This window comes from Urocitellus parryii, chromosome 4 (genome assembly GCF_045843805.1).
Source record: "Urocitellus parryii isolate mUroPar1 chromosome 4, mUroPar1.hap1, whole genome shotgun sequence".
NCBI classification, from domain to species: Eukaryota; Metazoa; Chordata; class Mammalia; order Rodentia; family Sciuridae; genus Urocitellus; species Urocitellus parryii.
Genome location: NC_135534.1, coordinates 8,618,081 through 9,055,460, shown reverse-complemented (window position 1 = coordinate 9,055,460; position 437,380 = coordinate 8,618,081). Strand labels below are relative to the sequence as shown.

Below are 437,380 nucleotides of genomic sequence, written 5' to 3'. Positions count from 1 at the left end.
TAAATTTAAAGGGGCCGCGCGCTATTTCCTCCTGCCAGCTCGCGGGGGGCTGGGGGGGAAAGGCAGGAGGGGGCGAGTCCGCAGCCGGCGGCCCCTCCGGACGCTAAAAACACGGACCTCGCGGGCCCGCGCCGCCACCTCCGGGGCTCCGGTCACGACTCCCGAAGGGTCACCGAGGTGGTGAGGGGCGCCCGCGTCCGCTGCGACGCGCTTCCACTCAGGCTCGGCTCGCAGCCACCGCCCCCTCGGGGCATGTCAGCGCGGGGCTCTCCGCGGCGGCGCAGGCAGGGGACCGCCCGGTGGAGCGGCCGAGGTCCCCGCCAGGGACTGCCTCCTCCCACGCGACCTCGGCGCGGGCCCCGGAGCGGACGCGACTGGCAGGGGCCCCAGATGGCTGAGGCCCCGCCGAGAGGGTGGAGCCGCGGGGGCGGCCGCGCCCCCTCCCGCGGGAGCCGCCGGGGAGCGCTGGGAGCTCCGGCTTCTCCAGGGGAGGGGCGGGCGGGCGAGGCTCCTCGGGAGCTGGTCAGGGGTGAGGGCGGTGGCCGCGGAGGCGCAGGCGGGGGAGCGGGGTGTACCGTAGACCCGCCGAGAGCCCGCGGCGCCGGGGCCGGCCCTGAGGAGCCGAGGTGGCCCCGGGATGGAGGCCGGGAAGAGGGCTGGCGCGGCGGTGACTCAGGCTCCTAGCCCCACAGGCCCGGGGGTGCCGTAGGAGACCCTTGGCGCAGCCCCAGACCTCCTGCCCGGCCTTAGGGGGCAAAGAATGCTAACCGCGGTCAGGGTGTCGGGCACCTGGGCACGCGCGTCCACACGATTTCGAAGCGCTGGGACAGACCCTGGCCGCGTGTCCCGGGGGCGCCTCCAGGTCCCCAGCTCCCGGGAAACCGAGAGAAGGGACCCCGCGAGGCAGCCACGCGGGGTCGCGGCAGCCTGGGGCCCTCCTGCGAGGACCTGCTGGAGAAGCAGGTGCTTGCTTTGCCTGTGGTTGGTCTCCCACAACAAAGGCGATTCCTGGAGATCCAAATTACAGGTTGCGGGAGGCCATGCAGGGTCTTATTATCTAGAGATGAATTTTCTGCGGGAAGTCCTTCTGCGGGCAGGGACCCGGCAATCCGTTATAGAAGTCATTGACAGATTCCTTCTCTCATTTAGCACCTACTATGTGCCCGCATGCTTTTAGACTCTGGACACAGCACTGACCAAGACGGCGAAAACTACTACTGTCTGTGACTTAGCACCCCTGGCTTATAAAATGGAAACAATTCCAGCCCCTTGGGAGCCTTGGAAAATATTAAATTACCCGGAACACAGGAAACACCCATCCCCGCTCGCCGCCGCAAGTGTATACGACGAAGGGACCGGAACTAAGATTTCTTAATTGTCTCCCAGGACTCTGTCCCAGTCCCAGATACCCCATCTCTCCTTCAGGCCCAATGATGACCTGAGAGACTTAACGTTGGGGAAACTGAGTCTGTCTCACATCTCTGCTGTCACTCAGGGTGGAGCTGCCCTTTTTTCCACCCGCTTGGGGCAGGGCCCCTGGTGCCAGGTGGGGTCAGGAGGTGGAGGTTTGCCTGGCCCCGGGATTCAAAGAGAAAATAAAAAGGGACCTGCCCTTCGTGAGCTTCTGAGTACAGCTTTGAAAAGAAAAAAAAATGCGGCGGGCGGGATGGGTAGGGGCGTGGGGTGTGGCCAGCCCCTGGGGATGTAACTCTGTGGGAGAGCACTTGCCTGGCACCCTCCAAACCTTAAGTTAGATTCCCAGGTTCACAAAAAAGAGCAGGGAGGGGCGGGGGTGACGCTAATGCGGCCTAATGACCTAAAGTGAAAGAAGTCTGTTCCTCTAGGGCTAAGGGGCTTCTTGATTTATTTCACTTTAGTTTCTAATTACAAAGGCTACACGTTCAGGTCCAGCCACGGTGAGACTGAGATGCATTTCTATCTGTCCTTCCGGTACTCTCTATGTATAAAAAGGGTGATTTTGTTTGTTACACAAAGCAAGGTCTCAAAGCCACCTGGAGCCATTTTTAACAACCTCTGGCCCTTCCCCATCACCCACATCCTGCAAGCCTCAGGAAAGGCTCCAAGCTCCAGTTCCACCGGCAAACTCATGAAGCTGGAGCTTGGCTGCTCAGATGAAGACATGAGACTCAGAGACCAGAAGCTCACTCAAGAATGGTCTGCTGATTTCATTGATTTGGAAAGCATTGCCTGAGCCAATCCAAAGTGCCTAGCCCTGGGCTAGGTGGAAAGGTTTAAAAATACTTGGGTAGCATGTACAAGGTGCCAGATTCAACTCCCAGCACCGCCAAAAAATAAAAATAACAATGCAGGGGAATCCATCCCCCTTTCCTAAGAGTTCTCAATTCACTGTGGGAAGGGGAACCGAAGACAACTGTAATCAGGACCACATTATGATTTTCTTTCTTTATAATTTTTCTTTTCCTTCTTTTCTTTCCTACACTAGAAATTGAACCAGGGGTGCTCTACCACTAAGCAAGACAGAGTCTGGCTAATTTGCTGAGGCTGGTCCTGAATTTATGATCCTCCTGCCTCAGCCCCCCCCCCCCCAGTGGCTGGGATTACAGGTGTGTACCCAGCCACATTATTTTCATGGGCCATAGATACTTTTACCTTTGTGGACATCTTCTATTAAAGAGACTTTTTAAATGTTTCAATAAATTTTTTCATGTGAGGGCTGGGGATGTGGCTCAAGTGGTAGCGCGCTCGCCTGGCATGTGTGCGGCCCGGGTTCGATCCTCAGCACCACATACCAACAAAGATGTTGCGTCCGCCGAAAACTGAAAAAATAAATATTAAAATTCTCTAAAAAAAATTTTTTTTTCATGTGAAAAGAAATGTTAACATCCTTCGACCCTTGCAAAGTTGTTGTTGTTTTGTTTTTTTTTTTTCCTTCTGATTTGAAATCTTTTCAGAAGCCCCGAAAAGTAGGGTGGGCTCAGGCACAGTACCTCTGGTGCCAGTTGGGCAGTCAGCGTTGACTGTAGCACAGGGTGAGGTGTCAAGGGAGAGGGAAGGCAAGGAAGAGTTACCCAACCAGGGAAGACTTGCCAGAAGGAGAAAGGGAGCCAGGGCCTTGCTGGCAGAGGCCCGGGAGCTCCAGTGGAGCAGGGCTTCCAGTGGGAGAGGCAGAGGAAGAAAGGGAATTTAGGAACTAAGCCTTAGGTGGCAACTTGAGAGTTTGAGTCTGTTCAGAAGTCACTGGGGTGTGCCTGAAGGCATGGCTGATCTTCCAGGAGGCAGCCCTGAGGACACTGTGGCTGCCTTTAGGGCAGGCCATGCCATCCCCCAAGGACCTGCACCAAGCGCAGCAGGGCCAATGGAGAGGAGTAAAAAGCATAAGCAGACCACCACTCATCATGGTGCAGTCACCGCACACAGGGGGAAGGTACCAGAGGAGGATGAGATGCCAGTGGTATCCCAGCTGAGCCAAGCAGCCTAGCAGGAGGAAAAGACACCTCTTCTCCTTAAGGAGCAATTTGTTAGCCAAGATATGTACCTGTAAGCTGGTTACACCCAGAGGGGGTCCTTCTGCCTAGATTCTAACAAAGCCCCTCTTGCCAGCTAACAGTGGTCCTATTTTGAGCCTTTAAGAAGGTAAATCACTGGCACGGTGGCACATGCCTGTAATGCTACTTAGGAGTCTGAGGCAGGAGGATCACAAGTTCAAGGCCAGTCTCAGCAATTTAGCAAGCCCCTGTCTCAAAATAAAGAGAGCTGGGGATGTGGTGATTACTTAGAGGTAAAACACTGACTTACCATGTGTAAGGCCCTAGGTTCAATCCACAGCACAGGAAATAAAGGCAGCATCTACAGGACATAGTGCCTGACAGAATAGAATGAGTGAAAGGTCAGGCTAGTTCCCAAGTATCTGGGCTGAGAAGAAAAGGTCCAGATCAGATTTGAGGTGGAATGAGGTCACAACCTGGAAACTTTGGCTCCTGTATTAAACCCAGACCCAGTGTTTATACCTCGCTTCTTCCCTTCCATTCTGTGACTCAGATACTTAGCCCACTGGCTGGTATCTCTAACCAGCAAGACTCTTGGCTCCCTGTGTCCACTGGTCTCAGCCTGCAAGGGCCAGAGGCCCCTATGGTGGGGGGAGACAGCTTCCTCCTACTTCTCAGTGATTCTTTGGGTAATCCCAGAGAAAGAAAAAAAGGGCCTTACTGATGGCTGACATGGAGGAACTGTGGATACTGGGCCCAAAGGAAGCTTCTAAGGAGGTAAATACATTAACATCACATGACCCAAATTTCCACAAATTCTGGATTCAACTTTTCAATATGTCTCAGAACTATAAAATACTAGTAGGCTTTTGACATCTCCAGTGGGCATGACTGAATTCTTTCAAACAAAGATCAATGGCTCATATAGCCTATAAATGTCAAAGGGACCCCCTCTGCCCCGTGCTGGGAATGAAACCCAGGACCTCATGCACGGTAAGCAGGTAGACACCGAGCTCCGTCCCCAGAACTTTTTATTTTTTGAGACAGGGTCTGGCTAAATTACTGAGATAGGCTTCAGACCCGTGATCCTCATCATCAACCTCCTGAGTAGCTGAGATTATAAGTGTGAGCCACCGTGCCTTGGCTCAAAGGAAGTCTCTACACAGATTGTAAATTAAATCATCCCTTGTCAAATTCCAAAGAAAGTCTAAACCTAAAGATGATTTCCAGGTGTAAGCCAAACTTCCAAGTTTCTATATGTGTGTTGCAGGGAGAGGGAGTAGAAGGTTAGCCTCAGACACTTAAAATTTGAGAATAAAGCGATAAATTAAATTATTTTTTAGAAACAAGAAAACTGGCAAACTGTTTCCTCACATTGATCTATGTGACAGCCCAAAAGTTGAGAGAGGAAAGCAATTTACTCAAAACGCAGTTAATGATTGGTAAGAGAAGACATAACCCTGAGCCTGTCTCCAAATCCCTGACACTTAAAAACACTTTTTAAAAAAAAATTTATTGACTATTTCAAGCATCCAGAAAAAAGGCCTATTATACACACACTCACACACACACACACACACACACACACACACCACACACACTCATACCTCTCATCTTTAACAAATCTAAACATTTTGACATATTCACTACATAACATCTTTTTAAGAAGTAAATTGTCACAGAGGCTTGCAGCTAAGCATGCCTTCCTGCCTGTTCTCCATCCTCCCTCCCCAGGTTAACCCTTCCCAAAGCTGGTGCTTGTCATTGCCATACAGGTTCAGACACTTTTGCCACTCCCACGTCCAGAAGCAATAAACATCAACTTGGGAAGGTGGAGTACTGGGGATTGAACCCAGGACCCTTTACCACTGAGCTACCTCCTGAGCCCATTTTTTATTTTGAGACAGGGTCTTGCTGAATTCCTAAAGGTCTCCCTAGATTGCTGAGCCTGGCCTTGAATTTGAGATCCTTCTGCCTCAGCCACCTGAGCCCCCTGGGATGGCATGACACGTGTGCACCCTGCCCACCACAGCTACCTTTCACTTGCAGGTAGCCTTCAGGAAGTTCCTCTAAATGACAGCAGCCTTCCAGTATCAAGTTCTCTGTAGTCAAGGGTTCACCCAGTGCTCAAAGGGGTCAGCAGCGCAAGGGACGTGAAGAACCCATGTCCTAAGACGCTGGGACATTCCTGTCCTCTTTGGGGTTCTGCTGCCTTTGTAGCTGCTAGGGAATCTGAATCATCCCCACCGCGTTCCCTGGAGGAAGCCCAACTCCTACCCTCACAGTTTTCCCACTGATAGCACTTCCGGAGCTGTCACCTCTCCTAGCACATCACGTCGGCCTCCTCCCCCAGGCCTGGCCAGGCTCCAGTCCTGTCCCCTGCCATCTGCAATCCTTTTCCCACACAGCAGTTGAATCCTTTCCCTCCCTTTCTCTCTCTCTCTACTTCTTTCTTTTCTTTTTCTCTTGCAGCATGGGCCTCGAGCATACTACACAAGTACTCTGCCTCTGAGCCACATCCCCCATTCTAGAAAGTTCTCTCCGGAGCAACCAGACGTCGCTTGGGAATCCTCTTTGCCCAACTTTGGCCTTGAGCCTCATCCCCCGCCCACAACACTCCAGCCCCTCACAGGGAGGCAGCTTTGCCCACCTGCTTCCTCAGTTCCTGGCTCAGAGATAGGAATGTGGGGAAAACTGAAAAAATAAAAAGGACTGGGAATGTGGCTCAGGGGTAAAGGGCCCCTGAGCCCAATCTCCAGAACCAAAAAGAAGAAAGAAGAAAGAAATGCAAAGCAAACATTCCCAGGAACCAGCCCCTACCGGAGTCCCAGCCCTTCACCCGCGCCCTTGACCCCTGCCCTGGCCTGCGACAGGATCACCAGGGCAAGGTGCAAGCGCAGGAAAACTAACAAACCGTGTGCTGCGCCCTGGCTCCACCTCTAGGGCAGCCCCAGCAACTGTCCCCGATGAATATTAATGTTTCCCGCCAACGGGCTGCTGCCGCTGCCCTGGGATGGCCCCTTTCTCCCTGCCTCCGCTCTCCTAAATAAACTTCATCTCTGGAATGCACTGAGCTTCATGTGGTCACAGACACCAAGGATCCCCCTTGTCCTGAGGGAGGTCTCCCGTCTGGGAATTCCTTGAACCTCTCTCTGATGACACTTCCAGCCTCTTTGTCCTTTAAGTCTCTGTTAGGCAATTCACAATCTGGGCTAAATGGCCCCAAAGTTCCAATTAGAAAAAAAAAAAAAAAAAAAGAAAAGAAAAGAAAGAAAGAAAGAACATAATTGCTTTATTATTATTTCAAAATAATCTACTGATATGTTAATTGGGTTTTTGTTCTCCTTTCTCGGTGGGAGACCTAGGTCTTTGATTTTGAAAGCCTGGGTCAATAGAAGCCAGGTAGGATCTTCAGTAGGGCAAGATCTCAGGATCTCAGCTTCTCAGGGTCTTGGAGTTAAGGGTGACCAACCAGACTCCAGGGGAAGTGGGAGGGGATCCAGAGGACGCCCCCTAGAACTTGAGAACCTCAGGAAGGTCCCTCTGAGCTGCACTCAGACTAGGGTTTGCTGAGCTTTGAGGTGTAACAGTGGGTCTGGGTGGGCAGGAAAAGACTCCCCTGAGAAAAACCAGGGTAATGGAGAGATCCCAGGGCAGGGCAGGAGTGAGTCAGGGGAGTATAGGTGGGTAAGATCCTGCCAGGCATACCAGCCTGTGCAAGGGCCCTGTGGTGGAAGGAAACAGTCACATAGAAAGAAGTCTGATGCCAGGCATGGTGGTGCACGACTGTCATCCCTGCAACCCAGGAGGCTGAAGCAGGAGGATCATAAGTTCAAAGGCAGCCTCAGGAATTTAGTGAGACCCTGTAGCAAAATGAAATATAAAAATGGGGCGGACGCAGTGGCACACGTCTGTAACTCCAGCAGCTCAGGAGGCTGAGGCAGGAGGATCACCAGCCTCAGCAAAAGCGAGGTGCTAAGCAACTCCGTGAGACCCTGTCTCTAAATAAAATACAAAATAGGGCTGGAGATGTGGCTCAGTGGTCAAGTGCCCCTGAGTTCAATCCCCAGTACCCAAAATAAATAAATAAATAAAAATGGGCTGGGAATGTGGCTGAGTTAAGTACCCCTGGGATCTGTCCCCAGTACCAAAAAAAAAAAAGGAAAGCTGAGGTGTGGGTTGAGGCAGCCTGAGAAGCTTCATGAAGGATTTTGACCTATTCTAAGAGCAAAGAGGGTCACTGAAGGGTTTGTGTGTGTTGGCGGTGGGGGGGGGGTAGGCAGGGGGACATTATCAGACAACTGTGGCAATGCAGAGCAGCGGCAGGAAGACTGGACAGAAGGCTGTCTTGTACCAGGAGAGAGACAGGAGCTGCCAACGGGCAGGACAGGGGTGAGGATGGAAATGCAGAAGGGAAGCCAATTCCAGGTTGCCGAGGAAGGAAGCGGGGCACGGACTGGGGAGGGACAGGGAGGCTCCCAGGATGACCCTGAACCTTCCAGTTTGTATGCAAGGAGAGAGAAGGTGCTGCCCACTGAACTGTGCTTCAGAGGGAGGGGGGCAACAGGAGGACAGGGGCCCATGGCGTGGACTCCACTCCTGTCCTGGGCCCCGGCTGACCAGATTGAAAATCAAAATGGATTTTTGAGTCACAGCAAACTATGTTGTTCTGTGACCTTGAAGAAACCCAGAGAGACAAGAGCCAATTTCCCAAAAGGGTGGGTTTCAATCGCATTCTTACTAAACAAAGCAAGACCTAAGCTGCCATTAAGGAGTCAGTTGGGTTCCTATGGTTCTGCCTCCCTCCCCACTTTACCAGGGAAGTAGCTTTGAAATGACCAATCTAAGTTTGCCGTTTTGTTTCTGTGGCCCTCCAACCTTTTCATCCATAAAACCAAACTCTGTTCGCGGGAGTTCTCATCCTATTATGAAATGTTTCCTGATTCTAGATAGAAAATAAAGCCATTTAAGATCTTTCTACTGAAGCTGGGTGAGAGACAAATGCCTGTAGTCTCAGCAGATCCAGAGGCTGGGGCTGGAGGATCGAAAGTTCAAGCCCAACCTGGGCGATTTAGCAAAAGCCTATCTGAAGACAAAAAATAAAAAGAGCTGGGGATGTGACTCAGTGAGTGCCCAAGGGTTCCATCCCCAGTGCCACAATTAAAAAAGAAAGAAAGAAAGAAAGAAAGGAGGGAAGGAAGGAAGGAAGGAAGGAAGGAAGGAAGGAAGGAAGGAAGGAAGGAAGGGAGGGAGGGAGGGAAGAAAAATCCTTCAACTGAATTTGTTGAAATTTTGTCTTTTGACAGGGGAAAGGGTCACAGTGTAATGCCAGATTCGTGGGACCCCAGTAGACCTCCAGGAGCCGAATCCGAGGCAATCACACAAGAGTCTTTATTGCAAGTTCAAGCCTGGACTCACAACCGTTCCCAACGCACAGTGGTTCCAGGGAGTGAGTTCCTGCCCTTTGTTCAGTGAGATTTTATAGGTTTGGGGGGGGTACTCTATGGGTCACAATATCACACAGCAAATCATTTCATACCACGGGAAAGTCAAACAACAACTCTTAACATTGATTAGCACGTTCACTGGCGGGAACAAGTTGGGTGGGGGTGATTGGTTAGTACAGGAGGGGGATTCCTTTAAACGGATTGGTTTAGGCCACCCTGTCTCATGCTGATTGGTGGTTGCTAGGGGCTTGCTATGGGTCTTCACCTAGCCTAACTGAGTCAGGGACACCTGGTGCAGCAGATCTTCCTGTTATTTGCAGATAAACAACTCAGCAGGGTGGGTATGTGCTTAGGAGTGCTCTGTGGGTTTTTCCCAGGTCAAGACGCTCCCGTCCTTAGGACAGGCCTTGAGGTAGAAGCTGGTTTCTCAAAAATGGAGTCACATCAGTTTCTCAACAGGTGGAAGTTTACCTGTTACATTGGGGAACACTTAACAAGGCACAGAGGTAAATCTTTTTTTTTTGGTACCAGGGATTGAACACTCAGGGGCACTCAACCACTGAGCCACATCCCCATCCCCATTTTGTATTTTATATAGAGACAGGTTCTCACTGAGTTGCTTAGCACCTTGCCATTGCTGAGGCTGACTTTGTGATCCTCCTGTCTCAGCCTCCCCAGCCACTGGGATGACAGATGTGTGCCACCACACCAGGCTCAGAGGTCAAACCAGAGGTCAAACCTGAAGGCAGATGTTCCCGTGGGAAGTCCAGAGTGGAGACTCCAAAGGTGGCTCGCACTCTTCTGCTCAGTGCTGCCATTTTTAGCCCCCTAGCTGTTTGCTGCTGTGCTTGCCTCCCCATCAAAACCTGTTCCCCACAGCCCCCAACGTCACGTGCTCAGACCAGCATTCCAAGGAGGAAAGGTACAAGGACCGAAGGTCTCTTTCTCCAGGGGCTCCACTTTCTTACCAGAGAAGCAGAATCTTTACCAGAAAGTCCCAGCAAACTTTCCTCTCATCGGCCAGAAAGGTTGTAGGGTCATCCCAGGCCTTAAAGGAAACTGGGAGTGTTGGTCTCCCGCCATTATCACTGGTAATTCAGATTAAGCGCAATGAATGGCCTGGGGCTGAGAGAGGGGTGAGTATCCCTAAACCCAGGGCCTCCACCTTCTCTTTGACCAAACGGGGATCTCTGGGCGGTGATAAAGGAGCAGAGGAAGGGCTGGTGGGCGGCAATGAGTGGGGTAGAGGGGTGGGTGCCCACACCCACGCTTATTTGTGGAGATGGCACCTCCATTTTTCCTTCTGGAATGATCCCTCCCCTCACACTCAAAGCATTTGGGGTAGAGACAATTTTATCCCCCACACCGAGGAGTCAGGAAATGACACAGGTACCTGGGTGGGGTTGCCAGATAACACACACAGGGAGCATACTTGGGAATATTTATTTATTTATTTGTTTGTTCTCATTTGTTATACATGACAGCAGAATGAATTTCAATTCATAGTACACATATGGAGCACAACTTTTTGTGTCTCTGGTCATACACAAGGTAGAGTCACACCATTTGTATCTTCATACATGTACTTGGGGCAATGATGTCCATCTCATTCCACCATCTTTCCTATTCCACTGCCTCCTCCCTTCCCCTCCCTCCCCTTTGCCCTATCTAGAGTTCCTCCCTTCCCCCCATGCTCCCCCCACATCCCCATTATGGATCAGCATCCTCAAATCAGAGAAAACATTCAGCATTTGTTTTTTTGTGATTAGCTTACTTAACTTTGCATGATATTCTCCAACTCCATCCATTTACCTGCAGATACCATAATTGTATTCTCTTTTATTGCTGAGTAACATTCCATTGTGTATATATACCACAGTTTCTTTATCCATTCATCTTCTAAAGGGCATCTAGGTTGGTTCTATAGTTTAGCTATTGTGAATTGTGCTGCTATAAACAGTGATGTGACTGTGTCCCTGTAGTTTGCTGTCTTTAAGTCCTTGGGGTATAGACTGAGGAGAGAGATAGCTGGGTCAAATGGGGATTCCATTCCAAGTTCTCCAAGGAATCTCCAAACTGCTTTCCACATTAGTTGCCCCAATTTGCAATCCATGCTTGTGAATATTGATCCTAAAAATGTATTCATTGTCTGAAATTCAAATGTAACTCAGTGTCCTATATTTTTATATGCTAAATCTGGCATCAAGATCCGGCCTACCCATAACATAACGATGTTACCAAACCCAGGTCCAGAAGCTAATCCACCCATAAACCAGTGTCCGAGTGGGGAGGAGGCTTATTCAGACGCCATGGAATGGAGAAGTGGAGGCTCTGCTCTCAGATCAGCCTCTGTGCTCTGGGGGCAGGCACAGGTAGGAAGAATGGGGGGAGGGCCAGGATGACAAAGGGAAGGATGTCCCATCTGAATTCTGGGAACAGGCAGCAATCTTGGCTCAGGTGTCACCACTTACTGCTCCCTGTGTTTCTGGTCATGGCGGCTGGTGGCGTCTTTAGCCTTGAAGTGGGAGGAGAGAGGCTGAGCACGTCTAGAGGGAGTAAACCTGTATTACAGTTCTGCGGAGTCGAATGTGACCCAAGGTTAAGGCAGCAAAAGTGAGGGACACATTATGAAGACGGAGATGCCAGGCCTGTTCCTCCGGTGCCAGTCACCCACTGGGGTATCTGCAGCCCAAGTGAAGAGTCTGTGCTTTCAGCAAAAATGTCCTTCAAATTCCTGAAAAGTAACCTAGGCAACAATGATTATCGAAACCCATGTCAGAGGTGTTATCTCAGGCAAAGTTAGTGGGAGCATAATAATGTCTTGCCCAGCTGTGTGACCTCCAAAATTAGTGGGTTTTAAGTCAACAAAGAGCAAACAAAGCTGGAGGGTTTATTTAGGTTTTTACTGAGAACAGTTGAACACTGGATTACTGGGAAAGGTCCTGATGAATTCTAAGGCAGACCGTCCTGCTCCTGGCAGCTCCTCTGTCTCCCGGTCCAATTCTGTGGCCTTCTCTCCAGTCTTCCCACCTCTGCTCTCCTCTCTGTCCTCCTTTGGACATCTGCTGAAGCTCTCTGGGAAGAGTCTGTCTCATTCCACGGGAGTTGCAAACTGGCAGAACACAGGACGATGATCTGGCCCATCAGACACTCTTCCCCCAGTTCCAACAATCAGATCATAGCTGGCCACATAACCCAAACCAGGTCAACAAGTCTCCTTCACCATGCTGGGCACGGTGGCACACGGTGGCACATGTCTCAGCTCCAGAGGCTGAGACAGGAGGATCACAAGTTCAAAACCAGCCTCAGCTACTTAGTAAGGCCCTAAGCAACTGAGCAAGACTTTGTCTCAAAAAAATAAATAAATAATAAAAGGGCTGGGGATGTGGCTCAGTGGTAAAGGACCCCTGGGTTCAATCCCTAGTACAAAAAAAAAAAAAAAAGATTTGCTCATCCACTGATGATGGAATGTTGGGAAGACCTCTAAGTCTGCTGGAGGAATGTGAGCAGTAAGCGGCTGGTGCCAACAGCACCCCTGGAGAGGAGGACAGTCCACGGTGAAGGCAGCAGAAGCAGCCAGGGACAGTGACCCCTGCCTGGCAATCCTAGCGACTCAGGAGGCAGAGTTGGGCAGAGTGCAAATTCAAGGTCAGCTTCAGAAACTTTTTAGTTAAGTGAGCCAATAACTTTCCTTTGAGATTTAAACCAGTTTGAATTAGGGTTGTTTTTTTTTTGTTATTGTTGTTGTTGTTGGTACTGAGTGTGGAACCCAGGGGTGCTTTACCACTGAGCTACAACCACAGCTGTTTTTATTTTCTTGAGACAGGGTCTCATTGAGTTTCCAAGGGTCTCCCTATGCTGAGAGCCATTGCCAAGTAGGAATGACGCATCGAAATTTCCTTGCCAGCGTACCCATGTTGCTTAGAGGAAGGACTCGTGGAAATGGACTTGCTTTGGACATTTGCAGTGACATTGCATGTATGTTTGAGAAAGGTGACCCTGCTCAAGGACCAGGGTCGATCCGGGTTTAAGGAGGATCCTACTGGATTAGGGCGGATCCAGGTTTAAGGTGTACCCTGCTGGGAATAGGGCGTATCCTGCTGCCTCAGGCCTGCTCCCAGAGTATTTGGGATTCAGAACGTGGATTTTGCAGAGAAGGTGAATTTCCCCAGAATGTGTTTGTAGAGGGCCGGTGTGAGTTCGGGAATAAAGAATTGCTGTTTGAATCTACAAAGCTGTGAGTGGCTTGTGATTTTGTGCCTAGTCAGACTGTGGCATCCCTAAATTGTTGAGACTTGCCTGGAACTTGCCATCCTCCTGATTTAGCCTCCTAGGCCCTGGGGCCAGCTTTTCACTTACTCAACCATGATCTTCCCGGGTGCTGAAGGAGAACCTGGAGGTTCTCTTCCCCCGGGCCTATAAACTGTGGGAGATTTTATTCTGCCTTTTAGAGCTTTTGAGCATAACTGTTGCTCCCTGCCCCAAATCTGGCCACTGTCTTCTGAGGCAAGCCCTCTCCCTCTAATGGGACTGCAAACACTGACTACCAGGAGACCACAGAGAACTTCACTCTGCCTGGCTTGTGAAAGACCCTGGGTTCAATCCCAGTATTGCAAAAATAAAAAGAAGAAGAAATAAGAGTGCTGGGGACATAGCTCAGTTAATGAAGTGCTTACCTCGAATGCACAAGGCCCTGGATTCAATCCCTAGCACCGAAGGAGGAGGAGGAGGAGGAGGAAGGAGAAGAAGAAGAAGAAGGAGGAGGAGGAGAAGAAGGAGGAGGAGGAGAAGGAGGAAGAAGGAGGAGGAGGAGGAGAAGAAGGAGGAGGAGGAGAAGGAGGAAGGAGGAGAAGGAGGAAGAAGGAGGAGGAGGAGAAGGGGGAGGAGAAGAAGGAGGAGGAGGAGGAGAAGAAGAACAAAGAAGAAGGAGGAGGAGGAGAAGGAAGAAGGAGGAGGAGGAGAAGGAGGAAGGAGGAGAAGGAGGGAGGAGGAGGAGGGGGAGGAGGAGGAGGAGGAGGAGAAGGAGTGTTGAGAGCCACAGCCGTAGGGGCCCAAGCAAACTTCCAGCTGTCGGCTGATGATTGGCTCACAGCGGCCCCAGCAACATCTAGCTGATTGGCTCCTCTGCGGTGATGCTCATTGGGCTGTTTCCCTGCCCTTTCAGACCACGGAGCTCCTCATTGGGGGACTTCTTTGGCTCCGCCCACACGACCCAGCCAATCAGCCTCAAGAGCAGGAGGATTGTGGGAGTGCGGGAGGCTTGTGTGTTTGAGAGAGAGGCTTGTGGGAAGCCGGTGGTGGCATTTGGGCTCTGAGGGTTTTTCCTGAGGAGCTGTTTTGTTTGGCCTGTGTGGTTCTAAAAATAAAGTTAGTTTCTTTTGATAAGTGGCTCTTGAATTGTGCCCAGCCAGACTGCGGCAAAGGAGGAGGAGGAGGAGAAGAAGGAGGAGGAGAAGAGGAGGAAGAGGAGGAGAAGAAGAACAAAGAAGAAGGAGGAAGAGGAGGAGAAGGAGGAGAAGAAAGAAGCAGAAGAACCAGGAACAGCATCTTCTCAACAATGTCATTTGACCCTAATTTGGGCCAGGCTTATAGTTACCCTACCCTTGGACTTTTTAGTCAAATGAGCTGATAACTTTTTTTTTTTTTTAAAGAGAGAGAATTTTATTTATTTTTTAGTTTTTTCAGTGGACACAACATCTTTGTTTGTATGTGGTGCTGAGGATCGAACCCAACGAGCTGATAACTTTTGAGAGAGACTCAGGAGGTTGAGGCAGGAGGATTGTGAGTTCAAAGCCAGCCTCATCAATTTAGTGAGGCCCTAAGCAGCTTAGCAAGGCCCTATCTCAAAATAAAAAATAAAATGGCTGAGGATGTGTCCCAGTGGTTAAGTACCCCTGGGTTCAATCCCTCATACAAAAAAAAAAAAAAAGTTCTGAAAGGAAGAATAAAATCTCCCAGAGTTTATAGGCTGAGGGTGGGGGGTGGCGGGGTGGGGGGAGAGGCCTTCCAAACTCTCCTTCAGAGCCCAGGAAAATCATGGTTGAGTGGCTGGAATAGAACAAAGGTGCCTAGAGATTGAGTCAAACTGAACTCATCCCAAATCCAGCTCAACTCCTCACTAAAAAATCACCAATTTCTCATCAGACTAAAAGAATAAAGGTAGAGCTGGGCAGGAGGATTATGAATGTAAAGCCAGCCTCAGGAAAAACAAGGCACTAAGCAACTCAGCAAAACACAAAAAAGGGCTGGAGATGAGGGTCAGAGGTTAAGTGCCCCTGGGTTCAATCCCCAGTACTCCCCCCCCCAGAAAAAAAAAAAAAACTCCAGATAGATAGCAGGAATGTCCCCAGATACTTAGAGATCAAAAGATTAAAAGAAACACTTGTAAATAACACAAGGCTGGAAGAAGAAATCTCAAGGGAAATTTAAAAATGTTTTGAAATAGGGGTTTGTGATAGCGCTTAGTGGTACAGTACATGCGTAGTATGCATGAGGTCCTGGGTTAGATCCCTAGCACCCCAACAAAAATATTTGTGGAACACAGCAAAAGCATTAATTAGAAGAAATTCACAACCCTGCAAATTATATTAGAAAATAAAAAAAGATCTGAAATCAGTAATAGAGGCTTCCAACATAGGAAACCAGAAAAAAGAAGGTTAAATCTCAAGTTCCAAACTTGAACAGTAATAATAAACCAGATACGGTGGTGCACATACCTGTAATCTCAGTGGCTCAGGAGGCTGAGGCAGGAGGATCGTGAGTTTAAAGCCAGGCTCAGCAAAAGTGAGGAGCTAAGCAACTCAGTGAGACCTTGTCTCTAAATAAAACACAAAATAGGGCTGGGGATGTGGCTCAGTGGTTGAGTGCCCCTGAGTTCAATCCCCAGTACTAAAAAAAAAAAAAAAAAGGACTGGGTAAGTAGCTCAGTGGTAGAGGACCCCTGAGTTCAATCCCCAGTACACACATATACCAAAAAAAAAAAAAAAAAAAAAAAAAGAAGAAGAAGAAGAAGAAGAAGAAAGAAGAAAAAAATTTAAAACATAGAGAACTGAGAGTGTAGCTCAGAACTAGAGCATTTGCCTAGCATGCGGAAGGCCTTGGGGTTCCATCCCAGCAACCCCCACACACACATGCACAGACAGAGCAGGAATCGAGGAAAGTGAAAAAAGGAAATCAATAGAGAAAATCAGCTAGCTGGCTTAGTGGCACACACCTGACACACCTGTAATCCCACTGACTAGGGAGACTGAGGCAGGAGAATCATAAATATGAGGTCAGCCTCAGCAATTTAGGGAGACCTTCTCATAATAAAAAAAAATTAAAGATCTGGATATAGCTGTGTGGTAAAGCTCCCCTGAGTTCTATCCTTACTGTGTCACACACACACACACACACACACACACAGATAGAGGGAGAAAATCAACTAAACTGAAAGCTGGTTCTCTGAAAAAGAAATAAAATCAAAAAGCCTCTAGCAAGACTAACTAAGAAAAATAGATGGTACAGGGGGTGGGATTGTAGCTCAATGGTAGAAAGCTTGCCTAGCAGGTGTGAGGCACTGGGTTCAGTTCTCAGCACCACACATAAATAAATAAAATAAAGGTCAACAGACAACTGAAAAAAAATATTTAAAAAAAAAAGAAAAATAGAAAGTACAAATATAATTATCAAAATTAAAGCAGGAACATAAGTACAAATTCCATGGACATTGAAAAGATAATCAATCAAAGAATAGTGTAAACAATACCATGGACAATCAGCCAAAATTTGCAGAAAAATAAACAGATAATCTGAATAGGCTCTATCTACTAACCTCCAAACTAGAAAGCAGCAGGCCCAGATGGTTTCACTGATAAATTCTACCAAACATTTAAGGGAAAAAAAATCAATTATCTCCAATTTCCTGAGCCCAGCATTTCCCTAACACCCAAACTAGACATATACATTAAAAGAAAACCACAGATTAATACCTCTTGTGAGTGCAGATTAAAAAAAAATCCTCAATAAAATGTTAGTCAATTTAATCCAACAATGTAAGAAAACTGTCATATAGGCAGGCACAGTGGTGCACGCCTGTAATCCCAGCATTTTGGGAGGCTGAGGCAGGAGGATCATGAGTTCAAAGCCAGCCTCTGCAATGGCAAGGCTCTAAGCAATTCAGTGAGACCCTGTCTCTAATAAAATACAAAAACTTGAGCTGGGGATATGGCTCATAGTTAAGCATCCATATCCCTGAGTTCAATCCCTGGTACCCCCCCCCAAAAAAAAAAGGGAAAAACAACAGTCATATGCACCATAAGCAAGTAGAATTTACTCCAAATAATGCATAAGTGGCCCAACATTTGAAAATCAACTTATGTAATCCATCACATCAACAGACTGATGAAAAAAGTCATATGACCATATCAATAGATGCAGAAAAATCATTTGGCAAAGTCCAACACTTATAAATGATATTTTCTCTCAGTAAACTAAAAGTAGAGAGGAGTTTCTTCAACATGGTAATGATGTTTTCGAAAAACCTGCAGCTTACATCCCACTTCATGGTGAGAAACTAGAAGTTTCCCCACTAAAATCAGGAAGGAAGCAAGAATGTGCCTTCTTCCACCCCTTTCCAACATCATACTGGAATTCCCAACTAATGTGATAAGAAAAGGAAATTAATGGTATACTGAAGGAAGAGATAAAACTTAGTTTGCCGACATTATCATCTATGTAGAAAGTCCAAAAGAATTTTGAAAAAAACCCTCCTAACTAATAGGAAAGTATAGCCAAAATGCAGGATACAACTTTAGTATACAAAAGTGTTTGCTGTCAGCCATGCTGGGTCATGTCGGTGAGCCCAGCTACTTAGGAGGCAAAGGCAAGAGGATTAAAAGTTCATGGCCAGGGCTGGGGTTGTGACTCAGTGGCAGAGCACTTGCCTAGCAGGTGTGAGGCACTGGGTTCGATCCTCAGCACCACATAAAAATGAATAAATGAAATAAAGGTATTGTATCCAACCACAACTAAAAAATAAATATTAAAAAAAATAAAAGAAATAAAAAAAGCTCATGCTAGCCTGAGTAACTTAGTGAGACCCTGTCTGTCTCACCATAAAAAATGAAAAGGGCTGGGGACATAGCTCAGCGGTAAAGTGCCTCTGGGTTCAATCCCCAGAATGGGGGTGGGAAATGCCAGTAGATTCCAAGTTGTCCGGTTCTTCTCTCTGGCTGTTGGCCCGTGGACCAACAGGGATACATAGCCCAGCACAAACACAGAGAGACAGTAGCCTCCCCTCCCCACATCTGCCCGCAATGTCCTTTCTAGTGTCCCCGCATCCTGGTACTTGGGTCTGCTCTAATGTACCGCTTCCCCTCTCTCTCTCAAAATGGCTCTGAAGCCTGATTAGGCCAATGAACAGCTAAGAATGAAAACCGTGGGTCTGGTTTAATGGACTTTGCCTGACACATCTGCCGGTGTGACGGCGCCCAGCTGTGGCACAGCGGGCTGCTCCTGAAAGACGGGGTGGAGAGAAGTCCTCCCCAGGCAGCCCAGGAACAGGACACTTTGATTTTTGTCCTCCAGAAAGAGAGACAGTCTGTGTTCAGATCTAAGCTGACAGATGAAGAGTTGTTCAAGGGTTGGGTGGATGAGCAAGAATTTGGGGAAGGCCTGATGTGGTGGCATTTGCCTATAATCCCAGCAGCTCGGGCGGCTGAGGCAGGAGGATTCAAATCCAGCCTCAGCAACAGTGAGGCGCTAAGCAAATCAGTGAGACCCTGTCTCTGAATAAAATACAAAATAGGGCTGGGGATGTGGCTCAGTGGTCAAGTGCCTCTAAGTTCAATCCTCGGTACCCCCCCCCAAAAAAAAGACCAATAAATATATAAAAGTGTATGCAACCTCATCAGTCATCAGAAATGCAAACCAAGGCACAATGAGATACCACGGCACACTCACCAGAAAGGCTTGGATAGAAAGGTCGGGCAAGAAAAAGTGTCAAAAAGGACGTGGACAACTGGTGAAAGTGTGAATTAATGCAACGACTTTGGGGAAACGTTTAGAAGGAACTGCAGAACTAAATAAACCTATAGCGTGTGACCCCACAATTCCAATAATAGATACATGCTCAACAAAATAAGTATGTGGTGTGTCCACCAAGAGGTCTGTAAAAGAATACTCAGGGCAGCCTTATTTATTTTTTCTTTTCTTTCTTTTTCTAGTTGTAGATGGACATAACAGCTTTATTTTAGTTTAGTTATTTATTTTTTGTGTGCTGCTGAGGATCAAACCCAGGGCCTCCCACATGCTGGGCAAGTTCTCTACCACTGAGCCACAACCCCAGGTCCTAAGCAGGTATTTTACCCCTTGGCTCTTCCCCCCAGTTATAGCATCTTTTATTTTAATAGTTTTAGACGAAAGAAATATCAGTTTTGTTTCCCACTGACAGTGGAGTAAATTTCCTATGTCTACAACATGGTATACCATGAAAAAAGAACAAAATATTACTATACACAATACCATGAACTCTTTTCACACACATAAAGTTGTGAAAAAGAAGTCAGATGTAAAGAGAACCTTTTATTATTATTTTCTGTTATTTCCTATTCCATTAATATGACATTTAAAACAAAAGCCATCTATGGGAGGTGGGAATAAATGCTGCTGTTTGTGTACCAACTGGGAGGGTGCAGAGTGGCACCTTCTAGGTACTAGAGTTGTTCTGTATCCTTTTTTTTTGATTTTTCATCTTTTGGGGGGTTTTATTGTGGGGGTAGTGTTATTCTTTGGTACTAGGAATTAAACCCAGGTCTTGGGTGTGCTAAGCACACACTGTCACTGAGCTCAGTGACCTCAGTCTTGGAAATGTTCCACATCTTGATCTGCTTCAATTACTCGGGTGCACAGATGTATATAGAGGTACCAGAAACATTATCTAGCTGTACACTTCAGATTTGTGTGCCAGACACCACGGCCCACACCTACAATCCCAGCTACTCTGGAGATTTGTGCACTTCATCATATATATGTTTAGCTTTAAGTTAAAAAAAATTGAACTAAATTAAAACTAAGCTGGGAGTGTGGCTCACACCTGTGAGCTTGGGAGGCTGAAGCAGGAAGATGGGGCCAGTTCAAGGCCATCCCCAGCAACTTTTTTTTTTTTTAAAGACTATTTTTTTTTAAAGAGAGTGAGAGAAAGAGAGAGAATTTTAATATCTATTATTTCTTTTTAGTTATCGGCGGACACAACATCTTTGTTGGTATGTGGTGCTGAGGATCGAACCCGGGCTGCACGCATGCCAGGCGAGCGCGCTGCCGCTTGAGCCACAGCCCCAGCAACTTTTTTTTTTTTTTATAAATGTTGGCAGGCCTGGTTTCTTCTGAAGTCTCTCTTTTTTTTTTTTTTTAATATTTATTTTTTAGTTCTCGGAGGACACAACATCTTTGTTTGTACGTGGTGCTGAGGATCGAACCCGGGCCGCACGCATGCCAGGCGAGCTCGCTACCGCTTGAGCCACATCCCCAGCCTCCCCAGCAACTTAATGAGAACTTGTCTCAAAACAAAAAAATAAAAAGGCTGGGAATATGGATCAGTGGTTAAATGCCCCTGGGTTTCATATCCAGGGCCAAAAATAATAATAATAATAATTAAAAACAAAATTATGATAAAGTCACTTATAAAATGTAATTTTTTAAAGTGTCATTTACAGGCTGGGGTTCGATCCTCAGCACCACATACAAACAAAAAAAATGTTGTATCTGCCGAAAACTGAAAAATAAATATTGAAGAATTCTCTCTCTTTCTCTCTCACTCTCTCTCACTCTTTAATAAAATAAAATGTCATTTACAATTGTTTTGTTTTGTTTTTGAAACAGGGTTTTACTAAATTGCTGAGGGCCTCTCTAAATTGCTGAGGCTGGCCTTGAACTTGTGACCCCCTGCCTCAGCCTCCCAAGTCACTGAAATTATAGGCATGTGCAATACTTTTTATAGACCTTTAAGAATAAATCTAGGCTTGGAGGCATAACTCAATGGCAGAACGTTTGCTTAGCAAAACCCTGGGTTCAATCCTCAGCATGGAAAAAAAAAAAAATCTAACCCAAAAAACTACAGAGTCTTTATAGGGAAAATTCTTGAGTAAATGGAGAGACATACTATGTTCATGAATAGAAAGACAATAATGTAGAAAGATTGACTCTCCCCAAACTGATTCATAGATTTGATGCAATGTAAATAATCTAAATAATTTCATTAAAAATTTTTCATGGAGGGGCTGGGGATGTGGCTCAAGCGGTAGCATACTTGCCTGGCATGCGCAGGATGCTGGGTTCTATCCTCAGCACCACATAAAAATAAAATAAAGATGTTGTGTCCGCCAAGAACTAAAAAATAAATATTGAAAAATTCTCTGTCTCTCTGTCTCTCTTTCTCTCTCTTAAATAAAATTCATGGAACCTTTTATAATTAACCTTAGAATTTTATAACAAAGTGTAAAGAACCAACAACAGGTCTGGGGATGTGACTCGGTGGTACAGCACTTGCCTGGCACACATGAGACCCTGGGTTGGAGCCCCAGCACCTACAACAGCAACAACAACAACAACAACAACAAAATGATAGTGAAAACTCTTCTGAAAAGAGAAAAGCAGTGGAGAGGGAAATTGTCCAGCGAGGGATCAGAACTCATTATAAAGGAATAGTACTTAATAAAGTGAGGTACTGGGGCAGCGGCAGACAACCAAATTTCTTTGTATGGCACTTTGATATATGGTAGACATGGTCTGTGTCATCCCTGGAAAAAGGAGTCATTGTTCAAAAAGTGGGGATGGACTACCGAGTTGTCCTAATGGACAAAAATTTAAAGAATCTCTCCCTCATACCAAACAACAATAGCAATTCCACATGAATAAGGGTTTCAATTCTAAAATAAAACTTTAAAACTTAATAGAAGGGGCTGGGGATGTGGCTCAAGCGGTAGCGCGCTCGCCTGGCATGCGTGCGGCCCGGGTTCAATCCTCAGCACCACATACCAACAAAGATGTTGTGTCCGCCGAGAACTAAAAAATAAATATTAAAAAATTCTAAAAAAAAAAAAAAGGACTAGTTTGAACATTATATTCTAAAAAAAAAAAAAAAACTGGAAAAAAAAACTTAATAGAAAAGAGAGATGAATGTTTTAAGTTTTCCCAGACCCCAGAGGAGGGGTGGGCAGTGAGTTCCAGCCAACCGCAAGACTCCCACATCCTGGGAGAGGGGGAGATAAAGGACGTGAGCCAGCAGGACATGGAAGCAGGGACTGCTGTAGTAAGCCTGTGGTGCTGGGGTGTTGGGTGTGATCATGATTCTCAATACATACAGACGTGGAACTCTACTGCTTTGGGTATCAAAAGTGCACAGCGTGACAAGGAAATGTCAAAAAGACACACCAGCCAACCTGAAGGGGTTCCGTTGGCCAAATCTAGGAAAATATGAGCATGAACATAAATAATGGTATTCCCGGCACAGTGGTGCATGCCTGTAATCCCAGCTGCTCAGGAAGCTGAGACAGGAGGATCGCAAGCTCAAAGCCAGCCTCAGCAATTTACTGAGGCCCTCAGCAACTTAGCAAGACCCTGTCTCAAAATGAAATACACAAAGGGCTAGGGATATGTCTCAGTGATTAAGCACCCATGGGTTAAACCCACTGTACCAAATAAATAAATAAATGATAATCTTATGGACTGAAACATTTTGTGTAAAACTAGGAATCCATAAATTCATATATCTAAAATAAATACAGGAGCTGGAGTTGGGGCTCAGAGGTAGAGCGCTCGCCTAGCCTGTATGAGGCATTGGGTTCAATCCTCAGCACCACATAAATATAAAATAAAGATATTGCGTCCACCTATAACTAAAAAATAAATATTAAAAAAAATAAGATGAAATAAATACATAAATGGGATGGGCTGGGGATATGGCTCATTCAGTAGAATGCCTGCTTCACATTCACAAGGCCGTGGGTTCAGTCTCCAGCATCACAAAAAATACATACATACATACATACATACATAAATGGGGAGAATGGATATTTTTGCCTTATAGCAGAGACCTCAGAGTAGGGCTGAGGGTGTAACTCAGCAGTAGAGCTCATTCCCAGCCCCCCAAAAATTCTCAAATTTTCCCCCAGAAAGTACTTTATAAATATTTGTTATTTAATGAATATATAAAGCTATTAATTAGCTTTACAGCCACAAAACCTGACAGATACTATCTTAACTAAGATAGTATCTTTTTTACCTCCTAGTCAAAGACAAGCTGGGTGTGGTGGCGATGCCATTAATTCCAGCAACTCAGAGGCTGAGGCAGGAAGATCACAAACTCAAGACCAGCCTAGCAATACAGTCAGGCCCTAAGCAACTTAGCAAGACCCTGTCTCTAAAAAAATAGAAAGGGCTGGGGATGTGGCTGAGGGTTAAAGTGCCCTTGGTTCAACCCCAATACTGAGAAAGCAACAATACCAATAGCAAAGTTGCCCGTCCAGCTGCAGCGATCTAGACAATGTGGTGTCGGCATAAGTACAGACAGTAGATCAATGGAATTGATCTGAAAGCCTAGAAATAAACTCATATATCTATAGTCCACAGATTTTTGTCAAGGGTGCCAAGACCATTCAATAGGAAAACAATCATCTTTTCAACAAATGAACCTGAAACAACGGTTATTCACATACAAAATGATCAAGTTGGACCTTATCTCACACCATATGCAAAAATTAACTCAACTATATAAATGTCCTAAATATAAGAGCTTAAACTGTTGAATGCTTGGAAAAAAACATGGGTAAATTTTCATGGCCTTGCATCTGGCAATGATTTCTTAGATATGACACCAAAAATTCAAGCAACGAAAGGAAAAAGTAGATAAATTAAACTTTGTCAAAATTAAGACCTTTTGTGCATCAAAGAACACTATCAAGAGAGTGAGGCAGGCACAGTGGCTCATGCCTGTAATCCCAGCGGCTCGGGAGGCAGAGGCAGGAGGATCGTGAGTTCAAAGCCAGCCTCAGCAATTTAGCAGTGAGATGCTAAGCAACTCAGTGAGACCCTGTCTCTAAATAAAATACAAAATAGGGCTGGGGATGTGACTCAGTGGTTGAGTGCCCCTGAGTTCAATCCCTGATACCAAAGAAAGAGAGAGAGAGAGAGAGAGAGAGAGAGAACAAAAGACAACCCACAGAATAATAGGAAATATTTACAAATCACATACCTGACATGGGTCTTGTATCCACAATGTTAACAAATTCTTACAACTCAACAACAAAAGGCAAACATTTAATCACAAAATAGGCAAAGGACATGATATGGTCAACGGGCACATGAAAAGATGCTTAGCATCATTAGCCATTAGATAAGTGCAGATTAAAACCATAAGGAGATACCAGATCACTCTTGGGAGGATGGACTTAATCACAAAAATGAAAACCAGAAAGGACCAGCGAGGGTGTGGAGAAATTGGAACCCTCTTACAGTGCTGCTAGGAATGTAAATGGTGCCCTGCTGTGGAAAACAGTTTGGCAATTTCTTAACAAGTTAAGCACAGAATTATCAGAGCACTCAGCAATTCCGCTCTTAAGTTCATACCCAAAAGAACTACCAGCAGGGCCAGGGTTATGGCTCAGTGGTAGAGTGCTCGCCTAGCCTGCGAGAGGCACTGGGTTTGATCCTCAGCACCACATAAAAATAAACAAATAAAATAAAGGTATTGTGTCCATCTACAACTAAAAAATTATTTTTTAAAAAAATATTTTTTTTAATATTTATTTTTTAATTTTAGGTGGACACAATTCGTTTATTTTTTATTTTTATGTGGCGCTGAGGCTCGAACTCAGTGCCTTGTGCATGCTACTAGGCGAGCACTCTACCACTGAGCCACAACCCCAGCCCCTAAAAAACATCTTAAAAAAAAAAAAAAAAAGAACTACCAGCAGGTGTTCAAACAAAAACTCATGCACAAATGTTTGTAGCAGTACTATTTAAAATAGCCAAATGATAGAAACAACCCCAAATGCCCATAAACTGATAAATGGATTAGCAAAATGTGGTATATTTATAAAGTGAAATATTATTCAGCCACAAAAATGAAGCACCGATATATACTTCAACATGGATGAACATTGAAAATATTATATGAGGGGCTGGGGATGTGGCTCAAGCAGTAGCGCGCTCGCCTGGCATGCGTGCGGCCCGGGTTCGATCCTCAGCACCACATACAAACAAAGATGCTATGTCCGCTGGAAACTAAAAAATAAATACTAAAAAAAAAAAAAAAAGAAAATATTATATGAAATGAAGGAAGCCTGATACAAAAGCCTGCATACTGTATAATCTCATTTATATTAAATATTCAGAATAGGTACATCCATGGAGAAAAAGCAGATTAGGGGCTGGGGTTGCAGCTCAGTGGTAGAGCATTTGCCTAGCACAGGTAAGGCCCTGGGTTCGATCCTCAGCCCACATAAAAGTAAATAAATACATAAAATAAAGTTTTTTAAAAAAGTGCAGATCAGTAGTTGCTAGGGGCTGGATCAAGGAGAACTGTGAATGCTTGATGGGTTGGGAAAATATTCTGGAACTAGAGGAGGTGATGGTTTCACAACATTGTGAGTGTACTAAAAGCCACTGAACTCCACACTTTGAAATGGTTAAAATGGTAGGTTTAATGTTATGTGTATTTTGGGGGGGGGTGGGTACTGGGGATTCAACCCAACGGTGCTTTACCTCTGAGCTATATCCTCAGCCCTTTTTCAATTATTATATTTTATTTTGAGACAGGGTCTTGCTAAGTCACTTAGGGCCTGACTAAACTGCTGAGGCTGGCCTCAAACCTGCGATCCTCCTGCCTCAGTCTCCCAAGTTGCTGCTATTACAGGGGAACTAGCAGACCCACAGCCTTTGTTCTTCCAACTGAGTTGAAGTTGGTGGGTCCACCACACTCTCCTTGATCTAGACCTAGATGCATTCATCCGGGGCTTACTGAGCCATTAGGAAGTGAACATCAGTGCCCTTCCGTGGAAGCCCAAGATCCAGCTCTAGACAACAGGATGCAGGAAGGAACCCAGAAGCAAAGCCTCCTCCCATGCAAAGAGGTGGAGTCTTCCTTAGGAAAAGAGAAGCGGTATCCTTAGAGACAAAGGAGGAAGTTCATGTCCACTCTCTGGGTGAACCTGTGAACCTGTGAACCTGAGCAAGAGCCATAAGATGCCATCCATGAGAAAACCATGCCAAACTCTGCTTTTCTCTGGGCTACAAGGGAATGTCCAGGTGAGCCAGAATTCAAATCTCTGCTCCTTTTATAATTGTAATTCCTTCTGAAGATTTCTCTAATGCAGTATTTGCAAACATCAGTGTGCACAAGAGTCACCCATAAGATTGTTACAACTACAGTTTCCTGAGCCAGGCCTGGCACTGTGTGCCTGCAGTCCCAGTACTCAGGAGGCTACAGTAGGAGGATCACTTGAGCCCACGAGTTCAAGACTAGCCTGGGCAAGGTAGCAAGACCCTGTCTCAAAATTAAAAAGGAGAGGGGCAGCTGAAGGTGTCACTCAGTGGTAGAGTACTTGCCTAGTATGCAGTAGGCTCTGGATTCGAATCCCAGCACAACAAAAACAAACAAATAAATATTTTATTTACTTATTTATAAACTCTTATTTGTTTGTTTTTTTGATACTAGGGATTGAACCAAGGAGTACATTACCACTAAACTATACCGCCAGCCCTTTTTATTTTTTATTTTGACACAGGGTCTTGCTAAGTTGATTAGAGCCTCACTAAATTACTGAGGCTGGCCTCGAACTTGCAATCCTCCTGCCTCAGCCTCCTGAATTCTAGGGATTATAGGCATGTGCCACCATGCCCAACTAAATAAATATTTTATTTATTTATTTATTTATTTTGGTGCTGGGGATTGAATTCAGGGACACTCAACCACATCCCCATCCCTATTTTGTATTTTATTTAGAGACAGGATCTCACTGACTTGCTTAGTACCTTGCTAAATTGCTGAGGTTGGCTTTGAACTGGAGATCCTCCTGTCTCAGCCTTCTGAGCCACTAGTATTATAGGTGTGCAGCACTGCACCCAGCTAAATAAATATTTTAAAGGACTGGGGCTGTGGCTCAGCAGTAGAGCACTCGCCTACCGTGTATGAAGCATTGGGTTCCATCCTCAGTATCACATAAAAATAAAATAAAGGTATTGTGTCCAACTACAACTAAAAATAAATAAATAATAAATAAGTATTTTAAAGAAATAAAAATTAGGGCTGGGGATGTGGCTCAAGCGGTAGCGCGCTCGCCTGGCATGCGTGCGGCCCGGGTTCGATCCTCAGCACCACATACCAACAATGATGTTGTGTCTGCCGAGAACTAAAAAATAAATATTAAAAAATTCTCTCTCTCTCTCTCTCTCTCTCTCTCTCTCTCTCTCTCTCTCTCTTTAAAAATAAATAAATAAATAAATAAATAAATAGGCAAAAGAACTAAACAGAAATTTCTCAAAAGAAGAAACAAATATCCAAAAGTGTATGAAAATAATTTTAGCATTTCTAGCAATTTATGTAAATGAAAGTCAAAGCTACACTAAGATTTCATCTTAATCCAGACAGAAAGGCAATGATTAAGAATATGAATAATAGCCAGGCTCAGTGGCACATGCCTGTAATCCCAGCAACTCGGGAGACTGAAGCAGGAGGATAGCAAGTTCAAGACCAGCCTCAGCAACGTAGTGAGGACCTAAACAACTTAGTAAGAATCTGTCTCAAAATAAAAAATAAAAATGGCTCAGTGACTAAGCACCCTTGGGTTAGATCCCTGGTACCAAATAAAAATAGAAATTTAAAAAATCATACTACAGCCACTTCAATGTTCATAGCAGCATGATTCACAATATCTAAATTATGGAATGAACCCAGATGTCTGTCAATAGATGAAAGGATTAAGAAAATGTAGTATAGGGCTGTGGTTGAAGTTCAGGTGTAGATCGCTCGCCTAACACATGCAAGGCCCTGGGTTCGATTCTCAACCCCCTATAAAAATAAGTAAATAAAATAAAGGTATTGTGTCCATTTACAACTAAAAAAATAAAAATAAAAATTTTTTAAAAGAAAATGTAGTATATATACACATTGGAGCTTTACTCAGTTATGAAGAAGAATGAAATAATGTCATTTGCTGGTAAATGAGTGGAAATGGAGAAAATCATGCTAAGTGAAATAAGCCAGACTCAGAAAATCAAGGGTTGAAATATTTTCTCTGTGTGTGGGAGCTAGAGCAAAATAAGGGAAAGAAGGTGGGAGGGGAAGGAATCAGGTAGCATGGAGATCCAGGGGAGCGCCACCGCGCCCAGCACTAGTGGGGATTTAAACCACCCAGTTTGTCTCCAGGGCTTTTTTTTTTATATATATATAATATTTTTTTTTTTTTTAGTTTTCGGTGGACACAACATCTTTATTTTATTTTTATGTGGTGCTGAGGATTGAACCCAGCGCCCTGCACATGCCACATTGAGCCACATCCCCAGCCAGAGCTTGGGTTTTTAATCACTATGGGGTCTATAGCATAGTATTGGGGGGAATTTCCAGGTAGTGGTCACCGGGTTTAATGAGAAAAGTGCCGTAAGTAATTAGAGATATCTGGCTGAACAAGGAGGTTGGTATGTACAACAGAAGCTCAAGCCACCAAAAAAGAAAGAAAGAAAAAAACGATAAATTACACTGTATCAAAACTAAAAAAAAAAAAAAAAAAAAACCATTTTGGGCAGTGTTGGGGATCACTCAAGCTTGCTGAGCAAGTGCTCTGCCCCCAGCTGTTTATAAAAAGAACTATTACCACTCAAGAATACAAACACTAATAACCTTTTTTTTTTTTTTTTTTTTGGTACCAGGGATTGAACACAAGGATGCTTAACTACTAAGCTATGTCTCCAGCCCTATTTAAAGACAGGGCCTCACTGAGTTACTTAGCATCTTGATTTTCCTGAGGCTGGCTTTGAACTCACAATCCTCCTGCCTCAGCCTTCTGAGCCACTGGGATTACAGGCATGTGCCACCTCACCTGGCTAGCCCTTTTTATTTTTTATTTATTATTCTTTTAATGTATATATTTTTAGTTGCAGATAGACAAGTATTTTGTTTCATTTATTTTGTTTATTTTTTTGTGGTGCCAGGGATGGAACCCAGGGCCTTATGCATGTGAGGCAAGCACTCTAGTAACTGAGCTCTATCCCCAGCTCCTGTTTTCTTTGTTTTTATGTGGCGGTGAAGATGAAACCCAGGGCCTCACACATGCCAGTCAAGTGCTCTATCACTGAGCTATGACCCCAGGCCTTATTTTTTATTTTGAGACAGTTCTCACTAGGTTGCTTATGGCCTCCCTAAATTGCTGAGGCTGACTTTGAACCTGTGATCCTCCTCTCTCAACCTCCCAAACCACTGGGATTACAGGTGTGTGCCACCAAGCCTGACATAACCCGATTTTTTTAAGTGAGCAAAAGATTTTAATAGACATGTCTCCAAAGAAGATAGACAAGTGGCGAAAATTACATGAAAAGATGTTCAGTGTCATTATTTACTAGGGAAATGCAAATCAAAACCATACAACATACCTTTGTATACCCACTGGGATGACTATAATGTAAAAGATGGACAATCACAAGTGTTGGCAAGGACATGGAGAAATTGGATCCCTCTTGCAGTGCCAGTGGGCATGTATTACACAACAGCTGGGGGAAACCATTTGGCAGTTTCCCACTAAGTGGAGCAGAATTACCATATTACCCAGCAATTCCACTCCCAGGCAAGTACCCAAAAGAACAGAAAACAGATGTTCAAACAAAAGCTGGCCCACAAATATACACAGGAGCTCTATTCACAACAGCCCAAAGGTGGGCTGGAAAAGGGGGGAGGGAAAAAAGAAGCAAGGAAAGACTAGGGAGTTGGAGAGAGAATGCCATGTCTGGAGTATTAGGTGGCCTCTCGATGTGGCAATGCTGTGTAAGGAACAACCTTGAGACTCAGTGGTCTACAACAGCAAACATTTATTTCTTGCTCACAGTTCTGGATCACCTGGGGGCTCCACTGGGCCAGGTAGGCTCCACTGGACTTGGCTTGAAGCTGAGTCAAGTTGGGTCTGCTCCAGGTAGCACTTGTTCCAGGACCCAGCCTGAAAAAGTGGCATCCCCAAGGGACATGTTCTTCTAGGGGTGGGTAGAACAAGCAACAAGAATCTGAAACACACACACACACACACACAAACTATAGACCCTTAACAGGGACTTTGCTTTTTCTTGAGCTGACTTGCCATTGGTCAAGGCAAGTCACGTGGTCAAGTTCTAGGACCAGGGGAGGGGAAAGTATTCAGTGCCTGGAAGGCACTGACAAGTCTCAAGGTAATGGGACTGGACATGTAATCTAATTACAGAAGTGGGTAGTAGAGTCGGAAATAATAAGCCAGTCTGCCTTTAGCCAGGGGCCAAATAGTTGCCATTCCTGTCCTATGAGACATTTGGGGCACAGGTCAGAAAGACTGATGTATTTTGTCTAATGTCTGCTGCATTAGGAACTTTTTTTTTTTCTTAATGGAAATGATGTTTTAAAATCTGATTAAAGGGGCTGGGAATGTGGCTCAAGCGGTAGCGCGCTCGCCTAGCGTGCACGCGGCCCGGGTTCGATCCTCAGCACCACATACCAACAAAGATGTTGTGTCCGCCGAGAACTAAAAAATAAATATTAAAAAATTCTCTCTCTCTCTCTCTCTCCTCTCTCACTCTCTCTTTAAAAAAAAAATAAAATCTGATTAAAGGGGCGGGGGTGTAGCTCAGTGGTAGAGCATTTGCCAACCACATGTGAGGTCCTGGGTTGGATCCCTAGCACTACAAATAAATAAATAAAGTCTTATTATAAAAGTAAAATTACCAGCCCAGGTCCAGTTGTGCACATCTGTAATCCCTGCTACTCAGCAAGATAAAGCAGGAGGAATGCAAGTTCAAGGCCAGCCTATTCAACTTAATGAGACCATGTCTCAGAATTCTAAAAGAAAAAAAAAAAAAATTTTAAAGGGCTGGAGATGTAGCTCAGTGGTAAAGCATCTGTGGATTCAGATAAAAATTATAAAAAGATATTTAGATATTGAAATACAATTTATGTTGCATCTAAATCATCTAAATTATAAAAAGATAAATAAAAATATCAGTACGAATTTTTTTTTAATATTTTATATTTTAGTTGTAGTTGGGCACAATACCTTTATTTTATTTATTTTTATGTGGTGCTAAGAAACCCCAGCCCAATATGGAAAATTTTTAAATTTAAAAATTACCATAAGGGCTGGGGATGTGGCTCAAGCCGTAGGGTGCTCGCCTGGCATGCATGTGGCCCGGGTTTGATCCTCAGCACCACGTACAAACTAAGATGTGTCGGCCGAAAACTAAAAAATAAATATAAAAGAAAAAAAAACTTTAAAAATTTCCATAATCCTACCACTCAGCCTTAATCAATGTTAATTCTTTGCTGTTCATTATTATGCAATTTCTGACATTATAATCACACTAACACTGTCTTTAACATGATCAGGATCATGACATACATACTATTTTGCAATCTCTGTTGTCAATTATAATTTCTTCAATCCCAGGCTGGGGATGTGGCTCAGTGGTAGAGTATTTGCCTAGCATGCTTGAGGCCCTGGGTTCCATCCTCAGTACCACACACAACAGAATTTCATCAATCCACTGACAGGGTAGGGTGAGCTGGGAAGGCCCACACCTATAGTCCCATCAACTCAAAAACCTGAGGCAGAAGGGCTTTTTTTCTGCCCAGCCTCAGCAATTTATCAAGGCCCCACACAATTTAGTAAGATTGTCTCAAAATCAAGAGAAAGGGCTGGGTTGTACTTCAGCAGGTAGTGTGTCCCTGGGTTAAATCCCCAGTACCAAGAAAAATACATTTTTTTCTTCAATCTTTCTATACACAAACGTAGATCATCATTATTTTCAATGTTTGTATGAATCTTATACTTGCTACATTTTAAATCTGTTTATAAACTTTTTCACCAATAATTCTGACATCTTAATAGATTTGTTTCAGTTTTTCATGCTACTTCCTATCGGGATCAATACATTATGCAGAGTTTTGTTTTAGCATAGTCGTTATTGTATAAATTTCACACTTAAGATTTTTCACAGGGCTGGGGATGTGGCTCAAGCGGTAGCGCGCTCGCCTGGCATGCGTGTGGCCCGGGTTGGATCCTCAGCGCCACGTACAAAGATGTGGTGTCTGCCGACAACTAAAATATAAATATTAAAAAACTCTGAAAAAAAAAGATTTTTCATAAATGCTTTTTTGTGTAGTTACAATCTGTGTATTTATTACTTTTTTGCATTAATTGAGATAGCATTATTTAATTGGCCAGTTTCTATTTTGGGATACTTTGGTTATTTCTAGTGTTTTTATTGTTAATCTCATTCATTCCTGTTGGTAAAGATGGCGCCCGGAGGGCTTCTTTGCGGGGAGCTCAGGTCCATGACGCACTGAATAGCGCCTGAACTGAACCATCACCTCCAATCCCTGTGAACAGCGCGAACTTTGAATGGTGCACCTCCAATCCCTGAAGTGGCGGGAACTCTCAGCCAGTGAAGAAGTTAACAGCTCACTCGCCCTGCTCCTCCTCATCCTGTGCTGAGCCCATAAATATCAACACCCTGTTTGTGCTCACTCTACTCTCCCCGCTCTTACTCTCCCCTTCTCTCCCTCTCCCCCTCCCCCCCCTGTCTCCCTCCCTCCCTCTCCCTCCTCCCCCTCCCCCCTTCTCTAATGCGATGGCCGCTATGGTCCTGCTAATAAAATCTCAGGTAGATGGTTGTTTTGGATTGTTGAGTTTACGGAGCTCTTCCACCGTTCCTTACAATTCCAGAAATTTTGATCACACTCAATTGGCTAGCTAAGATTTTCCTCCTTTTTAAAAAAATTTAGGGTATTTATTTATTTATTTTGGTACTGAGATTGGACCCAGGGTGCTTTACCATTGAACCCCATCTCCAACCCTTTTTTCATTTTGAAACAGGGTCTCACCAAGATGCTTAGGGCCTTGCTAAGTTACTGAGGCTGGCCTCCTCCTGCCTCAGACTTCTGTGTCCTGCAATCACAGGCCTGTGCGACGATCCTGCCCTGCCTTCTTTTCCACCATTTTTCCCTTCATGTCAAGTGAAAATGGAACGCCACTGGCATTTTCCAGCTACTGAATTCAGTACAGCAGTAGGTTACTAGGATAGATTCATACAGTTTGTGGTCACCTCCTCTACAGCTGGTAGCCAAGCCTGAGTGAGAATGGTTTTCAGAAATCCTATTATTGTCCATCAAGCTGATGTGCCTCATTTTGTGACATCAAGGTGCAGGGCCAAAATCATCTGGTGATATGAGCAGGTCTTATAGTCCCCGCACGGGAAGTGCATGCGGACAGTGCAGGAGAAACAAGATTTGAAACACACAAAGCTGGACGGCAGACTGTGGGAAATCGTGGCCACATCTCCTGCTATGGGGGGTGGGGGGCAATCTGCCTGGAGAGAGTAAGTCTGATGCTCAGAAAGAACCATTGTTCTAGTGGCGCTCAGTGACTCCTAAAGTCCTCCTGTATCCCTGTCCTTCACACCATTGCCATTCAGCCCTTCCTTGAATTCCTTGAGCCAATAAATCCCTGAGGCTGGTCTCCAACCCAAGATCCTCCAGCCTCAGCCTTCCGTGTCCTGGGATTACAGGCCTGTGCTACCATCCTGTGCTAAATCCCCCGTTTTGTTAAAGCTAATTTGAGTTGAGATTTTTGCAGCAGGAACTCTGAAGTGCAGCCCCTGAGCTGATACTAACACCACAGGTTCTGAAACGAAACAATGATGGAACCCTGAAGATGGAAAAGAAATGGAACTGCCTTCTGAGGAGCCCGGATGATGAGGGAGTAGCCTATGCAAACGGTTGTGTGCCCTGTGTGCCCTGTGTGCCCGCCAGGCAGGAGACAGCAGAAGGGAATTTCTAATGACATGCACAAACCGCAAAAATATTTCACCTTGGAATGACAGTTCAATAAATTTTTGTTATTGTTGTGTTTCTGGTGCTGGGGTGGAACCCAGGGCCTCTCAAATGCTAGGCAAGCACTCTACCAATACACCTGGAACCAGACTGCTGCATTTTAGGGACTGAATAGTTCAAGCAGTGAACTGCTGGGCACATCTTTATTAGGTCATTATTTTTCTTCTTTTGGATGACTCTTGATAATGGGTTACTGAGCCAAAGAGTATGGATATAGTTCGGCACAGTGGCACACACCCAGAACCCCAGAGACTCTGAAGGTTGAGGCAGGAAGATAGTAAGTTTGAGCCAGCCTGGGCTAATTTAGTGAGACTCTGTCTCAAAATAAAAAGGGCTAGGGATGTAGCTCGGTGGTAGAGCACTCTTGGGTTCAATTGCTAGTACCAAAAGAAAACAAAAGGTATGGCTGTGACTTTTTACCCCCTTATTTTTTTGGGGGGGATGGGGTACCGAGGATTAAACTCAGGGGCACTCAACCACTGAGCCACATCCCAACCCTATTTTGTATTTTATTGAGAGTCAGGGTCTCACTGAGTTGCTTAGCACCTCGATTTTGCTGAGGCTGGCTTTGAACTCGTGATCCTCCTGCCTTAGCCTCCCAAGCCACTGGAATTACAGGTGTGGGCCACCATGCCAGATTCCCACTTTTTTTTTTTTTTTGGCAGGGGGGTGGGTACTGGAGATTGAACTCAGGGGCACTGACCACTGAGCTACATCCCCACTACTATTTTGTTTAGAGACAGGGTCTTATTGAGTTGCTTAGTGCCTCACTATTGCTGAGGCTGGATCTGAACTCCTGATCCTCCTGTCTCAGCCTCCTGAGCTGCTGGGATTACAGGCATGTGCCACTGCACCCAGCGCTCCCTTCTTTTTTTGAGATTAGAGTCTTGTTATGCAAGGCTGGCCTTGAACTCCTGAGCTCAAGTGACCCTCCTGCCTCAGCCTCTGGAGTAGCTGGGACTACAGGCATGTGCCAAGTTTTTGCCGAAGACCACAACAAAATGCCACACCAGTTAGAAGTTAAAGCCCACCCCCTTACTTGGCCTGCTGAGTTCTCTCCTCATTTAGAGCTTTATCTCCCCCTACTATCCTGTCTTGTTACCAGGAACCTAAAATGCCACCAACAATAAAAGCCATGCCAAAAGCAAGTCATTCCCATCTCTCCCCTCTTCTCTCTGTTTCACTCCCATTTTAGTAATCTCATATTCCAAGGCCAAATTCACTAAATTAAAGTCAAGCTACAGGGCTGGGGATATAGCTCATTGCCTTGCATGCTCAAAGCCCTGGGTTCAATCCCCAGTACCGCCAAATAATAATAAAGCTCCACTCTCTCCCAGGAGGGGCTGAACAACAATTAAAATTCCCGTTCCCTCCTCGAGTGCCCACTTAGCACTGCCTACCTGCCCAGTGTCTCGAGTCTCTGCCAGTGCTGCTCTCTCCGTAGCAGGTGTCATAGGGAAGAGCCCAAGCTTTGCAGTCAGACTGAGTCAAATCTCTTGTTTACACATGGTTTGACTGCTTCTTCCGGCATATTTTGGAGCAAATTTCGCCTTTACAACCAACCACACTGCATTAAATCTAGGATAGTATGAGCTTTAAGATAAACTTTAGGTACACTCAAGAAAAAAACGCTGTCAAACTATGACACAATAATGTTTTGTCACTTAGAATTTCATTTTATAATTATTTAAAAGTTATTTTAGATTAAACCATATATATTTTTTTGTTATTTTATATTAACCATTGAACTCAGGGACACTCAACCACTGAGCCACATTCCCAGCCCTATTTTTATTTTACTTAGAGACATGGTCTCACTGAGTTGCTTAATGCCTCACCATTGCTGAGTCTGGCTTTGAACTCAGGATTCTCCTGTCTCATCCTCCTGCCTTGGCCTCCCGAGCCCCTGGAATTACAGAGGTGCGCCACTGTGCCTGGCTTAGCCTATACTTTGACATAGGTTTTTATTACATATCACTTCATATACATAAAGATGAAAATCTTATGAAATAAATTGGTTGAAGTTGTCAGAGCCCTCTGAACCTCTGAGCAAAAACCACCAGTAACAAACCTGTAACCAAAAAAAAAGTTAGATTTAGCCTACTGCAGCAAAAAAGAGAATGCATCCTAGGAAAACTTCGGGTCACCCTTAAACCCCTTAAACTTCCCTTTTCCCTCAACTTGGGCTTCCTCTTACAGTTCTGTCAGGGATTAGGGAAGTGGGACCCATTCCAGACTCAACACTGTCAAGAAATAAGGCAGGCCGGCCTGGAGTTCCAGCAGCCTGGGAGGCCAAGGAAGGAGGATCAGGAGTTCAGATCCAGCCTCAGCAAAAGCGAGGCACTAAGCAACTCAGTGAGACCCTGTCTCTAAATAAAATGCAAAATAGGGCTGGCTCAGTGGTTGAGGACCCCTGAGTTCAATCCCCAATACCCCAAAAAATAAATAAACTAAGGCAGGGCTGGGGGTGAAGTTTGGAGGCAGCATGCAAAAGGCCCTTGGTTTCATCCCCAGCACCCCACTATAAAGTACTTGCTTAGCATCTGAATGGCCATCTTAAGTGACTGCTGCCATTTTGAGGAAAAAGTTTTGTTTTCCACCCAAGGGTGGTTTTGAGAAAGGCTCACCACTCCCTCCTACCAACCCAACCCAACCCCTATCCACCCCCATTAGGACCCGCCTGCCTCTAATCCCTGAGCCTGATCCATAAAAGTCCTGGAACGGAAGCCTGTTTTGCCTCTCTGTCCTATAGAGAGATGGCCTTTATTTGTCAGCTCTGACAAACTCTCATTTGGATCTCTGCCTGGTCTCCATCTTTCATTTCTCACTTACAAATCTCTTGTTCTTTACTTTCCCTTCATTTTGGTGCTGAAATCCAGGGTCGGTTTCCCTGTTATGCCTGCTCCCCTCTTTGAGGGTCACCGAGCGTCCCCGGGGCCCCAGTTTGAATTCCATTGTGGGACCAGGTCCTCCGTTCTGCCCAATGCCCTCTCCTGCCCAGGACTCCTCCTCCTTCAACCCCTCGGATGAGCCCCCGCCATACCTCAACTCTCTTTCTGATGAAGCCACTGCAGCAATTGTCCCCTTGGCCCTGCCATCCTGGCCCCGCCGTCCTTCTCTCCTACCACTGCCCACCCACATCTCTGTGTCCTGTATGCAGGGTGGCTGGGTAGACCGTGTAATCCGGTTCATAAGCCTTTCTCTTTGTCAGGTAGAAAAGCGGCTTGAGTCCTGTAATTCAAGTCCCACCACATATATCAAAGATACGTCTGACTCTGTCGTATGACTTGACCTTCCAGGATGTCCCCATGGTCTTGTCTAACACCCTACTGCCCAAGGAGCTCAGGTGAGTTTGGGAGCAAGCTAGAAATTGTGCTGATGAGGTACATCAGACCTCCCCTGCCCAACTGATTGACACTGAAGGTCCCTGATGGGGATCCCCGTTGGGATTATAATCTGCCTGGAGGAGTAACTAGTAGAAACCAACTCATTACTTGCCTCATGGCAGGACTGAGAAAGGCAGCCCATAAGGCTAGCAATTATGAAAGGCTCCAGGAAATCATCCAAGATAAGAATGAAAACCCTTCAGCATTTTCAGACGCCCTGACCAAGGCTTTATGACAATATACCAACCTGGACCCTGAGACTCCAGATGGGAGACAGCTACTAATGACCTACTTTTTCTCCCAGCATTTCCTTGATATTAGGGCCAAACTAAAAGGCCTCAAGAGGAGGTCCCTAACTCCCCAAGTGAGGTTCTGGGAGTGGCCTTTGAGGTGTGTAATGGGAGAGATGAGAAGGCCCAGAAACAGAAATATCAAACGCTCATTCAAGCCATCTGTCCTGCTGCAGCATCTGTCCCTGGTTCCACTGGCCTGTAGAAGGGTCCCTTGGGCCCGGACCCTGTTTTAAATGTGGTCAGATGGGTCACTGGGATTGTACATGTCCCAAGGCTCATAAGCCTCTGGGGCCGTGCCCTAAATGCCATCAGGAGGGACACTGGGCCGTTGACTGTCCCTGAGCCCATAGCAGGCCCCGGCCATCCAGCCCTTCTGGTTCCGTTTTCCAACTCTTAGGACTGGCTGCAGAGGACTGACGAGGCCCAGGTCCCCATCACCCGACCACGACCATCACTCCACGGGAACCCAGGGTAACTCTGCGTATTTCAGGTAGGCCTGTCTCCTTCCTCCTGGACACCAGGGCTACATATTCAGTCCTCAAGGGGCTCTGGGGGCCTACCACTCGTTCTATGACCTCTATAATCCGGGTAGAGGGTAAACCACCTACCAACCCTTACAGACACCTAGCCTGGTTTGCGCTTTTGGGTCTCTAATTTTTACTCACTCCCTTTTGGTCATTCCACAGGGCCCTGTTCCCCTTATGGAAGGGACATCTTCACAAGGTTGGGGGCTATGCTTTCCTCTCCCCTCAAATATGCTTCCATCCAGACTCGCCTGCGGTTCCCCTGGTCCTCACCCTTACCTTAGGACCATCCCCTATTCTGACTGTCAGTGCCTCCCTTTACCCCTTCTGAGGTGGACCTACTGTCTGGGATGTTTCAAGTCCTTTCATCGCCTCACACCGCGAGCCCATTCACATCCATCTCAAAACCCTCTCCATTTTCTGGCCCGTTCACAATACCTGCTCTCCTGACAAAAACTCCAAGGCTTACAGCCTATTATCCAAGACCTCTTGCAAAAGGGATTCCTTAGACCTACTCATTCCCCTTATAACACCCCCATCTTGGCAGTGAAAAGAGCCCAATGTTTCCTACCGCTTGGTCCAAGATCTCCGTTCCCTCAACTCTGTGGTTGTCCCACTCCATCCCGTGGTAACCAATCCTTATACCCTTCTCTCCACCATTCCTTCCAGGACCTCTTACTTCTCAGTGCTAGACCTGAAAGATGCCTTCTTCTCTATTCCCCTCCATTCTGATTCTCAAGACATGTTTGCCTTTACATGGACAGAGATTGGACTAAACTCTTTCCCTTGGCTCTTCTTAGGTTACAGGCCCTTCCAAAGAAGCCACTCAACATCTCCCCTTTTGAGCTTCTGTATGGACGGCCTATCTTCCTGATAAGCTCACCACCCTCTGATTCTCCACTATCCTTGGCTCCTCATCTTTTCTGGCCCCTTCTTTCACACATTAGGAACCTTCTTTGGCAATTCGGTGATGCTGTTCTGGCAAAGTCTAGTTCTGCCTCTTCCTCTTCTCCCACTCTGTCTCCTGGCAACGTGGTACTTTTTAACCATCCCAACAGCTCCCCACATCCAACTCTCTGCAAAATGGAATGGACCCTATCAGGTCATTCTTACACTCCCTTGGCAACCTGCTTTGAGGACATCCCATATTGGATTCATAACTCCCATTTAAAATGTTTTTTTTCAGCCCTTCTATACAGTGACACCCACAGGCCCTCTCAAGCTGTGTTTCTCCAAGGCCGGAACCCCCAGTCTTCCTTCGGTCTCTGAGGACCACTAGGACACTGCAGAACCATGAGTACCACCCTTCCCTTCTTCATTTTTGCCCTCCTCCCTTGTTCTGCATTCACCTCCCAGGGGGACCACTACAGGGATTATCATTCCAATTTCTAGGAGACTTACAGCAACTTGCTCACACCATACTAACCCTGCAGTCCCAGCTTGATCCTTAAGCTGATGTGGTTCTGCAGAATCGAACTTGATCTTTTAACGGCCAAAAAAAGACGAAATTTGTCTGCACTTACAGGAGGAATGCTCTTTTTATGTCAATCAATCGGGTACAGAAAAGGACAAGATAAAACATCTCCAACAGGACCTTGAACATCGAAAACCACAACTCTCCTCTGCTGAAGGATGGCAGCTCAGTAACCCCCTTCTCCGGTGGGCACTTCCTCTCCTGACCCTTCTCGTCATAGGTCTTCTGTTAATGCTTGCCCCCTTGCATCATTAGATTTGTTCAAGACCAGATCCAAAAATTCTCTAGCCAAACTATAAACCAGCTTTTGTTACAGGAATACCAATCCCTCACCAAAAACTGGGGCACTGGGGACAGCATTCCACCACCACTCAACCCCTCTGTCATCATTCCAGTGACATCCTAATGAGGGATTCAAATGCCACCCCTACCCAGCAGGAAGGGAAGGGTTACAGAAGATTGACCTACATCCCTGTTCCCTAAGGGGCCCAATAAAAAACGAAAAAGGGGGGAATATAAGGTCCTTGCTTGGCATCTGGGTGGCCACCTTAAGTGACAGCTGCCATTTTGAGGAAAAAGTTTTGCTTTCCTGCCCAAGGGTGCTCCTGAGAAGGCTCACCACTCCCTCATACCAACCCAACCCCCAACCACCCCCATTAGGACCCACCTGCTCTGATTCCTGAGCCTGCACCATAAAGGTCCCAGAACCCAAGCCTGTTTTGCCTCTACTGAGAGATGGCCTTTATTTATCAGCTCTGGCAAACTCTTGTGTGGATCTCTACCTGGTCTCCATCTTTCATTTCTCACTTACCCATCTCTCCTTCCTCCCTTTCCCTTCACAGCGTTTCACTGAGTTGCTTAGCACCTCACTGTTGCTGAGGCTGGCTTTGAACTTATGATCCTCCTTCCCCAGCCTCCAGAGCTGCTGAGATTACAGAAGTGCACCATGGCGCCTAGCAATTGTTCATGATTTATAAAGCAGGAAGTTGAGGCTTAAAGAGTTAAATTATTTGCCCAACATAGCAGAGCCAGAGTTCCCTTTAATCAAATCTAGAATGAACCCCTCCTCATTTTAATATCCCTGAAATAGGGATTTTTTTTCTTTTTCTTTTTTTGCAGTACTGAGGTTGGAGCCCAGAGCCTTACTCATGCTAGCCAAGTGCTCTACTGCTGAGCTACCTCCTCAACCCTGGGGGTGCTTGTTATAATCAATATTAGTGTGAAGTTTTAGGAATATAAAGACAGTCAGAGATGTCCCTTCTGATGATACTCAGACCATGCTCTGACAAGCAGAATATAAACCATATTTAGAATGAGACAAAGACGTGGCCACTTCACAACCACAAAAATGACAGTTACCATTCTCTGGGTGATTACTGACTCTTTTCTGAAGATGACTCTAGCCCTGTCTTAATCCTCCTGCCTTACAGATAAACATAAAGATGGCCAGTCTCTGAATTGCTTTGTTTCTTTTGGTGGATGAAGGAAAAGCAAGGCAGGAGACATGGATAAATGAGAAATGAAAGACGGGTACCAGGCAGAGATCCACACCAGAGTTTATTTGTCAGAGCTGACAAATACAGGCCATCTTTCTATAGGAGAGAGAGGCAATACAGGCTTGGGTTCTGGAACTTTTATGGGGCAGGCTCAGGGATCAGAGCTGGGCGGGTCCTAATGGGGGTGGTTGGGGCTGGGTTGGTGTGAGGGAGTGATGAACCTTTCTTAGAAATGCCCTTGGGCATTAAAATGGCTTCTGTTTGTTAAAATGGTCATCCAGATGCTAACAAGGACTTTATACCCTGTCTCTAAATAAAATACAAAATAGGGCTGGGGATGTGGCTCAGTGGCCAAGTGCACCTAAGTTCAACCCCTGTATGCCCCCTTCCCCCCCAAAAAAAAAATCATGAACAATGTGGAAAATTGCAAAAGACTTATGAGGACCGAGAAATAATGACTTCTAAGTGCCTGTTACAAAACCAGGACTATCACTCAGGGTTCAAGCAGGAAAATAGGAACCACAGAGAAAAGTAATTGCAGGATACTGGTGACAAAAGTGACAGGGGATGGAAGCGCTAAGAAACCCAACAGGGGACAGTGAGGCAACCCAGAGATTAACAAAAACAAAAAGCTGCCTTCTGCTATGGAAATGGAGAGACCAAAGGAGAATGGAGGATTAATGGAGCCCAAGGCCATGAATAAACGGATATTGGGACCCTGACTACCTATCACAGTAGGAGCTGGTGACAGGGGAAGGGGAAGGGGCTCATCTGCTGCAGGAACAGGGCAGACAGAGACAGAATAGAGAAAACAAAACACATACGCTGGTTTCTGCCTTCCTCCCACCTTCCATTCTTCTGCCAATATCTCCCATTAGTCAGAACTAGGCCTGAAGCCCCCCTGCCTTTAAAGACTGAGAAACTGCCTGCTTCAGGGTTTAACTCACTTCAATAGGGAAGGACCATAAAATAAAAACCAAACAGGATTGACAATACTTTTACTTGCAAAATCTTTGGAGATACTGGATACTCTTGAAAGAAATAAAATTTCCCATTAAAAATATACTGTGGTGGCCAGGGTTATGGCTCAGCGATAGAGGGCTTGCCTTGCATGTGTGAGACCCTGGATTCGATCCTCAGCACCATATAAAAATAAAAAATAATAAAATAAAGATATTGTGCCCACCTACAACTAGAAAATCGATATAAAAATAAATAAAATAAAGGTGTTGTGTCCGACTACAATTTAAAAAAATAAAAAATATATATACTGTGATCTATATAGACTAGGTCACACCTCCTCTCCCCTATCCTTCTAGATTATTCTAAATCACTACTATGTGTGTTCTGGTAGTGTTTTAAGATGGATTTTCAGCGTGGGTGGGACAATTTGCATTTCTCAACTTAAATCTTTTATGAGGGTTTCTGCATAAGAGATAGTGGCCATTCTATGTTGCCAGGTAAAAGCTAGCCCAGAGAATGACTGTGGATGCGGCAGTGTCATGGCAACTGCAGTCTGGTCTTGGGGCTCCCAATGGATTGCTTGTGTGACCTTGGATAGGGACACAAAACTCTGGATTCTCGTTTAATAAACTTTCCATAAGCACGGAGGGAAGCGGTTGAAACGCGCCTACACTCCACTTGGTTCCTCTTCATCTACTCATTCCCTTGTCCCCAGGAGTCCAAAACCGTGGTTGAAAGGATGTGCTAGTCCAAGGAAACCCAAAACGGCCAAGGTCACAGAGTTGGCAAATCTGAAGGAATTCAGTCTCCACCCTTCCAAGCCCCCACTGTTCTATTCCCCCAGGGCACCTTCTGGGTAGCTGGTCCGCGCAAAGGTACAAGTGGCCCCGACTGAAACCTGGGGAACCTGGTAGTGTTCTTCATTGCCAGCAAACAGAGCTCACAGCGGACAACGACCCCCAGACTCGGACAGCGACCCCCGGACTCGGCGGGTTGCTCCTGGCGACCCCAGCTCGGGGAGTCTACACAGGCACCGCCAGCCCGCACAACCCTTCCCGCCGACCGGGCGTCCCCGGGCTCCAACCGGGCCGCGTGCCTGGGGCGGGGTCTGGGCGGGGCTGCGCCCGATTGGCTGCGCGGGGCCTGGGGGCGGGCCGGCGGGCGCCGCCGACAATGAGCCTCCATAAAAGGGAGCGGCGGGGTCTGGAGCCCCGGATTGAGACCTGCCCGCCCGGGGTCCCCACTCGCTGAGGTGTGTCGCGGGCGGGCGGGCGAACCCCGGGCGGCGCGGAGGGGGCTGCTCCGGCGGGTGCACGGGGCGGGCCGCGGGCCCGGCGCGGGCCCGGGCGGAGGCGGCCGCCGGTGGCGCGCCGAGGCCTGCGCGCCCGTCCTCCGGCGTCGGGTCACCGCAGTCGCCCCCGGCCGCACCATGGCTCTGAAGGCCGAGGGAGCCGCGCTGGACTGCTTCGAGGTGACGCTCAAGTGTGAGGAAGGGGAGGACGACGACGAGGCCGTGGTGGTGGCGGTAATCCCGCGGCCAGAGCCGATGCTCAGAGGTGAGGATGGGAGGGGACCCCTCTTCCGCCTCAGGGTCCGAGCCGGGGGGGGGGGGGCTCAGGCCGCCCCTCACCGGCCGGGGTCCGAGCGTGGCCACCCCTGCACCCGCTCGGGTCTGCGGGCCGGGCGCCCCTCCCGCTCGGGCCCGGGCCCGGGGCGCGCTCTCGCTCCTCCCCCACCAGCGCTTGGAATCTAAGGCCTCTCCTAATTCCCCCTCCTCCCCTACCCCCGCCCAGGGTCTGGAGACTTCGATCCACGCCCCGCGCGCTCCGGATCTTCCGGTGCCCGAGCGCCCCCTCGCCCGGGCCCAGCGCGGGAGGCCCGATCCCCCGAGGTGCTGGGTGTCCACAGCTTGCAGTCTCCCTGCCCGACCAAGCTGTGTCCTAGGCCGAGGGGCGGCCCGGCCTCTAGGCCCCAGGCTGGGGACAGTAGTTAGGTGTCCCGAGCGATTTGGAGGGTGGAGGCAAGAGACCTATCTAACCTCCAAAATAATTTTAAGAACCCTTCAAAATATAAATCTTTTCCTCCCCCAACCCCATCTCCAGGCCTCCCACTTGCATAAGCCACAGGTGTCAGATTCTTGAGAGAACTTGGGCGATGAATGGAACTGCGCACAGCACCTAGTTTGGGAAAAGCAGTTCTTGCCAGGTGGCTTCCTGAAAGAAGCCATCTAAAAGGAGATTAGGCATGGGAGGGGATTCCCAGGAACAATCTGGGAACATTCTCTCTCCCCTCCCCCTTCACCAATTTCCTTAGTCCTCAGGAGCTTGCAAATCCTAAGAAAACAAAGAGCCATCTTTGTGGAAGACTTAATCTTCTTGAAAATGAGAATATTTCTTCATTTTCCAATATCTCCTTGGGTGAGGAGAACAGTACCCAAAAGAGTTTGAGAGCAAAGCCATTCATTGTCACTTAAAAATAATGATATACTCTCTCTGTACTCACTGCCTCTTATCCTCCAATCAGGACTGTTATAAAATTGGAAATAAAGGCCACATCCTTCTCAAAGCATTCAGTCCAACACACACGTTATTTTCCTGCTTGCACTGATATTTATGGAGTGCTTGCTCTTATTGTCAAAGGCTTTCTTAGTTAATCCCTTCAACTTCCCTTCATAGGTTGCCTGTCCCCACTGTTAGGGAGGAAATAGAAGTCTAGAGGTCGTTTATTCACCCAATATTTTGGGGGCACTTACTATATGGTAGGCACTGTTTTAGTCTGAGGTGGTAACAGGGGCCAACAAGGCAGATGAAACCCTGTCCTTGTGGAACATACATATCCCAGCAGCTGACAGGTAAATAAATATGGTATGTAAGGTGGCAGTAAATGGTTATACTAAAGTAATATAAGGAGAAAGGGTGAGTAGGAGTTTTATTTGGTGCCTAGACTAATTAGAAAAGGCTTCTCTAATGAGGTGAATTTTGAGCACAGAACTGAAGAAAGTTAAGGAAACCAGCCTTACAGATGGCTGGAGGAAGAGCATTGCAGACAGAAGAGCAAGTGCAAAGGTCCTGAGCCACTAGCTTCTCAAACAATTTGGGTATGAGAGGGGAAAAAAGTGAATTTAAAGTTTTTAAGGCAAGTGGAAAGAAAATATTTTGCTTAGATGGAGGAGACTGAGTGTAGATTTATATTATATTGGAAGTTAAGATTAGAATATGGTATGGTAAGTTCCAGATGTTACAAGTCCAAGTGGAGAGATCTGATAAATAGTTTGGATATATGAGTCTAGACTTCATGGCAGAGTCCTGCTGGAGGTCAGGAAATAGGTGAGAAAGAAACCAGAGGAAAGAAACCAACAGAAGAAAAGGGGTTCAAGGACTAAATCCTGGAATACTCCAGTGATTACAGGTTAGAGATCAAATTAGTCCAACATCAGGTAATCCTGAATGCCGCTACTTGCCATATTCTGTTCTTGATTCTGGACTTAAGTACAAACCATCAGAAATCTGTCCTGTTGGGCCAGGGATGCAGCTCAGTGGAAGAGCACTTGTCTCCTATACACAAAGCCCTGGTTCAGTTGGTAGCACTGCATGCAGGGTATGGGGGAGTGCCCTCACTGAAGCTGAAAGTGTGGAGGGGACACAGTGCACAAGTGAAACACAATGCTATGTTGGGAGGAAACAGTGCAGTAAAACGAAATGAGGTGCTTAGGTAGGGGAGGTGGTAGCTTCCTGGGCTCCAGCACAGACCTTGCCTGGATGCCTTTAGCAGTGACTTGGAAGAAGCAAGATAGCTGTAAAAATATCTGAGAAGACATGATGAAGGAGACAAGAGTCAGCACAGGTGACTAAGAGCAACAGGGGAAGTAAGGGAAGGTGGTCCCTGGCTATCAATGATGAAAATCAAGATGGAGAAATTGATCAGCAGGTAAAGCTGAAGAACTGCCTTCTGGGTTTAGCATTGGCGACCTTCTTAGAGCTGGTTCAGGGAAGTGAGGGGAAGAAAGCCTATTGCAACTAAGAAATCAAGATTCTGTCCAGAGTCACACAGGAGAGCAGTGCAATCCACCTGGGGCCTGAGTTGTCTACTTCAGAGCCAAGGCTCATATCCTTTCCAAATGCTACCCTTTCACCTCTTCCACACAGCCCTCAGGTGCTAACCCTCCCATGTTTATAGTTTGTCCCATCTTCTGAATGGTGGGAGAGAGGTGTAGCCACAGAGGATCACAGACACTTCACAGAGGTGTTGAGCTGTCAGATTGACTTGGGACTGAGGCTGCCTGTGTTGAGCTGAAAAGGTTATTGGCCACGTGTGTACGTGGTACCCAGCTCAATGGGAGCAAGACCATTGCTGCCGGTGCTCTGGGCACACTCTGAAGGACTAGGTGGCCTTTTGAAGGGGCTGGAACAGGCAGGTGTATACTTACTTACTATCAATCTTGTGGAGACAAGGTGGTAAATATAGAATGTGATGAAATATAGCATCTTTAACCGGCAAGGATACTGTGGCCTGGAGTCAAGATACCCATCACCAGCTGAGCAGGGTTGCACAGGCTAGAGAGCTTTAAGAACATAGCCTCTTGGGAAATGTGTAGTCCTAAGGCCTGGGACTAGATGAAAGAAGGTGTACTTAGGTGAAAGTAGTGTGACACTGAGTACAACCTATGTGCAACGTGGTTTGTGCCTGTGGTGTCCAGTGCAATGGAGAACATGATAGAAATACTCCCCTCTCTGCCCTACGTAGGTTTGTTATGAGCATGATGGCTCATGGGTGCCTTTACTGATAGCACTCTCCCTCTCACTCCACAGTGACCCAACAGGAAAAGACCCCACCACCTCAGCCCAACCTGCTGGAGATAGTTGGTGATGGCTGTGAGGAGCCTAAGCAACAAGTGTCTTGGGAACAGGAGTTCCTGGTGGGGAATAGCCCAGGAGGCAGTGGGCGGGCCCTGTGCATGGTGTGTGGAGCCGAGATCCGCTTCCCCTCAGCCGACACTGCTCGAATGCACATCCTGGAACAGCATCCCCATACCCTAGACCTGAGCCCCTCTGAGAAAAGCAATATTCTGGAGGCCTGGAGTGAAGGAGTGGCTCTTTTGCAAGATGTTCATGCTGAACAGCCCTCCCCCCCCAGCTCAGGTAGTGGGGGAAGAGGGAGGGCCTGCGGGATCGCTCTCGGGAGCCATGGGAGTTCACTGGGCTTTTGCCTCTTCAGAATCAGGCCGGGATGCTGAACCAGACCCTAATGGCAATGCAGACTCTGCTAGGATGCCAGCAGAGATCGTGGTCCTCTTGGACTCTGAGGACAACGCGTCCCTCCCAAAAAGGATCCGGCCCAGGGGACTCCGTCCCCTTGAGCTGCCTGGTCAGTCAGCAGGGGAACTGGTAAGGTGGAGTGGGGGCCCGGGTGAAGCACAGGCCTGCGTTCTGGGCTGCTGCTGAGCAGGTGTCCTCAGGAGCCCAGGGATGGCAGCGTGCAGGTATGGTGGCCTCTTAAAAAGATCTAGGATCTTTCTTTTACAGTTGCCCCTGCCCCTGAGCCTGGAAATAAGAAACTTCGTGGTCAGAGATGGAAGGAGTCCCCTGGGGAAGAGCCTGTCAGAAAGAAGAGAGGCAGACCTATGACCAAAAACTTGGACCCTGACCCAGGTGAGGGGAGGCCAGGGAGTGGTGGGCGCAGGCCCTCATGCAGTCCTCCAACTAAAATCTAGGTTGGTGAGCACAGCGTGGGGCTCGGACCTTGTGATTTGGCCTCCTTTGCTCAAAATTCCTTCCTGTCTGCCCTCCAGACCCACCATCCCCCGACTCACCCACAGAGACCTTTGCAGCACCAGCTGAAGTCCGACACTTCACCGACGGCAGCTTTCCACCTGGCTTCGTCCTCCAGCTCTTCTCCCATACCCAGCTCAGGGCCACCGACAGTAAGGACTCACATAAGGAGGGCAAAGCAGCAGAAGGCCTTCCCCAGCCAGAAAGCCCCACTCCAGGTGAGCCCTCCTCAGAGGGAGGATGGGGAAAGTTGGGTTTCTGGTCTCTGAGGCTGTGCTGCCCTGGAGACCACAGAAGAGGTTGGTGCTCAGTTCCCTGGGAGACAGGATAAGGACAATGGGATTTGAGTGACCAGGGAGGCTGGCTGGAAAGCCGAGCACTTCTGAGTGCTCCTTAGGAAATTCCTGGAATTGGTCATTAGGTTGGGCTGTGCCAGTGTTCCTCAAAAGCCTCACACCCATCTCCACACGAAACTGATTTTAAGAAACTTCTAGCCAGGCATGGTGATGCACACCAATAATCCCAGCTTCTTGGGAGGCTGAGGTGGACTGATCAAAAGTTTGAGGCCAGCCTGGGCAGCTTAGCAGGACATTGTCTTAAAATTAAAAAGGCTGGGGAATATAGCTCAGTGGTAGATCACCCCTTGGTTCATTGTCAATACCAAAAGGAAAAAAGAAAAAAAAAAAACTTTATGTAGTTCATTTGATACTTACAAAAATATGTTATAGTTAAAGGGCAGGTGCCCATCACCTTTTTCAGATGGAGAAACTGAGTCTCAAAAAAATGGTTCCTTCTCAGTCGTTACATGAATTTCCAATTTGCTGCTTGAACAAATTGCCACAAACTTGGTGGCTTTTAAAACATATGGTTCTAGAGGTCAGAGGTCCAATGTGGGTCTCCCTGAGCTATATTCAAGGAGTTGGTAGGGCTCTGTTCCTTTCTGGAAGCTCTAGGGAAATTAGTTTCCTCACCTTACATGACTTCTAAAAGATGCTCACATTGCTTGGCTTGTGGCCTCAAAGCCAGTAGTGGTTCATAGAGGCTCCCAGCAGAGGTCTTGGGTTCAGAGTCATCTGCCTCTGTCTTCCCTGTTTAAGGATGCTTAAGATGATATAGGCCTGTGGCTGGGATTGTGGCTCAGCGGTAGAGCACTCAACTAGCATGGGCGAGGCCCTGGGTTGGATCCTCGCATCACATAAAAATAAATAAGTATTGTGTCCAACTACAACTAAAACATAAATATTTGTTGGGGGGGGGTTATATAGGCCTTACCCTGAGGTAGCCCAGAGTAATCAGGGTTTTTTTGGTGCTGGGGACAGAACCCAGAGCCTGACACATGCTAGGCAGGTACTCTACCACTGAGCCACATTCCCAGACCTATCTAGTTTATTTTAGATGTAGGTATACAAAATGAACTTTATGTTATTTTTATGTGGTGCCGAGGATCAAACCCTGAGCCTCACGTGCTAGGCGAGTGCTTTACCACTGAGCCACAATCCCAACCCCCATCTAGTTTTTAGTTGGCAGATTAGCATCCTTAATTCCCCTTTGTTGTGGAATAAAACATTCCCAGCTTCTGGAGATTTGGACATGGCCATCTTTGGTAGCCATAATTCTGCTACCAAGCAATGGCAGAATTGAGACTGGAATGCATTCTATGGGAGCAGAGGCCCAACCTGGTTCCCTCTCAGCTCACAGCATCCCAGGCCCAGGAAGTGCTTCCTGAAGTAGTAAAGGGGTCACCTGGGAAGTGCTGTGTCCTTTTCCCAGCTTGCTGGAAATGTGCATTTGGAGTTAGAGCCCGGGAAAGATGGTTAGTCAGGTGGGTAGAGGCTCCTTGGTGTGGTGTTCTCAAAAAGGTGAGCTTATCTACTTTTGCAAATCCCCTATGCACACTAGTAGGTCCCACTGTTAACAGTCTTTTAACAAAGCTCTGTGTGGGTGTGTGCATGCTTGCTTTTATTTATTTGTTATATTTATTTTTTTCTTAAGGTGGGCTTCACCCCTTTACATAGATCACACTTTAGTTATCTCAGCTTGAGCCAACTCCAGCGCTGCCTCTAGACCAAAGCATCCTGCTTAGACTTGAACATTTTTTTTTCTTTTTTGAGAGAAAGAATTTTTTAGTATTTATGTTTTAGTTCTCGGCGGACACAACATCTTTGTTTGTATGTGGTGCTGAGGATCGAACCGGGGCGGCATGCATGCCAGGCGAGCGCGCTTGAGCCACATCCCCAGCCCTTCTTTTTTTTTTTTTTTTTTTTTTTTGGTACCAGGAATTGAACTCGGGGGTACTCGACTACTGAGCCACATATCCACCCCTATTTTGTATTTTATTTTAGAGACAGGGTCTCACTTTCTTAGCGCCTCGTAGTTGCTGAGGCTGGCTTTGAACTCATGATCCTCCTGTCTCAGCCTCCTAAACCATTGGGATTATAGGCATGCGCCACTGAGATTGGCCTGGGCTTCATTTCTGTCTCCTTCCCCTTCTGGGGATCCTTCTTTAAATGGATGGCCTCTCTAGGGTTTAGTAGGTCTTTTCTTTTTCTGTTTTTATTTTTTTCCCTGAGTACTAAGTATTGAGCCCAGGGGATTCTATATCCCTGGCCTGTTTTATTTTCTTTGGGGACAGGGTCTCACTAAGTTGCTGAGGCTGGCCTCAAACTTGTGATCCTCCTGCCTCAACCTTTCAAGTACCTGGGATTATTAGGTGTGTACCATGACACCCAAAGTCTTCTGGTTTCATACTCAGAGGGAGTCTTTGTTTCTAATCCTAGGGTGCTTTGTGCAGACACTCTACTGGTCTGGGGTAGTGAGTAGAAGAGAAAAGAATCCCTGAGATTTTAGGATCTTTTGGTGTGAGTGGGCAAAGAGAGAAGGATAGGACTTTACAACCCAATCAGATCAAGAGATGGCAGTGTGGCAGATGTTTTAGCAGTTGTAGAATTTATGGAGGTTGGAGATGGCCACAGGAGACAGTGAGTAGCAACAAGTGTCCCTGGAGCCCAGCCCCAAGGAATCAGTCTTAAGAAATCACATGAGTGATTTGACCCCAGTCTGTCTTGGGACACTGCTGGAGGCAGGGGGATTTTCAGGAATGGTGGGCACCCATGGTGCTTCAAAGTAGAGCACAGGCTCTGGCTTGAGGTTTTGGGCCATTTCAGAATACCCAAGGCTGGGGATGTGGCTCTAGGGTAGAGCATTTCCTAGCACACATCAGGCCCTGGGTTCAATCCCCAGTATCTGTCTTTCACACACAAAAGAAACCAGAGCTATTTGAGTAAAGAGCCTGCCACTGTTTGTTTTTTTTTTTTTTTTTTTTTTAACAGTTTAAAACTCACGGCTCTGGGAATTGGAAAAATTCACTGTGGTCACATTAGTTGAGCTAATAGATGAGATAGATAGTCTGGGAGGTTTCTAGAACTTTTCAAGGACCTTGCTAGAAGAGGGTGGGTTGTTGTCCAAGCCAGCAGAGAAAGTGAGCCAGGAGGACCCACTCACAAGTCATGGGGGAGAAACCTCTTTCTTGCTGGTGTTTGATTTGAGCAGGACCCTGAGGTCTGGTTAGGAAACCTTGGCCAAACAGTATTTCCAGGCTGGACCATGGAGGAAGCACAGTGAGAGGGCACATGTGTACCCATGAGTGTGAGCTTTGTGAGGTCTTTGTTTTTGTTCACTGCTGAGTCCTCAGCACCTAGAGTAGTGTCTGGCACAAAGAAAGCCCTCAGTGACAATTGATTGGAAAGTTGAGCTGGGCACAGGGCTGCCTGTATTTAATCCCAGCTACTCAAGACGCAGGCTTGCTTTTCTCTTTAGGCCAGCCCGGGCAAATTTAGTAAGACTCTGTTTCAAAATAAAAAGGAGTGGGGGTTTGGCCCGTTGGTAGAGTGCTTACCTCGCATGCGTGAGGCCCTGGGTTCAATTCCCAGTACTATAAGAAAGAAAGAAAAGACAGACGATTGACTACCTTCACTTGTCATTCAGGTGGTGACATTTCCAGAGTCCCTGTCCAGAGATTGGCCTTAGTGAGAAACAAGGGGAATGGGTCCCAGCCTCTGCAGGAGGAGTGGGTCTCTGTGGAACGCATGTAAGCACATACTCCCAAATTGGAGAGAAAAGGGGTGATGGGGTGGGAAGCAGAGGAATTGGGGCAGGACAGGAAGGGAAACAGTTTGCCTTTTTTTTTTTTTTTTTTTTGGCACCTGGGATTGAACCCAGGGATTATTAACCACTAAGCTACATCCCCAGCCCTTTTTATTTATTTATTTTTTCATTTTGAGACAGGGTCTTATTGCTGAAGTTGGCCTCAAACTTGAGATCCTCCTGCCTCACCCTCTTGAGTCACTGGGATTATAGGCATGTGCCACTGTGCCCAGCCTAGCTTGCTTTTCTATATCCCTGGAGCTCTGGATCATTTCCACATCTCAGGCCTTATTCTCCTGACCTCCTCTCCCTACCTATCCTTACCTACCTCTTTCCTCCTTGCTACCAGGAAGAACTGGTGCAATTCATTAGTCCCCAAAGATAATGAATGGCCTTTTCTATACTGTCTCTCTTCTCTTTCTGGAATCTGCTTGAGTAAAATGTGCATCCTCAACATTCCACGCCAAAACTGCTTTTTGGCAAGGTTGCCCTTGACTTCCATAAAATGAATTTAGTAAGATCTGGTGGCTTGAGAAGTCCCTAGCGTATTTGAACTCTTGCTATGTATTAAACTTTCCTGGTATGCTATTTTATGAAAGTAAAGCATTATGGAAAGTGATACAATTTCCATTTTACACAAGAGGACTCAGCTAGATGTGGAGGCTCACACCTCTAGTCCCAGCTAAGCTGAGGGGTTCAAGATCAACTGGGGCAATATACCAAGACCCCTGCCCAAAGAAGGGTGAGCTTGGGGTAGCTCAGTGGTAGAGTCCTTGCCTAGCATATGCGAGACCTGGATTGCGTCCCCAGCCCTAGGGAAGGAAAAAAACGCCCATGGGTTCTGTCCTCTGCTTGTCATCCCATATCTTCTCAGTGTTCCCCATCAGCCTGTAACAAAACTGTCATTTCTTCCTTGACCCCCTCATCCCTCTAGTCCCTGACCCATTTGTCTCCAACGATAATGGCCTTTTCTATATTGCCTCTCTTCTCTTTCTGGAATCCGCTTGAGTAAAATGTGCATCCTCAACATTCCACGCCGAAACGCTTTTTGGCAAGGTTGCCCTTGACTTCCATAAAATGAATTTAGTGAGATCCCTGGTCCTCCCTCTCTTGACCCGGGGGTAACAGTGGCCCTGTCTCCCACCTTCCTGGCAGTAACTGTCTTCCCTTGGTTCTCTGGAGCTGCTTGCCTGCCTTGATGCCTCCCCACTGGCTGTTGCCTCTGTTTCCCTTGCTTGCTTATCTCCGCCCCCACAACCTGGAAACAGTATATTATCTGTCTTGCCCTTTCTAGAACGGGAACTCCTTCAGATCAAGTTGTCCCTGGTGGCCAGAGCACCCCCTGGCCCAGAATAGGCGCTGGTTCTGTGTGGTGTGTTAAATCCCCCACTCCCTGGGAGAGCCGTACAGCTCACAGTTCTGCCATTTGTGAGTTTTGTACCCTACATTTACCCTCCATCTCTCCTTGGTTCCAGCCTGTCTCCCCGTTCCCCAAGTGACATTACTACTTGGTTGACTCAAAAGACTTCTAAACTTGGCATTTCCAAACTGAACCTCCAGTCTCCTCCCCAGGTCTCATCACCCTCTGCCAGCCTACCCTAACCAGCCACTCTCCCAATAAACTGGTAGACCCATCCTTCACTTTATTCTTCCCAAACCATTGGGATCCTCCTTTTCTGTTCCTCTCCAACCCTACATCAGTCCACCAGCTGATCTCCAAAACCCTCCCTGCCTCCCCTGCCCCTACACTCACCTGGTTCTGGCAGCAATCTTCTACTGGGTTATAGCTCCAAGCTTTGCCCAGGTGCTCTGCTCTTGCCAGCACCCTGTCTCCCTTCCGAAAGCTCAGGTTAGATCTGGCCACTCGTATGAGCAGAACCCTCTAGGCTGTTCCCATCACACTTCAGATTAAGCTAGAGTCTTCATGGAGTTGATCATTCTTCCTCCAGACTCCTGACCTCTCCCACCACACTGCCTCCCTCGCACAGGCAGCACTGACCCTAATGGTCCTGCAGCAGCAGGCAGGCTCCCCCACCTTTGCACTTGCCCTTCCCTCTGCACTTGCCCTTCCCTCTGCCCAAAACATTAGAGAGCCCCACTCACTTCATAGCTGCCCCTTGATGACCTCTGCATCTCAGCACCCTGATGTGTGTGCAGTTTTGCATCTATTCACATATGATATTCTGCAGCTTTTATTTGATTGTCCTTTTTGGCTTTCACCACTAGACTAAATTCCAAGAAGGCACATGGTCAGTTCCATACACCACTGTGTCCCTAGTGGTGTGCGCATCATAGTAGTTGCTCAGGAAGTTATTGTTGAAATGAGTGGGACTCGGTCTTCCCTCAAGGAGCCAATAGTTACCCAGAATGCAGACTGCCTTGTGTGAACAAACAATTGCAGCCAGTTGTGGTGGTGCATGCCTGTAATTCCACCTACTTGGGAGTCTGAGGCAGGAAAATCTCAATTCAAGGCCAGCCTCAGCAATTTACAAGACCCTGTCTCAAAATAAAAGGGACTGAGGGTGTAGCTCAATGGTGGAGTGCTTTCCTAAGATGCAGAAGACCCTGGGTCCATCCCAGTATCCCCCAAAAAATTGCTAAATTGTACAGCCAAGTAATAGCTGATAAAGTCATTTTGTTTTTATTGTAATCATTAGCACATCCATTCTACAAATAATTGGATTCAGTGTTTTCCATGCATGCATACATTGTGCATTGATTATATCCAACCACCCTTCTACCCTATCCCTTTCCCCCTCCCTGGTAAGTCATCTTAAAAACTCTGGTGAACCATATAACAAAATTATATCTGTTCTCTCTATCACATTTTAATAACTGTGTCTCTAAAAATTAGAGGGAAAAACTGCAAAGAATCCCTTTCGATACACAACATTTGCAATTGCCACTTTCTGTTTTTTGCACAGGCCCAGGTCACAGGACATTTCTGTGGCTATGCAGTGACCATAGTAATCCACCTTCCCCTGTCTTGAGACCCAGCTTTGCTATTCTGAGTAGTGGTTCCATACTGCTAAGATTGACACCTGATCCTTGTAGGCTCTCAGGAGATCACGTCTGGTGAGGTTGCTAATCCAGGGCTGTCTGCCCAGTGCTCTTCTCTGTTCTGCATATTCACTTACCAGCTCTGTGGTGGGCAACACAATGTCTGGCTGGTTTGGGGTGGTAGTAAGTCCCCAAGTTCATGAGGGAGGAAGGCTTCAGAGCAGCATGGACAAGAGGGCTCTCAAGCTGGCAGTGCTGGAGTCATCCAAGAGTGGAACCTCCCACTGTTCTCAGGCCTCCCTTGGGGCCAGGCACAGGGCTGTGAATGAAGATGAGGAAGGATGGGGACAGGTGGGTTTGGCTGCAGAGCTGTCACTATCACCCCAGGCTCTGGAAGGCCCTGACTCTGCTCTCTGCTCCCATCCCTGCCCAGATCCCCCTCCGGGGCTTCGCGGGACACTGGATCTCCAGGTTATCCGAGTGCGGCTGGAGGAGCCCCCAGCGGTCAGCCTCTTGCAAGATTGGTCCAAGCACCCCCGGGGCACCAAGGGAGTGGGAACAGGTGATGCCCCAGACTGGCCCACAGTTCTGTCAGAGTCCAGCACTACTGTAGGGGGGCAGCCAGAGGCAGGAAGTGGGGTGTAAGTTGTTGCTTTCCTGGAGAGGGAGGGAGAAAGGGCAGGAGGGAGGAGGCAGTGTCCCCCTTTGGCTTATAGCTCAGAGCTGCCTGGCTCAGCCACCCAGAGTTTTAAAACCAGGTGCCAGGGCAGGAGGGAGGGGTGGGGCAGCGCCCATCCATTCTTGTTTCAGAGTACTGGAGGATGCCTGCCCCTGGCTGGGTCTGAGGCTGGATCCGAGGTAGAGGGTGGCCGAGGCTGTCGTGTGGTAGGGCATTGGGCCAGTGGAGAACACCTACCCTAGTCCTTTACTGACCCACACCTCTGTCCCCTGCACCTCCTCCCGCCCTCTCTTGGCTCCCCACCATTCTCCCCTGGCACAGTGCCTTACACAGAGGTGGTCATGAGGGGGTTTGAACTGAGTCCCACTACCTCGGGGGACACCTCTCCTCCCCCACTTGTTTAGGCTTCTACACTAGGAGGCCTCCATTACCTCTTCCCACTCCATCCCTGCAGAGGGGCTCCATTCACCCCCACTCTCCCTTTCACCTCTTTTCCTGTTGTATATATCACCTTTGTTGACAATAAATTATTTTTTTTTAATTAAGAGAGTTCCGTGTGGGCCTTCATTGGGGAAGGGGCCTCCCAGAACAAGCCTGGGGGCAGGAGGGCTTGAAGATAGTCATGGGTGGGAGCCAGAAGGCCACCTGTCCCAAGGATGGAGTAGCAAGCACCAGGGCAGGGCTCTAGCCTGGGCCCGCTGACCAGGCTTGACCTGGGGTCACTGCATCTTATCCCCACTCTGGAAATGGCGTCAGAAGCCCATTTTAACAGATTATATCTAATGATACCTGGTAGGCCTCTGTCCAGGCAAGGCAACTGTAGGGGCCAGGGGCACTCACGCCCAAGGAGATGAGGGTTATGACCTTTCTAAAGGGAAATGATCCCAGTCTGCCTGCAGGTAAAGAGATGTCATGAGGTGACAGGAGGTAGGTGGGTGGGTGAGTCCTGGCAGCCTGCCTTCTCCAGTAGGTCTGCACCCTCCGCCACACAGCTTCCTCCCATCCTCTCCTCAGCTTCTTTAAACCTGAGCCCTTACCTGGTTCCCCGCCACTCCCTGGACCACTTCAGTTCTCTTGAGATTCTGTAAGTCCTGAACAAATTCACCTCAGGCTGAATCTGTTTGGTCTTGCCCTCTCTGGTGAGATGGACTCACAGGCAGCTCCCTCTCAAACCCTAAGCTGCACTGTCCTGTTTAGAACACCCCAGCAGAAGTGGTGAGTAGGGCCGAATGCCCACTGCACTGAGAAGTGAGGTGCACTTTGGGAGAGGTGGGGATCAGGGCTTGGAGGGCATCGTCCCCATAGAGCACTGACCAGAAAGTTCATCTTCATCAGGAGGGTCTGGGCATCAGCAGTACAGGCTGTATGCTGGCCTGAACTGGTGTCACCTGTGGGCCAGGTGGGTTCTGGAAAAGTGGTCCTTTCACCTGATTTGATAAACTTGGGAGAATGAGCTCAAGAATATCCAGGGTCCTTGTCTGGAGGAGGCTAAAAAAACAGGTGTGGAGAAGCAGTCGAGGATTCAGACTACTTTGCCTCTAGCCATTGCGGTGGCAGGAGGGCCACGGAACTCTCCACCTGTTTCTGCAGATAGGTAAAACTTGTGTGCTACCTAACAGGGGGAATCAAATAATGCTAAGTCTGGCTTTGTAAGCACAAGTGTTCATTGCAGGTGATTTCTGTCCGTCAATGGTGTAACTGTGTTTACATTTATACCAATGTGCTTTTAAGACAACATGGCTGTGTCACTGAGTGTTTACACTTGAAAAAGCATATACAAAAGTTTGTTGTAAAATTGTGATGCCAATGCACCTTTGCTTCTATTATATGACTTGTGGCCCTCTAGACTGTGAGCTCCTTCCGGGCAGGAACCAGATTGCATTGACTTTTGTTTTCTTAGTGCCCTGCACTGGGCCTGGCACATAGTAGGTGCTCAATAAATGTTTTGTCAAGTGCCTTCTCGGTGTACATTCCTGTGCTGTGTGCATTGCTGTGCGACATTTTTGCATGCTGGACCCTAGGGTGATTCTCTGCACAGGGGTGTTGCCATTGTGAGTAGCTGACCTGATGCTTCCATGACTTAAGCTCTACATTCCAGCCAGCAGGGGGTCTGTCCAGTGGTAGCCAGGACCCTAGGGGCTGTATGACCAGGAGCTGCCGGTGGACACCTCTGAGCTTCCAGGGAGAAATGGAGAGTAGGGCTGAGGGCATGACTCCAGCCTAGGGTGTGGGAGGACAACAGGATGGAAGTGACATCTCAGAATCCCCTGTTTGAGAGTCCCTCCACCTCCAGCCTTGTTACCTGGATGCAAAACCAGGGAAGTGCCTTGCACAATATCGGTGATCCTCCAGGGCCTGTGGGTGGTGGCATCCTTCCCCAAGTGTGCTTTTGAAGCCCCAGCCACCAGCTTGGGGAAAGGGGTGGGGAAGAGGGTGCTGCTGCCCTAACTCCTGAGCCATGTCCCCAGCCTCCTCAGTACTCCTTTCTGAAGTCAGCCACCTGCCCCTGCCCTGGCCATTGCCTTCCTTGGGATTGTGATGGGCAGAGCCTTTTGGATACCTGAAAAAGAACAAATCTTTCTACACTCACAAACACTTCAGATATCAGACTGGTGGCGGGGAGGGAGATGGGGGATCCCCACACAGACAAGTTCTCCCACCCTCTGACACTGGATACCTGATTCATTATGCAATAAGTACTGGGAGAGAGTTGGACCCCATAGGTTAAGGGCTCAGTGCCTCAACACCAACGGCAAGTCCCAAGTTGTCACCTGTACTAAACAACCAGCCCCAAATTAGGAGTTTCCACAAACCCCTCAGGTGTATTGATTACTGTAATGGAAACATTTACTTAGTTTTATTGATTTATTATAAAGTATGTTAGGGGGCTGGGGATGTGGCTCAAGCAGTAGTGCGCTCGCCTGGCATGCGCGGGTTGCTGGGTTCGATCCTCAGCACCACATAAAAATAAAGATGTTGTGTCCACCGAAAACTAAAAAATAAATATTAAAAAATTCTCTGTCTCTCTCTCTCTTAAAAAAAAAAAAAAAGTATGTTAGGAACCAGATACTGTGTTGCTTGCCTGTAATCTGTAATCTTTGAGGCAGGAGGATCACAAGTCCGAGGCCAGGCTCAGCAATTTAGCGAAGACCTAGGTAATGAAGTGAGACCCTATCTCAAAATACATAATAAGGGGCTGGGGTGGTGGCTCAGAGATAGAGCACTCACCTACCATGCACGAGGCACGATCCTCAGCACCACATAAAAATAAAGGTATTGTGTTCTTTTACAACTAAAAAAATTTTAAATAAAAGCAAAAAAGGGGAGGGGGTTGCTGGGGTGTAGCTCAGATGGTAGAGTGCTTGCCTTGCATGCACAAGGCCCTGGGTTCGATCCACAGCACCACAAAAAAAGGGTTGGGGGCTGGGGATGTGGCTCAGTGGTTAGGCGCCCCTGGGTTCAAAGCCCAGTACCAATAAATAAATAAATAAATAAATAAGGTTACAAAGGATATAGATCTACAGCTAATGACAAAGGTACCTGGGGCTTGGTGTGCAAGGGCCCTGAGCACCGGAGCTGCGGTCCTATAGGTGTGCTGGCCTCCCGCTAAGCTGGGGGCTTTCGGACCCTCTGGGTTCAGGGTTCTCACAGAGGCCTCATTAGGCAAGCCTGATTAAATCACTGGCCATTGGTGAGTCACTGGCTCTCCAGCCCCTCCTCCCTCCCCGGAGGTCAGAGGGTGGGACCGAAAGTTCCAATCCTCTGATCTTGTGTTTTGTTCGGCTACCTACCAGTCCCATCCTGCCGGAGTCGCCAGAGCTTGAACTCAGGTGTGGCGGCTAGGGGCTCCTTATGAATAACAAAAGAGGCTCCCCCCACGCCTCTCAGGAATTGCAAGGGTTGGGGACCGCTCTGCAGCGAACAAAGATTTTCCTTCTATAGCACAGTACTACTAACCCTCTGAGGCGACTGAGAAGGAGCAGCGACTCCCTCCCGAAGAGAAACTGGAGCCTGTTGGAGGTGTGACTAGGAAAGGGTGTGACCAGGTGGGTGTGGTAGGAGGGGCGTGGCCAGGAAGGGGGCGGACCCCAGCCGTGCGACTCTGGGGTACAGGCTTTTTTTCTCTTCTGCTCCTGAACCGATGGATGTTCCTCCAGCCAGTGGTTCCCACCCCTCTACGTTGAATGATGTGGTCACGTGGAACACGCACGCGCGCACACACACACACACACACACACACACACACACACGTGGAGCTGGGGTCAAATGAGACTTGGTCCATTGAGGGCCATTTGTAAACTGAAGCCCTGCCTACCCTTGAGGTGTGGTAAGGGGCTGGAGGCTGGGATGGGTTTGCAGCTAGTGTCCACCCCTAACCCTGGAGGTTTCTCTGGGGGGAGTATCTGTTGACTTCCCAGCGTTCACACAAGGGGAAAAGGGGTGCAGTGACTCTGCTGTACCCCACGTCTGCAGTACCCTACCTTCCCAGGGTCAGGTGCCCCAGGCTAGGACCTTGACAGGACTACATCTGGACAGTCCCTTTCTCCCCCATTCTATGGACAAATGTGCCAGCCCCCAAGAAGTCTTTGTCTTTTCCAACAGCAGCTAAAGCCTCAGGTCTCCAGGTCCCCACATCTAGGGGGCAGAGGAAGTAGAAGCAGTGGGGGAGAGGGTGACGGTCCAGAGGTGGATTCCACCAATATCAGTGAAGGACCTCACCGGCAGGCACTGTGGTAGGAACTGCGGGGCACCAGGCACCTGCCCTAGTTTCCTCAGGGTGTCACAGGAAAAGAGATATCTCTGAAGGAGGATATGAGGAGTTCCTGGAGAGAAGGGGGAACTTGACTCAGGACCAGTGGGTTGCTTGGTACATGGGACCGAAAAGAATGTCAGCATGTGCCAAATGCATAAACAGATTTATTTGGAGAAGTAGATGCATAATCAAGGAAGCTCCGGGTCCATCTCCAGAGGGAGAAACAGCAACCTGCTGGGCAGGCGTGTGAATATTTATAGAGGGATATTTGCTAGGGGCTGGAGGAGAGATGGAGCCAGGGTGGAGCTACACAATTATGCACCATTTCCCCATGTTCAACCTATGCCCTCAAGTTACCTTTGCAGTCAAGGGCCTGGGCTCTTCTCTCAGGAGTTGTACTTGTTCATGGGGGCTTTCTGCATTTCAGTGGTTCTTGGGTGTTTCTCGCATTTCAAATTCAAGGGCACTTCCTTTAAGGCTCATTATCTCTCCTTTTTCCCCAAATTCCCATCTCAGTGGGTCACTCCACATTGTGCCCACTCTATGTATGAGGAAACTGAGGCACAGGGAGATGAACATGGTGACTTGCCTCCCTTTCCAGAGCAGGTAAAGGAGCAGAGCCAGCCTGAGCCCAGGTTCCTCTGGTTCCAGAGCCCAGCTGTCCACCATACAACATTTCCTGGCACCTGGTCCTGGCACTAGCTGGGATCCTGCCCTGTGCTTGGCAGTGCTGGTTGGAGGGACTCACCATAGATGTGAAAGGGTGCTCATTTCCTCAGGACCCTGTGACAATGACAGAGATCCAAGCCCAGGGCTTGAAGGGTGGAGGGCATCCTGTTTCTCACCTGCCCCTTTTTCCTCAAGGTGGGTCCTGGGCCTCTGGGTAGGCCCTGGCCTCCAGCCCTGGCCTCCCTGTTTGACCTCTAGCCCTGACTCAGCCTGAGTTTCCGTGTTTGGAAGGTACAAAAGCAGTGACTGGTATAGTCATATCCATACAAGCTGAGGCCACTACAGGGGACACGGCATGGGGGATGGGGCTTTCCATCCCAGACCCTCAGGATCCTCTCACTCCCCTGGAGCAAGGCTTTCCATTTGCCCACTACAGCACCCATATCTTCCTGAATGGGGTGCCCGCACCCGTCTGTCTCACTGAGGTCAGATTTATGGTCAGATTTATGCAGTGGCCACAACTCACAGCCCAAAGCCAAGCAGACCTGGGTTCTGTCTGTGAGCTGGTTGAGAAGCAAGTGGTCCCCGGACATTCTGGAGTGATCCCCTCGCCCTCATGGCCTCACTGTTCCAGGCACTGAGAATATAGCCAGGAGCATGGTGGACAATCCACTGCCATGATGCCCCCAACCCAGGGGAGTCTGACGGTAACATCCTCCAAGGAATGAGTGCCAGGAAGAAAGAGAGCATGAGGGAGGGGTGCTCATTTTAATTTATTCTTTTTGTTTCCCAATAAGTGGATACTCATTGACCAATCGGGGAATGTGCACACAGACTAAATATTAGATGATATTAAGGAAATATTAATTTTTTGCCATTCTGGGGATGGAACCCAGGGCCTCACACATGCTAGGCAAGTGCTGTACCACTGAGCTACATGCCTGACATTTTTTATTTATTTATTTTTTTGACACTGGTAATTGAGCCCAGGGGTGCTCTACCACTCAGCCACATCTCCCAGTCTTTTTTTTTTTTCAATTCAATTAATTTTTTTTATTGGTACCAGGAATTGAACCTAGGAGCTTTTGCTGCCAAGCTGCACCCCCAGCCTTTATTTTAAGACAGGTTCTCACTAAGTTGCTTACATCCTCACGAAGTTGCTAAGGATGGCCTCGAACCTGTGATCCTCCTGCCTCAGCCTTTAATTTTTTTTTTTTTTATGTTGATACAAGGTCTCACCAACTTGTTGAGTATCTCACTTAATTCCTGGGGCTGGCCTTGAACTTGCTGTCCTCCTGCTTCGACGTCCTGAGACACTGGGATTACAGGCAAATGCTACTGTGCAAGAGCTTTTCTTTCCTCTTTTCCCCCCTTTTCCTTTCCTTCCTCCGTCCCTCCTGCTGGTCCTCTTGCTTGTTTGCCTCCTTCCTTTCTTACACGGTGATTTGTTCTGTAGACAGATGTTCTTTATTCTGGATCTGGTTGATTGCATGTCCATGACCTTGTTTAGCAAGTTCATCCATCCACAAAGGCCACTGTTTTTTTCTTTTTTCTTTCTCTTTTGTGGTTTTTGAGGATGGAACCAAGTGCTCCACCACTGAGTTATACTCCCAGCCCCACAGGGGCAACTTTGAGAAGGAGGCTAGAAGGGCTTTTTCAGGAGATAATCTCAATGAAGTGAGGGAAAGAGGCAGGTGGTTAAGTAGGGACAGAGACTTATGGGCAGAGGGGACACAAGGGCCAAAGCCCTGTTCCCTGGGGATTCATAGACCCCTGGAATTTTCTAGGCACTGTTTGAGGGCAGGAGAGTGGGACCCCCTCTGTGGGGCTGTCTGGAGTGTCTTCTGGGGGAGGAGGTCAGGGAGGAGAGCTGGAGTGTTCCTGCTGGACAGCTGGCTTTGCTTGTTCAAGGACCTCAGTTTAATCCCCAGCAGCACAAAAAGAACAGATGAAGAACAGATTCAGAAGGGCGCAGGCTCTGTCTGATGCCCTTCCTGTCCCATCTCCCCAGATTGGAAGACAGTGTCCTCGGTGGGCCCTTGGACCTTCCTAAGCTTTGCAGGCGTGGTCTGAGCCAGGTTGTCAGAGGCGTGGCCTCCTCCATCACAGGTGTGATGCCAGGGTCATGGGCAAGGAGAGGGAGACAGATGTCTTTGCTGGTTTAGGATTTTGGAGCTAGAAGACCCCAGATAGAGCCGAATGTACCTCCCTTTCATTGTACAGAAAAGGCCGCAGAGGCCCCCCGCAGAGGGAGGGCGCTATCTAAGTAAGCCCAGCTCCCTCACTTCTGATCCAGTGTTGATTTTCTGAGAAGTGGGGAGAATATAGCAGAGAAATGTGAACGAACGCTGGAGAGGCCGGGCAGCACTCACCAATAATCTAAATCAACCTCCCTCCTATGTGTACTCTGTGGTGGCCAGGCCCTGGGCTCGACCTAAGCGTGTTTCATATATTTAACTCATTATTTTTTATTTATTTATTAATTTTTTTGAAACCAGGGACGATTAACCACTGAGCCACATCCACAGCCCTTTTTTATATTTTTATTTCGAGACAGGGGCCCACTGAGTTGCTTAGGGCCTCGCTAAATTGCTGAGGCTGGCTTTGAACTTGAGATCCTTCTGTCTCAGCCTCCCAAGCCGCTAGGATTACAGGCCTGTGCCACTGCATCCGACCTCATATTAACTCATTGTTTCTCACAAATCAGCCCTTTGAGGCAGGGACTATTATTGTCCTCATTTAACAATGGGAAAGCTAAGGTGGAGGGAGGTAGAGGGGCTTGCCTGAGATCACAGTTCCCAGGGAGCAGGCTGGGTGCGCCCAGGTGGTAGGCATGTGTGTTTGCCTGCTATCCCATGCTGCGCTGCCTCTCAGGATTCTCCAGTCCTCAGGGACCAAGTGTCCCTGAGCTTCTATTTCCTTATTAGTAAACTGGGGTAAATGACAATGCCTTTCTGCTCATTGTTTGAAAATTAAACGTGGTAATACCCGTACAGTACACAGCTCTCAAGTTCTTAGCCAAAACCAATAAAGGAGAAGAAGAGCAGAGGTTCCTGCCCTGGTGTAGCTTACAGGTGAGTCATGGCTGGGGTGGGGGGGACTGATAAATGTATTCTACCAGCAATACTAAGAGGCATAGTTTTTCATGTTCCAACATCTCTGAGATCTCCTAGTTTAGTGTGCCATATGTCAGTGGTGACAAAATGCTTGACAGAAATTCAGAGATCTCAAGACAAATAGGGTAAAAGCTCTGTAAGATGAAAGGGTATCTGGTAAGTCAGAGGGCAGGAGAGGTCCTTCTTCCCCTAGCCATCTGACTCTTTTATTTTTATTTATTTGTTTGGGTACTGGGGATTGAACTCAGGGACACTCTACCACATTCCCAGCCCTATCTTGTTTATTATTTAGAAACAGGGTTTCCCCAAGTTGCTTAGCGTCTCACCATTGTTGAGCCTGGCTTTGAACTCTCAATCCTCCTGTCTCAGCCTCCCAAGTCACTGGGATAACAGGCCTGTACCACCACCCCAGCCCCAGCTGACTTTTTTTTTTTTTTTTTTTTGCTACCAGGGATTGAACTCAGGGGCACTCAGCCATTGAGCCACATCCCCAGCCCTATTTTATATTTCATTTAGAGACAGGGTCTCACTGAGTTGCTCAGCACCTTGCCATTGCTGAGGCTGACTTTGAACTCACGATCCTCCTGCCTCAGCCTCCCAAGCTACTGGGATTATAGGCATGTGCCACTGCTCCTGGCCCCATCTGACTTTTGATCAGAGGGCAATTTTGGACTGCTCCCCTGCCCCCCCTTCTCTATCCCCAGTGGTCTGCATTGGTTAGGAGGAAAAAAGAATCATGCCAGGTGAGGTGGCGCATGCCTGTTATCCTAGCAGCTGGGAAGGCTGAGGCCAGAGGATCATGAGTTCAAAGCCAGCCTCTGCAAAGGGGAGGTGCTGAGCACCTCAGTGAGACCCTGTCTCTAAATAAAATACAAAATAGGGCTGGGGATGTGGCTCAGTGGTTTAGTGCCCCTGAGTTCAATCCCTGTTACCTGTCACCCTCCAAAAGAGTCACAATATTTCAGAGCACTGAGAACAAGGCTGTCACTACTCCAGCACCTTTGCCTGCCCTAGGCTTCTTGCCTCAGTGCCTACTTGTGCGGGAGCAGAGTTGCCCAGGTCCTCTGTGCCTACTAGAGGCAAAAACTCCATTGCCCCTTCCTTCCTTTCTGTCCCAGTGGGAGCACTGGTGACCTGGAGGACTGCTCCTCGTGGTTGGTTTCTACTTGGTCTGGGGACTGTGCTGGCTGCTTTAACTTCTGTGTTTATCTTGTTTTCAGTGGTTCAGGTTAGAAAGCTCGGAATCATCCTTAGCTCCTCTCTCTCACGTACCCCCATCTAGAAAGCCTGTCACCTCTACCTTCCGAACACATCCCAGATCCAGCCACTTCCCACTGTTCCTGCTGCTGCTGCCCAGCCTCAAGCCCCTGCCATCTCTCACTTGATTGAGTGTGAAAGCCTCCTTCCTGAGCTCCAGGCTTCTGCTCCCGCCAGGCCCCTTCACCATTCTGAACCCTTTGGCCAGTTGGATCGTGCTGCTGGGCATCATTCCTTTCACTTTGAGGGAAAGCCTTGGCCCACCAGGCCTGGCTCTCCTTACCTCTCTGTCCTCTCCTCCCACTCACCTCCTCACTCACTCTTGGTTTCCCTTCTTCACACTCGCTGTGTGCACTCCTACCTCAGGGCCTTTTCTCTCGACCTTCCCTGGCCCTGGAATGCTTTTCCCCAGATATCCGCAGAGCTCATGATCTCTTTGCTCTCTTCTTAGTGACCCTGACCACTTCCGTACTCCAACTTGGGCTGAGGATGCAGCTTAGTGGTACAGCACATGCTTAGCAAGCTCCAGGCCCTGGGTCTGATACAAACAAAAGAAAACCCTAAACTAACTTGTTTTCTACCCCCTTCACTTGTGTAGTCCTGATCCACTTTAACTTATTTTTACTACTTACAGTTACTATATTTGTCTTTCCCCTAATTGACAAGTTCTCCCCAGCTGGGTGTGGTGGTACATGTCTGTCATCCCAGCGATTTGGGGGGCTGAGACTGGACAATCACAAGTTCCAGGCCAACCTCAGCAACTGAGCGAGCTTCTGAGCAACTTAGCGAGACCCTGTCTCAAAATTTAAAAAAAAAAAAAAATAATAATAAAAGGACTGGGGATGTGGCTCAGTGGTAAAGCATCCCTGGGTTCAATCTCCGGTACCAAAAAGAAAAAGAAAATTCTTTGCCTTGTTTGTTCACTGATAGAGTGCCTTGCATATAGTGGGTGCCCAACAGATTTGTTGAATGAATTTGCAAATTTAGAGCAGGGTAAATGTGTGTGAGAACTAGGTGGCTTCAGAAATTTGAGTAGGTGACCTCTGAACTGGGTCTGGAAGTACATCTGGAGGTAGGTGATTGGAACTGATCAGGGTAAACAAAGGCACAAAGGTGAGAGTGTTTGGTGGTGGGGCAGGAATTGGGGAGGAATGTCCACCAGTGACATTTAGTCGGAGTGGATATTAGCAAGGTAATTTGAGGCCAGATTGAGTAAGGTTTTGAATGGGGCTAAAGGCTTCTACAGTCCAGATTGGCTACATAATTTGTGAGGCACAGTGCAAAATGAAAATGAGGGCCCCCTGGGTAAAAGAAAATCCAAGACACTGACAGTGGTGCTTTAGACCAAGCTCAAGGCTCTTGTGAATGCAGAGCTCTGTCTGACTGCACAGGTCATAGGCCCACGACGCCAGCCAGCTTTGCCTGCAGTCCATGGAGAACTGGTGATAGTGTTCTAGCAAAGCAGAGATGTAATTGGAGCTAGGCTTCAAGAAGATTATTCTGGCATTTCCAGTGACTGGGTTGCAGGGAGTCTGGGCAGGGACACTGCCTGGCAGTCTTGGGCAGAGCTTGAAGGAAGAGAGAGGGAGAGGCGATGTGGAGGTGAGCCCAGGGCTCCAGTGAGAAGCACGGAGGAGACAGAATCTATATAGATGAAGCACGGGCCAGGGAGAGACAGCTGAATGCACCTGCATTTGCCCTTCTCTCTCCCCTGCGCTCCAGACCTCAGACTTAGAGGTGATATCCCCCTCAGAAATCAGCAACTTGTCTCCCTTTGGCCACCAGAGGGCAGATTATTCTCATGGATTTTCAGGTTGAATTTGGGGTGGGGGAGTGGAATAGGCATTGTCCTCTTCATTGTTTTTCCATCTTTTGAGGTATGCCTTCACCAAGTTCTTTCCTGAGGTTGGGTGCCTGAATGAAGCTGGGGTGGAACATGGGAGATGTCCTAGAATCCTGTGGATTCACTAAGAACTGTAGGTGGTACCTGTTAACTAAGGAAGTTCTTACTCGTCACGTTGCCTCTGATCTGCTATTTCTCTGATTCAGGTGACCAAGGACTCAACTAAAGAAGAGGTTACAGGGAGATGGAAGTCAGCTGTGGGAGGTCCAACCAGCACTTTTCTCCCATGACCTCTGGGGCCTCTCTGCTATGATATGTATGGGGACTTCTTGCTTGTTCTCTAGCTCCTATGAGCCCTCTGGCTTCAGCCCACCTTAAACTGCTGTTGAGCCCTGGGAGAAAGGACCAGTTCCAATATGTCCTAAATAGAACGGGTAGGGACAAGTTGGAGTTGGAGAAATCAGTTTAGACTACCACCTCTTCTTGGTGGGACAGTCAAGGGGGAAGCGAGGAAGGACCCAGGTTGTCACATGGATTTTCTGTTAGAGTCAAGAACTTCCAAAGCTGAGGACATCAGATTGCATAAATCCAATAAACTCACTTTACTGATAGGGAGAATGAGGCCCAACGAAAGAAAGAAAAGGAATTTCTCCAGAGGCCCATTCTTTTTGCCTGAGGAAACTTTTTTGTTTGTTTTTGTTTTTTCTTTTAGTACCGGAGATTGAACCCAGGGCCTTTTGCATGCTAAGCACATGCTCTACCACTGAGGTACACCCCCAGGAATTTCTATTTTCAACATGTTTCCTTTTTCTTTTCCGTGAGTTCCTTTGTCTCAGAAGGATAACTGAAATGAGAATTAAGATGAGAATATCTCTCCTGACTTAACCTTGTAGGACATTTAAAAAGGTAATTAGAACTCAAAGATGTTATTTCAAATGTCAACGCTGGAACAAAGGAATGGATCCTTTCAAATATAAGGAAGAAGAGCCTAACCTCAGAGATGTTATGTGATTTTCCAAGACCACACAGCATTTTCATTTGGTAGGGCTGGGGCTGAAATGCAGGGTCCTGCCTCTGGATGAGAATCCTGGTCTTGAACCTTGCAGAGCCCTGCACACTAAACTAAGAGGATGTCAAATAAAAAGAAACCAACATAGACAATGGCATGTGGGAGGTAGGTAGACAGGTAATAGACTGACATTGCATTTAGCAGGTGACACATATGTTGATAGAAAGGTTGGATGATAAACAGAAGAGGGATTTTATGAGCTGACCAACAGATGGACAAACGGAGACACAGAGGAGAACCAAAGTATGCCAATCGTGGGTTGGGTAATAGCTTTATTTTCTATTCGGTCCAATAATACGCACAGATGACCCACACTTTCTGTTCAAGATTTGAAAATAACCAAAAACTGACGGAAAGAAACGAAGAGTAAGACCCTGGTACTACACAGGGAAATAACCCAGGGCTCGGCGGGCCTTCGGGTGTTGCCGGAAATGGCCGACGACCGCCCTCGGCTGAGCTGAGGGATGGGGGCGTGACCCGCGCAGCACGGGGAGCCGCTTCGGGTGTTTCCGGAAACTGCCGAAAGCCAGCTCGAAGTGGGCGGGGAAAGGCCGGTGGGCGTGGCGCATGGTTCAGGAGTGCCTGGAGTCACTTCGTGGGTTTCCGTAAACAGAGCCGAAGCTCGGTTTTCGGACTCGAAGAGGCGCGCGCGTCCCCGGGGGTTACCTTCTTCGGTTGTTTCCGGAATTTATCCTTAGTCGGTGGCTGAGAGGAGAAGGCACGTCCCCCTCCCTTTCCTAGACGCTTCGGATGTTTCCGGCTGCAGCAGGCGGAAAGAGCCGAGGGCCGGCGGTGGTGGCGGCCATGTTGGGAGCAGCAGGTCCGGCGGCGGCTGCCTGTGTGCCGGGCGCGGAGCAGTGCCGCTGAGGGCAGGGGAGGAGCGAGGCAGGCGGCCGGCTGCGGCGGCAGAGAGTAGGCGGAGCGGCGCGGCCCGGCCGAAAGGCGGCACAGCCCAGCCGGGGGTCGGGGGGGTGCGGTCCGGAGCCGCTCGGAGCCGGCGCGGCCTAGCCCGAGCGGCGCATCCCCGGGCTAGCGTGAGCGGCTGCCCGGCCTCCCCGCACCCCCGGCCGGGGCCCATGCGGCGGGTGCTCGTACTGTGAGAAGCCCCGCCCGGCCGGGCTCTGCGCCTTCCCTTCCCTCCCTTCCTTCAAGCTTCTCGGTTCCCTCCCCTGAGATACCGGCGCCATGTCCAGCGCCCGGACCCCCCTACCCACGCTGAACGAGAGGGACACGGAGCAGGTAAGGAGCCCCGAGGGCTCCCCGAATTCTCTGGATGGGCCCCTGCACCTTGCGGAGCCTCCTCCCTGCTCTGCTGTCCTCGTGCCCCTGCTGCCATCCCGCAAGCCTTGGCTGTCCTGTCATCTGGCCCCAGGATCCGGCCCCCACGTCCCTCTCCGAGTCCTGACCTGGGACCCACCTTGTCCTGACTCTGAGCTGCACACTTGTCTTTCTGCCAATCCCTGTCCCCTCACCACCGCTCTCCTGCGCTCTTCCGTGTTACCTCCCCAGCTTCCCCTTCTCTTCCCTTTTTCTCTCAGGGGCCTTTCTGGTCTTCCTCCACCCACGCTTAAAGCAGCCACTCTCCCGCTCCTCGAATAACACCCCGCGATTTGCCACTCGATTTGTCCACCTCTTTGAGCGTCTGCCTGGCCTTGCTTCCCCTCCGCCCGCACCGGTTCTCCCAGTCCCAGTCCCTGGTTATCGCCCTCAGGGTCCTTGCCTGGGATTGGGTTCTAGGTCCCAGTCCCCTTTCACTTCCCCAGCTTTTTCTACCCTGCTTCTTCCCGTTCCAATTTGTGCTCTCCCTGTTGTCTGCAACCCACCAGCTCCACCCTCATCACCTTTCCAAATGGTTCGCCTACTCTTTGCTCATCACTTTCCCTTCTTTTCGCCAGGAGCTCCCTGGTTCCTGGCTCTGGCATGTGTTGCTTCCGTGTTTCCCATACAGCTGTCATGCGCATAGTTTTCCCACAGGTTGTCTTTGGGGTTCCAATCACCACTCCCTTCAGACTCTAGATCCCTTTGGTTTTCTTCCCTCTGAGGTTTGGCTTTTAAGTCCCTGGGCCTCCTATTTCTTACTGTGTTCTTCCAGCCTTTCCCTCCCGCTGTGGTAGGAAAGACACTCACTGTTGCAGTCCTGCTATTGTAACATCACCTGTTGCTCGGTCCTTTCCCTGCCTGTCCTTTCCCTGCCTCGCTGCCTCGCTGCCTCACAGTCCCTGCCTTTCTGCCCTCTTTGCCTGCTGTGAAAACCAAGATGCTTTCTATCTCGACACTCTGTGACTGTCACTTCTCATAGTGTCTTCCTCTTGCTTGTTGCTTCCTGTTTCTCAATCTCACCCCATCTTCTTTAGTGCCCCTCTTATTCGGTGTTGCCTTTCATGTCCATGTGAGTCTCCTGCCCTCTTCACAGCATATTTACTCCCCAACCCCATGGGTTCCTATGCATTCCCTTTCTATTGGCTAGTCTTGGAAGTTCACGAATTTTGCATGCTAGCCTCTTATGCTACATGTCATCTTCATGACCCTACACACTTCCCCTTATCCTGGCAATAACTGTCACCCAAGCCTTGCCTTTTCTGTGTTCTCATCTCACCTCTGAACCAAGAGGCGTCCACTTTCTTTCACCATCTCCAGTGTCCCTTTCTGCCTGGTCTGTGGAGAGGTCTGTGCCCAGCAGGCCTTTCTTGGTAAACTTTACTAGGCAAAAAAAACTTGTCTTGAAAAAGGAGCCCTTCTACCCTGAGGCTGCAGTGCTTTTTGCATTCTATTCCCTTATTACACCCTTTGTTCCCTCTTGTTTCCTTTTTTCTTCCTGTCCTGGTAAGGTAGAGCTGTTGTTGTAGTCTCTTGCTTATTAACCTCCTCTGCAAAAGGTATCTCTTTTCATTTATTGTGCTTTTTTTGTCTTTTTCCCTTTTGCTCTCTATCACCTGGACAGTTAGGAACTTAAGAGGAGTCTGGACGGTGCTTTTCTCTGTATACAGTCATTGACCCTTTTGTTAATGGACTATATGCTTCAGAGGTGAAGTAGGGGTTGAGAGGGAGGAATGGTTGATTTGTTTCATCACTGGGTCTGGCAGCTGTTTTTGCACGGCACAGTGGTCTTTGGAAACCAAGGAGTTGGGTCTGTGTCCCATAGTCCCTCGCTTGCCAGCTGGTTCCCTCCTACCAGAAACAACTTTCTCCAGGCCCTCTTGAGGTTGCTTGTTCCATCCTTTTTCTTCTCACAATCTTTGTTTTAGCAGGTAGATCCTGCTTAACTGGAGAACTTTTCAAACTGTTGAAAATGAGCTTGTAGGAGGAGGCCAAGTGACTGGCACCTTCAGGCATTTGGGGAGAGGCTGGAGTGCCTACTCTCTGTGAGGGCTGTGGGGGCATTGTGTTCAGCACAGAGTAAGAGACTACCTCAGTGTGATTTCTAGGTGCTGTTTACTAATGGCAAATGCATCATTGCCATGGTTATTTCTTGTGATGTGTGCACTGATTTCCTCTCTTCCTTAACATGTCTAGCATACTACTGAGCATGTGGTAGGGACTCGTGCATGTCCACTGATTTCATGACAGTAGTCACGGGTGACCATTTTGGAATGTAAGCTGCTCTGTGATAACTTTATCCAGAGCACTGGCTGCATATATTATCCTGTTCCAAATTATGAATTACTCATCCTGTCTCTACTCTTTATGGACTTAAGTTCCCTGTAGTTCTCAGGATAGCCAGTCACACTGTTGATGTTATGTTAAGTCTCATACCAGTGAAAGCCCAAACTTTGGAAAATCTGGGATGCATCTCTTTTAGTCAAGTGCCTATAATTCTGTTTGTTTGGTTGTTTTGGTGGGGATGGAACCCAGGGCCTCCTAGTGCTTTTATCACTGAACTTCATCCCCCAGCCACGTGTATTCTTTAAAGTAGAAAAAAGACAAGCAGCAGCTTCTCTGGTCACAAGGACAGGGATGTCAGAAATATTGGCCTCCTTTAGAATAAATCATGCCACCAACTGAAAGTAAGAACCTTTTTCTTGGTCCTGTTGTAATTTTAGCTAAAGTAGCCTTGGGAGCTCAGTCATTGCAGTAATGTTAATGTTAGGAAATAAGCAAGGGATTTGGCTGAGCAATTCGTCCCCCCCCCCCAAAAAAAAAGCGTCCACAGTCACCTTATTTAAATTATTTATAAAACTTGTTTCACTAGAAAATAGGTAAACAGCTGGAGCATGCCTATAATCCCAGTGGCTTGGGGCTGAGGCAGGAGGATCGCGAGTTCAAAGCCAGCCTCAGCAAGGCATTAACCAACTCAGTGAGACCCTGTCTCCAAATAAAATACAAAATAGGGCAGGGGATATGGCTCAGTAATTGAGTGCCCCAGAGTTCAATCCCCAGTATCTCCCCACAACCAAAAAAATAAATATAGGTAAACAAACTTCAGTGATACCTTTAATCCGTTTTCTTGCTTTTTTTCTCTATTCTTTAAAAAAACGTGGCTGATGAGAAGCTGTTTCTAGGAGCTCTTTGATCATATCTAAAACATACACAGAAAATGTTGAAGCATAAAAATAAACCTTATGTTGCAGGGAGATTGCCTGTTTGCTGTCAACTCTTCTTCTAAAAGAAGATAAAAGAAAGTCAAGCCCTGTCTTTAAGATGATTTTTGTGACACCTAATTCTAGCTATGTTTTCACAGCCTTCTTTTTGCAGGATTCTGACCTGGGGCGGGTAGTTTTGGGGTTTCTTAGTCTGTGAACTGAGCTTTCTGTTCACTTCTTTTCCAAATGGCTCTGCTGGCCCGGAGGCTTGGCAGTCTTGAAAGCAATCAGCAAGATGACTGTTTGTCTTCCAGCCAGCACAGCAGTAATAGGCAAGTGTGGAGAAGGGTCCAACTTCCAGAGTTCACCTGCCGCCAGCTGGAGCATTTGGTAACCCCCGGGGAAGGGCCACATGGCTTGAACCTACCCTCCTCTGGGTCTCAGGAGCTGAGACAGAGAGCTCCTAAGAGAAAACAGGAGCCTTTTGCTGCCCACTGGGCTTTTGCTGCTATGGTCAAGGGAAGGCACTGTCACCACTCTTCCAAAGTATGAGTGGTATAGTATATTCTTTCAGATAGTTTAAGAAAGAGGAGTTCAGAAGTCTTGATGAAAAAGGGCAAATCTAAATTATAGGATCCTGTAAAGAACAGCTGAGGGGCTGGGGGTGTGGCTCAGCGGTAGAGTGCTCGCCTTGCGAGACCCTCAGCACCACATAAAAATAAATAAGCGAAATAAAGGTATTGTGTCCAACTACAACTAAAAAATAAATATTTAAAAAAAAAAAAAAAAAGAACAGGGGCTGGGGATGTGGCTCAAGCGGTAGCGCGCTCGCCTGGCATGCGTGCGGCCCGGGTTCGATCCTCAGCACCACGTACAAACAAAGATGTTGTGTCCGCCGAGAACTAAAAATAAATATTAAAAAATTCTCTCTCTCTCTCTCTCTCTCTCTCTCTCTCTCTCTCTCTCTCTCTCTCTCTCTCCCTCTCCTCTCTCCTCTCTCCTCTCTCCTCTCTCACTCTCTCTTTAAAAAAAAAAAAAAAAAGAATAGCTGAGCCACTAAACACACCTTCATCAGACCCTGGTGTTGACTCTGGCCAGTGTGGCCCTGGACGCTTTGTCTCTGATCTCTGCCAGGTCAGCTGGCTGGATTAGCTAGCTTCCTAGTTCCCACATTTTGAGCTGTGTGTCACCTTGCTCCAGGTGCTGGTGCTAGAGTCTGGACTTGTTCTCTGGCAGAGGCTCCTTGATGGGGTTGCTGCCTTATGCTCAGGGATGCAGGTGAATATCTGACCAATGAGTCTAACTTCTCCTGGGCCCTAGAGATAATGATGAGGTGTTAATTAGAGCAAGAACTCCACGAACCTATAGTCTTGCCATGTCATACATACTCTGAACCTGATGAAACTAAGTAGTCAATTATAATAATTTCTGTACAATCTGTGAACTTGGGGAAGTAGTTGAACAGAGGGATGCAAGGCAGTCATTGAGAATTGGCCTGCTTCAGGTTAAAATTCAAGCTCGGACTAGGTTATCTTAATCTTTCAGGTTATAACCAAAGATTGGGCTGGAGATACTTTTCAGCATACACATCATAAGCACAGATGATGCCTAGGACGTGGGAAAAGATGGAAAATGTGTTTGCCTAAGAGGTTTGCATAGTGAGATATCTTGGAAGTCGAGCCTCTCAGGCTAGACTGTTTCTCCTTTGGAACAGCAACCCAATTCTCAGTGGCCATTTGACCAGGACCAACCCAGGCCTTCATGAACTCTTTGCCTTTGAGCACTTAGCCACCTGGCTGGCATATCCCTTCTCCCAGGAGCTTCCGTGACATTCCGTTCCTACATATGTATTATGTCAACTAGAATGAATATTTTATGCCTAGAGTGCAGCCAGGCCTCAGACTTTGTGGACCATTATTGACAAGTGGGGTGGGGGCTGGGCGCCACCTTTGGCCCCCTGATAGTGTCTCTGCTAAATGGACTCCCCCAGCAGCACTTTGAAGCCCATTAATGGATTGGCATGAAGTAATCTCAGCGAATGGAAAGGGCCAGAAGGATGGTCATCTTCCTTCCCTGGAACTGCTTGATGAGGCTTCCTGCAGTGCCCAGGAGCAGCCCTGATTCCCTTGGCTTGGTTAAGCTGGGGGCTGGAGGTGTTCCCTTTTAGCTGTGGTGGTGCTGCTAGGCTCACCACTTTACTATCAGCAGAAATTGAGAGGGATACAGAAAGGGTGATGGAGTGCAAACCTGGCTGTTCCTCTTCCTTAGAAGCTCAGCAAAATGACAAACCAGATAGGTGGCCGAGTTTCCTTCTCTTGATGGGAGATTCCAGTATTTGTACATTTTGCACTTGAAGCTTGGGTTCTCCAGGCTTTCTCCCAGCCTTCATCAAACACGAGTGAGTCACTGAAGTGTTAGCTGTGCATTTCTCCCCTCTGTCTCAGCACAGGGAAGAGTAAGCCTTTACAAACCTTGTGGGGGAGGAAATCACCCTCTCCTGCTGCTGGCATGGAAAGAGGCAGGCTATCCCCAGGTTAACCCTGAAAGTTCTTACTCTCCCAGTGCAATGTCATTGCCCCACCTCTGCCTTTTGGTGTAGGCCATTGAATGTCATTGCTCATACTTTGGAGAGGTGGTACAGCCCATTCTGAACAGCACCAAGAGAGAACCTGGCCTCTTGGTTTGCAGTTTTCTCTCAGGAAGGCGTCCCTGTGCCTTCACAGACCGTTAGAGCAGCTCCTCCTTTGGGGATGTAGGTAGGCTGGATCGCTTGATCTGCAGGTCTGTTTTTGTCGAGTGAAGTTTCTTGGTTTCTGTGGGGAGTTCTTTCCATAGATGTCTTGTCTTCAGGTTAGCACTCATTTCCCCTATTTCTAACTATTACTTACCTTTCTCATTAGAAAGTAGCAAGGTGGCCCAAAAGAAATGAATTTCCCCTTATTCACCAATTCATTAATTTTAGCCTTATAAAGCTATAAGATCACAATGTTTGGTAAAAAAGAATGTGAGGTGGATACTGATATTGGTATGGGGTGGGGATGGGGGTCTTGAGGACAGCTGGAGCTGGGATGAGGAGAAAGAGAATAGGGGTGTGTTCAGTGACTGGCTGCAACTGGGCGAGGTGACACAGGCCTGTAATCCCAGCTACTCAGGAGGTCAGCTGGGCAACTTAGAGCCTGTCTTGAAATAAAAAATAAAAAGATCTGGGGATGTAGCTCAGTGGTAAAGCCCCCCTGGGGTTCAATTCCCCAAGTTGGGAGTGGGGACTGGACTGGTTCCAAGCCACCTTTTTGGCTTTTTCTTTTAAACATCAGGAAGGTGGAACAGACCAGGGGCTCCTCTGTAGAACCAGTTGAGCTGGTTTTGAGCAGCCTTGGCCTATTTTCCTCTGAGCTCTCTGGGAAGTTACCGAGGTCTGCCTCTTCTGGGGCTCTGCTCATTGAGGCATGCATTTGGAAGATGTCTGTAAACAACTCCTCCCCCTCCCCAAATACCTGGTGGGTCTTGGAGCTGGTCTTCCACTCCTGTGAGGGGGCTTTCTTTGCACCCCGAGCTGCCCAGCAAGGCCTCTGGTCTATGTTGTACACCTTCACTGGAAGCTCCAAGGCACGGCTTCTTTACTGGACCTCCTTTTCCAATTCAGTTTGGCAGAAGGCCCTCAGCCTGGCCAGGAGGAAGGGTCTGCTGTTGGCTGCCCATTTGTGCGTCTGGAAGGGAATCAGGACTCCTGATTCCTGGTCGCTGTGATCTGGCTACTAAATTCAGTGAGACCCCAGACCTTTAGGGTCAGTGCAGTGGGACTGTCTCTAGGCCTGCTGGGAAAGAGTGAGGGAAAATGGTTTTTAGTGTTTGGCAGGTCACAGAAACTTCAGCCCCAGGAGATGGATTGTCCTCTCCCCTCTGCTCAAGGTGAGAGAGAGGAGCTCTCAGGTGCCTGGTGCTTGTGCCCCCTGAACAGCACTAGGAAGCCTTTCTCAGGGAGTAGGACTGAACCAGATTTGGGGACTTGTGCAGCCATCAGTGCTGGAGCAGAATTGTTTTCCAGGGCTCATCACTAAGTAGAAACTTCCCAAGTATGAAAGTTTGGTAATTCCTGAGTGAAGCCACTTGCAGATGGAGCTCCAGTCTGTGCCCTTATCTTTGGGGGCTGGCAGCTCCTGTCACTGCTACAATGACCTACTCATTGCTTCTATTAAGTATTATTTTGGGACTGGGGATGTGGCTCAAGCGGTAGCATGCTCACCTGGCATGCGTGCGGCCTGGGTTCGATCCTCAGCACCACTTACAAACAAAGATGTTGTGTCCGCCAAATACTAAAAAATAAATATTAAAATTCTCTCTCTCTCTCTCTCTCTCTCTCTCCTCTCTCCTCTCTCTCTCACTCTCTCTTAAAAAAAAAAGAGAAAAACAATTTTTAAAAAAAGTATTATTTTGCAGGAGTTTGTTTTGATTACTGATACCCCATATGCAGGGTGTGTCTCCCCTTTTCCTCCACCTTTAGACCTTTGCTTATGCCATCACTTCCTACCTCCTCTCCACAGATAGCCACTATTTGACTGTCTTTGCATGTAGTGTTGGTGGCACTTGTGGATTGTTGCTTTTTCTCCTTGTTTATGAGTGTTCAGTAGTCTCCCCTACTCCTCCTCCTTGTTGCTGGGGATAGAACCCAGGGTCTCTGTGCATGCTAGACAGATGCCCCTACCCCTCCTTCAGAGTTTGAATGACTGGTTTTCCAGTCACGGGAAGTGAGTGGGCCCCATTGGCCAGTTAGGTCTAGCATAGCATACTGGTGGAGCTTCTGGCAGAATTGAGAAGAGATCCCACTACTTTCTGATTTCTGTCTAGCTAAATGGTTCCCCTGGGGTTAAGAGCTGGTTTTGCAGCTAAACTTCCTACATTGAACTCTATGCCACCCTTAGCTTCCATAATCCCTCTGTGCCTATTTGCTCAATTGTGAAATGGGAGTAATAATAGTAACTATCTTACAAGTATAGTTGCTGTGAATATAAAAAGAGCTAATGGCTGGGCGAGGTGGGACATGCCTGAAATCCCAGCAGATGGGGAGGCTGAGGCAGAAGGATCTCAAATTCAAAGCCAGCCTCTGCAAAAGCAAAGCACTAAGCAACTCAGTGAGACCCTGTCTCTAAATAAAATACAAAATAGGGCTGGGAATGTGGCTCATGGTCGAATGCCCCTGAGTTCAATACCTGGTAAACCAACTCATTACACCCTACACCCCCTACCCCCCACAACTCCCCCCCAACAGAAAAAAAGAGCTAATGAGGGCTGGGGCTATAGCAGTTGTGTGTAGCCTCCTGCATGTCTGGGAGGTCAAATCCAAAGTCACCAGAGCATACATTGTGTCAGAGTTGGGCCCCAGGTGTTAAGAGGGAGCCCTTGGGCTGTTCTCAGCAAAGACCCACCAACTGCATGGATTTCTTTCATCACATCTGTTTTTTGGTGGGCAGTTTTGATCCTTTGGCCACAGGATAAACCTCTTTGTTTCTCTTAGAGACCACATGGGACTTGCCAGCACATGATTGTAGGTTCCTCTTTCCCTAGCCCAGAGGGCCTTCAAGGGCAGGGTCTCCTTACCTCCCTTTTCAGAGTTCAGAAAGATGCAGTGGTTTCTCAGATGCTCTGTGAGTTTGTGGACTTTGGATCTTGGGCTGAGATGATGGTCTCTAGGGCTTCCTGGTTTATCTTCATCTCTTCCCATTTCTGGAGCAGGAATGCCTTGTCAGAACAGTGAGTAATTTGCTTGGTTTTTTCACACTGCAGCTGTGGCCAGGAACAAAAGTAACAGCATCCATTCAGAGTTCATCAGGAAGAGTTTTCTTTCATGTATCTTCGCCTTTGGACCCCTCTGCTGACTTGCTGCGCTTCCTCCTTTCTTTTTCCTCCTTTGGTGTTCCTGGACTCCCTTCTTTCATCGTCCCTTTTCTGTTCCAGTTCATCTCAGGTCTTCATCCACTTGTTCCGCCTTCCATTACCTGTTTCTGTGCTGTTTGTGGCATGGCCCCCAAGAGGCATTCCATCGCCTGAGAGCTTCTTCATACCTAATAGGATCCCAGCATTACCCACTCCTTTCTTTTTTCTATTCCTCTGATTTCTGTAAAATTCATGATTTTCTGCTTTGGAAAATACGTTCTTTTTAGGTCTCTGGAGCCACCTTCCTCAGTAAAGCCAGGCTTGTCAACCTGTCAACTTATTAGGGACAGGATCCTGGCATCCTAGTTTCCCTGGTGACAGTCTAAACCAGTTCTGGGCTATTTTCTCTGACCTGTCAGGAATGCCATAGGTCTATACCTGCCTTAAGGTATCTGGGAAGTTGCTGGTTAATTTTGGATGGTACAGTTTTGGATTTGGTCTAAATGTGGTCTGGGGGTCCTTGGGGACACTTAGACCCTTTCAGGTGGCACATGAAGTTAGAATTATTTTCATTATAACATGAACACAGCATTTGCTTTTTTCACTGTCATTCTCTCACCATTATACAGTCTTGTTTTCCAAGTGTTAAATGATGTGTGATGACATCATGCATCACTAATGGCCAATGAAATATATAATTCTGTATTCTTGTATTTTCTTTTCTTTCTTTTTTTTTTTTAGAGAGACAGAGAATTTTTAATATTTATTTTTTAGTTTTCGGCAGACACAACATCTTTGTTTGAATGTGGTGCTGAGGATCGAACCCCGGGCCGCACGCATGCCAGGCGAGCGCGCTACCGCTTGAGCCACATCCCCAGATCCTGTATTCTTGTATTTTCTAGATTTTTTTTTTTTTTGTACCAGGAGTTGAATCCAGGGGTGCTTAAACCACTGAATCACAGCCCAGCCCTTTTTATATTTTAGAGACAGAGTCTTGCTGAGTTGCTGAGGCTCACTTTGAACTCAAGATCCTCCTGTCTCAGCCTCCCAAGCCACTGGGATTATATAGGTGTGGGCCACTGTGCTGGCTATTTTTAGAAATTTTAAGATAGTATTTTCAGGTGTGTGTATGAATTTTTCAGTGATGAACTCAGTTTATTCTTGGTTCTTGTGCTCTTACTAGTTTTCTTTGTTCTTGTTGGTGATTGGGGTGGAACCCAGAGCCTGGAACATGCTAGGCAGCCATTCTACCACTGAGCCATATACTGGCTCTCTTTGGTTATTCCTGCTATAATTTCTCTATAAAACTCATTGTTGTCTAATAGATCACTATTTTGAAATCTCAATACTTTCATAGCACCTTTGAGGAAACAGTAAGAAGTAAGTACAACTTGTAAAACTTGTAAAAATTTTTGAAAACTTTTATTTAAAAAAATTATTTCTAACTTAGCATTTAATTCAACTTTATTATTTAGTTTTGTTTTTTGTCTTATGGTACTGGGGCTTTAACCCAGGGATGCTTTATACATCCCCAAGTCTTTTATTTTTTATTTTGAGACAGGGTCTTGATAAGTAGCTTAAACTCTCACTGAGTTGCTGTTGCTGGCCTTAATTTTGTGGTCTTCCTGCCTCAACCTCCCAAGTTGCTGGGATCACAGGGTTTGCTACTGTACCAATGTACCAAACAATTCTGCTTGATTCTGAAATAGCCTTTTTTTTTTTTTTTTTTTTTTGGTACCAGGAATTGAACTCAGGGGCACTCAACCACTGAGCCGCAGCCCCAACCCTATTTTGTATTTTATTTAAAGTCAGGTCTCAATGAGTTGCTTAGTGTCTCCCTGTTGCTGAGGCTGGCTTTGAACTGGCGATCCTCCTGTCTCAGCCACCCAAGTTGCTGGGATTACTGGCATGTGCCCTGTACCCGGCTTGATTCTGAAATAGAAAATAATTTATGTTTTTCTTATATTTAAGGATGGATTGTTAGCTTTAAAAAGGGAGATCTGTCTGTTTGTTTATTTATTTATTTATATATGTGGTACTGAGGATTGAACCCAGTGCCTCACACATGTTAGATTAGCACTCTACCACTGAGCTACAATCCCAGCCCGAAGATAAGAATATTTTAAAAAGGCCGAGTATTAGTCTAGAAGATAACTTTGATATACACTACTTTTATAAGATTTTTGTTTTGTTTTATACTTGGTCTTCATTTTTTATACATTAAAAACATATTAAAATAATTATATATTTAAAAAAAAGGCTGAGTATGGTAGTGTACTCTTGTAATTGCATTGACTCTGGAGGCTGAGGCAGGAGGATTGCAAGTTGGAGGCTGACCTCAGTAACTTACTGAGACCCTTTCTCACAATAAAAATAGAAAGGAGAGGCTAGGGCTATAGCTAAGTGGTAGAGCACTTGCCTGGAATGCGTGAGGCACTGGGTTTGATTCTCAGTACCACATAAAAATAAATAAGATAAAGGCATTCTGTCCATCTACAACACCTACCAAAAAAAAAAAAAGAAAGAAAGGAAGGACTGGGGGTGTAGCTTAGTCAAAAAAAAAAAAAAAAAAAAAGAAAGGACTGGGGGTGTAGCTTAGTCAAAAAAAAGAAAGAAAGAAAGCACTGGGGGTGTAGCTCAGTGGTAAAGTGCTTACTTTGCCACAGGTTCAACCCCCAATACCAATAAATAAATAAATAATAATGAATGCTGTCTCCTCCTTTCTAGATGCTAATAATTGCATTATTGTATCATGTTTTTGTATAATGTTATGGTGCCAGTCAAGTTGCAGCATTCTTACAAGATCATTATTAATAGTGTTTTTTTGTTTTTGTTTGTTTTTTTAAATATACCAAGGATTGAACCCAGGGGTGATCAACTACTGAGTCACATCCCCATCCCTTTGTATATTTTTATTTTGAGACAGGGTCTCCCTAAGTTGCTGAGGGCCTCACTTAGCTGACAAAGCTGGCTGTGAACTTGAGATCCTCCTGTCTCAGCCTCCAGGGCCACTGGGATTACATGCTCAGTTCATTGAGTTTAAAGCAAAAAGGAATTTAATATTAATAATACATACTATGATAGTGGCTCAGGAGGCTGAGGCAGAAGGATCACAAGTTCAAAGCCAGCCTCAGCAATTTAGTGAGGCAATTCTGGACTGCTCCCCTTTCCCTCTTCCCTTCCCCCCTGAATTGGTTAGAAGGAGAAAGAGTCATAGCAGGTGTAGTGGCTTACACCTGATATCCCAGCATCTGGGGAGGTTAAGGCAGGAGGTTTGTGAGTTCAAAGACAGCCTCAGCAAGAGTGAGGCTTTAAGCAATTCAGAGAGACCCTTCTCTAAATAAAATACAAAATAGGGCTGGGGATGTGTGTTCGTGGTCAAGTGCCCCTGAGTTCAATCCCCAATACCACACCACACCCCGGGGGCAGGGGGGATACATACTATGAGCACTTTTTTGTTTTATTTTTGGTACTGGGGATTTAACCCAGGGATGATTTACCACTGAGCCTCATCCCTAGCCCTTTTTATATTTTATTTTGAGTCAGGGCTGATCTTGAACTTGTGATCTTCCTGTCTCAGCCTCTCTAGCTGTTGGGATTACAAATGTGTGCCATAGTGCCTAGCACTATGAACACTTTAAAAGACAGAATTTCTTTCAACTTTTCAAACTAGAGTTGAAAAAGTCACTGAAGCCCTGTACTGTTGTGCTATCACCTTGTTTTGGCTGAAGTCCCCCACATAATAGCTGAGAGACTAATTAAGTCTTAGCTGACACTCCTGAATGCCCACTGGATGAAAAGCAGTAGAATTCACAGCACTTCAGATACTATAGGGCCTGGTGAATAAAGATTAGCCACAAACATGAAGACCAGGTTAATATCTTGTTTACAGAATTTTACTTTCACCTAACAGGAGCAGATCTATAGATAGGGCTCAACTTGCCTCACTAGCACCTACTACTCTTTGAAGAATTACTTCTTTTATGTGACTGCTTAGACACAAGTGCTGATAAATATTCAAAGTGTTGAAAAAAAAATTTTTTTGTACGTGGGATTGAACCCAGAGGTGCTTTACCATTGAGACATACCCCAAGCCCTTTTAAAATTTTTTAAAATTTTGGGGCTGGGGATGTGGCTCAAGCGGTAGCGCGCTCGCCTGGCATGCGTGCGGCCCGGGTTCGATCCTCAGCACCACATACAAACAAAGATGTTGTGTCCGCCGAAAACTAAAAAATAAAAATATTAAAAATTCTCTCTCTCCTCTCCCCCCCCTCTAAAAAATAAAAATAAAAAAAAATAATAAAATTTTGAGACAGGATCTTGCTAAGTTGTTTAGAGCCTCACTAAATTGCCAAGGCTCCTGCCTCAGCCTCCTGAGCTTCTGGGATTATAGGACGGTGCCACCATGCCTGGCCTTTTTTTTTTTTTTTTAATATTTATTTTTTAGGTGTAGATGGACACAACACAATGCCTTTATTTTTATGTGGTGCTGAGGATCGAACCCGGGTCCTGCCCCTGCTAGGCGAGCACTCTACCGCCACAATCCCAGCCCTGGCCTTTTTTTTTTTTTTTTTTTTTTTTAAGTTGTTGCTGGACCTTTATTTTTATTTATTTATACGTGGTACTGAGAATTAAACCCATTGCCTCATGCAAGTGCTTTACCACTGAGCTACACAAACCAAGCCCCTGCCTGGCCTTTTTAATTTTTATTTATTTTTTTGTTGGTCCTGGGGATGAAACCCAGGAGTGCTCTCCACTAAGCTACATCCCAGTCTTTTTTGTTTGTCTTGAGACAGTCTAAGTTGCTGAGGCCATGAACTCAAAGTTGTCCTGCCTCAAATCTTCTGAGTGGCTGGGATTACAGGCATGGGCCATCATACCCAGTTCCCTGAATGACTTTGTGAATCTCACAGTTTACCCTGGAACAACTTCATTTCCATTTGCACTTTTGGTGCAAAGCAATGGCACAGAAAACTGTTGGTGCCATAACATGAATCGAGGTAGTGACACCAAACCACAGGTGATTGTAGTCATGGGCATTACACACCTGCAGTTGATGGAGGAAAAGCCATTTGCACTTAAGTATATCATGAATGAAGAACTATCATTATTGATTTTCATTAAATACCACCTATTTAATAAAGATTCCTTTAATATTCTGGGTGGCAAAATGTAAAATTTGAAGCATTGCTTCTGTGTGCCATTGTACAGTGGAAAAGCACTGGTGTGGCAGAGCTGAAGCAGCTGCATGGACTGTCATTTTGGGAGGTGGGTACCGGGAATTGAACTTGGGCACTCTACCACTGAGCCACACCCCATATATAAATAAATATTTTATTTAGAGACAGGGTCTCACTGAGTTGCTTAGCGCCTCTCTGTTGCTGAGGCTGGCTTTGAGCTTGTGTGGATCATCTTTTTTGCTTCAGATAATAACCAGTGGACAATCTATAGTTATTCAATCTTGAAAATCTAGTGTTTTTTCCTGTTTTGAGATGGGGTCTCACTGTGTTGTCTAGGCTGCTCTTAAACTTCTGGACTCAGGGGGCTTCACTTGTCTTGGCCTCCTGAATGCTGGGACTACAGGCAGCTTGGACATTTTCTTGGGAGGGAATAAAACGAACCCTTCATTGTTGCCAGTGATAAAATTTAAATTGTCAAGCAAAAATTCGAATTTTAGAAAATTTGTATCTGTCAAAGATTTTTAGCAAAACCTTGTCTCAAAGTAGAAAATAAAAGACCTGGAGATTGTACCTCAGGGGTAAGGTGCACTGGTTCAATCCCTAGTACTATTAAAGAAAAAAAAAAAAGGAATATAAAACAATGCAACTCTTTCATCAAATTTCAATTTGTTGCCATGGTGTGGTGGTACATGCCTGTAATCCCAGCCACTTGAGAGGCTGAGGCAGGATGATTGCAAGTTTGAGGCCAACCTCAGCAACTTAGTGAGAGCCTCAGCATCTTAGGGAGAACCTTTCTCAAAAAAGACTGGGGATGTAGCTCAATGGTATAAAATACCCCTGGGTTCAATTCCCAGTACCAAAAGAAAGCTTGAGGAGATCCTCCTGGTGTTGATGGCGGATCACTTGTTGCAACTTCTCGTGGAGCCCTTGTTTTGAAGCTCCCAGCCCCTTCGTAATCCCTGGTGGGTCTCAGGAAAACTCAATCCTCTGAATTTTCCAGCTCCATAAGATGGTTCTCTGTGAAGTAAGGCACTTTGAACCAAACTTAGCCAATTTTCTTCTGATTTTCCTTTTCTCCCCCCTATTTTTATTTTATTTTTTTTTTTAAGAGAGAGGAGAGAAAGAGAATTTTTAATATTTATTTTTTAGTTCTCGGCGGACACAACATCTTTGTTTGTATGTGGTGCTGAGGATCGAACCCGGGCCACACGCATGCCAGGCGAGCGCGCTACCGCTTGAGCCACATCCCCAGCCCCTCCCCCCTATTTTTAGGCTCATCTTTTTTTTTTTTTCTTTTTTCATTAATTTGTTAGCTGTTTGCTATGTGTTTGTGTGTGTGTGTGTGTGTGTGTGTGTGTGTCTGCCACTATGTTTTTTTTTATATATTTTAGTTATAGATTAACATAATACCTTTATTTTATTTATTTATTTTTATATGGTGTTGAGGATTGAACCCAGTGCCTCACACATGCTAGGCAAGCGCTCTACAACTGAGCCACAACGCTAGCCCTACCACTACGATTTTTAAAAATATTTATTTTTTAATTGAAAGATAATGTATGGGTTTATTTGGTACAATATGATACTTGAACATATATGTGTATATATAAGGTGTATTCATTATCTATTTATCTATCTATCTGAATATGAATGAAATGATCAGTTCAGGATATTAGGTTATCTATGGTCTGACCAAAGAAATTTTCACAAGAAAGACCCTGTGTTGGGGCTGGGGATGTGGCTCAAGTGGTAGCGGCTCGCCTGGCATGCGTGTGGCCCGGGTTCGATCCTCAGCACCACATACAAGCAAAGATGTTGTGCCCGCTGAAAACTAAAAAATAAAGGTTAAAAAAAAATTTCTCTCTCTCTCTCTCTCTCTCTCTCTCTCTCTCTCTCTCTCTCTCTCTCTGTCTCTCACTCTCACTCTCTCTTTAAAAAAAAAAAAAAAAAAAGACCCTGTGTTGGGGCTGGGGCTGTAGCTTAATGGTAGAGCACTTGCCTAGCATGTGTGAGGCACTGGGTTCAATTCTCAGCACCACATATAAATAAAAATAAAGGTCCATCGACAAGTAAAAGAAAGAAAGAAAACTTAAAAAAAATAATTAAAAGACCCTATGTGCACAAAGAAATAATATATTTTTTGAGATGGGAACATTTAAAATCCTTCTAGGTGTTTTGATTTATATAATACAGTATTATTGGGCTGGGGATGTGGCTCAAGCGGTAGCGCGCTCGCCTGGCTAGGGATGTATCTCAATGGCAGAGCGCTTGCCTAGCATGCACCAGGCCCTGGGATCAGTCCCCATTGCTGCAAAAATAGTTTGTAAACATAAATATGAGAACTACTTCTGTAGGTAAATATCAGGCTGGTCAGCACTACCCTTGATTAGTTGGTGACTTGCTATGACCTCATAAATGAGCCTCTGTTTTGCAATTTCCAGAGTCCTGGCCCAGCCTCAGGAAGGCACTTGCTGCCTTGGTTTGTAGTCATTCTAGCTGAGGAAGCTGTTTCTCAGTGACCCAGGGGACTTTGACCAAAGTTGGCTCATTTCCTCCTTTGAATGCATAGCATTGGATTTTTTTTTAATATTCCATTAAAAAGATCATTTGGCTTACTTGAATTTCATTATAACAGTAGGTATTTTTTTCTTTTTTTTCTTTTGTATGTTGGCTATTGGTCAGTTCCAAATTTGAAAACTGCAAAGCTTGCATAGCTTCTATCCTTGAAGAACCTTGGTGCCTGCAATAGCTGGAGGCTGCTAGGCTGCAGTCATTGAAGCCAGAATACCCATCAGCCTGTTCCTTGGATGGCTACAGGGCCTCCATACTTTTTTCCTTCTTCTTTCACACTTTACTTTCTTAGCCTCTGCTTCTTAGTGAAACATGCCAGCCAAATCCCACACTGAGGCAAGTACTCTGTATTTTGACAGGTAAGCATATTTGGTGTGTTTGTAACAGGGTCTCTTTCCTTGATTAGTCTTGAGAGGCAGGTAAAAATGGCCAGGCGTAGGGGCTGTGGCTGTAGCTCAGTGGTAATGCACTTGCCTGGCATGTGTGAGGCACTGGGTTTGATTCTCAGCACCGCATATAAATAAATAAAATAAAGGTCTATCAACAACCAAAAAAATATTAAAAAAAAAAAAAAGGCCAGGTGCAGTGGTGCATGTCTGTAATCCAAGTGGCTCGGGAGGCTAAGGCAGGAGGATTGAGCGTTCAAGACAGCCTCAGCAAAGACACTAAGTCACTCAGTGAGACCCTGTCTCTAAACAAAGTACAAAATAGGGCTGGTAATGTGGCTCCGTGGTTGAGTGTCTCTGAGTTCAATTCCTGGTACCCGGTTCCCCCCAAATGTAGTAGACATATAGTTTAGAAACTATATGTTTCAACTTTGTTCTTTTGACATATTCGTCCCCCAATTTCCATAGCACCTGTGACTTTTAAAAGCAACTACCACAAATAGCAGCCCGAAGGCCTTCTCTAATAATCACTTAACACCAGCTTTAAGCAAATCATTTGCTCAGAATTACATTGGAATAATTTTTAAAAAACAACTGTTTAGTCAAGTGTTTAACTTCTCTTAGTTTGAGTCTACACATAGACTTCTAGGATTATAGAGCTCCATTTCCCATCAACCCTCCGTTCTTTACACAAAGCATATTTCTTTTCGGATTCACATGTGGCTTTCATTTTGATTCCAGAATTGAACTTGATATGTTATTTTCTCTCTGGCTACTGGTGTATACAGAAGATAAAGACTTTTGCTTTCAAAAATTTGTGTATTCCTATTAGCTAAGACAGTGACTCAGTAATGGTGCCTCCTGGAAGGCCCTTTAGGTTATTATTCTGTCCCAGATGGTTGGGAAACTTGGTCCTAAAGGAGTGGATTGAATACTTGAAGAATAGGTAGTGCCTCACCCATTCCCATTCACTTGGGCATGGCTTGCCTCTGCAGCTGTCTTTCTTTAGCTATTCACAAAAAAGCCACCATTCATTTATTGAGCACTTTCTCTGTCCTAGGCTCTTATTTAACTGGTTTACATTCATTAACTCATTTACTCTTCCTGAGAGAATAGGTCTTATTATTTTGCTCACTTTACAGATGAGGAAACAGGGTTAGAAATGTTGAGTCACCAATTTAAAACTGAAGACCCAAGTGGCCCTGAGTGAGTGTTGTGTTTTTGGCTGTGGATAGCCCTTCATCCCTGGCTTCACTTTTATCCTCACAGTAGAAGGTACAAGTTGAGCATCCCCAATTCAGAAATCTGAAATCATCCATCCTAAAACGGAGACTTTTTTGAGTGCCAACATGACTATACAAATGGAAAACTCTGCAGATGACTCTTTGTCACCAGTTTCAGTCAAAACACAGGTTAACTAAAAATTTTCTATGAAATTACCTTTAGACTGTATGTATAAGAGATATATGAAATAAAAATGAGTTTCATGTTTAGACTTGGGTCCCAACTCCAATCTCTCTCTCTCTCTCTCTCTCTCTCTCTCTCTCTCTCTCTCTCTCTCTCTCTCTCTCTCGCACGCACACACACACACACACACAAACAAATCCAAAACAGTTTTGGTCCCAAGCATCGTGAATAAAGGATACTGAATCTGTAGTTCCCTGAGGATTAACTTCTTTAGGTGTGGGGCAAAAAAAAAAAAAAGAATGTTTTACAGATGGATTTTGAGGGGTAATGGGGATTGTATCTAGGGGTGCTCTCCCACTGAACTTCATCCCCTCCTCTTTTGATATTTTTAGACTGGGTCTTGCTAAGTTGCTGAAATTGGCCTCAAACTTAATGATCCTCTTACCTGAGTCTCCTGAGTCCTGAGACTACAGGCAGCACCACCACACCCAGCTCATAGATTGGATTTAGAGTCCCCTCTGACCTCAATGGTTTCTGTCTGTCATCTCATCTATTTACACAAGTGACAGCAGTGGTGTGTGCAGTAGCTGCAGCTCTAAGGTCACCTGCTGAGTACACCCTGAAGAGCCATGGGAAACTCAAGCCATCTTCTTGTTTGCTGTTTTATCTTTTCACATCTTCTGGAATTTCAAGAACCCCTTTAGTAAAACGGAAGTCCTGTTGGTAACCAACAGGTAAGAACCTCATGGAAAGGACTGTTTGGATTTCTAGATTTGGCTGTCCTCAGTGGCGCCCATGAAATGATGAAACTTTGGGTTTTTTAAACCCCCATCCTCTCCCCCACAAAGAAAAAGTAAGAAGCTTTTGTGTGTAATTCTTTACTGTGTGTTTTTGTTCCTATGAAATGAACTCAAGTTCTCTCTTTACAACCCTCTGTGTGCTACTTGCTCTTAACCTAGAGTGCAGAGCACCATAGCTGGTAGTGTCAGACATCTGTGCATTTGGGGCTTGCTGTTTCAATCCTGGGAGTTGAACTCTGGCCGTCCTGATGTGTCTTTAGCCTGTGGCTTGTGTAATATGCCACTTCATACTATTTGCATTTACTTGGTCTCTCTTTTGGTTCATGTCTCTCTCCTGAAGCTGGCGCTTATAGCTATGCATGTGGCCCTTCTAGACCAGGAGTGGATGCTGTGTGTCCTTCTACAGAGTTTTAGTTAAACTCTAGTTTAACTTTGAGTTAAACTTTCCCTTTCCCTTGAAGATGCCAGTCTGGGGTGAGGACAAAGGGATGAGCTGTAGGCCTAGATTCAAGCAACAGTTTGCCACTTATACGCCTCTTGGTGCCCTAGTGGAGGAGAAGCAGGAGTTTGATTATATGTTGTTTGTGCTCAAAGCTGATGCACTTCTCCAAAATTATGGCTGTTATATCTAAATTACTTTAGAACTCATCTCTGGTAGAAAAGCCAAGGTCCACATGAATGACTTGGAGGAGCACACAGCCTGTGGACTTTCTTATGAGTGGTTCTCCCCTCCCCACATTCCCATCTCAACATACATTTTTCTCTCAGCAGAGGTAGCTGCTAGTCACACGCAAGAGCTCTTCAGTGTTGCAGCCACGGCTTCCTTGGAGAGGCTTCCTTGGAGAGTGCGTGGCAGGGCTCTCCTCCTAATGAAAAGGCTGGCATGTTGGGCTAGTCCACAGGGGCTCTGCCCTTCTGTACTGTATCCCCAAGGAGAAAGCATTGTACCTTAATTACCAACGGCATGCTGGCAGAGAGGAGTGGCTGCTAATTGATTAGATGACAGTCCTTTGCGTGGATGTGGAACTATTGGGATGGTTTTGTTTGGTTTCGTGTTTTTGAGTAAACATGTAGATTTGGGCCAGGTAAATTGACTTTGGAGAGATGAAGATCTGTGTAGGGATTCCCTTTATTAATCTCATGTTGTTAATGTCACTTCTGTGTCCTCATTTCCTTTTTAATGTGATACTGGGGATGGAAGACAGAGCCTTACATTTTCTAAGCACGGGTTACCCTGAGCTATATCCTCAGCCCCATCATTTCTCACTTGGTAGTAAGAAGTCCTGAGTCGGCCTGCTTCTGTTTTGGTGCAGGTGGTGAGTAATATCTCTTTCTACCCTGTTCTCCCTCTGGTGTGCCCCCTTTTGTTTGGCAGCACCAGATTCCTTTATTTGGTTTGGTTTTCATTCCTTCCTTCTGTCTTAGAATGGTTGAACCCTATTCTGAAATATATTTTTAAGATAGTGTTTGAAAAGCAAACACCCTGCCTTCTTGAAACCACAGAAACTGCTTGTGAAACAGCCTATAGGGCAGGCTGCCAAATCTAGACTGTTAAAACCAATCCCTTAATGACAAAATGTCAAACACTGATGTTAAACCTTCATTATGATTGTGGTGTAAGGATTTTTTTGAATAATAAATGTTTAGATGCCGAACTCCCAGCTTCACATTCAGCATGCGTACACTATAAAATTCTTCATGGTAAACCACTCCACAAGAGTCTTATGTAGCTAATCTGCTCTCTAAGGAAAGGTTTTAAACAAACCCATTCCCATTTATGCTCATGTGCATTTTTTTTTTAATTCCAAGAAGTGATTTATTTTATTTTTTTGCAATGATTTGGACCCATCTTTTCACCAATTTTCATATTCTTTTTAAAAAACATATATGTTTAAAAAAAAAAAAAATATATATATATATATATATATATGATATATATTAGTTGTAGATGGACACAATACTTTAATTTATTTATCTTTATGTGGAGCTGAGGATTGAACCCAGGGCCTCACATGTGCTAGGCAAGCACTCTACTGCTGAGCTACAACCACAGCCCAGCTTTTCTATTCTTAAGGCAGGAGAAGAACTAGTTTAGAATTGTGTTTTTCACCCCACAGAAAACTTGGCCTTAGTGTTTATCCCCAAGCACTGAATTAACTGACTTTTCTTTTTTGAGATGGCAGAAAATCTTCTGTTTGTCTAGGCAGTTTTCTTTCTTCCCAGTTACCTTCAAGAACAAGTATTTATTTCTTCCTGATCTCTTCCTGAAGAGCTCTGAACCTGCTGGAAGGCTGAAGGATAGGGATAAGATTTTAAAACTCTTGTCAATTGAACTGAACTATAGGAACCAGGCTTGACTCCCAGCAACTGGGTAATAAAGAGAAAATATACAAACGTGCCTCCCTATTTACAGCCAGTGTTGAGATAGGGGTTCTGGTACAGAACTTCAGGAATCCCTTCCAAATCTTTGCCAGGATAACTGGCTTCAGTTTCTGTTGTAGGGGCTTTTTCTGACTTTATTTCTGTGTCGAAGAGTCCTGAGCAGCTTTCTTATTTTGTGCTTTTGAAGTTCTCATATCATCTTTGCTTGTACAGTAGGCTTGACTGTAGCTTCCAGATGGTGATGAAAGTCAGGAAAGCTAAGCCATGCCTCAGGGAGTCCCCTGAGTTGTCGTCGTCGTCACTCTGGTACTGCGGGACATGGTCCACTTGGTGCATAGGCGTCCCCCTTCATTAACGACCCAGGGTCTGGACAGATCCTGGCAGAACTGATAGTCCTCACTGGAAGTGAAACCTGGCATCTTCTGCTCTGATCCCTCTTAGCTCATTGTTCCTCTGAAAAATAACAAAGACCACAGACCACTAATAAATCTGGGTAATTAGGCCAACTGTGACTTCTTGGCTTTGTCTGTACTGGACTTTGTGATTTGTGCTTCTCTGTCCTGTTAGATTGTCAACCCCTTTGAATGGACCAAGAACTGTGAGGGGTTGGGCTATGTTATTCCTCCTGGTCCTACTTCCTTCCCCAAGAGCCTATTAGGTGCTTAGCCTATTAGGGTGCTTCGCACATGGTCATCTCTCAATGAATTATTTGAGAAATAAAAAATGGGCTGGAGATGTAACTTGGTGGTAGAGTGCAAGCTGTTGCACCACAAAAAATAAAATAAAATAAAAATTGTAATATGGGTGTTCTCCATTATAACCATCCTCAAGAAAGTGTATATATATTAGTTTGTAACCCAGACATCTGTCTCTATCCAATTCTTTGGTTATTTAAGTCTTTTTTTTTTAAAAAAAAAATGTTTATTTTTTTTTTTTTTTAGTTGTAGTTGGGTACAATATCTTTATTTATTTATTTTTTTGTGGTGCTGAGGATTGAACCCAGGGCCTTGCCCATGCTAGGCAAGCGCTGTACCGCTGAGCCACAACCCCAGCCCTCAAAGTCTTAATCAGTATCTTAGGTACAATAATTACTAAAAATAACTCCTTTTTGGAGTGGGGATATAGCTCGGTGGTGGAGCATTTGTTTATCTTGCACAAGACCCATGCCAGCACCAGAAAAACAAAACAACAAAATACCCACAACTTTTTGAGGATGAGAGGGAAGGTTTACACTATTGCTGGATTAAGAATCAAGAGAGGAAACCACAGGGAGAAAATCCTTTGCTGAGGAATCCCTGCCTGGCTTCCCGAAATAGGGACCAAAGCAGAAAGCTAAGCCCTTGGCTCTGCCTGAGTTCTATTCTTGCTCTTGATGCTCAGGCCATATATGCTGGGACTTTTGCATCACCAGCCTCATCCTTTCCTCTGTGTGGTGGGTGAACAGGTACTCGGAGTGTTGAGAATTTTGTCCAGAGTTGGAGAGATCATGCGCTCTGTGTCAAATAGCTGCAGTTATTTATAGGGGAGAAAAACTTGGGAGCATGGCACAGGAAGAACTGATTTCACACCAACTCAGCGCCTGGTGGTGGCGAGGACCCAGATTGTGCTTCAAGTGTTTCAGGAGATCAGTTGCTTTTCTCCCATTCAAGTACCAATCAGGCCAGCCCTGCTTAGCTTCCAAGATTACACGAGATCAGGCACATTCAAAGTGGTGTGGATATAGACTGGTTCCTTTTCTGAGGACCAAGAACTGTGAGAGGTTGGGTGCAGTGGTGCATGCCTGTAATTCCAGTGACTCAGGAGGCTGAGGCAGGAGTATTGCAAGTTTGAGGCCAGCCCCAGCAATTTAGCAAGACCCTATCTAAAAAAAATAAACAAATAAATAATTAAAAAAAAAAAAGACGAAAAGGGGAAAAAAATAACTCCGAGGAAGTCAGGTATAAGGTTTTTTAGGACCATTTTGGGTAGGGCAGGAGTAAGAAAGATGACCATTTTCTCCTTTCTTTAGTCCCCATGGTCTTCGTGTAAAAGCTCCATCTGACTTCTCTATCTCCCGTTCTGAACCCATGAAGAAGGCACCAGCTGGCAGGGTAGTTGCAAGAAGGACCTGTTAGACTGGTCTGCTTGGGTCTCTTCCCCTCCCCCAGCTGGGCACAGAGACTGAAACTGCTACTCGCTAGGCTTTGCCAATTCAGTTTCTCCTCACAGATTATCTACTGGTGGCAGTCAGGTAGCTCCCCACCCAGGAGCCCTGAGGAACCGAGCTGCTATGGGAACCATGCGGGTGGGGGCAGGTGCCAGCCTTAGGTGTGCCGCTCACCCCACCAGGGGCTGCGCCTACTCAGCTGCTCATAAGAAGGTTGCAGAGCCCTGGGGCCTGTGGGAACTAGACTGTGTCTGCATGGTTCCTTTCACAGCACCTTGTGGCCATGTTCCTGGTGTTCAGAGAGGCTGGGAAGGGCCAGTAGCTTGTAAATGGGGTAACTGAAGCTGGGGCTGGGGGGGTCTTCCCTAGGGCATCCTAGGTTAGGGTTGTGTGTTTGCAAGGTGTGCAACTTCTGGAGTTGTCACTTAGGTTATCTTTAAAATTTTCATCCTAGGCGAGGTTTTCCAGTGTGGGAGCCCTATGTCCAAGATATGTTAGGTGATGTTTACTTACGCAGCAAGACTTTTAGGCAGGTTGACTTGACGTAAGCCAAGGTCAGGAAGTGGTTTTCAGGACTTGCAGCCCATGCTCACTTCCTGCTGTGGTCTTGGGGACAGGACTGGAAGGCTTGTGAGCCCAGAGGTACTGAGAGCCCTCGCATCCACACAGGACAGACCCTTACAGCTTGTCTTAGTCCCCACGTTCTCAGTGTGGAAACAGGTCCCAAGAGGGTAGATGACTTGTTCAAGGTTACATAACTTGTTTGGGTAGAGCTAGGTCTAGAATAGATCTCCCTTGGGACCCTTGGCACTATGCCCCCATTACCCACACTTCAGAGGCAGTTGTGTTGCTAAGATGGCCTGGGTGGGGACTACCTGTAGGCCTCATGGAGAAGCAAACTGGGAAGGGACAGCTGGAAGAACAGCAGGCCCCAGCTGCATACACCAGAGATGAGCTCTGAAATCCTGCCAGAGATTGTGTCCATTAAGGCCCCAGAAAACCCTAGGGAATGGATTTAAGACAGAGGACACCCAGCATTCTAGCCCTAGCTCACACTGAAGGGGTCACATGGAGCAGGGCTGTATCAAGAACTACTGGGCGAGAAGCCTCTCTGAACAAAGCAGGAAAACCCTGGCCTTATGACCTTCCAGCATGTCTTAGGGATGCATTTCTGGAGAGACTGAGGTGCCAGGCACTGAATTTGAGCACAATGACAGAGAAAAAATTGAGTCTTGGAAATTCCCCTGAGGTTGTGGTCAGTCTTGTTGAATGGTGAGCCACATAGCCACCAAATGTCAGGAAGGCCACTGAGCAGCAGTGGCATCCTGAGTGGGAGATCACTTGGAGGGGCACACTAGAGACCCATGAACTGAGCTGGGTGGGTGGTTGGGTGGAGCTGGGAAAGCTTCCTGGAGAAAGTGAGATCTGGGTGGGGATTGTGGCTCAGCCGTAGAGTGTTCGCTCGATCCTCAGCACCACATAAAAGTAGATAAATAAAGGTATTGTGTCCAACTACAACTAAAAAATAAATATTAAGAAAAGAAAAGAGCCTCACATGCACAGGGTTCAATCCTCAGCACCACAAAAAAGAAAAAAAAAAAAAAAGATCTACAGAGAGGCTTACCAGGAAGAGAAAAGGGAGTGGATGGTCCCAGAAGGTGGGAGGCCACAGCAAAGACCTGGAGGTCTGTGAGAACATTCTACATTCAAAGACAAATGTCTGGAACCCAGCTGCAGGCAGAAAAGACGGCAGCCAGGTCACAGTGCCATTGTAGAGACAGTCCAGGAACCTGTGGGTCTAGAGCCGAATCAGTTTTACATACACACATATGAACAGTTGTGATGTGGAGAGGTTTTTTTTGTTTTGTTTTGTTTTGCTTTGGTAAAGATGTACTTTGTATATAAAACCATTGCTTCCTGTTCCCAGGGCTGGGTGCCCTGTGTAGAGGAGGCTTGGTGCACCCTCCACTGCAGTAGTGCCGTGTTGTAGAGTAAGAAGGACTGGTTTTTCTGTGCAGATGTCCTGGCAGGGGACGTATGGCTGTGGATTTGGCTTTGCAGCAGGGTTGGCCTGGGACACTGGGGCTGTATCAAGCCCAGGGGTCAGAACTGCTTTCCCTTTTCTCACGGGGGAGTGACTCACAGAACTTTTCTGCCACTGGAGGTTCTGCAAGCTTCTCAGGCAGCCTGTGAAGGAGGCCCATGGTAGCAGTTGGTAAGAAAGAAGTAGTACTTCATGGCCACCACTCCTGAAGAACATTTGTCTCGCTAAACAGCACCTCTCTGTGGCAGCCTTGGACTCTGTGCTGGCAAGAGAGGCACCCTCCCCTCCCTGTGGGAAGCCATCATCTCTGGCTTCTGCTCTGCCCCTGGCCACAGACTGAATTGCACAACACAGCCCGTGAGAGTCCTGCTCTCCTGTCATTGGCAGTCAGTGGCACAAGTGCTCCGAATAACAGACCTTAACTGCTAGGATTGTTGAAATGACTGTGCTCCACACTGCAGGGGTCAGGGCACAGCAGCAAAGCATGTGAAATTGACCTAAGGTTAGAATGTGACTGTCCGGCTGGGAGAAGCTTCACAGGACCGCATTTTACTTCTGGCTACATAGACTGTCTCTCTCCCACCAGGGATGAATCCTGTTCCATGCTAGTCTTTTTTTTTTAAACTGTTTCCCTTTTTGCCTTTCCCAGAGACCATACACCTGCCCTTCTCCTGTTGTGTTCTAGTTATGATAGGAGTACCATTCAGAGTTCTTGGCAGGAAACCAACCTCTTCTACCCCAGTTGGTTCCCCCTCCCTTCGCCAGCTTGTTTGATGTGCACATTCCCCAGAGTTCTCCTTATGCAGCTGGTTGGCTCTGTAGTGGCCAGAGATTGGAGCTCCTGCAGTGGAATCCAGCTGCTTCCCTCCTGGGCTTTAGAGGCGGGGCTTGAAAGTAGAGAATCATAATCTCCCTTCCTCCTCCTCCCCCTACCCCCATGCTGCCAGGCAAACTGGAGTGACCAGCTCTGAGCGGGGACTCAGCCTGCCTCACTGCTCTGCATGACGACAGTGATCTGGAGGAAGATTAATGGATGTGTGAGTATGTGGACGCTGAAGTTCATTACCAACTCTGTGTGCACATTATGAGAGCCACAGAGGCTTGCCCTATGTGGCAGGTATGGACTCATTTTGATATTAGTGGAGGCAAGGGATCCTTAGGGGAGATGGTGACCCAGCCAGGTGTCTGCCAGGCCTGCCCAAGGCCTACCCCTGATCTTCAGGAGAGCTGGGTGGGTGGGTGATATGGGAAGTGTATTCTTGGAATTCCTTGCAGCGCCCCCATCACCACCCCAGCAAAGCCAGGTTCTTTAGTTCCTAAGCCGGGAACTTTCATTCCTGACTTACCTCCTTTAGTTTATTTAGCATGGATTCATCTTCCTCTCAACAGGATTGTGGGTAGAAGGTTAGAAAAGCAGTAGCTGGAGAGGGAGCCCAGGTTCCCCTTCAGCTGGTTAGAGGAGGGGCAGCACCACAGCCTTCAACCATTCTCTGGCTCCCCATGGGACATCCTCTTGCTCTGAGGCTGGAGTGCCTAAGGCAGTGGTAGCAGCCAGGCTTGCTGAGTGGGGAGGCTGTGACAAATGGTTTTACAGAGGAGCAGGGGAGAGAATCTGATTTCACAGAGCCAAAGGCCAGCTTCTGTAGGCTTAGCTGTTAGAGCCAAGACTCAGGTGCTGGTGCCTTTTACTCCTGTGTCTTTGGCTGTCATTGTCAGGTTGACCTGCTGCTTAACCCTCTCTGCCCTGGAGCTGGACCTAAAGGCGGTTTTTTCCTTCCCAGTTCTGACATGGGAGAGAGGCTGTGGCTCAGTGGTAGAGCACTGGCCTAGTGTGTAACAAACAAAAACCAGTTCTGAAGTTCACTCAGGCAAGAAATGGTCATGGAAAATATTGTTTTGGTAGTTTCGCTATTGGTCAGGAGTTTAGATATCTCAGAACTGAACTCTTTCTCTATCCAAACATACAATCAAAACATTCCCAGTGATTTGGGAGTCTGAGGCAGGAGGATCGCAAGTTCAGAGCCAGCCTCAGCAACTTAGGTTCTAAGTAATTTAGTGAGACCCTGTCTCAAAAAAAAAAAAATAAAAATAAAAATAAAATTAAAGGGCTGGGGATGTGGCTCAGTGATTAAGCGCCCCTAGGTTCAATCCCTAGTACCAAAATAAACCCCTCTTTCTCCTGAGGCTGTAGCTTGTGGTAAAACACAGGTCTAGCACATGTGAGGCCCCCAGCACCACAAAAAAGACAAAATGTCTTTTTTTTTTTAAGCCCTGTACATGTATGTCTTGGTAGGCCAGGAAGGTGTTGCTTTGCTATTCCTTGAATTTAGGGCTTTTTAGGGGCTCTCTGTTGCCCGTTTCCCTTAGTCTCCCCTCACATCCAAGCCCCCAAACATAAACCTTTCATACAAAGAACATTGGAAAAATTAAGCAGTGCCTCAAGGTCACTTGATCATAAGTGGTATTTGGCATAGGGAGCTGGTTTGGCATTTAGTGAGTGATTTCTACTTTATATTTGAGCAAAAGATTTATTGGCAGGAGGCCTCTCTGCTCTGTTTCCAATGCTGTCCTGTGCACAAGGTTTGCCCCCTCCCCTCCTTTGACAGGTTGTTTTAATCCTCTTGCCTATAAACAAGTGCAGCGGAACGTGTCAGCCCAGTTCATATGACTGGTTATCTCTTCACAGGGTAACCAGCATCAGCGTTAGATACCGTAGCCACTTGACAGAGTAGAGCTCTCAGGTTAAAGGGGGCGATGCCAGGCAAGCCTGGGTCTGCCAAGGAACGGAAACAGGAGGGTATGATTCCTTAGTGAGGACCACGCGTGAAAAGTGAGCGTCCACAAAGCAGGACTTTAAACTGTGGGAAGATGAGGGTTTCATTCCTTCTAGGTTTTGTTTTCCTGAATTCTTAGTTTGGGCATCTCATTTATCTCTCTTCTATTCTTTGACTCTCTCCAGGGGCCTAGGACATGCAGCTGTCTCAAGAAACTGCCTCTGAGACAGATGCCTGCTAGTTCATGGGAGACAAAATCCAAAACCCCAAATCCCCTCTCCCCCAAACAGTGAGCCTGTTATGTTGTGTGAAGGACAGCTGGCAAGTCCCAGGTTGGGTTTTCACCACCATCGTCACTCCCCGCCTTGCCCCCTGCATGCACACACGCTTTCTCCTCTCACAGCTGAAGTGGCAGCCTGAGCTTTAGTAAGTGTATGAGGTGCACTTGTTCTGGTCCACTGCACATTCCCGTGTGTCTGAAACACATTTCCTGCTGTGATTGCTGATTTACACAGCTTCTAGGTCTGCATATGTAGAAAGTCCTGGCAGGATTGCTAACGCTTGGTACCTGGGGAGCCGAGGTGTGCTCTTGTCTTTTCCTGGGGTGGGATGTGTATGTTTAAAGTGCTTTTTAGGGGCTCAAGTTGAGGCTCAGTGGTAGAGCACTTGCCTAGCATGTATGAGGCACTGGGTTCAATTCTCAGCACCACAGATAAATAAACGAATAAAATAGAAGTCCACCAACATCTAAAAAATATTTTTAAAAAATAAAAATAAAGTGCTTTTTATCTGAGGCAAGTGAAGTGGCCTTTTATGGAAGGGATAAAGCAATTGAGCCGCTGGAACCTTTTCTGGCTCTGTTAAGAAACTCAAGTCCATGTCTGAGCCATGGAGGAGACGACTAGAACTTGACCTTTGACCAAAGAACTCTCTTGGGCCAGTTTGAGAAGATGCATCTCTTTTTAGAAATGCAGAGTATTTGTGGCAAGTTCCAGTTAAAGCCTTCCAGACTGTATCTTCTGGAAACCTACCGAGTCAGGAAAGTATATAGAATTACCGTCGTACTAGCAGGCATGTCGTGAGTAGTTGATACTTGCGGGCATTGTTCTAAGTGCTTTGAGTGGTATTGATTATTTGCTAATTTCTGATTTTACTTCTGTTTTCAAGACTTGGTAGAGACCCCCTTATTCCTTCGGGGTTCTTTGTCCTTGGTGGTTAACAGGGACTAAAATGGGCAACAGTACAGTTAGCAATTCCCCTTGCTGCCCAGCCCGGTTCTGATGGGAGGTGTTCTGGGTGGGTTTTTCCTTCATGGCTGGATTTAAGTCACCATGCCTGTTGCCAATTAGAGCTGCCCTTTAGAGTTTGATGGGAGTGGACGAGATATGCATTCTTCTTGTAGCCCTCCTTTCTTCCCTGCCCTTGTTGAGTGAATTCAGAGGTGGAAAGCTGCAGACTTGGCTGCCTGCCTCCTTCAGAATAACCAGCATTCTCTTGTAAGGCCTAAAAGTGGCCCCCTTCCTCCCCAGCACCACCTGTTAATTGGTAGTTCTAGTTCCTGAGGGCTTCCACCAGCACATGAGCTAATCTTCACCAAAGAGTGCTATTGTCATGTTCCTGTCACAGAGGTCAGAAAGCCCAGAACCCAGGTCTGCCAGCTGCCCTGGCCAGGGCTGAGCTGGCCCTTCTCTGGACCATTCTCTTCCCTTGGAAACTAGTGTATTCACGCTATCTTCCTACGGGCTCTGAAAAGATGAAATAACTTGCAAAAGTGTTTTTAAGCTGGCTATGGTGGCACAGCTCAGGAGACTAAGGCAAGGGGTGTCCAAGTTAGGAGGTCAGCCTCCACAGCATACTGAATGAAAAAGGACTGGGAGTGTCACCCAGGGGCATCCCTGGGTCAAACCCCAGTACTGCAAAAAAAAAAAAAAAAAAAAAAGTTTTTTAAGAGGACACTTATAATGGAAGATGGCTTTCATCTAGTTTGCTATACTCTTGCTCTCAGACCAAAAGTACAAACAGCCAGGGCCCCCGAAGCAAAACTTTTGTTGCTGCCATTAATTGAACAACAGTGTTCCTAGGGTGCAACAGTGCATCCTAGGCCTAGAGCCATAAGCTTACACACACTGGGTCTCACTGAAAAGTTTGGGCTTTCCAGTCGTTACCTCACTGCTGACAGATGAACCTTCTCCCGTTTATGGGGCAAGTGAGCCAAGGTGCCCAGTCAGGCCATGACCACTTAGTGACGGGACCCAGCATTCTCTGCCTTGAGCTGCAGTGCTGGCAGGCCTGGGAAGGGAGATCAGAGGCACCTCTCCTGCTTCTTCAGTAGGCAGTCGGGAAGCCAGCTCTGAAAAGCACTGGCCATTGTGTTGGGACACTGGCCCTTATGTTAGGACACCGGTGCAGGCTCCCTTCTCTCCAGCAAGAGATTACCCTCTCTGGTCTTCCTTCGCTAGCCCTCTCTCCTGGAAGGCAGCACCCATTCAACTGTCTTTCCTGCAGCCTCAGCTTCCCCTTCACCTGAATTCACGCCTCCTCCAGCCCAGTCTCCTACTTTACTGCAAGCTCCAGCCACCCCAAGTGCTTTGAAGCCCTCATGTTCAAGTCCTCACCCAGAGTTTGGAGGTTAGGGAACCCCAGTGTCTGCTGCCCTTGGTGCTTAGAGAACAAAGATATTTTCCGGGGTTCCAAGTTCAATTATTATTTAGCTTTTTTTTTCTTTTTACTTATACATAACAATGTATTTTGACATGTCATATGTACTACATGGAGTATTAACTTCACAGTCTTGTTGGTTGTACATGATGTGGAATGAACATTGGTCGTGTATTCATATATGAACATAGGAAAGTGATGTCCAGTTCATTCTACAGTCTTTCCCATTCCCATCCCTCTTACCTTCCCTTCACTCCTTCCCCCTCAATCTGGTGAACCTCCACACACACACCCCCCACCTATTGTGAGTCAGCATCTGCATATCAGAGAAAACATTCGGCCTTTGGTTTTTTAGGGAGAATTGGCTTATTTCACTTAGCATTTCATCCTTCTTTATAGCTGAGTACTATTCCATGTGTATATGTACCACATTTTCTTTATCCATTCATCTGTTGAAGGGCACCATATCTTAGCTATTGTGAATTGAGCTGCTGTTGACATTGGTGTGGCACATCGCTATAGTATACTGATTTTAAATCCTTTGAGTATATGCCAAGGAGAGGGATAACTGGGTCAAATGGTGGTTCCATTCCAAGTTTTCTGAGGAATCTCCATACTGCTTTCCAAAGTGTTTGCACCAATTTGCGGTTCTACCAGCATTATGTAAGAGTACCTTTTCCCCCACATTCTCACCAAGAGTTATTGTTACTGTTACTTGTTTCTTGATAATTGCCATTCTGACTGGAGTTCAATGAGATCTCAGTGTAGTTTTTTTTTTTTTTTTTTAAAGAGAGAGTGAGAGAGGAGAGAGAGAGAGAGAGAGAGAGAGAGAATTTTTAATATTTATTTTTTAGTTCTCGGCGGACACAACATCTTTGTTGGTAGGTGGTGCTGAGGATCGAACCTGGGCCGCACGCATGCCAGGCGAGCGCGCTACCGCTTGAGCCACATCCCCAGCCCTCAGTGTAGTTTTAATCCACATTTCTCTAATTGCTAGGGATGTTGAACATTTTTTCATACATTTGTTGACCGTAATTCTTTTTTTTGTGAAGTTATCTGTTAAGCTCCTTTGCCCGTTTATTGATTGAGTTATTATTATTTTTTTTTTGGTATTAATTTTTTTGTGTTCTTTAAGCTCTATCTGAAGTGCAGGTAGCAAAGATTTTCTCCCATTGTATAGGCACTCTGGTTACTTTTTTTTTTTTTTTAAAGAGAGAGAGAATTTTTAATATTTATTTTTTAGTTTTCGGTGGACACAACATCTTTGTTTGTATGTGGTGCTGAGGATCGAACCCAGGCCACACGCATGCCAGGCGAGCGCGTTACCACTTGAGCCACATCCCCAGCCCTGGTTACGTTCTTGAGTGTTTCCTTTGCTACATCACTTAACTTTAAGTATAGTTCATATACCACTTAGATCCAGTGGCGGACCCTTGTGGGCTGACCTGGAAACACGATCACCATCAATAAGACATTTCTATGAAAAATAGTTCTTTCAGAAGGAAACTTTTCTTTTTTCCCTGGTGCTGGGGCTGGAATCCAGGGCCTGTGCGAGCTGGGCAGGCACTCTACCCCTGAGCTGCACCCTAGAAGGGAACTTCTGGTAAGTAGGGGGTTTCTTGAGGAAACCTGGCAGCAGATTTGCATGTGCTTGTGGAAGTGTTTTGCACTTTGTAGTCCTAACACCATCTAGCTCACAAGTAAGTTGGGTTAGATGTCAAATGGCAAAGCGGAAAAGAAACACCTCTCTTCTGCCCAGGGCAGTTGCTGGGGGGTTGCAAATACTTGTGATGGCACCGAAAGATAGGTCTGCCTTCCAGCTGATGAGCCGTGGTCCCGTAGCCTCATCCTGTAGCTCAGGACTCTCTATGGGTTGACTGTGAACTGCTGCAGGAAACAGACAGCACTTCTGCCCACCAGCGGGAGCGGCCCAGTGTGACTTTGCTTCTGGAAAAAGCAGCCAGTTGGATATTTAATGGTCACTTGGTGGAGCAGCCACACTGCTGAAAGCTTGGTCTGATAGGGACAATTGTGAGGCCAGGGTGGTGGGAATACCTTTGGCGGTTTCTGTTGGTTTTTTTCTTACTGGCACTCTACCTCTGACCATGGTGACTTCTAGAGCAGCAAACGTTGTCCCAGTGTTCTTTCTGACATTTATTCTTCCTTCTTCAACTTCTTTGAACCTGGAGGAGTAGGAGGCAGTAGTTTTTTCCTCTTCCAGGGGAAGATGCAGTGGAAAAAGGCGCATGTCTTGTTCAGCACCTTCCAGCGGCCACTGGAACTGGACAGGAGCAGGAAGGCCCACTTCCCAGCCTGGGGATGGCTTCGCGCCTCAGCATAAAGGCATCAAGGAAACCACATCTGCAGGACAGGAACAAAGGGTTAGACCTACACCCAGGTAGAAAGGCTGTTGCATAAATGCTGAGAGGTTTTTTTTTTTTTTTTTTTTTTAAGATCTCGTGCTTCTTTTTTACTTTTGTGTTGGCAAAAACCCCAGGAGAAGATGGGAGACTCTGGGAGGAGATGATTATGCTGGTGAGTCAACTGAGCTCCCAGCTGCCGTTTTTAGTTCCATTGCTTTGCTGTAACTGGAGGCAATTTGGGAAGGTGGGGGCAGGGTAGAAATGCTGTTTTGTGCAGCAGGACAGGAGACAGGTGTGTATTGGTGAGTTTTTTGGCCTCCTAGGATTGACAGGGCCTTACTGTCAGCACATTGGTTCAAGAGGGAATCATTAAAGCATGGCTGTCAGTGTGGTAGATGGTAAATAAATGTCTTCAGCGAGCCTGATACGAGTCATGATCACTTAGCTGATGAGTAACTTTTGGAATGGCTCAAGTTGCATTGCATTCTAGAAACAACACACAATGGTTTTTTTTTGTTGTTGTTGTTGTTTTTTTTAATATTCTTTTTAGTTGTAGATGGACACAGTACCTTTATTTGTTTATTTTTATCTGATGCTGGCGGTCAAACCCAGTGCCTCATGCATGCTAGGCAAGTGCTCTACCACAACCCTGGCCCCACACAATGGTTTTGATGGCAAAGCAGTGCAGGGGCTGAAAGTAGAGAGGCAGACCCAAAAAAACTATCTATCACTGAACTACATCCCAGTCCTTTTTAATTTTTATTTATTTATTTAAAAAATATTTTTAGTTGCCAATGGATTTTTTTCTACTTTATTTGTTTATTTATATGTGGTGCTGAGGATCGAACCCAGAGCCTCATACATGCCAGGTAAGCACTCTATCACACTGAGCCACAACCCCAGTCCACTTTATTTATTTGTTTGTTTGTTTGTTTGTTTATTTATTTATTTATTTTGAAACAGTACTTTGGAAGCTGGCCCATTTTATTTATTTTATTTATTTTATTTTGAGAGAGAGAGAGAGAGAGAGAGAGAATTTTTAATATTTATTTTTTAGTTCTCGGCAGACACAACATCTTTGTTGGTATGTGGTGCTGAGGATCGAACCCGGGCCGCACGCATGCCAGGCGAGCGCGCTACCGCTTGAGCCACATCTCCAGCCCCCCACTTTATTTTTTATTTTGAGAGAGGGTCTTGCTAAGTTTGCTGAGGCTGGCCTTGAACTTGGGATAGCCTGCATCAGCCTCCTCCTGAGTCTCTGAGATTACAGGTGTGCACCGCTGCACCCAGCAGGCCTGGGTTTGATTGAGGGGGCATCAGGAGGCAGGTAGGGTGGGCCCTGTTGGTCCCCAACTATGCCAGTATTCTAAGTCTCTTTTCAGTTTCCTTTGGTGAGTACCTTTCCTCCAGGGGATTATGGGACTCACTGTCTACTTGAATGTCGTCTATGTACACTGATGGGGGTTTTGGGTTCCAGAGACCATCATGAAGATACCTCAACATGTTTTCTTTTTTATCATTTTTTTAGTTGTAGATGGACACAATATTATTTATTTTTATTTTGTGCTGAGGATCGAATCCAGTGCCTCACACATGCAAGGCAAGCACTGTACCACTGAGCTACAGCCCCAGCCTCCCCAACATGTTTTCTTATTCATTCATTCATACACATTTATTTGATCAGTACTTGATTAAATACTGCACTAGGAGTCCTTCGGGGTCACAAATAAGACCGACCAAGGTTCCCTCTCTGTGACAGTAACCAACCAACTTCTAAGGCAACAGTGCCCTGAAAGGGGAAATTGGTTTCTTGGCAAGTTTTGATCTTCCTTCCTCTGCCTTTTTCTTCTGGGGTAAGGAGAAAGCAACTTTAAGGATCAAAAAGTTGAACCTGTGAATATGTTAACTTGGGCCGGCCAGGTGTGGGCACTGTTGGGCAATAAGGGCATATGTAGGTGAGTGAGACACTGGCTCTGACCCTTCAGAGAAGGAGGGAGTTAAGGTTGTGGGGACAGTAAAGGTAGTATGCTGGGAGAGTCCAGAGAAGGCAGTCACACTCCTAGAAAATATGTGAATTTGGAATAAACAAAGAGAAGAGGGTTTGCTTAACCCGATCCCTTAAAAGAAGGCATCATGGACTGGAGTTGTGGCTCAGTGATAGAGTGCTTGCCTCACACGCGTGAGGCACTGGGTTCGTTTCTCAGCACCACATAAAAATAAATAAAATAAAGATATTGTGTCCATTTATAATTAAAAAAAAAAAAAGGCATCATGTACTAGATAGTGCACTTCTCCCCAGTGCAAGTGCACCTCCATAGTGTGTCCCTACATGGCAGCCAGAGTGGGTGGAGCTGCATCCCACCACAGATCTAGCTTCACAGTGACCCCTTCCCTGCTGTGCCACACAGCTGCCCAGTACACAGCAGCAGGGGTCGGGGTGGAAGCCCAGAGTGCAGAGAATACACCCAAAACAAACTGCTCAGCTAGGCTAGCAGGAGGCCCAGGCACCTCAGGTGCACTGGTTAGAATGCATGCATTCCCCCAGTTCCCTGTGAAGTGAGCCAGACCTTAGGCTGCAGACTGCCTTCTGCCTCCCCCCACCACCCCCATCCCCCAGAGCCCTGGGCTGCTGGCAGGCTGGCTCTCCTGTGATATGGAGGAACTTGCTGGTCTCCATGGTTACTGTAACCCACTGGTATGGGAGGAGCCAAATGAAGTGCAAGGCTGGCAATGTGAGCTTCCCCCAGCCCTTGGCACCATGTGGTACTGGTATGTCGGCTGTTTCTTGAACCTTTTTTGAGAGGAAGAAGTTAAGGAACTAACAAGGAAAGGAAGGACCTGGGTGGGAACTGTCAGGACAACCTTCATCCTCCTTGGACAAAACAGTGCAGTGGCATGAAACCTGCTCATTCATACATGCCTCTTGGCAGGAGGGCTTCATGTTAGGAAAAAGGGTCCTTTTTGCCTGACAGCTCAGCCATGGCAGTGCAAATCAGCTTAGTGGCACTGATACTTGTAGTCACTTCGGTTCCTTGAGATGTACAACAGAAGTGAACAGAGGCAATAGGAAACATCAAGACATTCCTGAGTGGATAAGCACATGGGTGCTCTCTTTTAACCTTCACTTTGGTTCTAGGAAATGGGTATAGCTGGTATCTTCATGTTCCAAATCAGAGGAGTAAAGTAATCTTGCTCAGGTACAACCAGATAACAAGTAGCCTGGCAGCGCTCGCTCTCAGGCTGTCTGCCTGCCAGCCCACCTCCCCGCCAGCCCACCTCCCCGCCAGCCCACCTCCCCTTGAACAGCAGTGGAGACTACAGATGTCCTTTCTGTAGTTCCCCTCTTCTGAGTCTCAGAGGCAGACATCAGTTCTCACTCAACTTTGCAGCTGACCCCTGTCTGCAGAAGTAGGTGCTCAACAGAGTCTTGCTGGATCAAAAGTAGTTGGGGCTGGCTATATAACTCAGTTGGTAGAGTGTTGCCTTGTGTGTACAAGGCCCTGGGGTCAATCCTCAGCACCCCCCCCCCAAAAAAAAAAGAGTATTTGGAGAGAGACAGAAACAGGACTGCAGTGAGCACATTCTCAGGGATGAGGTGGTGCTAGAATCTTCTGAAGCCCTGGGTGCTCAATAGATATGCTGTTTGGGGCTAGGCAGAGCACTTGCCTAGCATGTGTGAGACACTGGGTTCGATCCTTAGCGCCACATAAAAGTAAATAAAATAAAGGCATTCTGTCTATCTATAACTACAAAAAGTTTTTAAGATATGCTGTTTTAAAAGGAACCCAACATTTCCCGTGGCTCTGGGATCCAAGACTGAGGCAGGCTGTTGCACTGTGGCTTCCAGGCATGAAGGGCGAGAACTGGAGTTCTCTGTTTTCTGACTTCTTGCTAGTTCCACCTGCTTTTCCCTGATAGCCTCTGGCTTTTGCTGTGGGGCTTCTAGTCAGGGTTTGAGGCATGCTCTTTCACTGGTCTCCTTGCCCAGGGCTGAGGATTGTGGCTAAGAGGGCAAAAAGGATAGCCAACAACCTAATCATTGGCTTAAGTTGCAGACTCTGCTGCTGTCCCTTACCTGGTGGCATCCACCCTGGCTGGAAAAAGGGAGATTTCTTTGAAGCTTTGCATAGTTCCAGCTCCCTGCTACAATGGGATATTAAGGGAATGTGGATGTTCTCAGTTAATTTGGGAGGCTTTTTTTTTTTTTTTTTTTGGTACTAGGAATTGAACCCAGGTGTGCTTTACCACTTAACTACATCTCCAACTCTCTTTAATTTTTATTTTGAGACAGGGTCTCACTAAGTCTCTTAAGACCTCACTAAGTTGCTGAGGCTGGCCTTAAACTTGCCATCCTCTAGCCTCAGCCTGCTGAGACGCTGAGATTACAGGTGTGTACCACTGCACCCTGCTCCTTTGGTTTATTGATTTCTTCCAGTTGAGAGTGACAGTTGCTCAGGATCAAAGGATGCAAGGAAGCCTCCTGGATACAGTGAAGGAGTGAGGGAGGTTTGAAAAGCTGAGGGTTTCCACAGCCAATACCTTTTCATCTGATCTACCCTACCTCTCCATAACCTCTCTTTGAAGTCAGTTCTTGCTACTTCCTCAAGTTCACGAAACCCCTTACTGTCTCCCACACTTAGGACTGGGGAAACAATCCTTCTGTCACGTTGCAAAACCCTAGGGACTGGAAAAACCAAGTTGTGTGATCCTTCTCTGGCTTTTAAGTTTGCCAGTTAATGAAAGGCCAGGTGGTCCCAGGCCAGCCTGAGTTCGGGATCCAGTGTAAACCATGACTCCCCTGGGATCAGGGTCTATTGGGGAGGGGTAGGAGGAGGAAGGCTTGCTGTGGGACCATCTGGATAAATTCCCTAAAGCCAGACTCATTCCTGGTCCAGTGGAACCCTTTTTTCCTGTCGCTCCAGGCACTTCACTAAGCTTCTATCTTCTCCTTCAGCTAGTCTGTAGGAGCCAGTCTTACTTTTTGGGAGAGGTACGCAAAAAAGCAAATACAGGGGTAGGGGTTGTAGCTCAGTGGTAGAGCACTTATTTAGCATGTGTGAGGCTCAGTGTCCCTAACAAGATTTTTTTTGTGGGGCGAGTCCGAGTTGGTAACTAGAGACTTGGAGATGAGCAGAAACCTAAGGATAGACTTCCAGAAGCAGGGTTGGAAGGGACTTAGGAGGAACATTTGGATTGTTCCAACCTGAGTGTAATCTAGGATTAAGACTGTTTATTATTCCCAATTTATTGAAAAAGGCATGTAAACCTAAACCTCCAAGGGGCTTCGCAGTGTCCTCAAACCCCTGATATAATCTCTAAAATAATACTTGGTATCCAAGCAGGGTGTGCATTTTTATAAGGCTAAGTGCTGTGTTGTTTGGAAGTGGGAGGTTCATCTGCCACTGGGGGCTTGCTGGCTCTGCTGCAACCCCGAGGGAGGCTTGCCGACCTTGCCAGGGTTGCCCCCTGGGCCAGCACATGTGAGTCACACATAGCCTTCCTGGCCATGTTTGAGGCCTTGTTAAAATGCTGTGCCCCTACGCAGGTCCCACCTGCTGCAGGTGAGATAAGGGCTTTATGATTGCCCTGGCTGAAGGGAGTCTCCTCCTCACCCTCTCCAGCTGTTACCCAGCAGAACACCTAGGGAGGGTGGGGCAGCCCACTTCCGGGGAGGGAGGAAGGGGGAGGGGATAAGGAAGTTGATCTAAACCCTCCTCTTTCTCTGTCGCCCTTCCTGCCCTGTCTCTCCTGCCCCTCTCCTCCCTCTCTGATCTTGGAGCACTGGCCCAGAACTGCACACCTTCCTGACCACCAGACCCTGGTCTTCCAGAAGCCCCAGGCTTTGTCCCCGTTGCTCTCCTTGCCAAACCACTCTCTCTCTCTGCTAGTGGTGGTTTCGGTTGCAACACAGACCAGGTTCCCAGGCAGGAGCCACTCAGCCTGGCTGCTTTACTCCTTTTCACTGAGGAGGTGGTGGAAGGTGTCGCCTGCTCCGGCTGAGTAAGGGTGGCTGGCTGAACAGGCAGCCCCCGCCCTGGGCCTGGCTCTTCTCGGCCTCTGTACTTTGCCCTCGATGCCTGACAGGTTCTGCTGTGGGCTGTACTGAATGGAAGTCGCTGATAATCTTTGTCCCTTTCTCCGACCGGGTATGTTTCCCCCTTTTTACCTCTGAGACTCCTCTCCTCTCCCCTCCCTCCTACATGAAGCAAGGGTCTCTCAGGAATTGCTTAGTGGAGCCAGGCACCAGCAAGGAGTGAGTGGTAGGAGTCACGGGAAGGGTGTCCCAGTGCAGTGTTGAAGAGATGTGTGACTAGGAAAGGAAAGTCTCCTCTGAGTTTGCATCTGTGGGGCAGATGGAGGCCTGGAAGGTGGTGAGCTGCAACAGAGAGGCACTCGGAAGCTATGGTGAGGGCCAGCTGGGATCTCAGGCCAGTGCCCAGGGGACGTTTTTCTTCACTGTGCCTGGCCTTGTACCACCTCTGGCTGAGGAGAGCCTGCCTATCACCCCTTCCAGCCCTGGAGAAACCTCAGAACATTGAGGCCAGCCCTCCATGGTGAGTCCCAGAGCATAGTTTCTAGAGGGGAGAACTGTTGGTGGGAGCTTCCAGCATTCGTGCAGGGGACCCTGCCTACCTGAGTCAGTGCCCAGCCTCTCAGGGTGGAGGCTCTTCCGGGCAAGCCTGGCAACGAGCCTAAGCCAGGTTCTCAGCTCCCAAGCTGAAGGGCTCTAGCAAACTGTGTGGATCTAAGACTCTTCTCTTGCCCTTAGTGCCCTGCCTTCTATCCTCTGCTTGATTGCAGGCCCCAAGTTGTTTTCGCCTCACTTCTGTAGGATCAGGCCTGCTGAGTAATAGCAATGGGTCTATCTTGGTTCCACATACTGCCTTGCAAGGGAAATCCCTTATTTCTGAAGTCTTTTTGGGAGCGTTGGGGGTCTCCCTGGGATACATATAGATATAGGCCAGAGCTTTGGGGTGTCTGGTGTTGTACATCCTACTGTGAGCAGGGAGTTCGTGGTAAAAGGGAGACCAGGGCTTTAGCCAGATCCTGTTTCTTTGGCCTACAAGGGCAGATAGGCCTCAGCCTGCCACCCCATTGGTGAGATCCAGAGCCAAGATGAATGGGCCTTGTCTGAATCATAGAAGGGAAACTCCATAATAGCCACCTGCAGCTTGCCTCCTCTTCACCCTTCAGAGCAGCAGTGGAGGCAAGGAAGTTGCCTCGCCTGGGGCCTTGGCCCAAGCAAGAAGCATTGTCAGTGGGAAACTCCTTTCTCTATTCCCATCTTCTTTCTCTCCTTCCTCCTGGTGGACTCTTCCTTACCCTGTCCTACATCCCTGCTACAGGAAACATCCTGCTGCATAAAAGAGGCATGATGAGAAGGACTGAGTATTTTGAGTCCCAACAGTTAGGTGGCTCAGGCCTGAAAAGGGAATTGGTGACTCTGGAACAGGGAGTCAAAGCCCACCCCATGTGAGTGTCTGGTTCCCTCCTGTCTTATGAAGGCCACAGGTGCTGGGATGGAGGGTAGCACATGCTCAGCCTGGACCAGTCTCCCAGGTAGAAGGCCCCATGGTATCTCTGATGGCCTGCAGCCACCTTACCAGTACTTGGCTTAGATGTAGACATTTGTAGACAGACAGACATTGGCTTAATGGACAATAACATTTGGGTTTTTTTTTTTTTTAAGAATTTTTTTAGTTGTAGATGGATACAATACCTTTATTTTGTATGTTTACTTTTTTTTTTTTTTTTTTAATGTGATGCTGAGGATCGAACTCAGTGCCTCACACATGCTAGGTGAGCGCTCTACCACTGAGCCACAACCCCCAGCCCTTTGTTTGCTTTTATTCGGCATTGGATAAAGCATTTTAGATGGATTTTCTCATCTACCTATGAGAAGTAGGGAATGTTTTATTTCTTTTTTATGAGATAAGAAAACTTGGGCTGGGGATGTGGTTCAATTGGTAGCACGCTCGCCTGGCATGCGTGTGGCCCGGGTTCGATTCTCAGCACCACATACCAACAAAGATGTTGTGTCCGCCGAGAACTAAAAAATAAATATATTAAAAAAAAAAAAAAAGATGTTGTGTCCGCCGAGAACTAAAATTCTCTCTCTCTCTCTCTCTCTCTCTCTCTCTCTCTCTCTCTCTTAAAAAAAAAAAAAAAGAGAGATAAGAAAACTAAAGCTAGTAGGTAGGAGAACCAGTACTTAAATCTAGTTTTGTTGGTCTGTGGAACTCCTTAGAACCCAGTAGATTACCTCACAGATGAGTGGAAACACCCATGGGTCATCTTTTGAGTGATTTCCCCCCAAACTCCCACCTCTTGCATCCTTACCTTCTTCTTAAGGATGATGTTAATGAAGTTAACACATTAAGTGGCAGCTAGGATTTGAACTCTGGCAATTGACCTCTGGTATCTACACTCTTAACCTTAACCAATAAGGAAGAGGGTGGATGGCGAGTACCACTTATGGTTGTTGATGGTTCTTGAAGTCCAGCATGTAGCCAAAACTGAGGGGGATGCTGTCCTGCTGTGCCACAAAGACAAGCTCCAGGGCCAAAATCACCAAGATGGATGGACAGGGCGGGCTCGGATGGGCGTGGCGTTCCCTGCTTTGCCCCATCCCTGGTAGATGCCAAGTCCCTATTTCAGGTTCAGGCTTGGAGGCTGTCAGGCTCCTGCTGCCTTTGGCTGTGCCCTCAGAAAAACAGTGTAACCAGAAACCCAGAAAGTGCATTAGAAGCTGCCAAGGAAGCTTTCCCACCCATCTTCCTCTCGTGAGAGCTGAAACAGAAGGAAGGTTTCTGTTGCTGGCTCCCTGGAAGTGGGACGGGGCACTGAAAGTCCAGCAGCTTGTTGGGGAGGATGAGGCTGAGAAGTGGTAGGCCCTGGAGGCTGGGCCTTCAGACCTGCTGGATGGGCTCAGTATCCTTCAAAGGAAACACCCCACTTGACACCAGCAGGACCTACAACTGCCCTTGTCTCCAGGGGGTGGGAACCCCGGAGTTCCTTAGGAAGGGAGAAAGCAGGCATGTGAGAATCTGGTCATCTAGCTGGACTCAAGACTCAGGGTATGGGGAGAATCATAGACCAAAAAACTCTGCAGCTGGATGGACAGACAGAAAGGATCGATGTCTTCATGGGGAGACGTAGCAGAGAGAGCCATGGAGGCAAAAAGGGACTCTTTTGGTCTGTCAAGAGCCCCTGCTTCACAGTTTGCCATGTGCATAGGGTCTTTTCTCCTTCAAGGGGCTTCTGGGATCTGCTCAGGGAGCTCAAAAACATAGCCCACATGCTGCATATAGTGGTGCAGCAACTGGGACAGCTGAGGCAGGAGGATCCCAAGGGCTGGGATGTAGCTCAATGGAAGAGCACCCCACATGTACTATGCAAAGACCCTGTTGACAGATTGGCAAGCAGGGCCAGAATCAGGGTACTTGTTATTTTTCTGCTTGAGAAGTGTCTATCGAGCCAGCAAATGTCTTGCAGTTCCTTGGGTTGTAGCAAGTCATGCTTTTTCTCTGTGGTTTTAAAGTATTCACTTGGAGCCAGGTGGGGCCAGGAAAGGAAGAACCTTGACTCACACGTTTCTGATCACCCTATTAACCTCAGTCTCTCTGAAGTTTCTAAGGTAGCTCCAAAAGGATCTGGAATGAGGCTCTGGCACCAGGTGATTTGGGGCTCAAAATAGGAATTAGACCAGACTTTTTCTTTTCTCCTTTTATTTAATTTTGGGGGATTGAACCCAGAGCTGCTTAACCACTGAGCATCCACATCCCGAGCCCTTTTTATTTCTTATTTTGAGATAGGGTCTCACTAAGTTGCTTAGGGCCTTGTTAAGTTGCTGAGGCTGGCCTCAAACTTGCCATCCTCCTGCCTCAGCCTCCTGATTCACTGGGTGTTACTCCACTGTGCCCAGCTGAACCATAATGCTGTTTTATATTGTCTTATATTATTATTTTTTTATTTGTGTCAGAGCCAGTTATAACTTCTGCTGCCATGCTTGGACCCAGTTATTCAGTTCATTTGTTCATTTGCAAGGATTCATTTAGTATCAACCGTAGTTCAGTCTGTCTAAGTGCTGGGATCTATCAGTGAAGAAAATAGATATGCAGGCCCTCATGGGTCTCTCTTCTCCCTGGGAGCCACAACAAATAAATGTAAAGTGTAAAGTGATAAAGGAGTTGGGTGTCAGTGAAAGCTTTGAAGCAGTTCTGCTCATGCTGCACCTGTGACTTTGGATGCGGTGATCTTCTCTTGTGAACAGGACAGTAGGAGGCCGTGTCTTCTACCTGAGGCAGAGGAGCTGCTGGGCTATTGCTGGGGCCTCAGTAGCACCCACGCTGGATCAGCTCTGTTCCCTGGGATCTTGGCTATGCTTTATGCCATGCTCCCTTGGACTGAAGGCTGGCCGTCATGTCCTCCCCTCCTCCCTTTTCTCCCTGCCTATCAGCCCCTTGGAGTCTGCCCCCGCCTCTTCTGTCTCTTTTTTTTTTTTTTTTTTTTTTAGAAAGAGTGAGAGAGAGTGAGAAAGAGAGAGAGAGAGAGAACTTTAATATTTATTTTTCAGTATTTGGCGGACACAGCATCTTTGTCTGTATGTGGTGCTGAGGATCGAACCCGGGCCGCACGCATGCCAGGCGAGCGCGCTACCGCTTGAGCTACATCCCCAGCCCTCTTCTGTCTCTTGAAGAGAGCTGAGGGCAGGGGTCTAGGGAACCTGAAGGTTAGTGTGTAAAGGTATGTCTGTTTCTCCCTGCAGCCCACCTTGGGACACCTTGATTCCAAGCCCAGCAGTAAGTCCAACATGCTGCGGGGCCGCAACTCGGCCACCTCTGCTGACGAGCAGCCCCATATTGGCAACTACCGACTCCTCAAGACCATTGGCAAGGGTAACTTCGCCAAGGTGAAGTTGGCCCGGCACATCCTGACTGGGAAAGAGGTGAGCACTGGGCTAGGGGTATGGCAGCAGCTCCCATCCTGTCGACACTCCACAGGTAGTGGGGGGACACCAGCAGCCAGCCTCTTGTTTATCAGGCCAAAATGAGATCTGACTGAGGTGCTAAGAACTGAGGGATGAAAAGGAGCAGGAAATACAAAGGAGGAAGTAGAATCAGGTCCTAGGCTTAGCCTGGTCAAAGAAGTGATCTTGGGCTTTGTTGTCTCATGTTCAGGTAGCTGTGAAGATCATCGACAAGACTCAACTGAATTCCTCCAGCCTCCAAAAAGTAAGCACCAGCTCCTCCTCTCCCTTTCCAAGCTTCTCTCAGGGCTCAGTGATCTACTGGCTCCATTTGGATTCCTACTTTAAGTCCTCTGGCAATTCCTCTGTGTCCACCACCCACCCCACGTGGCCCTGCTCTCCAGGACTTTGCTCAGATCTCCTGGGTGGGCCTACTGGCCTCAGGCACTGGCTCTTCTGCAGTCTTTCTGCCCCTTTCCAGCCACTAGGCCCACCTGTCTCATCTACTTCCTATACCTTGTTCTCTTCTGGCCTGTGGCCAGCCCTGTGCAAAAACACGTGTTTACAGCATTACTAGAAACACACACAAGCTACTCCAGCCTGGAGGAATTCAGGAGACTGGCTCTAGAAGTATAGGGTAAAGAGGCAGGGAACCTGGCAGTGTGTTCTCTGCCAGCTCTATTTCAGAGTGTGAATATGGAAGACTAGAAGTTTTAGAAGTTGGACTGTAGTTCTGAGTCCCTGACAAGGTGTTCAGAATAAAGAGAGGTACTTCCAATTTGCCTTCTCACCTCTAGGCTCACTGTGCTAGATGTCACAAGTGATTTGCACATGGGGTTGGTTTGTTTGTTTGTTTTTTAATATTTTTTAGTTGTTGATGTACCTTTATTTTTTATTTATTTATATGTGGTGCTGAGTGCCTCACACATGCCAGGCAAGTGCTCTGCCGCTGAGCCCCAGCCCCAGCCTCTGCACATAGTTTTTGCTGGAGAAGGTTGAACTTTTCTTTCACTCATTTAACGGTGGGAAACTGAAGTCCTCCATGTGTAATGGAGGAATCCCCCAGCAGTAACACAAACCCTCTACCCAAGGAACTTTAGAGTGTGGTAGAAGTAAGAAAGGAAAGGGAGACTTTGTTTCGCAGAGCTTGCCAGTGACTGGTTACCCTAGAACTGGAAACTGCCTGTCTTCCCTTCCTGGGCTCTAGCAGTTAAGAGAAGGAGGAGGCGCCTCTCTGGCTCCATAGAAGTTGTCCCTATTTAGATCTGTCAAGCCTCATTTGGGCCCTTCTGTAGCTGACCCTGACTCAGATTTTCTGACCAGAACCTGGTTCTTTATATCTTGTGGCCAGTGGAGTTTTTCTATTCTTTCTTTCTTTTTTTTTTTTTAACATTTGTTTTATTTATGTATTTTTATGTGGTGCTGAGGATTGAACCCAGGGCCTCACAGCGTTCTTCTGCTGAGCCACAACCCCAGCCCCGAGTTTTTCTTTTCGTGAGCACATTATGGTAATTTTTTTTTTCTTTTTTTGTGCTGGTGATTGAATTCAGGGCCTTGGGCATGCAAAGCAAGCACTCTACCAACTGAGCTCTATCCCTAGCCCCACATTGTGGTAATTGAGCCAGGTAGGAAGGTGACTCCACGAGAAGTGTCAGGCAAAGTGGTATGAAGAGGCTCAGGACTAGGGGCCGGGGACTGTTATGGAGGGCAGTGCTCCTGGAACTATGGTAGATGGCACGAGTTCCTGATAAGCTGACAGCTGGAACCAAGGTGTTCCCCTGTGTCCCCTGAAGGGTTTGGCTCAAAGGAAACACTGCTGTCTCACCAGGGCTTCCCTGCTTATTACAGGAGGATGGGAAGAAGGACTGGTGTTTATTTTATTTTGGTATTGGGGATTGAATCCAAGGGCAGTTTACCACTGAGCTATATCCCCAGCCTTATTTTTTGTTTTTGTTTTTTGAGACAGTCTCACCAGATTGCTGAGGCTAGCCTTGAACTTGTAATCCTTCTGCATGTAAGCCTTCCGGGTTGCTGGGATTACAGGTGTGCACCACTGTGCCCAGCTCCCTTTTTCTTTCTTTTTTTGAGACTAAGGTCTCAAAGGTCTCACTAAGTTGCTTAGGGCCTCACTAAATTGCTGAAGCTGGCTTTAAACTTCTCATCCTCCTGCCTCGGCCTCCGGGAGTCACTGTGATTACAAGCATGCCACCCACCCAGCTCCCAAATCATCCTTTAAATTTGATCTTAGCAGTGATCTCTAAAGCATCAAGAAGATAGCCCCTTCAGGGTCTGGGCAAGCCCAGAAAACTCCAGTCTCTCCTAGGAGATTGCTGCTTCCAGGCCAAGAGGCTGTCCTCAGGGGAAGAATCCTGGCTGCTGGTTCTGGGCCCCATTACAGTGCTGCTCCCCATTATTGCCCCTGAGGGGAGTCTAGGATTTTTTGCTTTTTCATCTACAGTAATTGTTGAATCTGGGAAGGAAGCAAGAAAAACCTGGACCCTAACAAAGAGGGAGCTGATAAGGTTCAGGTTCCTACAGATTAGAAAGGCACTTGCCTCTTTTCCTTTCTCGTTAATGTTCACTTTATTCTATAAATTGTATTATGGATTAGGGCTCCAGACAACCCCTACCCCAAATCAAAAACAACTGGTTCTGTTCTTTGTGCAAGTGGTGAGGCCTAGAAGTTACCAAAAAACTCCACCTCCGATTCTCTGGCCCCCGCAGGGAGGAAGGAGTTCATTTCTGTCATCTTTCTTTATGGAAATGTATGGTTTGGAGCCCCTGATTTTGTTTCACAAAGAGAGCGTGAGTGTGTGGAGGTGGATTTGATTAAAATTGGCATCAGCTATATATAGGAGTGGCTTCTTCTATCACCACCCCAGAGGCCCGGGAGAGAAGGCCTATCCCCCAATGCAGGCCCTCTCTCACTTCTCCAAGCTTAAAGAAGATGGGTGCCCCTCGAGCTCCACCCCATCACTGGGCCTGCTGGGGCATGTCTGGCCACTGAACTGGGGAAGGAGTGCTATGCTGAGGATCCACTTGCACTGGCTCATGGTCCCCAACAGAACTCCTCAGCCAGACCCAGCTACAGTCTTAGGGCTGGATTTGGGCAGCCCTAATGTAGAAGGGGAGCCACTGGCTCATCCAATTCTGAAGCGGCCTGGGGTGGCAGGTCAGCAGAGGCCAGCCTTCTTTCACCCCTGCCTCCCAGCTGCGGGAGGCCACAGTGAGCCAGAACACTGCCCTGTTTCTTTCTCCTTGCCTGGCTTTGTTGTGGTTGTTGTTGGGGGTTTTTTGTTGTTGTTTTGGGGAAAAATTCCTAGAATGGGCTCTGTTTGGAGGGATCTGAGGAGAGAAAGGGAAGCAGGCATGACCCGTGGTGTTTTCTCTTCTAGCTCTTCCGTGAAGTGAGAATAATGAAGGTTCTGAATCATCCCAACATAGGTGAGGAGCAGCCGCCATTCCCCTCCTCTTCCCTCTTAGCCAGGCCGCACTTGGCAGTGGAGTCCTTCCTGCTGGTGGCACTGCCTTCTGGAGACTGTAGGCCTCCTGGGTGTCAAGGAACCCTCTGGGGAGGCTCAGCTCCACGTCCAGCTTTACCCCTGGCATACTGGCTGGTCTTAGTAGTTTGACTTGTCCAGACGAGGGGAGACTGGAAGTAGGAACCTCCGTCCCTCCCATGCCCCTGGACATTCTGGGCTTAGCATGTGGCCCTGCTCCCTGTCTGATTCTAGGCTTGGCCTTTTCTCTTGTAGTTAAGTTATTTGAAGTGATCGAGACTGAGAAGACACTGTACCTTGTCATGGAGTACGCCAGCGGCGGTAGGTGTGGAACCGCCCCTTCCTGTTGTGCTCCTGCCTCTCTCAACCCTATTGGGCTCTCACTGGGCTTTTGCCCATCTCTTTCAGGAGAGGTCTTTGATTACCTAGTGGCTCATGGCAGGATGAAAGAAAAAGAGGCTCGAGCCAAATTCCGCCAGGTGGGTGTGCCTCCCTCTGTGGGCTGACCACTGCCTTTTGGGGTTTGACATACAAGGAAGAGCTGCCCAGCTGAAAGTGGCCTCCACCAGCCCTGTGGCCAGACACCCCTGGACTGACCCTTCTTCCTTCCTTTCAGATAGTGTCTGCTGTGCAGTACTGTCACCAGAAGTTCATTGTTCATAGAGACCTAAAGGTGAGGCACGTTCTCCTCTCCTGTGCCTTGGAGTAGAGCTGGGTGTTCCCCCTCTTTCTTCAGTGAAATTGCTATCAGTGCCATCAGGCCCTGTGTATTCAGGAAACTGCGAGAAGCCCCTAGGATTGGCTCTGACAGAGGCCTTGTGCCTGGACTCAGCCCCCCATTGCAGAGACAGCAGGGGTCTCTGCCCTTTCTGAGCTCCCAGGCATGACTGCAGCACTACAGGCTCTCCTGATCCTTTAGGCGGCCTGGCAGCTGCCCAGGGGAACAGTGAGTGTTCCACAGTGGTGTCATAGCTGCTTTGCAGGCACGCACACACACACACACACACCCCGTCTCTGTTACCAGGGTACTTGAGTTTGAGACTACCTGTGAACCCCCTGGCCGCTGAGTCCTCGCAAACATGACGTGACTGTGAATCCTAGGCCTGACTGACCCTGAAGCTTTGTGCTGCTCCCAGGGTCTTGAGGCTGTGGCTCCCAGCTCTACCTTGGCTGCCTGTGTGAGGGGTGGCCTGCATGCCTTCCTCCTGCCCAGCCTGCTCATGCTCTCTGAAGCCCTGCCCTGGAGTTGGTGAAGAAAGTTCTGAGAGTGGAGACGACTTCCCGTTGGGTCTCCCTCCCCTCAGCTCCTGCTGCGCAGTGCCTCGCTGTGATCTACTTGGTGTCCTGACATTTTCCATCTCACCTCCCAGGCAGAAAACCTGCTCTTGGATGCAGATATGAACATCAAGATTGCGGACTTTGGCTTCAGCAATGAATTCACCTTTGGGAACAAACTGGATACCTTCTGTGGCAGTCCCCCTTATGCTGCCCCAGAACTCTTCCAGGGCAAAAAATATGATGGACCCGAGGTGGACGTGTGGAGCCTGGGAGTCATCCTCTACACACTGGTCAGCGGATCTCTGCCTTTTGATGGACAGAACCTCAAGGTGGAGTGATGTCAGGCTTAGATCATTTTTGTTACTTCTCATTTCCTCTCAACCTCTGGTCTTATCCCTCACCTCTCCCCTTTTGCAACTGTCTACATTTTCCCCAAGCCAGAGCTTCAGAGAAGGGCCTGCTAAGGTAGCCACAGTTCAAAGGAAATTAGTAGCCTTCATTCCCATCTCACAATGGGGTACATGGTGTGTGTTCACCCTCCAAAGCACTCTGGATGGCAGGCATCTGCCTAGCCAGTCTTCAGGTCTCAGGGTCCTGGATATTAGTGTCTTCCTGGTCCTTGGGGTGATTTAAGTTTTCTAACCACAGGAGCTACGGGAGCGGGTACTGAGAGGAAAATACCGTATTCCGTTCTACATGTCCACGGACTGTGAAAACCTGCTTAAGAAATTTCTCATTCTTAATCCCAGCAAGAGAGGCACTTTAGAGGTGAGCAGCCTTCAACACCAACTGGCCCAAAATCCTGGGGGCCCCATGTTGACCTCTAAGCTGAGTTTTTCCCCCTCTGCCCTTGTCCCTTCCCTTTGCTCCACAGCAAATCATGAAAGATCGGTGGATGAATGTGGGGCATGAAGACGATGAGCTGAAGCCTTATGTGGAGCCCCTCCCCGACTACAAGGACCCCCGGCGGACAGGTGAGGCTGCTGCTGGGCCAGGAGGTTGGACCTACCTAGAAGTCGAGGCCAGCCTTACCTGTGTGTTCTCCGTGCAGAGTTGATGGTGTCGATGGGTTACACACGGGAAGAAATCCAGGACTCACTGGTGGGCCAGAGGTACAATGAGGTGATGGCCACCTATCTGCTCCTGGGCTATAAGAGCTCTGAGGTACGTGTTCCTTACCCCATTCCCCGTCCTGGCCACCCTTGCTCTAGGTAGCACCCCTGCCTTGAACACATGTCTACAGCAGAGGCCTGTTTCCAGGGGGTATGCCCTCTGCCGACTGGCATGAAGCCTTGACTGTGCTCAGGCCTTTCACTCATCTCCCTGGTGAAGGAGTGAGGAAGCTGAGGGGACTGGGCTCAGGGCTGGGCTCCCTACGGATGAGTTGAGCTGGCTATTCTGCATAGATTAAAATGGGACTCGGTCGTCTGATGGGCAGTTCTGTGTTAACCCAGACATCTTTATGTCACTCCATGTCTGGGAGTATACGTCTCGGTTGAGGTGTATGTCTCTGTCTTATGGAAGTTTTAGTCTGTGTGTTGCCTCTTCTTGGTGCTTGCATCTGGGCATGTGTTTCCATGTGCATGTGTGTGTCCTCCTGGCTATGAATCGGAGGCCTTAGGATTAATTCTGCCCATTTGGGTTTGGTTCGTTCTCTTTGAGTGCCCACGTGCACTCAGAGCCTCCCACTCTGCTTTCCCTGAGGCCGGGTGGGCCCCCTCTGGGTTCTCACTTAAATCTGCTTTAGCGGTGTCTGGCAGCACTTGATATGGGCCTAGATTGCTTTCTGGGGGTGGGTGGGCAGGGGGATGGTATCTTGAGCCTCATTATGTGTTCTTGTGAGTATTCATGTCTCTGGATGTGTGGACATGTGTATCCCTCTCTGAAGACAGGGTGTCTTTCTGTTGGGAGTGTCTGTGGCCGTGTGTGTCCCCATCTGTATCAGGGCATGTCTCCAGAGTAGAGGAGAATATGTTTAGGTGTATGTTAGTTTCGTGGGGTGATGTCTCTAGTGAGCCTGCAGTGGTTGTGAGGCAGGGCAGGAAGGTATGTGAGAGGGATCTTTGCGCAACTCCTGCCCTCCTTGATACCATGTTTTGTTCTTATAGCTGGAAGGTGATACCATCACCTTAAAACCTCGGCCTTCAGCTGATCTGACCAATAGCAGTGCCCCATCCCCATCCCATAAGGTACAGCGCAGCGTCTCAGCCAACCCCAAGCAGCGGCGCTTCAGTGACCAGGGTATGTACTTTTGAGAATCACAGGTGGGGCCTACCCTTCTCCAGAGCCATCACTGGTTATGGTAGCTTTGGAGATAGTTGAGTTTCGGGCCTAGTTCAGCCTCTTCAGGGTAGTACAGCCAAGGGCAGGTCATTAGTTTTCCTCCCCGTCTGTGAAACCGGGACACACATGGGGTGGGTCTTCAGAGGGCAGTCGCCTGACCTTCTCCATTGCATCTCTGGCCCTCCAGCCGGTCCTGCCATTCCCACCTCTAATTCCTACTCTAAGAAGACTCAGAGTAACAATGCAGAAAATAAGCGGCCTGAAGAGGACCGGGAGGCAGGGCGGAAGGCCAGTAGCACCGCCAAAGTGCCTGCCAGCCCCCTGCCGGGCCTGGAGAGGAAGAAGACCACCCCTACCCCCTCCACGGTGAGCCATGGCCCCTACCCAGCCCCAGGTCCTCCTTCCTGCCCTCCACCCTTCCTATGTGGGGCCTGGCCCTCTGGCTGCTACAGTTGCTTACTATACAAGTGTAGGCCCCTGCCCACCCTTACCCCAGAAGTGCAGAATCCCTTTTTCAAACCTGCAACTGTCTACTTGAAGGGAGGAGGAAGGGAAGCCTGTCCGTCCCCTGGGGGAGAGCCTAGCTAGAGAATACTTGGCTTCCTATGAGACCGCTCTTGCCCTTCATTCCTCACAGAATAGCGTCCTCTCCACCAGCACAAACCGAAGCAGGAATTCCCCACTTTTGGAGAGGGCCAGCCTCGGCCAGGCCTCCATCCAGAACGGCAAAGACAGGTGAGTGCCGGGCTATCTGCTACGCTCACAGGAGCCGCCTCTCCCAGCGGCACGTGGTGCCTGTCAGTAGCACCGTCTCCTGCCCCCCCAGAGCACTACCCCTGCTCCCTGGAGTCCCGTCCTGGCTCTGTTTAGTCTGGCCGTCCACCTTCCCCTCCCCTGCTCCACACCATCCCCCCTCCCTGTCCTCCTCTGACTGCTCCTGTTGTTTGCTGAGGGTAGGATTCCAATGGTCATCATGATGGGCTTCTTGCTTCTTGACTGTGGCCAGGCCTGAAGCTACCTTCCTCTAGGTACCTAAGGCTTTGTCTTTGGGGCCCCAACACAGGGCAGAATCAAGAACTGCCCATCTGAGGGGGACTCCAGCTGTGCTGGTGAGAGCACAGCCCCAGTCTTGACTGTTAGCCTTCCTCAGTGTCTCAGATTCCTGGCTCCACCTCTTCTGAGCTTGAGAAAGGTCTCCCCTTAGCAATACCTGCTCTTCTGTAGAAGGAACAGCCTTGTTGTTAAAGTTCCTAGGAGACCGATGCAGCCAGAGGCAGTGGGCTCCCCTTGACTTTCCCTCTTCCCAGGCTCAGCCTTACCTTGTTGCTTCCTCACCCTGCCCTCCACTTCCCATCTTGTCACCCTCAGCTCTGACTTGCCTCTCACTGCTGCCCACCAGGCCTGAACTGCATCCTGCTGATGCTCCTAGCTCTGGCCCTGTCCTTGCTTCCTAACCCAGGCTTCTACCTCACCCACCCCTAACCCGGGCCTCTCCGCTGCTTTTGTCTCCTAGCCTAACCATGCCAGGGTCCCGGGCCTCCACGGCTTCTGCTTCTGCCGCAGTCTCTGCGGCCCGGCCCCGCCAGCACCAGAAATCCATGTCGGCCTCCGTGCACCCCAACAAGGCCTCTGGGCTGCCCCCCACGGAGAATAACTGTGAGGTGCCGCGGCCCAGGCAAGTGTGCTGGGGCAGCTGGTGCACCTGCTGCCCTCAGCCTGCCCTCCCCCTTAACCCCAGCCATCTCTTCTTCTCACCTAGGCCACCTGCTCTGTTCTTATCCTCCTAAACACTAGAAATGGCTCTATCCCCTGAGGCCAGGAAGTGGAGGGCACAAAAAAATACCATTAATGTCCCTCTTTTCCTCTAGTCTTCCCTGTCAGAACAGGTATGCAGGAAGCTGTTCAAAACTCCAAAGGGAAGCCTTTTCTGTTCTGAACCTTCCTGGATTTCCTTAGGGACCCTCAGTCCTTGAGAGTTGGTTCCCAATGTCCCCTCGAGGAGCCAGTTGTGTCCATTCTGTACTGCTCTCACAACATAGGTCCTTCCTTGTCTCCCTTCCTTCCTTCCCAAATCATCTCCACCTCCACAAGACTCCTCACCGCTGTCTTCAGTGGTCACACCCTTCCTTCTGTGTCCTCTGTGATGGCTGCCTCTGCCCTAGCATTCCCCCTCCCTGTCCCCACCACAGGATATTCCAGGTGCTCGGGGGTGTATGGCTTCTTTGTACCTGACATGTTCCCTCGGCCCCGCCTTTTTTCCTACAGCACAGCCCCCCAGCGTGTCCCTGTCGCCTCCCCCTCCGCTCACAACATCAGCAGCAGTGGTGGAGCCCCAGACCGAACTAATTTCCCCCGGGGTGTGTCCAGTCGAAGCACCTTCCATGCTGGGCAGCTCCGACAGGTGCGGGACCAGCAGAATTTGCCCTACGGTGTGACCCCAGCCTCTCCCTCTGGCCACAGCCAGGGCCGGCGGGGGGCCTCCGGGAGCATCTTCAGCAAGTTCACCTCCAAGTTTGTCCGCAGGTGAGCAGGGAGCTTAGTGTGGCAGAGAGGCTGGGGCCAGGCCTTGCCCTGGGAGGGGGGTGGAAATACCAGAACTGGGATTGGGTCCTAAGGGTTAGAAGAGGCCTCAGGAAGCCTAAAAAATTGGGTCATTGTCAACACTTTATGTGTCCAGACCCATCCTCTTAGGCCTCTCCCAGTTCCTCTCAGGCACCCCTCATTCTGTGGCCCCAAGCAGATGGGCAATACCGCCTCCTCTCTAGGGGAGTGTGAACTCAGATGCTAAAATAAAAGCCCCCCTCTTCTCTCCTGGGTTCCCATGGAAACTTATATTTGGTGACGCAGCTGCAGAGTCATGAGGCATGAGCCAGGCTGAGCTGACAAGGAAATTTTTTCCTGGTCTCTTAACTTGCCCCCTTGACCTCCTTTCCTCCACCAGTTGGTGGTGTCTGGCTGCTGCCATTTCTCTCTGGGGTTCCCAGAGTGAAGCCCACAGTGCAATAGCTGGCAAGGGCCTACGGTGGCCTCCCTACAGCCTTGGCTCCGACAGCTGCCCACTGTGGGTCCAGCTTACACCTGAGCCCCTGAGATGGTCAGGGGCATCCAGCCTCTTGGGATGTTATCTGTCCCACTCCCCTCCCCCACCTTGGAGTTACAGCTCAGGAAGCAATGGGGGCTTTGGGATAGTGGGCCTGCCCACCCTGCCTCCCGCATCACTCACTCACTCCATGGGGCTGGAGTAGTCGAAGATACTGCCCTGCCCAAGCCGCAGGGTACAGGTGTAAGGACTGCAGAGGGTGGGAGCAGACCTGATAACCAGGATTCTAGTCTCGCTGAGCGGCTCTTCCAAAACTGGGGTGACCTTTGCACCTGGGAAGCCCACTCCCCACCTGCTTATCCACATACCGTCTTGTTGGTTTTTTTTTTTTTTATTTCTTTTTTTATTTTGTCTTTTTTTGTTTGTTTTTTTAGAAATCTGTCTTTCAGGTTTGCCAGAAGGTAGGCGTTGAGCCCACTGTGTGTGTGTGTATGTGTGTGTGTGTGTCCTGTGTCTGTCCTGCTCCATCACTAACCCCCCCTCTAGCTCTTGATTCCTCTCCATCTGCTCACCTGCTCTGTGTGGCCCTCCTCTCTGCCATCTTAAAGGGATGAAGACTGCTCTGACTAGGCCTCAGCCTCAGTCCACCTTCCCTGCCCCCTTCAGACAGGCAGGGCTCAGAACATAGGGCCCCTCCGAGGCGACTTTGAACCCCCAAGGCAAATGGCTTTGAAAGTAAGGGGTCTTCCTTGGGCCATAGGTATACCTTTCCTCAAGCAAGAGACCTTTTCAGGGATTCTCCCTTTAAGATTGTCTCTTTACCCACCCCAGGTTTTGGTCACAAGCATTGGGTTCCTTCTCTGGCCCTTTCCCTTGTCGTGTGCATGCGCTATGAGGAGGCTCCACTGGGGTAAAAATGCATCTGGGATGGCATCTCTTGGGGTCTCTTGGATTTGCTGAACTTCAGGGCTGTGACCTCTTCCTCCCTGGCCTATCTGATGGCAAGATTTTTGAGGTACTACAGGGACATTGGGGTCCCTAGGCTAAAGTCTGACTCTTCCAGGCCCAGGGAGCCTTTGCCTCATGAATGGGGCGCAGCACCCCCTTCTGGCAGCTCTTGCAGAACCAGCCTAGCCCACCCTGCCTGGCATACTGCCTCCGGCAGCGTTTGATGAGTCAAGCCTTCTCTCCTCCGGGCTGCTTCCTCCACATGTGTCCTGTGCCTGCCAAAGAGCCAGGAGCAAACAATCTCTGACAGGGGCCATTCTGCCTCCAATCCCTGACAGAACATCAGGAGAACCTCACTTGAGGTCAGGATCCTGGCTCTTTGAGTCCTGGCCTAACATCCTCTCTGTGGCCCTGGGTGAGCCAGATACCAAGCTGCAGACCAAAGACCAGGTGGGACCCTGGGTCACCTGGTAGGCATATTGATATCCCAGCTGAGGGAGAAACAGGCCAGATGGGATTCTCAGGACTTCCCTATTCCCTGTCCACCCCCCCCTCCTGCCCAGCTCACTGCATGGCTGGCTGGGTCTGCACTGCAGGGGCCTGAGGAGAGCAACTAGGGCTCCTTCCTGTCACAGCTGGGCCCTGCTCACAGTGCGCTTGTTGGCCTCCATGTGTCTGTGTCTTCGTGTCCCTTTTACATGTGCTGCTGCTGCTCTCCCTCCTCAGCCTTTCCTCCTTCCTGCCTTCTTCTGCTCTCCCCAGTTTCCCAGCTTCAGGCACCCATCTTTCAGGCAGGAGGTGGAGAAGCCGCTCAGCGGGGCCAGACCTCTTCCCCACCCACCCAGGTGTCTTCCTGGCCTCTAGCCCCCCTCCTGTGTGAGCAGCCGGCCTGGCAGGCCAACCATAGGGGAGTTTCAAGGGCATGGAGCAGTGGCCTTTCCCATCAGCCACAGCAGCTGCCACACAGTTTGGTCTTGGCACTTTGAGCCTCTGAGAGAGGCTTCTGAATACCCCCAGCTCCTTCCTCCACGAAGACTTTGATCTGAGACCCTGGTATATTGGTATAAAGGACCAGCTCCCAACCCTAACCCCAGTAGAGCATGAGCCAGGCAGTGGACCCAGGGTTAGTGGCTCCGGGCGGGGCTCTGTGCTTGCGCCTGCGCAGCCACACCTCCTCCCCCAGCAGAAGCTCCTCCCAGCACACGTCATTGGGAGTGTGGGGAGGGACAGGCCCCATGTGCTGTGCTCCTTGTTGGTAAGGGACAGTTGAGCTGCCAGTATGAGGTGCTGCAGAGCCATGTTGGCCTGCAAGTGACGGGCAAGTGGCCTTTGGGCTTGGTCCTGTCCACCCACTGGTGGCACCTCCCCAGACCCACTCTCATCTGGGTCTGTGGCGGCGGAAGGAGCGAGAGATCCCAGCACTAAACTCTCCCTCGCTCTGTTTTTTGAGGAACCTGAATGAACCTGAAAGCAAAGACCGGGTGGAGACGCTCAGGTGAGAGGGCCGGAGCCAGCACTGGCCCTGCCCAGGCCACCGGGCTTGCCACAAGCCGCCTGCTCCTCTCTTCCTTCTGCCTCTTGGCCCTTTCTCCGGTGGTTCTGCCCTGTCCGCACCCTCTTGTGGGCCTCCCCTTCCTCACAGAATTTCCCTTTCCCAGGCGCACTTGCAATAGTTCTGGGTCCTTCTCAGATCGTAATATATTCCAGAAGTCAGAGCCTTGCGTCCGGCGTTTGGGGCTCTAGGTCCCTGCCCCTTGACTGCCTTCGCTGCTGCCTCAGCCTCTCTGGAGGGACAGTCTGTGCCACATTGCCTTGAATGCACTCATTCCTTGCATAGCCCTCCCCTCTTCAAAGAAAAAAACTGTAACCGCATGGAACTGTCACCCCACCCGCCTGGCTTCTCACCCCCTACCCTCTATCCCCGAGAGACTGAGGGCCAGAGGACTGCCCCTGCCTCTCACCCCGGGCTGCCCCTGGACCAGAGTGTGACCCTCCCTCTTCCAGCTCGCTGCTCTGTGCTCCCTCCCGCTCTCCTCCCTAGTCTCAGGGTCTGTCTGCCAGGGTGGCTCTCCTGTGGGTGGGTTGCCTCAGCCCCCGGCTGACACCGCCTCTGCCCTCTTCGCAGACCCCACGTGGTAGGCAGTGGAGGCAATGACAAAGAGAAGGAAGAATTCCGGGAGGCTAAGCCACGCTCACTGCGCTTCACGTGGAGTATGAAGACCACGAGCTCCATGGAGCCCAACGAGATGATGCGGGAGATCCGCAAGGTGCTGGACGCCAACAGCTGCCAGAGCGAGCTGCACGAGAAGTATATGCTGCTGTGCATGCACGGCACACCGGGCCACGAGAGCTTCGTGCAGTGGGAGATGGAGGTGTGCAAACTGCCGCGGCTGTCTCTCAACGGTGTCCGGTTTAAGCGGATATCAGGCACCTCCATGGCCTTCAAAAACATTGCCTCCAAAATAGCCAATGAGCTGAAGCTTTAACAGGCTGCCAGGAGGGGGGCAGCAGAGGCCTGCCAGCCGGACTTGGCTGCTGGGGCCTGCCCCTGTGCCCCACCTGGGCGAGACTGCAGCAATGGATTGGCGTGTCTCCCCTGCTGGCACTTGTCCCCTCCCTGGCCCTTCTTGGTTTTTTTCTTCCATGTTGTGGGGGATGGGAGATGTTTCTTCCCCATCCCACATTCACCCTGCCCAGAAATCCCTCCTTCCCCTCTCTCCCCACCAGAGGCAGGGACGGGGAGGGGCGGTGGGGGGGCAGGGCTCCCCCTCGGTACTGCGGTTGCACAGAGTATTTCGCCTAAACCAAGAAATTTTTTATTACCAAAAAGAAAAAAAGAAAAAAAAAATCCCAGCAGCCACCTTTCCTCCCTGCCCCATTGGGACAGTTGAGACTGGATCTGTGGGGTTTCCCGGGAGGGTGGCTCAGGGCTGGAACACTCTCAGGCAAGAGTGGTGGAGTTCCCTGGCAGGCCCTCCGCCAGGCCCACTTTGGGCTTCTCCCCTCTCCTCCCCTCCTTACCCTCCAAGCGAACCACCAGAGGTGGCCTTCCCCTGCCCTCAGGCCCCTGGGCTGCAGGCCTGGGCAGCTGGGGGCTGGGCGGGGGTGCTGCACAGCCCTGGAGAGGACAGGGCCGTGGGCGGGCAGGCGGCAGGGGCCCAAGCCTCCCTCCACACTGTATCCTCTGCCCCCCTCCCCAGAGCTGGGCATTCCTTCCACAAGCTGCTGTGGGGACGTTTGTTCCCCTCCTCAAAAGTCTGTGCCATCTTCTCCTACCCCTCCCAGCAGAAGGAGGGCTGACCTGGGGCTGGGAGAGGGGAGGGGACTGCGGGGCAGATGGGCTCCTCGGCCCCCAGGGGGCCACTTGGGCTGCTCATCTCCCTGACAGGGACGCTGGGCTTCTCCGTTCTGGGAGAGTCTTTGTTTCCTGAAAGCACAGCCCCTCGCCATCCCTCCTCCCCACTGCTTCCCCGTCATTGGCATTAATCTGGGCACCAGCTCGCTCCACAGCAGTGACTGCCCGCACCACTCTCATCTCGGCCTTGCCTTCTTCTTCCTGACACTGTCGCCCCTCCTCTCAGGAGACTGCCCAGGGCCTCCATGGCCGCCTGGCGGAAGGCTGGATTGGGCGGCAGGGCCCGGAGTGTCTGCCTCCCTGGGGTGGGGACAGATGGGCGAAGCGACCCCCCCGCTTGCTAACCTCGGCCAGTGTGGGAGTGGGTGGCTGTGGGCGCTTGGCTGGTGGTGGCCACTGCATCCCTTAATTTATTTCTCTGCTGTTTCAGTTCTTGAGAAATGGGGGGAGGGAGTCCGACAGGCTGCCCCTGCCCTCACCTGAGTTGTACATTTTTTTGTGATGGGTTTTATTTTTTATTTTATTATTTTATTATTATTATTTTTTTGATTTATGATGACTCCACCCCTGTTCATCACCCCCACTCCCAGGCCAGGCTCAGCAACACATCAGAGCCCTTGAGTCCCAGGAAGGGGCCTCGCCAACCTCAGCCCTCCTTACCCCCTGTTCCACCATGGCTCCGGCTCAGACCAAGGGCTCCCCCTCCCTCCCTCCTCCTGCCCTACGGAACAGTCCGGGTGCTCCTAGGGGGCCGGGAGGGCATGGCTTGGCTCCCAAGGGGAGTGGGGGCCAGGGGCACCCAGGCCAGGTGGCCCCTCCCCACCTAGCCCCTTCCTCCCACCCGGCCCTGCACTTAGTTTCTCCTCTGGATCAAACACGTAATAAAGAGAATGTTTGGAATCTGAGCTGCCTCCTCCAGTTTCTTCTCCCAGCCAGGCAGGGACCCAGTCCCCCAGGGGCAAGATGTAGCCTGGCTGTGTCAGCTCTGAGGAGAGTTGGTGCTGAGGGAGGCTAGTGCTGGGTGGGCCAGCTCCCTCCCACCCTCTGGGCACCCAAAGGCAAAAGACCCAGCCAACTCAGGAGGTTGTATTTATTTATTTTTAAAAAACATTGAAAAATAAACCCATGTCTCCCTAAGTTCCCAGCCCCCCTTTCCCCAAGCTCCAGGGAGGACGGGTGAGGTGGGCACCCTCAGGGCCCTTCAGCATTCCCACCTGGCCCTGCAGAAGAATGGGACTTCCTTCAGGACTCTGCCCACCTCCCCCCACCCCTCCCCACCTCACCCCAGGACTTATTGCTAAAAGGAGGGAAAGGGGAATGAGGACAGCCAACACCCCATACTGTCCTACCCTTCCCCCATGCTAAGGTCACTACCCCCTACACACAACAGGCAGGCCCAAAGGACAAGCCTCTTGCAGATAAGGAGGCAGCCATTCCAGTCCTAGCCAGGAAGCAGAGTCCTCAGGCCAGCTCTGAAGGCCCCTTAGCCCCAGCCTGCAACTCAGCTGCCAGGACACACGCAGAACCCACAGGCTGGGCTGTGCCAACTGGCAGCTCTGGGTCTTTGAAAGATCTGGCAAGAGCTCTAGTCCCTTCTGTCCTCAGAGATGCCAGCAAAGGGGTTCAGGAGCCCGTGGGTGGTAGAGGACCCCAAGGCTCAGAGTGAGGGTGCTGGAGGTTCCAGAGGGGCTCCGATCAGGGTAGGTGGGGGCTGAGGACCAGGGCGGGCACTGTGGCGGGAGGCAGGCAAGGCCGGGCGGATGAGAGGTGGAGGGGGCTGATTAGGAGCGAGCCGAGGCTGCAGGAAGCGGCCCTGCTGTAGTGGGGGTGGCTGGCGAAGCAGGGTGGGAGCCGTGGGCAGAGGTGGCCTCAGCAGCGGGGGAGGCTGGGACAGCGAGGAGGGCAATGGAGGGGGTGGCGGTGCAGGGGGCACCGATCTGGGCACAGATGTTGAGACAGATGTAATCTGGACCTGAGGAAAGAGGAAAGAATGAGAAGGGCGCTTATGCTTGCCCCCCTCCCCGGCCAGCCTCGGGGCACTCCAGCACCTCTCCTCCCCTCTGAGGGCTTCGTTCCCCTTCTCACCTCATCGTCCTCCTCTAGGGCTGGGGCTGGCAAGGGAGCCCCTCTCCTGGCCTGCTCCATGGGCACTGGGGCTCCGGGGGCCCCATCCTGCTCGGCCTCCCACTCCTGCAGCACCTCCTCCAGATTGAAGCGGCGCCGGTAGCTCACAAAGAAGGTCTTCACCTGGGTCAAAGTCTTGTTCCCGATCACCTCGGCAATAGCCCCAAAGTCTTTGCCATATCTACGGATGGCTGCAAGGGTCAAAAGGGCAGCAAAAGTGTGAATATCCTTCAGAACTAGTTACTTCCCTGCCCCTTCCCATCAGCTTTTTGGAAGGTAAGAGGTGGATTCCTGGGGTCTTCTGTCCTCCTCAATAGTCTAACCCACCTTGCACAGCCAAAAGCTGCTCATCTGTGGTCCATCGGGAGTTGAACTTGGTATTGGCCTGAAGAACAAAGGATATGTTTTGTTTTGTTTTGGTACCAGGTTTAAACCCAGGGGTACTTTACCTTCATGCTACATCCCCAGCCTTTTTTTTTTTTTTTTTTTTTGGTACCAGGATTGAGCAGAGGGTTTGCTTAACCATTGACCACGTCCCCAGTTCTTTATTTTGAGACAAGGTCTTCCCTAAGCTTCTGAGGGCCTTGCTAAGTTGCTAAGGCTGGCTTCAAACTTGTGATCCTCATGCCTGGGATTTCAGGCTTGTCCCACCATGCCCAACAAGGAATATATAATCTTTATAAAGTAAAAAGTTATGGAAACAGGGGCTGGAATTGTAGCTCAGTGGTAGAGCTTACCTCAAACGTATGAGGCACTGGGTTCAATCCTCAGCACCACATAAAAAATAAATAAATAAAATAAAGGCATTGTGTCCATAAACAACTAAAAATATTTTTTAAAATGTGGAAAACAATGTTTACTTTAGCAGCAAATATACTAAAGTTGGAATGATACAGAGAAGATTAGCATGGCCCCTGTGCAAAGATGACACAAATTTGTGAAGCATTCCATATTTTTAAGTACATGTATTAAGACACGAATGGTGTAACTCCACTTTGTATACAACCAAAGATATCAAAAATTGTGCTCTATATGTGTGATATGAATTGAATCACATTCTCCTGTTATATATAATAAATTAGAATAAATTAAATTTATCTATATATGGAAAACAGGGGCTGGTGATATAGCTCAGTTGGTAGAGTGCTTGCCTCACATGCACTAGGTCCTGGGTTCAAACCCAGCACCACACACACATACACACAACAAAAAAGGAAAACAGAAGCCCTGTACCCCTTATCAATACCCCCTTTCTGTTCTGCCTCCGAGAACTCCCTTTTCCACCCAGTTGTGAACCTTACCTCAGGGGGGCGGAGTGGGTCGATGCCACCCTCCAGGGCTTGGCGGAGGCTGCTGTTGGCCTGCTTCATGCTCTGCACCTGAGAAGGCCAGGAGGGAGGGACATCTAACCCTCTGTCCCAGGAGGTCACCATCCCTGCCTCACCTGAGCCCCAGTGTGCAGTCAATCCCACGTCCTCCAACAAAGAGCTGTACCACCACTGGGCACACGGTCCATCACAACCACTCAGTGGAGCTGACACTGAGAGCCTCCCCTGTTTGCAAACCACTTTTTAAAGAGGGCCTGCATCCCAGAGGATGGGGCCACGACAGGGGGCCACGACAGGTGTCACACCTGCGCCATCTCCCCTACATCACAGCTACCCCAGAACTTAGTTCCCAGGAGCTGCTGGCCTCCTCTCCTAGGTCCCCACCTGGCGTTTGAGGGAGATGAGCTGGGAATCGAGTCCCCGGAGTGTGAGGTTGGCAAGGTCTGGGCTTCCTGACACTGCAGTGAGGCCCTCAGGACTCAGGTACATGCCCTTGGGTGGGCGTCGCCGGGTTCGGAGCGGGTGGTGGCGGTACTGAGACACCTGGACCTCCTTCTTTCCAGGGCCTGGGCGCGTATTCAGGGGCCTAGAGGGCAGAGGCTGCAGAGAAAGGAGAGAGGGCAGGTGGTGCAGAGCCAGAGGGCGGGGGAGGCAGGTGGGCAGGTGGGGCCACAGCAGCTGGAGACCTCACCTCTCTCTTGGGGTCTCCAGCATCTGGCTCTCCCTCACTCACGGCTCCTCGTCCCTCTTCAAGCTCATCGCTGTGGACACAGGAGGGAATGAGGCAGGGTCCCAGGAAGTCTGTCTGCCCCCACCCTGTGATGACCCAGACCCCACCTGTCTTCTTTGTCCTTCCGGCCACCCAGCCGCCGTGCCTGTCTGTCCATCACACTGGTTCGGCTGCGGGTCTTCTTCCAAGAGTAATAATACTTCACCAGGCTGGGAATGAGCTTGTCAGGCAGCTGGGGGAGCAAGGCCAGAGGTGGGCACCCAAGGGAGCTGGTGGGAGTGGTGGGCTGGGAAGCGCTGGGGGCGGGGCAGGCGTTACCATCTGCTGGATCCGCTGGAAGCACTTGCCGTGGAAGCCGAAGGCCTGCTCGAACAGCACCTTATCCTCCACGGTCCACTCATCAGGGAACGGGGTGAAGTTGGCCAGGTCAGCCAGTGACTTCTCCACATCATGCTTATGCCACAGGAGCATGCCCAGTGCCTGGCCCAGGACAAGGGGCAACTCAGGCTGCACTGCCCCCAGCACTGTCCCATCCCCTCCCCCAGATCTCCACAGGGGCCAGGTTCACCTGCTCGATGTTGTAGCCATGCTTCTCCTTGGCCATAGCAATGTACTTGTCAACTGCAAGGGAGGGCACAGTTCCTAACCCAGGCCTGTCCAGAGAGGGGAGGGGTACCCCACTCTGGAGCGAGGACCCTAAACCTGAGTCCCAAGGCAGAGGTGGAACCCTCAGTTCAGCCTCCAGCCCACTTCTTTCTTCTTCTTTTATTTATTTTTTTTTGGGGGGGGTAATGGGGTCTCCCTATGTTGCCCAGGCTGGTCTCAAACTCTGGGGCTCAAGCCATCTTCCTGCCTCAGCTTCCCAAGTAGGTGGAACCACAGACACAGGCCTCAGCACCTGGCTTTCTGCCTCAATCCAAGCCACCCCCTCCCAGGGCTGAGCCTGAGCCCGGGGTACTGCCCTACTCACGCTTAGCATCTGACACGCAGTGGTTGGGTGACCACACCAACATCCCCTTCAGCTCCTTGTTGCTGTAGCGAGCTGGGCTCTCTGAAAGGCAGAGAAGGAGGAAAGACACTCAGATTAGCCTGGTGGCTCTAGCCTGGACCCAAGGCCAGAGGGCAGCAGGGGAGTGGGGCCTGAGAGGTGAGGCCCAGAAGGGAAGGAGGAGCAGAGACCAGACAGGAAAGCAGAGCAAGAAAACTCACCATGCCATGGGGCCACCCACCCCCGCCTGCCCGCAAGCCTGTCCTTCGGCCAGCCAAGGGCTCCTCAGGTGCGGCTGCAGGCCAAGCCAGGGCCCCCACCCCTCCCTCTGCCGCCTGTCCTGCCACTCACCAGGCTTGCACTCCGGAATTACGGCCTGGTAATTGGTTCCAACTCGGATCATGCTGTCTGTGGAGCCAGGGGAAGGCAGTCAGGACTCCAGGGAAGGAGGGAGGGCGGGAGGATGTGGCGGGGGAGGTAGCTGGGCTGGAGTTCTCCCTCCTGACCACCCAGGGCCCCCACCTTCCAGGAGGCTCACTTTTCCCTGATCTTCCCCCAATTACCCTCAGCCAAAGAGGGGACTAGAAAAGAGAGAGACCCTGCCTAGTCATGGCCATATCGGATGGGGAGGGGGCAAGCCAGGCCAAGCAGAGTGCTTTGTTCCAGCAGAAGGTGGGGGCTTGGAGGGCAGACCCTAGACCTGGACCACAGCCCTGCAAGGAACCCAAGGCTCCTCCCCACCACATGAGCCTCAGCTCCGTGTCGAGGTGTCTTTCCAGCCCTTGCCCCAGCCAGACCTCAGTCCCCTGCAAGGTGGCAAGGTGTGAGGGACCCAATCTATGCAAGGGAAGCACGCCTAGGTCTCTCAGTGAGTAAGGGCAGGGCCAGGGCGGACAGGACTACCTCCATGGCCAAGCCTCCAGATCCCCTGTGCCAGCAGCCCCAGACTTGAGGGAGAAGCAAGGCAGAGGCTCCAACCCAGGAGGACAGGAACCATTAACATAATATGCTCCTTAGTCTGCAACTCTTCTCCCTCCCCCACTTCGCGGCCCCTGGGCCAGTCAGTGCGCCTTTAACCCCAGGCCGCCGGGCTCACCGTGCGAGTGCTCCTCCTCGCTGCTGTCATCCTCCGAGTGCGGCTGTCCGCCGTTGGGCGCCGTCTTGGCCCGGCTGCGGGACAGGATCCCGGAGCCCGCACTCGGCTTTTCCATCACCGAGGGCATTACCCCGCCCGGCTGCCCCCGGGGGCGCGGGAGCCTTCGGAGAGCGACGGTGGTTACCGCGCTCTCCTCGAGTGCCACGCGCGGCCCGGCCTGGAGAGGTCGCCACTGAGGCTACAAGAGGCAGGAGGTCAGCGTGGCTAGGGTCCGGCGGGGCAGGAGCCCAAGGGGCAGCCCCAGCGCTCCCCGCGACCCCCACGGGCGAGGGCGTCAGAAAAGTTTGTGCAGAAGTGGGGTACGCGGGGGATGAGCGCAAGGTCCGGCGCTGCTAGGGCACGCTAGCTCTGTGCGCCCCTCGGGGTTGAGGCTCCCCTGGAGAAGTCGGGGAGCCCTGCCCTCGGGGCGCCCGAAGCCCCGCCGTCCGCCTGCCCACGCCGTTCACCCGGCGAGTGCTGCAGCGTAATTTACGTCCCCCGCGGGCTCCGTGCCTCTCGGCTGAGCCAGGGATGCCCCAGTCTCGGGGTTAGGACCCCTGCCCGGACCAGACCCTCAGCCCGCGACGGCAGCCGGCGGGGCCGCGGAGGTGGCGGGACGGCGCGCACGGCGCGCGGCGCTGGGGCAGAGTTGCCGGGAGGCGGGCGGAGCGCAGCCGCGGGCGCCGCCTCGCACCCTCCCCGGCGCGCTCGCTCTCCCCGCCGCGCTCGCGCTGCTGCTCGCTCGCCCGCTCTCCGCCGCCGCTCGCTCCTCGCGCACACAATGAAGCTGCTGGCAGGGAAGTAGTGCCGGCTGCGGCCTCAGCACCCCTCCCCCAGCCGATGCCTCCGCCAGCTGAACATCTGGCCCTGGGGTGGGAGGGAGGGCCCGGGGGCGGGGCCTGGGGGCCGGGGCTAGACCTCCAGGGGGTGGGGTCAGGACCGGGGTGGGGAGCGAGTCCCTCCTTGGGGCCCTCTGCAGTCCCTGGGCCCCCAGACTTACTCCTGGGGGAGATCCCACTGCCCCCCAGGAGTCGCCGGGGGTCAGCCCCACCCACGCGCTCACCGGCCCCACACACCAGTGGGCTCGGGTTACTGCCGCCTGCCCCGGGGGCCCAGAGGCCGCCTGCCCGCCCGCCCGGGTGGAGCCCAGCTTTTCCTTCCATTTCCCTTCCTGCCAAGGAACTCCCCGCCCCCCCTTCCGCAGGGGGGGACCCCCCTTCATGCGCCCTTGGGGGCCAGAGCGGATGGGAGGCCGGACAGGCGAGGAATAAATTCCTCCAAGAGCTACTGGGCCAGAGCCTGGCTTCTGGTGGATCTGTAGGTCCCCAGGGGTCACCCCAATTTCCTTTAACTACTGCAGCCTGCACCCCCAAGACGGTGGCATCAAAGGCTGAGGGATAGAAGTGGAAGGTCGAAGGGAAGGTTTGGACTGCTAGGGGAGAGAGGGGTGGGTCTCCTCCCCACTGGGTTCACTGTCACCCCAGCTGGAAGCAGCATCCCCTCCCCCCGGACAAGCACGGGCAGAGTGACAGACAGGGAAGCGGGTAGGGAGGCACAGACGGAGATGGGGGAGGGGGTGGGCAGAGACTTTCAAAGCCAGACCCAGCCACCCTGCCAGGCACACAAAGAGCCAGCACACACACCGGCGGCGGCTCTGAGACTGCTAGCAGCGCCGGAGCCCGTCCCCGCCGCCCAGGGCACGTGCTGCAGCGCACACAGGCCCAAGCCCCCGCCCGCCGCCCCTCCCTCCTGGAGCCCCGGACTCTTGGACACGCCTTCACCCGGTCACACCCCGGTGTGCCCAGACCGAGTCGCGCCTGCACTCGCGCCCTCTCTCCCTTCCCTTCCTAGGCCACTCTGTAATCAGATTCCTAAATTTAGAAGCAGCCCAGGGCTCAGCCAGGGATCCCTGCCCCCACCCACACTGCCTGTGGCCGACCGGACTGGGTCCTGCGGTGGGGCCACGACCTGGCTGGGGCCGCCTGTTCCTAGGGGGCTCCTTGCGGGCGGCCAGGCAAAGTCAGGCGCGACCCCACCCGGCTGCTGTGCTATCCGCTGTCGGGGCATTTGGGGCCACCCAGCCAGCAGCCACGTTGCCCGCCACACCTCGGGCCAAGGCTATGGGGCCTTTTTTCCTCCTCTTAAATCATGGATTGGGCACCAAGCCCCAGGGTGGAGAGGTCTGGACAAAGGAGAAAAGTGAATGGACCAAAGACCGGGTCGGAGCTTAGGGGTCCGCTTCAAGATGAAAAGTCTTTCCAGACTGAGCCCTCCTGAGTGGCGGGGTGCCATCCCTGCCCCCAGCACCTCCACCCTTGAGGGAGGCTGTCACTGTCCCGTTCTGCCTGGCAGGCAACCATTGTGTGCACCACCCTCTTCCACCAAGGCATCTTTCATCTTGCCTGCTGGGGCCTATTAGGCAGGGCCTCAGTTGGGTCCCCCATCCCCCTCCTTGCCTCTTTGCATACTCAGATCTAGGGTCCTGGGCCCAGCCCCCTAAGCACCCCCCTAGGCCTCAGCATCTAGCTGATTCCTCACCACCACCTGCTGCACCTTCAGTGATGCCGGAAGCTTGCCTCCATCTGCAGGGATGCCGAGACCGAGACCTTCCCCAACCTGGAGCACCTAATTCTGTTCACACTTCTCTTAGGGCCAAAGGAAGATCCTGCTCTGGAGGTGGGGGCAGGGAAGAAAGGTTTATTCCTTGGGGTGGGGGATCGGGTCCCTAGGCCCTATGAAGTGAGGTTTTAAAGAAGTAAGACATGACACCCAGGGCCATGGTAGGAGTTGGGGGCAGCTGTGGGGGCCACGGGGTCCAGAGAGGAGGTGCATTCCTAGTGAGCAACCTTCCCCCAAGGGGCAAGGGCACACAGCAGGGTTCGAAAGGGGAGGAACAAGGCCCAGCCCTCCCCACCTGCTGCAGCCGCCCCCTCCCCAGATGGCCCCCTCTTTTGTGCGAAGGCACACAAAGGACAAGGGGCCCCGGCCGGCCTGGCCATCTGCTCCCAGCAGCCTGAAGGCTCTTAAAGAGACAGCACCCCCTCCCTGCCGCCCTGGGGCTATGGGGTGCTGTGGTACCACAGGACTGAGTCACAGCAATACCTCAGATCCCACGTCCCTTTCCCTGGCCCCCTGAGTTCCCACTTTAGGAATTATCCTCCCACAGACCTGGGGTGCAGAGGTGCCACGTGGCCAGAAACATGGGGTATGGGAGGGGAGAGGAGAGGCAGCCCAGGGACCAGCCCCTCCTCTCCTCCACCCTGAGGCAGCGGGAAGAGGCCAAAGCAGCCTGGTAGCCTGGCTTGTCAGCCTGCTGCGAGAACCAGAATCCCTCACCTCCCTGATGCTACCTGCAAGCTTGTGAGGTAGAGCCGGGAGCCGGAGCCGCAGGTCTCCCTGGAAAGCCCTGCCCACCCTTTCAGCTGGGGCTCTCTACTCATCCTTCAGCTGGGAAGAGGGATGACAGCGCCTTCTCTTTGAGAGCTGCAGGCCAGGATGCAGGCTGCCTAGCAGCTCGCAGAAGCTGGTGAGCAGGGCGCATTTGTTTCCTGCACTCTTCAGATGAGGAGACTGAGGCTCCCACACCAGGCCTCGGCCCGAAGCCTTCCTCCCTTCTCCCAAGGCCCCTTACCCCTCAGGTCCCCAGGGAAGTTATCCCTGGCCTGGCCAAATGCACTTGGTGCTCGGCCACACAGTTCACAGACACAAGTGTACTTGATTTGTATGATGGTGTCCCTGAAATCACTGCTGTGTTCTCAGGGCCTGTCCTACAGCAGGCGCCCCACAGAGCACTCCTCTCCCCCAAGCTCTTCTGCAGTCTGCCAGCCAGGCATCCTGTGTCTTCCCTCAAGGTGAGGCAGAGGGGACAAAGGTTGCACAGGGATGCTGGGAAAGGAAAGGAGGGTGACCTTGGGTGAGCCATCCAGCCCCCCTCCCTCCTCCCAAAGGCGGGGGCAGTTCCAGCCAATCCCCAACCCTCCAGGCGTGCCAGACAGACTGGGACTGTCCCCAGTGAGGCAGTCCGCTGTGGTGTAGTGCCTGGGACCCTGGCCAGGCCCTCAGTGGCCACAACCAAGGGGCTAAACTTGGGGAGGAAGGCAGGCAGTTAGGCCTGGGGTGAAGGAGGGAGGGTGATAGGGCCTAGGCAGGAACCTGGCTGAACTGTCTATCATGGGGGCTGAAAGTGCTCCCCTCAGCTGGGAGTGGGGGGAGGTGAAGTCTCTGTTGCCCTCCCCCCATGCTGCCCAGACAGGAATTTGGTCCCTCCCTGTCTTCCGCACCCTTTGGGCCTTCTGATGTGTGGCCCAGGTAGCTACCCTCCCATTTCTGGGCCCTCCTGGTGACACTCTGGCCTTCTAGCCAGCTCTACCCGGAGTCCCTTGTGAAAAGACAGAGATGACAGAGGTAAAAGGCTGCTGCTTGGGGGAAGGACAGAGCTAAAGCCGGCATGAGGTCAGCAAGGAGACCCCAAGCTTCCCAAGGAGACACCCAGGATGAGGAAAGCAGACTCCTTGAGCCAAGCAGGAACTGGAGGAAGGGTCAGCAAGACCTCAGGAGACAGAGGCAGAAAGGCAACAGTGACCTCCTGGGCTCCGTGAAGGGGCAGCTGCATGACCCAGGAACCCACTCCTTTTCTCTGGAAGCAGTGAGGGGGGGTCTTCCCTACCCCTTACCTGGGCAAAAGCTGCGCCCTCTGGTGGTGGCAGCATGAACCAGCGGGGTCCTACCATAGCCTGGACACAGACATCTTCCCAGGGAGGCTGAGCCTGGCACACCTAGGAGCCCCAAGTTCCTGGATTGAGTGCCTGGACCATGGTTCCCTCAGGGCCACCGAGAACCTCTCAGAGTAGTCACATGCAGCAGAGGCCCCTAGAAACATAGCAGTGGAGACTTAAGAGTGTGGAGGACAAAAGCAGACCAGGAGCTCAAATCTAGGGTGAGTCCCAGCTCACTGTGTGGCCTCAGTGCAGGTCCTTGGCCTCTCTGGACCCCAATCCCTTCATCTATAAAGGGAATGAGAGGGCTAGAGTTGTAGCTCAGGGGTAGAGCGTTTGCCTACCATGTGTGAGACACTGGGATTGATTCTCAGCACCACTATATAAATAAAAAAAATAAATAAAGGTCCATTGACAACTAAAAAAATATTTTTTAAAAAAGGTATGACAATCATCCTGATCTCATTGATTATTAAGAGAATTCAATGATGGAATGTAGTTAAGAACATCAATTGAGCTGGGCACAGTGGCACACACCTGTAATCCCAGTGGCTTCAGGGACTGAGGCAGGAGGATCACAAGTTCAAGGCCAGTCTCAGCAACTTAGACCCTGTTTCAAAATGCAAAATAAAAAGGGCTGGGGATATGACTCAGCGGTGAAGCGTCCCTGGGTTCAATCCCCAGTATGAAAAATAAATAAAAAAGAAAAGTCATCAATTCTGAAGCTGGAGTCCCTACTTGAGCACCCTGGCAGGGCCCTCTCTGCACATGGCTCTTATACCCTATAGACCAGCTCAAGGATATCCCTAGTAGGATTCCTGGATCTAACCTCTCACCTCCAGAGCAAGAAGCTTCCCCTCCATGACATCAGACAATTGACATCCTCCTTTAGACTTGTTAACAGCTCCACATTCCTGCCTCAGCCTGATCCTTCCAATCCTTTAGGCACACAGAGCTGAAAACACATTTTTTTGTTGTTTGTTTGTTTTTGTACTAGGGACCAACCCAAAGACACTTTACCACTGAGCTACATCTCCAGCCCTTTTTAGTTCTTATTTTGAGAAAGGATCTTGCTAAGTTGCCTTGACCTTGTGATCCACCTGCCCCAGACTCTTGAATGGCTGGGATTGCAGGTATGCTCCACTGCACCAGGTGCTGAATAGAGATTCTTATCTTTCTTTCTTTCTTTTTTATGGGGTGGGGGTGGTACAAGGGATTTAAATCAGGGGCACTCAACCACTGAGCCACATCCCCAACCCTATTTTGTATTTTATTTAGAGACAGGATCTCACTGAGTTGTATAGTACCTCGCCATTGCTGAGGCTGGCTTTGAACTTCTCCTGTCTCAGCCTCCCCAGCCGCTGGGGTTACAGGCATGCGCCACCACGCCCAGACAGACTCTTAAATACAAATACAACTTGGATCCTGTCCCACTCCTGCTCAGCAGCCTTCCAAGGTTCCCCACTGCCTTCCAGGCTAAGCTCTCCTCTCCCAGCCCAGGACTCAAGGGTTTTCTAGCCTGTGTCTGATCCAGCCAAACAGGTCTGCTCACTACCCACCAAGCCCCACCGGATACCCCAGAACGCCCCACCCCCCATGCAAATCCTGGCCTAGTCCACCCATCTGCAGGCCCCATGCCCAACCCTTCAGGACTGCTGTGTCCTGCAGGTGAGCTCTGCCCCCGCCCACCGCACACCCAGAGCTTCAGGTCTGGCAGCAAGTACCCCTCCCACCCCACCTCCCCCCCACGGCCCTCCACCACTCACCACCACCCCACCTTCTGTGTGGCTCTTAGCCTTGCCTGTCACGTCTGGAGAGAACTGAAGCCACTGGGAAGAAGCCCTTCCGTGGCTGCCCCTGCTCCCACAGATCCGGCTCCTGCCCTCTCCTGCTGGTGTGGATGCACCCCTCCCTTCAAGCCTGATCTCACTCCCAGGGTCCATGTGTCCCCCCCCCCCCCCCCCGTGGGGCCTTGCAGTAGCTTGGTCCCCACCAACCTCTCCGTAAGGATCATCTCCCCTTGAGCACCAAAAGCTGCTCCCACCCATGCCCCATTGCTGCTGGCCCTCTCTGGACCTTGTCACCCTAATGGCCCCTTTCTGCTAAAGCTTCTGCTGCCTTAAAAAAAAAAAAAAAAAAAAAAAAAAAAAACCTTTTTCCCCCAAATTGAGCTTCTTGAGTTATTCACACCCCTCCACCTTTGTCCTCACCGCCCACTCACTCCCCAACCCCCTGCAGTGCCACTGCAGCCTATGCCACTCCACAGACCATGTCCCTGCCAAGGTCACAAGTGGTTCTGCTATCTCTAAATCCATAGGCCCTTCTCAGGATGGGCTCACTCAGCCTCTGGGCAGGACTGGACAGAGAGGGCCACCTCCTTCTCCTGCTCACCAGCTCCTCCCTGGCTCCCATTCTGGGACCTTCTGTTGGTTCTTTGGGGTCTGTCCAAGACCTTCAATTCCTCCAACTGAGGGCTGTGGACACCCCCAACCTCCATATCCCCACATCCAACCAACTACCTTCTGAACTGAGGTTTAGCTTGTTAACTCTTAGATCTGTTCAAAAGTGATCTCAGAATCTTTATCGTCATATGACCAGCAGGCACCCTCCTTCCTGCCAAGATTCAAAGGAGGAACTTGGAACTGCCTTCCACCCTTCCCTCTTCTTTACTCCCAGATCCATCCATCAGATTCCTATCAATGGGGGCTGGAGTTGTGGCTCAGTGGTAGAGCGCTCACCTAGCACATGCAAGGCCCTGGGTTCGATCCTCAGCACCACATATAAAACAAATGAATAAAATAAAAGTATTGTGTCCAACTACAACTAAAGAATAAATATTAAATATATATATATATGCTGTAAATGTACCTCCCCCAATGCCGCTACCCAGCCTTATCCCATTTAGGTTTTGGGTTTTTTGTTTTGTTTTGTTTTTTATCTTTTTTTGAATACCAAGGGTACTCAACCATTGAGCCACCTCCCCAGCCCTATTTTGTATTTTATTTAGGGCCAGGGTCTCACTGAGTTGCTTAGCGCCTCACTGTTGATGAGGCTGGCTTTGTGCTGTGATGATCCTTCCTCAGCACCACACCCCCAGCCACTTCATCTGGCTCCATGGGGTTTTTTGTATGTTTGTTTTTGTTTTTGCTGCCCCAGGAATTAAACGCATTGGTGTTCTACCACCAAGCCACATCCTTAACCATTTTAATCTACTTATATATTTTATTTTTGTGGCACTAGAGATTGAATTCAGGGTGCTCTACCCTAAGCTACATCTTAAATTCTAGTTCTTTTGTTTTTGTTTTGTTTTGTTTTGTTTTGTTTCAACACCCCCTTGCAGAGTTGCAGAGACTGGCCTTGAACTTGCAATCCTCCTGCCTCAGCCTCCTGAGTCACTAGGATTATAGGCAGGCGCCACTGAGCAAGGCTTCTCATCCCAGTATGGAAAGAGCCTGGTCCCAGTGGGCCTCCCGGACTCCTCTAATCTGTCCTTTATTCAACAGTCAAATCAGCCCTTCTGATCAAGTCAATCCTCTGCTTCTCATTATCCTGGGATTACAGTCAAGTTCAAGCTCCTTATCTCCTTCTTCAAAGTCTGTGCCCCTAACGTCCACTTGCCCTTTCCTGTTCAAGGATCCTTGTGGTGCTGTGGGCTTGATCCCACCTCCATGTCAGCCTCCCCAAGGCCCTAGACACCATGATTGGCCCAGAAGTTGCCTAGGACCTGAACTGGCCCAATCAGCTTGCTGCAAATATGGAACAAAGCCCAGGAAGCCCAGGAGCTCTGCCTGCTGTCTTTGATCTTCACAAAAAACCAACATTGCTGAGGGTAACTTGAAAAGATGGAGAAAGCGACCCACCTGTAATCTCAGCAGCTCTGGAGACTGAGGCAAGAAGATCACAAGTCTGAGGTCAAAATAAATTTGTTTGTTTTTGTTTTTTTTCTGTGGTGCTGGGGATTGAACCCAGGGACTCATGCATGCTAGGCAAGCACCCTACCACTCTACTGAGCCACCTCTCTAGCCCTTAAAAGAAAAGTTTAAAAGGGCTGAGAATGGGCTGGGGATGTGGCTCAAGCGGTGGCGCGCTCGCCTGGCATGCGTGCGACCCGGGTTCGATCCTCAGCACCACATACCAACAAAGATGTTGTGTCCGCCGAGAACTAAAAAATAAATTAAAAAATTTCTCTCTCTCTCTCTCTCCTCTCTCACTCTCTCTCTCTCCTCTCTCACTCTCTCTTTAAAAAAAAAAAAAAAAGATAAAAGGGCTGAGAATATAGCTGTGTGATAGGGCACTTGCCTAAAATCCAGGAGGCCCTGAAGTCAATCCTGAATAACACACATGCACACACACAAAGACACAAAAGAACTGGTTTCTCAGTGACAACATTGAGCCGACAACATTGAGCCTCTAGACCAACTTGAGCTGAAGCCACAGAACCTCGGAACTTTTTAGTCAATTTTCTTATTGCTTGAGCCTAGTGGATGTCTATGTTCTGTACTCTGCAACCACAACCTCAGAAACAATTCATCCTAAAAATGATTCTTCATCTACCTGCACGAATCGAGTTTCTTAGTTTTCGGCGTTCACAACATCTTTGTTGGTATGTGGTGCTGAGGATCGAACCCGGGCCGCACGCATGCCAGGCGAGCGCGCTACCGCTTGAGCCACATCCCCAGCCCCAACAGCTCCTAATTTTGTATTATGTTTTTTTTTTGGGGGGGGGCATTGAACCCATGGCCTCCTGTATGCTAGGCAAGCACTACCACTGAACTATATCACCAGCCCCCAGTTTCTGCTTTTCTTGCTGACTAATTCTTATTTACCTCCCAAAAGATAAAGCTCAGGTGTCACCTTGTCTATGACATCTGGCTCCCTCTCTCTCTCTCTCTCTCTCTCTCTCTCTCTTTTTTTTGATACTGGGGATTGAACCCAGGGGCACTCTACCACTGAGCCATTGAGCTACAACCCTAGACCTTTTTTTGCTTTGTTTTGTTTTGTTTTTGAGACAGTGTTAAGTGGCCCAGAATAGCCTCCTGCTTGTAATCCTCCTTCCTCAGTCTCCTGAGTTGCTGGATTATAGGTATAGGCATTCACCTCTACCCCAGGCTCCCCCCACCCCCATCTCAAAACTGACTACAGTCTAATGTAACTATCTACCTATTTATCTTTCCATCTCCTCCTCTGTGAGCCCAGAGACTTTGGCCTTTGTCTTATTTATCTGAACATCTCGGCTCTTTCTTTTTGGTGGGGGAGAGATTTCTGGTGATTGAATCCAGGGGTGCTTTACCACAGAGCGACATACCCAGCCCTTTTTATTTTTATTTTTTTTACTTTGAGAAAGGGTCTTGCAAAATTGCTTAGGGTCTTGCTAAGTTGAAGAAGCTGGCCTTGAACTTATGATTCTCCTATCTTAGCCTCCTGAGTTGCTGGGATTACAAGTTTGTGCGATCCCAGCTTCAGTGATATATTTTAATTGTACACACTAGTGGGATTCATTGTTACATACCCAAAATATAACCATTTATTTTGGTCAATTTCTTTCCTTAGTACTTCCCTTTAAGCCCAGTTCTTCATTTAGAATAACAACTGGTATATGGTAGGTATACAATAAATGGCTGCTGAGAGAATCAGCCTAAGGTATCCCAATTACCACCTCCTCAGGAAAGCACCTGCCCCAGCCCTTCTCAACTGCCCCACCCGCTTCACTCCATAAAGATTCACACTACTAGGCTCCATACTGCTTCTGCCAATCTTCCACTGATTTTGCCAGTATATAAGGAGCTCCTTAAAGTCAAAAGAGTAGCAATAATAATAGAAATGAAGGTAAACCAAGCGTGGTGGCACACACCTGTAATCCCAGGGACTCAGGAGGCTGAGGCAGGAGGATCACAAGTTTGAGACCAGCCTCAGCAACTTCATGAGGCCCTAAGCAACTTAGCAAGACCCTGTCTCAAAATTAAAAAAAATTAAAATTAAAAAGCCAGATGGGGTGGCACATGCCTGTGATACCAGCGGTTCAGATCAGGAGTTCAAAGCAGCCTCAGCAACAGTGAGGCACTAAACAACTCAGTGAGACCCTGTCTCTAAATAAAATACAAAATAGGGCTGGGGATGTGGCTCAGTGGTAAAGCGCCCCTCGGTTCAATCCTCAGTACCAAAACAGAAAAAGAAATAAGAATAGAGGTCAAGTGCCTATGAATTTTTCACATCCCCAGACCCTAATTTGTACAAATACATAGTAGGCACCTAATAATACTGTTGAATAAATTAATAGAAAAATAAACAAGTGAGTTAAATGCTTCACATAAGAAGAGGAGAAAGGGGCACCTACTTCCTTTAACTAGACCATCTCCTAAATTCACCACCACTTTACAATAGCCCAGTAAATTATAAATCCATCAGTGGATTAACCCACAGAGGAGGTCAGAGACTTCATGATCCAATCACCTCTTAATCCCCACCTCTGAATGCTGCTGCACTGGGGAATAAGCCTTCAACAATGAGTTCTGGGGGGACATTTCTTTTTTTTTTTTAATATTTATTATATTTTTAAGTGTAGATAAACACAACACAATGCCTTTATTTTTATGTGGTGCTGAGGATTGAACCCGGGTCCCACCCGTGCTAGGTGATCGCTAAGCCACAATCCCAGCCCTCTGGGGGGACATTTCTGATCAAAACTATAAACAACAAGTTGGGCTTGGTTGTGCACACCTTTAATCCTAGCGGCTCAGAAGGCTGAGATAGGAGGATAGCAAGTTCAAAGCCAGCCTCAACAAAAGTGAGGTGCTGAGCAACTCAGGGAGACCCTGTCTCTAAATAAAATACAAAATAGGGCTGGGGATGTGGCTCAGTGGTTAAGAGCCCCTGAGTTCAATCCCCAGTACCCCCCGCCAAAAAAAAAAAAAAAAACAACTATAAACAGCCATCTCTGCTGCCAAGTTGTTTTTTTCTTTTTTCTTTTTTGGTACCAGGAATTGAATCCAGGAGCACTTTACACTGAGCCACATCCCCAGATTTTCTTATTTTTTATTTTGAGACAGGGTCTTGCCAAACTGCTAGGGCCTTGTTAAGTAGCTGAGGCTATCTGGAAATTTCAATTGTCCTGCCTCAGCCTCCCGAGTCACTGAGATTACAGGTGTGCACCAGTGTACCCAGCCTCTTTGCCAAGCTTTAACCAGAAGATATTGACTGGCAGGTATCCAGAAACTGCTGATGAAGACTCAGTCTGTTGTTTGCTCCATCAATAAAGTATGCCAGGAGGGATTCTTGATGTCTCCTAGGAAATGGATTGGTAGGAGTCAGAGAGAGAATCCACAAATTATGGACAGAAAAGCCTGGTTGTGTTGGTGCACATCTGTAATCCCAGCAAGTCAGAAGGCTGAGGCAGGGGGATCACAAGTTTGAGACCAGCCTCAGTAATTTAGGGAGGCCCTTAGCAACTTAGTGAGACCCTGTCTAAAAAAAAAAAAAAAAAAAAAAAAAGACTATGGGCAGAGATCTTGACCTTAAACAGGAAGTCCCAGGGTCTTATAGGTTGAATTTTTCCTATCCAAAATCCCCATGTTGAAGTACTAACCCTCAGGACCTCAGAATGTGACTTTATTTATTTATTTGTTTGTTTGTTTATCTATTTATTTATTTATTTATTTTGTGTATGGTTCTGGGAATTGAAACCAGGGCCTCCTGCATGCCAGGCAAGTGCTCTACCACTGAGCTACATCCCCAGCACCTCTCTTTCTCTTTTTAATGTCCAGTGTTGCAGATGGAACCCAGGCCCTTGTACATACTAGGCAAGTGCTCTAACATTGACCTACACCCTAGCTCTGGACATAGGGTCAATGTCATTAAAGAGAGGTCATTGGGGGACCCAAATCTAATATGACTGGTAGAAGGGGAAAATTTGGACACAGCCATGTAAAAAGAAGGCTATGTGTGCATGATGACTGCCTCCTACAAGCCAAGGACAGGACCCTGCTTTAATAGCACCTTCTCTCAAAGCCCTGCCAATGCCTTGACTTTGGACTTCTGGCCTCTGGAACTGTGAGATTCTAACAGTGGTCCACTTTATGCTCTCTGCCACTGCCATTTATTTTTGAAATGGACACGTTTCTTTTTCTTCCTCTCTGCCCCTCCTTAATCTCAGGGGAAACCGGATTATCTTTCTTGCACATTTTAAGCAGATTTGCCTTTCCTGGATCACACACCCACCATAGGAAAGAAGTAATCCAGACTTTGGAGATGCTACCAGAAAAATCTCAGAAATGGCTATATCCCAAATTAACAAGTGAATTACAACTTCAACAGAGAACAGGGGAACATAGTTTTGAGTCATCTCTTTAAAAGCCCCCTGTTCCTGCTGATGGGAGAAACACAGCCTTTGGGACAGGAGTCTCCTGCGTTTCTCCTTCTTTTTCCTTTTTCTCAAAACTGTGTCCTTGTTATTGGGTTGGCATTGGGGACAAGGACCAAGCTTTTGGCAACAAGATATGCTTTTGTTGTTTGGTCTTCCCCGTCTGCGGCACTTGGTTACAGCAGCCATGGCAAACTAGAGAGGACCACAGTCTCTGTGCACAGCAGGTCTGTTCACGGGGGAGGTGAGTCACCTGGACAAAGACCTAAAAAGGCCTTGGACCTCAAAGCCAGGACATCTTTCCTCTTCTCTGCCCTTGGGAAGCAATCTCTGGGTCTTAGCTTCCCTGGTTTCCAGGGCCAGATAAACTAGATGACCAATTAGATGGTCAGAGGAAACCCAGGATCTCCAATATGCTTGACAAGTGCTCTACCGAGCTATGTCCCCAAACCACATGATCACTTTATTTTTATTTTGATTTATTTTCTTTCTTTCTTTCTTTCTTTTTTTTTTTTTTTTTTTGGTATGGGGATTTAGCCTAGGTGCACTTTACCACTGAGTTGCATCCCTAGTCCTTTTTATTTTCTATTTTGAGAAAGAGTCTCAGTAAGTTGCTTATGGCCAGGCTAAATTGCTGAGGCTGGTCCCAAATTTGGTCCTCCCAAGTTGCTGGGATTACAGGCTTGTGCCACTGCATCAGCTTATTTTGCTTATTTATTTATAGTTTTGAACCTTTAATGATAAATATATATACTATGGAGTTCAAGAACACTGTCCTCATCGTGTCATTGGGTCAAGGGCTGGGGTTACACACTGCAGAACTAACAAACAGGGTATGTGTCAACAAAGATACACACACGGTCACAAAATGTGAAACTGGTGCCTGACGCAGTTAAGTCTCGGTTTCCTCATCATTCAGCAGCATGATGGGCAACAGAGGTCCAGCCCCTGTTGTGCAGTGTGTGCCCTCCAGCTCGTCCACCTGTAGGTGGGGGGTCCGGGCTCAGCCTTGGCAGCCTCAAGGCCGGAGGCAAGCGACAGGGGAAGCAGGTGAGGGTTGCTTCTCACCTCCAGCAGCACCTGGTGCATCTTTCTCTTATTCTGTTCATAGCCCTCAACCAGCTCTTTGAGCACCTCCACCAGGTGCAACTGCAGACAAGAAGCCTGAATCAGGGCTGGGCACATAGCTCAGCTGGTAGAGTGCTTGCCTCGAGGCCCTGGGTTCTCAATCTCCAGCACCACCAAAAAAAAAAAAAAAAAAAAATGGGACTTTGGTGGCCTGTGGGGTCTAGTAAGGTTGGACCCAGGGAGAGGGACAGACCCCGGGTGGTACCTGGAGGCATAGAGGGAAGCCACGAGCCCCCCCCCCCCACTCCTATACTTGTGAGCTCAATAGATTATGGGTGAGCAGCCCACATGGGCATTTTATTTATTCATTTATTTGTTTGTTTGTTTGTTTTAGGTGTAGATGGACACAACACAATGCCTTTATTTTTGTGTGCTGAGGATGGAACTGGGTCCCACCCGTGCTAGGTGAGCGCTCTGCCGCTGAGCCACAACCCCAGCCTAGCACCTTCCAGAGAGCAGGGAAACCAGGTGTCATCCTTACCTATAGACAACAACGTTGCCTCCTACTGGGTTCTAGTGCGGGGGTGGGGCCCAAGGACCCTGTAGTTGGGGCCTGTCTTAGTGACATTGACATAGCAAAGGAAACTAAATCTTCTGTGAGTCAGAATCTCAGGAACAATCTTATCTTTGGATCCTGATTCAGGGTTTCCCATGAGTCTGATGTCCAGATGCTGGCGAGGGCTTGACCCATCTGATAGCTTGACTAGTGCTGGGTGCTCCTCTTCAACAGAGCCCCTCACTGAGTTAGCAAGCTGGGACCTGCTGTCAGGGAGAAGCCCTAGTCCTTGCTAGGTGGACTTCTCCACTGTGCTGCCCCTGGGTTCTGACAGCATGGCAGCTGGCTTTCCACCTCCCCAGAGGGAGCAACCCAAAACACCAGAGCAGAAAATGCAAGTCCTTTAGAATCTCCTCTGGGAAACCACATACTTTCACTGCTGCGGTATTCTGTTGTCACAGGGTCAGCCCTATTCAGTGTGGGAGGGGGCTACTCAGGGCATGAATTATCAGGAGGTGAGTGTCATTGAGTTCATTTTAATGGCTGGCACCACAATCTGGATATAAATCTGGTACTATCAGGGTTTCTAGGGACCAGGGGTCATGGAGGAAGAATTTTATAAATTGAATTTGGGAAATATAGAGCTGTAGGAATGTATTAGTTTCCTAGGGTTGTTGTAATGAAGTATCACAAACCAGACAGTTTAAAACAACAGCAATTTATTTTCTCCCAGTTCTGGAGGCCAGAAGTTTAAAATCAAGGCGTCAGCAAGGTTGGTTTCTTTTGGAGGCTCTGAGGGACAGTCTGTTCCATGCCTTTCTCCTTGGCATGTAGCTGTATCATTCCAATCTCTGCTTCTGTCTTCATATGGCCATCTTCTCTGTGTGTGTGCATGTCTCCAATCTCCCTCTCCTTCATCCCTCTCTCTCCATCTCTCTCTCTCTGTACTGGGGACTGAACCCAGAGAAAGTTTACCACTGAGCTACATCCCCAGCCTTTTTATTTTTACTTTTTTAAAAAATATTTTTATTTTTTAGTTTTCGGTGGACACAATATCTTTATTTTATTTTTATGTGGTGCTGAGGATTGAACCCAGCACCCCGTGCATGCCAAACAAGTGCGCTATGGCTTGAGCCACATCTCCAGCCCTTACTTTTTTTTTTTTTTTTTTTAAAGACAGGATCTCACTAAATTGCTGAAACTGGCTTGGAACTTGCAATCCTCCTGTCTCAGCCTCCTGAGTTGTAGGGATTATAGGTATACACCACTGCTCCCAGCCCTCTCCTTCTCCCCCACCCCTTTTACAGGATCTAAGTTGCTTAAGCCCTCACTAAATTACTGAAGTTGGCCTTGAATTTGAGATTCTCCCGCCTCAGGCTCCCTAGTTGCTGAGATTATAGGTGTGTTCCACCACACATAGCTCCTTTCTTTTATGAACACTATTAGATTTAATGTCCACCCTAAATCCAGGATGATATCATCCTAAAATGCTTGATTTAATTACATCTCTATATTCCTCCATTTTCTGTTACTATAACAAAAGACCTGAGGCTAGAAACTTTGTAAAAAGTTTATTTATTTCACAGTTTTGAAGGTTGAGGGCTGGGGGAATAGCTCAGTGGTAGAGGTCTTGCCTAGAATGAGGGTGGCCCTGGGTTTGATTCCCAGCACCACAAATCAAAACAAACAAACAAAACCCCATCATTTTGGAAACTGAGGGTTCAAGATCAGTTAGGTTGATTGGTTTGGCCTCTGGAGAGGGTCTAATGGCAGATGGCATCATGGTGGGAACATGTGCAAGATAGAGAGATCACATGATGATACAGGATGTTAGAGACATCAGTTCTGCTCTTTCTGATTTGTTTCGTTTTGTTTTGTTTGGCAATACCTGGCCTCTCACATGATAAGCAAGTGCTCTGCCACTGAGCTACATCCCCAGTTCTTATTTTCTTTTGATTTTATTTTCAGATAGGATCTTGCTAAATTGCCAAGGCTGGCCAGGACCTTTGTGAGCCTCCTGCCTCAGCCTCCCATGTCGCTGGGATGACAGGCGTGAGCCACTGTGTCTGTCCAGTCCTTCTCTTTCATAACAACTACTCTTGCAGTAACTACCTGGTGTCCCAGGAGAACTATGTCTTTCCTAGGGTAGTGCCCCCATGGCCTAATTACCTTGCACCAATCCCCACTTCTTAAAGGTCCCACTACTTCCCCCTATCACCACATGGGGACCAAACTTCCAACACTTAGGGGACAAACCTAAACCATATCTAAAATCCAGAAATCTGCAAAGACCCTATTTCCAAATAAGGTCACACAGGTACTAGAGGGTTAAGCCTTGGCTCTACATTTGGGGAGACTATCACCCAATGTAGGAGGCATCACCATGGTGGGGTTTCTTGATGCTGTAACATAATGTTCCATTTTGGCTCAGGTGTCACCTGCTCTAGGGAGCCTGCTACCTCTCCTTTATAACCCATAATAGCACCTGTTCCTGCTGCCATCCCTGCCTATTATCCATCCAACTGACATTTACTGAGTGCCTGCTGTCTGCCAGGTGCCATTTGGGTCCCAGGGGTACAACAGTTAAGGTTTCCAAACTTAGAATATGAAAATATGGGATGCCCACTTAAATGTGAACTTCAGATAAACAGTGAGTTGAAGTTTGTCCCCTGTGTTGAATCTGCAACCCTAACCGCAGTGTAGGAGAAAAGCACAGCCCCCCACTGCAGGGAACTGACGGTTTAACAGGGCAGCTGGCAAGGGCATGGGGAGAGGCTGGGAAGATGCCACGTGGAGCGAGAGAAGGCACCTGCCATCTAAGTTGGGCCCTGAAGGGTGAGGAGGGAGGAGAGGCCTTCTGGCAGAGGGAACAGCGAAGGCCCACGGTAAGGTTCTGAGATGCTGAGACCCAGGGCGTGGAGTGGGGGGCCCTGGTGAGGTGGGAAGGGGCTGAATTTGCAGCCCTGCATGGACTTAACTGACCCAGCCAGATGTGCATTTCAGAAAAATGGAGAATGGGGGTGTGTGGTGTCGCAGAAGCCAAGGAAAGAGGGCATGAAAAACAGGGTGAGATGTGGCAGGCAAGGCCAGAAGAGGAGGTCCCAGACAGAGAAGTACAACTGGGGGTGTCCTCAGGGGAAGGTGGGGTGCAGATCTCAGGGATGGTGCCCTGGGCATGGTGAGATAGACGTAGAGCTTGTGAGGGTGGGGAGGGCTGAGAGCCTGCAGGAACCAGCAGGAGCCAGCGAGGGACAGAGTGACCACAGAAAGGGACCCAGAGTGGCTGGTGGGGATGATGGGTGGTGGGAGGGGGGGATTCAGATTCTTTTTGAGAAGTCAGGGGACTCTCACCTGCCAGCGGCTAACACAGTGCTACGACTGCTCCTCCAAGGTGTTCTCTCTAGCCAAGGAGCAGGCTGCCTCTCCTGTCAGTCCCCAGGAGAATACACAGAAGCCCCAGTAGTTCCCAGGACTTGACTGAGCCAGAGAATGAATGACTACACAGGAGCAGCTGAGGGCTGTGGAGTGTCAGGTGGGGGGAACAGCTGTTAGGGGCAAGGAGACGCAATCTTTCGGGAGCCCTGAGAGAGGAGGGACAGCATCCCTGTCCAGAGAGGAGGGGAATGAACAAGGGCTGCTCAGCTCCTTAGTAGGGGCTGGGACAGTGGTTAAGTGGGCCATGAAGAAAGTCTCCTCACTGAAGGCCAAGTTCCATGGGGAAGGGAGGGGATTCCTTTCCTGCCCTGGGCCTCACCAGGTGTCTGATGTCACTATCCACCTTTTAATTCTCACAGCCACCCCTGGGAGAAGATGCAGATGAGGGTGGTGATTACTTTTGATGGCCTCCATATAAGTGAGGAAACTGAGTCTCAGAGATGCTAAGTACCTTGCCTAATGTCAAAAAGCCAGGAAGCAGCAGGAAGCCGGTCTGCCTCCAAGGCAGGCTCTGCCCATCACCAACCAAGACCAAGAAGGCCCTGAGCAAGGGGGAGAGCCCTGAAGAGAAGGGTGTTGATTTGGGGGCAGGAATAGGATATTGGCTTTCTCAGGCTGGGGGAGGGGGAGGCTAGATGATGTCATCTCCCCGAGGGACTACTGGGTTCCCCTTCCAGGTCTCCTCTGTAGGGGATGTAGTTTAGTGGTGGAGTTCTTGCCCAGCCTGTTCTAGGTTCTGGGTTCCATCCCTAGCACCACTAAATAAATAAATAAATAAAATCTAGCAGCCTGGGGGAGGGTGACCAAGAGTGGGGAGTAGCGGAAGGGACAGGGCACAACGGGAGCATTGTGGCTGTCATCTGCACTGAACAGCTGACCATAAAGTTCAGTGTGAGGAAGGAGACAGGAAAAGCCCCAACAGGGTGAAGGCTGCCTGGCTCAGTCCCCTGTCCTTACCCAGACTCCTTCAAGTCTCTCTGCTCTGCAAATACCTTGCTTTTGTTGGAATCTCATGCTTCCTCTCCTCCTCCTTCAAGGACAAGCTCAGATGTCCCTTTTCCCCAGTTGGCCACCTTTGTCCTGTCCTTACTACCCTCTCCTGGTCCCCAGAGTGGTAGCAGCTGCAATAGATTCTCTCTCTCTCTCTCTCTCTTTTTTTTTTTTTTTTTTGGCAGCACTGGGGATTAAACCCAGGACTCACACATGCTGGGCAAGCACTGGATCACTGAGCTCCATCCCCAGCCTGGTTAAAAAAAAGACTCATTGATTCATTCAAGTCCACCTACGGCTCTCTCTGTGGGCTTATAATACCTTCCATATGCTGTTGTGATATTAGAAATTGAACCCAGGGCCTCGTGCATGTAAGGCAAGCACTCTACCAACTGAGCTATAGCCCCAGACCAATATCCTCCATATGCTAAGTGGCTAAATGAGCTAAGATTTGTATCTCCATGAGAATGTCTAAAAGGCATCTCCAGGGCCTGGGCTTGTGGCTCAGTGGCAGAGGGCTTGCCTCTCACATGTGAAGCACTGGGTTTGATCCTCAGCACCACATAAAAATAAACAAACAACAAAATAAAGATATTAAAATATATATTTAAAAAAATGCATCTCCAACCTGAAGTGGCCCAAACCAATTTCCCATCCCTACCACCCCAAAACCTGCTCCTTCTAAAATCATTTGTATCTCAGGGGCTGGGATTGTGGCTCAGCAGGAGAGCTCTCACCTAGCATGTTCCAGGCCCTGGTTCGATCCTCAGAAACATATAAAAATAAATAAAATAAAGGTATTGTGTCCAACTATAACTAAAAAATAAATATTAAAAAAATAAAATAATCTGTATCTCAATGGAAGACATTTTTCCAACAGCTCAAGCTAAAAACCTTGAAGTTACCTTCTCTTTCCCTCACACCCCATATACAATCTGCTAGCAAGTTCTGACTCTACCTTCCCATATGCATCATTCCCTGAGGCCTTCTGACACATCTGCTCTATCCAGCTGTGGGGCCTCAATTACACTGGCCTTTGTACTGTCCTTCCTATGGCCTTGCCCTGAACCTGTCTTCTCAACCCGCAGGCTTGTGGTCCTCTAAACACATTAAGCCAGCCTTACCACTCCTCCACTTAACTTCCCAATAGTGACCTTGCTCACTGTAAATCCCAAAGTCTTTTAAAACCTACAAGCCCTAAATGATGCTCACCTTACCTGCCTAATTCTACCTCCTACTATTCTCCTGCTGACCCAATCTGCACCAGCCTCACTGTGCTCCCCCCATATTGGGGATTGAACCCAGGGGCACTTACCACCAAGTTACCTCCCTAGTCTTTTCTATTTGAGATGGGGTTTCACTAGCGATGGGGATACAGCTCAGTTGGTAGAGTGTTTGCCTTGCCTACACAAGGCCCTGGGTTCAATCCCCAGCACCACCTAAAAAGGAAAGAGGGGGCCTTGAACTTGGGCTCCTCCTGCCTCAGCCTCCTGAGTCACTGGGATTACAGGTATGTGTCATGATGCCTAGCCTCCTTTGCTTTATTTTCCTTTATAGAATATCATTTAATGCACTGTGTAATTATCTGCCTCTTTCTTTTTCTTCTTTTATTTTTACTTATTTTTCCCCCTGGGGATTGAACCCAGAGGCACTTAACTACCAAGCCACAACCCAGTCCTTTCTATTTTTTTTATTTTAAGACAAGTATTGCTAAGTTGCTTAGGGCCTCACTAAATTGCTGGGCCTGGCTTTGAGCTTGCAATTCTCCTGCCTCAGTTTCCTGAGCTGCTGAGATTATAAGTGTTTGCCCCAGGCTTGGATCTGCCTCTTTCTAGGATGCAAGGACAGGGATTTTTTGTTTGGTATTATTATTATTTTTTCCTCTATCTCTCTTTTTGAGACAGTCTCACTATGCTGCCCAGGCTGGCTAGAAACACTGAGCTCAAACAATCCTGCCTCAGTTTCCAGAGTACCTGGGTGGACAGGTGCATCCCACCACACCTAGCTTGTGTTATTTCTTTGCTGATTGGAATAGTGCCTAACATACAATAGGCACTCAATAAATGTTGCTGGAGCCACCACTGCACTGAGCACTGAAGGTGAAATAATCATAAAATCATATAAAGTGCCGGGCAAGGTGATAAACACCTGAAATTCCTGCAGCTCAGGAAACTGAGGCAGAAAGACTGCAAGTTCAAAGGCAGCTTCAGCAACTTAACGGGCTCCATCTCAAAATAAAAAATAAAAAGGGATGGAGATATGGCTCAATGGGTTCAATCCGCAGTATCAAAAAAAAAAAAAAATCCGATAAAGTCTGTGGAGTCTTGAGCAGCGGTTCTCTAATTCTCTGACTACACCTCTACCGGGGGAGCACTTCGGACTCTGGATGCCTCGGGGATTCTGGGGGTAGTACCAGGGGTTTGCAAGCAGCACACACTCCCCAGGTGACTCCCATGCAGATCATGGGGGTCCACCCTCCCGGCTGTGGGGACAGATTGAAATTAATACTACCCAGGACACCTGAGGTCTCATTTTAGCGGCGGCGTTAAAACAGCTCAAGCAGTCGTTAGGTCCCGTTTCCCTGTAAACAGCGAAGCTCGGGCGGCGAGGGCTTCTCCGGCTTCTCGCTGGGCCCCTGGACTCGGCGCGAGCGAATGAATGGAGGGCGAGTGAATGATTAGACGGTGGGTGAATGAATAACAGGACTCGGGCTAGAAAAGGAATTCCTAGAGCCAAGCTCTGGAAGGTGGGAAAGCTTCCAAAGTCTTCCGCGGTGCCTGAGAGGCTCTGGATGAGCCGGTATTTCAGAGGTCGGGACGCGATTGGCCGGTAGAAGCGGCTGCTTGGCGCAGGGCGGTGGAGGCACGGAGCTCAGGGCGGCGCTGCCACCCACCTCGCAGCCCAGCTGCGCGGCGCTTCTGGGTAGGGCGCTCCGCCAGGCCCCGCGCGGCCGTTGCCATAGCTACAGACACAGCCTGGCGGGGAGGCGGGGCCCGACGGAAACGTCATTCCCAGCGCGACGCTCCTCTGCGCCGCCCGCCCTGCTGGTCCGAGACCCTCGGCCGGCCTGGCGGGCGCTCCACCTGCGCGCTCTCCCCGCTCGCCATCTCCCGTTCTGCGCCGGCGCGGTGCCCGCCAGGGAGCGCGGGGGAGCTCTCGGGGCGCATGCGCAGTGCAAGACCCGCCGCTCTGGTGTCGCCGCCGCCGCTGCCGCAGCAGCCGTTGCCGCCTCCCTGCCTGCAAGTGTGTGAAGGAGGAGCCGAGGGTCGCCGCCACTGCCACCGCCATGGGGGTGAGTTGGACAGGGAGAGGGCTCAGGAGGTCCAGGGACGCCCCTCGTAACCCTCGCCCCCTTCGCCCCCATTGTTTCTTGAATCTCCTCACGTGACCCGGGCCCCCTCAGGCCTCACGTGACCCTCAGCCCCCACATGACCCGACTCCCCCATTCTGAGGGTCCCCAAGTTCGGCCTAGCCCAGGAATCCCCGAGAGCCCCCCTTTCCGGCCCCTCCCCCTCGGTGCCCCCTGCCCCTCGTTTCATGCCCGCCCCTTCCAGCCTGGGAGACCCGTTACCGGCCTCCCCACCTGCGGGTCCCCGCGGTGTAGCCCCCTGCTCCCCGGGGTCCCGCATCACCCGGCTGTCACTGGCGAAGCGGCTGCCCAATTCGGACGCCAATCCTGGCTGGGAGGAAACTGAGGCCAGGAGGAAAGAGGGCGTCCCGGCCAAGGTCACCCAGGCAGTGCCTGGGGCTGCAGACCCCACCTCAGTGGCTCCCGCTCCTCGAGTCTCAGTGTAGCCCGTTGCTGCGCTGTTGAAAGCTCTCCACAGTGCTCCTCCTGCCCTGGTGAAACCTCGTCTTCCCGTCCCACGCAGGCCCACCTGCCCGGTGGCCAGTCGTCTTAGCGCTGCAGGTGGCTTTTCATGGGGGAAGGTGGGCATGTGAGCTGGGAAGATGGGGGACCGCTGGTGATGACCATTGACTACCTGTTCTGTGCTGATAGCAGGGAGGTGCTAATATTTCAGTGCCCTTTCCTGGCATATAGAGATATAGGGTTGGGTAGAAGTAATTCCATGTTTCTGAGCTCACCTAAAGCCCAATTTGAGAAGTACCAGTCACTCTCCTAAAACGATAACTGGTTCCCTCTATTATTGGTATTTACATGGAATTTCCACCACCTTAAGGGAACCCTGACTTGGAACCAGAGATGCCTCAGTGCCCCTACTAGCCATCTTCGTTGGCTAGTAGTGTGACATTGTGCCAGTGACATGGCCTTTTTGGATTTGAATTTCCTCACCTATGTATTGGGGGTGATGATACCTCCCCCTTAGAGTCCTAGTGAAGATAAAAGGAGTTAAAGGAAGTAAATAACCAAGTAGGTACCTCAAAAATAGTGGTTGTTATTTTTGCCTGTATTCTCAGCCTTTACTTGAGTGGGCTAAAATAAGTTGGTGCTATTTTTAACACACTGGATTTGTCCCTACTGTTATTAACCTAGATTTTTTTCTCTTACTCAAATATTTATTGACTGAACAGATAACTTTTTATACAAAAATAATTGTCTTGTCCATGTCAAAACAGATTTTCCAGGGCTGAGGGTGTCCTTCAGTGGTATAGCCCTTGCCCAGGATCCCTGGGGGCCTGGGTTCATTCCCAGTACTGCAAAACAAAACAAAAAATCTTTTAGGGTCTGAGGATGTAGCTCAGTGGTAGAACATGCGCTTAGCATGTGCAAGGCCTTGCATTCAATCTCCAGCACCAACCCTCCCCAACAAACATTTGTCATATTTTGATGAGAAATTTGGAGTACTAGTCTGACACTAGTATACTAGTGTCTGACACTAGTGGGTCCTTGTATATTTTATATCTAGAAAATCAAGTCTGGAGACTTTAACCTATAAAGATCCCAGACCCCAGCTGTTGGAACTAAAGGAAACCTGTGTCTCTAGTATCACTTATGTCTACCCAGAGTGAGTCATTAAATATTGAGCCAAAAACAAGGATAAGGTGCCATTCTGGTTTAACACTTCTTCATTGGTTGAGCTGAAATATTAGGCTTTAGAGATACTGCAAACCTTGCTTCCTTTAGGCCCCAGTCTTATTACTCATACTTTATAAACATGTTTCTTAGAACAGCCCCTGAAAAGTCTCTTCTGGCTTAAAACTCAGCAAGAAGCTAGTTGTGGTGGCCCATTCCTGTAATCCTAGCAGCTTGGGAGGCTGAGGCAGGAGGATAGCATGTTCCAAGCCAGACTGAGCAATATAGCAAGACCCTGTCTCAAAGTAAAAACTGAAAGGACTGGGGGTATAGTTCCGTGGTAGAGCACCCCTGGGGTCATTCCCCAATAGCAAAAAATAATGACATCTATCACCACCTTACAGCAACAGAGAGATTTGAGTTATCCTACTTGAATCAAAGCTGCAGAGCTGGAACCCTCTCAATTATCCTTATTCTACTTTAATTGGGACTTTCTGTCACCTGATGACAGGACTTCATTATTCCTAGTGGTCACGCTTGGGTAGAGGGCCCTGTTTTTTCTGACCTCAGGTTGAGAGAGAGTAGTGTTGAGATAGGACCTCGCTAAGTTGCTGAGGCTGTTTCAACTTGCAATCCTCCTGCCTCAGCCTTCCAAGCCTCTGGGATTACAGGTGTACGCCACCAAGCCCAGCTCCCTACCTCTTTTTTATTTTGAGTTAGGGTCTCACTAAGTTGCTAAGACTGGCCTGGAACTTTCTGATCCTTCTGCTTCAGCGTCCTGAATCTCTGAGATTACAGGCGTGCACTGCCATGCCGGCTCCCCAGTTCTTTTTGTTTTTTTATTTTGAGACAGTCTTGCTTAAGTTGCTGAGACTGGTCCTGAACTTGGGATCTTCCTGCTTTAGCTAAGTCTCTGGGATTACAAGAATGTGCCCCTGCTCCAGCTTATATAGCACTTTTTAACAAGTATCATATGTGATACAGTGGGAGGAGCATGGTCTTTGTGGTTCAAACCTAGATTTGAGTCTTAGATAATTCATCCAACAGATAGGAACTAAGTACTTACTGTTGGCTGAGCACCTAGTATACAATGGCAAATAAAGCTGATCTAGATCTGGCTCATGGAGTGCAGTCCAGGGGGAAGGTGTAGGAAGACTGCTGAGAACTCTGCTTACTGGCTCTGTGACCCTTTCTCCGCCTCTCTGTTTCAGATTTATTTTTTCTTTTATTTTTGTACTGGAGATTAAACCCAGCAGTGCTTGAAACCACTGAGCCACATCCCCAGCCTGTTTTTATTTTTTATTTAAGATAGAGTCTTGCTAAGTTTCTTAAGACCTCGATAAATTGCTTAGGGCCTTACTAAGTTGCTGAGGCTGGCTTTGAAATTGCGATCCTCCTGCCTCAACCTCCTGAATCACTGGTTTGCTGGTGTGAACTACTACAGCCTATTAAAACAGATGATATTTATTTATTTATTTTTGTGTGCTGGGGATTGAACCCAGGGCCTTGTACTTGTGAGGCAAGCACTCTATCAACTGAGCTATGACCCCAGCCCCAAAACAGATGATATTTATGAAAGCACTGGCAGTGGCTAACATTAGTGGGTCCTTGTAACTAACAAAAGATGTTACTATGAAGGATTTTTTGATTGGGTGAAATCCTTAATGCAATCAGTAAATTAATCCCCTGATGGGATTGAGTGGAAACTGAAGGCGAGTAAGGTGTGGCTGGAGGAGGTGGGCATTGGGGTCTTGCCTTTGGGTATGTTTGTTTCTGGCAAGTGGAGTCTCTCTGCTTTTATTTATTTTATTTGTTATATGTGACAGCAGAATGCATTACAATTCATATTACACATATAGAGCACAATTTTTCATATCTCTGGTTGTTTTCACAGTATGAAGGATTTTTATATGCAGTGTGTTATACCATTTTGTCCTCACAGCAGCCTCTTGGCCAATAGTGTAGGCATTGTTAGCCCCATTTTATGGATTAAGAAACTGAGGTTCAGAGAAACAGAGTAACTTGCTGAAAAGGTTTTACATTGCCTACAGTCATACAGCTATTAAGTGAAAGAGCTGAGAATCAAATCCAGGTCTCTTGACTCAAAAGCCTACACTCTTTTATTATATAAAGTTCCCTTGGGAGAGACACTTAGCCACAATGAGCTTTACTGTTCACTTACTTATTTCCCATTTTAATTAGGAGAGTTTTCCTATGTCCCTGCAGGACAGCCTTACCTCCACAAGGCAGGGGCAAAGCTAATTGGAACAGTAGGAGACCACTCTTCCTGGTGTTTGCTTGCTGGGTCTGAGGGAGAGCCGTCTGCCTGGCTCAGCCTGCTCCAGCCTGCCTCCCACCTCTGCCCTGTGTTCTTCAGGCTGCAAAATGCTTAAGGCATACTCCATTATCTCAGGCCACAGCAGCACCCTGCCTCACTCTGAGGATTGTCTGGCTTTCCAGTTCCTGAGTGTGAATGAGCCAGTAAATCACCTGGAGGCCTGGTGGCCCTCCTACTGCTTGTGCTTAGGAATTACTTCTTTTGCTTAGAAATGAGATGCTGCGGTGGGAACCCAAGTTTCAATGCTTTCTGGGTCCTGGGAGTCACATTTGCCTACCAGCACCTTTCATCTTTTGCTCTACATTGTGTTAGGGGTAGAGGAAGGGAGCTTGCCTCTGTTGTGAAGGTGTGCTGGTGTCTGACCTTCCTGCATCTCCTCTATGAGGCCAGCTTTACATTCCTGTCTTGCTGGAGATAAGTTGCTTTCACAAGTCATGTTGTGGGTGGCAGGACGGCCATTGGCCTGATCTGGTTGATGCTAAAGCTTATGTTATTCTGCCCCATTGTGCAGCCCCAGAGACCCTCTGACTGGGCTTTCTCTCCATCTGCTTCAGTGTGGAGGGCAGGGCCTAGGTGTGCTCTGTTGGCAAGCTGTTGCCAGGTGCACGGGCAATGAGGAACGGGCTGCTGAGTGCTTCTGAGGCCCCTGGTCTTGGCAGGATGTGAGAAGATCTTTGTTTAATGACTGAGTGGAGTCCTATCACATTAGACATAGGCTATCCTACTGGGAGACAGTGGGGCTGGTGAAACAAACCCTGGATCTATGGCCTCACTCTTGGGGTTGGATCTCCCTTTAGGCACTTACTGTCCAGGAGAGTCATTTCATCTCTTTGAGCATCAGTTTCCATTATCATCATCATCATCATCATCATCATCATCATCATCATCATCATCATTATTTTGCAGTACTGGGGATTGAACCCAGGGGTGCCTACCATTGAGCCCTTTTTATTTTGAGACATGGTCTCACTAAGTTGCAAAGACTAGCATCGGACTTTTGATCCTCTTGTCTCAGCCATCCAACTTGCTGGGATTATAGGTATTTGCCACCACTCCTGGCCTTCAGCCTCAGTTTCCTAATGTGTAAAGGGAGGTGATGGTTTCTGCTCTGGGATTTGAATTGCATACTGAGTTTTTGTTTGTTTGTTTTAAGGTATTAGTGATTGAACCTGGGGCCTTGGGCATGCTTAGCAAGCACTCTGCAACTGAGTGACATAATGTTTTTGCAAGTACTTTGCAATCTGTGAATGTCTGAATGTTGTCTTACAACCTAAATTCACAGAGAAAAATATGGATGTTGTAAAACTTACCCAAGGTAGAGAGAGAGTAGGTCTGCATCTGGATTGCAGCCTCTTGAGGACAGGCTATTTTCTGTTTGTCCTTTCCTCTAGGAAGCTGAAAAATGGGATCTAGATTGCCATTTGCAAAAAGTGCTTAGCCAGACAGTTACTAGCTGGCTCTGGTGGGGTTTGTGCTTCTAAGATCAATCCCTGTGAATTCCTGATGTCTGGGCTCTTCTTCTTGTTGTTTGAAGTAGGAGTTAAGCGGTGTCATTTCTTAGAAATTTGCTGGGGCAGAATTTATCCTGAGAAACTTTTCCTAGCAGCTGGTTCTTTAACTCAAGCGCATGTTAATCGCTGTGTGTCCTTTCCTGGGGCCAGTTTTTCAGGGCTGGACTGTAATTGTGGGTTGTCAAAACCTTTCTCCAGTGAGCTCTGGGAAAGGAAGGCTGGTGTTGGAGAGGCCATGCTGTTGGTAAGAGCAGAACCAGCTTGTCCAGGCCTTTGGGGTACTTGGACTGGGTGGGTCAGTTCCTCTGCTGTGCTGTCTGGTCCTTGTGAGAATGAGAACCATCATTTTTTGAGCACCTGTCATATAACCATTTTGATGTTAATACCATCATGGAGGTATTAGGAACCTTTCTCTCAGACCAGGGAAGGGGCTTCAGAGAAGGGCCATGTCCTCCTAGGACCTAGAGGGACAGGAGGCTTTGCAGGAGCTGTGTCAGAATCCTGAGCCTGGCTTTTCACCAGAGGAAGAGAGAACCTCATGTTAGCCTCAGAACAGGATCTATAGCTGTGGGCAGCTTGCTGTTTGCCCCTCTGCTCAGGGAGCCTCCCTTTTCCCCTCCCCTGCCGCCTGTGTACCCACTACTTGGTCCTGCTGACTGGCAGCATCGCCTTTGGCCTGAGGCGAACCCCTTGGGGCCCTTCACTCTGCCCTTATAGCTAAGTGCACAGTATGCCTAACACTGAAAAGCGCTGCTGGGAATGGCTCTGTATTCACAGTTCCCTGGTCCTTGCTCTGAAAGGTGACCTAGCTCCCACAGGACTACCCCCAATCATACCTTTTTCTCTTGTGGCCAGAAGATACCCAAAAGTCTTTGCATAAACTTGCACTTAGAAACAGCTGTTAGTGGCTACCTCAGATGCCATCTCCCTGAAAGCTGCCCCGAATGGGCCTGAAATTGGGTATTTCCTCCTCACGAGGGAGCTCATGAGTGGATATTCATCACTGCTGGGGGCCTGCTCTGCTGCAGGGTCCTCACAGTGATTGGGGTCAGTATTCTTCTTGAAAGGAAGTCTAGTGACACCGCTTAGGGCTCATGACAAGGAAACAGTGTTCCCTGTTTAAGTCACACACCAAGTGTTTGGCCTTCTGGGTGGGAGGCTTCCTGCTGCTGGGCCAGGCCTGTGGTCGCAGGGACCCTTTGATTTCTCAAAGGGAAAGTCAAGTCTCTTCTTTGCTAGGCCTCAGCTCCTCCAACCAGTGTGGCTTTTCCCTGTTGCAGAGAAAGTCAAGCAAAGCAAAGGAGAAGAAGCAGAAGCGGCTGGAGGAGCGTGCAGCCATGGATGCTGTCTGTGCCAAAGTGGATGCCGCCAACAGGGTGACTCTTCTTTTCACTTCTGCCTTTTGGAACTTCAGCTTGCTTTTTAATTTGACTTCTTTTGGTGCCACCGTGTGGCAGAATCGTGACACTGCCCACGCGTCCTCTGCCTCCTATCTGCTGAGGGAGACCAGCAGTTGGCCCAGTTGTACAGGGAGACGTGGATCCCAGTGGCAGTGGCAGCTTCTCTTACTGATAGTAGAGAGCCTTGAGAAATTTTTGTTAAGAGTTTGCATTTTGGGGAGAATTCCTCCTTAGTGAAACATGGTATGAATTTTCTCATTCATTCCTGCAGACATTCATTGACTGTTCAGGCTGGGCCAAGGGGATGCAGCAGCCTAATCCTCTAGGGGCCCCAATCATAGGAGGAGTGTCTGTGAATCAGCACCAGATGGGCTGACTGGGAGCAACCTGGTGGCCACAGCCTCCAAACTGAACCTGAGAAATTCTGACCATCCTTCTGCCCCAGCCCATATCTCACCTTTTGTTATTCTTTTATTTTTATTTATTTGTTTTTATTTTGCAGTACTTCAGATTGAATCCAATGATGCTCTGCCACTGAGCTACATCCCCAGCCCTTTTTATTTTTTATTTTGAAGCAGGTCATGCTAAGTTGCCCAGGATGGCCTTGAACTTGCCATCCTCCTGTGTAACTGGAATTACAGGCTTGTGCCACTGTACCCAGCTCCTTTTTATTATTCTTGTAGTTCTCTCATAATCAAAATTGCACATCTACAAGAACACAGCTTTGGACTGATTTTTCAATTTGGAGATTTGAGTAGGTGAAGATAGGAGCAAATCCTGTGGCCTCTGTGTTAGCTATACTGTGAGTAAATCCTGTGGCCTCTGTGTAAGCTGTACTTTGAGCAGTATTCTGCCCCATAGGCCAGTGAAGTCTGTTCTTACCCTGTCAGGTGAAGCTAAATTTAACTCCTGTGCCTCTTGACCAAAGTTTCCCTCCTCCATGTAATTTCAGAATTTAGGCAGATGGAGGGCCCTGGGAAGGCTGCTTCTGGGGCCAGGAGCTCTCCTCCCCTCAGGAGTCCCTGTGGCATTCTACTCTCAGGATTTGGGGGCAGGGCCAGCACTTCCACCCACCTGTCTGTGCTACTCCTCTCCTTTCCCTCCACAGCTTGGAGACCCTCTGGAGGCTTTCCCGGTGTTCAAGAAATATGACCGGAATGGGTGAGTTATATTTAGCATTCTCAGAAGTTGTCTCCTTGATTGTCTTCAGGAATTCACTTCTCTAGAGTAGGCTTTCTCAGATCTAGATTTGAAATTGCCGGGCCGCAGTGGTGCTTACCTGTAATCTCAGTAATCTCAGTGGGCTGGCTCAGGCAGGAGGATTGAAAATTCAAGGCCAGTGTTAGCAACCTACTGAGACCCTGTCTCAAAAGCAAAAAATAAAAAAGGCTGGGGATGTAGCCCAGTGGTAGAGTGCCCTGGGTTCAGTTGCTAGTACTGAGAAAAAAGAAAAGGGAAAAGCAGAAATTGGTTAATGCCTTCTGTTGCTGTGAAGTCCCCCATTAGGGTGACACGGAATTGGTAAATGGACAAAGATTTTACACTTAATCTCAGATTGATGTCCCTTTAGGACTTAACTCTTCTCTCTGTAAGAAGAATAATAAAAGCTGAAATAAACTTGGAAAATTGTCCAGGCTGACATTCTCATTTTATGGGAACATCATGGGACACTGAGGCATAGAGAAGTTGAATGAGGTTCTGAGTTTCTGGAGTTTCCCCTCACAGCCAAAGGGACTTTTCATTCCCAGTCCAGTGTATTTTTCCTGAGTATATAGTATAATTGTAGTGGCTGTGTGACCCTGAACAAGTTATTTACCTTTTCTGTGTTCTAATTTTCTTTTAATTTTTTTTTCATTTGTAGATAGACACAATGCCTTTCTTTCCTTTCTTCCTTCCTTCCTTCCTTCCTTCCTTCCTTCCTTCCTTCCTTCCTTCCTTCCTTCCTTTTCCAGACATTCATTCATTCATTCATTTATTTATTTTAGTTGGTCGCAGCATCTTTATTTTATATATTTATTTTTGTGTGGTGCTGAGGATCGAACCCAGTTCCTCACACATGCTAGGCAAGTGCTCTCCCACTGAGCCACAACCCCAACCCCTGTCCCCTAATTTTCTAATCAGAAAGTGACCTGATAATAGAGCTTTCTTCAGGGTGTTGTCAGGTGGATTACTTCCTGGGGCACACTGAAAGTTAGATAAGTATTAATTGTTGTGACTCCTGATTTGATTTGCTGTATGATCTGGATTAAAGGCCCTCTCTTGTTTTAGGTCCTTTGGTTTTAGAAAATAGGAAGCATAATCTGTTTTACCTGAGATGGTGTTGCTGAGTTAAATTTCTGAAATGGAATATCTTGGCTTGAGGAAACAGGGTTTGTGGCTTCCCGGGATTATGGGTTGAATCATAGCAGAGCCTCTTATTAACCTACTTGGGTAATTCATTTGTTGTTGTTGTTGTTGTTCTTCTTTTTTTAAATTTTATCTCTTTATTTTTATGTGGTGCTGAGAATTGGCCTTGTACATGCTAGGTGAGTTCTCTACCGCTGAGCCACAGCCACAGCCCCTCAGTTGTACTTTTTTTTTTTTTTTAAGTTTTTATTTTTTTAGTTGTAGTTGGACACAATACCTTTATTTCACTTATTTATTTTTATGTAGTGCTGTGGATCAAACCCAGGGTCTTGCATGTGCAAAGTGAGCTCTCTACTACTGAGCCACAACCTCAGCCCACAATTGTAATTCTTAAGCCTCATTTTCTTTTTTTTCTTTTTTTTTTTTTTTTAAGAGAGAGTGAGAGAGAGAGAATTTTATTTATTTTTTAGTTCTCGGCGGACACAACATCCTTGTTGGTATGTGGTGCTGAGGATCGAACCCGGGTCGCACGCATGCCAGGCGAGCGCGCTACCGCTTGAGCCACCTCCCCAGCCCTTAAGCCTCATTTTCTTACTTGTCAGTTAGGATGATGATGATGCCAACCTTCAGGGTTGTTTTAAGGAGGAGGGACAATCTATTCAGTACAAGAAGTAGCAGCAGATACGAGTATTTTAATGAACAAGAGAGACACAGATTTGTAAATTATGAAGCTGGCAGTGTTGTTTGCTTTTCGTGGCTGTGTTTCACAGTATCAAGGCACCATAGTATTCCTTTATTCTGATGTATTCCTGTCTGTGAGCAAACGTGTTACTCTTCCTGAAGGCACTGTCTTTCAGCTTCTGGGAAGTCCTTTGACATGGTTTAGAGATCTCTTCCTGAGGTATCCTTTAGTGTTTCCATATCTGTGTGTTCTCACTGACTTCCAGAAACAGGGAATAACTTGGAAGCACTTACCAGGTGACTCTGGGTTCCTCCAATTCCTGGAATTTTGTGTGATTCTTGTGGCCAAGCTCCTACTTTCACAAACTTACTGAATACAGATTTAGTGGAGGAATTCTGCAGACTGGTCTTTGGACCTTTTATGGCTAAAACAGAAGTAGTGCTGTATTGGGGCAATTCTTACTGCTGTGTGATTGGTACTTAAGAAGGGGTAGGAGGTTCTGTGTTTACTAGTCTAAGCACATGGGCAATGCCAGTCAGCTGACATGTGGTGAATTCCAGTGGGAGCATCCCCTGGAGTTGGCATGAGAGGCCCCTGAAAGATTCGGACGTGTTGCTCCTTAAAGGCTTACATATTGCTGATTCCAGTCCATTCACAATGGGTGCTTCTTTGCCTCTCAGAGGTGGAAATGTACCACTTGGGAGCTTTAGAGGCTACAGATCTGGATGAAGGTGGAGGTGGCTGGGGGAGGTCCTAGCAATGTGATAGGTGTCATTACTGCCTCCTGACTCCAAAGTAAGTTTTTCACTATAAAGAAAGAAAGGAAAAGTAGCTGTCCAGAATGTCGTTACTTACAGAATGTCATTTCAGGGCTGGGGATGTGGCTCAAGCGGTAGCGCGCTCGCCTAGCGTGCGTGCGGCCCGGGTTCGATCCTCAGCACCACATACCAACAAAGATGTTGTGTCTGCCGAGAACTAAAAAATAAATATTAAAAATCTCTCTCTCTCTCCCCTCTCTCACTCTCTCTTTAAAAAAAAAAAAAAAAAAAAAGAATGTCATTTCATAGATTTACTGGGGAGTTTAACTTTATTTTACTTAAATTTCCTTTAGAAACATACCTGCCAGGCATGGTGGCACATGCCTGTAATCCCAGCAACTCTGGAGGCTGAGGCAGGAGTATTACAAGTTTGAGGCCAGCCTCAGCAATTTGGGTGAGACCTTGTCTCAAAGTAAAATAGAAAGGGTTGGTGATATAGCTCAGAGGTAAAGTATCCCTGGGTTCAATCCCCAGGACTAAAAAAAGGAAAGAAACAAATACCTTAATACTTATAGAATTTGTTAGTTTAGGAAAACAATGGTGGATTACACCCTGTACTACCCTCTTTAATCAACTGAGAATACCCCCTGAGTCCTCAGATGAAGAGGCAGGTGGGGCTTCTTGAGGGGTATTGAGCTGTAGTTGCCTTGAAGGACCCAGGGTCACCCAATTGGTTTTGAAGGCCAGATTGGTATAGATGAGAAGGAAGAGAGCCTGTGGGAGCCCAGCGATAGTCAGTGCAGAATTCAAGCACAGGAGCTAAGGGACAAATAGACACCAGTGTTTATAACAAAAACAAGAGGCCCAGTGGGTAGGAAAAGAGCAGTAGAGGTAGCAGAGAGGAACAAGAGGTTGACAGAGTACTGAGTCTGACAAGGACCCGGCAGGGGAGGCAGGAGAAGGGCCCTGTGGTTAGGTGGCAGGTGTGGCAATGACAGTTGTTGATCTCGACCCAAAAGGCTTAGTTTTCGGCCCAGGCACTGTCTTCAGTCATGTCTGGAGTCATCTTGGTTTCTCTTGGGAGAGTGTTTTAGTCGGCTTTTTTCTGTCTCTCTGACCAAAAGACCTGACAAGAACAGTGTGGAGAAGCTTATTTGGGGCTCATGATTTCAGAGGTCTCAGTTCACAGAGGGCTGACTCCACTGCCCTGGGCTGAGGTGAGGCAACGCATCATGGCTGAAGGGCTAGAGGAGGACAGCAGCTCCGGACAAGGTGATCAGGAAGCAGAGAGCTCTGCTCACCAGGGACAGAACAGAAGCCCAGTGACCTCCCTTTTCCAGCCAATTCATACCTGCTCCAGTTACCACCCAGTTGATCCATAGTGGGGGGTTACCACAGATTAGATTACAACTCACAACCCTGTCATGTCACTCCTGAACATTCTTGCACCTGAGCTTTTGGGGGACACCACATATCCAACCCAAAATGGTAACTGAGATCAGGCGCACCTCTCTGTCGGAGTTGCAGGGTGGAATGCAGTGCCCTGGCAGGAGCACAGACTCGGACCAGCTCTCACACCTCCCTGTCCTCTTCTCAGGTTGAATGTCTCCATTGAATGTAAGCGGGTGTCTGGACTGGAGCCAGCCACCGTGGACTGGGCGTTTGACCTGACCAAAACGAATATGCAAACCATGTAAGCAGGGCTGACCAGAGGGGAGCCTTGTTCCCAGCTGGCTTTTCCCCAAGCCTTCCTGTCCTGACTGCTCCTGAATTCCTCAGGTATGAGCAGAGCGAGTGGGGCTGGAAAGACCGAGAGAAACGGGAGGAAATGACTGACGACCGAGCGTGGTATCTCATTGCTTGGGAGAACAGTTCTGTGCCTGTTGCCTTTTCTCACTTCCGATTTGACGTGGAGTGCGGGGATGAAGTCCTGTACTGGTAGGAGCCAGGGCCTAGGGGCGCAGCCAAGGGGAGGAGACCACGTGGCAAAAGCCTTTGGGTCTGGGCTGCAGGGGCTGCAGGCTCCTCTGATGGGCCTTGCAGCCCCTTCATGCAGCAACCTGCACTCACCCTCTGCTTCCTTATTCCAGCTATGAAGTGCAGTTGGAGAGCAAAGTGCGGCGGAAAGGCCTGGGGAAGTTCCTCATACAGATCCTGCAGCTTATGGCCAACAGGTAAGGGCTGAAAAGAAAGCGAGGAACCTGGAGACGGTGAGTGAGAAGTGAAAGATGGAGACCAGGCAGAGATCCACACAAGAGTTTATTTGTCAGAGCTGACAAATAAAGGCCATCTCTCCATAGACGGAGAGAGGCGAAACAGGCTTGGGGTTCAGGACTTTTATGGGGCAGGCTCAGGGATTAAAGCTGGGCAGGTCCTAATGTGGGTGGTTAAGGATGAGATTGGTACGAGGAAGTGGTGAGCCTTTCTCAGGAATGCCCATGGGAAAGCAGAATTTTTCTTAAATTGGCGGCTGTCACTTAAGATGGCTGTCCAGGTGCTAAGTAAGGACCTTAAAAGGGCCACCTTCTTAGGAGGTCCTGTGTGGGTCAGTTGGAAAGAGCTGCCTCTGAGTCCACTGTTCTTTGAGTCTCCTTGGAGGACAAATCATAAGAAATGTTCTGGAGACAGCATCTAGAATCTGTTCAGTATCCTGCTCCTTGCCTTGCTGGACTCCAGTTTTGTCCTTCAGTTCAGAGCAGGGAGCATCTCTTTAAGTTGTCAGTGGACCTTTATTTAATTTATTTATTTATATGTGGTGCTGAGAATTGAACCCAGTGCCTCACCTGTGCTAGGCAAGTGCTTTGCTGCTCAGCCCCAGCCCCAGCCCTGAGAGCATTTTTTCAGGGCCTGATCTGTGCTGAGTTCTGAGCCTAAGTAATGGGGCTACAGAGAAAGGGTGGGGAAGATCCTGGCGCAGTCTGACCACCCTGCTGTGGAGGGAAACACTGAGTGCTGTGGTACCTAGGGTCTTTGCAGGCTGGACAAGAGACTTGGGGACTCCTTTTGGGTTAATTTAGGGGAAAGTAGCAAGGACATGAGGGAGGGGAGGCATGGCCTTGACTCTTTCTAAAAAGTACTTGCTCTGCTGGGCACGGTGGCGCAGGCCTGTAATCTCATCTACTGGAGATGCTGAGGCAGGAGGATTGCTAGTTCAAAGCCAGCCTCAGCAACTTAGTGAGGCCCTAGGTAACTTGGTAAGACTCTATCTCAAAATTTAAAAAAGGGGCTGGGGATGTGGCTCAGCGGTAGCGCGCTCGCCTGGCGTGCGTTCGGCCCGGGTTCGATCCTCAGCACCACATACCAACAAAGATGTTGTGTCTGCCGAGAACTAAAGAATAAATATTAAAAATTCTCTTTCTCTCTCTCTCTCTCTCTCTCTCTCTCTCTCTCTCTCTCTCTCCTCTCTCACTCTCTCTAAAAAAAAAAAAAAAAAAAAAAGAAAAATTTAAAAAAGGTCGGGGGGCAGCTGGGGATATGGCTCAGTGGTAAAGCACCCATGCCTTAAATCCCAAGTACCAAAAGAAAAAGAGAGAAGCTTCTTAAGCTCCTGTTCTGCTTTCTTGCAGTACACAGATGAAGAAGGTGATGCTAACAGTATTTAAACACAATCACGGTGCCTACCAGTTCTTCCGAGAAGCACTACAGTAAGGAGCTGGGCCCTGACGTGGTCCTTCTGGGTGGTCAGAGGCACTGTCCCTGTGCGGCATTCCTGGTTCCAGCCCCCATTCACAGTCCATTGGGGCATGGGAGGTTGGCATTGGTAAGATAGTATGTCAGTGTCCTTTGACTTGGTCCCTTGCACGTTGGTTCCAGGGGTCTCATCATTGGCACTGTTGGAAAGTTCTCAGGCTAGGGAGGAAGGCATTCAGCTGCCTGCAGTCAACTCTTTCTCCTGTCTACCTTGCAGATTTGAAATTGATGACTCTTCTCCCAGCATGTCTGGCTGCTGTGGGGAAGACTGCTCCTATGAGATCCTGAGCCGGAGAACCAAGTTTGGGGACAGCCAGCACTCCCACGCAGGTGGGCACTGTGGCGGCTGCTGTCACTGAACTCCCAGAGCCACTTATGTCAGAACCTGCTCTCCTAAGGCCTGTCTTCTCCCCTGGTCTCACGTCACTTGCCAGGTGCCCTCAGAGCTGTGGTTTCCTCAACCCTGTATGTACCAGGTGGCACCCTGAGAGCACAGAACCCTGGGGAGGAGTGGTCCACACTGCCCCTTCTCCTCTCTCTTGGAAGAGCAGAGTGCCAGGAGGGAATGGAGGGAGAGGATGCTACAGGAAGACCACTGCGGGCCGGCGGGAAGCTCCTCTCTTGTGGCTGCCTCCTCACTCCACTCAGAAGGTTCCCCTACTTCCCCACAGTTGGATTCCTGATGGACCTTCCCCTTCCCTGGACAAATGGAATGTTTTATCCACTCTTGTGAAAGTTTTAAGAGTCCTGGTCTGGGGTCTGCTGGGACCCAAAGAGGACTGGACTTTGTATGATCCAAGTGCAAAGTAAGGCTTCAGAGAGACCCTGGCTCCCTTACTCCTCGATCTCATGGATGGCGCTCGCGTGGAGACTGCATAGGCCTTCTACGCCAAGATACAGGGAAGCTCTTTCTAGCCACGTGCTTGTAGATCCACAGAGTGGAGTTGTCCAGGGACCGGCCAACCGGAAGGCTGCCTCTCTCCATTGCTGTCAGGGAGGGCGGACAGGACCAGCACCAGGTGTCCTGGGGGCTGCCATGGGGATGCCTGCTTCTCTGGGCTCTTAGACTTTGCTGCATTCTAAGCTTGACCTCTTGATCTCATGGCGGTGACTTGAGCTTTTAATTCAAGAAGAAAGCCAGAGGCCCTGCCTGTTCCTATCCATTGCCCTCTCCACACTTTCTCCCCTGCCTCTTGCCTCCACCCCAGATACCTCTGTTCTTAGTCTCAAGGGGGGAGTAACATCAGGGAGCCTCTTGTCTTCCCCCAGAAGGATCCCTTGTTCCTGGTGTAGTTGATACTTTCCTCTCACCTGTTGGTGCTGATATCTCTCTGAAGGTGGGATGTCCCTCCCACCACTGTCCTCCCTCTTCAGAGAGCCCCCAGCCAGCAGCAGGCCCCTCTGCCTGCACCCCTAGCCTCACCCCTCACTGTTTCAGTGAGGCACTGGTGCCACTGTCCTGGCCAAGCCGGGCCACAGCTCAGCTGCAGCAGGAATGCCCTTCAGTGGCCCAAACAGCTGCTTTGCTTTTCTCTCTCTGGTGTCATCCTGTGTCAGCAGGTTGGAGCAGTGGGAGGAGAAGGCCTTCCTCTTAGAGGTGTAGAGGATGTGGGCTCTGAACTTACACTCATCCTGATCTCTAGGCCTTGTTCCTCTTCCAGAAGAAAAACCAAATCTTTATCCAGGAAAAAGCACCTAACACCTCCCTTTTGACGTCCCAAGCTTTGCTTCAGGGAATGTCGTAAGGTTCTAGCCTTTGTGCAGTTGTCTCCTAGGGGGTCTGTCAGCCCCTCTGCTGCTGGAGTCTGCTCACTCCACCCTCTGCCCTTACTCAGGTGGTCTGCCCTGGCAGATCTCATTAGAGTGGTCCTTGCTTCTCACCCAGAGTCCTGCCTGCATAGCAGCCTGTGCTCATGAGGCCTCGCTTCCCATCCTGGCCTCTGCTGAGTGCCTGGTGCTGCTCTCAACCCCACCAGTAGTGGGCCTGGCACTCTTGGGAGAGAGCCTTGCAGCTTTACACTGGATAAGGCCACGGTCGCTTTGCCTGCTGGCTCCCCGGGGTTTTACCCCAGTGAGAGTTGAACTTTTGGGGTAGGGGTTGGCAAACTCCTAAGAATCACAAAACAACAAGAGCATGTTTAGGAAGAGTCTGATCCCTGTCTCAAAGTACAGAGTGCTAAATATTTATTGTCTTAGATCATGAATTTCTGATACCTCCCACTCAAGGGGACCAAAAGGAACCCCCAGTATAGACCCCATTTGAGGTGAGCTCAGTTTATGTTGTCTCTTTCCAGTCATTGGTAATGGGGTGCTCAGGGCCATGCCCTGCTTCCCCCAGCCTCTGCAGGCCATGTCCCAGAGGCGGCATCAGGAGGTTAGGCACTGGCTGAGACTGCAGGTGTGGGTGTTGGGCCCTCATGTCTCAGATGGCAATTTCCACCTCCCTTGGGTCTTGGTTTTGAGAAACAGCAGGCCTTTTTTGTTGTTTTTTTTTTTTTGTTTGGGGCATGTTAAGATATATTTTAAGTTTTTTTTTTTTTTTGTATCTGCTCTATTTCAGGTTATTTGTTGGTGTCAGATATGTATGGTTCTTTTTAACCCTTTGTGTTTTTTTAGAGGAAACTTGGAAGATAAACTTCTTTGATATATATTTTTTTTTCTTTAGCAACTTGTTATCACTGGAATCAAAGGGAAAAGTGATCTCTTTTTTGCATTGGTTGTATTTGTATGTCACAAATAAAAGACACTTTGTTCAGCTGCTGGGATGGCTTCCAGATGCTGGGGTGCCATGGGCAGCAAGCACTGGGCCTAAACCTTGGGAGGCACGTGGCTGGACTGGCCCCATGCCCCTTCCTGGGAAGGCGGGCTGGGTGTCTGGGGCAAACAGCCAGGGGTGGGAACAGAGACTAAATGTATGTGTTTGTGTCACTTCCCAGAAGTTCTGGATGTCCTACTGAGGGGTGTCTACTCTATATCCTGGTGCAAATCCTAAGCCAAGCATTGTGACATTTGACATTTGCAGCCAAGCATAAGTTTCAGTGTCCATGTGTGGAATTTAATAGATAGTGTTTGTTTCCTCTCTTTTACTTTTTTGGGTTACTCAAAATATTCTTGGTTTCTTAAAAAGATACCTCCTCTCTTCCCTGTCCTCCTGGGGGACAAAGGCTTAAAGGAAGGGTAAATGTCAGGACTGAAGGGCCAGAAAATTATGAGCCAGGAGAGGATCAGCCTGTCTGCCCTGAGGGGCTCCTGCCAGTTCCTGGGCTAGGGCTTGCTAGGAGGGGAGACAGGAAGTGGGCCATTGAGCTGGAGCTTGCCGGTCCGGCTGCAGCAGAATAACGGGGGGGGGGGGGGGGGGGGGGGGGGGGGGGTGACGACGAATAACTTGTGCACTTTGATACAGCAGAATAGGAGCAGTTTATTGTAGGGCAACAGAGCTATTTATACATTGCCAGGCACCATCCAGACTTGTTTACGAACTCTAACATTTCTCTGGCAAAATACCAGGTGTTATTTTGACTTGTCTACAGACCTTAACAGGAGCTTAGATGCACTTCCTGTGGACAAAGCAAGGGCCAGCTTCACCTTACTTCTTGGTGATTTGCACATTTTAGGTGGAAAGGAAGGCCAATGGAGCCCCTGATACATGAAGTGTTTGGGGAAAGAGGAGTGGGGTTAATGGCTGTCAGTGGGTACCTGCTTTGTAGATTGTGACCTCTTTCCTGTCGGTGGGGGTGCACCCAGAGGATGGTTCCTGCTGGTGTCAGTCTCTGAGGTCCAAAGAAAGGTATTGTGACCCTTGGGAATGGAGAGTGATTTGCTGGTCTAATGATATAACTTGACAAAATTCTGCCCCTGGCCACACAGTTTCTTTGTTACTTTAAGGAAGTCTCAATCCCAAGCAGAAGTTTCCTTCCTTCCTCCCTCCCTCCCTCCTTTTTTTTTTTTTTTTTTTTTTTTTTTGAGTCAGGGTCTCACCTAAGTTGCCCAGTCTCACTAAATTGCAAAGGCTGGCCTTGAACTTGTAATCCTTATGCCTCAGCCTCCAAGTTGCAGGGATTGCAGACAGACACATGCCACTTTGCCCAGGTCAGTTTTCTTTCTTTTTTTTTTTTTTTAGAAAGAGAGAATTTTAATATTTATTTTTTAGTTCTCGGCGGACACAAGATCTTTGTTTGTATGTGGTGCTGAGGATCAAACCTGGGCCGCACGCATGCCAGGCGAGCGCGCTACCGCCTGAGCCACATTCCCAGCCCTAGGTCAGTTTTCTTTAAGTGTCCATCCTCTGTTGCACAGTAGAGCCAAAGCTGGAAGGGCGTGGCCAAAGGCCTCCTCCTGCCCACCTCCCAGCACATTCTGTCCTAGCTGCGGCCTCAGCCTTAACTGCTCCAGCTGCAATTCCAGCTTCTTCACTCAAGTAGTCCTAGCTGAACTGCCACACTGTTGGTAGGCAGAGAGAGCAAGGGCGCAAATTGTTAGTGGAACCTGTGCTGGCTTGAAAGGGACTAGATTTCCCCAGGTGGTTTCTGCTGCTAGGCCTTTTTTTTTTTTTTTTGGTACTGGGGATTGAACCCATGTGCACTTAACCCCTGAGCCACATCCCCAGCCCCCCACTTGCCTTTTTGTTTCTTTTTACCTAATTGTTAATGGACCTTTATTTAATTAAGTATATGTGGTGCTGATACTCGAACTCAGTACCTCACACATGCTTCAGTTCAAACTTAGGGGTGATTTTTGTTAGGTTCCTCTCTTCCCTAATATAGCAGTGGCAGGGATGCTGCCTGCTGCCTAGGATGAGGGTCTGGGGCAGGATGGTGTGCAGAGGAGGTCTTTGCAAGGGGAAGAAGTTGGCCCTGCTCAGTTGTCATCTCCACCCTTGTGCTCCTGCTGGGCTCTTTGGAATGCCTTCCCTGCATTTTTGTTTTATGTGCACAACCACCTTGTGCCATAGGTGGTGGTGTTACTCAAAGATAAGTGAAAAGTGACTTTTCTGTAGTTCCAAAAGGAAGTGACAGAGTCATGATTTGAACCCAGGGTAGGAATGTTATCCCCATCTGAAGAAACCTGAAGCCAGGAGCAGCAACTTGACTCCAAAGCCCCTTCCCTCCCCACTGCCTTCCCACAGGGGCCATCCCAGGAAGCCCTTTGTCTATGGTGCTGGTGGCCAGGCCTGGGATCTGGCAGTGCCAGGGAGGGTGGTGATACCCTGGACAGGATGTTGGTTTCTGTGAAGTCCATCTGTTTCTGGATTATGTCTCTGCTGGAGTGGACAAGGTGGAACCTCTAAACCTGTGTTGGTACTTTGGGAGTTTCTCCTGTGTAGTTTTGTCTTTTCTTTTTTCTTTCCTTTTTTTTTTTTTTGTACCAGGGATTGAACTCAGAGGCACATAACTACTGAGTCACTTCCCCAGCCTTTTATTTTGAGACAAGTCTTGCTAAGCTGCTTAGGACCTTGCTAAGTTACTGAGGCTGCCTTTGAACATGTGATCCTCCTGCCTCAGCCTCCCAAGTCACTGGGAATACAGGCGTGTGCCACTGTGCCTGGCTGCTGTGGAGTGTTGCATAAAAAGGAATATTTGCTATGAACCAATCATCAGGGAAGACAGCTTCTCCTGCTGGGGCTGAGGTCACACCACAGGGCAGAGCTTAGTGTAGGCCAAACCAAAGTTGGAGGGATGGGCTTACAAGGACCTGGAGCTGGCTGCAGGGGCCCTGAGCAGTTGTGTCCATTTCTCCATCTTGGACTGTTGCTCCAGGATCTGCATCTTTGTGGTTCTGCTCTGGCACAAGAGGACACTATTGCAAAGTGGGCATGAGGGGTGACCTAGACACTGGGCCCCTGTCTGGCTTCTCCCATCCTGCATCCCTTACCAGTGGTAACAAAGAAGTAGCAGCACTTCAGATCTTCGTGAGATAGTGAGGTGTCCAGATGCTGGACTGAGGCAGTGCATAGCCCTTGTGGTGGGGCACCCTGTGAGTGGTGCGGTCCCCAAGCTGAGCATATGCCTGGTGCATGGTTTCCACAGGGCCTTCAAACCTGGAAGTCAGGAGAGCACTTCTGGAATGATTCTGTGACCTCTACATTGGATTTGAGGGGTGGGAAAGGTGGGGTATGTGGATAGAGGGGCCTAGGGTCCAGAACTGGAGTGCTAAAGTACAAAACTTGAGGTCCCTCAGAGTCTGGCAGTGAGATTGGGTCTCAGGGAATAGTGAAAAGGAATGGAGGATCTGAGGAGACGTTAGGGGTCCAGAGGCAGAGAGCACTGAGGATTGGACTTGGGAGTCCAGGCTGAGGGCTCGAAGCAGCAGAGTCTGGATGTACCATCACAGCAGGGTAGGTGTATAGCTGGGGGCCAGAGCCATTGTCAAAGGTGAGTCTGGTGACATTGTGCTCATCACAGGTGGCTTCTGGTTGTGGACTTAAAGAGTGGAAGGAGTTAACTACCTCTGGCTCCTGCAGATCCCCCAGTCCCAGGTGGCTGCCCCATAGTCTCCTGTGACTGCCAGACCCCTGGGGTGCCAGCACAGACATCTGAAGGGGGAGCAGCACCCACCTGCTCCTGTGTAGATACCCTGTTGTTCCAACCCCAACAGCTGCACCTGGGCCCACTGCTGGACATCTGGCGCCTGGTGACAGCTGTGCCCCGGGAAAGAACAAATACCCCTCCAAGACCTTGCATTCCTCTGCCTGCTCCAGTTTCTCAAAGCAGCCTTGTTCTTCCAGTGAGGCCAACCCCCCTTCCACTTTGTCCTGCTGAACCTAGCAGCCCCCCAGGATGGAAAGGGACATTCTCAAGGAAACCATGCACCCAGAAAATCTATGTTAGACCTGAACCACCTCCATCTGGCTCCTCTTCCTCACCTTTGGGCACTGGGGCACATCTGAGACTATACTGAGGTCTTCTGCTGCCACCCTACCCAGGGAGTCTGTTGTTCCCCCACAGGCATGTGGAGAGGCCTAAGCTGCCGTCAGTAAGAGCCTGAGGTTGAGCTCCCAGAGACCAGCCAGCTCTGTTTCTGCCCACCTCACCCTGCAGTCCTATCTCTGGCTCATCCCAGGAAGCAGTGCCTGGCACCACTCACATGCTGGGGAGAGTCTAAGTTGGCCCAGTGGTCAGGTTCTTACCAGCTCCAGGCCAGATGCTCTGGAAGGTGGCAGGGGAGGAAAGCATAGAGACTTCAGCTGTGGGCCTTATAGGACTGGCTGTGGCCTTTCCTCTACCCTTACAGACTTCGTATTTGGATATGGTCCTGGAAGCTATTGGATTTTTCATGAACAGAGAGTGAAGAATGGGGTAAGGGGCATCTAGTGTTCCTCCAGCCTGTGTTTAGCCTGCAGGCTGGAAGCCAGCTGAGATGCGGCACCTGGTGTCTTCTCAGTTCGTGTAGTGGCCATCAGGGACTGGGAAGCCAGAGTGTGAAGCTGATGTGAGGGCTAGGGACCAGCTTCCCTGCCCATCCCCAAGTTTAGGATCTGTTCCTAGTGTACCCTTCAAGTGCCCTTGGATCAGAGATGGGATCCTGAAACCTTTAGGTCTCACCCTTGGCAGAAAGAGACTCCTGGCAGTCTGTGTGTTGGGGGCAGTTCCAGGGTGTGGGTGGCATTCCTGTTCTTGCAGGTAGCACAGCAACTGCCCTGTATATTAGAAGGAATCTGCCTTGTGGAAGCCTGTCTCACCCTGTTGAGCAAACCTCCTTCATTGGACCATCGTGGACCACACCATCTGTGTTTTATTACTGAGGCTGGCTTTGAACTTGCAATCCTCCTGCCTCAGCCTCCCAAGTTGCTGGATTTATAGGTGGCACCACTGCCCTGGATTTGTTGCTGTCTTGTCAAAGGACTGTCCTGTCCATGGTTTGAGTGAAGGTGGAATGCTGGGTGACAGGAAGGGAGCAGAAACATTGGTATTAGTTCAATAGACAGATCTAGGTGCAATCCCTGTCCTGGTACTAGTAGCTTCTCTTGCCTCCTTTCTGATGGGGGCTTTAAAAGTAGCCTTATCACAGGGACCAAAGGAAAACCCTGGGACAGAAAAGACATTCCTCTTTTTCAAAAAATACAGTTCTCCAAGGAATCCTTCCTAAAGTGTTTCTAGGCCCCTTGTCTAGCTGTGCTCTCATCCGGGAGTCATTCCTGTGTTTCACAGTGCCAGGCAAGCCTAGGAAGCAGTAGGAGAGTCCCTGCCCCTTCCTTTCCTCAGTGGGGCTCTTGCTTCTAGGGGTGGGAGAGGGGACTTTAGAAGCATCTGTCTAGGGGGCTTTTCCCCAGGGCCCCAGGCAAGGTAAGTGCAGGGGTAGGTAGCTGAGGGTGGGCCTGCTGGACATTAAAAATATTTTAAAGATTGGGTAAATTAGGTAGGGGAAGGATGAAGAGGGGCCCAGCTTGGAGTCTGGGAACACATCCCTTTAGAGATAATTTAGGCACCATTTACCTTCCAGGGCACTTCAGGTCCATTGTCTGGGGTTGAGGGACTGAGGTTTCTTTCAGAACTGTTTTCCAGTCTCTAGCCAGCTCATCCCCACCCCTTTCAGCAGCCTTTAATGCTATTGACATTGATGTCAAAACTGGAACTTTTGGAAACTCGCTCTTTGCAACAGCTTGTGGGGTGGTTAAAAGAATGGGTTTTGGAGCAGACAGCCCTGCCCTAGAATTCTGGCTCAGCAGTCTTGTAGCCACATCATCTTTTGTAGGTCACCCAGCTCTCCAGGACTGTTTCCTTGTTTGTAAAAAAATTGAAACAGCTTCTTTGTGACACTGTTGTGAAGTTGGAATGAGAGTAGTTAAAGTCTGGCTCCACGTCCCCTTTCCTGCTTTGCTTCTACCTATTTGAATACCTTTCAGTATCCTGAGGTTCAGGAACACTGTCCAAATGTCTGATCTGTGCCAGCTCAGTAGGAGACAGGTGGGGGACTTCAGCTATGGGCCCTATAGGACTGGCTTGGATCAGAGATGGGATCCTGAAACCTTTAGGCCTCACCCTTGGCAGAGAGAGACTCCTGGCAGTCTGTGTGTGGGGGCAGCTCCAGGGTGTGGGTGGCATTCCCGTTCTTGCAGGCAGCACAGCAACTGCCCAGTATATTAGAAGGAATCTGCCTTGTGGAAGCCTGTGTTGAGATGGAGACCCATCCTGTGGCCAGTGCTATCACATCTGCTGCTGGGTGCAGAGAAGAGTCAGGCCTGGGATGGCCTGTGGCAGGACCACCTCAAAAATCACTTCCTAAAATATCATAGTTATATTTTCACCACAGTGCTTACATATTTTCTCTTTGATTGTTTATTGTCTGTCTCTCTGTCGTCCAGAATGTCAGTTCTGCCATGAGACCTTGTCTACCTTGTTCACTACTGGTGCCTAGAACACTTCCTGGCACACTGGGGGCTAATGAAAATTTGTTGAATGAAGTAAGTTTATCATTAAGAGAAGGCCAGAGAATAGGAGTTTTAAAATGTTCTAGGTAGAGCATAAAATGCAAAGAGGCAAAAGGCTTGGAGTGGTGGAGGGGAAACCCCCAAACAAGGAACACTGGGAGATGAGGTTGGAGAGTGACATCCAGGAATTAGGACTTGTTTAGAAAGCAATGGGGAGCCACTGAAAGTGTATAGGTTCTTCAGACGTAAGTTTGGAAAATAAGGAAAGGAGGAAGGAAGGAAGTAAAAGGAAGGAAATGAGGGAAAGAGGAAGGGGGATAGAGATGAATAGAGAAAAGATGGGAGGGAAGGAGGAATGGAAATTGGGCGCCAGTGCATGGAGACTAAAACTGAGTGGGTAAATGAATAAGTGAATTCAGTTACGAAGCTCGAGTTAGCAGTTCAGGCCAAAATTATGAAGGCATGGTGGACAGGAGAGTGGAGAGATTTAGAAGTATGAATGGAGGGAGGAGTCAAGAATGTAGCATAGACTTCTCGCTTAAGTGATTGGGTAGCCCAACGTGTCACAGGGATAGCCCTCTCGGCGTGGGGGAATAACCAAAAGAACGCCCCTCTGCCCCGCCCGTCGGTGGTAGAGCGTCATCGATTGGCTATTTCGAGGAACGCGCCAAAAACTGCCAGGGACTGTAGGGAGGTGTATCCTCGCGTCACTTCCGAGATACTTCCGGGTCACCGTTTCCGGACCTTTTCAGTTCCGGAACTTCCTGCTGGCGCAGCCATTTTGACTTCCTGACCTTGGACTCCTGCTGCAGGTTGTCTGTAGTCTCATCCGTGTGGTCATGTCTGTCCTGACGCCGCTGCTGCTGAGGGGCCTGACAGGCCCGGCCCGGCGGCTTCTCGTGCCGCGCGCCCAGGTCCATTCCAAGCCGCCGCGGGAGCAGCTCGGGACCATGGTGAGGAGAGGGCTGGGAAGGGCGCAGGAGGCGCCGCGGGCCCCGCTGTGGGTTCGGGGCCTGCCGGTTCCTGCGCGCGGGACCCCGGGCGGCCCTGAAAGTGTCCTGCACCTCGCAGCCCGCAGCGTAGCAAGAAGCTGCTGTGCTGGTTGGGCCTGTCTGAAGGGCGCAAACGCGGGGACACTGCCCGGGTGCTCATCAGCATGGAGTCTTTCCCAAAGCCCTAGGATCTTGGGTCCGACCCTGTCAGTCCCAGCCCTGTCGCTGACTCGTTGTGCAGCTTCGAGCAAACTTCCTTAGTCCTCTCAGCCTGTTACTGTGCATTCGTTCGGGAGGACTGTCAGCGGTATGGCTGTTACCGCCATTAAATATTAGTTGCTGGGGAGAGAGGCAAGCAGGTCTTTGGGTTTCCAGAAATGTAGGATCGTTTAACTCTTGATGACAGCTTCCACCTGTTTGGAGCTTTTGTACATCTGCTATAGTAGCAGAACTTGGACCTGGATTTAAGTCTTCAGAACCCAGGTTTGTGGACCTTGGGTTAGGAAAAGCAGAGAGCACTGCACCTCAGAAAATAATGATAATCAAGGCATGCGTTTAGCCCTAGCTACTGGAGAGGCTGAAGCAGAAGGGGTGATTAATTGGGCAATGTAGTGAAACCCTGCTCAAAAAAGGGGAAAAATTTTGACTGGGGGTGTAACTCAGTGGTAGAGGATGTGTTTTGCATGGTGGGCCCTTGGGTTGATTTCTAGCACCTCAGAAACAAAAACAGTGATAGTCACTGGGACTGTCATTTGTTGAGTGCCTGCTGTGTGTTAGGCACCCTAAAACTCCTGTACTGGTTTCATTCATGCTTTCTAGTGACCCTGAAAAGAATAAATGATTGTCTCCATTTCTTGATTGAGGTACCAGAAACATAGGAGCAGGGTGTTGACTTGTCAGAAGTCACACTTTAACTGGCAAGGAGGGGATTTGAATTCAAGACTGACTCCAAATTATTCCGATCTTAACTGCTATGGAGAAGATGGTAGTAGCTGTATCTGGTATAGTAGCATATTACAGTATGCCTGTAATCCCAGCTACTCTGGAGGCTGGGTCAGGAGGATCACCCATTTCAATTTTGAGGCCAGACTCTACAATTTAGCAAGATCCTGTCTAAAAAATAAAAAAGACTGGGGATGTAGCTCAGTGCAGGGTACTTGCCTACTTGCCTAGCATGTACACACCCCAGGGTTTGATCCCTAGCATTGGAGACAAAAAAATAAGTCACTTATCCTTAATCTCAGAGACCCTGACAGGTCTTGGGTTTCCAGAAATGTAGTATCCTATAGTCCTAGAGAGGTGGATGGGAAGAGTTGTTTTTTTTCCCCTTGTTCTCAATACTGGGGATTCAACCCATGGGCTCCCTACCACTGAGATACATCACCAGCACCCCCCACCCCTCTTTTTTTTTTTTTTTTAAAGACATGGCCTCCAACTTGTGACCCTCCTGCTCAGCTTCCCTAGTATCTGGGATCACAGATGTGCGTTACCATCCCAGGTTAAGGGAGGGTTTTTTTTGGGGGGGGGAGGCTACTGGGGATTGAACTCAGGGACACTCAACCCCTGAGCCACATCTCCAGCCCTATTTTGTATTTTATTTAGAGACAGGGTCTCACTGAGTTGCTTAGCACCTTGCTTTTGCCAGAGCCAGCACTGAACTCTCGATCCTCTTGCCTCAGCCTCCCAAGCCGCTGGAAGGGAGGAGTTTTAAGACACGGAAGATGCAGTTGTAGAATTAACCAAGTTCCCAGGTCCAGCAGACCAGCTTGAAAACAGGTTTAACTCCTCATGTTTGTCCCCTTCTGACTTATCATTGGGTGATAGATACTCCCTGGGTTCTAACACAGGCTGCTGCTCTTTCCAGTCCTTTGTCCCCATAGCTGTAATTGACTCCTTACATGAAGGCTTAGAGTAGCTTGGGTCTATGACATCCTCTTTCCTGAGGCATGGGTTCCCTCCCTTCCCTGATGAACCCAGAGCCCTACTGTGCTAAGCACCTGCTCTACCATGTGGGAAGGTTGGATCTCCTACCTGCCTCTGAGTCTTGGCTCCCTGAGGAGGCTGGCCACTGTCAGCACTGCTGGGACTTCAGAGTGCCTGGGGGGATCTTTACCCTTGGGGTCCTTCTTTTCTTGTGCTCTGTGTAGGATATCACCATTGGGCTCACCTCCTGCTTCCTGTGTTTCCTCCTGCCGGCCGGCTGGGTCCTGTCACACCTGGAGAGCTACAAGAAACGGGAGTGAAGGGGTCTGATCTCTCCCTCGCCCTGTGACCTGACCACCCCTGCCAGCCCATCCTGATCATGTCTGCATTCCTGGCTGGCTTCTCCTGGATCATATCGTTCAATTCCAGTCACCTCTTCTGTAATCATGATTTCTCAGTATTTCCATGGTGACATCTGGGACCACTATATTGGCCCTGCCTGGTGGGGTTCCCCTTGTAACAATAAAATCTATTTAAACCTTGCTTCAGAAACTCATAGTGCCTTCTGCTTGGGCTCCTGCCTCCACTCTTGAGCTGAAGATGGTGCTGGGTGGGCACGGAGAGCAATGCCTGGCTGGCCACAGGTTCGGCACAGCTGACTGCCCCATGGTAACTTGTGTGTGCTTTGACCTAACTCCTTGTGTGCTTCTCTGCATTTATTTATGTATTTATCTATCTAACTACCTATCTATTTGCTTATTAATTAGATAATTACTAGGTATTGGACCCAGGAGTGCTTCACCACTAAGCTACATCCCACCCTTATTTTTATTTTTAAGATAGTTTCTCTTTAAGTTGCCCAGCTTCCTCAGCTGCCCACAAAACAGGGGTTACAGGCAGGCACCACCACTGGATCGATCCCTGCATTTAAGTTCTGCCTTCTTGTGAAAACAAACTGTGTTATCATTGAGTGGTCCTTCTTTTTTTTATTTTCAATGTATTTTTTTAGTTATAGGTGGACACAGTATCTTTATTTTATATTTATATGGTGCTGAGGATCGAACCCAGTGCCTCATGCATTCCAGGTGAGCACTCTACCTCTGAGCCACAATCCCAGCCTGAGTGGTCCTTCTTGCTCATCCCCTCCACCTCCCTTTGCTGTGTTAAACCCAGTGGCTGCCTGTGTGTGTCTGTCCCTTTGGGCTGCTTTGCAGGTGGTGGGTGTACTGGAGATTGAACTCATGGACACTCCACCACTGAGCCACATCCCCGGCCCTATTTCGTACTTTATTTAGAGACAGTCTCACTGAGTTGCTTAGCACCTTGCTTTTGCTCTGGTTGGCTTTGAACTCATCATCCTCCTGCCTCAGCCTCCCGAGCTGCTGGGATTACAAGTGTGTGCCACCATAGCCCGCTTAGTGGTTCATTTCTTAGGTTCTTATTGCCCTTTCTTGGTGGAGGGTGAGGCGTTTGGCAGGTTTTGTTTTGTTGTTTTGTTTTTGCAGTGCTGGGGATGGAACCCAGGGCCTCACCCATGCAGGCATGCTCTCCACTGAGCTACATCCCCAGCCCTTGTGTTTTTTTTATGTCAACTCAGGGCCCTTTTCCTTTTAACACTCTAAATGCTTATTGACTGGCCTTCCTTGTTGACTCTGCTGATTTTTGTTTCTCTATCCCTGACTTGCAGAATTTGCTGCTCCTCAGTGATTCTTTCCTGTGGTGTCTGGGGGTTCCTTAGCAGGGATGGTGCTTGTGAAATGTTGCATACTGCACTGGATTTTTACTTTTTTTAGTTGATAGACCTTTATTTTATTTATACATGGTGTTGAGAATCAAACCCAGTGCCTCACATATGCCAGGCAAGGGTGCTACTGCTGAGCCCCAGCCCCGGAATTTTTTTTGGCAGGTGGGTACTAGGGTTAAACTCAGGGACACTCGACCACTGAACTACATCCCCAGCCCTATTTTGCATTCTATTTAAAAACAGGGTCTCACTGAGTTGCTTAGCACCTCTTGCTGAGGCTGGCTTTGAACCCACAATCCTCCTGCTTCAGCTTCTTGAGCCACTGGGATTAAGTTTGCTACCACACCCAGCTGCCTTGGAATCTTGACTGCCAGTGTCCGGAAGGAACAGGACCTCTGCCAGGCATGGAGGACCACATGGCTTTACATCTCCTTTGCAGCTTCTCTGCAGGGATAATTCAGTTGATTACTGAACAAATGCAGGTTTAGTATTTATTCCCTGTGGAGCAGGGGCTGCCAGGACTCCTGGCACTGGAAGTGAGAGCTGATGATCCCTTTGCTCTAGGCCCTGTGTGTCAGAAATTCTCATCTTCCCAGTGCCACTTCTGCAGGGCTCTTGTTTTCTGGTTTATGTCAACGAAACTGCAGGTGAGCCTGCTCTACCACCCTTTTCTGTCCCTGTCCTTTCCATGTGGTGTCCAGGAGTGGCTGTGGGACACAGGGCATAGGTAATATAACAAGTTCAGCTCTGGCTTGTTTCTGCTTCCCTGAGGGTAGGAAGGTGCTCCCTGCCTCCTGGATATCTATTTCCTTCCACACAAACAGGTCTGAGGCCGAAGGGCAGGGCTTGGAGAGCCACGGAGTAGTCAGTTACCCAGGAATGCTGGGTCAAGGGCTAGGGGGGCTAGGTTGGGATATTGGCCAGGGGAGGGGGAACCCTCAGCTTGGATCTAAAGGGCTGCCTTGAGCCAGGCTGGAGTGCTGAGCTAGGGGCTCCCACCTGCCACCTACAGGTCTCTTAATGTCACTGTCCCTGGGTAGAGTGGCCTTTTAGCTGTTTCCTTCCACACACCATGTGTCACATTGGAAGTCTTTCCTATTCACATTAGCTCCTAGTAGGGTGGGAGCTGAGTGCCCACTGGCAGCTCCCTGACTTCCTAGGGGAGGTGCCCATCCCCCAGTGTAGGGGAGCTGAAGGGCCATTCTGACCAAGCCTCCACTCTCTGAGGAGAGGACTGCATGCTACCTGGCTTTAGGTTGGCCCAGGGTTGCTTTCCTCCAGCTGTCGCCAGATTATGCATTGGTCTCAGAGCCACAGGACACCACACACCAAGGAAGGGGCAAAAGAAGAGAGCCATCCTGAGTTTCTATGGTAACGCCACTACACTGCTAACGATCTGACTTAGGTGTCTCCTGCTTTTGTGTCCCTGGAACTCAAAAGGAGTAAGAACCAGATGCTGTGGTACATACCTGTAATCCCAGTGATTTGTGAGACTGAGTCAAGAGGATCCCACGTTTGAGGCCAGCCTCGGCAACTTGATAAGACCCTGCCTCAAACAATAAAGACCTGGGGGTACAGCTCAGTGGTAGGTCATCCCTGGGTTCAATCACTAGTACCCAAAAAGGAAAGAGGAGGAAGGTGGGTTATAGTTCCCTTGGTGGAACTATAACAGGGAGGACTCCATCCTAGGGGAACTCCTCCCACCCAAACTTCTTTTTTAAATTTTATTTTTGTAGTTATAGATGGACAGCATGCCTTTATTTATTTTAAAATGATGCTGAGGATCGAACCCAGTGCCTCACATGTGCTAGGCCAGCGCTCTGCCCCGGAGCCCCAGGCCTCCAAAGTTCTGTGTCTTGAGTCGCTGCCCACTGTTGGAAGCCAGTGGCTGTAGACAGGCCCTTCAGGCCCTGGTCTGGAAGGCCCATGATGAGCCTGTGTTCTCCCCTGGGCCAGCTCTACCAGCATATGTGGGCCAGGGGGTGAGTGATGATAGGTTTGAGGACAAGATGGAGGATTTAGAGGTCAGGTGACCTACTGTGCTTTAACCCTGTCCTCATTGGTCTTCTGTGGCCACCAGGCTGGAAATCTAGTCACTTTTCATTGATTTCTTATCCCCAACCAAAACAGGGGCCCCAGAGGAATACCTTATGGGGAAAGCAAGGCTTCATACTCTGAGTGGCATTTTGTGTCCCTGTCTGGATGTTTGCCTGGTGTGCACACTGTGAGAGGGAGACTGTGGTCACCATATAGTTGTCATGTCTGCAATCAGGGGCTGGGAGATGGGAGACTCAGGTGTGAGGCCTGGCACAGCCATTTACAGATAGATGACCTTGGACCTGTCATCTAGTCTCTCTGACCTTTAGTTTTCAGGACTGCAAAGTGAAGATGTGGCAGACAGAATAATGTCCCAGCTCTACTTCCTGGAATTGGTGAATAGGTTATCTTACATGGCAAATGTGATTTTGCTGCCAGCCTTAGTGGCCCACTCTTGTGATCCCAGGGACTCAGGAAGCTGAGGCAGGAGGATTACAAGTTTGAGACTGGCTTTAGTAATTAAGTGAAGGCCTAAGCAACTTGGTGAGACCCTGTCTCAAAATAAAAAATAAAAGGGGCTGGGGATGTAGTTCAGTAGTAAAGCGCCTTCAGGTTCACTCCCCAGTACCAAAAAAAGAAAAAAAAAAAAAGTGATTTTGGAGATGTGATTAAGGTTAAGGACCTTGATGGAGATTAACCCTGGATCATCTGAGTGGGCTCAAGGTGATCACCAGTCCTGACCTGCAAAAGATCCTGCCTGACCTTACTGGTTGGAGAATGAAGGAAGTGGCCTCTAAGAACTGGGAACAGCCCTCAGTTTACAGCCAGCAAGAATATGGGGACCTCAGTCCCACAGCTTCGAGGAACTGAATTCTGCCAACCTGCGGGTGTAAGTAGTAGATTCTTCTTTAGAGGTTCTAGACAGAACAGCTTCCCTGCCTCTTGATTTGAGTTTGGTGAAATTTAGACCAGAACTATAAGATAATAAACTTGTGTCATTGTAAGCCACTGAGTTTGTGGTGATTTCTTACGGCAGCGATGAGGAAAGTGATAAATCTGCCCTCTGAAGGATCTGGGCTGATTACCTTCAGGGATAGAAAATGGACTGAATGCTATGCATTCACAGGAAGACCCAAGAAGGAATATGGGGGTTTGAGTTGGGATTGGGAAGCTCTCCCTGTCACCTCTGACCCTTGGCTTGCTTTCTGCCTCAGGTGACCTGCATTCCACTCAGCTGCTGCACCTCAAATACGAACCCTGCTCAGCCCCATCATCTTGGCCACTGCAGTGGTGACAGTCTCCCTAGACCATGATTTTAGGACCAGCTGTCTGTGGGCCACTGTAGGTCCATCAGTGGCCATTCTCGGTCCTCTGGGGACCTGACTTCCAAGTCCCCTGGGGAAAGACTGCCCGTTCTTTGTCTTTGGTCAAGGTTCTTGGTTGTCTGTGGTTTCCTGTGAGGACTGTGGCTATCAAGGATGCACATGGCATCCCTACCTTGGTCTACTCAGCATGGCCCCTGTCCTGTAAGGTGGAAGGGGGTTGGGTGTCTCTGAGTGAGCTGTTCTGTACACTTTCTCTGTGGCTGAGGTTTCATAGTTCTTGGGTCCCAATGTGGAGCCTCCTCTCCCTGCATCTGACAGAATCCTGCGGACATGGATGTGGGGCTCATGGACTAATTCCAACCAGCAGCCTGAACAGCCATGGCCTTGTGCTGCCTATTTGGTTATAGGCCTTTGGCAGTCAGGGCCATGGCACATGACCATTTGTGGTGGCATATTGGGAGGCAGAGACAAACATCTGGGTCTTTTGCCAGGGACTCCTGGTATATCTGAGGTGGGTTTAAGATGCTTCAGGATAAAGGGTCAAAATCCCAAAGTGGTGAAATTAACGGGACAGATGGAATAGGAATAAGGGATCAGTTATTAACCACCAAATCAATGGGCATTGAAAAACCAGGTGTTGGAGCTGAGGATATGGCTTAGTGGTAGAGCGCTCGCCTAGCATGCATGAGGCACTTGGTTCAGTCCTCAGCACCACATAAAGATGTGTCCATCTAAAAAACTAAAAAACAAGTATTAAAAAGAAAGAAAGAAAAAGCCAGGTGCTGCCAGGTGTGGTGGCTCACAACTGTAATCCCAGCAGCTCAGGAGGCTGAGGCAGGAAGATCGTGAGTTCAAAGCCAGCCTCAGCAATTTAGCAAGGCACTAAGCAACTCAGTGAGACCTTGTCTCTAAATTAAATACAAAAAAGGGCTGGGGATGTGGCTCAGTGGTGGAGTGCCCCCGAGTTCAATCCCTGGTACAAAAAAAAAAAAAAAAAAGCCAGGTGCTGTGGCTGGGCCTGTGAGCCCAGCTAGTTGGGAGGCTGAGGCAGGAAGATTGAAAGTTTGAGGCCAGTGTCTGGGTAACACAGTGAGACCCTGCCAAGAAAGGAATAAAACAAAACAGAACAAATAACAGCTGGATAAAAATTGACCTGGAGGGGCTGAGGTTGTGGCTCAGTGGTAGAGCGCTTGCCTAGCATGTGTGAGGCACTGGATTGGATTCTCAGCACCACAGATAAATTAATAAATAAACAAAGGTCTATCAACATTTTTTTTTTAAATTGACTTCCTGGAGCTGGATTAAGAGTCAAAGCTTCCCTTTGGCCATGTCCTTCCCATTCTATCTGACAAAATGGGGAGAGTTGAACACTAGAAGGAAGAGAGCACCCACAATTTGCAGCCACTGTGCACCCTGAGGGTGCAGGTCTATTCTTGTAAGCCCATGGCATTTATCTGGTATTGGCAGCTGGGGCTTAACCAGCACTGAACCATACAGGGAGAGCAGATGTTCCCTGTCCTGATTGTTAGGCCTCCCCTCACCCCCACCATGGGCTGCCTAGTCCAGGAAAGGGAGGTTGGTTTCAAGATTTTTACAAAGCTCGCCTGCTGTGGTGGTGTATACCTATAATTCCAGCTACTTTGGAGGATTCCAAGGTCAAGGCCAGCTTAGCGAGACTCTGTGTCAGAATAAAAATTTAAAAAGGGCTGGGTATGTAGCTCAGTGATAGAGCACTTGCCTAGCATATGCAAGACCCTTGGTTCAATCTCCAGTAACACACACACACCCACAAATTGAATAGAAATCAGGTCTTTGTCATAGGCTGTCTTTGCCCATCACTTACTAATACACATTCTGTCCTACTCGCAGATCTCATTAACAGTTATGGATTTCATTGTTAAGTGGGGGGAAGGAATGAACAGTTTGATAGTTACAGGGTCCAAATATGGTGGACCTTTTGTTTTCTCAAATTTGGAAGCAACCCAAAGACCCAATGACTCAATAAATGGTCATTTGTAATGGTGCTGGGCTACAGATTTGGTATTTGTAGTTATTGCTGTGAAAAAGCCAATATTGGACTGTGTAGGAAACCCAGGCAGCAGCTGCACCTGCTCCAGTGCTGGCAGTAACTAATGATAACATTCGGGCCTATTCCATGCCTGTCCTTTCATGAACCAAGGGATCTGATGTGGCTCAGGCATAGCTTTCTTGAGAGCTAAAGGACCACTGACATAAAAAGGGCCCTCCACTGTGAAGATGGGAACCAGAGCCCCAGACCAACCTCTTTTTTTAAAAAAAATATTTTTTTTGGTTTTCAATGGACCTTTATTTATTTATTTTTGTTTATATGCAGTGTTGAGACTCAAACCCAGTGCCTCACGCATGCTAGGCAAGCGCTTTATCACTGAGCCACAACTCCAGCCCCCACAGACTAATCTCTTAACAGCATCATTGGAATCCATGACTTTGCCATTTAAATTCTAATTTAATAGTAATTTTTAAAAATTTTTAAATAGTTCACAGGCAATTTTAAGAAAATGTGCAAAAGGATCCTGTGTACTGTTTACCTGGTTCTCCCCCACTGGTAGATAACATTAGAAAACTATGATAAAGCACACCCCCGGACATTGACCTTGACACAAAGTATGACACAGGTTCCTTTCCCTTTTGCAGACACATGCATTCCTCCATACCCCCTTGCAACCATTGTTTTCCTTTTCTCTTAGGTCCTTGGTTTGTTTTATTTATTTTATTTTATTTTGCATTGCTAGGAAAGTGCTCCACCATTAAGCCACATCCCCAGTCTAACTTCTTGCTTTCACTTATTTTTTGCGATACTGGGAATTGAACCCAGGGGGCCCTCTACCACCGAACTGTATTCCCAGCCCTTTTTAAATTTTGAGACAGGACCTGGTTAAGTTGCTGAGGCTGGCCTCAAACTTGTGATCCTCCTGCTTCAGCATCCCAAATAACTGGAATTACAGACGCTGGAATAACTTCTTGCTTTTAAAATGACCCTGCTTTCTCCCAACCAGGATACGGAGATCAAAGTTAGGTTCCAGGCTTTTGCCTTGACACCAAAGAGATGTTCTCTCTGTCGGAAGCAGGTCACCACGGCCGACTAAAGTACAGGCTCGGTGGGGAGGGGCAAGGTGCCACGAGGCCGGGGCCAAGGGGCGTCACGATGTTGGCACCACTTCCTGTCTCCTCGTTGGATGCTCCGCACTGCAGCTACAATCGCAGAAGCCCACAGCAGGAATCTTGCTTTCGGTGATTTTAATTTCATTGTCCTACTTATCTCAACTCAATCCGAGTTTCGAACTCCAGAAACAGAAAACAGAGTTGGCTCCAGAAAGCTCTTATCACCCCTGGGACCTTTAGGAAGCTGGGAATTTGGAACCAAGCAAGTGTGCAGGGTGGAGGCGCGGGCGGGGCGGACCCGACTCCCACAGGGACCTCGGCCCGCACGCCTGAAGCCGCTAGAGCCCTGGACGCCATCGGTTGACAACCGCAGCGAGGAGCTCGTTGCTAGGGGCGTTGCCGAGGAGGGGCCACGAGGAGGGGCCCACTTCCGGGGGGAGGACAACTGGTAACCCGGAAGCGGTCGGCAGTGCGGCGCTGTTTAAAGATGGCGGCGGAGGAGCCTCAGCAGCAGAAGCAGGAGCCGCTGGGCAGCGACTCCGAAGGTACACACCGAGGGAGGGATGTCCATCACGGGCTAGCCGAGGGCGAGGCCCTGCCGACTGTTCCCAAGGAGGTCGAGGAAGCAAGGCGGCCGGGGGCGAAGCGCGCGGACGGCCCCTTCCTCCGCCTCCGCTGCCTCCCCTCCCCCTCACAATGGAAGAAGCCGACGCCGCGACCCCCGGCCGGGCGGGGCCGACCGAGGCCCGCGGCTCTTTTCCCTCGCGCACGCCTGGGGCGGGGCCTGCGCCGTCCCGCCCTCCGCCCAGCCCCTCGGCTCCCGGCACCGACTCCCGGGCCTGAGCCTCTGGGCCCCGAGCCTCTATGCCCTGGTCTTGGCAGTCTGCTCGAGGCCTAGGTCGGGGCCGAGTCTTCTGTCCTCTCTAGAGCAGCCCGCGTCTGGAGGCTCGTAGTGACGCGGGGCTGCAGACCACGAAGGACCAGGCTGGCCGTGCAGGCTGGCGCGGGGCTGCGAGTGTCTGCCCCTGGGGCTTCGGGCAGCTTTCTCCCTAGAGCCCCCTCTCTGGCCTTTCGGACTTCTTCTGCCTGCGTAGGCATTGTTTTCGTAGACCCTGAAGGATTTAGAACTTTCCAAAAACAGCCACACCCTCTCCTTTTCTACCCAGAAGTTGGGCCCTTGTGGCCGAGTAGGTCACAAGGGTGTGTGGGGGACAGCTCTGCTCTGGGGCATGGGCCTGGCCCAGCTAAGAACCTGGGATGAGCTGGTCCAAAAGGATTGACCTTAAATGTCATTCAGCGCATACTCAAACCCCACTCCACCTGCACACTTGAGGAACTGAGAACTGGCAAACCCAGGCCCCCAGAAGGGCTTTGTTCAGGATCACCTATAGTCACATATATGTATAGATCACATAAGGCAGAGTCAAAACTAGAATTTGGGTCTCCTGGCCCCTTCCCAACGGCTACTTAGAGTGGGGTCCCCATAGTAGACCTGTTCAACCCTTGGATGACTCCACAGTACTCTTAGGTACCACCTGCTATGGTGAATACCATAATATTATATTTGGAGGAAGGTGGTAGTGTTAGCCCTATTTCATGGGTGAGTAAAGGGCTCAGTAGTGAACTGGTAGAGGAGAAATGTTGTGAACAGCTTAGACTAGAATCATAAATATGGATTTGACCACAGCTTTTTACTATTGGGCAGATTATTCACCTTTGCACAGTTGTTTTGTTATTTGTAAAATGGGCACCCTTAAGGATACCTAGGCTAGCAGGAAGAGGAAGAGTGTGATAGGTAAAGAGCAGGCTCACAGAAAGCTCCCATCTAGCTCAGGACTCCACCTCCTCATCTTACTTTCCCCAAGAGGCCTCTCCACGCCAGAGCACTCCCGGTCTGCTGGGAAGTGATGTTAGAAAGCAGGGAGGAAGCTAGAATCATCAGGAAGAGTGAATCTTGTGGGGAATGATTACTTTTCTCCCTTATTTTTATTCTAATTCTTTGGCAGTGCTGGGGATTGGATCCAGGACCTCACACATGCTAGGCAAATGCAAGCTCTATGCTCCCATCTTTTTTTTTTTTTTTTTTTTTTTTGAGATAGGGTCTCATTATTTTGGCCAGGCTGGTCTCAAATTCCTGGGCTCAAGTGATCCTCCTGCTTCAGCCTCCCCAGTAGCTGGAACCAAAGGTGTGTCCTATCATGCCTGGCTATCCTCTCAATTTAAAGACGAGGAAATGAAAGCCCAGAAGGGGAAGGACATTGCCAAGATTACACAGTGGGGTGGAGCAGGGCGTAAGACACTTGCTTCCAGATTTTAAACCTGCTTCTCTGCTCCTGGGCTGTGCTTGTTCCTGGCCCAGCAACCTGCAGCAGAGATACCAGGACCTATAGTAATCCTTTTTTTTTTTCTTCCCCTTTTCTAGGCGTTAACTGCCTGGCCTATGATGAAGCCATCATGGCGCAACAGGACCGAATTCAGCAAGAGGTGAGGGGCTAACGAGGGTGGGAGGGATGGCTGGTGACCCCATCATGTGGATGAATAGACTAGGCCTGAGGTCTGTTATCTATCTGTACTTCAGAATCCCATTCCTTTCTAAGCTGTGCTGGATGCTTTTATGGGGTTACTGTACCACTGGGTTATCAGCCTAGCTCCCCTTTTGTAGATGTTCTGGTTGTTAGGCGTGGGTCACTGCATCTCCATGCCACAGCATGATGGGTTCCTGCCTTCTGCAGATTGCTGTGCAGAACCCTCTGGTGTCGGAGCGGCTGGAGCTCTCCGTCCTGTACAAGGAGTATGCTGAGGATGACAACATCTACCAACAGAAGATCAAGGTGGGAGCCTGGCTGGAGGGGGCAGGAGGGTGCCTGCTTCAGTCATGCTCCTTGCTCAACCTGGTCTCTGAGAGGATAGGGTATTGAGGAACACCTGTCAGTGCTAGTGTGTGCATGCTCTGGACTCAAAAAGATATCTCTTCAAATCCACACTGCCACTTGGCAGCTATCTCCTTGGCAGGTCCTCCATATCTTTGTACATGACTATCTTCATTTGTAAAATAGGGACAGTGAGGGCTGACAAAGTGCTTGCCTTGCACGCACAAAGCTGTGGGTTCCATCCCCAGTTCCAAAAAAGAAAAGGAAAAAAAAATAGTGTGATAGTGAAAGCATCTACTTGTAGGGTGGTTTTGAGGTAGAGGGAGGTGTTGCTCTGTGGGGCCAAGTACAGGCTGGGCAGGAGCCAGCCATCTTCATGCCTACTGAGGGGCTGACCAGGCTGGTGCTGAGCAGGGCAGGAGGGCTGCATAGGGATGTGCCCCACTGCCCACCTCCTGGACATTTGTGGAGAGTGGGCAGTGGTAGAGAAGCAGGGCCACAGGCTTCTACACAGGGCCCTGCAGCATCATTCAAAATAGGCAAGCTGCTTTACCACCCACCTTGGTTGAAGTGTGAGAGTGGGTGTGTAAACAGCATTTAGTAGGCTCAGCACAGAGTTAGTAAATGTTACTCTTCTCACGCTCTCCAAAGATCAGAGATGCTTAGACCCTTCCACCTGGAGAAGGCGCCTGCCAGAGGCCAGGCAGGTATGATTGAAGCTGGTGAACATTGAAGGCACCACGGTTCACAAGCTGCCAGACTGTGACAGGGAGTATTCGGACTGTCACTCCACTGTTGCCAGAGAAGCCAGAAATAATGAAATCTCCTGACTTCTAACAGTTGGCAGCTAATTCAGACTTTAAATCTGTGGGGCTGGGGTATTGCTCAGTGCTGGAGTATTTGCCTAGGATGTATATATATGTGAGGCCTTAGGTTATGTCCCTAGCACCAAAAAAAGTAGGTCAAATAACCTACCTGAGGGCCAGATCCATCTGTGTGTGGTCTGAGATCTGCTTATACATTTTGCTCAGGGTGTGGTAGCTTCCCCAAGAGGCCCGTGGGGAGATGCAGGCATTGCCTTAGGAGGCCAGTACACCTGGGTTCTTCTTGTGACCTCTGCACTCCATCTGTGTGGCCTTGGGCAATGCACTGAACTTGGAGCTTCAATTATTTGCTAATCTCTGGCTGGAGGGAGATTCTGATCAGATGCTGGTCAAGTCAGTGCTACTGCTCAGTGAGGCTGGGAAGCAGCAGGCTCCTCCTCTCCTATGTCGTGGGTGAGTGGAGTGCTGTCCCCATTTCCTGGCCTATCTGCCATACTAGGCCACTCTGGTAAGGACAGGATGGTCCTTGGATTCTTCCCACTGAGTCATTCAGCAAATGTTTTGAATGTCCAGAGCCAGCTATCCACAGGAATGCACCTTAATGTCCCATTCTGATACCCCATTCTGTGTGCTATGGCCAAGACCACCTTTTCTCCCTGGGCAGAGAGACAGGGTGGTAACAGAAGTGCCCATGTGGACCTGGGTGCAGACTTGGTTCCTCTGCAGAATGGGCCTGTGAGAGGAGTCTAGGATGATGATCATGAGCACTCAGCAGAGGGCTTGGCACTGTGTGTGCGTGCAGGCAGGGGGTGCTTCAAGGAGGCTTTTGCAGTAAAACCTGCAGCAGGCCAGAGTGCCTTAGACCCAGGTGGTCCGGGTAAGCAGTGACAATGGTTGGCTAGAGATGCAGTGAGGGAAGAACCTGAAGGTGGAGATAGGTGAGGGAGAAGTGAGCAGAGCCACAAGGTTGAAGTGATTGAAGTCGGGGGGCCTAGGTGAGGAGCAGGTTGGTGTGAGGTTGAGACAGACTTGTTGGTTGAATGCCAGTTAGACAATTCAGAGAGGTATTGGGGAGCTGGGCACAATGGCTCATGCCTGTAATCCCAATGACTTGGGAGGCTGAGGCAGGAGAATTGCAAGTTGGAGGCCAGCCTTGGCAACTTAGTGAGACCCTGTTCCAAAAATAAATAAATGAATGAATGAATGAGACAAAAAGGGCTGGGGACTGGGGTTGTGGCTCAGTGGTAGAGTGCATACCTAGCATGCATGAGGCACTGGGTTCAATCCTCAACACCATATAAAAATAAAAAGCACCCTGGTTCAATCCCCAGTACCAAAAAAAAAAAAAAAAGGGAGGGGGGAAGCAAGGGGCAGAAGTGGAGCTGGTGGGTAAAGATTGACATTTGGGACTGCTTGGATTGTCAACACTGATGTCACCCAGCAAATGTAAAGAGTTGAAAGGTGGAAGCCATCCCAGGGCATCACCAGGCATTCCTATGGCCCTTTTCTGGCAGGTGCCACGTGTGTCTTGAGGAAGGGCACTACAGGTTTGTTGGAAGCCCTGCCCTTCAGAGTGCAGAGGGATGAGGGGCGGCCTGCAGGGAGGAGAGGGTGCAGCGTCCCCCAGCCAGGTAGGGGAAGTGCCCATGTGGAGGGCATGGTGTGGGGGTAGTGCTGGGAGAGGCCAGTCTGGGGAGGGCCAGATTTGATCCTCCAAACTAGGAGGGCTTTTGTGACATTGGCTGGAGCAAAGTCCTCTCACAGAAAGGTGAGCTGCCTGAGCAGGGACAATGCTATGAGTAGTTTTGCTGCAGAGGAGCAAAGACAAGAGTGATGGCTGGAGAGCACTCTGAAGTCAAAAGAGATTTTGCCCCTTTTTTTTTTTTTTTTTTTTTGAAACAGCGATTGAACCCAGAGGTGCTCAACCATTGAGCCACATCCCCTGCCTGTTTTTTATTTTTAATTTCGAGTCAGGGTCTTGCTAAATTGCTTAGAGCCTGGCTGTATTGCTGAGGCTGGCCATGAACTTGTGATCCTCCTGTCTGGGATTACAGACATACATTTTAGTTTTGTTTTTGGTGCCAAGGATAGAACCTGGGGGTGGTTTAACCCCTGAGTCACATCTCCAGCCCATTTTATATTTTATTTAGAGATAGGGTCTTGCTAAGTTGCTTAGAGCCTCACTAAGTTGCTGAGACTGGCTTTGAACTTGTGATCCTCTTGCCTTAGCCTCTCGAGCTGTTGGGATTATAGGAGTGTGCCCCTGTTCTCAGCTTGAGATTTTTCTTTTTTAAAGCAAGACATAACTAGGTGTTTTCTGCTGATGGGTCTAAACTTGTTGGGAGAGATGATTTGATGCAGGAGGAGAGAGGACTTCCTGGAACAATGTCCTTGAGCACTAGAGAGGGAACAGGCTTGTGTGGAGTGGAGGGGCAGTTCAGGTAGCAGTTAGGACTGAGGGACAGATGGGAGAGATCAGGAGAGAAGGCAGTGGGTACGCTGTGGTGGCTGAGGAGGTTCTCAGTTTAAAAGTGACTGAGGTGGGAGGAGAGAGTACTAAAGCAGAGGAGCAAGGCCTGTTGGTTAGGAAGCGCTGGTAGCCACTGTGGTGGGGAAGTATAAGAGAAGTCTCTCTCCCTTTGGGGAGGAAAGTGGAAAAGTTGAATGGAAGCCAGTTGCCAAGGCTTGGGAGGCTGAGACAGGAGAATCAAGAGTTAAAAGCCAGCCTCAGCAATTTAGTGAGGCCCTAAGCAACTCAGCAAGACCCTGTCTCTAAATAAAATTCAAAAAAGGGCTGGGGATGTGACTCAGTGGTTGAGTGCCCCTGGATTCAATTCCCCGTTGCCAAAAAAAAAAGGCTGACTGGAGATGGTACCTGTGAGTAGGCAGGTAGAAGCTAGAAATAGACAAGGAAGGTTGTTTAAACCCCAGAGGACTGTGGAAAGGCTTAGGTGAGAAAACCGTTCTCAATTAGGCTGAGCTGGACTGTGCCGCGGGCCTTGGACACCTGGCTGGGGCGTGGTACTTGCCACTGTACCCCTGCCCTGATCTGCTTACCCTGAAGGTCTCTTGGATGAAAGACTGGAAAAGTTGCATTATCAAAGACAGATTCACTCTCCTGCATGTTAGTGTTTTAATTTTATCATCTGTGTGTGCCCGCATGTTGCTGGGGATGGAACCCAGGGCCTTGCATCTGCCAGGCAAGAGCTCTACCTCTGAGCCACACACAGTCCCTCTCCTTTTTTTTTATTTTTTTCCTTTCCTGGTGCTGGGGATCAAACCCAGGGTATCACAAATGCTAGGTAAGCATTGACCTTGTGCATTTTTATAAACAATGCTGTAGCCCAGCTGTGTGGCCTGGCCAGTGGCTGGCAGCAGTTTTGGCCACCCAGGCAGCTAGTTTGTACATAAGAGCACAGCTTCCTGAGTCACTGGGCAGTGATTCCCTTCATCCATTCTGCAGCCTGGAGTGGCTTCTTGGAGCTTAGTTGCCATCTGCTGTGTTGTGACCTTTGTTGGGGCCATTTCTTGGGCTAGCCCTAGTCTGGGCAAATGTTGAGGGGTCGGGGGGGGGGGGGGCTGCCTCTCTGCAGGACCTGCACAAAAAGTACTCATATATCCGGAAGACCAGGCCTGATGGCAACTGCTTCTATCGAGCTTTTGGATTCTCCCACTTGGAGGCACTGCTGGATGACAGCAAGGAATTGCAGCGGTGAGGAGGGTGGCGCGTGGGCACCAGAGGGCAAAGCTTGTGGGCACCTTCTTCCCTCCTGAGGGATAGGAGGACGGTTCCACCTTAGACCAGGTGGTTGGCTGGACTCCTGCTGGGGGCTTCCCTTTGAGCTGGGGTGAGGGTGGCCTGTCTGAGCCTGGACAGTGCGGCCTGGGCCCCTGATTTGCTGGCTGAGGAGCTCTTCCGCTCCTACCCACAGGTTCAAGGCTGTGTCTGCCAAGAGCAAAGAGGACTTGGTGTCACAGGGCTTCACTGAGTTCACAATTGAGGATTTCCACAATACGGTGAGCTCTGCACCTGTCTCAAGCTGAGCCAAGATGGAGGGTGGTTGGCCTGGTTGGGTGGGGTTGACCCCCTCCTCCCTCACCTTGCCCTTTTTCCCTCCATGGGGGCAGTTCATGGACCTGATCGAGCAGGTGGAGAAGCAGACCTCAGTAGCTGACCTCCTGGCCTCCTTCAACGACCAGAGCACCTCGGACTACCTTGTGGTCTACTTACGGCTGCTCACCTCAGGCTACCTGCAGCGGGAGAGCAAGTTCTTTGAGCACTTCATCGAGGGTGGGCGGACTGTCAAGGAGTTCTGTCAGCAGGTGCCAAGCCCCCTCCCACTGGGGACCATCCCTTGTCTGTTGCCCCAGGGTGGCAGGTGCCAAGGGGGTGGGAGTGCACTAGGGCCCACGGGTCCTGGGGAAGGGTGCTGGGAAGGGCCTGACCAGTACCTGTGCTGCAGGAGGTGGAGCCCATGTGCAAGGAGAGTGACCACATCCACATCATCGCGCTGGCGCAGGCCCTTAGCGTGTCCATCCAGGTGGAGTACATGGACCGTGGTGAGGGTGGCACCACCAACCCGCACGTCTTCCCTGAGGGCTCTGAGCCCAAGGTCTACCTTCTCTACCGGCCTGGACACTACGATATCCTCTACAAATAGGGCTGGCTGGCCTGCCACTGCCCTGCCTGCCTCCCCCTCTGCCAGGCCCTAGACATGTACAGAGGTTTTTTTTGTGGTTGTAAATGGTCATACTTCACTCCCTCCCTTTTCCTGTCACACAACCTTCCACGTTTTATTAAAGGGGATGCTGGTGGTAAGCTGCGTGTGTGCGTGTCCCTGCTGCTGCCTGCCCACTGGCTGCTGTGTGTCTGGCTGCCCCGCTTCCCTCAGGTGGGTCCCCCAGTTTTCTACCTGTCCAACCCCAAGCTTTCTCACCAGGAGCAGTTTTGAGGGGGCTAGGCCTCCTGGGGGACCCTCCTGGTTGCTTGGAATTGTGTGCTCTCTAAGGCCTCCCCCTTCCCCCTTCCGCTTCCACACTTCCAGTTGTGGATGTTTCTCTGGGAGTTGCCTAGGTCTCTGGCTTCCACCTTGTTGTCCTGGCCAGGGCCCCAGACCCCAGTCTTGTGCCCTCCACCAGGGATCTGCATGACTGGAGAGTCCTGGGCAGAGAGGGCTCATAGGATGAGACTGGCCCAGGCCAGGTGGCGGAGGGGGCACCGGCCTGCTGCGGGAGGAGTGGCCTTCAGTCCTCAGGTCTAGGCAGGGCTTGCCAGTTCCCCACTCTTCCCCGCCTCTAGGCCCCCTGCCTGCGCCTGCTTTGCACCCTCTTTGCTTGGGCCAGTGTCTGCATTGCCTGCCTTTTGCCTTCGCTTCTCTTCTTCACCCACCCCAGCACATGTGGGGTCTCAGCCCCAGGCTGTGAGCTCCTTGGGGGCAGGCCCTCAATAAATGTGAAGTGCTGCTGCCGCCTTCGCTGTCCAGCCCGTGCCTCCATCACCCGCCTGGCTCACCAAGAGCTCTTGCCAGTCCCTATAAGCCAAAAGCGCCTGACTGGGGCTCCATTTTGGGTTGGCTTCCCATGATCCAGCCCCAGAACAGTCAGAGCTCAGACATTGGGAGCTGAAATAGTCATTTTATTAAGAGGCTCCTTAGGGGCAGGGAGGGGGGAGCGGGGTGGGGTGTGGAACTGAAGGAAAGAACAGCTTGGCCTTGCCCAGGCCCAGACCGCAGGCTTCAGCTACCTCTCAGAGCTGGGAGCGAGGTCCTGCAGGCCTGGACAGGTCTAAAGGCAGAGGAGAGAGGTCAAGAAGCTGAGGCCTTCAATCGCCCTGGTTTCCCCTCCTCCCTACCTGGGGGTGAGCCCAGTAGAGGCTGAGCAGGTGTTAGTGATAGGTTAGTGTGTAGGGCAGCCTTAAGGGGCCAGGCCCTGCTTACCAGTCCTGCTCAGGCTGGGCTGCGGGGAGCCTCAGGCTGGAAGGCAGAGGACAGTGAGAGCCCAGCCCAGAGCCGAGAGGGGAGGGGCAGGGCTGGCCGTGGGGTAGGCGCCTTTGGTTTGGGGCAGCACGGGGCACGTACCCACGGGGAAGTAGTGGGGCAGCAGCTGCCGGTAGATGTTCTCGTCCTTCTCAAGGAATACGCAGATGATCAGCCGATCCACCTGCGTCAAAGGGTTGTTCAGCCTGTCTTATTGCTCGGCCCCCTATAGGTTTTTACCTGCCTTGCTCTGGGGGTGTCCCCTCCTATGGTCCTGACTATAGAGCTCACACTGAGCCTTCTATAGAAAGGGCTTGGGGTTGTGCTCCCGCCACTCCCTTCTCGCTGCTACCCACGAAGAAACAGGCCTCAAAGAGGGCTGGCACGACCGGGTTGGCCCTACGCTCAGCACCCTTGCTCCAATGTGGGGCTGGTGAGCCGGGCGGTGTTGTGGGTAGCGCCCGCCATCTCACTCCACGGGGCCCAGGCTCCACCTTGTCTTTGTGCTGCTCCAGCCACTCGCGCAGCGCCGCCAGAACTACTTCGGCCGCCGCCTCATTGGGGTAGCCTGGGGGCGGGGCGGGGCAGGTGAGTCCAGGTTCTGGCTCTCCCCGCCCCCTGTGTCTAGGCCCGCCCACTCCCCGCCGCGCCCTGCGTGTGGGAGTCCACTTCCCACTCCCCTCTTCTTCCAGACCCCACTCACCAAACACGCCGGTGGAAATGCAAGGGAACGCCTGGGACGGGGGGGAGAGGGGATGGGGACATCATCACTCTGCACCCCACTTCCTGCCAGCCTCCTCCCGCGGGCCGCCCCCGTTCCGCCGCTTGGCGACCCTCACCACCGAGCGGAGCCGGTGCTCCAGCAGCAGATCGAGGCTACTCAGGTAGCAGCTGCGGAGCTCCTCAGCCTGGTTGGCGCTGGGCTCCCCGTGGGCAATGGGCCCCACCGTGTGGATGACGTCTGCAGGGGGCAACAGGGTCAGCCGGGCCGGGGTCTCCGCTCCGACCAGAGCTCGCTCATTCCCGCTGCCGGCCTGGGTTGCAGGGGGTCAGGAAACAGCCTTCTCCCCCCAACTTCTGAGACTCCCAGAGGACCCCACCCTGAGGGCACATGGGTAGGGTCCGAGTCCACACGTGCGCGCTGACCCGCACGCCCATAGCTCAGTGGCCACAGGAAGCGTGTCGCGTTACGCCCATGTCTGTGTGGACGCCCACTGAGACCTGGGCGCAGAGTGGGGGAAGATGCCTCCCCCTCCCTTCAGGCCCCTGCTGTCCCCCAGCTCTTGCTGCCTGGGATGTTGGAGAAAGGGTCAGGCCCTGGCACTTAAGAAGTGCCCCCTGCGGCTGGGAGACCGCACCCCCTCATGCTCACTTCCACACAGGTGCCCTAGCTGCGCCCCAAGGCTGTGGCCTGTCAGGGACTCACACTTGGCCGGCAGTCGATAGCCACTGGTGATCTTGGCCTTGCCGGTATCGCAGTGCTGCAGGGTTCGGCACTCGTCGGTGAGCAGGGGTCCGGCGGCCCGGTGAATGCAACCGTCCACTGCGGGGGAGGAGGGAGTGAGCTGTGCGGCTCCCCGCGTCCCTGAGGCGGTCAGGCGTGGCTGACCCCCTTTACAGAGAAGGCTGAGGTCCGTCGCTGAATACTCCCAAGCCCAAGAATCCCTTCCCTCGGCTATGCTAAGACTTCAGACACCGCGCCTTTCCCCGACAGCCTCTGTCCGCTCGCTTCGTCCCGCCGGGAGGTGTTAGTTTCACATCTGGGGAGACCCAGGTGTCCAGTGTGGTTGCAGCTGGGCTCAGCGGGAAGCGGCAAGGGGCGACCGGCAGGGGGCGCGCCTCGCCCACCCTGCTCTTCCGGCCGCGCCAGAGGGGCTCGGGCAGGCCGGGCCCCTCACAGCAGAGCCCCCACTACCCCGAAGCTCGCACTTTCATGTCTGCCCTGAGCGGACCGCGAACCTCCAACCAGTCGCCGCCACCGACAGGCCTAAACATCGGGTCCTGCCTCAAAGCCCATCGCCCCAGGCGACGCCCCTCGGGGCTGTATCAAACTCTAGGGCCCACTTTACAAATGAAGAAACCGAAGCCATCTAATTACAAGTGGCAGATCCTACCAGGGGCCTGAGCTTGGGTCCTTCTGCACCGCGCGGAGGTAACCCGGGCGGCGGCTTCCAAGCCACGTGCAGGTATCTTAGAGCTTGCAACCCTCCTGCTGCCTAAAGAACCAGCAGCCATCAGCTTAATTGGGACTTAATTGGGACCAGGCCAGGGATTGTTTATTCGAAGGTGGCTCCAGGGCCTTTGGAGCCACCCTGGGGACCCCAGCCCAGATAAACAACTCCGGAGCAGCGGAGGTGAGGCGGGGAGGAGTCTTCCAGCAGCCAACCCTGGTGAATTCCAGGCTGGCGCCTCATGGCTGCCAGACTGTCGAGTCCCTTCCTTCTATCTGGATATTATTAGGGCCAGTGAAACACCTTCAGGAAAAGAGAAGAATGTAACACATCTTTGCCGTCTGATTGCACCCCAGGCCTGGATCCGAAGCTCCTCCAACACCAGGCGCCTTATGCTCCCAGTGTCTGGCATCAAGAAAGGACCATAATTTCCCCCATTTTACAGACACACAAACCAAGGCTACTTCCTCCTGTCACTCCATCCCTCAAAGTCTTGGCACAGTTCCAGGAACACCAGCTGGACTAGACCCCTTTTTTCTGCTGTTTCTCTTGTGCCCTGTGGGGTCCAATTAAACCTAATTTTACAACCTCTCAGAGCTGGCACCAGGTGATTTCCCAGAAGTGGGTGTGGGTGGGTCCGGGGTTGAAGAACTGGGAGTGGCTCAGGAACGGTCTTTCCAGCCCCCTCCTCTCCTTTGGGGGAATAAAGACAGCAGCAGCCTCAGGGAGGAGGCAGTGAAAGCCACCCAGGCCCTGGGAGCAGGTGCTGCAGAGCAGGGGCAGAGCAAGTCTGCTCTGGGTGGGAGCGCATCATGGGCCACAGCAGGGGCCTGGGGGCTGGGCAGCCGAGAGTTTAAATCCCCCCTCTGTGAGCCACAGCTGTGTGACCCAGGGCACATCACTCAGCCTGTCTGGGTCCAATAGCAGTACCCACTTCATGGAGGGTGTTGGAAGAATAGTTAATTCTTTTTTTTTTTTTTCCCTACAGATTTTAGGATCAAATCCAGGGCCTTGTGCATGCTAGGCAAGCACTCTTCTGCTGAGCTACATCCAGAGCCCCAAGTGAGCTGATTCTTATAACATGCTTCAGCCAGGACTTGGCATAAGCAGAAGTGAGGTTGGCTGGCTCTTATTATGACAGTATGACAAATGTGGCATGTTCAGGGAATGTGTGTACACCAGAGGTAGGTGTGCACAGGTGACCATGGAATGTCAGGTCTTGACCAGCTCCAGTGGTCTCAGCCTCCTGGCACCCAGCTGCTAGTCTCCGGGGGCTAACTGCCCTGCAGGTGACCTTGGCTGGCTGTGGGAGCTGTGCGGAAGTGGAGCTCGGTGAGATCTGTGTCTCAGGGACTTAATGTTTCCTGCAGAAGTGGACAGGCCTGCAGCCAGGCCCTTGGGACTGACCTGGGGGCACAAGGCAGGAGGGAGAGGGTTGGAGGTGGTACTAGCAGAGGCTTTGGGCTGCTGTCCCTCCAGCAACTTCTAGAACAGGACCAGGCACCCACAGGTGGTATCCTAGGCCTGTCTCCCCTAAAACAAAGATGGGAGACAGGCCTAGGATACCACCTCTGCTCCACACCCCCAAGCAGGACAGAGCCCCGACTGAGCCACCTCTCCTGCCCAGCCCTTCCCTGTTCACCCAGCAGCCTTCCTGCTCTCCCACCCAAGTGCAGAGGGAACCCAGCCCTCTTGTCTTTGGCCACAGGCCCAAAGGGCCCACTCCCCTCTACACTACCAGCAGCCCTAGGTTCTGGCCCCCAGGCCTCACCCTGGCTCTTACCTTGGCATTGGCTGAGACTTTCTGGGATCCTGTACAAGGGAGGTGTCCTTCCTTCCCGCCAGGCCAGCCCCTGAGCAGCTGGGAAAGCCCTGGCCCCTGGGGCTGTCTGGTGGGAGGTGAGGTGTCCCTGATTCACTGGCCAACCAACCCTTCTGCTCTCAAGACCCCTGCCACCAAAAACCCCTCAAAACTTTCAGCTCAACCTTTCCTGGGGAGATTGTTGAGCCCACTTGGGGGGCGAGGACTTTCTTCAAGTATCTGTCCACCAGGTCTAGCGTTCCTCCAGTTGTGGCACCAGCAGATGCCCCTGAGGCCTACTCTGCCCCTCCTGTTGGCCCCTCCTGCTGCCTCCACCCCTCTGCCCCCACCAGAGAACCCCGGGCCTTCCACACACTCGGCAAGAGCCTTACCACTAAGCCACGCCCCATCCCCTATTTTATTTATTTTGAGACAACCTCTCCCTAAGTTGCCCAGGCTGGCCTCCAGCTTGTGATTCTCCTGCCTCAGCCTCCGGAGTAGCTGGGCACATAGGCCCTGCCCTGGCTTCAGCTGGCTCCGTCCAGCCCCCGGCAGCCCAGGCCAGGCGCTGGCTGGTTTGAGCCTCCAGCTCCTTGGAAGGCGCTGCCATTTTTTCTGATTTTGGTAGAAGACACTGAGGGCCAGAGAGAGACCTGGCATTGTCACAGCCAGAGGTTGGGTCGCTGTAATTTGGTATCCTACTTCCTCTAGGACCACTAGATGTCTGTCCCTCTTACCACTGGGCCCCCTGCCCTGGCTGGCTGGCCTGGGGTTGCCCCACTTCATTCTAGACCTTCGGGGTGACCTGCCCTCATCTGCAGCCCCCGCCCAATCAAGGGACTTCTTTGGGGACCCTCACCTTTCTCCACTGCCCGACTTCCCCTGCATGGTTGCCCACCACCTCCATCCTGCGGGCTCTCGGCCTCCAGGGCCCCCACTTGGCTCCCCATCCTTCCCTGCCATGGTGGGGGAGGGGCAGGGCGGGGCAGGCAGGCTCCAGAGGGGTCACGCCAAGGCGCTGAGGATGAGTTGGCGGCTATTTAGGGTGCTGTAATATTCATGAAGGGAAGATTAGATATTTAAATTTATTCAGCAATAAATGCGTCTCAGTGGGGGAGCATTCCTCATGCTAAACAAACAAGCAAGTAGGGGCTAATTAATTATTTACAGGAACACAGGAGCCTGTGGCCTGGGGAATGAGGGGGGCAGCCATACCCTGCCAACGGGCAGGACACCCTGGCCAGCCTCCACCGGCCATTCCGCCTTCACCACCCTGTGGATCTGGCCCCGGGTACCCCTTCAGGAGTCTTCTTCCCAGAAATCCTGCCACAAGATTGCCAATGACTTTAGGCAAGAACCTGGGCTTTGAGAGTCACGGGAAGCAGTGACATTCTGGGAGGTGGCTGAGGGACAAAGACTGAAGGCCAGAGGGGTGTAGCAACTTGCCCAGGGTCTCACAGTAAGAGGCAGAGCAAAAGCGAAGAGTAACCTCCATTTTACAGAAGTAGAGACAAAGGCTCAGAGGGGCAAAGCCACCTTCTCAGAGTCACAAAGCAAAGCAGGGGTCCTAAGGCCTTTCCTGGGCTCTTGTGGGCCCACAGAACAGGAAAGACAGCAGAGAGGACAGGTCCTCAAGGTCAGCAGATCATGGCCTGCCTCCCCAGGGCCCAAGTCTCCCAGACTCTGCAATGAGCTCACTGGGGCCCAGTGGGGGCCCTGCTTCCAGTGACAGAGAGCCCCAGCCCCGAGGGACTCATGGGCGGGAGCCTCCCAGCTCTAGTCCCTCTCTGCTCTTCCACCTTCCCACTGGCCACGCCTCAGTTCCTAGTCTCCATAGCAAGGCCCTCCTCCCTGGCGGGGCACCCAGGAGGAGAGGCCTACAGTGCCTGGTACTTGGTCACATTGTCACTCTTTCTACAGAGGGTGAGACCGAGCCTCAGTCGCAGGCCTTAGGCAAGCATCTGCTGGCCCTCCAAGCCCTCAGGGCCTCCGAGACTCAGGAGCAGGCTGCACTGCGGGTGGAGAGGTCCCTGGGAAAGCCCTGCGCAAGGCTCCTGGCTGGGCCTCTGCAGCCTGGGCCTGGCAGGAGGGGCTGCCGAGGTAGCAGCCTGGGCAGGGCCCGGGGAGGGGCACCTCCCAGCCCAGGAAGGCATGGAGGTCTGGGGCTGGGGGCCGCCTGGGGACCTGGGGCAGCACACACTGTGGCCCACCCACAGCTCCCGCAGCAGGTCTGAGCCTCCCTCTTGGAAGAAGGAAACAGGGAACACCAGGCTGGAAGGGGCCAGGCCCTGCAGGGCAGATGGGAAATGGCCTCCCCAGGAGGGTACCCGAGGATCTGGGGCAGATGTCTGGGCTGCTGATTCTCAGCTTCCCCGCAGTGGGCAGGCCATGAAGCCTGGATAAATGACCACCGAAGGCCTTGTCCTCTCTTCTGTTCGGCCACCCAGACTCTCCAGTTGTGGCCTCTGTTCACTTCCTCGGAAGCAGGGACTGAGAGGATGCGCTTGTCAGACCATCCTCTGGTCGCTCAGTCAGTCAACAAACCTGTACCGGCCCCAGCTCTGTGCTGGCAGGGGCTCAGTCCAGGGTGGGAGCAGGGCCCACTTCGACAGGCCCCGCCCTCGAGGTGCCACCAGGGTGGGCGCCCCAGGGAGAAGATGGATGGACGACAGTTCCACGATGTGATCTGAAATTCATTACGGGGTGAGATCAGCTCCTTAAATGGGGATTTGAAAACATTAGGGCTTCATTATGTACACAACGGCCGTGCTTCATTCATCATGCAAAAATCACTCCCGTTATTAAAAGTCCCCGTGGCAGCTGCATGCAGGGGCTGGGTGGCATCTCGCCTGCTGGGGGCAGGGCACGAGCCCCATGGGCCTGCCTGGCCTACACTGTGGCCGTGGAGCAAGGGCCAGAGTCCCTATTAGGGGAACGGTCCCCATCCCTTACCCAGGTGGGGGAGGGAGCACAGCTCCAGGGACCCGGTGCCTCAGCTTCCTCATCTGCCACACGGAGGTGCCAATAGCGTGTGCCCCTCGGCTCTGGGCTGAGGGCACAAGAGTGTGCAGAGAGGCCCGGCCGGGGCCTGTGGTCTGTGCAGTGAGCGCGTAGGACGCGCAGTCACCCTTAGCACCGTCGTCAGCTTGGGCTGCAGTCAGGCAGGTGCAGGAGGCTGCAGGCTGTCCCTGGGGAAGGGCACGTCAGCCCCCTGCTCAACAAAGCATGCCAGGCCTCCCCTGTGCCTGTGGCCACCCTGTGCAGGCCCAGTTCCAGGGAGGGGACGTCCAGTTGTGACGTCACCAGTACTGGGACAGGGGCAGGCACAGGAGGAAGCAAGGGGCAGAAAGGGGGTGGAGAGAGGCTTTCAGTAGAGGCCTGAAACTGGGACTGAGGGACACAGGGAGGAGAGGGGGAGGCCCTTGGACCAGGGGCCCGAAGGGGAGGGCCGGGTCTGCAGGTGAGAATTCTGGTAAAAACTCTAATGCAGTGGCCTTTTTTTTTTTTTTTTTTTTTGGTACAAGGCATTGAACCCAGGGGTGCTTACACTGAGCCAGGTCCCCAGCCCTTTATTTATTTATTTATTTATTTAATTTTGAGGCAAGGTCTTGCTAAGTGGCTTAGGGCCTTACTGAGTTGCTGAGGCTGGCTTTGAACTCGCAATCCTCCTGCCTCAGCCTCTCCTGCGATGACAAGCAGGAGCCACAGCCGGCACAGTGGGCCCTTGTGGGGGGGAGGGGGAGTTGGGAGGGCCTCTGGGCCTTCCCCTCTGTGCTGAACACAGCCACCCCTACCCTTCCCAGACAGCTGCAGCCTGCACTCCCACCAACCCGGCCAGGGGCTGGACTGGCTGGTGGAGCCCTGGGCCACCTGCTTCTTCCGAGCCCAGCACGGCCAGGGAGGGTGCTGTGCACAGCCTGGTCTTGAGAGCACTAAGGTGGCCCACAGGGCCACACAGGCCGCATTATCTATCTCACTGAGCCAGGCTGCAACTCATCAGCGCGGCCCAAGCTGAACCTCTTCCTGGAGGCCACAGGAAGCGATCGCAGCTCAGCAGCAGGGCTGGCAAGATAGTGCCAGCAGGGGCGGCGGGCTGTGTGACAGGCAGCCCTTGCTTGGGGTCTGAATGCTTAGACACCTCACTAATCCTGTCCATGAACAGAGAATGGCGGGGCGGGGGGATATGATAGGGAGAAAGAGGAGGAGCAAGAGAGGAGGAGAAACAGTTTGAGAGACAAATGGGAGCAACCAAGGCAGAGGAAAGGCAGCAGAGAACACCTGAGACGGACAGAGAAGAGCAGTACAGACTGAGTGAAGCCACCGGGGCACACGCCTGCATCCCAGTGGCTCAGGAGGCTGAGGCAGGAGGACCAGAAGTTTGAGACCAGCCTCAGCAACTTAGTGAGACCCTGTCCCAAAATAAAAAATTTGGGGACTGGGGTTGTGGCTCAATGGTAGAGTGCTCGCCTAGCATGCATGAGGCCCTGGGTTCAATCCTCAGCACCACGTAAAAATAAATAAAGGTATTATGTGCATCTATAACTAAAAAAAAAAAAAAAAAAAAGGACTAAAGGCCTGGGGTATAGCTCAGTGTGACAGAGAGAGAGGGAGAGGGAGCCAGAGAGGGCAGAGGGAAACCGTGCAGCCGTCCCCAGGTTGTGGGTATGAGGAGGGCAGAGGAGGGGGAGGGCTGGGTGGAGGGGGAGTGGGCAGGGCACCTGGGCACAGCCTGGCCAGAGGCAAATCTGTGCTGAGCACTGCCTGCCCTGTGCATGCCCAGAGGTGGCCCCACGGCAGGAGTCAGGTAGCTCCTGAACAACCACACAGACAAACATCTCAACATCAAGGCCCTAGAACAACAGGCACAGGTGACCATACCCCAGTGTCAAGGACAATGCCAGCAGGCCCCATTAAGTAGAGCTGAGGCTTGGCCAGACAGGCTATCCCAACACAGAGCAGGTGACAGCTGGACAAGATGGACAGCAGAGGGGTTCTCAGGCAGCAGCATGTGCAAAGGCCCAGTGCCAGCTGAAGGCTATGAGGGAGGCCCAGCCACCAGGCTTCTCCCAGGCGTGAGGACCCTGGGGCCAGGTTCACAGGACACACAGGGATGTGTGATGAGGGCCTAGGAGCCCGGATGAGCACAGCCATTAGGCAGGGGCGTGGCAGGCTGGCTCCTGAAGGTGGGCGGGTGCTACCCTCTGGGAGTCCCAGGCAGGGAGTGTGGGTGTGGGGTACTGGTTCCCCCCAGCCTGCCTTGCCCTCCTGCCTGACCCTGCCCCACCCCCTGGAGTTGGCCTTTGGGGAGCTGGCCAGGCCCAAGCAGAGATGGCGACAGGCAGGCAGAGGAAGGCGGCCCTGAATTAATCTGTCACTAAAGCTTGGCCGTGGCAGGCGCAGTCATGATTTAGATGAATAATTGAAACGCTCCGATACATTTATTATCCCTTTAGTGCAAAAGTGGCAGAGAAAGACGAGGGGTAATTGAAAAAGAGCGCACAAATCTCCCCGAGAAAGCGGCTCCTTATCGCCAAGTAAACATTTCAGTCCTAATAAACAGGAGAGGCGCGCGTCAGGCCTGTCGATCCCACCCCGATCCAGGACCCGCCTCCCTCTCACAGTTCAACAGGAGAGTTTCAAAGTCTTTGATGGAGCCAATAAAAGCCTTTCCAGGAGGGAGGTGGGAGAGGGGTGGGCCTGGGGCCAGCAGCTCTGGGGGAGGCCGGGCTGCCCCTGCCGCAGGTGCCCCTCCTGCAGCTGGCCATCCTGCCACCCTTGCCGAGCTCCTATCCGCCCCTCAGAACCCAAGTCTAATGCCCCGGCTGCTGGGAAACCTCCTGTCACACCTGCTCTCTCGGAGGGCAGAGTCCCATGGCCTCCCCCCCCCCAGGCAGGGATGCGGAGTGGGGGGCTTCCCCCAGACTCACCGGGTGGGCCCCGGCACCTAGCCCCTGCAGCCCTGGGGGCTGTCACCGAGTCAGGGAGGGCTGCAGCCCCTCCTTAGCTCAGACGTGGGCCACTGCACCCAAGCCCTCAGCGCAGGGCCTGGGCCCCCTTAGGAGCCCCAGCCGCTGGGCACCTGCTCAGCGAGGCAGCCACGGATGGCCAGCTGTCCCTCCCTTTGCAGGCAGGTGGCCCTGGAGGGCAGGCGCAGAGCAGGGCAGCTCTAGGGGCTCCATCTCCTGGAACCCTGACCTTGGGGAGGGGACACCCCTCAGGAGGAGCTTCATGCCCACGGGAATTCCAGAGTCTTCAGGCAGTTAGGTGGGGACGCGGCGGCCAAGGGTTGAGGCTGGGGACAGGGGTGGCAGCAGCCATGAGGCAGATCCGGGGGCAGGGGATGTCACAGGGACCTGTGCCTGGCTCCATTTTAGCCTGCGGCTGGGCAGGCCCCCACCCACCCAGGCCTTGTCCCCAGCACAGTCCCCTCCCCACCACCCCACCTTGTTCCCTTGTTCCCATCACATTAGCAGAGTGACAGCCCCAGCGAGCAGAGCACTTGGCGGCTCCATAAATCTCTGCAGCGCTAAAAGGCTGGACTCAGGTCCCACTTCCTGGGGCGCCCCATCCCTCAGGCAGGGGGTCGGCGCCAGCCTCCTCTCACCCCCAGGGCCGAAGGGGGAGCCAGAGCGGCTCCCGTGATGCCCCAGGCTGCCAGCGCAGGTGGCCCACGACTTCCCAGCGTGAGGTCACCACCCCTTGCTCTTCCTAAACCCACAGGTTCTCGCGCTGTCCCCGCTGTCCCTGCGGTTCATCCGCCATTCGATACGCACGCTCTAGGCACCTACTACAGGGCCAGACCCAGCTCTGGTGATTCAGTCTTTCCTTCTGGGGACGGGTGACAAGGAGCCTCTGAACCCTGGCGTGCTGGAAGGAGCTACATGCTCCGGGAGAGCCACACCAGAGCAGGGCGAGGGGCGGGGCAGCGGGGAAGCTGCAAAGTCAGCCGGGGGTCAGGTGGGCCACACCGGGAAGGCGGGCATTGGCCACTTGGACCTCTGCAGGAAGAGCCTTGGGGCAGAAGGCCAGTGGGTGTGGCTGGAGCCCAGTGGGAGGGAGGGACTTGGGGGGACAGTCTGGAAGGTGATGGGGACCTTGCGGCACAAGGACCTAGGCCTTGGCTCTGATCGAGGTTCGGAGAGGAAGAGGAGCCGAGTTCAAACTGAGACGCCCCCCCGTGTTCTGACCCCACCTTCCCACGTGGAGTGGCTGAACCCAGCTCCTTGCTGGCCTCTGAGGCTCCTGCGCCAGCCCTGGCCTCCCTGTCTCCGGGCCAGGCTCCAAGGACCCTGCTCCGCGTCCTCCTTCCCGGTCTGCGCTTCCCTCTGCCTGGGACACCCCTCCGTCCTCTCTTCCCTGGGTGCCTTCCTACCCGCCTCTCGCTCAGAGCCAGTGGCACCTCCTACAGAAGCCTTTCTGGTGCCCCAGCTGGGACAGGTGTCCCTGCCCAGCTCCCACGGGCCCGTGCCTCCCCGAGACCGCCCTGGGTGGTGGGGGGCTCTGTCTCTGCCCTGTGAGCTCAGAGGGCAGGGACGGCCCACTGAGGTCCAGCAGTGACTGTCCTGGCACCCAGCTTGGGGCCTGCACACAGTGGGAACTTGGTCACCAGGCGGTGACTGAGGGGACACAGGAGAGGGTGCCGTGGGTGCAGCTCGGCAGGCGCCAATCAGCCACAGCCCCCAAGTCCTCCCAAAACAGGCTGAGAGGGGCCTCTGAGTGTGCGCCACATCCCCTCCCGGTAGCTGTGACCTCCACAGGGACAGCTAGAGGAGAAGCGGGGAGGGAGGGGACAGTCTCCAGCCACAGCAGCCCCCCCTCCTGGCTGGCCCCCCAGCTCTCAAGCTGTTCTTATTTATTCCTGACCTCCGCTGCCCCTTTTATTTTCCCCCTTTTAAAACCTGGCCTGGGCCCCGCCACCACTGCCGTAAACACAGCCCCCGGGATTTATCCGGCGTCGCATTAACCCCTGGCCCCCGGCTCACCAATCATCCTGCTGCCCGCTCAGACAGCGGCCGCAGGGCCAGCAGGGCCCACGCCGCTGAGGGGCTGTGGGGCCTGGTGGGCAGCTGATGGGAGGAAGCCACGGAGGCCGCGGAGGCCCCCTTACCCCGTGCACCCACTGGCCTTGGCCCACATCCCTGGCCACCAGGCCCCCTGACCTCTGACCTCCTGCTGGCCACAGTCCCTGCTCCCTGATGGACATCAGTAACAGCGAGTGACCAGTGCCCGAGGGCCTCAGCTGTGGGCGGAGTGCCCCTGACTTCATGAGACCTTGTCCTGGCTGCAGGGCCACCTGGGTCACCAGCACAGGGCAGAGATGGTCACGTCACCCTCAGAGGTGGGGACCTGGGCCAGTGGGCACAGGGCTTCCTGAGGCCACATGGCAGAGGGGTGCAGCACTGGCCCTGGTCAGGCCTCATCACAGAGCAGGGGCCTGGGCTGGGAGACTGGGCTGTCCAGCGTGCCCAGCTGTGGCGGAACCGGGCCTCCAGCTTGCCTCGGTGACAGCAACCGGCCTGGCCGAGAAGCAGCGGCAAGGAGACGTCACCAGGCCACCCGTCCCCAGCCGAGAGAGGAAGGTCCACTCACCACCTCCACCTCCAAGCAGGGAGCTGTTGGCTGCAAGAGAGAGAGAGAGAGAGAGAGAAGGTCAGTATAGAGCGGCTTGGGGACAGGGGGCTGTGGGGACAGGGAGGGGGTGGCCCATCAGAAGCCTGTGCCCTCAGGCTCTAGGCACAGGGCCTCCCAGCCCGAGGAGGGACCGATGATGGTGGACAGGAGAGGGGCCAGGAGTCTTCCCCCATGGAGGCTCCTAGTGGACCTGAGGTTAGTAGGGTGACAGTGATGGGGACACAGGCCCTGGCTCACCCTGAGCAGCCGCACATGGGTGCAAGTGACAAGTGCCCAGGGTCTTGCCAGGCACCGTCCGTTCACCCCCAGTGTCTCCTGAGGCCCTTCGGAGGCTGGCCTGACGCAGGGTGGGGAGGACAGGGAAGCCCTGCTCCTGCCCAGAGGGGCCACCAAGGGACACAGACTGGAAGCCACCAGGAGCAGCTGTGCCACTGCATGTGTGGTGGGTGCTGCCTGGGAGCCACCAGGACCGGCTAGGCCCAGGGAGGGAGGAGCACCCATGTCCGCCTCGCCACGTGGGATCAGGCAGGACAGCCCCCTCCTGGGGTTGGGGTGAATGTCGAGGGACGCGGAGCCCCCTGCCTGGACGAGAGCAGACCACCAGGCAGAGCAGGTCTGAAGGCCTCCACCTTCCAGAGCAGCCCGGTCCACCCACCTCTGCTGGGCTGGCTGTCTCCTCCTGCCTCCACCAGGAGGCTGGCAGCCCCTCCTCCGGAGTGGCAGGGCTGGGCTGGTCAGCGCCCCCAGCCCGGCCTGGCCTCCCCCTCCTGGCCCCATAGAGTGCCTCTGTGCTAAGCAGGGGACATGGTGCCAGGGAGCAGGTCCAGTGAGCAGGCCCCAGGTGGGGAGGCCAGCCGGGCCTCAGCCCCGGGCTCAGGAGGCCTGGCTCCGGGTGGGGCCTGGTCCGTCCCCACCTCACCGCCAGGCCTGGGGGCACCGTGTGTGAGGCTCCCCCAGCTCTGGCCCCGGGCCGCGTGCGGAAGCGGTGGACGCTGCTAAGTGGTGTCGGTGGCTCCGAGTGGCTGGTCTCCCAGACCTGACAGCTTTTCGCTTGGGGAATAATTAATTCCACAGCCTGAAACCCAGGGCTGCAAGACGCCACGTTACTGCGAGATTAATACGAGCAGCTAATTAAGATGGAGAGGCGAGGACGGCCCCGCGCTCCCACAACAGGAGCGGGCCGCGGGAAGGCAGGGGCCAGTCAGGCCAAAGTGGCCACGGGGGCGCGGCATGGTGGCCCCCGGGGGCTGTGGGCAGGCCGTGGGGGGCTGGCTCCCGGGGCGCTGGCGTGGCCTGTGCCCCAGGAATGCACATCTCGGCCCGCCGGGGAGAGCGTCTTTCCAGGTGCAGACTGAGTGCCTGGCACAGGTGACCCCATTTCCCATCACGGCTCGGCCACAGGCAGGGGCTGCTGTTCCCAATTTACAGAGAAGAAGACCAAGGCCCGGATCGGTCCCAGTGGCAGCAGCGGGGTCGGCGCTGGGTCTGACTGACTCTAAGCAGGCAGACCCCAAGGGGGACTGCCAGGGCGGACTGTCTCCACCCCCGCCAGGCCTAGGGCCTGCCTCTGCCAAGTCCTGTCCAACAAGCGGTGGGCCCTGCCACATGCAGCCTTGACCCTGCTCCTGCCCCAGCAGATCTGACCGCAGGGATGGGGGCGGGGCCGCTGGGCAGCTCTGCCCAGGAGCCAGCGCGGGGAGGACAGTGCGGTTGGGGGCCCAGGTCCTGCTCTGGGCTCCCCCGGCCCTGGGGGCTGTGCCGGCGGCTGGCAGAAGCTGCCCTCCGTGGCCTCGCTCACCTCCCCCATCACCTCTCGCTCTTAATTAACACCGGCTGCAAACGAGCTGGCTCCTGCTCACAGAGCCAGAGGGGTTGGCAGCCAGCCCTGGAGGGACAGGAGGGGGGTGCCGACCTGCTGTTCTGCAGGCCCCTGTCAGGGGATGGCCAGGCACCCCAGCCCCGCCTGGGTGGGCTCGGCCTATGGCAGCCAGCAGGTGACCTGCTGAGGCCGCCAGCCAGGGGCGGAGCAGGGAGAGGGCCTCTCCAGGGGAGGCCTCCACCAGGCGGGCGAGGCCAGGCCAGGTGGCCTTATTGGCCACGGGTGGGAAGGGTAGGGAGGCCCAGCACTGGGGTCCCCGTGGCCATGGGCATCCTGGGGTGTCCCTGTTGTGTCCCTTCTGCCAACCTCAGATGGCCCCTGGGTGAGGGTTCTGGTGTCCTTGCCTGATTCCCTGAGGGTCCATGCTCCTCTCCCCAGGGACCTTAATGACCAGCCACAGGAGCCCCAGAAGGCTGTCCCCAGTCCCCCAGGGGGCCAGGCTGTCCAAGGGAAAAGGCCTGGAGGCTTCAGGAGGACAACTGAGAAGGGCACAGTGCCCACAGACTCAGGAGGTGGTCCCTGCGTGTGGCTGCCACCCTGAAGCAGGGCAGCTCCCAGACGCGGGCCTCTGGCTGCCCTTCCCGCCTCACCTGCCCCTGGGCCCCCTCTGCCCCCCAAGCCTTCCTCAGTTTGGAGGCTTTAATCCACCCTTTTTTCAAAAGGGGAAACTGAGGCTCCGGGGTGTCAGGGAAGGGGAGGAGGTGGGCTCCGCCCAGGAGGGCTGCCTGTCACGGCCCATTTTCTTAACCCTGCACACTTCCCATCTGAAAGGAGGCAGGGGACATGTGACCAGCCAGTCCACTCCAGGGCTCAGACCTGACCCCAGCCAACGGGTCTGTGTGTGTGTGTGGATCAAACCACGGCCTCACGCGTGCTGGGCAAGGGCTCTACCACTGAGTTTTGCCCCTAACCCCCTTTTGATTTTTATCTTGAGATAGCCTCTCACTCTGTTGCAGAGGCTGGCCTCGAACTTGTGATCCTCCTCCCTTACAGGTGTGCACGGTCACACCCAGCAGTCACTTGAATTTTAAGATCCAAAACTGAAGAGTCAACTTGCAGAAATAGATATTTGGTTTATGGTGTTCAAATCAGTGTTTTGATCAGAAATTCATATTCAGTAATAAGAATAAACAAAAATTAATTTGTGGGGTTTTTGTTCTGTTTGGTACTGGGGATCAAACCCGGTGACACTTAACCACTGAGTCACATTTTCTAGCCCTTTTTATTTTTTATTTTGAGACAGTCTTGCCAAGTTGCTGAACTTGCCATCTTCCTGCCTCAGCCTCCCTCCCACGAGGCTGGGATTACAGGCATGTGTCCCTGTGACAGGGCCACATTAGTTTTTAGCTCCTGCAGCACTAGCGGTTGGCTCTGCCCAGAACGCTCCAGTTCTGATCTGTAAGAGTATGTAACAACTGGCATATTCTAGAAGCAGAGTCCTTTGAAAATTATTTAGCAAGATGAACAGCCTACTCTCCAAATAAAGAAAGACTGAGCGTTGGGCATGCACCTGTGTTCCCAGCTACTTGGGAGGCTGAGGCAGGAGGATCACTTGAACCTAGGTGTTCCAAGGCCAATCTAGGCAACATAGTGAGACCCTGTCTTCAAATATGAGCCCATGTGGTGGCACACGCCTGTAATCCCTGCAGCTCTGGAGGCTGAGGCAGGAGGATCACAAGTTCAAAGACAGACTCAGCAATGGCGGAGGTGCTGAGCAATGCAGTGAGATCCTGTCTCTAAATGACATGCAAAATAGGGCTGGGGGTGAGGCTCCGTGGTCAAGCACCCCTGGGTTCAATCTTTGGTACAAAAAAAAAAATTCCAGGTAATTGGCTAATAACGACCAGGTGCCGAGAAAGAGAAACACCCATTTTGAGCCTTAAGGCGACCCTGGGGCAACCTGTTTCATATGTATTTTCATTAAAGACTGAAAAGGAATAAGCCCTCAGTCCTCCATTTTGTCCAGGAGCATAAATTTCTGAAGAGAAGCACTGCGTCTCGATCATCACAAACAACATGTTCAAATTTCTAACCGTTATTGGTATTTTTTCTGGCTGATAACTTGAAAATGCAATTCTCTGAGATCTCGGGAGTTACCAATACTGGACAGCAAATGCAAGCTGTCCCCAACACAGGGCACCCAGGGGGATAGATCCAGAATCCTGGGGGCTGCGGCTGGGGCTCGGTGGTAGAGCACTTGCCTGGCATGTGTGAGTACTGGGTTCGATTCTCAGCACCGAATGTAAATAAATAAACAACTAAAAACAAAAACATCTAAAATCCTGATTAAGGACCAGACAGAAATGACCACTACCACCGCTCAACAGAGCTAAGGAACCCCTGGCCATGGCTACGGTCACTAGTGCACACTTGAGATTAGGCTGAAAGGTCTAACCGGTCACCCTCTTCATGCCAGTTACACCTCTGATGAGTCCACGTGCGGAATGGCGACCACTCTGGTGCTGTGGACAGGTGGCCCCTCCTCAGCAGGTGGCTCCGCGGCCCCCTCTTCCTTTCAGCCGGGGGTCTTTGGCCTCCGGGAGGGGTGCAGTGAGCCTGGTGAGGCTGACTCGGGGCCCTGGGGAGGCTCAGGGCTTGCTCAGGTCGGGTGGGGTGCAGGTCCCCACCTGGCACCCCACCTTGAGGCTCTGGAGGTGCCCCACCATCCCCACAGGGTCGAGGTGGTCCCCTGCGTTGGATGCGACCCTGCCACACCTCCCTGGGCTCCATCAGCTGGCCCCGCGCCCAGTGCTGCCCCTGTGACGTGGACGTTCCTTGGAGGCCAGTCATTGCTGCCACACATCCTCTCGGCCCCTCCCGCCACCACCTGCTGCTCCTGCAGTGCCCTCCGCCAGCCCCCCTGCCCCTCTGCCCGCGCCACACCTCCCCAGGCCCAGGCCCCCACTGCCCCCGGCCCTGGTGGCTGCCCCCGGCCCTGGTGGCTGTCCCCGGCTCTGGTGGCTGTCCCGGGGGTGGGCAGGGGGAAGTCTTCCCAGTTTGTGCCCCAGCTCCCGGCCTAGTTAGGACCTGGCAGGTGGCCACTGCCCAGTGTGGGGGAGACAGCTAGACCCAAGTGCTTGGCCACTGTCACTAAAGGTCAGAGGAGGCCCGGGAACAAAGGCGACACAGGCCCCTACTTCACTCTCTACACGAAGCACTTTAATTGAGTGCCAGCTGTGTGCAGGGCTGGGCTCAGACACGGGCAGCATAGCCCCTGGGCCTCGCAGCCTCAAGCCTGGCAGGAGGGAGGGGAAGGGACAGAGAGAGGTCTGAGACCCTGAGGCCTGGACTCGGGAGGCAAGGACAGGGGCCCGAGGAGCCTTGCTTTTAACAGAGAAAAAAAAAATAAGTTTCTAGGTCAAAGAAAATATTTTAAAACACAAGATAAATATATTTGTTTTATACCAACAAAGGCACAAATTATCAGGGTTTTTTTTTGTTTGTTTTTTTTTGGGTAGGGATAGCAGGAATTGAACTCAAGGGCACTCGGCCACTGAGCCACATCCCCAGCCCTATTTGGTATTTTATTTAATGACAGGGGCTCCCTGAGTTGCTTAGGGCCTCACATTGCTGAGGCTGGCTTTGAACTCTCGATCCTCCTGCCTCAGCCTCCCGAGTCACTGAGATGACAGGCGTGTGCCACCGTGCCTGGTTTAAAGTGTCGTTGATTAACAGCTCTTTTTTATTTTCATTTTTTTGGTGCTGGGGAGGGAACCCAGGGCCTTGTGCATTCGAGGCAGGCACTCTACCAGCTGAGCTATGTCCCCAGCCCCTTTAACAGCTCTTTAAGGGAGGAAGGGCCACGGAGGCACCCGCTGGGCCTGGGCCCGTGCGTTCACCTGATGCCCACCCTGTCTGGGGGACACCCAGGTGCTCAGCCACAGAGGGCAACCTGCTCCCCAGGAAAATCCCGGCCACTCCGGCTTCACCCTGGCTGCCCAGTTAAAACCGTCCTGGGTCTGGGGTGTGCGGGGCCCTGGGTTCCCCCCCAGCCCCACAGTCAATCAATCAATCAATCAATCAATAAATCAATCAATCGGTTGATATTTAAAACAACCACAAAAGTCCCTGAGACCCTCAGTGGGAAGGGGTTTCCTGTTTTCTCTCAGGACAGTGGCCGCCAGCCTGCCCGGGCCTGTGGGTACCTCTGTCCCCTCCCCGTCTGCCTGGCCTTCCTGACAGGGACTAAGTCCTCCAGGTGGTGGGGGGAGTGGGGGTGCCCGAGGGGAGGCCGTGGTGCAGTGACCCGAGGAAAGCGCTGAGCAGGTTCCCGGGCTGGGAGCGGCTGGGCGCCCAGCGGTGACCTTGCAGCAGGCCGGCCCTCTGCGTGTCCCTGGAGGCTCCTTCCTCCTGGCCCTGCCGGTGGCTCCACACGCCTCCCTGGCTGCCGGGACAGCTAGACGGGCCCTGGGGCTGCTGCCCTCGGTCCCCGGCCCCTGGCCTGGCCGCTTCCTCCCGTGCCCCTGGGAGCTCGGAGCTCAGCTCCTACCATTCGACAATGTGCACCCTGCCCCTGTGTGCCCACTGGGACACAGACAGCAAGGGCCTCCTGGTCCAGGAGGGGGACAAAGACAGCCAAATCAGTACAGCTGAAGCCAGTGTCACTAAGGCGGAGGCTGTGAAGGAGAGGAGAGGAGGGGGCGTGGGGCCAGTCCAGAGGGGGGACAGGAGCCAGCCCCAGGAGCATGCGCCAGGCAGGCATGGCCGTGCAGAGGTCCTGAGGCAGAGTGAGGGGAGAGGAGGGCTGCGGGGACAGGAGTGGCCCATGCCAGGGAGCCTTGGTGAGAGAGGGAAGGTGCTGGGGGGCCCCACTGCCCCCGACCCGCCCTGAGCCTGGCTCCCGTGGGAGTCCCCTCGGTCCTCCTGACAGCCAGGGAGGCGGCTCTCCATCCCCTGCCTCCCGCAGCCCAGGTGGGACTGTGGTCCCCGAACCCCGTGGTTCCTGGCTTCAGAGGAGGAGCAGTCCGTGCTGAATTCTGAAGGTAAAACCAGAGACTTCGGAGGCCTCCCAGCCGTGAGAGCAGCTGCCGTGTTTGACAAGCCGCATCCCCCAGGCTGAGGTCACTGTCCCTAACGGTGAGTGTGCTCAGGTGGGAAGCGGGGGGCTTGCTGGACACTCTCCTGGCTTGGGAGGGGACAGGGAGTGGAGGTCTCAGGGTACTCCGTGTGTCCCCAGTGAGCTTCCTCATGGAGCCCCGAGGATCTGCTCGACACACCCCCACCTCATTCCCAGGGGCAGAACTGAGGTCCATAGAGATGAAATGACCATGGCCTCCGGAGCAGCCAGGGCACCACCCACAGCCTTGGCCCAGTGGCTCCACCTCCCAGGACCTCGGTGTCCTCTTCTGGGAATGGGGAGGTGGTTTAACTGAGGCCTTTCTGAGCCCCAGATGATAAAATTAAAATTGCCGTGAAACCGTCACAGCGGGGAGGGCCTGTCTCAGTGAGTTTTCTGTTGCTGTAACAAAGTACCCGAGCCAGGCGCGGTGACACCCGCCTGTGGTCCTAGCAGCTCAGGAGGCTGAGGCTGGAGGATCACCAGTTCAAAGCCAGCCTCAGCAACTTACTGAGACCCTGTCTCTAAATAAAAAATAAAAAGAGCCGGGGATGTGACTCAGGGGTTAAGAGCCCCTGGGTTCAATCCCTGGTCCAAAAAACAAAACACAACCAGATGCCTGAGTCTAGGGAATTCATGAAGAATAGAGGTCCACTGGCTCTCAGTTCTGGAGGCTGGGAGGTCCAGGGCCAAGGCCTGGGTACCGCGAGGAACCTTCATCTCCTCCCAACGGCCTGCCTTGGAGTACTACCCCCAGGGGATGAGTTTCCAGCACGTGAACTTTGGGGGGGCACACTGAAGTCACTGGGCCTGGCTGTGGCGGTGGCCAGGGAGCCCGAGGCCCAGGCAGGAGGAGGCTGGGGGCGTGGGTGTGGTCACCAGCCTTTGGGGAGCCACGGGCGTGCAGGGCCGCCCGTGGGATGTGGACTCTGTGGGTCTGAGTCGGAGCTGGACTTCATCGGCCCTGGCTGGTGGCCCCCAGAGCTCGGCCTCTCCTCTGAGGGCAGCCCTTCCTGGACTCTGCTCTCCTTCCAGTGACCTCATTCCAGACCCTTCCCTTCCCCTGCCCCCCCACCACCCTCCCTCAGCTCTGGCCACCCCGAGGGCCCCCGCCACACAGCTGTCCCTGCAGAAGCTGCCCAGCCAGTCATTTAGCTCCAAGGAGGTGACTTGGCTGTGGTCCCCTGAGACAGGGACTCTCTGTCCCCTTCCTGCCTGGGTTCCTTGGGCTCTGTCCCTGAGGGGCCCCTGGAGACCCATCTCCTGGCTGGGACGCCCCGCGGGACCCCAAGCCCCCGGAGACCCAGAGATCCCCTGGACACGGCTCCCCGCCCGGCTCTGGGCACCTTCCACACACTGGCGTTTGGTTACGCAAGAAACTCAGATTCATTGCCCCAAATTGGATAATACACATAAACAAACAGCGGGAGGAAAGTGAGTCACCCTGTCGCTCAGCAGGCAGCGCCCGCCGGCCTGTCACACTTCGTCCCCTAGGAACTCCTAACTTCCACCAAACTGGCTACTGGGGCTCTGACCCAGCACGTCCCCTGTCCCCTGTGCCTGGCATGGGGCCAGGGGTGTGGGGTGGACCGGGAGCCCGAGGAGGGGGTCCTATTATTTTGGCCACTTGGTAGATGAGGAGAGGTTCAGAGGTTCAGCATCCCTCCCACCAGTGGCTTGCTCACGGTCACCCGGCTGCCAAAGCTGGGGAGCTGGGCTGGGGTCAGGCACTGGCCTCCCAAGAGTCCAGAGCTCGGTGGGCCAGGTGCTGTGGGACCCCCGCTGCTGCTGGGCCTCCCCTCCCCCAGGAGCCAGGGCAGGCGCTCAGCATCCCGCCATTAGCATATCCATGAGCATCCCTGAAACCCAATTACCCAGAGGGCTTGGGCCCCAGCCAGCCTGCTGCCATCTCTGCAGGAAGAGGGGCCGGGGCCTGGCAGGCCGCTGGGGAGAGTGCAGGTAGGGAACCAGGGGGCTGGGGAGGACCTGCTGGTGGCTGTGGACCCCACCCCTGCCCAGCTTTGGGCGGGCGGCCTCCTCTGCCCAGCTGCAGCAGGGTGGGTCCGACTTCCCCAAGGAGGCAGCCTGGGTTCTGCTGCCCCCTGCAGCGTCCCCTCCCACCTGGCAGCCCCTCAGCGCCCCCCAACTCCTGGGACCCTTTTCCACTTGTTTCTTACATAGAAAAGCGCGTGTACGTACAGATGCGCGCGCTACGGCGGTCTGCGGGTCCCCCCAGTTCATGTGCTGGAAGCTGAACCCCACATTTCACGGGTGGGGGGTGTGCGGAGGTGACCCTTTGGGAGCTGAGGGAGGCTCGATGAGGTCATGAGTGTGCCCTCCCCATGGCATTGGTGGCCTTCTGCAAAGTGGGACCTGAGCTGGCCTGGTGCTCACGTGGTGTCCTGCGCCAGGCTGTGCTGCAGGAAGAAGGCCCTGACCAGACGCCCATGCCGCCGTCCTGGGCTTCAGAACCAGAACCGTGACCCAAGAAACCTTTATTCTTTGTCAGTCACCCCGGCTCAGGCATTCACTTAGAGCAAGGAAACGGCCGGCCAGCCTGAAGGCAAGCGGCAAGGCAGAGGCCCCACCCCTGATTTAGGCGAGTGCTTTCTTCAGAGGGCCACGACATGTGCCCTGTGCCCTGCGACAACAGGTTACCTAGGTTGGTGTGTCCCTGAAAGGTACAGGCCCTCGCCGCTCACCCACGATGGAACGTCCCAGGGTGAGGCAGCCCCACACCCGGCCGTCCTTTCTCTCCCGGCCCACGGACAGGTGTGCCCAGCTTTGCCTCCCGCGGGCAACGGCGGTGTCATCTGTGCACGTCTGTGTGCACATGTGCCGGCGGCGTTTCTCTGGGAGCAGGTTGCAGGGTTGTGGTCTATGCACATCTTTACTAGTTATTGCCAAATTGCTCTCCAAAGTGGTGGTTCAGATGATCGTTTTAAAATATAAATTAGATCATGTCACTTCCCTGATCAAAACTCTCAAATAGCTTCCTATTATACTTAGAACAAAATCCATATTCCCCTCCGTGAATACCCGGCTGCATTCCAAGGTCTGCTCTCCCCTCCCCCACAACTTTCTGGCCTCCTTTCTTTTTCTTCAAATGGCCCTGGCTTCCTCATGCCCCAGGGCCTTTGTACATACTGTTTCCTCTGTCCCACACACTCTTCTTTTAGCTCTTTCCAAACTGGCTGCTGCTTATCTTTCAGGTCCCAGTGAAGACGTCACCTCCTCTAAGGAGCTCCCTGGACCACCCAGCTGAAGAATCTGCCTATTTCTGCATCACTTCCTTTGGAGTCCACAGCATGGTTCTATGAAGACCTTTTACTCTTTGCTTGCTGTTTATTGGCCTGGTGGCCTCTGGCAGGAGGGCCTCTTCTGCCTCACTTCCTCCTGGATTCCGAAGGCCAGCATGGGCCTGGCACCCAAGGGCTACTCTTAGGACCACTTATCCAGCCACCATGTCTGGAGCGGTGGATGACAACGTGCCTGGTGTGTGTGTGGGTGGGCTACGGGAGAGGGGACACAGCAGAGGGGACAGTGCGCTGGGTTGAAGGTAGGGTCAGGCCCACGGCCCCTCCTGGAACCTTCCCCACGGCCATGGGGAATCATGGAAGGTGCTGGAGCCCGGAGCAGCGGGCTGGGCTTGCATTTTAGACTCTCTTCAGAAGTGAGAGGGGCAGTGAATTGCAGGAGGTGGTGGCTATGTACACAGAACACTGCCCACGGCTCGGGTGGGAGGTGGACCAGGAGGATCCTCCCTGGACCCCAGCAAGGCCCCCTCGACTGAACCCCCCCCCCCACCTCGAACAGCTGGGAACTGAGGCCCTAGGAGGAGAGGAACCCGAAGCAAGATGCTGAGGGTCCTCAGTGGGAGTCCCCCCTGCCCTGGAGGACTCGGGACAGCCATCTGACCCCTCCAGGGTCTTGTCCTGTGGGGACAAGAGGGCAGCCCAGCGGGGCCCCTGCTCTGCCTACCGCAGGGACCCCCTGGCTCGGGTATCCCCTCCTCTCTGCCCTCCTGCCCTCCCAGCTTGGGCTCCACACGCGGGAAGGAAAGGGAGGAGGAGGCTGGCCGCCATTGGTATGCGAGGCCCAGCCTCGGCCCTCAGCGGCCCAACCTTCCTGCTCGGCTCTTTAAGAATCCCTCCTCGGAGCTGCCGCGTGGTGGTTGCCGGGCAACCACATCCCGCCCCGCCCCCACGGCTGGCGCTGGCTCCCCTCCCCTCCCCCTCCCAGGCTCCTCCCTCCCCGCCGGCCTCAGCGGCGCCCTGGGCACCTGGGCCTGCAGGTGAGGGGCTGGGGGTGAGCCCGCCCAACCTGGCCGCGGAGCAGGCCCAGCACCCCCGGATCTGGAGAGGGGGACCCGGGCTTAGCACCTCCTTGCTCATCACCCTGGAGCCCCCCAGGGGCAGGTGGAGACTGGGGGAGGGTTCCAGAAGATGATGTCTCTTTCTTCCCCAGAACTCTGGGAGGGGACCTGGGCTCAGAAGCCCAGTCCTGACTCCCATCCCCTCCCTGGGCTGGGTCTTGGGTGGTTTCTGCTGCCCTGCAGAGGTGGGGGGCCGGGGAGGCCAGGGGAGGTCCAGGAGGTGCCTGAGTCCCCCGCAGGTGAGGGGAGAGGGCCCTCTCTCTGCAGCCCCCGGGCCGGGCTGGCTGAGCTGGGCCCTTGGACCCTGGCATGGCCTAGAGAGCCCCAGGGTCGTGGGGAGACTGAGGCCGTAGCCATCTTGGACAGGGACAGGGACGGGATGGAGAGGGAGGAGGTGAGGACCCTAGAGGCTCTGGGTCCCTGAAGAACCCCAGCCCCTGGCCTCACCCTCCCCTTCCCTCTGGCGGTCATGGGGAGCTCCGGATCGTGGGCTGACCTCTCCCCACAGCCCGCCTGGCACTCCCTCTCCCCGGCCCTTGGCCCTTGCTGTCCAGCTCCCATGCTGTCCCTCTCGTGGCTGACCTTCCTTCGAGGCAGGATCCACATTTCCTCCTGTGGAGGGTGTGTGAACGGGTGCCCCTGGCCGGTCAAGAAAGCCCAGGTCTCCACAGAAGCAAGTCCTCTGCTGGGGATGATGGCTGGGCATCTGGAAGGCGTGGGGACAGGCGTGGGGACAGGGGAGGTGGTATCACTGGTGGGAAGAAGAGGAGGCTCACAGGGGGAAGGAGGGGCCCATGAGAAAGGCCTGGAACCTCCTTATGGTGGCAAGGTCCTGCCAGTCTGTCCCTCTCTGGAGTTCTCCCCCCGCCACCCAGGGCACCTGTTGGTCTGGGTCTCTACCCCCACAAGCCGAGACCCCACCCTGCCCTCTCCCCAGGAGCTGTAAAGGGGTCTGGCCTCCCTCTGAGACCCTGGAACCGTCATTCTGGGGTGGTTCCCAATTTTAGGAGTCATGGCTGGCCTTGGGACAGCTCTGTCACTGTGACTCGCCTCAGTGTTACGGTCATTCACTCAGTAATGCTGGGCTATGCTCCCCCCACGCACAGGGCTCTGTGGCAGGTGCTGGGGACACAGAGGGACCAAAACAGATCCTGGCTGTGACTTCCCAGTGCTGGAGGTCGGGTGGAAGAGACGGGCGCTAACCAGACACACATCCAGGGTACAGACCCCGCCCCCCCGTCCTAAGTCACGTGCTGTGGCATCCAGTGGCTGAAAAATGGAGTCCCACGAGTCATGGGAAGTCACAAATGAACTAAGAGCCACCACTGAGAAGCAGGGAGCAGAGAGGACAAGCTGAGGGTGGGGTGTGGGTGTTTGTCCTCCCAAATCCATGTTGGAATTTCATCCCCAAAGTCGTATGTTGATGGCTTGGAGGGGGGTTTTGGGCAGGTAATTAGGGTCAGATGAGGTCATGAGGGTGGGACCCCCATGATGGCCTGAGTGCCTCCTGCCTGTCTTCCTTATGGTGGGCAGTCCTAGCCAGGTGGCACACATCTGGAATCCCAGGGACTTAGGAGGCTGAGGCAGGAGGATTGCAAGTTCAAAGCCAGCCTAGGCAGCTTAGGGAGAACTTCAGTAACTTAGACTCTGTCTTAAAATAAAAAATAAATAATAAATAAGAAGGACTGGGATGTAGCTCAGTGGTAGAGCACTTGCCTAGCATGGGGGAGGCCCTGGGTTCAGTCCCCAGTTTCTCTCTCTGTCTCAGCCTGTCCATCTCCCCCGGCCCCATGAAGAAGGCTCCTCCAAGACGGCCCCTACTGGATGCAGTCCCTCAACCTTGGGTCTCCAGAACCAAAAGCTGAATAAACTTCTAGTCTTTATAAATTATCTAGTCTGTGGCATTCAGTGATAGTAAAGAAAATGGACAAAGACAGAGACGCAATCAGAAAGGTAGGATAAAGGGAGGTTCTTGGAAGACAGGATGACTGAGCTTTGGTCTAAGGGTGAACAGGAGTCGGTTAGGGGTGGAAAAGCATGGAGCAGTGGGACCTGATGTCGGGAGCAGGAGGGGCTCAGAGATATGACCTAGCTTGTGGGGGGCTCCTACTCTGGCCTGCAGCTTCCCCAGGCCAGCGGCCAGTCTGATCCACCCTGCTCCCAGTGCCTTCTTTGGGGGGTAGGTGACCTCCTCACACTGGCCTTATTTCTTCTGTGCCTGTACCTTTGAGCACAGGGTCTGAGAGCTTCCTCCTGGACTGGAGGCCTGGGTCCCTGACTGTCCCTGAAACTGCTCTGGGCCCAGCCTGCCACTCCTTAGAGGAGAACCAGTGTTCTCAGGGAGGAGCCCTGGCCCTGCCATGTCCATGGGGCAGCTTAGTGCAGGGTGGTTGGGGGGGGGCAGTGGAGTTGGAAGCTGGGTCCCAGAAGCACCTGGAAGTTTCCGCCAAGGTGCACAGACAGCCCCCACGGGGCCCTGCTGGTGGATTCATGTAAACATCCCCGGTCTCACCTCGCAGCCAAGGACTGGTGAATCCAAGACTGAGACCCCCAAAACAGGAACAGGAAGTCTCTTCAGAGGCCCTCTGGCTCTAGGTGGGGCTGGGAGTCCTCCCCCTGCCCCAGGAGATGGCACCACGGTGGGTGAGCATTGCTGTCTGTCTTGGTGTGGACCCTGACCTCTGCCCCAGGATGGCCTCGGGCCTGGGTGCCTGGATGCCCAGAACAGAGCCTGCCGGGAAGGGTCCCTGGTGAGGGTCCCTGCTGACCGTCCAAGGCAGAAGTCCTGTCCCTCCGTTGAGTCTGGTCACCTGCTTTTCCCGGCCCAGAACAGGCTCAAGCCAGACCTAGAACAGCACAGCCACGGTGGTCAGCGGTCTAAGAGGGGCGAGTCGGTTGCCACAGCGCTTCACAGTGCACGGAGCCCTTTCCTTGGGACCTCACCTGGGTCTTAGGACCTAGCCTGTCACCCCAGGCCTTGGAGTTCTGGGATGGCCACATTAGTGTAAGAAACAGGTGCAGGGAGGCTGGGGGAGTACCCCCGGCAGCAGCTGGGAGCAGGGAAGGACAGCAGAGCCCAGAGGTGAGAGGGTGGCTGGGGAGGCAGGCACGGGGACTGCTGGCAGGACCAGGGTGACCTTGGCTGGCCAGTGGAGGGCCCCCTCACGGGGATGCTGGATACTGCCTGGGTTACGGCCACCCTGGGAGTTGGGGAGCTCTGGCTTGGCAAGCTCAAGGTTGAAGCCACAAATTGTGGTTGGGTGACTTACACTGGCCTCATTGCTGAAAGCGTCCCCACAGGTGCCCAGCTTGCAGGACTAGCTGTGTCCTCCTGGGCCAGGGCAACCCTGCCTTCTCCACTGACCATCACTCATGGAGCCCACGCACCTGAGTGCCATCTTCTCCATCTCAGCTGGCTGTCCCACTCCTGGGACTACCCTCCTTCTCCGGTACCCGCTCCTCCCCAGGCTGCCAAGGCCCTTCCCACCTGGCCCAGCTGACCTCGCCCCTCCGCCTCCCGTCCCCCAGCTCCATCAAGAAGAGCTGATCAACGCCGGCTGGGCCCTTTCCTTCTCTTGGCCCTGACCCTCTAATACCAAGAGCCAAAATCCCCAGCAGCTGTCCCGGATGTCCCACCTGACTCTGGCCCTGTGTCTGGGGTCACCTGGTAATCCTGTCTCAGCAAGATCCTCTACACTGTGCCTGTCTAGGTGCCTGGCACTCTGGAATTCCAGCTTTGCCAGGGTGAGGTCCAGCGGGTCCGGATTCAGCCTTGGTCCCTGGTGTCCTGACCAACACCCAGCACACCGTGGACTTCCCGTCAATCTTCCCCGCACCATGTGTGGCCCGCAGGCATGGCTGGGCGGGCTGTGGTACATCAGCGGGTGGAATATCACACAGCCATTAAAACCACAATTATGAAGATGATATTTTGATATCTAAGTGCAACTCGTCAAACAGAGCTGTATCCAAACCATCCGCTCCACCTGGAGGCTCGGAGAGCCTGCTCCGCGCTGGCCCCAGGCTGGGCGTGTCAGGGATGGAGAGAGGTTCAGTTTAGAAGAGGAGGAAGACACGCACATAAATCTGGAGCCACACACTAAGGGACGCAATGGAGGAATGACAGAGCCCCGGGGCCCCTCGTCCATCTGGGGGCCTGGGCAGGCAGAACGGAAACCACTGCTCTGGAAAAATTATAGCCGTCCCTGCGTGGACCAGCCTGCAAGGGAGCAGAGGCACAGAGACTGTTGACGCCACAGGGCGGTGGCATTGTGGGTGATTTTTCCTTCCTTTATTGTTGGTATAATGCTGTTTGGGCAATAAATAAAAATTGGGAGAAAAAAATAGCTGTTTGGTGAATTGAGCAGAAAAGCAGGAGAAGGAAGAAAGGGAATTAGGGGGCAGGGAGTGGGGAGGGAGGAGTGGGGAGGAAAGTCAGGAAGGGAAAGGCGCTGCTCACAGCAGGTCAGAGGTGGCAGCCCTGGGCCAGGCCCCAGACTGCTCCCAGGTTGGGGGCAAGAGGGACAGCTTGTGGTCAAGAGGGAAGGACAGGAAAGCACAGGAGGAGGGGGAAAGAGGGGCTGGTGTCCCTATTGGTGACCTTCTCCCAGGGGGACCCTGAAGGATGTACAGCGCAGGGGTGACTAGGCCCCTGGAACATCTGCACAGTCTGGAGTTGGGACAGTGGGGTGGGAGGTGTGGGAACAGGTTCAGAAAGGGGTCTCAGCCAGATTGTGGGGCCTGGGGCCCTGGTGTGGGGGGTTCTGGGCAGAGGTACAGACTCACTCAGGGGAGTGAATAGGTAGGAACAACTGAGCTCTGAGACACAGTGACAAGGTCCTACCTGGGCAGGTGAGGCTGGGTGGACTGGAGAGCTCCTTAGTGTACCAGAGAATGTCAAAGAGGGTGGGGACAGACTCTCTAGGCTAACCACCTCCTCCCATCACCCAGACCCCACACAGTGGAAGTAGACTTTTCTGAAAGGCAGGCAGAGGCTCAGCCACCTTCCCATTCAAGGTCTCCCCAACCCTCATAAAAACCTTTGCAAACAGGCCCTGAATGCTCCCATTTCACAATCAGGACACTGAGGTTGGAGAGGTTAATCAACTTGCCCAAGGTCACAGTCAGCTGGTGCAGGAAGGAATGGGCCTGGCATCTGACCCAGGCTGCCCACTTTGCCAGCTGGGTGGGGCACTTCTCAGAGAGAACCCAAGGGTTCAGAGCACACGCAGGAAGGGGGAGCAGCAGGTGAAGGGGTTTGAATGGGGAAGGGGAACCAGACAGGGTGGAAGGGGTTACCTTGGCAGCAGAGTAGGTGGTGGGTACCTGTTTGTGAATGAATGCATGGGTGGACAGATGGATGAATGAATGAATGGATGAATGAGTGGGTGCAGAGGAGGGGTGCGGGAGGAGGCGGCGCGAGAACGAGAGAGAGAGAGAACCCCTCCTCTCCCCTGCCCCCCCTGCGCTGGAGGCTGGTTTTGGGCGCCTCCCTCCCCCCACTCCCTAGGGGGGCCTGCTTCCCATCCTGCCCTCCCCCCCCCCCGTCATTTTAGCGGAGGGTAGGAGGAGGGAGACGCGGAGGCCGCTTCTCTCCGGCAGGGCCAGAGTCCCCGCGCGGCGGCGCAGCCTCCCGCGCCGGGTCCCGCCGGCCAGTGCGCAGCGCGGCGCCCCCGCCCCCGCCGCCTCCTCCCCGCCCGCCGCCTCCCCTTCTCCCTCCCTCCCCGCTCCGCGCCTGCACGCACGGCCCCGCCGCCGCCGCCGCCGCCGCCGCGAGGGGAGAGGCGGCCGCACAGCCCGGTTCCCCGCGCCCTGCTCGCCAACGCCGCCGCCGCCGCTTGTGCGGGCGCCGCTGCTGCCCTCGCCCAGCCGAGCGCACTCGCCCGGGCACACGCACCCCACCGGGGGGCGCAACCCCGCGCACTCCTCCCGCGGCTCCGCCGGGCGCCCGAGCCGGGCAGATGCGCCGCCGCGCGCCCCCCGCCCCGGGCCCGCCACCGTGCTCCGCCGCGCGCTGGGGGCTCCCCTCCCGAGCTCCCCGGGCGCCCTCCGGCTCCGGTTCCCGCCCGCTTCTTGGAATAACCCCGGAGGCTCCAGCCGTCGCCGCAAAGTTTCCCGAGGAGACCCGCCTCCCCGGCCGCTGCGCAGGTAAGGCTGGCTGCGCGGGGCGGGGGCCGGGGGCCGCGGGTCGGGACAAGGCGCCCGGGCGGACGGGGCGGGGGCCGCGGGTGCACCGAGGCGCAGCGGGATCGGGCTGCCGGGCTTTGCCCCGGCGCGGTGGGGGACGCGCAGTCTTTGGGATTTGGGGAGGGGGGCCCTGAGTCGAGAGCTACAGCCAAGCGCCGGTGGCGCTGGCCCCGCCGCGGGGAGGCGCGGGGTTCGCGGCCGGCGGCTCTGCTCCCCAGAGCAGCGGCTGGGAAGGGCGGGGGCTCGACTGGAGCCGGGGACCGAGCCCTTGCTGCGCCCCCGAGAGGCAGTTTGCCCGCGGGGGGCTCCAGGCTGGGCAGATCGGTCCCAGCTCCTGCCCCGCACCCGGCAATCGGAGGGTGAGGGGCGCGCGGGGAGGGCAGCGGGCCGGCCCGGGCGCCGCGCTCCCGTCCCCACCAGCCGCGTGAGTCACGGTTAGAGCGAGGTTTTATTTTTAAAACGACTTCAAGGGGGGCACTGGCAGCCTCCAACTTCCCTCCCAGTGCGCGCTGTGGACTGTCAGCCCCGAGCCGGTGGGGGACTGGGGCTGTACACCTGGCGGCTAGAACAGTGGGACTTAGGGGCTGGGGGCGCAGCGGGGTGCCTCTCCCCCCAAGCTCTCAAGACCCGGCGCACGCCCCTCGGCGCGGGGAGGAGAGGCCCATGGGTGGAAGGCTGGGGAGCGTTGTTGCCCAGCTGCAGGGAACCGTAGCTGATCAGAGCTCTCCAAGGAGGAGAAAGTTGTGAAGCGGCGACATCAGGGAGCTGCCCCAGGCTTCCCGGTGGCCCCCGGAGGGCTTCAAGGCTCTCTGGAGTGTGTGACTTTGGGAGAATACAGCCCAGCTGGGGTGTGCCAGGCCCGGGAGGCCCAAGACAGAGCTCTGATGTGAATAAATAAAGCCAAGGCAGAGGAGGTGGGGGACGACTGGGTCCAAACCTGCCCCACCTTGGCCCCTGCACCCTCAGGGAGGATGGAGACCAGCCCCACCCACACCCCCTCCCCAGGAGGCTTAGTGGGTGGGAGGAGGCTGCCTGCTGGACCCTGGATGCTAGTGGTAGAGGACTAGGAGCTGGGGCACCCTCTCCCTGCCCAGTGGCAGTGGGGGAGGCTGCCATGCTCAGGGGCTCCAGGCTCAGGTTTCTGGAGTTGAAAGCCAACTGCGTTCCTTCCTGCCAGCCCCAGGAGGAGAGCGCAAACATCACCTGTCAGCTGGTGCTGGCTCCGTGGGCGACTGTTCAGGGCTTCCTCAGAAGGTTTAAAATGGAAATGGCCCAAGCTGCCAGGGCCAGTGCCTGGGAGGGGATGCTGCCCAGCTGGGTTGGCACTGAGGGTCCTGGGAGGTCTGAGGGGCAGGAACAGCTGAGGGGCTGTCACATCTGGCGGAAGGGTCAGCCAGCGCAGGTCTGAGAGCAAGCAGCTTGTATGTGCAGTGAATGGTGTGGAGGGGCTAGGTGTGCGCCCCACCCTGACTTCCCACACGGAACCAATCACTCAAAAAATTCTCCCCCGCAGAGCTGAGGACAGGAAGGCCAGGCCGCGGCCCCCGTGCCCAGGGCACTGCCCTGGGCCGACTTCACCCAGACCTGGGTCTGTGTGTCCATGCTCCACCACCTACTGGTTCCAAGTCCCTGTGCCTCAGTTTCCCTTGGTAAAACCGGGCTGCTTGCACGTCACCTGGGACCCCAATGGGGGTGGGGACTGCTGCATAAACTGCAGCTGCATTTGTTCCATTTCCTTAATGGTCCTGCTCTGGGGCCTGAGTCCGAGGGGTCCTCAAGGACTGAGGGGACCTGTAAAGACCTTGGAAGTTCATGTGCTGTTGCTGGACTTTATTCAGTCTTACCCTGGCGCTACGCAGCAGTCCCTGCTGTGTCCCTGCTCCGGGGTCCTATGAGGCCTCCCAAGGAAGCCCCTGGGGGACCCGCCCAGCTTGTTTCCAAGGCCTTGGAGGGGAGGGGGTGTGGCCACCCTATGTGTCACCTGCTGCCAAGGCTGCACAGAGGGGTGTTGGCCCAGAGGACTGTCATCCTCTGGGCCACCCAGGCCTGCAGCTTCCCCAAGGGCCACTGTGCCCCTGCCTCCGTGGGAGGACACGGCCACTGTCCTGCCCTCTGAGGAGGGGTGGGTGCCCTGGGCATGGGTGAGCAGGGAAGGACGGTGTACAGAAAACATGGGCAGATGGTGTGTGTACTCGGTTCAAAGTTAGCAAGAAAGGGACTGGAACCCCAGGTGGCTCTGGTATAGCAGGTGTCCAGGGACAGAGAGGCAGGCCTAGAGCTGGCCAACTGCCTGAAGAAGTCCAGTGTGGTGCTGTTGTCAAGAAGTGGCTACTCTGGTGCAGAGGGACAAGTCCCTGAGGCCAGCTGGGCACAGCCACCTCTGCAAGGTCAGGTGGGACTAGACAGTGGGAGAGGCAGGGAGCATGGTGCTGGCAGGGCCGGCAGATGGCCCCAGTTGGGAGTTGGGGACCCCCTGGCAACCCCTCTCTAGCCAACCACATTGCCCCAGAGTCAGGGCTGGAAATTGGCCTCATCTCAGCCACGGGGCCTGTCTGGGACTATGAAGAAGACTTGTGGCTGGGTGGGTCCTCTTGCCCCAGGATCTGAAAATGATGTCAATCAGTTGTCATCCCAGTCGATTTCGTTCCTGACACTCTGGGACACTGCCCCAGGGAAGGAGTTCTCTGCCTGGCTGGCCTTCAGCAAGTGCCCAGACCTCCCTGGGCCTCAGTTTCCTCATCTGTAAAGTGGGGGCACAGGAGGTGACTCATACAAGGTGTCCAGTACAGAGTTCATGCTTAGCCATAGGGGTCCCCTGTGGTCCTCCCCCAGGTCCACTCTGGGCTTTCAGCTTCTCTAGGCCTTGGGCTAGTAAGGAGGACTGTGAGGCCCCTGCCCCAACCGTCAACACCTGTTCCCAGATGGGCTCTCACCCCTGCTGTCCCTAAGTGCAAGTGGGAGTGTCCAAGAGCAACAAGGGGGGGTCTTCACTTTAGGCCCCTTGGGGGCTGGAGTAATGTGAGGGGTGTGGGCCAGAGCCTGTGTGCTCGCACACCAAAGAGCATGGCCCTGGCGGAGGGTCGGAGTGCCCCTGCAGGCAGTAATGGGGTGGGTTGAGCCACCATCAGGGGACGGCACAGGGCGGGGGTGGGGAGCACTGGCTCAGGCCTCAGCACTGGCTGCTGCCCTTGAGGCTCAACCCTGTGTATGTCTATGGTGGGGCGTCCCCTCCCCAGAACCTGGGCTCTTCCACCCTGACAGAAAATTCAGACCCCAGCCAGGGCACCCCATGGCTGCCTTCTGTCCTCTGCTGGGGCGTGGTCACCCTAGGCAGGCTGAGGGAGGGGCAGGCAGGGAAAAGGACAGCGCCCCTGCGGTGTCCTCCTCACCCACAGCAGCCTGCAGTTCCCTCGCAGGAACCCGAGGGCCGCCCAGCCCAGGCCTGCGTGGGCCTGCATTTGCCTGTTTACTGCCGCCCGCCCCCAGCCCCCAGAGCCTGGCTGCTCCCTGGGGTCAGCAGCTCTGTGGATGATGTCAGGATTCCGGGGCCTCGACTTGCTTTATGGAAGACATTTGCAGGACTCCCACGCGGGGCTGGTGTGGGCTGCCCCCACCCGGCACGGCACAGGCCAGTGGAGCCCGGAGAGGCTGCGGGCAGGCTGGGGCTGACACTGGAGGGCCCTGTCCCTCCGGCCTTCACCCTTCCCTCCTTTCCTGCCTGCCACTCATTCACTCTGAGTATCAGCTCCTGCCAGGGGCCCGGCACAGCGCTGGGCTCTGGGACACAAAATCAGTCCCCAGGGAGCGTGGAGACAAGCCGGGGCCTGGGGGCTTCCTGGGGAAGAGGGTGCCTGAAGGTGAGCTGAGTTGGTGAGCAGGGACAGGCATGAGGGCATGGTGGACACAGAGACGGAGAGGCCGTGTGCAGACCTCTTGGTGGGCGTGGGGATGGTCCTGGGCCTCTGGAGCCCGTGGGGGCTGTTGGCAGCTGGTCACTGTCTCCCCAGGTTTCTGCTGGCCTGACCATCGCTATCTTGCAGGACACCCAGGCTGCCCACTCTGGCCCTGCCTCAAGCACCCTCTGTCTAGTCCTCCAGGGTGGGCTTCCCAGGCCCAGCAGATGGTCCCCTGCTCCTGAGAGCTGTGTGTTCACCAGCACCCGAGTCCGTCCCACTGTGTGATGGCGGCCAGGAGCCTTTGGGGCACACTTTGATGAGAGCAGTGGTCCTGGTGTGGAGGGGGTGTTTCTGATGAAGGGGGTTCCTGAGACCCTCCCCCAGCTCTGAATGTTCCTGGTTTGGGGAAGGGTTGTTGGACGGAGAAGGAAGGCTGGGGTGCTGGCCAAGAGAAGGCAGAGAAGGCTGTCTCTGGAAGCCACCAGCGCCCGGCTGTACAGGCTCAGCTAACCACTAGGGGACACTGCCTCCCAGGCAGAGCGCAGAACCCAGGCATCCAGCACCGGGCTCCAGGTGTTGCTGCTGTGCCCTGGGGGAGCCCGGGAGGCGGGCGGCTGTGCCCTGCTGGGAGGGCTGATAGTGATTGAAGCCGGGACTGGGGGACTGGGGGACTGGGGGACCGTGCCCAGGTCGCGGAGCTGGCCCCGCCCCTCCTCCCGCGTGGCTGAGAGAGCAGCTCCTGGCGGGGGTTTTCACTCCCTTTCCCTCCTTCTGCCTGAATTAATCGTTGGCACCAGATTACAACAGATTTAGCAAACTGTAAAAAAAAAAAGAGAGAGAGAGAGAGAGAGAGAGAGAGAGAGAGAGAGGGAGAGAGGGAGAGAGGGAGTGCAAGCTAGAGAGAGGAAGACAGAAAAGGCAGGGGACGGCTTGGCTCGGAGAGATGGCGTTTATCTACAGAGGCAAATTGCTCCTGGAGAACCTGTCCCCCGCTCCTCCACCCTCGGTGACGCCTGGGAAATGCTGCTCAAGAAAATGTCCTTAGGAATGCCGCTGGCGCCAGGGGCTCCTCCTGGGGGCCTGTGCCTAGGGCTGCCTGGTGGAGCCGGGAGGCTGCTGGTGGCGGGGAGCCTGGGTGTGGAGGGCAGGTGTGGGTGGAGGACACCTGACCTGCTGGTTCCACAGGCCGTGGGCCTGGGAGGGGGCGGGAGGCAGGGGGCAGAGGGCAGGGTCTCCGTCAGTCCTGGCTGCAGCCCTGGGCCTGGTGCTGGGCCTGGCAGATTGAATGGGCGCGTGGAGGAAGGAGTGACCACCTCAGGGGCTGGTGTGTGGCAGCAGAGGGGCCAGCCTGCCCATCGCAACCTCTGGGGACGGAATCTGCTGCCCTGAGCTGCCCCACCAGGGACATGCTGTCCTGGGCCCAGGATCCAATGCGGAGATCTGTCCAGCAGCTGCCTGCTGGCTTTTCTGGAATGACCCCGACTTCCAATCCAGCTAGACCTGGGTTCAGAATCTGGCTGCTGGCAGGCGAGCATCCTTCCCCAGAGGCAGGGCGAGCTGCAGAGGCTCCTGGGAGTTTAGCCGAGCTCCTGAAGGTGCCTGGTCCAGTAAGGCACTGGATGGGGTTCGGCATGGCCCCTGCCCAGGGTGGGGGCTCCTCCCTCCCTCCCTCTTCTCTTCCGGGCAGCAGCCCGGGTGGGCCAGGCCTGAAGGGAGGCAGGAGTCTGTGGTGCTCACACTTCTTAAACGCTGACACACGGGCTCACGCCTGAGGCCTCCTCCGTCCCTCCCTGGATCAGCACTGGGCTCTGGCACCGCGTGCCCACCCACCCCACCTCCAGGAAGCAAGTGCCAAGAAGAGGCTAGAGCAGCCACCCCTACCCAGTCCCAGGACCTCTGCCCTCTGTCACCAACGTGCTCTTCCTGGGCCCCTCCCCAATCCCTGCTCCAACTGAGGAGGCCCCAAACAGCTGACCTCTGGCCCTGGGGAGGGGCAGTCAGCTGGGCGTTGGGCAGGGCCACCAGGGTAGCAGAGGGGCTGGCTGGTGAGCAGAGGGCTCTGAGGAGGGCCAGGGAGTCTCTTCCTGCTCCCCCCTGAGGCTGCACCTCCCCAAGACTGCACACCTGTTTCGGAGAGGCAGACGGCACACTTCCCTCCCAGACCCGGTGAGGCGCTCTGGCCTGTTTCCTTACCACTGCTGGAGAGGGGTTGAGCCACAGGGCCCCTGAGGGCCCAGCAATGCCACCCATGGCTCTGGGACTCAGCCCCGAGACTTCCCTGGTTTGGGCTAGGGAGAGGGGCTGGCCAGTGCCACGCCCCAGCTGCCAGGCGCTGCCAGCCTCTTCCAGGTGTGTCTTCCCACAGAGAAGGGACACCAAGCACAGAGTGGTGACAGGGTTGGTCCAAGGCCGTGTGGGAGCGAGTGCCAGGCAGCAGGGCTGTGGGACCAGAGAGCTGGGCTCGGGTTCAAATCCTGCCTCTGCTGCTAATCAGCTCAGTGCCCCGGGGCCTCACTTTGCCTCTCGGTGCCTGGGTCCCCACACCTGTGAAATGGGAAGACAGAGCGCTCTTCCCCGGGGGAGCAGGAAGACGGTGTGATGGAGTCCACGGAAGGGCTTGGTAGGGGCCCACAGCGACTGAACTCAGCAGCAGGACGGACCCGAAGGATGCAGAGCTGGGCCCTGACCGTGCCCACTCGCTGCACCACCACCCGGTGCATGTGGGTGGCTCATCTGCCAAGCTGAGGAGGGCCCTGCGGGTGGCAGGTGGAGTGGGCGGGGAGGGGTCTCTAAGCTGCTCCACTGGAATGAGGCGGCGGTTGGTTGGGTCTTTGGTGATCCTGGGATGGACTGGGCAGGAGGGAGCCACTGAGGGCGGGGGGAGGGCGAGAGCGAGAAGGGCAAGGGCCGAGCTGCTGCGGGAAGTGAGAGTCCCCTGGGCGGAGGCTGGCGGAACCCCACTGGGTCTGCTGGATACCTGCTAGGTGGAGCCAGGACCAGGGTGTCACCAGACCTCAGCCCTGTGAGGGCAGCAGGGAGGTCCCGACAGCTGCGGTCACCGGGGTCGACTGGACCCGCCGTGTGCTTTCTGGAGCACTGAGCCGGGACTCCACTGTGTGGAATCTGTGGGGCTTCACGACAACCCTGTTTCACAGAAGAGAAGACTGAGGCTCAGACCCACCACGTGACCACCCAAAGTCACAGAGCCAGGATGTGGCGTCCCAGAGCACAGCCCCTAAGCACACAGCAGAAGTGGAGAGTCCTGGTCACAGTGGTGGTGGCTGGCACCTGCCCTGCGCTCATTATGTGCCTGGCGGTAGGCGGTGACCCCAGTCAGCCTCTGAGGCAGGCACCAGCATTATCTGATTTTACTCCAGGACCACAATGTCCTGGGATAAATTGAGGCACAGAGTGGTGAAGTGACCTGTCCAATGTCACACAGAAGAACGGACACCGCAGCCTCGTTCATTGCCTTGTACCTGGTCCCAGGCTGGGCAGATGGGATGCAGAGGCACAGAGATGCAGGTAGCTGCCCGTGGCCACTGGGGCCTGAGCTTTGGTCTTTCTCTTGGGGGGGGTCTTGTGCCTCCTGGGGACCTGCCCAGGGCCACTGGGCTGTCTCATCTGGTCACCAAGCCTCATACCTCTCTGGCGCCCTGCTCCCTGGCGCCATTTCCTGAGGCCCCATGGTGTGCTGGGCGTGGTGCTGCCATGTGGGGCAGCGCCCGTGGCGGGGAGGTGGCCTCGCAGGAGAGGTGCCAGTGCAGCCCGGCGGGGGGCATTCTTCCTGGAGGGGACTAGCCTTGGCGGACCTGCGTCCAGGACAGTGGGTCTGGCCTGGCGGGCTGAGGCAGAACGGCCTCGTTGGTGGCGGGTGGCGTGTGCTGAGCATGCTGGCCCCGTGACGTCAGCAGGTGGCCCAGCTCCCGCTGCCCACTGGAGCCTGGGGAGGAGGCGGGTGGGCGGCGCGGGGCCTGTGGTCACGGAGCCATCTCCATTAGGGCCCGTGAGCGCATGGCTGCAGCTGGAATCCTATTAAAAGCTTTTTCATTGTTCCCTGCGATGCGGGCTCCGCTGGGACCTGGGCATGTTGATAATTTATTTGTGGAAGGGAAGGGGCGAGGCGCGGGGGAGGGACAGCAGGGGCGCCCAGCCCGCCGGGGGGTGCAGCTGGGGAGGCCTGGCCGCCGGGACGCTGCGGTGGGGGGTCCTCCATGCTCCACCGTCAGAGTCCCCTCAGCCCTGGGTGTGTGGGGACTCCAGGGAGCTTTGCTCAGCTGCCCGGGCTCAGCCGGCGCGCACTGGGACAGAAGGGTGTTGCCCGGGGCCTCTGGCTGCCCAGATTCTGTCTTCGAAGTAAAAGCCCCACAGCAGGCAGGGGACAGGGGAGTCACAACCTCGCTGGGTGCTGAGGTACACGCTCCAGAGGTTGCTCTGGGGCCTCCAGAGCAGAGGCAGGTAGAAAGCCCCAACCCTGCACCTGGCCAGCTGCTGGCTAGGCAAGTCCCTGCACCCAGAGAACAGGGGGGCGCCTTGCCTCTCTGGGGGACGGGAAGGCATTCTGCACTAACAATGATAAGACGACGGCAGGGGCACGGCTGGCATCACCGACATTCGCCACAGACCCGCATGGCTCCCCATGTCACATGGGGTATCTCACTTCATGCTAGATGACATCTATGAAACTGAGACACAGAGGCCAAGGTCACACAGCACCTAATGGTCAGGAGGGATCTGAACCTCAGCTTCTCTTAGTGTGGCTACTGCCTCTGGTGGGGGCTCCCAGAGACCTAGGCCTCCCGAGCCGGGGTCCCCTGGAGTAGCCTCGCTACCCCTTCATCCCCAGGGCCCTGCTTCCAACATGAGGAAGCCCCGGGAGAGGGACAGGGCTCGCTTCCTGCAGAGCATTCTAGCGTCAAACTGGTTGTTAGTCTGGGATGTGGCTCAGGGACAGACGGCTTGCCAAGGTAGAATTCAGGGTTCTAGTCGCGCCCCGCCAAACCAGACCAAACTGGACCAAACCAGACCAAACCAAACCAGACCAGACCAAACCAGAACCAACCAGACCCCAAATCCCAAACTCAGCTGTGGTGGCTCTGTGGGGCACTTGGGGCACGGCTCGGGTGCTGAGAACCAGACTCACAGAAGCAGCTGCACAGATGTGGGGTGCAGCCAGGCAGCTCTGGGTCCTTGAGGATCCCCTGTGCTGGGTGTCTCCAAGGGACAGTCCCAGGCCGTGCCAGGCTTGGGGCTGCCTGACTTCCGGGGATAGACAGGCTGGGGCAGGGGGTGGGGCCCTTGGCTGTTTCTGCCCCAGTCTCTTTCACACACCCTGACCCGCTGGCCCCAAGCCCAGCTTCAGGACCACGTGGACCACGTGGAAGCTTCCCCCTCCCCTCCCCTCCTCCTGCCCAGGCCCAGACACAGCCACACATTTTGAGAAATTCTAAGTTAATCCAGCCCCTCCCCGACTCTGAGACCTTCCGTAGCTCCCTAGTCCTGAAACTTCAAGTCCAAGGCCTTGGACCTGGCATTTCAGACCTTCCCAGCCTTCTCGGTGCCATTCCCCTGGTAGGAAGGCCAGCCTGGGGAGCTCTGTGTGCGTCCCACAAGCCTTTCCTGGGAAGGAACCAGACTTCCTGCCCCCACCCTCCCAGCCCACTCCCTGCCCCACCTCCCCACCTGTGTGGCTCCTCCTTCCCTCCCGCAGCCTCCAATCTGAGATTCATCAATTCCTCCAAGCTCGAGCCTGGGGCAGAGCTGATAAATTACTTTCTCCTACGCAGCCCCAGGAGTGGGTGGCCTCGGCCCATTTTATAAAGGAGGAACCTGAGACTCAGGGAGGTTGACACCTGGCCAAGGTCACTCAGCAATCAGAGGCAGAGCTGGGGACCGAGCCCCACCCTGTGTCACTTCACCCCAGCTGCTGTGGGGCGGTCTGGGGGCAACTGTTCTGGTGTCCGCCCTTGCCACTGCCTGGCAGCATGTGGGGTGCTAAATGTGGGCCTCATCCAATCTTTACCGTGGCCTGAGGTAGCTGGAGGCTCTTTTGGGTGGGCCGTACTGGGGATTGAACTTGGGGTCCTTTACAACTACATCCCCAGCCCCTTTTATTTAGGCTCTTCTACCACCAAACTCTGCCCCCAGCGTCCTCCCCCAGCGCTGCTTTTAGAGATGTTTTATCTTAAGTTGTCGAGGCTGACCTTGAATGTGCAATCCTCCTGCCTGGGCCTCCTAAGCTGCTGAGAGTACATGTGTGCACCACTGTGCCCACTTTATAGATGAGGAGACTGAGGCTGGGAGAGGCAGAGCCTCAGATGGGGCTTTCCCGTGCCCCTGTGCCAGGCCTGGAGCTGCCCAGCCATAGTGGGGACCCTGGCCCATCCTGCCTACCTGAGGCCCATTCTGACATCCTCAGAGGAGGATGAGGAGGCTGGTGAGGCAGCAAGCCCAGGAGCAGGGCTGGGCGTGGGCCCTGCCCCCATGCAGCTGCCTCCCTGGCCCAGTGGCCTCACAGACAGACGGGGCTTGTGAGAGCCGGGAGCCTCGGAGGAGAGCCCGGCTCCTGCCGGCAGCTGCTCAAAGGCCTCTTTGTGGCAAGAGGCTGGCCGTGGGCAGCTGCCCTGCCGGAGGAGCAGACAGCCCAGCCTTTGTGCCATCCTGCTGCCCCTGCCCTGACCTGGGGTCAGCAGGACAGAGGCCCTTGTCTGCAGGAGCCTGGGGGCGTCCTGCAAGGGGCTGCCCAGGACCCCCGATGCCCACCACAGATCTGCCACGGAGGCAGAGGCCGAGGAGGGCCACAGAAGCCGAGCAGGGCAGTCAGCGGCAACAGCAGCAATGACAACGGGAAGACAGGGCTGCTGGCCTGTGGGGAGCTCTTCCTGGGTCTGCCCAAGAGCAGGTCAGGGGCTCTGACCCCTCAGCTCTGAGGAGTGTGTCGGCCCCCATTTTAGAGATGAGGAAACCGAGGCTCTGCAAGGACATCCACCCCCATCACATAACTCCCAGGCTTCAGCCAAGTCCCCCAGAGCCCATTTTTTTTTTTTTTTAAGAGCTGGGCACCGGGGCACATGCCTTTATTTCATTTATTTATTTTTATGAGGTGCTGAGGATCGAACCCAGGGCCTCACACCTGTGAGAGGAGCGCTCTGCCCCTGAGCCCAGCCCCAGCCCCCTCCAGAGCCCATTCTTAAGCACCAGAGCCACCCTGGTGCACAGAGCAAAAGCCGTCTCTGCCCTGTCCCCACAGAGTTCCCAGCCAGCTCACCGGACCCTCGCTGCAGTCCCATGGGAGGGGTCCCATCACCCCATGTTAAAGCCAAGAAAACTCAGAGGTCGGGCCGGGGTGCCCAGTGCCAGGTCCGAGTGGGTGATGGGCAGATTGTGCAGGGACCCTTTGTGAGGGGGGCTCCTTGCCTGCACCGTGCCGCTGAGGTGGCATGTTCCCCAGGGTAGGGGACAGCGGGGGAGAAGCGACAGAGCCCCAGGAGGAGATTTGGGGATTTGGGGGCCAAGGCACGCCCACGGACTGTCCCACTCTTGGAAGGACCCACAGAAACCGTCTTCAGGGAAACTGGCACAGAGCAGGGGTGGGGAGGGACGGCCCAGGGTCCCCACCTCCAGACTGGCCTGGCGGGGACGGGGTGGTGATGGCGGCTAAGCTCTGGCTCTCCACCTGCCCGCCTCACTCCATCCCACTGCCGCCCAGGGGGAGGTACTGGAAGCAAAGGCCCCCCTCCCCGGGCTGCACTGACCTCTGGCCCGGGTGCCCTGATGACTTGGGGTGGGGATGCATGCTGGAGAGGGACAGGGGCTGGGGCAGACAGCCGGCTCGGTGGCCTCCTGCCGGGCAGAGGGTGTGCTGTGGCCCAGCTGGCCTTCTATCCCAGCAGGATCAGTGTCCCCATCTGCGAAACGGGTGCTGAGCCTGTGTGGGTCCCCCAGGTGAAGCCCGGTCTGAAGACCCTGTTACACCGAGGCTGGGACCTTGCTGAGCTGCTTCCCTCCTGTCTCCTTGGCCTCCTCCCCGAAGTCCCTTGCTGTGCCCTGGGAAGGCTGTGCCCCAGACCAAGACCCACAGCCTCCCTCCAGCCCTGTGGCCTAGGGATGACTCACAGCCCGCCCGCCCAGTCTGGATGCTGGGCTGTGAATAAGTAATGCTATTGATACAATAATGAGCAACCTCCAAGATGAGGCCTGTCCTGTCTTCCCCCAGGTCCTCTCCAGAGGGCGGGGAGTCAGGCCCTTTCACCAGCAGAGCCAGGTGCAGGTCCCAGCCCCTCCTCCACCTGGCAGCCCTGTCCTCTGCTCCCTTCCTGGACACAGTCAAGGAGATGGGTGAGGGCCAACGATCCCATTTCCCACTGGAAGGACCAGAGACCTAGAGAGACTGAAGAGTGACTCCAGGACTCCCAGAGCTTCCCCGAGGCCCAGCCTCTACCCTGCACGCTTCCGCTGTGCTGGGCTCCCCCTGGCTCTGGCCTAGGGGCCCTGGCCTAGGGGCCCTGAGAGACCAGGCTGACCGTCCTGAGACCTGTGATCTGAGTGGGGCTTCCTGCGCCACAACCTTGCCTCCTCCAAGCTCCAAGGCCTAGGTGTTATAGGCAGCTGAGCGGAGGCTCTTTTGGCCGCTCCCCAGGACCAGTGCTGATTGAGTCTCCTGTCACAGGGCCGGACACCCTTGCTGGAGCCCCGCTCCCGGGCAGCAGAGCTGTTGGCCTAGCAAGCTCACAGCTGTTTTTTTTTTTTTTTAATTTTTTTATTAGTTGCTCAAAACATTACAATGATCTTGACATATCATACATTTGATTCAAATGGGGTACGTAATCTTATTTTGCCACGTGTACAGATGGCAGGATCACATTGGTTATACAGCCACGTTTATACACAGGCCATACTGGTGTCTATTGTATTGTGCTGCCCTTCCTCTCCCCACCTCCCCTCAAGCTCACAGCTGTTTATGCAGAGATGAAATCTGTCCAGGTGGACAGACGGCCATGGGCCTCTTGCTGCAGTTCCACTGTGGGAGAGGGCTGAGGGTAGGTGACGCAGGCACAGGCCCAGATGGTGCCCTGAGCTCTTGCAGCAGCTAAAGTTGGCCAACTCCTTCCCTCACGGCAGGGTCCTGTCCATCAGATGGCCTGGGAGTGGGCTCGGACCCTCAGGGATGCCCCTGACTTCTGCACCCTGAACCCATGAACAGGTTCCCGAGGTGTCTGTCCACCTCCGTGGGTCTAGCTGGGGCCCCTTGGATATTGGGGCCACCTGTCCCATCCTGAGGTCCTGTCTTTCCTCTCTAGGGGCTGTAAGGGACACCTGAGTGGACATTTCAAGGCCACCTGGTCCCTGGGCACCGTGTGGCATGTTTACGCCACCCCTGTCGGGTAAGCGCCTGTTCGAGTTGCGGCTGCTCACGCACCTGGCTGGTGTCTGGGGAGGCATCTGGGGGAGGAGGAGGGAGCAAATCCCTTGGAGTGGCCCCAGGGCAGCAGTTGGCTGCAGAACAGCCCCCCAGAGCGTCAGTTCTAAAGCACACACACTCAGTGCTGGGTCTCCCAGGGTGGTTGGGGGCTCAGATGAGCGTGGTCGGAGAGGAGCCCTTCTGAGCTGGGCCGCTTTGTGCAAGGACCGGAGAGAACCGTTCCCTTAACTGTGGGGGGCTAGATGCTGCTGTGGACAGGCTTTCCTTAGGGGCTGGGGGTGTGCCGAGCCTCCACCCCTCCCCACGCCCCTGCTGCGCCAAGAAGGGTTCACCTGGGACTGGAACCTGGAGTACTGAGTAACAAGTACTGAGTACCAAGTACTGAGTGCACACAAGGGAGGGCCATGGCTCCGTCTACAGCTGGGACTGGAACCCCCTGTCCTGACTCCAGAGCTTCATGATCTCAGTGAGGCTGGTGGCCAAGGACCCTTTTCTCGGGGCCTGCGGTGCCTGTGCTGAGCCCTCTGTTGCTCGGCTCAGCTCCCACTGCTCGGGCAGAGGTGGCCAGCCCGGGTCTCCCTCTCACACTGTCCCTCCCTCCCTCCTGGCCTGTTGACCTTTACTGGCTGCCACCTGCCTGTGCTGGGGTGTGATCACAGCAGCCAGGCCGTGCTGTGTGCAGCAGAGTGTGACGAGGGGCTGCCGATCTCCCGCCAGCACACTGGCTGCCCGAGGGGTGTCTGGGCCCAGCCGGAGGGTCAGTGGTCATAGGCTGGCTCGGGCTGGGGGCCTGGGTCTCAGGTCAAACATGGAGCTGAGGCCGAGCTCCGGCCTGGGGCGGGCATGCTGGGGGCTCGGGGGACGCTCTCCTAGTTCAGCTTCATGCTCATTAGGAGGGAGTTCTGCTGGCTTTGAGGTTACCCTTTTAATTAAGCCAATTAATTAGTGTCTTTAATGAAGCAGATTAACCAGGCCGGGCTCTGTAAATGGGGGGCTGTCACAGCTCACACTTGCCTGCAGGGCTGGGTCTGAAATGGCTGCTAGGCCAGGCCTCCCTCCAGGGTGCTATGGTACTGGATTGGGCCAGGGACATCTGTGTCGTGCCGTGGAGTGGGGCCAGGAACCCAGGCCTGGGTGGGGGAGGCAAGGTGGGTCTGAGGCTGCAGGGAGAGTCCCCGACCCAGACACCTGGGCAGGAACAGGCCAGGGCGGAGGAAGGAGGCAGGTGGGGACCCCGGCCTGGGCTCCCTGGGCTCTTCAGCGTGTGGCCTGGGCCTGGGGTTGTCCATCTCCTCCTCTTGCCCTCCCTCCCTGAGGCTGCTGGGACCTGGCAGCTTCTAGCCCTGGGGGTGGGCAGAGCCTCTGGAGCCCCTCTCCTGCTCCCCTGCCCGCAGAGCAGGAAGGGGGTCTGCTCAAGGTCACCCAGGAGCTGTGGCAGGGCCGAGATGGGAGTCCTTGTCCCTGCGTTCCTCCCACGTCATCCTGCCCACCCACCTCTGCTGGCGCTCAGCTTCCCACGGCGGTTACTTGGTTATGGAGCGTTTCCTATGCGCCAGGCACCATGCCGAGCACTCCACGATCCTGAGATCTGCTGGATGCCACTCTCCAGCTTGGGAAGGGCTGGAGGGAAGGCCCTGGCCCCGGTGGCAGGAGGCAGCTGTCACCTGAGCCTGTGAATGGGAGGAGAAGCCAGCCCCAGGGCTTCCGAGTCCTCCCATGGAGCAGGAGAGGGGAGCCCCACTGTTAGCCAGGGGCAGCGGGAGGATGAGGAGCCACAGGAGGGGAAGGAGGCCCCCACCTCCCTGGAGACGTCTGTAGGTCTCCCCCAGGAACGGAGGACAGATGGAAGCCTGCTCCAGGGTGGGCTAAGCCCTGGCAGAGTAGTTGGCTCAAGCCATGACAGCAGAGATTTAGGTTAGACAGAGGAGGAACTGCCTGACAAAGGGGATTATTAAGTTTGCAGAGGCAGGAAGCGCCGCCTTCACCCGGAGACTGTGCTCCGTGGTGGCGCGGTGACAGTGGGCCTGTGGAAAACACATGCTCTATAAATCCAGGGTGGCACCTCTAGTTAATGTCAACCAAGTGGGCGCTGGGTCCGATGCCCTCGCAGCCTTCACCCCTTTCATCTCCTCTCTGCCTAGGGGCATCTGGCAGGGTGCAGGCTGGCAGCTGACCAGCGGGCCTCGGGTTGGTCCAAGCCCCAGGGCAAGCCAGGGTTCCTGGGCCTCAGTCTTCTCATCTTTTAAAGGGGTAGAGAGCTTCCTGGGGAGAGAAGCGCGCCTCTCAGTGCTCAGAGAAGACAGGGACACCTTCCCTGCTACCAGATGGACGTACTTTCTGGTCCCTATTCTGTCCCTCCACCTGGCCAGCCCCTCCCTGCCCCGTGGGCCCTTCCCTTGTCATTTATTCTCCATCTTCTTGAGTGTCCACCTCATCGGGTGACAATCTCCAGCCAACTTTCAAGGGCCCTGTGGTGTCACTTGTGAATAATGACCCCTGAGCTGGGCAGTCGCCCGCTGGTAGAGCAGGTGTTGAGCCTGCGTGAGGCACCAACACCCCAAACCTCCGGGGCTCTCCTTTCGCCTTAGCTCCCGTCCTCTCCTTCCACCCTGGCTCTGGATTTCTCAAGTGGCTTGTGACCCTCCCTCCGCAGCCCCCTGCACACGCCTCCCACTTCCACAGAACCTCCCTTGCCTCTCCCTGGAGACACCCCTTTCTCCCCGAGGCCTCCTCTGCGTCCCCAGCCTGGTCCAGAAACTGGCCTTCCTCACTGCCAACCCGTGGGTCCTGAGAGTGGCCTTCAGCCCTAATTGTCCCCAAACCCCTTGCACCCAGTGTAGAGGCTGCCCGAGAACAGGCACTCCCCTGGGGCGGGGGCAGGGGTGAGGGGCAGCCGTCCCTGCTGGCTTTGTCTCTGATAGAGCCTCAGAGGGACACTGCGGGGTGGGCAGGAGACAGCAATGGGAACAAATGCCATCATCACCTCGGAGACACCTCTTTAAAAACCAGCTGGAAGCAGCCGGGTTCCTGGGTGGGTGGCACTGCCCTTCATTAGCGGAACCACAGGGACAGGCGCTTTGTACAGGCCAGGAGGGAGCTGGAGGGGGAGCAGCCTGTCCCCACCCTGGGGGGTCTTCCTGCCTTGGTAGAGCTAATAGCCAGAGGCACCTCCCCGTGTCCTTTCCCAGCACTGGGTACTAGGTGACATTCTCTGCCTGTCGGTTTCACTCCCCGAGACAGTGTGCTCCGGAGGCTGTAGCCTCACCACCTGTCCCATGTCCCCAGGGCCTGGAGGGTTAAAGTGGTGACATCTGAGGATGGCAGCTGGGTGGTGCTGGGCCGTGGGTGAGCCCAGTGACACTTGACTACTCCTGGTGCCTTGCTTCCCTCTGCACAGAGAGGACCTGGTGAGGCTCAGCCTTCCCCTGAGTACAGTTCTTAACACCAGTGACTGCTGGGTTGTGCCTGTCCCTCCAGGGCTGCTGGGGCAGGCAGGGTGGGGACAGAAGCCAGCGGCTGTGTGCACAGGCTCTCTGGGATATGCCGTCAGGCCTCTGGGCCTGGCCTCCCGTCCGTCCACAGAAGGGGAGCACGAGTTGTCAATGTGTCCCTGGCAGGGGACATGTTAAGAGCAGAGAGAGAGGAGGGGATTCCGAGCCTGCTCCAGCCCCCATTAGCAAGATGGAGCTGCAGAGGGACCCGGCCTCCTCTGCTCCCGGTCCTCGGCTTCCTGGTGAAGCCACCCGGGAAGGCGCTGCCTATTTGGCTTTGGTGGAGGGGCTGTGCGGGGGGTGGACCAGGCATCAGGCTCAGGGTCCCTGCAGCCCTCTCCCCACTCCCTGCTCCCCACCCGCCAGGCTCTGCCTCAGTGCTGGGAGGACTCAGTGCTGGGGGGACGGGGCTCCCTCCTGTGGAAAGTCACACCCACGGGCCGAGCTGTCTGCAGGGAGGAGGCTGGTGAGGACGGGGAGCAGCTGCAGGAACAGGAGGCTGTGCGCGAGGGGGACAGACGGACAGAGAGACGGAGCCCAGATCTCCATCTGGAGGCGACAGCCTGGGGCCAGGTGGGTGGTCCACCCGACCCCCACCCAAACCCCACACAGAGGGGCGGGGCAAGGGTGGCCGGGCTGCCAGGGCAAGCTGTGATGAGGATGCGGGCCACCGGGTCCTGCCCACTAGCCGCACTCTCTGGGGACCGCTGAGAATCTGGTGGGGGTACTTCGCCAACCCAGGGGTCTCCACCATGTGGGGGTGGGTAGCCTACGCCCTGGTGAGAAATGAGGTGTCTGGTGGGTCCCACCGCTCAGAAGTTGTCCCTCACTGCTGTGGTCCCGGCCACACCCTGATCCTGGCCCTGGGATCAGGGCGGCCTCCACCCCAGGCGCACAGGCAGGCCTGAGCCCCCTCTCAGCCTCTCGTCCCCCACTGCCCACGGCCTGCCTGTGGCCTCTGCAACAGTGCCACCCATGGCTAGCCTGCACCCCCCCACCCAGGTGTCACTTAGTGAGTGCTCGGCTGGCTCCCAGGTGGCACTCTGGGCCACTCTGGGCCCCCAGCCAACGGCTAGTTAATACGGCTGGGGGAAGGTCTCGGGCAGGCTCGGCGGGGGGCTGAACTTAAGGTGGGCACAGTCCACTGCCAGGGCCTCCCTGTACTGAGGCAGGCAGGAGAGACGGGGGGTCCCTCTGCCCTGTGCACGTGCAGCTCCTGCTCAGTGGGCCGCGTCACCGGTGGAGGTGGGATTAGAAAGTCCTTGCAGTGCCAGGCTCATGCCAGCTCCGAGGATGGGCAGGAAGCAGACCCGTTCCTGCCCTCAGGATGCCCTGGCCAGGAAGGACACGGGGCCAGGGGACTCTCCAGAGCTCCCCAGAGATGAGGGAAGGACGGCATCCCGCGGCCAGCTGGCTGACTGCCCACAGGGACGTAACGCCCAAGGGCCTGTGACCCGGGAAAAGCAGGGTTGAGAGAGTGAGCTGAAGGCCTCTGTCCACAGACCTGAGGGCCATCTTCCCACAGAGGCCAGGAGTGGGGGCGGGCCTCGGTCAGGGCTCACTCTGCCCGGCTCTGCACAGGTTCCCAGCCCAGCCAACCCTCACAACCCGCAGGCAGGCGGCAGCGCCCCCAGTTCACAGATGCAGAAACCGAGGCCAAACGGGGGAAGCTGCAGGGTTTGGTCTCCGGCGGGTCTGCCCCAGAACCAGGTCTTTTGCCACCCCTGCCACCCCTGTGCGGTGTTTCCCAGAATAATGCTAACAGCTGCCTCCCTAGCTCCCACCTGGAGGGGTGGCCCGACCCCACCCACAGCTCGCCCTCCTGGGACGGCCATCCCCGACCATCTGTGCGCCACGTAATACTGCACAGTGGAATCTTCTAACACAGGGCGGCGTCAAGTACGATTGCAAACCCATTACCGTCCCGTTTTCCTAATATATGACACCCTTCCTCGGCCCCCAGCGACTGCAGGTCTGAGATAGACGGTGGAGTGTCGTCCACCCACGAAGTTATTAATCCTCTCATGTGGCAGGTGGCTGGGGGGCAGAGCATCTGAGCAGGGAGCCTGCTCCTGCTGGTGGGTGGGCACCTGCACACCTGGGTGGGTCGGTGTCAGGCCAGGCCTTTCCCGGGCAGCAGCTGCTTCGTGCCTTCCGGAAGGGGCAACAGATGCCCCAGGCCTGGTAGATGAGGACACTGGGAGGGGCAGCAGAGGAGCTGGCAGCTGCCGGGTGCGGCGGGCATGGCCCTGTAATTGGGCGGCCTGTTCCCAGATAAGGCCCATGACACTGAACAGCTTCCCTCTCACGCCGACCACGGCGCTCATTTCCTGCTCCCCGGCCGCAGTGATGCCAATTACCTCGCCTCCTGCTCGCCAGCGGCGGCTGTTGGGGCGGCCAGATGATTCCTCTGTCATCGGCCTGGGCCTGGATCCTTTCTAGAGGGTGGGAGGGCCTGCAGAGGACAGCCTGCGGGTGTGGGCAGGACGGCCATGGGGGCACTCCCCACTTGCCTGGTCTCGGCCACCCAGGGCACAGCTGAGGCGGGGGTGACACATGGACCCAGGCCTCCCTGGGAAGGCCCGATTTCTTGTCTGCCCCCACCCCAAAACCACAAACAGGGGTTTGGGCCTTGTGAGTGGGCTGAGGAGCTGGTGGGTGGGCATGGGAAAGGCCAGCAAAGCCCGTCCACCCTGGGCTTCAGCCGCTCTCGGGCCTGGCCCCTTCCCCTGCCCGCCTCTCCTCTCCTCCCCCTGGTAGGGCTCTGGACCCAGCAGACCCGTCCTGCTCGTGAGGCCCTTGGGATCCACTGCCTGGTGTAAAGCCGGTGAAGGCAGTGACCTCAAAGCCTGGGCGTGAGGACTGGCCAGATGAGATGTCTGGACACGGGGCTACCGCAGCACAGAGGAGGCTCCTTCTACCTCAGAGCTCCACACTCAAATTCTGCTTGGTGGGTGGAATGAGGGTGGGCACCCAGTTTGCACTGGGGGAGTCTGAGCCTCACACATAGGTTTGATGGGTGCTGAAAGGACGGGACTGCCCCTGGCCCTTCTCCTCCTCTTCTGCCACCCCAGGGGACAGACTGGGGGGAAAGAGGGAGGGAACAGCCTGTGGGAAAGGGCCAAAGCCTGGCTCCAGACCCCACTCACTGATGGGGAGAATGGAGAGGCAGGTCAAGGTGTCATCCAGGCCACTGCCGAGGGGACACTGTGTGCCTATCTGGGGGACACCTTGGCTATCTGTAGGGGTGGTGGGAGGCTGGACAGGAAGGGATGTGCTCGTTGGTTTTGAGGGGCACCCGGGCCCTTCCACCAGCAGACCCTGAGACCAGCGCTTCCCAGGCCATCCCTGCCACAGGCACTGCCACTCTTTTGGGGGGAACAGGTGGCACTGTGACCAGGGAGGTGTCTGGGTCTCCTAAGGGTCTTGGGGAGCTGGGATAGTGATGGTTGGTGTCCCTCAAGCCCAGAGAGTGGCAGATCACCCAGCTACACCCCACCACTGAGTAAACCGAGACCTTCCTGTCAAGTCTGGATCTATTTCATCTCCAAGGGGATCATCCCAGATATTCATTTTGAGGATCCCAGGGGAGTTGACAAACTTCCCCCTCCACAGAAGCCCACTCCTGTGTGCTGCTTGGTTGCCACGGATTGCCAATATTGGAGGAATCTGGACTGCAGAGGTGGGGGGTGGTCAGTGGCCACGCTGGGGTGCAAGGGAAGGGGAATGTGGGGTTGAGGTGCCCTGGGCACCACGGGCAGAGAAGGGCGATTCAGGTGCCAGACCCCCTCCCTTGCTACAGTGGGGGAGGAGGGCGAACAACTCCCTAAGGGGCAACTAACAGACCAATTAAGCTTCCAATAAAAAATTTAATCAAGTAATAATGCACCTTACTTTGTTTAATTAGTGTTCTGTCAAGTGAATGAATATTTAAGGCACGGGCTGCAGTGCCAGCATCTGCCCAGTGGGCAGAGAGGCGGGGCCCACATTTCAATCGGCCTGACAGCTCCCCACGCGGGCATTGATCGCTGCCATCGCTACCTAGGAGGCCTCAAAGCGCTGGCCTGCGCAGCTCTTCATCCCCTTGTACTCGGGAGCTGGGGCTCTGGGTCCCTGTCCGGGTCTCAGTTTCTTTATCTGTAAAATGGGAGGCAGGCCTCCAGACGAAACCCAACATTTCTGCTAATCCTAGAAAGCCCTCTGATGGATTTTGTTTCTGGAACCCCAGAGACCCAGGCAGGTGCGGAAGGCATTTGGGATTCTGGGAGCCTGGTTTGTGCTCCCTGCATCCCCCCCACCTCATGGGGTGCTTGGGGTCTGGCAGCTCTGTGGCTGAAGGTCAGAGCTCTGGGAGCCTGGCAGCCGTACCTGGAGAAGACTCCAGCCCTTTAAGACCCTGAGAGGTGCCCCCCAACTACCCCCCGGCCCCGTGCAGCCCCAAGAGCCCCAGGTTGGGGACTGAAACGGAGTTCTCTGGGCTGCATGACCTGGGGCAAGGGGTGGCTAGCTTCACCTCCCTCCTCCGTTCATTCGTTCAGCACCCTGGGGGCTGGGCTCTGTATGGCGCCCAGGGTCTTTCCCCGGAAAAAACGTGGAACTTGTGTTGCCTGCAAGGCCCAGCTTTGGAGTCCTGCAGCGGCTCGGTGCCCCCTTTCGCCTGGCCTCGCTCCGCCAGCGCGAGGCTGTGGGCGGCGGCCGGAGCCCTCGAGTCCCGCCCCCGGGGTCGTTTGCATATTCATGACCTTGGCGGGCATGCGCACCTCGGCGGCGAGGCTCCCGGTCCGCCTGCGACGGGGCGGGCGGCGGGGCTCCCCTCCCCAACCCGAGACCCTCATCCGCGACCGCCGCCTCCCTTTTCTTCATGGAAAAGGCCTGGCGTCTCCCCCTACACCCAACCACCTGAGAGCCCCGCGCTGGAAGGACTTTGGTAATTATTTGTTTCAGTTGAGCTGTTTTCAGTCTAGGCTAGGCTGAGTCTTGTAATGAGTATGGATTTGCCAGTAAATAAGTCCCCCGCTTCTAACCCCTGTAATAAATGCATTTGGAGTAATCTGGCGATCACGCGGTGTAATTGCTGGCTGTCAGGGCAGATGGATGCTCCCCGCGCTGACTTTGCCGCCGTCCGCCCTTCCTTCACGCTGCGCCTCCGCCCCCTGCCCCCAGCCCCAGCCTGGAGGTGAGGGCCGTCTGCCAGGGGAGAGGAGTGGGCCTGGCCTGCTCGGACCCCAGTCCTACCCCCAGGACCTTGGGGCCCCTCCTGCACCCAGCGCGGCTTTCCAAGTGGCCCGCCTCAGACCCTGCTAGGCAGAACCTGCAGAACCTCCGTGGTCTACGCTGCGCCACCGCCACCGGGGCCTTGTTCAAAAGGCAGGGTCCTGGCCACCACCCGTTACTTGCTGGGTTGGACTGTCTGTAGCTGGGACTTAAAACGCTTCTCCATGCCCCAGGTTAGGCATAGAGGGCTTTTGGGGGGAGCCTCAGATTCTAACTTTAATTTTCAGAAGAGTAAATTAATGCTCCAGAGCTTGGCTGTCTTCCCCCCACCCCCATTTCCACTGATTCCTTTTGGCTACTTTTTTTGGGGGGAGGGGTACTGGGGATTGAACTCAGGGGCACTAGACTCACTAAGTTGACTAGGGTCTCCTGTTTTGTTTGTTTTTCTGGGTGGTGCTGGTGATTGAACCCAGTACCTTGTGCATGCAAGGCAAGCACTCTACCAACTGAGCTATATCCCCAGCCCTTAATGCCTCTCTTGCTTTTGCTGAGGCTGTCTCTGAACTTGTGATCCTCCAGTCTTAGCTTCCTGAGGTGCTGGGATTACAAGCCTTGCACCACCCCGCCCAGCTTGGCTATTTTTCCAAATAAATTCTGCTCTGTTCACGCCTCTGAGACTTGTCGAAGCCTCTGCCTTGTGGACTTTTGCCCCTTCTCTGCAGTGGAATGCCCACTTGTCGGCTCAAATGCCCCTCCTTCATGAAGCCTGCCTAGACTTCCCCAAGGTTTCCATGGTTGGACATTGCAGCTGACTTTTTACACAGAGGCCTGGTCCTGCCTCACTCTGAGCACAGCTCCTCCCCTTCACTCCTTTGCATGGCCCCTGTGCTTTGCACAGTGCTTGACGCACAGTAATCACTCAATAAACACAAGATGCATGAATCAGTGAGTGGTCAGCTCTGGCTGTCTCCCAAGGGAGCCCCAAATTGATGGGCTGGCTTGGGTTGGTTTAATCAAAGGTCCTCCCGAAGCTGGGGGTCTTATACCTGCCCATACGTGGGACCACAACTGGGTACTCTGGATGGGGGCATGCGATCAGGTACTAGAAGAACCATCCCATCTCTCGCATGGCTGAGGGACACAGCACGGATTTCAGCCTCCAGGCACAGCCTCCTCCTGGCCTCTGGCACCCAGCTTGGGTGAGTGGGAGAATCTCCTCACTCTGGGTCAGGGTCAGCTCTTCTGGTTGGTTCTAGGTGCTGGGGATGGAGTCATCAAGAAGCCTGCAATGTCCTGTGCCTCTGCTCTGCAGCGAGGCTTCCCTGGGAAACCAAAGGCTCTTTGTGCCACCCCTGCCTGCTGGGGCTCTGGATGGCTGGTGTGACTGGCTCAGGGCTGTCCCCACACTCAGGAGGAGCCCCTCCACCCTGGCACCACCTCCAGGCCAGCCCTTCCTGGCCTGCTCTCTGCCTGGCTCTTCCGTGCTCTGGCCTGGTGTAGGACTGGGACACCATTTTTGGCTGTGACGGGTTAAGGGAGGTAACGTGAGGGGAAAGTACCTCTCTGTGCCTCGGTTTTCTCATCTGGACAGTGTGGATTGTTACATTAGCACTCCCCCCCCGGGGGGGGATACTGGCTAAATGAATTGACAGCTGGAGGATTCCTAGGGGCTTGCTGGGTGTAGGGAGGGACCACACAAAACCCAGCGGAGACCTGGTGCCACATGCCAGGGAAGCCCAAGGAGCGGAGGAGGCAGTGGAGGCCAACTTCTATAGTGACCTGAAGGATGGACAGGGGTTCATCAGGGTTGGGGCCCCAGCGCCCCAGGAAGCTCCATGCTGCCCTGCGTCCCTGCTCCTGGGAGCTCCCTTAGGAACAAAAGTGCCTTGGAGGAGTGAGGTTTGGGTGATGTGGGTGTCTGCTGGAGGGTGGCCGGGAACACACCAGCCTGTGCTGAAGCTGCCACTCCCCACGCGGGCAGCCACTGCTGGTCCTCGCCGGCTGACAGCCAGCAATCATGTCTAATAAACGCCCCAAATTAGACAGCCGAACATGAGCACCTTGGTCTAACAATGCAATTAGCACAGACAATGCCTCCCGCTTCCTCCAGGGCCCCAGAGAAGGTGGTGTAGGGTGGGGGACGAGCGAGCGGGGCCCTCCCCAGTGAGCTGTGGAGAGGTTTGAAAAGGAACCGGCGATAGACTAAGAGGTGACAATGAATCACATCCGAGTGACGGGTGCTCTGGTTGTCAGGCAGCCGCGCGGGGAGGGAGCACATCTTCCCTGGATCTTTCCAGGCTGCCCGGCCGGCTTTGAACAGCAGCACCCACACAAACCCCAGGTCCCCTTCTCTCGGCGCTGTCTCTCCCGACCCTCCGTCTCCCCCGCCCCCCTGCATCCTCTCTCGTCTTCTGAGGACAGATGCAGGCTGGGTTTACATGAATAAAACATTAGCAAAGGGGGGAAAAATCCCAAACTGCACAGCCCGGGGTTGGGGACAGAAAGCAACCAAGCAACACTGCAGCCTCCTGGTGCAGCTCGGTGTGTGCTGGGGGCGGAGGGGTGGCGTCTCATCCCTGGGAAGGCCCTGCTTACTGGGGCAGACCCTGTGGGACTCGGGCCCCCGATGAAAGGCTGAGCAGGGTCAGCGCTGGGGCTGGCACCAGCTCCTCTGGGCACCGGGGCGAGCAGCAGTCTATTTTCTTTGGGCCAGAAAGAAAGGGCCCCCTCCATCCCGGCCGGGCAGGGCGGGTGCATGTGTGCGTGACGAGCCTCCTGGGGGCTGCCTGGTGGCTGACAGATCTGCTTCTCCTCTCTGGCCCTACTGAAACCCCAGAGTGTCCTGACAACATCAGGGCCGGATGCAGAGCACCGGGCCGCTGGCAAGGCATTAATGGCCCAGAGCGAGGGAGGGGTCTTTCTGTGAGTTGTCCCTACTCTTCCCTGCGGCCCCCAGCAGGCAGCCAGGCCTGGCAGAAGCCGGCAGAGGGGGGCTGCCAGCCAACCCTCAGGCACTCGGTGGCCAAGTCCTTGTTTCACCAGGACCTTGATCACTCATTCATTCCAAGAGTGCTTCCGGAGCCCACCCACAATGCCACAAGCAGGGTGCCAGGCAGGAGGGACACAGTGGTGACCCAGACAGACTGGGGTTCTTTCCCCATCCCCCAGCCCTGGAGCACAGCCTGGAGGGGAAATGGCCATTCCTGGGGCAGTGGCGGGTGATGCTGGGGACAAGAACAGTGATGAAGCAGCCTGGGGTAGGCTGGGCCCAGATGGGCACCTGAGCCACCTGGGGGCGTGGGGAAGACTCCAGAGATGGGCCTGGAGAAGGGGAGGTGGCCGAGAGAGGGTGCAGGAAGATGACCTGGGGTCCAAGCAGCCCCCAGGGCAGTGCAGAGGTGAAGGACCAGGAAAGGGGAGAGGAGGGCAGAGGCTCTGGCAGGTGGGCAGGCCCCTTCCGCCAAGCTTGAAGGAGGCGGGGTTTTGTTCCAAGGGCAGCTGGCGCCTTGGAGGGTTGGTCCGTTGGTGGGTTTGGGTTTGGGTGCCCCTGAGCTCAGGTCTCTGCCTTGGAAGGTCTTAAGCCAGGTCCCGATATGGTCAGACTTACCCCTTTCAAAGCCGTTCCCCTCTATAACAGCACTTCCCAGGCCCTAGTGAGCCCCGGAAGGGACTGTGGTGGTTCTGGGTTACAGAAAGCTTAACAAGTGAAAAATGAGTTGGCCAGGGGGGCACATGCCTGTAATCCCAGCAGCTAAGGAGGCTGAGGCAGGAGGATCCCAAGTTTGAAGCCAGCCTCAGCAACTTAGCAAGGCCCTATTGAGACCTTGTCTCAAAATAAAAAATAAAAAGGGCTGAGGAGGATGTGGCTCAGTGGTTAAGCACCCTGGGGTTCAATTCCTGGAACCAAGAAAAAAAACAAAAACAAGTCCATCCTGCAAGGACACAGGCCACAGCAAGAGCAGAGCACACTGAGCAGAGCACACTGAGGCTCCCAGGAAGGCTTCCCAGGGGAGGTGGCCTTTGGGTGGGTCGTGATGGATGACCAGGAGCTAGCCAAGCGTTATAAAGTTGTATTTAAATAAAAACTCTCCTTAGGGGCTGTGGCCTCCCAGGTGGGAACAGGATGGGAACCACCAGGTATGAGGCTTACTTACTCTGCCCAGGTGCCCTGAGCAGCCTGACCCACCGAATCCTAACACCGATCCTGTGAAGAACCCCATTTTACGGAGAAGCAACTTGAGGCACAGACTGGAGCAGATGGCCCAAGAGCCAGGACACACAGAGCCAGGTTTAGACCCAGGATGTGGCTCCAGAGCTCATGTCCCCAACCACTTCCCGGCCCTGTCCCCTGTGTGCTGGAGAGTCCCTCTCCTCCTTCACACCGATGGTTACTGCAAGATGGCACGAGGGGACCAGTGTCCCGGTCCACTTGCGCGGGCTGGGTGGCTTCCTTGGGACGGGGGGCCTGAAGGCAGAGTACGCGAGCTCCCGTTCTCCTCAGGCCAGGCTGGGGGGAGGCCGGCTCCCCCACCCTCAGGAACCCGCAGCTCCCAGGCAGCACAGAGCAGGGGATGGGGAGGGCGGAGAGGCCTCCCTGGGCGGCCCAGGCGGAGGGCGGGTGGCCTCATTTAGAGGGCGCGCTCGCTGTCTCTCCCGAGGATGGTGAGGGGGAATCCATTATCGGGCAAAATAGCAGCTGCTGACGTGAAAATGAAATATAGATTCAATACCTGCGCCTTCCTGCTCACAAATCATGCCCCCAGCCCAGGTGATAGCCGGCACAGGCGCCCGGCTCAGATAACAGAAGGAGGGACAGTGGGGACAGAGGCAGGCCTTGCCACCCACCCCAGCTCCCCAGCAGTTCTTCCTGGAGCTCAGGACTCAGGCTCAGCCTCCCTGCGCTGGGGCCCTGGAGCAGGTGGGGTGCACAGGGGAGAGCACCCTCAGCCCCTGCCGTCGGGGGGCCTGGCAGGCTGCAGCCAGGCTTGTGATCTGGGGAAGGCCCCCAAGGCCGCTGTTTTCCCAGACTGCAGGCAGCTGTGCCACCCCATGTTCCCTCCAGCGCTGCGCCTGGGGGTCAGGGAGGAGCTGAGCCCCACTTCCTGCGCCTGTGCATTGGTGGCGGTTTGCTCGACTTTTTACGAGTGGGCTGGCGGGGAGCTCATGGCGGGGAGCTCATCCCGTTACGATGCACTCAGGGACCCTGACGACTAATTTAATTTAAAACAGCCTTGCAATAAAAGCTCAGGACGGAAAACCGCCGAGTCTTGGGGGTTATTTAACAAATTGCCTCACAGATAAATACATGACAATGATTCTCAAACCGGAGTCGTGCGAAGTTGAAGTAAAATTAAGAAAGTCGAATCAAAATGTAAATTAATGGCGTTGAGAGACAGCGTTTGAATTGGCAGGAGTCACGCTTTGGGAGTGTTGGCAACGTTTTTGCCTTCTGTTCAGTGACGTGGCCCCTCGAGGCTGGGCCAGAAGTCCCTGCAGTCCCGGCAGCCGGCAGCTGGGGGGGTGAGGCTGTCCAGCCCCACCCAGCATCTGCTTGTCCCAGTGTCCCACCTTCTGGATGCCTAGACCATCAGCCCCTGCAGGCCCAGGCCAGGGACCAACGAGACTGGCCGCTTCCCCTCCTCGGGCCCAGCTCCCGGCATGCCCACTGTACTTCTCTTGGTTGAAGTCAGCAAGGAACAAGGAGATTGGGCATGACAAGAGCTGGCACAGACTCGAGCCTGCCGCAAGCTCGAGGTCCTAGAACGACAAAGCTTAGCACTCTTGCAGTGTGTACCTCTGGATGAACGTGCAATATTCCCTGCCCCTGCAAGCCCATTCGATTGACAAGTAGACTGAGGCCAGGTAGGCACAGGCAGCACCGGCAGGACTCAGTGCACCCAGTGCTTCTTCCTGCTGCAGCCTGCACCACAGTCCTGACCTCACTTCTGAGGGCAGAGAAGCTGAGGGTGGGCTGGCTGCCAGCTTGGGTGCCCAGATAATGGGCTCAGAACCCATGGCACTCCTAAGGGCATGTCTGCTCCTGCCCATTGTGGGCCTGTGCCCGCAGCAGCCTCCTACCTGGCCAAGATCAGCCTTGGGGCTTCCTTGGAGGATTTTAGAAGTGATGGGTGCCCATGTCCCCCTCCCCCAGGCTGGAGTCACCCCCGGGGGGCTGACAGTCAGTCCTGGGCTCCTTATTTGGAGTGGACTTGCTGGATGAGCCCTGTGCTAATCAGCCTGGGTGGGGGACAGCCCTGGGTAGGGGTAGGGGGAGCCCAGCCACCAGAAGGCTCTCCCGCCCCCCAGGTGGGCCAGCGTGGGGTCCGGGCCGCCGCCCTACGAGGCCTGACCCTGTCCTCGGCAGGCAGGCAGGCGGCCCCCTTCCCGCCTCCCCGCGGGGCTCCAGACCCCAGGCGGAGGGGAGCAGTGCCACCGCCCCGCCCCGGCCGGGACAGCTGCGTCACTTAACATTTCACCGGGAAACCTCGGGAGCTGCAGGCGGCTGCGACGCAACAGGCTTCTTATTGACAGTCATTAAGTCTTTAGCAAACGGTTGAGGAGAAAAAATAACCCTGATGAGGATTCATCTCGAGCCCATCCCAGGCCTCCGCTGCAAAGGCGCGTGCCACCTACCCCCTCCCAGCCAGCCAGTGTCCCTCCGCAGGGGAGCAGAGCAGGGGGCGGGGGCTGGGGACCGGAGGGGGTTGGTGAGAGGCGACCGCAGGGACCTAGCCCCCACGCGCGCGCTCCCGCACCGCCTCCGTCCCCCGGCGGAGGGCGCTGTGACACCCCTTCCCCAGAGGTGGAAACTGAGGCCTGGGGACCAGGTCTCCTGCTGAGTTAGGGTCACACAGCTGGTGGGTGGCAGAGATGGGAACCCCTGGTGCACCAAGCGGGGCATCTGACAGGGCTGATCAGAGCCCCGCAGTCCCCCAGGAGCCTAGGCCGACGCCGGGGAAGGTTCCCTGGGGCCCTCGGAGCTGCAGGGGGGACTCAGCCTCCTGGCTTTTCGAGCTGGTTTCTTCTGTAAAATGGAGCCCGCCACAGCTCCCCAGGAGGGAGGCGGGAGGGAGCGGAGGGAAGTGTTTGGAAAACTATAAAATGCCAAACAAACAGGAGGCTGGCGGGAAGCTTTCCCGACCCTCCCAGTAGGCAGGCTGGCGATGGGAAGGCAGGTCAGGCGGGATCCAGCCCCGCCCGCCGTCACCTCCACCGCGGAACTGGCTGGGCTGGGCTGCGCCGCTGGGGCCTCCCAGCTGATCGGGCAGATTTAACAGGACTTTGAAAAATAAAAAAGGTAAAACAGCCAAACCACTGCCCGCTCCTCCTGCTGCAATAAAAATGGATTTATTTGTTCGTGGAATGAAATTTAATAACTTTGGAGGGAGATGAGGCGTGAACAATAATAGTTTTTTTGCTCTTTCTCGTTTTGGAAGGGGGGAGAGCAGGATGAGGAGCAGGCAGAGGCCCCTCTGGGACACTGGGAAAGGGGATGCTGGGGGGACCAAGTCCTCCGGGGTAAGCAGACAGAGGAGGGGCTGTCTCTGCTCCACACTCCCAGGAACAGTCCGGATTCCAGGGGTCAGGCCTGCGCTCAGCTCTTAGCCAGGCCTCTCAGGGCCTTTGCACCTGCTGGGTCCTCCAGTGGGGGGCGCCTTTCTACCCTCCTCAAAATTCTCTTCATTCCTGGGAGGGATGACTCCACAAGACGTCCTCCAAGGCTCTCCTACCACCCTGTTGGAAGTGGCCTTCCCAGCCTCCTCAGAGCCTCCGTTCCATCTGTCCCTCAGGGAAGCCACATCATTTTCCACCCAGTGCAGGGCCGTGTTGCGGGCTAGGATGCTCCCAGATTCCAGCTGGGATCCTGGTCCTGCTGGCTCCATATCTGGGGCCCAGCCCAGGGCAGCTCTCAGGCCATGTTTGTTGAATGAATGAGTGAAAGTCGAGGATGGAGACCCAGGGTCCACTTTTCCCCTAACCAGGTATGCCCAGGGCTAGGGCTGGACTGAGGCCAACAAGAGTGTCCCTTGACTGGCACCCCAGGTGGCCATGGCTCCTGAACTGGCCTGGGGCTAACTTGGGGCCCCTCTTAGACCAGGGTGCTGCTCTAGGCAGGGTGACAGGCCTTAGTGCCCCACCCCAAGAAACTACTGCTCCTCCAGGTACAGGTGGCGTCTCCTTGCCTCTCTGGGTCTCGGTGTCCCCACCATGAAGTGGGCACCACTGAGCTTCCCAGTCTGGTGGTCATGGGGCCAGCCCTCTGTCCAGTAGGAGGCCCCAGGGCCAGGCATGGCTGGCGACTGGCCTAGCCCCTCCTCCCCAGGGCTGTGGGGTGGGGTGTGTCTCTGAGTGCCTGTGGGTTGGGAAGGAGCTGGTGGTGACAAGAGGCCTTGGAGGGGACCTCAAGGAGCCTGCCCCACCAAAATCTGCCCAGCGGAGATTCCAGGGCCCAGCTCTGCAGCCCAAGCGGCTGAGGGGACGTGGCCGGCTCCCGAGCTGCTTGGCAGGTCGATAGCAAAACAAACGCACTATTGACCGCGGCCTCGCACTAAATCCTCCCTGCAGACGCAATGAAGTGAGCCCGGATCCATCGACTGCTGAACTCTCTCCCCGGGCAGCCGGGGAGGGAGCGAGTAGGAGCGGCTGCTGGACCTGGGGCAGTGGGGGTGCAGGGGGTTGCCAGCGGCCCTGGGGTGCAGGTCGCCCTGCACCATCTCATAGGCCTGGCGTGGGGGCGCCAGCCCTGGGAGTCAGGCCCTGGAACGGCAGCCCGTGGGTGCACCGGGCCAGCCCTTTGGGGGCCGCCTCTGTGGAGGCAGGAATCCCAGGAGCTAAAATTAGGTCCAGCCAGATCCAGTCTTTAAAAATAAAATAAAATAATTACATAACAGATAAATATCAAAAAAATGCGTGGGGCATCGCCCAGTTCCGAAGCAAACAAACCAAACACCAGGTGAAGCTGCCCACGGACGGAGCCCGGGGCTCAGGGAGGGCAGCCTTCCTGCTGGGTGGCTCTGGGCCCCTTCTTCACTAGCAGCGCTTGGTCCCCATGGCCATGCAGTGGGCACAAGGCGCCGAGTCCTGGTGCCATCCATGCTGAGGACGACAGGAGTTAAGATCTGTGCGCTGGGGGGGATTGGGCTTCTGTTCATGGCTTCGCTGGCCTCGCTGCAGCCTGACCCCAGCTGTGGCTCCGCAGTGCTGAGCTGAGGGTCTGCTCCCCAAACACTCCCCTGCAACCTCAGGATGGGCGAGGGCGTAATTTTTCTCGAAAACAGGTCCGATTCTCAAAGTGACCTCCCCTAAGCGGATCTGCTCCGACGGCCCGTTTCATGAAGGGTTCTGCGACCCTGACAGGCGGGACTTACCCTGGCCAGCTTGGGCAGAGCCACAGGCCTGGCTCCCAATGGCTCAAAGCCTCTCGTCCCTGCTCCAGGACACCTGGCTCTGTCCAGGGAGCTGGAGAGAGCCAGTGACCCCCACTACAGGTTTCTGAGACACAGACCCCCTGCCTCAGTTTACCCCTCACCCAGCTGTCCGCTATTCACAGTTCCCGAGTGCCAATGGGAAACCAGCTGTGATCTGTAAGCTGTCCCCCAGCGCGTGTCCTGTGGCCTCTGCAGACCCTCACACCCACCCTCTCTCCTCTCTGAGGCCACCCAGGCCAGACTTGGGGTCTCAGAGTCCTGTCTTTGAGCCCCACTTGCCCCTTCTGATGTCCCTCTGGGCGAATGCGTGCCTGCCCAAAGCCTCGCTCTGGGCATCCCTGAGATGGACAGAACGAAACGAGGATTTTTGGAAGGATTAACTGAGGTCATATGTGGCACTTATTAATTAACTTATTAATTCAGAATTAGTGCCAGTCTCCTGCCGAGCCGAGGCCGCGCGCCCTGGCCCGGGGAGAGCACATCTGCGCTGGGCGCGGAGCCTGTGGGTCTGGCGCGTCAGATGGTGTGTGAGTGTGCGCGTGGGTTCTCGCCTCCCAAACATACTCCTCGAGGAGAGAAAGCCAGGCCTTGGCAGGGTAAACACCGCAGCTTCCCACGGAAACCCGGCAGCCACCTCCAGCCCGTCGCGGGAGGGAGGCCGGGCGGGCCCAGGTCCTTACCGGACCCGAGTTGTGGCCTGGACCTGGGTCTGGAGTTGGAGGACAGGCTGGGCTCAGGTGGGGCAGGCGCCAAGGCCCTGGTGGTCAGGTGTGTCTGGGAAGCCCAGGTGCAAGGGAGAGGAGTCTGGCCAGCCCACCTGCATGCCCACCTGGGGTGGCCTGGGGATCCTGCCATGGGAATGAGGTGGTGGCCGTCCCCTCCCCTCTCTGGCCTCGCCTCCCTCCAAAGAAGAGTCACCTGGAATGTAACAAGCAGGACCCGGCTCAGACAATCGTCTCCTTCTATGGTGGGGAAACTGAGGTAGAGAGTCAGGAAGGGCCCCCGAGTCCAGCTTCTTGCCACTCTTTACCAGGATCGAGGCTCAGGGGAGGCTCCTCTTCCTTCCCCACCTGCTGTGTTCCATGTTCCTCAAGGCCCCCGCTCTGGCCCCTGCCTAAAACCTCTGAGGGTCACAACGGGGTGTCCTGGGCCAGGCCTCAGTGGAGTGCCCCACCTGCAGAACAATCCTGGGAGGGAGGACCTGTCGTGCTGTGGGTGAGGAAAAGAACTCAGAGAGGCCGAGTTTCTGACCCAAGGTCACAGAGCAAGTAAGGGCTGCGCTCCCTCCACCGCAGCGCCTCTTCGATGCTGAGCCTGGCTTTCCTCCAGAGGGTCTTTGCCTTCCCAGCACGTCCTGGTCATCAGACCCTTCTGCCCCCGCGACCAGACGCTATCACGTTGCCCCGTGGGTCCCTGAACTGTCGGGGGCTGGGCTTCTTCTGTCAACTACTTCTGCATCAACAAAGCCGGTGGGTTATCTGGCCTCTGCCTTCCTCTTGTTCCATCCCACCCTGACACAGTCTGGAGGCTTCTGGGCCCCCATAGCCGCCCATCACTCCCCCACTATCTCCAGGGCCCAGGGCAGTGCTTGGCACACCGGGGCCAGCCGTCTGTACTGAACGAATGAATGATCTCATCTGTGCCGGGTCCCGAGCTGGTCCACGGCTCTACACCCCCAGCCAGGATCAGCTCTTGTCATCCTCACAACAGCCTCATCTGGTGGACAGCATTAGTATCCCCATTTTCCGGAGGAGAAAGCAGAGGTACAGAGAGGAGGTGATGTAGCCCAAGGTCACACAGCCCAGGAAGAGGTCGCCCTCTCTGTCTTTAGGAGCTGGGGTCTGACCCAGGTGAGCCCTGGGACGACCTTAGAAAGTTCACAGCACCAAAGCAGAGGGTCTGCCTGCTGCCCAGGGGTGGGGTGGGCGGGGCAGCCAGGGTTCGGAAAAACACCTTTGGACCTTGCCGGCTAGGGCAGCAGGACGGGTTGAGGCAGGGAAGTGGACGGACTTGCTCCAAGGAAGCAGGGTTGCCAGGTTTACCAAATGAAAATACCAGATGCCCAACGAAAGCTGAATTTTAGCTAATTAACCAGTCATTTTTATAGCAGACAGAAATACACCTCATGCAATATTTGGGACATAAACTAAAAAATTGTTTGTCATTTGTCTGAAGCACAGTTCAGTGGACTCCCGCATTCACCCAGAAGCCCTGAAGGGAAGGGTACAAGGCCCAGGAGGTGGGAGCCAGGCTGTGCTGAGACAGAGCAGGAGCTGGCTGTCGGCAGAGGTCAGGTGGAATCTAGGTCAGGACACCGTCCTGCCTCTCCGTGACCAGACCTGGTGCCGCCCCTGCCCCCGCCCTTCCTCTGCCCCAGGCATCGTCCCCCCTTCTTCCCACGCTCCCCCACTGCTGGTCACTTGGGGCTCGACTTCCTCACGTGCAAGGGATGGGCTTGGAGTGAATCTTCACAGCTGGGTTATCACCTCCTAAAAACAGGGCCAAGTGATGGATGGGGCTGTCGCCAGGCCCCGGAGCCAGGCGGAGGGCGTGGGAACGGCGGGGGTGGGGGGTCACAGACCCCAGTGCCCTCAACCTCGGGTGACACTCCCACCCCCGTGGGCTGACCCTCTCCCAAGGGCCAAGCAGCTGCTCTGTGCGGTGGTCTTCAGAGCTGGGGCTGAGCTTCCAGAGGAGCCTCCTGGGTGGCCCCGGGACTCCTCCTCCTGCCAGGGGCCCTGCTGACTCGGCAGCTGTGTCAGGGGCCAGTCTCTGGAGGAACGCCTGAGAAGAGAGACCCTGGGACGGTGCTGCCGGCCTCTCGCTCCCTCTGGCCCCCGTCAGTCTCCTTCAGGATGCATCGGCCTGACCTCAGGATCCCGGCGGATGGCGACTGTGGAGGACTGGCTGGACCTCAGGCCAAGGTGGGGCGCGGCTGCCCCACTCCTAACTCAGAGGCAGATGCCTCCGCCGACCACCTGACCCCACGCAGACGGGTGGACGCGCACGCTGACGGAGGCACACGCTCACTCGGACACACAGGCGCCTACACATGCACACTGCCCCCCAGCACAGGCCTAGAGGGAAGGGTCACCGTCCTTCTGTGCATGGTCACCTGGGAGTGGTCAGCACTGCGGAGGGAGGCACTCCCAAGCCACCGCTGGACTGGGCTCCCGGCTGCCCAGGGCAAGGAGGCTGTTGGCTCAACACTTGGGCCGGGCTCTCCCTGCGACCTTGGGGAAGCTCAGGAGCCCGAGGCCTTCAGAATGGCAGCGACAGCTGTGCGTTCACCAGCTCTGGGACTGTGGTCTGCATCCACGTGAGCCTGCGTGGCCCCTGCCCAGCCCGGACTCCCAGCCTTTTCCTCAGCTTGCGGCCAGGGCTCTCCCACGTCCCAGGCCTGGGCGTCAGGGTGCTGGGGCAGTTCTGCAAACGCCCCTTTCATGGCCTTGCTGGGCATGTGCCTGCAGGGGGGCGCTGGGGACAGTGGCTCCTTCCTTTTCCCACCCCCCACCCCCACGCCTGGCCTCTTCTATGCGGAGGCCCCCGCTTGCCTGCAGGCCTCCCCCCCAGCCCTGCCGTCTGCACCGCGGGCTCTCGAGGGCGAGACGGCTGCGGAATCACGACATTAAATGCAGCTGCACCGAAACATGGTCCCAATCCAATTACGCCAGGAAACAAGAGGAGCCGCTTAGGCTAATCTGGTTATTCCGGCCCGGCCTCCCCTCGAAGCCTCGGAGGGATGCCCAGGAGGGGAGCTGTCTGGGTGGGCAGCCGCCTGAGCTCAGCCCTGTCCCCAGGGGCCCCACGGGCGGCCACAGGACTGCCCGCCTCTCTCCCAAGGAGGGCACACTCCTGCAGGAGGGGAGGCTGTCCTTCATGGTGCCCCAGCCCCAGTTTGAAGTCACCTGCCTGTCGCAGGCAGGCCCCGCGCAAGGTGCCCAGGCTGGGCAGACAGGCCTGTGGGGTCCCAAAGACCATTTCAGGGGATGGCTGCAGGGAGGGGGGCCCATCTGAGGTGACGTTGGGGCAGAGGCCAGCACAGGGACAAGGAACTGGCTGGGGGAGACTGTCCTGGCAGAGGGGACAGCCGTGGAGAGCATGCGGCAGGTTCCAGAACACCAAGGCAAGCCCGCGTGTGGGGAGGGGCCGGAGGCTGGGGACCCCCGCAGAGAACCCGGGTTTGTTCTAGGGCTGCGGTGGCGTCTGGGTTCCCAGAGGCTCACTCTCCTGCAGCTGCCTGTGGACAGGTCAGGGACAGAGGGGAAGCCATCGCTGTCTGCCAGGGAGTGCCCAGGGCACGGTGGGAGCTGCCCAGGGGAGGGCGGGGGCCGGGCCCATTGGCCCAGGGAGAAAGGCTCATTGAGAGTGCGGCTCAAGGAAGGCGGGTCCAGGGCGCCCAGTAGCTGGGCAGCGCACATGGCTGGCCTGTCCCAGGACGCTGCAGTTGCAGGACAGACGGATTTGGAACAAGAGGTTATAGGAGGGAAGGGGCCTATGGGGGAGTGAGCAGGGGACACTGGGTACTGGAGCCAGGATCAGAAGGACCAGCGAGAATCGGCCAGGCTAGCAGGGCTGCAGGGTTGGACATGAGCACTGCCCAGGAAGGGGGCCGGGGGCGCAAAGACCGGGAGGAGAGAGATTGCAACCCGCTGGAACAGAGAGGGAGGGTCTGCACGAGAGGCCCTCAAAGCCATGGGAGCTGAACCCCCTGGAGGAAAGGAGAGGTGGAGTGGAGGGGGCTAGGGACAGAGGGGACAGGAACATGGAGTCGTGGTGAGGAGGGAGAAGAGGGCACTTCCATCTGGAGGGGCAGCCAGGTCTGAGAACCACTTGGGCGTGGGAAAGAGCCAGTGGGAGCCAGTGAAAGTTCTTGAGTGAGGAGCAACAAGACGAAAGCTGTCTTCACTCATCAACGAGGGAGGCAGTGTTATTTCCTGGGAAGCCCTGAACTGACCTGAGTTCAAGTCTCAGTTGTGTTATCTGTTCATGTAAAACCGTGAGTGAGATCTGAGCCTGGGGTTGGCTTTCTAGTCCTCTCTTTCTCTTTGTTATCCCTGGTGCTGGGGACAGAACCGGGGCCTTGTACTCTACCACTGAGCTACACTCCCCGCCCCAGGGATCGTTTTTGTTTACAAGCCTGGTTCGAATTCACTTTTAAAAACTAAGATACATTCAGCCCTCGGTATCCGGGAATTGGTTCCAGGGTCCCCCCCAGGACACCCAAATCCGCAGCTGCTCCAGTCCTTTGTATGAAATGGCGCTGTATTTGCATATAACCTGAGAGCATCCTCTAGTATGCTCTAAATCATCCCTAGATTACTTATAATTCCTAATACAATGTAAATGCTATGTAAATAGTTGTTACGCCGCGTTGTTTAGGGAATAATGACAAGAAAAACTATCTGTATGTGTTCAGCACAGATACAATATTTTTTCCTTGAGTGTCTTCCACCCGGGGTCGGTTGGATCCTTGGATACAGCTGCGGATATGGAGGGTCAGCTGCTCGCCCACCGTGAGGTTCGCCCCTTAGACAGGCAGAGCGGAGTGGCTTCCCATGTACCCACAAGGTCGCGCCAACGTCTGTTCTAGAACACTCCCACCACCCCAAGAAGTCTCAGGCTTGTCATCTGCAAATTGGGGATAAAAATCAGCCCGAGGCTGGCGGTGCAGGCTGGGTGACCGGGGGCAGGTTCTCTAGCGGCGCCGAGCGTGGCCCTTTCCCATGTCGCTGTCCTCCTCTGTCCGGGGTGCTTCCTCCTCCGCGCGCACACACTGCACAGCCTGAGGACACCCCGAGCCAGCCTGGGACAGCAGGAGAGGAGGTGGGAGGCGGGAGGTCCCTGCTGGGCCCCACGGTGGCTGTTAGAGCTCGCTGCTGCTCAGAGGGGACTGGAGCGGACCCTGGTGAGGACAGGACCCAGGGCAGGGGTCGAAGGTGCTGGGAGTGGGCCTCAGCAGCGGGTCACTGGGTGCCATTTCCGCACCGAGGACTTAGGTGAGGGGAGGCTTCCAGGGGCCCCTCAAGCCTCCTGAAGCCCCTACACTGTGGGAATTAAGTGACATTAGAGAGTTCCTGACCTCCTCCCCCACAAAGGCTGCCCGCTGAGTCGCTCACTACTCCATGAGGACTGGCTGGGTTATCTGTCTGCCGGGCACGCTCAGTGACGTCACGCGGGGTCCTGGGGCCTGCCCTGCAGAATGCCAGCAACGGCCCAGGACTGGCCTCCCTGGGGCCTGCCTGGCAGTGGGTGCTGCAGGTGTGGATGTAACTCTCCCACCTCATGACCCTGGCGTCCTCAGAGCTGGTGGCTGGGGGCCACAAAGGGGTGCCTGGGGAAAGTCTAGTTCTATGGTGGACAGTCTAGCATTCAGCTGGAGCCCCATAAATGCTTCTCCACTTGAACCCAGCAGGGTGGGGGGGTTGGAAGCCTGTTCCTCCCAGGAACACCCCAATCTTGGGACAGGGCTGTGCCCGTGAGCTGCTGGGCAGGCAGGGAGAAGTGTGGGGGACCCTCCTCCCCAGTCCACAGACACTGAGGCAGGCAGTGCTGGGCGCTCGGTGCCAGAGCCAGGGCTGGACTCCTGGGGCTCGAAGCTCACTTCTACCTGCAGGGTTCTAAATGGCCATGTCGTCCCGAGAGCCGTGGCAATTGATCAGCCCTTTAAGCAGTGTGTGAACTGTCCGGTGCGGGGCTGGGGCCCAGGCCGTGGGTGAGGTCAGGGCGTGTCTGCCTCCAGGCCCCTTCTGGCTGCCAGGCCTGGAGCCCCAGCATGGAGGCAGGACCGGCAGCAGGCCACACACACCTGCTGGACACCCGAAGTCCCGCAGTGCTGGGCACCTGCTCAGCCGAGGGCAGCTGGGCCCTGGGTGGCAGGAGATCTCCTCCTGCTCTGCTGAGCAGGGATGTGGGGAGGCCGTCAGCCAGAGGGAGGGAGCCCTAGGCATGGCCTCTCCCGGAGCGGGCAGGGAGGGGTTTGGGGGCACTGGGGACTGGGTCACTGTCCCTGGGGGTAGGCCAGTACCATGAAAGTCGGAGCTCGGTGCTGAAGTGGGTTCAGATCTGGGTGAGGCTCAGGGATCCAGGGGCTGAGGACCTCTAGGTGCTGGCACCAGGTGAGAGGGAGGGGCTCCCGGCCTGGATGCCCAGGCTCTTGCCCTTCTCTCCCTCCCTGCAGGTTCCTGGGCCCCGCATGGAGAGGGTAGGGTGTCGGGATCACCCACAGCTCTCCCACTGAGAGGCATCTGGGGGGACAGGTAAGACCCCGGAAGTCATGAGCCGCCTGCCCCCAGACCCACCCTTGGCTCTGGCTTTGCCATGACCTGGAAGGTACCAGGCACAGAGACAGGCAGGGCTGTGCCTGCTCCCACAGCTGCCGACCTGTTCCTCTGCGTCTTCTCTCCTGGGCATATTAACCGCTTTCCGGTTGGGGACTGAACCCGTGGCCTCGGGCATGCTAGGCACCCGCTCCATCACTGAGCCACACCCCAGCCCTTCCTGTCCATCTCCCCTTGTCCCACTGAGCCCCGACAGCGGGCAGTGTCACTCCCACTCCACAGGCGTGGACCTGAGCTCAGAGAGGGGCAGTGAGTCTCAGGGCAAAGGTGACTCCACAGCAGGATCTGAACCCAGCCCAGGAGCTTCACGGCAGGGTCCCGCCTCCCTCCTCTTGATCCGCTAGTATTATGTGGCATTTCTGTAAGCTGCCGCAAATCCTCAGCCCACGAGCTGGGAATAAATAAATAGGTTCATAAGTAAATAACGAGGGGCAGCCGTGAGCTTCCGCCGGGGTCTGAGCTGGGACCTGGTGGGGGGAGTGGGGGCAGCACCGGTGCAGACTGGCACCTGGCCTTCTGCTAGTGGTGGGGCAGGGCCTGGTACCCCAACCCAACACCCAGCTGGGGCTGGGCACACAGGGAGGGTGCTGGGGGGGGCAGGGCATGGGTGTGGCCGGCTCTGCTGGCAGGGTGCCGACGGGGACCAGGAGCCTGCTCCCAACCATGTGGCCCCCCTCTTGGAGCTCAGACCCTGGTGCTGCTGTTACCGTGCAAATATGTGGACACATGAATCTCCACCCTCAGGGCACAGAGAGGATCAGGACCAGCGCTGAGTCCCCAAGACGCTCACCTGGATGGGAGCAGCGCTGGGGACAGCAGGAGCAGTTTGAGGGCTGGGTCCAGGCTCCCAGACAAGGGGTTCCCAAAGAGGGTCCTCGAGTTCTTTGGAGGTGACTAAAAGGTAAAAGAGACCCCCAAGAGGGCACTGAAGGGCCCAGAGGATACCCTGTCCCCACTGGACACTTCTGCCCCGCCGTGTGGAGGGGGTGCGAAGTCATCACGGGGCAGAGCTGCAGGCCCTGCCTTCCCCGGGCTGGAGGGAGCCAGGGTCAACTTCTGCTGGCCCCTCAGGAAGCCAGGCCAGGGGTGAGGACGGGAAGGCAGCTGGCCTGTCCCCCTGCGGCAGGCAGGTCATGGGTCTGTGCATGGGGCAGGGGCGCCAGCGCCTTCCACAGCCCCGGGAGAAGCGCCTGTCCACCCTCCTCCCCAAGCCTGGGCAGAGGAGCCACTGGGACTCGGCCTCGAAGGTGACACAGCTATTTCTGGGCCTGGATCCCTGCCAGCTCAGCAGGAGCACGAGTGTGAGAATGTGGGGCAGGTGCTCCTGTCGGGGGCAGAGCCCGGGTGGCACTGCCCACCCACGTGCACCTCCCACCCAGACCCTCCCCCGTAGGCAGGACAGAAGCTCAGAAGACAGCACGGAAGCCCCGAGCCCGATGGGAGGGGTGCAGGCTCTCGTCCAGGGCTGACTGGGGCCATCCTTGCTAGAGGCCTGGGGCAGCGGGGCCTCAATTTCTGTACCTGTAAAGTGGGTGGGAAGTGACCACTCTGGGAAACATCTAGAAGGATCCAGACAGCGTACTTGGGCAGGGCTCACCCCTGGGGACAGGCACGCTGGGCCACTCTGTCCACCAGCCTGTGCTCTCAGCCCTGACTGGGCCCCCAGCATCCCTCTCACCCACCTGCCCCAGGCTGGATGGGTCAGCAGCTGCTGGTCCAGGACCAAAGGTGAGGTGGCCTGGCAAGGCGGGAGCAGGACACAGGCTCACGGGGTCTGGGATGTGTGGGTCCAAGGGCCTCTGGGCTGCAGTGCTGTGTGGGGACCAGGGCTGCCACTCACCCAGGGCTCTCTCTCTTTTTTGATTTTCTTTTTTGGTGCCGGGGGTTGAACCCGGGGCACTCCACCACTGAGCCACGTCCCCAGCCCTACTGTGTACCTTATTCAGAGACGGGGTCTCACTGAGATGCTTAAAGCCTAAGTTCCTGAGACTGGCTTTGAACCCGCGATCCTCCTGCCTCAGCCTCCGGAGCCGCTGGGGTGACAGGTGCCCGGCCAGGCATGTTCTCTCTATGTGATGATGGAGTCTCCTGAGAGCTGGGCTTACTCTTGTCCCCGTTTTACAGATGAGGACACTGTGGCTCTGAGAGGTTTGGTCCCTTGTCTGAGATCCCCAGCAGTCAGGCCCCGGAGTGTGGGGGGTAGGGGAATGGGGGTGCTGGTCAGAAGGCGGGGCACACCTTGGTGGCCGAGTAGGGGACCCTCCACACAGAGGGGCTGGCAGGCTCAGGGAGGCTCCTGGAGAGCAGAGTGGCTTCCTGGGCACTGCGGGAGGCCACAGTGGAGGTGGTTCCCGCCCAAAGCTGATTCTGTCCTGTTCAATTTCAGACCAAAGTGCAAACAAGCCGCAGCCGCGTCCCAAATCAAATTGGTGCTGTGATTTCTCTGCGGACAGCGGGTGGCGGGCAGCCTTCCGGGGAGGAGGGGGAGGCTGGCAGGGGGCACAAGCCGGCAGGGACGAGGCCATTTGTCTGGGGCAGCCAGCTTGGCTGGCCGGGATCTTCCACCCAAATTAAATTTTAACCCAGCTCATAAATCTTCCTCCAGGCTGTCCCCCACCAGGCCCGCCGCTGGCAGCACTGTGGCCTGGTATGGGCAGCTTTGTCCCCCCAACAGGCCTGCCTGTTGGGGAGTGGGGACAGTGGCCCACAGGCAGGCTCAGAGGCCTACAGGCTGCTGGTGGTCCCGGCAGAAGCTCTATTGTCCCCTGCGGCCTGCGGACCCAGGGGCTGCAGCTGAGCTCTGTGCCCACAGTCACGGCGTCTGCACTGCGTGGCACCGAGGTTCTCAGCGCTGCTTCCTGGGCCCCCCAGCAACACCCCCGAGGTCGCGGCCCCAGGTCCCCAGCTGAGCAGTGGGCACCGCCTTCCAGTCAGAAGCCGGGGAGGAGGGAGAGAGGTCCCAGGGCAGGAAGGGGTGCTTCCCAGGGGCCACTCCACCCCCACGGAGGCCAGGTGTCCCTCCCTGCCCCACAGAGTGAGTGGCAGGAGCCCCGGGTGTTGGGGGAGGGGGCTGCTCTGCCACTGTCCCTCCCTGGAGCTCTGGCGCTGGGAGTGAGCTAAGTCTGCCCTGGGAGGCTGGACTGGGCAGGCCACCATGCTGGGGGGCCAGGACTCAGCAGGTGAGCCCCCAGGCCTCCAGGCAGAGGGCTTCCTCTGTTTCTTCGCTGTGATTAGGGTGTAAGGTGCCCACACCCGGCCCCAGGACTTACAGCCCCAGCTCAGAGAGCAAGACATTCCCTGTGGCCCTGCTTGGCCCGCCTCCCTCTCCACTGCCAGCTGTGCACTCTTCAGTCAGAGCTGCCTTCCCTCTCCCACCATGCCCCATGATCTCAGGGTGGACAGAGTCCAGGCCCCTTCCCCACTGACCTGCCCTGTGCTGGGCTTCCCACCACACACCCCAAAGGCAGCCTTCCTCCTGCCCTGGGCCTTTGCATGTGCCGCTGCTGGGGTGCTTTTCCTCTCCCTGCAGCCTCACTCTCCTCCTGACCCCCTCCCTGCCCTCAGTCACGCTGTAGGTGCTCAGCCATGTTAGGGAAGAGAGATGGGGAGGGAGGAGGGAAGGAAGAGGATCACGGCGCACCGAGGTCAGCAGGCTGGGCCAACCGGGCACCAGCGGAGGGGAGTGGAAGTGGACCCACACTCCTTGGCCACCTTGTGAGGCCTGCAGCTGCAGCAGGGATGGCGGTAGCTGGAGCCCTGGGCCATTCCAGCCCCGGGAGCAGACCTGGTTTCTCTCCAAGGACGCGTGCGGAGGGCCACCAGAGGAGCCTTGCCATGAGGGCGATGACCCCTGGCCTGGCCCCCAAGACCCGCTCCCTGTCCCTCACCAGCCCTGCCTGTGGGTCCCACGTGTGGCCCTGTGGCTGCTGCGGAGATTACTCCCCAAAGGTGCGCCTCCTCCCGCGGGGCACGGTTAGCACCACAGTAACCGCCGAGCTGTCATTCACCGGCTCCCGCTCGCGGGCCACAAAAACATCACGGTAAATGGTGGCGCGGTGAAGGGTGGCCCCAGATCTGCAGGTCTGGTGGAGATGCACCTGTGCACACCCATGGCCACACCTTCCTGGGGACACCCCTGCCCGCTCCTGGGGACGGGGCTTCCCTTCTGCCAAACCCCCCAGCCCCACCAGCCTGGCCTGTAGCCCCTTCCACCTCTGATCAGCCCCCAAGAGCCCCCAAAGCCCACTCTCCTCAGGGCTCCTGGCAGGACAACAGGGCGGGTTCGGCTGACTGAGGGACCCCTTGGGAGCTCCCACCAAGAAGGCCACTTTCCAGTTGGGTGTGGGGCACACACCTGTAATCCCAGTTCTCAGCACCCAGGAGGCTGAGGCAGGAGGATTGCAAGCTCCAGGCCAGCCTGGGCAACTTGAAGAGACCTTGTCTCAAATCCAAGAGGGCTGAGGACGTAGCTCTGTGGCAGAGCAAAGGAAGGAAGGGAGAGGGAGGAGGGCAGAGGCAGACAGCCCCCGAGCCCCATGGGTGGTGCTGGCCACACCTCCCACCACCAAGGCCCCGGCTGCAGCACCAGGTAGGGATCCAGGTCTCGGGGTGCGAGGTCAGCAGCACCTTCCGGGCTTCAAGGCCCACGGTGGACGCAGCTGGGGCTGGAGGTTGGGGCTGGACACATGGCCCAGTCCGCCATCTCTGCAATGCCATGGTCCTTGGACCACTCTCCCGGGGTCTGTATCAGAAGAGCAGGAAACAGGTGGGCAAAGGCCTGGATCCCCCCTTTCTGGGCAGGGGTGAGGCAGAGAGGCCTGGGTCATGGGGGAGGGGTGTCCAGGCCTTGTGAGCTGAGGGGAGCCCCTCAGGCTGGCCCTGGGAAGGGTGAGGCCAGAGCCCAGGGGCCTGGCCCAGGTCACCCACAGTGTAGAAATTCCTGAGGAGGCGGAGGCCCTGCATGGGCCAGGGCAGGGGAGGCCAAATAGGAGGCTCGTGGTGCTGCCCCCCTGGCTGCCTGCTCTCCTGCCACCTCCCCTCCCTCCTCATAGGCACTTGACCCTCCTCCTGCCCCCACTGAGGGCACAGGGACTAAGTGCTCAGCAGAAATCAAGTTGAGCCACCTGAGGCCTCGGAGCAGCCTCATCCTCCAGGTGAACCCATGAAACCACTGCCTCCCTGGGGGAGGGCCAGCCACTAGGGAGCCGCAGCCCGGAGCTGGGAACTGCAGCTGCGTCAGAGGCTCAGCTACAGTCCAGGGCGGGTGACCAGCTGTCTGGTTTGCCCAGCCTCTGTGCCTGAACTAGAAACGTCCTGGTCAGACTGGAACTGGGGCAAAGTGTCCAACATCTCCCAGCCTCCTCCCGCGTGCGTCCTGGAGGTGCTACCGGCCTCCTGGAGCTGGGCCGGGGTCCTACCAGGTGTGGGCCCCGGGACAGGCCCTCCCAGGCTCCCTGAGGGTTCCCCCGGCCTCCTCCCTGCCCCCCTCCCAAGTGCTGATGGCATGGTAGGGATCTTAGAAAACACTTGGAACCTGGGAGGATGTCCTCAGAGCAAGTAAGTCCCCCCATCTGCAGCCCACCTGCTCCTGGAGCAGATGGGGTGACATCTGACAGAGCTGGCCGGGGCCTGGCACAGAGTAGGGCCAGGTGAGGGAGGAAGAAAGAGGGGCCCTGCCAGGGCTGAGGGGAGGGACAAGGCCCCCACGCAGGTCTCTGTTGTAGAAGGTCCTGCCACCATGGAGATGGTCCTGCCACCAGGGAAAGAGCAAGGACCAGGGCTCTGGACCCCACTCTGCCCTGTGTGACTTTGGGCAGGGCACTGAACCTCTCTGAGCCTCAGTTTGCCCCACTCTAGTGTCAGGGGGTTGAATCAGGTGGTATCTGAACAGTCCAGCAGTAGGACAGTGCCCAAGTGACAAATTAGAAGGGCAAGATGATGGCTGTGACTGGGACCCAACGGTCGTGCCATCCTGTACCGGAGCCTTCTAGAGGGAGGCCGGAGAAGTGAAGACATAGGGGCTGGAGACGCATCCCCTGGCACCTTCCCAAGCCCCAGCAGCCACGGCCTGGGGGTGGGTGCTGGGAAATGAAGCTGGTGCCTCAGCGCCAACCCCAGGCCAGGCGTGAGGGCCGGGCCTAGCCACCTCGGGAAGGATGGCGTGGTGTCTTCCCGACCAGGAGCCTAATAGCCAGAGTTATTCATCGTGGTGTTCCTGGTGGGAGGAAAGCCACAGATAAGGAAGTCCAGGCGGCAGGGCACAGTCACTGAGCCCCGAGCTTTATTTCCCCACTGGCTCCCTCCACGGCTGGCTTCGCTCCATGGCGACTTAGGATGCTGCTCCACGGGGAGCGGGAGGTGGGCTAATGGCCACCTCTGCTTACAGCCCTGGGCCGGCTCTGCAGCTCACAGGTGGCTGGGGCAGGACGGGATGCAGGGGGAGGATTTGGGAGAAGGGGACAGTGAGACCTGGGCAGGACCCACAGCCTTGGACCAGGGGCGTCCAGCAGTTGGAGCACTGGGCAGCCCAGGTTTCGTCCCTGGCCACCAAGACGACCTCTGCGGCAGAGGAGCCACCAGATAAAATGAGGGCAGGGGCTGCAGCAAGTCCCCACCAAGTCTCGCGGGGCTCTCCTCACATGGGGCTGGGCAGAAGCACAGCCTGCGATGGGCTTAGCGCTGGGGCTCAGGGAAAACCTCGGCAGGTCTGGGAGGCAGGGAGGCCGCGAGGCCAGGGAAAGGGCTGAGCCAGACAGGCAGGCCAGGGGACTCTGGAAGAAACGGCAGCAGGGTAGCACCTGGGCCAGGGCTCAGGCTTCCGCTCTGGTCCCCCGTCAGGGACTGTGGGCCTGACCCATTGCAGGAGGAAAGGTGAGCCTCTGCCCTCACAGCTCTCAGGGCGGGGCCCGAGTCTCCAGCTGCGTGGCAGCGTTTACCCTGCCCTGGGGGCCGCCAGGGCTCATTTACGTAGGGATTTCATCATGTTTCTTGTTCTGTCGAGTTTCCTGCCGTTACAATTTCATTCTTCCCTTTGGGGACTTAAGAATGTTAAACTGGGCTGCGGTGGGGGTGGCTCCTTGGTTTGAGGGAGGAGCCTGAGGAGGAAGGGCATGGGGAGGAGGGGCCTGGAAGGAGGAGCCTGAGGAGGAGGGGCCTGGGAGGAGGAGCCTGCAGGAGAGGGGCCTGGGAGGAGGAGCCTGCAGGAGGAGGGGCCTGGGAAGAGGAGCCTGCAGGAGGAGGGGCCTGGGAGGAGGAGCCTGCAGGAGGAGGGGCCTGGGAGGTGGAGCCTGCAGGGGAGGGGCCTGGGAGGAGCCTGTGGTGCCCTATAGCCGGGGCTTTGGCTGGGAGCTTTGGCTGGGAGCAAGAGGGGGTTGCCCGGTCACCTGGCAGAGGGAAGAGGCCTCCCTGGCACACTGCCCCCAAGGGTATAATAGTGGCTTATGGATGCACAGGAAACCCTGCTGGCCCGGTCCTCTGGTGCTCACATGGTACCGGGTGCGACTCTCTCCACAGGCCTGGGATGCTGCTCCCATCCTGCCCCCATCACACAGATAAGGACACTGATGCCCAGAGACAGTAAGACACTTGCCCCTGTAACGAGCTGTTACTGATCTTCCTACAACGGCCCTCCTGATGGCAGGAGGCACCCCGGGAGGCAGCTGGGACCCGGAGTCTTCGGAGCTTGTCCAGGGTTATCTAGTTGAGCCCTCCATCTGGCCGCACCTCTCTTGGACTGTGAGAAACACACTGGGGGCAGTGGGGTCACAGAGGTCCCCTCTGGGCATGCTCAGGCTGCAGCAGGGACACCGGGGCAGCTGACCTACAGGACACCAGCTCCATGAGGGAGGGCCACGTGGTCTTACAGAGCTGGTGGAATCTCATTTGCAAATGGAGGCAGGAGGCAGGCTGACCCCCAGCTCTGTGTGCGAACCGCACTGGTGACGGAACCACGCAGGCTCCCCATCACTGAGCGCACCCCAGCCCTGGCCACCCACTCAATTGACAGAGCACCTCTGGAGCCAGGGCCTGTCGCACACCCCGCGTCGGCCCAAGGCCACCACCTGTCTGGTGCTGTCCCAGAATGCGTCAGGAGCAGCATGTCCTGGGTGGCTGGTGTCCTGGCACAGTCTTCATCCAGCCCCCAGAGATGGCTCTGGAAAGAGGCTTCTTGAGGCTCTGCCCCAAGTAGTGCCCCCTGTTCTCGTCTTTTCTTTCTGCCTGGCTCTTAAAAAAAAAAAAAAAATTAAGCGCGGATGGTTTCATCTGGGGAGAATTAGTATTCCAGGCAGGGACCTGGGATGTGACGGGAATGTCAAGGCCGCAGCCACAGAGCTGGAGGGGAGGGAAGAGGGGCCGGGCCTGGCAGCCGAGTGGGGGCAGAGGGCGCTGATCCTGTCTGAGGAGGTATGGATGCCCTGGGGACCAGCTGCTTGGGCCTGCCAAGACTCCATGGGGAGGTCAGACGGGTGTGGACGGAGGGTTTGCCACAGATCCAGGACAGGAGACCACGTCTGGCTTGGACCTGTGGCTTCCTGTGGCCCCAGCCCAGCTCATCACAACCCCCACCCCCATGCGCATGCCTACTGTGTGCTGAGCAAAGACCAGGAACCAGAAGAGGGCAGGGGCAGGCCTGTCCTCACCATGGCACGCCACCAACACAGCGCCCCTGTGTGACACACAGAGGTCACCAAAGACGTGGGCATCACACAGCACCTCCCAAAGATTGACAGGTGTCACAAAAAATAAAGTCAGCTGGTAATGACTGAAGCCAACCAACTGAGATGGGCACCTTTACCTGGGACTTCTCATAACCTTTAATTGCTAAGGTACCTTGGGGACCTACAGAGGGACCTGATTCTGCCACCTGAGTGTAGATCTTTTGTCCCAGGCCCCACAGGAAAGGTTGTTGTGGCCCTAAGGGCACACAGCAGAAACAAGAATGGGTTTGCCATCAGGCTCTGCACTGTGTGACCCTGGGCAGGCCCCTGAACATCTCTGTTCCCTTAGATGCAAAACTGCAATGGTCTTGGTGTAGCTGAGTCCTTCCCAGAACATCCTCCTGGCCCTTCTAGATGCCGGGCCCCAGAACATATCAGACGTTTTCCTCTGGACCCAGAGTACCAAGGACAGGGTCTGCCCTCTGTCCTGTGCTGGGCTGAATGTCTGTGGGCACTTCTCACCTGCATCTTGTGGAGCCCAGAACCCCACAGTGTTCCTGCTTGATGTGACCAGGGTGGAGGCAGGGAGGGGGCGGTGTGGATATCACCTCCATTGTGTGGTCTCTTCCTCCTTTAATGCAGCCTGTCCAGGAACGAGGGCCAGGTGTTCCTCTGTATCTGGAAGAGTCAGCCATCTTGCTCCACAGAGAAGGCCAGGCTGAGAGAGAGCAGAGTGCAGGGGGGCCTCAGTGGCCCCGTAAAGAAGCTGGGGGCCGAGGGGGGTCAGGGAAGTCTGCCTGGAGGAGGGGACAGTTGTCAGAGCCGAGTGGTAGGTGCCCGGAGTGAAGGTCTTTTTATTCAGGGCCCCACGCACGCGAGGCAAGTGCTGTACCCCTGAGCCACATCCCTGGCCCTGAAGACCTCTGGGTCCCCTGGTCCTGCTGTCTAGTGACTCGCATCCTGGGACAGAGCCCCCAGAAGCCACCCATGCAGAGACAGCATGGAGACAGGCTCAGGAAGGCCCTCACAGGCCTCCCAGTGCTGGGCCTCCTCTCCCAGGGGTCAGCTCGTCCTCCACCCCCCCATCACAGTGTGGTGGGCTGCCCAGGGGGTCCACGGGAATGGAAGTCACCGCCAGGTCAGGCCCAGGAGGGGCTGCAGCCCAGTGCCCCCTCCCTGGCCTGCACCCTCCGAGGGCCTGCAGCAGCCGTCGGGATGGGGCAGGGCCGGGCCCTGGCACCGCAGGCTCGAAGGTGCCTCCTTAGCCGCTGCTTCAAAGAGGTTCATTATGAACAAAGCGACGGCGGATCTTTCCCCTTTTCCTGCTCTCCTTAAAGCAGGCGCCCAGCTGAAAGGGAAGCCACCGTGAGAGGCCATAAGGAAACCCAAGGAAAGGCCCCCACCCCCCACCCCTCCCCCAGGCTGGCTGGGTTATTTACTTAAAACCCTCCCCTCCCCTCCCCCGCTCAGCCGGCCCCTGGGCTGGCTGTAAGTCCTTTTGAAGTGTTACAACCATTTTCTCCTCTTTCAATTAACAACAAGAAAAGGAACTAATAGCTTCCTGGGCTACTCGCTGTAAATATTAACACAGCCTGGCCCTCTGCTGCTCTCCAGGCGAGGTGCGCTGTCGGGAAGGAGCGCGGGTGGGCGATTTCCAACACACAGGCGAAAATCCCCTGGCACCGGCTTCTGACGGTGCAGGGAAATGGGGGCGGGGAGCTGGGCGAGGGGCCTGTCCCCAGGGCTGGCACAGCAGTGCGGAGAGAAGCAGAGAAACGAGGCTGTGGGGGGACACTTCCGGAGGGAGAGGCAGCGCCCTCCATCTACACCTGGGTCGCCTGCACAGAGCCGGAGCGTGGCCCAGCTGTGGCTTTGAGTGTGGTTGGTGGCAGGCATCTGAGGACTGGCCGCTGAGGGGCAGGGTGCTGATGGTCCCCAGGGGCGCACACTGGGCCCCCCAGCACCAACACAGAGCCCCTGGGGAGGCTGGAAGTCTGGGGTCCCAACCTGCTTTGGGGAATTGGAGGCTGGGGGGGGCAGGGCCGGCAGAGAAAGGGAGCAGACACCCCGTACAGAGGCTGGGTTCCCTGATACCCCTTCAGCCTTCTCCAGGGAAGCCTCTGTGACTATGGCCCCCTCCCCGTGCCTGTCAGCCCTGAGACACATCCTGTGATGGCCAGCTAAGTGTCCCCCAAACATCTGTTTGAGAGCAACAGCGCTCTGCCTGCTGTGGCGCACACCTGTGGTCCCAGAGACTTTGGAGGCTGAGGTAGGAGGATTGCAAGATCAAGGCCAGCCTCAGAAACTTAGCAAGACCCTATCTCAAAAAAAAAAAAAGGTCGGGATGTGGCTCAGTGGTAGAGTACCCTGGGTTCAACCCCTGGTACCAAGCAAAAGCTGCCGCGTGTGGACAGCACAGGCCTGTCTCGCAGCCAGGGTGCCAGGGACCTGTGCAGGGGCCTCAGCCCAGGCAGCCAGAGGGGGCCAGGCCTGCCTCCTCTAAGGGGCCAGCTAAGGCCGCCACAGCAGGGCAGGGCAGGGCGGGCAGGTCACGAAGCCAGCAAGATTGCGGGCAGAAGCCGCCTACTTTACTGAAATCCAAAGTCCTGACCTTGGCTGGTGGCACCAGACACATCATCCCAGGCTCCCTCTAGGCTCCTTGCAGACCCTCCTGGTGAGGGAGGAGGATGAGCTGCCTCCCTCCCGGGAGCCCCAGGCAGAGGCCCAGGCCACCTTCTGGGCCTAGAGTTACTGAGGGCAAAGGAGCAGACCAGGGGAGGGCTACCGCCCCCCCACCACGTGCACAGCCCCCTTGGGGTCTCCTCCTCCAGAGGCCTAGGACAGCTGCCTGTCCCTCCGTGAGCCTGGAGGAGTGCACGCTGCCCTGGGCCAGCCCTATGCGGTGCCCACTCTCTTGCCCAGGCTTGGAGGAGGTTTCAAAGGCAGGAGAGCCCTCGGGTGGACGAAGCATCTCCGGCCCTGCCCCCCGCCGCCCAGGGGTGACGTTCTAGATCCCCTGCATGGTGGGGGCAGCACCTGCAGACTTGGGGCCTCTGCTCCACCTGGAGCCTGGCAGAAGGAGGACTCTGAGCCCAGCCATGCAGGGCCCCATGGGATGGGCAGCTGGCAGGTGGCTGCCTACCGTCCATCCCCATGTGACCTGGCCCAGCACTAGGGGACAGGAGTGAAGTCCCAGGCCAAGAAGGGAAGGAGGGACCAAGGGAGGAAAAGGAGGGAGACAGGAAGGTCCACTCAGTGGCGGGAGTCCCGTGTCATGTCCTTCAGAGCAGCCACGGCCCAGGAGAGGCCTAGGGGCCCCAGAGCTCTCATCTGCGCTGAGCCCTGCCCCATGGCCCATTTCCCCAGCACCTGTCTCTGAAGGTGGGCGCTGGCAAGGGTCCAGGCTGCTGGCTGGGCAGTGTGGGCTCCCACGGCCACCCACGGCCAGCTGCCACACTCGTCCGCACACCCATCGCCCATTGTCCCTGGAAGTCTGGGTGTCGTCAGGAAACTGTCTAATTAGCGGAGTGGAGGTTCACACCGCCTAAGCAGCCTCTCGCCTCCGCCCCTCAGAGCTGCCTAGCCAGGCCCCGGGGCTAGGGATGGAGGGGGCAGGGAGACTCAGCTCACAGGAGCCTCCTGCCGCCTGCCGCTGCTCCAAGCCCATGACCTGCTCAAGCTGCCCGGGGACTGTGGGCCACAGCTCAGGGCCAGGCTGGGAGCCCCACAGCCGGCCAACTCTCCACCATGCTCCCAGAGGCACTCAATTGCCCTCCAGTGAAAAGGATGGGGTCCACTTGGCCCGTAGGCCTGTCTTCAGGGAGAACGGCAGAAGCTCCCAAGTCACTAGAGAGGAAGACAGTTCAGCCCTGCCTGGGTACCCTTGATGGCTCCCCGCCCCCCTCAGTATGAAAACCAGGCCCCTCAGCACCGCCTGCAAAGCTCCCCCAAGGCCAAGCTCCCCTCTCCCACTTCAGCTCAGTGATTTGGCTCTGGGCCCCTCCGCCTGCCCAACGTACCCCGCCCCGCTTTGCACACGCTGTTCCCTTGGCCTGAAATACTCTTCCCATCATTTCTCATCACGCTGACCTCGTTCCAGGAGCCATCCCAGTCCCGAATGCAAAAGCCTTCCCTGGCGTGCGGCCCCAGCCCCAGCCCTCTGCCCCTGCTGCCCTCCGGGGACAGGAGCATGACCGTGGCACTGGCATCAGGGAGGAGCAACCACTCTCGGGGATGGGGCGGAAAGAACAGGCCCTGTGGCTGGCTGTCCTGGCAGGGGGGAGCCAGCAGCCACGGAACAAACTCTGGGTCTGATCACAAAGTGCCTTTTCATCTCTAAAGGTCAGATTCGGATGCTGACCTCAGCCTGGAAGTCCAAATGAAAGCGCACCGGGTCTCGCGGCTCGCTCCCGTGCCGACCTGCCGACGAGGATCTAAACTCTGCCCCCTTCAACTCGGGGCAGCTCTGCCCAGGGAGGGGCCGACACTTTGATCACTTCAAATGCCGCTCTGCTAGGTCACCCGCCACAAAGCCCCCCTGGGCGTCCGGCAGCACATCCCAGGCATCTGATTAATGACACGCACAGATAAATCTGTCCCCAAGAGCATAGGTGGAAACCAAACAGGAGGGCTAATTGCTAATCTAGGACTGGTATCAGGGAGCGGCCTTGCTGGAGGCAGCCAGGAACTGTAAAGCTGAGGACCATCTCCACTCTGGAGGGAAGCCCCAGCTGCCAAAGGTGGGCACAGCTCTGGAAGGAGGTCGGGTGGCCAAGGGGGACACCTGGCCGTGTCTGTCCCACTTTGCATTGCCACTGAGCTCATGTGAGTCTGAAGACCCCAGACCATGGCAACATCTTCCCCAGGACATCTCCTGGGATGTCCCCCACGGGCTGGGCAAGGTGGCGCCCTTGTGTGTCTCAGGCCAGCCTCCTGCAAGCGGGGGGCTTTCCCGTGAGGCTGCAGCCTCCTGGAGTACAGGGGCTTCTCTCGGGATCCCCAGGGCTTGTACAGTGCCTGGAGCATGACTGGACTCGGCCTATTATTGCTAAGTGGATGAAGAGCTGGGTGGACCGGTGGATGGACAGAGGAACGGAGGGAGGCAGAGCTGGGGGCTGCCTGGGGGGCCTCGGTTCCATTAGCTCTGTCACCTGGGCCTGAAGCTGCATCGGGAGGGGCTGCTCTGGGAGTCTGGAGCACCAGCTTTTCTGCAGGTCGAGGTTGTGTAATCTGGGACATGTCCCTTTCCACCTTGTCAGCCTGCACCATGAGGTGGTCCTCCCTATTCTGCCAGCTGTGTTGGGCTGTCCCAGGCTCAGAGGAGATGGCAAAGCAGAAATTACTGGAACAGGGTAAGGTGCATGTTTCCCTGGTGGACTGTGGGAATGGACAGGCAGATCTGGCCAAAATGCAAAAGGAGGTGCAGATCTGCAGGACTGGGGGCTTGGCTGGCTTCTTTCCTTTTTTCTTTGAACCAGCAGGGCTTAGCCACTGAGCCACATCCCCAGCTTTTATTTGAATTTTATTTAGACAGGGTCTCGTGAGTTGCTTAGGGCCATGCTAACTGGCTGAGACTGGCTTTGAACTCAAGATCCTCTTGCCTCAGCCTCCCAAGCCACTGGAATCATAGTCATGCGCCACCTGGCCCGGTTTGCTCTTTCCTTTCAAATTTCTTTTAATGCAACTGTGATGTTGTTGTTAGTAACAAAATAAAACTGTGTAAGCATGTCAGAAAAAAAAAGGGGGGGTGTTTTTCAGTGCAGAGACCTGGAGCAGAGAGGAGAGAAGGCCCAGGTAAGAGGGGCTCCACAGAGCTGTCACCTCTCCAGAGTCTAAAGAGGCCCCCATTCCTGATCCCTTGGGACCCCATGGGTCCTTTTGTCCTTGGCTGACCCAACTGATCATTCGGCAAGTCTGCCCAGAGCCGTGAGTTTTGCCCGCTGTGGCTTTACCAACCCAGTTCGCCGTGGGTGCCAGGCTCTGGCCGAGGCGTCTGCCAGGCAGACACATTTACATATGTATTCCTGGGCCGTATTTGGTTCAGTGAATGCAGGTGGCCACTGATGATCGTCATTATGCAGCCACACGTGGGGAGAGCCACAGCGCTGCCCAGAGCTCATGCTTTCCAACCACTGCCAGCCAGGCTCACCTGGAAAGCCCATGCACCCCCCACGCCCACAGGGACCCCCAGGAGCCCAGTATCTGCACACCAAGGTTCCCAGGAGGCTTGGGAGGATGCGGGGGATGGGTGGGGGGCCAGCAGGGAAGGCTGACCAGGGTGTGCAAAGCTGGACAGGCCCACCGAGAGCCTGGCTCAGACCCTTGGTTTTCTAAATGAGGAAGCAGAATGAGAGTTTGCTGGGTGCACTTATTAAGCACCTTCTGTGTGCATGGTACGGAGCCAGATGCTGGAAGATCCAGCCTTACATCCTCCCTTGAAGCCAGGGAGCTCACTTCCTGAGCTATGTCACTGCAATCATGCTTAGTGGGGCCGTGTGCCTGGAGAGGGAAGGTGGCGATATCGCAGGGAGGGAGGGAGGGTGACGTTTGAGAGGACGCTCATGGGAGGGAGCAGCAAAGGGATGGGCCTGTGTTAGGAGATGTCCACGGGTGGGCTGCGCAGGGCCAGGCCCTGGGAGGCCCTGGAGGACTTCCTAGTGTGCCTGTCCCCAGAGCCCTGGGTGGTGCCAAGGGGGAACATACCTGTGTATGAGCCACCTCCTTCCTGGATTTGCAATCTCAAAGGCAGAGGGTGGTTTGTGTCTATCATGGAGAGGCGGCTGGAGCTTCTGAGCTCCCAGGACTCCATCTCCACGTACTGAGGTCCAGTCGCCCCACCCCCACCCCAGCGACAAAACAATTTCCTGGCCTGGCCAAGAAGGCAGGTGACCTCATTGGACTCTTTCCACCTCTCGCTTTCACAGAGAAATTACAATTTATAATTGGATGAATCGCACCGGTGGGGACAGCATGAGGGCTCGTACTGCAGTCTCCTGCCCTCCCTGGGGCCCCGGCCACCTGCCCACCTCACCTGCAGTGCTGGCCAGGCCTGGCCACTCAGGATTCCCCCCACAAAGCCTGCTGGCCTCAGGCCTCCTGCCACCTGTCCCCAGAAGCCCGGCCTTACCTTGGCAGCCCCCTCGCCCTGACATGCGTTCTTGCCCCGTGTTCCCGGCCGGCCGTGTACTCATGAGCAGACACCTGGGGTGTGGTGCCTGGGTGCCTGGTTTTTGTTCGTAACAATGAGCATTTCTCAAATCAGCCACCTCTGGCCCCCAAAAGAAAAGCCCCCAGAGGCAGCTGAGCCCCTCTGGATCTGTTAAACCAGTACTTCTGCTCTCAGATGTGTCATGAAAGCCCTTTTCCAAAGCGGGGCCCCGTGGGGAACCGGACACCGAGGCCCAGGCCTTTCACACACCACGCTAATGAGGGGTGGCATGGGGGGCTCTGGTTTTGTTTTAAGATTCCCAAGAACAGCCTGCCCTGACCCCGGGTCTCTGCAAAAGGGCAGAGCAGTGGAGTTGTGCAGGACTGACCCCACCAAGAGTTGGCGTGGCCTCACACCAGCAGCCAGGGACACCAAGACCTACTTCTCAGGTCCCCGGTGATCCTACTTCCCAGTCGGAAAAGCAGCTTGTTCTGGAAGCCTGGGCTGTAGTGGTCCAGTTGGAGCCTTTGAATGACATTTACCAAGAGAGGCAGGTGCTGGGGAAACAGCCAGCCCTGGGCTGGGCAGGTGGCCCTGCTCTTCCCATTCCTTCTGCCCCAGGGAAAAGGAAACCAGGTAGCTCTAAGGAAGGGCCCTGGGCCTGGCCAGCTGCTCCTTATCTGGGTTTGGAAAGAGATGGGAGATGCGGAACAGTGATCCCAGTAGGTCCCTGGATCCTAGGGAAGTGACATTCAAGAAAACAGGCTCCGGGCTGGGGGTGTTGCTCAGAGGGAAACCGTTTGCCTGGACTGTGCCAGGCCCTGGGTCTGCAGCCCAGGCTGCCCCCGCCCTGCAAGTGGTACCACCCGGCCTCGTCTCCTTGGGCCTGATGGTTTGTGTTGTTTTTGGCAGGTGAGGAGGCAGGGAGTCGGTGAGAAGGACTCTTCTTTGGAAGACAAGACCAGGGAGTGAAGCTGGAATAGTGGCCCCCCCCCAAGCAAGAGAAGCTTCTCCACAAACAGGGGCAGCCAAGCGAGACCGAGCCCCCCGCAGCCCAAAGCATCTTTCCAAGCAGGGCCCGTGGGGCCTGACAGCTCAGGGGCCTAGTCAGCGGCTCAGGCCCGTGAACGGCTGAACTCCTGGCGGGGGGCGGCCCCTCCCTCCCCTGGAGGCCAGCCTGAGTGGCAGGAATCCCGATTCTTTGGAGCGCGGCTTCCTCTCAGCTCTGTCACGCAAGAACGCTCTCTGCACCAACCCATTCTGCCAAGTGACTTAAAGGGATTTAAAAAAGAAAAAAAAAATGTGGTAAAGAAAAAGGGGGTAAAAGCCACGCAGCCGCCTTTCAGAGGAGGTGGCCGCCTGCAGACAAAGGGCAAAAGTTGAAAGAGGGCCGTGGAAGTGACAGGCAGCCAGGCTGCTTCCCGGATGGGCGCCGGTCGGTAGGGCATGCCCGGGGAGCAGGGGGTCAGAACGCCCGCAGGCCCCGCCCGGGAGCCCCCCAGGCCGCGGGGCTGCCCCTGTGCACTCCGAGCGCAGGACCCTTGCTGCAGGAGGAGCCAGCGGCACCCCAGGTCGAGGACCACAAGGATGCTGCCTGGGACCCGCAGCCTTGCCTGAACTGGGCAGGGGAGCCCGGAAGTCAGAGGCACAGGGTCCCTCTCTGCGTCCTCACGTGCCGCAGCAGCGCTGCACACCACCCAAGTCTGCAGGCTATAACCTGAGTGGGCTTGGCCTGTCGGGGCCCTGGGGCAGGAATGTGAAAGCAGCCCGCTGCCCAGCCTGCAGCAACTGCCCAGCCTGCAGCAACGTTGGCAGGAGCCCCTGGAGCAAGACCCCAGTTGCACCACAGGCTCCACTGACAGCCGTGAAGGAGGTAAGACTGAGGGAGGTGGAGGTGGAAGGGCCCAGGGTGGCCCTCAGAGGTGCCCAAGGGCTCCTCATGCCTAGAGAGGGCACAAGACAGCTGGGGCCCCTCCTCTAAAGGCCCCCATCCTGACCCGGTCACACAGGGCATCTCAGCAGAGCACCCGGGTCTGGGGCTCCATTGCCGCCTGCCACAATTTTACAAAACATGGGGCTTCTGCTTGCTCAGGCAGGAAAGATGTGCTACCTCGTCGCAGGGAGGCCTTGTCGTGGGTTAGGGAAGGAGCTTTGGGGACCAAGGCCACTGGCCTTGGCACCTGTTACCCTTGAACTGGAGGATGGCCACAAGACCTGTCCCTCTGGGCCTGCCCCTGCTCTGACTGGACAGACCCAGCGTGGACCGATCCAGAGCTGTCGCCCGGCTTCTATTGGCCGGACATCATCTGCTTTGACTTCCAGTGCTGGCCCTTGGTTGGTGAGAGGAGCAAGCTGAGGCCCAGAGACAAGCAGTGAGTGCCCCAGGGTCACACAGAAGGTTCTGAGCGCTCCCTCTTTAGATCTGAAGTGGCCTGGGCGGGGCCTGCTTCCCCTGGGCGGGGCCTGCTCCCCTGGGCGGGGCCTGCTTCCCCTGGGCGGGGCCTGCTCCTCCGGCTCCCAGAGGCAGGAGGGAGGGCCACGCCTCCACAAACACACATCCCAGGCAACCTCAAGCAGCGGCGCCCTGGGCAGGGCAGGGAAGCCCCAATTCATTACCAAGATGGAAAATGACACTTCCCTGCGCTCTGCCCCAGGAGAGGGGCTGATTTATGACTGCGCCAGGGCCTGGGACATCCGTCAGCGCGGCGCGGCGCACGCCGGCTGCGGGGGCATTAATAGCCGTGTTATTAGCCACCGGCGTGAAGGATGCCCTGCGGATGGGCTATTTGCTGTTATTTATTATGAAGGCGCGCCAGCCCGGCAGGCAGCAGGGCCGTGGCGGTGAGCCCCAGCGCGACCCTGCCCCCGTCCACCTCCCTACCCCACATCCCTTCCTCAGGCCCAGCACTGGTCCCTACCCTCTCCGGGGCAATTCCCGCTGGGGAGGCCGAGCCAGACGGGGGCAGCTGCTGTCCCCAGGCCTGCTGCCCAAGTACTGATGGTGAAGCTGCTCCAGCGGCAGAGGCACAAAAAGGACCAGATGGGCTGAGGGGCTGGACACACCTGGGCTGGGCCCTGGCCCTCAGGTGTGAGCCCTGTGACCTCAGGCTGGTCCCTTCTCCCCTGTGTGCTTAAGGGACTGAGACCCTGAGGGGCAGTGGCCAGCTGGGAAGGGACACTGCCAACACTACCCCAGCTGAGTCCACAGGGTAAAAGGTGTCTCCTGACCTGCTCCAGGTGGGAAACAGCCCCACGAGACCATCTTGAGTTGGGACGCTGCCCACCATCACCCTTCCTGGGCCAAACCCCCGGAAAGGATTTGACTTGGCACCTGTTACCCTTGCCAAGGCTGGAGGTGGCCGCCGGGGAGGGCTGACTTCTGTGCTGGGCCTGTCCCTCTTACACTCTGGGCCTCAGTCTTTCCTCATCTGTAGAGCACAGACTACCTCTGAGTCCTTTTTGCCTCCAGATTCCGAGCTCCTGGGGCTGGGGTCCCCCGTCGTGTTCATCTGTGGGTGGGCAGGAAGGGGAAGAGGCCTTCAAGCTGGGAAGGTGGGCCCAGGTCAGATGCCTGAGACGCCCCTGTAGCCAGCCACCTGTGGTGGTGAGCAGGTCTTCAAGGGTTTGCTCCCTGCAGAGCCGAGCCCGGGGAAGGTGGGTGCGAAGGTGCTGGGCGGTGATTCTAGGGAGGCCCAGGCCCGTGCCGGGTTCCTCATGGCCTACTGCACAATTCAGACCAAGCCCTTTGCCTGTCTGGGTGGCTGTGACAAGGGTCACGGTGACTTCCCGGGGTAGACCTGAGCACGGTGCCTCCCTCTTTCGTCCCCTCTACCCAGTCAGTCCCGGGTTCTAGGTGCTAGGGCCTCGATCATTGGTTCAGTGGATGTTTCAGGGCCCCTTCATGCCAGGGAGGAGCCAGACGATCCCCTGGGGACAAAGAAACTGGTGGTAAATAAACAGGGGGGTCTCGTTAGGAGCAGGACAGTAGTCCTGCCTGTCAGGGACACCCATGGTTCCCGAGAGGCCCCAGCTCCCAGGGATCCTCTGACTCCGGATCAGGAAGCCTAGTCACCAGCGGTGTTTCCTGCCCACGAGCTTCTCTGGTTCCCTTGCTGTGGCCCAGGATCCTGCGGGTGGCAGAGGAGCCAACAACACAGACCCTCTGGCCACCCCACCCTGGTTTTGGCACTGCCCTGCCTTCCTTCTACCTAGCCCCCCACAAAATAAATGCCCATCGACTCTCCTCCCGCTGACCCTCCACTGGGCTTTCCTTCTGCTTCCCAGGGGGAGAGTCTCAGTGTAGGCAGGCCAGCGTCAGGTGGGATCGCCTGATTAAATGATGCTGAGGCAGAAACAAAGTTCCTCGTGTCTCCTTTCATCGCCACTACCCCTTCCCGCCCAATAGCTCAATATGGAACAGTGTCATCAATATAATTAACCTCCTAAGACACAACCTTAAAGTCTGGTTTTTTGAAGTCATCCGTGTTCTCTGAGGCCCAGGAAGCCCGCCTCTGGGCACCGGCTCCATCCCGATGGCCCAGGCAGGCTAGGGCACAGGCTGCGCATATCTAGTGGATTTGCATACCTGTCTGCAATTACCGCCAACATAACAGCTGATGCATAATGCATGCAGCTGGAAATTAGAAAAATAATTAACTTTAGGTTTTAAAAGGATCCCCACCCCCACCCCACCGCATCCCCAATGCTGGGTGGCACTACTGGACAGGCTCCAGAAGTGAAATTGGGGCGATGGGTGAAACTGGCTAGCACCTGCAGGTGACAGAGTTAGAAGGTCCTTGAGGGTCACACACCTGGCCCACTGTCATGAGGGAATGCCACTATGGGCCTGTGGGCCCTGGGCCTGATGAGGACCTGGGAAAGCCCCTCTAACAGTCTCGGCTCCCCTGCCTGGCCCGCTAGCACCTGCACCTGGGGAGGTGCCACCACCTAAATGCCACCACCTAGGGCTGGTGACTGTGGCTCCCTCATTCTGGACACACTCTGCCAGGCACTGGAGTCACCTTATTTTATGCTCTCAAGAGCCTGGGGAAGTTGATCATTTATGGTCCCATTGTACAGAGGACCTGAGACTGGAGGCCACCTCTCAGCAGGCCCAGCAGCTGCACAGATCCCTGGCTGGCCGCCAGGCTACTCACCTTCCCAGGAGAGGGCCTTCCTGGGAGGGTGGGGAGGGGACGCCCCCCAGGCCGCCCTGAGCACCAGGCTGCTGCAGGCCTCTTCCCTCCGTCTAGCTGACAGCTGAGCCCCCAGGACAGCTGCTGGCGGGGAGAGGGCCCTGGGGTCTGAGCAGTCCAGGCCAACGCCAGGCCATGTGGGCACACCGCCAAGGGCTGGCCAGTAGGTTGGCAGAGAAGGCGCAGTGCGACGGGCCAGCGGAAGGAGTGGGGTGGTGAGAGGTGGCCTCCAACCTCCTCTCCGAAGCTTCAAAGCCTCACAGTCATGAGCACGTGTTTATTTTCCTGCCAAAATGTTAAGGGGGCCAGATGCTCGCCCTCTCTTACTGGCCCCCTCTGAGGCCCCCGACCCTGGCTTCCCAGGACAGCCTGCTGGCCCCCCCTGCTCAGCAGCTGCGAATGGCACTGGAAAGAGGGGAAGACCCGGCCTCAGGGTTTAATGGGGGGGACCACGTCACAGAGGTAGGTGAGAGCGCTGTGGGTTCAGGAGGGACCCCGACATTCGAGGCAGCATGCTCAGGGAAGGCTGAGGCCTGAAGGGAGGGAGGGCAGGACTTGGCCATGTGGAGAGGGAAAGATGAACACGGCCCAGGCCAGGTGTATAGGGAACTTAAGGCACCAAGGGAGGCCCCCGCGTGGGGGGCGCTATGGAGAAGGAGGGCCACCTGTCAGGTGCCACCCCAGTGTCTGGAACACGTGGGTTTCTCAGCTTACCCTGAGCTGCTCTGAGCCCCTCTCCGATCTGTCTGCAGGACCATGTGCGGGGAAAGGCCTGGCAGAGGCCAGCCCAGGCTCCTGGCTCTGGAGTGGACTCAGGCCTCTGGGTTGGGCTCCCCTGACCAGGGCGTCCACCCGCGACACCCCCAGCATGGGGAGCCCCAGGCATTATTGGCAAGAAGTGGGCGCCCAGCGCCTCCTGTGCCCAGGCCACCAGCTGCCTCGGGGGCTGGGCATCTCCCCACTCCGCTCCTGCCCTGGCCTCCTGAGGAAAAGGCATGTGGGAGCTGCCCGGAGCCTGGCTCAGAGGAGGCCCTGGGCTCTTCCTGGGGGCAGAAGCTCCCCTTCCAAACCAGTCAGGGCCTGGGCCTCGTGCACCACCTAACCCCCTGCCATCACCACCCTCCCAGGAAGATGGGTGCCTCCACAACATGGCACTGGAGAGCGGGGGCGGGGACGCCACCTGTGGACCCGGCTCCTAGGACCTCCTGCTCTTTTCTAGTTCCCACGTCTCCTTCCTGGGGCCAGTGAACCTAGAATTCCCTGTTTCCTCTGGGGACCCGCACCAGGAGGTCCCCGGATGAGCTGCCTTCACTGGTCAACAAGGAGAGCTGGGACCGGCAGCTGGGACCCTGGCTCCGGCCCAGCCTGGCTTCCTGCAGGAGTGCGCCGCTGTCCCCCCAGGCCGGCAGAGTAGGTGTCCTGGGGGCTCACCCCCACTCCCTGGGGCCTCTGCCAGCCCGGCTTGGCAGGATTTGGGGAAGACGACAGAGCAGGAGCCTGGAAGCCAGGGGTGACAACCGGGCACCCATCCAGTTGGTGGACAGTGACAGGTGCTGCCAGACCCTGCTGCTCCAGGCAGGGGGTGCAGGAGCCGAGCGGGCCAGCCGCAGCCCACAGAGCTTCATGGGGGGGCAGTGGAGTCAAGGCCTGGGGCAGAGTGAGGTGGCCTGTGGGGACAAGGGGAAGGGTAATGATGGCCCAGGAGCAGAAACAGCATGTGCAAAGGGCCCAGGGGCACTGCTGGAGACAGTGTGGCATGTCAGAATTCCAGGGGTTCCAAGAAAAGAGCCGAACCGTGGGCCTCAGGTCCCTCCCCACCCTGGGCCTAGGCAGCCTCCCACAGGGGCTGGGGCCACCCGGGAGGGCCTGGTGCTGCAGGGACCAGCTGCTGGCTTTGTGTGGCCCAGGCTTGGGGTCACTGTTTCCAACTCAGTGGGGGAGGGTATTGCCAATGGGGAGCATGCCCATTGCCAAGTAGGAGCAGGTCAGTGAAGAAGGGGCCACACAGACGAGCCCCAGGTGCCACGAGCAGGTAGGGGGCAGCCAGAGAACCAGAGCAGCTTTTAATCCAGGCATCAAGGACACACAGGCTGCATTACAAGGAGCTTCTGGGAGTATCAACTCATCGTGCTCTCATTTGTAAGTTTCCGACGTATAGATGAGGAAACTGCAGCTCAGAGAGTGCAAGCAAGGTGCGCAAAACCACACAGCCTGCTAAGTGGCAGAGGCAGGACTTGAACCCAGAATTGTCTATCCTGGAAAGTGGCGGGAGCCAGCAACAGATAGAGCACCAAGAATGAAGTGCAGCCCCCCTCAGCCAAGGGGGACCTCCAGCCTAAGTCATCTGCGGCTCCCCTCCTCCACCACGAGTGGCACCAGCTGTCAGTCACAGGGCCGGCAGGTCATAACTCACACCTCAGTGGAGTCTGCGGGATCTGCAGGATGACGACGGGTGATCCCGTAAAAGATGGGCCATTTACCAGGTTTAATTTGATGGCCACATCAACTACCAAACACACAACAAGAAGCAATCGCCCGGGCAGTTAAGGGCTCCTTGGCGAGGTGCCACCTGCTGACGCCCTCCCCTCCCCGGGCTCCCCTGTTCCTGGAGCCTCAGGGCTCACTCTCCAGGCTGGCCCTGGGGACGGGAGAAGCAGGGGAGACTCTAGCCAAGATGGATGAGCCGGCAGACGGAGGAGCGGAAAGGCCTTGGGTCCCTGCCTCCCGCGCGTCCCGGTTATCCATCACGCATCTCTGAAAGGTGCAATTTAGACTCTATTATGACGCCGGGGCCTCTGGAGGCTCAAGACCGTGGCCACGAGCTGAGCGGGTGCCAGGAACAGATGTCCATGCCAGAGAATGTGGTGGCTGGCCTTGGCCTTGGCCTTAACAAGTCTGCCCCGCCACCGCCAAGGGCAGAAGCCACGGGGTCCCTCGCGCCAGACTCAGCAGTGACAGACCAGGGAGGGTGTGTGTCCTCGGGCCAGGTGCAGGGCCTGGGCAGCAGTGCTCAGACTTGATCCCAGAGACCAGGATAGGTGGCCTTGGAGCGGGTCTGGGTCTTCCTGGCTCCAGGCCCCACTGCCCGCCCGCCTTCCCTGCTGATAAGCCCCTGGGACAGGTTCCACGCCCCTCGTGGTCCTGGCTCTTTACCCAAAGGGGAGCTGGCAGCTTGGGTGGGCTGTGACCCTGGACAGGCCCCTTAGCTCAGAGCCGCAGCCTGGTCCCTTGCAAAACAGAACCAAGGACCTGTGTGAAGGTGAGGGTCAGGCAAGGTGCCCCCCGCCCCCCGGGCCTTTGCACCTGTCACCTGGGAAGAGGGAGCAGGCAAGGCCTGGCCTGAGGGTTCACCTGTCCCTGTGCCCTGAAGGCTGGCTTGCCCAGGCCACAGGCCATCTTCTGCTTCAAGACTGTCCTCTGCCGCGACCTGGTGGGTGCCCTTCTAGTCCCAGAGGCAATGAGAGGTGAGGGCTGGGTGCCCACGTGTCCATCTGCTCTGCTTACACCACAGGCCGAGCAGGCAGGAGGCACCGCAGAGCCCTCAGCTCCAGCCCCCTCACCACCACTGTGCCCAGGGCAGGCGGGGGCTCGTCCCCAGCAGAGCACTCTGGTCAAGCCATGAGGTCCCACAGTGAGAGGGGCCTGGGGTGGAGGCCAGGGACAGGGGCAAGTCTCGCATGCCTCAGTTTCCTCGTCTACACAATGGGCCCAGGGGACACAGCAGCGAAGAAGGCACAAAGTTGCTGGGTTGTGCCACTTGCCTCCTAGACGAGGACCTTTTTTTTTTTTTTTTTTTTATACCAGGGACTGAACTCAGGGGCACTCGACCACTGAGCCACATCCTCAGCCCTTTTTTATTTTTTATTTTGAGACAGGGTCTTGCTAAGTTGTTTAGGGCCTTGCCAAGTTGCTGAGGCTGGCTTTGAACTTGTGATCCTCCTGCCTCAGCCTCCTGAGCTGCTGGCATTGCATGTGCACCACCACACCAGGCTCCCGTGGGGTCTTAGAGGGCATTGGGGGGGGGTGACATGAGGACTTTTCCAGGTGACTCTGGGTGCCCAGGAGGGCAGAAGGGGCTGCAGAACAGGGGGCAAAGCTCTGGATCAGAGGGAGTTAGGAGAAGGAGGGGGTCAGAGACCAGCTTGGGAGTCAGGGCCTCCTGGGTCACCAAGGAAACAGACAACAGAGACGTTGGTAGCTTTCCACACCACACAGAGCAGGGAGCTCAGGGGAGGGGGGGCTGGGCTCTGTGTTCGGGAAGCCAAGGCCAATCCCCAGTCTCCAGAGATGTCAGCAGGGGCCACTGGGGTCCTGGCTGCCTGGCCTGGGCTGGGGCTTCTTCGCCCTCCAGCTCTGGGGCAGGCCCTGCACCCTGCACGCCCCTCCCTCGCCCTCAGTTGCTTCCAGACAGGACCTGAACTGGGTCCGCCTCATGGTCAAAGCTCTATGCCACCAAGGCCCTAAGAGGGGCCCATGCATACGCCAGGGCCAGGCGGGAGCTCTGCTGGGCTGGCCAAGCGGAAGTCCATGTGGATACCAGAGGAGCCTAAGGATGCAAGGACAACTCAGGGCCTGCTCCCTCCCATCCTGGGTGGTCACTAATGCCAAGCCACACAGGGCCACAGGGCCACAGGGCCACAGGACCTGCCTTTAACACCACAGTTTAGTCAGGGGCATGAAAACACCAAGTGCCCACAGCACACCACACTCGGAGCTGCGAGCCCGGCAGTGAGGGGCTGCGGCCTGTGACCTAGAGAGCCGAGTCTCCCCTTCACGTCTCAATCGGCCTTGAGAAAGTCGACATCTGTAAACTTTGGCTTTCTCACCTGTTAAATGTGAATAAGAAGGGCACGGAGGCCGGGACGTGGCTCACCATGGCAGAACACCTGCCTAGCATGGGCAAGGTCCTGGGTTCGATTCCCAGTATTGACAGGAAAAAAAAAAAAGGAACATTGATTTCACCGTTTGCTCAGAGAATTAAATGACTTAAAAATTCAGAAAGATCTAAGCAAAGTCTGTATTATAGTGTGAGCTACTGTGCCCACAGAATGGGGCCCCAAGGAGCTGGCACATGGTAGATGCTCAGTAAGGTGTGATGGATGGATGGACAGAGGCATGGACGATGGGTCAGTGGGCAAGTGGATGGGTAGACAGAGAGTGGGTGGATATGGTGGATTGCCGGATGCATGGAAGGACTGGCAGATGGAAGCATGGACAAGGGGGTGGATGGGGCAGAGGACGCTCTCGCTGGGGTACTTGGAGGACTTAGCAGAACTGGGTCCTGGACGGTGAAGACGAGTTTGCAGGGTGGAGAGGGTAGCCGGCCAGGAACAGACAGGGTTGGCCTGGTAGGGGAACACGACACTCAGTCACTGTGGCACGAGCAAGGTGCTGGCTCTCCTCCACCCTCCGGGCAGCCCTCCCAGGCTGGAGCCTTGGCTCAGGCCTGAGAAGCCATCATGTCCCACCACGGAAAGTCTCACGACCCCGGAGTTTCCCAGTAGACCTTTGCCACCTGTACAGAGACGCCTACCCTACTGAGTCGGAAAGATAATTTCTCTTTAATTGATTTTTTTTTTACCACTATGAACAGTAAAATAATATGAGAAAAATCTACGCCGCAATTTTTCCATTTGTGAAAACTGAGATTACACCTTGCTGACAATTCCCTCAGCGTGCAGACGCCGCCTCCCCTCTTATTTGTCTCATTTCTGTAAATGCAAGAAAGCCGATATATATATATATATATATATATATATATATATATATATATAGAGAGAGAGAGAGAGAGAGAGAGAGAGAGAGAGAGATCCAGATAGGCATAGACACTTTTTTTTTCTTTTCTGAAGAGCTGAAAGTTTGGGGATGGGGAAGGGCAAGGTGTGGAATGAGTTCCCACTCAGCACAGAACTCGGGGCCCGGGAAGGCGCCTCTGTAACGAGTGATTTCTGTAAATACACAAGAAAGCCGCTCTGCTGACACCTTCTCCTCCTGTCTATAAAGTGTACGAGCGACAAGCAGGAGAAGGTGTTTTGCCACCAGACAATGAAGCTCGGTGCTCGCCACCCACCAGTGACACAGCTGCCAGGTCCCAGCGACACCCCCTGCGAGCTCCGAGGCCTTTCAAAAGCTTTCCCTTCAGACCCTGGGCGCTCTCCGTTCCAGGGGGAAACGGCCGCTCCAAGTCCACACAGCATGCCCCGAGTCCACCCATCCACACTGACCGGCACCTTTTAGCAGGGTCCATAAAAGTGGCTTAGCGTGAAATCTTGCGAGAGGCCCGGCTGCAGCCTGGTGGCTGGGACTAACCTCCCCCAAGCCTCCCGGTGACACCCGGGAGCAGAAAGCGCCAGTTTAGCTCCTGGAAGGGGATGTGGCGTTAGCCGACGTTACTGAGCCCAGCCTCGGCCAGAGAGCCCACCTGGGCCTTAAGCCTGGCGTGGTGCTGCCGGACAAACGGCGGTGACCCCTGGGCAGCAGGCGGCTGGGCACGCCACTCCTTTCTCAGGCTGCTGTCATTGTCTTGTGTCCTCCTGTCACCTGTCTTGTGCTCTCTGCAGGTGTTGAGGCTCCAGGTGAGGTGGGGCCCGGCTCCCCCAGCCGTCCACCATGGTGGTGGCACACCCTGCTGCCACCGCCACCACCACACCTGCCACCACCGTCACGGCCACGGTTGTGATGACTACGGCCACCATGGACCTGCGGGACTGGCTGTTCCTCTGCTACGGGCTGATCGCCTTCCTGACGGAGGTCATCGACAGCACCACCTGTCCCTCCGTGTGCCGCTGTGACAATGGCTTCATCTACTGCAACGACCGGGGGCTCACCTCCATCCCCGCGGACATCCCCGACGACGCCACCACCCTGTACCTGCAGAACAACCAGATCAACAACGCGGGCATCCCCCAGGACCTCAAGACCAAGGCCAACGTGCAGGTCATCTACCTGTACGAGAACGACCTGGACGAGTTCCCCATCAACCTGCCCCGGTCCCTGCGCGAGCTGCACCTGCAGGACAACAACGTGCGCACCATCGCCCGCGACTCCCTGGCCCGCATCCCGCTGCTGGAGAAGCTGCACCTGGACGACAACTCCGTGTCCACCGTCAGCATCGAGGAGGACGCGTTTGCCGACAGCAAACAGCTCAAGCTGCTCTTCCTGAGCCGGAACCACCTGAGCAGCATCCCCTCGGGGCTGCCCCACACGCTGGAGGAGCTGCGGCTGGACGACAACCGCATCTCCACCATCCCGCTGCACGCCTTCAAGGGCCTCAACAGCCTGCGGCGCCTGGTGCTGGACGGCAACCTGCTGGCCAACCAGCGCATCGCCGACGACACCTTCAGCCGCCTGCAGAACCTCACGGAGCTCTCGCTGGTGCGCAACTCCCTGGCCGCCCCGCCCCTCAACCTGCCCAGCGCCCACCTGCAGAAGCTCTACCTGCAGGACAACGCCATCAGCCACATCCCCTACAACACGCTGGCCAAGATGCGCGAGCTGGAGCGGCTGGACCTGTCCAACAACAACCTCACCACGCTGCCCCGCGGCCTGTTCGACGACCTGGGGAACCTGGCGCAGCTGCTGCTCCGGAACAACCCCTGGTTCTGCGGCTGCAACCTCATGTGGCTGCGGGACTGGGTGAAGGCGCGGGCCGCCGTGGTCAACGTGCGGGGCCTCATGTGCCAGGGCCCCGAGAAGGTCCGCGGCATGGCCATCAAGGACATCACCAGCGAGATGGACGAGTGCTTTGAGACAGGGTCACAGAGTGGGGCGGCCAACGCAGCGGCCAAGACCACGGCCAGCAACCACGCCTCCGCCACCACGCCCCAGGGCTCGCTCTTCACCCTCAAGGCCAAGAGGCCTGGGCTGCGCCTCCCTGATTCCAACATCGACTACCCCATGGCCACGGGTGACGGTGCCAAGACCCTGGTCATCCAGGTGAAGCCCCTGACAGCTGACTCCATCCGCATCACGTGGAAGGCCACGCTCCCTGCCTCCTCCTTCCGGCTCAGCTGGCTACGCTTGGGCCACAGCCCGGCCGTAGGCTCCATCACAGAGACCCTGGTGCAGGGGGACAAGACCGAGTACCTGCTGACAGCCCTGGAGCCTAAGTCCACCTATATCATCTGCATGGTCACCATGGAGACCGGCAATACCTACGCGGCCGATGAGACACCGGTGTGTGCCAAGGCAGAGACGGCGGACAGCTATGGCCCCACCACCACGCTCAACCAGGAGCAGAACGCCGGTCCCGTGGCAGGCCTGCCCCTGGCCGGCATCATCGGTGGGGCCGTGGCTCTCGTCTTCCTCTTCTTGGTCCTGGGGGCCATCTGCTGGTACGTGCACCGGGCTGGTGAGCTGCTGACCCGGGACAGGGCCTACCACCGAGGCAGCCGCAAGAAGGACGACTATATGGAGTCGGGGACCAAGAAGGACAACTCCATTCTGGAAATCCGTGGCCCGGGGCTGCAAATGCTGCCCATCAACCCTTACCGCGCCAAAGAGGAGTACGTGGTCCACACCATCTTCCCCTCCAACGGCAGCAGCCTCTGCAAGGGCACGCACACCATCGGCTACGGCACCACGCGGGGCTACCGGGAAGGCGGCATCCCCGACATAGACTACTCCTACACCTGAGGCCGGCTCCCCCAGCCCCAGCCCAGCCCTGTCCCCAAGGCCGACCCTGGGTGGTGACAGGCTCCGCCCAGCCCGCTGCAACCCAAGAGAGCAAGGAAGAGAAGGTCCATGACGACCGTCCAGCAGAAGGCCAAGTTTGGGGAGGGTCATCGATTTTGTAGAACACGACAGTGAAAAAAAAAAAATTTTTTTTTTTTTCTCTAAACGAATAGAAGGCAGGAGGGGATTCCGCGTTGCTGGAGAGTGACTTACACCGCGTCGCGCCAGTTGGGGAAGGGAAGGCTAAAGAGATAACTGCAGAAAGGGTTGGGCTGGGGATTTTTTTTTTTCCTGAAGTGGGAAGATACTACCTGTGCAACGTCTGTGGACACCTCGCGCTCTGTTCAGGGCCGTCACAAAAGAACCGTCAGGGAGAAGCAGCTGATCCGAAGCCCGCATGCAGCGATTCTACTGCCAGCCCCTGGCTGGCCACGATGTGATGGAAGGATTTCGGGACCCCCACAAAGGGGAAGGGAGAAGAAGAGATCTTTCGCTACGGAGATATTGTCCTGAAACCTCTTCCCTGGTTCTTCCCATGCCATTTCCCTTACAGATTTGCAGAAATACGGCATCTTCCACTGCGTTCTTGGAACAATTAATGTAGTCGATTAAAAAAAAAAATCCAGCTTTTTTTTTTCCCCTGCTGAATGTTCTTCAGCTCCGTGCAGCATACTCCGTAGATGCCCTGCCACCTGGAGGTGCGTCTGTCTGCCCGTCTATCTGTGTCGCGTCTCTCAGTCCAGATGGGTAGACAGAGCTGCACAGACTGTCCTTAAAGTCCTTCTTGGGTCAGTTCTTACCATTTCCTGAGACAATAGAATTCCAAAAATGTTGCTTTCTCCTAGAAATCATTGAGTAAGTAAAACCACGTGTTGGGGATGGGAGTAGGTGGAGGGAGGCGCCTCAGCCTGGGTGGCGGGTATTGCTGTTTCCAGAGGCAGAAGCGTGTGTCCCAGCGGGGTGGGTGAGGGAGGAGCTGGGCACGGGGGCCTGCATTTCCATTCCATCTCAGTGTGGCCAGAGCTGGGCCACGCTCCTTCCTGATACAGAGAAAAGCCTTCTTGGTCTGCCCTCTTTCTCCCGCAATAGATGGAGTCACCTCAATAGCGTTTCCTACGTGCTTCCTCCTGGGGCAGGTCATTAGTGCAGGGACTGATAGCTAGTATAAAATCAGCTGATTGGATCTATTGGTTTCCACGGTTGCACAAACAAAGCCCAGAAAAAGAACATTTTCAGAAAATCACTGGGAGACATCAGCCTCCACACCTGGGGCTCTGTTCTCGGGAATGAGAGACCAGATCTCTTTTTAAAAATGCCAGCCTCCAAAAAGGCTCTGACGGGGCCCTCAGAAGAGCTGGGATTTCATTTCCTCCCTCTGGAAGGGACCCTGCCATCATTTATCGGCTGACAGTGTTCCGAGGTCAACACGACGATGAAGCGCGGGCAGCGGCCCTGGAGAGGAGGGAAGCGCAGCCCGGGCTCTGAGGCCTGCTGCTTCCCATGCTCGGAAGCGTGGGTCACTGTTGGTCAAAGCGCCACTTGCCCTGCACCAGGAAAAAGGGACATCAGAGAAGAGATGCTGGCTTGAGGGCAGGAGGATGAGAGGCTTCTGGCTCCTGGCAGTGGCACCTTCAAAGGCCTCTGCCACTTTGACCAAAGCAAAGGCAGGAAGAAGAGTCCAGCCGCATTCAGAGGACTGCCCACGACGTGCCAGGTGCTGTCCGCTCGCTGGACATCAAAAGAGCTGAGCAGCTCTTCAGCGAAGAGGTGGGGCTGAAACAAGTGGACCCAGCCGCTGCTCCAGGGGAGGAGAATGGGGCCCAGGCTCCCGTCGCTGTCCAAGCCGTCGCCCACCAACCGGGACCGGATCCTCCAGCCCCAGGGAGTGCCCAGGGCATGGCAGGGTTCGTTTAAGGGAGACCATTTTTGTTCCCTTTTCCTGCCTGAATCCTTTCCCACACAAGGAGGTAGGAGAGAAGCTTCCCGAGCCTTAATTTCAGGTCTGTGTGCACATCAGTCCCCCCGCCCACCCCCCGCCCCCGCTGCATCCAGCTGCCCCAGACGCAGGCCTGGCAGTGGCACCTGCCAGGAGGAACCAGAGGGGACCCCCGCAACACAAATGGGAGCTCACAGGAGGGCCAGGTACATGGCACTAGCCAGGGAGATGAAGTCACAGGGCTCTGTATTTCTGAAGCAATGCATCTTCCAGGGTCCCAGGAAAGGGTCTCGGGCCCTTCTGGCCTCCCCACGGCAGGTCTCCAAGTCACCCCTCCTGCATCTGTGAGATGGCAGTGTCCGCATGCTCTGTCCCTAGCTCACCTGGTCTCCCATCTCTTTTCCTTGCCCCAGGGAAGGTCAGGTAATCCCCCTTGATGGCCAGGAAGCCATTGAGGGGTGGCAGGTGGCCCCGCCTCTGAGAGCTACTGAGAAGGCCCTGCTCGAGAGCAGCAGGTGGGTGGCAAAGCTCCCTCCCTTCCCACAGAGCAGGCCTAGGCCTGCCAGAGCCCTGCCGACTGCCCGGGCAGAGCACCCAGCCCGAGGACCACATGGGTCTGCTCCCCTGGCTGTGACACCAGGCTGGAGAGACCAGAGTCTGCCTGACCGGCCCCCACAGGGGGAGAGGCACCCCCCACCCCCCACAGGGTACTAATGCTGGTGAAGGTGGAGACCACCCAGCCAGGGCCCTGGGCCCCCTCTAGGATCCTTTCTTGTCCTTTCTGTCCCTGACCTTCACAGTGTCCTTTCTAAGGGCAAGCCACCAAGTGTCTGCTTTGCCAGGGCCACCAAGCCAGAGAGGGTGGCTGAAGCCAAGTGCCCTTTGGAGCCCCGTCCCCGCCTGGCCAACCCTTGTAAGAGGGAGGAGGGCCCACGAAGACCTCCCTGCCTCGGGCTGCTACATGCCCACCACCACCCTGAGCCGCGGCCTCCACCAGCCAGAACCACCTCGCGGGCCCCAGCATGGACCAGTGTATGTTGTGGCATTTAGACAGGTTTCAGGATTAAAGAAGAGCAGCCCCGACACATCTCTGGTTAAGTGGTTTACCCTTCGTAGTAATCAGACGTAGCGATTGGGACCTCTTTTCTATTACATGGCAATTTTCCTTTAAATTTCCCCTAAAAAAAAAAAAAAACTGGAAAGGAAAGAACAGGCGAGGAAGGAGGGAAGGCAGCAGGCCGCGTGTCATTTGCATTTTGCGAATGAGGCCTCTTGTAAGCTCAGCTCAGGCGCGGGGCCCAACGTATGGAATGCTTAAGAGATTACTAAGAATAAAATCTATTAATTAGTCATACTCAATTCTGCAGACATGATGTGCATCAAAAGCTCCCTTTCTTCCCTCCCCGCTTCCCCCTTGCCTCAGAAGCCTGTCTTCACTAAGTGGGCTCCGCTTCCTGGCCGGCCTCCACGGTCGCCCTTCCTGCCTCTCCCACCAGGGACGGGAGGCTGGGGTTGAGGGCAGAAGCCGGGCGCTGCTCCTTCCTTGCTCTGGGCGATGTTGGCAGGGAAGGTGACCCTCACTGGAACACAGCAGGGACTAGGAAGGGCCCAGCCCTCCTTGCCCAAGCCCACACTGCCCTGCAAGCCGCTCTCCCACCCTCCCCAGGCCCTGAGTCCCTCCACCTTCCCCAGGGGCCCAGGAAGGAGGGAGATGGTGCAATGGGGCAGCGTCTAGCTTCACTCAGGAAAGCAGGGTGCTCCAAGGCCAAGTGGGGCCCCTCCCATCCACTGATTCTGGAAGATTCTAGTTGGCCCCAGGCAGGTAGGAGAATCCCTGCAGGGTGGAGGGGTGAGTCTGAGCCTGCAGCTGGGGGTGATGGGCAGCGCTTCCAGGACCGAGGGCCAGCTGGAGCCCCTCCCCCAGAGCCAGCACTGAGGAGGGGACAGAGCAGGAGCTGGACGCCCTCAGGACAGCATCCCACCCTGGCCAACAGTAGCTCAAGCCCCAAAGCCAGCCCACTCCAGAAATCTGCTTCCCGCGGAACGCGCCAGGAGGACGGGGCTTCTGAGCCTCTCGCTTATGAAAAATACAACAAGGAAAATTGGAGGCGGCAGGCGGGGAGCTGGGGGTAGCGGGAAGCGGGCTCTGGGGGACGCAGTGGCCGCGCCCCAGGACCAGACCCCAGGGTCAGGGCCAGGGCGTGCCAGGGTCCGCAGGGCGTCCCATGCACCGTTTCCCCTGTTCATCCTGAAATCAGTGCAGGTGAAGGCAGCTGGCGCGGCTGGCGGGGCGCCAGGGCCAGCACTAACAAGCAGTCCTCGGGCTTCCAGAATGCAGAACGAGGAGGTATTTTTTTTCTTAAGGAGGGATAAAAAGGCTCAAAAATGCAAATCATTACCGTTTACAACCAAGCGAGTCTGCTAAATTGATTAGGAGAGATTAAACTCCTTGGAGGTGAAGGGAAAGGGGGATTTTTTGTGGTTTATGGACCTGTCCCAAGGGGCAGTCCACACAGCAGGGATTTTTCTGGGCCTGGCTGCAGGGGCAGGGGCTCGTCTGCTCCTTCCGGGCAACTTGGAGAGCTGGGGGTCTCTGAGGGCTGACACAGTGTCCTTCAGAAGCTGTCCCTGCCCCCAGCCCGAGACCCTGGCCCTGCCCTCCAGACTCTGCCGTGGAGTAGCGGCTGGCGCTGTGGCTTCGTAGGACTGCTGTTCTGGGACCTGCTCCCTGGGCCCAGGGAAAGGGGGAGCCCAACCACTAGGGAAAACCGAAGGCAGGGAAGACAGACTCTGGCCCAACAAAGGAATCAGGCAGTGAGCTTCCCAGCACTAGGAGCATTCAAGCTCTAGATGGGGACAGGCAGACACTCTCCTGTGAGAGCCTGGTTGGGCTGACAACAAGACCCTGGTTCCAGCCTTGACCCATCAGGAGAAGCACAGACACAGGCCACTGCTTCCCCAGCAGGAAGTGAGGACGAGGCTGACAGGGGCCACCTGCCGGCCCTCTGGCTCCAGATGAGGCTGCCCCGGGGCCTGTTCTCTCAAGCCTGAGCCTCCCCACAGCCACCGCTGCACTCGGGAGGTTGCTGGCTGATCCATCCATCACGGCCAGTTGACGGCGCCTGGGGCACTGTTCACTCGGTGTTTTTAAGCATTTACGATTCTTTTGAAATGTTCCAAGTAGTTGCCTGAAATATCTACATTGGCTTCTTTTAAAAAAAAAAACTGACAAAAAGATCCCTTTCGCTCTCCACCCCCTTCCTGCCCGGCCCCCTTCTGGTCTGTGCTCCCCGCCAGCCTTGGCACTTTTAATATATGGTTTTTCTCTAGTTTGGGAAATTCTGTTATTCCTGGGGTCGGACCCACTTTTTCACCATCAGGGAGGTTCACAGGTGTGCCCAAGACCCCCGCCACCATGGGGGAGGATCCCCACCTCCTCTCTTCTGCCCTGGAGAGGTCATGGCCAGGGCAGTTCTGGGCCCTGGGGCAGCTCCAGCTTCTGGAAGCTGAAGTGAGGTTTCATCCCTGAAGTGCCCAGCTTCAGAGTGGGCACTCTGAGGGCAGTGTGCAGATGAATGGGCTGGCCAGCCCCACTTCCTCCAAGGCCAGACCCCGAGGCACTGTAGCCACTGGAGCGGGCCCGGTTGGCACTGCGCCCTGGCCCCTGACCTCCCCCACCCCCACCCAGGGGGTCCTTGCAGGAAGGTCTTTGCTCCCCGGCCTCAATCCCTACAGTTCCCACTGGGATGGCCAATGGGTGAGAGACCAGGTCCCCTTGCTCCCCAGCAGGGTCTGAGTGCAAGCCCCTTGCCCTCAGGAGCTCACAGAGGCCACGCAGTGCCTGGCACAGGGGAGCGCCGGAAATCCTTTCTTCCCAGCAACTGAACGCTCCTGCTCCTGCAGGCTCCTCTCACGTCCTCCTCCCGCCTGCCCCCTTGGCTCCGCACGCGAGGCCTGAATGTCAGCCACCAACAGGCTCCTCTTGTCCTACACCTGCTGCTCTGGTGGCCTGGCATGGAGAGTGGCTCATCCGGGCACTTCTCTTGGAAGCAGCTCGCCCCACTCTGCCGAGGATCTTGCACATCTCCAGGCTGAGCCTGAGGAGGAGCCGTGGATTCGTGAGATCCAGCAAGGCCTCGTGGGTGACTCAGGTTCTCTTCTCCAAGCCTTGCCCTGCCTGGAGGCAGTACAGCAGCAGAGGGCCCGCCACCCCGGCCAAGAACCCGCACCCTGCAGCCCACCTAAAGGAACCCGTCAGACCCAGACAGGACATGACCGACAATCAAAGCCACGGTGGACCTGGGGTGCCCGGCTCATCTCCCCAGAGCCAGGGGTTCTGGGTAGCTCCCACCTGCCCAGATGGAAGACGTGCTGGCATGTTCCAGACCACCCCTCACGACTAGTCCCTTTCTCCAAAGGTTCTGGGCCCCAAGGAGGAAGTCACACACACACACACACACACACACACACACACACACACACAACCCTGAAAGTAGCCTTAGATATTCCCCCATAACCCAGCACAGCCGCCTGCCAGCAGCCTCGGCGGAGAAGCCCACAGGGCATCCCGGGCAGGTTCAAGGGCACAGATGGGGACCCTGCTGTCTTCCAGCTCCTAAAAGAGGCTAAGAACTGTGGGGAGGCCTGGGCACTGGATCCTTGTCATCTGAGAGAGAGAGAGAGAGAAGTAGGGAGAGATGATGTTGAAGGCCGGGAGGTAGCGGGCTGTGGTCACAGGCTCGCGGGAGACAGTGGTTTATGTGATTCTGCTTGTTGGAGCCACCAGGCAGGTGTGAGCAGGGAGGCCAAAGGACCCCAACCCCCAGGCAGCTGCAGAGTGAGTGTCTACCAGCCACCCTCAGCACCTCCTTGCCTGCTGGGCACGAGAAGCCTCCTGAGTGTGCCAGGGTAAGCCCTTCCCTGAGGTCTGAAGGGGAGAAAGGGCCCGGGAGGGTCGCCCGACCCTGCTGAACAGGACAGGCCCCCTGCTACAACGGTGGGCTGCTGGCACGGGGCACGGCTGGACAGACTGGTCCCTCCTGAGTCTGGGCCGGGGCCTCTTCTGTCGTCCCAGGGTCCCTGCACCAGCGGGCCCGGCTTCCCCGACCCCTGGCCTTCCTACCTGTAGGACCAGCCCCACGGCCCCCTGGCTGCACGCTCCTTCTCTTTTTTCTCTTTCTCTGAAGGGCAAAGCGCTCTCGGGGGGTCTGAGCGATGGCACCGCCCCCGCTGCTGCCTGCTGCCGTCCGACCCGGCTGGCTGACCAGGCCTGGTTCCTCAAGGCCCAGCCGTGCCTGGCCTGGTGCCCGCCTGCCTCACTCCCAACCCCACCACCAGACAGGGGTTTCCAGAAAACCGCCACCCACCCACCACCGCGACAACACAACCAAAGTGCACTGCGAACAGCCCTTGGGCCTCCTTCCTGTAGGTGCCTTGAACTTCAATGTTGAGATGAATGTGATTTAACTACTTGGTCCTATTTTCTGTTTGTCTGTTTTCATATAAGATGCCCAGGTCCACCTCCTTGTCCTTTCTTGAAATAAATAGAAAGATTTAACTTTTACAGTCACCACAGTTGCTCACTCTCGGTTCCACAGCCCGGTGCGCCCGGGGCTGGGGGTCTGTGATGCACATGGTCTCAGCGGTCCACGGCCCTCCCCAGGCCGCACCCCGGGGGTCAGTTCTGCTGCCAGGGGTCACCTGGCACAGAGGGGGTCCACCAAGCAGGAGGGAGACGCTGGGGTTACTCAGTTCCCTGGAAATATGGGAATCGAACTAAGGTTCTGCTGCAGGAAGAGAGAAAATGGGACTGTGGAGCCCGGCTGTACCCTGGGGGGCCGGGTGACACCAGAAGTGTCTTAAAGCAGCCATGCAGGGTGGACTGACAGCTAGACGCAGACTCGGGGAGGGTCTCCACGTGGAGATGTATTAATCAAAGCTGTGGATTATCCCCTAAGAGGCTCCAGCCACCGTGTGGGCACCCAGATAAGAGAGCCGTCTAGGCATTTGGGGACACATGCAATAAGCTGCCCCAGTGAACACCAGCCTGGGTTCATCCCCCAGATGCCCTTGCCCCCCGGAGGTGTCCGCTGCACTCAACTCTTGTAGTCTTATCTGTGTATCTCACACCCGAAAGGTTGGGGGGGGGGAGGTTGTTATTCATGAGAACAGTTTCTGCGAAATTTAACATAAAATAAAAACCCATTACCTCTGCCTTAGATCTGGTCTCTGTCTGGACAGGGGTTAATGAGTGTCTTCCTCCTGTTCCCAAGAAGCTGTGATTCTCCATGTGCGTGGTGGGTGGGTGGCCCCAGCTCTCTGGCCCCACAGATGTCCTCAGCCCCCCCACTCCCGTCCCGTCGCGCTGGGGGCCAGAGCCAACCAGGGGAGGCCACTGCAGAGAGCAGCAGGCAGGGGGACTTCCCGGGAAGGGCACATCCAGCTTCTCCCTAGGAGAGGCTCAGTGGCCGCTCAGGAGGGCCACCCTGCTTCCCCACCTGAGGCACGTTCCCTGGGGCTGCAAGGGATGGTTCTAACACACGGCCAGAAGAGAGCCACTGAGGACCTGCTGTGTTCTGGGGCCGGGATGAGGCATCACCCCGCCTCACGGAAGGGCAGGTGGGACCACCCTGGCGGGCAGGGGCTTCTCTGGGGAGTCGGGGTGGCATTGAAAATGTCTCCAAGGATGCGGAGGACGCGAGAGCAACGGAGAAGACCAGCTCCGTGCCTGGGCAGGGCAGGAGGGTGCGTCCAATCTCCTCCTTCTGGAAGGCTCTGACCCGGCCCAGCCACCCCTTTTGGCCAGTGGCAGCCCCCTCCTGGCAGATGTGTGAGGACAACTTTCCAAGTACCACTGCCCTTGGCCATCCCAGGGTCTCCATAACTGCTTCCATTTTACCCCCACCCCCACCCCAGGGATGGTCCGGCCCCCTCCCCCACAGCAGTGCCACAACCCAGGGGGCACCTGAGGAGCTCCCCAAGCCAGGGCAGAAGGGCGGTGTTCCCAAACTGTGTTCCTCAGGCCCTAGAGCTGACAGAGGTTCTGCCTAGAAAGGGTTCGCCATCCTCAGCCTTTGGAAACCACTGGGTTGTGTCCCCGCGCTCCTGCACGCGGGCCCTGGGGTCCCTCAGAACTGGACTGGACCCACCATTCCACCTGTTCCTCACCCTCCGGGACCTGTTTCCCCCTCTGTCAGGGTGTGCTTGGTAACCGCTGTCCCCACCGCTGTCAGGGGGGGAGGGGGATTCCTCAGCCCAGGAGCCCACACCCGAGGGCCCAGAGGCCGCCCCGGCTGTCCTCTGCAGATCTCCACGCCACCAACCCTGCGCTGTCCACAGGCTCTATGAGACGCCGGACGACGGTTCCTGAGTGCAGGCCCCGCTCCAGGGTTTAGGGAGCATTTGGGGCCCCCAGACAGAGCCTGGAGCCAAGCAGTGCCCCTCACAGAGGGCACCGAGTGCCCCAGGGGCTGGCACAGGCGGGCAGCATCTGAACAGGATGAGGGCTACTCCCCAAACACCCCGCCACGGCCCAGGTCCAGGCTGGCCTGAGCCTGAGGCTCTGGGAGGACTGGGGGGGGGGGTGGGAGCGGGCATCTCAGGTTTTAGTGCCTGCCTTCTGGACACCCAAAGGTAACCAGCCTGTTCTGAAGAGGAGTTGGGGGTCTGAGAGGCAGTGGGACCCCTGTGCTCACAGGAGAGCAAGCAGAGCTGGCCCTCTCCAGTGCGCACAGGGGATGGGAGATGGACATGAGTGCTGGGGCAGTGCAGGGGACTCACTGGCCCTGGAGACCCCCAACCTTGTCTGTAGGCGGATGCCAGGAGAGGCCCCTCCAGCCCTGCAGCTCCAGGACCTGCCCTGCCCAAAGAAGTCTCAGCTTCGTTTACTGCTGAAGTTAAGGGCAGGGGCGGGTAAGACCTCCAATGGCTGCCCCACAGCCGCGGGGCACCCCAAGGCCCAGGGCTGTTGCTTCCTGTGTCCAGCTCCACCGGTTCCACCCAGAGTCCCAGTTCTAAGGAGGGCCCTCGAGGCTGTCCTCCTGCCCCTGAGCCCTGCTCCCACCTGGCTACCACTGGGTTCCAAAAGCTTCCCTTCTCCTGTCCCCCCTTCCCAGGAGGGGCCTCTGGCTGCACCACGCATCCTGGAGATGAGGTGACTAGGCCCGGGAAGGGTCTGACACCCAGAGCCACAGCCCCGCACCCAAGTTCTAAGGCTGATTCTTGGCATCCTGCTTAGGAAGGTCCTAGCTGCACCGAGGCCACCCAGCCAGCCCCCCACCTCTGACCCAGGAGGTCTGGGTGGCGTGGGCCTCTCCACTTTCAGGCACCCCAAATAAAGCCTGCTCCCCGAGCCGGCATGGCGGCCACCTCCACACACATCATCTTCCAGGGCTGACACGGCCACCTCCCTGCTGGCCTCCACGTCCAGCCTCTCTGAAGGGCCCTCTCCTCCTACGGCAAAGTAAACAGGCTCTCTCCAGCGCTAACTGACAGCACGGATGAGATCCCGCTCCCCCCTCGGAGATTTACAGGGGAAGTGAAATCTTATTTGCACTGCTGCCAAGCCTGGGACGCAATGAAATTACGCCTCGGGAAGAGACCCTGCCGGCTCCTCGCGGAAGCGGCTGCACGGGAGACGGCTTATTAAAAGCCACAGTGGCCACATTTCAACCTGTTTCAGGTGTTAAGTAATTCACTGCCACCCAGAATTCAGTGGCAGGTTTTTATCATTTTTATTTCCATGATGCAGACAAGTACCGGGGGAGCCGCTGCAAGGAGAACTGCAGGTCCACATGCCCCCTGCCCGGGCACTGCCAGGGAAACTGGGGTGAGGGCAGGGCCACGGCAGCAGCAGACACCATGACCCTCCCCAGGGTTACACCAGGCTTGGTCAAAGCTCAGAGCGACGGGAAGGGCAGCCCCTAAGACACGCAGCCTGCCCACATTTGGAGGCAAAGATCATCAGGACATTTTCTTCTTTTTGTACCGGGGATTGAACTCAGGGGCACTGGACCACGGAGCCCCAGCCCCAGCCCTATTTTGTATCTTATGTAGAGACAGGGTCTCACTGAGTTGCTGAGCGCCTCCCTACGTTGCTGAGGCTGGCTGTGAACTCGTGATCCTCCTGCCTCAGCCTTCTGAGCCACAGGAATTACGGGCCTGGGCCACAATGCCTGGCCTTGGGACATTTTCTGAAGGCGGCAAGAAGGTGAGCTCTGTGAGGAAAGTACCTGGCCACCAGCCACGGGGTCAATGTAGGGGCTGGGGAGGAGTTCTCCATGCCCAAGACCCTGGTCTAATCCCCAGCACCCCAAAGTAAAGTCTTTATTGGACAACTGCTCTACACCAAGCGCTACTCAGACAGGGGACACAGCAGCCCAGGGGACTCCCAGGACCCCAAACCCATGGAGCACAGGTTCCACCCGTGAGTGCAGAACAAATATTCCTGGTTGGTGAAAGAAAAAGTCCTAGAGGTGGAGGACCCTGGAGCCGAGGGGCACGGAGTGAGAGCCCAGCTTCACCAAGCATCTGTGGCCTGCCAGTCATCTCGGTGGCCCTGGGCATGCCAAGCCTTGGGGTTCAGGACCCCACCCCACTTCACTGCCGCGCCGTAACTGTGGGGAAGCACGGCCTCCTGTTCTCAGAGAGCAGGGAACAGGGACCCCGGGGTCTGGGGCGCTGGGTGGGCAGCAGCGCGAGTCCTCCCGGAGCCCCAGCCCTTTCTCAGCGGTGCAGGCGGAAAGCTGCTGGATGCCTGCTGGCTTAGGGGGATTAAGACTATTAGGAGGCTCGGGGCTCATCGGACGCCCTTTCCAACACCCCCTTTCCCCACCTGTTTCCAGAGACTCCAGGAAGACCAAGGGGAATCTTCAAAGTTCAGGCTGAGCCAAGAGCAGAAATTCTTTAATTAGCTTTCTCTTGGATCCAGGCCCTGGCGAATGGATTAGTCATGGAGCGGGCAGGAGGACGGGATCCGAGTCCTCTTTAAAGCTGAGATTACAAGCCTCGGGTGAAGGACTGCAGGGCAGTCTCCAGGGAGGGACTGTCCCCCACGCAGGCCCTCCCCAGCCAGAGGCTGCTGGGTGTTTGGCAGATGGAAGCCGCCACCAGGAAGATTCGGAGATGTGCTCTATGGAGACCGCGGTCTTCAGGAAGCTGGCGCGGAGAGACACTTGGCACGGCCCAGGCTATGCGCCTGGTCTCCTAATGAATGTGCTTCTCCCCCGTGTGACCACTCAGATCTGTAACTTCATAATTAGGGGGGATTTCCTAAAGGGGTACCCATCTGTGAGAGGCAAGGCAGCGTGATCCACGGTGCCAGGTGCCAGGCATCTGTCACATGACCTGTCCTCACGACAGGCTGGCACAGGCAGGGATTAGACCCAGGGGTGCTTAACCCCTGAGCCACACCCCAGGCCCTTTTTTATGGTTCATTTAGAGACAGGGTCTCAACTTGTTGCTTAGAGCCTTGCTAAGTTGCTCAGTCTGGCCTTGAACTCGTGATCCTCCTGCCTCAGCCTCCCGAGTTGCTGGAATTAGAGGCCTGTGCCACCACGTCCTGCGCTTATTCCCATTTTAAAGGGTGCAAACCAAGGCCCACACCTAGGACCTAAGCAGCTTGCTCAACGCTGCAGCATCAAGAGGTTGGCGCTGTGGCTGGGGGTGTGGCTCAGTGGTACAGCGCTTGCCTAGCACGGGTGAGGCACCGGGTTTGATTCTCAGCACCACATACAAACAAATAAAAGTTCACCAACTAATAAAAATATTTAGAGGGGCTGGGGATATAGCTCAGTTGGTAAAGTGCTCGCCTCACATGCATAAGGCCCTGGGTTCAATCCCCAGCACCACAAAAATATATATACATGAAAAAAAGAAAGAGGTTGGCGCTGGAACCTGGCTGTCCAGGCTCCTCCCCTTGCCCTGCAGGAAGCCTTCTTGCTAATCACTTACTGCGGGGACTGTACCCTGTTGTCCCCATAGAGGGTGAGCCCTAGTTAGTGGCCGGGAATGGGTTTGATCATTCCATATTTCTGAATGCAGGAAGGAAGGTGGCCCTACCTCTGTCTGGGGGCCTAGAAGGAAAGATGCAGCAAGGGCCAGGGTGGGCCTCAGGGGAAGGAGGACGCGGATGGGAGGAGCCAAGGGAGGAGGCTGCCAGGACCCCTGGAGCTAAGCTCCCGGCCCGCGTGCTCTCCTGCTGACTGGTTCCCACTTGGGTGGGTGGGTGGGCCGAGGATGATTCAAGGACTCAGAGACCCAGATTCCCCAGGACCGCAGCCGTGTGAAGTGCTCCTCGCGCTCTCCCCTTGAGCTCCGCATCAAAGGCAGCTCCGCTGTGGTTGGGCCACTCTGGGCTCTGCAGATAAGGGAGTCTGGACCAGCTGGCGGAGAGGAGCAGCCCTGCCGCAGGCCCATATCCTCCCTCCCCAGAGTCTGACGTGCTCCACCCGGCTCCCTGACCCTGACGCCCTGATGGGTCCACTTCCAGGGCTGGACCACTGCTCGCGACCGTGTAGCACACCAGGGTGCCCGGCCATCTCCCCTGCTCCCCTTCGAAGCAGCAGCACCTGTGGGATGAGGGGACACCCAAGAGGGACACCGCAGCCAGCTCCAGACAGGTTCCTGGAGACGGCTTCTCAGCCAGGACCTAGAGGACGGCGAGAGCTGGCCACGGAGGCTGGAGGTGGGCATCACCCCCGAAACCTGTGGAAGTGAGCAAGAATGTGCAGTTTGAGACGCGGCCAGAATGGGGGAGGGAGGAAGGGAAGGCACCAGAAAAGGCAGGAGGGGCACCGAGGCCAGATGGTGTGAGTGGGACACGCAGAGGGTGAGGTCACAGCCAAGGTGACGCCGTCCCCCACTCGAGGACCAGAGGCGTGTTTGCAGAAGCCATAAGAGCCTGAGCCACCCAACTCCAGGGTCTCGTTTCCATCTGTTGTCCCTGAGCACGGCAATGTCCCAGCCATCCAGTGACACAGCAGAAGAAGGAAGCAGCACTCCCCTCCCTTGAAAGCCAGGCCCCAGAGGAGCCCAGCCACAGCCAGGGGAGCGAGTGGACCCCAGAGCAAGGGAGCGGGACGGTGGTGACCTGGAGCTCGACCTGCTGGAGCATCTGTGGTGGTGGCCCGTGCAGTGGGGGAAGCGAAGGCGGCAGAGGGGACAGGAAAGGCCCTCCTGCCAGCAGAGAGGACTTCTATGTGCTGTCTTAGAGCGAGCACTTGGGAGCACCTCCATGTGCCCATTTGGTGGGTGCCACTGGGCAGGAACCCCCAAGAAGGGACCCAATCCCCCCTGCCCCCCACCTGCCCCATGGACACCCCCAGTGCCCGCCTCCTGGCGGGTGAAGAATGATGGCCCTTACTTAATTAGCCTCTTCCTGACGCGGGGAGCTCTGCTCCCTGTGCTTATTTACTGGCCATTAGTTTTCCTCCTACCGGGAACTGCCCGTCCAGATCTTTCACCCATTTTTCTTATTGATTTGTAGGAGCTCTTCGCATATTCAGAGGGGAGGAGAGAAGCAGCCTTCTCCTGGGGGCCTGGGGTCCTCCCTGGAGGGTCCTTGGTCCCAGGAAAAGGAGGAAGATGCGTGCAGGTGTCTGGATGCCCCTGCCCCAGCTGTCCCCTCCTGGCTCCCCTCGGGCCAACTGGGCCAGAAGACGGAGCCCCTCCTGTGGGGGGAGCCCCGGCCAGGCCTGCGTCCGCCCGGCGGAACCCAGCGGGGCTGCTTTCACTCACACTGAGAGGTCTACACTGCCAGTGGCTGGCGGGGCGCCCAGGACGGCACCCAAGGGGAGCTGGTTGGCACGACAGGCATCGAGGAGGATGGAAAGACTTCCACCGTACCTGCCAGTCCAGTGGGGACCACCCCACAAGAGGCACGGGTCCCCAAGGCCTCAGGCCCAGGCTCCACCACAATCCCGCCCCTGCCTCAGTCCTGGCACGTCTTTTCCTGTCCCCAGCCCCAGTTATGATGGTTCCTAAGGAGTGACCTTGGCCTGGGGGTGTCACACTGGAGCCCTGCCCCCTGCCCTCAGCCTAAGGACCTTTCAAGGCCCAGATCATCCCTGAGTTCACCTCCTCGCCAGCACGTTCCACATTTCAGTGGACAAGCAACGCAGACCATAAAACTGATTTCCAAAGCCCATAAAAGCCATCACATTTAGGGAGACAGGGAACATACAGCCCCTCCTCTCCCAGAGTCCTCGGGAGGCCCTTTCTGCAGCTGGGGGTGGCTCGCAGGGCTGGCCTGCAGACTTCCCTACACCAGGTGGTCAATGACCGCTCCGCACCTGTTCCCGGCCCACGGCAGCCAGAAGACTGCAAACTGCCTGCTTAGCCCTTCCCTGCCCCCCGTCCCCGGCTCCATGGCTCCTCGGGAGGAAAGGGGCCGCTGGCAACCCTGGGCCACCCCCGGGACCTCCTCCACTAAGCTCTCTGCAGGACCCTGGGGCAGCCTCCAGGACCAGGCCACAGACCACGGCCTTGGTGCTGGCCAAGGTCACCTCTGCTGCAGCGGGAGCAGGAGGCCACCCAGGCTGAGGGCGGCCCAGTGGGTGTCCTGGGCAGCCAAGCTCTCGTCTTGCTCCCGCCACGCTCTGGTGATGACCGCCAAAGCAGTCACCATGACCTCTTAATGGCAGGAGGGGGATGGGGCCTTTGTAGGGATCTGGAAAGCTTAGCTGTCTCCAAACCCCCCATCCTGGGCTGTGACCCAGCCACTAACCAGGAGGACACCCAGAGAGGTTCCCTCAAGGCCCACTCCTCCTGAGCCATCACAGGGCCCGGAAACAGTGGAAAGACTGGATCCCAGACACGTCACTGCAGGTCCCTACGCCACAGCCTCCCAACAGGGACAGCAGAAGGAACAGCAGCCACCTCCAGGTCACCACGCTGGTTGTCCCAGGCTCAGAAGTGTCCAGACTCCGCACGTGTGGCCAGGGCCCACAGCAGCCAGAAAGACAGCAAGGACACTTCCCGAAGCTGCAGGACAGGGGCTGGGCTCCACCTGAGGACAGGGCACAAAAGACAGGCCATGCCAGGGGGGAGCGCCCACCTGGAGGCAGGGGGATGGACCAAAAGGCCCCAAGAGGCCCTTCAGGGAAAAGATGCCACAAAATCAGAAGTTACCTGGGACTAAAAACCCTGCCGGAAGGACAGATCTACTGTGCAACCCACAGGACTAGGGAGGACTAGGGAGTGCCCCAGACCAGGGGGGACACACAGATGGCTTCTAGGGGCCCATGCCCAAAAGTCACTCCCCTCCCCATCTGCAATCAAAACACCCTATGGCATGGCCTTGGCGGGAGCTCAGCCTCTTGCTCAGCTGCAGGGAGGTGGAGAGAAGCCAGGGGAAGGGGCTTCCACCCAGATGCCCCGGGAGCAGGGTGGGGAGCGGGTGCCAACCTGGAGCAGCGGGCAGGGCCCGAGGCTGGCGTTGGCCGGGGAGCCCCGTGGGCTGGAATTTATGCAGCTGCCTGTGACTCCTAAGGCGAGACGAATCTCCAGGCCGCTTTTCTCAGCAGGAACAAGTCTTTCCCTCAAATCGATGGTGACACATTTTTAAACTCTGATATTAAGGAGGGAAAGATTTTGCCGGCCCCCCTGGGGGCAGCCCTTATTAGTCACGGGCTCATCTGAGAGAAGCCGCAGCCGCAGGCCCCATGGGCCTGGGCCTGCGCAGGACAAGAGGCCCAGAGGCCAGGCTGCGCCACCAGACCAGACAGTGGACACCACACAGCAGCACGCGACAGGGCAGAAGGGCCTCGGGGGCTGGAGCGAAGCCACATGGCAGGGAGGGGGGGGTCTCTGGAGAAGATGACAGTGGGCTCCATCCCTAGCAACACACACACGCAGAAGGAGAGTGAAGAAAAAGGTACAGGGTAGAACGAGAAAGAAGCATTAATATTAATATAAAATCTAAATCGGCTTCCAAGTTTGGAGTTACGAAACCAAAATTCCTGTTTCGTGGGGTATTTTTTTTTTTCTTTTTTGGTATCAGAGACTAAACCATGCTAGGCAAGCGCTCTGCCACTGAGCTACAACCACAGCCCCCCTTTTCTTTATTTGTGAGACAGAGTCTTGCTAGAACTTGCAATCTTCCTGTCTCAGTCTCCCCAGGGCCTGGGATTACCAGCTTGTGCCATTGGGCCCAGCTGTTTCCCTTTTTATAATGGCTGCTAGGAAGCTCAAAGCTGCATCTCATATTCAGTTGGAATAAACTTGCTCAGTCTGTTTATATATATATATATATATTCAGTTGTAATTGGACACAATACCTGGCACTTTATTTATTCACTTTTTTTTTTTTTTTTTTTTTTTTTTTTTTTTTTTTTTTTTTTTTTTTTGTGTGTGTGTATTATTATTATTTTACAAAAGTTTATTAAATTTACAACAGACTCCAACATAACACTTCATTCTAGCTATAGGTGGCAAAAGATGTTACAGCGGGGATCCAGATGTTTAAATAGGAATGGAATCAACGGTCACCATCATTTCAGGCACAAGAATCGGCTTACTTTTTGCCAGATTTCTTAATTCCACCTGTGGCCAGGGGGCCCTTCCCCGCGGCCTTTGCTTTTAGCTCCTCAAGTTTCTTCTGCTCCTCTTTTTGTTTCTGTTTGAAAGCCTTATCTTCCTCATCCATCTCCTTGGCCTGCTTCTTAGGTTGTTTCAGGGGCTTCTTCTTGCCACCTTCCCGGCCGGACATGGCGCCTGCCGCCCCTTCCCCAGACCTTGTTCCTAAACCCTATTTATTCACTTTTATTTGGTGGTAAGGATGAAACCCAGGGCCTCACACATGCTAGTCACAACCCCAGCTCCTTTTTTAGATTTTTTTTAAGACAGAGTCTTACCACATTATCCAGGCTGGTCTCAAACTGGAGTAATCCTCCTGCCTCAGCCTCCCTGGTGTCTGGACAGTAAAAGCAGATACCATCATGCTCAGACTCACTCTAGTTTTGAAGTGTCATCTGGGCTGGAGCCAGGGTAGGGTGCCAGTAACCAAGCAGCCCCAAGCAGCTCCCAGGAGCATAGACTACAAGGCAGGCATGAGCCATGGTCCCTGGGTAGACCAGACGCCAGCTTCAAGCAGCAGGCTGTAGGGCTGAGAGAAGGTCAAGACCAGGAACCAGGCAAGAGGAGGCTGAAGGGCTGCAGTTATGGCCAAGAGGACAGGGCACATTCTAAAGAGATGCTCCATCAGGTGTGGTAGCACAGGCCTGAGAGGCCGAGGCAGGAGGATCTCAAGTTCAAGACCAGCTTCAGCAACTTAGCGAGACCCCCATCTGAAAATCAAAAATAAAAGGACTGGGGATGTAGCTGAGAGGTAGAACACCCCTGGGTTTCATGCCCAGCACCAAAAATGTGAGTCAATCAATAAATGCCTAAGTCAGAGCCCTCTGTGTGGCTTGGTTGCTGTGCTGCCACGGAGCTGCATCCCAGCCTGGTCTGGTTCTTTTTGTTCCTGTTTAAGGATTCTTGGTTCTATTGTACTTATTTTTCAGTGGGAACCAGTAGGTTAAATATTTTTTTTTTTAAATCAATGGTAGCTCACACGCCCACTTCCTCGGTAACAGCAGTCACCATTTATTGAGCTCCAACCACCTGTCAGGCGTCCCAGGCACCGCCTACAGCCTGTCAGCACCTCGGGGAGGGCTCACTCCGCGGCTCACAGAGGAGGAAACTGAGGCTCAGGAGGAAGGCTCTCCTGCCCAAGGTCACAAGGGCTCGCAGTGGCCAGGGCAGGACTTGAACCCAGCTGAGTCCTGTCGGACCCTGACAGGCCACCCTCCCACCCCAGAGCCTCGGGTCCCAGCAGCCCTCCCTGGCACCAGGGTGGCTCCCGCCTCTTTATTAAGAAGAGAACAGGCTGAGTCCAGGTCACCGACAGGGAGGTAGCCAGCTGACCCGCAGAATTCCCTCCCCAGGGCCCGGCCAGGCCCCCTCCCAGCCAAATGCCGGTCTGAGCCTCCGGGGGAGGCTGCCTCCCGCTGCCGCCGCAGGATTTAGCTCCGGTGACAATCCTCGCCGCCGAGCTCCCGCAGCAAATGTCAATTCTGGGCCATTTGCTCCGTAGGTTTTCATGTTCCTGCTTCTCCTCCACATCCGCAGCAAGGTGGCTCTCGCTCTTCAAAAGGGACGTGGCGTTTGATGGTGAAACACAGCCAGGCGGCAATGCTAACAGCGGGGACGCCGCGGGGACGGCTGGCAGCGGGGCCACGTGCGCCGCGCTCCTTCTCCGGGCGATGGCAGTGTCCAGAGGGGGAGGTGGGGCGGAGGGACAGGACGGCGCAGGGGCCACCTGTGGCTGCTGGGAGGGGGCGTCATGCCGCGGGCGGCCTGGCTGCCGGGGAAGGGCCGCCCCCGCCGTCTCCGCCCCCGCGGCCCCACTCCGCGCCCTGCTGGCCTCCGCCCGCGGCCTCCGCCTGGATATAAATAGCAGGGCCTCTCCCTGCGCGCCAGCGACAGAGCAGCAGAACCCGCGGGCCGCGGCCACCCCAGGGTCCCCAAACCTAGCGAGTCTGTAGCCCCTGCCCGCGCTGGCTGTTCCGAGGACACACAGCGCAGGCACCCGGGGCTCCCGCAGGGACCAGACCCAGCGTCAGCAGGCTGGCAGGTGGACCCGGGAAGACAGGACTGGTGCAAGTTGGTGGCAGAACCGGATTTTAGCTCTATTCTGTCTCATGAGCAGCCACAGCCCAGGCCACCTGAGGCCTGCAAGGATAGCGCCCACCAAACAACTCCAGGTATGCGTCCTCCCTGGGGCACGCTTGTCTCTATTTTACCGAGAAGAAAGATGAGGCTCAGAGAGATTCAGTGACTTGACCAAGGTCACACAGCTAGTACACAGTGAAGCTAGGACTTGTACCCAAGTCTCCAAGTCCAAATTACAAGGTGTCCCACTACGGAGACCCAACAGACCACATAGGAGGTGAGGAGCCAGGGGCGGGATCCCCTGAATCAGCTTGTGCTGTGTCCCTGAGGCCAGCCCAGGACTCACCCAGGAAGCGGGATCAGGGTCTGGAGTGTGCAAGAGCCCACCCTAGAGGTCTGGCGGGAAGATTCAGTTCAACCCATCTACCAATGTCCCTGCACACAGCCCGGGGCGAGGGGCCCTGGCTGCCACCTGCGGCTGTGGCCAGACCTTTTCATCTAGGGACAGGGTGCCCATCTCTTAAACAGGCAGGCAAGCCACAGCCTCGTGGGGAGTCCTGAGGCCGCCGGGCAGCCCTGTGCCCAGCTCTGCGGGTCCCTCCAGGAGAGCAGGTCCCTCCAGGAGAGCGCGCCAAGGCTGCAGCGCCAGCCCTTCTCATGCTTGGCCGATTTAATGGTCCCCATTAATTTCAAAACACATACATCCCCCGGCTCAGGCCTGCTCAGCTCAGTGCTCGGACAGCACGTCAGGGACACGGGCAGGCGTAGCACAGGTGCGGGCGCTGAGGCCAGGTGGCCTCAAGGACAGGGGTGGGGGGAGCTAGACAGAACGCCTTGGGGGGCCTCAGCTCATGCAGGAGCAGGAGGCCACTCCATGGTGGGATGAGCCCCGGACACGCATTCTGACACGAGTGACCATGACGAGGAGAAAAGGGACAGAGAGTGGCCCAGAGCCGAGAGTCAAGAGTCTGGAGAGTCTGGGCTCAGGCTCTGCTGTGCCTGCTGTGTGACCCTGCGCAGGTCATGTCCCTCTCTGGGCTCCAGTTCCTGTCCTGTCTTTCTCCCCAGGCCTGTAGGTGCCTTGAAGGCAGGCGCTGCGTCTTACTAAACCTCGCACCCACAGAGGCCCACAGAGGTCCAGGATCCACGGGAGGGCCCTTAAATGTCCACCACCATCCTCATTTGTGAATCAGTCAGTACCCTCTGGCCAGCGGGGTGGACAGAGGGCTGAGCGGAAGCAGAAAGGGGTCCCACAGCAGGTCACTGGTTCTTGTAGTCCCTGTGCCACCTGACCCAACTCCCAGAAGCACTTACTCACTCAGTCATTCAACAAAACATGTACTGAAATCCAGGACAGGGTTCCCGCGTCCAGGACCCGAGTCCCTCTCCCATTCCCTGGGGGCAGCAGGAGGCTCTGGCCAACGCACAGGAGGCATGGCGGAAGACCTTGGGGTGCCAGGACCTTCAGGGTCCTTCCAAGTCCCGCCCACCGGACAAGGCTCGGCTCACTGGACCAGGCCCTGCAAGCCCAGGAGGGCATCTCAATAATTCAGGAGATCCATCATTTATGAATTTATGTAACCACGGTCGACCTTGCGGGGTGAGCCGCCCGCCGCCCGCAGCGGTGCAAGCGAGGTCCTGGCGGTACCTGGATGTCCAGGGCTTTTTAATGTGGGGAGGGGGGCCACCTGGACCCCAGGCCCCCCAACTGCCTCTCCATCCTCTCTGCCCCTTGCTCCCAGACTGGACCTGGGTGGGGGCTGCTGTAAAAGCAGAGCCGGCCGCTCCCCGCTAAAGCCCCAGATCCAAGACCAGTGCGGTGACCCTGCAGAGGGTCTCAGCCTCCTAGTCTGCAAAATGGGGGGCATGTTCGTCCCAGCCTCAAGAACAGGCCATGTGGGCAATGGAGGGCAACCGCTGCACAGAGACACTCAGAGACAGGCAGGTGACAGGCAGCCCAGCCCTGCGGGTCCATGGTACACACCAGGATGGGGACTTGGAACACAGGACAACTGGGCGGCTGGAGCCCACCATGAGGCCTCATGGGGTCAACGAGCCCCAACAAGCCCCAGATGTTAGTTTAGTTCTCAGGACAAACATCAGTCCCCCTCACCTTCCCAGCTGTGAGGCCAGGAAGGACACGCCCACTCTGGGAAGCAAACTTCCAGCCAGAAAACCAGCTCCTGTGGCTTCTGGGATCTGGAAAGTCTTCATCCAGCTCTGCCACCATTTAGCTGTGTAACCTTGGGCAAGCTGCTTCCCATCTCTGAGCCTCAGTTTCCTGGCTGCTACAGGACAGGGAGTGAACGCAGCCGAGGCCTGGAGGAGATCTTCCCCCAACTTCTGGGCTCCTGTCCTCACTCTCACGCACTCCCAGGCTGGAGCCCAAGGGAAATGCCCACAGCACCACTGACCAAGTGCCCCCAACTCAAGACCTGGCCACAGCACAGGCCGAACCCCTCAGAGCTGGCCCACAGCACCCCACCCACCTACCCTGGCCAGTGCTCTCCCTCTCTCCCCTGGAATGTCCTTGCCAGTGTTCCTCTCAGCCTGCACTCCAACTCAAGTGCCCCCTCCTCCAGGCAGCCTTCAGGATTGCCCCCGTCCATGCAGGCAGGGGTTGGGATTAGGGGTTGAGTGTGACTTGGAGACTTGCTGAATAAATGGACAAAGGCCACCACTCACAATTCTGGTTGTCACCTGCCCAGGTGGGGCATGTCATGGCTCTCCCCATGCTCCTCAGCTTGAATACCCACATGGGGTGACCCTGCCCACCCCTCGGCAACGAGGACCTGCCTGGCCGTCCCCTCTCTGTGCTGGGTGTCCCTGGAGGAGGCAGCCAGGGCCCAGCAGGATCAGGAGCTGCTAGTACCGCCCCATCGCGGCCGGCCACGCGCCTGCCACTCTGGCCTGTGCCGCCCTCGCTTGCTGCCGGAGGGTTCCGCTGCCTCGCGGCCGGCCGGCAAGCCTCAGCAAACACATTTAAATCTGAAGTGACAGATAAAGCGATTTACGGCGACAGTTTAGCGTCAGATCACTTCCCACCAGGCAGTCGCGTCCCTGCGGCCCCCCTGCCTGCCAGTCCATCAAGGCGGTCTCTAAATCACCACTCCAGCAGCAGCGGCCAGGGGACAGCTGGGAGCAGGGGCGGGGCCGCTCGGTGGCTGCTTGGTGGCCACTCGGTGGTCCCGGCCTCCTGACGCGCGGGCTCCCCCCCTCTGGGCAGCAGGGGGATAAGCCAGGGCTGGGAGAGCCTGGGCCGATGAGGGCTGCAGGGCTGCAGGAGCCCAGGCTGGAGGCGCCGAGCGCCACTCCTCACGGTGAAATGCAGCTTCCCACCGGATCTTCGCCCGCCAGCCCGGTGCCCAGACCCCACAAAGACCTCCCCGACCCGCCTCGCCTCCGGCCACCTCCTTAAGAATTAATTGGTCCCTGCAGCAGCACGAGGCACTTGATTCAGACCTCCCTCCAGGGCTTTTTCACATTATCTTCTACTTAGTTGCTCTGGCCCGACTGCCCCAGTATTAATCTACCCGGGCTCCCAGGCTGGGCCCACACGTCATCCTCCCACCCACCCTGGCGTGGGGCTGGCGGGGTGCCATTCTTTTTTTTTGTACCGCAGATTGAACCCAGGGGCACTTAACCACTGAGCCTATATTTTTTTTATTTTGAAACAGGGCCTCACTGAGTTATTTAGGGCCTCACTAGGCTGCTGAGGCTGGTTGAACCTGTGATCCTCCTGCCTCAGCCTCCCAGGCTGCCGGGATTACAGGCACACTGCGCCCAGCTGGACGCCATTCTTCAGATGAGGCTCTGAGGGGCAGGGGCCAGCAGGAGAGCTGGGGTTCCAGCCCACCCGGCCTCTGCACGGACAGCAGCACTCTGGCACTCTCAGGGAGGGCGCTGGGCTGGGACTGCTTTGAAGGGGAAGACCCCTGTGTCTTTACACAAAGCATCACTTTCACTCTGTGTTGCCCATTGTGTCCCCGAGGCCCAAACTGGAGAGCCAGACCCCTGGGTTGACCAAGAATGGGGGTCTGTGTGCCCCAGACATTTCCTGCCTGGGCCGTAGCTGTCTGTCAGGAACAGGGGCCTGGCACAGGCCTGGGAGGCAGAGGCTCCAGGCGTGGAGACAGCTGGGCCAAGGTCATGGCCCTAGGGCCAAAACAGACACCATGGGCTCCCAGGATGGAGACCCCCAGACCTGAGCTCCCCTAGGGCACAGTGCTGGGGTCACAGGCCAAGCCGGAGAAGAAGGCAATCGAGAACGGGGTGGGTGAGGGCCTCCCTGCTTATCTTGCCAGCACGGCAGCCCAATTTAATTAAGATGGATGTGGCATGCCCCCATGGGCAGGAGCCGTGGCGGGCACAGATGGCAGGAGCCTGAGACTCTCCCAGGCACTGCCCTAGCAAGTGGCCTTGGCCACCAGCCCGTGGGGAGGGCAGAGGTGTGACTGTTGCACAGACTTGGAAGGTCTGTCCCCAAGTATGCTCCTGCGACCTCAAGCCCTGCCACCCACCAGATACCCCACTCTGTTCTCTGCCCCCTCACCCCTACTGCGTACCACCTGGCATAGCTCTCTCTCATGTACAAACCCCCCATCCACCATCATGCCCCCCACAGCAGCACACATACCAATAAAGTGGGGTGAAAACCAGTGCTGGGCTTGGGATGCCAGGTGGCCAGTGGGAAACAGTCCCCTTTCCAAAGTCTGCAAGGGGCCTATGGGTGGAGCCTCTGTCCCCCCTCCCCCCCTGAAGTGGGAGGGGCACGGTGTCCCCTCTGCAAGCCCCCAGGGCCCTAGACAGAGGGAGAAGCCCACAGCCTAGGAGTCCCCATCCCCCTTTCCCTCGCAGCCCCCCATGCCTCCCCTACAGGGTCCCTGAGCCAGACCCAGCCAGTGACACCCCTCCCCATCTGGTAGCAGGGACAAAGAGAGACCCCTCCGCACAAAATCCAGAAGCTCTATCCAGATCTCCAGGCCCCGCCAGCCCACACCCACACCATCCCGGGGGCCACCGACACCCGCAGGGCCAGCACTGCCCATGGCTTCAAAAATAAAGACTTAAAAATTCCCACCCGAGATAATCGCTGTCTCCTTTTGCCTATTGTGGTGGCTCCGCGGTCGGCGCTGAGAAGCAATTATTCACGGCTAATGATTATAATCAAGTCAAATAGAATTTAATGGACACGTATTCTCTTCCTGCTTGAAACTTTACATATGAATTAAGCACATATGGGTTTCACGAGGCACAGACGCAGATTTATGCAGCCCCGAAAAGCCCCGCGTTGCCGACGACTTTTATTCCGCTAATAAACAGGCTGATTGATGGGCTTGGCCGGAGCCGCGAGCTCTGCTGCCCCCTGGCGGGCGGCGCGCCGGGCGGAGCCACAGCGCCAGGACCCGGAGACGGAGGACCCCCCCCACCCCCGCAGGTCTGACCAGGGCCGCGGCTGCCAGGACACCCCGCACCCAGGCTCTGGAGGAGAACCCATGTCCAAGGCCTGCTTCAGCCAGTCCCCGTGGTTCCAGGACAAGTTCTAGGTCCTCTTGGCTGAGACTAGAAAAAGGAGATCCCAGGAAAACAGGCCAACAGGGTGGGGTAAACTGAGGCAAGCAGAGGGAGATGGAAGCCCATCACCTGCCGCGGAGGGAGGCAGTGCAAAGTGCCTGGCATCCTAGGGACAGGGATGGTGCTCAGGATGATGCCAAGGGCCTCGATGGAGCAGTGTGAGCTGGCACACACCACACACCCACGGCATGGGTGCCCCCCTACCATCCCCTTGTGCAGCTACGACCCTCGCCCCAGCCCCGGGCAGCGAGATGCAGCCAGCGGTGGATGCTTCTCATGAGCAGCTGACAAGCTGCTGCACCCAGCCTGGCCAGTCACAGGGCACTTAGGAAGGGCCATTAATCATGCCTGTAGCCTCCAGAGCCCCCAGCCCGCTCCATCTGCATCTTGCTGATACCCGCCAGGGTCCTCCTCTGTGGTCCACAACACAGCCGTCCACCGGTGGGCTGGGAAGGAGCTCATGAGAGTGTCTCCCTCAGGTCACCACAACTCAGCAGGAAGAGGACCAGAGGGCCCCTCCTGCACCCTCGCCAATGACTGGGCAGCCCCATGACCTTCATGATCACCCCCAGGGTCAGCCCAGCCCCTCCGGGCACAAGACCTTGCTCTTCTTCCCTGGGCCTCCAGGACATCTGCCAACCCAGAAGTGGCTGTCTGAGTTCTGTCTGCCTAGACAGACTCACAGTCCTTGCTGCCACCCACCAAGGGCAAGTGGCCCAAGGGAGATACACCAAAACCACCGGCAGTAACAAAGACCTTCCAGCTCTCCCCACCAGCCACTCCGAGTGGGAACTCCTGCCTGTGTGTGACTTGTCACCTGTGCACCCACCAGGCCATGTGCAGGGACAGAGCAGTTCCACAGACCCCATAGGGAGACAGCTGAGCAATGCCACTGCGGGAAACACTGCAGACCGGACAGGGAGGCCGGGGACACAATGAGCAGCCCCCTCTGCCTGAACCCTGCAAGCCCCGTCACCTAAGGAGGACTGGGACCACTCAACGCAACCCACTGGCCCCCTCTCTGGCACTGAGGTCAAGCCCAGCGGTGAGAGGGAGGAGATTCCAGAACCCCGGGCTGTCCTGGACCTGCATGGGTGGGGCAAGGGTCTTCACCACTTGGAGCCCAAACCAAGAAGGCCTGCCCTGGTGCCACCAGCTCTAAGAGGTGCCCTCCTCTGATGCCGAGAGAGGGAGCCGGCGTCCAGCGCTGGGGTGCAGCACACCTGCCCCGGGAAGCACCCCGGCACCTGCGGGGCTTGGCCTGCCCTTGGCGCCCCACTCCTGAGCACCGGGGTCCTTTCCCAGAGCCCTTCGACTCAGCCAGACGGTAGGGCCGGGCAGAGGAGCGGCACCTTCCTCCCTCCCGCCTCCCGCCTCTGTATCATCACAATAAACTGCCACGCCAGCAAGAGGCGAGGGACACCAGGAAGCCAGCAGCTCGCGTTTCCAAGCGCTGGAGGGCTGCCAGGGGCCGCGGGAGGCCTCTCCACCCGCTCCCAGCTCCCTCACCTGCCCGGCCGCAGGGGGCAGGGCGGCCACGCAGAGGAGGGGGCGGCTGCAGCCCCCACCCGGGACGACCGGCTGGGCCTCGGCCTTCCTGGCAGGGCCGCCCGGCACCGTTCCAGCCCGGCTCTCTCCCTTCGCCAGCCGCTAATGGCTTTCGGAGCTGCGAGGCGGCCCTGCGAGCGAGGCGCCCCCGACACAGTGGGTCAGGGTTTCAAGGGAAGAGGAGCCCAAGGGGCCGACGCGCTGCGCTCCGGCGGCGCCAGCAGCCCTCCTCGCCCCATCGGGAGCCTCTGTGGAGCCAGGTGGCGCCCACCCGCGTCCAGCCCAGCAGACCAGAGCGAAGGCTAGGCAGCCACCAGGTCTCTGACCAGTCACTCACCGGCGTTGACGATGGCATCCACCTCCAGCTTGGTGATGTCACCACGGAACAAGGAGATCTTCTCATTGAGCTGCTTGTCCTTCTTGAACTTGGGCTCCTCCACCTTTGCCGCCACCCCTGGAATATAGGTAGGAGCCACAGGGGTCACAGGGAGGCCCCCTGCAGAGTGACCAAGGCAGGGCCCACAGGTCAGGTGCAGCCCCACTGTGGCAGTTTGCAGCATGGTGACCACTGATGCTGGCGATGACATCCCACCCTGAGTGAGGATGCAACACAAGGTCTTGTGGCCTCTCATGACACCGTGAGCAGGTACATCGTGCCGCCCACCCCCACTTCACAGATGTGGAAACTGAGGTGTAGGTGGGATAAGTGACCTGTCCCAGATTACCGGTTACCAGGCCAGCATTCGCAGAGTCCGGGAGCTCACCAGCCCACCCCCCCCAAGGCAAGCAAGCTTCAAACCTGGCTCCCGACAGCCAAGTAATCAAGGGCAGGTGGCTTATATGGCCTGGGGCTGGCTTCCTAGTGGTGTCGTGGGAATAAAAACTAAACTGGTCTCAGGCTGTGTAATCATTAAGTGAGGTGACACCCACCGGCAGAGTCCCACACACAGCAAGCCTCCACCGGTCCATGCCATCGGCTGCTTCTCATCTGCATGACTCTCCCAGGCCACACGCTGGAAGGGGCCACAGCCCAAGGGCACCAGGCCGGCCGTGGCAGGGCCTACCTTTCGCCGTCTCCTTCCACGTCGGGATCTTCTTCAGCCGGATGAAGTCTCTGCAGAAGTAATGTTCCTCCCTCTGCTTGTCACTCAGGCCCTTCAGGAAGGCTGCAGGGGCGGGGCGGGCAGGGAGGAGAGTCAGGGGGGGCAGTCCAGGGCACTCTCGCCCGCCAGGCTGTCCTTCCCACAGCCAGTGGGGAGGGCACATCCTAGGGCTGAGTGTCCGAGAGTCCCCAGAACATCCTGCCCCAATCTCTTAATTCCAAGTGGGAAACTGAGGCAGGGGAGGCTGAGGGACTGTTCGGACACCTGGGACCTCTCAGTTCAGAATTCAGTGTGGCCACTTTCCAGCCGTGTCCCCATCTCTGCGGGTCCCTCATTCCCTCATTTGCAGATGAGGATTAAAACTTCCCTAGCAGAATAATTGCCACCTCACAGGTAAGCCAGGAGGTGGGCACCCTCTGTTACCTTACCAAGGTCACCTCAACATCATGACTTGGGAATGGCAGGAGAACTGTCCTCAAAGTGCCACAGAACCAAGCAGATCTGGCACCTGTTGTCAACATCCCCCCAGCACTGACTGAGGGCACCCCACGGATTTTTGCCCATTCTACAGATTAGGACACTGGGCCTAGGGAGTGGGGAGGCCACCCCTGGTCACAGAGCTAGTGAGTGGGGGCCAGGGCCCCACCTACTCAGGGATCCCGGGTCAGCGGGGTGGGTCCCCTGCTGCAGCCCCGCCTCCTGGGCTGGGCCATCCCTGTGGCCACACCAGGCAGAAAACCCAGAGCCCAGCTCCGGGCTTCTCTGCGGGGCAGCGCGGGTCCCTGCTCGCAGCTCACGGGCTCCTCCTGCCGGCCGCAGGACGCCTGCACACCCAGGCTCGGCCCAGCCCGGCCTCCTGATGGAGCAGCCCCTCTGCCTGCCTGCGGGGTTGGGGGTGGGGTGGAATCACTACTCCGGGCAAAAGACCACATCGAGGAAGTCAAAAAGCATCAGAAAATAGGTAGGAGGGGGCAGCAATTAGACGAGGTGCTGAAAGAGGGATGGTAGCCTCCTGGAAGCTTCCATGGAAATGGCGGGGAGCAGGTGTTCAACAGACAGGCGGGTCCCCCAGGGAATGCCCTCTCTCTGCCAAGGCCATCTAGTCCATCCATCCAAGCCTCTGTCTGTCTCCTCATCCGCCCACTGGTGGCTCTGGTGACAACACCCCCAGGATGCCAAGAGCGTGGCCTGACATAAGTCACAGAGAGGCTGGGTTCTGAGTCTGCTCACAGCTGTGGTGGGATTGCGGTTCAGGCCGGCAGAACCCCCACACTGCCTACCGGTGGCCCGTGCCAGAGCCACACTTTCTGGCAGCCACTTCCTGGCCCCTTCCACAAGCATTTACTGGGCACCTACAACATCAGATTGGGCCCTGGGGATATGCAAAATGTGGCAGAAGTGACCCTGTGGATCTAAAATCCAGCCGGGGACCCTGAGGCTGAGGCAGGCATCACACAATCAAGCAACTCAAACCCTGAGATGTGCTGCAAAGGGATGGGCAGGAGACGGGGTAACAGAACCCTGGGGCCTGGGGAACACGGAGGAGAGGCGGGGCAGGCATGAAGGTTGATCAGCTGCAGAGCCCCCAAGGCTTATTAAGCTCTGACCCCATCCCAGCGATGCCATGGCAGACTGCAAAGTGTGCCCCCAATTTAGGGGGATTACTTACTCCCCAGTAATCCCCAGGACCTTGTGCACGCTAGGCCAGTGCTCTACCACTGTGCCCCAGCCCCAGCCCCCTCTTCATTCTTTCTAAGGGGACAGAAAGGCCCCTCCACCTCAGCGTCCCTCACACTCATCCTCCTGCACCCCATTCTCAAAGGACTGCCCTCCCCCAGGGCACACATGGCAGCAGACTGAGAAGCCTCCAGGGCTCCCACTTGCCCCTTTCTTAGCGTGGGGGGTCCACTGAGGCTGAAGGAGCTCAAGCAACCCTCTGGGCTTGAAGCCTCCAAGGCCCTCTTCTCTAAAACCAGGGTGTGGCACGGTGGAGCACAGCTGCAGCCCAGGAACTCCGGAGGCTGAGCAGCACAATCGCTGGAGGCCTGTAGTTTGAGAGCAGCTGGGCAACAAGGCAAGACTATGAACTCACAAAGGAAACCCCGGGGCGAGGGGGGGGGTCTGGAGAGTCGCCTCTAGCATCCAATGAGAAGTGGGCTGGGCTAGCACGGTACCCAGTGAAAGGCGGGTCTGCTGGCTGGCAGGTGGCACCACTGAGGGCAAGGAAGGTCCTAGAGGAGAGGCTGGCCTTGAGCCAGGCTCTGTCCCTCGCTGGCAGTTTGAATGCAGATCAGTTAATAAATATTTATTGAGCATCCGGCCCAGGGGCGCAAGGCAAGGTGAGGTTCAGAGTCTGACTGAGAAAAAGGGGAGAACAGGGAATCTTCTGGAAGGAAGTGATCCAGCTTCTCTGCTCCGTCCCCAGGAGCTGCAGATCACTGGAGGAAATCCTCACCTCCAAGCAGAAGGTCCTGCAAATTCCTGAGCTCCCCCCTCCAGCACCTTCTGCCCAGACCTCCAGCTGCTTTCCCCAGCCAGCTCCCCTACTCCTGCTCCAGCCACAGAAAATAGGCGGCCATCAGATGCCGCCTCCGCCCTCACCAAGCTGGAATCACCACCTGCCAGCACCTCGTCCTCCCTCCCTCGGGTCACCAGGCATGAAGGTCCTTCCTCCCAGCTGCCTTCCAGCCCTGGCAGCTCCCCTGGGCCCTCCCACACTCCCCTAAGCCCACCCAGGGGGGTCCCCATCAGGATGAAGGTCAGGCTGGGGAGGAGCTGGGAGGTACAGCACTTGCCTAGCATGCACAGGACCCTGGGTGCATTCCTAGCACAGGGAAAATTTAAAAAGATCAAACGTCAGGCCGGGGTTGAGGCTCAGTGGAGGAGCACTTGCCTAGCAGGTGTGAGGCCCTGGGGTCGATCCTCAGCACCACATAAAAATAAAAAAATAAAGTTCCATCAACAACTAAAAAATATATTCAAAGAAAGATCAAGGTCAAGGTCACCTGCCACGTGTCCTCCTATGGACAGAAAATCTCCCCTTTGCCTCACCTCCTCTTTCAACCCGCACCTCCCTAGGCCCCCACATTATCTCCAGGGATCCGGCCCCTCTTCCCACACCTCCAGCCCCTCCTGACTCCTGGGCCCTCCCCAGGCCCTGGCTGCTCTCACCCCTTAAAGTCACATCGGCAAAGCAGAACTCTACTCCTTCCCCAAACCCGTGCTTTCTCACAGCTCTCCTCTCCCGCTTCCTTCCTTGGGCCCAAAGGTCTTTCCCTCCCCTTCCTCTTACCCCAGATCCCATCCAGCTACGAGCCTGTTAGATTTATCCCCTTGACGCCCCTGGGGCCGACCCCACCGCCACACCCTGGCTCCGTCCCCAGCTGGTCCCCCAACTCCACATCATCCCCTCACTTTTTTTCTGGTACCAGGGTTTGAACTCAGGGGTGCTTGACTTCTGAGCCACATCCCCAGCTCTTTTTATATTTTATTTTGAGACAGGGTCTCGCTAAGTTGCTTAGGCCTCACTAAATTGCTGAGGCTGGCTTTGAACTCACAATCCTCCTGCCTCAGCCTCCTGAGCCGCTGGGATTACAGGTATGTGCCACCATGCCCAGCCCACATCACCCCTTATCCCATTCCTTGTACAGCTGCCCAGGGAGCCTAGGAACATAAGCCAGATCCTGTCCCTCCTCTGTAAAACTCAGCTCAAACACCAGGGCCCAGTGACAGCTCCCCCCATCTCCCACCAGATCACTCACCATTCAAAACAACCAAATGGTTCCCTGTCTCAGGGCCTTTGTACCTGCTGTGCCCCCTGCCTGGGATGCTGCTCTTCCTTTGAAGTCCCTTCCCCACCACCCTTCCTCTCCCTTCCCTGCTTCCTAGACAGATTTGCCTTTGTTTTCACTTATTTCTGACTTTGACCTTGGTCACCCCCTTGTTTTACAGAAGAGGCAACAAGATCTGCCTCTGGTCACACAAGTGAAAGGAACTTGAGACAGGGCTGTCCTCCCCATTAACAGAAGCCTGGTCTAAGTGACACAAAGCCGCAAGACCTCCTCTCCCTACCAAAGTCCCAAAGATGCCACTTCTTCCCGGAGACAGCCCCCTGGCTCTGCCACCAGCCAGCTGGGTGCCAACCTTGGGGACATCTGTCATCCTGTGCCAGTCTCAGACCCCCGAGGGCATACCTCAAAAGGCCCGAAGCACTGGGCTGGGCACTTGCCCCTCACATCTAGAATATTCCACCTCTCGTCAGAAGGACAGATACAGATGTAAAGCACAAGTGAGCTTTATTTTTTTTTTTAATAAAAGATGTAAAACATGCATTTTCATTTTCCTTCATTTTTGGAGAGGCGAGAGTATTTCACAGCTCACTGAGACAGGTGTTGTAAAAAGATGTTCGCAGTAAATTTTGATGGGGGGGCTGACCCCAGACAAGGCTCCCCGCGGCTGGCAGGAGGAAAGGCGGGCAGGCGGGGACAGCTCCGCCGGGCCATAAAGCGCGCTGGGAAAGCGAGAAGTCAATGATGTGTTTTAAGAAGTGTCTTTATGGCGCTCCGCGGACGGGGCGGGCCCTCTAGAGGAGGCCAGGCGGGGAGGGCTGATAACGCCAGGTGCCCATGACAAGGTGGCGGTTAGACTCGGTGGCAGGGGCATTAATCACCTGTGCCTGAGGTCCCCCAGGAGCAGGGCTGGTCAAAGCCTGTAACAGGAGTGACGGGGACAGGGCACAGGGCTCCTCCGAGCTTTCCTGCTTGCCTCCTCCCACACGGGGACATGCCAAGCTGCATCTGGGCAGATGGAAGATCACCCCCCATTCCCAGGTGTGCCTGGAGCGTTTGCCGTTTCAGCGGCCACATCAGACACATGATCACTCCGGATGAGCTCCCACGGGGCCTGAATTAGCCCTGGCCCCTGCCCGCGGGATCCGCAGCTAGAGAACAGGAGCCCTCGCTTGAGCCACCTGGGGCGGGGGGCGAGTGAGGCTCAGAACGTACAAGGACAGGGTCTGCAGGAGCCAGTGTCACTGTGCCCAAAATGGACCTGAGCGACCAGGGTCACGGGACCCTCTGCAGGCCATCGCCGCTGATGTGATCTCCATCCCACCTCACAGACAGGGAAACGGAGGCTCAGGAGCAGGGGCAGCAGCACCCAGGTCCCGTGACACCCATGCTCCTTCCCTTTGGCACACAGCTCTGCCCCCACGGACAGGTCAGCGCGAGAAGACAAGACCAGGCCCCTCCCGCAGTGACACGGCAGGCCTCAGGTGTCCCCAAGAGTTCCGCCTTAAGGCCCCTCACACCCAACCACCTTTCCACGTGGCTCTCTGCACGGTCTCATGGTGGAAAGGCACCAGGGGGACTAACGTGGCTCTCCAGGACTGAGAAGACCGAGTCAGGGAAAGGGATGCCTGGGCAGTGAGATCGGACACTGCCAAGCTATGGAAAAAGATCCAGTGCCTCCCAGCCAGCAAGACCTGCCCGAGGGTCTTTACTGACCCGAAAAGTGGGCGATGAATGTGGAGGGGAACAAACCGGGCGTGTGCAGGGGCACCCTGGGCCCAGGCCCAGAGCACGCACTCCACACGGCACGGACTGAAATACTGAGCAGCCAACCAGGAGAGGAGATTCTCAGTGGGCGGTGGGTCCCCTCCCAAGAAGGGAAGCTTGCCATCCTGTCCTGGGTCTAGCTTCCAAAACCATTCCACCCACCCCTGGGTGAGAACACGCGATGCTGAGCAGGCCTAAGGCTACCATCTGGCTTCCGCGTGGCTTTTCCACAGCGGGAGGCACCCCTGCCCAAGCACATGAGGGTTTCAGCCCATTGCCTTCTGTTTCCCCACCCGTAAACTGCACATCTTCCTCTGACCTACACATCAGTCTCTTGTGAGTTTGGTTACTGCCAATCTTAGAGAAAGAATCATATCAGGCAAGCTGACAAGCGTTTGGAGGCCTATCTAGCTATATTCTTGAGAGAAATGAGAGCACATGTCCATCAAAGATATATGCAAAAATGTTCAGAGCAAGTTTTATCCACAAGAAATGCCCATCAAGAGAAAAACAGGTAAACCATGGTACATCCTTAGGATGGAATATTAGACAGTAGTAAAAAAGACAACCACACACTGTTGCTTCACCCGATGATGTTCACAGATCACACAGACATGGAGTAAAAGGAGCTGGCCATGCTGTTTCCACAGAGCTCAAGAAGACGTAAAACAGACAGTGAGAAGAGTGACGGCTTCCCAGGGTTTCTCAGGAGTAGTGGGAGTGCGCTGGCCACCAGCTGGAGGAGCACCATACAAGGATGCATAGCCCGCCAAGAGCTGTGTGCTCCGCGCACTCTGCTGCGGGACTGACCTCAGCTCCAGATGCAGTTTGAATATAATGAAAACAACTGTAGGACATTGAGGACCATAGGCAGACTCCAGTTAGGGGCAGTCTAACTGGGGCAGTTCTGCTGACCTCCGGCAGGACACTCTTCTGTTTAGAAGGCAGAGCCTGGGCTGGCTCGGGGTAGAGCGCTCACCCAGCACAGGCAAGGCCTGGGCCCTGATTTCCCTCCCTGGAGAGTGGCCAGGCTCCCGGACTCAACTCTGGATCCTTGAACAAAGTGGGAAGAGGCCATGTGGGACTCTGACGACTAGGCCACCTATATTAGGGTCTCCTCTGTCCCCTATGCTTTGGGGGAGGCCAGGACACTCAAGAGCCCTATGGGGAGGTCCCCAGGATGAAGAACTGAGGCTCTAGCCCACCACTGTCATTGGGATCACTCCTCCAGCCCTAATTGGACCCCCACCAACTTTAAGGGAGACCTTGAGCCACAAACACCCAGCTTGGGTACTCCCAATCCTGGCTCTCAGAGACTCTGAGTTAATACGCGTTTGCTGTCTTGTCACAAAAGTTTGGATCAGTTTATTTATTTATTTATTTTGCAGTACTGGGGACTGGACCCAGGGTCTCCCACACGCTAGGCAATGTTCTACCACAGAGCCCCAGCCCCGGCCCCTTTTTTTATACTTTATTTAGACACAGAGTCTCAGCTGGCTTTGAACTCTCGATCCTCCTGCCTCAGCCTCCCCAGCTACTGGTTCCCAGGTGTTTGCCACTGCCTGGGGTGATTCTTACGCAGCAATAGAGGCCCAAACACCAAGGAGCCACTGCCACCTTGGTGGAGACACCTACCTGCATGCTGCTGTGGATGGGCTTCTGGGGTGGGGGTTAGGGTTAGAGGCAGGAGACCCCCAGGTCCTTTAAGCCTGACCAGCTGTCACTCAACAATGGGCCTGGAATGATGGGCCCAGCCAGAGTCTTCCCATCTGGCTCACTTAGTTCAGGCCACCTTCCCTGAGAAGCCCCCCTGCCCCCCCAGCTCAGTGACCCCTCTAGCTTTTTCCTGGCACTGACAAGACCTGACACTGTCTCTCCTGTATGAGCTCCGTGAGGGCAGGCCCGTGCCTGTGCCACTCACCACTAAATCCCCGGCACTGTGGGGCTACCTGCCACATAGAAGATGCTCAGTAGCAATCTGCCAAAAGAATGGCTGGAAATCCCAGCTCCAAGCGGAGGAAAGAGCCCCCGGAAGCCACAGCAGCCTGGGCACCTCGGGCTCCACCAGCTTCCACAGGTCCAGCTGTTTTCAAGGGTACCAGGGAATGGGGGGCTGGGAGGAAAAGGGCCTGGGTCCTAAGAGCCGCAGCAGACCCCAGAACAAGTGCGAGGGACTACCTGTCTCCCCAGTTCTCTCCCACCATCCTGGCTTGCGCCTCTCTGACAAAGAGTGGCTCCCTGAGAGGACAGTGACTCCCCTGCCAGGTGTCTCTGACACCCCTACTCCTTGCCCTAAGGGGTGATTAGGACAAGGGCTGACAGTGTGACAGCCTCTCGTTTTCCCAGCGAGTACAGCAGGTGTTTCAGGATCCAGGGTATACAACACAATCCAAATGACAGCAATAAATCATTTTGATTTCTACTGCTACTGTCGCCAGCCCCAAGATAGCCACCTTCCTTTTACTTCCAGGCCCAGGCCAGCTTGCCCTGCCCCATGGCCACACCCACCAGCAGCCCAGCCAATGAGGCGCCTTTCTTGCTCTTTTGAAAGAGGACCCGGCCAGGAGTCGTCACTAGAGCCCAGGGGGCAAGCCCTGAAGGGCAGGGGCAGCTGGACAGTCCGACAGGGCTATTTGGAGCTCCTAGTCCCCTTCCCAGTCCAGGGATTCATGGCCCCTCCATAAATTGTGGCAGGTACAGAGGGGGAGGAGTAGTTTGATTCTTGGCGGCGACAGAAGGAAGGTGTCAAAGGTTCTCACAAGCAATGCCCCATGTCCGTCTGCTCCCCAGCCCCCTAACCTCCTTGCCCCCAGGAACGCGGCACAGACAGCTGCAAGTGGCCAGAAGCCAACAATGAAGACAAAAGAGTACCAGACCGTAGCCAGGAAGGCCCTAAGCCGGGCGGTGCTAAGAGCAGGGCAGTCCTGCCTAGGGAGGTCACTCTGTGGAGCTATCTGACCCCCTAGATGGACGGCCTGCCCCAGAGCTATTTTCACTTGGTCTCAAATGCCACCACTTGAGAACCAAACTACAAGTATGGGGAGGTCAGTATCCTAACTTCAGCTCAACGAAAATCGCGGAGTGACCTTGGAGAAGTGGGTTCTGGCCCTGGGCCTCAGTTTCCCTCCTGCACAATGGACTAATGTGGTAGGTCCCAGATGATTTCTGGGAGTACCCAGAGACCCATTCCAAAGGTTTGGCCGCGGTCCTCACACTGCCCCTGACAGGAGACGCGACCTGGTCTTGTGTGAACCCGAGCGTGCACCAGGGCACCGGGCAGGGGGCGTGGCTGAGAGCGGGGGAGGCGTCCGACTCAGGGCAGACCCGGCCTCAAGTTCCCAGGGTCTCCCGGTGGAAGGGGCTGCTCGGGGGTGCTGACCAATCGGGAGACCCACGTGGGCCACCCTCGCCCCTCGCACTTCCACTTACATTTTGCCTCCTTCCAGTCGGTGGAGGTGCTCAGGTCCACCTTCGCCGCCATGGCCAGGGGGGCCCAGGTGCGCACCCCGGGTCTCCGCCCCACCGCCGCCGCCCCCCAAGCCCCAACTCCCGCCGAGGTCCGCGCGCGGGGGCCGTGAGCGCCCAGGGACGCGGGAGGGCCGTACGCACTGCTGCGGGTCCGCGTGGGACCCGAGGGGCCGGGCCGGGGGCGCGAGGCGACCAGCAGCTGCCCCGCCGCGCGCAGCTGTGCCAGACGGCGGGACACTCGGCTCAGGAGAGACATGAGCAGGCGGCGCGGGGCAGTTGCCCGCCCACTTGGACTCTATTTAAGGTGCTCGGGAGAGTCTCTCCCTATTTACTCGGGGACCCGGTGGCGCGTGCCAGCCCGTGGCGACCTGCTTCGAGCCGGCGGGCGGAGCGGCCAGAAAACCCGGGCGCGCCGCTGGGCACCCTGGAACTTGTAGTCCGGCCCGCCGGCGGGCCCACGCTCCCGTGTACACACGTGCGCGCCCCGCCCGGCCGCCGCCGCCCCCGCGCGAGAGCCCCGCCCCCAGCAGTCCGGGTCCGCGGTCCCTCGACGGCGGGCGCCTGCTGCAGCCCGCCCCGCTTCTGCGCCCCTGGCCCCTCCGCGGATCGGGGGCCCCGGCGCTCCGCACGCAACTCGGGAAGCAGGCGCCGCGCCCTCGGTGCAGATAGAGAGACCCGGACTTTTCTCTCCACCGTCACCCCGGCGCCGCCTCCACGTCCCACGCAGCTCCCGATCTCCTCCCAGACCCCAGGAGAGGCTAGTTCTAGCCGGCGGGCGCCGGTGGGCAGAAGACTGGTGCCCAGCCGGTATTCCGGGTGTGGCGACTTTCCCAGGCCGCTGAACCTCTGCCTTCTAAAAAGCCCCAGGGGTGGAGGCCAGCTGGAACCCGAATTTAGAGCAACCGGCGACATAGGGACCTAGTGGAATCTGAAGGCAGAGATTTGGGTGCCCTGTGGCTTTCTCGGGTGGAAGAATTAGGTCGATTTTTACCTTTATATTTTCCCTAACTTTTCACAGTCGTTAGGACAGATAGATTTTTTTTTTTTTTAATTTTTTTAATATTTATTTTTTAGTTCTCGGCGGACACAACATCTTTGTTGGTATGTGGTGCTGAGGATCGAACCCGGGCCGCACGCATGCCAGGCGAGCGCGCTACCACTTGAGCCACATCCCCAGCCCATAGATAGATTTTTAATTGAAATATTTTAATATTTTCCTATACTATTAAGATCATTTTTATAATAATGGGTATATTTCGGGACTGGGGGTGCAGCCCAGTGGTGCAGGCACAGGCCCTGATAGGTTGATCCCTAGCATGAGGTGGGGGTGGGGAGATGCGGTGGGAGTTTCAGTGCCTGGGAGTTAGAAGCCAGGATTCCAGAGAAGGTTCCTATATAGCTGCTTTGCGTCCTAGGATACACTGGCCTCTTGAGGCCCCAGCTTCTGGAGCTGTACATTAGGGATGAGTCGGTGCCTCAGGAATGAGATCTGGCTGGTTGCGAACCTGCCCCTGCAGCAATAGTCCTGGCCATCTGTGAGGGTGGCTGATCTGTCACCCCCACTGTGACCACGGCCTTGCACTTCAGACAGTAAATCAGCTGGAGGGTGGGCCAGCCCAAATCCTGACAGTGACACGTCCTGGTAGAGAGGATAATGGGGCCAATCAGAAGCCAGGGGCCAAGAACTAACTCCCCCAACCCCACTTGGACCCAGATCTGTTTGGTCCCCATCTGATAAGTCTTCTTTGCAGATGTCACTGATTCACAAAACAGGGGGCTGACCCTCTGAGTTTGGACCTATTGGTACTGTAACATTACCACAAATTACCTGGTAGCTTAAAAGACACCAATTTATCTCATCTCTAGGTTTCCTAAGACAGAAATCTGGACACAAGTTGCTGACATCGAGGGATCCTCAGGGCCACCTTCCTTCCCAGAAGCTGCAGGGGAGGAGCTGTTCCTTTTCCCACTTCCAGAAACCACCCACATTCCTTGGCTGGTGGTCCCTTCCTCCAGCTTCGAGGCCAGCAGTGCAACAGCTCTCTTCCGACTTCTGTGGTGGCCTTTCCTCTGGCTCCCATTTCCCTGTTCCGTTTTCAAGGACCCCTGGGTTTACCTGGGGCCCGACAGATAATCCATGATAACCTCACTACTTAAGGTCAGTGGATTTGCTACCTAATTCCCTCCTTGCCGGGCAACATTTTCATAGGCTTCAGGTTTAGGATGTGGATGTCTTTGGAAGGTCTTTATTCTGCCGTTTCTCTCCTTGCTGGCAAGGTCTGGGGACGTGGATGCTAGGAAAGGCAGGGATCCCAGCCAAAGAAAGTTTGGTGCCCAATCAGGAGGTCGCCTCTCACCTGGGCCTGAAAACCTTGCATGCCCTGGCACCTCCTCCAGCGGGATGCCTGCTGTGTAGCAGCCCCTTCTCTATGTTTATGCTGGGACTAAGCTCTGTTCTCAAGTGGTAGCTGGGATGGTGAAGGTCCCAACCAACAGCCCTGCGTGGCTTGGTCTGTCAGAGCCTGGGTCATGATTCTAGCTAGGCTAGTCTCTCTTCCTAGAATTTGATCTGGGCCTTTTGGGAAAAGTGAAATTTTGCCAGGTACCAAAGGTACGTGTTGAGGGCACTGCAGGCAGACCCCCCAGAAGCAAAGGCATTGGAAGTCTCTGGAACTCTGAATCCTCCCCGTGGAGCTGTGGCATATCAGCTGATGATTTTTAATGTTGGAGAGTACTTTCATGCAGAGAAAGGCTACCTACTGCTGCTAGTGTTTAAATTAATACTGTATTTATTAAACATATAAATTAAAAAATTTTCTTAAACATCCAAGTGCAACTTGCAAATCTAGTTTTCTATTTATAAATCTACAATTTTTATAAAAATAAGAATGATTACTTTCACTATTCTTTGATTAATATTTAATAAACTCATAAGTTTAACAGATTAAATTCCTCTTAAAATGAATGCCAGTTATAAACTTAGGTAATTAAATTCCCTAATAGATTTTAAACTACATTTTACAGAGTGGAAATACATCAGTGGGTCCTCAAACACCTTATACTCCAACAGAAGCGATTACACATCTAATAAGCACAAATTTTTCCTGATCATTTAAGAAACTCTTTTTTTTTTTTTTTTAGTTTTATTTATTTTTTTAGTTTTCGGCAGACACAACATCTTTGTTTGTATGTGGTGCTGAGGATCGAACCCGGGCCGCACGCATGCCAGGCGATCGCGTTACCGCTTGAGCCACATCCCCAGCCCTTAAGCAACTCTTGTACACTGATAGACTAGACTCTAAAATGTGGTGGTGGGTTATCATACGGCACACATCTGTAATCCCAGCTATTCAGGAGGCCAAGGCAGGAGGATTATAAGTTCAAGACCAGCCTGGGCAACTTAGCAAGACCCTTTCTCAAAGAAAAATATATAAAAGTCTGGGGATGGAACTCAGTAGTAGGGTTCTTGCCTAGGCAAGTGAGTGGCCCTGAGTTTGATCCCCAGCACTACAAAACAAATGGGAAAAAAATATGATGAATCAATTCTTATAAATCCTCAAACACTATTTCTGAATTTAGGTCCTCTTATACTGTGTACTTATCTATTGCTTCATAATAAACCAAAAAAAAAATTTCCTGGTTTAAAATAACAACCATGGGCTGAGATTGTGGCTCAGTGGTAGAGCGCTAGCCTAGCACGGGCGGGATCCGGGTTCAATCCTCAGCACCACATAAAAATAAAGGCATTGTATTGTGTCCATTTACACCTAAAAATAAAATAAATGTTTTAAAAAATAAAATAACAACCATTCCAAGCAATCTAGGCTGGTATGAGCTGGATGGTTCATCACCTAGTGTCACCTTGGTCACCCCTGCACCTGCAGCCTACAGTCATCTCGCTATCTCATGGGGGCATCCAAGATGGCCTCACTCATGCAGCGGGCAGTTGGCGCTAGCTGACACCTGAGTCCCTCAGTTCTGTTCCACATGGCCTCTCATCTGTTGGGGACCACATCCAATGAGGCTTTCCTGGTACTGGTCCACCTGCAGTTGAAAACCAGAACAGGACCCAGGGGAATGTGTCCACACTAACTCCTCCTGCTGGGTACGAGGCATCACTGTGCCCTGAATCGGTCACCTGTCAGCCCACCCCATTTTAGCCCGGCTGTCTTTCTGCCTTTTATTTCTTCATTTAGTGGATGAGCTTCCTTGCCTCCTGCTCTGGGTCCTCTGATGTCTGCTTTGGGTGACGATAACCTGGCATGCCACCCCATCCAGGCTGTGACTGTCTCTTCCTATTTTACTTTATCACCTGCCTACATTTCATTTTACTGCCTGTTTCATTGATCATATTGTATAGTCATTATGTTGAGAGATACATAAGGACAGACAGGTGACAAGGTGATAAATGTCCAGAGCTTCCAGCTATAAACTAGGAGCCAGGACAGCAGGACACCCCTCCTCCATCTGACTCCCCACAGGGTGGGTCTGAGGATCATTTCAGGTGCCTGGGAAAGGCCTTATGATCCAGACAGGGTCAGGCAGGTTCAGGATGCTCTTAACCCATAGCGCCTTCCCCAGAGAGGCCTGGGTAGGCCAGAGCTGGAAGTTCCCGGAGCTGGCTGAGTGGCTGAGGGAGGCTGTCACTGCCCTTGGACTTCAGAGAGGGCCTGGGAAGGAGCTGGATGCTCAGGGGACATTTGGCTTGAAGTGCATGAAAACCTTTAAAGTAATAATTTATTGTAATGAAATTAAGCCATGTAGAAATAGAATAAAAACATAGAATAACAAAGAAATAAAATAAAAAGTGAGGGCCAGGGCCATAGCCCAGAGGTAGAACATTTTCTTTGCACGTGTGAGACCCTGGGTTCCATCCCTAGCACCACCAGGAAAAAAAGGAAGAGAGAGAGATGATCCAGTTGAAATGAGGCCCAATGATAGTAACTAAAATGCTTTCCCACTCTCTGGGCCATTCTAGCAAATAATTGAACCCAAGGGAGGGGGTCATGGGAACCCTCCATGTACAATGAGCTGGTCAGAAGTACGAGGGGTCCAGGACTTGCTACTAGTGATGAGGGTGAGCCCTAATGCAGTCCATCAGTGGGAGCTGTTTGGTTTGGTTTTGTTTTTTGGTACGGGGGATTGAACCTTGGGGCACTTAACCACTGAACACTTCCCTAGCCCTTTTTTATACTTTGTTAGAGGCAGGGTCTTGCTGAGTTGTTTAGGGCCTCACTGAGATGCTGAAGCTGGCTTTGAGCTCATGATCCTTCTGCGTCAGCCTCTGGGATGACAGGTGTGTGCCACCGTACCCGTCCTGATCCGTGTTTTTACAAGAGGAAAGTTGGCCAGGCACGGTGGCCACACCTGTCATCCCAGCTACTCAGGAGATTGATGCAGGAGGATCACAAGTCCAAGGCCAGCCTGAGTAACTTCTGGAGACCCTGTCTCAGTATTAAAAAGGCTGGGGATGTAGCTCAGTGGTAGAGTGCCCCTGGCTTCAATCCCCAGTATCACAGAAAGAAGGGAAAAAAAAGAGAGAGAGAAAGAGATGAGAGGAGAAAAAGAAAGTTGGGCATATAAAGAGACCCCAGGAATCCTAGGGCACAGAGAAAAAAACACTCGAGGACACAGCAAGAAGGCAGACCTCTGTAAGTCGAGGAGAGAGGCCCGGGAAGAAGCCACAGCTGCTGATGCCTTGATCTTGAACTTCTAGCTTCCAGAACTGGGAGAAAAATCCTTTCTGTTTTGAAGCCCCGGGTCCATGGTCCTTTGTTACGGCAGCCCTGGCAGACACGTCCCCATTCCGGAGCCACAGAGGTACTTACTTTAGCCGTTGGCTGTGTACCCTTCTAGACTTTTTTCCATGCATATATAATAAAACATGGAGATTTACATGCATAATTTTTTGTGTCCAAAAATAGGATTTGGCCATACACAGTGTTCCACAGCTACTATGATCTGTTTTTGATTCACAGCACTTCTGACACCAATTGGGTGTCAGATTCTGACCCATTCTCCAAAACCAAGTGGGTGTCCTACAATTCAAATGCATCCTGACACTAGCTACCTGGAACAAACCCATCCTGACACTAAGATACCCGGAAGTAACATCAGATCCCACAAGTTAAGGGCTCCATCACGTGAGGTGGCCCCCACATCAGCTGCTAGCAGCAAGTCTAGGACGGGACCTCCTGCACTTCTGACCAACTGGGTATAGATGGGGAAAGTCCCATGATCCCCTCCTTAGGGTCAGCAATTTGCTAGAAAAGTCTACAAAACTAGCTGGGTGTGGTGGCACAAGCTTGTAATTCTAGTGACTTGGGAGGCTGAGGCAGGAATATCCCAGTTTCAAGGTCAGCCTGGACTATTTAGTGAGACCAAGTCTCAAAATAAAAATTAAAGGCTAGGGGCTGGGCACAGTGGTACACCATGTCTTTAATCCCTGGGCTCCGGAGGCTGAGGCAGGAGGATCACAAGTTCAAAGTCAGCCTCAGCAATGGTGAGGCACTAAGCAACTCAGTGAGACCCTGTCTCTAAATAATATACAAAATAGGGCTGGGATTGTGGCTCAGTGGTTGAGTGCCCCTGAGTTCAATCCCCAGGACAGAACAAAAAATTTAAAGCTAAGGATGGGTCTGAGTGGGAGAGTGCTTGCCTATCATGTGGACTGGATTCCCTGGACTCCATCCCCAGGACCCGCCACACACACACACACACACACACACACACACACACACACACACACACACACAGATGCTGGGAAGGAGACAGCAGGGTTGGGACATTGGGATCTGGGGGACTGAATCATTCGACCTAGAAAAGAATGAGCAGAATGTGGATGCAGAAGTCCAGAGGGAAGGTCAACTTTCTGGGAGAGGCTGAGGGAGCCGGTGGGGGAGTGGAGGGCGGTCACTTCATTCGCTCACTCAGCAAACGTTTCTTAGGCACTGACCAGAAGCCTCATGTTGGGCTTGTGAAAATAAGAGAGAATTATCAAGTAACAAACGTCAAAAGAGCCTTTTGGGAAAAGTCAAGAAGCCATTAGGAAATTCCCGCTGCTGACAGAAATGTGAACTTTGGTCACCTCCACCCTTTGACCTTGGAACCACCTCAGTAGGGTGGAAATTACCCTGTGCCCAGAGGTTATGGACTCTTGGACCTTTATTTTGTTTGCAGTGCTACCACTGAACCACATCCCCAGCCCTTCTATTTATTTTGAGACAGTCTCGATAAGTTGCCCAGGCTGGCCCCAAACTTGCAATTCTCCTGTGTCAGCCCCCTGGGTGCCCAGATTAGAGGCGTGTGCTGCTGGTATGGCAACTCCTGTTTACGGACATTTCTGTTCTGTTTATGCGTTCTTTATCTTCTGTGGGTCACGGTCACACAGCCCTGTTCCTGCTCAGTCTATGAGCTCCCTCTCTTCCTGCCTTTTAGGAACACGGAGTCACAGCTGTCTGAACCCCTGTCTCCTGAGTTGTAATTCCTGAGATCCCCAAATAAAGTTGCTCCCCCCCGCACCCCCCCTTTTTTTTTTGTTCTGGAGATGGAACCCATGGCCTTGCTAACCCAGCCCTAGTTTAATAAGTTGCCTTTTATTTATTTATTTTTTTTTTTAAGAGATAGGGTTCTAATTGTGTTGCCCAGGCTGGCCTTGAACTCCTGGGCTCAATTCCTGCCTCAGCCTCCCAAGCAATGGCCCACAGGCATGAGCCACTCCTCGTTTTATTTTCTTTTATTGTTATTTGATTTTATTTGGCACTGGGGATTGAACCCAGGGATGCTCTACCACTGAGCTAAAGCCCAGATCTTTTTTATTTTTTTATTTTGAGACAGGGTCTCACTAACTTGCCCATTCTGGTCTCAAATTTGCCATCCTCCTGCCTCTGCTTCCTGAGTCACTGGGATTACAGATGTGCACCACCATGACTGACTAGTTCTAGAATTAGCCATACTTCACTATGAAGTAAGAATAAGCAGAAAAAGTGGTTCAGTGAGCCAGGCAGGAGGGATTCTTTTTATAGACACAAAAGGGCTGAAGAGAGGAGAGACAAAAACACTCAAAGGGGTTGGTCATTGCAGTGACCTTCCTAGCAACGTGGAGACGGGAGAGAGAATAATAGAAAAATTAGCTCAGATTACATCAATTTATCTTTTGTGTATAAGGATTATGTCAAGGGAAACATTATTATGCCGGTTGAAACCTGTCTTTCTGGGAATTTGTTCTCTCTCTAATCCTGATTTCTTGGAAGGTCAGATAAACAGCTTAGTTGCAGTTTGGTGACCTGGAACTTTAGCCCGAGTGACTCCATTTTAATTTTTAGTCTGCTCTGCTGGGGCCCAGTGCAGGAGCTTAGTTCAAAACAATGCCTCCTACAATTTTTATTTAATTGAATGAAACATGGTTCCTGCCCTCACGGAACCAGCATCTAGTGTGGGAGACCAAGGTAAATATTCACACATCCAGGTCACTTCTGAGCAGGAAAAATCAGAATGGCTGAAGCATACGGAAGCAGAGAGAAGGGGGTGTCCCCAAGCGGGAGGCAGACCCACATGCCACCTGGGACTGGGATTGGATGCTGAGTTCATTGGGGTTGCAGGGAGGGAGCAGAGAAGCTGGTTTAGGCGGTGCCTCTGACTGCTGGGTGGGAATGGACTTTGAGGAAGACTGGCCACTGGTAGCATTAGAGATCAGTAGGAGGCACAGCTGGACAGTGGGGGATGGAGCCCGCAAGGGGGCATGGGAACATCTAAGTATAGAAAAAAGCCCTTGGAGGTGACTTTGCTGGTTGTCTGCTCCTGTGGGACAGCCCTCCACTACCTTGCTGTCTCGCCGTCATGGATGGAAATAGTAGCCATGTAGTTGTGCTTTGTTATTTGGGTTTGGTCAGGGTTCAGCTAGGTGACTCTTCAGCTTCCTGTGACCTCTGCAAGGGTCACTCAGTGCGATTCACTCGAGGTCAGGCTGAGCTGGGTGTCTAAGGAACTTGCATCCTGGGCTGGGATGGCAGGAACCCTGGCTCTCTACGTGGAACATCCTGATGGCCGCAGTGCAGTCAAGAGTGAGTGCCCCAGGGCTGGGGATGTGGCTCAAGCGGTAGTGGTAGCCCGCTCGCCTGGCATGCGTGCGGCCAGGGTTCGATCCTCAGCACCACATACCAACAAAGATGTTGTGTCCACCAAAAATAAAAAAAAATATATATTAAGATTCTCTCTCTCTCTCTTAAAAAAAAAAAAAAGAGTGAGTGTCCCAAAGTGGGCATGGTGGCGCACACCTGTGACCCCAGTGATTCAGGAGGCTGAGGCAGGAGAAGGGCAAGTTTGAGGCCAGCCTGAGCAACTCAGCAAGACTGGGTCTGAAAATCAAAAGGACTCAGTAGTGTCACTGGGTTCAATCCCCAGGACAAAAAAAAGAAAAGAAAGGTGACTGTTTTACATTTCTGAATCCTATTAACGTTTGGGACCAAAAAATTGTAGGGAGCCCTCCTGGGCTGTGTGCTGCATCCTTGGTCACTAGCTCAGACACATACCACCAACCAGAAGTGTCTCCATGTTGGGCATGTTACATGCCTGCGGTCCCAGCTCCTCAGGAAGCTGAGGCAGGAGGATCGCTTGAACCCAAGAGTTGGAGACCAGCCTAGGTGACATACAAGATCCCCCCCCAAAAAATAACATAAAAAGATAAATGAACAGCAATGTCTCCAGACAGTGCAGAGAGTCAGCTAAGCCCGTAACTGTCCTGCTTAAGAACTGCCACCTTGGGATCCCCCTACTGTGACTCTAGGCCTCCAACCTGCATCGGGAAACTTCACATCAAAATCTGGGGTTGCATCCCCAAACTGGTGGCCCCAAGTTGGAAGATCCCTAGCCACATGAGGGGTTCTAGTCCCCCATCTATCAGGGCTGATGTAGAGGCCCCCAGTAGACTTGCCTCAGTGGTACCTTGAAGGACAGAAGCTCCTCTCCCACCCCTCATCCACTCCCAACCTCACACAGGACATGACCTGGGTGCCGAGGCAAGGGGGCCCTTGCAGAGTATCTGACAAAGCTTCTCCTCTGACTCTGGCCACCAGCTCAGGAAGCCAACACTCTTTGCTCCTTCCCAGTCAGAGGTCGGGTGGCTGATGGGGAACAGAGGGGTTTGGACCTGCTGACAGAATTTGCTGGGAGGATGTGGTTTTCAGACGGAAGCACCAGAAGGCCAGGGTGCCATCATGAGGGGGAGTCAAGGGAAGAACAGGTCGGGAGAGTGTATTGGGAACCAAATTTGAACAAGTGGAGAAGTCCACTTGTCATCCCAGGGTCGATGCCAAGCTGGAGAGACAAGCCTGGAACTTGGGAGCGTGCTCCAGGCTGAAGCTAGAGTTATGGGAGTCATCAGAGATGGTATTTATAGCCACGAGACTGGCGGAGATCACCCAGGGAGGGAGTGTGGAGAGTGAGGTCCTGGACGGGGCTCTGGTGCTGTCTGATTAATAATAATCAGATAATAATTACCATCACTTTAGTCCTTGGAGTATCTGGCATGGTGCCTGGCCCTCTGTAAGAATTCACTGCATTGAATAGAACTTTTTCCCCATACTTTATCCGCCACCACCCCCAACTTTCCCCACTAATCAGAACTCAGTCTTAGCAAAGACCTGGGATGTGGGGCCCAGAGGCACAGCTTGGGAGGCTGAGGCAGGAGGATCATGAGTTCAAAGCCAACCTCAGTAATTTAGTGAGATCCTAAGCAATTTAGCGGGACCCTGTCTCAAAATTTAAAGAAACATGGGGTTGTGGCTCAGTGGTAGAGTGCTCGCCTACATGCACAAGGCACCAGGTTCGATCTTCAGCACCACATAAAAATATTGTGTCCACCTACGGCTTAAGAATAAATATTTTAAAAAAGATATTGTGTCCACCTACAACTAATAAATATTTAAAATATAAATGTATGTTCAATTAAAAAATTTAAATAAATATAAAAAGGTCTGGGGATGTGGCTCAGTGGTTAAGAGCCCCTGGGTTCAATCCCTGGTACCAAAAAAGAAAAAAAAAAAGGACCTGGGAGATAGGATCACTCAGTTAAGTGGGAAACGTAAGTATTCTCTAGACTTGGGCAGTTACCCCAGAATGAAATTTTGTTCTCACAGGGAAGCCCGGGTTATGTGAAATTCCCACTCCAGCAACAAAAGTTATCCCAGAATCCCGAGCTGCAACCATCCCTCACCCCCAAGCCCCAGTATGCTGAATTTCAACTATTTTACTTTTTCTGATAAGAGAATTTTAAAACTGGGAATTTGCTCTGCGGGAAAGTGGTCACACTGGTTAACCCTTTCAGTCTCTCACCCGCTTCAGGAACTATGGTCTCAAGCTGACTCCACATGCAGCCCTCGACCTTTCCACACCCTGATGAGCAGAGGCACTGAAATAGCAGCATGAGTCACTCAGGGACTGTCATGTGACGCACAGGCCAGGATGCCTTCTGCAGTGAAACTCCCGTGTTCCAGAGACCTGGGCTAAGGAAAGGGGACACTGGCCGTCCCATGTGGCTGCCTCTTGGGAGGGCTCCAAGTTCACCAAGAGGTTAGGAAAAGCCTGAGTAGGTGGAAATTATAAGAGCTCACATTTTTTAGTGTTCCAAAGTAAATTTATCATGACAGTGAAGGAGCTTAAGTTTCAGGGTACCCCAGTTTCCCACCTTCTAAAGCCCCACATCTCCTTTTTTTTTAATATTTATTTTTTTAGTTTTAAGTGGACACAATATCTTTATTTTATATTTATGTGGTGCTGAGAATCAGACTCAGTGCCTCAAGCATTCTAGGTGAGCACTCTACCACTGAGCCACAACCCCAGCCGCCCCCCCACATCTCCTTTTTTAGTTCTAAGTTTCCTTTTCACAAAAGAAGCTTGTTTTCTTTCTTTTTTCCACCCCACCACCTTGTACTGGGTATTGAACCAAATGGTGCCTTACCACTGAGCTACATCCCCAGTCCTTTTCATTTTTTTGTGAGACACAGGGTTGGGCTAAGTTGTCCAGGCTGGCCTCAAACCTGCTGAGGCTGGCCTTAAATTCTTTGATTCCCCTGCCTGAGTCTCTGGAGTCACTGGAATTACAAGCATGCACCACAGCGACCCAAAAGCGATTTTTGCATTTTCACTCATACTGTTTTTACCCAGTGCTTACAATTACCTTCAACACCTAATAGGGTGTTTGATACTATTTGATGAATTAATGAATGCCTACTATGTGCCAGGTACTGTGCAACACATTAGGAACCCCAAATTAAAGGAAAACAGACACAAGGCCCTCACTGACCTGACTGCAGTGCTGATAACAAACTCATTTAATTTGCACAGCCCACAGTGCTATAAAAGAGGTAAACACTGGACAGACGTTAGTGTGCTTGAAGGGGACCAGCTGTCAAGGAACTCTGATAGCCAGGCAGCCTGAGAGATGGGCAGTTACTCCAGCAGAGGGACAGAATGAAGAAGTCTGCCTAGTTCAAGAACAGAGACTCGGCTGTGGCTGGAGTCTGTACTGGAGAGGACAGGGAAAGACGGTGGGAAAAGCAGGCCTGCTTAGTGGGTCCTAAATCCCATCCCAAGGCCTCCAAGAGTTTTGAGGGAAGATTACCGCGCGTATGAGATCTGCTGTCATTTTGGTTCCTGAGAATAGAAGAAACACAGCGGGATGAGGAGCAAGTATTGACAAACGGGGACCCTTTAAACCCTGGGGAGAGATGGCACTACCCACAGTGGGTAGGAGGAGGACACAGCAGGGCCCAAGACTCTCATCCAACTCCCCGACCCACCCCGAAATCAGGAGGCTGCTTTGCTCCAATAACCACAGCACACCTTGGCAGCAAGAGCAGCGTCCTAATCAGCAGGTCCATCCCTTCACACCCCAGGCTCTTGTGTGTCTTGCCTTGCTTCCACATTTGGGGCTGGGGCTTACGGCCCTACCAGGTCGCCCTGGCCCACAAGTGAAGTAAGTAGCTCATTCAACCGTTTCCTTTCCCCCTTTCAGTCTGTGATTCCCGCGGGCTAACACTGCCAGCAGACTCCCCCTCGCTCCTCCGTTACCGAACCCTGCACCCGAGGGTTCAGAGAGGGTGTGCGGCTCCGCGGCGGCCACCCAGAGGACCAGCCGCGCCGCGGGGAGAGCCTGGACCTGTCCCCAAGCCCAGCACCTTCACTGCCTCGCGGCCTTTTTTTTTTTGAACATTCAACCCAACAGCTGGGATGCAGGGAAGGGCCCGAGGTCGGGGCGCTGGGCAGCGCAGGCACCCATCGGCCAGGGCCAAGCTCTCCCAAACCAGCCGCTACGGTCACCCTGAAGGCTGGGACCCCGAGCCCGACGCACGGGGGCGAAGGGGATCTGTTGGTCCAATTCTCGGCGGAGTGAGGCAGGAAGCTGGCCTAGAGGCTGGTCCCGCGGCCGCCCGAGTCACAGCGACAGTGCTCATGGCCTCAGACTCCAGTCAACCACCGGCCAGGCTAAAGCAGGCCCTCTGCAGGGCAGCAATTTAAACCTATCAGCGCAAAGAGTTGACAACTCCCCGCCCAACTGAAGTTTTTTTTTTTATTCTGAAGACGGTCGCGTCATGGAGTCCTGCAGCCCAATGAGAGAGGTGGAAATTTCCAGAAAGAACAGGACCAATGGGCGCGGCCACTTCGTCCGCGATTGACGGACTAAACCGCCAATCCGTGCCGCAGAAGTCCGCTCCTCCCTCCATTCGTCGAGCCTGCGATGGGCGGGGCTTTGGGGGAGAGTCCAATCCCAATGTGCGGAGGAGGCAGGGTCGAAGCTATTACTCTCCAATGTCCAACGAGAGGGAAGCAAAGATGATGGGCTGGACTCCAAGCCAATAGTAGAGTAGTACAGACAACCTCCTAGAGGAGCTCGACCAGTGAGTAGGCGAGGAGGGGGCGGGCGCCGGAGTCCCGGCAGCTTCTAGTAGGTTCCAGAAGGCGGCGCGTGCGGTTGCGAACGCGGAGCGGACGGGAACGCGGAGCGGTCGGATTCGATTCAACGGGGTTCCGGGCCAGGCTATGGAGCAGGTGAAGGGGGAGGGGCGGGCTGAGGCCCTGGTGCCTTTCGGGGTCCGACCGAGGCCAAGCCGCGGCGGAGGGGCGGGGTGAGGCGGGCGCCGGGCCCGGGGCGTGCAGCTGCGGCGAGAGGCGAGGGCGTGAGGGCCGTAGTCGCGGCCGCAGGGCGGGAGGGAGTCTGCAGCGCGGCCCGACCAGGGGAGCGACCATCGCCTCCTGGCTCGGCGAGGACGGCCGGAGGAGGCCGGGGTTCGGCGTGAGGCGGGCCCGCGGCCGAGCCCCGGGGGCCTCCAGAGAGATGGCTGCAGGCTAAGCAGGGGGATGGCGCCGGCCTCACTGGAAGGCTGGAGGTCGGCGAGGGGCCTTAGTTGACACCGGGAAGGTCTCGATCTTGGAGGCCAGAGCCTGCCCATGGAGGAGCCACCCAGCACTTGGCCACGATGAAGTTGGAAAATCCAGGGAGCGGGAACCGCAATACCCTGAGAGGAGCCGGGGCACTCCGGAGCCTGGGACCCAGTTGGGGAAATGCTCCTTTTGTGCATCTTGGAAGGTCAGGGTAGAAAAGTTGAGTAGACTTTGCCTGATGCAGGGGGTGGCGGTGTTGCAAAGTCCTTGGGAGAAATTCTGTCTCTACCTGTGTTTTACACATGTATGCACAGCCCCTCCCCCTCTTTTTGTCTGTGTGACTGTAGGGTGACTGAGGACTGACACCTCTGGAAAGTCGGTTTCTGATTACACAGGAATTAGTAGCTATAGACCTAGTGAGCGAACAGAAGTTAACTTGCTTCTGCGCAGCATTTGGGGGGCTGAGTTGAAGCTGCTGCTCTTGCTTTCTGTAACTTGGTTAAGTCCACCGTGACTTACAGCTGAGAGGTCTGGAGAGTTTTTTTTGCATAGGAAACCGTTTTTGAGCTGTAGTGATTTATCTGGAAAAAGTCAAAACAGCTCACTCTTTTTGCAAAAAAGCTACAAAACTGAATCTTTAGCGTGGTATAGCTGCAGCTCCTGTAGTAAAAGCTGGAGCTTCCTTGTTAAATTAATAAGTGGAAATTTAGAGAATAATAAACTTTTTATCCTTTCATAATCAAAAGGGTTTGTGGTGTGTGACAAGAATAAGAAAGGCAGTTTCTTTTAACAAAATATTTTGGTTAGGGGTTCGGTCGATTGAACCCAGGGCCTTGAGCATGCATTGTGTGTGTGCTCTGTCACTGAGCAGCATCCTAAACCCAAAATAGTTTTCTTAAAAAAAACACCAGCATTGTAGAAGGATACATACGCACAGGTAGGCTGTGACTGACTAAACTCAGAGCTGCAAACTTACATGAGGAATACACAAATGACTCTCCTTCCCCCCCCTCCCTAAATAAGCATCTGCATTTACAGTTTATTAATTTGTTTATTTTTAGGAGATGAGGGTCACACTATGTTGCAAAGCTGGGCCCACATTCGCATGCTCTGGAGAACCTCATGCCTCTCGGCCTCCCCAGTAGCTGGGACCACAGTGCACACTACCACCCAGGCTTGTTTTCATTTTAATCTGTGAGAACCATGTTTCAATTTTGGGAAATATTTAAGATGGACAATTTTTTTTAAGATATTTATTTTTTAGTATAGGTGGACACAGTGTCTTTATTTTACTTTATGTGATGCTGAGGATCAAACCCAGTGCCTCATCCATGTTAAACGAGTGATCTACTTCTGAGCCACAACTCCAGCCCTCAAGAGGGACAAATTTAAGTGATCAAATACTTTTTTTTTTTTTTTTTTTTTTTGGTACTCGTGATTGGAATCCATTGGTGCTTTTACCACTGAGCTACATCCTCAGGTCTTTTTATTTTATTTTGAGATAGGGACTTGCTAAGTTTGCTGAAGCTAACCTGGAACTTGTGATCCTCCTGCTTCAGTCTCCTCGCCTGCTGGGATGACAGGTGTGTGCCACCAGGCCACCTCACAGTGATACACTTTTTACATTTGACCCAATACAGATTTGCAACTCTAGATGTGGTTGGTTGGTTTGTTTTTTGGCAGTGCTAGGAATTGAACCCAGGGCCTTCAGCATAGTAGGCAGCAGCTTTTCAAAATTGGTCTCTATAATACAGAAAAGTATTTCTTCTTCTTTTTTTCTTCTTCTTCTTCTTCTTTTTCTTCTTCTTCTTCTTCAATTTTTCATGATTATTTTTGTGGTGTTGGGGATCAAACTCAGGACCATTTTATTTTTTGAGATAGGGTCTCACTTTGATCCTGACTGGCCTTGAATATGGTAAGTCTTCTGCCTCAGCCTCCTGAGTCGCTGGGATTATAGGCGTGCTCCACAATCCCTGGCTCGCTCACTCTTCCTTTTTTTCCTTTTTGTGGTACTGGGGATCTCTTGTCTAACCTCAAACTTGCAATCCTTCTGCCTCTGGTCTCCTGAATAGCCAGGCTTACAGGCATTTGGTACCGCACCCAGCTGAAAAGTATTTTTCATGTCTAGTTCTGACCTGCAGTGGGAAAGGAAATCAGTTTTGTAGGTCACAGCCAGCGTTGTTTTTTTTTTTTTTTTTTTTGGCTCTGAGGTTTGAACCCAGGTCCTTGAGCATGCAAAACACATGTACATTCTACCACTAACCTATCTATACTCTCAGCCCCTGTATAACATGTGTAATAAAACAGTATTATGTACACTGTGCTGGTATTTTCTGTTTTACTTGCTCTTTTAAAATGCCTGGCATGGTGGAGCATACCTGTAATTCCAGCAACTCAGGAAACTAAAGCAGGAGGATGGCAAGTTTGAGGCTAGGTTCACCACTTAGTGAGGCCCTGTTCAAAATAAAAAAGGAGTTAGGAGTGTAGCTTAGTGGAAGAGCACCCCAGCACCAAAAATACAAAATGTTGGTCATGACCTACAAAACTGATTTCCTGTCCCACTGAAGGTCAGTATTGGGTTTGAAAAATGCTCCTCTGGAAGGTAGGCAAGAACTTCACAAAGCTGTTCCTTAGCTGACTCTCTCCATGCCCCAATTTTTTAAATTATAAGGATCTCACTTAAGTTGCTGGGGCTGGCTTTGAACTTGGTATTCTCCTGCTTCAGCCTACCAAGTTGCGATTATAGGCCTGTGACACTATGCCAGTTCTCAGTTGCCTCTTCACACCAGTTGAGTGGAGCTTATGAAGTTTCAGCTTCATACCTCAATCCTGGACTCTGCGACTTTCATCCCTTGTTTGCTAAATTTTGGTAGTTTTCCTCTGCCTTTTTCCTCTTTACCCTTATGTTTTGTATTTTGATTTTTTTTGTTGTTGTTTTGTTTTGCTTTTGCAATGTTGGTAATCACACTCATGGACCCATGCTAGCCAAGCAAGAACTGTACCACTAAACCACATCCCTAGCACTTTGCCCTTGCTCCTTTAAGATCTCTTGGGATGGGGCCAGGCATGGTAGCATGGGCACACACCTGTAATCCTGGCCACTTGGCAAGATGAGGCAGGACTGCAAGTTCAGGGCCAGCCTGGGACACTTAGTGGACATCTTGTCTCAAAAGTGCTGGGGATGTAGCTCAGTGGTGGAATACCCTGGATTCCTAGTTTGAATCCCCACTACTGGGGCTGGGGAGAGGTTCCCATGGATGAAAGTTCCTGATTGATGTGCATCAAGATTTCAAAGTCATTTAACAGAATTCTTTAGGGGATGGATGGGTTACTGAGGCCACTTTACCACTGAGCCACATCCCCCAGCCCTTTTTATTTTTTTGAGATAGGGTTTTGCTAAGTTGCTATGGCTGGCGGGTACTTGAAATCTTCCTGCCTCAATATCCCGAGCTGCTGGGATTACAGATGTATACCACCATGACTGGCCAGAATTCATTTATTCTTAATATTAATACACTGGGTCCTGGGTGTATAAAGACTGCCTTAATAGCTCAAATGATCTGGAATCCCACGGATTATGTTTGTACTTTGAAGGGTGCTATGGATATATGGTGGGTCATCTGACCTTTTATAGGATAATTCTCCTCTTAAAAACCCTTTCATTAAGACCCTGTTAGGCCAGGGCCTCGTTCCTTCACTTTTTAATCACCTTGGTGTGTTCTATCTTGCATTCTGATTCTGAATATTTGGGAGGATAGGGAATTTACTTTCTCTAGCCTCTTTGTGTTATAGTAATATTCAAGCCTTTGGAGGACCAGCTTACTCATTTAGGATCAGAATTAGTCTACCATGTGGTGACATTTTACCACGTGGATAAATGGAGATGGTAGCTGAGCCATGAGAATTTGTACACACACACAGAGATTGAACCCAGAGGGACTTAACCACTGACCCACATCACTAGCACTTTTTTCTTTTTGATTTTTTAATTTTGAGACAGGGTCTCACTAAGTTGCTTAGGGCCTCAGCCTCCCAAGTCCCTGGGATTATAGATTTGCACCACTGCACTAGCTCATGAGGAGCATCTTGGGGGAGGGGGCAGGTACTGGGGATTAAACTCAGGGCCACTCAACCACTGAGCCACTTCCCCAGCCCTGTTTTGTATTTTATTTAGAGACAGGGTCTCACTGAGTTGCTTAGCACCTCACTTTTGCTGAGGCTGGCTTTGAGCTTTTGATCCTCCTGCCTCAGCCTCCAAGCTGCTGAGATTACAGGCACCTGGCTCTGAGGAGCATCTTGATGCTCTAGAGGAAAGGAAACCTTGCCATCCTAAAGCCTGTGGTGTGCATGAATCTACATTCCTTCCTGATCATCTCTCCCTGTGGGGAGTGCCTCTGCCTATGCTCAGTTTATCCTTTGGATTCTTTGGGAATCTGTGACAAATGAATTGGCATGTGTTGGTTGGTTGGTTTTTGGTGATGCTGGGGATTAAACCCAATCCCTTGGGCAAGTGCTCTGCCACTGAGCCACATCCCTAGCCTTCAGGTTTACTTTTCCAGTGTAGGAACGTGTGGGTGAGATCTGGAGGGTTCTGACAGCTCTGAGTGAAAGGGGGACTAGGGTTCTTACCAGTCTGCACAAGAGCCACTGGAGAGCAGAGATGGGTTTCTTGTGCCTTGCTGCTCCCACCCACCCACTGCTGGCTCCCAAAGGTGTGGAAAATGAGTGATCACATCTAATCTATAAAGTAATCTGTGTACTGGTAACTGGGGGAAAATGTCATCTAAAAACTTGGAGACAGATTAAGCGTACTGTGGAGAGAAACTATAGGCTTCCTTTCTCCTCAGGTGAATGAGCTAAAGGAGAAGGGCAACAAGGCCCTGAGTGCTGGAAACATTGACGACGCGCTCCAGTGCTACTCTGAAGCAATTAAGTTAGATCCCCAGAACCATGTGCTCTACAGCAATCGATCTGCAGCCTATGCCAAGAAAGGGGACTACCAGAGGGCCTATGAGGATGGCTGCAAAACCGTTGACCTGAAGCCTGACTGGGGCAAGGTAAACCTGGGGGAGTTGGGACTCTCGCTCTTTCCCAGAATGGCTTTTGGTACTCAGTCTGGTCTGCAGTACTTATTGGCAGGTCCTCCTGCTTGGCCTAGTTGCCTGTCCCAGAAAAGTGATGTTTGTTACCCACCTAGCCCCTCTCTGCATGAGTATGCCCCTGAAAGTAATACCATATTTCACCAAATTTAAGTTCACATCAGTTGTGAGCTTTGTTGTATTGCTGAGAATGAAAAGGATGTCCCCCAAAACTGAGAGCACCTGCTCATCAGATGGATCCAGGTGGGGAGGGTGAGTGTTGATATTGGGCATGAAAATTCTTTTTATTATTATTATTTATTTTTTAGTTTTTAGGTGGACACAATATCTTTATTTTTATGTGGTGTTGAGGATCGAACCCAGTGCCTCGCGCATGACAGGCGGGCACACTACCACTTGACCCACGTCCCCAGCCCATGAAAATTCTTAAAGATCAGTTGTTGTTGTTGTATTGTCCTTTTTTTCTTAATGGCATTCGTGTGGATATCTTCTGGTTCATAAAATGCAGAACAGGTTTTTTGAGTTGGTTTGGATTTATGCTGTTCTTTTAAAAAATTTTTGCATCCTTTTTCTTGCGTTTAAGGGTTATTCACGAAAAGCAGCAGCTCTTGAATTCTTAAACCGATTTGAAGAAGCCAAGCGAACCTATGAGGAAGGTTTAAAACACGAAGCCAATAACCCTCAGCTCAAAGAGGGTTTACAGAATATGGAGGCCCGGTTGGCAGGTAGGTACCACTGTGGTTTTTTTTGTTTGTTTTGTTTTTTTGGTTTTTTTTTTTAATATTTATTTTTTAGTTCTCGGCGGACACAACATCTTTGTTGGTATGTGGTGCTGAGGATCGAACCCGGGCCGCACGCATGCCAGGCGAGCGCGCTACGGCTTGAGCCACATCCCCAGCCCATCCACTGTGTATTTTTTAAATGGGATTGATCATGAGGGCACAGTAATTAAAATGAACAGATTTCATAGTGATGCACTGTTAGATTTGTTGTGCTGGGACCAAAATGCCTCACCAGAACAACTTAGGAGGAAAAGTTTATTTTGCCTCCTGCTCTCAGAGGTTCAGTCCATGGTGCACTGACTACATTGCTGTAGATTCAAGATGGGGCGGAAGAGCTCCATGCATGGCAGCCGGGTTTGGGCGAGAGAGCCAAGGGGAGGAACAGTCCTTCCAGACATGTATATGTGTGTCCCCAGCACTAACACAGGCGCTTTTGGGGACACCTCATATCCAACCATAATGTGTACTCTTTCTTTATTCAAACAGAGAGGAAATTCATGAACCCTTTCAACATGCCTAATCTTTATCAGAAGTTGGAGAGTGATCCCAGGACAAGGGCACTGCTCAGTGATCCTACCTACCGGGAACTGATAGAGCAACTACGAAACAAACCGTCAGATTTGGCCATGTAAGCAGAAGCAGCACATCAAGTCTAGAAGGGAACGATGGCAAAGGGTTCCCTGGTCCAGACTGCAGAGTTTCTGTGTTTGCTTTTTCTCTTCTGAGTGGCAGGGGTTTGTTTATTTGTGTATATGTAAGAGAGGGTTCAGAGGAGCACGTATTACAGTCATCTCAATCTTGCTTTGAATCTGTAAGGTCTCTTTCTTGCTCCTAGATTTTTTCAATTAAAAAAATTTTTTTAATTTAAATTTTACCCCCCAAAATTTTTTTTTTCCCTTTGGCAGTGCTAGGGATCAAACCCATGGCCTTGTGCATGTTAGGCAAGCACTGCTCCACCACTGAGCGACACCCCCTGTCCTCTTCTAGGATTCTGACCTAGTACCAATCCCACCCTTTCCAAAAACAGTCCTGCTGTCCCTGTTGAAAACCCTCTCATCAGGGTTGAGAGGAGCACCTGGTTTGGAGATCGCTTATAGATCTTGTACTGAAATCTGTCAGTGTCTGAATCCCTGGCCCATGAGGTCAGATAGTGAGTTTCTTTTTTTGTTTGTGCTGGGGATGGAACCCACGGCCTTGTGCATGCTCATGCAAGGCAAGCACTCTACCAACTGAGCCTTATCCCCAGCCTGATAGTGAGTTCTGTCTACAGTAACTCATTTCTCTGTCTGCTCTGACCTCAAGTAACACTTCTGATTTTTGCAACTTCATTTTAGAGTTTTGAAGGGTTAAGTATTTTCCCTTTATGACTTGTGGGTAGAGTAGAATCCAGCCATCCATTGATGGGTGAGAAGCTTTAGTATACAGGAACCTGTTCGTAATGGGGGTTTAGGGTCAGTCATGGAGAGGAATAATGGCTATTTTTCTTCTTTTAAAAAATTAATACTAGGAAACTACAAGATCCCCGGATCATAACCACTCTTAGTGTCCTCATTGGGGTTGATCTGGGCAGCATGGATGAGGAAGAAGAGGCTGCGACACCCCCGCCTCCGCCTCCCCCCAAAAAGGAAACCAAGCCAGAGCCAATGGAAGAAGATCTCCCAGAGAATAAGAAGCAGGTCTCATTTTTCTTTATTCCTCACTGTCATGCATTTATAAACAAACAAATCACCTAGAAGCATGTACGCTAAATGGCAACAATGACAAAGGATAGCTCTAATTTTTTTGAGAGCTTGGTATGTGCTAAGTTTATTGTTGGTAGCTACTCAGGAGGCTGAGAAAGGAGAAACACTTCAGCCTGAGAGTTTGAGGACCACCTGGGCAACATAGCAAGGCATTGTCTCAAAGAAAAGGAAAAGTTGCATATAAAAACACAGCAGCCTGGCTCGGTGTTTACCTGTGTATCCCAGGCATGGGTTTACACACCTGTAATCCCCGTGGCTCAGGAAGCTGAGGCAGGAGGATCACGAGTTCAAAGCCAGCCTCAGCAACAGCGAGGTGCTAAGCAACTCAGTGAGACTCTCTCTCTGAATAAGATACAAAATAGGGCTGGGAATGTGGTTCAGTGATCAGGTGCCCCTGAGTTCAGTCTGGTAACACACACACACACAAAAAGGGAAAAGACAAAAGATGAGCTTCACGAGATTTCCTAGTAATCGTGTATTTTGAAGCGTCTTGGTGTGGCATGTCCCCTGTAGTTAACACACTGCTGCCATCTGAAGAACTGGGCAAAACAGGACAATAAAGTTGAGGATCCAAGTCCCTGGCATGGTCCAGAAGAATGCTGTCTACATCAGTCCTTAGGCTTGCTGTCTCCTGGTTGGAAATAGTTTGTGATTGAAAGTTTGTCCACTTAGCAACACTCTTTGAGCAGGAGGCATGTGTCTGAACAATTTTATTTCCCATCTCGTAACGGCAGATTGTTGCCAAATTTAGCACCTTTAAATGGGTAAGCGTTGGTTGCTCACAGTGTCTCAGCTGGAAAAGGGCCCTCAGTGTGGGTGGTAGTAAGCTGTGCTGAAGTCTCCTCCTGCCTCCCTGGCCCCTTCCCCTGGTCCTTTCAACACCACCCCTCTGCTGACAGCTATGACCTGGAAACAGCCATGTGGCAGGAACCAGCCTTATGGCTACCTCTCAGCAAAACATGACACAAAATTTTACTGTCTTTGCCATTGCTTTGAGTTGAGGGAATTTCCTCTACCTTGAAGCCCTCTCCTTTCTGAAAGAGTCAGGAGAGTAGGTGGAAAATGCAGAGTATCAAGGGAAACAAAGATTTTAATCTTGATGGTAAATATGTGATTACACACCTGTAGCCATTTGAAGACGAGGCCTTTGTTATGGAGAACTCAGTTCCTTAGATGTGTTGCTTATACATGCATCTCAGTACCCATGGCAGGTGATAGACTCGCCCTTTGGTCTTCTGAGTTGTATTGGCTCAGCACTTACTTCTCCCAAACCCCCCATCTAGGCACTGAAAGAAAAAGAACTGGGGAATGATGCCTACAAGAAGAAAGACTTTGACTCAGCCCTGAAGCACTATGACAGGGCCAAGGAGCTGGATCCCACCAACATGACTTACATTACTAATCAAGCAGGTGAGGCCCAGAAGCCAGGGCAAGAGAGTTTGTGGGCTTTTTTCAGGGAAGAGGCAAGGACTGACTCTTTTCACCACCCTGCTTGGCAGCGGTATACTTTGAAAAGGGCGACTACAATAAATGCCGGGAGCTTTGTGAGAAGGCCATCGAGGTGGGGAGAGAGAACCGAGAAGACTATCGACAGATTGCCAAGTATGCTTGACCTTCTGGAGCACCTCAAGTAGTGTGAAGGGTTTGCTGTCCAGGCTTAAATATCCTCGCATGGGAGGAGGGTTGCTGGCCCTGAATGTATCACGTTAAGAAGGTGTTGGAGGGTCTGGGGATATAGCTCACTTGGTAGGATGCTTGCCTCGCATGCCCAGGTCCTGAGTTCGATCCTCAGCACCACATAAAAATAAAGAAAGGTATTGTGTCTATCTACAACTAAAAATACTTCTTAAAGGGGGCGTGGGCTGAAAAGGTGGTCACAGGATCCAGGACAAGGTGTTGCAAGGGCACAGTGCCAAGGCAGTAATGTAGGTCTTTTTCCTAGTTGTAAGCGTATTTTCCCTGCAGGGGCTCACCTCATCTCTGGCTCTGCCCTCAGCAAATACTTTTGTCTCTTTCATCTTAACTAGAGCTTATGCTCGAATTGGTAACTCCTACTTCAAAGAGGAAGCGTACAAGGACGCTATCCATTTCTACAACAAGTCACTGGCAGAGCACCGAACCCCAGATGTGCTCAAGAAATGCCAGCAGGTGAGTTGGAAAGGAATGGGGATTGTTGTGTGGGGGATGGAACCCGGGGTCTTGTACAAGTTAATCCTCTACCACTGAGCTGCACCCCCCAGCCATGTGGATTTTCTTAACAGTTGAGTGTCATTGCTATCACCTTAAATGTTTTTAAGTAGCAGCAACTCTGGTCATTTTACATGATACTGGCCTTTTCACTTAACATTGACATCCTGTAAGTTTGAGGCCAACATCAACAGTTTAGTGAGACCTTCAGTAATTTAGCTCAAGATCCTGTCTCAAATTTTTAAAAAAGGGTTGGGGATGTAGCTCAGTGGTAAAGCACCCCTGGGTTCAATCCCCAGGACATCCCCCCACCGAAAAAAATATCCTCGCATGGAAGGAGGGTTGGAGGGTCTGAGGATATATAGCAAACATTTGAGGGTCAGTGGAATAACTGTTATGGTTTTTATTGTAATTTAACAATCTATATTGACACTATTTGTCATAATTAACATAAGAGGGTAGTTTTATTCACAAAAAGATTGGTCAGGCCAGGTCTGAGGGCATATGCCTGTAGTCCCAGCTACTTAGAAGCAGAGACAGGAGGATGACTTGAACCTGGGAGTTCAAGGCCAGCCTGAGCAACATAGCAAGACCCCAACTTCAAAAAAAAAAAAAATGCTGTTCGGATATTTTATCATTATCATATCATTTATCATTATCATTTTCTTTTTGGGCATATTTTTTTAATGAAGTGTACATCAGTACCATTCATTGTTTTATTGTGTGCCTTGATAATGAGAAATGTAAGATATTTCTTACGGTGCTGGGAATTGAGCCCAGGGCCTCAAGCATGCTAAACCCACACACTACTGCTGAGCTACATCCCCAGCCCAGGATTGTAAAGTTCCTAAAACAAAAATTAAATATTGCCAGCAGAACTCTAAAAATTAAAATCCCAAACACTTAGCTTAGAGTTTAGATGGTCATGGGAGTTTGAGTTACTATTCATTCCAAGGATCTTTTTTCTTAGGCAGAGAAAATCCTGAAGGAGCAAGAGCGACTGGCCTACATCAACCCTGACCTGGCATTGGAGGAGAAGAACAAAGGCAATGAGTGTTTTCAGAAAGGTACCCACACAGTGTTCGTGGTGGATGACGTGGGGGGTGTCCTGCTCCTGACTCGGGAACCTAGAGGCAGAGGGTGGCTTACTGCTTGTTTCAAAAGTCTATTTTCCTTATCCAGGGGACTATCCCCAGGCCATGAAGCACTATACAGAAGCCATTAAACGGAATCCACGAGATGCCAAACTGTACAGTAATCGAGCTGCCTGCTACACCAAACTCCTGGAGTTTCAGCTGGCACTCAAGGTGGGTCTGAGAGGCAGGCTGCTGCTCCTGTGAACCTTTGCAGGAGGAATGGGATCCATCTCCTTGTTTCCTTCCATCAACAGGTTGATGTTTTTTGACTCCAGATTTTCGGTGGCAGTACTTATGGGTATAAATCATGGGGCCTCTGTCTGCCCAGTACTGGCACTTGGTGTTAGTGGGTGGGAGTACTTGAGAGGGTGTTCTCACCACCTTCCTTGAGAACCCTGGTACTTGTTGCTTTCCGTTATCCATCACTGTGTGTGTGTCTTTGTGTGTCTCGGGGTGCTGGAAATCATACCCTGAACCTTGCACATACTAAGCAAGTGCTCTGCTGCTGAGTTATAAAAAGGGCCCCAGCCCCTTTTAACCAGCTCAGGTGCACAGGTCAGCAGCATGAAGTTCATTCCCAGGGCATTTTCCTCTCCTAAGCTGAAATTTCCCCTGGTCACCATGGTTCTTTTTAATATTCATCATGACTACTTTAGACACCTATCTGTTGATCACACATGATTTGTCCTTTTGTAACTGGCTTCTTTCACTTAGCACAGTGTCCTCTGGGTTCATTTGTTGAGGAGCACCGTATTGTTTTCCACCTGGCTGTGCCCTCTTTCCCTCGATTTTTTGATGTTCAGTTTAGCTGTAGGTAGGTCTGCAGTTGTCAGTCATATCAAGTGTGTTCTCTTTGACACTGGAGAAGTTGTTCTATGTCATTCTGACTACAAGTCACTCTGTTTTTGTTTTTTCCTTTTGAGATAGGGTCTCACTAAATTTCCCAGGGTGGCCTTGAATCTGGGGTCCCCCTGTGTACCTGGGATTACAGACATGTGGCACCACACCTGGCATAATTTTTTATTTTGAACATATTTAAACAGAAGAATACAAAGTGAAAGTTTCATGTATTCTCCATCTAAATATTGTCACTAGCTCAACCATTTGTGGAAAAAAATGAGGCCAGGCCTGGTGGCACATGCCAATATTCCCAGCTGATCAAGAGACTGAGGTTGGGGCTGCAGTCGTGGCTCAGTGGTTGAGCGCTTGCCTAGCATGTGTGAGGCACTGGGTTCGATTCTCAGCACACATAAAAATACATAAAGGCTTTGTGTCCATCTACACCAGAAAATATTTAAAAAGATACTGAGGCTGGAGGTCATTTGAACCCAGTAGAGAACCAAGACTAGGGTACTAGCCCTGTGCTTGAATGTTCATACATCCTGCTTTCTTGCCCGTCAAAAAATATGTCTTTGGGCTGGGGATGTGGCTCAAGCGGTAATGTGCTCGCCTGGTGTGCGTGGGACGCTGGGTTCGATCCTCAGCACCACATAAAAATAAAATCAAGATATTGTGTCCACCAAAAACTAAAAAAAAAAAATTCTCTCTCTCTCAAAAAAAAAATGTCTTTGTGGGCTGGGGCTGGGACTAGGGCTCAGTGGTGGAGCACGCACCTGGTCCATTCGAGGTGCTGGGTTTGATCCTCAGCACCATATAAAGGTAATAAAATAAAGGCATGTGTCCAACTACAACTAAAAATTTTTTTAAATATACGTCTTTGAGTTTTGAACAGGTATCAAGTCTCAGCACTTAAAGGGGTTGTTATATTCTCTATAGAACTAGGTCAGATACCTCCTTTGTTCTTCATTACATCAGCCTTGTGTAGAGTCCAGCTGTCATTTTGTGTGGGCTGGTGATCTGGAGTGGTCTCTCCTGGTGGTGTCGCCCCGCTTTCTCCTGTCTTGCTTCACCTCTTAAGTAACCCAGGGGCCAGGACAAGCAGGAATGGCAGGGGCAAAAGCCACGCACGGCTTCTGTGATCGCTGGCCTGAGTGAGCCATGAGAGAAAGCCTAATCCCTCTACTGCTTCTTTCTAGGATTGTGAGGAATGTATCCAGCTGGAGCCAACTTTCAGTAAGTGCTTTTCTCCCTCTTCTCCTCTCCCTGGGTTTGATCAAAAGACTGAGGAGAAAGAAAGGGCAAGGGCTTTGGGCCCTTAGCATTTTGCATCATGTGAGGGGAGTCTGTGTGGGGGAGGTCTGGTGCCTTGGAGGCCATTGGAGGTCGCGCCTCACCTCTTGTTTGTCTATAGTCAAGGGTTACACACGGAAAGCAGCTGCCCTGGAAGCCATGAAGGACTACACAAAAGCCATGGATGTATACCAGAAGGCACTGGAACTGGACTCCAGCTGTAAGGTGGGCTGCCACTGGCCATTAGTGATCCCTGTCTGTGCTTTGGGTCTTTTCTGTTTGCTCACTGGCTCTGGCCTCAGGTTCTCCTCCCCTGTCCCTCCCCAGTGATCTCTGGTGTCTTGGACCTGTCATAGCAGGTAGCCAGGTAATGGCGATGCCCTCCCCTTTGTCTTCTGGAATACAGGAGGCAGCAGATGGTCATCAGCGCTGTATGGTAGCTCAGTACAATCGGCACGACAGCCCCGAGGATGTGAAGCGACGGGCCATGGCCGATCCTGAGGTACAGCAGATAATGAGTGACCCAGCCATGCGGCTCATCCTGGAACAGATGCAAAAGGACCCCCAGGCACTCAGCGAGTAAGCCAAACCGCGGAAATAGCCTGCCCTGCAGGATGTGCATGGGCATGGCGTGGTCTGTGTAGGAGGAATTGTGGAAATCGTCCTCAGAATTACTGGAGAGGTTGGCAGAGGGTGGCAAGGTAAAGGAGGGGCCTCGTCTGCCTGTCGTCCTGATGGCTCAAGCAGTCGATTGGAAAGATCAGTTAACCTGGAGAAAGGTCTTGGCTTAGAGCCAACCAGATGCACAGTGGGCCCTCTCCTGGCTGTGAATTAGAACTTGCTCCGAGAGTGAGGAAACCTTTTCAGGGTCAAGAATCACTTTAAGCCACTTTCTTTTTCCTCTTCAGACACTTAAAGAATCCCGTAATAGCGCAGAAGATCCAGAAGCTCATGGATGTGGGTCTGATTGCAATTCGGTGATGACTTGCTCATCTCTTCCCTTCACCCTTGTGGAAAGACGAGCTGGGATGGCAGCAAGCAGCATGGTGCAGGGGGAGAGGGAGGAAGACAGCCCATCTTTATATTTATACCTGCCTACGTGGAAGACACAGACTCATACAGCCGCTGCCTTGGGCCCTCTGAGCACTCGCATGGTCTCTCACTGCTGTCCTTGGGTTCCGTGTCTCCTTCCCCTGCCCCCTCAGTCGCTGTCTCGGCTGCTCCCCATAGTTAGTTATTTTTTATTTGGGGCAGTGGGCATATATGGGGAGGGGAGGGTGTTCTTCCCAACCTGGGGCCCCAACTGTCTTCACATTGTTAACTCCACGCCTTCTTCAATAAAACAAGCCAATCAGGTGTGGTGACATGTTGCTGTGGCCTTGAATGTCCCCCCCCCCCCAAAAAAAAAAGGACTTTCTCTCATGGGTGACCCTGGACTGGTGGAGGTTTGCAGTGACCAGGCTGGAAACCTGAGCCTGGCCTGTTCTGATGGACCAGCTTTGGCTGGGTGTGAGCTCCACTCAGTTCCACAAGGTGGCTGCTAGGTGGTGCTGTTGCTCAACAACTGAAGGTGGCCTGCTGACTCCTGCCCAACTAAAGTGGCACTAGGTTTAGGTCACCTTTGGAATGATCCCTGTGCTGTGAATTCTCCATTCTTATCTCACAATCAAAAACCAACAACAGTTCTAGAGAACTGTCCAACCCAGAACCACATGGACCATGAGATGCTCTGACCCATAGAGAGCAGCTACTGTCAGCTGTTCCATTAGGTGCAAAAGCTGGTCAGTTTTCAAGAGCTTGCTCCTGGCATCCAGGAACTTACAACTAAGCTATACTTCATGTTTACAGCAAACTCCTAAAGCCCTCTTCCTGGCTGAGGAGGCCTCTGGCCGCTGTATACTTCCTCATTTGCTCCAAGAGCAGCTTCCTGGGCTAGCAAGACACGGAGGCCAGCAGCAGGCTGTACTTCCTGCTCCCCTGGGTTTGCATGAGCTGCTCTTCCCCTGGGAATCCCCAGCTGTGCCTCTGAGGGAGGTCCACTGATGTCATTTGGGTTCCCACCTACAACCCGAGTAAGGCCACACTGCCTCCCTCCTCAGGCTTAGGTCCTTGTGCCAGAGGAGTGGGCGGAAGTTAGGCCACAGATTCTCTCGGAGGTGACACCTGAGGAGTGATTGTCTGGTTTCCTTGGGAAGCACACTGGAAGTGGCCATATCACACAAGGCTGAGATGATGGCCAAGGGAGGTTGTAAATGGTCAGGAAGAAAATTTTCAGTACTGGAGGTAGAACACAGGGTTTCATCCTCCACTACGCTGCTGCCCTAGCTTTTTTTTTTTTTTTAAGATTGTACTTGTAGATGGAGAGCATGCCTTTATTTTTATGTGGTGCTAAGGATCAAAGCCAGTGCCTCACATGCTAGGCAAGTGCTCTGCCACGGAGCTATAGCACCCCCACCCACTTTGAGATCTTCCTGCCTCAGCCTTCTGAGTCTTGATTATAGGCATGTACCACCATGCTTGGCTCAGAACAATTGCAGTTCACTGTTCACCTGGGCAGTTCACCTGACAGTTTGGGGAATAGAGGTTGTTCAGAAGTAGAAAACAGCACCACACTTTCCTTCAGAGGTCTTGGCTGATCAGGCTGCTCAGGCTGAGCAGACTGACCTGCTGAATTTCTAAAGGCCCTGGGTCCAAGCCTTTCGCCTCCACGGCTCTCCCACTGGCAGCCCAGGGATGTGGCTGGAGGGTAGAACCTCATGCCAGCTGGAGAGAAGCTGAGCTTCACGTAGAGGAGGCCAGCCGTCAGCACCACACCCATCAGGGGCTCCTCCAGTCTAAACCAAGTTTCCCTCCAAACGAAGGGGGACTGTCTGTGGCTTAGGGTCCACGGGCCTTCCCTTGCTTCCTGTGCGCACTGGGGACAAAGACAGGCCTCACTGGAGCCCTCTGCGCTGCCAGTGTGCTTCCTGCACCCAGGGCCAGCCCGCCCTGGGGAGGGGCCAGGCCCGCCCTGCTGTGATAGGCGACAAAGGCTGCCCTCTGAAGGAAGCTCCCAAGACCCAGAGAAGGAGCCTCCAGGTCGAGGTGTGCATCCGAGGCCAGGGGTGGCCAGCGCTCTGCCTTCCCCTGCAGCCCAGCCTTCCTCAGGCCAGGTAAGTTTTGGATGCCTATCACCATCTCTCTGCCGCTGCCCTCGCCACCCTCCTACAGCCCCACCAGCCCGCTTCACCCACGCTGCAGCCGCCTGGGTTTGGGCCTGGGCTGTGGGGAGGAGAGCCGTCCTGGGGGCCCAGCCCTGGCATCAAGTAGGATGGCCTTGGGTGAGATCCTCCCTACTAGACCTCAGTCTACCCATCTGTAAGCTGGGAATGGGCTGGACAGGATGGTCTCCAGGAGTCCCTTCCATTCAAGCCCCTGTGACAGTTTCTGAAGTCGGCTGGATCATGGTGGGGCTCCGCATCCTGCTGCTGCCAGGGCACGCTGTTCTATGGGCTTGCTCCTCGCCTGTCACCCACCCAGGTTACCACAGGGTTTCTGCTTAGACACAGGCTGAGCGCTGCGGCCTTGCCTCCCTCACCCTCTGCAGAAGCCGCGGCAGCCATGGCGGGGATGAAGACAGCCACCGGGGACTACATTGACTCCTCCTGGGAGCTGCGGGTATTTGTGGGTGAGGAGGATCCCGAGGCTGAGTCCGTCACCCTCCGGGTCACAGGAGAGTCACACATCGGAGGGGTGCTCCTGAAGATTGTGGAGGAGATCAGTGAGTGCCACACAGCCCCTCCTGCCGACTCAGCACATGGGTGACAGCAAGGGTGTCTCTGGGCACTTCCGGGCTGTCCCTGCTGCGCAGCTCCCGATAACCATGTCACGGTGACTCAGACACCAGCTCAATCGTTTGGTTCCAAAAAAGACATTTCACCAACTTCCCCTCTCCCCCATCCTGGCTCCTTTCTTCCCACTCCAGCGGGCTCTGCCGAGTGCCCGGAGTCCCCCACTCATCCGCTCTTAAGGGTGGACGGCAGGCCTTGCCTGGGCCCAGGGCGAAGTCACAGTCTGAGGTCTGAGGGAAGGCCAGGGCTCCTGGCGCCCAGGGGACCTGCCCAAACACTCCCATCCCCAGCAGAGCCCTTAGCAGGCTGGTGACAGACCCAGCCTGGGTGGCTGGATGGGAAGGCCCTGCCCCCACAGGAAGTTACGGCAGCTTGTGGTTTCAGTCTGGAGAGATGCAGGGCCGTGACATGGGGGCTTCTCCCTGTCCTTCCCTGCCAGGGTCGGGGGCTACCCTTTCCTGGGAGGACAGCAGGACACTCTGATAGTCAGAGCAGGAAGTCCGGCCAGGACAGGCGCCTGGGGTGGGGCGGGGACCCGGAGGCTCCCTCAGGCCTGGCCTACGGGCAGCCCTGGAGGGGTTGGAGCACATCGGAGGGGTGCTCCTGAAGATTGGGCACAGGAGAGGCCCCGGGATTGCCTGGCCACTGGGCTGAGGCAGGGGGCGAAGCTTCCAGGGGCCCCAGAGAGCCTGAGAGCACAAGTGGGGACTGAGGTCCCCTGGGAGACTGGGTGTCGGACGGAGGCTGAGGAAGGCCAGCCAGGACAGAGGGGGTGAGGGCCAGTTTGTGGGAACAGCAGGAGGCCCAACAGATCTGCTACTGCTGGGCAGCCCCAGGCAAGTCCTATAGCTCTTGTCCCAGCGCTGGGGACACTGTCCCACCCACCCCACTCCCAGTCACCCCTAAGTGTGATGCACAGGAGAGCCACCTCCAGCCCAGCGGGAGACTTCCCAGGGAAAGCCACTTCAGACAAGTCCTGAGAGGTGGCCACAGTGGGGAGAAGCTGGACAGTGAATCCGGTGCTCTGAATCAGGGCCTGCAGGCTGGTGAGGACTCCTGGAGCATGACATGACCCGACACCAGGCGGGTGGCCCCTCGGTGGTAGTCCCAGAGTCCCCGAGGCTCCTCAAGGGGCCTGGGCCCCACCCTGGAGGTGAAGCGCAGCCACCCAGCATTTTTAGTTCTCGGCGGATCACACACTAAGGAGGACCTGGCTCAGAGCCCTTTGGCAGCTGGTGGGGCAGGGAGACTCCAGGGGGCCCTAAGTTGTCCCAGCAGGAGGTGACGAGGCCTGTAGGAAGGCATGGTAGATGGCGAGAAGGTAGGGTGGGAGCTGAGGCTGACGTCAGCGGCTAAAGGTAAAAAGCATGATGCTTGGGCCTCTGGGAGAGTCTCGTCACCAAGCACCCGGATTGGCACAGAGGAGCTGGTGAGGAGGGGCATCTCAGTCCAGTGCAAGGTTAAGCCCTCTACCTCAAAATCTGGGACTAGGAGTCACTGCATATGTAGCCCCAATGTTGGGCACGTGGCCAGGTAAATAGAGGTGTCTAAAATGAAGGAAGCCACTGGACATGTCCCTTTGCTGGTGGCATGTGAGTTTCTGGCCTGAGGTTAAGGACAGAGTCTGGAGGGGGCATCCATGCCACTGGAACTCCCAGCCATGGAACAGGAGAGGCCTCAGGAAGAGGGCCTGGCTGAGGAGGGAGGAGGTCCCCGGCTCTGGGGGAAGGACGGGGTGGGGTCAGGAGAGCACAGGAGGAACAGGAGATGGTGTCAGAGTGAGGACACGGACAGGAGGGCCAAGGCCAGAGGGTTGACCAGGTGGACAGAGAAGCTTCTCCTGGGTTGGCAAGACTGGGGAGGCAGAAGGTGGGAAGTAGGTGTGAGTGGAAGGTGGGGACAGGTGGCCATAGGAGGAGGACCTGGGAGAATCCGAGAGGGGCTTTGCAAGCTTGAGGGGACCGAGCACCCAGAGCAGCTTTTTGTCACACTTTGTTTCTGTGCTGGTCTCTCAGTGGTTCTCGCTCTTGCAGGATGGACAGAGTCCTGTGCCATCCATTTCTATGTCCCCAGTTTCTGGCTGAACGATGAGTGACGTAATCATAATTCACTTCTGTATGGTCATGTGCCTGCATAAGTATGTCACAGACACTCTGCTCCTACCGTGGAGCTGGCACTGGTCCTGGTTCATGAGTCGGGGCGACTATTACATTTTTTTTTTTTAAGAGAGAGTGAGAGAGAGAGAGAGAGAGAGAGAGAGAGAGATAATTTTTAATATTTATTTTTTAGTTCTCGGCGGACACAACATCTTTGTTGGTGCTGAGGATCGAACCCGGGCCGCACGCATGCCAGGCGAGCGCGCTACCGCTTGAGCCACATCCCCAGCCCGACTATTACATTTTACAAACAGAAAACCTGAGGTCTAGAGAGGTTAAGTGCCGCGCCCAAGGTCACGCAGCTAGTAACCAGGACATGTGTACAGAGTGCCTGCTGCTCCATGCCATGCAGATCCCAGCCCCCAAGGACATATAGACATGGTCTCTGCCTCTCCATCTCCTGGAATGAAAGCGAGAGGCCATTAGAGAAGCAATTCCACCAGGCACAGTGCGCACACCTGTGATCCCAGCGACTCAGGAGGCTGAGGCAGAAGGATTGAAAGTTCAAGGCCAGCCTCTGCAGTTTAGCAAGACTCTAAGGAACTCATTGAGATCTTGCCTCTAAATGAAATATAAAAAGGGGCTGGGGATGTGGCTCAGTGGTTAGGTACCTCTGGATTCAATTCCTGGTATAAAAACAAACAAAAAACTAGGCAATTAAGCCAGGAATTACTGGAGCCCACCTCTGGGGAGCATGAGGTTGGGCCACGACCATTGGGGCACCCTGACTTGGGACTGAGGGACTTCCCTGGGAAGTGATATAATGACAGACCCCCAAAAGGACCAGCAGGGGTCAGCTAGCACACAGCCATACAGGTGTCACCTTGCAGATAGACCCCAGGCCTCTAGATCCTGGGTTGTGCACAGTGTTAGGGACAGAAGCCAGAAGGCTGGGACGGACCCTCCAAGACCCCTGTGCGCCCCCACGGCCCCCACAGATCGCAAGCAGGACTGGTCAGACCACGCCATCTGGTGGGAGCAGAAGAGACGATGGCTGCTGCAGACCCACTGGACGCTGGACAAGTACGGGATCTTGGCCGACGCCCGCCTCTTCTTCGGACCACAGCATCGGCCAGTCATCCTGCGGCTGCCCAACCGGCGGGCGCTGCGCCTGCAGGCCAGCTTCTCGAAGCCTCTCTTCCAGACGGTGGCTGCCATCTGCCGCCTCCTCAGTGAGTGGCGCAGGCTCGTCGCTGGGCCTTTCTGCAAAGACTCCACAAGAGGCAGTGTCCCTCCCTCCCCAGGCTAGCCTCCGTCACCTGTCCTTGCTACCCTGTTCCCATCCTCTCCACAGGCCCCCCGGTGTCCAGGAGTGGGGTGGGGCCCACAGGCAGGGCTGGTTGCTGAGGTCCAGGTCCCCACAGGCATCCGGCACCCTGAGGAGCTGTCTCTGCTGCGGGCTCCGGAGAAGAAGGAGAAGAAGAAGAAGGAGAAGGGGCTGGAGGAAGAGGTGTTCGACTTGACCAAGGTCGTCCTGGCTGGGGGTGAGCAAGGGCCCGGGACGGGCTGGGGTGGGGCAGCCCATGAGGCCCGCACCAGGGACAGGCCTGGCTGAGTCCAGCTGCCCCCAGGTGTGGCGCCGACGCTGTTCCGGGGGATGCCCGCGCACTTCTCCGACAGCGAGCAGACCGAGGCCTGCTACCGCATGCTGAGCCGGCCCCAGCCGCCCCCCGACCCGCTGCTGCTCCAGCGCCTGCCCAGGCCCAGCTCCCTGTCGGACAAGACGCAGCTCCACGGCAGGTGAGCCCTGCCGCCCCATGGCCACCAGCCGGGTGGCCAGCCCCGCTTGCCCCTGTTCCCCGGCCTCTGCCCCCTGAGCTTGCCCTGCACCCAGCCCCTGCCCTGCCGCAGCCCTGACCCCGCCTCTGCGTGCCAGGTGGCTGGACTCCTCGCGGTGCCTCATGCAGCAGGGCATCTCGGCCGGGGACACGCTCTGGCTGCGCTTCAAGTACTACAGCTTCTTCGACCTGGATCCCAAGGTGGGCTGGGGACAGGAAGGAACAAGGGCTGGGTCTATTAGATGGGCTCTGGGATGTTAGTGACCTGGAGGGGCCACTCCATCTGCCCCTTGGCCCGTCTTGGCTGGACCTCGGGCTGGGCCTAGTGGCTGGACACAAGGAGGTCTCAGTGCCAGCTTCTCGAGGAGCCTCGGAAGCTCAGGACCCAAGACCAGTGCAGGCAGTGCTGGGCTCCCCTGGGAGAGCCCTGGCCTCTGGAGTGGGGGGAGTGTTGCGGTCCCCCCAGAGTGCTGTCCACATCTTTCTCTGCCTCCTGACCCCACCAGCAACCCATGTGCCCTGTGCGTCTGTCTCCACGGTGACCCAGGCCCCGCAGGCTCTTCTTCTGACCTGTGACCCACTTCTCTGCCGCTCTTCCCGGCTCGACTTGTAAACCTACTTGTCTACAACTCTTCAATTCCTAGCACTACCAGAAAAAGGGAGGAAGTGCAAACAATCAGAGGCCTTGAGATCTTGGTGCCTGATACCCTCTAACCAGCTTCCCCCACTGTAACACCATAACCAGAATTTCTTTTTTTCTTTTTGGCACTCCTCTGCCTCAGGTTCTCACGTGGCTGGGATTGTAGGCGTGTGTCACGCACCAGCTTTGGGGGTATTTTCTGTTGGTCTATCTTCCATTTGCTAATCTTTTCTTTGGCCATGTGCCATCTGCCATTAATCTCACGCCTAGGAGTTGAATTTTGACTTTTACAATGTCTCTGACTCTCCTCAGTGCTCACCCTTTCTCCAGTCCTCTTGAAGACACAGGTTGTGTTGGCAACGACTTCGTCCGTGTTTGGTTTGCTGACTCTGGCGTCTGTGTTGCACCGGGGTCTATTTGTATTGACATTTTATCTCCTTGTTTGAGTTGCGTTTTTCTGTTGGGAATCGAAACCAGAGCCTCCTTCATGCTAGGAAGTGCTCTACCACTGAGTTTATTCCCCAGTCTTTTCTTTCCTATTTTTTATTTTGAGGCAGGATCTTGCTAAATTGCTGAGGTTGGCCTCAAACTTGCAATCCTCCTGCCTCAGCCTCCTGAGTAGCCAGGATAAGACAACCATAGCTGGCTTATGCCTGATAATGTTTTATTTAGTGCCAAACATTGAAAATATCATGCTGAGCCTAGTGGTGTGAACCTGTAGTCCCAGCAACTTGGGAGGCTGAGGCAGGAGGGTGACAAGTTTGAGGACAGCCTGAACAATGTAACAAGACCATGTCTCAAAAAACAAAAAGGACTGGGAGTGTGGCTCAGTGGCAGAGCCCTTGCCTGGGCCCTAGGTTCAATTTCCAGGAGGGAGGGAGGGAGAGAGGGGAAATAAAGAAAAAAGGAAGGAAGGAAGGAGAAAACTTGAAAGCTTATGTTCTTGGGCTGCTTTCCTTTGGTAGTCCTTTGAATATTTTAAAATCTTTGTTGGAGGTCTGGGAGGATAGCTCAGTGATAGAGCCTAGCCTAGCATTCGTGAGATCCTGGGCTAGACCCCAGCATGCCAATCAAAATGTGTTCCGGGATGAGGTTAAGATGCTTGGAAACCAGTGCCTGCCAAGACTTGTGTTTAGCCTTAATTAGGTAGGACCAGAGCCCCCTCTAATCTCGAGCAAATTTACCTGGCAGCTCAGGGGACTCCGCCTGGGCACTTGAGCTGGTGCATCGTGCACTGAGAGGTTCTCTGCTCAAGCTGCAGGGTGTGCACCCGTCTGCTATGTGGGCTCAGGCGGCAGTGACATTCCACCACTGATCTCCCTTGGCCTGAGGAAGGGTCCTTGCACCTTGACCTGTACCCAGCTACACTGAAGAGGACCTTTCGTGACCTCAGGGCGTTCTCTCTGCCAGCTGCCTCCCCTCCGCCTCTGTGTGAGCATTCTAGCCTTCCAGGGACCCCGGTTTTCCACTACCTCCCTGCCAGCTGGAGGACATGCCGGGCTTCATGTGGGTCCCTCTCTCCACACGGCTGCAGCTGGGCTGCAGCTGGGGGACTCCCTAGGTGTGCTGGGACAATCTGTCAGATCACCTCCTCTGCTTCTGTCCTCGAGGGGATGGCCATCCTGGGCCATCTGCTGTCCAATGTCTAAAAACCATTTGGTGTTCGTTGTTCTTCTTGGTTTTTACATTAAAATTTATTTTTAGTCAAACTTCTGTAGGATGGCTTAGAGAGTTAAGTAGGGGCTGGGGCTGGGGCTCAGTGGCAGAGCGCTCGGCTAGCATGCATGAGGCACTGGGTTCGATCCTCAGCACCACAGAAATGTAAAATAAGGATATTGTGTCCACCTAAAACTAAAAAATACATAGAAAAAAAAAAGAATTAAGTAGACCTAGCAAGTTTGTAATAACAACAACAAAGCAACTCCCTGTCCTATTTATCCTAGATTTCTAGTCTCTAGGGACAAGGATTGGATTTTAACTCTGTAGCTTTTTATTCTAGTGTTCACTTTTTTTTTTTTTTTTGTACCAGGGATTGAACCCAGAGGTGCTTAACCACTGAGTCACATCCCCAGCCCTGTTTTGTTTTTATTTTGAGACAGGGTCTCACTGAGTTGGTTAGGGCCTTGGATAAGTTGCTGAGGGTGGCTTTGAGCTCGAGATCTTCCTGTCTCAGCCTCCCAAACCACTGGGAGCACAATTGTGCACCACCATGCCCGGCTCCTAGTATTCACTTCTTTATGACCTCCTATTTATTTAATAATTTATTTTCTATTAATTTATTAATTTCTTTTCTTTTCTTTATTTTATTAATTTTTTGAGACAGGGTCTCTCTAAGTTTCCCAGGCTGGCTGGCCTTGAACTTGCTACTTTGCTTCAGCCTCCCGAGTAGCTGGAACCACAGGCATGTGCGACGGCACCCAGATTCCTACGTCTTGATTGTGCAAATCCACATGCCATCTGTTGACTTGTCACAGGTGAAGACTTAGCTGTCTTCCACCCTCTCCTGCTCCGACAGGGCACGGCATTCCCTCGTTTCTTTCTAATGAAGTGGTGCTTATAGTCTTTGTTTAAAACAACATGGCTGGGGCTGTAATAGCAGCACATGTAAACAGTGAATAGCTGTTTGAGACCATGGGATAGCTGGGCTCATATTTCCCTTCACAGTCAATTGTTTTGGAGTTCATTGTCATTGTCGTGCTCTCTTTAACCCATGTGTATGTGTGTGTGTGTGCGTCTTGGGGGGGCGCTGGGTATTGACTCCAACCCCAGGGCTTTGTGCAGGCCAAGTACATGCTGTACTGCTCACATTCTAAATGGCCTTCTTCCCCCCACACTGGGGATTGAACCCCAGGGCAATGCTGGTGCTCTACCACTGAGCTACACCCCCAGCCTTTTTATTTTTTTGTTTCGAGGCAGGCTACTGAGGCTGGCCTCAGACTTTCAATCCTTCTGCCTCAGCCTTCCAAGTTATTGGGATTACTTGGCAAGTGCCACAGTGTCCAGCTAATGGTTTCTTTTCTTTTTTTTTTTTTTAACTTTATTTATTTATTTATTTATTTTTATGTGGTGCTGAGGCTCGAACTCAGCGCTTCACACGTGCTAGGCAAGCGCTCTACCACTGAGCCACAACCCCAGCCCCTACTGGTTTCTTTTGATAAATAACGGTTCTTAGCTTTTTTTATTTTTTTAAATTGGTCATTGATCTGAGGAGTGCTTTACCACTGAGCTACACCCCCAGTCCTTTTTATTTTTTATTTTTATACAGGGTCTTATTAAGTTGCTGAGGCTGGCCTTGACCTGGGGATCCTCCTGCCTCAGCCTTCTAAATTTTGGGGATTACAGATGTGCACCACCATGCCTGGTTCTTATTTTGTTTTTAAAAACAGGGTCTCACTGTGTTGCCCAGGCTGGTCTCAGACTCCTGGGCTCAAGTGATTCTCCTGCCTCAGCTTCCAAGCACTGGGACTACAAGTGGGTGCACCACACTCTTATCTTTCATATTTAGATCTGCAATCTACCTAGAATTGATATTTAGATGTGGTATGAGATAAGGGTCCAAATACTTTTTTTTTTTTAACATATGAGCATCACTTGGCCTAGTGCCACTTAATGACAAGAGTGTCATCTCCTTAGTGAACTGCAGGGCCACCCTTGCCCTAAGTTAGGTGAACATGTATGTTCGAGTCTAACTTTTGTCAGTTCCATTGGTCAATTTGTTTCTGTTTACCAATGCAGCACAATCTTAATCACTGTAATTTTATATTCCTGGTCTTGTGTTATGAGTGTGTGTGGTATTTATCTGTATAAGGATTTTCATAAGTATTTAAGTTTTCTTTTGCTCCCTACCTGGTCTTTATTTCCTCCCAGCCTTCCCCCCACCCCACCCCCGTTCTTCTTGGTGTCTGTTTTCAGGCCAGTTGCTTTCCTTAAAGGTGGGCAACATAAGCCAGGCATGGTGGCACATGCCTGTAATCCCAGTGACTTGGGAGGCTGAGGCAGGAGGATCAAAAAGTTCAAAGCCAGCCTTAGCAACTTAGCAAGGCCCTAAGCAACTTAGTGAGAATCTGTCTCAAAATAAACAAAAAGGGCTGGAGATATGGCTCAGAGGTTAAGGACCCCTGCGTTCAGTCCCCTATACCAAAAAAAAGCCAGTTGGGAGCCCTGCATCTGTGCGTAGTAGCATGTGTGAGTACCAGTGTCTTTTTGGTGGCTTCCTGGGATGATGGAGTGGGGCTGCTGCTCTGAAGTTTTCCCCTTTGGCCTGTTTCCTCTTTTGGTTGGGGATAGAAAGTTCACAGCTGTCTTGGGTGGTGAGTGGGGAAGGGTAGGCCAACTTCCTCCCAACTCATCACCCTGCAGAGCCTCTGTGTGCTATCCCCTGGCTGCAGGGAGCTGGGTGGGACCTGCTCCCTGGAGCTCCCCACCCCAGTCCCTTCTGGCCTTTCCCCCAGAGGATCCAAGTGGGAGCCTGTCCTTGGTCCTGCTGTGTGGCGCCATGTCTTAGCCAGATCTGGGCACTTCCTGCCATTTCTTGCTATTCTCTAGTGGCCTCACTGAAGAGCAGGAGAGGAGAAAGGGTGTGAAGGCCCAGGGTCTCTCCTGTGCCCCAGTCCCCCTTCCAGATTTCGTTGACATTTCCCACCTGCTCCTGTCCCCTCTCTTGTCCTTTTGGGTGTGCCTTTCTTGGTGTCAGTTTTGAGAGAGCATCAGAAGGCACCTCTGTGGGTAACTGGGACCTTTTACGCCTTGGCCTCCCGCTTCCCTCCCAAGGGCGTCCTCTTCCGTCACCATCACCCTTCTCTCCAGTGGCCCAGGGTCCCCCTCATCAGGTCCCCTCCCAGGGAAGCCTTTCCCTTCTCTCTTCACCATGGGAGTCAGTGGCCCTGAGCTGGGTGGGGAGCTGCTGGAGGCAGCCCTCTCCCACCACTTTCTCTGCTCCTGGACCGGCCTCCTCCCTTCCCTGCCTCAGCTGTGCGCTGGCACAGGGTGAGCCTCGCTGCGGCAGAGACCTGTGGCACTGCCTGGGCAGCACCAGCATGGCAGGCTGGCAGGGTGGGTTTGCAGTCAGCTACCCATGTCAGGCACAGTGGGGAGGGCAGGGCCACAGGCCTTTGGGACAGCGGGCGTCTGACTCGCCCAGCCTCCCCTCCTTCCCTGTGCAGGCCGACCCGGTGCGGCTGACCCAGCTGTACGAGCAGGCTCGCTGGGACCTGCTGCTGGAGGAGATCGACTGCACCGAGGAGGAGATGATGGTGTTTGCAGCCCTGCAGGTGCCTGGGGACCTCAGGGTGGGCAGGGTGCAGGCCAGTCCCCAGGCAGGAAAGGCCTCCCAGCATGGGGCCCACCTAGCAGGAAGCCCAGGCCGGGCACTGCTGGCAGCTGGACTCAGGTCCCCCTCGCCTGTGCCCCCAGTACCACATCAACAAGCTGTCCCAGAGTGGGGAGGTGGGTGAACTGCCCAGTGCAGACCAGGGGCTGGATGACCTGGACGCAGCCCTGAGCAACCTGGAGGTGAAGCTGGAGGGCTCGGCGCCCACGGACGTGCTGGTAAGGAGGGGCTGGGGCTGGGGCCGGGGTCAGGGACAAGGGCTGGGAGCCGGGGATCCCCTCTGACTCCTGACCTCCCCAGGACAGCCTCACCACAATCCCAGAACTCAAGGATTATCTCCGAATCTTCCGGTAAGTCAGGAGCCACCTGGAGAGGGAGCTGGGAGGGAGGCCGCCCTCACAAACCGCCCGCACACCCTCAGGCCCCGGAAGCTGACCCTGAAGGGCTACCGCCAGCACTGGGTGGTGTTCAAGGAGACCACGCTGTCCTACTACAAGAGCCAGGATGAGGCCCCGGGGGACCCCATTCAGCAGCTCAACCTCAAGGGTGAGGGGGCTGGTGCAGGGGCGGGAGGGGCCACCCGCAGGCTGAGCATCAGTCCCTCCTGGACACCAGCGAAGGTGCCCTCTGCCCTGTGGTGGCCGTGGAGGGCAACCTTTCCACACGGGGACCTCTCGGGCAGGCTTCCGGTCCCAGGCGTCCCAGCCTACCCTTTCTTCTCCCTGCAGGCTGTGAGGTGGTCCCCGATGTCAATGTCTCAGGTCAGAAGTTCTGTATCAAGCTCCTAGTGCCCTCCCCTGAGGGCATGAGTGAGATCTACCTACGGTGCCAGGATGTGAGTGGGGCTGAAGCTGGAGGGGGCTGGGACCAGGGACCAGGCAGGGGCTTGGGCTGGCACTGAAGTGGCATTCAGGACAGGTAGATGTCCAGAGCTTCACTGGCCCCCATCGTCCCCTGTCCTCCTCGTTCCAGGAGCAGCAGTATGCCCACTGGATGGCCGGCTGCCGACTGGCCTCCAAGGGCCGCACCATGGCGGACAGCAGCTACGCCAGCGAGGTGCAGGCCATCCTGGCCTTCCTCAGCCTGCAGCGGGCAGGCGGCGGGGGCTCGGGCAACCAGCCCCAGGGGCCCGACGCCTCTGCCGAGGGCCTCAACCCCTATGGACTTGTTGCTCCCCGCTTCCAGCGAAAGTTCAAGGCCAAGCAGGTGCCGGGGAAGGAGGGTGGGAATGAAGTTCACCTGGCCACCTGACCTCCGGGAGGCCTCCTCAAGAAAGCCACACACACACTGCTCCTCTCCCGCTGTGTCCCCAGGAGTCCTGTTGTCAGTGTCCTCCTCCAGGCTTGTTCAGCCCATATGTGCTGAGTGGTGAGACACGGCACTTTGGTGGCCCCACAATAGACACTGTCCCTTCTCAGGCTCAGCATTCGGTCTCCCTGACAGGCAGGTAGGGGTCTCCGGGTCTTTAGAGCAGGGAAACCCTTCCTGGTCCCTCACCAGTATGACCCCACAGCTCACCCCGAGGATCCTGGAGGCCCACCAGAACGTGGCCCAGCTCTCGCTGACCGAGGCCCTGCTGCGCTTCATCCAGGCCTGGCAGTCCCTGCCTGATTTTGGCATCTCCTACGTGTTGGTTAGGTAGGCTGTGTCACCTGTGTCCTCACCTGCTGCCTGCTGCTGCTTGTGCTAGCCCAAGTGGGTCCCAGTCACCTTCCCCTGCTCTGTGGGTAGACCTGATTGGAGGGATTGCGTCCCCTCCCCCACTGTGTACACTGGCAAATACAACGGACAGAGCTCAGGCCAAGAGAGCCGGACCCAGTGTCTGCCCCAGCTCCGCCACAGCCCCGCTGGGCCTTGGTCAGCTGTCCTGCAGGACAAGGCTGACACTGGGTGCGTCTCAGGAACTTGGCCCCTTGATTCTTCATTTCCCAAACGTGCAAAGATATAAGCGAGACAATGAATGACGGTGACAATGACACGACAAAAATAAGATTTAAAGGCATTGGCTACTTGCCTGGTGCTCTAAATGCTGTTTCTGTGACTCTGTCCCCCACTTTCCCGGTGAGGAGCTGGAGGCACAGACCCAAATGACTTTCAGGTGGCCCAGCTGGCGGGCCAGAGCTGGGATGTAAACTCAGCGGTCTTCCTCTGGTGTGCTGTCTGGGTGGGCTCTGGGCTGTGCAGGGGGGAGTCCTTGCTCACACCCTCTCGCCCTGGGGTCAGGTTCAAGGGCAGCAGGAGAGATGAGATCCTAGGCATTGCCAACAACCGACTGATCCGAATTGACCTGGCTGTGGGTGATGTGGTCAAGACCTGGCGCTTCAGCAACATGCGCCAGTGGAATGTCAACTGGGACATCCAGCAGGTAGGCTCAGAGTGAGTGTAGGGACAAGGGACAAGCACTGCAGCAAACCTGATCAGGACAGAGCCGGGGCTGTCTCCGTTATCCCACCTACCCACTGACCCCTCTGACTACCTGCCCTGCAGGTGGCCATCGAGTTTGACGAGCACATCAACGTGGCCTTCAGCTGTGTGTCCGCCAGCTGCCGCATTGTGCATGAGTACATTGGGGGCTACATTTTCCTGTCAACTCGTGAGCGGGCGCGTGGGGAGGAGCTGGACGAGGACCTCTTCCTGCAGCTCACGGGGGGCCATGAGGCCTTCTAAGGACAGCCTGACTGCCCCTGCTCTTCTCACCACCTGCCACAGCCACTCCCAGGCCACACCCACAGGGACTTGTCCCACACCCTCTCCAGGCACACACCAAGCTGGGTATGTTCACCTGCTATCACGGTAGACCAGAGCCCTGGCTGGGCCCTCACCCAGGCAAGGGATGGTGGGCCCGACCCACAGTATCTTCCCTTGTCCAAGTGGCCTAGGCCAACAACCTTGACCTATCTGAGTCCCTGAGCACACGAGGAAGACCAGATATAGCTAAAAGACACAGAATCTTGGTTTCAAACTAGAGTTTCTTGATACTTTTTTAGAGTTTTTTAAATAAATAAATATTTTATTGTTGGATCATCCTCCTTCCTCTCAGGCTGTGCTTGGGGCCACTCTGCTACTTTGTCTCTTTATCACCAGCCAAGGAGAGAGGCTTTCCTGCAATAGAGAGCAGCCATGCTTAGAGAAAGGGGAGATCGAAGTCAGTCTGGGTTCGGGGGCTGGGAAAGGGGTACAGGCAAAGGGCACAGCTCCAGAATATTGGTGGAGGAGGCAGTTCTCACGGGTGGGGCGCAGCTGCAGGGCCTCCTTGAAGTACTTGGGAAGCAGGAAGCCATCAGCATTCCCTGGAGTCAAGATCACCCCGTTAGCAGAGCGGAAGAAGGAGATTCCATCTGGTGGCAGAACTAGAGATGTGACCCATGTTTTATCCCTCAAAGAAAGGCCTAGGGTAGTCCCTGCTGCTTCTATACTCACCTGACAGGGCCAGCGGTCCATTGATGAACACAGCCACTTCACAATTTGGGCGCATGCCTATAGGGTCAGTTGGGGCTGGGACAACAAATCTGGACAGACTGATGTCCTATGATGAGGGGTGGGAAGGGGTTCTGTTCCATGCAAGGGAGAGGGCAGCCTTGGACAAGGGAAGCTGTGAACTTGAAGGGGACCTAGAAGGACAGAGTGGGTAGGAACAGGTAGGTGGAGGGGGGCACTGACCACTGATGACGCCAGGGTCTCCAGGCAGTCCTGGAGCCAAGTGGATGTGTGTCCTTCCCTGGCATGACAGGCCCTTGAGCAGGATGGATGGCCAGTGCTTCCAGAATGTACCATGTACTAGTACCAGAGGCAGAGCTTGTGGCGTCTCCAGAGGCATCAGCTCCAACTCGGGTACCTGGGATGTGTGGTTGAATGGGCAGCAGTGAGATCCTTTTCATTGACAGGGGTCCCATCTGGCTCTCCCACCTGTCCCCTTGACACCCACCTGCAGGGAGTGGCCCTGGTTGGCTCGGATGAGGGGGCCAGTGCTGGGATCTCCTGGCCGCAGAGTGAAGCGCTGCTTCCTGTTGGTGTTCACCACACGCTGCACATCTTCAGTGGAGAAGCTGTGGAACTGGGGCAGCTGCAGAAGGGTGTCCAGGGGTACAAAGCCATCTGAAGGCAGAGAGGTGCTCAGGAGCTGCCCTTGTCCTGGCCAGGGCCACAGTTAACAGGGGGAGCCACGGGAATCTAGAGCAGAGGCTGGGCCTAGAGGTCACATGACCTCTAGAAAGTCTCTCTTTTCTAGGTTTCTGATTCTTTTACCTTGAGGGGATAGGTGCCCACTCTTGGGATAGGTGTGTATTGAGCCACTTGGCTGGATGGGATGTACTCAGGCTTGGCTCAGACAAGGGCTCCTTTCCCAGGGGACAAGATACCGGACTCCACTCTGGCCTTCTTGCACATAGGAAGGATGTGCCTCCTGTACCTTCCCCTGGGGCTGTGGTGCCTCCCACTGCTCCCTGGGCTCCAGCCACTCCTCCCCTAGCTTTTAAGACCCTCACTTACCAGCCCCCATGGGAAGGCCCAGCTTCAGGGCCCCGTGGCGCAAGGCGTATGACAGAGCCTTGGACAGTTGCACATCTGGGTCCTGAAAGAGCCCAATGGTGGTCTGGATCTCAGTAGCGACCCCGCCCTGCAGCCCACCCTGAACCCTGAACAACCTGCGGCAGAGGAACACCAAAGGGAGCGGAGTCCCTTTGGTGTCCCCCTTTTGGTGTCTGTGATTCATCAGTCCCCCCCACACACCCCACCAGGGGTCAGAGTCCTTTCCCCTGTCCTCCCACTGGAGGGCGGGGAGGGGCACACCTGCTCCCGGGGTCTGTGAGCCTTTCTACCCGTGGGCCTTGCTGCTTCCTGCCTCCTTCCTCCAGAAGAGTTCATGGTCAGAAACTGTGGGGGAACAGTGACATGTGGAGCTGCTTTAAGGACCCTCCCATGTCCCCTCTCTGCCCAGAAAGTCACAAAGGCTCCCAGCAGGAGAGCTGCGAGGCGCTTCCCAGCATCAAACCCCCCGGTGCACGCAGGGAGCTGGGGCCAGGCTGGCGAGACTTGCCCACGGTCACACTGCAGCCTCGGGGCCCAGGCCCATCGCTGGCCCGTCGCTGTGCGGGCAAGGCGGCCGGGGAGGAGGGGCGGGCGTGGCGACCGACTCCGGGAAAGGTCGTGCGCACCGGAGCCTCGGACGCGCTCACCCTCGGAGACCGGCGGCCGGCTGCGGACCCCACGGGCCCAGGACCCGCCAATGAGAAGCCTTGGAATAAAGGGGCGGGCACTTCCGCTTCGGGGGAAAGGGGCGGAGCCTGCGGGCCCAGCCGGCCGGTAAGTTACTAGCGCTGGTGAGGCTGGAGGTTCCGGACTTGGGAGGGGTCCTCGCGCGTCAGGGGTTGGAGACAGGCCCTCTGGGATTGGGGACTTGAGCCTTGGGGGACCCAAAACCTTTGGGTGATAGAGATGCCCAAGAGTCTTAGGGATTTCTGGCAGCAGGAGACGTGGGCACCCAGCGGGCTCAGGACTCTTGCCTGGATGATAGGACTCCAACTACCCAAGGCAAGGCCAGGGAGGTTCAGCGAGGTTGGTGGTATCCCAAGATGATATGTGTCGGAGGAGGCCAGATGCTTGGGCCAGGGATCCCACCCTGCCTCCATCCCACGGGTGACAGGCCTACCTGTGTCCTCCCCCATAGCTGCCTTGTCCAGGCCATGGATCCTGAGGTATCCCTGCTGCTTCAGTGCCCTCCTGGGGGGCTGCCCCAGGACCATGTAGGAGTGGAGCTGAGCCCAGCCCATGACCGTCGCCCACTACCAGGAGGGGACAAGACCATCGCTGCCATCTGGGAAGCCCGGCTACAGGCCCAACCCTGGCTCTTCAATGCCCCCAAGTTCCGCCTGCATTCAGCTACACTGGCATCCACTGACTCTCCTGGTCCACAGCTGCTTCTGCGCCTGGGCCTTACTTCCTACCAAGATTTCCTGGGCACCAATTGGGCCAGCTCAGCCTCCTGGCTGCAACAGCAGGGAGCCATGGATTGGGGTGACAAGCAAGCCTATCTGGCAGACCCACTGGGGGTGGGTGCCGCACTAATCACAGCTGATGACTTCCTTGTCTTCCTGCGGCGCTCTTGGCAGGTGGCCGAGGCCCCTGGGATGGTGGATGTCCCTGGTGGGCACCCTGAGCCTCAGGTGAGGTGCCAGGCTGGGTACAAATGCAAAAAATCCCAGACAGCTCAGGGGAGCTGGAGTGCTAAGCCTTTCCTTCTGTTTTCTTCATACCTTAAAGGGAAAATTGGCCTAGTGTTTAACTGAGTCACCCCTGCTGCGGCACCTTCTCAGAGGGCTCCCCCAGGAGTAACTATCCACCTCTGTTGCCCACAACCCTCTCACATTCCCAATCTGCAACTGTCCTGTGGGGAGGCCAGGAAACATGGGGGGGGGGGAGAATGGGCAGAGGAAGATGCTTCACCCAACCCAACCCCCTGTATAACCTATTCCTAAATTGGACCTCTGGTTGTCCATCTGGAAAACGAAGGGCCTGGGGATCACTAAGACTCTTACACTGTGTCCACCCAGGCCCTCGGGGCCAGCAAGTGGGAAGACAGGGTGGGAAGAGGATGAAGAGCAGAGGCTGAGCCTGACTTCTCACAGGCTCTGTGCCCTGGTGACAGCCCCCAGCACAAGGACCTTCCGGGGGAACTGGTGGTACGTGAGCTCTTCTCCAGTGTCCTACAAGAGATCTGTGATGAGGTGAGTGAGGAGCGTTGCCCCTTCCTTCATGATGACATGAAGGAAGTGGGTAGAAACTGCTAGAATTCCATAGGTCTGGGTTGAAGGGAAGGTCTGCAGGTATTGAGGGAGCTGGGCATCATCAAAATGGAATTCTAGTTGTTAGTTCCCTAGGCCTCAAGTTCTTCCTCTTTCCAGTGGAAACAATTTTGTTGATTCAAAAAGGAGTAAATGGGAGTCTCAGTTACTAAATTCCCTTGAGTGAAGAGATTTCTCTTTGCTTCTGATTTTCCCATCTGTAAAATTAGCAGCTCAAGATCTAATATTCTGTGATCCAGGACACTTGTTCTATGAACCATAAAATATTGTACAAGGGTAACAGGCAGTTCTCTATGGAGAGGGGCAAGGATATGGACAGTGGACATTGACAGGTGGGACCCCCTGCCCCAGGTGAATCTGCCGCTGCTCACCCTGAGCCAACCCCTGCTGTTGGGCATTGCCCGAAATGAGACCAGCGCCGGCCGTGCCAGTGCCGAGTTCTATGTCCAGTGAGTGGGCTCTGGGACACAGGATCTTGAATCCTGGGGAAGATGGGTGGAAAGCATTGGGGATGTGACAGTTGGGGTTCCATAGGGATTCTACAGGACTGAGCTGCTCCCCAAACTATCCTCATGTCCTTGCCCAGGTGCAGCCTGACTTCTGAGGAAGTGAGGAACTACTATCTGAGTGGGGGACCTGAGGCCCAGGAGTCTACAGGAATCATCTTTGTGGAGACACAGGTGCGGGGTAACTTTCTGCATCTTGCTTGGACTATTGGGTTAGGGCCTGCAAAGAAATCTGGTGATGCATGTCTGGTGGGTGGGACTGGCTGGTACAGGAGACTCCCGGGTTTATTCCAAAGTCACAAAAAGAGACTCTCCTACCAAAGGGAAAGGCCCAGGGACATGTTAAGTCCTCTTAACATGTCTCCCTATAAACAGTGCTGTGCAGAGGGCTCTGAGGCTCAACCCCAACAGGAGACAAGGGCTAGATGTGTGGGTCTCACTGTCTTCCCCACAGAGAGTGCAGAGATTGCAGGAGACGGAGATGTGGGCTGAGCTCTGCCCCTCAGCCAAAGGCGCCATCCTCCTCTACAACCGAGTTCGGGGAAGTCCCACCTGAGTCAATGTAGAGTCCCAGCCCTGGGGGACTGTCATCACAGCTCTGAAGACAATAAAGAACTTTATTCTTGGATTCCATTGGCATTCGCTGTTTCCATGACAGGGTTCGCTGGGAGAACCCTGGGTGGGTGAGACCGAACGCGTCATAGAAAAGGAAAAGACAAAAACAAACACAAAAACACATCAGCTCGGCCTCAGTTTTCTCCCCCTGCAAGTGGGGATTAGAGACGTGCCTCCCATGCCAAGACAACGCGGGGTGGAAGCAGCTCTGTAAAAGTGCCTCGCTGCTGAGCAGACCAAAGCCATCTCCGCGGCACCGAAGGGCTGCGGCTGGGCCAAAAGGCTCGTTGAGGGTCGGGCTCAGCCGCTCCTGCCTCCCGGGACTGGAGGCCCGCGCATTTCGGCAGCTCCGGGGACCTCTGCTAAACGGCTCGGGCTGCACAAAGCTGGTCTAGGGGCCGGGGGCGGGGTTTAGCCACATACTCGCACCTTCCGGTAAAGTGGGCGTGGTCTGAGTCTAAGCCAATGAGAGCTCGGGGGCGGGACCCGCGGAGGCGCAGGAAATGACGGCGACTGCGGAGTTCGTAAGTGGAGTGAGGGCGGGACTTGGTTGTGGTTCCTCCCTCAACCTCCTTCAATCACTCTGGGTGGTTCCGGGGGTCCAGACCTGTAAGCCATAACCTGGAAAGACCTGGAGACAGGGCCGGGTCCAGACATGGGGGACTGATCCCGAGGTAGGAGGCCGCCCCTGGGCCTGCCTCGATCTTCTTTTGCAAGAAACCCCTGGCCAGGCTCCTTCGCTCTGCCCCAGCCGCGAAGAGTTTGATATCTGATCGGATCTGGTCTCAATGCACCCCTCTTGCTGGTCTCCTTTCCCCAGCTGTTCGCCAGCCGCCATGCTGCCCCTGTTGCCCCTGCGCCTCTGCCGGCTGTGGCCCCGCAGCCCTCCCACCCGGCTCGTCGCAGCGGCCTCTGGGCAGCGGTGAGTTGGGCTCCTGGGGCCCCCGGTTGTTCAGCGGGTTTCTATTGAGGGCCTGCCCAGCTTAGGCGCTTCTTTGCTTGCTGAGATAGGTACCTTGCAGTCTTGTCTTAACCCTCACTTTCATGTTGAGGACATTGAGAATCTCATCTGAGACTGAGATGACCCTCAAGGTCATCAGCGAGTTAAATGGGAGATCAGAAATTTGAGCCCAACAAAACCCCAATACTCTTTCCATAACTCCACTGGTAGTCAAGCATAACTCACAAGAAGTGGGGAAGTTGGGTACAAAGATGCAGATTCCTGGGCCCTGTTTTGGAGGTTCCATCCTGGAGGAATGAGATGGGTCTTCAGAAGCACCTTTGTCGTTTTTTGAGAGGGGGTCGTCCTATGTTGCTCAGACTGGCTTTTAACTCCTGGGCTCCAGTGATCCTCTTGCCTCATGTTTCTAACTGGGATGGCAGGCATGTGCCACCATGCCCGGCTTGGGAATCTGTTTTAAATAAACGTTCAAAGTGTTTGTGATGCAAGGATCTGAGGACTACACTTAGAATCCTGATTCAGACCATCCCTGAAACACTCCGAAAAGGAGAGATGGTCTGAGGACAGAACTGTCTTGGGAACTTCCTGAGCTCTCCTCAGCTCCTTCCTAGTGACTGAGTTGAAGGGTGTGGTCCAGGGAGGCTGGGATGGCAAGGCAGGGTACCAGTTTGGGCCTCTATCCACAGGTCTGGCCCCAGGAATTATTATGAACTATTGGGCGTGCATCCTGGTGCCAGCGCTGAAGAAGTTAAACGAGCTTTCTTTACCAAGTCCAAAGAGGTACTAGTGCTCCCAAGGTGGGGAGAGAGGAAGTGGAAGTCTGAGCCAAATAGGGGGTCACCCAACTTCCTAAGAGTAGGCCTGTGTCTCTGACTGGAACCCCATTCCTTCAGCCTGCCTAGAGGGTGGGTGCTATACTCAAGGATCTGCCCAGGTAGGAAGCAAAGCTGGGGGCACAAGACATCAATGAGCCTGATGAGCTTACTGTCTGCTCTTGAGAAACCTGCACCAGGGTATTTGGAAAGGAGGATGGCAGGTGTAGAGGGCTTAAATGAGGAAAGAGGGCTGGAGTCTGGGCTTCTTGACTTTTTTGCCTTCTGGAAGGGTGGGTCTTCTGGAGTGTTATTACAAAAGAGGGTCCCTGGGATTGATGTGAGCCCTTGTGGATCATCAGGATGGGAAGTGGGAAGGGTCACAGAAAGGGAGATAAGGGGAGTCCTGCCTTACCTCTAGCTGCATCCTGACCGAGACCCTGGGAACCCAGCCCTGCACAGCCGTTTTGTGGAGCTGAATGAGGCATATCATGTGCTCAGCCGTGAGCAGACCCGCCGCAGCTATGACCACCAGCTCCGTTCAGCTAGCCCCCCCAAATCTCCAGGGACCACAGCCCATCCCAAGTCTGCCCAACAAACACAGAGGTACAGGGGTCCTGCCCCTGCTTGCCCACACTCCCAAGTCTCCTGGAAAGCCTTATCTTCACATTGTTCCTTCCTTTGTCTTCAAGCAGCTCCTGGGAACCTCCCAATGCACAATACTGGGCCCAGTTTCATGATGTAAGGCCACAGGAGCCCCAGACGAGGCAGCAGCAGTACAAACACAATCAGCGGGTCCTGGGGTACTGCCTCCTGCTCATGCTGGCTGGTATGGGCCTGCACTATGCTGCTTTCAGGTGCATCCTTGTCCTCCCCAGGGTGATGGGCAGGGGGTAGGAGGGTGGTGAAGCCACTCTAGTTAGCGAGCCAGCTACTGCACCCTATGTCCTGTGTGCTTGTCTCCCACACTAAGCATTTCATGAAGTCAGTCTTTGGAGCCTTCCCTTACTTCATAAAGGCAGCACTGCATGACGGGCTAATGTTGTCATTTTCAGTTTTTCATAATTTGAATATAAATCTTTGATGCTGGCTTCCAGGAGGGCTGGAGCCAACCAAAATCAGGCATGAGAAGCAAATGCTTTGTAACAGCCTCACCAGCGACTGTCTTCATTTGGCAGCTGTCGTCTCCCTTCCACTCTCTCATGCATGCCTTGACATGGATTTTTCTATTAAAAAGATGCCTTAAGGCCCCCTGTCCACCTCCAGCAGCCTGCCTAGTTCAGAGGAGGAGTTGAACCTTTCTAGGCTCCTGGGAAGAGCATCCCTGTGTTCGGAGCTGCTTCACCACTTTCAGCAGGACAGAGACTTGGGTGCCATTGCATCCTGGATGGGCCTCTGCCACTCTGTGCCCCTCTCCCCACCTATTACAGGCACTGTTGGGGCAAGGTTCCTACAGATGTAAAACAGAGAGATCCTGGAACAGGGTGGAGGAGGCTTCAGGAACTGCAGGAACTGGAGTATCAGGGTTAACACCAAAGGTCTTGCAGGAAGTTGGAGCAGATACACCGGAGCTTCATGGATGAGAAGGATCGGATCATCACAGCCATCTACAACGACACGCGGGCCAGGGCCAGGTCTGTCCCTGCTCTATCCTGCCTCTGTTTCCTGTCCTTATACTACTGTCCTGGATCCCTGACCCTAACTCTCAGGTGCTCTCTCCTTCAGGGCCAACAGAGCCAGGCTCCAGCAGGAGCGCCGGCAAAGGCAGCAGCAGCCCCTACCCTCTGGGCATCCCCAAGGTCCAGGGATTATGCCTCCCAGCACCGGCCCCTGAGGGGCTCACCTAGATGGGACCTGTACTGTATTCCCTCCTTGCGCCCTGCCCCACACTCCGCACTCCCCACGACGCGTGCAATAAAGTGATTCTTAGAGCTCCTGTCCCGCTCGCTCCTTCAAGCCCAGCGCCCCCCGCCCGGGCCTCGCGCTGGGGCAGCGCCCCGCCCAGTGGGTTCTGGCGGCGGCGGCGACCAGGGAGGCCGGCCCCCTGGGCGGCACGTCCCCTTTCCCCTGAAGCGGCGGGAGGGGGTGTGTGGAGGGGGCGGGCCCCGTCGGCGCCTCGCCCCCCCCGCCCCCGCCCCACGGCCCGGTGGGGAGCGCGTGTCTGGGTCACATGAGCCGCCCGCCCGCGAGCCCGGGCTCGGCCCCCCGCCGCCCCCGCCGCGCCCGCCGCCGCCGCCCGCCGCCGCCACCGGCCGCCCGCCCGCCCGGCTCCTCCGGCCGCCGCCGCTGCGCTGCGCTGCGCTGCCTGCGCCCAGGGCTCGGGAGGGGGCCGCGGAGGAGCCGCCCCCCGCGCCCGGCCCCCGCCCGCCGCGCCCGGGCCCGCGCCATGGGGCTCTGGCTGCCGCCGCCCCCTGCGCCGCCGGGCTAGGGCAATGCGGGCGCCCCCGGCGCGTGGCCCCCGCGGGCACCATGCGCCCCCTGCTCCGCCGCCTGCTGTTCGCCGTGCTCCTGCAGCTGGCCCCAGCCCAGGTACGTGCGTCCCCAATATCCTGCCTGCTCGCCGTGCCCTCTCAAGGTTGGCGGAAGTGGAGAGGCGCCGAGCGGCCTCTGCCGAGGGGATCAGCAGGTTAGGCCTCCAACTTGAGCAACGTGGGGACCCCCGGCGGCCCAGGCATCCACCAGGAGATACCCCTCCTCCAAGGCCCGCCAGTCCAGTTCTGGAGCCACTCCTCCACCCCACCCCATCCCCTGGGTGCTGTGGGGGGCGGAGTTGCTTCAGTGCCCACAAGATCTGGTTCGGTGCCCACTGTGCCCGCTCCTGACCTGCAACACCAGAGCAAACCTGGCTCCAAGGCTTGGAGGAGATTTGATGGCACCGGTAGAGCGCATCTGGCGGGTCTTGGGCCAGGGCAGGCCCAGGTGGCCAGGAGACAACAGGTAAAGCTAGAGTGGAGGCCCTGGGACCGAGGAATCGGAAAGATGTCAGTGAGGCCGTGAAGCCTCCTGACTCAAGGGCAGAGCCCCAGGAATAGTCACAGGACAACTTTCTCCTGGAGGGCACCTTGGGTCCAGGTCTTTTCTTCCCCACAGGCCCCTGTCTCCCAGCCTGATGTCCCTGGCCACCAGAAGAAAGGTAATTGTTACAATAATTTCACACAAGCCAGTTCTAAGGAGTTGTCACTGCACTGACTCTGGGCTCCTGGTGTCTATCATCTTGTGAAATCAAAACTCCCCTGTAAGATGCAAACTATCCCGTTTCACAGAGGAGGACACTGAGGCAGAGGGGTTACTTGACAATCATGGGCGGGAAGACAGGTTAAGAGGGCAGAGGGGTTTGCTAGTGGAAGGTGGCTGTGATGTGGGAACTGGGGAAACAGCTGCTGGGAGCAGCTGCAGGAAACCCAGTGGGGATTAACCCTTGTGGGTCTGCCCGCAGTGGTGTCATGGATAGACGTGTATGCTCGTGCCACCTGCCAGCCTCGGGAGGTGGTAGTGCCCCTGACTGTGGAGCTCATGGGTACTGTGGCCAAACAACTGGTGCCTAGCTGTGTGACTGTGCAGCGATGCGGTGGCTGCTGCCCTGACGATGGCCTGGAGTGCGTGCCCACCGGGCAGCACCAAGTCCGAATGCAGGTACCAGGGCAAATGGGGCAAGCAAGTTGGGGGGACACTGGTACTCTGGGAGCTGAGCCAGCCCAGAGACTGGAGGACAAGAGGCTGGGGGTTGGTGGCCAGGCCCTGGCTGTTGGATGAGCTCTTCTCTCTCCAGCCCCTTTCCTGTCCCCCTCCCTGCTGTGTCTCCTATTCTTCTCCTGAGCACAGATCCTCATGATCCGGTATCCAAGCAGTCAGCTGGGGGAGATGTCCCTGGAAGAACACAGCCAATGTGAATGCAGGTGCCAGCCAGGCCCAACTTCTGAACTTGCAGAGTCCAGGCATGGGGGTGTCGGGCGTGGTGGTACACCACGGTGGGGACCGGGTTTCTAAGAGTGGAGCCTAAGATAGACCTGGGATCTTGGGCAAGAGAGCAGGATGCATGAATTTTCTGACCCTGTTCCTCTTTGTGCCTTCTCTTTTCAGACCAAAAAAAAAGGAGAGTGCTGTGAAGCCAGACAGGTGAGTCCCTTCGGGCTCCTGTGGAGCTGGGGTAGGAACTCAGGCCTGGCACTCAGAATATAATATGTGGGTGGCCAGGGAGTGCAAGAGCCAGTCAGGAAGCTGTGGTCCCCTCTTCTTCCTCCCACTTGGTTCCCCTGTCCATTTTCTTCTGCTCCTTGAATCTGTGCCTTCTCTCCAACCCCAAGTCCTGGGAAGACTCTTCCTTCCCGCCCCAGACATGTCGCTTCTCCTCCTAGGGCTGCCACTCCCCACCACCGTCCCCAGCCCCGCTCTCTTCAGGGCTGGGACTCTGCTCCTGGAGCACCCTCCCCAGCTGACATCACCCATCCCACTCCAGCCCCAGGACCCCCTGCCCACGCTGCACCCAGCGCCGCCAGCGCCCTGACCCACGGACCTGCCACTGCCGCTGCCGACGCCGCAGCTTCCTCCGTTGCCAAGGGCGGGGCTTAGAGCTCAACCCACACACCTGCAGGTGAGGGTTTGTGGGGTGGCACTTGATTGGGAAGGCATCAAGGCCACATCCTGGAGCAGGTCCAGGGCCAGCCTGCCAGTGGGAGAAGGCCAGGGAAGGGGAAGCTGTTGAGCGTGTTGAACAAACATTTACCAAATGTCTGCTGGCACTGGCATCAGCAGGAACACAGCTCGCGTCAGTCGGAACTCGTACAGGGGAAAGGTGGTGCCAGCAGAGAATTCTAAGGGTGGCAGTGGGGCACCTGACATATCTGAGGTGTTAGTCAACTCCTGGAGGAGGTGACATTTACCTAGAATGGAAATGAGGAGGACAGTGGCAGAGGTCTGGGCCTTCCTAGAAGCCTATACCACAGACATTTTCCCCATTATATGGGTGCTGAGCAAACGGGATATTTTGGAACCCCTTCTTCACCTTTGTCCACGGTGTCTCCCACCACCCGTGTTCCACACTGAGGTCATGGGATGACATAGGCCAGGCTAGGGGTAGGGGGATTCCTTGGAGATTCAGAGGAGAATGAGGTTCACAGGAGGTCACAAGGGAGTTCATCAGGAGGAGCTGGGGCTGCATTCCAGCCCTCACAACCGATCTGTTCCTTCCATCTTCAGGTGCCGGAAGCTGCGAAGGTGACACATTACCTTTCAGACTCAGTGGGCCACTTGCCTCACAGGCCACACCCCAGTGGGAGAAGAGAAAGAAGAGCCTGGGGAGAATAGCCCAGCCCCAAGTCCTGGAATCTGCTTTAGGACCTGGGCTTCTCAGAGGGCTTTCCTGCCATCGTTTGTCTCCCGAGGCTGCCATCTAACAAAGTTGATGAGGAGACTTGGCAGCAGCAAGAGGGGTCACATGCCAGCTTGTGGGGGATGGGGTGTTGTCTCAGTTTTTAACTAACTTGTGCAATTGAGTGTCTTACACCTGGCTCCTGCCTCCCCTAAGAAGACCCCAACCTCTGCAAATAATGGGCTTTGATACAAAAACTGTGACCCCCCCACACCCTGATAAAAGAGATGGAAGGAGCTATCCCTGCCTGTGTCACTGTTTTTCACTGTCCAGACTGGCTGGTTGGGATAGGAGTATCTGTATTACTCACTGCCTGCAAGACCTGGAGCTCGTCTTGTGTCGTGCAGATGGAGGCAGTGGGGCCCAAGCCCCCACAGCAGATCCCAGACAGCCAGAACCATGGATTCAGCACATTTCTTGTCCCCTGCTTATTACAAGGGTTCTGTCTTCTATGGTTAATGAACTTGAAGTTGGACCCAGATCTGCTGAGTGACCTTGGCTCCCTCTGCCCATTTTTTTCTGAGTCTCAGTTTCCCCATGGACACATGGAGGGAACAGTGGATTTCTGTGTTTGGGGCCCCCTAGACTCCAGACAAAAGTCTGAGTCTTGTGTTCACCTGATCATTTTCCTGTTAGGCTCTAAGGCTACTATCTGTCCTGTCCTTCACTCACTTCTGCCTAAAAGGAAAGTAGCAAAGGTTTGTGGCTGGTGGGCTCCTCTCAATTCAACCCACACTGTCTTCTCCACCTTCATCTCCTTGGCACCTTGGTGCTCCCTCATCTGTGGCTACATGAGACTCCTGACTTGTCTGAATCAAGCTCAGCACCCACTTTTCTTCCTGTAGCCTTCAGTGCCCAGGGCTGGGTAGCAAGGCAATGGACCCAAAGTCAGTGTTGGGTACCAATGTTTTGCCCTGCTAAGGCATGACATCCAGAGGCAGAGTTAACCCAAAGCAGGTAGGTATTGGGTCAGAGGGTGTACTCATGGTCTTAGTGGGCCCAAGGAAGAAGTGGGTTAAAGTGTAAGAAAGTTCCTGGGGCTAGGGATGTGGCTCAAGCAGTAGCGTGCTCGCCTGGCATGCGTGTGGCCCGGGTTCGATTCTCAGCACCACATACAAACAAAGATGTTGTGTCCGCCGAAAACTAAAAAAAATAAATAAAAATTCTCTCTCCTTTAAAAAAAAAAAAAGAAGAAAGTTCCTGAATGTGATTACTGTTTATAAATCATTTCATTAGCTGTGAGGTCAATTATGCCATAGGCCAGTTTGAGTGGGACAGATGAGGATTAAGGCCCTAGAGCTACCATTTCTGGGTCCATTTAGTCCCACTAGACATGGATGATGCTGCGCTTCACCTCCTGGCTTACTCAATTCTTGAGGTCTGTCATGATTTTTTTTTTTTTTTCAACTGAAGAAATGGACTCAGGCAAATTGGCCTGGAAATTAGGCCTTAAGTGTCTCCCTAACACCTAACACTGCACCTAGGTTTAGCTGCTTCTCAGCTACAGGTTGATTACTTGTTGATTCCACCAGTTGGGCACTAGTGGGTGATGGGGTCCCTGAAAATTAACGTCCTGTAGGAATAGGCCCAGCCAGACTATTGCAGTTATGACCCGGTGCTCGCTCGGTGTGCACAGGCAGGTGGGCACGGATGCTGTAGGAGAGGGGAGGGGAGGAGCCTTCACGAACTCAGGGCCTGGAGCTGCACATCGCACATTGTCCCAGTCCTGCACAGGCCCCTGGGGTGGGTGTCATCAAGCCCATCTACCAGGCGAAGGAAACCGCTCAAGGTCACACAGCCACAACCAATGGCAGATCTGGACTTCAAGCCCGAGTGTTACTCCGAAGCCCAGTTCTTCCCACAGGAGTGTACGAAGAGGCCAGTGGCAAGCAGGATTGCTGTGGAAGAGGCCAGGGACTTCAAGACCTCCTGGGGAACCCATGACTGACTGTAACGTCACTCTGACCCTTTATTTTTTTTTAATAATTTCTTTTTTATTTTTTTCTCTTTTGACATACATGACAGTAGATGTATTTTGACATATACGTGCATGGAAAATGTCACTCTGACCCTTTTATAAGTCATTTTGACTGAAACTAACGGACTACAACTCCACCGGAAGTGGCGTGTAAGTCACGTGGCGATGTGGGAGGCGGAGCCAGGGGAGAAGCGGCGCTAGGGGGTGTGGCAGCGGGTTTCGTATGGTCCAATAAGGGAGGGCGGCGTGGCCTGGCCTGCAGCGACAAGGACGCGCCTGCGCAGAGGCGGCAGCACGACCGGGGTTGACTCCGGGGGCGCGGCGAGGAGGTGAGCGGGGGCCACAGCCCGGGCTGGGGGTAACCGGGGTGCAGGAGGGCAGGCTGGATCAGGCCGGGCAGAAGCGGGCCGGGGCTCCGCGTGTCAGCGAGGGATAGGTGACGAGGAAACGGGCCGGGGTCGGAGCTGTCTGGAGATGCCGCAGGGGGAGGGTTCTCACGCCGCACGGGGCGGAGCCCTGGAGCTCGGGGCGGGACGTGGAATAGAAACGGGTGGGCCTTCCGAGAGGGTGCGGGTGGAAGGCGGAGCTCGGGGACGGGGGGTAGAGCTAGGACGGCTGGGGGGCGGAGCCTATCCCTTGGAGGAGGAGCTGGAACAGGTGGAAGGCGGAGCCTCGGGTTCGGAGACCGAGGGGGACGGAGCCCAGGCACTGGGGGCGGGGCCTCAGCCGGTGAGTGGCGTGGCTCCGGTTCAGGAAAAGGGGTCTAGTTCGGCTGAGGGCGGAGCTTCAGGGCCGGGGGCGGAACTGCACTCTCTAAAGGGCGGAGCCAAGGAGCCAAGTGAAGGGCTAAACCCGAGTAATGGCCCGGGGCGTCCACGCGGGGGCGGTCTCCGTGGTGGCCGAGCCTGGGGACGCGGTAGGCCGAGAACTCCCCCGGGAGAGGTGGTATGGGTGGAGCGGGCTCGGCGGCCAGCCGACACCGGGCCAGTCTGGGTGCCTCGGAGGCCCCCCAGGGCGCAGAGCTGGGGTGGAGCCTCCGGAGGAGGCACAGGGCCAGGCTGGGGGGTACCTCCGGAGGACCGGGCCTCCCCGGAGCCACCCAGTGGGGATGTGTGGGTGCCTCGGGGCCGACCCCCTGCAGCGGCCTCAGAGGTGTGGGTGTGCTGGGCAGGGGGCAGCTGGGTGTGGCGTGAGTGGGGCCGCCCGGTCGGGGCAACTGCTGTGCAGTCAGATAGGGTCTGGACTTTGCGTAAAGGGACGGGTGGGAACTGAAGAGCAGAGGTGGGGACCGCGAGGGAGGGAAGGTCTGGGGGTGAGCAAAGGGGCGGGGCCCTGGCTGCTGTGGCCTCCCCTGACCCCCTCCCCTCGCTTCTGGGGTCCTCATCCAAGCCCCCTTCTCACTGGACTGGTAAGTGTGGCCGCGGAGCTTTGGGGGAGAGGGTGGTGACCCGGGACAGGGGAGTCCCCAGGGGCAGGCAAGGTTTCGCTGGGGGTGGAATCCTTTCGGTATCTGGTGGTGCTCCATGCCCTCCCCACCCTCTTCCCGGTCTGTCGGTCGGGGTCTGTGCCCGCAGAGACATGAGGCTGAGCTGGATCCTGACAGTACTGTCCGTCTGCCTGAGTGCCCTGGCCATGGCCACGAGGGCCGAGGGCAAACGGAAGCTGCAGATCGGGGTCAAGAAGCGGGTGGACCACTGTCCCATCAAATCGCGCAAGGGAGACGTCTTGCACATGCACTACACGGTGGGTGAGGGGCGGAGCTCCTAGGAGTGGGTGGGGCTTCTGGGCACCTGAAAGAACTTGAGTCTGTTTTTTTCCCCAACCAGGTGGGTGACATAGGGCAAGTCCCTTCTCACCTATAAGTACATTTTCATAGTTCTTTCTCATCCTTCACTGTTTGCTGCCCAGCTGGTCACCAGAAGGATTCTTTTTTTTTTGTATTGGGGACTGTATCGAGGGGCACTAAACCACACCCCCAGCCCTTCAGCGCCACTAGTTGTTTAGGGCCTTGCCAAATTGCTGAGGCTGGCCTTGAAATTGTCATCCTCCTGCCTTAGATTCTTGAGTTGCTGGATTACAGACCCACACCACCATACCTGGCCACCAGCAGATTTTTTAGAATGAACTGTGAGCAACACCAGGCTCTGTGCCCTTAAGGTCTATGGCCACGGTGCTATGGGGGCAGGCCTGATGAAGGGCAGCTGAGGAGGGGTATCAGGAGTGGTTTCTGCTCACAAGTCTTCCCATGGTTCCACAGGGAAAGCTGGAAGATGGGACGGAGTTTGACAGCAGCCTGCCCCAGAACCAGCCCTTTGTCTTCTCCCTTGGCACAGGCCAGGTCATCAAGGGCTGGGACCAGGGGCTGCTGGGGTGAGTCTGGGGTTGGAGGGCTGGGGTGTGCATGGCCATGACCTAGGAGGTGAGCTGTGGGAGGCAAGCCCCACTGGGAGCCTGGGTATTGCCCTGGCTGAGCATGTGTTCTCCTGCAGGATGTGTGAGGGGGAAAAGCGGAAGCTTGTGATCCCATCTGAGCTGGGTAAGAGTCCCTGTGGGTTTTTTTTGGGGAAGGGTGAAGGTAGCTTCAGCCTCACTGATCCTCACCCTATCCATTCACTACAGCACATGCCTCCTTCCAGTCTGGCTGTGTCCAGCAATGAAGACAGGGCAAGGCTTGGGCGTTTAGCTATAGTGCCCGTCCTCTGTCTTCTAGCAGGCCTGTGGCATCCCTTCCTGTCTTCATCTCACCCTCCATTTCTGGCCTTGCTGCTGCAGGACCATTCCTCTCTTTGCCTGAGTTATTAGAAGAGAACGTGGCACAGCTCACTTTGTTTCTTGTGTGTTTTTGACAGGGTATGGAGAACGGGGAGCTCCCCCAAAGATCCCAGGTAATAACCCTTCCTACCACCCCACCCACCCTCTCCCTGGAGCCCAGATTCAAGTTTAACCCTACTTCTCCCTCCAGGTGGCGCAACCCTGGTGTTCGAGGTGGAACTGCTCAAGATTGAACGACGTTCAGAACTGTAGCCAGCTGCCATGGAGGGGCAGGGGGTGGGGGGCCATCAGGGACCAAACTTTAAAAAACAAAAAAATCCTTAAAAGCTCAAGGAGTGAACCTGTGTTTCTTTGTGGGCTCTGAGAGATTAAGACGTAGCTTCAGGGCTGGGGCATGCTCAGTGGTAGAGTGCTCGCTTAGCATGCTCAGGTCCCCCTCTGGCTTCACAAAACAAAAAAAATACCATAGTTCAGCCTCTCCCTTTTCCGGGTATCTCCCTACCCTGCTCTCCTTTCCTGACTGCAGAACCTTGGAGGTCTAGGCTCAGTGGCATGGTGACCTTGCCCAGGGGAAATAGTGTTCACATCTGTCACCAGCAACTCTGCTTCCCCAGCTCCTTTGAGTGCCTGGTCTGGGAGCCAGCACAGGTATATTGCCATGGCTACATGGCCCTTAGGAAGACCTGTGGTCACCTGGGGAGAAGCTGAGCTGGCAGCAATTGTAGATCAAAGTGTACCCCCTAAAACACCAGCCAAGCCTATTAGCTGCTCCAAAGGATCCTAGCTTTATTAAAGGGCCCGCGCCGCAGTCAATATAAAAACACAAAAAGTCCCATCAGTTTAATAACAATAAAAAACCCCAAAAATGGAAAACTGAGGGGGCAAGGGAAGAGGCCCCTAAGCCAGGGGCATGGGGAACCCTGCTCATGGCACCAGGCCTGGCCACAGGGTCCTCTGATATTGCTGTTGCTACGAGGTCGGGGACAGCGATTGTCCTGTGGGAGCCACCATTCACCTGGGTCAGGGACCCTTATTTCTTCTGGGGTGTGCTCAGCTTCTGCATGCCCCGGATCTTGTCCAGCAGGCCAGAGATGAAGGCCTAGACAGGAGGGGGTGGCATTAGGGATACTAGACCCCCCAAGGTGACAGGAACTGGGTCTCCATCCCACCCTCTGGGAAAACCACTTACCTCAGTGGGTTTGTAACAGTCAACCAGCAGCTCCTAGTGGGTGGGGTGAAGGAGGGGTAAGTACACTGTGAGTTCTCAGGGATGGGGGTCTAGAGTTCCCCTATACCCACTTCCAGGGAACAGGGGCCAACTGGAGGCAGAAATGTCACAGTTAGGCAAGTACCATCAAACCCATTTTTCAGAGGCAGAAACTGAGACCTGAGGTAACAGCTAAATGACTCAGACCAGAGAAGGCCTGGCTCCAGGGCCTCGCCTTCCCAAGGGGCAGTGCCTCCAGGCAGCCCTCTACCTGCTGCCCAATCCCCCTCACCTTGACCCTGGCAGCCCGGGTATCATCGGTCTCCATGTCCAGGAGCTCATCCACGTCAATCTCCAGCTCTGGGATCTCTTCTTCCTGGGGTGGCAGTGGGGGGGGGGGAAGAGGGTGAGACAAGGGCCTGAGTCGAGGAGTGAGAGGGGTTTGGAGTTGAGGTCCCTGCCTACCTCAGCACCAGCCTGCCTTTGCCCAGCAGACAGGGCAGCTGCTCTGAGAAGGAAAACAGATCAGGCCTGTGCCAAGGCAAATTGCCCAATGGGGGGAGCTTCCTGTCCCTGCCAGTGGGCACCGGGGGTGCCAGACAAGGCCAGACAGCCAGGGCTGGGGACCTTGGGCTGGGAACCTGGCAGATGTGTCTCCTGGACTTCCGGGCCCCCCATCTCAACAGAGCACTGATGGGACCAGCTGTCCCAGTTCATCACAACCCCTCCCCTCCCCCAAACACCTGTCATAGCTTCCTGGGAGTGAGGAGGAAGTAAAGGGTGAGGGGTCAGTGGGAAGAACCCATGCCTGAAAAAGTGGAAACAAAGAGCCCATGCTTTGGGGAGGGAGGGGGCGCCCACCACCCCTCCCCCCCAGGAAGCAGCTATCCCCTTCAGAGCCAGCTGCATTCCAGGGCTAGGCTAGGGTAGGGTAGGCAGCACCGGGCAAGCCCACTCCTCCACCCTGCCCCGGGGGGCCTGAGTCACCATCTGAGCAAACAGGGAGTCACGGGGTGGAGAACCAGAGACCCGAGATCAGAGATGGAGCTAACTTGCCCGTACACCAAGACAGGGCTCCAAGCTCGCCCATTAAAACAAGCAGACCCTTTCGAGTACCCTCACCAGTCAGACCAGCGCCTTTTAGCAAGTCTAAGCTAAGCCGGTGGGTTAGATCTCCTTCCACTACCAGCCCAGGCTCGCCCCTGTCCTGCCCCATGCCAGGCTATCCCTCGAGGTTTCTGGAGGACATCACGCTTGACCTGGGGAGTGGCATGAAGGAGGCCGGGTCTGAGGCAGCGGAGAAGGCTGGAACGACTTAGGTCAGACAAGAAAGAGCATACACTGGGGGCGGGGAGTGCGGAGAAGGGTGCGCGCGGAAGCGGAGCGCCCATTGACTCCGGTGACAGGCGGACTCTCGGTGGGGTTGCCTGGCAGACGACTCGGGGACTGATCTTAGGGTGTCGGCGCGGGGTGGGGAACACACCTGGCAGTCGTAGAGGCGCGTGAGCTGTTCCAAGATCCACTCCTCTAGGTTGAGGCGCTTCCGCAGCTCCTTGCGGTCGTACTTGACGGTGACCTTCCCTTGGCGTCTCACTGGGCCCTCGTCGTCCGCACCGCCCGGGCCCTCGCCTGCCGCCCCAGGGGGGCTCTGAAAGTACACGCGGGGCCCAGGGCCACCACCGCCCGGCCCAGGGGCCGGGGCCGCCAACGCCGCGCCCCCCGCGGGGCCGCTGTCCGCCATGGCGGCCGCCGGGGCCACGTGCGCGCCGCGGGCCCCTCCCTGCGCCGCCGCCTCCCGGACGCCCGCCGGCTGGCTCCGGGCCGCTGGCTCAGGTTAGCTCGCGGGCTCGGTTCCGCGCAGCTCCGCGGCGAGGGCGGCGGAGGGGGCGCCCGGGGGCAGCTGCAGCATGCGGAGCCCCCGGGCCAGGCCTGGCCGCGCCCCGCCCCCTCCCGCCGATCCGCCCGCCCTTTGTCCCCCGCGGCCGCCGCCCGAGCCGCCGCCGCCGCCGCAGCCGCTTTCTCTGTCTAGCTCTCTTCCTCCGCCCCCGACCACACCCCCTTAAAGGGCCAACCCCGCTTTGGGCCCCTCACCCCCACCCCGCCTCCGGGTAGCGGGTAGAGGAGGGTCCAGTCCGCGGAGGTCTGGGCCTGGCTGTTCGCGCGCCCCTAATTTAACCTCCTAGCCCCAAACCCAGGCTTATACTTAAGGACTTGCGCACCCGCCAGATCTCTAGCCCTCACTGGATCCGGTCTTATTCTGTCCTCATTGAGACAGAATGGGGGACGGGGGCGGGCGCACAGAGGCTTGGAGGGGAGAGGGTCCTGGGAGTAGGGCGTGGGTCCGTGAGGAGTCAGGGGAGACCCAGGGGTCTGGGTCCTACAACCCCTTGGCCTGCAAGGGACGAGCGGGCTCCTCTGAGCGGACCGACACGTGGACCGGGTTCCCAGGAATGGAGAAGTGGAAAAGGCGGGCAGGAGCTGCCCAGGTGCCAAGACGTCCTACTTGGCGGGGGTCCCACGCCCCCAGTGGAGGCGGCTCTGGTTGGGGTGGACAGAGCCGGCCCTCTGGCTAGAAGGGCCCGACCCAAGGCAGCCACCGCCCACCGGCCGAGATGGCGGCGGACGGGGATTGTGGGAAATGTAGTTCGCCGTCGGCCCCTAGAGGCCGTCCCGCCCCTGGGGCGCAGCCCGGCCGGGAGGCGCAAACTTGTTTGGGGCGCCCTCCTAGGGCCAGCCGCCGCCCTCCCTGCCCCGCAACCTGAGCGCTTACAAAGGAGGAAACTCCAGAGCCTACAACTGGCACATGGGGGAGCCAGGACTCAAAATAATAAAGGTAATAGTAACAGCTGACCCCTAAGGAGCGTTTATTGGGGCCCTCACCCAGTGGTTCTACCGTGAGGGTAGCTCCTCTGTCCCTCACATCTCTCTTAAGCAGGCTGAGCATCCCGTTCCCTCAATGTTTGATTCTCTGTATCTTCAAACTGACTCATTCATTCGTTCGTTCATTGTCTCCCACTTCTAGAATACGGGTGGAGAGCTGTGCTGGCCTTGTGGCTGATGCTCCGGATAGAGTCTGCTTCTCTGCAAACCCACTGTATTAGAAAGTTACCTGGTTCCTGCAGAACCCCAGTGCCTAGAATTATCAGACGCTTAGCAGGCAGCTCCACACTGTTGGGTGAACAAATGACTGAGTTAAAGAATGAGTGACCTGGGCTGGAGTTGTGGCTCAGTGGTGCAGTGCTTGCCTAGTATGTGTGAGGCACTGGGTTTGATTCTCAGCACGGTGTATAAATGAATGAATAAAATAAAGGTCCATCAACATCTAAAAAAAAATTAAAAAGAATGTGTGACTTCCTCAGAAGGTTGTGAATATTAAATAGGAGCGTGGCAAGTTCAATTTTTTAAAATATCGTCCTTATTTTATTTATTTATTTTTAATGTGATGCTGAGGCTCGAACCCAGGGCCTCGCAGGTGCTAGGTGAGCGCTCTACAGCTGAGCCACAACCCCAGCCCAGGCAAGTTCAATTTTGATACTAGAGGCTAATGAAATCACACGGCTAGATAGAGGGGGAGCTGAGATTTTGAGCTGTGTGCCTCCCACTCCTACAGTCCCCAGTCAGCCGGCTGACCAGTTCCACACAGGGTCTCAGGATCCCAGCTGTAGTAAGTCCCAGCCCCTCACAGACACTTTTTCTTCCCATGCAGGATAGAGCCCTCTACACTGGTAGGGTTTAGAGAGGGGTGGGATTGGCTCAAGGCCACACAGCAGGTGCTGAGCCAATCTTGAACCCAGGACTTCAAGTTCATCCTTTACTCTGTAATTGGGAAAAGAGACAAAGAGAAGACACAGGTGGGGTCTCTTGTTGAGGAAAGGGGGTGGGGCTTAGTCCAAGGGAAGGGTGCAGTGAGGGAACCTCCTCCCCAGCTCATCCCCTGGCCTTAGCCTCCTTCAGCCAGCCTGCAGGAGCAAGGCTGACCCTTGCTCTTGCAGATTAGGCAGGACCCACCCATCTAGAGCCTGGCCTCTGGCTGCAGGCCTGCTTGAGGGTCATTTTACCCAAGTCCAAATTCCCCACCATGCCCCACCTCACCCCATCAGGGCAGGCCAGCTTTCTGAACCCCAGAATTTATGGTGCTCCTGGATTAGAGAGGGGACATACTTGAATGGATTTTAGTACCCAACAGCTATTGTGGGAGTCGTGCCTACAGATCTCAGTGTCCCCAAGTTGCTGATTATGAATACTGGTCTTGTCCCTCTTCCCCTCAGGGTTGGTGTAAAGGTTTCCAGTCAAGTTCAAATGTTGGATCCCCCTTTAAGGGTTCTCTCCAGCATACCCTCTCTGCCTTTCCTTCTGGTCACCATCTGTACCACCCTGAGAACACACCCAGATTCCTCGGGTTGACTTTCCTGTCTGTCTGTCCCTTCCCATGGCTACCCACCCAGAGAACAGAATGGGCATGCTGACCTGCGCCTTCTGGAAGCCAGGCTGCCCTGCACTGCCTGGGTTTGGACGTGGAGGACTAGGTTCAGATCCTGGCCAGGGGCAAGTCACTTACCTGTTCCGAGCCTCCTCCTGGAGGCTGACCACCCTCACCTTCTTGTGCTGGAGCCCAGAGCTCAGTGTTCCTGTGCCGATCTAGCCATTTCTCCTCTGACAGAGTCCTCCTGGGACTGGGGTGTGCTCCTGCTCCTGTTCCTTCTAGCCTCAGACCGCAGCCCCACCCCTCCCAAGGTTCTGGCCCCCTCCCACCAGAGTGCAGCTAAGGCTGCCCATGGTCCCTTTCCGAAGCAGAGGCCCTGGGGAGGGTCCTGAGGGCCAAGCCCGCTCCCTTAATCGAGGGTAGAGGCCGGAAGGACTGACTTCTTTCCACCATTACTGCTTGCCGAGAAACCCCATTACCATTACCAGTGCTGGAAGAAAGTGTCAGAGGAGGAAGGAGCCTTCTAATGGGGGGGTTGCCTTGGTCTCAGGGGACAGGGGTGGGTGGAGAAGAGGCCCAGGCCCTGCAAGCAGGCTCCCATTCTGTTTTCCAAGGAGCTGTTGTGTGCTGCTTCTATGAAGTATCCCTGCCTAAGGCCTACGCCTCAGCTGGGTCCCTGACTCCATCCCTGCTAGACCTGTCCTAGAACTGACCCATGCCCTTTCCTTGCACTGGTCCCTGGATCCCTACAGCCTTCCCTCTTCTCCTGCCAAACTACCTTAGGGGGTGGGGCATCTCCCACCTTTGCTTACTTCAGCTTCCAACAACCCTTAGCTTCTGACCAGTGAAACTGGGTTCTGCTGCTAGAAAGCACTGGATGTGAACTCAGGCTTGTGGAGCAGAGGCCAGCCTCCACCCTGCTTGGCTTTGTTCTCCAAGTGAGGTCTGGTGGGCACTGGGTCTGGGAGAAGTATGCTTTGCAGCTCTGATGAGAGAAGAGTAAGATCACTGGTTGTCTCCCTTTGTCTCCTCAAGGGCAGGGAGTAGGGACAGGAAATCAGAGGGCTGATATCCTCCTACGAAACTGTGTGACCCTGGGCAAGTCCCTTTCCCTCTCTGGGCCTCAAGTGGTGATAATAATCACACCCCACAGAACCAAAGCCAAAGACAAGGAGATTCACTAGGTTGACGGCCAACAAGATGGGGATTTGGAAGAAGGCCAGTGCTGGTTAGGGCTCCCCCGGAGGATCTGAGAGCCTGGGGCAAAGGGGCCTGCAGGGCAGCTCCTCCCTGGCTGACCCCTCCTCCAGGAGAACCAGCTCAATCGCTTTCTGGGTTTCTAGGTGACTTGGCTGGCCCCTCTGGATGAGTTCTACTTTAAACCTGCTGCTGCTGCTGCCGCCGCCTCTATATTGGGGGGGCTCCCACAGGGGCCCTGAGGCAGGAGCCCCCCCAACCAAGCCCTGCGGGAGGGGCTGCAGCCCCCACCCATCCCAGTGCCCATGCGCGATAACCCCTCCTCCCATCACTGGAACACAGATTTCAGGGCACCTGCTGCGGGCCAGGCACTGCAGAGCCCCTCTGCAACCTCCTTCTTGGGGACACCCAGGAGGCTCTGGCCCTCTAGGCAAACCTTCAGTTTTCAGCAAAGAGGCCCAGAGAGGCAGACTGCAATCATAGGGTCGGCAGCACAGGAAGGGACTGTTCCAGGGCTTGCTCTGGAAGGCCAGGATGCTTAGGTCCTTGAAGGAGGTGTCAGGCGCCTGGTCTCCCAGGGCTAGGGGCGGGGGAGGGGCGCCTGCCGGCGGGAGGCCCATTAGCTAGCTAAGTGCTCCCAGGGAGATGGACCGCCGGCAGCAGAAGGGGATAAGGCGACGTACGGGCACGTGTGTGTGTGTGTGTGTGTGTGTGTGTGTGTGTGTGTGTGTAGTGGCTTTTCCTGCACTCAGCTAAGTGCAGCCGCCTGCCCCCTCCTCTGGGAACCCCAGGCAGGCTGACCCTGGTAGACGCCTTCTACACCCAGTCCAGCTAGCTGAACCCCCAACAGCTCCGAGGACCCAATCGTCCTCCAGTCCCCGCCTGGCACCCGGAAAAATGAGTCTTACTGAGCCACAAAGCCCGGCACTGGTGCAGTAAGCCCCATCCACCTCTGGCTGCAGTCGCCGCCCCCGCCGCCAGGGGGAGCCGACGCGGGGCGGGCGGGCCCGACGCACCGGGTGGGAGGGGGCGACGCGCCGGGGCGGGGCGGGGCGGGCCGGGGGCGGGGCCCGGGCGCCGAGTCTCTGGTCGGTCCGGGACAGACTGGCGGGCAGGCGGTCGCTGACGCCGCGGGGCTGGAGCGGGCCGCGCGGGAGCGCGCGGAGGGAGCAGCTGCGCCGTCGGTCCCCGTCGGTGCTCCGTGGGTCTCCGAGCCGCCCCTGGTTCGGCCATGGCGGGCGCCAGGCCCGGCGTCCACGCGCTACAGCTGGAGCCGCCCACCGTGGTGGAGACCCTGCGGCGCGGGAGTAAGTTCATCAAATGGGACGAGGTAAGTGCAGCGGTCCCCTGCTCAGCCCAGATCCGGGGACTTCTTCACTCAGGCTCAGGCAGATGCCGGGGACCCTCAGTCCAGCTTCGCCTGACCACTTCGCCTTCTCTCCCAGCCTGTCCGGACTCCGGAAACTTGAGTCCCCAGGCGTCCCGATATTGAAGACTTTGTCCCCCCAACCCTGTCCCTTGGGTCTGGTAAATTGTCTCCGCTCCTTGGCGCGGAGACTTTGAACCCCAATAAATCCCGCCCCGCTTTCATTCGCCCTTCCCACCCCTCCCTGCCAGACTAATTCTGGTTCCCCTATCCTGGCCTGGTCCCCAGACCCCTGCGCGGCCCTGGACTCCCGGCCGGCTCAGGGCATCCTATCCTGGGTGCGTACCCCTGGGACTTCCCGCTTCCCGGTGCGGTGGCCTGAGTAAGCCTCTTCATTCATCACTTCTTCACCCTCTCTGCTAGCACCCCTTCGCCCTGCTTCTGGATCCCAGCCCAGCTCCCTGGTCAGGTGGGAGCATCAAGTCACCCCCTAGTGGAGAATTTGCCCCCTAAGTTCCTCCACCCTGGGAACTTTACTCCCCACTCCTTAGTCTTGGGACTTTGAACCCCAATAAATTCCGGCCCCCCTTTCAGTATTCCTGCCCCTGGTGCTTTCCAGATGTCCAGGCCCCCACCTGCGGCTCCCCATCGGAGTTCTGCGCCCCACCTACAGTTTTCATAGTGCCCCCTCCTCTGCCCCCTGGGCCCCTCCTTCCCCAAGGCCTCCACGGGCTGCCAAGAGAGCTTCCTCGCTGTTCTTCCCAGTGAGGCCACAGGCCTGGAAGACGCTGGGCTCCTTTCCGGCTGGGTGGGGCGGGAAGGCGTGGGAGCTGGGGCGAGGGGAGGATTGGGGGCGTGGCCTGAGCGGCAGGTGTGCTGGTGTGGGGGTGCCTGGTCTCCCCCTTGGCCGGGGAGACCCCCCTCCCCCTAGGCCAGCCTGAAGGGAAAAGTTTCTTCTTTTCCTTCCAGTGTGATAAACCCAAATAAGGAAGTGGGAACAGGGAGAGGGCCCTGGGGGTGCGGTGGGGTTGCTGACAGGGCTTGGAGCTGGAGAGTAGGGGACCTGGGACATCTCTACACGCCAGACTCCTGGGGAGGGTCCCAGAGAGGCCCTTGGAGCAGTACTCCCCTCTCCTCACACTACTGGGAGTCGCAGCCCCAGGGCAGTGTTGGGAATTCCCAAGAGAGGTTGACCTGGGTGTCACCACACTGGGATGAAAGGACCATGCATCCCAAAGATTTGGGGCCTCTGTCCCTGTGTCCCCAGATCAGCTGCTGTCCTTTTTCATCAAAGCCTGCCATGGGTGGGGCTGGCGCAATTCCCATTATACAGAAGGGGAAACAGAGGTCTGGACAGTAGAGGACTAGCCAGGCCCCACTGTGGGTTGTGGCTATGGTTAGGAGCTGGGAGCAGGGGACCTGCAACCCAGCTTCCCAGGTCAGTGGGCCCTGGAACTTCACTGCCGGCAAATCCTGGCTCCTCTTTGTGACCTTGAGGAAAGCCTTAGCCTCCCTGTGCCTCAGTTTCCTCATGTGTAAAATGGGGATGACAACAGTGTGTCCTCACAGGGTGGTCAGGGGCTGAGTGGGCTTGGAGTCATTGTGTGCACCCAGTGGAGCAGCCAGAATGTGGGCCACCTTGTCTTCTCCGAGGGGATTGTCCATCAGACTGCAGTTCGCATGGGGTGGGAATCCTCTAGCTGCAGAGGAGTTTTTCCTGTGGCCACCTGGCCCCTCCACCCTGGCTGATTCTAAGCTCTTGATGACACCCCCTGGCTGCTGGTCCTGAGTCACATGAGGTGGCGCTGGTAGTGTGCCAGGGACTGGGTCCTCCTCAGAAAATGGGACTGATGCATTCGCTCTTCCATGTCCCCTGGCTAGTCCTGCAGGGGGGACTCGTGTTTTTGTAAGAAGGGGACAAATCTGAAGGCTGTGAGGATTTCCTGTAAGGTTCAGGGTGGCACATGTTGGACTTTGAGACACAGTGAGGGGTGGCAGGCCAGGCATCATGGGTCCCCAAGGGATGCAGGGGAGCCACAGGGTCAGACTGCTGAGTCCCCAGCTCTCCTCCCATCAACATTTCATAGTAGATTCAACTGGGGGGCAAGGCCCCCTGTCCTGGAGCTGTGGCCTCCTGGGGAAGCCAGTCCCAGGGCGGGGTCGGAGAGGCCTCCCAGCAAGTGGGTGGGATCCCATGGGTAGAGAAAGAAGGAACGACGGACGAGGCAGGAGCCGGGCGAGGAGGAAAGGGCAGCTAGTGGCCCATGTGACTGGGTCCTAGGGAAGGGAAGCGAGGCTGGGAGGGGCACAGGAGCCAAAACACTGTCACACTGAGGACCTTGGCTTTGTTTTAGGGGCCCAGGACCCGAGGACTTCAAGGTTTCCTCTTAGCTCACTGGCAGAAAGCTGGGTGGACAGCTCCCCCAGACCTTACTCCCTGACCCCTGTTGTTCTGTGCTGTGCCTAGGAAGCCTCCAGTCGTAACCTGGTGACCCTGCGGGTGGACCCCAATGGTTTCTTCTTATACTGGACAGGACCCAACATGGTGAGGGCAGATGCCGTTCCAGCCCATTCAGGCCTAGGTCTCTGTGGAGACCCCAGCGCTGCACGACCTGCAGATCTGCCCCCCTGGGGGCTGGGACCAGCTGCTGGCTGACCCCTCCCAAACAGCCATCCACACAGGAAGTGCTAGGGGTCGGGGCTGAGACTGGGGCTGCTGCTGGTGGCCACTCCCCAGCCTGGGTGGGGAGCTTGGGGGCCCCTGCTCTCTTGTCCTGCAGCTTCTCAGACCCACCCTGGCATCTGGTTTCCCCAGGAGGTGGACACACTGGATATCAGTTCCATCAGGGACACGCGGACAGGCCGTTATGCCCGCCTACCCAAGGTGAGTACCAGGGCCCAGGACCGAGGGAAGGAGGCCTAGGGGAATGGGATTGCCCTTCTCACCCTCAGCTCTCATTACTCAGGACCCCAAGATCCGGGAAGTGTTGGGCTTTGGGGGTCCTGATGCTCGACTGGAGGAGAAGCTGATGACGGTGGTGGCCGGCCCAGACCCAGTAAACACCACATTCTTGAACTTCATGGCTGTACAGGATGACACAGTCAAGGTGGGCTGGGGCCCAGGAAGCCCCCGGAAGACCCTGCTCATTTGCTGAGTTGCTTGTCACTTAGGGTCGCTGCTGCATTCTGCACTGTTTTCTGATCTGTGCATCAGATCCCACTCTGGGTATGGACTGTGGCTGGGCCCGCCTCTCTGTCCCTGCTGCTCACCTCCTCTCACTCCCACTGTATGCCAACCCCCCAGGTCTGGTCGGAGGAGCTGTTCAAGCTGGCTATGAATATCCTGGCTCAAAACGCCTCCCGGAACACCTTCCTGCGGAAAGCGTGAGTCCCGGCTGCCCTGGGGGACATCGGAGATTCCGATGGCCTTTCACAGGGTGTGACCCCTGCCCCTACCTCCCCAGATACACAAAGCTGAAGCTGCAGGTGAACCAGGATGGGCGGATCCCTGTTAAGAAGTGAGCACCCCTTACCCCTCAGCATCTCTCCTGTCCTGACCTTGGTGACCTTTGCCCCCCACTGACCCTGAACCCTCCCGTCTGCATCAGCATCCTGAAGATGTTCTCTGCGGACAAGAAGCGGGTGGAGACAGCACTGGAGTCCTGTGGCCTCAATTTCAACCGGGTATGTGGAGAGGGGGCAGGAGCGGGCGGGGTGTTGCTTGGGTCCCCACTGTTTTGGAGCTAGCTGCCCCTGGGCTCTCACCTCACACTGCTTGCCCCCAGAGTGAGTCCATCCGGCCCGATGAGTTTTCCTTGGAAATCTTCGAGCGATTTCTGAATAAGTTGTGTCTGCGGCCGGACATTGACAAGATCCTGCTGGAGATGTGAGCGGGGCTGGACCCTTCTCCCCACCCCTGAGCTCCCATGTCTGGCCTCTGCCTAGTGTACCTCTAGCCCAGTGAGGAGAGGGTGGTGCTGGTGGACTAGGCCTCAGAGTCCAGGGTGAGGGGGGCAACCTGCGTGCGCCTCACAGTGCTCAGAATCGCAGTGTCCATAGCTGTTACGGGTGGCTGAGTGACAACCCTTTGCCAGGGCTGGTTTCATCTCATCCACTCTGCAGATGAGAACCAAATGGCCCAGGTGTGTTGTGGGACCTGTCAGCCCACACAGCAAGTGGGCTGAGATGAGCTCCAGGCTCTGGAAGTACAGGGTAGTGAGCTGGATACAGAGCAGCTCCCAGTGCCCTTAAAAATGCCAGTGCTAGCTCGTCCTCTGCCTGGATGGCACTGAGCGGTTGGGAACGTTGATGGGGTTCAAAGGGGTCGGCCACTTGCCCACTGACCCAGTCTGTGGGTACTTGAGCCAGGCGCAGGCCTTCCAACTCCCTCTCCCAGGGTGAGGGCCTGGTGTGGGGGTGTTGTTGCGACTCCAGCCCAATCCGGCTTCTGCCCACCCTCTCCAGAGGTGCCAAGGGCAAGCCATACCTGACGCTGGAGCAGCTCATGGACTTCATCAACCAGAAGCAGAGGGACCCGAGACTCAATGAAGTACTGTACCCTCCCCTGCGTCCTTCCCAGGCCCGGCTGCTCATCGAGAAGTATGAGCCTAACCAGCAGTTCCTGGAGCGCGGTGAGTGGCCTCTGGTGAGTGGCGAGAGGCAGGGGACGGTGGTGGTGGAGGGTGAGGGCCCTGCTGACCTGCCCCCGCCCCCACCCCCAGACCAGATGTCCATGGAAGGCTTCAGCCGCTACCTGGGAGGGGAGGAGAATGGCATCTTGCCACTGGAAGCCCTGGACCTAAGCGCGGACATGACCCAACCACTGAGCTCCTACTTCATCAACTCCTCACACAACACGTACCTCACAGGTGAGATACCTCACAGGTGAGCAGCAGCGGGAGCAGGGAGCAGGCAGCCAACTGCAAGCAGTGGGGAGTGGGAGCCCAAGCAGGGAGCAGAGAGCAGGGAGCCAGGAGCAGGGCGCAGGGAGTGGGGCTCCTGGCCCTCCGCCCTCCACCCTTTGCCCTGCACCTCCTCCCTCCTTGAAGTGCAGTTCTTTCAACTCATTTGCCTGCTCATCAGCCATCAGCCGGGTGGAAGGAAGAGAGCAGACAGCCCTCTGCCCCACTTGAGGACAGGAAGCTTCCCGGGAGGGGCTGAGGCCGCCCAGCTGTGAGGAACAGCCTCTGCGGAGGCCTGGGGCGGAGACCACTAGGTGGTTAAGAAGAGGAGGGGGCTGGTGGAGTTGGTGTCAGGGCGCTTGCCTGGCATGCAAGGGGGCCCTGGCTTCTGTCCCCAGCACTGCCAGAGAAAGAAGAAGCCAGAAGGAGGCCAGGGAGGGGAGGGTGTGGGCCGGGGCAGGCGCGGGGTGAGGGGCTGGGGAGGGTTTGGGAGGCAGGCGGCGGGAGGGGTGTGAGTGGTGTGCTGTCAGAAGGCTGAGCCAGGTGCTCTGTGGAGACCGGGCTGGAGGCAGGGAGGGCCTGCGGTCCCCTAGGCAGGAGGTGGGGCTGCGGGGACGAGGCTCTGGGGAGCCAGGTGGTTTGGGAATGGCCGCTGTGGTTCAGGCTGGTGGGGCGTGTGAGGGGTGAGGGTCCATCTCAGAGGGGGTGAGCCCTTGAATGGGGACCAACCTGGCCACAAGCCCTGGTGGGTGCCTGCTCTGCCCACTTGGGTGGGCACCAGGGGCAGGGGTGCAGGAGGTGCTGCTGGCTCCACAGTGACTTGAGAAATGAGCAGGGGCTCTGCAGAGTGTCCCAGGGCTGCACCATGCTGCTCCGGGAGCCTCTGTGTCCCTGGCACAGCTGGCTCAGTGTGGAGTGGGGTGGTGAGGAGCCAGACTGGCAGGCAGCTGAGTGACACGGCCTCACCCCCAGCGGGACAGCTGGCCGGCACCTCGTCGGTGGAGATGTACCGCCAGGCGCTGCTGTGGGGCTGCCGCTGTGTGGAGCTGGACGTGTGGAAGGGGCGGCCTCCCGAGGAGGAGCCCTTCATCACCCACGGCTTCACCATGACCACCGAGGTGCCGCTGCGGGATGTGCTAGAGGCCATCGCCGAAACCGCCTTCAAGACCTCCCCCTACCCCGTCATCCTGTCCTTCGAGAACCACGTGGACTCGTAAGTGGGCCCCTGACCCAGGACCCCCGGGAATCTCTAACATGGAGACCTCTGATGGGGACCCCTGGTGGACCCAGAGACGGCCCTCCCACTGTGCTCTGGTGACCTCTGACCTGAGGACTTGTACGTTCTCTGTTGGCCTCTGTCCTGCCTTGCTGAAGCTCCCCAAGGCACCTCTGACCTCTGACCTTGCCAACAGGGCCAAGCAGCAGGCCAAGATGGCCGAGTACTGCCGCTCCATCTTTGGGGACGCGCTGCTCATTGACCCTCTGGACAAGTACCCGGTATGGCGTCTGGAGCTGAGGCGGGGTGCGGGGCTGGGAGGGTGCCTCAGCAGACCCTCACCTATCCATCCCCTCCAGCTGGCGCCGGGCGTGCCCCTGCCCAGCCCCCAGGACCTGATGGGCCGCATCCTGGTGAAGAACAAGAAGAGGCACCGGCCCAGCACCAGCGTCCCTGACAGCGCCGCGCGCAAGCGGCCCCTAGAACAGAGCAACTCCGCCCTGAGCGAGAGCTCTGCCACCACGGAGCCCTCGTCCCCCCAGCTCGGTACGCGGCTCAGCCTTGACCCTGCCTGACCCTAACCTCCTCCTTCTGAACCCTCATGGTACCCTAGACCCCCGAACCCTTCCTCGCATGCCACTGAGCCTGGCCCAGTCCAACCTCCTGGTGACCAGCCTGCACCAAGGTCCGCTGGCTTGGGACCCTCATCCTGACCCTGGCACATCTGGCTGTGGCCAACTCCTGACCCCTCAGCCTTGGCCCCCACAGAGCAGGCTAGGGCTCTTAGTTCTGACCTCTGGCCCTCAGGCCCCTGTCCTATGACCACCCGACTCTGCCCACCCAGTTGGGTGTAAATTCAGTTAACCTTTAGCCTGTCGTCACTGGGGTCCCTCTTCATCTGAGCCCCACCCTGGGTCTGGCTCTGCCTGACCCTGACCCGCCACTCACCTTGTCACCTTTTCCCCTGCTGTAAGGCTGTTGTGCCCAGACTCTGGCTTCCCACCCCCCACCCATCCTATCCATCTCCTGCTCTGTACACTCCAGACTTCACCTTGACCTCTGACCCCTCTGGCTCTAATACCATGGAAGCCTGCCCCTGCCCTTTCCCCAGGTCACACTGTCCTAAGAGTGCCACACACTGGTCACAGCCCTCGAGTTTCCTGAGCATCAGTGTGTGGTTCTGCCCTTTGACCTCTGGACCCTTGTGGCCTTGCCTTCTGCAGGGTCCCCCAGCTCCGACAGCTGCCCAGGCCTGAGTAACGGGGAAGAGGCGGGGCTGGAGAAGCCCAGCCTGGAGCCCCAGAAGTCTCTGGGTGAGGAGGTCCCGAACCGGGGCCCTGATGTCCTGGGGTCTGCTGACCGTGAGGATGAGGAGGAAGATGAAGAAGAGGAGGAATCTACAGACCCCAAAAAGCCCACCACAGATGAGGTCAGGCCCACAGGCGGACGGGAGTGGAGGTTATACATAGTCCCTTCTCAGATTTGCCAAGTGCCCACCATGTGCCAGCGTGTTGGTGGGTGCAGGGTACTCCTGTGTGAACACCCTAGTGAGTGTGTGCACGCGTGTGCTCTTCATTCAGGCACAATAACAGTGCATGCACGGTTATTCTCATAAGCCAGGCATGGTGGTGCATGCCTGCAATCCCAGCAGCTTCAGAGGCTGAGGCAGGAGGATCACAAACTTGAGGCCAGTCTGGGCAATTTAGCAAGGCCCTGTCTCAAAATAGAAAATAAAAAGAACTGGGAGTATAACTCTGTTAGAATGCCCCTGAGTTCCATTCTAAATGTCTCTCACAAATGAGCAGCATATCCCCATTCCCTGTATCTCCCAGGAAGGGGTGAGATGCGGTCGGTGTGGGATTGTGGGGAAGGGGAGTCTGACCTGGGGCGGGAGGTTGGGGTGGGCAGACCTCAGGATGTGGGAACAGTACGTGCAAAGCCCTGGGCTGGGCTTTAGTTCAGGAGGGGCCAGTGCAGGGTGAGAAAGTGCCATGAGTAGCATGAGCAGTGGGGGTGAGAGTCAGTCTGGCTGTTGGGGAGATCATATTGGAGAGGGGCCCAGAGTGGGGGTGGTGTGGGCAGAGCTGTGTGTTTTCGAGGTAGTGTTGGAAAGTGCCTAGGAATGGAGATTGGTGGTTCACATGCTCAACTGAGGGGTTCCAGCTTCTGGGGGTCAGGAGAAGAGGAGGAATGGGGGCCTGTTGTGGAGGGGCGGGATCCCAGGAATGGTGCCCAGGCCTGGAAGAGGCCCTGGACTGTCAGAAGACGTGGCCGGGGTGGGGGCATTATGGCCCTTGGGAAAGCTGTTTGCGAGGCAGCAGTGGGGGTGGGGTCAGCGCCTCCGTCTTGGGAGGCAAGCGAGGGACTTGCACTGTTGATTGGGGCTTGGGTTTGCAGGGCACGGCCAGCAGTGAGGTCAATGCCACCGAGGAGATGTCGACGCTGGTCAACTACATCGAGCCTGTCAAGTTCAAGTCCTTTGAGGCTGCTCGAAGTGAGTGGGGCTGGTGGTGGGTAGGAGCTATTCCCACCAGGCCCCGCCAGGCTGACACCCTCCCTCTGCCAACCCCCAGAAAGGAACAAGTGCTTCGAGATGTCCTCCTTTGTGGAGACCAAGGCCATGGAGCAGCTGACCAAGAGCCCCATGGAGTTCGTGGAGTATCCTCCGGGGCCTCGTGGTGGGCCAGGGTGATGCTCGCAGCTACTCTGCCTAAGCCCCACCCAGGGTCCTGGCCCAGCAGCACCTGGGCTGGGCGGGTCTGGACCATCTGGGGGCCTGGCTAGGCTGAGCAGCGGAGGCCAGAAGGGTAGCATGAGCCCACCTCCGCCAGGGTTGGGTGGGGGACTTGCAGGAGTGCAGGCTCAGGGCAGGAGGGGGAGGCCGACGGGGGTTGGGCACCAGTACCCGCTGCGTCCCTGACCACCAACCTCAGATACAACAAGCAGCAGCTCAGCCGCATCTACCCCAAGGGCACCCGTGTGGACTCCTCCAACTACATGCCCCAGCTCTTCTGGAACGTGGGCTGCCAGCTTGTCGCTCTCAACTTCCAGACCCTGGGTGAGCCCTGCCCTGCCTTGACCCTATACCATGGTGCCCCAGGGCCAGGCACATCTTGCCTGAAAGGACTGCTTACCCTGTCTAACCCCAACCCAGACCTTGTCTGACCCTAGATCTCTTTCTGTCTGAATTTGGACCCTGTGATACCGTTTGATCCCACCCTTGGCCCTGGCCCTTGGACTTCACTTACTCCCAATGACCATTGTCCTGCCTGACTCCTGACCTCATTCAGCCTGCTGACTGACCGCTGTCCATGTCACCCAGATGTGCCAATGCAGCTCAATGCAGGTGTATTTGAGTACAATGGGCGCAGCGGGTACCTGCTCAAGCCTGAGTTCATGCGGCGGCCGGACAAGTCCTTTGACCCCTTCACTGAGGTCATCGTGGATGGCATTGTGGCCAATGCCTTGCGGGTCAAGGTGGGGCAGCAGAGGGCTTGGGCCGTGGGTGTTGAGGGGCAGAATGCTCAGCCACCGCCTCACCCTCTTGGCCCACCCACCCCAGGTGATCTCGGGGCAGTTCCTCTCTGACAGGAAGGTGGGCATCTACGTGGAGGTGGATATGTTTGGTCTCCCCGTTGACACACGGCGCAAGTACCGCACAAGGACATCTCAGGGGAACTCGTTCAACCCCGTGTGGGATGAGGAGCCCTTTGACTTCCCCAAGGTGAGCCAGCCTGACCCACCCTGGCTCCAGCAGCTTGGGCCAGACCCACCTGGCTGGGGGGGGAGGGGTTAGGGTAGGAAGGGGAGGATTAGGGGAGGGTTAGGGTTATTTCCGTCACTGGAGCAGGACCAGGCTCACAGGTGGCAGTGAGGGTTGGAACATGGTGGAGGGGGTCCTGGGACCTCCCAGGCCCTGCATGTCCAGAATCAGGCTTGGGTCTTCTGCCTACTCTCGGTGACAGAAAGAAACAGAAAGGTGAGACAGAGAGCAAGGACCAGCAGGAGGTCCCACAGCCTGCCCAAGGCGGGAAGCTCTTGGTCAGGACCCACCCCGCTCAGTCCCCAATCTCCACGTTCTCACAGGATCTGGGGAAGGCAGAGACAGGCAGACTCCATGCTGGACTGGAGCTCACTGTAGTTCTGGGCGGTTGATGACCTGGCCTGTCCTGCGGTGGCCTGAGGGGGTCTGTCTGCCTGTTCTCTTGGTTCAGGGCCCTGAGGGCCCAGTCATCCATGGGGCCAGGCCATGGAGATGTGCAGTCAGGTTGGTCAGCTTGTATCGGGACCTGCTCTGGGCGTCAGGCCTTAGTGACTGGTGTGGTTGCCCCGTGGCTTGGGCTCTGCCCCATGGCTCAGCCAAGTCTGTCCCTCAGGTGGTGCTGCCCACGCTGGCGTCACTTCGCATTGCTGCCTTTGAGGAGGGTGGCAGATTCGTGGGGCACCGGATTCTGCCTGTCTCTGCCATCCGCTCAGGTGAGCCGTGGCGGGTTTGGGCAGGACGGGGGCAGTATGTGGGGGACCTGCCCAGACCCCGCTGACTCGCCCTTCTGTCCCCCAGGGTACCACTACGTCTGCCTGCGGAACGAGGCCAACCAGCCACTGTGCCTGCCAGCCCTGCTCATCTACACGGAGGCCTCTGACTACATCCCTGATGACCACCAGGGTGAGCTGGGGGCAGAGGGGCAGCGTGGAGTGGGGACGACAGCCCTGAGGGCAGGTTCCCACCCTGCTGTGACCAGAGCTGGTGGGTGGGTGTGACCATCTGAGAGCCTCGCCTTCTGCCTCCCCAGACTATGCAGAGGCTCTGATCAACCCCATTAAACATGTCAGCCTGATGGACCAGCGGGCCAAGCAGCTGGCCGCTCTCATTGGGGAGAGCGAGGTGAGCCTGCTGGCGGTGGGAGCAAGCTGGGAGGTGGGCAGGGCTCAGGCTCCCCTTGACCCTGGGACCAATGCACACAGTTGCTGTGGGTGTGGTTGTGGGTGCAGGTGGGCTGGCTATGGCTGACCTCTGGGCATGGCCCTGCTGGAGCAGTCCCTGCAGCCCCCAGCTCTCCACTGTTTTTTTCTGGTGCTGGTGATGGAACCCAGGGCAAGCGCTCGGCCACAAAGTAGTACCCCATGCCCAGTGGTGGGATCTTAGGAGATAGAAACATCCGAGAGGCCTTTGAATCAGATTGGACTAGAAATTCTCCCGTTCTCAGTGACCCAGGAGGCTAAGGCAGGAGGATCACAAGTTTGAGGCCAGCCTCAGCAATCTAATGAGACCCAGTCCCAAAAAATAAAAAAGTCTGGAGACGTAGCTTAATGGTAAATCACATCTGTGCAAAAAAAAAAAAAAAAAAAAAAAAAAAAAGGGTGCCTGGCAAATTCACCAGGGAAGTTTTGAGGCCACAGAGCCCCTAAGAACATGGGGCCTGTGAGCATGGAGGAGGCGGTGGCTTCTCTGAGGAGGGGTCGGGTGCAGAGGTTTAGCCGCATGCCCAGAGCCATTCCCCAGGGACCTTTGGCGGTGGGAAGAGATGACTGCAATTAGGCCTTGGCAGAGCTGTTAGCAGGAGAGACTGGTGCCCGCTCTGCGGTCATTTCCTTCGTTGATTTAATCAGGAGCTGAGCAGTGAGGGCGAGGGACTGGGCCAGGGTGGAGGGATCCAGAAAGCAAGGATTCTTGGAGCTGGGCCAGGCCTTTCCAGAACCATCTGGGAGTTCCTGAGCACAGGCAAGGGGCTGGGCACCTCCCAGTCTTACGCCCTAGGGTGACAGGGGCTTGGAGGGGTTTGCTTGGTCCACTTTATTCTCATCGGCAAACAGACCAGAAGTTGAGCAGCCAGAAGGGCTGGGAGCTGGCAGGGTGGGGGGCCTGGAGACTGAGCATGGAAGGGCGTGGAGAGAACAGCCTTTCTGGAAACTGTGTCCTCTTCCTCCACCCCCAGGCCCAGGCTGGCCCAGAGACATGCCAGGAGACCCAGTCTCAGCAGCAAGGGGCCCAGCCCTCCTCAAACCCCACACCCAGCCCACTGGAGACTCCCCCTCGCTGGACCCCAGGCCCTGCCACCTCCCCCACCAGCACCTCCCTCAGCAGCCCAGGTAAGGGGCAACCCGGGCCAGGGGTGAGCTGAGGGCGAGGCCCCCCACCCTTCCTGCAGCCTCTCACGGAGGCCTCTCCTCTCCAGGGCAGCGGGACGATCTCATTGCCAGCATCCTCTCAGGTAGGGAGGAGCGCCTTGGGTTCGGGGCCACCTGGAGGGCACCTGCCCAGCCCAGCCCCTCCACCACCCTGCCCACTTGCACTCTGGTTCCCAGAGGTGGCCCCCACTCCACTGGAGGAGCTCCGAGGCCACAAGGCTCTGGTGAAGCTCCGGAGCCGTCAGGAGCGGGACCTGCGGGAGCTGCACAAGAAGCATCAGCGCAAGGCTTTGGCCCTCACCCGCCGCCTGCTCGATGCTCTGGCCCAGGCCCGGGCTGAAAGCAGGTGCCAGCACCCACCTGATCCCATGAGTCTCCCACAGACTCTGCCACCCAAGCCGTGCCTCCTGGCAGGAGAGTCGGGCCGTGTGTGCACATGGTTTCCATGGTGGGTGGGCGTGCGGAGCGAGAGGCCCCGACCCCACAGGAGTGTTTGGTGTATGACGGGACCCGAAGCTTCCCACACCAGGCCCAGATTCCTTCTCCTGGGGGTGACGTCTCTGTTGACGTCCCCCTGAGGAGTATTTGCCACACACCACTCCTCCTGGGTGGTGTCTGCCGCTGTCCCCACTGCCCTCCCGTGTGGTGGACTCAGCATCACCCAGAAGGTTCTCCCTACAGGGGTGGGGCCGCCGACGTGGAGGACGTGAAGGAGGAGGAGGAGGCTAAGAGGTATCGAGAGTTCCAGAACAGACAGGTGCAAAGCTTGCTGGAGCTGAGGGAGGCCCAGGTGGACATAGAGGCTGAGCGGAGGCTAGAGCACCTGAGACAGGTGAGGGGGCATGTGGTGGCCAGGGAGAGCCTGCCTCTTTGGTTAACCTGGCGTTGGCCTGTGGCACTCATTGGCTGCTGTGTCCCCAGGCTCAGCAGCGGCTCAGGGAGATCCTCCTGGATGTGCACACAACTCAGTTCAAAAGGCTGAAGGAGATGAACGAGAGGTAAGGCGGAGACCCTCGTGTGGGTATGGCAGGGACTTCTGGCCCAGATGACGACCGGACCAGGACCCTGCCACCGACCTTCCCCTACCGGCTTCTCTAGGGAGAAGAAGGAGCTGCAGAAGATCCTGGACAGGAAGCGCCACAACAGCATCTCTGAGGCCAAGACAAGAGAGAAACATAAGAAAGAAGTGTAAGAGTGCTGGGGCCAGGAGTCGGGTGCCCGGGCAGGCAGCACAGTGCCCAGGCCCTGAGCCCATCCCACCTCCCTCCTCGCAGGGAACTGACGGAGATTAACCGTCGGCACATCACCGAGTCCGTCAACTCCATCCGTCGGGTGAGTGCCACTCTAGCCTTGCCCTAATCCTTCATTCATCAGAAATCCCTCTCCTAGCCTGGCGCCGGGGCGCTGGAGTGCATGTTATCCCAGCACCTCAGGAGACTGAGGCAGGAGGATCAGGAGTTCAAAGCCAGTCTCAGCAACTTAGAGAGGTTCCAAGCAACTGAGTGAGATGAAAAAATAAAAAGGACTGGGGATGTGGCTCAGTGGTTAAGTGTCCCTAGGTTCAATCCCCGGTACCAAAAGAAAAAAAGAAGCCCATCTCCTTGGTGTCTGGCCTGATGGCACGCTGCCCTCCAAAAGCTGATAGGATCTTCCTCCAGGGTCCCAACAGCCCCCTGGTGCCTGCTTCATATCCAGGGACAACTGTCTGCACCAGTGCCCAGTAGCTTTGGAGCCCCCTGTAGGTCATGCCCAGCCTGAGCCCCAGGACCCTGACCTCCCTCAGGGTCCCTCAGCTGAGCCCTTGCCCACCTCACAGCTGGAGGAGGCCCAGAAGCAGCGACATGACCGCCTAGTGGCTGGGCAGCAGCAGGTGCTGCAGCAACTGGCAGAAGAGGAGCCCAAGGTAAGGCCCTAAAGGAAGCTGGTGGGCAGATGCTTGGTGGCCTGGCCTCCCTGTGACACCCGTCTTCCTGTAGTTGCTGGCCCAGCTGACCCAGGAGTGTCAGGAGCAGCGGGCGAGGCTGCCTCAGGAGATCCGATGGAGCCTGCTGGGAGAGACACCAGAGGGGCTAAGGGACGGGCCCCTGGTGGCCTGTGCCAGCAATGGCCATGCACCCGGGAGCAGTGGGCACCTGTCTGGTGTTGACTCGGAGAGCCAGGAGGAGAACACGCAGCTCTGACCTGGCCGTGCAAGAGGTGGCCACAGGGCCAGGGTGGGCGCTGGGCAGAGGGCAGGAGGTGAAGACACTAATGCTTTTTTTTTTTTTTTTAACTTTTTATCTTTAGAAATTATATTTTTTTAAACCTGGGGCAGGTGCCCCACACTAACTCCTTTCATCTTCCCGGGGCCCCATTAACCCCCAGCCCCTCCTTCCTAACCTCAGTCCTAGGGAAGGGGCTGGGCTGGGCTGGGCCTTGCCCCCATGACACCCACACCCAGATGGGCGTCCTTCCCTCACTTCCCAGGGACCACACGGAGCTCTGGGAAGCAGGGGTCACAATCTCTATGCTTTGGGGATTTTTTTACATGAATAAAAGTGGATTTCAGGGAGCCCGTGTGCGGCGTGGTTGAGGACTCCAGGCCCGGGGTCTAGCTCTGCACTTCCCTTGGGTCCCAGCTTTCCTCTTCTATAGGTGTCCGTGGGGTCGAGGTCAGGCCCCCGTCAAAAGCTGGTGGGCTTGAACTTGGCTGCTTTGCAGTGACCTTCCTCAATGCCACAGGAGGCTCTGGTTTCCCCCAGACCTTCCTGCCTCTGTGCTCTGTGACCCCTGGGCTTGTGTCCTGGCTCTCCCAGTCCTCCCTTCTCAGAGGCACAGGCTCCTTCAGGAAGCCTTCCCTGCCCTCTTCCTGTTGCCTGATATGATCCAAGCTCCCACCACCTTCTACTGAGCGGCTCTGGGGTCCCATGCAGGCAGTTGAGGGGGTGGTGATGGATAGCCTGGTGGAACTGGGCTTTCATAAGTAAGCCAGTCAGGGGCCTGTCTCTGACCCCTGGAGATGGGAAACTGACAGTCCCAGACATTGTAGGGACTGGGACAACATGTGACCCCCTCATCCCTGTGAGGAAGATGTTCTGCCTGTTTTACAGATGAAGAAACTGAGGCCCTGAGCGGAAGCCAGGTGGTGCCAGGCCACAACTAAGTGGAGATGTCCTGACCTGGAGGCAGGGAGGGCCCAGACCCTCTGTGGCAGACTGTCTTCGGCTAGCCTGGAAGACCTGCTCCATGCCTCTGACCACCAAGGAGCAGCAAAGACCCCACAGCGAGGGCGTGAGGGCCTGGCCGGGCGGGCTCCAAAGCAAGGCCAGGCTGGCACCTCTTCAAGGCCTCTCCCAGCTTCCTGGCGCTTCCCGGGCTGGCTGCTCCCTCCTCCAGAGGAAGGCAGCCTCTTATCTGGGCTTATCTCCTGCCAGTGTTTTCTTTGCTTTGTTTTTGCTGCAGCCTCCTGCAAACAGATGGGGTGGGGAGGCCAGAGAAACCAGGCAGCCGAAGTAGGGCCTCCCCAGGGCTGGGACCTGTGCCCTGGGCCCTTCCTCAGGGTGGATACCATTGCCTAAGTGGCCCTCCTCCTGCTGTCAGACCTTGTCCTGTCCCCCAGTCTGCCAGTTCTCCTGTATGCCCATCCTGGCCCCATAGCAGTCAGCCTGCTCCCTTTCCCCCCGCCCGGCTGGCGGGCCTTTACTTACCCAAACACTCCATGTGGGTCCTGAGTCCTCAAAACTACCCTGTGTGCTACTGAGCCCCTCAGAAGCCTGGCCTCTACTGCTACCCATCTTTCCTGGGTCCCCTCATCCTCTTCTCTGCAATGACAGTTCCAACTTAAGCCCACCCCCTCCTGGCAGACCTCCCTGACTGTCCTGCCAGAGGAGGCTGACCCCTCTCTGGTTCTGGAAGCCTCTGGGAGCCAGGCTGTGGAGAAGTTCATCTGTGTACCCAGCACAAAGCACTGGCCTGGACTACAGGGGCGCCAATAAATCTTTTGGAACAGAGCCCTGAGCCCTGCGCCAGGTCTCCATGCGAAGCTTCTTGGTTCCCTAGTGATTGCGCCGCCCCTGCCCTGAGCACTCTGCCAGGTCCCCAAGCAGCGTTGGCCTTAGGCCGGCCACACAGTAGCCGCTTGAAAGTACTGACCCAAATAGGAACAAATGACCCCTCTCTGGGGAGCCACGGCATGGTTTACAGAGCGCGGAATTCCAGTGGCAGCCAAGCCTTGGTTCCCAATTACCATACTAGAGATAAGTGCCTGGCAGTCTTTGGGGCCCAGTTGCGTCGCCCCACCCCGAGGTGGATCTACTTACTGCCTTGACCCCTTCCCGGCATTTGTCCCTGGATGTCACCCAAACGAGCCTGTTTCCTGCATGTGTAAGCTGGGGCATTTTTTTTAAACATCAATGATAGAACCATCCTGGTCCAACCCCAAGCGACGTACAGAGGCGACGCGGCGGCACAGGTGTGACTTTTATTAGCATGTAGGTCGCTGGGCCCACAGCTTCCCGGCGGAGGGCCTTGGAGAAGAAATTAGGGTTAAATCCCGGCTTGCAGCTTGGGCGGGGCTGCCCAGCGCTGGCGGGGCGGCCAGCCGTGGGCGGAAAACCTTCAAAACTTGCGTGGACCTACCCTCTGCGCTCCCACGCGCCTCCCAGCTGAGGGACAGAAGGGTCCCCTCTGCACAGGCCTGCGGAGACTTCCGCCCACACCCAAGATGGTCGCCAACGGCGACAGGAACCGGTGGAGTTCGGGATGTGGGGACGGTCACTGGGAGGGGGCGGAGCCTCGCCTCCCCAAGTTCCGATCCCACCAGGACTGGATGAAGCGCGTCCAGCTGGAGCTTTGCCGCATCTGCGACGCTGTGCCCGCGCTCCTCGGGCGAGGAAGTCCCTTGGGGTGGGAGGAGGAAAAGGGTTAAATTAATCGGCTTACCCTGGCGGATCGAATCAAGTACCTCCATTTCCGGAACCCAGTGTAGAGGAGATCCGGGGAGATGTAAAAGACCACGGCCTCCAGCATGTCCTGTACCAAATGGTCAGGGAGCCAGCCACAGAGGACGCTTAGGCCCTCAGGAATGGGGACTGGTTAGAGCCAGAGCTGGGGACTGGGAAAATGCCTAGGGATCTAAGTGGAAGAGCCAAATATCTAGCACCTAGAAGATGGGACCGCAATTCAAGAATTGACGTGTGTCCCACGCGATGGCGCACGCCTGTAATCCCAGAGAGGAATTACAGGGAGGCTAAGGCAGAGGATTGAAAGTTGGAGACCAGCCTCAGCCATTTAGCCAGATAGTGTCTCAAAAAACGGGGGGCACCGGGGATGTGGCTTGATGGTCAAGGGCCCCTGGATTCAATTCCCAGTACCCCTCCCCCCCAAATTGAAGAAATATCCCAAGAGCCTCGATACCCGAAAGAGGCGGTCCAATGATTTAGGACGCGGAAGGAACTTGCGGGTAGGAGGCGGTCCGGGACTACAGGTCCCAACGTGCCCCGGGATATGACAGGACCTGGCGGGTAAAAGGTGATCCGGGACTACAGGTCCCAGCATGCCCCGGGACAGAAGGCGGTCCGGGACTACAAGTCCCAGCATGCCTTGAGACGTGAAAGGACCTGGTGGGGGCAGGCGGTTCGAAATACAGGGCAACGCTTGCCGCATGTCGCAGGGCCAGCGCTCACCTTAAAGGAGCCCTCGAATTCGTCGCTCATCCTCCGGAGCTCGCGGCCGTAGCGCTGTGCAGCCCAGAGATTGGGGGGCGCCGAGCGCGAGCGGCCGCGGAAGGGGCTGGGCTCCTCTTCCATCCCTTCATCCAAATCGGTATCTGCGGGGTACGAGCTGTGGCGACTCCGGGTCTCCGTAGCCCCAGCGCCTGCAGAATGGTTAGCGGGTTGGGGCGAAGTAAATCTCTGCTCCTCTGCGTCCCCCTAGCTGCGAAACCCTCCTGGGTAAATGGAAGGAAGCTCGGGGGCTTTTGTGGGAAATCGAGTTAAGGCCTCACTAAACCCGCACATCTTTGCTAAGTGCCAATAAGGGTCGAGGCCTTTTAGCCCATTAAATAAATGATTTTACACTGTGCTTGGAACTAAAGAGGCAGTGGTTGTAATTACTAGGACTAGGGAGGCGTCCTGCACAAGATCTGCAGGGGTCTCCAGAGGATGAGAACCTGGCAGCAACACTGATGCATCCTTTATCACACCTGCTTTGAAGAAAATGTCCAGAACTGTTGACTTTTATTTTTCTGTTTTGGTACTGGGGATTGAACTCAGGGAGGGACACTCGACTACTGAGCCGTATACCCAGCCCTATTTTGTAGTTTATGTAGAGACAGGGCCTCACTGAGTTGCTTAGCATCTCGCCATTGAGGCTGGTTTAGAACTCCAGATCCTCCTGCTTCAGCCTCCCAAGCCGCTGGGGTTACAGGCATGCACCATTATGCTGGGCTGTTTGTTGACTTTTTTGATGTGCCGTTTATGGAACACTTACTATGCATTAATTCCCTCCTAATCTTCCTACCCACCCTGAGAGTTGAGTACTACCACTGTCTCCGATTTACGGATGAGATGACCGAGGCTTAGAGAAGACTTATAAGCCCTGAGGCTCGAAGTCCCTAGGTTTGATAGAATCCAGGGTCCACTGGGATGGACCTCATTCCTTGTCCAACCATCTTTAACTCTGATGAAACAACTTCCTCACCTTCACGAGGGCCTAATCCTAGCCTTTACTCCCAGCAGGTGTAAAAGAGTCACACCTAATAAGGAGTGTGGAGATGCTCTGTGAATGGCCAGCACTGTAGGTCAGTATATTCAGAAGGATCTCTGTTGTGAGGTCTGATCTGGGTACCATGTGCCACTCTTGACTCCTGCCAACTATACCTTGCTGCTCACACCAAGACCTAGGAATACTTCCAGGAGCAGAAAACCCAGAGCTAAGACAGCCTGGGGCACACACTTGGCATTCACAGACAAGGATGTCGGTCAGGAAGTCTTTGGAGGAGGGAAGATTTAGGCCAGGTGTGGAAGCTGGGGTGTATCAAACAGAACATCTCCCCTCTCCAGACAGACCCCCCGCCCCCACTTAGAAGATGGTGGGAACCAAAAAGACCCACCCTGAGGTCAGGCAAGGGTACCTCAAACCCTCAGAAGAGCCAGATGGAAGTAGCTAAATCAGGAATCAACTGGGATGGGGCTGGAGTGCCAGGAACAGAAAAACTCCTGATAAAAAATGGGCCTCTCCAGGGCTTGAGTTGTGGCTCAGCTGTAGAAGTGCTTGCCTCGCATGTGGAAGGCACTGGGTTCGATCCTCAGCACCTCATAAAAATAAAATAAAGGTATTGTGTCCATCTATAACTAAAAAAAAAAATTCTTAAAAAATGGGCCTGCCTGCTTTTCATGTGGGCAGTGGAGCAGGGATCAGTAATTCTGTGGGTTCAGCCAGAACCATGTTCCTGCTCCGGGACCTTGAGCCCGTTGGGGTCTTAGTGTATTTCTCTGTGAAATGGGGGCAGTCCCTGTCTCCCAGGACCACTGGGAGAACACAGGAGAGCATCCCACCCTGTCCTTGCACATCCCCAGTGAGGCAGACACCAAATCCTCCCTATCTTACAGATGAGGAAATAGAGGCACTGAGAGGTTAAGAACTTTCCTGAGTCACAGTGGCACACCCTGCCTGCCACCAAATGTCCAGGCAATGTCAGCTTCTGAGAACTCAACATTTGATACGTGCAAGTCACCTGAGTGATGACTTTCCAATGAGTAGTGCTAACACTATCACTCTCCCAGGAATTAAGACAAGCAGAAGAGGCCTGGAGGATAGCTCAGCGGTAGACCACTCACCTAGCACGCTGGAGGCCCTGGGCTGGATCCCCAGCACCACAAACACAATGAAAAACAAGCATAAGGGGCTGGGGATGTAGCTCAGTTGGTAGAGTGCTTCCTCACATGCACAAGGCCCTGGGTTCAATCCCCAGCCCAAAATAAATAAATAAAAGCATAAGAACACGGGCTAGGACAGATTGGATGTTTCCAATGTATGAATTCATTTAGTCCTCATCCTGTGCTAACAGGAAATTTCCTCACAGTCACCATTTTACAGAGGAGGAAACTAAAGCAGGACAGGGTAATTTGCCCAAGATCATACAGCAAGTGGCAGGGATAAAGCCAAGTGTGGTGGCGCAGGCCTGTAATCCCAGCCACTCCAGGAGGCTGAGACAGGAGAATTGCAAATCTGAGGCCATCCTCAGCAACTTAACGTGACCCTATGGACTTAGCCAGACCCTTTCTCAAAATAAAACAAAAAATGGATTGGGGATATGGCTGAGTGGTTAAGTGCCCCTGGGTTCAATCCCAGGTACCAAAACAAACAAAAACAGCTCAAAGCCTGTACTATGGGATGGAAGATTCTCAGCAAAGCCATGAATTTGGCAATATCAAAATGATGCCTATTTGCATAAAATGAATTATTATTTTGTAGTACTGGGGATCAAATCCAGGGGTGTTCTACCACTGAGCTATATCCCTAGACTTTTTTTTTTTTTTGTACTGAGGATTGAACCCAGATCAATTAACCATTGAGCTACATCCCCAGCCCTTTTAAGTTGTTTAGGGTCTTGCTAAATTGCTGAGGCTGGCCTCAAACTTGTGATCCTCTGCCTCAGCCTCCTGAGGAGGTGGGATAATAGGTATGCCTCACCATATTTAGTTGGGAAAACCAAAAGTATCTGTTTACTGGGGCAGGGGGGCGGATCCAGAAGATTTTCTGTGAACTCCCTAGGGAAAGAGGTCAGGTGTGCCTAAGCCAATTTCCCCTCTAGGGGAAGGGAGTGCTAGAGCCTGGGTGGATACCCAGTCCTGCCCACTCAGGCCATCCACCTGGAGTTTAGCCTGAGGCAGGATAGGGTGTGGGAGGGGACTGTGGCCTGGCAACTCACCTCCAGCTGTAAGCTCTGACTTACCCCCCAGGCTTCTGGGCAGCAGGTGGGGCCCAATACTTCCACCTTCCTGCGGCCACAGGCTCCCTCATAAAAACAGAGCAGTTCAGGCACTTAGAAGCTGTGAGGCTTCCCCACTAGGCAGGGCCAGGCCCAGATCCCATCTTCAGGATGCTAGGCCTCGCAAGCCCTACTACCCTGCCCTAGGAGGCAGAGGTTGTGGCCCCAGTGCTCTGTCCCACCCTGACCAGTGGCCTCACAAGCCATCAGCACCCTGTAGCCCCTGTGGGCTTAGACAGCAGGCCCCCACCCTGTCAGAGGGGATGAAATCAGAAAGCTCTAAGATGGGGGATGGTTACTATTTTCTGTCAAGAGCTAGGAAGCAAATAGTTCAGGTTTGGTGGCCACAGTCTCTGGGACAATTATTCCACTTTACGCTCACAGCTTGGAAGAAGCCACAGCCATACGGAGCTGACGGTACATTGCGGTATTCCACTACAGCTTTATTCGGGACACTGAAACCTGAATTCTATGTAATTTCCCTTGTTAAAAATACTGTTCTCTGGATTTGTGTCCACTATTTTAAAAAGTGAAAAATCGCTAGATGCAGAGCCACAGGCTGTAATCCTGGCAACTGAGAGGCTGAGGAGAGGATAGTAAGGTCCAAGCCAGCCTCAGCCACATTTAGCAAGATTCGTTCTCAAAATAAATACCCAGCTACTTGGGAGGCTGAGGTATGAGGGCCATTTGAGCCCTGGACATTCCCAGGTGCCCCAGGCCCAGCAACTGCACCTCCAGCTTTAAGCTCTTCTCGGCCCATTCTTAGACACAGAGATTTACCAGAGGCTGTGGTCTGCCAGCCCCTGCTGTGAGCCCAACTTCAGCCATCTTCCCTTTAAACCTCCAGTGGGTCCTACTGAAGGTTTTTATTGAAGGCCACGGAGACACAGGGCCGCAAGTGCTTCTGCACCTTCCCCTCCGCACTGTTGGTAAAAGGCATCAGGTCCTTCCTGCAAGGGAGGCCACCTGAACTCCCCTTTAACAATCCAGCAGGAGCCCAATGGCAGGAAGTAGAAGGGCAAAGAGATCCAATGTGAGCTGCCCTGCCCAGGTAGAAGGTTCCAGGCCACACAGTACAGGCAGGCCACTGGCCCTTGTGATCTTTTTTTGGAAATCACTTGCTTTTAAGAACTGATTATTAAATCAAACAGAAACATTTAAACTGGGTGTGGTGTCACTAGCCTGCAATCCCAGCTCCTCAGAAGGCTGAGGCAGGAGGATCAAAAGTTCAAGGCCAGGGCTGGGCTATGGCTCAGTAGTAGAGTAGTAGTAGTAGTAGTAGTAGAGGGCTCACCTACTACCTGTGAGGCACTAGGTTGGATCCTCAGCACCACATAAAAATACATTGCATGCACCTATAACTAAAAAATGAGTATTACAAAAAATAAAAAATAAAATAAGTAAAATATAGGGGGCTGGAACTCTAGCTCAGTGGTGGAGCACTTTCCTAGCATGTATAAGTCACTGAGTTTGATTCTCAGCAAGGCATATAAATAAAGAACAATAAAGCCCCATTGACAACTAAAAAAATATTATAGCTGAGCGTGGTGGCACACACCTTTAATCCCAGCAATTTTGAGAGGCTGAGGCAGGATGATCCCAAGTTCAGGCCAGCTTGTCTCAAAATAAAAAAATGAGAAGAGCTGGGGATATAACTCAATGGCAAAGTGTCCTTGGGCTCAATCCCAGCACCAACAGAATTTTTAAAAAGCTGTGTGCCAGCCTGTCATCCCAGCAGCTTGGGAGGCTGAGGCAGGAGGATCAAGAGTTCAAAGCCAGCCTCAGCAAAATCAAGGCCCTAAGCAACTCAGTGAGACCCTGTCTCTAAATAAAATACAAAATAGGGCTGGGGATGTGGCTCAGTGGTCAAGTGCCCCTGAGTTCAATCCCTATTACCAAAAAAAAATTTTTTTTTCACTCAAAGTCCCCACAGACTGAGTGGGGCCTCAACTACCCTTCCCCACCTCCCTCCCCTGGGAGGCACACTAGCTTGAGGCAGTTTTGGCACCTGGGCCTCCCCATCTGCTCTTCCCTGTATCTGGAAAGGTCTTCCCACAGACATCGGAATGGCTCACCCATAGCCTCTTCCAGCCAGGCCTCCATGTGGCTTCTTCCCAAGAACCACCCCAGTGACTCTGCCAGCCCCCAGGACTGTGCTTCTCTGTACTCTCTTTTGTGCTCCGACCCCAGCACACACCATCTTCTAATGCATTCCGTGTTTCCAGCCCATCTCCCCCACCTCAGTAGAATGCGTAAGCTCTACAGGGCAAGGACTGCTTCCCGCTCACTGAGGCACCCCAGCAGCCAGAACGGCATGTGGCACATATTAAGTTCTCACCATGCAGCAGAAGTGAGGGCTGAGGATGGGGAGGGACAGCCAGGTGGGGGTGGAGAACGGAGTGGGTGTGATCAGAAAAGCAGCAAGCTGGAGATATGGATGTTAAAGCAAGTGTGGGAGGCAGAGCAGGAGCCACAAATGGGGAGGGGGTTGTTCAACTTCAGAGGGCCATGACCTGACTTGGCTTTCACAAGACCTCTCTGTTCCAGGTGCCAGCCTAGTGCCAGGCACCAGGGAGATGTAGGCTACTGAGAAATGCCCAGGCCCTCCTGTGCCCATCCTTCCATATGACCCCAGTGTTTCCCAACTCCCACACCAGTCACAGAGCCTGGGAGGGCTGTCTTCCACTTGGGGATCAACTGCCCTTCCCTGGTACAAGGGCAGCTCCCTATGGGTGAGCCTCAGGGTGGAAAAGCACACACCTACCTGGTGGGAGGCTCTATCCCAGGGAAAGGTGGCACCCTGTGGCAGGCATCAAGCAGTCTTCCAACCCACCTCCTATTTAGGTAATACCAAGCACGAGTGACCTTAGGAGAGTCACTTCCCTTTCTGGATCACTGCCTGCCTTTCACCGATTTCTGTTCCTGGTCCCATAACAACAGATGCCCTTTTTGAGCATTTACTATGCACCATCTCTATAATCAATGCCTTCTGCACATTCCTGCCAATTAACTCAATAGTACTACAAAGTGGTGGTGATTGTTTGGCTTGCAGAAGAGGAAACCGAGGCTCAGAGAAGTTAGGAACTCCCCTCAAAGCTTTCAGTGAGTGTGGGTGCAGCTGAAGTATAGGGAGTGATTGGGCTGAAGGCAAAGTGGATAGGCAGGTGGTGTCAGTGGTGGGGAACCTACCTCCATGGTTGCTGCTGCTGGTTGCCTGCCGCTGCTGGTGACCCGTGTCCCTGGGGAGGCCTGGAGCCAAGCCGCAGCCTGGTGGTTGATTCTTGTAGGGGCCTGGCCGGTCCCCTGCGGGGCTGGGGCCCAGGCCCCCTTCTGCGGAGCTGGAGTCTTCCTGCTCACTGGGCTCAAACTCTGGGATCTGGAACATGCTCTGGGCTGCGAGGACAAGATGACAGGTAGTTAGGGTGCAAAACTGGGGAAACGGCGGCGGTGGGAGACAAGGGACAGTTGTCCCTTTCTCCCTCTAATACCTTAGCTCATTTAGGCCCGCCGGTCCTTCCAGGCCCTCATCTATCTACTGCATCTGGTCGGGCAGGGAGCTCGGGGAGTTGCCCAGGACCTAAAACTCCCCTTGGGGCCCAGGTGCTCGGGAGCAGCCCCAAACCCCTACCTAGGCCCCGCCCCTCCCCGCCCTGCCGGTGGTTTGGCGCACAGGTCTCACCCCAAGCCCGTTCTCAAGGCCCCTGACCCGGGCCCGCCGCCTCCCTCTAAGCACTAAAAGTGCCCGGCCCAGGTTTCCTGGGTAACGGGAACTGTCACCGACCTGGTCCAATCAGCTCTCGGAATGAATCGCGGGTTGACCCGGAGGCGGGGCTACTCCAGGCCGGGTGCCACCCTCGCCGCCGACCTGCGGATCCTACCGCCTTCCTCCCCGGTCCCTCCTTCCTCTCCGGTCGCCCTGGCTTCCTCGCGCCTGGAGCGTGCGTGGAAGCGATGAGGGCTTTTTCTGGGATCCCCATTTGGAACCTGGAGGCCTGCTTCTGCGGACGAATCCTTCAGCCCCCCAGGGCCTTAATTTCCCCCGTGTAAAATGGAGATAATGACACCTCCCTCGGGGGCCGGTGAAAATTTTGTAAACAGAGTGGTGATTACTGTGGATGAAAGCACTTTGTAAAGCCGTAATTGACGCTCAGCCGTCGGATGCAATTATTGCTGCTGTTATTGCTTCGCCTGGACCGGGTGATCGGTCGGGAAGTCCCACTCTCTCCTCCTCCTCGCGCTGCCCGCATCTGGGACCCCTCCCAGCGCCATCTCGGGAGCACTTAAGATAAGAGAGGGCGCCTCCTCTCTGGCAGGATGAATGCCCGGGCGCGGGAGAAGCGGCGGGGGCCCCTGTGAGAGCGAGCCGTGGGGCTCTCGGAGCTCTGCGGCTGGCAGACAGCGTGCAGGAGGCCGGCCAGGTGAGCGGGCCGGTGCCCGGGGTTGCAGGCCCGCCGGGGGCGTCCGGAGTCCGGGGGTCGGGGCTCAGGGGGCGGGGCCGGGGGCCATCTTGGCTATGGGCGGAAGTTTCCTTCAGAGACTCAGTGAGGGGAAGTGGTTGTCGCCCCCACCCGGGCGGCGTGATCCTAGTTTGAGGATAGGGAATTTAAGCGTGGGAACGGGCGGTGTTCCTAAGAAGCAACGGCCGGCAGCCCAAGGCACGGCCCATCCTGGCGCACGTTGGGTGCGGCGGTGCCTCGGCGTCTCAGCCGCTTGCCGGCTCCCGTAACCCCGGGCACCCGTTGGTGGCGCAGCCCGCGCCGATTCTAGAAAGGTTCCACGCCGGGCGCGGCGCCGGGCTGCGGAGCCAGGGCCGGCCTCTGCGCAATTTGCGTAGCGAACGATGCCCGCGCAGGCGCAGGAGGGGGCGGAGCAGCGGGAGCCGGGGAGCTGGAGCCCCGGGTCCCGGCGACCGGAGCCCGCTCCCCCAGCCGCGGCCTGAGGATTGAGCATCGGCCTTTCCTGCCCCCCGCGGCTGGAGGGTGGAGGCGGTGGGCGGGGGAGAACGGCTGGATTCTCAAGGACTGACAAAGAAGCCCCCATACGGATTATTGGAGGAGAGAGAGCCCCCAAGCTTGGGGAGGGGGAGAGCCGGGCGTTGGGCGCCCCCGCAGCGATCACTGCCCTAAGCTGACCGGTATCGGCCGGCTCTCCCCCTCCTGCCAGGCCGACTTGAGCGACCAGAGCCAGGGACTCCTCTCCTTCAGCCTCTGCATCCCCGCATCCCCCTGGCTCTGAGGCCAGCCCAGGGAGAGACACCCCAACCCCCCACCTCCTTTGCCCAGGAGAGGACTGCCCTTCTACATCCCAGAGCCAGGGGCCCAGGTTGCCTGTGTCTCCCAAGGCAAGGGTCTTTCTGTTGAGGAGGAAGGCCCTGGCCAGCCACAACTTCTATCCTTCTGAGTTCCCATCTCTTGTCACTGCACCCTCCGTATTTATTTCCCTGCCCCCTTGCCAGTCCTCCATCTCTTTCTCTGGGATTCAGGCCTCCTTCCCTGACATGGAGAGTAACCTGTCTGGCCTGGTGCCTGCTGCCGGCCTGGTTCCTGCCCTGCCGCCTACTGTGACCCTGGGGCTGACTGCGGCCTACACTACCCTGTATGCCCTGCTCTTCTTCTCTGTCTATGCCCAGCTCTGGCTGGTGCTTCTGTATGGGCACAAGCGTCTCAGCTATCAGACAGTGTTCCTGGCACTCTGTCTTCTCTGGGCCGCCCTGCGTACTACCCTCTTCTCCTTCTACTTCCGTGACACTCCCCGAGCCAATCGCCTGGGGCCCTTGCCCTTTTGGCTTCTCTACTGCTGTCCTGTCTGCCTGCAGTTCTTCACACTGACGCTCATGAACCTCTACTTTGCCCAGGTAATTGTGGTAAGGGGTGGGGGATGAGAGGGGCAAGTCTCAAGAGCCCAAAGGAGTGATGAGCATCTCTGCTCTCAGGTGGTGTTCAAGGCCAAGGCGAAGCGTCGGCCAGAGATGAGCCGAGGCTTGTAAGTATTGGGGCACTGGTGGGCTCAGCCCCAGGTCAGGGGCAGGGAGAAGCCTACTTTTCAGGGCTTAGGCAAGAACGACACAGGGAATGTTTGTGAAAGAGCTTGGAAAAGCTAAAGCACCTGGCACAGATGGCTCAGCAGAGGCTTGCATACGTGAGGGTCGACAGTAATAGAAACAGTTGTATACTGTGAGGGGAAAGGACACCAGTGTCATCCATGATGGAGAAAGAGCTGGAGGCTCCAACCCATGGAAATCACAAAGCCCAGGTGCATTTCTGGGTGACCTTGGGCTGCAGTACCCCTGTCACTGCACATTGTCTTCCAGATCATAAAGAACTTTCACAAACATCTTTCTTTTAACAACTTACCTAAGAAGTTCTTATCTTTATTTGCAACTTGAGGAAACTGAGGCCCAGCCAGATAAAGGAGCGTGTTCAAGGTCACAGAGCTGGCAGGAAGCAGAGCCAGAGCTCAGATCTAGACTTCTGACTTCCAATCTGGTGTTTCTTTGCAAGATGCCACAGCTATCCCTCACCTTCTGACCTCTTTGGGCCTCAGTTTCCCAATCTGTAAAACTGGAAGAGCAGGTTTCAGCCTGGATGATCTGAATTCTGACAGACACTGGGGTCTCCTGAGGGCGGTAGTGTGGTTGGTGAATGCCAAGGGCAGTCCATGGTCTGAGGCTGACTGTGCTGTGGGCTGCAGGCTGGCCGTCCGAGGGGCTTTCGTGGGGGCCTCGCTGCTCTTTCTGTTGGTGAACGTGCTGTGTGCAGTGCTGTCCCGCCGGCGCCGGGCACAGCCCTGGGCCCTACTGCTGGTGCGCGTCCTGGTGAGCGACTCCCTCTTTGTCATCTGCGCCCTCTCTCTTGCTGCCTGCCTCTGCCTGGTTGCCCGGCGGGCCCCTTCCACTAGCATCTACCTGGAGGCCAAGGTAGGGCCACAAGTCCTGTTGCACAGGTATCCTTGGGGATCTTTGGGCAGTGGTCATCAGGGTACAGAGGAAGTTGGGAGCCTCCTCTCCCTGAGGATCCTCTGTTGTCATCCATGCCAGGGGACCAGTGTGTGCCAGGCGGCTGCAATGGGTGGCGCCATGGTCCTGCTGTATGCCAGCCGGGCCTGCTACAATCTGGCAGCCCTGGCCTTGGCGCCCCGGAGCCGGCTGGATGCCTTCGATTACGACTGGTACAATGTTTCTGATCAGGTGAGTGTTAGGCCGTTTACCAGCTGTGGCACCTGCTCCCAAGCTGGCCTTGCTCTGTCATGGTGCTCCTCGAGTAGGATTGCAGACTGGCACAAGCTCCTGCCTTCCCACAGGCGGATCTGGTAAATGACCTGGGGAACAAGGGCTACCTGGTGTTTGGCCTCATCCTCTTTGTGTGGGAGCTCCTGCCCACCACCCTGCTAGTGGGCTTCTTCCGTGTGCATCGGCCCCCGCAGGACCTGGTGAGGATCTCCATTCCCCTCGATGGGGCTAGTGGAAAAGAATGGACCCTGGGAATCCTGGGCAGGGGTCCGGGGACACCTGTGGGGGATAGGAGAAAGCACTGACGACAGTGACATCCCTCCCCCCCCCCAGAGCACCAGCCGCATCCTCAATGGGCAGGTCTTTGGCTCCCGTTCCTACTTCTTCGACCGAGCTGGGCACTGTGAGGACGAGGCCTGCTCCTGGGAGCATCGCCGGGGGGAGAGCACCAGGTAGGAGTCCTTCCTGGCTCCTGGCCTGCTCCATCAGCGGTAGGATTGGAGAGCCATGTCCCCCAGCCCCCACCCCACACCTAGCCGTTGTTTCCCCATCTGTTTCAGGTGAGGCCCCCTCTGGGTTCCTAGTGCTAAGTCCTCCACCTCCCTCCCTGGATGCAGTTTACCCTGGACCCAGGGGGGCGGGGTTGTAGGGATTCTGAGCCTCTCTTCCCTGCCATTCTCGTGAATGTGGCTCTGGTCACTGCCCTGGGACTGACCCTGCTTCTCTGCCTGCAGCATGTCGGGCAGCCTAGGCTCTGGCAGCTGGTACGGCGCCATCGGGCGTGAGCCAGGCTGGTGTGGGGGCAGCCAGACGAGGACCACTCCTCTGCTCTTCTCCCAGGTGCCAGGACCAGGCGGCCATCACCACAGTCTCTACTCGACCCCACAGACGTGACCCCCCTTGTGCTCCCCCCCAGAGCACTCAGACCCCAGTCCCCCTCACCCCAGGCCCCTGTGCCACGTTTATCTGCCGCTTCTTGCCCAGAATCCTGGGGGCCATGACAGCCACCCCCTCTGGCCGGCTCCTTGCTGCTCCTGTTGTAGTGAGCTAGTGCCGTTGCCCCGAGGATGGGAGGGCGCGGCCCTAGCTGCCAGATGCCTACAGCGCCCTGGCATGACCTGCCACCTCCGCTTCCACACTGGAGCCAGCTACCTCTCCTGTGCCTGCCACTCAATAAAGTGTCTGTGCCCCTCTTCTGTTCACCTGTTGCATCTATGTTTTGGGTTGTTCTCACCTTTGCCTGTGTGGTCACAAGCTGATCAGACTCTGGCCCTTAAAGTGGGCTGCTGGGCTAGACAGGGCTATTCACGTCACCAAGGCTGGAGGGCACAGAGAGGGAGGGACCTGCAGCCATCAAGGGGAGGCTGCACATGCTTTGGTTCTAGAAGCTCTTCTGGGGTAGGTTCCTCCCATTCCTAACAATTTCTTCTCTTTTGTAATATCTTCCTCAAGATTCCCCCACCCCCGTGGTTCTGAGAATTGAACCCAGGGGTGCTCTACCACTGAACTACATCTCCATCCCTTTTTATTTTATTTTGAGATAGGGTTTTGTTAAGTTGCCCAGTCTGGCCTTGAACTTGTGATCCTCCTGCCTCAGCCTTCTAGGTAGCTGGGATTACAGGCATGTCTTACTTTTTTATTTTCCCTTTTTTAAAATGGGCTCTCACTGTATTGTCCAGGCTGGCTCTGAACTCCTGGACTCAAGCAATTCTCTGGCCTCAGCCTCATTGCAGGTAGCTGAGACTAGCCACCATGCCCAGCCCACAACATCTCCCTGGGGCTGGGGCTGTAGTTCAGTGGAAGAGCACTGGCCTAGCATGCACAAGACCCTGGGTTCAGTCCCCTGCACTGCCCTCCCCCAAATCGCATATTTTATGAAGCTGAAGCCTTCCATTTTTTGGTCAGGAACTAAAGCCCTTCTCCTGAGCCCCAGTGCACTGTGGTTATGTGACTGGTGCATCAAAGTGATGGGGTTTGTGGAGGCCTGGTTGGTTTCTCTTTCACCACTCCTAACCTAGCCTTCAGGTGCCAGGGCTCAACGAGGACTGACAGAGAAGGTGTTGATGTGGGATAGAACAGTATCTGGCTCCCAGTGAGGTGTGGGTTT

At 54.2% G+C, this 437,380-nt stretch overlaps 21 protein-coding genes, 1 long non-coding RNA gene and 1 pseudogene across 57 annotated transcripts; 16 read left to right on the top strand and 7 right to left on the bottom strand.

The window, feature by feature from the left end:
* Positions 1-43,492: 43,492 nt before the first annotated feature.
* Spindoc (spindlin interactor and repressor of chromatin binding) lies at positions 43,493-56,313 on the top strand. Of its 4 annotated transcripts, none has more exons than XM_026414427.2 (7): positions 43,493-43,699; positions 46,952-47,281; positions 47,358-47,507; positions 47,666-47,791; positions 47,932-48,129; positions 51,896-51,998; positions 55,526-56,313. In XM_026414427.2, the coding sequence occupies exons 1-7, from the start codon at positions 43,573-43,575 to the stop codon at positions 55,665-55,667; spliced, it is 1,176 nt and encodes a 391-aa protein (XP_026270212.1). In that variant the 5' UTR covers positions 43,493-43,572; the 3' UTR covers positions 55,668-56,313. The 4 variants fall into 4 exon arrangements, with proteins under 4 accessions (XP_026270212.1, XP_026270213.1, XP_026270214.1 ...); XM_026414428.2 differs by having other exon boundaries at positions 55,488-55,709; XM_026414429.2 differs by lacking the exon at positions 51,896-51,998 and having other exon boundaries at positions 55,488-56,312.
* A 12,749-nt stretch (positions 56,314-69,062) lies between these two features.
* Positions 69,063-129,800, top strand: Mark2 (microtubule affinity regulating kinase 2). 7 transcript variants are annotated; one of them, XM_026414412.2, is made up of 19 exons: positions 69,063-69,679; positions 114,311-114,490; positions 114,723-114,776; positions 117,907-117,955; positions 118,267-118,332; positions 118,420-118,490; positions 118,628-118,684; positions 119,382-119,618; positions 119,938-120,057; positions 120,164-120,263; positions 120,341-120,453; positions 121,398-121,530; positions 121,760-121,938; positions 122,210-122,307; positions 123,086-123,247; positions 123,838-124,095; positions 125,047-125,073; positions 127,011-127,055; positions 127,686-129,800. In XM_026414412.2, the coding sequence occupies exons 1-19, from the start codon at positions 69,626-69,628 to the stop codon at positions 128,044-128,046; spliced, it is 2,364 nt and encodes a 787-aa protein (XP_026270197.1). In that variant the 5' UTR covers positions 69,063-69,625; the 3' UTR covers positions 128,047-129,800. The 7 variants fall into 7 exon arrangements, with proteins under 7 accessions (XP_026270197.1, XP_026270200.1, XP_026270198.1 ...); XM_077798021.1 differs by lacking the exon at positions 69,063-69,679 and adding an exon at positions 104,363-104,411; XM_026414415.2 differs by lacking the exon at positions 123,086-123,247.
* A 250-nt stretch (positions 129,801-130,050) lies between these two features.
* Positions 130,051-139,016, bottom strand: Rcor2 (REST corepressor 2). 4 transcript variants are annotated; one of them, XM_026414420.2, is made up of 13 exons: positions 138,571-139,016; positions 135,182-135,419; positions 134,437-134,493; positions 134,068-134,148; positions 133,666-133,718; positions 133,416-133,577; positions 133,205-133,329; positions 133,059-133,128; positions 132,752-132,967; positions 132,341-132,418; positions 131,367-131,424; positions 131,001-131,230; positions 130,051-130,887 (listed from the first exon to the last, which is right to left on the bottom strand). In XM_026414420.2, exons 1-13 carry the CDS (start codon positions 138,658-138,660, stop codon positions 130,573-130,575), a joined length of 1,773 nt encoding a protein of 590 aa, XP_026270205.2. In that variant the 5' UTR covers positions 138,661-139,016; the 3' UTR covers positions 130,051-130,572. The 4 variants fall into 4 exon arrangements, with proteins under 4 accessions (XP_026270205.2, XP_026270206.2, XP_026270203.2 ...); XM_026414421.2 differs by having other exon boundaries at positions 138,852-139,016; XM_026414418.2 differs by having other exon boundaries at positions 138,557-138,601.
* On the top strand, positions 131,896-131,996 carry LOC113200876 (U6 spliceosomal RNA; annotated as a pseudogene).
* Positions 139,017-157,393: 18,377 nt separating the features above from the next.
* On the top strand, positions 157,394-174,799 carry Naa40 (N-alpha-acetyltransferase 40, NatD catalytic subunit). The gene is made up of 8 exons (XM_026414445.2): positions 157,394-157,632; positions 164,445-164,540; positions 165,673-165,725; positions 169,948-170,043; positions 170,130-170,288; positions 170,441-170,524; positions 171,917-171,994; positions 172,258-174,799. The coding sequence occupies exons 1-8, from the start codon at positions 157,627-157,629 to the stop codon at positions 172,397-172,399; spliced, it is 714 nt and encodes a 237-aa protein (XP_026270230.2). The 5' UTR covers positions 157,394-157,626; the 3' UTR covers positions 172,400-174,799.
* A 7,362-nt stretch (positions 174,800-182,161) lies between these two features.
* On the top strand, positions 182,162-184,865 carry Cox8a (cytochrome c oxidase subunit 8A). The gene is made up of 2 exons (XM_026414444.2): positions 182,162-182,360; positions 184,547-184,865. Exons 1-2 carry the CDS (start codon positions 182,247-182,249, stop codon positions 184,640-184,642), a joined length of 210 nt encoding a protein of 69 aa, XP_026270229.1. The 5' UTR covers positions 182,162-182,246; the 3' UTR covers positions 184,643-184,865.
* An 8,139-nt stretch (positions 184,866-193,004) lies between these two features.
* On the top strand, positions 193,005-201,731 carry Otub1 (OTU deubiquitinase, ubiquitin aldehyde binding 1). Its single transcript, XM_026414466.2, has 7 exons — positions 193,005-193,114; positions 194,992-195,053; positions 195,302-195,400; positions 199,857-199,975; positions 200,196-200,280; positions 200,392-200,586; positions 200,727-201,731. The coding sequence occupies exons 1-7, from the start codon at positions 193,057-193,059 to the stop codon at positions 200,922-200,924; spliced, it is 816 nt and encodes a 271-aa protein (XP_026270251.1). The 5' UTR covers positions 193,005-193,056; the 3' UTR covers positions 200,925-201,731.
* Positions 201,732-201,877: 146 nt separating this feature from the next.
* Macrod1 (mono-ADP ribosylhydrolase 1) lies at positions 201,878-338,044 on the bottom strand. Of its 6 annotated transcripts, XM_026414404.2 has the most exons (11): positions 337,597-338,027; positions 328,574-328,675; positions 327,847-327,963; positions 214,800-214,829; positions 203,665-203,781; positions 203,078-203,199; positions 202,942-202,972; positions 202,733-202,806; positions 202,341-202,422; positions 202,200-202,235; positions 201,878-202,047 (listed from the first exon to the last, which is right to left on the bottom strand). In XM_026414404.2, the coding sequence occupies exons 1-10, from the start codon at positions 337,889-337,891 to the stop codon at positions 202,231-202,233; spliced, it is 975 nt and encodes a 324-aa protein (XP_026270189.1). In that variant the 5' UTR covers positions 337,892-338,027; the 3' UTR covers positions 201,878-202,047; positions 202,200-202,230. The 6 variants fall into 6 exon arrangements, with proteins under 6 accessions (XP_026270189.1, XP_026270188.1, XP_026270192.1 ...); XM_026414403.2 differs by lacking the exon at positions 202,200-202,235 and having other exon boundaries at positions 337,597-338,028; XM_026414407.2 differs by lacking the exons at positions 202,200-202,235; positions 202,733-202,806; positions 202,942-202,972 and having other exon boundaries at positions 337,597-338,030.
* Flrt1 (fibronectin leucine rich transmembrane protein 1) lies at positions 298,736-300,760 on the top strand. The gene has a single exon (XM_026414402.2). The coding sequence runs from the start codon at positions 298,736-298,738 to the stop codon at positions 300,758-300,760; it is 2,025 nt and encodes a 674-aa protein (XP_026270187.1).
* On the bottom strand, positions 318,091-318,474 carry LOC144254524 (translation machinery-associated protein 7). The gene has a single exon (XM_077797812.1). The coding sequence runs from the start codon at positions 318,439-318,441 to the stop codon at positions 318,247-318,249; it is 195 nt and encodes a 64-aa protein (XP_077653938.1). The 5' UTR covers positions 318,442-318,474; the 3' UTR covers positions 318,091-318,246.
* An 11,905-nt stretch (positions 338,045-349,949) lies between the features above and the next one.
* Positions 349,950-351,155, bottom strand: LOC113200861 (uncharacterized). Of its 2 annotated transcripts, none has more exons than XR_013343492.1 (2): positions 350,953-351,155; positions 349,950-350,286 (listed from the first exon to the last, which is right to left on the bottom strand). It is a non-coding gene; the product is annotated as an uncharacterized LOC113200861 (long non-coding RNA). The 2 variants fall into 2 exon arrangements; XR_003303085.2 differs by having other exon boundaries at positions 350,984-351,155.
* Positions 351,156-351,560: 405 nt separating this feature from the next.
* Stip1 (stress induced phosphoprotein 1) lies at positions 351,561-366,454 on the top strand. Its single transcript, XM_077797406.1, has 14 exons — positions 351,561-351,681; positions 356,862-357,071; positions 357,697-357,838; positions 358,382-358,523; positions 359,403-359,571; positions 360,921-361,047; positions 361,137-361,239; positions 361,665-361,785; positions 362,795-362,891; positions 363,007-363,131; positions 364,997-365,033; positions 365,212-365,315; positions 365,497-365,669; positions 365,999-366,454. Exons 1-14 carry the CDS (start codon positions 351,673-351,675, stop codon positions 366,069-366,071), a joined length of 1,632 nt encoding a protein of 543 aa, XP_077653532.1. The 5' UTR covers positions 351,561-351,672; the 3' UTR covers positions 366,072-366,454.
* A 1,681-nt stretch (positions 366,455-368,135) lies between these two features.
* Fermt3 (FERM domain containing kindlin 3) lies at positions 368,136-381,717 on the top strand. The gene is made up of 15 exons (XM_026414461.2): positions 368,136-368,242; positions 368,677-368,850; positions 372,015-372,248; positions 372,441-372,560; positions 372,648-372,816; positions 372,953-373,055; positions 378,657-378,764; positions 378,907-379,041; positions 379,124-379,173; positions 379,245-379,369; positions 379,552-379,658; positions 379,796-380,029; positions 380,337-380,461; positions 381,047-381,188; positions 381,311-381,717. The coding sequence occupies exons 2-15, from the start codon at positions 368,691-368,693 to the stop codon at positions 381,488-381,490; spliced, it is 1,992 nt and encodes a 663-aa protein (XP_026270246.2). The 5' UTR covers positions 368,136-368,242; positions 368,677-368,690; the 3' UTR covers positions 381,491-381,717.
* Positions 381,718-381,774: 57 nt separating this feature from the next.
* Positions 381,775-384,042, bottom strand: Trpt1 (tRNA phosphotransferase 1). Of its 2 annotated transcripts, XM_026414462.2 has the most exons (8): positions 383,859-384,042; positions 383,612-383,695; positions 383,312-383,393; positions 382,749-382,918; positions 382,484-382,658; positions 382,244-382,300; positions 382,051-382,161; positions 381,775-381,925 (listed from the first exon to the last, which is right to left on the bottom strand). In XM_026414462.2, the coding sequence occupies exons 2-8, from the start codon at positions 383,684-383,686 to the stop codon at positions 381,885-381,887; spliced, it is 711 nt and encodes a 236-aa protein (XP_026270247.2). In that variant the 5' UTR covers positions 383,687-383,695; positions 383,859-384,042; the 3' UTR covers positions 381,775-381,884. The 2 variants fall into 2 exon arrangements, with proteins under 2 accessions (XP_026270247.2, XP_026270248.2); XM_026414463.2 differs by lacking the exon at positions 382,244-382,300 and having other exon boundaries at positions 382,051-382,113.
* Positions 384,043-384,098: 56 nt separating this feature from the next.
* Positions 384,099-386,757, top strand: Nudt22 (nudix hydrolase 22). Of its 2 annotated transcripts, none has more exons than XM_026414454.2 (6): positions 384,099-384,124; positions 384,489-384,984; positions 385,447-385,545; positions 385,975-386,072; positions 386,210-386,303; positions 386,584-386,757. In XM_026414454.2, exons 2-6 carry the CDS (start codon positions 384,505-384,507, stop codon positions 386,683-386,685), a joined length of 873 nt encoding a protein of 290 aa, XP_026270239.2. In that variant the 5' UTR covers positions 384,099-384,124; positions 384,489-384,504; the 3' UTR covers positions 386,686-386,757. The 2 variants fall into 2 exon arrangements, with proteins under 2 accessions (XP_026270239.2, XP_026270240.2); XM_026414455.2 differs by having other exon boundaries at positions 384,120-384,141.
* A 459-nt stretch (positions 386,758-387,216) lies between these two features.
* On the top strand, positions 387,217-390,448 carry Dnajc4 (DnaJ heat shock protein family (Hsp40) member C4). 6 transcript variants are annotated; one of them, XM_026414456.2, is made up of 7 exons: positions 387,217-387,268; positions 387,565-387,666; positions 388,392-388,485; positions 388,939-389,123; positions 389,210-389,374; positions 390,065-390,151; positions 390,243-390,448. In XM_026414456.2, exons 2-7 carry the CDS (start codon positions 387,581-387,583, stop codon positions 390,349-390,351), a joined length of 726 nt encoding a protein of 241 aa, XP_026270241.2. In that variant the 5' UTR covers positions 387,217-387,268; positions 387,565-387,580; the 3' UTR covers positions 390,352-390,448. The 6 variants fall into 6 exon arrangements, with proteins under 6 accessions (XP_026270241.2, XP_026270243.2, XP_077653531.1 ...); XM_026414459.2 differs by lacking the exon at positions 387,217-387,268 and adding an exon at positions 387,309-387,418; XM_026414458.2 differs by lacking the exon at positions 387,217-387,268 and having other exon boundaries at positions 387,292-387,666; positions 389,210-389,346.
* A 447-nt stretch (positions 390,449-390,895) lies between these two features.
* On the top strand, positions 390,896-394,366 carry Vegfb (vascular endothelial growth factor B). 4 transcript variants are annotated; one of them, XM_026414451.1, is made up of 7 exons: positions 390,896-391,046; positions 391,608-391,650; positions 391,954-392,150; positions 392,340-392,413; positions 392,598-392,633; positions 392,974-393,108; positions 393,714-394,366. In XM_026414451.1, the coding sequence occupies exons 1-7, from the start codon at positions 390,987-390,989 to the stop codon at positions 393,733-393,735; spliced, it is 567 nt and encodes a 188-aa protein (XP_026270236.1). In that variant the 5' UTR covers positions 390,896-390,986; the 3' UTR covers positions 393,736-394,366. The 4 variants fall into 4 exon arrangements, with proteins under 4 accessions (XP_026270236.1, XP_026270234.1, XP_026270235.1 ...); XM_026414449.1 differs by having other exon boundaries at positions 392,873-393,108; XM_026414450.1 differs by having other exon boundaries at positions 392,340-392,452.
* A 1,746-nt stretch (positions 394,367-396,112) lies between these two features.
* On the top strand, positions 396,113-398,958 carry Fkbp2 (FKBP prolyl isomerase 2). 4 transcript variants are annotated; one of them, XM_026414439.2, is made up of 7 exons: positions 396,153-396,192; positions 397,253-397,271; positions 397,438-397,606; positions 398,121-398,233; positions 398,353-398,399; positions 398,713-398,748; positions 398,826-398,958. In XM_026414439.2, the coding sequence occupies exons 3-7, from the start codon at positions 397,442-397,444 to the stop codon at positions 398,885-398,887; spliced, it is 423 nt and encodes a 140-aa protein (XP_026270224.1). In that variant the 5' UTR covers positions 396,153-396,192; positions 397,253-397,271; positions 397,438-397,441; the 3' UTR covers positions 398,888-398,958. The 4 variants fall into 4 exon arrangements, with proteins under 4 accessions (XP_026270221.1, XP_026270224.1, XP_026270225.1 ...); XM_026414436.2 differs by lacking the exon at positions 397,253-397,271 and having other exon boundaries at positions 396,113-396,192; XM_026414440.2 differs by lacking the exons at positions 396,153-396,192; positions 397,253-397,271 and adding an exon at positions 396,691-396,779.
* LOC144254361 (uncharacterized) lies at positions 396,263-397,135 on the top strand. The gene has a single exon (XM_077797436.1). The coding sequence runs from the start codon at positions 396,338-396,340 to the stop codon at positions 397,133-397,135; it is 798 nt and encodes a 265-aa protein (XP_077653562.1). The 5' UTR covers positions 396,263-396,337.
* A 502-nt stretch (positions 398,959-399,460) lies between the features above and the next one.
* Positions 399,461-401,766, bottom strand: Ppp1r14b (protein phosphatase 1 regulatory inhibitor subunit 14B). The gene is given in 6 exon segments (XM_026414435.2): positions 399,461-399,734; positions 399,825-399,857; positions 400,135-400,218; positions 401,326-401,610; positions 401,612-401,715; positions 401,718-401,766. Coding segments are annotated over 6 exon segments (609 nt in total). The 5' UTR covers positions 401,752-401,766; the 3' UTR covers positions 399,461-399,665.
* Positions 401,767-406,574: 4,808 nt separating this feature from the next.
* Positions 406,575-423,058, top strand: Plcb3 (phospholipase C beta 3). 2 transcript variants are annotated; one of them, XM_026414453.2, is made up of 32 exons: positions 406,575-406,792; positions 409,296-409,373; positions 409,644-409,712; positions 409,795-409,935; positions 410,133-410,212; positions 410,293-410,346; positions 410,437-410,512; positions 410,614-410,714; positions 411,293-411,459; positions 411,550-411,696; positions 412,702-412,942; positions 413,142-413,226; positions 413,305-413,491; positions 414,169-414,374; positions 415,343-415,439; positions 415,519-415,603; positions 415,879-416,003; positions 416,268-416,422; positions 416,508-416,669; positions 417,322-417,421; positions 417,507-417,611; positions 417,739-417,830; positions 418,882-419,035; positions 419,122-419,157; positions 419,252-419,420; positions 419,756-419,906; positions 419,996-420,072; positions 420,173-420,262; positions 420,349-420,406; positions 420,891-420,977; positions 421,051-421,270; positions 422,164-423,058. In XM_026414453.2, exons 1-31 carry the CDS (start codon positions 406,694-406,696, stop codon positions 421,252-421,254), a joined length of 3,678 nt encoding a protein of 1,225 aa, XP_026270238.1. In that variant the 5' UTR covers positions 406,575-406,693; the 3' UTR covers positions 421,255-421,270; positions 422,164-423,058. The 2 variants fall into 2 exon arrangements, with proteins under 2 accessions (XP_026270238.1, XP_026270237.1); XM_026414452.2 differs by lacking the exon at positions 422,164-423,058 and having other exon boundaries at positions 421,051-422,146.
* A 465-nt stretch (positions 423,059-423,523) lies between these two features.
* Bad (BCL2 associated agonist of cell death) lies at positions 423,524-432,110 on the bottom strand. Of its 3 annotated transcripts, none has more exons than XM_026414432.2 (4): positions 431,827-432,110; positions 431,235-431,438; positions 424,738-424,928; positions 423,524-423,952 (listed from the first exon to the last, which is right to left on the bottom strand). In XM_026414432.2, exons 1-4 carry the CDS (start codon positions 432,020-432,022, stop codon positions 423,827-423,829), a joined length of 717 nt encoding a protein of 238 aa, XP_026270217.1. In that variant the 5' UTR covers positions 432,023-432,110; the 3' UTR covers positions 423,524-423,826. The 3 variants fall into 3 exon arrangements, with proteins under 3 accessions (XP_026270217.1, XP_026270218.1, XP_026270219.1); XM_026414433.2 differs by lacking the exon at positions 431,827-432,110 and adding an exon at positions 431,725-431,803; XM_026414434.2 differs by lacking the exon at positions 431,827-432,110 and adding an exon at positions 431,534-431,657.
* Positions 432,111-432,659: 549 nt separating this feature from the next.
* Positions 432,660-436,473, top strand: Gpr137 (G protein-coupled receptor 137). 2 transcript variants are annotated; one of them, XM_026414430.2, is made up of 7 exons: positions 432,660-433,899; positions 433,978-434,027; positions 434,736-434,961; positions 435,082-435,231; positions 435,345-435,473; positions 435,607-435,725; positions 436,114-436,473. In XM_026414430.2, the coding sequence occupies exons 1-7, from the start codon at positions 433,543-433,545 to the stop codon at positions 436,322-436,324; spliced, it is 1,242 nt and encodes a 413-aa protein (XP_026270215.1). In that variant the 5' UTR covers positions 432,660-433,542; the 3' UTR covers positions 436,325-436,473. The 2 variants fall into 2 exon arrangements, with proteins under 2 accessions (XP_026270215.1, XP_026270216.1); XM_026414431.2 differs by having other exon boundaries at positions 432,663-433,899; positions 436,008-436,261.
* Positions 436,474-437,380: the final 907 nt, after the last annotated feature.

Excerpts from the sequence above, each read along its gene's own strand:
- Spindoc (XM_026414427.2), top strand. The coding sequence starts at position 43,573 with ATGGCTCTGAAGGCCGAGGGAGCCGCGCTGGACTGCTTCGAGGTGACG. Across the intron at positions 43,700-46,951 it reads GCCAGAGCCGATGCTCAGAG|TGACCCAACAGGAAAAGACC; the intron begins GTGAGGATGGGA and ends CTCACTCCACAG. Across the intron at positions 47,508-47,665 it reads CCGTCCCCTTGAGCTGCCTG|TTGCCCCTGCCCCTGAGCCT; the intron begins GTCAGTCAGCAG and ends TTTCTTTTACAG.
- Mark2 (XM_026414412.2), top strand. The coding sequence starts at position 69,626 with ATGTCCAGCGCCCGGACCCCCCTACCCACGCTGAACGAGAGGGACACG. Across the intron at positions 120,454-121,397 it reads TGGGCTATAAGAGCTCTGAG|CTGGAAGGTGATACCATCAC; the intron begins GTACGTGTTCCT and ends TTGTTCTTATAG. Across the intron at positions 122,308-123,085 it reads ATCCAGAACGGCAAAGACAG|CCTAACCATGCCAGGGTCCC; the intron begins GTGAGTGCCGGG and ends TTTGTCTCCTAG.
- Rcor2 (XM_026414420.2), bottom strand. The coding sequence starts at position 138,660 with ATGAGTAGAGAGCCCCAGCTGAAAGGGTGGGCAGGGCTTTCCAGGGAG. Across the intron at positions 131,425-132,340 it reads ACCCACTCCGCCCCCCTGAG|GCCAATACCAAGTTCAACTC; the intron begins GTAAGGTTCACA and ends TTTGTTCTTCAG. Across the intron at positions 131,231-131,366 it reads GCAGCTTTTGGCTGTGCAAG|CCATCCGTAGATATGGCAAA; the intron begins GTGGGTTAGACT and ends TGACCCTTGCAG.
- Naa40 (XM_026414445.2), top strand. Across the intron at positions 170,289-170,440 it reads GGGGATGAAGTCCTGTACTG|CTATGAAGTGCAGTTGGAGA; the intron begins GTAGGAGCCAGG and ends TCCTTATTCCAG. Across the intron at positions 170,525-171,916 it reads CTGCAGCTTATGGCCAACAG|TACACAGATGAAGAAGGTGA; the intron begins GTAAGGGCTGAA and ends GCTTTCTTGCAG.
- Cox8a (XM_026414444.2), top strand. The coding sequence starts at position 182,247 with ATGTCTGTCCTGACGCCGCTGCTGCTGAGGGGCCTGACAGGCCCGGCC. Across the intron at positions 182,361-184,546 it reads GGGAGCAGCTCGGGACCATG|GATATCACCATTGGGCTCAC; the intron begins GTGAGGAGAGGG and ends TGCTCTGTGTAG.
- Otub1 (XM_026414466.2), top strand. The coding sequence starts at position 193,057 with ATGGCGGCGGAGGAGCCTCAGCAGCAGAAGCAGGAGCCGCTGGGCAGC. Across the intron at positions 199,976-200,195 it reads GACAGCAAGGAATTGCAGCG|GTTCAAGGCTGTGTCTGCCA; the intron begins GTGAGGAGGGTG and ends TCCTACCCACAG. Across the intron at positions 200,587-200,726 it reads TCAAGGAGTTCTGTCAGCAG|GAGGTGGAGCCCATGTGCAA; the intron begins GTGCCAAGCCCC and ends CCTGTGCTGCAG.
- Flrt1 (XM_026414402.2), top strand. The coding sequence starts at position 298,736 with ATGGTGGTGGCACACCCTGCTGCCACCGCCACCACCACACCTGCCACC.
- LOC144254524 (XM_077797812.1), bottom strand. The coding sequence starts at position 318,441 with ATGTCCGGCCGGGAAGGTGGCAAGAAGAAGCCCCTGAAACAACCTAAG.
- Macrod1 (XM_026414403.2), bottom strand. The coding sequence starts at position 337,891 with ATGTCTCTCCTGAGCCGAGTGTCCCGCCGTCTGGCACAGCTGCGCGCG. Across the intron at positions 214,830-327,846 it reads GGATGCCATCGTCAACGCCG|CCAACAGCTCCCTGCTTGGA; the intron begins GTGAGTGACTGG and ends TCTCTCTTGCAG. Across the intron at positions 202,973-203,077 it reads AGCACCGGCTCCGCTCGGTG|GCGTTCCCTTGCATTTCCAC; the intron begins GTGAGGGTCGCC and ends CCCCCGTCCCAG.
- Stip1 (XM_077797406.1), top strand. Across the intron at positions 358,524-359,402 it reads AAACCGTCAGATTTGGCCAT|GAAACTACAAGATCCCCGGA; the intron begins GTAAGCAGAAGC and ends AATTAATACTAG. Across the intron at positions 363,132-364,996 it reads AGTTTCAGCTGGCACTCAAG|GATTGTGAGGAATGTATCCA; the intron begins GTGGGTCTGAGA and ends GCTTCTTTCTAG.
- Fermt3 (XM_026414461.2), top strand. The coding sequence starts at position 368,691 with ATGGCGGGGATGAAGACAGCCACCGGGGACTACATTGACTCCTCCTGG. Across the intron at positions 378,765-378,906 it reads TGGTGTTTGCAGCCCTGCAG|TACCACATCAACAAGCTGTC; the intron begins GTGCCTGGGGAC and ends CTGTGCCCCCAG. Across the intron at positions 379,370-379,551 it reads TCAGCAGCTCAACCTCAAGG|GCTGTGAGGTGGTCCCCGAT; the intron begins GTGAGGGGGCTG and ends TTCTCCCTGCAG.
- Trpt1 (XM_026414462.2), bottom strand. The coding sequence starts at position 383,686 with ATGAACTCTTCTGGAGGAAGGAGGCAGGAAGCAGCAAGGCCCACGGGT. Across the intron at positions 383,394-383,611 it reads CTCACAGACCCCGGGAGCAG|GACCCAGATGTGCAACTGTC; the intron begins GTGTGCCCCTCC and ends GGGCTCTTTCAG. Across the intron at positions 382,162-382,243 it reads TGGACCGCTGGCCCTGTCAG|ATGGAATCTCCTTCTTCCGC; the intron begins GTGAGTATAGAA and ends TTCTGCCACCAG.
- Nudt22 (XM_026414454.2), top strand. The coding sequence starts at position 384,505 with ATGGATCCTGAGGTATCCCTGCTGCTTCAGTGCCCTCCTGGGGGGCTG. Across the intron at positions 384,985-385,446 it reads GTGGGCACCCTGAGCCTCAG|GCTCTGTGCCCTGGTGACAG; the intron begins GTGAGGTGCCAG and ends GACTTCTCACAG. Across the intron at positions 386,304-386,583 it reads TCATCTTTGTGGAGACACAG|AGAGTGCAGAGATTGCAGGA; the intron begins GTGCGGGGTAAC and ends TCTTCCCCACAG.
- Dnajc4 (XM_077797404.1), top strand. The coding sequence starts at position 387,533 with ATGCACCCCTCTTGCTGGTCTCCTTTCCCCAGCTGTTCGCCAGCCGCC. Across the intron at positions 387,667-388,391 it reads GCAGCGGCCTCTGGGCAGCG|GTCTGGCCCCAGGAATTATT; the intron begins GTGAGTTGGGCT and ends CTCTATCCACAG. Across the intron at positions 389,124-389,209 it reads TCTGCCCAACAAACACAGAG|CAGCTCCTGGGAACCTCCCA; the intron begins GTACAGGGGTCC and ends TTTGTCTTCAAG.
- Vegfb (XM_026414448.1), top strand. The coding sequence starts at position 390,987 with ATGCGCCCCCTGCTCCGCCGCCTGCTGTTCGCCGTGCTCCTGCAGCTG. Across the intron at positions 391,651-391,953 it reads CCCTGGCCACCAGAAGAAAG|TGGTGTCATGGATAGACGTG; the intron begins GTAATTGTTACA and ends GTCTGCCCGCAG. Across the intron at positions 392,453-392,597 it reads TCTGAACTTGCAGAGTCCAG|ACCAAAAAAAAAGGAGAGTG; the intron begins GCATGGGGGTGT and ends TTCTCTTTTCAG.
- LOC144254361 (XM_077797436.1), top strand. The coding sequence starts at position 396,338 with ATGCCGCAGGGGGAGGGTTCTCACGCCGCACGGGGCGGAGCCCTGGAG.
- Fkbp2 (XM_026414436.2), top strand. The coding sequence starts at position 397,442 with ATGAGGCTGAGCTGGATCCTGACAGTACTGTCCGTCTGCCTGAGTGCC. Across the intron at positions 398,234-398,352 it reads TGGGACCAGGGGCTGCTGGG|GATGTGTGAGGGGGAAAAGC; the intron begins GTGAGTCTGGGG and ends GTTCTCCTGCAG. Across the intron at positions 398,749-398,825 it reads AGCTCCCCCAAAGATCCCAG|GTGGCGCAACCCTGGTGTTC; the intron begins GTAATAACCCTT and ends TTCTCCCTCCAG.
- Plcb3 (XM_026414453.2), top strand. The coding sequence starts at position 406,694 with ATGGCGGGCGCCAGGCCCGGCGTCCACGCGCTACAGCTGGAGCCGCCC. Across the intron at positions 409,713-409,794 it reads GTTATGCCCGCCTACCCAAG|GACCCCAAGATCCGGGAAGT; the intron begins GTGAGTACCAGG and ends CTCATTACTCAG. Across the intron at positions 410,213-410,292 it reads AACACCTTCCTGCGGAAAGC|ATACACAAAGCTGAAGCTGC; the intron begins GTGAGTCCCGGC and ends CTACCTCCCCAG.
- Bad (XM_026414432.2), bottom strand. The coding sequence starts at position 432,022 with ATGGGGATCCCAGAAAAAGCCCTCATCGCTTCCACGCACGCTCCAGGC. Across the intron at positions 424,929-431,234 it reads CAGCAGCAGCAACCATGGAG|GCGCTGGGGCTACGGAGACC; the intron begins GTAGGTTCCCCA and ends ACCATTCTGCAG. Across the intron at positions 423,953-424,737 it reads AATTCGAGGGCTCCTTTAAG|GGACTTCCTCGCCCGAGGAG; the intron begins GTGAGCGCTGGC and ends TCCCACCCCAAG.
- Gpr137 (XM_026414430.2), top strand. The coding sequence starts at position 433,543 with ATGGAGAGTAACCTGTCTGGCCTGGTGCCTGCTGCCGGCCTGGTTCCT. Across the intron at positions 435,232-435,344 it reads GGTACAATGTTTCTGATCAG|GCGGATCTGGTAAATGACCT; the intron begins GTGAGTGTTAGG and ends GCCTTCCCACAG. Across the intron at positions 435,726-436,113 it reads CGCCGGGGGGAGAGCACCAG|GTGCCAGGACCAGGCGGCCA; the intron begins GTAGGAGTCCTT and ends CTCTTCTCCCAG.